The sequence below is a fragment of the Nipponia nippon genome, unplaced genomic scaffold (assembly GCF_047370975.1).
Source record: "Nipponia nippon isolate SJK-2023a ecotype South Korea unplaced genomic scaffold, ASM4737097v1 scaffold_3, whole genome shotgun sequence".
NCBI lineage: Eukaryota > Metazoa > Chordata > Aves > Pelecaniformes > Threskiornithidae > Nipponia > Nipponia nippon.
In genome coordinates this window covers 1,527,232-2,085,872 of record NW_028262347.1, presented here as the reverse complement: position 1 = coordinate 2,085,872, position 558,641 = coordinate 1,527,232, and the positions used below count along the sequence as shown (strand labels likewise).

The window sequence follows — 558,641 nt, the reverse complement described above, 5'->3', positions numbered from 1 at the left end:
CCCTGTAAATGGGAGAGCATACACATCATGCCATGTGGTTTCAGTTCATGGAAGATCCCGAATCTGTTTTCTCTCAAATATTAAGACTATATAAACACCTAGGTAGACTACAAGCACTTTCTTCTTTCATAGAATCATAGAATGATAGAATGTCGAGTTGGAAGGGACCCACAAGGATCATCGAGCCCAACTCCTGTGCCTGCATAGGACAACCCCAAAATTCACACCATATGGCTGAGGGCATTGTCCAAATGCTTCTTAAATATTGTCAGGCTTGGTGCCGTGCCGTGACTGCCTCCCGGGGGAGCCTGTTCCAGTGCTCCACCACCCTCTGGGTGAAGAACCTTTTCCTAATGTCCAACCTAAACCGCCCCCGGCGTATCTTCCTACCATTCCCTCGGGCCCTATCATTGGTCATCAGGGAGAAGAGATCAGCGCCTGCCCCTCCTCTTCCCCTTGTGAGGAAGCTGCAGACCACGATGAGGTCTCCCCTCAGCCTCCTCTTCTCCAGGCTGAACAGACCAAGTGATTTCAGCCGCTCCTCGTACGGTTTCCCCTCTAAACCCTTCACCGTCCTCGTCGCTCTCCTCTGGACACTCTCCAGTAGCTTTGTGTCCTTTTTGTGCTGTGGGGCCCAGAACTGCACACAGTGCTCACGGTGGGGCCGCACCAGTGCAGAGCAGAGCGGGACGATCCCCTCCCTGGACCGGCTGGCGATGCAGTGCTTGATGCACCCCAGGGCACAGTTGACCCTCCTGGCTGCCAGGGCACACTGTTGGCTCATGGTCAACTTGCCATCGACCAGAAGCCCCAGATCCCTCTCCGTGGGACTACCCTCCAACCTCTCGTTCCCCAGGCTGTACATCCAGGGTTGCCATGTCCCAGGTGCAAAATCCGGCACTTGCCCTTGTTAAACTTCATACGGTTGGTGATTGCCCAGCTCTCTCATTTGTCTAGATCTCTCTGCAGGGCCTCTCTGCCCTCAAGAGTGTCAACAGCATGTTGGCAGTGTGTTCCCTCCCTCCCATAATATACTACTTATGGGGTAACACCACCTCTTAGCTTCAGCCAGCAGCATGTCCCATGATGACAGTAGGGAAATAAAGACGTCCTCTACCCCCGCTCATTTCAGAGACCAAGGAGCCCGGCTTGTTGTTCATGTTTATGCTGCTCAGAAGCGTAAAACAGACAACTTTTTTACTGCGACACTCTGGTCCGAGCAGACACCACTTGAACTTTTGTCTACAGAAGACTGTGTACAATTACATGAAACCACACATGGTATCGTGCGATTTGGACAAATTAGTCATACTTGAATAGTAACTCAAACTTTCAACTGAAAGAATGCATCTTGTTCTGAATTTGTCTTTGCTGGATTGTACAGAAAAGCAGAATCAGAAATATTAAGTGTAATCCCTCTTCATTAATTATGTGATTGAAAAACAAGCCTGTTCCCTGTGAACTAGTGGACAGTACTGGTCATCCCATTTTGCAGACGATGTGAACTCAAAGAAATGTAGAGAACAGCAATTTTGAATGCTTGATGTCTGAAGACGTTGGAGAGGAGTATGAAAAAGCATCCGTTTCTCAGGCTTTCTCATGCCAAACTGAAAGGAGAAAGTAGTAAACCCAGAGGCTCAGAAAGGGAAAGCCACATAACACAACACACTGTTAGACAGCAGAAGTCCTTACAGACAAAAATCTGCTCACAAAGCCAGCTGGTCACTCTACTGTATTGCCTGTGGATAGAATTAAAGAGAAACATATCATCCAAAACAGTAGAGCTACTCTAAAGGTAGACCTGCTGTTTGCAAACAGAGAAGGCCTAGTGGGTGATGTGGTGGTCAGAGGCTGTCTTGGGTACAGCGACCGTGACATGATAGAGTTTTCAATTCCTGGAGAAGGAGGGGGTCAGCAAAACCACTGCCCTGAACTTTAGAAGGGCAGACTTTGGCCTGTTTAGGAATCTGATTAACAGAGTCCCTTGGGAGGCAGTCCTGAAGGGCAAAAGAGTCCAGGAAGGCTGGATGTTATTCAAGAAGGAAGTGTTAAAGGCTCAGGAGCAGGCCATTCCCATGTGCCGTAAGTCGAGCAGGCGGGGGAGAAGACCGGCCTGGCTGAACAGAGAGCTTTGGCTGGAACGCAGGAAAAAAAGGAGAGCTTACCACCTTCGGAAGAGAAGGCTGGCAACTCAGGAGGATTACAAGGATGTTGTGAGGTTATGCAGGGAGAAGATTAGAAAGGCAAGGGCCCAGCTAGAATTTAAACTGGCCACTGCAGTGAAGGATAACAAAAAATGTTTTTACAAATATATCAGTGACAAAAGGAGGGCCAAGGAGTATCTCCATCCTTTGTTGGATGCAGAGGGAAACATCGCCACAAAGGATGAGGAGAAGGCTGAGGTACTTAATGCCTTCTTTGCCTCAGTCTTTAATAGTCAGACTGGTCATCCTCGGGGTTTTCAGGCCCCTGAGCTGGGAGATGGAGATAGGAAGCAGAATGAAGCCCCAGTAATTGAAGAGGTAACAGTCAGAGACCTGCTCCTCCACCTGGATGCCCACAAGTCTATGGGGCCAGATGGGATTCACCCGAGGATACTGAGGGAGCTGGCGGAGGAGTTTGCCAAGCCACTTTCCATCATTTACCAGCAGTCCTGGTCAACTGGGGAGGTCCCAGCTGACTGGAAGTTAGCAAATGTGACACCCACCTACAAGAAGGGTCGGAAGGAGGATCCGGGGAGCTACAGACCTGTCAGCCTGACCTCGGTGCCGAGGAAGGCCATGGAGCCATCTTGAGTGCCATTATGTGGCACGTGTGGGACAACCAGGGAATCAGGCCCAGCCAGCACAGGTTCATGAAAGGAAGATCCTGCTTGACCAACCTGGTCTCCTTCTATGACAAGATGACCCACTTAGTGGATGAGGGGAAGGCTGTGGGTGTTGTCTACCTGGACTTCAGTAAGGCCTTTGACACTGTCTCCCACAGCATTCTCCTGGAGAAGCTGGCTGCACACGGCTTGGATAAGTGCACTCTCTGCTGGGTAAAAAACTGGCTGGACAGCCGAGCCCAGAGAGTGGTGGTGAATGGAGCCAAATCCAGTTGGCGGCCGGTCACAAGTGGTGTTCCCGAGGGCTCAGTACTGGGCCCATTTCTGTTTAATATCTTTACTGATGATCTGGACGAGGCGATCGAGTGCACCCTCAGTAAGTTTGCAGAGGACACCAAGCTGGGTGGAAGTGTCGAGCTGCTGGAGGGTAGGAAGGCCCTGCAGAGGGACCTGGCCAGGCTGGATCGTTGGGCCGGGGCCAACTGTGTGAGGGTCAGCAAGGCTCAGGGCCGGGTCCTGCACTTGGGTCACAACAACCCCAGGCACCGCTGCAGGCGTGGGGAGGAGTGGCAGGGAGCTGCCTGGTGGAAAAGGACCTGGGGGTGCTGGTTGACAGCCGCCTGAACATGAGCCAGCAGTGTGCTCAGGTGGCCAAGAGGGCCAACAGCATCCTGGCTTGTATCAGGAACGGTGTGGCCAGCAGGAGCAGGGAGGTGATGGTGCCCCTGCACTGGGCACTGGCGAGGCCACCCCTCGAGTGCTGTGTTCAGTGTTGGGCCCCTCACCCCAAGAAGGCCATGGAGGGGCTGGAGCGTGGCCAGAGCAGGGCAGCGAGGCTGGGGCAGGGGCTGGAGCCCAAGGCTGGGGAGGAGCGGCTGGGGGAGCTGGGGGGGCTCAGCCTGGAGAAGAGGAGGCTGAGGGGAGCCCTCATCGCTCTCTGCAACTGCCTGAAAGGAGGCTGGAGCCGGGGGGGTCGGTCTCTTCTCCCCAGGAACAAGCAATGGGACGAGAGGGAACGGCCTCAAGCTGCGCCAGGGCAGGTTTGGGTTGGGTATTGGGAAAAACTTCTTCCCCAAAAGGGCTGTCAGGCCCTGGCCCAGGCTGCCCAGGGCAGGGGCTGAGTCCCCATCCGTGGAGGGATTTAAAAGCCGGGGAGATGTGGTGCTGAGGGACATGGTTTAGTAGTGGACTTGGCAGTGCTGGATTAATGGTTGGACCTGATGATCTTAAGGGTCTTTTCCAACCTTAACAATTCTATGAGTCTGTGATTCTATGATTTCCTGGGATACCAAACCAGATAAATAGATACCTGCTGCCATGATGCAGCTCTGACAGTCCTAGTTGCCTGGCTAATGGCAAATCAGCTACCACTGGGGCTTTCAAACAGATTCATGGTTGTTTGTTGTCCACTCTGGTCATTTGTTCATGGGATTACGAAATTAAGGTCTTTGGTCCTGCTGTGCTGCAAAGCCAGAGCAGCTGTGGCATATCATGCTCGGCTCCTCTGGCTGCCTCCCAGCTGGCTCCCCTTGACACCACTTCCATGCTGGTGTCCTGGAAAGGACACTTTCTACTGCTCTGCGGGAAAGGACACAAGAAGAGAATTTAGCCATGGGTTGGAAAGAAAAAGAAGGATGGTGGCTATGGAGGGAGGTCAGAAGCAGCAAGATCTGAACGCAGAATGTGGGGTGAGGTTGGGTGGAGATTGAGGCCTTCTCATGACAGGTACAATATTGTTTGTTGGTGGTGATGGTGAAGGGAGGGGGAGAAGGTTTGGGAACCAGGATATGGGAAAGCAAGATGCTCGACAGCATATCTTTGTGTGAAACAATCAGAATACAAGCTTCAAAAAGTAATAGTTGATCAGATTAACAATGAATGCTAAATTCCCAGGACATGAAGTCTCTAGGGACAGGTTTCTAAAGCAGTGAAGTGTCTAAAGATGTAGAGAGCTGCCTCAACACAGTTCCCAAAACTGTCTCTGCTCCAGATTTGAAGTTATTCAGTACAGAGAGCAGCCCTCCCAAGTAAAATAGCCAGAAGGTGTGTAGAAGTTGCAGTCACGTCTTCCTATGGGTGAAACTTTGCTTTTTTGTAAGTTCACCGTGCTAATATCTGACCCTCTCACATCCACTTTGAATATTCACAAGGGCAGACAGGATATAGGTGAGAATGGGCTGGACAGTATGAACAAAACCAAAGGCTGTTAGCACAGCCATATTCATCCTTAGGTGGTTGACGTTAACTAGTAAAATTCCACAGTTCTGCCATCATAATCTATGCAGAAAATTCTGCAAAAACCACAAAGCCAGAAGTTGCTTTGTGGAAGTACTTATACATAACTTCTGTTCCTTTATGCACTGGAACAGGGCAAGAGGATGCAGAGGCAATGCCATGCAGCATTATTCTATCGCCTTCTTGCCCATCAGGGTAATAGTTTGCTGGCGCACATATCAGAATTGGGGTTTTTTAAGGCCAACACAGAAAATACTACCCAGAGTAACCTTGCAGGGTCACTTCTATCTTAACCTTCGACAATTTGTTCTGAGCAGCTCTAACATGCTTTCACAGACAAAGAAACATACAGTTTCTAAGACCATGGTTTAATGATATGTAAATCTAGCTTCAAAACTTTTGAACTGAATGAAACCCTACTACAACTGTCTGTCGCAAAGCACTGACCCAATATAAACTCCGTCTGTTGATTGAAGCTGGCTCAAAAAATGATGATGGATTCCTCACGTATCAGCTGGCCCTATGCCAGATCAGGTATTGTTTGCCCTTCCCAGCCTGTGAAGGAAATAAGAGCATAATGCTAGTGTCAGCTAAAGAAATACTAGTTTACATTGAATTAAATTATATTTGTATTGCTGATAATGGAGCAGTGAACAGCTCCAGTGTTACTAATTGCTGAATTACAGCGTAAGGAAAATAAAAAAATAAAATACTGAGAACATTTTGGCCACGATTTGAAATACTGTGAATTTATTTTAAATAAAAGCTATTAAATGGGAGTATTCCTCAGACTGATTTCTTTCTTTCCTGCAGCTACATGTAATTCAATTCAAGGTTCTGCGTAACGCTTACAATCCTTTATTTAGCGTGCATACATAGACGCTTTTTTCCCCTGGTCCTGTTACAGATCATTTTTTACTTTCTGTCACAGGGTACTTTGTTACCTGAATTTTTCAGAGCAGGGGGTGCGCAGCAGCCTTTAAGCCTTTTGCAGATATCTCAGCCCCAGTCAGCAAACAATCTGAGAATTTCTGAGTGAACCTGTCTCAAAACAGTTGTGTCAAACTGCCTTCTGAAACTACATTGTTCTTTCCATTGAACATGAAGGTCAAACAGGATGCCTAACTATGAAACACTCAGCAATCGGGAAGATTAACGCTGCCTGCTATCAAAGAGAGTACAATTAGCAGCTGTCTACATCTTTTGACCTCTGCCTGCACTTATATGCACTTCAAAAAGTGTCACATTAGCAATAACACTCCATCTTTGCCAATTTTAATTAAAGTTGTGAGCGGGTGTCCTGGCACTGAATGTGGAGATGTCACAGAGACAGGTGAGGAAGGAATTGCTGGTGGCCCGACGGCCACAGTATCCGTGCCTCCGGCATGGCTTACCCTCAGCTGTGATTCTCCCTTGTGACCAGAAAGGTAACGCATCCCTGGCTTTCTCAGCTGGATCTTGCCTTGAACTTGTGCCGAGCTGGAGAACAGCTGCAACGTGGAAGAAAAAGAGTTTAGTGAAATGCCAGCTCCACATTCCTCGTACAGATCCAACGTTTGAAGATGCGTGCTGTTTAGCGAGGTTTCATAAACTTCTAAACAGCCCAAGGGGCTTAAATTCTTAAAAGCCACTGGGTTTTTGAATGCAGCAAACATCTCCCATTTGGCAAAACAAGTGTAAAGTGTACTGCAGCTCTCGGTGGGAAAGAAGTTTCTAAGTCACTTGAGTAGTTATATAAAACGGCACGTGAGATGCTTAGCCATACTGTTTATTTTGCAGTCCTGCCAATTGTTTTTCACAATTTACAAATGTAACACGAGAGAGAGAGTTCTCTGGACTGGAGATGTCTAGGACAGGCAAAAATACTAAAGACAAAGTATGGGAAAGGAAAAACAGAAGTAACGCTGCGACATTCGTGACATTTTTTAGATTGTTTTCTTCTCATGCATTTCACAATTCTGGAGAAAAAGACACTGAATTAATTCATCCCTCACGCCAGTCTATTTGCCTTTTTTAATTGGAAAACAACTACCTTAATTTATTCTCTGGGAATTCTTTAGGAAGAAGTAATAATGTCAGAAGTTGGCCGTGTTCACATTTGAGTAGTTGAGTGGGACATTCCAGAAACAGCCACTCTGTGTCTTGACCAAAATTACTGTCTCTACTATTAAACCTGGCTCAAACTTGGCTGCACCTCAGTGGCTCATGAAAGAACAATGGTTAAGTATAAATACCTCCACATTACCATACAAGAGTCTTTATAATCTCCTCGACTGTGAAAAATCCCATGTAAAGGTAAGGAGACAGCATTATAAGCAGGAGAAGTCAGGTGTCGTGGTTTAACATCAGGAAACTGTGAGGAAATTAAAATCTCTTTCATGACTGTGTTACTAAAATACTAAGAAGAGTCCAACTTTGAAAAGAAAGCTGCTTATAAATGGAATCATGACCTAATGTTTTGTTACCTCAGTGTGCTCTATCACCTAAAGCGGCTGCAGAGATAAGGTGCTGCCATATTTAGTAGGATGCAGGCCTTGATTACCATGTTTGCTAATGAATTGCCTTGTTTTCATTTTATCCTGGGAGGTGGCAAGCATGAAAAGATTTTCCTTACAGCATGAGAAAGAGCATGCCAACATTCATTTAAGGCCCTGCAGAGGGCCCTGGCCAGGCTGGATCGTTGGGCTGGGGCCAACTGTGTGAGGTTCAACAAGGCTCAGGGCCGGGTCCTGCACTTGGGGCACAACAACCCCAGGCACCGCTGCAGGCGTGGGGAGGAGCGGCTGGGAGCTGCCCGGCGGGAAAGGGCCTGGGGGTGGTGGTCGACAGCCGCCTGAACATGAGCCAGCAGTGTGCCCAGGTGGCCAAGAGGGCCAATGGCATTCTGGCTTGTATCAGGAATGGCGTGGCCAGCAGGAGCAGGGAGGTGATGGTGCCCCTGTGCTGGGCACTGGGGAGGCCGCCCCTCGAATGCTGTGCTCAGCGCTGGGCCCCTCACCCCAAGGCGGCCATGGAGGGGCTGGAGCGTGTCCAGAGCAGGGCAGCGAGGCTGGGGCAGGGGCTGGAGCCCAAGGCTGGGGAGGAGCGGCTGGGGGAGCTGGGGGGGCTCAGCCTGGAGAAGAGGAGGCTGAGGGGAGCCCTCATCGCTCTCTGCAACTGCCTGAAAGGAGGCTGGAGCCGGGGGGGTCGGTCTCTTCTCCCCAGGAACAAGCGATGGGACGAGAGGGAACGGCCTCAAGCTGCGCCAGGGCAGGTTTGGGTTGGATATTAGGAAAAACTTCTTCCGCAAAGGGCTGTCAGGCCCTGGCCCAGGCTGCCCAGGGCAGGGGCTGAGTCCCCATCCCTGGAGGTATTGAAAAGCCGGGGAGATGTGGTGCTCGAGGACATGGTTTAGTGGTGGCCTTGGCAGTGCTGGGTTAACAGTTGGACTCGATGATCTTAAGGGTCTTTTCCAACCTAAACGATTCTATGATTGTATGATTCCCAACCTGGTAAGTGCTGGCAGCGCTGTTTCCTCTGCTAGCAAACATGCTGGCTACACCGGTGGATTAACATCCCAGTCTGCGAAGCTATTAATTGCTGTTTCACTTGGAAACGTCTTAAATGTCACTGTTGATACTAATTCATCACCTTTTAGGACACAGCACTCAGTGCGGGGGCAACTTGTCCAGTCCCAGGCAGCTACACGGCTGACACATACCAAGAACTGAACTTTCATTTTATAGATCTTTTCTGTGGATGAAAGACTGCATGTTTCAGGGCATGGTCCTTCCCCAGTGTGACTGAATGAGGGGTGGGTTATATTTTCACATTACTCCTTCTCATTAGAGTTGCTGTTTCCATCAAGTCTGCATAAGAAGAAAAATACCACTAAAATCTGAAAAAAAAATGCCCTGGGATTAGATCCTTCAAAAGCAAATGGACTGGCAGAGCAGTCCTTGGGGCATACTTTCTCTAGCTCAGGTGACACCTATACGGACATCTGGAGGTCCTAGGATCAAACCTCACTCATCTGCCACCCATGGGAGGTCATTTCACCAACGTAACGGAGGGTGTAATGAATGCTCCTTCAAGATAAAATATTACTTACTGCAGCAGGCAGGCTGGAGCAGATGCAGTACCTCAGCAGTACCTCTGAAGAACAGCTGCCACAGATAAATTTAAGCTGGTTCAAACATGATCTAGACAACTCCACAAGAGAGACACTGATGCCTACTGAACACAACAGTCCAGCTATGGAAATCACTAAACCTGGTGACCGCTGGAGAGCTGGAGTGAGGATGATTCTTCTTACATTTTGTGTGTTTCTGCCGGAGACAAGGATCTCTCCCCTCAGCAAAAAGTGGGCCCAGGCAACTCAAGGTTGGTGCAGGAGGGCAGTTCTCCTACTTTTGTAATTGTGAAATGGATATATGGAGCTAGTTCTTCTAAGTCAGCCCTCCCTTTTGTCCTGGTACAGGAGAGAGACTTTACACCATCCAACAGCAAGGCATTTCACAAACATCTCAATAGCTGCAGAAGATGCATGGTGGTTATGGTCAGATCTTCACTTCAATCAAGATAAGACAACACTGATCATAGCAAACAATCCCCTCCCTGAATTGTAACCACATGGCATTTTACACCAAAAAGCAACTTGGAATGATAAAATACTCCACAGCTAATCAATACGCAAGGAACGAGCTTAATTTTTAAACTATCAAGGTGTGTTGAGGGCTGGAGAGTCACAGCTCTAAGGAAGGCAGTAACATTCAACGCGTTGGGATGTTGATTTTGAACTTTGGGCTGATGACTGTGTGGTTTTGAGTGCAGCAGGTCACATCAATGATTTAATGGAAGTCGTATCCACTGGGTCCACTTCCCACAATCAACGAGCCGATCCTTTAGCACTGCTACACAGTGGAGTCAACTAGAGGGCGTAGTTAGGAGCGGGAAGAGGATGTGGGTTTCAGGGCGCTCCACACTGAAACTGTATTAAACATAACAAGAAACCATACCCAGGGACTGTGGGTTCAGTTCTGGCTGGCTGTAGAGTCAAAGTCTGAGAGACGTCAGTTGTGCTGCCAGGACAAGCCGCTTCTGCCTCATTTTTGCTGCTTGCTTTCACCTTTGCGTCATCGCCTTGGCTGGGGAACTCAGCTGCGTTTTACCAGCCATATGCAGATAACGTGGAAAAAAACACATCCAGGGTAAAAAAATAAACCAACAAAACTGGTCCTGTTACTTCAGGGGTTATGGTCACAACAGAGCCTAATGCCTCCATCCCCTGCAGGACCAGCAGCACATCGTGCTATCATGTTCTTCCATTTCTTGACTGCAAAATGGAGATAACGAGTCTAAACGGACCTGGGTATCACTGCTCGGAGCAGTGCTGAGCCTGCGGTTTCACTCATGTCTTGTGGGCCTGCTGGCTTGTTTGCATAAAGTCCCTCAGGCAGGGAGAGTGACAAAAGCATGTGATGTGGTCAATGGAAGGGGACAGCATGCCGTGGCTAGCTGGGGCTTGCAAACACATTTCAGGGGGACTGAGTGGTCTGGGGGCAGAGAATCAGCCCTGTGAGCGACACCGTACCAGAAGAGCACTGGGGGCTGCAGTGAAACATGGGCAGGGTTTGGCAAAAGCTGTCCTCAGTCTCTCATGTCTAAGTGAAGGAGCCATCTAGTGTAACTACAGCCACCTCAGACTTCAGGCTTTCATTTTAAACTAGATTATAGAGGAAGTTAGAGGTCTGGGAAGAGGCATCGTGTGGCTGTGTCCCCATCTCCAAACGGGACGCTCTGTCCATGTGCAATGTCTCCCTCTCTCGCCTTCTACTCAATACAGAAGAAATCTGGGTGACCAGCTCAGACTAGATGCCTAAGTTTTAGACAGATGAAGTTAAGTGAGATGAATTCCAGCCTCGGTGTTGTGGAGTTACACAAAGACCTTAGTTTTTCTTTAAAACCAAGCTTTGTTCTCTGTACCAGCAAAGAGAAACTACAGAATTCAAACAGCAAATCAGAAAACAAGAGCAACTAAAAATGTGTTATTTACTTGCATATGTCAGCTGGCTTCACATGACAGTTTTGGAAAACACACTTGCATGCATTAGGATGGCTGCGTTATTGCCTTCCCTACAGCTTAGCCTCTTTGGCCTCCACTGCTTCCCTCCTTTAGCAGTTAACTCCATTTACTTTTACTTTCTCTCAGAAACACCCTGCTCACCCACACTTCCTCATTCCTGATACAAAACGAAGCCACGTCAGCTTGATAAATCTATTTTTAAATTGATTAAGCTAAACTTTTATGTACACGTGGGCCAGCGCTTCCTAGATGATGAGACATGAGCACATCACATGTGAGGTAAAGCATGACATGACATCTTGAATACTTTACTGGGACAATCAATTCTACACTCGCTGCTTTTTCTTTCTCCTCTTCTTCCATCCTCTGTTTGCTTCAGTGTTGCTGCCTCCTCTCAGCCTCTTCCCCTAACTTATATCAAACTGATTTAGCATCCAAACCTTAATGTTGCAATTATCAGAGCCCCCCTATCCCACCTGGTCTTCAATACAGCTCTTCCCTTTACACGGGGGTCTCCACTTCTCCCCTTTGTAAATGCCAAGGTCCATCCTCGGTAGTGCTTCATCTTCAATCCCAAGACCTGATCCATTCCTGTATTTCTGACAAGAGCTGGGCTTCTCATTTTATAATAAGAGGAGCAGGTGGACCCCTAGCCAAAGAAATCATCTCTGAAAGCAATCGAAAGCAGAAAATCCTCTGTTGAAAATCAGGGTCTGTAGGAGCGTTGAACAAAGGGACATGATGGCTTCTTCCATCTGAATGCAGAAATGTGACGAGGCTGTCCTCGGGGTATCAGACAGAGCACGAAGAAAAGAAAAGCCTTATTGATGAGATCGTTTTAAAGGAAAGCATCTCTTCGCCTCCACGTCTGAGGGAAGAGGAGCAGCGAGCAGGCCCTAGGGATGGCCCTTTCCTCTTGGCAGGAGAAAAAACAGAAAAATCCAGCCGCTCAAAACACGCAAGCAGGTGCCGGACAGTGCCATATACTGCCAGCAGCCAGGATCAGGAGGGAAGCAGTGGCCTCCTCAGGGCGCAGCAGCGAGGCACTGCCATGGCTGCCAAAATACCTCAGCGTTTGGGCAAAGGCGCCTCGCCTCCCCCTTCTGAGGGGACCTGGTGGCACATTTCAGTGTTTAGTTTTTTGCCAAGGGGCTCAGATGGTTGGTTTGTCTGTCTGTCAGTCAGTCAGACAATCGAGGCTAAGCACCCCCTCACAAAATGGCGGTGCGGCTCCTTTAAGACACGCCCTCATCCCGGCCTGGCTCAGCCCCGCCCCCTCAGCAGCAGGAGAGGGGGCGTGGCTTGGAGAGACGGAAGGCGCCCAGCGGTCCGTAGTGCTTAGGGGGTTGAGTGACAGCGCCGAGCCCCAATCAGATGGCAGAGGGTGAGGTGGGGAGGCGGGCCTTCCGGCGGGAGGTCCCGCGGCAGTGCAGCTCGACGGGAGGGGGGCGACCGGCGGCGACATGATTAAGAAGTTTGACAAGAAGGACGAAGAGTCCGGTACGGGGCTTGGCGACGGCGGGGAGGGAGCTGGGGGCGGCCTCAGGGGCGGGCATGGCGGCACGGCCCTGAGGGGAGAGAGCGTTAGGCGCCCAGCGCGCGCCGCGGCCTGTAACGGCCGCTGAGGTGAGGGAGGGAGTAACGGCCGCTGAGATGGGGGGGGTAACGGCCGCTGATGAAGGAGTTCCCGTCTGCTTTCCAGTGTCCCGGCCTCCCTCAGAGCGTCCCCCCCCCCGACCTTCCAGGATGGTCCGCTGGCTGCAGGGCCCGCCCCGGGCCCCTGGGGCCGCGCTCGGAGGGAACCGGTTCCCTGCAACCCCGCGGGCTACAGCTGGCGGGCTCTTCCCGCCCTTGCCGTGGCTTAGAGGAGCGGTGTTTGCAGGGCTTGATGGGGGTCCGCACCTCAGCCTGGTAGCGGGGCAGCAGCCGTCCTCATACGCAGGCCTTGTGCTTTGGACTGTGTCAGGAACGGGTTTTTCAGGTACCTGGCGTGCGGGAAAAAACACCCATCACGTTAAGCATAGATGTGGTGAATGAAGCCATCACCTGCATGTTTGTGCTCCACAAAATCGGCTGAAAGTTAAGTTCAGATTGGCTGTAGTAACCGATGCTGTCTTGAATTTTCTGTTGCTGCTGCTCAGAGGTCTTCTGAGCCACAAGATGTGCCCAGCTGCATTGAGTTTCGTTTCATTCTCAGTTTCCTTCTGCTCGAAATGGGAGAACTGAAGAATAAATGAATTGAAAATGAAAAATCATTGCAGGAGGAAAAGGGTCAGAAGCAGTAGTGAGGTTTCGGAGGGATTACGTGGTGACTCTGAGAGGTGGTTTCACTGTGGATGTGGATTAGAATCGTAGAATCGTTTAGGTTGGAAAAGACCTTTAAGATTATCAAGTCCAACTGTTAACCCAGCACTGCCAAGGCCACCACTAAACCATGTCCCTAAGCACCACATCTCCCCAGCTTTTAAATACCCCCAGGGATGGGGACTCAACCACTGCCCTGGGCAGCCTCTACCAGTGCTTGATCACCCTTCCCGTGAAGAAGTTTTTCCTAATATCCAACCTAAACCTCCCCTGGCACAGCTTGAGGCCGTTTCCTCTTGTCCTATCGCTTGTTACTTGGGAGAAGAGACCGACCCCCACCTCACTACAACCTCCTTTCAGGCAGTCTCCTCTGTATGCTGTTGACAGAGAAGTGTCATCTCCAAGAAATTAATTACTCTCAACGGCTGGATCTGGGCTGTTAAAAGGCTGAGAAGTTACACTATGGAGTTAATCTAGCATTAACGGCTTTGTGATGTGCAGCAGCCAGAGTGTTTTTGGAGTTTGCTGAGTAGCCCATTTTAGTGGTGCACTGATCGATAGACTTCTATTTCAGATTCTGATCAGCAGCTCTGTCCTGGTGCCTTTGGTGCTTTCTGTGCCTGAAGGAATAAAAATAGGGGGACTAGGAAGAAAAAGAGTAAATAGTTTTATGTAAAGGGAGTATTAAGGGAAATTTACTGGTAAACACCTTTCTTCTTCCTCACTTTCCAGCTATGTTGAACGTAACCCCCCTTTTTTTCCTGTAACTCTGAATATACAACTTAAAAGTGGATTCCAAACTGTTGATGGAGAACATCAGTTATTCCAAGAGGAATGTCACTGTGACACTGAGGTGTTTTGGTAAAGTTTAGGGGCTGTTCCTGCATGTTCAGTTCTGTTGTTTTTTGTGAAGACTGAGAGGTCTCTTCTGTTCCTCAGGTAGTGGCTCTAATCCTTTCCAGCATTTGGAGAAGAGTGCTGTGCTTCAGGAGGTATGAGTAATCGTAGTATAATACTGTTTAACTCATTTTTTTTCTCTTTGGGAAGCGTTAGGAGCTTAAGAAAGTTTTACAGCGCAACTGTCGGAAATTGTGAATGGCTGAGTTCATGTAGTTAATTTAAAATCACAGGGTATGTAAATTTAGCGCACATGAAGTTACTCTGTGAGGGGTTTATGTGTGCTAATTAGATTACATGTGACTTCTGCCTTCCATGTGGACATACAGGATCTCAGGGTGCTCTTTCTGAAGAGGTGGTCTGCCCATTTTCGTACGCTCATTCAACATGCTGTGTAACGGATTTTCCTGTTTCTCTTTGTGTACTCCAAGAATGATTGCAAGTGGTGAGGTGAACGTGTGGTTAAATAATGGGGAATTTTGGTGGGTGCAAAAAGCTCTGAGTAGGAACTTAATAATTTCAATTTTGTGTTCCTACAGACTAGTGTTTGGGCTACAGATGCTATGGAAAGAATTAAGTTCTCCTGCTATTATTTTAAAGTATTTTTGCTGGTTCCAGATGGTAAACTGAGTTGTTGTCCCTTGTTCAGAGTGCTGCCCATCCAGCAAACTAAGCATCATGACCTGAATGACAGGAATATGCTTGTTGGGACATATTTTTAGAATGAAAAAAGTTATAAGCTCCTTGGTTGGAAACAAATTGCTTTACTTTTTATGGTGAAAGAGAAATTATTGTTGAGTTACACTGTAATACAGTATTTATGCTGTGTTTGTAGGCACGTATCTTTAATGAGACGCCTATAAATCCACGAAGATGCCTGCACATCCTTACCAAGATCCTTTACTTGCTGAACCAGGTAACTGTTATTATTTCTTTCCCACCAGAATGAATACTTCTGAGGCTAATCTCTGATAACTTGCAGCGTGAAAGTTTTATACCTCTTCCTGTCAGATTTGGGAGGTAGCTTTTACGGAGATCAGAAATTGAGCGTTTATGCTGTAGTATTATGTTCTCCCTTCCAATTTTGCCACTCAGGTGAGTGAGGTGTGTGTCACTGAAGCTTTTAAGACTTTTTTCTGTGTGCCAAGTGAGATCTGCTGGTTGGTCTGTGATCACCACAGCACTGTGCAATTAAAAAGCCACTTGTGTTTGCCCAGCTAAAGTAGGAATAACAGAGGTGAGGTAACAACATAGGCCAGGAAGCCGTGAAGTGGAAGGTGTCTTTTTGTTTGGGGAGAAATTGGAAGCATGGTAAGGAAGGAGGTTTTCTTTAGGTATCCACATAGATCAGGTTTCCTGCATGTCAGGCAGTATTTAAGATAGAGTTGCGATCAGTTAGGGGGACCTGTGCTGTTCAGTCTTAATTGGCACAAGTCGTCTTTAAGTAAATCCCTTTCAAGCAAGGGAGTCCTGCTTAACAAGCATGACACAAAACCAACTGCTGACACGCTAATGTCAAAAGAGGGAACACAGGCTTCTTGTCAAACTGTTCCATCGTTGTACCACTGCGGATGGCATTTATATTGAAACCAAGTAGATAATAGCGGTAAACTTGGTGTGTACTCCCCAGGGAACACAAGGTGAGGGAGGGACTGTTTCTAACACGAGAAAAAGCCTTAAAAAGAAGGTTCTTGTTGTGTGGGTAGGTATTATAAGTGGGGGCTGAAAGATGGAGGCAGTTGAATAATGACTTTTTTCTCTCGCTTCTTGTGTGCTATTTTCAGGGTGAACACTTTGGAACCACTGAAGCCACAGAAGCTTTTTTTGCAATGACCAGATTATTTCAATCTAATGATGTAAGTACCTAGCGTTTACCACTTGCCGTCTCCCTGGTTTTGTCTGGATTTGCAGTAATTACAAGACAGTTATTGGGATGTGGGAGGAGAGTGAGGCAAGTACTTCAGAGAACAAGCTCTGCACACAAAGTACTTGCTGAAGGCAATTCATGGTTTGGAAACAAATGATTGAATAATAACATACGGTTACTTCTGCAGGTTGTTTTTGGTGGTGGGTTTTTTGAGTTGAATTACTGTTGTAAAGAATGTGAATAATGTCAGAAAGCCTTAATATACAAATCAGTATAATTTTATGACTGGTTCTTACACTTGCAAATAATCCCTGTCTGCTTAACTCAAAATAGAATTTAAAAGTTGCCTGTAGATCAAATCCTGCTATTCCCTGGAACAACTTGCTCCATTCATGAATCAGCATGGAGTCAAGGGATGAGAACATCCTAAAAATGCTGGATTAAACTTGGGACTTTGCCCAATGTAAAGTCCTTCTCTGATCTCTTTTGCAGAGAGTGTAGCAATTCAGAGGAGAATGCTTCACGTGATGGGTCTCATTAATTTTTGTTAAAATTGAACTAAGGTTTTCAGAGATTTGGCTGAGGAAGGTTGCACGTGTAACTGCTTAAAGATGGAATGAAAATTTTGGAAGTACAGAGTGTTTGAGACCTTTCTCATATCCACATTTTAGAAAGCAGGGTTTTTTTAAAATGTAAATATGTCATTTGCTTTCAAAGAATTAAAGTGTTAGTGCTCTTCGCATATTTCTATTTTTCTTTTACAATAACAAATAGATCAGAGGAAGTTGGTTTTAAAGCTTTTAACTGATAGTTGCGAGACGTCTGCATATAGATGTGATGTATCACTTCATAATTAACATGGATTATTTTTTTTTTTTTAGTCTTACCATTTTACAAGATGATATATATCTTATTCTCCTCCTGGTTTGTTTGATAACAGGGAGTAAGGCTGTTATCCAGTGATCAGACATGCTTTTACTTGTGTGCTTATGACTTTGTATAGATGTGGGGAAGAGAGTGTTCTGTTTAAAAGTTTATTTAACTTTTTAAGTTTATTTAGCTTTTAAAACTTCTAGGAAGTGTTTTTTCGTAATTGCCATTGAGTTTAATGGTTTTCTGCAATACACTTTCACAGCAAACCCTTAGAAGAATGTGTTACCTCACTATCAAAGAGATGGCCAATATTTCTGAGGATGTCATCATTGTCACAAGCAGGTAGTAGAACCTCCAGAAAACACAGTATCAGAGCTCTGAAACAAGTAGCTGCATCTTAATGTGTTTGTTTTAGCTGCTACAGTTTTCTGTAGTTATGCTTTATAAAGGATGCAGCAAGGGAAAACAAATTGTTGCAGAATACAGAGTATGTGTCACCATATGAAATGTTAATTTCTTCCTACACTGTTATTAGGCTTTTCTAAAAAAGCAAGAGGCTTGCCTACAGTTTATCAGTCGGTTGCTACTTTGTTTTCTTGGTGGTTTGTTTGGTTTTTTTTTTAATTATTAGTGCTTGATGGTTTTGTGAAAACTTAAGCTGTGACTTCTGTTTCACTTTGCTGTCAGAGCAGTTAGGGAAAAGCAGAGCAGCGCTCAGTTCAGTCTGCCAACCGAACTATCAATTTTTTTGACTACAGAATAGACATCACGGTTGTTGCGAGAGCAAAAATTGGATCTGTGACATATGCTAAGCGATTATATTTTTTCAAAGCTGTTCAGCAAACTAAACTTCGCTATTATCTAAACCAAAATTTTATGTGGTAGAAAGAGCAACAACGCTAAGAAGGAGAACGGCTGAGCTAAATAAACCAGGCCTATGGCAAAGCAATATTACGGACTATGCGTTTTGTAATGTTCTGTATTTCCACAGAATCTGATGTTAATAATGTTGAAATAGCTAATTATTGTGAAGTTGTTTCAAGCCAATACTAGAGCTTAGCAGTTCTGTGGTAACAGCTGGAAGAACAGCTAAATGAGATGAGGTGAATGTCACAAAAAGACCAAGACATGGAGGTATTCAGGAAGTGTTAACAGGGTGTCTTTGATTATTTTAGTTTGACCAAAGACATGACAGGGAAGGAAGATGTATACCGAGGCCCGGCCATCAGAGCGCTCTGCAGGATCACTGATGTAAGTACAAATTGCATCACTGTTGTGGGAGGGATGATGTCATGACTCCTGATTTAGGATCCTGCTGACTATGCCAATTTGTTGCAAATGGGTGATTTAGAACACTTAAGGAATCACCAACAACGGTATCGGCAAAAATGGTTTTAATATGATGTTGTAAAAGTGCGACTTAAGAAAGCTCAATGGCCAGGTTCACTCTATTAATTACTGCGTGGAAGAATCATGCAAAGGAAAATTGAGTTACACTTGAGTTAGAATGATTCACAGAGAGACCGGAGATGCAAAGAGTAAGGGAGACGCTCCCATTGAGTCATGAGGTTCAGAGTAGACCCCCTTGCTTTCTAAACTCCTGATGGAGCTTAGGTGCAGCTAGGTCCAGTCTTAGTCTCAGACTTGGTCAATGGTTTATGTCTAAGGGCTTGTACATGCAAAATTTAAATAATGTTTCATTAGCATCAGTTCAGCGTGCAATCAAAGTTGGCGAGACAAAAATCAAAGTTACCATACTACAAGGTTATGCGCGATATCGGTCGCTTACCAAAGATCTGTCGTTGGTAAAAGGTCTCTCTGCCTCGAGGAGCAACCGTGAGAGGTATCCCAGCTCAAGGCGGGATCACCGCCATGCAGCCATGCTGCCGAGCAGGGAGAGCTCCAAGAAGGCTCGCTTCGGCTGTCATAGGATAAAGTGGTTGGCTTGTAGTCAAATTATATGTGATAGAAAAGGTGTGCAGGAGACTCCTTGTAGCCACAACTTTCTTTGTTCCTTGATAAATGAGTCTTGGAAAAGCCACCTACTATTCGTGTGTCAATCACGTGGTCAGTGTTCCAAGCTCATGTGCATCGATGGTCACGGTGTCGCTCTGCTCCTTTGTGGGTTTTAGGAGAACAGACTGAAACTAGAGGAGTTCACGGCCCAGCTACAGCTCACGCCTTTACCTCCTCCAGAGCCTGCACCAAACCACCACCAGTCTGGTCAAGAGCTCGAGTGCATTCGTCACAGATGATGAGTGTATTTAAAACAGAAAAACTACTCTCTCGCAAGGTGTATTCGTATAGTAGTAATGGAACTGCTGCTTTAGGGAGGACGGCTCTGAAGCCCTCTGCAGATGCAAGGAACTCTGTGGAGCTGTAGCACTGTAAACATGGAGTTAGAAGGCAGGAGCTTTGGAGCTGTAGTTTCTGATCTGAGATTGCTTTGCTGTAGACTTTGATTGTGTCACTGAACCTTCAGGACTGGGCAGCCGATCCTCCCTCGCAGAAGTATGCGTTTTCAGAATTCAAGATTTTTTCTGAGGGCCTTTTGAATATGCCCATGCTTATATTTTTGCCTTATACTGCTTCTATGCTCTGCCTCCAAAGTATCAACGCTTTTCTTTTTTCCTTTCGTAGGGTACGATGTTACAAGCCATCGAGAGATACATGAAGCAAGCCATTGTGGACAAAGTCCCCAGTGTGTCTAGTTCCGCACTGGTGTCTTCCTTAGTAAGTAAAGCAGTAGATTATTGTAAATCCATGCATTGAGTTGTGGCTGGGAAGGCTAGTCTGCCGCATGTGTAGCTCTGCCTGGCCTTTGTTTTGTTCTTTCTGCATCTCCTTTTCCTTTGCTATGACTCTTCTTCATCTCCTCACTGGAAAATAAACAAAAGATAGCAGCAACGGAGTTTCCTTTGTCTCAAGCAGACTCTGTCTTCTCAAACTCCTTCCTTAATGTTCTATCGCTTTAGGGTACATCAGTTGTAATAACTTGAGGTGCAAAGTGCCCAGTCATCTCTCTATGCATTTAGTGTAGAACATTAATTTCTCTGGGGAGGGGCTTTGTCTGTTTTGAAAAGTCAAGCACACTGATGACCTTGAAAGTGCTTATCAGTTTGGTGAGAACAAGTAGAAGCAACCTGTTCTGTGCCGTGGAAGAACTAGCACTGATTCCTGTGAAAGAGCATATGAATTCTGTAACAGAAACTAAAAGCAGTCTGCTTTGTGTTTTGCAAAAAATAAATCCATGAAATTGCTGCCCTGATAAGACTGCAAATCAAGGTTATTTTTGCTAATACGTAGTAGGAGGGCTAGATGTAGAAGTTCACTCTGTTTTTCTCTCCCTTGTTTAGGAGGAAAGGCTGGAAAAGATCTTGTTAGGTTAATATTTTTATTAAAGAGGAGAATACAAGTGAAAGCATGGTAGTCTGAGACTGAGATGTAAGAAAAACAGTGGTTTATAGGTGCATAGGATAAAGAGACCGGCTGCTTTGGTAAATCAAGAAGGCAGAGCAGGAGGTAAGAGGTTCAGCTGATGAGGTGGAGTATAGCCTGTGTTAGGACCCTGAGGGTGCAAACAAAGCTGTATTAATCCTGACAACTAAAGTCTTTCTGCTGGACTAGCCGTAGGCAGGGGAATTGTCCTGGTGTTGTCTTCTGTCTTGTTTGAACACAAAAAAACCCTCTCCGAGTTACTTTTCTCTTTATTGAAACAAGTGCATCCATACAAACTATGTTTTTGGGAGTTACTCTTTGTTACCCGTAGTACGCAACAAAGCCCTAGATTGTCCCCAAGTCTTTAAACTTAAAAACTGAAAACAAGGCTCATGGTACTTCACTGTGCTTCTAGTGTTAGTTTGTCTGCAGTCTCAATTTGTGGCTTCTTCCAGCACATGATGAAGATCAGTTATGACGTAGTCAAACGGTGGATCAACGAAGCTCAAGAAGCAGCATCTAGCGACAACGTCATGGTGCAGGTATGTTTGAGGGTGGTTGCCCCGGGAAGCCCTAAACGCACTGCAGGGTTTTAATGGTATTCTGTGAGTTCTTAAGATAACCTTAGAAAAAGTAACTGGTTTTCCTTTTTCCCGTCATTCTTTTAAAAGCAGGAACTGTGACTTCAGGGAAATGACTCGACTGTTTAAAAAAAATCACACGTTTCTCTGTGATCCCAGTGCAAGATTCTTAATTAAGAGTTGGTTCTCTAGTGCAGTCCTCCGCCCTTTCCCTGCTAACCTTCTGATAGCTGGGGTGCTGCTGGCTGTTTCACAGTAGTTGTTGCACAAGGGCCTTGAATCTGATTTTTCAAAAAGCTCATGAAGGTATCTCGCTACTTCCCAGAACACCAGTCTTGGCCTTCAGAAAATTTACCAGTTGCTACAGGACCACAGAGATTAGCCTGAGTATCAGTAAGCTATCCATATTAGCCAAATCTTTGCACAAATATTCCAGACAGCTGTGGAAATGAAAGTACTGGGTATATTCAGTCAGCGTTACAGACTAATGATCAGAAACAAATCTGTAAAAACAGCTTTGTTCTTGCCCCGGTAGCAGCTTTATTAAGCCTTACTGTGAATCAGTCTTATGGCAAAAAAATCCAAAACAACTTGGCAAGCAACTAGAAATGTTCCTTTGTACTTTCACCGTAAATGCCTCAAGGATTTTTGAAAGGTCAGGTGATTTTTAAAGGCCTTGGGATATCCTGGATGTGGAGCGTACTAGAAATGCAAGTTATTGTGCAGTACAATTTAGTAAGCTGAAGCCTTTGAAGTTCTGACATTTAATGGGGAGAAAAGGGAGGAAACTAACTTCATGGCTCTTTTGATCTTCAGAAATATGTTGAGGCTGTCTTATGGTGGACAGGAAGGGGAAGGAAATACTGCAGATCTTTGTAATTTGTTAGGAAACTGGGATCGTTTGAGGTTAGAAGGTATTTCTGCTAGGAAATGGCAGTTATTAGCCCTCTTCTATGTCTTACAGTCTGGCTTTTCCAACTGCAGTGTGTATTCAATACCTGCATGTCTCTCTTTCTGATTTCCTAGTACCATGCTTTGGGGCTGCTCTACCACCTTAGAAAAAATGATCGCCTTGCCGTTTCCAAGATGTTGAATAAGTTCACTAAATCTGGACTGAAATCCCAGTTTGCCTACTGCATGCTGATCCGAATTGCAAGCAAACTCTTGAAGGAATCTGAAGAGGGGTGAGTAAGAGGCAGCATGAGAATTACAAAACTGATTGTTTGAGGTAAACAGTAGCTAGGAAATTTGCATTTTTTTTAAAGTTTGTGGAAATCGACACACAGACGGAGAGAACTGTAGTGTTAAAAATGAAATGCGGGTAGAAGCAGAATGCTAGACTGAACTGAGCGGTGGTATGTGTGGCAGCTGTCGGGCGGGGTTTGGATTTTTGTTTTGGCACCATACCACCAAAACTTAGCTTGAGAGTAGGATCAAAACTGCAGAATAAGGTTCTGTACTTTGTCTAGTTAGATGCATTTCAAGTGCAATAAGGATCTACCTATGTTGTGGGGATATAAATAAAAGGATCTCTCTTATTCTGATCTCGCACGAGAGGATTCCCAGTTACCTGGGAAATTCACCTCCTCATGAAATTCTTTTATCAGTGGCAATTTTTATTAGTGGTGTGTGATACATGATTAATAATAAAGTATGTATTTCTGGAGTGCAGCATTTCTAGCTTGAAGAAGGTAATGTAAAGATGAATAGAATAACAGCAAATAGAAAGTGTAGAGCTCAAGTATGAGTTGAGCAATATGGCGGTGTAGGAAACATGAAAGCCAGCGCATTAGCTGTGCTCTCTGTCGAGTTCTCAGAAACATGGTATTAGTGGTTTGTAGGTAATTCAGCATCGTGCTGTGAAATGTCTTCTGTTTGTAGCCATGAAAGTCCACTGTTTGACTTCATCGAGAGCTGTCTGCGGAATAAGCATGAAATGGTTATTTACGAAGCTGCTTCTGCAATCATCCATCTCCCAAACTGCACAGCCAGGGAGCTGGCACCCGCTGTTTCAGGTTGGTCATGGAGTCCTTTGTATCCCTGGTGCAGCTGAAAGAAAGGGTGGTAAAGCACGTCGGAGACGCTACCCCGTAACTGAAACACTGGATTCAAACCCTGAATTTTGTGATTGTCCCCAGGTTAGAGGGCTTTGGGAGGAGAAGCAGCTTGATCCCTTCTTCCGATTTCATCCAAAGCTTTAGAGAACGGGCAGTAGAGGTGGCACAGGGCGATGCTTGCCTTTTTCCAGCTGCAGGAAACCAGGGTGGGAGGGAAGGTGGAGGAGAACTTGATAGCACAGATGCCACAGACGGCTACACAAACCACCTATTGCTGATAGAAGATGAAATCAGGAGGTTATTTTTAACTTGCTTGTGAAGCTAATGATAAATTATGAATAGAGCTGCATGAACATTTAGCAGCGCATAGTTGAATGTGGATACATTAGACTTTCCTCTCTGGTCTCTTTCTTTGAAGGAGTCTCTTCTTTGAAAGAGACCATATCTGGTTTTCTGCTGTGGTGAATTCTGACTAAACTATTTGCACCTCTCAATATCAAAGTGCTGACACAAGGCAGTTTCCCTTTCCTCATCCAGTATGGTTGTGAGGGCTCTCGCCTTCTGCTCCCCAGGTATTGCTGGTGCCTAGAGTTGCAGTACTGCGAGCCGGTTTTTGTTAAACAGTTTCTATTCTGTAACATTTTGTTGTGAGTTACTTCTCTTGATTATTTTTTTTATTTTATTTTCAGTGCTGCAGCTCTTCTGTAGTTCTCCCAAACCTGTCTTGAGATACGCAGCTGTACGGACCCTTAATAAAGTGAGTGCTTCCAAAACCTTCTAAACAAGCGTAAATCTCTGAGCAGTAGAGGAAGAGACTTCAGTGCCTAATGGTGTGTTACCTAAAGTAGAGCAACTGCTCTTGTGATTACTGTATTTGGAAATACTCCATGTCGGAGAATTGGCTTTTCCATGCCAAATCTCATGGTGTGACAGAAATCTTTTCTGCACTCAAGCTATGTTTGCTCATTTCTGGACCTCAGGACTATAACAAGCTGTAGTTGGATAGCTTGTGAGCTTTCAGCTGTAAGGAAGCAGAGCTCCAGATATTTAATACTGCGAAAAGTGTGAATAGGATGTGTGTGAAGGAAATAACATTCTGATTTTCAAGCTGCACACTGCAACAGAAGCAGTTTGTGACTGTCAAACCCATGAGCTGTAACTTAGAGTTAGAGGAGTTCGTTTGAAGCGCTGAAACAAAAGAACCTGAACTTTGATTGCACCCTGCCAGCAGTCTCGTGATGTAGGTTTAGTTGCAATCCTTGTGGAGCAGAGCAGTGCTTGAAAAAATTATGGGCTTTAATCCTTGCCCCATCGAAAGCTTGGAATTGCAGGATGTTATTGCTCGTGTATAATTTGGAATTGCATTCCTTACAGGTGGCCATGAAACATCCATCTGCAGTCACTGCGTGCAACCTGGACCTGGAAAACCTCATCACTGACTCCAACCGCAGCATCGCTACCCTCGCCATCACCACCCTGCTGAAGACAGGGAGTGAGAGCAGTGTAGACAGGCTCATGAAACAGATCTCTTCCTTCGTGTCAGAAATATCAGATGAGTTTAAGGTGTGGCATTGGAGGCCTCTGCTCTTTCCAGCTGCAGGTTTTTCTCCCATTCTTGTTTTTATGAAGCTTTTCCCACTTGTTAATCCTTCAGTGACTTAGTCTGGTAGAGCAAAGCCAGCCTGAAATTCAGAAGGAGTAGTTCTCTGTTTTCCAACAGAAATATACCGTGTCATTTCCTCCCACCACTCCAAGAAAAGATAAATGTCGTTTGGTGGATTCCTGGCTCCTGTGCAGTATCCTGCAAAACATTGTACTGCCTTCTGGTTTCCTCTTTGGAGAGGAAGAGGGATTTTATCTGTTCTGATTGAGTCGATATCGCTGCAGTCCGATACATAGTTAGGAAATAGTGTGAACTGTAAATTTCTACCTAATTTGTCAAGTTTAGTCACTATGACGTCAGGTAATAACTTGGTTAAGGGTGGTAGTTCACTTGTACCTGTCCCTTTTACACCGTGGAGTTGCCTGGAGGAGCACAGCATGTCTCTACAAAGTCATTGTCCACTAGTGTACAGTGGTTAAGTTCTTGTTTTTATGAGAAAAGGAAATAATACTAGACAAGTTTAAAATTGCGAAGAGTTTTAATGACAAAATGTAACTAGTTAAGTTTGAATTAAGTCGGGATCATCACTGGGCAGAGGAAGCAAGGGGGAGCCTTTGAATTAATGTAGTCCACCCTAAATTGCAGTCCCTCTGGCAGAGTCAGGTCTTGCAGCATGGTAGCACAAGGTTGTTAGCGCTCTTACGCTGAGAGTCCACCACCTGATCTTTACCCTTCTTGTACATGAATTTAATCTATCAAGGTGACAACATAAGATAGTGAGAAGCCTGTATTTTTCATACAAAAATAAATGCACATGACTAACGTCCTTCTCTGTTGTTTTGCAGGTAGTGGTAGTACAGGCTATCAGTGCTTTGTGCCAGAAATACCCTCGGAAACACAGCGTCATGATGACCTTCCTCTCTAATATGCTCAGGGATGATGTACGTTTGAAACTTTCTTTCTGTAGTTACTGGCGGGTAGCTCTGCTATGAGGGGTCTCTTAGGTCAGGGGGTACGCAGCAATGATGGGGCCTGACTGATTACCAAGACCTCGTTTATCTCGTGTCTGAAATGTGCTTATGAATTAGAGCTGGTACCTCAAAAACTGATCTGAAGAGATGTTCAGATGATGTGCCTTTATGGGTCGGGGGGGACTGGGAAGACCCTGTTAGGTTATCCAGCACGCCTTCTCTTTTCTCTTTACATACCAAGGCCTGTTTTTCTCAATGGAAAGAAGTAATTGAAGCGTGAGGGGAACTGAGCAGCACTGTGGTCTGAGCTCTGCCTGCCGGGTCAGTGTCCTTGATTTTCCTTTCCCAGGGTGGCTTTGAGTACAAGCGAGCCATTGTGGACTGTATAATCAGCATCATTGAGGAGAATCCCGAGAGTAAGGAATCGGGCTTGGCTCACCTCTGCGAGTTCATTGAAGACTGCGAACATACTGTCCTAGCCACAAAGATCCTGCACCTGCTGGGGAAAGAGGGGCCGAGGACTCCATCCCCATCCAAGTACATCCGCTTCATATTCAACAGGGTGGTGCTGGAAAACGAGGCTGTGAGGGCCGGTAAGTTCAGCTCAAATGCTTGACGGTTTCATATCTGAGCTCTGCTGGAAATCTCGTGGCTGAAACTGGATTTGGGAGTGGGAGGCAATGGTTATTCCACAGGTACTGTGAAGAGCTAGCTCTTACGCACATCAGCTGTGAAGGTGATTTTATCCTGCAATGTGTTTAAACTCCTCGTATCATCTTAGCGTCAGCGCTTGGTCCTCCTGCTGTGCAGAACATAAGCAATATATCGGCTTCTAGTCCCTTCTTTGAATGTCTCCCAAAAGTTGAGAGGTAATACATGAGAAGGGGACATTGCTCCTTCCCTAAGAAGTGTAATTGTCTGCTGTAGACTTTCATCTTTTTATATGGAAATCTCCCCTCCCCAAGATGAGGATTCCTCCTTGGAAGCATGTTGCAGACTGATACTTCCTTCCCACGGAGCCTTTACAACAAACCCTTTAGAGCGTTCAGCCTTTGTTCACACTTGGGACTTGGCACTGGAAGGTTGTCGGCATCGGCTTACCTCCTGCCTGTTAGAAGAGGAAGTTCTGCTGGGAGAGAGGAAGCAAAATGAGCTCACAAGTACAGCATGGTCCAGATGGCATTTAATTTTCGGTGACAGCTCTTTTGGTCACAGTTTCCTAATTGTGACCTGGGAGCATAGGAAGAGCATCCACCAGAGAGCGTACGCTGTATAGAAACTTTGTCATTGTAAAAAAATATGGATTCTTTTATAACCACCAAGGCCACAAAGCTTGTACTTCCTTTCAGAGCTTCCTCTTCTTTCTAGATGTGGAATTTCTTCAAGCCGATGCCGAGCTGAAATTAGCTCAGTTTGGACAGGCAGCTCTAAGTGGTTGCTGAGGGGTTTCGGCTCCTTGCAAAGTTGCTGGATGCAGCCTGGCCCTGGTCACCACTGGGTGCGTGTCACCCCTGTGTGTGAAAAACAGATTTATCTGGGGGTGGGAGCTACAGCTCATGGCAGAGGGGCCAACAGCTGGAATGAGCCATGGAGCTTGAACTAACCTTATCTGTTAGAGTTCTCTCAGAACAGAGTTGCAGGGCTGTTAAGCTGATCTTGTTCTGTTATTCCCTCACATGAAACTATTTCCATTTGAAAATCTGGAAATAGTTTAGTCTTTCCATTACCCTAAAAGGTGTGGAAGTGAAAACCTGTGTAAATTGGAGCTTTAGGACAACAGTACGCATAGTGCTTTGAATCTGACGGTGAGAACGTGTTTGCGTGTAGCTTGAGCACCTCTTGACATCTCCCCGTTTTCTTCTCTAGCTGCTGTAAGTGCGTTAGCGAAGTTTGGTGCCCAGAACGAGAATCTTCTTCCCAGCATCTTGGTGCTTTTGCAGAGGTGAGTGGGCATGGCTGTGCTGTGCATGCGCTGAGCTTGTTGGCGACACTGGGCGGTCTGGCTCCACAGAAGCAGCAAGGTCAGGCCAGTTCAGAACTTGGCACTGGGATTGTCGCAACATACCAGTAGAAGAGTCAGGAAATGGCTGTCTTCCACCCTTCCTTTCTGGCTGGAGGGAGCATAGAAGTGCTGGAAGTAAGCAAATAAAAGATCACAGAATTGTAGAATTGTTTAGGTTGGAAAAGACCCTTAAGATCATCGAGTCCAACCGTTAACCCAGCACTGCCAAGCCCACCACTAAACCATGTCCCTCAGCACCACATCTCCCTGGCTTTTAAATCCCTCCACGGATGGGGACTCAGCCCCTGCCCTGGGCAGCCTGGGCCAGGGCCTGACAGCCCTTTCCGGGAAGAAGTTTTTCCTAATATCCAACCTAACCCTGCCCTGGCGCAGCTTGAGGCCGTTCCCTCTCGTCCCATCGCTTGTTCCTGGGGAGAAGAGACCGACCCCCCCGGCTCCAGCCTCCTTTCAGGCAGTTGCAGAGAGCGATGAGGGCTCCCCTCAGCCTCCTCTTCTCCAGGCTGAGCCCCCCCAGCTCCCCCAGCCGCTCCTCCCCAGCCTTGGGCTCCAGCCCCTGCCCCAGCCTCGCTGCCCTGCTCTGGCCACGCTCCAGCCCCTCCATGGCCTTCTTGGGGTGAGGGGCCCAGCGCTGAGCACAGCATTCGAGGGGCGGCCTCACCAGTGCCCAGCACAGGGGCACCATCGCCTCTCTGGTCCTGCTGGCCACACTATTCCTGACACAAGCCAGGATGCCATTGGCCCTCTTGGCCACCTGGGCACACTGCTGGCTCATGTTCAGGCGGCTGTTGACCAACACCCCCAGGTCCTTTTCCGCTGGGCAGCTCCCAGCTGCTCCTCCCCACGCCTGCAGCGGTGCCTGGGGTTGTTGTGACCCAAGTCACAGCAAGTCCCGGCAGATGTGATTAGTTAGGAAAACAGCTGATTGTAATCTGGTTTGAGAATGTTCCTCAGTGGGTAATAAATCTACAGTGGTTTAGTACATTTTTTGCATCCTTTGAAGCAAGAAAATATATTTCCATGTTACTCATAAATAACTTTTGTGTACAGTTGAGTAGTAATCTCAGGTGTTCCCATTTCACAGGTTTGTGTCTCTTATTAAGACCATTCAGCCTCCTTAAATTGTCTGTGCCATAAATGTCACTTTCTTTGCTTGTGTGGTACTATAGTGTAAACCTACACCATGTCCGACTTCTGTGGTGAGAGGAATGATTCAAATTACGAAGTGCTTCAGGCAGAAGGCAACCTCAGTGTAGGTGCAAGTGAATTACAACTGCAAGAAGTGACTTGAGCAACAGGGGAAGGGAGGGCAGTTGCCAGGAGGGAGAGAGAATCTTTCTTTATAAACCACCTGCTAGAACTGAAAAACTAGGTGAATACTTGAGCACACAGCCATTTTTTCAGTCTGAAATAGAAAGCAGCTTTAACGTGTTTATTTTTGTAATCTGTTTCTTCTGCTTTTGTTCTATTGTGAAAGGATGCTGTAAAAAAAAAAAAAAGTGCAACCACACGGTGCCCATCAGAATTATTAGCCATTATTAATGCAGGTGTATATTTTATAATTTAGCAAGTGTGCATGGTGCTAACAATTCACATACACATCTCTTTTACTCTTAGTTTTCTGATGTGACACTTGCATATAAACTTCAAGCTAACCATGAACGACTGTGTTGTATGAACGTTTTTTTTGCATCGTTTGAAAATCTATTGAGGGAGCTCAGGCTGTCGTTGCAGTATCAAGTCCAATCTTGTCCGTGCCGTTTTTAGCTCTCACGATGTCCTGAGCTGGCTGACTGCTGCCCTCTTGTTCCCCAAAACAGGTGCATGATGGACAGCGATGACGAAGTTCGGGACAGAGCAACGTTCTACTTGAATGTACTGCAGCAGAGACAGATAGCACTGAACGCTGCCTATATTTTTAATGGTCAGTGATAGAAAGGAAAGAAGTATGAGCTCTTATTTCACATTCTATGTTATGGGTAGGCTTTGTAGCAGTAAAAATAGTTTTTTGTAATGCAACTTGGATCAGAATAAGTGGGAAGGACAGAACTGTGTGTTTTTTCTGGCCCTAGTGCTCTCCCATGAAGTACTTGTGCTAACTGAGAATGGCAGATTTAGCAAAATCTGGGAAGGATTGTCTAGGAAATGGAGCAGGAGTACGGGTTGGGCTTTTTTCATCATTGCATTTTCCTCCGCTTGGGACAGTTTTCTTAACCTTTGCTCCATCTTCTCCATTACAAAATGAGGATGACACATCTCGTTGCCAGGATTGGTTATAAAAATGTTTTATGATCTGTAGCTGAAGGTTCATGCAAGCAGAGTATTTAGCATATTCAAGATTATTGCAAGAGGACTTTTCTCAAGTGAACTGTTTAGACTGCAGTACCCTCTGGAATGGCAACTTTCTGTGTCATCTTCAGAGCGGTTTTTTTTATTCTATCCAGTATCTTGAGGTATTAGCGTGTATGTTTGTGTTTCCTGAGAAATGAAAGTGCTTTTACCAGCTTCTTATTAGCCAAAGTCCAAACGGTATCTATCTAGCTGTAAACCAGATTCCTCACAAGAGTTTTTCTCTGCAGCCTGAACCAATGGACAGGCTACAGAGAAGAGCTCTTTAAATAATCTTCCTTGTTTCTATCTCAAGAAGGAGGTAACTGAGACAGAGGTAAGTTTTTCAGACTCTGGCATCTTGTTGCTTTTGGTGCAGTGGGCAATCCAAAATTCGCACTGTTCATGTATGAACCCTATATCGTAGTGCCTGTAGGCCTCTAACAGTTCCTGCTATTAAAACTGCGTTTTTCTGCCTGTGCTTCTACTTCGCAGGGTTGACCGTCTCTGTTCCTGGGATGGAGAAAGCCCTGCACCAATATACACTGGAACCTTCTGACAAACCTTTTGATATGAAAACAGTTCCGCTGGCTACTGCACCAGTCTTTGAACAGAAAGCAGGTAACGCTCGGGCTTCATTTAAAGAAGCTGTAGGCAAGGCTGTAAGCATTCAGGTTGCTGTAACGATACTTGATGTCTGTAAACTGGCTGCTGTCCTGGTAGGGTCAGGCGAAGACCGGAGCTGTCTCAGCTGAATGCCGTCCAGGTTACAGCATCACTGGCTTTACAGAAGCAAGCCTGCCTGGTCTTCATACATAAAGGAAGACAGCGCCTCTTGCGAAGGAATATGGGTTGGCAAGAATGTCTTTATTCATTCTGCTAATCTTGTTATTAGAGAGGAGTTTATATATCATCAGAATTTATTACTTCATAGATGTTTGAAAAAAGTACGTTCCAGAAGCGTTTATTCACTTCACTGGCTTTCCTCCATGTTCTTGCACAATTCTTGCATTTTGACTTTGTGCAACTTTTTAGGAAAAGGTTTGGGTTTTTTGTTTGTGGTTTTTTTTTCCCCGCTTCTCTTTCTTCTTCCAGCTTTTTTGCTGGCTATTCTGGACTAAAGTGTAGTTTCTTCATCATTACTCAAACATCTCTCCTCTTCTCTCCGTACAATCCAACATTGCCTATCAGAGAAGATATTCCAGTGTGTGTGAGGAACCAGGCTGGTAATGGTTTGCAGCAGAATGTGTGAAACGCTACAGGTTAAGGAATTTTTGGTGGAGATGTAACAGCATTTAAAACTCCTGCATGGTGTAGTTGACAGCACAATGTCTTTGCTTTTTTTCTTCACAGAGATTGCCCTAGTGACCAGCAAGCCTGAGAAAGTCGCTCCTTCACGTCAGGATATATTTCAAGGTACGAGAGAAGATCAGTGGGTCTCCAGCGCTTGAAATGTTGGGAGGATTGCCGCAGGTCAGGCGAGAGCAATGAACAAGCCTGGCGCTAAGTGTCTGCCGTCTTCTTTTCCTTTCTGTGCAGAACAACTGGCAGCCATTCCAGAGTTTAAGAGCTTGGGTCCGTTATTCAAGTCTTCGGAACCAGTGCAGCTCACAGAAGCAGAAACGGAGTATTTTGTTCGTTGCATTAAACACGTTTTCACAAATCACATTGTTTTCCAGGTAAGAGAAGTTACGTGCTTTTGCCAGAGTGCAACAGGAGGTGGCACTTAACGATGCCTGGGCGTAGCATAAACAGCGTTGTCACTGTGCACTGGAGAGGATGGCTTTTCTCTTAAGGGTGTTGCAAGGTAGAGTTAGGAGGGTGTGTGCTGCTTGCCTCAACGATCAAAACCGGATAGGATTTACGTTAAAGAATTCTAGTAAAATTGGAGAGAAAGGCTGTTCAGTGAGAACGGCAGGCTTGATCAAAGATGCGGGATGTCTGCTGATTTGGGGAAAAATTCTTGATTAGAAATGTTTCTTCTGTGTTCAAGTCCTTTTCAATTTATTCTTCTGCAGTTTGATTGCACAAACACGTTAAATGATCAGCTGTTAGAGAGAGTCACCGTGCAGATGGAGCCGTCGGACGCTTACGACGTGATCTGTTGCATCCCAGCGCCCAGCCTGGCTTACAACCAGCCGGGCATGTGTTACACCCTTGTCCAGATTCCCCAGGATGACCCCACTGCAGGTACCCATTGGGAGGGTGTAGTTCTGCACGACAAATCCCTCAGATGAAGTTTTGGGAGAAGAGATAATAAAACGTTTAGGGTGTGGGATTTGGGAAGTGCGTACTGAGATTCTGGTACTGTTTCTTTCTCATGTGTTGCACGTGCTGGTTTTTATGTAGAACCCGTGTTTGTGCAAAATAGTATACACGCTTTTTTACTAATCAGTGGTATTGGATGATTAAAAATGGGATGTTTAAGAGGATTGGAGAGCGTGTAGGTAATACAAGGGAATGAATTTATTAAGTCAGTGAAAGGAGCACCCTTGAAAACATGGACGTTTGGTAGTAGTCAGGGACAGAATCAGTAAAAGGAAAATACAAGTAGGAAAAAAAAAAAGATTGGTAGTTTGGGCCTCTACATATCTGGCTAATGCAATTTTCCTCTCTTTAGAGAATTAGAAACAACTATGAAATTTAGGAATGAGATTTTCTTGGGCATAAAACCTCCCTTTCTTGCTTTTATTATTCGCAATTAAAAGAAACTCCGTTGGATTTGCAGTTGGTTTAACATGACTCAACTCATCAGCAGGGTGGATTTCTTGGTTATCACTTTAATACCAGACATAATGAGAATGAGTCTGAATTCCTTGAACTGTGGTTTCAGATCATAATCCTCTCGTCAGAAACCCGGGCAGAGTTTCTCCTGGTAGCTAATGCTGACTGGATCGCGCTGCAGCACTCTGCAGCGGAGCTGTGCTTCTTACACCGTGTCCCTGGCATACTCCTCCCCCGAGATCCTCTTTTGGCCTTCATCTTACAGACTGGGGGGAAATTTCATGTGAAGTTGAAAAATGCTCTGGCTGCAACCGTGTGGTATCTTCCGGGGCAAAGCTAATGCACGTTCTTTCCACTCCCTTTCTGGGAAGCGAGGGCTCAAGCACAAGAAACTGCAGCGCTAACCTATATGGGCTTTTCTTTTCCTCCCCAGTTGCTTGTACTTTCAGTTGCACAATGAAGTTCACTGTTCGAGACTGTGACCCAAACACAGGTGTGCCAGAAGAAGATGGTTATGACGATGAATATGTGGTAAGTTCAGTACTAGTTTGTTTGTTTGTTTGTTTGTTTGTTTGTTTGTTTGTTTGTTTGTTTTTCTTCCTTGTCAGTAATTCTGAATACACATGGCCATTGGCTGATGATTTCCTTTCAGATCTGAAGCCAGTAGGAGAGAACGGCAGAAATGAAACACCATTTCCAAAATATGGCAGCTTGTAACTTTAGATCTTTCCTCAAAACCTTGCTTCTGCCAATAGTTTAGCCTTAGTGCCCTCCGGAGGTAGGATTTGTGGGGACAGATAGGAAGAAAGGAGTAACTTCCATTTGTCTTTTTTCAGAACTGTGGCCCAGTCTTTCTCTTCACCCCAAGCATTTGCACTTGTTTGTGTTCATGTTATCAATCACTGAGGTACACGTCAGATCTTAGGAAAGCGCTTGCCTCTGGGGCTTGGAGGAAGGAAAGGCTCCTTCTGGATTCTGAGAAAGTCTCTCTCCTCAGATGCCCAGTAAGGGCTAGAAGGGGCTTTGACTCACAAAGCGATTGCCCCATTTTCTGCTCTCCTTTAGTCTCACTGATGGTTTTGTGTCAGTGTTTTGAAGCTTTACAGATGACCACCGTAAATACTGTTTTTCCTCTCTGCTTTTTAGATGCTATTATTATGTGCTTCTCCCACAATTAAAGCCAGGCATGCCAGAGCCGTCTTGGCGAAATGCTGCCGTCTCTCTTTGTCTTTCTTTCCCTTTCTAAGATTAGGATCGTTTCTGTAACTGGCAGCTGAAAATCTCCCTTGCTTTTCCGTCAGTTGGAAGATTTGGAGGTGACCGTGTCTGATCATATTCAGAAGGTTTTAAAGCCTAACTTCGCAGCTGCGTGGGAAGAAGTGGGAGATGACTTTGAGAAAGAAGAAACCTTTGCGCTTAGTTCAATTAAAACCCTCGACGGTGAGATGATCTCTATTTGTTTATTGGTGACCCACATAGTACTCCCCGTAAATCTGCCACGCTGAGGATATATTTCGTGTGGTAGGAGGAGAACTTGGTGCCTTCCAACGTGACGTTATGTCCTAGCAAGAAGGCTTTGTGTTGCAATGTCAGGATTATAGTGAGTGGAAGTTTGGCAGTGGCTTGAGGCTGGTTGAAGGGAGGGGTGTGTTCCTAGGCTGTTAAGACAGAAGGGACATCGCAAGGTAGGTGTGTTGGTGGGGCTGTGCAACCAAGATTAGGAATGGAAATGGTTAAGCCACATGGGTGCTTAGAGAATGTTCTTTAATTGCAAACTAGTTCTCACAGAAAGCTTGGCATCAACCTGGAGGTAATTTTCTTCTTCAATCTCTGAATGCAGAAGCTGTCAATAACATCGTCAAGTTCTTGGGCATGCAGCCCTGTGAGAGATCAGATAAAGTGCCAGAGAACAAAAATTCTCACACACTCTACTTAGCTGGTAAGTGTTCGTGCTGTTGAACGCTGTTTCCATGACCCCACACACATGATTTTTTTTTTTTTTTTTTAACTAAATGAAGGGAAATGGGTTAGGAGATTCTGCTCTTGTTTCGAGAGGTTTTTCTCTACAGAAGGCTGAAGTGAACCAGCGAGTTGAACGCAGCTGGTGCTAATTTGGAGCCCACTGCTGCAGGAGTACTTAGGCTGGGCTCTGTGTCTCTCAGAATGTAGGTATTCTACCTACGGGAATGGTAGCAAATCCTTTGAATGAAGAACTTCCAGAGCAGACACCTAACTAAATTCCTTGCCTGTTGTTATCTCGGAAGGGGGTTCCTAGGACCATCTTGTTTTCAAGTTGCTGTCACTAAAGACACATCCTGCATTGGCCTGCAGTACCCACAACTTCTTGTTCGATGGCCGTGCTCCAGGCTTAGAGTTTTGGACAATCCCTGGAAGTGCTCTGCAAAACTTTACTGCAGTTAAAACTGCAATGAACGTGGCACGTAGTGGTCCAACAGAAGGGTTGGATCTCGGTTTACTTCAGGCACGGAATTGGTAACTCCAGGTCTGTCTGCCTGGTGATGTCAAAGTGGGACTGGAGAAGGCTCATCCTGCAGTCTGCCTCTGCAGCGCCACTTCCAAGGCCTCTAGTAGAAGCATAGGACTGTTCCTCCCGTAATGGCAAGGGCACTGAGCCGATGGACTGTGCCTTCCTGGAAGAATTACAATATGTGTTGCCTTCTCAAACTGGAAGTGAGCTTCAGCTACCCGCTTTCTGGTTTCTGCCTATTTAAATCAGCCTAGCCCTAGCACTTGCTGACTCTGTTTAATTAGGACGGTATCTGTTATCTTCAGTCTTGGCCTCGAGAGCTTAGGGGATTTTTGAGTTTTGGTATTTTTTTTGTCATTTCCTCTCTCTCTGCAACTGGCCATAGACTGAATCTGTCTTGTGCTCACCAGGTTCTTGGCTCCTGGGTTAGGACTAGATCACCAAGCCTCTCTCGGAGTAATCTCTCGAATGTTGCTTTGTCCCCAGGTGTATACAGAGGCGGCTGCGATGTGCTGGTAAGGTCCAGGCTTGCGCTAGGAGATGGCGTCACCATGCAGGTGACGGTTAGGAGCAAGGAAGAAACGCCTGTAGATGTCATCCTGGCTTCTGTAGGCTGAGCGGTACAGCGCACTGAACAGCGCATCGACTGTGGTGGAAACCTCCTTTGCAAGCACCGGTTGGGTATTTACCAGATATCAAGCCGCCTGTCTGTCCTTCTGCATGTAGTTTTTATTCCTCAATTTGGTAAACATTTTGTATAATGTTACAGTAGCGGAAATAGCGGCTGGCTGGTACTGAGCCTTTCCCGTGTCCCTTCCCTCGTTGTCACTTACACATTCCCGTCTAACTTATTGCATCTCTGGCCACTTGTAGTAGAGCAGGGAAGATAAAAGATGCAGGTGGTAAGAAAATGGAATCAAACTTTTGGCAAAACTGATTTTTATTAACAGAAAATAAACACTGGTCCAAGTGGTGGAATTCATATGAATTACTATTAATAAAATAGAAATTTCTTGTTCTAATTCTGTCTGCTTCAATGCAGAAGTAGCCCATAATGGCTGTTGACTCAGCAGAAGCCCCTTATTCCTAAAGGGATCCTATTAAATTTCAAACATAAGCAGTTAAAAACCACACAAAACCTGCAGTCTGCCAGCTTGCAAATTTACAATTTCTTGATGATTGCCTCCTCTGTTCCCCACAGAAAAATCAATGTACAGAGAGAGAGATCAATCTTCAGCTATCAAGGCATATTCAGTTCTCTGAGCCTTATGTCAGATAACACCAAACAACAGCGCAGCCTTTTCCTGGGCTCAAAGATGTGAAACATCCTGTATCAAAAGTTGGGAAAAGAGGGGGAAGGAGGGATCTTGCGGTGACTTCCTTGTGAGGGAAGTTCTGCATCTCTCTGCGGGTGAATTGGTGTTTCTTTAGTTATCAGGTCAGGGTGAGGAAGGAAGGAATATTATTTTAATACTAATTTAAACACCTGTCCCAGATCCCAGTGGCTGGAATAGCTATTGCTGAGAAGAACACCTTGGCTTTTGCTAGTGCCAGTATTGCATATTCAGCTTGCTGTAGGGAAACAGGCATGAGCCTGCCCTGGTAGAACTGCGTGCTACAGCCAGGCTTCGGGGAAGCTGCTGAGATGGTCCCAGGGGTGTAGTAGTGTCAGTGAGTGGCTCTGCTTGTTGAACTGAAAGTCAGAGAAACAAGGGATGTGGTAAAAACTTGAGGTTTAGAGCTTGCCTTTGGCTAACTGGTCATTAAAAACAGATCTGAGCATCACTGCCTGTACTCTGGGGATTACCGATCCAGCTCTCCTGCTGTATGTAGTGTAGGCAAACTCAGTTTCAAATTCCTCCGTCCCGACAAGCTGGCCAGGTATTATAACACTTAGCAGAAGGATAGAATTTAAACTGCCTGTGCAGCAACTCAAAAACCAAACCAGTGTCCGTCTTAGGAATATGCGCATCAACCCTTGGCTGCTCGTGGTCCTGTCTACCTGTGGCACGCAGCACAGGCTAGCAGTGAAGGCAAGTAAGGACTCTTGCACTGACAAACGTGCTCTGCCTCCCCTCAGGTGTTCTTGTTCTCCCTTGAGCCCTCCTGGCTCTAAAAAGAGAGATAGGCTGGTCAAGAATCGAGGTGAGCGCAGCGCTGGAAGAGCTGTCAGTGTCCTGTAACTCTACTTAGGTTGACAGTTTTGTCCATGCCTCCCTGCAGGCTAATCTTTTGCGGTGCTCAAAGGATTTAACTGCGTAAATGCAGAAATTTGGCAGCCAAAGATCAGGGTGTTAGTGCAAAGTGTTGGATCTGGAGATAAAATCAAGGTTTCTTCCTGCCCCCAAAGCCTGACTCAGAGAGCAAGAACTGAGCTGCAGCAAGCTCAGAAGGAGTTGATGAAGTTCAGATACGCATTCAGGAAGCCTGTAGGATCCTCCAGCTGTGGATAGTGGCTAATGTGGTCGTCCAGCACCGACACCGTGGACATGGGAAGCACCTTCCTGTTGGAAGAATGCAGCCAGGCTTAAGCACAGGAACTGCAGCAGGCTCAGCCCGCAGCCAGCCAGATGCTGCCCATGAGGAGGACAGTACCCTCTTGCACAGCTGGGATTCTGCTCATAACATGGTTTTAGGACAAAAAAAGCCTGTAGCAGCTACAGTTGACCACTCTTCCAAGTGCTGGATTTAATTCAGGTTAGTTTGGAGGAGAAGACTACCTCAGTCAATAAATCTTAACCTCTGTCTGATGTGGTTTTAAAATGCATGATTGATTTGACTGAGAATTGTGACTTTGATGCCTAAAATGGGGAAGCAGTCTCCAAATTGCAGAAGGCTCCGACTGAATCACCTGGCTGTGCAGGTTACAGGTGGGAATTAAAAACAGTTTCCATGAAAAGGGAATTGAAGGAAAAGTCCGAGACAAAATCTCCCTCGAAATGAAACCCCAGTTGCGCATTCCCGCTTTGTGGCGGGTATTGTCTTACTTGTAAAGCTGAAGAAACTCTGGGTGCGGATTCACAGGGTCCAGGGGGCCATAGATTAGATGCACTGCAAGAGAGAAGCACAGACAGAGCTTTTATACCCAAGGACATCCCTAAACCAAGCCTGTTGCAGACATGTTCCCCCCTCGCATGGAGCTTGGGAAGCTTTCAGCAGAGCACTGAGCAAACCAGCTGCCGAAAGGGCTCTTGCTTCTCTGCCCTGGGGTCAAGTTCAGCCTCCAACCTTCCTCCTGCAAACACCAAACCTTTCCTTGAGTGGTTGCAACTTCTCTTGAGCTTGAAAAGCACCTCGGCTTCCCTAGGGCAGCAGCTGGAGAAACCGGAGGCTGCGAACCAGCCTCTAAAAGAAAGTTACCTCTGCTCAGTGGAACAAAGTCTTTTTCCTCTTACCTTAACAAGCTCACGGCTCTGCGCTGTAACTGAGCCTTAAACTAGAGCAGGGAAGTTTGCTATCCCTGCACAAACCAGATTTGAGCCACGTCGTCCTCATCAGCATAACGAGAGGCTCCAGCGATTAGTGGAAGGAGCCAGCACAACGCTCCAGTGCATGCAGGCGAGGGGGGCGATTCCCAACATCCCAACCAGTAAATCAAAGAAAATGGATTCCTACTCACGTGGGACAGAGGTGGACATCAAAGCCCCAACCCAGCGGTCTCTGTGCTTCTTTCTCTGGTTTATGTACTGCAAAATACTAAAGAGAAACCTGTTGTTACGCAGCGGACAGTGCCTCCGGGTGCTGCACAGCCTGGAAATCGCTCTCAGGGCAACGTACGCCTGTGCAATGAGACCGAGGTGGAATCTGCATCTCCCACGGACCGCCTCCTTAGGGCAGCAGCAACAAAATCAGTCTGCTGACCATCCCTGAGCTTAGCGAACAGCCTAAGGTGGTTTGTTTTTTTATTTAGACAGTCGGCAAATAAAAGTGCAGATGAGGTTGGGACCCTGACTCCAGCTCTTGCCCCTGTCAGCTCTGTGCCCTAAGAGTCCTACTGGAAAATGATCCAAGTTCATTTAGGAAGGGGGAAACAACCCGTAGTCTGGGGAGAGAGGAAGATGGAGTTTGAATCCTTCTCAGATGAGACGGAAGCAAATTTGGGTCCTCTGCTCCCAGTCAAATGCCACGGGGTTGTTCAAGGGGGTGAACCATCGTAACCCAATGATGAACCTGTAACCCAATTACTGACAGCCGTCTGAACGTGAGCCAGCAGTGTGCCCAGGTGGCCAAGAAGGCCAATGGCATCCTGGCTTGTATCAGGAACAGTGTGGCCAGCAGGAGCAGGGAGGTGATGGTGCCCCTGTGCTGGGCACTGGGGAGGCCGCCCCTCGAATGCTGTGCTCAGCGCTGGGCCCCTCACCCCAAGGCGGCCATGGAGGGGCTGGAGCGTGGCCAGAGCAGGGCAGCGAGGCTGGGGCAGGGGCTGGAGCCCAAGGCTGGGGAGGAGCGGCTGGGGGAGCTGGGGGGGCTCAGCCTGGAGAAGAGGAGGCTGAGGGGAGCCCTCATCGCTCTCTGCAACTGCCTGAAAGGAGGCTGGAGCCGGGGGGGTCGGTCTCTTCTCCCCAGGAACAAGCGATGGGACGAGAGGGAACGGCCTCAAGCTGCGCCAGGGCAGGGTTAGGTTGGGTATTAGGAAAAACTTCTTCCCGGAAAGGGCTGTCAGGCCCTGGCCCAGGCTGCCCAGGGCAGGGGCTGAGTCCCCATCCCTGGAGGGATTTAAAAGAAGGGTAGCCGTGGTGCTTGAGGACATGGTTTAGTGATGGCCTTGGCCGTGCTGGGTTAACGGTTGGACTCGATGATCTTAAGGGTTTTTTCCAACCGTAACGATTCTATGATTAACCTTTGTGCCAGGCAGTGCAGTAAGTCCCAGCGGGCTGCAAACAAGCACCGAGAGGTTGCTCCCTTGGCAAACTCCACACTGCTTCGCTCAAGTGGTGGAGCCAAAAGCAGGTTTGCAATCAGATCCTACACAATGGGGCAGATATCAAGCTGCTAAAAGCCAACACAGAGGCAGCACCATCTCAGCACTCCCATGCTCGGCTCACCGGCAGCGCAGCAGCTCTGAAACCATTTCAGTGCCCCGCAGAAGAGGAGTCCACGCTGAACTACTGCATGTGGAGGAGTGCAGGAGAAGATAAATTGCACTAGTCAGGTCTTACAGCGAAACTCTGAACTGCTGACAGCTCCTTGGCCTGTCTCGTCACCCCAGCCAGCAACTCGGGGTGACTCCTTGCTTCAGCACAGCTCTCAGGGGCTGAGGCGCACAATTTAAACATCAGGTTTGAGCCAGTTGGGTTATAAAAAGCTTTCCAAGGACGGGAAGCTACACTAAATAAATGTACTGACACGTGACATTTAAGGGGCTGGAGATATTTCGTCACTGAGCTTCCTATCACGGCTGCGCTGCCAGCAAAGGTGACATTGCAAGAATTTGCCACGACAGGACTTGCCAAGTGGGCGGCGTGTCAGCCATGTATCTGTTGCTGGGCTTGGGCAAGTATCCCTCGTTACAAGAGGCAATTAGCCGGCGCTCTTTGGAGGGGCTGAGCCGTTTGGTCCTTACTGCGATTTGGCTGGAGATTGTCCCCAGCGGGAGGAGAGGCGTTTGCACGCTGGGGGAGAAGGACGCGCACAGGCCGTGCTGAACGGGGATACTGAACTCGCAACCACCAGCCCGAGGTCCTTCCAAAAGTCCCAAACTGGAGAGAACCTGATCAAGCTCCAGTTGTTAACAAAACCCCACAAATTCAAGCCCCTAATTTCCAAAGAAGAAAAAACCCCACAGCGTACATCTCCAGTGTTGTCCTTCTCCCACCGAGTGCAGGCTCAGATCCTCCTGACTCCAGACTTCACTTACCTGCCTTGCCTCATCCCCGCTCCTACATCACACCCTAGCTCTTTTCTGGGGGGCAACGATGATCCCAGACCCCAACAGAAGCAGCTGGAGGCTCCGGGAAGCCAATGTCCAGGGATCTGGCCGAGCTCCGGCAACCTCCGAGCCGCTGCAGGGCTCTGCCTGCAAACAGAGGGATGCCACAGGCGTAAAACTAAAGTCGTGCAGCAATTAACGGTGACGTACCTGTCAACGACGAGATTCCCGTCGTTGGTCCGCACCGCCGTCCACATGTCCCAGTACTCTGCCTGCGAAGGCTGCGTGTAGGGCCCGAAGACCGCCCCGAGCCTGAAAAAAAAGAGTTCAGAGCGGCATGGCAGGAGCTGTGTCAGCGTATGGCTCAAAAACTAGCCGAGGGCAAATAAACAGTCGAGCGCTTCCAGCTTCCACTGCGAAACACATGGGTGCAAGCGCAGCACTGCAAATCATCCCCCAAAGGCTCCCAGTGTTGGGCTTAGTGGCCGATCTAAAGGGCTTTTTGGAAAAAAAGAGGGTTTGCAACATCTGATAAAAATATATATCCGATTGCGTGCCGTATGCAAAGTGTGGTTAGGGTTTTCGTTGCCTCTGTCACACGTGCAAGTCCGATACTCGTGGGAGAGAAGGATTTCAGTGTACAGCGAAAAGCCGTGTGGTTTATTATTAGGCTGAAGCACTTTGCCAACCTGGAGAGGGAATGGCCCGGAGGACCAAGGTCACTCAAATCTAGGGGCAAATCTCCCCTGGGACAGCGCCGGGGGATCCGCTCACCTGCCAAATACCCGCTACGCTAATTCCAGCGTTGGCCCCCTCCCTGCGTGGCCCGCACCCCCCGTACGGACTGCGTGGAGACCAGACTCACCCTCTGGAGAAGAAAAAGAAGTTCATCAGCCGCGTGATGACAGGGGACAGCAAACCCCCATCCTTGAGGATCTTGGGCAGAAGGAAAAAAGGAGACAGCACCACTCGGTATTGTACAGATGGGATAAATCCTGCCTCCTCGGGCGGCTTTTCTTCCCACGCTCCCAGATTGCAGCAATTTCCCCGCTCAGCCCCGACCCTTGGTAATGCCGAGATGTACGTGAGCTCTCGACAGTGAGACATCAGCGCTTCAAGGGGTGATTTGCTGGGACGTTCGGATGAGACGAGCCGCATCCTGACAGCCCCTGCCTCTCCCCACCGCCTCTAACGATGCCTGTGAGCAGCTCAGGTGCCATGACCGAAGCGGGAAAAGCAGCAGGCATTTGAGCCAGCTAAAACCCCAAACTCACGGAGCCAAACATCTGCTCGAGGGGCGATGCAGTACGACTAGAGGGGGTAGCAGCTCACCTTCTGGATGAACCGGGGGTAATGCGTTTCGGGGAAAATCCCTGGAAGGATGTGAGAGAACAGAGCTGTAACGCTACAAGTATTTTGCTCCGCATCTCCCAGTCTCTCCCCTTCGTTGTGGTGCCACAAAAGGCACCGCAAACGCAGCCCGAGGACTGACGCTCCCGGTTAATTACAGCACCTTAATTGCAATTTGATTGGGGTTCAGGTGGTGCTTTCCCTCGGGTGATGGAGATGGGAAGGTCATCCCATCCCATGGATCCCCATCCTGTCCCATGGATCCCCATCCCGTCCCATGGATCCCCATCCCTTCCAGCCCACACATCCCCCCACGCCAGGCAAACCTTACCTCCGTTGGATAAACAGAGGCTGTTGATCAAGATGCTTCCAGTTTTATTGTGCTCATACCTGGGGACAGACGAGAAGAAGGTGAAACACAACGAGACCTTCTCCAGGTTCCAAGAAGTGACTGACCAACGGGTCACATTAACAGTGTCAGATCATCTCTGCTCCCCTGCTTGAGAAGAAGGAGCTCAGGAGGGAAGTTAAACATCCTAGCAGCTGGGATCTGATAGATGGCAGCCTCAGATCTGCCCACCATGGATGGGCCCCAAGGCCTCCCAACCTTCGTTACAGCTGTAGGTACAGGGGAAGGTGGGTTCTGCGCTACGTCCTTCCATTTATCTGCTGGAAATCATCTTGCCGGGGACAACAAAGAGCAGCCAGAGCATCAGTGGTTGCAGTGACCTGTGGAGCAGCTCCTGTGCGACCGTATCCCCGTAATCGTGGGACAGGAGATTAATCCTCTGGTGGCGGAGGCCGAGGTGACGCACCAGCCCCTCGACGATGCTGGCTTGCTCGAAGATGGAGTAGCGGTGGGGCCTCTGCGAAGCAAAGCAGGAGAGGAGCCGCGGTGAGAGCCTGACCCGCCATGAGCCCACAAACTCCAGAATAAACACGCAAATGGAGGAATGTGGGGTGGAGACCAGTAGTTTGCGACCCCGGACAGGGCAATCGGGATGTCCTGGGCCAGCAGCTACGTCCACAAGGCCACGGGAGCACTGCCCGTGCCCCAAAGGGGTCAAGGTGTGCTTCGGAGTCACGTCAAACCCAAGTAAAGGCAAGACAGTGACAAGAGCCAGTCTCCACCACGCACCTTCCCCATCCCTTCCACTATTATAATGTCTTATTCCTTTTTCAGATGTAAACGGGAGAAGAAACTGGACTGCAAACGCCAGTTTTCCCCGGGTGGCACAGCAGAACAACCTCGGGGCCAAAAGCAACTGCAAAAATCCTCTTCCCAGGCTACTTACAGGCTTGTCGCTGAAACCAAATCCTACAAAATCCAGAGCAATCACCCGGTGAAACCGCTGGGTCAGCCCTTCCCAGATCTGGAAGAGAAATGCATTAAAAAAACGGCTGACGGGAGCCGAGAGAGGAAAAGTCTGCGGCGATGCACAGCCGTGGACGGGCACGCTTCCCTCCGCTCCCCCAGACAGCACCTTCCAGCTCCGAGAAAACCACAGGAGGTCGAAATTTCCCAATAAACAGCAAGACCATCCCCAAAAAAACCACGCCAATAAATAGTTGTGGGTCTTTTCCTCCTGCTTTAGGAAGAAACCACGCAGTTTGCTGTGGGCATCCAACCCCCCGTGTATTCCCTCCCCTCACCTTGCACCAGTCGTAGCTGGAGGTTGGGAAACCGTGCAGGAGGACGACGACGTCGGAGCTGCCGACGGCGCCGGTCGAATCTGGGGATGGAACGGGGAAACTCAGGGTCAGCTTTTTCCCAGTTTCCCAGTTTCCTCCCCTAGAAGCCAGGCATTGCCTGGGAGCCCAACCAGCAGCACGGCGTTACCTCTCCCCCTGCTCCCCCAAAACCAAGCACGGCTTTGACTCGCACCACAGCTCCCCAGTGCCAGCGTGGCTTCGGAAACCCGGCCAGACGAGCCACCACGGCCGCCAGCACCGGCTACTTGATGCAAACCAGGGTTTTATTTAGCACAATTTCATTGCAGCTGCCCCTAAGTTGCTACGATGGGTGAGAACCAACTCCAGCAAAAAGGGTTTTTGGTCTCTCTTCCTTGCTGCCACCCATCGCAGGCTCTTGGGATCCTTCCCCGCCAACACCAAGGTATTGCCGCTGCCGCGCAAGAACCGACCTCCGCGGCTTCACCCAATTAAAATGTTTTGATAACGAACAGCCACGCTGCGCCTGGATCCCCCTAAAGCTGCTATGTTGTGGGAGGGATTTGCCATCTCCTTGCCTGGCCCTGGGGACATCCCCGGCGCCACCGAGGGGAGCAGAGCCCCCAACCCCGCTCCCCACCGGGACGGAGGAGGTGTCCCCAGGGCTCGGCGCGGCCCCGTCACCTCTGTAGAAGATGTTCTGGTCCTTGTAGGTGAAGTAGCCTCCGGAGGATCTCCAGGAGAGGAGAGCCGGGGAGAGCTGGGGGGGCGGGATGTGCAGGTAGACGGCGAGGAGGGGCACGCTCAGCAGCCCCACCTGCACCCACCACTCCTTCATCCTGTGGAGAGAGCGAGACCACTGTCTGCTGGGATTTGCCACATAACCCCCACGTCCCCAAAACCCACCGCCACGTCCCCATAACCCACCACCATGTCCCCATAACCCCCACGTCCCCATAACCCACCACCATGTCCCCATAACCCACCGTCATGTCCCCATAACCCACCACCATGTCCCCATAACCCACCACCATGTCTCCAAAACCCACCACCATGTCCCCATAACCCACCATCATGTCCCCATAACCCACCGTCATGTCCCCATAACCCACCACCATGTCCCCATAACCCCCACGTCCCCATAACCCACCACCATGTCCCCATAACCCACCACCATGTCTCCAAAACCCACCACCATGTCCCCATAACCCACCATCATGTCCCCATAACCCACCACCATGTCCCCATAACCCACCACCACGTCCCCATAACCCACCACCATGCCCCCATAACCCACCGCCATGTCCCCATAACCCCCACGTCCCCATAACCCACCACCATGTCCCCAAAACCCACTGCTATGTCCCCAAAACCCACTGCCATGTCCCCAAAACCCCCGTGCCCCCATAACCCACCACCATGTCCCCATAACCCACCGCCATGTCCCCAAAACCCACCGCCATGTCCCCAAAGCCCCCCACCACGTCCCCAGAACCCTGACCTCCCCAGAACCTCCACATCCCCAAGGTGGCAGGTCCATGACAGAAAGTGCAGTAAAGGTTAGGGGGGGTCTGAGGGGGGACGTGGGCTCCATAGGGGTCTGAGGGATGGATGTGGGCTCCATAGGGGGTCTGAGGGAGAACATGGGCCCCATTGAGGGGCTGAGGGAAGACATGGGCTCCACAGGGGTCTCAGGAGGGACGTGGGCTCCATAGGGGTCTGAGGGGGGACATGGGCTCTATAGGGGGCTGAGGGGAGATGTGGGCTCCATAGGGTCTGAGGGGGGATGTGGCCGCCAAAGCCCCGCCCCCAGGCTGCACCCCAATAAGCCCCGCCCCGTCACAAGGCCACACCTCCATGAACAAGCCCCGCCCCACGGACTAAGCCCCGCCCCATCAGGCCCCGCCCCTCGGGGCAGCGCTTGCCCCCGCAGGCCACGCCCCCCTCCCCGCCGTGCGCCCCCTCCCCTGAGGAGGGAGGGCAAGCCCCGCCCCCCGGCGGCGGTGGGCGGAGCCTCCGCGCCTCGCGGGGCGGGCGGGCGGGGGGAGCGCGCGCGCGCCTCACCTGGCTCAGGTGCTTCGGCCGCGCGCCGGCATGGCGCTCCGGAGGCGGGGCCAGCGCCCAGCTCCGCCCCGCGCATGCGCCGCCTCGCCCCTCCCCCCGCTTCCCGCGCGTCACGGCGCGTGCAGCCGCGGCGTCCCCTGTTGCGCGGCGACGACTGAGCCCCCTGTCAGCCGCCCGCGCCCCTACTCGGCTTCTGATTGGCCGCCGGCGAGACGGGCGGCCAATCGGAGCGGGGCTTGTTGCGGTGTCTGGGACGCCAGAACCGGACGGCGGGTGGGCAGGCGGGAGTGAGGGCAGGCGGGGAAGCGGCGGGGCGTCCGCTACGGGAAGATGTCGAGCCGGAGGAGCGTCGGGGACCCGGAGGTGCGGTGAAGGGCCCCTCGCCTCCCCCTCGCCCTGCCGCCGGCGGGCCGGGAGCGGCGGGGACCCGGGGGGCCGGGCCGGGGAGCGGCGGCGGCCTCCTCCTCCCCTGAAGGGAGCAGCCCTGGGTGGCCCGCGGGGCGCAGGGTCCCGGGGGGCTGCGGGGAGCGGTTCGGTGGGGTGCCCGGGGGGCTCTGGGGGCCGGTGCGGGCCGGTGCAGCCCGGTGCAGCCCGCAGAGGCGTAACTCGGGCCGGGGGGGAGGTTTCCTGCGGCCCCAGGAGCCGGGCTGCTCCGGGCGGAGAGAGAAAGGGAGAGAAATTCGCCGTTTGGGGCTCGAAAGTGGCGGTTTGGCAGGGATTTAATACCGAGGTGGAGATTCGGCGGTCTGTCCTGCCTGAGGCTCTTTTTGCCGTCTCTTAGAGCTCTTCAAATCGCCTTTTCTGTTAACTTTCTTTTTTTTTTAAACAAATAGATGGCTGTATATTGACTTCCTCATCTTTTTCTTTTTTAAACAGTATTTAACCAGGCGCATCCCTCAGAATCCCAGATACCAACATATAAAAACTCGCCTCGATACTGGTAAGCGAAATCGTTGTAGGGTAAAAATGTGGATGTAGGAATATACAAAAATGTGCTGAATGTCTTAACTGCCTCTGTCCTGAGCTGCTTTACCCTGGGTACTGCACGGCTCTGTCGGAACTTGCGTCGCGGTTATGATGTGTCTCACCTTATGTCAGGCGCTGTTGTTTCCAGTCACGAGTGGTCCCCCCCAGGGCTCAGTGTTGGGGCTGGTCCTGTTCAATATCTTCATAGATGATCTGGACGAGGGGATTGAGCGCACCCTCAGTCAGTTTGCAGAGGACACCAAGCTGGGTGGAAGTGTCGAGCTGCTGGAGGGCAGAAGGCCCTGCAGAGGGCCCTGGCCAGGCTGGAGCGATGGGCCCAGGCACTGGGTGAGGGTCAGCAAGGCTCAGGGCCGGGTCCTGCACTTGGGGCACAACAACCCCAGGCACCGCTGCAGGCGTGGGGAGGAGCGGCTGGGAGCTGCCCGGCGGGAAAGGGCCTGGGGGTGGTGGTCGACAGCCGCTGAACATGAGCCAGCAGTGTGCCCAGGTGGCCAAGAGGGCCAATTCCATCCTGGCTTGTATCAGGAACAGTGTGGCCAGCAGGAGCAGGGAGGTGATGGTGCCCCTGTGCTGGGCACTGGTGAGGCCGCCCCTCGAATGCTGTGCTCAGCGCTGGGCCCCTCACCCCAAGGCGGCCATGGAGGGGCTGGAGCGTGGCCAGAGCAGGGCAGCGAGGCTGGGGCAGGGGCTGGAGCCCAAGGCTGGGGAGGAGCGGCTGGGGGAGCTGGGGGGGCTCAGCCTGGAGAAGAGGAGGCTGAGGGGAGCCCTCATCGCTCTCTGCAACTGCCTGAAAGGAGGCTGGAGCTGGGGGGGTCGGTCTCTTCTCCCCAGGAACAAGCGATGGGACGAGAGGGAACGGCCTCAAGCTGCGCCAGGGCAGGGTTAGGTTGGGTATTAGGAAAAACTTCTTCCCGCAAAGGGCTGTCAGGCCCTGGCCCAGGCTGCCCAGGGCAGGGGCTGAGTCCCCATCCCTGGAGGTATTGAAAAGCCAGGGAGATGTGGTGCTGAGGGACAGGGTTTAGAGGTGGACCAGGCAGTTAGGTTACCGGTTGGACTTCATGATCTCGGAGGTCCTTTCCAACCTTAATGATTCTGTGATTCTATGACAGTTCCCATAGAAATTGCTGGTCTTGGAGTTTCTGTATGTGGGCTTTTCTTGTATAAGTTAATATCTTGACAAGGGTGTAAGTCAAGATAATGATTTGGGGTTTGTCTTTGGGTATTTTTTTGTCGTTAAAGCGGTTGAATTTTATCCAGTAACATCTGCCTGTAGTATCCACACAGAATTGTTGGGGAAGGGACAGCGTGGCCACAGTTGTGCTTGCAGCAGGGTGTCGGAGGCAGGATTTGAATACCAACATCCTGATTTCAGCTCCCTTAGAGAGAGGGCTGTAATGTACAGAGTTTTAGGTAGTGACTTTCTGAAGGCAATGACATTGTTCTCCAAAGCATTGTCAGAACAACTTACTGCTCTGCGTAGAGAGGGCTTGGTGTGGAACTTTTAAATGGGAAGGGTGCTACAAGGCTGTTTTTTTGGAATATCGCTGTTCTGACTGGCAGGGTGTGGATACTTCTGTACCCCTGACTGAAAATCCTGTAAAATATAACTCGGGTGCGTTCTGTAGAAGAACTGAAACAGCGCTGTGGGTATATGTAGATTTGAGCTCCCTGCTGGTCGTGAATAGTCACAGTGGCTTCCTCTATCCAGTATGGATGCTTTAACCCATGGAGCGCTGCCCGTTCCCAGAGGCAGTTGGCAACTGGGGTCCAGCGACTCCCCTGACTGACTTGGCTGCGTAGCTCGGCCTTCCTTGCGAGAGAAAAGCGCTGAGAGGAAAATCATGGTACTTTGTGATTTACAGCTGCCTTGTATTGTCATGGGGAAAGAGCATCTACAATGAACATTTGTTATCATAGCCCGATCTTTTTCCTTCAAAAAAAAAAATTTAAGGCTTAATAGTGCTGAAGAAAACTACTAATAAAAAAAATGTAACAAACTGATTGATTGATTGATTTTGTTGTTGTTGTTACAGGAAACAGTTTAACAAAATACACCGAGAAGTTGGAAGAGATCAAAAGAAGTGAGTATCTGGAGAGGAGCAGAATGTAGCCTGCGGTGGGTTAGTTCAAAACTGAAAGGGCATCGAGGAGCTGGCTTGAATCCCAGGCCCTCCGTTCGCTTGGAAATCTCCACTCCGATGATTCCCCCAGCCATTTACAGGAATGAACTGTAGAAACACGCAGCAGTAGGATACAAAGATGCTTCTACCTTGAAGCTGGGCATGTTCCACTTCGTCCTGCGCCTTATTTCTCTGTCTCTCGCGGTGCTTTGCACATTTAACTTAAGACACCAGGCAGGCAGGTCTAGGAGTCTTTCCAGATCCTTCTTTGTGTGAATTCTGTTATTGAATGGAAACCAGGCAGGAAGAAGTTCTCTGGATTAAGAAAACTAGACTAGACTCATCTGAGAAGACTTTAAGTGCACTTCTGAGACTTTTTCACTTTTAGGTAACAAAATGATCGGGCTTGCGATCTTTTACTTCTGTATAATTGTAGCATACTTGGAATTCTATTAGAATACTCCAGGACAGGAGAGAGACAAGCTCATTCCTGTGTAACTCAGTGATTTTTACCAGAATAACATTGTTTACCAGAACAACATTGATGTTTTGAAGACTTTGAGTCATTCAGGCTAATGAAAGCCTAGCTAATCTTTATTTCAGTCTGTTTTCCTGCTGAAAATAGGCGCTTTTAAAAAAAATTCTTATTAATAAACCTAATGTTTTACTATTTTATTTTCAGCTACTGTCAGGATTCTTTTCACATAGAGAGCCAGGAAAGCTATTAAACCCAAAAGCTGCATTTATTGATGTGAAAGAAAAATCATCCCCACTAATGAGGCTGAATTAGGATTTTGAATGTTCAGTTTTAGTTCTTAGACCCACTTACTGTGTTCCTCGAAGACGGTAACATTCAGATTATAGGGGAGGTCACTAACCTGTGGCATAAATGTATTTGTGCTCGGCTTCGTGCAAAATGGTCCTTTGTTGCTGGTTTGTTTGTTGGAGTTCTTTTTAAACACCACAGGTCTTTGGGGAAAATCAAAAGAGAAATGACCTTGCTTTCCAAACTCCTGTGTTGACTAAGATTTCAGTGCTTAACACCGGATCACCATCGCTTTTCATCTGTGCTAAAAATCTTGTTGTATGCGTCTAGGTGGTTTTCAATCTCTGCTGTGAATCTGATTTTGTTTCAGGTAGGAGTTCTTTTGTTTCAGCGTGGTTCTGGAGGTCAGGAGAAACTTTCTCATTTTATTTGTGCTGAATAGACACTTTGTGTTCCCAGGCAGTTTAGAAACTTCTCCCCCTTGATTTCTCATGGATAGATGACACCGTTTGGACACAACTTTAAATACCCAGCACAGGCAACTCTCTGTCTCCCGTGTAATGTGAGAGTGGGACTTAATACTGCGAGCCTGCTGTGGAATCAGAAATGATAAGAGAGCTGGAACCATGATGATTTGTCCTTTGGAGGACTGACTTGAGGAGAGACACCAAGTCTCTTCCCTTTCTCTGGTGTTGCTTCCCTCATTGCTGAAGCCCCGAGGAGCACATCCTTGAACACACAATAATTACAGCTTCAAACCAGTTTGCTGAAGGAAAAAAATGTCAGAAAATCCGAATGGACCTTGCAGGACAGAACCGGGTACGTCGTGTTGCTTTTGTAGTCGGAAGCAGCGCCTCTCCTGAACTTTCGGATAACTGCTGGGAGGCTCGCGCAAGCGTTCAGATTGGTTTGCTCCAGGTCAGGCTTTGTAATAACAACGGGTTTGTTTTGGTTTTTCTTGTTGATAGAAAAAATTTGGGGTGGTAAAGGCAAGGTCTAGGTCATAAAGGCTTCTTCTGGAATAAATAATCCTTGCTTGAGGTGGGAGGAAAACATCCAGCAGCTGTATTGTATGAGCACCGTGACAGCAGTTCTGCATTGTCAGTGTTTATGTACACCCAGTGCTTCATAAGCTTTGCTGCTTTTATTTGTCCTTCTAAATTTAAGTTTATTTCTTGCTCTTCATGTGACTGAAGGGCTCTTTTTGTCCATCCCTGGGGAGTTTTAATCATTTGGACATGGGCTACACGTGGGTTTTATGTCGGGCAGGTGAAATGGGCTGTATAAAAGATAATTGTTGCTGTTATTTCCAAGTTATAAAGGGAGGCTTTGGCAACCCGAGCTTGAGGCTTGAAACCAGGTGCCTTTGCAAGAACTGCGAGGGTCATTTTCATGTTAATTGACGTTCTGAAATGTAGTTTATGTGCAGATCTTGTACTTCAGACCTGTGGTTTGGCAGCGGTAGGGCACACTGCAGTGCACTGGGGGACTTTGGATGCGCTCCTTTTTTCTAAGGCAAGTTGTTTAGTAGCAAGTAGGCACTTGCTTTGCAGCTTAATAAGCATTATATAGGGTAGGATGTTGAATTTGGGAACTCTGGTTGCTGAAAATTAATTGGCCTACCTCTGCGGGAAGTGTATATAAGAGCAAAGAATAGGAATTAAAAAAAAAAAAAACCCTAGAGATGAAAGCTCACAATCTCTCTTCTTGCGTCGGTTCTGCTACCATAATGTGCCCGTTGGCTGTGTATGGGGAGAATCTTGTCCGAGCAGAAGGTCTGTCAGGAGGTGTGTGATCACCGCTTGTATTGGGAAGAGACCTCAGCTTCCAGCATTCCCGTGGCTCCTTCTCTAAACACGGCAGCTTGAGAGTTTCCATAAGCTAATTTTGTGGCAATATTTTGTGTGGTGGTTACAGGAATATGGATTGGAGCCCTTCCCCCTTCTCCCCCATCTTCCCTTGCTTAAGGTACGGAGCGTTCAGCAGATGGTTTTAGAGGATTTAGAATTGCTTAACTGGCTGGATTTGATAAAGGTCTTGTTCTTCGTTGATAGCCCTCTTAGCTGAACAGCTGGAGAGAGACCGGTTTGGAATATCCTCCAACAGTTACTAAAATTGTTAGAAAAATGCAAAGCATTTTTCTTTTTTTAAAAATGAAAATCTGTGGCTTCAGAGGTGGAGCCTAGTAAGGGAGGAGGCAGAAAAGGAAAGGAAGGAGGAGGCAGAAAAGGAAAGGAAGGAGGAGAAATTTTATTTTTTGAGAGCGCTTAGACTCATTAGAGCATGGCTTCAGGAGCTGCATGCAGAACTCGGTTACAGCTGCAGTGCCTGACACGGGAGGAATTTTGTTCATCTTCTTTGCCTTTCCCTGCCAGTGCAGGATTGATCTTTTTGTTTTCCTCCTCTGCTGTCTCCTTTCTAGCTATAAACCTCCCAAAGAACGAGGCTTCCATTGCTTCCCGTGGGAGGCTATTTCATATCAAGATGTTCCTACCGATACTCTCTCCTTCTCCATGCACCTTTTTGTTTCGCCCTAGAAGGCTTTTCTCTTCCTGGGCTTTGTGCGTCTCAACTATCTGTATGCAATCAGACTTCCATCCTTGTCATCTCTTCCTTAGCACTGTTAATCTCTGCTCTGGTGTTTTGCCAGTCATCCCAACAGACCGCTCCCTTTTCTTGCCGCCTAAGCTTTGTCTTTGGGCTTAAGACTCAATTAGCCAGTTTCTCCGTAGCAATTACGCGTGCTTCAAGCTGGTATCCGTGCCAATCCGCTGTTCCATTTTCAGTGTTAAACACCTTCTGTCAGGTATCCGTTCCTTTAGATATCCCTATTAGCAAACTGTAGGAATTGGAATGTAATTGTCAGATAAAGTAAGAGAAACTGGAGCATTTTAATCAGTAAGATTAAACATACATGTTTGGCTTAGTATTTGAAAAGACGGAGTCTGAGATACGGTGCGCCTATGCTCCGATTCTGTTGTGACTTACACAAATTAAAAATTCAGGTAAATTAAATCTTTTGGTTTAAGAGGCTTTGCGACCGTAGCAGGCTTCAAAGAACAGCAGGCAAGGTGATAAATTAATGAAACTGCTTCCTTCCCCCAGCAAGAACAGAAACCACAAAGTAATACAGATTGGAGTCTAAAAGCAACTAAATCTGCCTTCTCCACTTTAATCATATCTGGACAAGATCTCTCTTTATAACTGGTATTATTTTTCACAAAGACTTCAGGTTTGCCGCTCCGATCCTTCAGCGCAAGCTTAGTGCCCAGAAGTCCTGCCTTGTGGGAGAAGAGAGGCTACGAGAATAGCTGGGACTGAGCCAATTACCTGGTATTTGCAAAAGCTGGGAATTAACTGAAAATTTACGTTGTCCTCTTCTGTTTTCTCTTTGAAGATTACAGGTATAAAAAGGACGAGCTGTTTAAAAGACTGAAAGTGACTACTTTTGCCCAGTTGGTACGTATAGTTCCCTCTCTGGCCTCTGAAAGCTATTCTCTTTTGTGAACAGCATTTTTGCTTTGTCTAAAGCCTTTTCGGTAGCTGTGTAGCCTTAGTGTGTGGTTCTTCTATATTGGCTTCTTCCTGCCCTCATAGATTTCCCTTAATAAAAGCAAACCGTTCAGGCCAATGTTTTCCAAGTAGTCAAATGCTTTTAGTTGCAAATGGAAGTTTCTAGTGATTCTGTCTTTGAAATTTGTTCCCTATATATTTTTTTTTCTGTTAACTTAAGAGGATCTTCAAGCCTCTTAGAAAAGGGCTATGTTAAGTAGTATTCAAATCTGATCTCATCGAGCTTTGTGTCAAATAGTCACGGCCTGAAGCCCTCCCTAATAGCAGGTTTAACTGCAGAAGATGGGAAGGTTGTGACTTCAAGGGGTTCTGTGTATTTTTTTTTTTAATTAAAAAGTAATGAATCAAAATACTAAAAAATGGAAAAACTGATCAGAGCTGTGTGTTGCTTATATGCTGGTTCAAGAAAATTAGTGAAAACTAGAAAAAGACAAGCCTTCTCCTAAGGAGAGAAGGAAAGGGAAGGTTAAACTTGCAGATATTGAAGGGGTGGGTTTCTGCAGACTCGTGTCTTTAGTTCCACTGGATCAAGACCGATCCTGTGACTCTCGCTGGTGCGATGGGCTGCTGTAGTATGTGAATACCCCCGGTCTGCTCTCACAGACCAATTAACCATGTGCGATTTTAGCCGGTGTCGTGTACGCTCTGAAATGTTTCAGTCGCAGCCAGCGACTAAACTTCATAAAAGTCAGAAAACATTCTGGTATGTAATATTGCCAGCACAGCATATCTGACTTTTCTGTGTTCTAAGGCTGAGTGTTCTTTTTTTTTTTTGCTATAACTTACATTTAATAAAAGGACACGCTTGCAGTACAGGCGTCATATACGCACCTATATCTGACTTTGAACTCTGGTAGAAGTTTCATTGAGTTAAATGTGTTTTGGCTTGAGGATTGTTTTTCCTTAAGCTGATCCCGGTTGTTTTTCATTGACACCGGTGCATGCGCATCAAGGTATCGGTTGCTTGCTTTTGTTTCCTGCAGGTCATCCAGGTTGCCTCTCTATCTGATGAAACCTTAGAAGTGACAAATGAGGAGATCCACAAGCTGGAAGGTAACAATATTTATTGTAAGCACAAAGAGAAGGAGCTGTAGATCGCTGTTATGGTGCACTGTGTCCTGACAGGCACAGCTGTCTACTCAGCAAGTCTTTTAATCGGGGAGAAAAAAATAACCTGTGGCCTGCAGCCATTCCACTTTGGGATGCATCACTCCTGAAACAGAAAGGCTTGCAAATAAGAAAGGCCTCGTGCTGCCAAGTTTATTGCAGGAACTCAGTAGATATCACGCATCAAGAATTATGTTTTTATTGATTTCTTAAAATGAGATCTTGAGCCCTTAAAAATCATATGGCTCTCTATTATGTTTAATATGAGGCTCTGGGTAAGTCATTCTTATAAGAGGATGAAGATAAGGCTGTCTTTGAGACGCGCTTTCTTCTAAGAATAGAAGCTGGGCTTAAAACCTGTTTGTTTATTTCCTGCAGGATTTTAACTCTTCATACCCTGTTCTCTCCCCAGATGGTGATTCTGCCGCTCCAGATGCAGACGCTGAATTCACGGCAGGGACAAATGGGAAGGGAAGCCCTGATGGGACACCTAGTCCGGTCCTGTTCATAAACAGCGCAGGAGCTGGGGAATCCTGTCGGTCCACACTGCAGAGGTGCCTGATAATAATACACAATTTTCTTCCTGTCTTAGCAGATTATTGTTTTCACCCAGCTAGTTATTTTAAATTGCTACTAAATGGCTTTATATTGTATTTCTCATTAAAGCCTGATTTTGCAGGTCTGGGGATGCGAGCAAGAGAGAGGGCTGGCAGGTTTTCCTGTCTGAATGAGTTTGGCTTGGGGCTGTAACCCAACGCTGTTGCCACCTGATGGTTGTCTAAATGGCTGACAAGGAAATATGTTTGTAGAATTCGATCCAGGTCCCTGGGTTCAAGAACCCATGTTATAAACCGCTCTGGTAAACTCAGTAATGTGCCTTCCCGATGATCTTAATGGTTTGTCCTGTGATTGAGAATAAAAGTCCAATTTCCAAACCCAATACATCGCTAGTCAAGGTCAGAGATGCCAGGAAGACGCTGTAAGAGGAAGCTTTGTCTCAGCCCTTCCCTTGCTGTACCTGTGCAAATGTTAACAGAAGAGTTGAGACGTTATCGCCTATCAAAGCCATCAATTTAGGGACCACTAAGAGGTTTCTGTTCATGTCCTGTATCCTAGTGATGAAACGGAAATCCTCTGCATGGCACTGCAGATGACTGACAGTTATTTACTGTGGCTGACTTGCTGAGATCTCAGTGTTGGCAGCTTCTTAGAATTATTCTCCCTTACCTCAGAGTCACTTAGGATATTGAATAAAACTCCTGGACTTGACTGGTCCGGAAGAAATCAGGATGTTCACATAGCAAAGCTGTACTCTGTTTATTTTTTATATTGATCAAAATTAAATCAGCCTCTCACAATGTACTGGAAAGCCTGAAATAGACTCTGTCCAGTTTTATGTGGTGTCTGGCTGTACTGGAATGTAAATGGGCTATTGGAACAGTCAATGGAAAACCACTCTGGGCTGGTGAAGAGGTACAGAAGTGCTGGGAGTCGGAGCTTCCACCATAACCTCCTCTTTCCTCTTGCAGCGTGATAAGTGGTGTTGGTGAGCTGGATATAGAAAAGGAAGCTCCAAAGAAAGTGGAGGCTCAGGCTAAAGACATGCCTTATCCCGACTGCCCCTTCCTCCTTCTGGATGTACGAGACCGAGACGCGTACGACCAATGTCACATTGTTGGAGGTGAGGAGACCGGAATCCCACAGCAGCCTGGTGTCGGCGGGGTGGTATATTCAGCTCTTTGTGTCATCTTCTGGCTGGCTTCATTTTTTCCCCCGAGATGGGACATCACTTGAGTGCAGAATGCTCTCGGCACTCATCCAGTACACCCATCTTCCCTGGAAGGGGATGAGGCGACCAAGCTGATGTTAATCCCTTATTCAGTGGGTTTTCAAGCCTGTTGAGCTCTAACGAGTCTGTGTCAGTTGTATTCCAGGTTGTGTGGTGGTGTTCAACCGGTGGATGATTTTTTTTTCTCTTTTTTTTTTTTTTTTTCCTCCTCTGCAGCTTATTCCTACCCTATTGCAATGCTGTCTAGAACCATGAACCCCTATACAAATAGTATTCTGGAATATGTATCCTTTACATATAAAGTGCTGGAATCAAAAGAAAAAAAAGAAAAAAAAAAAAAAAAAAAGGAAATTAAGGGGATGTTGGTGTGGGGGCTTCCAAAACCAATTGGAGCTACAGCAGTCGCTGTTACCAGGACAATGCTTAACCAACAAAATCTGGGGATTTGGGGGTGGGAGGGGAGGTCCTTTACGCTGGCTGTGATTACCTGGTGGGGCTCTGCTGCCACCCTCAGATGCCAGATTCTAGCTCCTCGAGGCTGTAACACCTCTTGACTCCTGTGGGGGCTGCCTGAATTTGGCTTTTCTTGGAATTTTGGCTGCTGGAAGGCAAAGCTGTGCTACTTGGGCACCCGTCCCTGGCTGTTGCTGGAGCACTGGGCTTCTTGAGGGATTCATTCATCAAATCCTTTGGTTTCCTCTCAGCACCTTGATGGGGATTGGCTTTTCTCTGGAGGACAGAAAGCGGATTATTAGCTAGGATTAAGATTTCCCAGGCTGTTAGCTTGTGAGGGCTGCAGGGGAGAGGGGAGGTTGTAAATGAAGGTGCTTCTTGCTGTTGCCTGTTACTAACCAATCTTCAAAACAGTGGTGGACGCTTGCCGCAGGAGCTGCGCTCCAGTGGGGATTAGGCTGTGTCCTTCCAGCGTCTGGCAAGCCCCAGCTACTGAGAAATCAGTTTTAAAGCACAGGTGAAGGAAAGGCATTCCTGCCTGATACTCACAAATCAAGTAGGGAGTCTCTCAGTCTCCAGTCCCTTCTTCTTTCTAAAAGGTATTAACGATCACCTTCAGTTTACAAATTAATCCTTAGCTCTTCTACCTATCAGAAAAATGCCCATGGAAAAATTATTATTTTGTATGACAATGATGAGAGGTTAGCCAGCCAGGCTGCGACAACCATGTGTGAAAGGGGCTTTGAGAACTTGTTCATGTTATCTGGAGGTAAGCGGGGATGCGCAGGACTCCCGGGGATCTCCGACGGGGAGATCGAGAGCAGAGAGCAAGGGTTGTGTGAGCGGAGGATTGGAAAGAGCTGGGTATTCAGCTCTGTCAAGTGTTTTGCTTGTGACTGGTAAAATCGCTGATCCCATCTTAGCTGGTGGTTGCTGATAACGTGTGATCTGTCTGTCCGCAGGCCTGAAGGTCCTTGCACAGAAGATCCCAGAAGGACTGATCACCGGCTCGCTCCCCATGTCCTGCCAGGTGGCAGCTCCCACCGGATCTGCCCGAAAAAAGACCTCTCCCAAAGTGCCACCCGCGCGTGCTGAGAATAAATGGAGATTTTCTGCAGACGATCTACAGAAGATAAAGTACTACCTGGAAGAGGAGCACATTCCTTCAGACACTGCCAGTAAGGCTCCAGGGCAAACGCTGCAGCTGCTTTCTGTAGCTCTTGAGCCTGCCCTGCAGCCGTTCTCTGCTTTGCTATATTCTTTCCACGAGATTGTTGGGAGAGGGAGATTTTTTTTCCAAACTGGCTGAGAAGATCCACCAAAACCTGTGCTATGCTGATCCCAGAGGACTTAAATCTTATATAGCTACATGACAGCAAAATCCTGGGCTTGCTGAGGGTGGGCATATACCATTCTGCCCACTATATTTAAATGTCTTTAGGTTTTACTGGTGATTAATAGGTTCTTCAAATTCTTAGGCCTGCACAGCTAGATAGAGACTGCCCAGAACCCCGCCCTGGATTATTCATGGGTCTATATGTGTACAGGGAGAACTGGAGAGCCAGCGAGGGGCAACAGATCATTTGTGTGTCCTTGTGCTCCAGCACGCACCCAGCTTCTGATCTGATTTTTTTCCCCCCCGCCCCCGCAGGCCGTCTTAGCCGTGGTTCTTCAGGCCGCGATTCCAAGGTGACAACCGCGAGGAGCAGCCTCAGTCTCCCCAGCACCGCTGGCAACGTGAGATCCCTCACCGCCCGCTCGCTCAGCAGGAGCAGCCTCCAGAACAGGCCATGGAAATAACCAACGGTGTCTTCTTCCACTGAATAAATGGATGTCCAGGTTCTGGGAACCCTGAGCAGCGCAGCCAGTTTGTCGTTTTAGGAATCCGCAGAGAAAAGCAGCGGTGGTATATAAATGGCAGCTCGGGTAAGGCTGGGGGAGCTGGAACGGTTGATGTTTGTAGAAGCAGGGACGGTATCGCTTTGGCAAGGCTGACTTTTAGGGGCAGTGTCAGGACCGAGTTGATATAACTGATTTTCTAGGGGAGGGAGGAAACCGGTAGTAAAGCCTGTGACCAGTAGAAACGATTCTGTGAAGCTTGTAGTTCAGACGAATGAATTTGTGTCTGTAACAAATATTCCCTCTGTGCTGTGCCCGGAACCGCAGACTGTGCGAACAGGAGGACTCACGTGAAGGTAAAAGGGCCAGAAATCATCTGTGAGCAAAAACCTTGGTGGTTTGTAGCAGAGATACAGACATTCAGCAACTTGCCAAAATGTTGGAGAGAAGATTCCATAAGGTTTTTTTTAAAAAAAATTATGTTAATGAACAGTATTTGTAATAAAGTTGGTTTTGGAAATAACGCCCAGCATGGCACTGTAACCTGACAGTCGTGTTTACTCATGGACAGTTTGTGAAACAGTTCTGTATTTTTCAAGGTGGAGGAGAAAATAACTGTTTTCCCTCTTTTCCCCCTTATCGTCTGGAAGGTTTGGCTTCTAACTGTGCTTTTTCTGCTTTGTTCCTTGCCGAGGCTGCAGAGAGCCACTGTGTGGTGGTTTTGGCTCTAAATGAGATTAAATGAGAGAGTAAGGCTGCCAGATGTGCTGAGCAGGGTTTTAGCTGACATGTCCTAGGACAAAATCATCTGCTGTGCCCCTCTTGACGTGCAGGCAGAGTGCCTCCTTAGTTCCACTGCGCACCGGTGGTTTGCTCATTTTCCCACTTGCCAGAGCAGGTTGCTGGTCACTGGAGCTGCAGAAAACGACAACGTCTGTGGAGGAGCCAGTCGCTCTCCTGCTGACCAGGCTGCCTGTCCTCGCCATCGTACAGGCAGCTGCGAGTCGAGGTTAGGAAGCAGAACGTCATTTTGCTTCGTAAAATGCTTTTGTGATACTTGGAGGCAAACTGTATTCTTCAGTGGAGCAGCAAAGAGCTCCGCAGCTCCGCTGCCTGATAGAGACTGGAAACTTATTCCCAGTTAGACCTTTGACAGTGTTTTTGGAGTAGTTTCTTTAAGGTTAGCGTGACTGAAGGGAAATTTTCTTCTGCCTTCTCACCAGGGGCCCTAAAACCTAGCAGGGACCGTGAATCTGGTAACTGAACAGGGCGTGAAGATTTCATAGAAAACGAGCATCCCAGCTTTCATCAAATTGGTGCTTCCACCATACCAGTATTGGCTGGGGGACCTGGAAATCATCGGAAACTACCTAGTGACAAAGCAGAGTTGCCTACTAGAGACGTCGTAGCTGGTTACGGAGAGATCCTGCTCTCTAGCTTTTACCTACGGGATTGCTCAGCTTGGTCCAGCTTTGGCTTCTTGGTCTTGTGGTTTTTGTGCGTGGCTTTTTGTGTTTCGGTGGGGTTTTCCCCCCCCCCCCCCCCTTTTTGAAGTAGACAAATAACCTTCAACAGACCCCCAAATTCACCAGGGATGCAGATCATCAGGGGATAAGTCCGGTGAAAGGGCGAAGTGAGAGAAATTGCACATAATTTCCAGTTTGGCAGTTTAAGACTCGACATCCCTGAGCACATTTATCGTGTTTATCGCGTCTCCACGAGTCTTAAATCAGAGGAGTCTTAAATCAGGGACTGGCAATCTCATTCTGATGAGAGCCATAACCTCAGTCCTCTCCAGAGAAGAGTGCGGTGATGAGCACAAACCTCTGTGCTGTGTAGGGATCCCTCGGAGGGAAAATAAGGGGAGAAATCAAGGGGCACAGGGCAGAGCCAGCATTTAAAAGGTACCGAACAAAGGACTTCGAAGAGCTGAATGCCCTGTGTGTTCAAATACACATCTCTATTTTTATGTGTAACAAAATCTGATTACAGGGGGATAACTTAAAGCTCCCAGCTTCCCAAAGAAGACCTTGGACACTTTTAAGTTGTATAAACCAGCTCTAATTTGTACAAACTGTCCTTCCAGCCCATCCCCTAAGGATCGCACGTGTCCTAGGCTTCCACAGGGGGTGTGCGTGTGTACATATATACTGTAAGAGTTGGGCTGGTCAGGTATAAAGATCAAAAAATTAAAGATCTTATTTCAGCCCATCCTTAGGAAGCTGGATGCATCTCACCATCTTACTAACTGCTCTGCTTTCATACCTTCCTACTCGATCGCACTTCTGGAAGATTTTTTGTTGGTGGTGGTTTAATTGTAGGCACGTTTATTTTGAGCAAAGTAGCTCATCCTCCTAGGTCAGACCGGTTGGCTTTCCGTGGAACGGCAGCATCGCTTCTTGAGAGAAAAGTGTTTATTTAAATGGTCTGAGCCCAAAGCCGGAGCTGCGGGGACCTGGTTCTTGCCTGCGCTCTTCTTCGCTCACAGCCTCGGGAAGCTGGCTCGCCTCTTGGGGCTTTCATTACCGAGTGGCGATGCTATTAGGTGGCCTCATAAAATAAATAAAAGCTAAATAAAGATTTCAAAGGAGTCGGGTACTGAAGCATCACAGAAATGCCACGGTTAGCTCTGAACATATAACGTGGCTCGCGGAGCTGCGTAGTGTGATCTTGATGCCCTGAGTCGGCTGCCCCTTCCCGCCCTGTACAGCACCTCCATTTTCATGTTGTCATGACATAAAAACATTGAACGAAGAGGCATCTCCTGCATAATTCAGGTGGTAGCTTGCCTGGGCCGGTTGACCGAAAAATGATACTACCTGATTGATTTAGCCGAATGTGCACAGGAGAGGTGAGAGCCGTTTATTACGGGTTTGAAAGAGAGGGACTGGTACAGCATGCACGGTCCCACCGCTGTGCAAGCAGGAGATCTTTCAGCTCCATGAGCACTCGGAAGCGTATAAAATGCATCCGTCTGAAAATGGAGATGAGAGTAGCGGTCGTTGTGTTGGCTTAAAGTCCTGATTTTCTTGTCCAGCTGTGGGAGACAGATCCAAAATCCCTGGCTGCCGTGGGCTGCATGAAAACCTCCTTCTGAAACCAATGGACAAAACTAGTCTGAGCTGTTTGAGATCCTCCAAATCCAGGCCATCAAAGGAAAAACTGAATATACTTTCCTGTCGTCTTGATGGATTTGTATATTTTTTGGACTCTTGGTATTGTTTGGAAGATAGAGACTCTATAGAGTCTGGGAGTTTTAACTGTTTAATTTAATAAAAAGTAAATGACACCACCTGGCTGAGTACTTCTTTTCAGTTTGAGCTTTGAAAGCTAACGGAGAGCGTGGAGCGGCGCCCGTGGAAGCCAGGAGTCGGCAGCTCCCCACGGGATTGCAGCGGGCGAGGAAGGACCTTTCTACCAGCCCTGCGAGTTGTTCAACCACAAAAATACGCAGAATAAATCGCGCTAACCCAATTGTCTCCTGTCCCAGAGCCTCTCCAGCCCCTGGGAGGGCTGGGGAAGGCGAGCACCCCTCCTGCCAGCACGGCTGCAGTGTCCGAGCTCTCTGCTTGCCCCGTAAGTGTCAGACTGAACCTCTTCCCCTCCTGTCCTCTGCCAGAGCAGAGGGAAAACAGGGACCTTCCTTTCTTTTGTGTCCCTCTATTTTCATGCCCTTTTAATCCCCTTTTCGGGCCAGCGTGCGCTGTTTATGTTGGCGGCCGCCGTGTGCACCCGCAGGAGCACTGAGTCAGTCTCCAAAAAGGCTTTTCACCGTCATTTGGAAAAAAGGAAAACAAGAAAAAGCATTTCTTGTCCTTCTTTACATTTATTTTTTGCGTTCTCTTCCCCTCACAGCTAATTCAACCGCCACTCGGCCCCCGATCCTGGTTAGTAGAGATGATCCAGCGCGTGCAGCATGATGACCTTCAGCGCCAGCCACGTCTCCTGGGCGGTTGGGACGATCTGTTTGGCGGGGAGCAGGAACCCGTAGCGTCCCGTGTCCCGCAGCTCGAAGGTGAAGGAGTACTTAATGCCCTGATTGTACGTCCAGTCGATGGTGCCTCCGCTCGCTTGATCTGAGTGGGGAAACAACGGGAGGGACGCGAAACGGTAGTCGCCCTGCGTCGTACGGGTATTTCACGGGACCTTTTGTCTAAGCTGAGGTGTGAGTGATGATTTTGGTTTATTTTGGGGGAACCACTGCTCCCCCCCGTTACTTACAGATGGTGGTGATGATGCTGCCGTACTTGTAGTTAGTGCCGTACAGAGAAGACAGAGCTGTGACCGCCTCCTTGGAAATCTGATGCTGGGAACACACAGAAGAGAGAAAGGTGAGCTAGAGAAGGGGAAAGCCTTCAGGATACAGCCTGCAGGAGAGGTTTCTTTGCTCGTGCCACAGGCAAAAAGGATGCCAAGGCTCATAGCCTTGGCCTGGGGGAGTCCCCAGGGGCTGGCAGAGGAGCCAGGGCTTCTTCCCTGCTTGCCAATGCCTCCTCCATGGTACACAATGGAGGTTGCTCCTCCGTGGAGGAGGAGAGCAGCCTCGCATCATCCCAGCCCCTTTCAAACCTCCACGTCAGCCCTACCAGTTCCTGCTGGTCAGGCACTGGGGTGCTGGTGTAGCCGTAGGGGTAGAGCAGGAGCTGGGAGTAGCTGTGGATGGAGACGAAAGCCTTGATGTTTCCGTGGTTCTTCACAAAGTCCACGATGGCCTTCACCTCGGGCTCCGAGTTGGCGTAGGGTCCGTGGTACGTCTCCGAGCAGGGGTTGCTGCTGGCCCCAGGCCCTGCGGAGAAGTGAAAACACACCGTGGGTGTTTGGTGGCTTTGGTGGCAGTTGGGTGGCTCAGAGAGTCACAAGGGCAAAGGACCTTTTCCATTTCCAAGCCCAAGAGCTTCTCCCACCCCTGAGCTGCTTGGTGGCCAGCGAGGGACGCTCTTGGGGCTCCTTCTAGGCGTTTGTATGATGGCTTTCATTTGTGGTCCCCACCATGCTGGTCACTAGGGGACATCAAAGCTCTGGTGGAGCCCAAACCCACGTCTCTGCCACAGAGAGCAAATCCCATCTCTTCCCCAGGGGACATCAGTGGATCTTTCTGAGCCAGAAATGGCCTCAGAGCCTCCACCTGGAGGGTGGAAGCCCCCCGCGAGGTGCATGGGAGAGCTCTGACCTCCAAAACCTGCGTCCCAGTTGCGGTTGGGGTCCACACCGATGCAAGCAGAGCCCGAGTGCCTGGACCTGGTCTTGCGCCACATGCGGTTCTGGAAGGGCAGAGCCATCTCAGCTGGTGTCCAGGGCCAGAGCTCCACCAGCCTCCAGCAGGCAGGTCATGGTGGTCCCCTTCCCACCCCGTGGAAATGTAGACAAGGAGGATTTGAGCTTTCAGAGGCCTCCATGCACAGCACCCCAATCCTGCTCCCCAGCCCCATCCAGCGTGGCTGCAGGAGCCGGGGAGAGGAGAGCCGAGGTGGTACCTGGGTTTGGGTGAAGACAAAGCCATCCGGGTTGGTGACGATCTCCAGGAAGATGTCCATCTTGTCCAGGATGGAGGCCAGACCTTGGTCATTCTTATGATCCAGGACAATCTAGAGAGGATGGTGGTTTGGGGCTCCCTGGCACTGCTGGATCACCGTCCCTCCGTGGGGTCGGCCACCCGGCATCTGCGGTAGCTGCAGGACCTTGTGGCCCTTTGGGGATGTCAGACGTGTCCAGGAGGTGCCCGTACCTTCTTGGCGAACCAGACGCCGCTGGCCTGTGTCACCCATTCACGGGAGTGGATGCCGGTGTCGATCCAGACGGCCGGACGGTTCGTTCCCCCTTTGCTGAACTGGAAGAGCAAAGGGGGGGGGTTGGCTTTGCCCCGGCCCCATTCCCCGCTCTGGTCACCCCGCAAACCCCAAATCTTCACCTTGAGCACATAGAGGGGGCGGTTCTCCGTCGACCGGCCGATCTCAATCTTGCTGACCAGGTTGGGGTTTTCAGCCACCAGCAGGTCCATGAAGGTGTAGATCTGGGGGAGAGGAATGGGGGGGTCACGCCTGGCTCACCCCACTGCCCTTGCTGCACGTGGAGCAAAGGGCTTTGCACAAGCAATTCCAGGATGCAATTTTCCCCCCAAAATGCCCCTTGCACTTTCTCACCTCGTCCAGGCTGTGGTAAGTGGCATAGTCAAAGGTGTTGGTGGAGAGCGGCAGCTGGCGGCGGCCGCGAAGCATCTCCGTCCGCTCATGGTCCACCAGCGCCTGGGGGACACGGGGCAGGATGAGACCTCGTTCCCGCCACACCGATACCCCATCTCTCACCCGCCTCCCCTCCGCCACCACTGACCTGCACATCCTCGATCATGATGGAGTAGGAGACGCCGTTAGCCTCCAGGTGGGCTTTGAGGGGCTGCAGGCTGGGGAAGGGCACGCGGACATCGACGGGGTGCCCGGGGCCGCGGGGCGCCAGCCAGAAATCCAGCTGGAAGGGGGAGAAAGCGAGATGGGGGGGGCTGGATCTTGCTGTCTTGCTTTTCACCAGCTGGTCCCCATCATCCTACATCCAGTCCCCTCCAGCCCCATCCCTGCTCTCCAGCATGGTTTGGGGGTTGCAAAGCAAGGGACACGGGCCGGGGGGGGTGTCCCCAAAAGCCACCCCCGCCGCTGCACCCAGTACCTGCAGCTCCTCGAGGTCCTGCAGCTCCTGCACCTTCTGCAGCTCCTCATCGGTGGTGGGGACGATGCGCAGCACCTGGTGCCTGTGGGGTCAGGGGGTGCTGGGGGGTGCGGGACCAAGCTCCGGCCCCTAACCCCCACCCCATCCATCCCCCCACCCTGGGGATTTGCACTGAGCCTCTTCCCGGGGGCCTCTCTGCCCCAACCAGTGCCACCGTCCCCATCCCAGCCACCCCCCGCCGGCCGGACCCCCTACCCAACAAAAGTCTCGGTGCCGGCGGCCGCTGCCACCAGGGCAGCCAGCAGCACGAGGGCCCTCATCGTCAGCCGAAAAAGCCCCTTCCGTGCCCCAAGGGCACCCCGGGGCCTCTTAAATCCCATCGGGATGGTGACTCCCAGCTCGGCCCCCCCAGCTGTCCCCTTTCCCAAAGCCGTGGGAAGGCTCCGGCTGGCACCGGCCAAGGTTGGGCACCGCAGCTCTGCTGTCCCCCGACTGCCGTTCTCCCGGTCCTGGCCAAACCCGTCCCGGGAACCGGCCAGGGCCGTCGGTGAGTCACCTGCCAGCAGGGTGAGAGGTGGGGAGGTGCCAAAATCCCACCGCCCACGGCCCCTGCTGCAGCTCGGAGCCGCGGGGAAGAAAAGGGCAAAACTGGGTCAAGGAGGTGCGAGATGCAGATTTTCACCGAGGGGCCTCGGCGAGACGGGGACCTAAACTGTGACCACGGTGGTGATGGGGGGGGGAATTGTTTAAAGTTTGGCGCGGGGCAGAGGTCAGAGTGGGTGACGGTCATCCCAGGTGGCAAAAATAAAATAGCAAATGCACTTTGCACCCAGCGACGGCCCTGAGGGTGCCCGGTGTCCCTCCTCCCAGCCCCCAGGGAAGGGACGATGGAGCAATGCTGCCCAAAAACCCACAAGTTTGGGTTTGGTTGCCCCAAAACCACCCATCCCCTCCCAGGTCCTTCAGGGCTGTTGGGCCCAAAGGATGGGGACTTGTAGGGCCAAAGCTACGAGGGGGGAATAGACACCTGCAGGGCTGGGAATCCTTTTTCACCGTTTTTTTGAAGTCTAGCATGAAAAAAGAAAGATGCCAGCCTTAAACCATAAAGAATCTCCAGGATTATTTATTGAGATGAGGAGATGCCACGGGAGATGCCGGGTTCAGTATGGATGCTCCAGGACGTGGATCATGATATCCAGCAGCGCCGGCCAGGTCTCGGTAGCGGTGGGGATGATCTGGGTGCTGGGCAGGAGGAAGCCGTAGCGTCCCGTGTCCCTCAGCTCGAAGGTGAAGGAATATTTCACCCCGTTGTCGTAGGCCCAGTCGACGGTGGTGCCATCTGCCATGTCTGCGGGGAGAGGAGAGGAGACGTGATCCCAACGCTGAGCATTTGTGGTGGACACGACACCGCGGGGTGAGGAAGGGACACTTACAGATGGTGTCCACGATGCTGCCGTAGGTGTATTTCGTCCCATACACAGCGGCCAAGTCACTCACTGCCTTTTTAGCCAGTTCATTCTGCAAGGGAGAGCCCAAAAGTGGCGAGACCTGGTGCACCGAGACCTTGGGGCAGCAGAAACCCCGGGGCAGCGGGGTCTAGAGCCCAGCATCATTTCCCACTCCCTCTGCTCTTGTTTTTCCCCTAAAAACACCCTTAATTTTTTATTAAAGAGGTACATCTTTCAATCGCCTTCCCTCCAGGAACGAAGGGATGGGCTTCAGTGCGCAGGTTGCATCTAACGAGAGGCGCAGGGAGGGTCCTGGGATGATCGGACCTGACTCTTCCAGCAAGGCTGGCGCTTGCAGCCCCATGTCTACGTTTTGGGGCCATCTCACCAGTTCCTGGTGGTTGGGCGCAGGCGCTCTCTTGTAGCCGTAGGGGAAAAGCAGCATCTGGGAGTAGCTGTGGATGGAGATGACTGATTTCACGTTCCCGTGGCTGCGGATGAAGTCCACGACGGCTTTCACTTCGCTCTCGGAGTGGGCGTAGGGGCCGCGGTAGGTCTCGGAGCAGGGGTTGCTGCTGGAACCGGAGCCTGGGGCACAGCGGAAGAGGCACCATGCAGGGAAGCTGCCCCAGGGAAGGGTTTCTAGCCCCCAGGTTTCTCCTCTCTAGCAGGAGTCTTCAATGCTTTGAGGCACCAGCAATGCCTGGCGTGGGGACTTGGTGGCCCAGCTCTCACCTCCAAAGCCCGCGTCCCAGTTTCGGTTGGGGTCCACGCCGACGCAGTGGGAGCCGGCGTTGATGGACCTCGTCTTGCGCCACATGCGGTTCTAGGAACAGATGGGGGCGAGACTGTCACAGGGATGTGAATCCCTCCCTCCTGCCCAAGCATCTCTAGGGATGGGAGGAAACCACCTCCACCCACTCGCCATCCCACCCAAAAACCACGGCCAGCCACGGTTGCTGGAGCCAAGCGCTGGGACAAGTCCCCTCTGCAGCGTCCCTGCGCTCACGGAGCTGTGGGTGAAGGCAAAGCCATCGGGGTTGATGATGATCTCGAAGAAGATGTCCATGCTGTCCAGGATGGCGGTGATGGAGGGGTCCTGGCCGTACCCCTCGGCAATCTGTGCGGGGAGGGGAGTGGGACCTGCCTCGGTGCCCCTTGGGGACGAGGGATGCAACCGAGCGGTGTCACAGGGAGATGTTAAAAAAGGGCTGGGGTAAGAATTGGGGTCCTGTGTCCCAGGGCACGTGGTTACCTTGTTGGCCGTCCAGATGCCGGTGGCTTGGGTGATCCATTCCCGCGAGTGGATGCCGGTGTCCAGCCAGATGGCTGACCGATTCGATCCCCCGGTGCTGAACTGCGTGGAGAGGGGAGATTTCAGCCTCGTGCCCTCCCAGGGCTGGGCAAGGTGAGTCCCTCGGTACCCACCTTCAGCACGTACAGGGGTCTGTTCTCGTAGCTCTGCCCGATCTGGATCTTGCTAACGAGGCTGGGATGATCGTCCACCAGCGTGTCCATCCAGTCATAGATCTGAAAGAAGAAGTTGGTGAGTCACGAGGCTCACCTTGGCTTTCCATTTGGTTTTTAGAGTATCCAGCACGAGATGCAACATGCAGAGCTTCTCTAGAGAAGATCTGGTGCTTCCCAGGAGAAGATGAGGTGCTTGGACTGCTGTGCAAACAGGGAGGTGCACATCGCAAAGGCTTTTGCAAAAGCAGAATGAACAGTGGGGGAAAAAAAAGCTCTGAGATTCCCCCAACACCATCACAGCCTCCATCAGCCACCCACTGGGCTCCAAGCACAGGGCTTGACCCCCAAAATGAAGTTGAAGATGTCTTCGAGTGAGGCGGGGAGGTCCCAGGAGAGGCCACGCTGCACGTGGAGGGATGCCCGGTCTCCTGGCTCAGCTAAAACCTCTGCCCAAGGAGGAGAGACATGTCCCGGGGGGACTCGCTGTCACCATGAACGTCACCGCAGGGATGCAACCATGGCACGGGCCGAGTGTGACACCAGCAAGACAAAGCGAACGCGCTGCAGAGCAAAGTACCTCTTCTAGCGTGTGGTAGGAGGCAAAATCGAACGTGCTGGTGCTTCTCACTGCCCTCCTGGACTTCATCATGGTTTTCTTTTCCTCATCCAATAATTCCTGTTTGGAAGGGGAAAAAAACCCATCGAACAGGCTGGAAGGGGCAGGCCGTTGGGTTTTTCTTCCACCTCCTCACGGTTTCCATCTTTTTGGACCTTCTGTTGGGACTGAGCCGCGGGATTTCATCCTGCTCCCCGCCGCAGTCCTTACCTGCACGTCCTCAATCATGATGCTGTAGGAAATGCTGTTGGACTCCAGGAAGGTTTTGACCGCTCGGAGGCTGGGGAAGGGCACCCGCACATCGGCTGGGCAGCCGGGGCTGGTGGGGTGACGCCAAAAGTCAGCCTGGCGTGGAGGAGAGGAGAGAGCTCGGCCCCATCCCGCGCTGGTGCTCATCTGCTGAGCTCCCCAGCACCAAAATGGTCTCATCACTTTTCCATGAAGGATGTAAAAAGGTCTTTGGACAAGTTTTGGGACACACAGGGGTACCAGGATGGGTCAGGGTCCCTTTGTCTCACTCAATGGATCTTCTACAGAAACATGTTTCAGCCCGAGTTACTTGTTGGCTGCAAACGTCTCTTTGAATATTTGTGATTTGAGCAGCTGCAATGAGACACCGGCGTCGCTGCACGCTGGTTTTGCTCTTTAATTGGGTAGAGGTATCTCCTTAGATCAGCTTTGTGGTGCAGATGCTGTTTCCCACCACCCATCTCTCTCCTGCTTCTCCCACTGCTTCATTTTTTCACCGGGATTCACCCCTCAAAGCAACCGGGGCAAACGCAACAAGAGCAGAGTTGTCTCGTAATTCAAGCCAAAAAAAAAAAAAAAAAAAAAAAAAAGCAATGACATTTTAGACCTGAATATTCCGCCTGGGAACAACGATGCTGCAGTGGCCGGGGTGTTCCCGCTTCGTCTGAAACAGGAGGGCTCAAGGTGCCCTAAGCTAAATATTATATTTATACAGCTATAAATTATACGTATCTAACGTGGGAAGGAAAATTGGATGCGAGGTCAAAAGAAGAAGGGATCCCTGGATGTCACCAGGGTGTCTGTTTTACACCGGGGGATGCTTGAGGCCCCGTGGCAGCTCACCTGCAGCTCTGCCTGCTCGCCCAGCACCCTGAGCAGGGCCATCTGCTCCTCGTCGCTGGCCGTGATGCGGAGGACTTGGTCCCTGCAGGGAGACAGAGCCGTCAGCGCATGCGGGAGGGATCACGGGAGCGGGGGGAAGGAGCCGAGCCTCCAGCGCTGACGTGGCCCCGTCACGGGCTGGGTGGAGGCTGTGAAAGGTCTACACCGGCTCAGTGGGTTGGAAAGTGCATCAGTTGTTGGAGGTTTGGTGTCGAGAGCGAAAAACGCAGGTTGAGAACAGCCGCAATGGGAAAAGAGCAAGTGCTGGCGAGTCCATGGTGGTCTCCATCCTTCCTTTGATCATGAGAGCTCCCAAAATGTTAGGAAATATCTAACATACAGTCATTTCCTGATGTAGCCTCTGCTCCGGCCCAGCCGGGCTCCCTCCGGGACGGGGACGGCCCCCAGCAGAGAAGGAAACGCTCTCCTTCCCCAGCAGCAAGGTTTCCCCAGCTCAGTTCAGTCCTTCCCCTGGAAAAGCTCGGGGTGATGCTCTCAGGATTTAGCACCCCCTAATTTCTACCCACCGCGGTGGCCAGGAGGGTGCTCAAAACCTCCCTCCAGAGCCAGGGTGAAACCACGTCTTTCCTGGTATCCGTGCAGCAAAAGCTGAGGGATTTCCCTCCTTCCGGATGTCGCCCTTCTCATTGACCCCAAAGGAGGGTGGATGGGGCCGGGCATCTCACCCTGGTCCCCGTCCCCGCCCAGGGTGCCCCACCACCCCCTGCTTTCGGCAGGACTCACCCCACGAAAAGCTGCTCGCTGCAGGCGGCTGCCACGAAGGTGGCGAAGACCAGGAGGATCTTCATGGCGAGGAGATGTGGATGAGCCTCAGCCCCCCAAGGGCATATATAGCCCCCTACAGAGCGCTCCGGGGGCACTCGTGGCCCTTCTCACCAAGGCTGCTGTCCCCACGGAGCCGGCAGTGACAAACAGCCAGGAACGGCTCCCGGGAGCCCAAATGTTTGCTTTATTTGACAAAGTCAAGAAAAGAGCAGCCAAATGAGGGAGGATCCGATAACGTCTTCCTTGGCGCTCGGGTTGTGCTGGGGAGGACGCGTGCCCATGCACCCAGCTAGGTGCGAGTAGGTGTCGTGGTCACAGTCACCACCTACGGGGGTGACCCAGCCCGCGGGCGTGGGACGGTGGGGTCAGAGGACCCCGTCGTACACAAGGACACGGCGCTTTGTTTCCATTAATTTCTTTATTACAGATTACTCTTAGTAAATTAATTATGATTAGTAAAGCAAGTGTATATTACAAGTTGCTACACAATTACTAGCCGAAAAGCAAGTATATGTACATTATATGTATTTATGATTAATTACTTCTATGCACATAAAATTCAAAATATATCATCCAAATTATTACCGGTGCCGTTCATCAAACTGCTCCCAGGAGCGGGGCCAGCTGACGATGGATGAAGTCTCACTCCAAAGACAACGGGCATCACGGAGCCCGGTGTCCCCGGCGAGCGTCCGAGGTATCGCACAGGGACGTTCACCTGGGGGTAACACTTAGAGAGAGCGCAAGGGGCTCGGTTTTGGGTAGAAAGCGAGTTATTTTTGTGTCTTTAGTGTAGATACACGAGTGGGCGCAGGACAGCAGCTCCTGGAGCAGCCGTTGCTGACTTCTGCTGCCTTAGGAGGTCAGTTCGTTATAGTGGTTTCTTTGTTCCACAGGTTATAGCAGCGTCTTTGTTCCACAGGTTATAGCAGCGTCTTTGTTGTGCGCTTATCTACGATGGCCCCGAGCTCCTGCCCGCGCTTGTCAAGGATGCTCCGGGTTCCCGGGCCGGGTTCCCAGGCTGGCAGACATCGGCTCGGTCAGTTTTTTAGCAGGCATCTTCTAACTGTGTTTTTTTTTTTTCCCATTAAAACCAGGTCGTCTTTCTGGTTGCGCCGACAGCGGGCTGTGCTGTGGGAAGGTGCCCCAGTTGGGGGGGGGGGGGTGTCCATTATGGCTTCATAATGTGGAACTGGTGATGTTGGTGAGCTGGTGGTGCCAGGGTAGAGGTCCTCATTGAGGCAGGGTCATGGCGTGGTTGAGGTGGGACCGCAGGAGCTCTGTATCCGAACTTCTGGACCAAGTAAGGTCAGCTCTGGGGGCAGACCAGGTCTCCTCACGTTGGGTCTTGGAGTCCTCCGAGGATGGAGGCTGCACAGCCCCTCTGGGCGATGTGTCCCACTGCTGGCCTGTCCTCCTGGTGGAAAAGCATTTTCCTGTGTCTAGCCTGGCTCTCTCTTGCTTCAGCTGATGCCATTGTCTCTCCCATCACACTTTCTAGTGAAGAGTTTGGCTCCGTTTTTCTCAATAACCTCTTCATAGGGACAGGAGGGTCCCGGTTAGGTCCCCCCACCCCAAAGCCGTCTTATCTCCAGGCCAAACCAGCTCATTTCCCTCAGTATCCCATCATGGGACACATCTCCTGTTCTTCTTGGTGGCCTCCATTGGTCTTGATCCTCCTGTCCCTCTGGGTGGCCTCCATCAGTCTTGCTTCAGATCTCTTTGGTGCCAGTGGTCCAAAAACTGGATGCAGTTGTCAAGACACACGCTTACAAGAAGAGGGCCCAGGTGGCCTCAAGACCTGGATGGCTGGATGGAGCTTCAAAGCCAGGGTGAGGCCATGGGTCTTGAACCCTGGCCGAGGCTCCTCAGGCTCTGCAGCTCCTGCCCACCACTTGCCACAAGGTCCCCGCTCCAGTGGCATCAGGTCGGCTGGATCCAGGAGCCAACTGTGTGCCCTGGGCCCTCCCCGTCAGCTGGGTTTTACCAGCAGTGGTTTTATCGCTGGCTGGAGAACAGGATTTTGGAAGGGTGGGTCAGTTTGGGAAGCAGGTGGAGGGGACGGGGACACGTGAGGGGAGCACCGGCTGCCCCGTGCTCGGGTTTGCTTTCCAAAACGGCTACACTTAACCCAAAAACCAAACCCACGCCGTGCTTCCCAATGCCTCAGCTGCACCTTCTCCTTCCTTTCCCTGCCACCAGCCTCGTGTCCTTTGACTCTGAACTAACGTTTTACTCGCCCCATCAGGCGTGTTTGCTCACAGAGGAGTGAGTAACTCACCAGCTGCTGGGGGGATCACAGGACACCGAGATAAACCTGTTAGACTCGATAATCACTGCAAGAGCAGCAGGGATTGCTAATCTCTGATCCTTCGGTGGCTCTCGTGCACAGCCCTGAGCTGTTTGCTCTTAATCCCCCAGAAATTAGCGGGCTGAACACCAGAAGGAGGGAGGCAGGCTCTTGAGGGACTGTGGACTGGCCGTGCTGGATGAGAGCAGGCATCCTCCCACCTCCGTCCTCCCACCTCCATCCTCCCTCTAACCGTGCCCACTGGGCAAGTCTGGGAGGGAGAAAAGGGCCAGGACAAATATATGGGGACATTAGGCCAGAAGACACCCCCCCCTTCCACCAGCAGTGGGTGGCCTGGCAGCATCCCGAGGCTCGTTAAAGGCAATTAAATTCCTTTAATCAGTCTCACAGCCTGGATTACGCTGCTTAACATCGGGCCCCCTGTACCAGCCTCCAGAAGCGAGCTCTGTCAGAGCCCCCAGGTTTACAGGAGCAGCAACACGGAGCTGATATGCACAAAACAGAAATTCTTCCCTGTTCTCTCTGAAGAGCCGCTAGACGCGACTGGAGCAGAGCGTCAGGCAGGCTCCTGCAATCCCCCCAGCTGGAGCTATGCCGCAGTAGTGGAGCAATTAACCTTCCAGATGATCTAGTTTATCATTCAGGTGCTTCAGTAGCTCTGAAGAGTTCACACCACTTTTCAGTCTGCAAATTTCAGAAATACTTCAGAAAACCTGCACCCTCACCCCGCTGGGAGCCAGTTTTGCACTGGTGACAGGGCTGGTTGTGAGGAGGGGGTTGCTGTGAGGGCAGGGCGGTTTGCAGGAGCACAACGTGCTGCTAAGGGCTCGGAGCAAATGCGTTTTGCATTTACTAAGAGACGGAGCTGCAGAGGGCAGAAGGCAGGACAGTTTGCAGCAGTCACGAGCTAGGGGACGAGCATCTCCTCGTTTCCCAGCACACCTTTCTGCTCTTAGATTTAATCTCCCCTCAGCCTCTGCGCTGACGCAAGTCCCTCAGCTGACTTCTTGTTTGTCTGGGTGGGAAAAGGCCTGCTCTCTTCAGCTCACCGGAGGTCACGCTGACATCTCAGCAGCCACACAAGCGCTGACATCTTCCAGCCTCTTTTTGTCACTGTTCCTACTGTGCCTCATTGAGGTGGACCTCAACAGCATCCTAAAATCTGTGACACCTTCTAAGGGGTCTACCACGCACACGGAGAGGCAGTGAACAAGAGAAGCATGAAACTCCTTTTACATGCAGACATGTATTGCTGTAGGAAGAATGCACACAGGGTTTTTATTCAACCAGGTGCCCTATCATTACAGCTGTCTCAAGCACGCCAAGGGAAGAGGATTTACGAGCTACAGCCAGCTGATTCCCACCCCAGCTTTTAGTATGGATTGTCTCGCACGTGCTCCATGATTTTTTTCAGACCCAGCCAGGTCTCCTCTGCAGTTGGGATAATTTGGTTGGCTGGCAGGAGGAAACCGTAGCGACCCGTGTCTCGCAGCTCGAAGGCGAAAGAGTACTTGATGCCATAATCGTAGCTCCAGTCAATGCTGCCTCCACTGGCTTGGTCTGAAAGAGAACGGGAGGAGAGCCAGAGGGGTGAACAGAGGATTGATTGGAGTTCTGCCGCCCTACTTTTTATATTCGTGAGGGACAAGTATTATGTTTTTATGCGAACACTCAGCTCCGATGTTTGACTGGTGGTGTTGCTCTACAGAAGTATCACTGCTTCCAAGAGGGAGAGACCTCATAGGGAGGACAGAGACTTGCCCTGGGACAGCCCATAAAAGCTCCAACTAGTAAAATACTCACAGATAGTATTGCAAGATACTCACAGATAGTATTGCAAATGCTCCCCACTGTAAAGGTGGTGCCGTACAGGGACCGGATGGAATTGGCAGCAGCTTTTCCCAAGGCATCCTGGAGAGGAGAAAACGAAGGACAGGTCAGAAAGGAGACACGCTTAATGAGACTAAATGTTACGATTTCCCCAACCTGAGCCATACTCGGGGAAATCTCCACAATCTTTCACAAATTCTCCCATCTTTCACACCTCCCAACAAACTAGCACCATATCAATCCATTTCTTAATCACTCATACTAATGACAGCACTCGGTTTCCACGGGATTTTGGGGAGGTGACATTGCAGGTGAATTAAGTCATAGCAGGTTCTATATCTGAGCATCCAGCGTTTCATCTCACCAACTGTCTTGTCAAGAAAGGGTTCCAGAGATACCAGAAAAATCCCAAGGCAGTCGGAGATCTTCCAATAGTCAGTGGTCACCTTTGCGCTCACGTCAACTGAATCACGGGTGGTTGTAGAGAAAACAGAGCCAGGCTTTTCTGGGAGGCGTAGGGAAAAAGGACGAGTGGCAACAAACAAATTGCCACACGGGGAATTGCATTTAGGTATTAGGGAAAAAGAAAATCCCCATGACAGTGGGGAAACTTTGGGAAGGGCTTGAAGAAGCTGTGGGATTTGTCTTTAGAAATATCAAAACAAATCCAAACAATTAATCAAAACTCAGCTGGGCAAGGCCCTAAGCAACTCCATCCAACCTCGAAATTGGCTCCGACTCCAAAGCCTGCCTGCGTTCAGCAGAGGCTTGGACTGGAGACCTCCAGAGGTCTTTTCCATTTGAATTACGATTGTGAGATCCATATCGCCTCCAAGATATTATTACAGTTGTGATTCTGTCATTAAAGTAGAAAGAAGGAACCATGGATGAGCAAAGAGGGCTGAGAATGGGTGGGGATGGCACGTGTTTGCATATGACCAAGATTTCTCTTTTAAAGGCATTGCATTGCTCCCGGTTTTCGTTCGCCCTCACGGACGGTTACTGTTATGGATGGCGGAGTTTAGCTTCTTGTTTTAATCTTGATATTTCAGTGTAATATTTGAATATAGAAGGCCAGCTGGACGGAACAGAGGAAGCTAAAGCCAAGTCATTATGTCTCACCAGCTCAGCGTAGTCTGCCGGTTCGGTGCATTTATAGCCATAGGGATACATCAGGAGCTGAGAGTAACTGTGGAGGGTGAGGAAGGCCCGGAAGTTTCCATGATTCTTAATAAAGTCGACAACAGATTTAACTTCCACCTCTGACTGGGCACTGCGCCCACGGTAAGAGTCAGAACAGGGATTACTACTGGCTCCAGGACCTGTTGGTGTAAAGGAGGAACAAAGGCAAACCTGTAAGAACTGGCATTCACGAAAGGTCAAAGCAGACCAACACAAAGCCGGGCTTTCCTAAGAACAGGTCTTCAGCCAAAGGCAAGGCCTTAAATGCCAATAAATGCTCAAACAGCAGCAACAGAGCATGAATACTCAAGGGACATACTTCTGGAAGATACAGATAACTTCATCTTGTGCTCACTGGCAATTAATCAATAGGAAATTATCTTTACAAAAGCCAGCTATCATCCTATTTGACCATTTTCTTTCTGAATCCCTTATACTAAGGCGATTGCTGGTCCTCTGTAACAGGATCCAGGAACAGGAAAGGGAACTTTCTTCTTAGTGACAGCCAGAATCCAGAAACTTTATTCCTACCTCCAAAACCTGCATCCCAGTTCCTGTTTGGATCAACTCCAACGCACAGACTGCCTTGATTCTTGGAGCGGGTCTTCCGCCACATGCGATTCTAAAACAAACACACACTATGGCTTTGAAAAGCAGCAAATCTCAGTCCTTGCATTAAAACTGCTACCCAGAAGTAGTTGCCATTCACCAGGAAGAGATCCTAGGCACAAGCCTAAGATTATTTCTGATGGGTTGACTGCTGAGATGGGCCAACGGACAAAAATCGAAGGGTTGGTGAATTTACAGTGGGTTAAGAGGGGTTAGACAAGTAATTAGTATCTTTGGCTGCCCAACTCTTTTGTAACTCCTTCTTACAGCATTAAGAAACGGAGTTCCAGAGCCTACTTCCCTCGTATTTATCGTTTGCTTGGAAGAGCAGGACAGCCTTCTAAATCAGTGTGGACACACAGCGTGCTTACTCACTGTGGTGTGAGTGAATACGTATCCATCGGGGTTTGTGACTGTCAGCAGGAAAATGTCCATTTTGTTCAGCAGAGACGTGACGGATGGATCCTTCCCGTAGTCGGAGGCAATCTAAGCAGAGACAATACGGTACATCGTGATTATCAGCATATTTCTTTCACGCCTGCTTTACACTCTAACAGCTAGGTACAGCGGCAAGTCTGGCTTTCGGGGCAGGCAAACAAGAAACTTTAATTATCTGCTGGCCGTAACTGTTCCTCGTTAGACGTGGAGCTTGGAGAGAGCAATGAATCTGTTTTACTGTTTTATTCCAAAGACAAGAAGTTAATGGAAAAGGGCAACAAAATTTTCTCCTGCCTGTCCCAGAGAATGGGCCAAGGCTGGCACTACGATTGAGACGGATTATCCAGGTTGGGAATACACAACTGTGCTGAACTTCCTGGCGGCTTAGTCGTTTTCAGCAGAATTTAAATGCTCATTTATATAGAGCTGGAAGTTTTGGCACTTTTGTGGAAGGTAACCAACCACACAGTGTTTCTCGGTGTCTGCAGACCGAAGCAGCAAACTAAATCTTCTCAAAGTCCTCGGTTATTTGTATAACTATCAGCTCTGAAGTCCTCACCAATTTCACCTGAGCTACTACATTTTGTCTACCTAAACCCAGCTGTTCTAACAACACACAGCATTTACAATTCTTCGTCCAGGCAGCTGCTATGTTCTCTCTGGAGTCGGCTGTGTTTTAAGAGGGGTGAAGGAGATTTCACAGAGCTGGCTAAACACATACAGATGTGATACACTTTTAAATAGTCAGAGGCATTCCCAAGATAAAAGAAAAATCAATCACTGCTGAAGTGACCTTTTTGGCTATCCATATCGCACTGGCTTGGGTAACCCACTCTCGGGAATGGATACCGGCATCAATCCAGATTGCAGGACGGTTTCTCCCTCCGGTGCTGAACTGTCAAACAAAACAGAAAGTTTTAAAACTCTCACTCACACCTTTTAGTCAAGAACATCCCATACAGACTGGGACGCTTTGGACTGAACTGTGCTGTATCTATAATGCATACGTATATTAGTACATGTATCCACACATTCTGTGATGTGTTGTGGGTAGTACCTTGAGCACATACAAAGGCCGCTTTTCAAAGGATTCCCCAATCTGGAGCTTACTGACAATGTTGCTATACTCAGATGCAAGATGATCCAGTTCTGCATAAATCTGAAATGAAAAGTCAGGATGACATTTACATTACATGTATGTATAGTATATTTATATATGTACAGTATGTATAGTATATTTATGTATAGTGCCACCCAGAACAATTGTAGGACCCGATGAAATCTACTTTTCTTGCCTTTTGCCTTCATTACTATGACCTCTCCAAAGCTCCATCTCACCTTACGTCAGCGTAGCCAGTGCTCTTCCTAACATCACAAAGCAGAAGGAAGCACTGCTATATTGTCGAGATCTACTTATTTCAGGAAAAAGTTCAAAACCCTCTTTACGAACTTCTGGTAGTAAAAATACCTTACTCTCTGCTCTGCTTGATGGCTACTGCCTTCCTATATTTCCCTATTTCAAGAGCCTTTTATTTCCCAATCTCTTTTGAGGGTCAGAAGGAAGGGTTTTGAGAGAACTCTGCAGAAGAGTTTATGAAAAAGTATGATCAACACTTGCCAACACTCTGTCAGGGAGAGCGCTGGCTCATTGTGCTGACCACAAAATTAATACATTTACAAACAAAACCATGTGCCAAAAGAAGCCGGAAAGACATTTTAGATCTTAACATGGGATGTTTGATTGAAGACAGCAAGAAAAAAGGCCAGAAGAAAAGAATCCTCTTCCCCCAGAGCTGAGGTACTCACGGAATCTAAAGGGTGGTAAGTTCCATAGTTGAAGCTGTTGCTGCCGCGCTCCCTTTGTTGACTGTAGGCCATATCTTGCTTTTCTTTATCTAGAACAACCTAAAAGAAGCCATTCAAACGTTGAGAAAAGCCTGCTTAATTTGCAAACTTCTGAACAAATGTTTATCTCAAATAACGACATGATGGCGCTGTGTACTGGCTCCAGCCCCCGCCCCAAACGTCCCACAGCTATGGAGCAAACAGACGCCTCTGCTGAATGTATCTGTAGCAAAGTGGGCAAGACAACCAGTGTTTAAATGGTCAGCATTAAGTTTTAAACCACTTGTTAAGACAAACAAGAATAGCATTGGAAAGCTTTGGGAGGGGGTGGGGGGAAAGGCAGCATTTCTGCTGAGTTAATGCTATTTTAGGTGCCATTTTGGGATTGCTGCTCATGAAGAAATGTCGGATTCCTGGCCAAGTGGGTGACTTTTCTCTCGCACGGTGGTGTACAGTTCTTTCAGATTATGATCCTGAACTACTCTTAACATAGTTTACTGAATTATGAGTAACTTTAGTGTTGTGATTCCCAAACATCTGAGGCCAAAAGACCACAGGAAATCTCTCAGGGGTTATCGGAAGAGGAGCCCTGCGGAGCCTATGAGTTTCTTGATGTCACTATTCAACACGGTTTCGGATAGCATCTGCTGAGTGATCTCCACAGCTTCCCAGTGCAGCAATGATCCACAAATTGTTTTTGAGAAATTAATCCACAGATGACAAAAATAAGGGGAGGACCTCAGGGAAAGCAGAGTATTGAAGAGTCCATGTTAATCATAGAATCATAGAATCATAGAATCGTTAAGGTTGGAAAAGACCCTTAAGATCATCGAGTCCAACTGTCAACCTATCACTGCCAAGTCCATCACTATACCATGTCCTCGAGCACCACATCTATCCATTCTTTAAATCCCTCCAGGGATGGAGACTCAACCACTTCCCTGGGCAGCCTGTTCCAATGCTTGACCACCCTTTCAGTGAAGAAGTTTTTCCTAATATCCAACCTAAACCTCCCCTGGCGCAGCTTGAGGCCGTTCCCTCTCGTCCTATCACTCATTACTAGGGAGAAGAGACTGACAAATGAACAAGACCAGATTGTGAATCACTGTTTCCAAAGGATATAAAAGCTAAATATGTGCCAATGGCATCGCTTACCTGCAGGTCTTCAATCAGGATGGAGTACTCAATCCCATGGGACTCCAGGAAGGCTTTGACTGCTTGGACACTGTTAGCAGGGATTCGCACATCCACAGGGAGGGCAGGGGTGGAGGGATTTATCCAGAAATCAAGCTGAAAAGAGAAAGGAAAACGGGTTTGGTTTGGTTTGGTTTGGTTTGGGGGAAGCGTTCTGCAAACAGCTCTTTAAAAGCTTTAGAAATGCTGATTTCTCCCAAATTGAACGACTCCTGCAGTATTGCGCCCTGTCATGCTTCGTTCTTTAGCTTGGCCTCACCACAACCTTGGGTCAGTTAATGTCACAAACTCACAAAAAAAAAAAAAAACAAACAAGAAAAAACCCAAACAACAAAGGTCTGCAGGAGGCGAAAGTCAGCATTTTCACTGACTTCAGAGCTTCAGTCATATAAGCAAAAGGAAATTTTAGTCTTCTGTGATGATTATTTTACTATTCTCCCTTTTACCAGAAATAGTTTCAAGAAAAGCTCTATATTACAGTATTACGTATATGAAACCCATTGTTTTAATTTCTCCTTTGGTAGGGCTTTTCTGAATTTTCATTTCTATACTATTCAAATCAGTTTTTTTAAAGAAAGTGATAATAAAAATTCTCGCCAATGGCAATAAGAACAGTAATAACCTAGAATTTTATAGTGTGTTTTCCTGTTTCCGTACAGTGTAGATTAACTAATAAATTCCTCCCACAACACTGGGAGACAAGTACAAAACATCAGCATCCTCACTTTAAAGACAAGCTTTTTGATACTAAGATTAAGAGCAGATCAGTTCAAATATGACTGTAAACCCAGTAGGAAGAAAATATGAATGCAGGCACTCCTGAGCACCAAGCGGGTACTAGAACTTGCAGATCAAACACCAAGTATTGAGACAGTAAATTTATTTATGGCAGCTGCCACAGTATGGTATGAACCTTCCAGATGCGATGCAAAGTCTTACCCTGATAAGTCCTACCCCAGTCTGAAACATTGAAAAATGCCTCTGTGGTAATAACATACCCCAAGGTGTTCCAGCGATTCCAAAAGCTGTAACTTCTTAACCTCCTCCTCATTTCTTGTCTTGATTCGGAGAACCTGGTGCCTGCAATAAACCAGTAAATCTTCAGAAACAGTTTCAAAAAGGGGTCTGGTTGAACTAGCTTGTTACTAAGGTCATGAATTTGGTGGGTAATTACTCGCATGCTACCAGCTGATACCGACTTCTTTAATGCAGTTGACTTACTGTCACCCAAGAGCTCAACCAACAACCTGCAGGGCCAGCCTACTATACCTGCACTAGATTAGTAACGAGTTAAATGGCAATTTTTAAGATTTCATCCTAAACAGACATCAAGTGGATGAGTTTTTAATTGCTTACGAAGATCAGTCTTGCATCTATTAGCTATTTTTTGTCAACAACTTGCAGAAAAAAATATTCTTGAGTTTGCAAATGATCAAATGTCTGGGGAGCGCTATACAACGAAGCAAACCGAACACTGAATATGGGATTCATTTTACCTGTCTTCAGTTTAGCCAAAAACTGTTCACAAACTTCCCTGTGTTGTCAGACGCTGATACCATCAGAGGGTGGCTCGCACCATTCCAGGTGGAATGAATCACCTTCTGGAAGTACCTCACTCCACCAGTTAGAGAGGTGACCTCAGCCATTAACTTAGACTATGCATTGTACAACATATAGTGATCACAACGTGCAGCCTCTAAGTGGTTTTTAGATCACTAAAAACGTATATCCCTTTCAAATACACAATGTTCCAGGCTGCTTGGTAAAATAGGTACAAGCAAACAGTACCACGAGGACAGGCCGATGAGCTCAGGCTTGTTCAGGCTGATCTAATTGCAGCCTACAACTTCTTGAAGGGGAGTTACAAAAAAGGACAAACTCTTCTCGGTAGGGGTAGATGGTGATAAAAAGGGGAAACAGCTCCATGTCCTGCTCTGAGCAGGAGGGTGGACTAAAAACTTCTGGAGGTCCCTTCCACCCAATGCTTTTGTGAAATGACAAAAGGGTTTATGAACAACAAGGGAATGCAACAATCGGGGAAGAGAAGATCCCGTTCTGGAGAACCAGCGGGGATTCTGAAGGAAACCTGGAAGCCGTAGTGAATTAACAACTGGAAGTACAGCCCGGGATCAATGCCGCAGCCAAAAGCACTGATGTGCTCCTCGGCTGTATAGCCTGGGGTTTACTGCAAGTGAGCCGAGCGTTAACGCTGTGTTTGCAAATGGCATTTGGTGGTTAAAGCATTCGGTGTGTTTGTTTTCATTCTCTTCCCCAGGCGCACGCATTTGGCCGCTGTTGGAGACAGAACAGAAGCCCACGGAGTCCCCTATCCTGACCTGGCCCAGCTGCTCTGCTGGCGCCCGCTTCAAGCAGTCCTGAAAAATGGAGACGACTCAGAGCAAATCAACACGAATAACTGCAGAAGTGGAAAACAGATCTTAAGACAAGGTAAACAAGGGACTCGGCATATGAGCTCAGTTATGTGTGTGTTTATTTACTAGTGTGGCCTCAGCTGCTGAGAAGAGACGCTTGTTAACATCAGGTTCCTCAGTCTGGCAAGCTGAGGTATAAGATTCTTTTGACGGATCAAATTAAATCAACACTGAGGGCCCTTCACCACATTAATAACTTATCATTGGCTTCTCCACCACCATAAGCTTTATTTCTAGATTGGATTCTTCTGTGAAGAGATGAGGCTCATTAACCACAGCTACCAGACCTGACTGAGGAATGAATTCACAAGAATCCGGTCTACACGATGCCAGAGCCCAGATTAAATGATCAAAATAGCTTCTCCTGGCTTTACAAATCCTAGGATTTTAGTAAATCGTGTATATTACTTCTTATTCATAATCTTTATGTCTTCATATACAGATTTACTCCCTGGAATCTAGCGTTCACTTACTACTTCTTAGGAAGTATCTACTATGTTTTTTATCATCTTCTATTAAGTTTCTTACACAGTCAGTAAGACTGTAAGAAAATACACCACAAGGAGATAATTTTGCAATGCAACATACAGATAAACCTTTAGAATATAATGGTTGGAAATAAGGATTTGAATTGCTTAGAAAGGCTCTGAAAAGAATGAAACATTTAAAGAGAAATGGGAATCTTCAAAAACAAAGGGAAGCTAGCAACCTTTCCAATCTGAAGTCAGGCTCTGCTCTGTGCCGGACCAGATCTGTCAAGCTGAACACTCGAGCTTTGCAGCGAGGTTCAGCTCCAGATCAAGGCTCGAGACTGCTCCCTAGGCACAGTCAAAGCTAAAACGAAGCCGTGGGTGAACGTGAATTTAGGAACTCAACTCTGCAGCTAGAGCCTTCTCCTTAGAAAACCCAAAGGAAAGCAGAGAGGGGTTCCTTCAAGCACTGGAGTACCAAAGCAACAATACAAGTCAGTCATAGAAAGCAAAGAATGTGCCCCAAGCAGATTTGGTAAAGTTAAGATCATGAAAAAACAACAACTGGATAATACGGCCTTAAATAAAAGGTCTTTCACAAAAGCATAACTCACCCAACAAAAGTTTCCAGGCACAAGGAAGCCCCGAAAAGGGCACTGAAGATCAAAATCAGCTTCATGTTTGATGTGAAGTTCAACTCAGCCTAGCAAAGATGAATTTATACAGGACTTGTTAAAAAACCCTTTTTCAGATAAAACATATCTGTATTCCATGTGACTAAGTTCTCACATTTATCAGAGCTTTCAAGGCAAACAACAGATAGGAGACCAATTTTGCCTCCAAAAAAATATTTTCCACTGACACATTCAAGCCTGTAAGCGAGTTGTTTTCAAACCTTTGCCCACAAAGCTCCTCGGTGTCCTTTTACACATTTTTCTAGATAGAGAAAAAACAGAGTAAAACTGAACGTCATCCCAGCTCTCAGCGGGGGTGAGGAGCTCTACCAGTCGACTCTTGGTCATGGGTTTTCCTCCGATAGATTTCTAGTAGCCTACTCCTTGTTACAAAGGGGCAGCCAGCAGAAAGATCTCAGTCCAGCAAAAACACTCAATTTGAGTTATTATTTTGAAGAAGTAATCACTCTGATTAAGTATTATTGGGCGAAATAACCATTCTGGTGATAGCATGCAGGCTCTGGGTCCTGCCTGCTATGCAACAAGTTCTCTCTGACAGACTAGGCCAAGGCCATGCTATAAATTCTCTCTTGTATACAAATTACACACTTCTAGATATAAACCAGATAGTTTAAATAAATTTTTTATTGACATTACTAGCATCTGGCCAGTCTTCAGTGGGAATGGTTTCATACAGATGCAGCCAGCCAGTGCTTCAAGCAAATTAAGGTTGCAGCAAGATGAAAGCGAGTTGTATGGCAGGAGCAGAAAAAAGCCGTGGGTGAACAGGAACTTAGAGGAGCTCAGCTCTGCAGCCAGACCCTCCTCCTTGGGCAGGCTTGCTAGACACCCTCTTCTAATGAAGGATGCTTCCCAGGAAGAGGTGACACAGGTTTGAAGAAGCGCTGCATCAGCCGCTTCTAGGTCCTCTCGGCTTTACAATGCCCACAGGGCTGTTCCCTGATCCAGCAGCTCGCTGGGTGCCTTTGCTCTTGTGCTGGACTGGGAACATCTCGCTTCACGAATAGCCTCCATCTTGTTCGCCTTCCATAAAGCTGCCTAGATATTTGAGTTGTCGCCATCTACGTTGAAGGAGTAATGGCGACGGGCAGTCTCCTGGCTGAGCTTTGGGAACCCTCTCTCTTGCCTTTGGTCGTGGGAACACCCAGCTGCAGTTGTCCCAGAACAACGGGTAGGGTTGTTGGATACGCTTTTTGTTCGTCCCATTAAAAATGTTACTGAGGAAGAGCCAGGTGCTGACCCGGCTGCAATACTTGCAGATGGGGGTCCTGGGAACTAACACGGGACAGAAAGGAGGCAGTTCAGCTACTCTGCAGTCAATCTCAGGAGACCGAGGAAAGGAAGTCTCTGACAATCCCCAGAGAATCTCACCCATACCACACTCAACATTTCATAGACCCACAGAATGCTTTGGGATGGAAGGGACCTTTAAAGGCCATCCAGTCCATCCCCCCTGCCATGGGCAGGGACATCTACAACCAGATCAGGTTGCTCAGAGCCCCGTCCAGCCTGGCCTTGAATGTTTCCAAGGATGGGGCATCCACCACCTCTCTGAGCAACCTGTGCCAGTGTCTCACCACCCTCAGCGTGAAAAATTTCTTCCTTATATCTAGTCTAAATCTCCCCTCTTTTAGATTAAAACCATTACCCCCTGTCCTGTCACAACAGGCCTTGCTAAAAAGTCTGTCCCCATCTTTCTTGTAGGCCCCCTTTTAGTATTGAAAGGCCGCAATAAGGTCTCCCCGCAGCCTTCTCTTCTCCAGGCTGAACACCCCCAGCTCTCTCAGCCTGTCCTCACAGCAGAGCTGTTCCAGCCCTCAGATCATTTCTGTGACCTCCTCCGGCCCCACTCCAACAGGGCCATGTCCTTCCCATGCTGAGGACCCCCGAGCTGGACGCAGGGCTCCAGGGGGGTCTCCCCAGAGCGGAGCAGAGGGGCAGAATCCCCTCCCTCGCCCCGCTGCCCACGCTGCGGGGGATGCAGCCCAGGATGCGGTTGGCTTGCTGGGCTGCGAGAGCACATTGCCGGCTCATGGCCAGCTTTTCATCTATCAGTACCCCCAAGCCCTTCTCCTCAGGGCTGCCCTCCGTCCCTTCACCCCCCAGCCTGTGCTGATACCGGGGGTTGCCCCGACCCAGGTGCAGGACCTTGCCCTTGGCCTTGTTGAACCCCATGAGGTTCACCCAGGCCCACCTCTCCAGCCTGCCCAGGTCCCTCTGGATGCCATCCCGTCCCTCAGGCGTGTCGACTGCACCCCTCAGCTTGGTGTCACCTGCAAACTTGCTGAGGGTGCACTCGATCCCGCTGTCTGTGTCACTGATGAAGATGTTTTAAACAGCAATATTGTCACCACCTCCCTGAGGAGCCTCCTCCAATCTCCACTCCCACCCTACCCCTCCGCAGCCAGGGCAGGGGCTTCTTGTCATGTGTTCACAGCAGACTCCAAGCAAGTTTTTTGTAAGGCCAGGCCTCATGTTTTTGGCAACAAAAGGAGCCTCAGGCAGGGATTCTGCCTGTTTTGACATACAGGAATTAGTCAGCCTGCAGCTGTTGTAACTTGGGGGCACACTGAGAACATATGCTCTGCAGGGAGGTAAGGTATGTTCCTGCGAGTCCCTGGGTCTTTGAGGTTTGACCTAACCCAGTTCTCAGGAAACAAGCAGGTCTCCACTCCCCTCAATGAAAATCAGACAACGTGAGTTTATCCTGAGACAGGGAACATCCCGAGAATTTCCTGCTTCTAGAGCTACAGTAATTCTGGCGAAAGTTAAATCCCACCTGTAGCTTATGGCCTTCAACGTTTCATAAAGAACCGACAGACTGTCCGCACCACCTCCTGTGGATTCACTCTTTGAAAACAGGAAGGAGGGACTTAATTTAGGGCAAAATTATAGCTTGCTTCATTACTCATGCTACATCCCACATGGATGTAAAGGCTGCCAAGAGATCCCGCCAAACACGATGCCAGGGTCTAAAGTACACCAACAAGCTCCGAGTGCGCTGACCAGCCTCATCTGGGGCCTCCACCCATTGCATTTAAGGAGCTGCATTTAAGCCCAAACCTTTGTACCCGCTCCTAATCTGCGCTGAAGGGGCTACAGAAGCCTCCGGCACTGTGACCTCCCGCTGTAGCTACGAGGTTCTGCAGGGTTTGGAGGTCAGCCTTGGACCACAAGGTAAATCCTATGGGTGAAGTCCTGCTCAGGATGAAAGTCAGCCTCCGTAGTGCCCAGCTCAGGCACCCCAGCAAATTAGGGAGCAGCAAGAGCAGGGGTGCACCAGCACAGCAAGCCAGAAGCGACAGTGAGGCAGGCGGAGGTAGAGAGCTCACCACAAGCAGCACGGACCCACGGGACCCGAACGAGAGGAGCAGAGCAGGTCTGGTGGCACTGAGCAGGAACAACCACAATCCAGATCCTTGGGGAAGTCCACAGTCACGCAGCAGGTCCGCAGCCACGACGTCAAGAGCTACAAGCCCACCGTGCTCCCAACTGCAGCTCAAACAAGGACCAAAATAAATGGCCTCAGCTTAAATGTAGCTCCTGTGCCAAGGGGCGGAGGGTGTGTGGGTGGGGGCCCTGCATGAGCCCGGTCGGGGCAATTAGCGCTCTCAGGGCCCTGGCACACTAACGTGGGCAGGGTGGGACAAATCCTCTGCGCAGTCCTAAGAGGCTGTGGTATCCTGCAGCGAATCACGAACACCCTGGTGACACGTTAAGAAATGAAAGGTTAAATGAATCTCGTCAAATCAAACTTTGTCTTGTTGATAAAAATTGCCGTATCGATGTATAGACAGTTTGCCTGCGCTGTCGTTGCAGAGGGCCAGAATGGATATGACCCTCCTGCCAACTAGAAAGGCCTCAAACATCATCAAATTTAGGCGGAGTCACTCCTTTTCTGTAAAGTACGGACCCTCTGTGGTTGCCCCGTCTAAAAAAGGTTCTTGCAACCAAGATACAGCATAGTGGTCTCTCCTATCACAGTTAGGAAAGAAAAGGCAGCCTCTGTCCTTGCCATACCCACAGAACATGTCTGAGCCCCAGCCCACAGCCCACCTTCTCGCCCATCCTCTCTGAAGAAGCGTTCGGCAGTCCGGTAGGAAAGGGGAGGAAACTCTGGACTGAGCTTTCCTTGTGCTCCTGCTGCCTCACTTGTCCCCTCTATCCTCTCCGCATACACTCTGCATTGCCTCCTGCTTTCTCATGGGGTACCGGGCATTTTCTGCAATGCTTTTTTGAACCCTACACATAACGTAGAAAACTCATATTTACCTTTTGAATTGCTCTCCCTTTCGTCAGAACGTAATCTTTTATCTTGGGCTTTCTGGAGGATCCGTTTCAGGAAAATAACATTGTACAGATGATGTTACTTAGAACAACATATTATCACTAACTCCTTATATAATGCTAATTTTCACGCCGTGCGTGAGCTCGGGAGAGAGGCTCTGGGACACGAGGCTGACTGGCCCTCACACAGCTACAACACAAGGAGCAGTGCCAGCCCCTGCCCCAGGACAACGCAGCCAGGAGGGGAGCCCTCACACCTTCGCCACTGCCGAGGTTCTCAACAAGCCCATATTCCTCGAAAATCCCACACGCATTTCACCTGGGGACAGAAATGTTTCTTTTCTCATCACCTCGAGTAACGCCAACATGGCGAAGGGCTCCGTCCGCGACGCATCTCCTGGATGATCCAAGTTAATTGGCTGTAACGCTATTCATTTTGGATTACTGGTGAGAGAACTATTATTTCTGTAAGTAATGGATTATTTCCACATTCCTAATCCGCAAGGCACCTTGGGAATGCCCTGGATAAGGAATGAGTAGGGATTTCAGTATGTGGCTCACCATTTGTAGATGTGACTGGCATTCTGCGAGCAGAACCCTCATTTCGATCTCTCTGGAAAATCTGCAGCTGTATGCCAGTGTAGTAACACTGACTGCAGTGGAGCTACTTATTTCCAACTCAAATTTCCTTAAATTAGGAAATCAAGACCTTCAGCTTTCTAGGGCTGTCCCCAAATTTCACGCACCTGAGTCACGCGTGTTTATAACACACCGCACACTCCAGTGGATCATGTTTTAGCTTTGCATTTTAGGATACCGAGCACACGGATGAATTGTAACTGGTAATAACAAGAAGGGGGTGGGAAGGGTACTGGGAGAGATACAATCCTATGCCTGGAGATAAAGACCGGTTCTGACAGTGACATCATCCCATGAGATCGGTATAAATCATAACTTGTGAGGTTGTGAAAGCCTTTTAGGCAGGAAAGTTTTGTATCAGGCCCACAACAACCTTCTGCTAAGGGCCAGCAGGTGTCAGCAGAAAACACAGAATTAAATAACATCTTACGTGACACGGCAGACAGGACAGATAATCAAAATGCCAGCGAAGAAGCAGAGCAGGATTTTCTCTCTGATCCCCCCAAAGCCTTCCTCATCCTCATCGTATCCCCTCTCATCTGGTTTCTGACCAGCGCCAGAGAGCAAGGGGTTGTTCTGCCAGCAATACCACCAAAGAGAGGAAAACGAGTATCCCATGGAGCCTCGGTGCTGGACGTGGGACACGGGGCTGTCCCCTCTCCGAAGGGCGAGCGTTTCCGCATTTGGAGCAGCCCCTCGGCAACCCATCGTCCAGCCGACCATCTCGGGAAGCCCCAACATGTCAGCCACCTGCGGAGCCACAGGGACGACAGCATCGCAAAGTGGCCTCCTTTCTGCCCGTTAAGTCCTTCGGCTGCGATTCGGGGAAGGCCGAAGTGCCCTCGCGTCCTGTTGGTCTGTAGTGTTTTGGGGATGTTGGGTGGGATGCATCTCCTCTTACTTGAGCTGTGTCAAAGCTGGGCATCGCAGCAAAACAAGACTCTTCTTCCTCTGTAACCAATGAAGGGCGATTCACCCCATCCTCAAATAGCTGTTTGGGACTAGAAGACCAAATTGTGTCCTTAAATATTATCTCCATTTCATGCTTTTCTTCCTTTCATCCTCTTGCTTAGGAAATGAGTCAAAGTCAAGAGACTTTCAAACCAACTGAAATTGTCCATGGGTGTGGATCTACCGAACCAACTTTCATCCTGTTTAAATGTGTCTCCTCCCTTTCTCCACCTGTATTTTTATTACCATATGTTTCCTATAACCAGCTTTTTATAAAGGAACAACACGTTCCACCAGCCTTTACAGTGGGGCAACTTGGAAGTTACTGTATTTACCCAAACTGGAAGCAGAGTGGGAAAAATTAAGAAATAGGCTGGATATCCCAGATAATCAGAATATCCTAGATCACTTTTCTTTTGCAAAGCTGCTGCCCCTGTCTCGTACGAGCTCTTGCAGCCACCTCAGCTCCGTATACCTCCCCTGCCAGGTCCGGCTCCTCTATCCAGCTCCTCTCATTTTGTTGCCCCCGGATTCTTCCGATCTGCTGACATTCCCTGCTCTTCACGCCTCAAAAGGGCATGGCACATGAAAATGTCACTGAGATAAGTCACTATATAGAATCATAGAATTGTTTAGGTCGGAAAAGACCCTTAAGATCATCGAGTCCAACCGTTAACCCAGCACTGCCAAGCCCACCACTAAACCATGTCCCCAGGCACCACATCTCCTCGGCTTTTAAATCCCTCCAGGGATGGGGACTCAGCCCCTGCCCTGGGCAGCCTGGGCCAGGGCCTGACAGCCCTTTGGGGAAGAAGTTTTTCCTAATATCCAACCCAAACCTGCCCTGGCGCAGCTTGAGGCCGTTCTCTCTCGTCCCATCGCTTGTTCCTGGGGAGAAGAGACCGACCCCCCTGGCTCCAGCCTCCTTTCAGGCGGTTGCAGAGAGCGATGAGGGCTCCCCTCAGCCTCCTCTTCTCCAGGCTGAGCCCCCCCAGCTCCCCCAGCCGCTCCTCCCCAGCCTTGTGCTCCAGCCCCTGCCCCAGCCTCGCTGCCCTGCTCTGGCCACGCTCCAGCCCCTCCATGGCCGCCTTGGGGTGAGGGGCCCAGCGCTGAGCACAGCATTCGAGGGGCGGCCTCACCAGTGCCCAGCACAGGGGCACCATCACCTCCCTGCTCCTGCTGGCCACACCGTTCCTGATACAAGCCAGGATGCTGTTGGCCCTCTTGGCCACCTGAGCACACTGCTGGCTCATGTTCAGGTGGCTGTCGACCAACACCCTCAGGCCCTTTCCCGCCGGGCAGCTCCCAGCCGCTCCTCCCCACGCCTGCAGCGGTGCCTGGGGTTGTTGTGCCCCAAGTGCAGGACCCGGCCCTGAGCCTTGTTGAACCTCACACAGTTGGCCCCGGCCCAACGATCCAGCCTGGCCAGGGCCCTCTGAAGAGCCTTAAATATCATCACACTGACAATGTTGCATCATTTACCATCCAGACCTATGAGACGAGCATGTCACCCAAAGCCACCCTGTCCAATGGGACCATGTTTACCTCAGATAATACCTTCTGGATACACAAATTTAGCATGATATTCACGCAACCCTCTTCACTTACAGCATTTCAGAACAGAAATATGAAGTTACACCTCTACAGCGTGCAAAGAGCCGCAAAATCTCTTGAAGGTGTAACTGCTGACCTTGGCAATGTGCGGTCTGATATAGAATCATATAGATCATAGAATCACAGAATGCTTTGGGATGGAAGGGACATTTAAAGGCCATCCAGTCCATCCCCCCTGCCATGGGCAGGGACATCTACAACCAGAACAGGTTGCTCAGAGCCCCGTCCAGCCTGGCCTTGAATGTTTCCAGGGATGGGGCATCCACCACCTCTCTGGGCAACCTGTGCCAGTGTCTCACCACCCTCAGCGTGAAAAATTTCTTCCTTATATCTAGTCTAAATCTCCCCTCTTTTAGATTAAAACCATTACCCCCTGTCCTGTCACAACAGGCCTTGCTAAAAAGTCTGTCCCCATCTTTCTTGTAGGCCCCCTTTTAGTATTGAAAGGCCGCAATAAGGTCTCCCCGCAGCCTTCTCTTCTCCAGGCTGAACACCCCCAGCTCTCTCAGCCTGTCCTCACAGCAGAGCTGTTCCAGCCCTCAGATCATTTCTGTGACCTCCTCCGGCCCCACTCCAACAGCTCCATGTCCTTCCCGTGCTGAGGACCCCCGAGCTGGACACAGGGCTCCAGGGGGGTCTCCCCAGAGCGGAGCAGAGGGGCAGAATCCCCTCCCTCGCCCTGCCATGACTATGTGTAACCCATTAATTTAGCTATCAAGATAACTCGGTAAAAACACGGCAACATCTGGCTCCGCACCACAGCAACGGGACAGCGAGTTACCCGGTAGTCGTCGTCCGTGTCCGTCCCCCCCCCCCCGACATCTTCACACCTTCCGCGGCGCCGCCAACATGGCCGCCACCCCGCCGCCCGCCTCACGCGCCCTTTCCCGCCAAAACGCGTCGCCGGCCCGCTGTCCCCATAGCAACAGGCCCCGCCTCGCGCGCCCCTCCCACGCGGCGCAGGCGGTGACGCGGCGGCGGCGCTCGCGCAGGCGCAGACGGTGCGGCCGTCGCGGCGCGGCAGGTTTCTCTGGCGGGCGTGAGGGGAGCGCTTCTGCCCTGCGTCCCCCCGGTTGGGAAACGGGGGTGCTCCCGCCGTCCCTGAGGGGAATTGTGTGTCCCCTCACGTCCCCTGACCCTCAGCCCTGCGGCAGGTACTGTGACTGCCTCCCCAGTGCCGCCTGGCTCCTCGGGCCTGCACGGGGAGGCGGCTCTGAGGGGAGGCTGCCGAGAGCCGGGCGGTGTCCGGCAGCGAGCTGTGCAGGGGTAGGGGTAACCCGTGTGTGACAGGGCTGTGGGGCCGCCTCTGTGTGACAGGAGCCAGGACGGGGGGCAGATGTCGGGCCTTTTCTGTGTGATGGGGGTGCGGGCAGTGCGAGCTGTGGGGCTGGCTGTGTGTAACGGTGAGGGGAAAGCTGTAGAGACCCCCCAGGGTGGCGTGGGGGTGCTGGCTGGGGGGAGACGTGGAGGCTGCTTGCGTGTGACAGGAGGGTCTGGGCAGGGGGAGCTTTGAGGGTCCCCGTGTGTGGCAGGGGGAGCTTTGGGGATCCTCGGTTGTGATGGTGAGGTCTGAGTGGGGGGTGCTGTGGGGTCTTGGGCAAGGGGAGCTGGGGCTGTGTGAGACACAGGGGCGTGCGTGGGGGAAGCTGGGGGGTTTGGGGCGAGGGGAGGTGTGGGGGACCTCCACGTGTGGCCCTGGGGTCAGTGCCTTATGGGTTATCAAGGCGAGGCCTTCCTTCGTTACTGTGCCTGAGCAGATGAGGGCAGGGCGGATGGGAGGACATGTTTCAGTCTGGAGGTGAAAACCACACACCCAGCCCTCCTAAGCGAGTAGGATGGGACCAAATCTCACTTTGATTTCAGTGCCCCAACAGTGCAACTCCTGCTTTTGCAAGAGGACGTGGTTCAGGGAGAGAGGTTGGGAGTGTGAGGATGGGGGAGAGGATCTCTGCTTAGGGCTGCTACGTTTGTCAGTGTGGGAAGGGAAGTCTTGGGGCTCAAACTGGATGAAAATCCTGTCCAGAAAAATACCAGGCAAGGTGTTCTTGTATAATTCTCCCAGTAATCCTGATGTTAACTGTTTCACCATTGAATCATTGTGCTAGTAAGAAGCAGGTAATGTGATTTGGGGTTTGTATTTCTTTTTTTTTAGGTAGTAATGTACAGTTGAAGTATTTGTCCCAAAAAGCAAATAATTTATGTTCCCATCTAGTGAAGAATTATGTGACAAGTTTTTAAGCGAGGGGCAGGAAGGAACAGTAGCCTATTTTGGCAACGGAGCTAGCAGAAAAAGTCACCAGGGTTGGTTTTTTCACATACGGAGTTACTGGGTGTAAAGGTAGCAAGGTGTGCAGGGAGCATTGAGATCTACTGAAGCCTCAGGAGGTGGCTTTACAGTCTGAAAATACTCTGTTACCTACTGAAAGGAGTGGGAATTTTCAGTAAAAAACTGCAGAGCTGTGCAAAGCCTTTCCTTTGGCTTCCTTTGCCTGCAGAAGGCAGGAGCTTTGCCTCTCGCTTCTAAGGATGTTATTTTTCAAAAATGAGGTTGGAATCTGTCTCTGTCGTCTTATCTGCACCTCACTGGAGAAGATGGACGCTGCTCCCCGGTAATGAGGTGACAGTGCTGACAGTAGAGTTCACCGAAGAAATATTGCCTATTTTTACTGGTAAAAAGAATCTGCTTTTTTTTTTTTAGTATGCTAAAAATGGCTCTGGCTAAAGGTAAAGTCCATTTATATAGTTTGGTTTGCATTACTCCTTTTTTCCTGTAATCTTGAGCCGACTGAGAATCTTACTGACAGGTTTTGTCCCTTCTCTGTGTTTGTTGTCACAGATAATGACGCCAGAACAGAGTCCAGCGACTTCCCTCATCGACAGGACCATCAAGATGAGGAAAGAGACTGAAGCCCGGAAAGTGGTCTTGGCCTGGGGACTCCTTAACGTGTCCGTTGCAGGCATGATATATACTGAGATGTACGTTAATTGTTACATCTGATTCGAACAAGCAGAGCATCCTATTTTTTATATCCCTAAATATTTCCCAGGACTGAATGGTTGTAAAATGAGAACTTCTTGTTTTTCTTTTCAGGAGTGGAAAACTCATAAGCTCATATTACAACATCACATACTGGCCGCTCTGGTATATTGGTGAGTCGCTGCAGCATTTCAATTAATTTTTAGGATTCTTTCTTCTTTTCACTTGTCAGTTTTATTGCCGAAGAGGTAGTTTTTAAACCAGCCTTTTTTTTTTTTTTCCTTGGGTTTTGTTTGTTTGTTTGTTTGAAATTTAAAACTTCCTGTTATCTCCCCTGACACTTGGAATTTCATCTGTTTTAGTAACAGGGAAGGAGTGTTAACGGCTTTCCTAAATATATCGCTAAAGGGCATGAAGAACTTGTTTGGTGCATTAAATCTGGTTAATGCGTGGCCTAAGGTTTTGGAGAACACTGCAGATTTTACCACTCTGTTGTACTGTGGGTGTGGATGGCATTTCACAGTAATGAAAGTTTGTTTCAGATGAGTAGACTCTAAGCTAGCTGTATCAAAGAGAGGATGAAAAGGAGCCAGAGGGAGAGAAAAATCACGAGTGCCAGATGATTGACAGAAGATGAAGTTTGAGAAATGCTGTGAAACTTCATTGCCATAGTTTATGTCCTTTTTGGAAAATAACCATCTGTTTTTAAAAATTAAATGTTAGCAATATCAATTAATCTCAAAATAACAAGGAAAATGATCTTTAATGGTTCTTGCATAAGAAGGTGAAGAAATCTTAGATATTGCCCAAATTGGTACTTATTGATAGCACTAATAATCACCTGTTTTTAATGGGCATATGCCTGTTTTTGCAGCTAATATACTTTTATTATTCCTCACGCTCAAGCTATGGTAGAAACTCCTGTGTTTCTTCTAGAACTCGCACTAGCCTCTCTGTTCAGCCTGAATGCCTTATTTGATTTCTGGAGGTACTTCAAATACACAGTGGCACCGACGAGCTTGGTCATGAGTCCCGGCCAGCAGACCCTGCTGGGGCTGCAGAATGCAGGTGGGTGTAAGAAATACCCATCTTTTTGTTTCTTTTGTTTGTTTGTTTGTTTCGAGACGGTATCTTTCTCAACGACAGGATTCTTCAGCGAAGTGAGTTCTGAATTACCTCATCTGACATGAGCAGTAAACTAAATTACCTGCAGCGTATTAAAATTCACGCCATCAAGTGGTAATTTGATGAGTGTTTGTGGGGAGAACTGGAGGGGGAAACAAACACGCGTGGTAGAAAAGGACAGGATGATAGCGGCTGCTGAAGGACAGCGAGAGACTGGAACATTGTGAGGCTGGACGAGGAATTTGTAACCTACACAGGGGACTGGGAGCAAGGCAGAGAGCGCAGGTTTATATTTAGTTTTGATATCCGACTAGTATCACGCTGGGTAACGAGGACCAAATTAGAGGGACAGACAGACCTTCCTGTGAAGTCTGAAAATGACAGCCCAGAGAGCAGCCGCTCAGAAAGCTCTTGAACATCAAAGCAAAGTTTTAAAATACAGCAGAACCTGACGAGGTAAATAAACCAAAAGCAAAATGCTAGCAGAGTGGTATGAGACACTGCTAGTCTGCCCCTTGAAAACGGGAAGCAGACCGGAGTAATGCTGTATCACCGAAGCTCAAGGATCTCATATGTTTTATTTGCACAGATGAATTAAGACATTCAGTACACTAAAGATGCATGAAGTAGGGAGGTAGAGTAGCTGAAATAGGTTAAACAAGCCCCCGGGGTTACGCGAGGTCCCTGGTAACATTTAACTGACATCTGAAGCTGTAGGAGTTGTGCTGAGTTGTGGTCGTGTGTCTCAGTCTCCTCGTTTTTTTCCCATCACTGGATTGGCTGCTGAGTTCTGTAGGGGCCAGATTTCCCTAGCGTCCCTTCCAGCATCTTTTTAAAATCGCCTTAAGTTAGCGTTGTGTATGCCTTTTGTTTTGCGTTTAAAGGGGCGAGGAGAGTTTGGGGCTGCTGCACCCACAATGCTAATTCTCTTTTTCCTTATTGCAGCTGTACAAACAACTCCACCGCGTGAGCTGGCAGCAAAGAAGGCCCCGTCTTCGACACCTTCTCCTCCGATCCAGGGTCAAAGCGTGCTGAGTTACAGCCCATCCCGCTCCCCTAGCGCCAGTCCAAAGTTTACTACCGGTTGTATCGCAGGCTACAGCCCTCAGCTCCAGGCTCTGTCAAGCAGCAGCGCTTCTTACGGCAGTGCTGTAGCCCATTCACCCAGCAGCAGCTACAATAAGGTAATGCCCAAGGCAGCTTCCCAGGGTACAGCTTGGTCCTTGTGTTGTGCCGCAGGCCATCGAAGGTGAGCAGCAGCCAGCGGAGAGTTGTGTACATGTGTGTTTGCTCTTTTTGCAAAGGAGATGTAAATTTGTCGTGTTGGGATTTGTCCTTTTTCCCCGAGTGGCTACTTTGTTTCAGAACAAAGCAAAAATAAGAAACCAAAACGTAAATACAAAGGAGAAAAAAACCCAACCCAAACCCCAATCCAGAGTCTTTTTTTCATGTCATTTACAAATCAAGGTGGAATTCCGTCTTCCTCATATGACACAACCGTTTGTTTTTATTTGCCCAAGGTTCCCAGCTTCAGCCCCTCTCCCAGTGGATCACCGTACCCCACAAGTATTGGACCAGTGGAAGGCGGCGGGCTAAGGTCTCGTTACCGCTCTTCCCCCATTCTGTATAATTCTCCTACCGGCAAAGAAGACTACATGACAGACCTCAAGTCACTGGACACCTTCCTTCGAAATGAAGAAGAGAAACAGCACAGAGTTCAGCTGGGTAAGTAAACAGTTTTGATCTGAAAAAACTTGGTAAGAAGATGATGTTGGTTTTATTTGAGAGTTCTTTTGCGGATGAGAAAAGTTGCAAGGGATTCCAGCGTACTCGTGATAGCCAAGAGACCTAACTCGTTTATGGTGATGCCCTGTGAGCTTGGTAAAGGCGGCTGCTGACTAGTTTAGTCTTCTGCTGGATAATCAGGACGTGAGGTCGGACGCCGTCATTTCTACACGTCTCCACGGCTTAGGAGCTTCAGAAAGTTTTCCTCCAGAATATTCCTTTGGGTAGGATATATGCTGGTGTTGCAGCACGTGGAAATGTGTGCTGATAGATGGTCTCTGGAGCATTTGTTGGCTGTAATGGGCCATGATAACGAGGAGCTTTATCACCTTAAGGAGCGGGATATCTTGTGGGGAAGGCGTTTCGGATAAAGGGGGTGAATTACCTGCAGGCGGTTTTTGTCCTGGAGAGGGACAATTGCGATAAGGGTGAAATGACCGTTTGTGCAGACTGACTTCAGCATGTGTACTCATGGCAGTTCGTGTCTCTTGTCAAAGCCTTAACGTACGGACGTATTGCCTGTACTGTTGCTTCCAGAATTACTTGGCAATAATTGTATGTGCCTGTTTAATGAATGAATCGTTTCAGGGAGTTCAGATTCCAGCTCTCCTTCCAGCAGCCCAACTTTTTGGAACTACAGCCGTTCCATGGCAGACTACGCACAGATGCTGAGAAAGTTCCAGTATCAGCTGGCTTGCAGGTCCCAGGCTCCATCAGCACACAAGGACGAAGCTGATCTGAGCTCGAAACAGGCTGCGGAAGAGGTAAATTTGGCAGCAAGGTGGTCAAGAGGGAGAAGCAGGCCTCTAAAATATACAGCTTTGTGCAAAGGCTCGGATTTGAGCTGTATCAAAAACGTTGGAGAGAGAAATCCTCTAGCATTTAACCGTCTTCACACAGCTTGCCAAGACTCCTTGTCACTGTAAATGGAGATTTCAAATTCGGAATTGTAGTTGGAAAATGATTTCTCCCTCGGAGAGCAAGGCTTACACCGGATAAAACACATTTGTCACATAAAAGTTGAGTTGAAACTGCTCCGTTACTTAACGCAGTGGAACAGCTGAAGGGAATGAAGCACTGCCTTTGCGCTCGCGTCTGAAAGAAGTCTGATGCGAAGGAATAAAATTCATGTGGCTTCAATTAAATTTGATCCATTTTCTTTACTTTCTACATTAACCTAGTGAAGCTTCCCATCCAGATACCTCTTACATCGAACCTACAACTCAGACCGATTTTATCCAAGTAGAGCAGAGAGCGTAAAACTGAATTTGGGCTCACGCAAGATGGTTGTACCATGAGTAGAGAGCGGGAGTGTCGTAGGTGAAGCTGCTGTAGAAGTCACTTGGGACAGCCAGCAGGCGTATAAGAATTTGGGGAAAAATGCAATTTGAATTACGTGCTCCAGTTAGCGTCAGAAATTGTCGTAGACCTTAAAAACTCTTGGTGTTCTGTTAAGTTGTTATATGTACTCAATAAACCTTTCCGTAGGTTTGGGCACGGGTGACAATGAACCGACAGCTCCTCGATCACATGGATTCCTGGACCGCTAAGTTCAGAAACGTAAGTCCCGATTCTAAGAACTGGTTTTTAAGAACGAGCACGGCAGAGCGGAAAAGCACCTCCGCGTCCCCTGTGTGCCAAAGGAGGTGGGAAGAGTTGCACCGTCTGTGTGAGGATTGGGGTGGGCCGGCCCAAGGAGATAAAAACACAGCGTGCTTTAAGAGAGGACGGCCGAGATGCGTTTTCAACCTGACCTCGGTGGTTTGTATTCTGAAAATGTCACAGTTGTAAAGTTCCTCCACCTTTGAATGAGAAACAAAAGCATCTCGGATATGACAAGATTTGGTTTTTCTTGCTGGAGCTCGGATTGCTAAATGGATGTTGCTGCAGTATTTCTAACTCATTCTCCTGGGCTCAGAGCATGGAAAATTCCGAGCCAAAGGCTGACTTTTTCTGACAGTCCTGAACAGCGTGATAAAAAGCAAAAAAAGAAAAACTTTGGTCTTGTCAACAGGAATTGCTGTAGCAGAGGAGACTTAATTGCACACAATGGCAAAATAATTAGTAAATCTGACTTTGAATTGCCCCTTCAGTCATAGCATCTATCAAGTATGTAGGTTTGCTTGTGTGTTTTCTGTTTGTTTTTTTTTTTTGAAGCAATAAGATTGGTGAAAAGCAAAGATTAGGATGAGATCCATACCAGATTCCTGAGCATCTGTTCGTAAACCTAGGGCCAGCTTGCTTCCGTTCCCAAATCCCGTCACGTACAAATCCCACACGTAGCGTTTATCAGCTCCTTGATTTCCCGAAACAAATGTGAGAGGGAGTGGACTGGTCAAAGTCTAAATTATCTTTATGGATGGAGGGCTGTGCTTCATAATACCCCTTTCCTCATTGTTCAGACAAGCGCTATCTGATACTTCCTAGAGATTTGTTTTCCTGACTCCTTTACCTTGAATTTTCTGGCTTTTTAGAAGGTGTTAAAGAGTCATTTAATCTCCGCCTAACTTGATATTCTAATTTAATTACTTTCCTCCTTGGTTGGCTTCAGTGTTTCTGTTGTTAAGCTTCTTTGTGATTGTAATGGCGATGATGAGTAGGGCATAAGCTAAAGATTGGGGTTTTTTAACCTTTTTGTTGCTTCTGACCTCTTGAATTTTCACGTTTTTCATTCCCAGTGGATTAATGAGACTATTCTAGTGCCACTTGTCCAAGAGATCGAGTCAGTGAGCACTCAGCTGAGGAGAATGGGGTGTCCAGAGCTGCAGATCGGAGGTAGGATGCGACAGCAGCTTTGGAGTTCTGTTCTTGTTTGTTTGTTTGTTTGTTTGTTTTTGTTCCCTAAACTTACTGCTGGGGAATTACAGGCTCAAATTATCATTGATTATTGCATATTACACTGTCAGAAAACATGTCAAGGGTAGCTGTGCTATAAACTCGCAGTGTCTCCAGTCCTGTGTGCTTTTCCAAATTATTCCTTAAAATCAGCTGCTTCCTGAAAGAGCTATTTTTTAAAATTCTGATGAACCGGAGTTCTGTTTTTCACGTCACAATACAATTCTGAAGCAACTGCTTCTCTTGTTGCTTCAAATTCATATCCCCCTAAGCAAGAAGCGGATTTGATGTGCTGCATTTAAAATAAACCCACCTTTTGCGGGCTGTTTGTGCCTCCTCAAGAGCCGCCTCCGTTGGGCTGCCTGTGGCAAAACTGGTCAGTGCTGGCCTCATCCCCGCCTCGTTACTCTCCCTCTGCTCTTCAAAGTGGATGTTGGTTCCTTGTAGCTTTTACATTCTGTGACATAAAGCAGACAGCTACTGCTTCATTGGAACTGAAATGAGTTTTTAGGGTAGTGTCGCGTGGTAAATGCTTCTCGGACTTGAAATGGCGCACCGCAAAGGAGAGCTCTTTGTAGCGCCGGCGGGTAAGGGAGGCTGCTGGGAGTTCTGTGGTGCTCACAGTTGATGTGCCGGCTCTTCTTGTGTTGCAGAAGCCAGCATCAGCAGCCTGAAGCAGGCAGCGCTCGTTAAAGCTCCGCTTATTCCAACCCTGAACGCTATAGTGCAGTATTTGGATCTTACACCGAACCAGGAGTACTTGGTCGAAAGGATCAAAGGTACCCGGTGTTACTGTCCCGACTTTAAACCAACTCCGTTACCACAGCCAAGCGTCGGTGGTGTCAGACGTTCCTTCCTTCGGTGGAGATGGTTGAAGAGCCGTGGCAGGGATGAGAGCCGCTTTCAAGCAGGAGAGATGTTTCTTCACAACTTTCCCTTTTTATAGCGCTGGAATGATGCGGGATTTGGATGTAACTTTGGGAATGTTTTCTAAAAGCTTTATTTCCCATTTTCCTCCTGGGTAGCTCGGGATGCAAAGTACTGGATTTAATCCCTTCAGTACCGACAAATAAAAATTATCCTGTAAATTTACCTCCAAATATTATTATCTTTACCAGCATTTCATTAGCCAAACTTTTCCTATTTTGTACACCGGAAGCATGCGTGAAGCCCCTGAAACGAGCATAAAATACCACTTTCCTATACTTTCAATCCCCAGTAACTGAATAAATCTTGTTGCTTTCAGAGCTTTCTCAGGGAGGGTGCATGAGTTCATTCCGGTGGAACAGAGGAGGGGATTTCAAAGGCCGCAAGTGGGACACCGACTTGCCCACTGACTCCTCCGTAAGTTTTTGAAGACATTTTGATACGACGGCTTAAAGCGGGTTGCCTTTCAGCGTAGGTTTTGAAGGGGCTAGTCAGTCTGTCTTTTGAGGAACGTGGTAAAATCCTGTTTGCCTCACTTATGCAGATAATCCCATTCTAGGCGGTGAGATTCCATGGGAATAACGCAAATGGGATTGGCCTTTGCGCAGATCACAAAAATGCAATGGCCTGTCTTAGTCTTAGGCTGGGCTCTTACTTAGACTCCTCCGAAACGTCCGTGGGGTAACTGCGGGGAGCAGCCTCCCAGGTGGGGATCTTGTTGGGGCACTTCTCTTCCTGTGTTTTTCAAAAAGCCAAATACCTGCCTTAACCGAACAATTCCTAGTGCAAAGAAAGCCTTTCACCTTTGTTTTTTTCCACATTTTCCTTGACTATAACGGACAGAGGGGAGAGGATGCAGGTTGAGTGGCAGGACTGCCGTTTAGTTCAGTAATATTTTGTGAGAAATCTGAGGATTTTGCACATCTTGTAGTGATGTTTAGCCCGTTAATCTGAGAGCTCGGGAGGAACAGCACCTCGGTGTAAACAATGACTTGAAAATTCAACCGAGGCAATTAAAATAATCACCAGAAAGACCACAGAACAATTCAGGGAGCAGAAAACGGGCGTTACAGTGCGAGTCTCCAGTTGAACTCCGTATCTGAAAGTAGAGTGAGGGTGATTTATTTTTTTTCTCAGCTGTAAATAGATTTTCAGTTACTTGGGAGAATAAAAACGGGGAGATCCGAATGTCAGAGCTTCACAGCTTTACTGACAAAGATATCATGAAATTCAATTGCTGGAAGCTGAAGTTGTACAAAATCAGTCTTGAAATAGGATTTGATTTTTTTATTTGTGAAGATGATTAAGTATTTGGTAGTGACTGGCCAGCAGTCACTGGGAGCAGCTCCGTGTCTTGACAGCCAGCAGGGTGAAAAGCTCCGAAGTGTTTAAAGATTGTGAGAGAGAGTAGCACGCCCTGGAATTCAGTCTTTTATCAAAACCAGCTGGGAGGGGTGGTATTGGGCAGTATATTAAACTTTTAAGAATTCTGGGAATGAAGTTCCGATATAAAAAATTAAAATAAAGCCTTGCCAGGAAGTTTTGACATTAATTTACTCAAGAAAATTACTATAAAAGAACCCAGAATTTTGCATTTTTGTTCGTCACGCTGCATGTAAGGCAAAGCATTTCCAAGGTGCGTCTCCCAGACTTCTTGAGACTTTTGGCATTTAGCCCAGAGAAACTCTTTTGTCTGCAAACCAGATCGTGCTGTATATAGTGAACACAGAAAGTATCAGATTACAGATAATTTGGTGAAGTCGCCCACGTAAAATGTTGAGAACTCTCTGGGAAGGGTTAAAACACAAGTAGCAGGCCGTGGTGTGGTTTTCTGGCTACTTGTTCTCGGACTTTATTTCAAAATTTTGGCATTGTTAATAAGACTCATGGCCAGCTCGGGTTTTTATTTTGCCTTTTGTGAGGAGAAAGGAGAAACTTGTTTGATAGGTGTAGCGTCGGCAAAGCTGTCATTTGATTTCATCCGCCCTTCTCAGCCCAATCCTCGCCGCTAATACAGAACCCATCTCTAAAACAGATGGCTTGGAGTTCGTGGCCTAAAGAGTCTAAATAAGATCTGTGACTACCAAATTCCGCAGGAGGCCAGGAAAAAGTTGCTTGTGCGGGAGCTGAGCTCCTGACGTGCAGCATCAGGCCAATGGAAGGCCAATGCCATCCTGGCTTGTATCAGGAACGGTGTGGCCAGCAGGAGCAGGGAGGTGATGGTGCCCCTGTGCTGGGCACTGGTGAGGCCGCCCCTCGAGTGCTGTGCTCAGCGCTGGGCCCCTCACCCCAAGGCGGCCATGGAGGGGCTGGAGCGTGGCCAGAGCAGGGCAGCGAGGCTGGGGCAGGGGCTGGAGCCCAAGGCTGGGGAGGAGCGGCTGGGGGAGCTGGGGGGGCTCAGCCTGGAGAAGAGGAGGCTGAGGGGAGCCCTCATCGCTCTCTGCAACTGCCTGAAAGGAGGCTGGAGCCGGGGGGGGTCGGGGATCGGTCTCTTCTCCCCAGGAACAAGCGATGGGATGAGAGGGAACGGCCTCAAGCTGCGCCAGGGCAGGTTTGGGTTGGGTATTGGGAAAAAATTCTTCCCCAAAGGGCTGTCAGGCCCTGGCCCAGGCTGCCCAGGGCAGGGGCTGAGTCCCCATCCCTGGGGGGATTTAAAAGGCAGGGAGACGTGGTGCTGAGGGACATGGTTTAGTGGTGGCCTTGGCAGTGCTGGGTTAATGGTTGGACTCGATGATCTTAAGGGTCTTTTCCAACCTAAACGATTCTATGGTTCTATGATCTGTTTATCGCGTGGGGACCGACGCTGTTTCACTTACTGGAAAAAAAGAAACTCGCCTTTGCCCCAGCATCGCGCCCAGACCGCTGAAATCTCTGCTTTAAGCATTAAGCTGCCTCGGGTGCCTAAACATAGAGGGGTTAAGTTGTAAGCCCAGACTATCAAATACTGGAACTAATGCCTGAGGTTATGGCAAGAAAGCTGCTGTATTTTTAGGGACACTAAAGCGAGATTTGGTTTTCTTTGCCCAGATCATTATGCACGTGTTCTGCACTTACCTTGACTCCAGGCTGCCGCCTCACCCCAAGTATCCCGACGGCAAAACCTTCACTTCCCAACACTTCCTTCAGACACCGGATAAACCAGGTACCAGCGCTGACATTTAGCCGCTCTTTGCCTCTTGGATCACGTCAGCGCCCTTGAAAATCCCCGTCATCGTTTAAACTTTTCATTCGCAGACACTTCCAACGAAAACGTCTTTTGTATCTACCAAAGCAGCATCAACCCGCCCCACTACGAGCTGATCTACCAGCGCCACGTCTACAACCTGCCCAAGGTACGATGCTGTCGGCGGTCTTCTGCTGCTGCCAGGAAATCGTTGGCAGCTCTGATTTGTTTGGTTTTTTTAGGAATAGTCAATTTTTTTAGGAATAATCAATTTATTGACTGACTGGGCTGGCTCAGAGCAGGAAGTAAACGTTAGTTTGGTCTTCGACCAGGACGTGGTACTTAGTCTGCTACTAAAAAACAGCTTTAGTATCTATTTAAGATACGTAAGTACCTCAGTAGTAGCTTCTTCTTGTTTATTTTCTCCCAATTTATTTTAAAATACCGAGTCGTGTAATCCCTGATGTGCGTTGTCACCCCGTAAGGCCAGCAAGCCCGGTGCTGGGCCGTAGGAATTCGGGGGGAAGCTTCCAGTCTCAAACCAGTGAAATTCTCCTGTGGGTTTTAATTTTATTTTATATTGTATTTTCATTTGCTATCAAGCCCTGGTTCTTGCTTTCCAAAAAAGCTCCGGCATTTAAAGTATTTGGAGATGATAATCCAGCCAAAAGCCACGTTTGGTCTTTTTCTGGTATTTACCTGATTGAAAGAAGTAAAGAATTAAGGCAAAAAACCCGACGACGCTCCCCGTCACGGCATTTCACCTCGTCTTTCGCTGCGGTCGCTTATTCCACCTGCGCTATTGCTGTGATTTCTCAGCAGTGACTTGATTTCTAAGTTCTTCTCTTTTTTCCTGTGGATTCAGGGCAGGAACAACATGTTCCATACCTTGCTTATGTTTCTGTATATCATAAAGACAAAAGAATCCGGGATGCTGGGGTAAGTTCCCGATGTTACGCGTCATTGCGCCGCGTACGAGACGTGAACGGAGCGTCCCGTTTTGTGAAACGCCTTGCCCGAAGGCGCTTCAAACTGAAAGCGCTGCGGCGGGATGATGTCGGTGGTGTTAAAATCACCTTCTCGTTTGAAACAATCGCAGCTTTTTCATAAAATCGGATAAATCTGAGGCGCGCGAGCAATACAAGCCGCGTCCAGGCTTTGTTCCGAGCGAGCCACGCTCGATTCGCCGCAGCGCACCACGCCTCCCTGCATGTTAAAACGCTGAAGTGTGGAATTGATAGGTTTTTCGTTTCCTGTTTTAAACGGGCGCTTTTATTTCCTTGCGATTTATGACGACAACTTCTGGTTTTGCAGGCGTGTCAACCTTGGTTTATCGGGAGTCAACGTCCTGTGGATTTTTGGAGAATAACATCTCCCGCGGGATGCCGGTTCGGAGGAACGACGTTCCTCCGGCGAGACGAACCGAGCAGCATCGTTACACTGTTGACTTAAACCCGGACTTACCACGGAAGGGGATGGTTTAAGCTCTGCTTTGTGGGCAGAGGGGAAGTGTTTGTAATTCCCGGGCGGGTTTTGTGACGATGTTATTTAAAACATTTCACCGTCGAAATGCTACTACGTACGACCGCCAGGCGGGTTGTCTCTCTCCGGCTCCTCACCTGAACGAATCCTCTTTAAAAAACCCTTTGCTCTTTCCGTTCCACGTATCTGCCGCTGCCGTCACCGCTTAACTGATCTCGGGCCTAAACTCCAACCACGTTTAAGGGCTGGGACAGCCCTCCCCAGGTCGTGCCCAGCCGCGGGCGAGTTATCACGTGGGAAGAGAGAGCCATTTGGCCACCTTCAGGATCCAAGAAATTCCAGATAAGCACGAGAAAAGCCAAGTCAAGAAGTTGAGACTCGTTTTGCTTCGTTTTCTTAGGCACGATAAGAAAAACATTCTTTTTTTTTTAATCCCTGCTTATTGGTGGAATTGGGTTTTCAGACCCCACGAGATGTCTCGGGGGTCTGCGCTGCAGGCGCGAAGGAAAGAGAAAACCGTGCCGGACTGCTTCCCGTAAATAAGATTTGTATTTTTATTTTATTTTAATTTTTATTTTTTTGAACCAAATCAGCATGCCATCCAACGTTTGCAAGCTCTGAAATACCGGGTGCCTTCAGCACAAGCGCAGCGTTACCCCGCCTTTGCTTTTTAATTTATTTTTACTGCTCCCATCACCTTTTTTCGTGGGGAACCTCTTCTTTTGGGAGCCTCGCGGACCGGCACGCGGCTTCAGCACCTCGGCGGGAGACCAGGCTGTATAAACTCACGGATTTTAAGTCCCGGCTTTTGGGGATGTACCTTTTTTTGGGGGAAAAAAAAACCCACTTGGATTTGTTTCAAAGAAGGAGTCGTTCGCTATTTGCCAAAAAACTTTTATATAAGGGGCGAGGGAGAAGAATCTGCTGCAAATTCTGACAAATGAGGGGTTTAGAAGTGTATGTGGTTACCGCAGTTCGTTATTTTTTTTTAAAAAGGGGGTAAAATTCCACAAGCCCCGAGACGCTGAAGAACTTTGTGAGCTGAAGAGGAGGGTGACGCCGCGTTGCCCTCGCTGCGTCTCGGTGAACAACCGCCGCTCTCGCCGTAAACCGCCAAAAAACCACTTGTACCTAGGAGACGACGACAGCGGCTTGGTACCGGGGCCGAGAACGCGTGTTTTCTTACGATAATAGATTTTTGTACTGTATTTTTTTACCGCCGGCCTCAGGCCTGCACCGACAGGGGGGAAAGAGGAATTTGTGCTGTGCTCAGGACCGGTGCCCTCGTTTTTCATCTCTGCGAGGGGGGAGCTGCTGGTTTTTGGTGTGAACCGACTCTTGCTGGCGACCGCCCCCGGGCTTTTTCTGGGGGACTGGTCACAAAATGGCTCATTCGGTTCCCGTATTAAATGAGTTTGTTTTATCAAATGCTTGTTGGGGTTTTTCCTCTGGTTCAGTGTCCCTAAATCCATCGATGTGCTGAGGGGGGATGTTCAAGAACCGGTTTTAGCTGGGCTTTACTCCAGGCCTAGCACCCTGAGGGTGGCTTTCGCCCCGTGAGCTCGGTTAACCTCACGCGCTAAAGGCTCCTGAAGTGCAGAAATTGTCGTCTTTGACCAAAAATGGGGGTTTCTCAAGAAGAACCTGCCCCGCAGGGCACCCTCGCGTGCCCAGGGCTCTCGCAGCCCCGGGACCCTGCGCCTTCCTGGGATCGCCGTGCACCCCCGGGATCCTGCGCGGCCCAGGTCCCTGTGCACCCCAGTACACCGTGTGCCCTGGTCCCCGTGCATCCCAGTCCCTGTGAACCCCGATAAACCATGCACCCCAGTCCCTGTGTACCCCAATACACCGAGCACCCCAGTACCGTGCACCCCGGTCCCGCTGCACCCTGGCACACCGTGCACCCCGGTCCCAGGGCAGAGCCCCGTGTGCCCCGATACACCGTGAAGCCCGGATCCCTGTGCGCCCCGGTCTTGTGCACCCCAAATTCCTGCGTACCCCAGCCCTTGTGCACCCTCACACACCACGCACCCTGGTCCCTGCACGTCCCCGTCCCTGTGCATCCACACACGCCATAGAATCACAGAATCGTTTGGGTTGGAAAAGACCCTTAAGATCATCGAGTCCAACCGGTAACCCAGCACTGCCAAGGCCACCACTAAACCATGTCCCTCAGCACCACATCTCCCCGGCTTTTAAATCCCCCCAGGGATGGGGACTCAGCCCCTGCCCTGGGCAGCCTGGGCCAGGGCCTGACAGCCCTTTGGGGAAGAAGTTTTTCCTAATATCCAACCCAAACCTGCCCTGGCGCAGCTTGAGGCCGTTCCCTCTCGTCCCATCACTTGTTCCTGGGGAGAAGAGACCGACCCCCCCGGCTCCAGCCTCCTTTCAGGCCGTTGCAGAGAGCGATGAGGGCTCCCCTCAGCCTCCTCTTCTCCAGGCTGAGCCCCCCCAGCTCCCCCAGCCGCTCCTCCCCAGCCTTGGGCTCCAGCCCCTGCCCCAGCCTCGCTGCCCTGCTCTGGCCACGCTCCAGCCCCTCCATGGCCTTCTTGGGGTGAGGGGCCCAGCGCTGAGCACAGCACTCGAGGGGCGGCCTCACCAGTGCCCAGCACAGGGGCACCATCACCTCCCTGCTCCTGCTGGCCACACCGTTCCTGATGCAAACTGCATCACTGCCCTGATGCCAACCTCGCACCCCGCTATACCGCGCCCCACCCCCGTTCCCACGCATCCCAGCCCCCGGCGGAGGCGGCTCGGTCCCGCTCCCGGCCCCGGCCCCTCCCGGTGGGAAGGGGGCGGCTCCCGGGGGCGCGCCCCGCGCATGCCCGGCACCGCCCGTTAAATACCGGTGAGCCGGGGCCGACCGGGACCGCCGCCACCCCCGGGACCGCCGCCCCCATCGCCCTCCGCTATGGCCAGCGAGGGGGAGCCCGGCCGCCGCTGCTGCTGCACGCAGGATCCGCCGGGTGAGCGGGGAGGGCTCCGGGGACGGGCGGGCACCGGGGGGGTCCCCCGGTACCGGGGGTCCCCCGTCCTGAGCATCACACTGGGTGCCGGGGTGGTCCCCCCCCATCCTGGGTACTTGGGGGGGTTCCCCCCCTGTCGACCATCACTCCGGCACTGGGGTGTCCCCCTCATCCCGGGGGGCCCCCCTCCCTCTGTGTGGCCCCCGTGGGGTTTGGGGACCCGGGTGACATCCCAGCGCAGCAGCCCCCGGGTGTCCTGCGGCGCTGAGCCCAGGTGGCGGATACCGGGATACGGCCCCAGCGTGGCTCCAACCCCCCCCAGATGTCCCCAAGGCCCCCGAGCCCCGGGGTGACAGCGACGGCCCCCGCCGGGGCTCCCTCTGCGACCGGCACTGCGCCGCCATCAACAACGTGCAGGGTGACCTGGGCGACCTGGGCTGCCACCCGCACCGTCCCCGCGTCCCCCCAGGTAGGTCAGGCACGGGATGGGCCGGGCACGGGGCTCCGAGGGGTCCCACACCCCTGACACCCCCCCATCTCGCCCGCAGCCATGTCCTCCCCGTCCTGCTGCCAGCAGCACTCGGAGGAGGTCTGCGAGAGCTGCGTGGTGAAAACCACCCTGACGGCCGAAAACGCCGTGGAGGCCAACAAGCTCTCCAACAACTACAAGGTGGGTGCTCGTGGTGTGGGTGGGGGCGCCCGTGGGTGCTCCTGGATGGCTGCAATGGGTTTTCTTTTTCTCTCGCCCCCCTCAAAAAAACCTCAAAAATCTCTGCAGTTTGGCTTCAAGAAATGGAAGAGCCACGTGACGGCGCGGCCCTGGGAGGACCGGTCAGAGATCGTCAAGGAGCTCTACTCTGATCTCAACGTCATCCGGGGCTCCGGAGGTGAGTGGCCTTGGGGACAACCCTGTGTGCTGGCAGCATGGATTTGGGCTGCTGCAGGTGACAACGGTCCCATCTGGGGCCTCCCCTCCCGCAGGGTCCACGGTGACGTGCGGGAACGTCCTCTACCTGCTGCTCTTTGGCTGGTGGCTCTCGCTCCTCTACGTCCTTGCGGCTGCCATGATGTTCATCACCGTTGTGGGGGCTCCTTATGGTGAGTCCCAAGTTTGGGACCCCCGTGTGAAAGGCCTGGCTGAGCCCGAAGTGGCACCGATGGGTGCTGGGGTCTCTTGGGTCCCTTCTCTGCGGGGTGGCCCTGTAGCTGGAGGGGACATGTGTGTCCCCAACAGAGCTGATGCTCATGTCCCCACAGGGCGGCTCTGCTGGGACCTGGCCGGGTATTTCCTCTGGCCCTTTGGCAAAGTGATCCAGAAAGTGGAGGTAACGGCATGGCCCGAATCAGGACCCCACTGGGGGATAAATTCGGGTGTCCCATGCCGCACCCTGACACCCCCCATCTCCCCCAGGTCCCCAAATCCCGCCAGGTGCTGGGTGCGTGCGAGGCTGGCGCGGGGGAGAGCTCAGCCCTGCTCGGTGGCCCTGTGCCGCGCCGCTGGCGCCCATGGTGCTGGGCGGACGTTGGATACTGGGTGAGCCCCACGCCGGATGTGGTGACACCCCCTTCTGAGCATGGGCACCCCGGGAGCCCCCCATCGCGGTGGGGATAGCACCCATGGGTGCCTCCACTCCCTTGGGGTGGGTGTTTTGGCAGGGGCAAACCCTAAAGGTGGCCACCCATTCACAGCAGCGTGCTGGCGCTGTGACGTGGCTGTGCCTGGGCTACCCGGTGCTGGTGCTGGCCCACGGGCTGGTGTGCGTCACCGCGTGGCTCCTCGTCATCCTCATCCCCGTGGCCAAGCTGAGCGCCCGCACCGCTGCCCGCGTCCTGCTGCTGCCCCCGGAGCGGGTCCTCGTCCGGCGCCTGAGGATGGTGGGTGCCTCTGTGCGGGGGCGAGGGTCCCACACCCTGCTCCGGGGTGGATTTGGGGGTGGGGGGGTGCTCGGAGCAGTGTCACCCACTCCTCCCTCTGCAGACGGAGGTGCCGCTGGAGGGGGAGGTGATCCTGTGCTGCTACCGCGCTGTCAACCCCTACTACTACAAATACACTGTGGACGGCATCAACGTCTTCGCCGTCAGTATCCTTTCATGGGCTGGAGGGGAATGGGGTGGGGGGTGGCTGGCCCCAAATCCCACCCCACCTCAGTCATCTCCTTCACCGGCCACCCCAGACCTGCTGCCGCTGGTGCTGGTGACGCTGGTGCTGGGCTACGTGGACAGCCACAACCGCCTGACCAGCTCCCCCGTCAAGTTCACCTTGGCTCTGCTCTCCATCATGCCTCTCTCCTACTACATCGGGATGGCCATTGCCAGGTGAGCGGTGATGGGGAGGGACACTTGGTGGTGACATGAGGACACATGCCAGCCCTGCTGACACCCTCCTTCTCCTCCAGCATCTCGGCGCAGAGCAACTTTGCGGTGGGAGCGGTGGTGAACGCCACGTTCGGCTCCATCACGGAGCTCACCTTCTACATCACGGCCCTCATCAAGGGCTCGCGTGAGGGCAACCGCTGCTACGCTGAGATCGTCAAGTCGGCGTTGACGGGGACGCTGGTGGGCTGTGTCCTTTTTGTCCCGGTGAGATGGGGTGGCACACTCATGGCATGAGAGCGCCTGGTCTCTGCTGTGAGCAAAGCACTGATGGGGATTTCTTTGGGGGCTTTCTCCATCCCCAAGGGGCTGTGCATGGTCATTGGGGGCATCCGGCACCAGGAGCAACGGTTCAACAGCCGCTCGGCGGGCGTCAGCTCAGCCCTGCTCTTCCTCTCCGTGGGAGGTGAGTTGGGGACAGGGGTGTCCCCAGGTTTGGGGGAGTCCCAGGCATGGGGACCCATGCCATGTCCCTCCATCCCTGCAGGCGTCTTTGCCCCGACGCTCTTCTCCAAGGTGTATGGGAAGCTGGTGTGCGGCGAGTGCCACAACGTCACCCAGAACCCACTGGGCCACTACCTCTGCCACAACTGTCACTTTGACCTGGTGAGCGGGGGCACGGACCCCCGACCCCTGAGGTTTGGAGCTGGGGATGCTCTGAGCCCACCTAGCTCCTGCTCTGGGCAGTGGCAGCGGGGCTGTCCCTTGTCCCCTCCATCCCTGTTGACCAGCGTTCTCTCTGCAGATGGAGAACAACGGCACCCTCTACTACAGTCACGTCCAGTGAGTGTCTGCTGGGGTGGGGACAGCGTGGTCCCCACAGTGGGGTGGCACCTCTGGGGCTGGGTTGTGGCCCCGCATCCCTCCCAGGTCCCCTCTCTGCCCCCCTGAAGGGCTCCAATCCTGCACCCTCATCTCTTCCATCCCCAGCCGGTGCAGGGGACCCCCCCGGGGTCTCCACACCAGACCCCAGTGGCACTGAACATGTCACCCATGTCCCACAGACCCCTGGTGTACACAGTGTCCCTCCTGCTCCCTGCCGCCTACCTCATCGGCCTCTTCTTCACCCTGAAAACTCACTCGCACATCTACGACATCCACATCAGCGACTGTCACAGTGAGTGTCCCCAAACCACGGGATGCCCCGGCTGTGGGGCCGGTCTTCTCCCTGCCCCGGGGTGTCCCACCATGTCTCTCCTCTTCCCCCAGTGCCTGGCCACCACCACAGTGCTGTGGTCCACTGGTCTCGCTGGCGGGCCCTAGTCATCCTCCTGCTCTCCACCCTCTGCATGTCAGCCTGTGCTGACCTGGCCACGGAGCACATCAGCCCCATCCTCACCAATTCCACCATCTCGCAGGTGAGCATGGGGATGGTGGTGAGCCAGGTTTGGGTGGCCCTGGGGACCAAGATGTGCCCTCCAGGGATGGGAACCTGCCCTGGCTGCGGGGTTGAGCCCCAAAAGCCGGGGGAAAGATGCTGAGATGCTCCGTGCACCAAGGAGCTTGGTTGCCCACAGCTTGGATGTGATCAGGATCAGGCCATACATGTGCACTGATGTGACCTCTTCCTGCAGTACTTCATCGGTGTCACTGTGCTGGCGATGGTGCCTGAGCTGCCGGAGATCGTCAATGGCATCCAGTTTGCCCTGCAGAACAACCTGAGCTTGAGGTGAGATGGCTCAAAGGATGGGTTTTGGGGTGTCCTCCTCCAGTGTGGTCCCTGTGCCCTCTCCCAGTCCCATAGCTGTACCTTGGTGCTGGTGAAGCCCAGCTTCATGCCACGGGTGGGTCAGATCCCTGCCAACTTGCCCTCAAGAGGACTTAAAGCCACCCAAAAAATGGGGCCAGAACCAGGTTGGGCTGCATGGTTTGGTTCCCCAAGGTGGGCAACCCAAGGGCTGCTGGAGATGTGGCGCTCAACAGCTCTTAAGTCTTCTGTCCTCCCCAGCATCGAGATTGGGAACTGCATCGCCGTCCAGGTCTGCATGCTCCAGATCCCCATCCTGGTGCTCTTCACCATCTTCTACGTGAGTAGCCTCAGGACAGCCCCTGGGTGACCTCCTGCAGCAGGGCTGGGGACACACAGCACTCCGTGAGATGTGGCAAGGGCGCAGCCACCGTCCTTAGTGTCCCCTCTGCTCAGCCCAGGGGAAAGTGGGCTTAGATGTTTCCTACCTTGGCTGGTGCTGTCCCCAGCCCTAGGGACGTGGGACAGAGGGGGTTTAAGGGGTGACATGCAAGTCCCCAACCACAATCAGTGCAGGGCTGTCCTGGTTGGCCATAAACCCAACATCCTCTCTGCCTTGCAGCCGACCAACTTCACGCTTGTCTTCAGCGACCTCCACGTCTACGCCAGCATGTTCAGCGTGGTGCTCATGAACTACATCTTCATGGATGGCAAATGTGACTACTTCCAAGGTGACCCCGCTCACCTGTGAGGCTGCCCTGGGACTTGGTGTACCCACCTTCCCTGTGCTGATGGGGTGGGGGGCTCCTGGAGACAGCCCTGGGGTCATCTGCTTGCTTTGGCTCTTGGCATGTGGTGGCTTGAGCAATTCCGGGGTCTTGTTTGACCATCTTAGAAGCACTGGAGCTGCCACCCTGCAGCAGCTCCAAGGGGGAATCACTCCCTTTTCACCCTTAAGAGGGAGTTTTAAACCCCTTTTGACTGAGATTTTGCAGAGGACCATGAAAGTCCTCCTACAGTGGGCTAGTCCAGACCATACCATACCAGAAGGTCTTAAAAGAAACCTTCCTCCTTGCTCCAGGGAGTAACCCCCTCCAACCTGCTCTGTCTGCCCTAGGCACGGTGCTGGTGATGGTTTACTTCATCCTCCTGGCTGTGTATTTCTTCGCCCCATCGCCCAGTGGTTGCTGAGGTTTGGACTCTGCTTTCTCCAACCCTCCCCTTGGGTTCAGCGCTCGTCGGGGCGTTATCCGGTGTCTCAGGGACTCGGCTGAGCTGGCTCCGGTCTGGAAGCATCACTTGCTGAAGCTCCTGCTGCTGCCTGGCTCCCTTGGTGGGGTGCCAACAAGGCTTCAGTGATGGGAAGGGTGGTGGCCACAGAAGCACTCCTGAACCAAGAAGGAGCCTCAACGCCAGAGCACTTCACGGAGGTATTTCCAGCCCGTGTGTGTGTGGCTGGGAGGAAAATTGTCTTTAGTGGAGGTCTTGAAGGGGGTTTCTGTGTGGCCTCGAGGACAGACTCCTCCCTTGGGACATGTTGCACTGGGAGAAGATGCCTGAGAAGATCCTCTTGCCCTTCCAGGCAGTGGGTGATCCTGGGCCCGGAAGGCACTCGGGCTTCTTGATAGTACTAGAAATGCACCAAAAAGTATTTTTCAGCTGTTTTGTCATTAAAGCAGTTTTGTACAAATCGGAAACAAGCTTGTTTCTCCTTAAATGAGCCTTCAGTCGCCTCTCCGGGCCCCTCCAGGCCCACCACCCAGGTTAGCAATGGTCTTGGGGTGATGGCCGCACCAAGGCTGGCTCTCAATGTGGTGGGCGTTGGGCACCGGCAATGGCTCAGTTGGAGCTGGCGTCCCTGGGAGCAGAGCAGGACAGATCTCCATGATGTTCTCTGTTCCAGCAGGGGAGATCCACCACCGTGCCCCGGGGACAGAGCCAGCAGTGGGGTGGCTGTGGGCTCCAGCTTTCTCCATGACCCTCCCTAAGCTCCAGCTCTTGCTTCCAGCCTGGTCTTGTCTGTCTGTCCTGGGTCATCCTTGCTCAGAGGTCTTGAACAGGCTCCTAAGAAGGGTCAGGGATGGTGCTGGTGCTGTTTGCAGGGTACGAGGTGTGACGTGCCAGGGACCGGCTCATCTCCCTCTGCGAAGGGGAATGCCAGTGGGTGAGGTGAGAGGACAAAGTGGGTGGCTTGGACTGATTTATTATGAGAGCTTTAAAAAACCAAAACCAAAAAAACCCCCAACCAACCCCAAAGCAAAACGCTGACAGGTACGTAAATGCAGGTAACGCAGCTCCTGTGCCCCTTCTCCCTCCCCAGCCCCGCAGGGACGTACTTCGGCATAAAAACCGGGGAGGGGAGCGCTGCTTGCTGCCCGCAACGTGAACGCTGGACTCCGAAAGGTCCCACAGTCGATGGAGAAACAGGCCTAGGCTTCAACCAGCCCAGAGTGAGGCAGGCAGTGGGCAGCAGCCTGGGATCCCCCTCCTTCCCAAAGGAGGGCAGCTGCTCATTAGCAATTAATGGTGCTGCTTTATCAAGCTTTTTTTTGTTTGTTTACCTAGTATAGCATCAGTATGGACAATCCTGCTGTCATTTGGGGAAGATTCCTGGGCCAGGGATACCCCGAGCTGGGTGATGGCAGCAGATGGGCTCAACAGCACGGGGCAGTAAGAGATGGAAAAGATGTTGGGATGGGAGGGCAGAAGATGACGGCACCGAGCAGGTTCTCCTACGCCTCAGCTGAGGCTAAACAGAAAACATCTACCCCGGGGTGAGGGATGGTGGGACTTCTGGAGCCAGACCCAGCTTTCGTGTTTGGGAAAGCGTGGTGGAGCCAGCACTGCAGGTCCCTTCCCCAGCACCCTGCTCTGCAGCAGGACTAGCCCAGCAGTAGCCGCTGGTGGTTGCAAGGATGCCCTGAAGAGGTCCCGCATCACCCCGAGCTGCTGTGCTTGGTGCTGGGAGCAGGGGTAAGTCAGTCGTTGGGTGAAGGCAGCAGGGCTGGCCCACAAAACCCTGTTCTGAGATGGCTTTCTCTGTCTCGGTGTGTCCTGTCCCCATCCCGGGCAGCACTGTGGATGCTCTCAACTCCTCTTCCCTCCATCAGCTGCTGCAGATGCTGAATCCTTTCCCTCTCCCTTAGGGAAATCATGGCCCTGCCCTGGCAGAGGCAGTAATGCTCTGCTCTTTTGCTTTCACATATGGAATTGCTCAGGAGTTAACTTTTCCTTAAAAGGGAGGAACCAGTACTTGGGCATCACCTGGGCTGGAGGTGAAGACAAGCAGGAGATGGAGCAAGAGAAGCCTGGAGCCATATATCCTTCAGGCCGCACCCCAGAGCGAAGCCTCTGCCGCCGTGAGCCAGTGAGAAGCTTTCAGCATGCAAAAGCTCAACGTGCAGTAGACTAGCAGCAACTCAAAAGGGAGCTGTGACCTTTGCAGCGCTTAAAACCAGTAATTTTTCAGGAAGAGCAGCAGAGCAGCCTCCAAGATCTTGTGCCCATCATGCAGCAGCCACCCCAGGTCACTGGGAGGGGAGAAGCCCCTGGCTCCCATCGGTGGCCAATGCTTGTAGCCGCTTTCATCGGCAAAAGCAAGTCCCTGGTTCTTTATTCTCTAGCGTTCTTGGCCATGCTCCTCTAAATCCTGTGTGCTGGGGACACAGCGTGGCTGTGCTGGAGCATACTGGAGGGCAGAGGCAGGCTCTGGGCTTGCTCCTTCAGTGGTCCAGCCCAGTGGAAGAGGCTTGGGCACTGGTGTTGGGTGACCCAGTAGTGCACTGGTGTGTCATGGGGACGTCAAGGACTGTATCGTCCTGCCTGGGTGGCTGAATGTGTTCCGTGTCATGATTTGAAGGGGGGGGGGGGGAGCTCCTGGCTGCCTGAGCAAGGAAGATGTAAGAGCTTAAAGAATCTGCTTGATCAGTGATCCAGGCTTGGATGGTTTTAATAGTGCCTTGGTGACGATGGGAGATGCTCTTTAATTAGGTAAGGGAAGAACCAGTATGTGTGTGACCAGGCTGTTCCAGTACAAGGGTCCCAGCAGAACTGGAGGCCAGAAGGCAAAGATTAAGTGCAAGAGGTGAGAGCCGTTGAGTTGAGGCCAGAAGAGGAAGCTGGAGAAAAGGCCCATGGGCCCAACACGGTCCTACAGAAGAGGACAGCACAAGCCTGGGGCAGGAGAACAGCTCGCCCTTCCCCAGCCCACGCTGCCACCAAGGGGCCAGGAGCAGTGGGATGCTGCAGCCAGGGGGGCTTGGAAGGGGTTGAAATAGGATGATAATCATCTCCAGCAGCAAAGGCTTTCTACCCCACAGGCTCTTAGCTAGAAGCTAAGTTGGGGAGACAGAGCTGGGGGCAAGTCCCGCAAAGGCGCAATGAAGGCGACAGATGCAACAGAGCTACACGCAGCTGCCACCACTTTCTGTGGTCCAAAGCACCAGAGAATGCATCAGCTATGATGCCCAACCTTTATTTTTCTGGGCCTTGAGGGGAAAAAAAAAAAGCAGCAACTGAGGCTACAGAAGGGGGAAATATCCCCAAGAACAGGGGAAGCTTAACCTTGGGGCAAGTGGTAACGCTTCAACTGAACACCAGGGGTGGGTGCTCCATAAAAGGGGCAGCGGTGACTGGATCAGCCACTGCTGTTCAGATTAACAACATGAAGACAACGCTATGGTTTATTTAAACATAAATGCAATCTCTTAAAAAGAAACTGAAACCCCAGAGTCTAACCCTTGCCTTTGATGATGGAAGGGTAAGGTACTAAGAAAAGCTGATCAAAAAAACAAAAAGGCACTTAAAAATGGTCTTCAAATGAAAAGGATTTTGCACAAACCTGATGCCAGCCAAGTGGAGCTGCTCAGAGTTCGATGGCCACTTACACCTGGTCTCTAGAGCAAATTTCACAGTATATGAAGCACAGTAAGACACGAGACAGACAGACATCCCTTCCTTTCCTGCCTGTGCAGAGATGACCACTGCTCACAGCAAGAGGGAGAGATGCCCCCTCTCCCCTTTTTTTTTCCTGCTGTGTTTCCTGGTATAAGTGATCCATGAGTTTCCACATTAAAACCACACGCGGCAGGAACATCCCCCACCCCCAGAGGAACACGAAGCTAACTAGAAAAAGGCCAACGTGTGATGTGTAGGAGGAAGGAAAACAAAAAGCTTACAGGTACACATCAGAGTCAGACGCTGATAACCAGGCCCGAGTTGGCGCGGGTGGCTCGCCCCAAGCACTGGCTACCACACGCTGCGGGTTAAAAGACAGCTCTGAAATCTACGGGGCGAGTTTTTGCTGTTAGCTCGTTCAGAGTGCAACGTGAGCAGAAAGGGTTAAAAAAAAAGATTCGGCAAAACCTTTTCCCTCCCCGCACCACCCCGAGTAAACTACACAGTAGTCCATTAAGCGGCAACTTTTAACCAGTCTTCCAAGCAAACCTTTCAATATGAAAAGGTGAGGAACACAGACACGGGGTGTTTCAAATCACTGCACACTGCACCAGAAAAGCTGCACAGGCAAAGCTTCGCTCACTGCCCCGTGCGACGTTCCAGCCGTCTTCTGAAGCTCAAAGAGATGGGAACATGCCCGTGAAACACATGCAAAGCCTCCAAGCGGCAGGAATTCTCGGTTTTATAGAGGGAGAGCTCAGCTGGGCGTTAGGGGGGAGGAGTGTCATCCAAAGCGAAAGAAAATGTTGGCTGTTGCTCTGCATTGAATGTCCTCCGTTAGATACATCTTGTGAAAATGCTAAGTTGAATGCGCCACGTGTAAGCACGGGCTCAGACATTCGCTAAGCTCCCCACCCTCCCCAATTAAGTTGCAAGCATGTGCTGATGACAGTTTGATGGCTGGATGTTATGGATTAGTTCCAGAGAGTATTTTTGATTAATGGTGTAATTTAGAGATCCATAAATTAAAAGTGGATTTGCAACAACTTAAAAGTAAAAATTTCTAGAAAGGCATCGATGTATTTGCTGAGTAAGGCGTTGAGCAGGTTCCTCCATGTTCTTAGCAAGACCATCCACAGTATCCATAAATAGGGGGCGGGAGGGGGCTTCTTGAACGTAGTGTGTCTTGGACAGAAGCATGAGATGTTCTCATTTTAGCCGCTCAACGAGTCCCTGCGTCAGTCCAAGGTGCAAAAGCTGAGATCTGGAAAGAGTTGCTAGATGAGGGAAATATTCCAGGAGCTTCTCCCACGACAGTTCCAGCAGGCTGGGTACCACCAGCCACATTTTAAACAGAGAACCAGTCCGTTTGTTTTCATGGATGTTGACCACCCCTCCGTGAACATACATGCAGCCGGCCTAGATGGGAAAAGAGGGAGAGAGGAGTTACATGGGGCACAGACCAAACTGGCACACCAGGAGGTGCTGAGGAGCGACACAGCCAGGAAAACTGGGATTTGACTCTCCAGATTCCCAACTTTCAGAATCCAGAATCACAGAGCAAGTTTCATTTCGCACACCTTTATGTGCCGGTAACAGCAGCGTCGCTGCTGGAGCCAGTCACCCCAGGCTCCTCTCGTAGCCAAGGGGAGGAATCACTGCTGAAGGACACATGTCTCATCCTAAAGCACGTATCTGCTACCTGAGAGTGCTTTGCTCTGTGAATTCTACCCCAAGAAATCAATTTTAGGAGTGGGGCAAAGTGTTAATAAATTAGTACAGAACCAAACTTAGGTTTCAGCTAAAAAGAATGTATTTTTTTTAAACTAAAACCACACCATACAAAGACGTGCTGCGTTCCCTCTGCTGGCTCAGCATAACCCTGCTCCAGGAATGACATGAACACAGAGAGATGGGAAAAGCTCAGCTGCTGACCTATTTTGCGAGTGGCATTTTTTCAATATAGAGGAAAGGAAAGGGCATCCTGCTGTCCAGGCACCCACCTGCAGTCACCGAGCTGCCTGGGAAACACCGTTATGAAGCCTACAGTTTCCCAAAAAGAGTTGCATTTATAACAATCTCCAAACTAGGTGACACCTGCTCTTATAACCAAAGAACCCGATCTCTGCCCTAAGGCAGCTGAAGGAGGCTGAAGCCACAACTAAATGCATTTCTTGCTGCCTGCTGCTTATCAACCACAGGTCTCTCAGCTTCTAGTTACGGCACAAAGCTCTAGCAATGCCAACCTTCCCGTTAGCAGTGGTTTCCAAAGAGGGCTGCTCACCTGCTAATCTTTCAACTCAGGCTGTTCTCAGTAGGCTAAAACCAGTTTCCTTGGGGGAGTATTTGTGCTTTTTTTGCTTTTGCAAACAGGAACTGCTGTTCACACATTGCTCCTTGGTGCTGACACAGTTTAAAAGCTAAAATTCTGCATCGCTGCTTTTACAAAGCTGAATACACTGCGTGCTCTCGCTCTTTAAACAGCAGCAGCAGTAAAAGGAGTTAACGCAGTGACCTCACACCAGCCCTCAGCCTCCCGAAAGATGCTGCATCCAGTGGAGATCACCTCCTTGGTAACATCGGTTCAGCTCTATTTGCAGCCCACACAAACGTCAGAGTGCTTGGACGAACGGCTTGAACTTGAACTACGTAGGACAGAAATGAGTCACTTACTGGTGTGACAGCAGCACAGTGAAAATACACTGGTTCCGGCATGGCAGCTGGGAGCTTGACCCACTGGAAAGTTTGCAGATTCAGCTTCCAAACATCTCCCAGAATCACTTCTCCGTTATAGCCTCCACAAACGAACACATCTGTAAGAGAGGAAACAGAACACGTGGTGACTGAAGTCAGCCATCACTTTTCCAAAACAGTTTTAGGATCAACAATTATTTGACCTCAACACAAGCTCTCAGCACCTCCCCAAATCAATCCCAGCACACTGTTCATACCCACGGAGGCCACTTGTAGAATCACAGAATGGTTTGGGTTGGAAGGGACCTTAAAGATCATCTGGTTCCAACCCCTCTGCCATGGGCAGGGACATCTTCAACTCGACCAGGTTGCTCAAAGCCCCGTCCAACCTGGCCTTGAATGTTTCCAGGGATGGGGCATCCACAGCTTCTCTGGGCAACCCGTGCCAGTGCCTCACCACCCTCATGGTGAAGAATTTCTTTGTTATATCTAGTCTAAATCTACCTTCTTTCAGTTTAAAACTGTTGCCCACTATAGGCCCAGTAAAAAGTCTGTCTCCATCTTTCTTATTAGCCCCCTTTATATATTGAAAGGCCACAACAAGGTCTCCCCGCAGCCTTCTCTTCTCCAGGCTGAACACCCCCAGCTCTCTCAGCCTTTCCTCAACAGCAGAGCTGTTCCAGCCCTCGGATCATTTTTGTGGCCTCCTCTGGCCCCACTCCAACAGGTCCACATCTTTCCTGTGCTGAGGACCCCAGAGCTGGAAGCAGTACTAGGATTCTATGAAAATGGCCCTCACTTTACTAGAGAATGGAAAGACTCAGGTGCTAACTCTGCTACTGCCTCGTAATCCACTCCATATCAGCATCTTGGATTTACACCACCACGAAAAGGACCCACTATCAAAGAAATCCCTGAACAATCTTGTTTCTAAAGAATGCGGCTGCCAGCACTTGGCCCCGCTTTGCTTTTCACAGCGGACTGTAAAGCTAACAGGTTAGTCACTGAGCTGTAGCAGGAGCATCATTTATACCTGTTTGTGAGCTTGCAACCAAGAAGTTGCAAAGTATCATGGACACTCGTGGCCAAAATACGTGATATCTTACACTGAAGTGGCCACACATCCCAACGAGATTTAAGTGTTGCCTAAAATACCGCAGAATTCCAGAGAGCGACAGTACTGTGCAGTGCAGAAGTAAATTTGCCTATAGCAGCAAGATCCCTCATATGAAGTGGTGCCAACTGGGCAGCTTATGGCCTGTTCACAAGAAAGAAATCCTCTTCCAGAACAGACAATGTGTGCCCTGCAGTTCTCTCTAACACGTGTCGGAGGCCAGCACCTCTCAGGCTAGAAAGACGGGCTTGTCACTGCTAGGTTGTATAAGATGCACCAGTTTTCAAGAGGTAGATCTTACCATTTTTTATCTGAACGCAGCTATGGCATCTTCTGGCTGCTGGGAAGCCTGAGGAGAATAAAAAAAAAAATCAACTATAGCTGCTTTAAAATGCTTGGGCAAGTGGTGATTATATCTCAACATGTAATCATGGATAGGAGTCACCTGTTTCATTTATAAGGGGTTTCTGCTTTCCTACAATCATAGGTGTAACATCTCTAATTTAGCAACCGGCTGTTTCAGGTTTGACTCCTACTTGCTCTCCAGGGAAGGACGAAATGTGCCAGAATCTCCTTCCCCACAGACTCCAGCTCTCACCTCTGGCTTGGTGAAAAGCAGCAGCCAAGGGCCTACAAGGTTTCAGGGAAACCCCCGCTGCTAACCAGGCCAGCACGTGGTCCCTCAGAGGGAGCAGAGATGATGTGTATCTTCTTCTGGGAGGAGAGCCAGCCACTCTCATCTTTCCCACTCAGGGAGGGAGAGGAGCCAGACTGCTAAATATGCTTCAGATGGGTTAGTCCTCACTGCTAAAGCTCTGAACAAGCAGGGTCCTGCAGCCGGCGTTAAGTCACGTACAAGGTTATGAAAAAGGCTTCCAGCCTGCCAGCAAACAGCACCTTCGAGCATCTTGGCCACTCTCTGATTTACAGGGGAAGACACATGAAATTCCAGACTCACCAACTTTTTCATGAGGTTTTGTGGCAATTTCCTCCCAGGTGTTGGTTTCAAGGTTGTACGCGTGGATCTGAAGGGACAAAGAGGAGCCATTAGTTCCTCCTGGCTCTCCCAGCACTACAATGATGCAGTTACAGGTTCTGACCCAGGAAGCCACTATAAATAACACCTCTTTTTCATTAAGTGTAAAAACAAAAATAGCTCATCGCAGCCAGTGACTAAGCAGGTATAAAATCACCTTCAAAGCGTACCAGCTTACTAAAGCTTTCATTTCAGGCTTTGCTATTTAAGCCCCACAGCCGAAAAAAAAAAGAATATTGCTTTTAAAAAAAACTGGACCAATTAAAACGCACACCCTCCGGTTCTCAAAACTATTTAGAAATACCTATCTCATACTGCACGTAAGGAGAAAAGAAATGCAGAGAATGGAGAGATAAAAAGTCACGTTAACTGCTCCTGTTTCAACTTTTTTGGAAGCGGAGCACTGTTTAAAGTCTCCTCACTTATCATTTTGGCGTTCAAGATGAATTCCCTCTTTCCTCCCCAAATTGTATTGGAGAAAAACGTTTACCACAAGAAAGGAAATTAAAGCATACAATTAAGGGAGAAGACAAGAAAAGAGTCACCATATCAATATCTGAATTTAACATCAAGGAAGTCCTTCCTTTGGCACTTTCCTGTTTTGGCACAAATACAACATTTAGAAAGATGTCCTAAGTGTTTTTAAATGAGAATCTTTGATAACAGGTCTACAGAAATGAAGCTGGTTTGCAGATTGGTATGGTCACTGGGTACCACAGATTCATCATCTCTAAGTCAACAGGATATGTTTGTGGCAACACCAGGTTTTACAGAAATAGGAGGACAATCCGCTCCTAGTTATCTATTTTTTTACCAAGCCCTCCAGGCAAAGCCAGATGAAGAGACCGTGCTGGTTATACTTCACCATAGAAAATCTCCTATCCAGGCAAGCACTCAAGGTTTCTGACCACCTTACCTTATCTAAGGAATAAGCTGTCCAGGAAGTTCCACCTCCCAAAATATAAATCCGTTGACCGTCATGTGCGATTTCATGTCTGTACCTGAAGGTGCAAAGAAGGACATTTAGCAGCACAAGCAATTAGTGCAAGTCAGCAACAACAAAAGCCTTCTGGAAAACACTATCAAAATTGAGTGATTTAAGCAGAGCCCCCAAGCCTGGCTATGCTCTATCAGTCCCTCAGGTTGGGAGCATTCGGAAGATGTAAAAGGTTTCATGAGCAATCTAAGCAGCACCCCAGAAGCTTGAAAGGCATTTTCTGAGAGCAGAGCACCACGGAACTTAAGTACAATGATTTATGGAGCACCATAAATGCTGTGAACCTTGCATAACCAAAACCACTGCTCTAAGAGTGCCCAGAAGCCTGTCCGAAAAGGTGGTGATTCCCCTGTGTAAAAGCTCTCCGAGACTGTGCGGCTTCTCACCTCTCCTCTGGCATGTCACAGGACATATTGTTTGGTTTCAGCTGGATCCACTCTCTAGTGTTGAGGTCTAGCTTATGTAGGTCGGTACTGTAAATGTAACCAGTTGTTCCTCCAAACACATAGAGACAACCATTGATGATGGCCATGGCCTGGAAGGTAACAGAGAGAAACCAGTTAGAAAGGACACGTGACATCAGCATCTGAAAAAGAGAGAATTCCTGCCTTCCCAAAGCAAGACACCTCTTGCAAAGCTCTACCTACAACTTAAAAAATGATGTGTTCAGGAGGAATATGAAGGGCAAAAAAGGATGATACACAAAAGATGGGGGGGGGGGCGGCGGTGTCTGTACGAATGGAGAGTAACTCCAGGGTCACAAGACGAGGACCTAGAAGTGGAGCTGCTGAGTTTCAGGCATCAGACAAGACAAATCTGTGCAGCAGGGGCTCCCTGGAGCTAAAAGCAAAGCACAGTTAACCCTGAATCTCTTCCATGCTGACCTTATACAGATACTGTTACAGAGATTCTTATAAACCAGCTATCAGATAGCCCCAAACGCAGTGGGTAAGTCAGACTAAGCAACGCAGACAGCCTGTACAATTCAAAAGCACATGGACTATCAGCCTACTGAAACTGCGAAGGTGGGGCAGGCACCGTTCCCTGATGCAGTCCAAGGTGGAAGCAGAGACGTAAGCTCCTTCTGCTCCCAACTGCCCATTTGCCAAAGGCCAGCTCGAGCTGAACTGGGCAAGGGGAAGACTACTTTCCTTCCCCCAAGTGTCTGGTGCACATCTAAATGAGAAATTAGTTGGGTTATCAATGCCTGCACCCCAAGTACGTTGGCAGTGTTACTGGAAAGCACAGCAAAAGGTGGCAGGCCTCCTGTGAAAGTGAATCTATTTTTTTGTACACCATGTTCATCCACAACATTATGGAAAGTCTTAAAAGTTGTTATTCTAATACGAATAAGACCCACTAGTCACTGTTTTCATTTATAGTTTGGGGTTTTAAAGGCTTTGAGGAGGCTACAGAGCAACTCCAGAAACTACCAACCACCCCTTAAATCAGACATACTTTTTCATTCAACAGCATCTGGCATTTAGTTAACAAATTTTGGCTTTTCTAATTACAATTTCTACTATTTCTACTACAATTTCTGCTATTCCTTTCCTTTGAAATCTCGAAGAACGGAGACCGCTCTATTTCTTTATGAATGATACCTGCCTTTCCTTACACTTACGTACACAGAGAACAACTCTGGTTACTAGCAGAGAAGAGATCTCTGTGCTCTCGCCCCTTGTCTGTGCCACACAGCGCAGCGTACGCAGGCACACTCAACGTGGGCTGTCCTTCGTACCTGGCCATAGATTCGATTGGGTTTCTTTCCTCGGCAGCTGAGCAGAGCCCATCTTTTGTACTTGACGTTGCAGACGTGGACGTCGTTGCCATTGCTCTCTCCAAAGGGGATCCCGGTGCCCCCAAACACAAGCAGGTTGTTGCCATGCAATACAACTAGGAGAGAGAGACAGAGCAGAGATACTTGTTGCTGTGAGACGCAGTAAAACAGAACGACTCTGCTCTGGAGACAGTAGGCAGCAAGTATTCAACATTGTTCAAATACTCTACAATTCACACTACGCATTTATGGCTTTGAAATGCTCTAAAAGAGAAAGAATGCAAGCTAAAACCATGGTAACCAAAGGCCTACTTTTAAAAATGGCTAGTGAACAAAGAGATCTATTTTTGGATGCTTTGAGATGTCTGATTGCACTGAGCACCGAGCTGCTGAAAGTGCAGGTGCCTTGCAACTATCAAGCTAAATACCTGAAGCCCACCTCTTGCATTTGAAATGTTTTCTTTCCCTCTGCCTCAAACTGAGTGAAAGGGGAAAGAAAAATCACAAAACCAACCCAAACTCAAGGCCTACTTGCAGAAGAGCTGGAAACAGGATCCAGATTTCCCAATTCTTGCCCGGTTTTGCATTCCACCAGGGACACCGCTTAAAATAGCATCAGGAGTAGGCACGTTGGAATTGAATTTCCATACGTACGTGACATAGAGGCTAGCTCCCTGGGCATGTAGCCTTCAGTGCCCATCTGATGCCAGGTGTCTGTAGCAAAGTTGTACCGCCAGAGTTCTCTGAAGAGTGGGTAGTCTTCGTTCTCTGGCCCACCGGACTCATCATAGTCAGGATTGTAGCCTCCAAACACATACAAGTTGGCATTATCTGCCACGCAACGATGGCCACTTCTTGCTGGCGGAGATCTATGGCCTATAGCAAAATGAGAAAGTAAACCATGTCAGCAGAGGAGCTGAGCTTGTGTCCCAGGGTCAGGACTACACTGCTGTGGTGGTCCTCCAACAAGAGCGGCTGGTGTTTAGCCACGGGGAAGCGTGTCTGCAGCCAGGAGGAAACAGTTCTGTAATAACAGATCCACTTCTCCGAGCAGGAATGGGGAGAGCCTCCGCACATCACCATCTCATTCATGTCCGCTCTAGCCCCTGGACCACACCTGCCTAAGGAGACCTGCCTGCGGGTTGACGGACGACGACCCTTCCACGTGGCAATCCTGCCATAAAAGCTATTGCTGAGATATCTTACAAATTCCCCCTTCTGTCGTTCTGTATGGCAGATTTCACCTAGGAAACGGTTCCAAAATGTTTATATTGAAAGCTGCCCGATGGGCACAAAGAAGAAAAGTAATGACTTGCTCTCCCTCCTACACAAACCTTCTCTCCGTTTCTTCTCTTTTGCTCCTGGCACCTTGTATCTCAAGAAGACTCTTTCACCTTGGACACCCCTGGGCTTCCTAAACATTAAGCAACGCCGGTCTGATACAGCAAGTCAAATCTGCTCGCGGATCAAGGCATTTGCACTGGGAGGGAGAGCAGCAGGAACCCATCTGAGATCCTACAGGCTGAGCTTGACAACTGGCAGACGCAACCCTTCCCAAAAGGAAGCCCTCTTCCTACTCACCCTCTTCCCTAAAAGCCAATGGAAATAAAAGTGGGAAGGACAATTCAAGCTCCAACCTCAACTGGAATAGACAAAAAGACCGATTCAGTCCAGGAAAATCTAACCAGCAATATTCTTGTGGGACAACAGCAATTGAAGTCTCAGCTGACAAATGATCAAAAAGTAATTCCGAGCTTGCTTGAATTCGATGCACAGCAAGAGCCAAGCACAGTGCCAGAGGTGGATGTTTTTCTTCAACGAGACGCAGGACCACATAACGGATGAGAAAGATGAAAGGAATAGAAAACGATCAGGTCCCTGAACAAAGGAGCTGGTTGTGAGACACGTGTAGAACATCACAAGCTGACTAAACCAGGAAGGTGTCAAAAATCATTTTTTCTACGCAATACAACAGTGTTTTGGCGAGAGTAACTCTAAGCTTCATCTTGAGAAGGAGGATACATAATAGTTCCCTAAAATGTACAATTTAAATGGATAACCATCAGTCCCTTAAGCACACCCTCTGCTTGTTGCACCTCAACACAGACCCGCTTTGGTTCAGCTGACAATAAAGAGCAAACCAAAAAATAAACATCCAGAGAAGATCCCTGAAGACCCCTCGCCCAAACAAACCAGCGATCTTCACCACCCACCTGCTCTCACAGCTCTCTTACAGGCTTTTAGGATGGAACAGGACCCAGTGAAGCATCTAATTAGGACCCACCGTGTTTTCTTCGTAGAGCCTGTTACAATTATCAGCAGTGAATCGGACACACGGAGCAATAACAAATGAGGCATTAAGCATCTTTCCTACAGGAAAGGTGAAATAAATGATTTGTCCGGACTGAATAATGAATTTTAACTCAGCACAAGCAGCTGTGCTTAATCATGTTCCCTGGTTGCTGCTGCTTTAAGCTCCAACTCTTGTCCAAAATTAAGCTGCTCTACAGGGTTCAGACAAACTCCTTGTGGCTAAGTTTTGACAGATTTGGGTTGTTTCCAGTAGTAATTGTGTCTCGCAGCAATACTCACGTAGAAAACTAATAAGCACTGGCTGAGGAGAAGGAAGTTAAGGAATTAATGGAAAAATCTGTAGTCTTTGGCCTGGCTACCGAGACAGCGCGGTGCCATGGGGCACCCGGCGTGTCGTGGACATTGGCACGCCGGAGGGGTGGATATTACATGTACTAATAGCGGCAGCCAGGAAGTTACTGGTCCCAGTGCTGGATCAAACTGTTAAATAAATATGACGTGCTTTAGAGGTGATTCACAAAGGGAAGGAGAGACGTCCGTCCCTTTTGGCTTTTTATTTTAAACTCTGAAACTATGCAAAGAGATGGATTCGTTTTTCTAAAGTGAACACATTGACAATAAAGGTATTTACAAGCAAGGTAATTTTTCAGACTCTTACAATCGGAGACACTTCGAGCGGGCAATTCATCTGATCTCGGGTATCTGCAAATAAAACCGTGCTTGAGAAGCGCCCCTGCCTCTCTGCAGCCTATAGAGGGAATTCTGGCGACGGGCTCAGGCGTCTGGGCTCAGCCGAAGGGAGCTCATCCTGCTTGTTCCTTCTTCTGTGTTTCCCCTGGAGGTCTCCAAAAAGAAGACCTGAAAGAACTGAAGTGGGAGCTTAATTCCAGGCATGACCGGGAGCACTGATGCACACGCTTTGCAGGGGAGTGAGGATTTATTTCAATCACCCATTGAATTTAAAAGGTGTTAGGGAATTAGGAGTTCAAATATTAGATTAACTATAGACCCTATTTCCCTCTAGTTATAACACTCGCTGTGAGAATTTTCCAGAGGGAAGAGGGGAGTAGAAGGCTGAGTTTTATATAAAGCAAACAGACTAAAGAGTAAGAGGCGTAATTCAAAGAAAATAAACTAAAAAAAAACAAACAAGGAGGCCTTCTCTGTCATTCACCTCTCAAAATTAAAAAGAGAAGACGTCTGACTTTGCTATAAAGGCCCAGAACAGTTAAGTTTCAACAGAAAGGGGTCAATGTTTGATGCATGCGTGTCCTTGAGACAGCAAGATGGGTACATTAAGCCTGTACACAGCCCAGCTGGTCTCATCTCTTCCCATTTACCTAGAAAGCCATCTCCTGTCTTTACAAGATGAATTTTTTCAAGATATTTTCAAGACATGGAAAGGACATCAGAAGCTGGAGCTGATTTCAAACAGATACTTGCAAGTACCCAGCCAAGACGGCCTGAAAGGATCACCCTTCCCACGCAGCCGTTCCTGCTGCAAACCGCATCTGCTGCTACTTCCCTGCCCGTTCCCACTGCTCTCGCCAACAACCCAAAGGGCTCTGCGCACTACAGCAACAAATTTTTCCGTTAAACACTCACTCAGTAACTGTTCTTTGTCAGAAGCTAGGGATCCTCACGGCAGAGCTAGCAGGAGAAACGATGCCTGTCCCTGGTCATGCATTCACAACTCAGCTGCTCAGGGGAAATCCACTGTCCTCAGCGTTAAGTTGAACACCAAACCGCGGATGAGAGCGGGCAAAATGCTTCCTCCCGCTGCGCCTGCTACGCGGCGGTGACTCCCAGGGAAAGGAGGGCTGGAAATGCCAACCAGAGCAAGGTTTCCAAAAGCCCAAGGCCAACCCCTGTAGCTACAAACACAAGCAATTTCATTTCGCTCTGCTTGAGAACAACAGATTTTCTGCTCTATTCAAGCAGACCCCAGCTGCATTTGCTCAACACCGTGCTCCACATGTAAGAACTGACTTCTCTCCAAAGGCTTCACATTTCCAGCCTGCTGTTTTTAAGCTTCGCTCTTCACTAACCCCTTCGTCTCAAGGGACTAGATCCTCCCGCTCGCAGAGGCCCAGGGAAGATGCCATATCTACCCATAAAACAGGAAAAAAAAATTATCCAACACATCTTCTGAGTCACCTATACAAGCACACACACAAATGTATCAATGAACCGAATGGTACAGTGTTAAACTAAGTTAAATTGTCACCAAACTCTTCTACTCAGAATTGAAGTGACCTTAATTCACTTCAGAAGAAAGTCTTAGAAAAAGATTCCTCTAGTTCTGTCTTTTTAAAGAAGGGAGCCGTAAAAGCCGAATCTATTGAAGAGTTAATTCAGATTAGTTTCTTTAGCACACAAGCTCTACGACTTGCACCTCCATAAAGAACTGCATTTCCATTTAATTGTGTTTTATCAGATGATTTACGTTTCCTACTGAAATTCTTCATGCAAGTTTCAGATCTGTTTTTGCTCCAGCGTCAGTGGTGCGCAACGAGCCTATTACACAAGTGCAAACTTTAGACGGTGCGGAGATGGAAACCCCAAAGCGTTTGCTAACTTCCTCCTCTAGTTAGCAAAGCCCATCTCCCCGAGAACTGAACCTGCCACAGCTTAAAGAAGCGCCCAACGCTAAACGAAGCACAGCAAGGCACCATCACCGCGAAAAGCTGCACGTCACCGGGCCCCGCCGTGAATTCTTTGATGCCGGACGTGGAAAGTAGCAGCACGATGTAGCGAGTTGAGACAGATCTGTGGGAAAGAGGTCATAAAGCTGGTTATAGAAAATGGCTTTAAAGTGGACAGATATAATTTGGAAAGCTCTTGCGTTCCCAGTTTAAGATTTCAAAGCGAAGCAGGAAGGAAGGATGGGGAGGTGCATTCACAAGGAGACTCCTTTTCCTGGGTCCTGAGGGCAGAAATGGGAACAACAAAACTCTCAGAGAATAAGAAGCTCCACAAACAGAATTAAATTGAAACATTGCGACCGGGACTTAATTAAGGAAAGTCCTAATTTAGGACTAAGCTATCTGATAGAAAATTGCTTGCTGGCTATCGTCACGCACTGACCTGTTAACACCCTGTTAACTTCACCCTTTTCAAGTGATTCAGAGGGAGCTGCTGGGATGGCCCAGATTGACTTTATTGGCGTGGATTCCTAATTGAATGCCTCTCCTGCAAGAGGTATTATTAGAACAGAAGGAGAGTAAGCAAAAAGGCGACATGAATATCTATTCCTCAGTTTCCCGACGTGACGCAGCACAGCAACTGATGCACGAGACGTTTGTTTCCTACCTCTCCAAAACTTTGAATACAGAATAGATCTGGGGCGAGAAGGAGGAAAGGGCAGAGATGTTCATTAAGAAAATTTAAAGAAACCTTTCATTTTAGAGGAGGAAAGCATAATGGTCCTGAATGACATCCAACAAGACTCGAAATGTCCCTCTTACAGAGAGGACAAAGCTGAATTGCTCCTGCTAGGCCATAAATGTTGTTCCTATTCTGACTAGCACAAGCATCAAAGTTTATTAAATTCCAACTCCGGGGCCTTGACAGCTACAGAAATCTATGGAAGGCCTAGAGAATAAAAAAAAACAACACAAAAATCCTGTGGCATCAGCAGATTACTTGAAGTTACAGAGCAGATGAAATGCTACCAGCATGCCCAGCACCACAGCATGTGGCAACAGCGACGCTCAAATCTACCGGATTTCTCTACCGCTTTTCAATATCTCTATAATAAAGTTATAGAAGAAGAAAATTAAACTGCGAAGAACCAAGTGGTTGCACTGAATCACACAGAGCACAAACGTAAGGCGAGAGGCGCTTCAAACAGAGCAGCACAAAGACAAGTTTCGAAGAACAAAGGCGTTTTCTTTCTATTTGATTATCCTGCCTTTCACGACTTCGAGGGGGAAAAAAACCACTGGCATCATCTCGCTGGCTAGGTTAAACAAGAGGGGAGTACCTGCTATTCGAGTTAGTAAGCTAGCCAGCTGGCCTTTTTTTTTTTTTTTTTTTTAAACAAGAGGGGAAAAAAGGTCTAATTAGCTGAATTCATTTCTTAAAAATAAAAATAAACAATGAAAGAGCTGAATATGAAGTTGTTTGGAGAACCTGCCTGGAACTGTGCTTTTTCTTATCATGGCCATGCTGCCAGAAAAAAAAACAAATAAATCTATTAATCAATGAGAAGCTCTTGGCAGAGAGCGAGGTCTGCCTATGCCATCAGGTTCTGCAGAATTTAATTTTTCTTGTTAAGGGAATTTTCCCGCATCACTACCATGCCTCATTATCAGTTCCCAGCAAACCAACGCAGTGCTGTTCTCCCAAGGTGGCAAATCCACAACCGTTGCCTCCCTTTCCCAACCAGCCTCCGAAGGAAGAGGCCAAGGGTCTGGGCTGTCCCACCGTCTGCTCAGAAACCTGTAAGCAGAAAGAAAAAAAAAGAATGACCCCCTGTATCATCCCTCACCAGGGCCAGGTAGGAGGCTGAGCACTAGCCAAAGCAACCTGCAGCACAAAAAAAATGATTCCCAGATCTTTTGGGAGCAAAGAAGATGAGGGAAGTGAAACTGCTAACCTCACGCTTAAAAGACAACTCTGGAAATGGAAAGAGGTCAAGTTCTTTTGCCACCACAGATACTGGAAAGAGATTTGGCTGTAGCTAGCAGAAACAGCAGGAGCAGGACTAAACATACGCCTCTTGCAAACACATACCCCTTCCCCATGGATTACCGCCTTGGAGCGGCAACTGCGATGACTTTCCAGCTTCGGGATGCCTCATTTCTAAACTCTGCCACACGCTATTGCTTGCTAAAAAATATCCTTTTGCACAGTCAGGTCAGCAGACTCCAAGCCGCAGGTGTCGATTTTAAAGTTTTGCCTCTTTATTCTTTCAGCCTTAAAGGATCACTAACGACCTGTCTGAAATTGGAGCACGATTATAATGTTTCGACACGCTGCTTGCCCCATCCCAAGTCACTGAATTACACAAAGATCCTAACAACGCAGCAGTCAAAGCATTTATGATTTGTTTTTCCATGTACTACTTGCTTGTTTCATGCAACCGTTTTATTGCTTGCTCATTTGGCCGTTTAAAGACATTGCTGTTCACAAAAAAGGTAAGCACATAAGATAAAGGCAACAGAATTTAGGGAGAACTGTCTATTCCGTTCAGAATACACAGGGAACGACCCTCAAAGGCAAAACAGTAATTAAAGGAGAATGGGAAATGTTTCACTCAAATCCTGGGGTCGCATATGACCCCAAGAATCTGTATTTTCCTCATAGCACGTGGCTTTCTCCATAGAAGCAGCAAATCCCTGGTTTTTTCCTTTCCCTTTTGCCTAGCTCATGTTAAAGCATCCAAAAAGCAAAGGAAAAGCAGCGGAGGCAGCCAGGGGATGCTCTGGCCTCTGGAAGCTCAGAGTTCGGTGCTGCAGGGACGCAGCTGCTCAATGCAGTTTTTTTCGCCTGTGAAACAAACCTTCCTGGGCACCCCGGGGAATCGGTGAAATGTATTCATGCGGTATCAGCCTCCCAGAAGATGCACACGCTCGACATCATCTGACGCAGGGAGTTAAAAAGGACGACTGGTCTCAAGTTCAGGGTTTCCACATGCAGCTGGGATTCAAGGTCAGAAGAAACACTTGGCTTCTAACCTTCAGAAAAGAAGTTTATCTAATAAAAGTTGCCAATGTCTCTAAATCTCAAGGACAAGCAACCGTTTTGTTTTTTTCCCAACCAAGAGGCATTTGGAAAAAAACACTTTACATGTGCAACATATTTTTTTATCAACACATCAAGCCTCAAAGTTCTTTAAATATTTGAAAATTAGGAAATAATGGCACATAAAAGCGTACAGATTCTATTGCTAAATGAAGTTTGCTTCAGAAACACAAAACATTTATTAAGGTGATGGCAGTTCAACCATAAGTTCATGATGGCCACCCAAATGTTTACGACCAACAGTATACACCCTTTTTTAAGCTAGCTGTTTAGAGCATCACCTCAACCACACTGCACAACGCAATGCCAGGTCACCAATAACGCACAAATTTACCAAAACTTATCCGAGCAACAGCCATCGGTGTTCACAACACACAGCGTGGCAGCCGCGCTTTCGTCTCCAACGCGTGCTCAACCCAGCAGGCGGGATGAAGAGCAGACCTACCGAGGCGATCGCACATTTCCGCCAAGTAATTCTGCTTTGCAAAATTAAAGATTAACTGCTGCTCTACCTGTAGTTCCTTGAGCAATATTGTACAACGAGACAGAGGAAGGGAAGGCAGCCATCCCCTGGCACAGAGAGAAAGCATCCGGACTCAAGCTCTCGTTGTAGCGCTCACTAGCTAACGCTCTGCAAGCTCCCAGTTCATTCCTTGAACGAAGCTGTATCATTTTTCTTCTGTAATTTGATGGATTAGAGGTTGCCAAGCACACCAGGTAAGCCGAAACAATCAGTGTTGAGGACCTCATCCATTTTAAACATTTGGGGCTGGCAGCAAAATAAAAGCAAGGATCACATTCTGCCAGGCTACAATAGGAAAACTCAGCCAAAATAGATTGCTAGAATGAAAAACCAGATTCCTGGGCTGCAATCAAAGCACTGGTGGTTTTAATATGCTGAATTTTCGTTCTGGTTAAAGACTCGCATCTAGAGAGACATTCCTCCTAGAACTACAGGACTATTTGCTATTTTCATATTTACTGATGAAAACTAATTGCAGGTACAGCCACAAATCCTCTAATTTTATGTGCGGCTCAAATCAGGATTTGAAGGTTGTGCTAAAGTATTTTAAATCAAGTCCTCCTTTCCCTCTCCTCCAGATCACCTGGAACAAAGCATGGTTTTATTTATTCTTGAGGCATAACCAACAGATATCCAGGTGTAGCCTCAAACACCTCCCAGAACAGCAACCCCAGCACTGCCCTTTTTTCTCAACCTATTTTAATCACGATATCCACCGGAGGGTCATTTGCAAAGTAAAGGGGGCAAGAAGTTAGTGCAACAAAACTCAGTGTGAGATCTTAAGGAAGGGGAGGGTGATTTTATTTTACAAAATATTAAAATAAGCCGGTTCTGGCTGCTCATACCCACAAGAACCAAGTATATCCAAGTGATCCAACCAGGATCACTTAGGTACAGCAGAGGATGAAAGGACGACAGTTGCCAAGTCCTCGCTACGATTCCTGGGTTGTTCTTCGTTTAGAAGGACAGACTAGTTTCGGACAGGTCTTTCATACCCTCTGGCTCCTACGGCGAGATGCTTTGGCCTCAAGAGTTTTGCTTCCTTCTGCTTCCATGAAGTTTAGGCAGGTCTTGCCGCCTATTGTCTGCATTTCCTTATTTTGAGTTTCTTAAAGTTCTTCCTGTCGGGCTAACAGGAAAAGGAACGGCACAGGCGCCAAGCCGCAACCACATTTACTTTGTCCTGTTACCAGGGTGTAGGGTCTTCCGCTCGCAAGGCTTGCCCCAAACACGCTCTCTCTTTCCATCAATCTGTGATCTTCAGTCCTACTAATCCCAGCGCAAGGCCATACCACGTGGCATGCATTATGCCGCAACACTACTAGCGTTACTACTAGCAATATAATTTCTATTTCAAGCATTATTTTTGGAAATACAAACTAAAGAACTACAGGATGCAAAGCTAACAAAAACAGCGGGGCTTTTGGTTCCCATCTTTTCAAAGTCACATACCAGTGGTGCATAGCTAAGGTGCGTGCGTGCATCCTCTTTACTGGTTCTTAAGGCTTTCTAAAGATGGTATTGGTATTATTTTCCCTCCTACCTAGTTTTTCAACATCCAGAATAGCAGGTTTCAATATCTCCCTTTCCATTTATGATTTTTGCAAGATTTCCGAAGGACATTTAGGTCAAGGGCTGAAGCCAAAGCGCTGCTAGCTCTTGGGAGAGAGAACAAGACAAGTCAATATTGACTTTGACTCCAGTCTTCAAAGCTTCATCTTCTTCATACCAGCCAGACAAAATAAGTTTGTAACTCATGTAATTAGAGTCCCTTACAAACGTCTGGATAAGCAGGATGTGAATGCGTCGCCGAGAACACGGTTTAAAACCTGTTTGTTCATCCAGCGGCGTTCAGCCTCTCCAGATCACACAGCTCCCTTCCGCGACAGGCTGCCCGTGCCTGAAAAATACCCAAGGGAGAAAGCAGCTGTGCCTGCACCCCCGACGCCTGAACGACGACTCTGCCCGGGGCCAAGGGCAGCTGGGAGAGGCCAGAGGATCCGGCCAAGGATGCCAAACACAACCCGCAGGCCGCTGGCCAAGAGCCTTTCAAATATTTGAAGTCTCTAAAGCAGCAATTCTAAGAGAACGATCATTCTCACATCCGGCCGTGAGAGCTTTCAGGTTTGGTTTGATGTCCAGAACAGGTCTGCTTCTTCATACTGCTTCTCGGAGGCTTTGGTTTTCAAATCTCTTCGTAGCAATCACGTATTTCAAACATTTCTACAAGCATGCAATTGCTTGTCAGTTTTTCCCGTGATTAGTAAAACAGGAACAGGATTGTAATACACGAGACAGCATCCCAGAGCGGAGAATGAAATAAGGAGTCCTTATGAGTGAACTCATAAATGAACTCATTTATTGATAAACCAGAGCAAAAGAGCAAACATTTGCCCCAGAAATTTATATATTACAGATTTTACACCACTAAAGTTGAGTGTTCCCTGGGTTGTTTGTTTTTTTAAAAAGTGTAAAAGGAAAATACAGAAAGGAATTCTGGAAAATGAGAACCATAGAACAGCCCAGGTTGGAAGGGATCTGGAAAGATCGTCTGGTCCAATCTCTCACGGGAAAGGGAGCCGAGATGAGATTATCCAGCACCCTCTCCAGCCGCATCTTGAAACCTTCCATCGATGGGGACGCTACCACGTCCCTGGGGACGTTGTTCCGGTGACTGTTCTCACTGTAAAAAAATGTCTTTCTTACATCGTGATGAAACCTCTCCCGATGCAACTTGTACCCATTGCCCCTTGTCTTCTCCATGTAACCCCGATGCAACTTGTACCCATTGCCCCTTGTCTTCTCCATGTAACCCCTTGTGAAAAGAAACCCTCCGTTCTCCTCGTAGCCGGAAAATCGTGATGAGACCTGACTCCTTCGGCCTTTCCACACAGGGCAGGTTCTCCAGCCCTTCAACCATCTCCTTTGGACCCTCTCCAGTTTGTCCACGACTTTCTTGACTTGTGGGGACCAGAACTGGACACAGCACCCCAGGCATGGCCTTACAAGCACCGAGTAGAGCAGGATGATCCCATCTCTCTCTCTTTCTGCTAGTAATGCCCCTGCAGATGCAGCCCAGGATCCAATTTGACTTCAGGCTTGCTCTCCCACGTGACACAAAGGGGTTCAGGATATTTACGTTTTCTGTTGTATTTTTTAAATACACATTAGAAACTCTGAACCTCTCCGCACATAAAAAAACGCTACTGTGACTGGTACACTGGGAAAATTATAGCTCAAGACAAGAGCATAAATGCTGAGCATGCGAGAAGCAACGATATATTTAGGTTTCCAGATCGTTTCTATCCGCTTAACCCTGAGAGTCTGATGAAAACACTGAAAACAGTTAAATGTGGACAGGAAGACTTCCAACGAGGAGAAGAACAAACCACACACCACCTATATTTGAAATTTCTGATCTTTCTAAAGCTTACAAACACCTAAAAATAGCTCCTTCCTTTCCCTTATCCAACATACAATTTTAGATGTTTAAACAGTCTTTACCCATCACGAGGCAGCAAAAAAACCAAACAAATTGCTTATTTTTTTTGAGCTGTTAAGCCATCAACGAGCCTCTTCTGTAGTCGCTGCTTAAGAAATGCCCCTATTGAGAAACGCTCGATAGAAATACTCAGCTCGAGAAAGCAAACAGAGCAGCACAACCCGGCGTCAGCTCCCGCTAGCTGCCTGCTTACCTTTTGTAATCATTTCCCCCTGCAAATGAAATTCTCCAGAGCGAAAAAAGGTGACAAAAGTTAAAAATCTTTTCTACAAGTAGGTGGAAAAGGAGAATGTGACAAAAGCAGTACCTAAATAAATGCGTCTGCTCTCGTGTTTAACCAAGAGATAGCCCAGATCTACTTCAAACGACACACGGCTTAGCAGGAGCAAAAGAGCTCTGCAGGGAGGGATGTATCGAACACATCCAACGCCAAAGCGTGCTACGAGCTCTTCGCATGCTTTCACGACAGTAATTACTTATAAAAACGGGATTAAAAGGAGATAGCATGCTTTATGGAAAGAGTCTAGGGCATTGAACGGTGGGGGGGAAACGAAGGAACGCCTCCTGAAAACTCTGAAAGAGAATTGGGAGGTAAGAAAACAAATTTGGTTGGAGGAAATGGAAGGAGGGGGGAAAAACATTCCTCTCTCTATCTCAAGGGTTATGTAAGGGCTGCTGCTGGAGCTCTATAAATAGGACGTTAACAGGTGTCAAATGGGGAGAAAACTCCAGCAATCGAGTCAAATTTTTCCATCAGGTAGTTTTTTAGCAAGATTGACAGTCAGCTTCGGGTTTGTTAAGGCTTGACTTGAGGGCTAAGACTGAGATGAACGGGGGTGGTTTGTCCCCGAGGCTGCAGCGTCTGCCCCATCGCAGGTGGCGGAGGGCAGGATTCCACGTCGGGACATAATCCATAGCCAAAAGCAGGATCATTACAACCGTGTCAGGAAGATGTGCTAGTTGTTCATTCAAGCCAATGATTAAAATATAGGAACGTGAAGATAATCAGCTCTTCTGCTACCAAAAAAGGCCCTTATCACAGAAGGAAGGAAACATGTTTGAGAATTTGCCCAAAAATAGAAGGTGTGGAGCCACTTAGCAAATTCACAGCGGTCTTGCATGAGGCTCGAAGGCGTCCTTGCTGCAGCTCCAGATCATGACAGGTTTCACAGGGATGGAAACACAGACCCTAGTCTGAAAGTCCGTTCCCAGCTGCCGCTGGTGCTCCAGACACGCTGAACGCAGGCTCCTACCCCCGAGGCAGCGAGGGGCTTCACATCCCCCACCGAGGGATCTGAGTGGCGAGGCCGGGATGGCCAGGGCAGAAAAAGATGCCCTGGGCTTGGGGTACCCACCTCCTGGGTGGCAGCACCCCAGCACCATGTGGCCCTTGAGGGCACGAACTGCTATGACGATAAGGAGAGAGAGAGATGCCCCAAACCAGCTGGGAACGCCCCCCACACCCCATCACAGAACCATGGGGTGCTCTACATCCCTCCCAGTATCGCAGAACCATTGGGACGGGGACGATCTCCCCAATCCTGCGATTGCGGATTAACCCCCACCTCCTCCCCCTAATATCCTGGGGCTGTTGGGGTGGCGGGACCCACACATCCAGAGACTATGGGGTAACCCCCCCACATCCCAATACTGCCAGCAGAAAGGTGGAAAAGAGGAAGAACCACCATTCCCAGCACACAGGACAGGGCTGATATCTTATCCAAGGGCCCTCTGGTTGCCTGGACCCCCCCATCCCAGGATCACCCCTCCCAGGACAGTGGGGCCCCCCCACCCCAATACATTGGGACTGGGGAGGGGGTGCGTGGGTCAGCCCCGGCCGGTCCAGAATCACAGGGCGACTGAAATGGGGCTGACCTCCACCAGGGACCGTAGAGTACCCTGTCCCCCCCCCACACACCCCGTGTCCATGGGGATGAACCACCCCGTGCGGGGCATCCAAGCATCCCTCAAAGTGCTGAAACCGGTGGGACGGGAAGAATCCGCCATCCCCCGGGGGTCGTAGGAGGAGGGTGATCCCCCACCCCCCGAGACCGGCGGTCCCCTTCAACACCCTAAGACCGTTCGGAAAGGGGTGACCGCCCCCCCCCGCGACTGTGGGCCCCCATATCCCGCTCCCCCCCCCCCCCGGGCCTTGGGGACGGGGTGACCCCCCCCTCCATCCCGAGTCCATGGGGTACCTCAGCTCCCTCCCAAAATACCCCAGAGCCTCGGGGACGGGGGCAAACCCCCCCAGCTGCGGGGTATCCGTCCCCTCAGGGCCGCACGAACGGCGATGCCGCCCCCCCCCCAGCCGCCGCCGCCGCCCCCGGGAACCGGCCCGCACTCACCCGCCGAGCGCGGCCTGCTCGGCAGCTGCACGAAGCGGTTGAGGAGGCCGCCGCCACCCGCCGCACCGCCCGAACCCTCCCTGACGCCCTCCCGGGCACCCTCCGCCGCCGACATGGCCCCGTCCGCTCCTCCTCAGGGCGAGCCCAGGCGGCAGACAGCGGCGGACCCCCCCCTCCCCCGCCGCTGACCAATCAACGGCGAGCTTCTACGGCCTCGGCCTATGAAACGCGGGCTTCTTAGCAGGTGGGAGAAGGCCACGGCGAGGGTCGAGCCTGCGCGTCGCTGCGGGGGCAGGCTGAAGCAATAGAGCGCCGAAAGTGGGAGCGGGGGAGTGCAGCGCCCGGGGCGTGGGGAGCCCGGGGAGGGACGCGGCCCCGCAGCGGAGGCGGCACCGCACCGCACCGCTAACCCGCCGGGTGAACGAGGAGGCCGTGCGGGAGTTGCGTGGGGTCATGGCCAACCCCACGGCTGAACCGGAACGGTCCTGCGCGGCCGCGTTTCCCGCCCCCCCTCCCCGGGCCGTGACGGGGTGAAGGACCAAGATGGCGGCGCCCAGCGCCGGGGCGGCGGGGGGGGCTCGGGGGAGGCCGCCCGCCGTCACCCCCCAGCAGATCCGCGACCTCATCGATGGTGGCATCGCCCCCGAGGGCACCGGCCCCGAAGGGTGAGGGGGAGCGGCGGGGGCCCCGCTGGCGCCGGGCCTGAGGGGGGCGGCCCGGCCGTGTGGCACGGGGGGGGGGGGGAGGTTGGGGAGCCCTCGAAGTCACTGGGGGGCGCTGGGAGATGCTGGGGGGTCCTGGGAGACGACAGGGGGTGTTTGGGGGGTGCTGGAGAGCACTGGTAGGTGTTGGGAGTTATTAGGAGGGAGGGGTACTGGGAAAAGAGGGCGCTGGGGTGTGCTGGGAGGGACTGGGAAGCATAGGGGGGTGCTGGGAGGCAGTACTGGTGGGACTAAGGAGCACTGGGAGTACTGGTGGGACTAGGATTGGTGGCACTAAGGAGCACTGGGAGGCAGTACTGGTGGGACTGAGGGGCACTGGGAATACTGGTGGGGCTAGGACTGGTGGCACTAAGGGGTACTGGTGGCACTAAGGGGCACTGGGAGGCGGTACTGGTGGCACTAAGGGGCACTGGGAGGCGGTACTGGTGGCACTAAGGGGCACTGGGAGTACTGGTGGGGCTAGGACTGGTGGCACTAAGGGGCACTGGGAGGTGGTACTGGTGGCACTAAGGGGCACTGGGAGGCGGTACTAGTGGGACTAAGGGGCACTGGAAGTACTGGTGGGACTAAGTCTGGAGGGACTATGTGGCACCAGGAGGCAGTACTGGTGGCATTGAGGGGCACTGGGAGGTGGTACTGGTGGCATTGAGGGGCACTGGGATACAGTACTGGTGGCACTAGGAGTACTGGAGGAACTAAGAAGCACTGGGAGGCAGTAGTGGAAAATGAGAGATACTGGGACACTGGGAGGCAGTAGCGGGCAGTAGGAGGTACTGGTGTGCACTGGGAGGGCAGGGGCAGGTACGTGACCTGTAGAGTTCTGGTGTCCCTGCAGCCTGAGTGAGCTGAACTGGCTGCGTACTGGGGCTCTGACCTGAAAAGCGTGGGGTCACACCCCGGGGGGCACTGAGAGTCACAGGAGCTACTGGTGGGTGTTGGGGAGACTGGGAGGCACTGGGGACACTGGGTGGCTGAGCTTTGGGGGTATCTAGCTAAAGCCAAGCAACCGTGGTCGCCCTCGGAGGCACAGTACACCCTTGACCCAACCATCCCCGAATTTTGGCCCACGGAGGGGCGTTGGGGCGAGGCTGAAGGGCAGCACTCGCGGCAGGGCTGGCGTTCCGGTGCTGGGAGCCGGCATTCCAGGTGCCGGGAGCTCAGGCGTGTCCCCGATGTCAGAGACATGCTGCGATCGTCGATCTCGCTTGGAAAACGAGCTCCCCTCTCCTATTTGTCACATCATATCCCCGTCTGCCACTGCTGTCATCATCGTGAAATGTTTAATGCGCGCCTTTGCGTTATATTTTAATTGATTTGTTAGTAAAATAATTAAAAGCCGGGGCTTAGGAGCTCTGGAGAAAGGGTTCTTGTAAGGGTAAGCCTGAAGGATGAGAGGTTGGAAAGTGGTCCGTGCATTTTTTTTTTATTAATGAAACCTTTCCAGGACAGCGCGGATGCTTTGCTTGCTGACTTGCTGTTCCTTTTAGGAAGGACACGTCCGACTGGTCGGAATCAACTAATGGATCTTTGCAAATGGATGCTCTCTCCTTGGAGTCCGCCAGCAAGGAAGCCTATTTCAGCAGAGTAGAAACATTCACCATATCCTTTCTGATGCTGAGCTTCCAGCCGTCCCCCACCCTATTTTGCTGTCGCCTTCCCCATGGCTTCCCCACAGGCTCCATCTTCTCAGAGGCTTTTCTTCTTCTTTGGCCCAATAAACCTTGGCCAAAGCTTCGCCTGTTTAACCCGTAATTTATTGGGTTTTATCCTTAACGTGAGCACCCGCTGAAGTGGGCGGGCAAACCCCACGAGCTGTCTCCCCTGGTTTGTGCCAAGTACGGCTGGACCAACGTGGAGTGCGACATGCTGAAGTGCTCCAGCTGCCAGGCCTTCCTCTGCGTCAGCCTGCAGCTCGCGTTTGACTTCAACAAGTGTACGTATGCCGGCGTCTGGCGGGTACGGGGGGTGGGCTGTAGGGTTTGGGGGGTGCGTGCCTTGCTGTGTGCGTAAACAACTCCCGTAGTCTTGTCCTGGGTGGTGCTGGGTGTCTGATGTCTCTGAAAATAAAGTGCAAGTCGAATCAGTTTCCTTTAGTTTGTGAGAACATGGTAAAACTTCCTGCTTCTGTTGTCAGAGATGGGTTAAAATAGAATAGTTCCAGTTGGAAGGGATCGATGACAATCATCTGGTCCAACTGCCTGACCACTTCGGGGCTGACCAAAAGTTAAAGCGTGTTATTAAGGGCATTGTCCAAGTGTCTCTGAAACACTGACAGGGATGGGGCATCGACCACCTCTCTAGGAAGCCTGTTCCAGTGTGCGATCGCCCTCTCGGTAAAGAAATGGTCCCGGTATCAAGTCTGAACCTCCCCTGGTGCAGCTTTGAGCCATTCCCACGTGTCCTGTCCCTGGATCCCAGGGAGAAGAGCTCAGCTCCTCACTCTCCACTTCCCCTCCTCAGGAAGCTGTAGAGAGCAATGAGGTCCCCCCTCAGCCTCCTTTCCCCCCGGATAAACAAACCCAGAGTCCTCAGCCCTGTGACCGGCTTTGTTGCGCTCCTCGGGATGCATTCAAGGATCGTAACATCCTTTTTTAAGTTTTGTTTCCCCCACTGCTCGGTCTGCCACCCTGATTCTCCGCTAAATTTTTCTGACGTGGGCTGTTGGTGGCTGCTGGTCACCAAGTCAGGTGGTCGCACTGTGTAATTTGATTAATAAACTCCTCCGCTGCCCCCTTTAAGCTATTTGGACTACAAAGCTCCCCCTCCTGTTGCCTTCACTGAGCTCCTTGCCCAGGCCCAGCACCAGTTTCCTTCCCTTGCCCGCAGAGCATCGGCGTCTCCTGACGCCGTGAGGCGCAGGGAGGGAGCGGTAACAGCTCCCGTCTCTCCCACGTTGGACAACGTGGGGCCGAGAGCGCGGCAGGAATGCCAGCCTCCGCGGTGTGCTCAGCCCCACGGTGTGAGCGTCGCTTGTGAGCTGCAGGATAGCGGTGGCCTGGGCGTTATCACCTGCCCAGACCTTCACTTTCCTTTACCTGCATCTGTCCTCTGCAGAAGGATGTTTATTACCCTGCCACAAATAAACCTCATCTCCACTTCTCAATTTTCTTGATTGCATGTCCCTGCTTTTGTTATCTGGAAGGTAGCAGAGAGCGCAGCCCTGTTGTCTGACAAATGCAGCACAGGTCATGTGTAATGGGAGCGTTTCCTTTTGGGTCACTCTGAATATTGACGTCCGCTGTTTGTTCAGACTATCTTTTTTAAATAAACCTTGGCCTAATTATTCTGTTGGTAATCACACTGGTTAAGGAAAATCTAAAATAATCAGAGGTTGGAAGAAGGGCTTGAAAAATAAATTGAAACATAAATGATTTGGTTCTGAAAGGTGTGAATAAGTTAAATTACGTATCAAATCTCTTTTTGGGAAGCTTGATTGCCAGACATGGCTGTGATTTGGCTTCTGCAGCCAGGGTGGAGGGGTCAGGCGAGTTAGCTAGGGACTGGCAGCAGCCCAGCAGGGAAAACTGGCAAGAGCAGGCAGTCCCTGTTCCCGTGGTTGGTTTGAGCTGTGTTTCCACTGCGCTGCTGTGAAGCGTGGCAGGCTTCTCTGCTCCGTGATCGCTGTGCCTGGGAACGGGAAGGGATTTTGGCTGTGAGGAGATGGAACTGCTCTGGTCATGCTTGCTGTTGTGGAGATAAGCCCTTAAGCCAGCCTGCCTTCGCTGCTGCAGGAACCACCGCTTCACGGTTGCCTGTGGGGAGGCTGGAGGTGCCAGCAGCTCCTTTTGGTGGGGAGGGAGATGAGTCTGAGGTGAGAGCTTCAGGCTCTGCAACCTACAGCCTCAGGCGGCATCCGTCACCTGAGCCATGCCGAACAGGAGGAGCAGGGAAGCCATCGTAGCCTGGTGCCTTCCTCTTCTCCTTTGGTTTTCCAAACTGTTTCCCGAGGAGGTGGCTCCTCAGGGGACTAGAAGTGAGCTTTGCCTTGCAGATAAGGAGCGCTGCGTGGAGCTGAAGAAGGCCTTGTGCACCGCTCACGAGAAGTTCTGCTTCTGGCCGGACAGCCCCTGCCCAGGTTGGTGTCTTAGAGCCTGGCTAGTGCTCACGTCCGGGATCATAGTCCTCTTTTTTACCCCATGGGGACGTTGAAATACGCAGTGGCAGAGCAATATCTGTGAGGAGCCTCAGCAAATAAACAACCGAGCCATGGCTGGAGCCCCGGATCTTGAGTCCCAACCTCTCTTAACTTTTGTGTGCTTCCAAGGCAGTTAAAATGCTGTTTGGGTTGTAACTGGGAGGGAACAAGGGAGGCTGGATGACATGGGATGCTCAAAGGGTGATAGATCTCATCTTCAAAGCTGTGCTGCACGAGGAAGGCTGGTTGAAAAGGAAAAAGACTGTGCTCAGCTTTTCTTTTCAAAAGCTAGGAGACTGTTGGGGGAGAATTTGGCTGGTCTCATCTTCTCTCTTGCCCTGTGGGATCGGGGCGGGGTGGGAAGGCTGGTGGCACAGCTCAGGCCTCCTGCGTTTGCTTTCACCAGATCGCTTTGCCATGTTGCTGGTGGATGAGCCCAGAGCCCTTCTCCAGGATTTCCTGGATCGCTTTCAGAGCCTGTGTCAGCTGGAGCTGCAGCTGCCCTCCCTCAGACCAGAAGACATGAAAAACATGGTGAGTTCCCGGGTGCCCCTGAGACCGGGGGAGTTCAAGTCCCCGGTGACGATGCCAGGCACGCCTGTGCTGTGCAAACCCTGACCGAAACAGTTGCGAGATTCAAATCGGAAACTTCAGCTTGCGTGTGTGAGTGGTCTGTCATCACCTCGGCTTTCTCCTCGGACGTTCCCCATGTGGTGTTTTCACCTGGTGTTTCTGGAAGCACGTAAAAGGGAGCTTGGAAAGGCTCATCTGCTGTGCAAGCCCTTGACCAGCGCAAGCCCAGCTGGCTCATGTCACCACGATGTTGCCGGTGAGAACTGGGCTGTAGTGTCCGATTCCCGCTCTGTGCCTTTCCCGGTGTGCATGGTGCTCTCTGGTGCCCGGCAGAAGCGATTTGAGGTCCCACAGACTCCTTTGGGAGCTCTCCCTGGCAGCTGCCACCCCTGTTTGTTACCTCCGAATGGTCCGTGAGATGCGGCAGCCCGCAGATCGCCCCTCTAGCGGGTGGCTGGGATCCCACTGGAGGCAGTCGTTGCTCTGGGTGGGATTGGGAATGTGGGGAGCCAGAGGCTGCCCTGGAGCAGAGGTGTGGACAGAGGCCCGTGGAGGTGAGGGAGCCCAGGGAGTACGGTACAGGGGGGCCTCTCGTGTGAGGCAGTCGCGCGAGGAGGCTCGGCAGGCAGGAGGGAAGAGCAGGATCTACGGCAGGAGAGGCTGGAGCATAGCCGCAGCCAGGAGCAAGTGTGGGATTGCCTCCTTGTAGGGACCTGGCCAAGCCCTGCTCTACTCCAGCCAAGTCTGGCTTGTTGGACACTCACTCACCAGGAAACAGATGGCTCTCGGCAGCGAGAAGCCGTGTGCGAACCAGGGAGCTCTTCATCCATTCAGCAGAAATCGCAGAGGTGTTTTATGTTTGCCACCGTGGGCTGGCTGAGCTGTGAAACCCAGCAGAGCCCCCCCTGAGAAGAGACAGCCTAAAGCCGACAGATATATCGCATCTCCGCATTGAACTCACCAGCTGTCCCACTAGCAGCAAGGTCTGGAGCCCCACCGACAGCCTTCGGGGACTCTCTTTTCTCGCTGTGTCTCAGCAATGGCCCCAGAAGCGCTCGCGGTTTGTCTGAGCACAGGCAAACACAGCCCCTCCTGCCTCCCTGGGATCGGAGGGACAGACGGGGGCTGTTCGGGCCCACGCCGGGCCGCGACCTGCTGCGCTGTCCCCACGCGAGCTCGGGGGAGCAAATGGCGCTTGAACAGAGTTTGTGCAACGGGAGAATCAGACGGGCACAAGGCAGGAGGAATCCATCGCTCAGTGTGGCTTTTGCCTGTTAGCCAGAGTAGAAGTGCTGAGGGTGCTAGCTCACACACCCAGCCTTTTTGAGGAGCGAAAAAGGGATTTTTCTCCACGTAGGATGTGGTTTGTGAGTAGAAGCCATGTATTTCATCAGACTGCCTCTGACTGCCAGCTCTGCCACCTTTCTCTGCCCCGCAGTCCCTGACAGAGGAGAAGATCAGTCTGCTCCTCCAGCTGATCGGGGAGGAACTAGAGCACAAAACGGAGGGAGAGAAACCACCGATGAAGTTTTCCACAGAAATCCTGCAAGTGCATGTTCCTGCCTGCATCCTGGCTCTGTGCGGCTGGACTTGCAGGTGGGTAGTGGTGTAGGACTGATACTGAAGTGTCTGCTGCACTTTGTGGTTGCTGGTGAAACCTGTCAGAGGCTGGAGGAATGCAGGTGTCCCTCTTGTGAAATGTTCGGTATCCCTGTTTCACTATTTTATTATCTCTAGCCATTATAAATGACAGACTTCCAGAAACCCCAGTGCAAAGCTACCTAATCTAAAATGGATGTCTCCCTGAGACGGCAAAGTCTGAAACAAGGGAGCTGTTGGTTGCCTCACTTGTTGCTGATTTAGATGTTGAAGTCAATCCCTGAAATGTCATCCCCAGTAACGCTTTCACTGCTCGTCAGGCCTGCGGGAAGGGAGGGAAGGTTCATGACCTGAAGGTTCACCGCTTCCCCAAGTGTGTGCTGTGAGCAGAACAGCCACGCTGTTTGTGCCTGAGGCAGCTTGCTGAAGGTGAAGCGATTTCTGACGGTGCAGGCTGGAAAAGGGCTTACGGTGGGGAAGAGCAGAGCTGCCGCTGTGGCTGCGCAGTTCAGGGGCTGAGGGTGGGGACAGTCTTGGTTGATACACCGTAAATGAGTGTGCTCTTGCTTCATGGCAAGCCAAAATGTGACCAAACCAGTTTAAATCAACACTATAGATGGGTTTTAATGGACTTGTTTTACTTCTTAGCACATGGGGCTACAAAAACATTAAGTCTCTGCCTCGTCTGAGGGGTGCCGATGTCTTGAAACGTGCTGGCTCAGGTACCTGTGACTGAGACCGTTCCTGTGCTCTGCCAAATACCTGCATCTGTTCTGAAAGCTGCGATTTTGGGGAAGGGCCCAGGCTCATCCCTGACCTTCTCTTGTGACTTGGCTCTGTCCCTGCAGCGCTGCGTCCGGCTCCGTGCACCTCTCGGTGATCACCTGCTCCCACTGCATGAGGAAGGTGGGACTGTGGGGCTTTCATCAGCTGGAGTCTACGGGGCCGGAGCTGGACTCCTGCGGCCCGAGCAGCACACCACCGGCACCTGCTGAGCGCTTCCCGCTCGTGCCCACTTCTCCACGCAGGATGCTTACGCGCAGCCAAGACACGCTCCCTCCGGGCTCGGAGCAGGTATGGTCCAGCTCAGCCAGCCCGTGAGCTCGGGATGTTTGGGTGACACAGGGGCACACAGGAGTCAAGGCTGATGTAGTTTGGGTGTCCACTGCCTTTTAACTTGAAAGAGGCTTATCTTGGTGCTGTGTCTTCAGCCATGGGCAACATCCAACAGAAGTGGGTTGCTGCTGCCGTTCCCCCTGCCCTTTATAGGATCATAGAATCATTTAGGTTGGAAAAGACCCTTAAGATCATCAAGTCCAACCGGTAACCCAGCATTGCCAAGTCCACCACTAAACCATGTCCCTAAGCACCACATCTCCCCGGCTTTTAAATCCCTCCAGGGATGGGGACTCAGCCCCTGCCCTGGGCAGCCTGGGCCAGGGCCTGACAGCCCTTTCCAGGAAGAAGTTTTTCCCAATACCCAACCCAACCCTGCCCTGGCGCAGCTTGAGGCCGTTCCCTCTCGTCCCATCGCTTGTTCCTGGGGAGAAGAGACCGACCCCCCCGGCTCCAGCCTCCTTTCAGGCCGTTGCAGAGAGCGATGAGGGCTCCCCTCAGCCTCCTCTTCTCCAGGCTGAGCCCCCCCAGCTCCCCCAGCCGCTCCTCCCCAGCCTTGGGCTCCAGCCCCTGCCCCAGCCTCGCTGCCCTGCTCTGGCCACGCTCCAGCCCCTCCATGGCCTTCTTGGGGTGAGGGGCCCAACACTGAACACTTTGCAGCTCTCTGTCCTCCCCTCCGTCAGCCCTCCTGCAGGAGGGCAAAAAAAGGGCCTTTCCAGCCAGGATACGGAGGCTTGTCTGTCTCGGGGTGCTCCAAATCAGGGGCTGCCTTCACCTGTGTCCAGCTAGACACATCTAAGATGCTCCTGGTGTGAAGGGAAGGTGGCACAACTCTTGCCAGGATGGCTGAGAAGGCTTTGATCTTATGTTTGAGCTGGGCAGGGCCCCCCTGTTCACATCAGGCAGAGGGCGTGCTGGTGACCAGAGGAGCTCCATTAATTCCTTGTTCTTTCCCCACTGGCAGCACGAGAAGAGCCCGTCCCCGGCCATGTCTCGTTCGCGGGGTTGGGACTCTCCCATCCCCATGGACCGGGGCGAGTTGGAGGTGGCCAGCCCCACTTTGAGGAGCCGCCCTGTCACCCGCAGCATGGGGCAGGGGGACAACATGGAGGTGCCATCCAGTCCTCTCCGCAAAGCCAAGCGGGCACGGCTCTGCTCTTCCAGCAGCTCGGTGAGTGACCTGGCTGCAGGCATGGGGAGCAGAGGGATCTGGGCAGGGTGCTGCTGATCCAGGGACCAGTGTTGTCCCCGTAGTGCAGCACTGGGCCAGCTCAGGGCTGGTGTTTAGGCATGGAGAGGGTTCCGTCGTGTCATTAGTCTTTTTTTAAACGATGCTATTGCTGTCCTCCTTCACTGTCATCTCCTCCCACACCCAGGACACTTCTTTGAGGAGCTTCTTTGACCCCAGCTCACAGCATCGTGACTGGTGTCCCTGGGTCAACGCAGTGGAGGGAGGGGAAGCCCTGGAGGACACAGCAACGCAGATGGAGAAGGAGCCTGCGAAGGCAGAGCCAGGCTGGCGAGTGGTACTGAACACGCTCCTCGCCACCAGAAAGTGCGACAGAGTGCCTGAGACGGAGCCTGTGGTGAGCCAGCGGGATCCCCAGCCCCGAAAGCAAGTGCTCACACACCGCTTGCTCCAGCCTTGCCCAGTGCTGAAAGCCTTTGGGCAGAGTTTGGGGTAGATGGGCTTCATTCGAGCTAAATGCAAACCCAGCTGGGCGGCAAGGACCAAGCGTGTGTCTGCGGTCTCAGCTTCCCCTCCGGCTGCGCTGACAGCCTCTCTGCTGGATCTCATCCCTTACAATGATGTGTTGTGTGGAGATCTGCTCAAGGGCTGCTATAAATAACAGCCTTTCCCGAGCGGCTCAGTGCTGCCCAAGATCCAGTTTCATTTCGTGTCCCGATAGAGAGCTCCTGACCCTCTCTGTGGCCATCCTGACCACCGGCTCCTGCGGCCACCAGCCCCAGGCTCTGGGACCGGTGGGTTTGCTGAGCCAGGGGTGCGGAGCTGAGGCCACAGCCGCCCCGTTACCTGCTGCTGCCTCCCTGGGCCCCATTATCCGCTTGGATTCCTCCTGCTGGCTCCCCCCTGCTTTGCTTGGGGCTGAGCTGCAGGGACCGGTGGAACAGTCCTGCTTCAGCATTTGTCTCGGACTTTGCGTGAGTTGTGTCAGTCCCTTCTGGCTGTGCCACGTGCTGGGAAAGCGCCAGCAGGTCCCGTGGGACCAGACACAAGTTGGAGGCAAGAGCTGGAGCAGGGATGACTGGAGCCCCGTCCTGCTTCTTGCAGTCACTTTGCTGTTCTACCCTCTGGTTCTGGTAAATTGAGCTAACGAAGAAGAGGAGCAAATTGATATCCTGGTAGTCAATTGGGATGTTTCAGATGGAGTTTTTTGCCGCTGTTTCTCTTCACGTGCTTTGGAGGCGGGGCGGTGGCGGTTGCAGGTCCTGTTGTGGTGCTTTAACCTCCTGTTGTTGCTTTGCTTCCCTCTCTCGCAGAGTCTCTCGGTGAAGTCCTGCAAGGTGTTCCGCATTTTCCGGCAGTGGGAGAGCATGAATTCCTCCTGAACGGGCTGCTGCCCCTGCAAACTGCTGCCTGGCTGGCAGCGCGGGGCATCGCATCAGTCCGGCAGAGATCCACTTTGCAGTCGCTCCCGCGGCAGCTCTGTGCCCTGGGGAGGGGATGCTGAGGAGGCTCCATGCCAAACACAGCCCCCAGCGGCTGCTGGGACCCCCTCCTCCCTGACTGCCTTCCTTGAAGCCCCCTGCCTTCACAAATTGCTGCTGTAGCCCTTGGCCCCGAGGGCTTCGACAGCCCCGTCTGGAGCTGGGACATGCTGCGGGCGTGCGGGGTGAATGAGGAGACATGGTCACCCTCGTGAGGTGACCATCTTGTCCAGCTGTGACCCGCCACCAGCGGCGCATGGAAGTGATGCCAGGTGGGAATAAACATTTCACTTTTTTGTTGTTGTGGTTTGGTTTTTTTTGGTTTGTTTTTTTTTCTTACTGCTGGTGCGATGCTTCTTCCCATGGCGGGGTGAGCTCTGGACCTAGCATTTGGCTCCCCTACCCCTCGAGGTTGTTCATCTCTGTGGGATCAGTGTCCAGCTGCCTCCCTCTCCTGTTTCTCCGCTCCTTGTTTCGCTGTCTCCCCTGCCCGATGCGAGCTCTTTGCCATGGCCTCAGCCCCCGTACACGCAGAGATGCCCCCAGCCTCGTACCCCAATGCCTGCCAGCATCTGCCCCAGCAATCAGCTGCCCAAAGCAGATTGAGTTGGGGGCTGATAACCTTCCCAGGGTGATAAATCACCTGGGACGGGGGAGGCTGGGATGCAGCCAAAACCCTGAAAGAGGTGGGTTAGGGTTTCCCATGGCTCAGGGCCATGAGGCTGGGTGCTGGGGAGGGACTGGTTTCCATGGAAGGGGGAGGAGAAGCCAAGAAGGGAGACCCTGATCTGTGATCTTCATCATTGAGGATGTTGGGGAAGGGGCTTTAGGGAGGGCTCAGACTACAGAGACAACCCAGGCACAGTTGGATCTCCTCACCCCAGGTCTGCTGCAGCCATGTGGATGTGGGTGAAGGCACAGGGACATGTCATTCCTTTTTTTTTTTTTTTTTTTTTTTTTTTTTTTTTTTTTTTTGGAGCAAAGGAACCCCCTTTAGGGGAGGAGCCCCTCCCTCTGTTTCCCCAGCCCCAGCTCTGGAGTTTCTTCTGCATCTCATCTTGCCCCCTCCCCTTTGGGTCATTTTCTGGCCACCCCATCCCTCCAAAGGCAGCAGCTGCCTTGGTCAGGGCTGATCCCTGCTCTCCCTGCACCCCAAAACTTGCGGGTGCGCCTGACCCCCCCCCCCCAGGGGCTTCTTCTGGGAGACATCCTTTACCTGCCAGCTTCTTGGGTGGGTGCTGGCAGGAAACCCCTGGGGAGCAGCAGGGTTTGAATGTGGGTGAGTCATCTTCCTTTCCTAAGAGGGTCCTGATGGTGGGGCCCTAACGAGGAGCTGCTTCACCCCATGGCCATGCTGGGCTGGGAGTTGGGGTGGAGATGGGGGTGTCACCCCCCCCCCCACGCACACCCTGGGTACCCCCAGCCCCAGAGGGGTGAGGAGGGGCTGGGCATTGCCTGGGCTCTGCAGCGGGGCACAGAAGAGCCCCTTCCCCAGTTGCCTGGACCCACAGATCCCCTTGTCCCCAAGATGATTTCCCTTGGCTCCCCTCGTCCCCCATAGCTCCCCACAGCTCGCTATGGGTCGTTGTAGCTCCCCTGCTCCCCACAACTCCTCTGGCTCCCCATGGCTCCACCTTTTCCAATAGTTTCCCTATATTTTCCCCGTTCCCCATGGCTTCTGACACCCCCCCTTACCCTCCCCTTTCCCCCTTTGTCTCCCCATCCCCACCACGGTCAGGGAACCACCTCACAAACCACGGGGTGCACCCATGGTGGCGGGGGGATGATGTCCCCACGCTGTGGTGGGCTAAGCCAGCTGCTCCCCCCACCCCAAACCCATGCACCTCCATTTTCAGACCCGGGAGGGCTCAGAGGGCCCCCAAACCTGCTGTGCACCCACACGGAGGGGTCTGGGTGCTGCAAGAGTGGCCTTAAGGCATCCCAAAAGCGATGGGATGCTATCGTAGTCCCCAACACCCTGAAATTATCCCTGTTGCCGAACTATGGTATTACACAGACAAAATACAAGGATTTAAAGAAATTAAGAGAAAATCCTGATGTTCCCCTCCTGTTCTCCCAGTTGCTTGGAACCGGTCAGGGAACCTCGAGGGCTGGGGAAATGGAGGACCCTCTACCCCAACGTCTCCCACTGCCCTGCTCAAATATAACCCCGTTCCCAAGTTCCCTCCCTCACCTGGGATGTGGATCCGACCCCCCCGGGGTGCGTTACCTCCTGCCCCAGCTGAAAGGGCGCGTTGGGGCCTTCAATGGAGGCAATCACCCCTCACACACGCACGCCTGTGGGGTGAGGTTCCCCCTTTTCTCAGACATTTTGGGGTTCTTCGGCTGCGTCTCTTCCCCGCATGAGGAGGAAGCGTTAGGGCAAATTTTGGGGTGATGCTGGGGTGAGGAATGTGGGATGTCCGCCCCGGGCGGGGAGTTGCCACGCCAGAGCCCCGCCGGCTTGAGAGTCACCCATTAGCGCCGTCGTCACGCACCCCGCTGTCACCTCCGGGACACCCTTGCCCCGTCCGGTTGGGTAAACTGAGGCACCGGGAAATGCTTTACCGGTGTCGCACCGGAAAGCCAGCACGGTGGCTCTGTGTTTGTGAGGCCTGGCCATCTGCCACGTCCCTGGTTTGTAATCCAAAGGGGGGGGGGGGGGAAGGTTTGGATTTAACGGTGGCTTTCCCCCGGGTGACACCGGCCACCCCGCCCTGGTGTCCCGCCGGGCGGTGACCCCCGCGCTGGCTGTCCCCGCTCTCGCCCCGCCGGGGTCTCGAACCCGCGGTCACTCCGACGCTTTCCCCCCCCCCCCCCCCCCGCGGTACTACAGCTCCCGGCGTGCCGCGGGGGCGGGCGGAACCGGCGCGGCGTTTTACGGGCGCAACCAATAGTGACGGTGCGGGGCGGTGAGGTCACCGCGGGTGACGTCAGGGGTCCAGAGAGAGGCTCCGGCAGAGGCCACCGGAGCGGGGCTCGCGGCTGAGGGAGCGCGAGGCGGCGCGGGGGGGGGGGGAGCCCGGGCGGCGGCACCACCACCACCACCACCACCACCACCACCACCACCACCACCACCGGAGGAGGAGGGCGGCGGCGGCGGCGACGACGACAGCGGCGACAGCGGCGATAGCGGCGACAGCGGGGGGGGTCCCAGCGGCTCGGAGCCCGGCGCCCCCCCGCTCCCCTCGGTGCCGGGCGTCCCCGGTCCGCGGCGGCGGCGGCGCTGACAGCCCGCCCGGAGCAGCGGGGGCGGCCGCGGCCACCATGTCCTCCCCCAGCCCGGGCAAGAGGCGGATGGACACCGACGTGGTCAAGCTGTATCCTTCCCGCACCCCGCTCACCCCCACCCTCCGACGGCAGCCCCGGGGCGGGGGGGGCCCGGCCCGCCTCCTCGGCCGGGGGGGCACCGGGGACCCCCCTCCGGTGTCCTCCCCCCCCCCCGGCCCCCGGGCGGCGGCAGCGCCCCGTTCTAAGGCCGGGCCTAGGCCTCTGCTTAGAGCTGGGGCTTAGACCTTCCCCCCCCACCCCCCCGCCGTGGGGTGAGGGCCCCCCTTACCGGGAGGGGAGGCCTGACCCCCCCCCTTCGCTTATTTTGGGGGGGGGTTAACCCTTTCCGTGGCTTGACAGCCCCCAGCCGGGGCGCCCTGGGGGTCCCTGCCGGTGCCCCCCCGCCGTGGTGAAGCCCCCCCCCAGCCTGGGTGCCCTGCACCCCCCCGGCCTGCGGCCCAGCCTCCGGGGGAGGGCGAGGAAGGGGGGAGCAGCTCCAGCAGCCACAGCCCAAAGAAAGGCTTTTGTGGGGGGTCATTATTATTATTTACTCCTTGATTTCAGCCTGCGGTTCACGAAGCTTCTGGGGCCGGCTTAAGGATTTAATTTTTTGGGGGGGCCCCCACGGGGACTGGCTCAGAGCAGACCCAGGGCTGGGGGACGGGGGGGGTCGCAGCCCATCTCGCAATAAGTCCCATTTATGTAACGCTCCGGGTTAGGTTAGGCTTTATTATTTTTATTCCCCCCTCTTTCCGCGATAGATCTGTTTATGGTTTTTTCTTCCTTATTTTTATTCTTGGCCCTTTACAGGGTGGCGAATCCTTTTTCTCTCTGTCTGGAGTGTGGGTGGCGTTGGGGAAAAAAAAAAAAATCATTGGGAATTTGGTTCTAGGATTGTTTTATTAATAGTTTTTGTTTACAAGGTGTGCCGAGAGGGGGTAGAAATGACAAGAGTGGCCGAAACGTTTTTCGGCTCTGTTGACTGAACGTGCCTGACCTCCCTCAGCGGGGCTCGGGTCTGGTGGCTCTAACTTGCCGTGTCCAGGGGTCGAGAAACGGGTCCGATTTAGTTCCCAGAGAGAGATAAACAAACTTACTTGGATTTTGTGGGTATTTTTTTTTTTGGAGGGGGGGGAGGGAGGAGCGGCACCGCTCCTGTTTGTGGCGTGAGGGTGGCTTATCGAAGGAAACTTCTGTTTGACGTTCAGCCTGCGCGTTTCTCTCTACCAAGCTGCTCTTCGTATATTTTTTTTTTTTCGCCTTGTTTTTAAGCAAATAGGAAATGACTACCGATCGTGCTTGAATCTGAGCTATTTTTATCCGGGGGTTTAAAGTTACACACATGTCATACTCTGCCGAACGCCAATTGCGATCGATGCTTAATCGCACCGGGAGGAAGGTTGGGAATTCCAGCTGTTTAATGTGGGGGGAGAAAAAAAAACCCAAAAAATCTTCCTTAGGGATAGTCTGGAAAGAGGTCTGGGCCGGAGAGGGGCCGAGGCCCAACCTGATCTGCTGCTGCTCTCCTTTCCCCTCCCCCTCTCTCTCCTTTTTTTTTTTTTTCTTTTTTTTTTTTCTCTCCCCTTTTTGTTCGATTCGTAGCCAGCATCTCCAGCGATCGCAGCATTTTAGGAGACAAAGAGCAGGTTTTTCTGAAGTGGCTTCGCTCGCTCTGTATTTCTAGCGGCGGCCGGGCCAAGCGGTGGTAGGTAGAAAGCCCCGAATATCTAGCATTCCTCCCGACGCTGGGTAGTTTCCGCTCTGCTCTTTTTCTCCCCCCCGACAAAAGAAACCCAAGGCTTTTCCAAAAGCGAAGCTGCTGTTATTGTCGGCGCAGCCTTCCCCGGTGTTTTGAGGGGTGAGGGTTAGAGCGGTTGGTCTCCTGCGGACAACAAACTTAGGAAGTTGGATGTGTCAGATGACTCTCCTCACCACTCCTCCCTCCCCAGCCTTTTTTGTTTGTCTGCCTGGCTTGCCTCGCCTGCCCGGGGTGAGTGCAGCTCGCTAGGCCCAGGCTCCCGAGATGCTTCCCTAGGGAATCTTCCTCTCTCTGATCTGAAATAAGGGTCTGGTTCCAGGGGTGGGAGCAAGGAGGGTCTTGGTGGTGACCAAAGGAGAGAGGGCTCCTCTGAAGGAATGTACTTGAAGGCTGCTCCTCCCCGGGGCTCGAGGGTTTTGTTGTTGTGTTGGCTTTTCTTTTTTTTCTTTTTTTTTCCTTCCCCCTTTTTGCTGCCATTTTCATTACAGTTTCCCTTTTCAGCCCGTTTTCGTGTCTCTGATGGAGAATAATGGCATGGATTTATGGCCTGCCAAGGGCTACCTTTTTGAGTAGGGAGGGGGTGATGGCCAGAGTGAATAACACCGCTGCCTTCTCCTGCTCTGACAGGTTTAGGAGCCGAGTGGGGTCTTTTTATTATTCCTATTTTCAATCCTAACACGTCCGTGTCCTTTTGTGGATGCCTCTTTGTGAGCAGGGAAGGGGAGAGGTTGCTCGGCTCTCTGGAGCTGGAGCCGGGGGGGGGGGGGGGGTGGCAGAGCTCTGTGTGTGCGCGTTAATGTGTTGAACTGATGTTTAATAATCGCCTGGACGATTATGTGCTGAAACTCTGAGTCACTCATTGTTTCTCTCCTGATCGCGCTCGCAACGTTGTGCAAACGCTGGGGAAGGGCCTGCAGCGGGGAGCCGCGCTGCCTTCCTCCCTTTTTTGGGGGCTGCTGCCCCCCGCCACGCTTGCTGAAGTTTCCTGGGTGACCCCTGTACCCGCAGAGTGGGGGGCCCTGCCTGCACCCCACCTGCGAGCGTGGCTTTGCCAGGAGGCTCCATGCCCCCCAAAACGCCTCGGGATCTGCTCGCCAGCAGCCTGGAAGCGTGGGGATGTCCCGTGGGCCTGCCGGGAAGTGCTCAAGCTCAAGGCCAGGCCTTTCCAGGTGGCCCCCTGCCCGGGTGCCCCCAGCCCGGGGACTGCAGAGTGCCGGTGAGGGGGGGATCCCATCCCCGGTTCCCTCCAGTTTCGGGGCGAGCTACCGGCCTCGGAGCTGTGTTTGCAGGCAAGAGGCCTCGGGCAGAGCTCGCAACTCCGCGGATTGGCTGCTCTGTTACTACCCGGAAACCGGGACCGGGGCGGAGCGAGCCGGCAGCTGATGGGGTGCCCCAACCAGCGTGTTTACACCCATGGGGGGGACGCACCCCGGCACCCCGCAGCCCCCCGAGACCGCGGGGCTGTTCGCTACCGGCCGCCGCGGCGCTTCCAAGCCGAGGTTTATTGTTCTGCGCCGGGAAGCAACGCGGGCGCTCCAGGGCGAGCTGTTCGCAGCCTCCCCTTGGACGGGAGTTTATTTTGCGTTGATTTATTTTCCTCCTTTTGTGGATAGATGCTTCTGGCTGGGTTGTAGTCCCCAAGCTCTATTTTTAAGCATCGGGGCTGGAAAAGGGAAGTGTCACTCTGCTCTGTGCCTGAAAGGAATTACAAATAGTGCCCAGCTTCGTTTGAATCTCCCTGTTCTGACCAGTTTACAGAGCTGAAGGCTCGTAACACGCGTCGGAGCTACCGGGGAGCGTAATACGCGGAGTGTTGCGCTCCCTTCTAATTTTAGGCTTGTCCTGAGTCAAGGAGAATAAAGGTACAAAGCTCCTTAGTTTACCTGCGGAGTATTTTGTAATCGCAAAACTCCCCGTGTTTGCTCTGCTGAGATCGGCTGAGGCAAAGGGTAGGACGCAGTTTACGTTTGGGATAAATTTCTTTTTATGTTCGTTATAGGCTTACACCGCTCTTATCATCCTGCTTGAACACCTTCCAAGAGTCCCGTTGAGCAATCGGACGGTCACGTGGCTTTGTTCGCTTTGGCCCGTCCCCAAGGGAAGAGCATGTGCGCTGGAATGTCTTGTTTTGGTAGGGTTTGGTGGTGTTTTGTTATTGTTTTGTTGGTTTTTTTTAAAGGATAGACATTTCTGGAAACTTTTACGAGTCAGAATGTAAATTTTAAAATGTCACGCTACACTTCTTTCTGCTCTACTTCTGGGGCTTCGTTCTAATGAGGTCTCCAGGGATGAGGGTAATCGCGTGGTGGTACTTCAAAACGCACAAAGACGTGGTGATGGCCCCGTTTCAGAACGGGGAGAGCCCCCCCTTCCCCCAAAGTGGTCAGAAATGCCGGCGCAGGTTGTGGCTTATAAACAAAATCCAGTTAAGTGGAGCTCAGAGCGTGTAGCGCTACCTGCCAATATGAGAACTTCAAATCCACGCATCGTTCTACCAAAACCAAACCAACTAGAGGGGAAAAAATAAATAAATCCTCTCTGTTGCCTAAATGACAGCTTTCAAGGGTATCATCTTGCCGCTTTTAGAGCTGAATGCGGTGGCTTTGCTGGCGGCTGGACTTTTTTTCCCCCCCGAAAGGACGGGCTCTTGGCTGGAACTGTAAGTTCACTCTTCCATTGTTGCCTTGTCAGTTTGATCGCGGAGGCTATTGAAGCTCGGGCTTGTCGAACAGACCTGAAAGCACGGTGCACCTGCTTAATCATATAATTGCGATGGTCCTTGAGATGAAACTGTAGAATATGAATTTGGTTAAGGCGGCTTGGAGCAGAGTGCCTGTTCTAGCTTGACATCCCAGCCCTATTTAAAATAAGAAAAATAAAGCCTTTGTATCGCTTTGCGTTTGGGTGATTTTAACTCTTTCTCCATCTCATTCCCCAAACTCAGAGCGGTGATTTTGGTATTCTGAATAGTGTGGCAGTCGTCTTTAGGATTATGCTTATGGTACCCAGTTCTTAAGACTAAACTGGCATTAGATTACTAAATGCTGATTAAACAAATCGTGGAGGCTGTTTCTTTGTAGTAGCAGTTTAAAAAAAAAAAAAGCGCACGCAGGATTTCAGTAAAACAAGTGGCTTGCCTTGTAAAATGGTGTCCCTGCTCTCCTTTCTGATGCTATATCTAGAAGGGTGTGCTTGATATTTCTTCTGTCTTTTTTAGTGAAGCTATGCTGTGATCTAGCCAGGCTCGGATTTGTAGTAGGTGATTGTTTTTAAGTGTCATCACGACTATCTTACAATCCCGGCAAGCTTTTGGAAACGCGTCTCGCTGAGTGCACTCCCACGTGTTCAACATTTTTTAGCGGTGGCAGCCAATAACATTAGCTTCGAGCATGGCTGTGAATCTTGCAAACCCTGTTAAAGTCTTAATATGTAGGATTAAGCAGAAGATGCCCCCTGATGAGGCTCTGCATTGTTTCATTTGCCAGGAAAATATTACATTTAATCTTCATGTAAGTACAGCTTGCGTTTTGTCCTGGTTCTGGTTATCGCTGTGCACTGGTGTTAAAATTATGTTCTTTTTTTAAAAACATTAAAAAAAAAAAAAAACTCATGAAAAGCTTGTAAGCAAAGCCTTGAGGTTGCTGGATGCTTGTTTTGTTGGTACCGGAGCAGCAAGCAGGAGGAGCTGCCCCGTGTTGTGCTGCTGCCTTCCTCTCTTGAGTTCATGGAAAGCAAAGGTGTGCTCTTCCAGAGCGTTTTCTGACTTTGTTTTTAGAAGAACATCAATTAATCGCTCCTTCAAGTACGTGCTTAATTGCTGTCTTGCCTTGTGCCTACCTGTTGTACCTGGAGCAGGTTGAGCAGACTGTTAATCTGCAAGCCGAGGGAGTAAATCCTGCAAGGTGCCGAGTGCCTCCTTCGGAGGGTTGGGTGCGCGTGGAGCTCGCACCTCGCCGCTGGATCGCTCTGGGAGAAAGGTGGTGGCAGCAGCTCGCTCCTCGGAGGCTCCAGGTTTGCTGTCTCCGCGCAAATGCCGGCAGCGAGGGGGAGATGCCTGAGGACAAGGGGGGCTGCCCGAGGGCGGAGGTGGTGGCTGGCAATCCTGCCCTCCTCCCGAAGGGGCAGCTCGCTCCGCAGGCTTTCCCTTCTTGGGCAGGATCCCATTCTTGGAACCCTCTGCCCTTCCCTGTCCTGTATCCTGTTCCAAGCAAAAGCATGCTTAAATTGAGTCCTGATAGACTTGTCTCTGATTATTTTCTTATTTTTTCCCTTTAAGCAAGGTAAAACAGCAGGAGTCGGGCTATTAGGAAGGGAAGGGTGCATCTGAAACCACTCCAGTGTAGAGCGATTGCTGGTTGCAGTATAACTTAATGTTCTCGGCACCTGTTGGTACTTTGTGCCCTTCTTAAACTGTGATTTAATTGGAGTCATAACCAGGATAAACACATAGCAGGTTGTTGTTAAGGCAGGAAAGTGCCCACAGTTAAAGCGACAGGCTCCCGTATGGAGTGGGTTCCCAGCCAAATAGCTCTCCATTTTACTGTCTGCTTAAATTAGAGGTGATGCGATGCTGAGGGAAAGGTGTCTGAATTTTCTGCTTTGCTCTCCTGCTGTTCTGGACATTATTCTGGCAGCAAAAATGAGAGATTGCTGAATAATATTTTTTTTTTTTTATATTGAATGTGAATTATATATGTGGGTGTGCGTACAGGAGTTCAGCATTTCACTGTGTGTCTTATTGTGTGCATTCAGCTTCCCTCCTTTCACTCCCTCCATTTCCCTGTGGATTTTGTCCATGTATTTCTGGAATAATGAACATAGAGCATTGCTCTTTGTTTTTCTTCACCAAAATAGAGCTCGCGTGACTGAAGAATCATACGACCTTGCCATCTCTGGTTTCTACTAGGTCATGCAGCCTGTGTGCCGGTGCCTGTCGATTCTAGCGGGGAGCTTGCGGACAAACTGCCTTTGCCGTTAGAAAACGCCCTGTGTGATGGATCTCCTACCACATCCCAGGGAAATGGTCCGAGTTCGTTTTATTGCTGGCAGAACCAGCAATACGTTTTTTTCCCCCCCCCTATAATTTTTGTATTCCTTTTTTCCACCTTCTTGGGATGTTCAGAATTGTTTATTCCTTGATGCTGATACACTTTGAATACTGCTCAGCCGTTGCAGAGAAGTACAAGCACTCACTCACTCATCGCTAAGACAATCTCTGCTTAGTCTTCGCCAGGCTCTTCCCGCTCCTGTCCCCGCTCCTGTCCCTTATGACCGCTCACCTCTAAATGCTATCTCCTCATTTTCGGGCTCCATCTTCTTCCAGTTCCTCAGCCTCTCTGATAATGGTCTGTCTGAGATTGAGGGTGAATTCAGTCTCTTGGAAAAAAGGTGATTCCACTGCCTCTTGGGCTTGTGTAGCCATTAATGATTCTCTGCAAACTGGGGCTGGTACTGGATTCAGGACTTAGATACTGTTTTTTCTTTTTTTACCATTCCAGCTTCCAAGAGCTGTCCTCTAGTCTTAAATCATTTGACTTATTCCCTGGAGCAAATTGATTCAGCCTTCCAAGAGAAGCCAAATCACTCGCAGTCCATTTTCTTGGCATTTGGCGTTTCAAATCAGGTAGAGGGGTGGATCTGCGTGTAGCGTTTTTAAACTGAGGTGGTGGTGGTCTGTCGACTCTAATCCCTTTTAAACTGCGAATTACAGAGCATGCCTGTATGTTCTCCGTGATCCACATACAGGAAAGCGCAGGAGGTGGTGTAGACTTCCAGATATTAGTGACTCGGTGTGAGGAGGGGATAGTAATTTTCGATCGTTTTCAGAGGGTCAAACGCTGCTTTCCAGAAATGATTGCATTTTGCTGGTGCGTGCTTTCCTTGGGCTAAATGCTAGAAGAAAGCAGCATAAAATATTTTCTTTGAGATTGTATAAATAGAGTGTCTGGGTGGATTATTCTGAAACGTTTTGCACTATCTGGCTGTAGCTGGCTTTAATTTTTTTTTTTGTGATACTCCCTTAAAAATGAATGTTTTAAATTTGTGTTAATGTTTTCGTTAGGAAAAGTCTGCTGCCCTTTAGGGGAGCTTAACCCTGGAGGCATTTGCCATCCCCTGTGAAAGGTTGAGGTTAAAAGCTGACAGTTGATTGTTAGATAAATTTTGCATTATTTCCAAATTCCAGTGGGCTTTTCACCTGGCCTTGAGCGCGCTCTCCTGCGAGAGCGGCGGTGGGGGACTTTAGCATGGAAATTATAGACGTGCAAATCATTGCTGCCTTCCCGACTGCCTGGGTGCTCTCCGTGTAACAGCTGATTGTTTCTAGTCTGTGGACCTTTTATAATGACGGTGTTGGGCCAGGCTATATCCAAATGGAGGTGAACGAGAGGGGATGAGGTGCGGTATGCATAATGAATGACTGGTATTGAGAGAGGATGAATCGTGTCCAGTCTGCCTGCTCGTGGCCCCTGAGCAAGGTATGACATGGAAAGGTAAGCTTAAGCGTGTTTGCACTGGAGAGAGAGACTCTGGCAGTCTGTGAAGTCTGAGATTTTGACTAAAACCTAACAGGGTTTAGGATAGGATCGGGCACTTATGCAGGTATCAAGCATACCCCCTGAAAAAGGTAAAAAAAAAATCAGTGTGCGGTACTAAAGCAGGCCTGCGTGTCCCTGATTAACCTCCGGCGTGGCAGATTAATAGATGCAAAGTTGAAGAGATTGATAAATTATTAACTTAAGCACTTTGGCATTTCTTGGTGGGCTGCGTTGCTTTGCTTTGTCTTGACGGTGGCAGGACCAGGCACGTTCTGGAGCTGCGAAGCGACGCGCGTCGGGGCAGGGGCGAATGTCCGATGAGGCACCCGCTCTTTTGCAGCAGAAAAGCTGGATGATAACATAAACCCAGGCTGTCTGCTGAGGTCTGACCGGAGCTTGAAAATCATTTTGTCCTTAAAGGTGTCTCTAGATCTAAATGCTATTTTAAAACTGTGCTGCGAAGCTGTAATTTAGTTTTTGATCACCAGTGTGGACATGGTTGAAGAGTTAAAACTCATCTTGGTTTTAGGGATAAATGAAGCTGCTTCTTTAAGTCTTGCTCAGTCAACTGTAAATGGTTTGAAGCCAGATCTTTTTTTATTTTGAAAAGAACCAGGTTTGGTTTTTAAAATGCATTTGAAGAGGGGGGGATGTCGGCTTTTCTTAAGCCCAGTATCAGCCTTGGGAGACCTGCACTGGGAGGAACCTGGTGCTTTTGAAACCTGAAGGAAGAGAATGTGGCATGGAGTTGGTGATGGATGCGATCCCAAACTTGCCCTCCTGTCCTGGCTGTTCCCAGCTGTTTTGTTTGGGGAAAGTCCTTTTTTTTCTTTTTTTTTTTTTCCTTTTTCTTTCTTTCCTCTTTTTTCTGTTTAGGGGTGGGGAGAGGTTTCTCCCTGCTGATAGGTTTAATCAAAGCTGGTGGAAGCTAACGCTCTTTTACGCTCTCCTTTCTGCTGAAGGCAAATGAAACCGGTTGTTTTTCTTCCGCCTAATACCATTAATTCAAACTCGCTGACCTTCCCCCTCAAATCTTCAAAGCCAGCACAGCCGAATATGAATGCGTGCAGAGTGCTGGTTTCACGTAGCAGCAAGGCAAGTTTTAAACCTCGCAATAACTGGGCTGCTTTCACGCTGAGCTCACGTTCTGTGCGAGCGATGTGTCCGTGTCAGTGGGACATGGGAGCGGTCCTCCGGTGCGGTGCTTCTTGAAGGTATCTACTTCATGCTTGACGGTCGCGGTTCCCTTGGACAAGAATGACATGTCGCGGACTGATTTCTGCACAAGTTTTGGTGATGGCCTTGCTTTGTAATCCTCTAATTTCTATGACAGGATTGTAAAGTAAACAAGGCTGAAATAAAGAAACAACCCTTCTAGGAGTGAAGCGCTTACCCTGGAAATGTCAACTCTGACTGCGATGTGACTCAGCATGGTTATACCGACTTACTCCTCGGTGCTACCGAAGCCACCTCCTACTTTTTTTTTTTTTTTTTTTCTTCTAAGGCTTTCAACCTGCCACTGTATCGCTTGTGAAATGAGGGAAGCAGTGAAAATAAGGAAGCTAAATGATCAGCGTTTTGTTTAACAGGCCTGGCATCGAGGTAACGTAATACTCCTGGCCTAGGGGAGGAATCTGTGCATGGTTATTGGGGTAAGCTTAGATCCCAAGAGGAGAATGTGGCTTTGAGAGACTGGGGAGGGCCGACGCTCGGTTGAAAAGTTGAGATGTCAGAAATCAGATCCTTGTAACTCAGCACCGGAGTCTGCGTTCCTTGAAAGGGAAGGTATGCGAGGAGGTGTTAACTCGCCCTTCTCGTGGCGGATAGGAGCGACTGCACCCCGCAAGCGAGCTCACGGCTGGGGCTGCTTCACGCTTTTTTAAAAATTGTGGACACCACAATGAACTCGTGTGTTTTGTGTAAAGCTCCAAGGTCTTGGATTTAAACAGATTCTGGCTTGCTTGCAACTGCTGAGAAAGTTATAAGTGAGTCATAATCCAAGTCTTTTTTTTTTATTACTTCATGGTTTCTGCCATGTTTTCTTTTGTTTGATGTTGGCAGTGTGACCAGAAGGTTGCCCTGAAAAGGTAAGTTTAAATACTTGCCTTGTTTGGATCAAGGAGGAGGAGATTCCGCCAGTAAATAGCCATGCTCTGCTAACTTTGCAGAAGGCAAAAGCAGTGCATTTTACACGTGGAGAAGAGCCACGGCGCTAGCGGCTGGGGCGGGGGGGGATCTCAAAACAACAGTTATGGTTAAGTGCAAGACTGAAGAAATATACCCCCATGGTTTCAGCAAGTCATCTAAACTGCAAACCCTGCTTTAATTATTGGTCGCTGCTTGACTTTACCCAGCGTAATACTGAGACTTGCATCTTGCCAAGTGAAACAAAAAAATACTGTAAAATTGAAATGATTAGCAATAACGTACTCGTAACGTGAAGCCCTTGCGTCCGTGCGAAGGCACTATTTTGCATTTAAAAGCATGCCACGAATGTGCATATGCTCTAAAAGAAATAAGAAAACGTGCTGACCCGCTGAAATGAACTTGATGTTCAGTCCTGCAAAGCTTATCGACCACTGGACAATTAAACCATCTGCCCATCCTCTGTTGCTAAACTCAATTTTACAGATTTAGAGTATAGATTGTTCAGGAGAGGGGTGCCTTTGATTCTCGGCGCGCGTTGAAGCTAGAGGATTCGATTCTTGCGTTAGGATTCGGAGCGATCAAATGCCAACGTGGGAGCTCCTCTCCCTGAGCTGCTTCGCATCGGTTCCTGCGGACACATGTCGATTTGTGCAGATCCTCCGGTGCGGTCCCTTGCCTCACCTTTACAGTCACTTCTGCTTGCTGAAAATTTGTCCCTTCGCACTGACCTGCTGTAGCTTTTTAAATGTCAGATCTCTGGAAAAAGAAAAAAAATCTTTCGTCACTTCAGCGTGATGCATCGGAAAAAGATTCAAGGTGAAGCAAAGATTTGCCTGTTTAGTCATAGCAAGAAATGTGTTTTGTGGGGTTATTGCCTGCGTGGGGATTCTAACGAAGGCGATTTGAGGCTGTCGTGCAAAGGTGCCTCGAGAGATCCCCGGTGCTGCTGGTGCCTCTTCTCAACGTTGTGCACGTGGCTTCGGAGCCGTACGAGCTCTTTTCCTCCCTTAGTTTTTCTCTGGAGTTGGTTGCGTAAGTGGGGATCGTCTATGAGAACAGCTTAAGTTATAACCGGCCAGTTTGAGTCTGAACTGGCATCTCTGTCTTGTTAGAGCCAAAAGTTTTAGTCCTCTGCTGATGAATATTGCATTTGATGTCGTTTCCTTTTTTTGGACCTCAGTTTATCTGTTTGCAAGGGCTTCCTGATCAGTGTGGCTGGGCTGCAGCGGGATTCTTCGGGGTCAGGAGTTGCATTAATGTGTTTGGTTTATCTCGGAATATGTACAGCTCAGTAGCAAGCGAGTCCTTAAATTGTCCTCTGTGCCTCTTGGTGGCTTCCAAAGTCGCAGGTTTCTTCGCTGCTACCTGAAGTTCAGTGTAATTAGGACACTTCAGGATATTCTGTGTGCGACTCTCTCTCGCCAGTTTTCTGCAGACTTGGAAGGCACAAGAAGCGAGTCTGAAGATAGGTGAACTTCATAACCCTCTGTAGGTTTTGTTTTATTTCGAATAGTGGCTGGGGATCTGTTGCCGAGCTCCCAGGGAAAGGCTGCAGAGTCAGGGGTGTGGTGCTACGATGCTGAAGGCTTTTACTCTCCTTTACAAGGCACTTCAACCAGCAGAAAAGCCCCTTAAAGGAAAGAGGGTCCTGAGCTGGCAGGTGATGTGCTTCTGCTAATAAGCGTGCCTTGTCACTGGTGTTAGTTTTCTCTTGCTCGTTTTCCTTAATACACAAAAATTGCAGTCAAGAGCATGTAAAACACCCGGCGGGGGGGGGGGGGGGGGGAATGTTCCCTTAGTTCTTCAGCAAGACATAGGATGGATCAGAAGCTGAAACCACTTGGCTCAGTCAAAGCCGTTGCATATAGGTGTGAATCGAGAACTGCTTTTCACCATTCGGTTCTCCCGAAGTCACCCAAATGGCATCAGGACTTTGCAGCGTGCACGTTCTCCTCTTAGGAACCGAATGGAGCTGACCAGGCTGCCACATGCGTCACAGAAACCCACATCAACTGTTTTTAGGTCATTACCAGACTGAACTAAATTTAGCATATGAGCCAGAAGCGTGAGGCTTTGTATCCAACCTCCTGCCCGGTCCTTATTTCTGGGCTGTCTGCTTGGGCTGTGCCCTACAGCCAGTCATCCATCTGCTGAAGACGAGGGATGAAATCCCTCTCTGCTTTTTCTTTTGAATCACACAGAGCAGGTCCACCGCTGCGGTTTCTTTCCAAAGTTCCTGAATAACACCATGGGAAGTGGAGATGGAGCTTGAGTCCTGGCTGGGTTGACAGTGGTTCCAGTTGGCCAAGAGGAGAAGCCTGGCCAGTTTTTGGTTGCCTGTGTATCGCTTAGCTGCCTCCAAAAGCTGTGGATTGCTGAGCTCTGGTTGCCGCCAGAGATCTGCACTGGTTTGGGGATGGGAACAGCTCGCATTCGGAGCAAAGGGGGAAGCGCTTTTCTCATGAACCTTAAAATACATCTCAAGTAGAGAATGTTCCCACCTCCTTTCTCTCGAGCCCCACATCTCTGCTAAAATGGTCGAGATGGCAGAGATGAGTAAAGGGGGGGGGGGAATAAGTCACTCTGACAGTACAAGGGAAAATGTCGAGGCTGCTGGGAGCAGCGTGCTGGTTCTGCGGTTCCAAGCTGTCCTTTATTTTAACGTCCTCAGTTGTTTCGGGATCCTGTTTATTTGCAGTAGCACACTGGTTAATTGGGGGTTCTCTGTGGATTAGTAATATTGTCATCCAAAATGGCTTCAAGTGTGTCGAGTCTGCTTAATTCTGATTTATTAAAGAAGGCTGTGATAAATGTGTGCCTTTGAAACTCTGGCTGGGTCTGCCGGGGGTCACCTGTAATTCAGAGCATCTGGCGGAGGTCAGCACTAGGCTTTTTGTTCTGCAGTGGTGTAAGCTTTGGGGGTTTTTTTTCAGCTCATCTCTGAAGGAGGAGATACTTCAAACTCGGTGACAAAGTCCCACTTTTCAGGCAGCTGCACCCGCTAACGACTAAACTGTGTTAATTAGGTTTTAGTGCAGTGGCAGTAGTGCTCCTTTGTCCCTTCTAGAATGGTGATCCAAACAGATGATGTCAAGGAATCTTCTGTTTCAGCTGAATTTAACTAATTATAAGAAAGCACTGCCTTCACTCTCCGAAGTTCAATAGCACAGTCTAAAAGCTGGGGATAGCAGTGGTCTAACAATAGCATTTATATTGATAGCGTGGCTTGTATGACGTTGATGTATGCAAAACTCGATGATAAAGTTCAGCTTTAAATTGACTGCTTTTTTTTGTTTGGTTTTTTTTGATCTGCGTAACAAACTTCAGGTATTGTTATTCCTGCAGGAAACCTTGAGGCAAGCGTTCTTCCTGCAGCTATCAGAAATCCGTGGACGTAAATTGGGATGGCTAATTTGTGGAACTCCCCTGGGCTCTGTCTTCAGATAACTGATGTGCCTCTCGTTAGGGAGTTGCGAGGGAAGGGGGATAATTAAGCCTGAGCAGGTGTGCTAGAACAAGCTCTTGGATCAGAAGCAAAAGGGCTGGGCGATGAGGAGCTCCTGACTCCAGAAGGTGCAAACTCGCTCCTCTCTCCTGGTCCCCCTCTCCGAGTGGATTTGGTGCTTCTGCTGGGTAGGAAGCTTTGCTTTGAAGAGCTTTAAAATGGGCACCTTCCGAACCCTTGCAGGGATTCTTCCCGGTCTCTCTCCAGCCCTTCCATCTGTACGGCTCAGAGGTGCTTTCGGAGGAAACTGCCTGGCCACAGCGACGAGGACTCTGTGTTCCTGTGTTTTAGCAACACCCTCCGCTGTTCTGCTGGTCACGTTGTAAAAAAACCCTACCTTTTTCCCTTCCTCTGATTGTGGTGGTGTCGCTTGCGCCAGAGCGGCTTTAATGAACCCCTGCCTTCCCGTGAGGTGCCCAGGTCGGACATTTGTGTGCAGAGGCTTAGCCACGCAGCTAGAAAAAGCCGCAGCGCTTGAGAAATAGCCCGGACGACTTGCTTTTGCTTCTGGTGCAGCTGCTGAGCGAAGGCCCGGTCTTTAAAGCCTGGGAACCGTAAAGAAAAAAAAAAAAAAAAAAAAAGGTATTTGACATGAGTGAATGCAGCGTAGCGGGTGTCCCAGGGTGAGGGCACCCTCCGTTCTGGGCACCGGTGCCACCCCGGCTCTGCCTCGCCGCGGTTTTGTTGATGGCTGGCGAGCTCCGGCCTGCTGGTGCATTCCCATCTCCAAACAAAGCCCCAGACGCTTTGTTAGGCTCCTTCCTTGGCAACCTTTCTGCCGCGTCCCTAAAGCTTGCCTTTCCGTTGCACAAGGAAGCTGGTGCGGGGATCATTGTTAGTCTCCAAGTACGGCTCTTTCATGTCTTCCTCTCGAACACAATGTATCTTTATACCTGAAACTTCAGGAAAATCCTGTACAGTTAATCCTTTGGGAAAAGCCAAAAACCCCTCGGAAGCGCTCGAGACTTTTTAAAGATACTTATTAGCAGGCAAGTGTTTAACTTCTTGGTGCAAAAGCCGCTGGTAGGAACTGGATGCAAGAGGAATTGCGGAGACTAACGGAAGCGCCGGCCCGATTTCTTAAATTTCCAGGGCTGAGAAAGAAGTGAACTTCTTACAGATGGTTTGGCGATTAACTGACAAAGCCGTGCCATGTCTGGGGATAGAGTTAGTGGCTTGATGGATGGGAAACGGCACGTATCGACCCTCTGCCTAACCTTGGAAATCTCTCTCTGTTGGTATTTTCTCGAGACTGATAGGTACAGCGGGAGCCGACCTGACTTGGTGTAGGTAGAAAGCTGATTGATAGACCCATCTTTATAAACTAAATCTTGAAATACTGATGGCCAAATGGACTGAACAAAACAAAGCTGAGGCAAAACCACTTGCCTTGTGCATCTTGTCTGTTTGCAGCCGGCGCCGGGATGTTGGATCTGTTGATGGGATCTGCTGAGGAAGCACTGAATAGGCTACAGTGCCCCATTGCTCTCATTACGTGGTAAGAATAAAGAGGATAATTGATGTAATAGCGATGACAATGGCATATTGGATTGTTGTAGGTATTTGTGTACAAAATTGTGGCATGCAGGAGGCTCCTACAGCTTTTCTTTTAGCAAAACTGAACGGCAGTTTCCTGGTACATGGGACTGTTTGGTGTTTTCACTTTATATTGCAGGTGACCTAGAAAGAAGGAAAACAGTGTCTATAAGCTTTGGCTGCTGTGTGTAACCAAGGTCTGAAAGGTGCTTGTTCTTAAATCACTTGTTTTTTTCTGCTTTGGTTTGAGAGAAAACAGTGTATGGTCTGTGTTGGAAACTGTGGTCGTGGTTGTCATAACTTCACCGGTGGTTCTGTGATTCAGCTACGGAGTAAAGTCATCTCTCGCTCTGTCCTTCAGGTTTTAAAAAAAAAAAAAAAGAAAAAAACCAAACAACAACATTGCATGTAAAATCCTGTCTGAGCTGTTCCTTTAAAACATCGCTCCTGAGATGCCTTTTAACAAAACCGAGGAGGGGAGAAGCAGATCTGATCCCTCCAGAAGTTCTGGCAGGCTCTGTCAGGACTCCTTGCTGGAGCCCAGAGAAGAGGACAAATCCGATCCTCGTGGTTTCGCAGGCGGTCTGTAAAATGCATACTGCCCTTAGGTTCCCCATCACCGTTTTCAGGTGGGCCCTACGAGGTGTGGGTGCTGTATCAACAGACTCGTTAACGGACACATTAAGAGGTAGGCAGCCCCAAGAGCGATGTTCATCCTGATGGTTTTCCACCTGCTAGCAAGCCGCTCTGTCTGCTGAACCTGAGACTCAGCAGAAGAGCAGAATTTAACTTGTTCTTGAAAAAACGTATTTCTAATAAAGCGGTTTGAAAGGAACAGAAATCCACAGGTGCCTCGGGGTATGATCCATCCTGAAACGAACACCTGTATCTGGTAGAGCGCCATGTATTGCTTCAAACTGGGCTGTTACGGGTGGTGGGAAATCTGGATTGAAGCCACACAGTGACTTTTCCCCTGTGTTACTTGAGGTCAAGGGAATTGTTCTAATCTCTAGCTTAATTTTCAAATTTAGTTTGCTTTTGTTTCCTACCCCCATGCGACAGAAATAGCAGTGGCTTCTGAGATTTGTTTTAAAGCTCATTTCTTTGAGGACTGGCAAGATAACAACCCTCCTTCAGGAAGGCTCAGAAATGTTGGAGCTTCTGGCTCAAGCAGCAAAGTATTCTGTAACAAGCAAAAAAGTTGAAGAAGCTTTGTGAGGACCAGTGCTGTTTAATTTTCACTGGCACCGTCCACTTCAATGCTTGCTCTGGGCTCCCAGTCTTATTTACAGTTTGAGCACAGCTTGCTCTAGCTGGCATTTCAAATAGCTGTTGCTGTCTCAATTCCGAAGACTACAGTTTACAAAATCCTTTAAAAAACAAACAAACAAACAACAAACACCCAGTGCAGGTGTGAGCTCAGCGAGCAAGAAATACATCATTAAGTATTTCCATGTCCTCTTGCATCTGCTGGTGTGGGGTTGGAAGGAACTCTGCGAAACAACGCTGTAGATAGCTCGGTATCCTTGGTGTGAGAGGTGCTTCCGGAGCTGCTCTGTCTTTTGTTTCTGCTCTGATGTTTCAGATGCTCTGCTCCAGCTGTCGGCTCCGTTAGGTTTATAGCAAAGGTCAGCAAAGCAAGCCTCTTCCATAGATCCGGTTTTAAAGCAAGCGGAGGCAGTACATCTAAGTAGGTGCCCCACAGCTATCTTTCCAGTCAAGTTGCCAAACCCTTCTGTACTTGTTAGAAAGGCAGCCCGAGCAATGAACCGTCTTGCTCCCATCGCATCTGCTGATCACATGGACCAGTTCTTGGTGTGTTGCCAGGGTTTTTGCGCTAAACCAGCTCTTCCCGGTGAGTCTCACCTCTGTTGTGCCTGTACACACACACAAAAAAGGAGAAATCTCACGGAATTATGTTCCTGGCAGGCCACAGAGAGCTGTCGTGAAGTGTTATCCTGATTCCAAGGGAGCGGGATCCTAGGCAGGACTTTAAATGTGTTTCCTCCCCCCCTCGATGTTTTAATAGTTCAAGCTTGAGCTTGTTTGTGCGAAGCCTCTTTTAGAGAGGACTTCAGGATTTTTGTTGAAGAGAGATCTCTGTGTGAAGCATTTATTAAAACAATTCTCAGGATTCCCATATTTAACGCTTTCTCAATTCAGTGTTATGATGTAGGTCAAGCCGATGCAGCGTATCAGCACCCCCTCGGTGAGCCCAATTCAGCATCCCTTTCAGGCAAGAAAAGATCCTGGTAAAGGGGAACAAAGAGGATGGGGACTCTGGTTCCAGAACTGGTAACTGCTCTGTGCCAACGCATCACAAAATTAAGCTTATGTTCAACAGAATATAACTCTGAATTTACCAGAATGAAAATATTTGCTTCGACGCTTTCTCCTTCCCCCCATTAAACTCTTTATCTTGTTTAAAATCAAGAATTTGAGATACTTCTAGATTTTTTTTTCCTAAATAAAAACTCCTGCCAAAGCTCAGCTGCTGACCTCCTCTGCATCTGTCTGCTTTGACTACAAACATGTCACGTCCCAAGGGCTTTACAGCCTGAGGAGATGGTTGTTTGTACGTTTGGGGTTTTATGTCACTGTTGCCGAGGTGGCTTGACATGCTTGCAGTTTCTAAATGACTGTATAGGTTTCTTAGAGTAAAAAAAGCATTTCAGTAAAGTCTACGGAAACCTAAACCAAACTTCACTTGAGGGAAAAGGCCACATATTAAAATAATGCATGTCTTTGGGAAGTCTAAATTAGTGAAGTATTCCAACTGTGCAAAGACGTGAAAAGCATTTTGCTTTTAACAGACCTGGTACGTTCTTGTAAAACACGTGATGGGGCACAGCCCCCAAAGCGCAGTTAAATCTCGGGCTTGGTGTCAGGCCTAGCGCGCGTTTGGGGTCACGCTCTCAATTCTGTGGTTTTACAACTACAGTTTCTCTTTCAGAAGCGTTTTGGCACTTCTTGAATCCTCTCAAAGAGGAAATCAACTGTACCCAACACAACTGGAAAAAGAAATGATTGTATTTTCTCCTTCTTATATGTCACTTAAAATGCACTTGAAATTTCTCACTTGTTTGAGAAGTTTATTATTCGTACATTAAATACTCCGTTCCCACCAGTATGTACAATCACCATGGTAACAAGCTTCTCTTGATGGAAGCTGTAGCAATGCAAATATTCTATCTAGTGGTTTAGCTTAGGGACAGATGTATGGCCATGTAAACTACTACTGCCGTCGTCTTCCATGCTTCTGGGTCTGACTCTGGTTTCCCCCGTGACTGACTTTGAGTGTCAGCGTAGCGAATTCCATGGCGTCTGGCTCGGTGGCTGGCTGAGAGCGCGAGGTTCCCGATTATTTCCGCCTTGTTCACACCAGGTGAGCAGCTTGTATTGCACTCTTCTGGGAGGCTTGAGCGTCGGGTCAGAGGAGACCAGTGCAATCGTATCGTGGGGACCTTTTCGCTTCTCCGGTTATCCCAGAGGAGCCCAGGGCTTTATGCTCCTGTGTCATGGCTCCGTACGTTGTCTTCCTTGCTAGTGCTCTTTGGTAGGATGCCTTCCTCAAACTGTGCAGTCATCTAGGATCCATTTAAGGAGTTTGCTAATTGACAGTTGCTTATCGTTACGGACTAATTGCACTTAAATTCTCTTGGTTTCTAGTGTGTCCTCTTTTACAGAGATTCAAAGAACTCCTGTGCTTGTGGAGGCAACGCTGTGTTGCGTTACGGTCACGCATGGGAACATCAGTTAAGCTGTAGCGATCACAACTTCATTCCGACTCCCTTTCATCAGGTCCAGTCTCTTCTTTTCGTGTTTAAAAATCCTGTGTGCCAGCTTCTTCTCAACTCGACTAATGCATTTTAGTGACATGGTTTAGAGGAGGACCAGGCAGTTAGGTTAAGAGGCTGGGCTCGATGATCTCAGAGGTTCTTTCCAACCTTAACGATTCTCTGATTCTGTGATCTCCCTGCCTTTCTCAAGCAGCACCTCAGCAACCCTTGCGTAGGTCACAGTTTTTTAAGTGGTTTCAAGCCATTTCCATCCAACGTGCTGCTCCTGGGACTGACCAGCACCATGTGTAGCACCGAAACACAGTCATCTCGCAAGCAAAGCTCTGCTGCGATGCAAACGAGAAGGTGTCACCCTGGGCCTATCCGTGTTCTCATCCTGCATTGCGCTTGGCTAACCATACCCAGTAAAACGAGGCCCTGGTGCTTGTACGTGTGGTGTTCTTCCTTGTCTGTAAATGCAAATGAATTGCACAGTAATCGGCACCACAAAACTAGAGTTTGGCTACGGCGCTCGTTATCTACTGTCAAAATGACACTGGTTGTGTTCCCGTCTAATTTGATGGTGAAGGAGCTCTTGCTGCCACCACTGCAATTAAATGTTGACCCATCCAGTGGAAGCCTGAGAACACGGATTTAAATGAGTTCATTCCAATCTGTTTTCTCTACGGGAAAAAAAAAAAGTATCTGCTATCTCTTTTTCTAAAGAAGTTGAAACTTTTCGAGGGAGTGGCGCGGCGTTGGGGAGGGCAATGAATTAATTTGTTTCCTGAAGGAAAAGGGCAGTGTTATTCAATCCAGCATGGTATGAGATATACTTTGTTGTCTTCTTGTGGTGGTTCCCTTCACTTCTGGTGAGGGAAGACCAGGTTTGAAGCCTGGAGAATCCTCTCTGTAGGAAAAATGCTGACTTCATTTCTAATTGGTTCCTAGCAGGCAACTGGTATGCAAAGTGTCTTCTGGGGAAAGCTGGCTTTTCTTTCCACCTTTTCCTTATTACTCAAGTTTCTTGGCACAAAGTTCAGTGGAGAGCGGCCAGATGTAAATCTTCAAGGGCTCCAAAGTAAGCCAGCCAGACTGGAGGGCTTGCTGGAGCAGCAGTTCCTTCGCCCCAAAACCCCGATTGCGCTCGCAAGGTGCTTTTCAGTACACGTGGCTGCGCTTGGAAAGTGCCTTTTGATGGGGGTGCTGGTGACTAGGGTGTTTTCTTGGGGAAATTTGCTGTCCTTGATGTGAAATTGTGAAGGGTGCGTGCAGAATAACTTAAGGATGCTCTTTCTTGTGTGATTTCTCATCTCAGTCAGTTAAAATCTGGTAGAGAAGCAGTGAATAAGGTGGTTTTGGTGGTTGTTGTTTTTTTTTAAAAGCAAAACTACATTTCTAACAAAACGCTTGTGTGCAATAAAATAAAAACTCAGCAACCAAGCACAGGTTGCTGTTCAGTTATTCATTCGCTATTCCCTCGCTTCCAGAGCGTTTTCGGCTGCCATCATAACCGGCCGTCGTCTTGCAACGAGTGAAACCACCTCTGTGTAACGCTGTCCCCCGTTCACTTGTCGCAGCGGTAAGGAGGGTGAAGGGATGGAAAGCTGGTTGTCTTCAGAGCTTTCCACGACTGCCTGCAAGTGGCTTGCTGTCCTTCTAGGATTTAAGTGAGTTTTGTGTCTTTCAAAGCTGTGGGGTTCCTGGGCAAGCCCAGTTCAGGTGAAGAAGATTGAGATTTGCCCCAGGGACGTGCAGATAAACTGCAGATTGCCCCAGTGGTGTCTTCCCTTCTTGGGGCTGCTGCAGACCACGGGGCTGTGGATACCGACATCAGAAATGCTGCAAAACAACATCCTTGGCAAATAGGTTCCCTATTTCTGGTGCTAGAAAACCCCTTTGCTTGAAGCTGGAAACTGTGAGCGTGCCCTGTGGCAATGAGAATAACTAGTTTGGGGGAAAACCGATGGATTTTAATAATCTGAATGGGTTCAGCCTGGAGTTCTCAAGAAGTTTGCAGCAAACAAGGTGACTAAAAAGTGCTGCCTCTTGCTGCTCAAAGAAATCAAAAGAGTTTTTTTTCTTTATAACCTTTTTCGTTTCTGACTACGTGTCCTTTCTTCTGGTGTGCTGCAGGGAGAGACAGAGAAGTGTGAAGAAAAGTTAAATGTGAGTAAAGGGCAGGGACTTTTACTTGGGGAAAATAAGAATAAATATTCCTGATGCTTCAAGTGTCAAAGCCCTGGTGCCGGCTGTGGTTTCACGTGTGCAACTGGCACCTCGGGTAACTTGTATCAGATAAAGGGAGAGAGTTTGGAGGAGGCAAGGCAGCCTGTGAAGGCTTGGAGGCAGGGAGGCGACGGAGCTGAAATTGCCCTTTTGCTGCCCACGCGTCAGTGTAACCGGTAACGCCGCTAAATCATAGGGCTCCTTACAGATAACTGCAGGTTGTGTAAGTGCTTCTTAGAGTGGGACTCGTTCGCCTTTGTAAGAAAATAAACATGAATAACCATCAGTCCCAATATTAGAAGCTATTTACGTTGCAAAACTCTGCTTGCAAATACTTCAGAAGAATTCACACCTCTGATGCCTCGAACAAGCAGAGCGGTGCTTTCTGTACCACAGGCAGCTGGAGCGGCTGCGCTTCCATCGCATGGGTGGTGCAGCGGCACTCACCGCCTGCAAAGCTCTTCGTGAAGGAAAAAATCAACTGTATCAATCTTGTTTTTAAAACACCTTTTGTCACGAAATATGCAGATGGTGAGTTATTTCCTCAAGGATAGGTTCTCAGCTGCTTAGGTAGCAGAGCTGGATGATTTCTTATGTTTTTAAATATACACAGATGTGGTCGTACCGTTTTCCTTCAAATTCAGAGCGTCTTCGCTGCTGAGGTTCTCCAGCTGTAGACAAGAAATAGATAAGAGAAAACGTGGCAGAGATGCTTAGAAGGCAGGGACTTGCTTTCTGGTAATGACCATCGGCCTATCTGCAACTTGTATGGAGATGCATGCAGATAAATACATAACTTTATTTTTCCGGGGGGCATTCCAGCTTTCTGCTTTATCTGCCACTTTGTGCTCATGGCCGCTTGTGTCACTAGGCTTGTAAAAATATTTTCAGTGAAATATTTTTAGCTGGAAAACCAATTTGCCCAAGCTTAAAACTTATGTTAATTTTAAAAAAACTTAATGAAGGGATTTTTTTTTTTTTTTTAGGGCTAAATGTTTGCCAGGAAAAAAAAAAAAACCACTCAACCCTGCAAACAGACTAGCCATCTGTTGGCCGCAATGTTCATCTGGGATTTTGGGAGATCTGGGTGTGAAGTTGAATCCTAACAATTTTTTTTTTTATTCCTGTAGGGGAGATCCAGCCCTACAGTGGTGGGTGGCCCCGCGCGAGGATGAGGGAATGGGAACTCGATCCTGGAACAGGCAAATCCACGGTGGCCAGTCTGTTTCTGACTGATGGTTGGGCAGTCTCTCACTCTCCAGATTTGAAAGGTTTTGTGTGTGGGTTTTTTTTTTGTCCCAACGCAGAATGGGCAAAACGCTTTAAATCACTTTTCATTCTGAGCGAAGAAACAATTTTGTACGAGCTCAACCCTGAACAATAGAGCCTTGATCTTGATAGGGGGCTCTGGATGTTACTGTAATGCTAATACGTGGTGCGGTTGGCCTTTGCGCCTCTGGCACATTTCAGGCACTATATAGGGAGGCTGTAATCAGCCGCAGAAAAATTCCCTTCTGTCTCTCCCCTAGCAACCCCTTCCGAACTGATATTTGAAAATAAGCTTGCTTTCTATATCATCATCTAAATATTTTCGACACTTACTGTCATTAAAATTCTCTTAATGGTTTTGGGACTAAGATAATTTATCCCCAGGTCCTCAGGACTCCCTTCTAGTTTCTGTGGTCTTAAGGTAAAGCTTTTGAACTTCTTATCTGTTAGAAACCTGACTTGTCTCCAGATTTTGCTCTTTTCTCTTGACTTTTACACTGGCTTTATTTAACACAAAGTCAAATTAATATACTGAGATGATAAGGAGATAAAAGCAGCAAGGCCATAAGTCACCTAGACGAGTAGGAGCAAGCTGAGAGTCTTGAAAGGGATCTGGTTGTATTTTTGTTAAACGTTTTAGCGCGTGTGTTACAGGGTGGTTTTGTAGCTCTGTAATCTTGACGCCATGTACACGCGGTGTAGCCGTGTGCCCTGCAGTGGAAACAAGGCGGACTGCTCGTACCAGTATGAACCACTGGATTGCCACTAGAATCAAGAACGTTAAAGTCTTTGTTCATTAACTGCTCGTTCTCTTTCTGCAAATCTGAATAATGAAAAGTGGTGAGAGAGAGTGTGGGCATAGAGGAATTCCTCTGGACAGAGGAGACTAAAACAAGGTGAGGGGTTTGTGATCTTCCCCGTAAATGCTGACTGGGGGTTTGAAGTCCTGGGCGCTCGCAGGAGCGCTTTCGGCACAGATTTACATCCGTAGTCGATTGAAAGAGGTGGATGGGAATCCTGGACGCGAACGTAGCTATCCTGGGAGAAATGCACGGGAGCTGCTGTGAACGGTCTGGTCAACTTAACTGGGGAAATCTTGCTCCAAATTCTTGATGCTCTTTTTTTCTGGGGCTTCCCGAAGCTGGTACTCGGTTTGCTGAAGACCTGGAGCATTTCTGCTTCCTGGGAGCTACTTGGGCTAGCTTGGGATTCGGCACCAGGCCCTTCTAGCTCTGAATGCAGGAGGGGAGGTTTGCTGTGCCCTAGGCACAACTGGGTTCCTTAAGTCTTCTGGGTCTCCAAACTAGCAACTCTTTTTTTTTTTTTTTTTTTTTTTTTTTTTTTGGATCTGAGACAGCTGATTAATTGCTGGCGTGTTTGGAACGGGATTCATTTGGGATTTGGTTGTAAGACTTCTGCCTTATGGAAAAAATCTGTCTGAGCTGAGAAAATAGTTGGGTCAGAGCCTCCGTTCTTTACTCTGAGATACATTGCCCTCAGCCATGCTGGAGCTTTCTCTGGGAACGTGGTCCGGAGGGACAGTCCTCCAAACATGTCAAGTCCCTTCTGGTGTTCCCCCATGCTTTTTCCTTGTGCTGCTAGAGGGTTTCCCGGTACGGCTTTGTGGGATGGAGAAGCTTTGAGGTCTGCCTCGGGTTCCCAGTATTCCTGGAGTTCCAGCTTGTGCAATAATTTTTTCCTTTTCTGAAGACCTCCTGGAGATGGAAAGAGTTCGTGGGGTGTAAACATTCTTGTTTTTGTAATTGCTCCATGCACTTCTCCCGCTAGCGCTCTTAATAATTTTCTTAGTGGGATTTCAAGGTTTCAAATTCCTGGGCATCTCGACCTTTAGAGAAAATGTGGTGGAGAGGGAAGGGGAAGACAGTTCACCCCACTTGTGTTAGAAAGTGGGGGCTCCCCTGGAATTCACTTCGTGCCCAGGAAAGAGGGCTTCCCTAGCTTCCTCAGTTCTGCGAAGGCATTTCCAGAGATTTTCCCCTGTGTCGATACAAGGGCTTTATTGCTGAAATGCACTTTGTGTTCAGTCTGTCCCCAAACTCTTGTGTCATGTTAATAAACGATGCGGTTGTTCCCAAATGCAGCATCTGCATCCCAATATGTATCCCTTTCATGAGCCTAACTCAATTGCTGGGTTTTTTGTAGGAATTTTAGGTCCTTAACCACAACAGGGAAAATAATCAAATATGGCACCGCATTGCTTACTAGTAGTTTTTTGAACTTGGGAACACTAGGACTGAGTTTGAGTGCAGAAAGCTCTGTTTTAATTTATGGTCGGTATTAACTTGCGGAGCCAAAGTGCATATAAGCTGCTCAGGAGCTCGCTCTGAAGATCAGGCTGGGAGAGCTGGTTTTTATTAAGTGGTACTTGATTTAGTCCTAAGTAAAACCATTTGTATTTAACTTGATCCGCGAGGCTGCTGTAAGTGTTAACATACTTCAGTATTAAACGTTTCACTCTGGGGCATCATCATATGCAGCGGGTTTGTGCAAGAGCCCGTTTCTGAACCTGGAATAGTTACCCATTAGATGAGCGTGTACGTTTTCAAAGGAACTTAAACTCAGTCGAGCCTATATTTAAAACGTACTGTCATGGTACTGGGTGACATGAAAAGATCTGGTGACAAGTGTCCCGTAACATCAGGTCTGAAGCAAGGTGGGATACTAAGCTACTGTAGGGATGTAGCTTTTCCCAGAGATGTCAGAGAAAGCAGAGAAATCACTTGCACTTGGGGCAGCTGGGCATCGATCTGCCCGTTGCGAGCTGCTCTTGGGTGGCTGCCAGGTGCAGCGAGCTACTTGCCATTCAACTGTAGGGCAGAGCAGCTTATGCTGAACCAAGAAAACTCTGGAGCCAAAAGAAACCGCTATAAACTTTTCTCCCTCCCCATGAGAATGAGGGGAAGAAGGTTATTGCATCCAAACTCTTTTGGAGCTGGCACTGTGGGAAAACTCTGTCCAATCTGGGAATCATTGTACTTGAGGAACTGTAATAAATCCTGACAGACCCCACAGACGGGACTTGGATCTCCTGCATACAAGTATGCACGCAGACCGCCGGGACTGAATTGGCGCTTCTGGATACAGGAGCCTCTTCTCTTAAAGGAGTTTGTGATACACCTCAAGGAGACTTCATGGATCGTAATGTGAGATCAGGGGTAGGTCTGAGCTGAGAATTAGGTGTTTCTGGTGGTAGGTCCCAGGCAGTTACGTTCCTGGGGGGTCAGGAATATTTAAGTGAGCATGTATACGGGTGCCTGTTTGCTCAGTGCCATGAAGGTGCAAGGGGGTCTGCCGTAATTCCTGCAAAGTGGAGAGCCTCCTGGGCAAATTTTGTGCCTTGAAAGCAGAAAACCTTTTGCATCAGAGTAAAAAAGTCTTGGTTGTAAAAGGGAACCTGGCTTCAGTTCCTCTTAGCCCGAGCGTTTCTGCCAAGCTCGCTGCTGTGATGTTAAGGATCTTTTATTAGATATTCTGTGCTGTTGCCCCCATCCGTCAAATGGGGGCAGTCTCTGTGGTGCCGAGCTGAAGCAGTCTGAAGTTCAGGTGGGAATAAACCTTTGATTTTTCTCCTGCTCTGTTTTTTTTTTCTGATGCTTCCCTCGTAATTCATATTAAGATTATTGATTAAAGGTAATTGCTGTAGGATATTATTCACAATCCATTAACCCCGATTTATAGGAGAATTCTTCAGCAAGCTTGGGTGCTGAAACATCACCATTAATTGTCTTAACTGAGCCTTACTTGAAATGAAGATTTCTTGCCTTTCCGTTTATATTCCCTTCTTCCCAAAGCGCTGGCACTTCGATTCTTTCCTTTAAATGTGGAGAAATACAGTTGTTCTTTTCGCACTGTAACAGTGCCTCATAATCTCGCCCTTCTTCCATCTCTCCGAAGACGCAGAGAGTTTTTTGGTCTTGCAAGTCAAATTAACATGAGATTGCCGTAATTTGCATCGTAGCTGTGGGAGGCCGTCTGACAGCGCCGAAGGCAGCCAAGGAGAATTGAATTCATCAGCTCTCGCATTTGTCAAGGACTGGAGCAAGTTCTGCTCCTCTGATCTGGGCAGGAGAGTAAACGTTTAATGTGAGTGGTTGGCAAGGGTGACTTTCTGCTTTGTGGCTCATCTCCCAAGCGCCGGAAAGGAGAGAGGTCTCTCCGAGTCCTGGCCTCACCTCCGAACCTTGCCCCTGGGGTTCATGTCTGTGTGCGGTGAGGCTTCACAGCTGTTGCTGTTTCTAGATTTTTTTAGCTCCCCTCCGCAGCCCGAATATGTTTCCAAATAGGTTGCTGATAGGGACTCGGCATTTTCTTAAATAGGAGCTTACGCTGTGCGGAAGGAGATGGAAAACACGAAGCAGCTCTGAGGGGAAGGGGGGCATCATCTCAAGATTGCTCAGTGCAGGAGGAGGGATTCTTCAGTGTGTAGAATTGGCTTTTACTAACGTCATTGTGGTGGTGTGGTCACTTAGATGTGTCAAGGCGCTTAAATTGCATGTTGTAGAATATTTTGAATATTTGGGTTTAAACTATTTGGTTTGACAGGCTTCTAGCAAGTTACCCATATCCAACTAAATGGGTTTTGTTTCCTGGGCTAAATATTTTCCTTTACTTGATGTATCAGTATTGAGAGCAAACACGAAGTCACAATCTTAGGAGGACTCAATGAATTTGTTGTGAAGTTTTATGGACCACAAGGAAGTAAGTATATGACCCAGCCCTTCTATAAAAACAAACTAATGGCTCATGGTGAGGAGCAGTGAAATGACACATTCTTCTGGAGTGGCAGAAGAGATGAGCAAATCTAAGTGGGGGTGAGAAATCAAAGGGTAGCAGTGTTTGAAGGCTGCTCTCTCAAGGGCGGGGAGAAATACAACTGTGAGCATTAACACGGATGAACCACCTCCCTTGGAGCTGAGCAGGGCTGGATGCTGCCTTCGGACAACTAAGCCCTCTGCTATGGCCTTCAGCACCGCTCTTGTGGATCCTTAGCTTTTCTAGACCTGGCTCGTAAGTTTTGCATCAGTCATCTGAATTTTTGCGGGGTTTGTAATTAAGATGGCTTTTCTAATGACTAGATCACAAGTCGGGTCTCCAGCATGCCTTAATTTAGTAACATCTCTAAAGGTAAGTAGATTATTCCAAAGTCTCTGTTTTGAATAAGGCTCTTGTGTCTTTGTGCCGAGATCTTCTGCAGTATCAGTTAAAATCATGTATTTCTTGTCAGGCAGCACAGGAAAAAGGCTTTTACCGTAGGAGGTTTGATATGAAATCTTACCCCCTGATGGAGCTAAGTATTATTCCACAGATGTGTTTTGCTTAATGCTGTAGTTCTATTTATTCTCTCCTGAGTTATTAAGTGTCTAATATCTGCATTTCTTTCATTGCAGCACCGTATGAAGGTGGAGTATGGAAAGTTAGAGTCGACCTTCCTGATAAATACCCTTTCAAATCCCCGTCTATAGGTAACCAATAATCACTTTCAGTCAAAACTGTGTTACTGTTTATGCAGGAGAGAGGTCATTGCTTGCAGCATCGTTGCAGGTGAAGTTGCACCAACCCTCAGTGCAATCATAAGATCCTTACTTCAAGTCTGCAGGATGCTTTTACCGTAGACTTCCAGTTATCACGTGCCAAGCAGAGAGGAAGTTTGGTCTTTTGGCTTGAAGGGCTAGGAGCTGGAAATGCGATTTGATCACACGTTGGTGTGGTGATGAACTGAGTCTCTCTACTGTGTGCTTTTTTTAATAATATATCCATTCATAGGTAAGGTGCAGGATACCACAGTGAGTGCTGGAGCCTGTTTATATAAAATGACTCAGTTTGGAGAGCAAAGCCCACAGTGCATGTTCGTGGTCTTGGGGTGAATCTAGCTTTTGGGACCTCTTGTCCAGAAGTGGATGGAAGTGAAGGCAGGAGCTGAAGCCTCTGTCCTCTTGGAGTAGGTGATGCATGTGCAGAAGAACATAGAAGCAGGGACCTATCACCAGAAAAATTGCAGCTGGCGAGCCTGGTCGGGCTTGTTTAACCTTTGAGAGCAAATAGGAAGTTTGATAAGGAAAAGTTCTTTAGACTGTATCCATCCTATCTTTGTCCTTGGGTAATGGTGATCTAACTTGGATGTCTTCTGGTACCTAACTTTATTCCAGTCACTTAAGCTATAAATAAAATAGCCAATGTTGCTTGAAAAACTGGAGCAGATGCATGAAGTTCCAACATGTCTATTCTGGCTTATGAAATAAGTGCTGGTAACTCGGTGACATGGCATTTCTCCGTCAGAAGGCTGTGCTTGTGGCTCAAGCCGCCGGAGGACTCTAAAGAACGGAGGAAACTGCCCCAGGAGAACTGATGTGGAAACTTGACTATATGGGTTGGACAAGATGGGTCCCTTCCAATATCAACATCCTGATTTGGAGTTGATAAGTATGGGCTGCTTTCTTAAAATAGACTCTTACGCTAAGAGTTCCTTCTGTTTAACATCTCTCTCTGTGGTGTGAGAAATAATCTGTCTAGTTCCAAATGTGAACCGTGCCTTTTGGGAAAGAGCGACGCTGTTTTTACGCCGTCCTTTACCTTTCTTTTTTTTCTGTTGAAACCTGAACCGAACCGCAGAAATGTGCACGCAGCTGAGTAACAATGCAGTATTGCTGCAGCTATGTGAACCCTTTTCTCCTTCCTCTTGAGTCAGCTCTGAAACTTGCTATAAACCTCTGCTGATGAAATGCACAGTATGTTATTTGGTGCCAGTCATTTTTCCCTCCCCACTTGTCAAGTGCCACAAACCGACGCGGATCAGGGTACGGTCATGTTGGCAGTCTTAAATGTGGGCTGGCTACAGACAGCTCTCAGAAAGCACGTAAACCCCACTTTCCTTGTTGTTAATTGCTTTGGTGTTGGTCTACTCAAGATTATTTTTCTCTCTCCTGATGTTCTTCCCGTGCGTATCAGAAATCAAGGTTGCTGGCTTAAAGCAAAAACAAACTTTCTTTCCAGTAGCCTATGAAGCCAATGCAGTTAAACATCAGCCAGGTTCTTGTATATTCATAGTGCTGTTGATTTAGGCTCCGGTTAGTTGCATGGAAGGTGGTAGGTTTGACCTTTTGGTGGTTTGGCTTGGCGGCTGTTTAGTGCTGGTTGGGATAGGCGAGAGTAAAAGGCAACCTGGGATCAGAGTTGGCCCAGCTGTATTTTCAGAACTGACACCACAAGGATGGCTTTGCTCCTTGTCACCCTGGGGAGAGGGGTGGGTGTGGAGGGGGTTATTTTCTGTTCTAATTGCTTCGTCCCTTCTAATGTTGCTTTTGCTGTCTGCCTTTTAGTACAGCAGCTTTCCATCTGTCAGCTTGCTATGTTGTGACTGTCTTATTCCAGACTCATTGCACCTTCCAGCATGCTTCCCTGGCCCTACGAGTCTCTGAGCGGCTGAAAACCACCTCTTCTCTCGCTGAGCTTCCCAAAATCATAGAATCACAGAATGCTTTGGGATGGAAGGGACCTTTAAAGGCCATCCAGTCCATCCCCCCTGCCATGGGCAGGGACATCTTCAACCAGAACAGGTTGCTCAGAGCCCCATCCAGCCTGGCCTTGAATGTTTCCAAGGATGGGGCATCCGCCACCTCTCTGGGCAACCTGTGCCAGTGTCTCACCACCCTCAGCGTGAAAAATTGCTCTAGAGCCTGCCTTAACGTCTGTTGAGTGAGGGCTGCTGGAAGCACAGGTTACGTCCCGGGCGAAGCAGTGTGCAGCTGAGGTTTCAGGTTGAATAAACAGTCAGAAAGCTGGCTTAGCAAAGCAGGGCTCAGCTCTGCTGTGGGGAGGAAAGAGCTGGGCAGTGGAAGCGCTAGGACCCGGGGAAGCTCCCAACCAGCTGCAGGAAGAGGTTTGTTTTTCTTTGTCTGGTTCCCATTTCTGCTGCCCCAGCCCAGCTTATCTGGATGGCCAGGGCTGAGTGACGTCTCAGCCCCTTCCTCTGGACCAGCCCCGTCTCCGCACCGCTGCTCTCGGAGGCAGACTGGGTGTGTGGTGCCCGATACCACCGGTTTTGGCATTACAGATAGCTCCGGAGCGAGCCTACATCCCGGCTGAACCGGGAGCGTTCCTAGGGGTGAAACAAGCTTGTGAATGAGACGAGGTCCTGTTCTCTCCCAGGTCTGCCCGTTCCAGTGAGCACGGGTGTCCTAACCCAGCCGTCCTCAGCCGCTTGAGCACTGGATAACACGGGGTGGGAGTTAGTAGGGAAGAAATTTGCCATGGCGATCTCCGATCTGTAAAGAGGTGGAAGTGAAGGATTTCAGAGACGGTGGAGCCCATAAACGGACAGGAGGTCATCTAGAGCACACGTGTAGCTTGTTTGCAGCCCTTCTGTTCTCAGCACTGAATAGCTTCTGCTGCAGTGATAACATGCAGAGTTCAAATTGTCTGTGTAAGTCACTGGCTTGTATAAAGTATAGAATCCAGCAGTTTCTTTTCCTTTAATAAATTACACTTTCATGCCGAAGCTTAAAGCCAAAATGCTCTTCTTGCAGCTTTCCTTGTTCCTCTAGTACTGTAGGCTAAAATTTTCTTCCCATCTTAAAAAAAATCTTAATGCATTTTTGAATATGGCATGGGCTTTTTGCAGCAAACAACATGATGGCTTCAAGCATATCCATACATGAAATCCGCTTCTGAAAAATGACTGCTAATAGTTGCTTTCTAATCTGTTCAAATTGCTTTTATCCCAGCATGGCTCTGAGTATAAGGTGCATGAAAACTTGGTGTTCTCTTCTAAAGGACGACCGACAAACCTGAATAGAAAAAGTTTTTAAAGCGGGTTCCAGATTGGTCATCTGGAAAGGTGTGGACCTTTCCTAAACCCTAAAAGAGTGGTGGTCCTCTTCGACTTTGAGGGTCTCTAGCAGAAGCCTTCGTTCAGTGTGGTGGCTCTTCTGCTAAATCTCTTCTCCCTCATCCCATCCACAGCTCCCTTCTCAAATATGCGTGGCATTTATTCCCTGCCCTTCTCAGGTTGGTAATTATTGCTGTAGTCCATTAAACGATGCCACCCCAGGGGCAGTGCTCTCCTGACAATGCTTAAAGACCTAAACCATCCTGGGATCTGTGTGAAAAGAGCAGTTCCCAGGAGAGCTTCCAGTGTTTCATGGTGTCCTGCAGTACCTTTCTGGTATTTCTGGCACCGCCTGGTCCTTGCTTGGTCTTTGCTGTGTAATCAGACAGCTGCCTTCTCGGTGCAGGATGCCTTTTCCTAGCAAGATCTGTACGATGCACAGTAAAAAGGGAAATGCGCATCCTTGAGGAACACAAATCTAAACAGAGCCAGATGTAGGGCTGTCATGTTGGCTCTGGGCTTGAGTGCTCCCCTTGAGCTGAACTAACTCCGCTCGTGCTCCCTAAATATCCGAATCTTCAGGGCTGAAGCAAACCTCCTGAACTTGAGCAGTTTGCTAGAACAAAACCAACTCCTGAAAAATACCCCGTTGCTTTCTGCAGCTAGCGAATGCTGCTGCTGTTAATGCTTTTGTCAATTTAAATATCCCTGTGTGCTTATGAGGACCCGAAGCACTCCCCTGCTAGATGTTTGGTTCCATTTTTGCTTTCTCCTAGACAATATGTTTTGAGCTGTTTATGATTTCAGTAACCCTGCTGGCACTGCTTCGCTGCTTTTCCCTTCCCTCTGGGATTTAATATCTTCAGGGGAACTTTCTGCCTAGTCTGCTCCTGCTTTTTCAAAGGGGAGTTGTGAAGCACTTGAAATACTGTTTTGAGCTCCCAAGTCATGAGAACACTTTGTGTAAATTTTGTATGTTTTTAATCAGTCCACATGCCTGCCAAGAGCCGGAGATTAATTCTCTTTGATGCCATAAACACAGGAGGGAAGGAGTCTGAATGTCCTGCCCTGCTTAGATGATAGAAGCAGTAGAAACATGTGAACCTGGGAGCCTGAGCTCTTACCTGGAAGCACCGTGACATTTATTTTATTGCTAAAATCTGCAGAAATATTAGGCCGGCACTGAATCACTCTGGTTTCTTCATAATCAAATGTCACAGCTGCAAAGTTTGCGTACAATATGCTCAGAGCCTCAATTTCTCAAATAACTTCTGTATATTTATACACAGCTCTCATTTTTCCTCCTATCTCTGGCCCAGTTATCTGCAGATATCTCGCATTTATATTTCACCTTTCTCCTAAGTGTTTTGCAAAACAAAATGCCTAGTGTGTACACAAAACATATGGAAGCCTGCGTGTATATGTGTGTGTATGTACATAACGAGACATTGTGGCAGCCAGTACAGGAATGAAGCAGCGTTTAGCTCCAGCCAGGATTTAACAGATCTCTCCTGGCCCGTGCTTAATTTTTCTTTTTAACCGCAGCTGCTATTTTTACTTTCGGCTCCTCTCTGGATTGCCTTACATTTTGCTACTTAGAATTTCATGAGTCACTTATCGCCTGTGACCATTCTGAGCTTGCTCTTCCCCGTGTGTGTTGATCCTTATTCTGACCTATAAGCGATGTGAAAATGCTTGTTCTTTCAAATACGCTTAGCTTTGTTTAAAGGGAAAGACGAGACACCTAAAGGTAATTTGTATCCCTGTCTCCACTCCGGTCTGACGCACAACTGTGCACCCTCTGCAGATTCCCTGCTACAATCGGAGAATGGGAACAGACTGACAAAATGGGGTAGGTGTTTTCAGCCTGACTTGGCACAGATTCAGTGCCTGCTGTGCCAGTCTCTGAAGCCTGGGCATCAGGTGATGGTGCACCTAAGCGATGAGATGAACTGATATTGGGCAATTGCTTTGTGCTAGTTCTGCATGTTTTTCCCGAGATTGCTGCTTTTAGCACCAGTCTGTAAGCTTGTGGATATTGCTTTTCTGCTTCCAAGAAGGACCCCTCAGCGATTCACTCCGAGCAGGAGGTCCAGAGTTTATAGCTCTGCCACTATTTTCCATCAGCTACAGCCATATTTTTCTGTCCTGATCTTTTCCTCGTGAAGCTGCTGCAGAATTATTTATGGTACTGTTTTGAAAAGCTACTAGCATTTGAGTATGGTAATATAAACTGTTCTACTTCTGCTGTTAGCATGCTGACATTACACAGCAGCTCACGCTACCACCGTGCAGTGAATGCCTCCGTGGTGAGTGCACAATGTTATATTTGACTCTGTAGCTAATGCTCTGAATGGGCTCCTAACCTCTAAATTTCATAAAAAAGGAAATCCTTGCCTTTGCCGGTGAGAGCTTATTGACCCGAGAATGCTGGACACGGTACGCACCTCCGTGGCGGGCTGATCCTGTGCCCTTCAAATGGGGAGCAGCCACGTGCTAAACCAGTTGTCCCAGTCTGCGGAGAGGAGTAGGTATGAAGTTGAGGACTGAGGCAGAGGTCTTGCTCTCGTGCCCTCTCCCCCATCTCCTACCACGGTTTCTCAGCCTGTGGTGCGTGGCGGGCTCGTGATCAGTTGCACAAGAAGGTAGTCCTTGAAATGAGTGCGACGTGGTTTTTAAAAATAACAAAATAAATGCCTGTTCCCTTGCAGGCTTTTGGGTGTTTGGGGAGGGGGAAGTAATAAGCAATCTTATCTGGCTGTTTGGCAACACTGCACGAGCACTTGGGAGATCTTTTTCCATTAGGTAGGTTGTCCAATGGTTAAAAAAAGCAGAGAAAAAACACTGCTCTTGACCTCTCCGTGCTGTACATAAGCTCTTTTGCGTGCTGATATCTGCGAACATAGTCCTGCCCCAAGCCTTGGGTTGTTACCCAAGCCACGTTGATTCGGTGTGGTATTTAAAACTCACTGCATCCTGCTTCAGAGAGGCTGTAACCCCCTTCCCACCTCACCAGCCAGGCAGTCTGAACCGTTTCCTGACTTGACCTTAATCTCTCGTTAAAAATAAAACTTTGAGGCTTGCCAGTCTTGCTGCGCTGAAAAGTCAGGAGCGGTTACGTACGCTCGTCCTGTCGGCTGTTTGTTTGGCACCACGGTGGTACGCAGATACGAATCTGCTCTCAACAGTTGTTGAGGTAGAGAAGTGTCCAGCTGGCCTTATTTTATGAGCAAAGAGAGCCGACGCGTGGGCAAGCAGTGGCGAGTTTGGGATGGGTAAATGGATATAAACTAGCTCCGCTCTGGCACGTTCCCCAGAGCCGGTGGGAAGTCCTCTTACAGTTATCGCTGGTGTGGTCAGGCCGTGCAGCTGACTCCCCGCTGAGCAAGAAGACGCGAAGCCCGGAGGCCGGGATGTGCTGTGTTTGCTGGCACGCTGCTTTTCCTCCTTCCCCCGTGCTTCAGCAGGGCCAGCAGCGCTAGCGTGGCTTTGAAGAGCTGTCCTGCAGGAAGAAAGTCTCTTTTGGGGACCTCTCACCTAACCTACCAGCTAAGCTGGCTGTACTTTGAGCTCAGATAAGCAACGGGCCACGTTTTGAAGCACCGCTTGTTGGACTGCAGCTGGTTCCTGACTTGGAGGAGAAGCGCCAAGGGGTGCAGAAACCTTTCTGCTGCTGCGGGCCAGCATTGTGCAGCTGGAGCTGTGGTAAAAACGAGGAGGCAGTCTCCAGCCCAGGTTGCTGATCCCTCTTCTCTTCAAGTTTTGAGTCCATTCTGCCTGAATGGTAGATGAGCAACCTGACCTAGTGGAAGGTGTCCCTGCCCATGGCAGCGGGGTTGGAACTAGGTGATCTTTAAGGTCCCTTCCAACCCAAAAACCATTTTATGATTCTATGGGGGCTGTACCAAGGTAGGGGACCCTTTCTGAATCACAGTCGGGCCCCATAGCAATAGGAGAGCAATCGATGTGGAACAACCTCTTGCCGGAGCTTTCTGCCTAATGGCTCCACAGGACAGCAAGAGGTGCCTTGGGAGTCCTCAGCATTCCCCAGGTTATCCAGATATTTGGGCTCTGCCTCTTGGAGGAGAACTTGCTGGCAGAGCAGCTCACAACAGCGCCTTGGTTCCGGCAGTGCCTTCTAGCCATTTCCTGGGAGCTTTAGTCTGCGGTTGTTCAAGAGAGACGTTGACATCAATGTAAGTCTGAAATTCCCCCCTCTTTGTCCACTGTGCTTTCGCTCACCCGGAGAGCAATGTTCAGCTATCGTCCAGCCACGACGTGCGATCCGCGGGGTGACCGCTTTGACCCAGCTGCGAGTCAGTGCCCTGGCCGTTCAGACCCATCCACGGTTGGCGCGTGAGCGCGGCGAGAGAACTTCATTTCATACTGCAATATGTCCAGCTGCTGGAGCTTTATGAATGTTCCTGTGTTTGCAGCATCAAGGAAGATTGACAGCCTTTCAGTTAACTGATTTTTTAATTTAAAAATGCGCTTCCCTTCAAAGATTTTGTCAACCCAAGGAGTGATTACTCCAGGGCTATTGCTGAAATACCAGCGTTTTTGAAGGTCAGCATCTGCATATTGGTCTCGGCGTCTTCCAGTATCGGAACAGATGTGTCCCTTTCTGTTGTGTGACTCCTTTGTGGATGTACAGGTTTTTCTCTGTTAGGACCCAAAGGCTTTTTGTCCGTACAGGTTTTATGCAGTCTTGCTTTACCTGCAAAGGCAGGATTGCCTGGACCTTGATGTCTCTGTGTGGAAAGGGTGGACTGCAGCCATTCTGCTGCTCAAATTCCTCCGAAGCGTTGGCTTTTCCAGGGTTCAGTGTGAATATTGCTTTAAAATGATAAATGAAGTGTTTACAGCCAGTCCAGCACACAGAATCATGAATGCTCAGGCTGTGACTTCGGCTTAATGCTCCAGGCCGTGATGAGAACCCAAAATCGAGAGCCTGTCCCTTGGCGCGCTGCGTGGAGCGCTCACCTGGAGCTCTGCACCGTGTATTAATTGGGGTGTGCTGTGTTCGAGACTATGGCAGTAAACCTGCCCCAGTGTTTCTGCTGGCTTGGGATTTGGTTTTTTTTACTCCTGGCTTCCTCTTTAAATCAGAATTTAATTTTTACATGGATGTTTATGCTTATTTTGTCTTTTGTATTTGTAAAAATAAATACAGAGCAAGTCAGTGTTATTGGAGCAATGTTAGCGCTTTATCACTGCGGGCGACTTTACATTTCAGATAAAGGAGGAGAAAATAGTTTGAGCTTATTTCTGGGTCAGGAAAAGGAAAGGTATGAACAGAGCTGCTCTTGGCCTGGGCAGTTTGTGTCTGTAGGAGAATGAGACTGGGGAGACCTTGAAGAGTTGCAAGAAGATGTGGCAACAACCTAGGAAACGAGGAGCCTGGGGAGAGGATGCGTGTGTCCTTCTTTGAAGAACAACTGTTTCATTTGCAAAGCTTGAGACCAAGGACAATGTGAAAGAAGGGATTGTTCCTTGCCTGGGTGAATGCAAAGATGACGGAGGAGAATTACAAATAGCCAGCACGGGAGCTGCTTGAGTGGGCAACCTAATCTCGTCTGCCTGGATATCGAGTGCAGCTTAAATGCCGAAGTGTGTGAATGAAGAGTTGACTAAAACCTTACAGGTGGGTTTGCAGCACGGCCTTGTCCAACCAGGTGCAGGTGGCTGTGGTAGAAGGTACTAAGAAATGGGTGAGATGATCGGAAAACCAAAATGAGAGAAGGCAGAGGGATGCATGCGTCTAGCTGGGTTAAAGGGAGCCAGTCTGTGTCCCAGATACTGGAACAAAGTGTGTGTAGTTCAGCAGGTCTACACATTACCGTCCTATTCTTGTTACCTCATGTCTTCCCCCATCCTCTCTTCTATCCTGCTTTATCAGAAACGTAACTTTTTTTTTTTTCCCCCTAAGAGAAAGACAGGATTTGGAATCAGGATCATTGCTCGCTGTAGCTCTCCAGTGCCAGCATAATGGATCTGTGACCTGATTTAAACCTGTGAGAGCTGCCATAACGTAAATATTTGATGGAATTACGGCTTCCCTTTTTAAGTCTGCTTCAGTTTTTCAAGCTAAATCATGGCAAGGTATTCCTGAAAGACACTTGTTAGCGTGGAGTTGTTTATGCAGTTCTCGATTCTTCTTTTAGAGATTGTTCTGGCTTCGGGCATCGTTTCAGCCTTGCGTTGTATTTATGCAAAATCCGAGCAGTACAAGTAAACATGAAATTACGTTTGTGTCATAATACATGGAAAGGAAGGGAGCTGAATCCATATGTCAGCTCTTACCCCAGATGGGAACCATGCTGTCGCTCCCATCGCGATCGGCCCTTGTTTGGGCAGAGATGGTACATCAGCGCTGCTGCAGCGTCTCGCCTGGAGTGGCTGGGTAAAGGTGGTGAAGGCAGGGGTTTTGCTGAACGGTAGACAGCGACGTGTTTCTACGCTTCTTGGTCTGCTCTAGAGAGAAAATTTCTGTGTGTTTTGAGTCCTGGAAGGAGCATTTTAAATGGATTGAGTCAATATCCCAGACCTAAATTTCTTATCTGTTTTTATAAACACGGACCTTTGTCAGAAGAAATAGTTGCTGTCAGCTAAAGTAGATCTCTGCTTATGGCAGAAAGGCGCGATTCCCGCATGGCAGTGTTTGTAGGGCTTTATGGGCTGCAGGATGGCGGTACGACAGAGGAAAGAAGGTTTTATTTTAAGTTCTGAAAAAAAGCAATGCGAAGATCTGGAAGCAGCTGAACCTGGTACGAAACCAAGGGTTGCAGCAGCCCTACTGGGCAGAGCCCAAATGGTTCAGCCAAGCCAGCAGAAGTGTGTAGGAATGCTCCATCTATTTGGCAGTGAAATAACTGGAAAACCCAGTTCTGTATCCCTGCACCATGTCCGTTCTGTGCTGGGGACGCATCCCACACCCGGGTATTTGGGTTCCTCCTATTGAAAGGAAAGGGAAGAGTTTGGAATTCTGAATTGCTGGATTCTGCATCCACTCACAGCCATCGTCTGAAACGCTTAACTTTGCTTTTGGGGTGGATGTGCTTTACTTCTGCACAGGCTTAGTTTTATAAACTCGATTTGTGGGAGAGGAGGGGAGTGTTTTCGAGGTACTATCTGTCTTGAACTTGAGGTTAAAGTAGGCAGCTGGAAAACACGGCTTTCCTCTAGCTGCCGCTATCAGATGCAGTCTTCAAAGCGCGAGGCATCTTGTACCGTGATGTCGTAAGTCTTGAAACCACGGGATTTTTTTTTAACAACTTAATTTGCAAGTCGGAACAAAGAAAGCACTGTCAAATCTAGAAGTCTGAAATGTGGACAAAGCCATGATGAGCTTTCTCATTCTAGACCTTGCATCTGAGCTGATTTCTTTTCTAGGAGACCAGAGGTACCAACTGATGAATTAATTGCTGTGTTGATGCAGAACTTGAAATAGTAGCTCTCTGCACCAGCCTCTGCCCCTGAATGGCTTACTAATGTTGCAACTTCAAGTTCATAGAAAATTTTTGTTGGGAGACATTAAAAAAAAAAAAAATCTTAAAGCAAATGTTGAGCTTAAGTTTTGTGTTAGTGTTTATTCTAAAGATCCTTGCAGCTTTTAAAAACACTTCATCAGACGTGGGTGCTCGATTGCGCTGATGGGCGGTTCTTTCCGAGATAATACTGAGCCATAAAACCTTTGCGGTACGGTTGCACTGTAAGCAGAGGGTTTTGCTGAATTTTGAGGGAATGGACAAGGACCCTAGGGTCAGAAGGTTGCCTGCCTATTTTAAACGTTACGTAGCTATATATAACTAAGGCTGGCTTGTTGTTGAAACTAGTCAGATGAGTCCTTATTCAGTAAATTCCAGATTTCTCTTGTTTTTAAAAAAAAAAAATCTTTGGCTGTTTTCTGCTATTTACCAGTGTGTCTCTTTGCAGGATTCATGAATAAAATTTTCCATCCCAACATTGACGAAGCGTAAGTAAATCCCTAGTGTGTGGTTTTTCTAAGGAGTTTGTCTAATTGTAACTGTATTTTGGCTTCACAATAATAAGCTGATGAGTCGAATAATGCTTTCATCAATCTTAAAGAGTTCAGAGCGGGAGATTTGATGGAAGTAAATGTCGCAAGTTAACTTTCAGGAGTGGGTCAGGGCGTGGGCAAGACTAGAGCTGCATGCTGCAGACTCTTGCAGATGTGATTTTTGTATTGCAACATGCTTCATTTACAGAAAATTCAAGGTTGCCCGTCCCCCTCCTCACTGGCATCATGCTGGCTTTCTAGAAAGAAGGAACAGCGTTGGCTAAGCCATAGCTCCCTCTTTAGCTGAAGTTCACGCCTATACTAAAATTCTTCAAAACAGAAGATGGTTTGCCACATTTTTTTCAGTTAAGGTTTGTTAAAGGGAGCCACACATGCCTCAGTCTCTCCAGCAGAGCCCTGCACGGACCAACAAATTCAGTAAAGGCTCCAATTTACTTTCTTTTGTGCAGAGTATGAAGATTCATGTAGCTAAAGGCTGCCTCTCTATTAACCACAAGATAGGAGTAAATCAGAGCTTATCTGAAACAGTGGGGCAGAGGCAGGGCAGGGGAAGGGAGGGGATAGATTATATTAAATCCCCGGAGTATTTTTGAGTGTGACTGTGTTTAATTCCATCCTTTCCATATGTTTCAGGTCAGGAACTGTATGTCTAGATGTAATCAATCAAACTTGGACAGCTCTCTACGGTGAGTTTGGCATTTCCCTGAAAGCTGATCACGTGAACATCTGTATTTGCTGTGTTAACACAACACAGCTTGCTGGAGACGGATGATCCTAGGCCAACTTTGGGGGTTTGTTGTTTGTTTTATTTTTTTTTTTTTTACTGACGTTTTAGACTCCTCACTGAGCCAAGATCACGTGAAAAACAAGATTTTCATGTGAAAATACTTTTGTAACCTGTTTTTATGCCAGAGAGGTGAAAATATTCCATAAACCTCACAAAGGATCGCTCTGTCCATTGCTTGGCATTGTCTGGCAACTGCCTAACAGCACCCTGCCATGATTCAGCGTTAGACTGTATGTAAAATGAAACCCAGTTCCATCCACATTTCGTATGTGCATTTGAGCTGGTATTCGTTGTGCACGAGGCTATGATCTGACTTCTACAGAAGACGGCACAGAAACCGTTCCTGTATGTCATGGCAGCGTCATTTCATTGCAGGCTAGGAGGTGGTGGTGCATCTGATGACTGCACTGCTTGCTGCAGAATGTTTTGGGTTTCCCATTAGGTCGTTTCTGGCTATAACTCTCCTTTTTAGAGATATAAAAAGATCAGCTGGCAGCTGAAGACCCATTAAAATAGCATTTAGGGAAAGCTGGAATTGTTAAAAGGAATACAGCTGAGTATCTAGTCTAGGTTGGCTGCATTTTAAGAACGCGAACTTCTTCAGATGTTCCAGTTACGCTTTGTGGAAGAGCATTCAGGGGAATGCGCACATCAAGTCCTTCATGTTATTCCATGAAAAACTGATTTTACCTATGTAAGTTGAAGCTTTGAAGCAGTTGCTAGAGAGACTAGCTGCTTCACCTTCCTCGCAAGTACAATTTGTAAGGAAATACCAGACTTGGTGAATCCTGGGTGGGAAATTGCTATAGCAACTTGTTGAACTTTACTCCTCATCAGAATGCCTGAAGTCCTCATGTAGTAGATGCATGGCGTACGCTGCGCATGGTTTTGTTGCGAGAAGTCAGCTTAGCCGTGACCCAGGTGGTGTTGCTAATGGAGGAAGAGGATGCTCTTGTGTCCTGGAAGGATCTGATGCGAGGCGGAGGAATTAAAGCGGTGTTAGCAAACCAAGCCCTCTGCTGGGGATGAACCTGCATGGCTCAGTCGGCAGCAGAATCCAGTTCAGTGCAGCGTGCGCTGCTGTTCCACAGCCTTAAATGCCACCTGCAGATCGTGGGGATGGCCGGACAAAAGAAAATTGCTGCGGTGTAAGTCCGGTGCTGATTTTTGTGCTCTGGCAGTCTGGGTTCTGCTTTGGAAGCCACGCGTGGATAGCCTCCCTGCAGCACGCTCTCACAGACGGTCGCAGTGGGGTTTCTGCACTATTTCCAAACAATTTCATAGGAGGGCTTTCCTATGTGAGAGGTTTCCTAATGAGTGCTGCTGTATTTTTGTCATTGTTATTGCTCGTAAAGGTGGAAAAAACTTCAGGGTTTGCTGTGCTTGCCATGTATTAATATCAGCAAGCGTGCAAAAATCTTCTCTGTTTTTCCTTGTGATGTCAGTGATAGGTGTAAGGCACTTGAAGGTATCAGGTGTGTATTCTGTACAGAGCACCTTCCGCAGTCTCTGGTGAAATCTGGCGTTAGAAAGCGCATCGCTTGACAGTCATCTTACTGCAAACTTCCCTTGCCTTGCTGCAGGATGCCTTGAAGCTGCAAGGACACTGGGGTGACTGCATTCGCTCTGCCCCTTCGCTTGGAGGTTATCAACACCAGAGCGCCTACACCACCTCTTCCCTTCCAGGGCTTTGCCTCCTTGTCTGAAGTCGGGAGGTGGCCCATTTCTGAACATGAAATGAAAAGGGGGAAATAATATTCCCTGGTGCCTCTCGGCACAGCTGTGTTGTTTGGAGTTTCACCCCTTTAAACCAGAGCGCTCCGGTGCTGGCAGAGGAAATGGGTCAGATAATTCAGGGAGCAACTAAGGTGGAAGAGACCCGGAATAGCTACCGATAAATTCATGAGGACCTCGTGTTTAAATTCCCTTCTCCTTCCCTAATGAAGAATCAAGTCCCCAGTGCTATGGTTGGGCTTCCTGCACATGTTCAACTAGTTCCTGCTAAACCAGTGCCGCTTTGGAGGATTTGAAAGAAGGGGGAAATTAATGAGGTCTCTTAAAGAAAAAAATAAAATAAAATCCCTGCGGTGTGTCCTGTGAGCCATGGTGGCCTTCCAGGGCTCTGCTTGCTCAGCCTACCTGCGACTTTAGTTGTCTAATGGCCACGAAGAGGTATGTGATCTAGGCCTGCTTTGTGAAGAGACTTCTCCCAAGAGCAGGTGATTTCACAGACTAAAGTCAACTTCTTGCTGACAGCGTCTGAACCCAATCCCTGGGAGGTTTAACTGGTTTACCAAGGGCAAGCCACTACCACAGCAGGAAAATATTCTTCTACAGCATTCTCACTGCTTTTTGTGGGCCCTTTCTGGATTAGGATCCTTCTTCCAGTTGCTGTTGCGCTCCATCCTGGAAGCAACTGGTGGCACCTGGCTGCTCAGTGTGCCAGCCATGGAAAACTTGGTCAGGGTACCGTGTGTGCTCGAAAGGGCTTTATCACTGTCCTCTGCCAGCATTGGAAGGGGCAACAGTGTCTATAGTAGAAAGATTTCAGGGTAAAACCATGTAATTTCTAAGTGGTGTCCCTGTATAGCAGAGACCGGCCGATCGCTATCCATAGCAATCGATGGCATTACTTTTTGCGATTGGGTGATGCAGTATCAGCCGTAAATGAACCCTACGCTCCTGAGTGTATATAAAGCCATGGCCTTCCCTCCTGCTCAGCGGGGTTTATGCTGAATGGGCGCCTGAAGTAGTCATAACGCCGTGTCTGTACGTCCCGGACGTGTTGATGCAGGAGGGAAGAACTGACAAAACCTCGAGTCTCCTTTGATCCTCTTGAGCAAGATCTGAAAGCGCATTTTGAAAGCACACCCGTTGGTAGATTTGCAGAGGTGGTAACGTCGGGCAGTGGCGATGATCTGCCTGGACCTACTGTGCAGCTCTTCCGAGGCTGTATCTTTGCTGGCGATGGAGTTAGAGCCCAGTTTTCTGTGGCTGCAGCCCAGAGCCAGAGTAACTGCACAGGGAGAGCGCTTGGAGATCTCTACCCCTACCTTGCCCACCCATTTTGATGAATCTTTTAGAAAGTGAAGGGCTCTGAGGTCCCTGCCCTCTGTCAGGTCTGGTTGTATTTAGCAGCTCCATGAGGCTCGGAGGTGGCTGGGCTCAGGAATAGTCACACAGCCTTGTTCCTGTAAGAGGCAGGTTGAGATGGTTAACTGCTCGCGTGGTGGATCCTAGGGAGCGTTGGGCTTCCCTTCTGACAGCTCCGCTTTGATCCGTGCTGGAGGGCACTGGTGATGCTCATCCACAGGCAGGATTTCTCTGCCACCAGGAAAGAGACACTCCTTTTAGTGAGGGAGGAAGGGGGAATCCTGATAAAAGATGCGTAGAATATTCCCAAAGAAAACCCAACAGAAAACCCCGCGTAGCAAATGCTGGTCTGCCTGGGGGTTTAATCTCTGCTCTGCGTGGGTGCGCGTGGTCCTTCCGAAGCCCCCGAGGAGAACTGATGACGCAGGGCTTGTTTCTGAACACCCCCACCGCTGAAGTGTGGTACTTGTCATCTTGGGGATGTGGGAAGAGGGTTTCGTGTATCCACAATTACTCATCGGCACCAAAATTATGTTTCCTGTTGTGGATTATTTACTGACAGATGCCAACTGGCACCAAGGTGTTAATGTGAGCTCTTGACATTCTGCAAATTGTTTTGAGTTGGAGGAGGGAGCTGTTGGTTGCTCTTTCTATGAACGCAATCATCTAAAGTGCTGTGGAGATGCTTTGCGCTCAAGATGCATCAATTTAGTCATGGAACGTAAGACATTTAAAGATGGTGATAGAAGAAGGCAGAAGAAGGAGAAGAATTCAGTGAGGGGTGAAGCACAGCCCTGTTCCTTTTTCTTTTTTTACTTTTTTTAAGCCAGGGCTGAGTCTCGATGGGAAACAAGGCAATTGTGTCCTCCTTCTTCTTTGCTTAACCCGCAGATCTCTGTATCTACGTTGTTGGGATGTCGAGTAGTTTGTGCAGTTAGCTGAGGAGCTGCAGCATGCCTCCAGCAGCAGCAGGAGCTCTCTTATCAGCCGTGTATGTGCTTTCCCCGATGCAGTTTCCTTTATTTTAACTTGTGCCCAGATTTTCAGTGCATTTGCCCTTGAAGCTTTGTGCTGCTGTTCCAGGGCCAGGGCTGGCCGGATGATTAATCGGACTGACTGTGGGTCTGTGGACATGAACAACTGTGTCTTTCACTTGCAGATCTCACCAATATATTTGAATCGTTCCTGCCCCAGCTGCTGGCCTATCCTAACCCTATAGATCCTCTAAATGGTGACGCTGCAGCCATGTACCTCCACCGACCAGAAGAGTACAAACAGAAAATTAAAGGTAAGGGTGTAAATAACAGATTGCGGAATGAGTGGCATTCCTGTGATTCCACCTGGGGGGAATGAGGACTGTCTTTGCTGCACGTTTGCGTGTCAGTGCCCATTCCTTCCCATTGCAGGGGCCCCGTCCGTTGTAAATGGGGGCAGTGTCTGAAGGAAGGGGTGAATGAACTGCTGCTGCGGTCTGTGCAGTGTGTTTTTAAATCTGGCAGGGTTTTTAAATCAATTAGCAGACCCTAAGCAGGGAAGGCTGTCAGCAATCCTGGGTTAGGATTCAACACGATTTTGAGAGATGGGAGAAACGATTCAGAAGAAAAGGTGTGCGACCGAAGAAGGGACAAGGAAAAGTGCTAAACTGAAACGGGAGCATCTAGTTGCACAATTACTGGGTAGAAGGTGGCTTGTTAGCAGTTCTGTGGAAAGTGATCCGAGAGAATCGAAGGATCGGCGATGCTGGTGCAGAAAACCCTTTTGTACTGTGACAGAGCAGGAATTTTCTGTAAATGCCAAGTAATCCTTCCTTGCTACTTCCTAGTTCAGCGGAGGCTTACTAGTGCTGTGCCCGGTTCAGGAGCTGCCATTTAAGAAAGCTGCAGACCAGTTAGTAAAGTCTGGCAGGGTGTAACAAGGGCAGATGGTCTTGAGGATGTGTCTTAAGAGGAGAGAGGGAAAGAATTGGAGGAGTTTAATCTAGAGGACCAAACAGGGTTCGTACCAAAGGTGCCTTCAAAGAGGAAGGGAATGATTTATCCTGTGATCAGTGCGAGCAGAATGTGGTCACAGGCGTGTAACGCGGCTGGGGGAGCCCAGGCTAAACATTAACAGTGACCGGTGAGGGTAGGGGAGCGCTGGCGGACCCGTGAGGGTGCTGGTGTGTCTGCTCCTGGAAGGACATGTTAGACAAGGCTGAGAAATGGAGTCAGTACCTCCCTGGGATCAGGGAAGGCTCCCACTAAGGGCTCTCAAATACTTTGGATAAGCCTGGCGATAGAAGGACTGTCCTAGCAAGCTGGTAAGCGAGACACAAATTGAATTAGGCTTGCAAACATAAGAAATAAGGTAAAAAATAAGAATTGCACTTTGAATTTGCACTCTGACTTCCCTAGAATCAGCTGACTGCAGACAGGAGCAGGGCGCCGTTTCCCCATGTGACAAGCCTATGGCAAAGCCACGGACTTTATTTCTCCCCTGATCCAGTGAACGCAATCAGCATTTAATCTAGTGGTGGGAAATTTACAGCCTTTGGCCCAGATTTGGTCTTCAATTAAGTTTTTAAGAGACTATGACCACCTGATTTTTTTTTTTTTTTTTTTGTTACTGAATAACCATAAAACTTGTTTGTCCGTGGGAGTCCTGCCAAAAAGCCTTGCAGGGCCTGTTCAACAAGGAGAGCCTCCATGAGCGGCACGATCTAATCGTCTTCCCGGTGTAGCAGCTTTCCTAACGGAGTGTTGTGAAAGCTCACGCATGTTTGGAGAGCGCAGGTATCCCAGAAAGACGTGGGATTTGGTGGTGGAGTCCTTCCATCAGCTCTGCCACGTCACTCCGGAGTGGTTAAACCCCGAGTCACTTTGTTCTGATGCGAAATGACTCTTCATCAGCTGCAATTTTTGTTTGAGGGTGGAACTACAAATGAGGCCAAGCAAAGCTGTGATTTAAATACTGAGTTATTGAGCCCACTTTGCTTGACTCCTCTGACAGCTGCATGACAGGATCGTAAGAAAACTACCCTGCAGATCTGGCCTGCTCAGTATCCTGAAGTCCATTGCCTGTTTTTTCCTATCAACAAGCTTCCAGGCAAAATGGTTTGTCAGATAAAATCTTCAGGGCCAACACAAGGGATGCTTTCTTTGAGTGTCCTCTGTGCTTTAACGAAACGGGAATAAAAAAAGATGCACCCTTGAAAAAAAGTCAATGAACTGATGCTAGCCAACCGCAGGTGTTTCAAGGAAGATCTGAGGACATCCCTCCAGGAGGCTAAATGGGGTAGTCTGCTCCCTCATTTCCATCCCAACAGCCAGGTACAGGCCGTGAAGATGATCTGGAAGGAGTTTTAAGTGCTTGCAACGTCTCATGTTCCATATACCCAAGAGTCCTGCCTCTGCTGTCTCTTCCCAGGCTTGCGTGACAAATACAAGATAGGGCTAAACACTGTCATTCCTCATATTGTAGCGTTTTTAAAAATAGCCTTGGACATGTTAAAATTGATGTAATGGATTGTAGCAGCTTCTCTGGTCTGGGAAACTCAGTAGTGCAAATACATAATTTATTGCTGCTTTTCTTCATTTTTTAGTTATGAGCGCATAGAACAGTTGTTTCACATAGTGGTGGTGAAGAGATGGCTTAGAGATGTGGCCCAAGGTTTGTAGCTCCTCTGATTGTCGGTATGAGACCCAAACAAGTAAGGATTTATTGTGAAACTTGTAAATGACCATTAATAATACCACATACAGCTGGAGACTGTGATTCTTAGCACTGGAGCCTTCAGGTAGATGAAGTAGTTCATGGACACAGAGCCAAGTGCTCCTTTAGGATCTCCCTGACGGTCCTTGGTGCGATGGCTTGCCTGATGACTGACAGAGCACTGGAGGGCGGCCTTCAGATACGCAAAAATGGCTCAACGTTTTCTCGCCTTGAGCTGTTGGGAGTTGGTTCTTAACTCCCGTGTGTGCTGCTTTTCTTTCTCTTTGGTAGATCTAATAGGAAAACTTCTTTTGGGAGCGTGGTGGTGGTGAGTAACAGCAGCTGAAGGGTGCTGAGGGGCAGGATGAGTGTTTGCTGGGAGCAGAGGACATCTCTGGGAGCAGTTCTCCCATCCCACATGTCGGCTCTGAAGTTCCAGTAGAGTCCTTTGAAACACCAGTATGGCTCACAGGCACATACGAGCCACGGGGCGTAACCACAGCTTGTTCTTGTTGCTCCAGGGTTTAAAAACATGAATCAAAGCCATGTTTCCCTGGTAGGAATGGTTGCATCAAGGCTTCCCCTTCTTGAATAAGCTTCTGTGGAAGACTCTCTGTCAGTATTCGGATGTTGCGGTTTTCTTCCCTTAATAGATGGAAGATCCAAGTTCAATACAACATTCAGCGCAGAAGCTCCCTGGAAGTTTGACCTTTCCCAGATTAAACCTTCAGGAAAACCCAGCCCAGGGGCTTGGTAGCTTTCCTGGGTAGAAGATGACATTTTAAGTTTGAAGTGCTTCAAGCTGTGTTTTTAGGTTAGGCTCAAGCAGGCCTTTTCCAACAGTAAGAAACAGTGGCTTCCATGTCTGAATCTCCAGTGGCCCAGAGAGCACTTGAAGTAGTCAGTGAAGAAGCACTGCTAGCCTCCTGACCTGCCGTGGTCCCTGGCTTGTGGCTACTATGTTTGGGGACTCCCGAGGCAGCTACGGCAGTTGTTTAGGTGGGTTTGGGGTAAACGTAAGGGGAATGTATTTCTAAGGTGCCCAGTAAGGGGTTGCCTTTGTCATCCAAGGACATCCAAAGTCTTAGAGCAAAGGAACTTGGGTTCCCCTTGCCGGATTGTGCAACGAATAATGATTTATCTGGGTAAACACCCCTTTTCCAGAGGGAGATTAATTCTTGGAAAGCTATGGGAAGGGAGTAGCCGCTCCAAGGATATGTCATGTCGGCATCCCATCCCCTTAGCTCTGCTTGTCGTCTACTGCCAACCCACCTTCCCCTGTAAATTCTCTGAAGACGCGCTGCTTTTTTGGGTCCCTCCTTCAGTTAGTCCCTCTCGTCTTTAAACCATTAGGTCTGTTGCACCAATTCTTCTCACTTTGCAGTGTCCGTCTCTCTTGGCAGATGGTCCCTGTCCCAGACTCTGCCACTCCTGTTCTCCAGTACAGGCAGGAGACGTGATCAGGCAGGGCCTAGGCTCCGTGGTGACACAGGCAAGCGCCTTCCAAGAAGGGGGTTCTCGGTGGCGAGGACCTGAGGATGGAGCACAAGGGTGCTTTTCTGTTGATACACCGTGGGCTCCAGCAGCCTGAGGGCAATGCGAGACCTTGGGCGCTCCGTGCTTCCCGGTGTTTACATAGCTGCCTTCAATACTTTATCAGTTCTTAACAAGTTCTTGTAAAAGAGATTTGAACAGCTGCTTCTGTAGTCCGAGCAAGCAGGTTAATAATGTGTATTAAACAGGCGGACTGAAGCTGCGTGCGTCATTAGATGGAGAAGCTGAAGCTCCCTGGGCTCAGAAGCACCTTCCAGCCAGCTCTCGCAGCTTTTCCAGGGTGGAGCAGGTCTGCCAAGGCCACCAGCTGCTCCGTCCTGGGAACTCCTCCATAAAGTGTTGGCTTTGGGTTGCTCTGTCCTTACTCCTGAACCCAGAGTAACATGTTTGGGCTCAGTGTCCCTATGTCAGCTCCAGAAATGCGGAAAAAACCCACAATGATGATGCAGATCTCTTGCAGAGTATTGTCCCTTCCACTGGGCTGAAGGGTGGAAGTGTAGAGGGACAGCTTTAAGGACAGCCAGGCTTTGCAAAGCGGAGTCTTTAAAAGCTGGGGTGTAGCACTTGGTTGTCTGGCATTAGCTGCATCCTCCCGCAGCTTTGTCAGTGCATCCACCTGCTGATATGGTACGGAATAAAAAGCAGTGATCTGTGCTCCTGGAGGAGAGATGCTCCTCGTGGACCTCGTTCTCTGGGAGGAATTAAAGAACATACAGTTGGGACGGCCGCTGGGCTGGGACTGGGATGCGACATTCGCATTTCCATGCAGGGGCTTATCTTCAAGCACAAAGGGATGGTGGTATTCCCTCTTTCTTCAGTTATTTAATACTGCTGTTCGGAGGAGGCTTTGTCGGTTTTGAGTCCCTTTTGTATCTTAGTACCTTTGTATCTGGAAAGATAATGAATTCACAACTGAAATTCCCCAGCAGCAGCGTGAGCACAGCACCCCTCTCCTCCGCGAAGTGCGTGCCCCGCCGCGAGGAGGAGGTACTATTGGCATACTGAGGTTACACCACTTCTTCATACCATGAAGCCGCTTTCTGTGTGAGGTGGAAAAGAGGAGAAAATACGAGGAAGACTTGAAATGGAGGCTGAGCACCCTTTCTTTAGCCTGTTTTGTGTCAAGCTTTCACCCCTGCTCCATTCTGCACACCCGCAGGCGTGTAAGGAATAGGCTTTCTCTGCTGGGGCTGCCAGCCCCTTGGATCTCGGAGTGGAAACTGCGGGAGCCTCCTGCAGCCGTGAAGGAAGGAAAAGGATTGCCAGACTCGGTCTGACTGATCCGATCTGACTGATCCGACTGATGCGAGGCCGCCCCTCGAGTGCTGTGCTCAGCGTTGGGCCCCTCACCCCAAGAAGGCCATGGAGGGGCTGGAGCGTGGCCAGAGCAGGGCAGCGAGGCTGGGGCAGGGGCTGGAGCCCAAGGCTGGGGAGGAGCGGCTGGGGGAGCTGGGGGGGCTCAGCCTGGAGAAGAGGAGGCTGAGGGGAGCCCTCATCGCTCTCTGCAACGGCCTGAAAGGAGGCTGGAGCCGGGGGGGTCGGTCTCTTCTCCCCAGGAACAAGCGATGGGACGAGAGGGAACGGCCTCAAGCTGCGCCAGGGCAGGGTTAGGTTGGATATTAGGAAAAACTTCTTCCTGGAAAGGGCTGTCAGGCCCTGGCCCAGGCTGCCCAGGGCAGGGGCTGAGTCCCCATCCCTGGAGGGATTTAAAAGAAGGGTAGCCGTGGTGCTCGAGGACGTGGTTTAGTGGTGGCCTTGGCAGTGCTGGGTTAACGGTTGGACTCAATGATCTTAAGGGTCTTTTCCAACCTTAACGATTCTATGATTCTACAATCCACTTCGTGTTGCCTTTTTGCTCTGTCCCTCCATGCAGAGGTGACCGTGGAAGCCGCGCAAGCCACGGTTGGCAGCAATTAATTCACCTGCCTGCAGGAATCCCAGTAAACCAGTTTTCCCGCTTGCCGTACAGCTCCCTGCTTGCTCCTGGCTGAAGTTCAAGGTGTTGATCTGGGTGCCTAGAGCCAGTGTGGTTTGGACCCCGCTGTGAGACACGGTTTCCATCGGTGACCTGCAGCGCGGTGGCCTGGCTCCCTGCGGCTCCTTCTCAGCCAATCCTATGGCTGCTGGCAAGCAGGTTGCCAGAGTTGTGCTTTGAAAACAGAGCCTGGGGCAGACCTGTGTTTATTTCAAGGCTGGGGAAGGGAGCTTTTGCTTTTTATTTAGGAAAAAAACCAAAGTGCAGGTATTTCTGCAGTAGTCTTTTGCTCTGCTTTCTCTGCCTGTCCTTCCTTAAACTCCGCATAAGCTAGTCTGGAAGTTTAGTCTGGCTCTCGGCTTGGCTTCAGTGATGCTTGTTCTCTGCTATCAGTTTAAACTCTCAGATCTTCATTTTTTTAAAGTCAGGCTACATAGTGACATCGCGATGGCTTTTTAGGCTTCTTCTCTAGGTCGCCACGGTCGCCACATCCTATTTTGGCTGTAAATTGGATCCTATCCTACTAAGCGAGATGCGCCATACCGGGGAGGACTTGGGTTGTCTCCAGCTACGAGTGTGCGTGATGCTGACGTAGAAGCCTTGCGATCATACTTGTTTTCAAGGGTCTTGCGCGTCTCTAAGGTCTCCGTCGGGTGTTTTGACGCGTTGTTGGACAATGCTGCCTTTGGTCTGAGAAATATGGTAACCTATGTGACTTCTCAAACGTGACGTGACCCAACCAGCCGTTAGTCGTAGTTCACCCATCCTCTGACTGTTGAATATATGCTGCTGATATGTCTTTTCTTTTCTGTCACGTACAGAATACATTCAGAAATATGCAACAGAAGAAGCACTAAAAGAACAGGAAGAAGGCACCGGGGACAGCTCGTCCGAGAGCTCCATGTCCGACTTCTCGGAAGATGAGGCTCAGGATATGGAGTTGTAGTAGAAGAGGCAACCTGCTTTTCAGAGAGACTCTAATTTCCTAACCATGAGAAGCAGACTATAATATTCATATTTAAACAAAGCAATTTTTTTTATTACTAAACAGGTTTTTATGAATAATAGCATTGATATATATATATCACCCTTTAGATCTTGATTTTCTTGGTCATTTCTCGAACCCGAGGTGCATAGCATATTCCCACATTCCATTTTGGTAGCAATATGCAGCCCGAATGCATGCATTCAAATTCCATTTGGCCAAGTCAACTTGTGTGCTACTGAACTGTCAGCTAAAACAGCTGCCCTGGTAGGTAGGGAGTTAGCAAAAAGATGTTTGCTTTCTTATCGATGTTTCCAAAGACACCACCTTGGATGCTAACGTGGAACAGCGTTTTCTCAAAGTGTAAAATCTGGGGGATGATACACTAACCGTGTAGATCAGACAGTGGAATAAAAGGTGCTCCTTCAGGTCAACCTTGCTGATCGTATTTTACGTGGAGTCACATTTAAAAAAATAAATAAAATAAAAACAAACAATACAAATGCATGGAGCTATTCAGAGCATTGAAGCTTAAAAATTTTGACTTGGATTTTAAGTCCGTTTTTATATGTGGACTCCTGCCTGCCCTTCTGAACTGTAGGGACTGACAACCACTGGTCTATTTGCTTTTGGGACTTTCGAAAGCCTTCATCTGGATATTATTCACTTTCTTGGTCTGGATTACGAGCTGTTCCCTTTTCGGGAGGAAAAAAAAAAAAAAATACAAACCACAAACGATGCTCTCTGAACAGTGCTTTGATTTAGCTGGAGCACATGTGAAGTCAAACTCTTACTTTGTCATAGTTTTGAAACTGCTGCCCTTTAATGGCTTCAAGTTTTCTTTTTTTTTTTTTTTTTTTTTTCTCTCTCTCTCTCTTGCTTGAAGTATGGTTAAACACCTCGCAAACACTCTCCAACTCCTAAGAGGGTCCTCTGACCAGATGGATTAGCCTTGCTGAGAGCTTCAGATCCACGAAGATTGGCCCATTGGCTGTAGTCCACGAATCCATCGGCACTGATTTTATTTTCCTTCCCCCCCCCCCCATCTGCACCAGCTTGGTTAGCCATCTGCTTGTGTGTGTACAACAGGATTAAAATTTCTTAAAAGTTAACAAAGAAATATGATCTAGAAAAATTTGAGATGAATAAAAAAAGCCTAAAAGCACCCATTGAGGAAGCAAGTGAATCTGCTCTGTTCTGGTTTTTGTTGTTGGTTTTTTTTTTTTCCCCCAGGATGCTTCTGAATTGAAATGTTTGATTTCTCCTGGTGTCCTTCAGCAAGCTGAGATTTTTTTTGTTTGTTTGCTTTAACGCTATGAAATCTAATATAGTAAATGTCTCCCTGGGATGCCGGTATACTTGAATTTGGATAATTGTGCATTGGAGAGTCAAACTAAGATGGATTTTTAAAGCTGAATGTTACCTGCTGTATTCTTTTGGGGTTTTTGGAGGCGTTTGGACGAGATGTTTTAATTTGTGGTGCAACCTACAGGACAGTGCATGGAAAAAAAAAAAAAATCAACCCACCCTGAGCAACTCTTGTGCAGAGTTTTGAATGTCAGACTGGTACATTTGTCATTTTCCCAGAATTGTGTGGGTTTTTTTTTTTTTCCTTTAGAAATGCAACCAAGTTTTGAGTCATTGGGGTTGGAAGGTTACAATCCTATTTCTAATTCATAAAGCACAATCAATTTTTTTTTTTTTCTTCTGGAAAAAGAAAAAAAAAACCAAACACCAAACCTCGTAAAGTACCACTTTGCTTTAGCATGATTTTCCTTAATAAAAATATACAAAGAATTTCCTTTATGTTAATTACGGGCATGAAGCAAAGGTTTTTCCTCTCCTTTTTCCCTTTTTATTTTAAAGCAGTAATGTTAGGGCTGTGGCTAGTGACTGTGCTGAAGTTCTCTATCTAGCATTTGTGGCTTGTCGGAAGGGTAATATTAACTATTTAACATGTAATGGTGTACTTAACTCTTATCTAGCACGCTGTTTTTCTCATTACTTTGGGGAGGGAGGGGCCACGGTTTGCTGGCACTGTTTAACTTGCTTACCTGCTGACCTAGCAGTTTGCTTGTGCTATAACCTTTACTGTAGGTGCTACTTAGGAGTAGAGTAAGTGCTGGGTGGTGATATCAGTTTAAAAGATAAAAAAAAAAAAACAAAAAAACACAATAAAAATTTGTATTTTTTCAATATTGTATAAAAATAGTGTTCTAATTACCTCATCCCCCTTCCTTTGCAGGTTTTTCTTCCCCGTCACTCCATCCCCTAACTCGGATTTAGTGCATCAAACCGCTCGCACGTTCCCCCCCTCCTTTTGTGAAACGCGTGTTCTGCTAAACTGGGATTCCCCCCAAAAAATACCGGTAAAGCCACCGTTGGCCAGGGCCAGCTCCTGATCCGGGCTCGCGGAGCTCGTCCAAACTGTGCCAGCGGGCAGCTCGACAGGTCTAGAGCCACGAAAACGCGCGTCCCCAGCAATTCCCGACGCTCCTGAGCTGTGGCAAAGCTCACTGAGGGTTGCCCTGTGCCCGGCGGCGGAGAAAAACCCGGCTGCCAAAGTGCTGCTTGTAAAAAAAATAACGTCTGTCCTGGATGTCAGATGCTTCTAGGGGCCGAGGTGGACCGGGGTCCGCTCTGCGGGTCGGGAACGCCTGCTCCTGGCCGCCTTCCACCCCTCTGCTTCTTCCCCTCCAGCGTTTTTCACCTCTTTCTCTTCCAAATCTCCCTCCTTCTCCCAAAAGAAACTTCCCCCCCCAAATAGTTTGTAAATAAAACTACACCTACGTAGTCTGGAAGAAAAGGTGGAGCCATACTGAAGCGAGATAGCTCTTTTTTTTTTGGGTCATCTTGAGGGTTTTTTCTCTTCTTCAGGAAAACAGTGGTGGTGTCACCTCCTGCTCTGTCAGGGTGATGGGAATTTCTCAGCCAGCCCGCGACGGACCCCGGCTTGAGCTCCCCGCTACCAAAACTTGCCACGGCCCCTTGGCGCTGTTTTGGAAACAACCTTTGGCTTCTATTCCTGTAATCTCTCCTTTTGCTGGCGAGGTTTTTGCTGTGATGTGAAAAGCTGAGTTGCCGTGCCCCTCGATGGTGGCACCCGGTGCCTCGGGGCCGGTCGGTGACCCTCCGTGCTGAATTTTTCCCGACCCACAGGTCGGTTTGGCGGATGCAGTAGGATGCCGGTGCGGGGACGGGCTGGAGCAGAGCTTTGCCGTCATCCCTGTATGGCGTGGGCTTGTCCTCTTGCCTCCACCGTGTCCGTGGTTGAACCCCAACCCATGTCTCTCTTCTTTACATGTCTACCGTCCCTTAACGCGTGCCGGAGGGACGAGGCTCCCCATCCCCGCCGGCGGACGGCACCCGCCCGGCAGGGACCCTCCTCGCAGACCATCGGGAAGGCTGGGAGGTGTTTGACGATTTTCTCTTTTATTTTTTTGCTTCTTTTTCGCTCGTCCAAGTTCTGCTGGCACTTTAGCGGGGGTGTTCGCAGCATGAGAAATGGCCATGAGTTTACTGCCTGTGTTTGGTACCTATCGTGTGATACTTGAAGAGATCAGGGGTGTTTTTCCCTTTGTTTGAGTCGGCTCTTTTTTTTTTTTCTTTTTTTTTTTTGCGTTGTTGATATAGTGGGCACATCTACCACCCTGACAAAATGCCTCTTCTCTAAGAGTATAACCTCTCCAATAGCTGTGTATAATTAAAGAACTGTAAACTTTTTTTAAAATAAAATATGTATATACCTTGAAGCTTGGCTGGTGCTTGATCGCCGAGAGCTTGGTCTTGCAGGAAAGACCCTGGACCTTGCGGCGTTGACTCTGCGTCCCACCACAGCTTCACCCGTGTCCCATCTATGCCAGATCAAAGCCATCCTGGGGTATCTTCTGCCTGGAGATGATCGGCTGGAGGTGGAAGCAGAGGTTGTTGCGCACACCCAACACGTGGATGGTAGTGCTCGGGGTAGCCGGCTCCTTCTCCAGCTGATTGCCAGTGGGTGATGTCCTTCCATGCCCAGTGACCGTGGCCGGGGCACCAAAGCTGGTTTTTAGGGTCTTGGGCTGGAAATGAGGGATCAGTGCAGCCGCGGGGCATCCGTCCGTCCCTCCCCATCCCTCCACCTGTGCGGCCTCATAGCGTGGATTTCTTTCGAGGTCTCTTCTTGCAGCGGGACAATCATTACAGGTAATGCTGCCAGAGGTGCCGCAGCCATCGTGGGAGCCGTCTTTGGTGTCCTGGGCCGGTAATTATGGCAGAGGTGGCTGTTTTCTGTATAATCATGCATAATTTTGGCTTGATGTTATGCGGGGATTGGGATAACGTACACAGGGGCTGTGACCGGGAGCGTGAGCCATTCAGGGACCCCCAAATTGGCGTTTCGAGGCTGTGGATGGGCCAGGGAAGGGGAAAACAGCCTGGCATGTGGCTTGTCCTCATCCTGGTTTAACTTGCTGCAGCTGCTCTCCCAAATTTGCTGGAGCTGAGCGAGACCTTCCTCTCCATCCTCCTCCTCCCCGCACCCTTCCCTCGCTCCAGCCAGGGCTGTTTGTCACCCTAAGACCCATCTTGGGGACAGGGTGGCGGGTCCGTGTTGTGCCAGTGCCACCTGCTGCCAGCACCCAGCCTGGCAGCCCTGAGCACCTTCGGGTGATGCTGGGTGCACTGGGGGGGGGGACACACCCCGTCCCAGTGCCACCTCTTGGGGCCACCAGCCCTCTGGGCTCTGCCCCTTGCCCTGGGGAGGGAGCAGGGAAGGGGGGACAGTCCTATAACCCCCCCCCCGCAGTGTCCCCCCCCCTTTTAGGGGAGCTTTAAGGGCCAGCTGGGGGTGGCACTGTCCCCTCTGCCCAGCAGGTGGCCCCCGTGCCACACCAGTAGCCTCCCACTCTGCCCAGTACAGGGTAAAGCTGGCCCCGGTGCTGGGTTCCCTCCCTGTCCCCTGGCTGTGGCCCCATCGCTGCTCTGTCCCCTGGGTGCCAAGTGCCACCCATCGTCCTCCTTCGGGGTCTGGGGCTCGGCTCAGCCTGGCCCGAGCTCCTGCGGGGCCCCGGGAGGTGGGTGCTGCTTGGGGGGCTCGGTGCTGGGGTGACACGGGGGACAGGGACCCCGGGAGCACCCGGAGGCTCGTCCTGCCCCGTCTGTGTCAATGCCGAAGGGCATCAAGGGACAAAGCACTGAGCCTGGGGACCCCCCGGGCTCTGGGTGCCATCTCGCAAGGCACTGGGTACCTTCCCCATGGGGCTGTAAGTGACATCCCCGTGGGGCACTGGGTGCCATCCCTATGGGGCTCTGGTTGCTACCATCATAGGGCCTTGGGTGCCATCCCCATGGAAGTCTGGGTGCCATCCCCAAGGGGCTGTGGGTACCATCCCCACAGGGCTTTGGGTGCAATCCCCATCAGGCTCTGGTTCCCATCACCACAGGGCTTTGGGTGCCATCCCTGTGGGGCTCTGGGGGCCGTCCCCATGGCCACACAGCTCCTGTGACAGAGGGGGACAAGCCAGGGCTCTGGTTCCTTCCCCTCCCAGCTTTGTCCCTGTGCTGGGTGCCAGCACCTTCCACCGTGGGAACCACTCCCTGTCCCCCTTCGGGACCCGAAGGACCTTGGGTGCTGCATACCCATCCGGATGCCACCCCAAGGGCTGCCAGCACTGCAGCCTGGCCCAGGCCACCAACCCAGGGGCAACGTGCACCTCCGAGCCCCAAGCAGGCACTGAGACGGGCCACTTGCGGTGACCCCAAGGGCCACGGGGGACACCTGAGCCTGCTCTGCGTGCCCCATGCCAGCTCCGGTTACGGCCCGAATTGTTCCTCCCGGCTGGAAGAAATGCCGTCAGCGCTGGCGGATCGGTGGCCATTACTAATGCATGACACTCCGGCGGGAGACGGCTGCTCCCGACTCCCCACGGCGGGGCTGGGGCCCCCCGAACGGCCTGCACCCCTCGGGAAGGGCAGGAGGGCCAGAGACGGGTTTGGGGAAGGGTCTTGCTCCCTCCTCGCTTCACCCGGGCCCCGAACGCTGGCTCAGGCGGGCACTGGACGTGCCTGCCCAACGCAGCAGGTCAGGGCCTGGTAAACACGTGTGCCCGGCTGGAGCGCGAGCACGGTGGGGCTGGGGCCGGGGCCGTGGCCACGCTGCCAAATGGGTCTTGCCCAAGAAGGACCCCGGCACCCCGCCACATCTCAGGTGACCAGGAGTGGTCCTGCAGAGGACGTTCACATCTCAGTGCGTGTTTACTGGCAAATAGCTCTGTTTTTCCCCATAACCAGTGATCTGGACCCATTTGCAGCTGCGTTCTTCCTCCCCGCTTTGCTCCTTCCCAATTTTTAGCTCTTTTTCCCAAACTCCTCTCCTTCACCCCCAGTTTTCCTCTCCCCAGCTGAGCGCGGTGATGCCGAACCTGGCAGCTTCACCCCTCGCCCACCCCAGACCAGCATCTCCCCCAAAGCCGGGGTGGTCCAACCCACTGGGGTGGGATGCCCATCCCTGCGCATCCCACCACGCAGCGACACCCATCAGGACGAATGACAGCCACCACCTCCCCATCCCTGAGCTTCAACCCCATTTTTAAGCCAGGCTCTCATGGGGTAGGGTGGGGGGGGATTTTGCCAGCGCCAGCCTCACCAGTGCCATAAAACGTGTCGGGGAGGGCTCCCCGGCTAATGTACTTCGGCTGCGTTCCCTCATCCCTCTGCATCAATATTGCATTATCGTTTCCATCCCCATCTGAGCCCAAGTGAGGAGCCAGAGAAAGAAACCTGGCCCTGGCCGAGCCCTTGCACCAAGCGCCGGCTGGGCGGCTTTGCCCGACCCCTCCGCCTTTCCAGAGACTCTTCCAGGTCCAGCCACATTAAATATTCGGTTGAGGCACAAAAGAAGAAGATGTAAATTTTTAAACAGGGCCATTTGCTCCGCTCGGTTTACGCGGGCTGAGGCCTCGACGAAATTTCGGCTGTACCTTCGCGGAGCCAAAATATTGATGGTGCTGGGGAGAGGGATGAGCCTGGCGCCAAGGGGGCCCATGCTGTCCTTGGGTTGGCACCATGCAGACCACCATGATGCCTTCCGGCTCTTGGGGACCATCCTGGGGTCTCAGGGACCATCCCTGGGCCTGGGGACCATCCCAGGTGCCTCCTTGCTTGGAGACCATCCCGGGATCTGGGAACCATTCAAGGTGCTTCCCTGCTTGGGGACCACCCTGGGGTTTCAGGGTCCATCCCTGGGCATGGGGAACATCCAGGGTGCCTCCCTGCTCGGTGATCATCCTGGGGTCTTGGGGACCATCCTGGGTTCTGGGAACCATTTGGGATGCTTCCCTGCTTGAGGACCATCCTGGAGACTCCAGGACCATCCTGGGCTCTTGGGGACCATCCTTGCCCCTGGGGACCATCAAAGGTGCCTCCCTGCTTGGGAACAATCCTGGAGTCTGGGAGACCATCCCTGGGCATGGGACCATCCAAGGTGCCTCCCTCCTTAGGGACCATCCCAAGGTCTCAGGGACTATCCTGGGCTCTTGGGGACCATCCTTGCACCTGAAGAACATCCAAGGTGCCTCCCTGTTTGAGGACCATCCCTGAGTCTCAGGGACCATCCTGGGCTCTTGGGGACCATCTGGGGTGCCTCCCCGCTTGGGGACCATCCTTGGGTCTTGGACACCGTCCCAGGGTTTGGGGACCATCCAGCATGCCTCCCTGCTTGGGGACCATCCCAGGGTCTCAGGGACCACCCCCAGGCTCTTGGGGACCATCCTGAGTTCTGGGGACCATCCCAGGGCATGGCGACCATCCGGGATGCCTCTCTGCTTGAGGACCATCCTGGGCTCTTGGGGACCATCCCAGGTCTTGGGGACCATCTGGGGTGCCTCCCTGCTTGGGGACCACCCTGGACTCTTGGAGACCACCCAGACTGTGTCCCCGCTCAGGGACCATCCCAGGGTTTGGGACCCATCCCAGCGAACCACCCAGTGTCCCTCCTTTCCCCAGCACCACCCCGGGGTGCCGCAGACACCAACATCCCGAACACATCCCCAGCCCCAGCGTGGGGACAAGCTCAGCCCCATCCTGGATGGTGCCCCCAAGATCCAGCACCCTCACCCCCATCCCAGCCCTCTCCTCCTCCCCTCCTCCCTCCCTCCCCAATTCCCCCCATCTTTTTTGGGGGGCTGCTCCCCACCAGCACCCCCCCTGTGCTTCACAGCCCCAAAATGCCTTTTCCAAAGGGGTTTGACCCCCCAAAAGAAATCCGTGAGGCACCGAGCGGCTTCTCCCACCCTCCATCCCAGCGGCCTGCGGCAACCCGATCTGGGTCCCAGCGGGCAGCCTGGCCCCAAACTCGTCGGGCTGGTTTGCGGCACTGGAGCCCAGTGCTGCACAGGCACTTTCGGGGCGGGGGGGGGGGCCTGCAGTGACCCCCCCCATATATCCATATATTTTTATATATGGTTTGCATCTGTGCGTTGGGGGATTTAATTTTGGGGGGTGACTGGGGAGGGGGATAGTTTTAGGGGAGAGGGGATGTAATTTTAGGGGGGGTGCCAGGGTGCGGGCCATCCTCGTGGCTCCAGGGCTGGGACAAGGCGGGGGGGGGGGGGGGGGAACCCCTCCATCCCCCCGGGGATCCATCCCCCCCTCCACGGCCACCCCACCCGCCGTGCCCCCCCCCCCTCCATCCCGGCGCCCATCCCCGTCCCCTCGGGGCGGCGGCAGCTGCGGGCGCGGCGGCTCCTCTCGGGTTGCGGTCGGGGGGGCTGGGGATCGGGTGGAAGGGGAAGGGGGGGGATAGGGATCGTTTTCCGTCTCCCCCCCTCCCCGGGATGGGGGGGGGGGGGGGGGGGTTTAGGGAACGGGAAACCGGATCGGCGGCGGCGGCTCAGGTGCGCGGCCGCGCTGCCGCCGGTGTCCGGTGTCCGACAGCCGGTGAGCGGCCCCGACGGCGGCCCCGGGGCGGGCCGGGCCCGGCTATAAAAATTCCACCCCCCAAGGGGAAGAAACCGCCGGTTTGGGGGGTTCAGCCTTCCCCGGTCCTTGCCCGCCCGCCGGGACGGAGCCGCCCGCCCCGAGGCCGCGGTGATGGGCGGGCGCCGCCGCCCACCCCATTAAGGGAAGGGAGGGACGCGGACGGGGCGGGGGGGGGGGTCTCTCCGCCCGTTTTAGGACCCCCCTCCGCGCTTGGGGTGGGGGTCCCACCTTCAGCCCCCCGGGGCGGGTGTAGGGGTAACGGGGAGGGGGGCATCTACCGGTGGGGCGGCCCCGAGGGTGGGGGGCTGGGGGGTGGCCCAAGGTGAGCCCGGCCCCCCCCGCCCCGGGCCCGGCTCCACCTTCTGGGGCACCTGGGCCAATTGGGAGCCGCAGGGGGGGTCCCCCCGGCCGGGCTAAGGCCGCCGTCGCCGCCGCTCCTCGCCACTTGGGCGAGCGCCGGGGCGGCGGGTGGCGGCGGGGACCCCCCCCGGGGGGAGAGGGGGGGAGTGGCGGGGGGGTCCCGTGTCCGTGTGTCCCCCCCCAGCCCCGGGGTGACCCCCCCCGTCGGGTCCCGCTTTGGCCGGCGGAGCCGAGGCAGCGCCCGGAGCCGAGGTAAGTGCGGCCGCCTCGGCCCCCCGGGGGGGGGTCGGGTCCGGTTGGGGCCCCCCCGGGGCTCAGGGACCCCCCCCCTTGGCCACCCCCTTCCCTCCGGTCCCCCTCTGCAGGATCCGGCGTGTCCCCCCCTCTCCCCGCTTTTCCTCGACGCGGGGTCCCCCCCCAACTCGGGCTGAGCCCCCCCAACTTCTCCCCCTCCCAGCGCCCCCCCCCGCTCCCGGGGTCCCCCCAAACCTCTGCCGTCGGGGGAGGGGGTCGCAGCGATCGCATCCCACCGGGGCAAAGCAGGTGACAACGAAATGGGGGTCCAACCCCGTTGCCTGCAGCCGCAGCCGCCCCCCGGCCTGGGGGGGGAGATTTTTGGGTTCAGGGGTGCCCCTTCCCATCCCCCCCAGTGCGATGTGTCGCCGCTTTGCAGCCTCGATGGCAGCTCTGTTGTCACCAAATAGTGACCGTAACGAAAGCCGGGCCGAGGGGGACCCCACAACGTGTGGGGGGGTGCTGCTTTGGGGGGGGTGTGTGTGTGTGTGTGTGTCCATGCCCCCCAACCCCCGGGGTAGGTACCCCCTGTCTGCCCCTCGCCTCCGCCCGGGGCTGGAGGAGGATCAGGTGCGTTGTCCCCAGCTTGGGGACACCAAAACCTCATTCGGGGGGAGCAGGGTGGGGTCCTGCCCCGGGCTGGGGGATGCTGGGGGGTGGGGGGGTCCCCCGGGCGCTGGGGCAGCCGGTGGGGCCGTGGCGGGTGCCGCCAGCACTGTGGCACAAATCTGCCCAGTTCAGCCCCGAAGCGGGGCTCCCGGCTGCGCACGGCAGCTCCGTCACCATCCCTGTCCCCGTCTCTGTCTCCCTCCCTGTCCCCATCCCAAGCCCCATCCTCGTCCCTGTCTCTGTCCCTGACCGCATTCCCGTCTCAATCCCCATCTCCATCCCTGTCTCCATCCCCATTTTTATTCCCATCCCTGTCCTTGTTTCCGTCCCTGTCTACATCCCCATTCCCGTCCCCATCCCCATTCCCGTCTCCATGCCCATCTCTGTCCCTATCTCCATCCCCATCCCTATCTTTGCCTCTATCCCCATCCCCATCTCCGTCCCCATCCCCATCTCCATCCTCGTCCCCATCTCCATCCCCATCCCCATCTCTGTCCCCATCCCTGTCTTTATCCCCATCCCTGTCTCTGTCCCAATTCCTGTCTCCATCCCTGTCTCTATCCCCGTCCCTGTCTCCATCCCCATCTCCGTCCCCATCTCCATTTACATCCCCATTCCCATCTCCGTCTCCATCCCCATCCTCATCCCCATCCCTGTCTCTGTCCCTGTCCCCATCTCCTTCCCCTCCTTGTCCTTGTCCCCATCCCCATCCCTGTCCCCATCCCCACCCGGGCTCTCCCCAGCCGCCCGCTGGCGTTGCCCACGGAGCGGGGACCAGCGGCCATGCGAATCAGGGTGTCGAGCATGGGCAGGCGCCTGCCCCCACCGCACCCCATGGCCGGGAGGACACCGGCAGTGGCCATGGCCCCGAGCCACCGCGGTCCCCATCCCCTGGTGTGGCAGAGGCAGCAGCTGAGCACCATCTTGGTGCTGTCAATGCCGCGAGCATCCCCCAGTGACACTGGTGGCCTTTGGGGTTGGGGATGGGTTTTTGCACCGCTGGGCCCCTAAATGGTGCTCGGGGAGCAGGGGACCCCCACGTTCCCATGCCGAAGGTCTCGGGCCTTGCGGCAGAGCCCACCGGAGCCCTTGGAGGGGGGCTGCCGGGAGCGGGGCCGGGGGGGGCCCCGGGGAGGGCAGCATCCGCAATGCGGCAGCTCCCAACGTCATGAGCCGGGGTGCGGCGGCTCTGCAGAGGGGCAGGCTCAGCCCCGGGGCCGGCCGGGCCCTGTGCTGCCGCAGTGGCCTTGGGCGGAGGCAGGGGGACGGGGACAAAGGGGGCACCCCCAAAGCTGCTGAGCCGGGTAGGATGCAGCACCCACAGATGTTGGGGTGCAGGGGGTCGGTGGGGAAGGGCCGGATCCTGCCTGGCGCGGTGCCGGGGCCACGAGGGTCGGCCGACGGCGGGGATTAGGCGAAGCCATCGCTTTCAAAGTCACGCCAAGGATGGTGGCGGGCTCGGCCTCGCCCGCGGCCTCCCAGGGACCGGTGTCCCCAAGCCACCGCGGCGCCGGGGTGGTGTCCCCCAGGTGAGGACGGAACCGCGGCCTTGGGGGGCTTCCCTTCCTTTTGGGCTGCTTGGCTGAGCGCCGCGGGGCTTTGGGGGGCTCCTCCCGGCTTTCGGAGCTTCGCTGCAGGGCGAGGGCTTTGCTGATGGAGCCCGAAAGGCGGGTGCAGATGGGGGGGGACACGTCTGTCCCCGCTGGCATTAACCCCTCCATGCTTAGCCCTCCCCAGATCATGGGGATGGCCGGGCGGAGCGAGCGCCGCTGCTCATCTGTGGCCCCAAATTCGAGGCTGGATGGGGTGCAAGGGGTCGGTGGCTGTGTCCTCGAGGGGGGTCAGCTCCCACCGCTGGATGCAGGGCACCCCGAGCTCATCCCGGGGCCGCTCGGCTCGTCGGGGACTCGGCTTCACCGACACAAAGGAGACTTTGTGCCTTCCTCCTCCTCTGCCGCCGCCATGGCCGCTTGGCCCGGCCGAGCGCAGCCCCACGGGGGTGGTGTCGTGGCCAGCCGGGGGGTTTGCAGCCACCCGGGGGGGCTTTGCAACCATCCGGGGGGTTTGCAAGCTTTTGGGGGGGGATTTGCAAGCTTTTGGAGGGGGGGTTTGCAGCCATCCAGCAGGTTTGCAACCTTTTAGAGTGGTTTGCAACCTTTTGGAGGGTCTGCAAGCTTTTTTGGGGGGGGGGTTGCAGCCATCTGGATGCTTTGCAACCATGTAGGAGAAGTTGCAACCTTTTGGGGAGGGTCTGCAACCTTCTAGAGGGGGGTCTGCAACCTTCCAGGGGATTTGCAACCATCTGGAGGGTCTGCAACCTTTTGGGGGGTGTGTGTGCAATGTTTTTGGGGGGTCTGCAGCCATCCAGGGGAGTTACAACCATTTTTAGGGGGGTTTGCAACCATTTGGAGGATTTGCAGCCATCCGGGGGGGGTGTTGCAGACATCCAGAAGGTTGCAACCTTTGGGCGGGGGGGGGGGGGGTTTGCAACCGTTTGGAAGATCTGCAGCCATCCATGGGATTTGCAGCCTTTTAGGGGGTTTGCAGCCATCCAGGGGGTTTGCAGCCATCCAGGAGGTCAGCAGCCGTCCAGGGTATTTGCAACCTTTTGGGGGGTTTGCAACCTTTTGGGGGGTTTGCAACCATTCAGAGACTTTGCAGTATTGGGGGGGGAGGGGTTTTGCAGCCATCCAGGGGGGTTTGCCACCATTTAGGGGATTTGCAACCGTTTGGAGGGTCTGCAACCACCAAGCGGGTTTGCAGCCGTCCAGGGGCTTTGCAGACATCCAGGGGGGTTGCAGCCTTCCAGGGGGATTTGAAACTTTTGGGGAGGCTTGCGGCCATTTAGAGGATTTGCAGCCTTGTGCCGGGTTTGCAGCCATTCAGGGGGTGTGCAACCTTTTGAGAGGTTTGCAACCTTTTACGGGGTTTGCAACCTTTTAAGGGGTTTGCAACCAATTGGGGAGTTTGCAACCTTTTGGGGGGTTTTTGCAACCATCCAGGGATTTGTGACGGTTTCGGGGGCTTGCAGCCATCGGGGGGGTTACAGCCATCCAGCAGCATTCGCTCCCTGCAGACCTGGGCCCGAGACACCCGCGTAACCCCGCAAAGGCGGCGGCTGGGAAATGCCTTCCAGCGCCGGGTCCCAGCATCGCCTCGGCCCCATCCCGCTGCGGCGCATCCCTGAAAGCCCCGGTGCTCACCCAGCCAAGCTGGGGACCGGATTTTTCCCCATCCTCCCTGGAGAAGTGACATCGGGATGAGCATCTCTGCTTGCTTGGCAGTTTCTGAAGCATTTTAGCCGGCCGATAATAATTTATTCCCTTTTTTTTTTTTTTTTTCCCATTGCTGTTTCGAGGCCAGAGACCAGGCTGGGGGCGTTCAGCTCCCGCTTACGGAGGATTTTGGGGGAAATTAAGGGAAAAAAAAAAAAGGAGGTTGCGAGCTCGCTACTCCTGTTCTGTGTATGGCACTGGTAGAATTCACTGTGCAACCCCGCGGTCAGTGAATTACCATAGGGCCATAAACAGAGCAGAGAAAGACCCGCGAGCCCCGCGGGGCCGTCGCCGACGTCGCCTGGCCCTTTTTGGCACTAGCACATTTTTGCTTTTATTTGTAGCTTCTGAGCAATTATGTGTAGTGCCAATATGGGAGAAGGTGGAGAGAGCAGCGCCGGGGCGGGGGACGGACGAGCATTGGTGCTGGGGAGGTGGTTTCAGTGGGGGGATGCTGGGAGCCGGGGATGGGAAGGTGGGAACCACCCGAAATTGCTGGGGTGGTGGAGGGATGGCCGTCAGACCCTGTCCATGGGCACCGTTGAGGGGGTGTCCGTCCCAATGTGGTGTCCCAGCCCCTGGAGGCATCTCGGCCAGGCCATGTCCCCATGGTGGCCATCACGCGCAGGATGGGACCCCACCTCCCCATCCCCTCCTGGAGCACAGTGGTGGCATCTCCCTGGGGTTGAGCCAAGCATCCCCATAGGGGGATCTGCTGGTGCCGTGCCTGGGGTTTTCTGGTTGGATGGGTGCAATTATATTTTTTTTCCTATTTTTTTGCAGCTTTCCAGGCCTGGCACCGCAGCCGCGTTCCCCCCCCCCCCCATCCCCGTGGTGGGGCCTGGCTGCTGAGACGGTGCCGGTGGTGCCGGCAGTGCCCGGCTCCGGGGCTGCCTTTGGCAATGGTAGAACTCACACTGGTGCGGTAGCAGGATCCGGTGGTTCTAGACTTGCCAACTACAGCCCTGGGGAACCGCCATGGACACAAGCCCCCGGCACCCGTGGGTGCAGCTGGGCACCCTGTGCATCCCCCTTCCACCCACCCAGGGCTCTGCTGCCGGGCTGGGAGGGTGCTCATGGGGTTCTGCTCCCTCCGGTATGGATTTGGGGGGGATACGGTATGGGGGGACGGTGAGCCCCTGCCCCGAGGAGGGGGTCCGGCATCCCAGGGTGTCTCCGTGGCGGGGGGGACAGGGCCCTGCTGGATACCGGTCATTGGAGCAGCGCGGCCACGTGTCCCCGTGCGACTCCGGGCGTTAAGGGCTGATCCGGCCCCGCGATGAAGGCAGGGCAGCTGGGGGGGGGATTAGGTGTCCGGCTCCTGCCCCCAGGCCTGAATCCGGACCCTGGCCCTGGATCCGGCCCTGTCCCAGCCCCCAGTTTCCGGGGGGGGGGGGGGGGGGGAGGAAACTGAGGCGCCGGTGAAGCAGCTTGTGGTGGCAGCTGCCACTTGTCCCCTGCCTGTCCCCGGCTGCAAGAGGGATGGTGACAGCTTTTAGGGGGGACAGGGGATAACATGGGACGGGGCAGCTCTGGGCCGAGGCGTTGGGGGTGTGGGGGGCTGTGCACACCCCCTTCACCCCCCCATCGCCCCCGGGGCTGCGGGGCGGCTGGTCGGGATATGTAGGGCAGCGCTGGGTGATTACGGGGCTTTCGGCGTAAGCCCGCGGAGATTGGATCACGCTGGATTAGGCTGCACGCTCAAATCATCCTCCCTGCGCCGGGGGGGCGGGGAGGGACGGACAGGGGTCCCCATCGCCCTCCCGGGGCAGGTGGGGGGCTGGGGGGCAGGTGCTGTCTGTGTGTCTGTCCATTCATCCAGCTAGCAAACATCCATCCGTCCATTCATCCAGCCACCCTCCCTTGTCTGTATGGCCATCCATCCTTCTGTCTGTCTGTCCAGCCATTGAACCATCCATCTACCTATACAGCCATCCACCTGTCCATCCATCGAACCATCCATCTACCTATACAGCCATCCACCTGTCCATCCATCCGTCCATCCAGTCAGCCAGCCATTGCTCCATCTACCAGTCCATCCATCCATCCATCCATCTACCAGTCTGTCCATCCATCTATCCAACCAGCCATTGATCCATCTACCAGTCTGTCCTTCCGTCCATCTGTCTGTCCATCCATCCATCCAGCCAGCCATTGATCCATCTACAGGTCTGTCCTTCCGTCCATCTGTCTATCCATCCAAACAGCCATTGATCCATCTACCAGGCTGTCTGTCAATCCATCCCCCCCAGTGCTGGGCTTAACCCCCCCCAAGCAGCTCAGCAATGGGGCCCTGCCCTGAGGGGGGCCAGGGGCGGAGCATCCTTCCCAAGCCCCACCCCTCCCAACAGGCCACACCCACACAAGAAGCCCCACCCCTCCCAAAAAGCTCCACCCCCAGCAGTCACCCAAAGGGGAGCTGGTGCCCCCCAGGACCCTCCCAAGGACCCACACCCTATTGGGGTTCACCCCGAGACCCCCCTGTCCTGGCCCTTCCCTGCTGCAGCAGCCAAGTTTTGGGGCCAGCAGCGCTTTTAGGGCCAAATCCTGCAATTTGGGGCCCACCCTGGGCAGATCAGCGCTGAGATGGGGGGGGCAGAGGCAGCAAACCCAGCTGGGCCATGCATGGGGACCCCCCTCATCGTGCCCAGGCCGGGGAGGGGAGCAGGATCGGGTCCCCCAGCCTCTCCCCAGCTGGGAAATACAAAGCAAAGCTCGCTGGTGTGCCGGGGCGAGCGCGAGCCGCCCCAGCGGGAGGCCCCGACCTGCTTATTAAAGACCGATTAACAAAGATTAAAGCCTGATGGCAGCGTCTGCTGGGCCGAGCTGCCTCCACCCCGGCTGTGCTGCTGGATCTGGGGCCCCTTCGGGGCACCCCAGCCCGGCCAGGGGATGGCCTGGGGTCCCCAGGGGTACCCAGACCCCCGGATCACCCTCCCGGCAGATGCAGCATCTTTCATGTCTGAGGACATTGAGCTTCACCAGGGATCTGCTCCCAGCTTGGCATCCATGGGTGCTCCGGTAAAGCAGCCACGTTCCTCCTTTCCTTCCTTCTGTCCGTCCTTCCTCCGCTCTTTTTCTTGCCCTAGGCTACAAGAAGCCTGCAGGATTCACCGCGCCGGAGCCAGGGCTGCAACCGTCCCGCGCCAGTGTTCAAATAAAGCTGCTGAAACCCATCGCTGCGCTTCCCTGCTCCTCTCCTTGGGTTTGCGCCCCAAATAACGCACCCCGGTTTGCCGGAACCCTGTGGGTGACGGCGGCTGGGCTCAGCGGTGGCTGCTGCAGCTGAAAATGGAGGAATTCAACCCAAAGGCCAGCTCAGCTCCTGGGTGGGAGCGTGGGGGGATGCTCAAGCACCCCCATGGTTTCCACCCGGCCCCAGGTTGCTGCTGGAAGAGTAAAAAGGAATGAGATAAATTGCATAAAGGAAGAATTAAGCCCCCAAATCATTGCGGCCGTGGCCAGCACCTCCACTCCAGCCCCAACGTCGTGGCAGAGCAGAGCGGAGCCGGCGTGGGGAGGGCAGGGGGTGCGGGCCCAAGCCCCAAAGCACCCACCGGGTAGGGAGGGCTGGCAGGATACACCAAAACCCCCCAAAGGAGGAGAGGCGGATGCAAGGGTAGACACATTTGTAACAATTTATTGAATGAGGCAATAATAGACACTGGGAAAACAAGGGGGGGGTCCATGCTCTGCTACTTGCCTGGTTTTTGTCTTTTTGGGGGGGTGGGAGGGCAGGGGGGAACCTCTTGGACTAAAAGAACGTCATTTCATCGCCAAAGAAACACTGACTTGAAAGCCACCGACATCTTCACAACAACAATAAAAAAATAATAATTAAAAAAATAATAATAATAACAAATTGGAGAACCAGGACTGTTTCTATGGAAAGATCTCCCTCCCCTCATTAAAGTACAGAAGAAATGTATACAAAGAACATTTGATATTTTTCCATATAAAACAAGTAAATACAAGAATCTGAAAACTTCCTCAAAGGCGGAGCGAGATGTGGAGAACTTCGTTAATGGCCACTTGGAAATAATTAAAAAAAAAAAAACAACCAAAAAAAAAACCCCAAAAAACAAACAACAAATTAAAAATTAAATACCATGCACAACTGCACGCGCGGCGGGGCTGTGGCTGACGGAGGGTTCGGCCGGGCGCTGCCGCTGGGACGCAAGGGTTTGGCCCACGGGAAACTCAAGGAAAATTTGCCTCCAAAAACGCCCCCGACGCCTTTTTTTTTTTTTTTTCTTTCCCCCCCTCCTGGAGAGGTTTTTTGGGTGATGGGGATTAAAAGTGGCCAGCAGCGGCAGAGCTGTGCTGGGAGATGCAGGTAGGGCAGGACGGGGGGGTGGCTTGGAGGGTTCGGGGTGCAGAGGGGTCCCCCGAAGGGAAGGGTCTGCGCTCGCATCCCCCCTTGCTACCTTCGAACGAAGCTTTTTCTCGTGGGAACCGGACTCTGCGGGGATGGGCAGGGAGGACGCGGGGTCCTGGGGCTGGCAGCGGGGACCGGGACGAGCCCGAGGCAGCTCTTTGGCAAGGGAAGTCCTGGGAAGGCGAGGGGTGAGCGGCGGGGGGATGCAGCCAGAGCCCCTGTAGAGGAGTTTCCACTCCGGTCTAGAGCCACAAAAACAGGAAATAATAATAATAATAATAACAACAACAACAACAATAATAATAAAGGGAAAAAAAAAAAAGATCTAAAATGGCAGGTACATTTCGAGAGCAGAGAAATAAGAACAGGTCTCCAGTGTGCACCAAGGGGAGCCGAGCGGAGCGCGGCCGGGATTCTCCGCGGCGGCGCTTATGGTCGTCAAAGGCAGAGGTGGCCTCGCTCGCCGGCGCGGGGAGGGCGGCAGTCGCGCGGGCTTCTGGAAGAGCGTTATCCCTTCAAGAAGTTGCCACCCCCCTGCAGTCACACATGCATTTTTTTTTTTCCCAGGAGAGGAGCCTTTTCCGAGCTCTTTTCCTTTTTTTTTTTTTTTGGTGTTTTTTTTATTTTTTTAATATAAAAGTCCACGTTAAAATCTTTGAAACCTAATTTGCCAAGTGCAGACGGCGGAGGGCTGTGCCCAGGAGCTGCCGGCGCAGCCCGGGAGCGACGGCGATGCTGCTGGAGCGGTTTCGGCCGAGGGCGTCCGTGCTCCCCCCGTGCCTCGATCCCCCCAGGCCTCACCCTGCTCGATCCCATGCTGGGGGGGAATGGGGGCTAAGGGGTTGCTTTTTGTTTTGTTTTGTTTTCTTTTCTTTTAAATCTCCTCAGAATGAAAGTCCCATCACAATTTGGCTTCTCACTCCTACGAGAGCAGAGTGGCGCTATAAAAATGCACTTAACACACATCCTCTGCTAGTATTATTTTTTTTTTTTCTTTTTAAAAAAAAAAAAGGTTAACAAAACCTTTGCTTCCAAAGCTGGGAGACTCAATGCCACCTGATTGCATCTCTGGAGAGGCGTAAAAAAATTATTCGCATAAGAGACGAGGAAAATCACCATGATCCTGCTCTGGGCATCGTCACTGTTCCAAGGTCACCACTTCCACTGCCTGCCCGTCCATGGTGACGGCACTGTCCGCTATCCTCGTGGTAACGGGTGCCATCGCCACCTGAACGGGGCCGTTGCCTTGGGCCAGGCTGGTCACCACGGTCTGGTACATGCTGACGGGGATCTGGACGAGACCTGCAGAGACGAGACAAAAAAAAAAAAAAAAAAAAAAGAAAAATAGGAGGAGCAGGGTTGGGAGGGAAGAAGCAGAGCGAGACCGGCAAGAGCGATGCGGCTGGCATGGCCACGGGCCGTGGTGCAGTCCCCAGGGGTTTGGGACCTGCGTTCGAGATGGGGAGTGCTGCTCTGGAGATGATCCTTTGGATTATCAGAGCGCTCCCACCTGGAGCACTGCGTCCAGCTCCCGAGTCCGTGGTACAAGACAGACATGGACCTGTTGGAGCGGGTCCAGAGGAGGCCACAAAAATGATCCGAGGGCTGGAGCTGTGAGGCTCTGCTGTGAGGAAAGGCTGAGAGTTGGGGTTGTTCAGCCTGGAGAAGAGAAGGCTCTGGGGAGACCTTGTTGTGGCCTTTCAGTATGTAAAGGGGCTTGTAAGAAAGACGGAGAAAGACTTTTTAGCAAGGCCTGTTGTGATATGACAAGGGGTAATGGTTTTAAACTAAAAGAGGGGAGATTCAGACTAGATATAAGGAAGAAATTTTTTACGATGAGAGTGGTGAAACTCCAGAACAGGTTGCCCAGAGAGGTGGTGGATGCCCCATCCCTAGAAACATTCAAGGCCAGGCTGGACGGGGCTCTGAGCACCCTGATCTGGTTGAAGATGTCCCTGCCCATGGCAGGGGGGATGGACTGGATGGCCTTTAAAGGTCCCTTCCATCCCAAAGCATTCTGTGATTCTATGCACGGAAAGCCGGCAATCCGGGCAGACACCTGCCTCCCACCCAGCAGTGTCCGTGCTGCTGCAATTATTCGTGGCTCGGTGGCCTCGCTGTGCCGGACTTGCCCACCATGGTGCCATGGGATGGGAGTGGGGACGGGATGGGGTAGGGTTGGGTCACAGCATGGCGAGCTCAGCCTGCACCACAGGGCTGTCCAGCAGCAGGGAGAGAGAGTAAGGTTAAGGAGGAAAGAAATAAGAAATTTTTGGAGGAAGAACCCAAAGAAGATGCCGGGATGGTGCAGCAGGCACCTGTACAGCCAAACCTGTCAGGTCGTGTTTGGCTGGAGGCAGGGATTGCTCCCACGCGTTTCTCCCGCAGCCGTGAGCGTGCCACCACGCAGCCTGGCAGCGGTCACCCACGGACAAGGAACACACTTCTGAAGCGCGTTTTTCCACTTGATTTGCCCAGAACTGGGAATCCTGGGGCTGAAGAATGGACAAACTCAGCTTCTCCCCCCGTGCAAGACTTCCATCCCCTGTAACTCTGTATGTTACTCAAACAGCTTCCCACTTCCACGGCACACAAGTGGATCCCAGGAGCACCACCCGTCCTGCCAGCGAGCCCTGGTACAGCCACCGGCCTCCCTCAGACACGATTCACTCCCTCCAGCTCACTCTCCATCCCAGCCCGGTCCTTCTGCCTTCACACCGAGACGGGTGAAGGGCAGCGTGAGCCCAGTGAGCCTTGGCCGAGCCGTACGGCCTCCAGGCACTGGCTATAGACACTCACACATGTACGTATATGACATAAAACAGAGATAAAGGAAAGCAAACCAAGTTTCTCAGCCCTTCCCCACTTATGGATGGGTCCAGCAGAGTAGAAAACATTCTCAGCTACAGAAAGGGATCAGATGCCCCCGAGCTGGAGCTGGCAAAGTTTCAGGCATGTTTTTGGCCAGGGAGGAAAGCACCGCTGTGCCAAACGCGGCGAGTCCCGGTTAGCTAGGTAACACCAACCAGGGTGACAACAAAACAACGAGGCCCCTGAGGATATTGTGATGTGAGCGATGAAAAGAGGTGGAAAAAATAGCAAGGAGCACAGGTACTGCTCAATACAGCTGCGCAGGGGAGGGGGAACAGCAAATCCTGCAGGCAAGATAATACTGGAATAGAAAAAAGTTTATCTGCCTGTACCCACTGCTGTCTTTGGCTTGGCAAAGCGTGATTTAGAGAAGCAAGCCTGTAAACGCTACCCTGTACATGACATTTCTGAAACCATCTGCACCTCTGTTGGGGGAAAGAAGCTTTTAGGGGTCAACAATTCCTCCCAGGCAGCAGCACAGGATGGCCAGCCCCTGAAATGGCATTCAAACGGTTTAAGACAGCAGGTTCCTGACCCAGGCTTTCCCAAAAAAGCAGTACAATCTCTTTTGATTCAGGTTTCTGTGGCAGAGAGCAGACCTCTGTCCCGCCAAGGGCACCTGTTTAATAACACGAGGCGGCAGAGCGTGGCTCGGTGTCCTCAGATAACTTACTGTACAGACAGGAAAGCTTACGAGTTAATCGTGCTGACCAGGTGGGTGACCCCGGCAGAGCGCAGCGTGCTTTGCAGTCCTTTGACATCCCTCCTTTTGGGATCTCAAAGCCCTCTGTGGGTAGGAAAGTTTCGTGATCCCCCAGCCAAAGGGCTGCCCCACGCCAGGAGGGTGACGTCCACGTTCGCCTGGTTCACAGCCCAACCGAGGGATCGCTTTCCTAGTGCGATGGTTCAACACCAACTGCTAGAAACGGCATGGAGTCAGGAGACGGTACAAAGCTCCCAGGGTGCTTTCCAATAGACGAGAGTTTTAGGCAACAAAACACTGAAATGCGAGCTCATGCTCAGCCCTCTCGAAGAAAATCTCCTATCAGACCCTTCAAGGAAACATAGCACATCCCAGTTTAAGCAGGTGCTGGCACAGACCTGGAGATCTGGCCTGGGATGCACCTAAAATCCCCGCTCCAGACCAACAACCCAACTAAGCCCTTTGGGTCATTTGGGTTGCTAACCTAAAGGAGATTGCTGGAGCTCTCAAATGACAGTCTACTACCCATGGCCGACCCAAAGACCAGAGTCCCCACTACCCCCATGGACCACAGAGCATGCAACATCAAAAGCCTGATCCCTCCGTGCTGTTCAAACGTGTGCGTTGGCCAGGGTAGGGCTGCTGCCAAAGATGGGCGATATCAAAAGATGGTGAGATGTGAAGACCCAACCGGGGTCACTTCTCAGGGACAACTTCAAAGACCAGAGCCGCCACTACCCTCGTGGACCACAGAGCACGTGACATTAAAAGCCTGATCCCTCCTTGCTGTTCAAACACATCTTGGCCAGGGTAGTGCTGCTGCCAAAGACGGGCGCTATCAAAAGATGGTAAAATGTTGAAAACCCAGCTGGGGTCTTCTTTGGAAAGGATGAGTTTGCGTCACCCAAGGTTTGGCCACATCTTGGAGCACACGGAAGAGCGGGGAAGTCTCTGTGAGAGACAGCGACACGCCGATCCCTTTCTGCATGGGATTAAACTAAATCGCCTCAGCATCTGACGTAGCGGCCTTCCTGCCAGGGGTGGTAACAAACCAAAGGAGGAGAGGGCTGGAAAGTCTGCTGTGCATTAAAGCAGAGATGATCGCCCTTGGGAGAGAGACGATTAAAATACTGAGATACTGTAATCAGGTCTAGGATTGGCCCTGTGCTGCATCTGCTCAGACCTGCACCCTGATTAGCCCTAATCTAGCTGGCATATGTTAATCTAAAGCATGGATTTCAGACCCTTTCAATTGTCTTAAAAACAGGAAATCCATTAGACAAAAAAACCCAAAAAAACCCCCCAAACCCACACCCAAACTTCTCAAGTCTTTGAAAAATACATATCTGCAAAGAAAGCGGAGCCGTGCCGGGGTGCTCTGCGAGGAATGGGGTGTGCAGGGAGGGCCCCGGCCGAGGGAGGGAAGAGGGATCCTGTCGGATCCCGCACACAGCTCAGACCAGCTCCTGCCTGGGGAAGGATGACAGCAGAGGTGATAAATCAGGCACGGAGCGGCATAGACTGTGGTCATGGGATCCCAGCAAGCGGGAAGATGCAGCTGAGCTGTGCATTTGCTTCCCCTTCGTGAAGTCACCCAAAAAGCCCCTCTGGAAGGGGTGGTGGGTGAGACACGAAGCCCAGGCACCTCTGTCCCCCTGCGAATCACCCATTCCTGGCCACCAACCTCACCTACCTGCCAGCACCTCCCGTCCTCAGCAGGGATGAGGAGCCAGCTCCAGCCGGACGGGCACAAGGACAACATCTACGCAGGGAGCTGGGGCAGAGCCAGCACCACGGTCCTGCCTCTCACTTACCTGCGGCATGCCAGGGAAAGATTTTTTTGGTGGAGGATCAGCTGGCTTTGCTAGGAAGGAGGCTACGGCATGGCCAGCATTGCCTGCCAGCCGTGGAGGGGTCAGGACATGAGGGTGGCCAAGGCAGAAGGAGAGCTGTGGCAGGCCTTAGGGGTTGAGATGGTCACCACGAATCAAAGGATTAGAGCCGACTGACTCTGAGACTACCGCGGCTGTACTCTAATGCCAGGTCAGACGATATCAACAGTTGCATTTTAGCTGGGGGACTGTGACGGACCATAGGAGATAATGAAACTCCTGCTGTTTGAGCAGAGAAGAGGTTACAGCTTGCAGAAGATGAAGGGTAGGGGTTAGGCTCTACCTGCGACCAGAGAACCACAGGATTCAGAGGCCAAAAGTCACGCGACGGCTGAGAGAGACATCTTACTTGGCGTGGAAGGCAGATCAGGAGCAGCATAAAAACAACCGTTTTGATCCTAAGTTGTGGGTGACTGCATTAAACCACTGCAAAGGGCTTTGGGGGAGAAGGCCAGGTGAGTGGGACAATTCAGTGCTCTGGGAATTGGTGTCCAGGTTCAGCAGTGCCCTGAACATCCAGGACAGTTGATGCTCAGGGGACCAGGGTCATCAGAGCCAGTTTCTGCCTTGCTTTAACACCTCTTCACCCTTGAGATCAAAGCAGGTGTACAACGAGGAAGATACTACCAGTCTCCAGCTGTTGGGCACATTCCCAGTCCTTCGGGATCTGGAATACTGTCCTACTCAGGGACACAAGACATGCCTTTTTTTCCCAGTACCTAAGGTTGAGTCCATTCCCTAAGGTGCATCCTTATCTCCTGTTCAGCATCGGGTAGTTTGAAGTGGCTCAGGCCATCTGCTAAGGTGCTCAAAGTACACAGGCAGCTAACTGGCCAAAGCAGATCCACTCTTCAACGACCCAACTCCACGAATTGGTTCTTTCCTGACCTCATAGATGAGGTGAGGTCACTGTGTCGTTTGACTACAACTGGAGACAGGTGCTGAGGACTCATTTGTAAGCATCCCATGTGGCTCCACATCCAGTAAAGCTTATTTAGTGGACATCTCATTCCAGGTATGAAGCAATCACACCAGATTTGGATGGAGGGTGGGCTGGAATGCCAATGCAGATCCTACCACCACAAAGGTCCCATCAGCGAGGAAATGGTAACAGCCCAAGGCAACCTCGGACAAAGCTCTGTCTGAAGCTGGCCTGTAAGCATCAAGTTGTGATCTGGCAGCAGATGGTATGAAGAGCCTTGCTGCCATATGTCCTGTGAATGTTTGGTATGCTCATTACGGCAGCAGTGCGAGTTTGCAGCTGGACAGTCAGGTTCTGCAAGCCTTGAAACGCACCCTGGAGTAGAAAGGTCTTCCTTAATACCAAGACAGGAGTTGTCTCAACAACCTGTATGGACAACACGGACATTCGGTGTAACACTTCTGAAAGCTTAATCCTCACGTCAAATGCCCAAAGACGCGCAGAATGCCTGGGAGAAACTGAACAGTGTGTAATCTCGAGGGACATCTTGGCTGCCAGTGACTCGGTGAGACAGAGATGTCTTCTTCCCAGCTGGGACGGGCTCCTCTGGTGAATGTCATGTCTTGGCCCTCTACACCATGGAAAGGCTGAACGGCCTGACCTCACACGTAACGTTTTCTGCATGGAGCTCCAACAGGAACGCAAGAGCAAAGTCCTGGAGGGTCAAGAGGCAGGAACCAGCCCCATTCTTGACCAGACAACAGCAACCATCAACTCAAGAAAGGGAACAGTCTCCTCTTCTTTCAAAAAGTGCAAAATCCTCCTCTTTGGTAGCATCAGCTACAACAGAGAGCTGACCTCCTGCCAAAGCAAACTCCTGTGGGAACAGCCTCTGGAAAGGGAGGGTTGTGAGCAAGCAAAAGGCAAATGAAGGAGCATTACCGTTTGGCTCCTGCATTAGGGAGCCAGGAATCTAAAGCAATGCTCAGCCCTGCTCTGTGGTACCGAGCCAGCCTAACCCCAGGAAGAGTGGGGAGGGGAGATGGTGCAAACCTTTTCAACCCACCTTTAGTGGTGGTTGCTGGTGAAGGAAGAATTTAAGAGGGATGCTGTTAAGAGAGTTGAGTTTATGGCTGTAAAAGCTGTGAAGCCACAAGAAACACTGCGCTGAGTGCTGAGCATGGAGGAGTAAGGAGCACAGGTCTGGAGTCACCAAGTAGCACAGAAGTATTTGCTCTTGGGATTTCTTTTAATGGGGCAAAATAGAAAATGCATAATGACTTCAGCAATCACCTCGGAGGCCTTGACAGAGCATAGGACATCATCTGGTTTTTAGCTAGACAACACAATCTTATGAAAAACCAGGACCTCGACTGAGAGCTGCACGTCCCTCTGAATGAGTTGGAAGTCAATGGCCAAGGAAGTTGTTTGCAGTGGATATTCCTGCAACTTCTTTTTCCCCTCCTCCGGAGGCATGGGGCTGAGCAATCCAACTGAAATTCCTGTGCTCAGGAATGCACTACAGGGCCTTAGCACACCAGTCAGCAGATACGATCTCATTGCTACATTTCGTCCAGAGCCAAAGGCGACTTTTGAAGACACGATGGAAGAATTCTCGTAGACAATTCAAAATGACCACTGTGCACATTTTGACGCACAAAAACCAGAAAGGGAACTACATCGCTAGAGGACCTCTGGGCAACGAAATATTTGTCCTCCGTGGGCAGCACGATGAAAGGGCACTGGGCATGCCTTGATCTATATACATAGGATAACCTGTAAATACATCAAGACTGATGCAAATAGGGGAATAACCAGATCATCTTTTACACAGTGGGACAGAACAAGATACAAGCTTGAAGTGCAGCGTGGAAAGTTGCACTAGACACTAGAGGGGGGAAAAAAAAACCCACCAGACAACTGCTAAACATAAGGTTAATGAAGCTCTGGAGCAAAGTCTCCATCACTGGAGGTTTTTTAGAGCCAGCTAAGACTGACGGTGGCTCAGGCGAAGGGCTGGTATAAGCAATCACTTGAATTCCTTTCAGCCTGGTATGTGAACAAGATTTTGCAGGATCCATTTTATTTAAAGAGGTTTTGGTCCACTGATGGTAGAGCCACCAATAAGCAAATCTGAGACAGCACTAGGACACACTGGACAAATCAGTTGGCACTAGATGTATTTCTTGGCAGTAAATGTGGTTCATAGTCAACCACAGGATATACCTCATTCTCCCAGCCACGTATAATTTCTTTTAGCAACGTGACAAAACAGCAGGGACTCTTACGCTTCACTGCTACCGGTTTTAAAAAGGACAGTCATAAAACCAGGATACTGAGCAGCTCTGTCCAGCTGTTCGCAGTCACACATGTGTTCTGGCAACATGGCAGGTATCGCTGCCTACAATAAAGGTAGCACAACCACCAGTACTTAAATAACTGCAGAGCAACTGTGTCCTTTGACCAGATTGTGGAGCAAAGACCATTCCTGTCCTCACCAAGACAGGTAACTGCAGTGACCGCAAGCATACCAAGACTACCTGGTATGTTACGGCTAACACAAAAGAGCATGCACATTAAAAGCTCCCACAACAGATTTTTATTAAATCCACATTGCTTTGCATGGGAACCTGGCTTGCCATGATTTCCAGAAATTATCATCTTGACCACCTCCCTTTTGGGGGACTGACTCGAGAGGCCTTCGAGAGGGGGGAAGGACAGGCAATGGGCATGAGCATGTATTTTCAGAAAAACAAAGCAGATCTCTAACAAGTTCAAGTCACACCAGCTAAAATGAGTGCTCTCAAAGTCACGTTACCCTGAAAAATCCTGACTGTAGAGAAGAAACATCCGCAAACTAAACGTGTCCCTTAAGATACGAGGTGTTGACATGACACCGTGGATGGGATTTCACCCAAAGTCAACTGCAGAAATCAAGCATTTCAGGAATCCTACCACACTCAATGGTGACAAAGGAAGCAGAAGACATCTCTTAACACAGGCACCTACTTTAAGATAAGACAAACTGTCTTCTGAAAGCATGCCCCCATCTCTCCCCCCCCCCCCCCCCCAACTACTGCTAGAGCATCAATGACTAACTCAAATTAGATGTCTCTTAGGACAAGATGATAATTGGAAGGATTTTCACCATCAGAAATGGCTTACTGACAAATCACAAAAAGCCCATGCAGTGGTTTAAGCTCTGAGAACTTTTTAGGCACACAGCAGCCACAGCTCTTCCCTATACATCCTCTGTGCCGTTCATTTCAAAACACAAAAATTGTTCCACCAAATGATAATTGGAAAAAAACTGCAGTCCTTATTCTGCTCGCTGACTGCAAGCGTGCCTCAAGATCATCCATCATCTGTCTTTTCAAGGGCCATTCTGGTCAAAACCACAACAAAGACAAATGTAACAAGGCACCTGAAGAACTGCTAAGTTGAGTCATGGCAACTCGCAGACGGAGCACTAAACCGAGTGTTGCAATCTAGTAGGTTACATCATAGCCTTGACTTTTCCTTAGAAGAGAAGATAAGCACAGGAGACAAAGCAAGATCCAACATTTCCATTGACAACTGCAGAGGATGTAGAAAGGACAGCCCTGGAGCCACTATTTCCTTCCCTGCATCCACCCCATCTTCATGACCACATCTCAGTCTCTCAGACTGTCCCTGGGCATCACCTACCTGCTTAATATTGTCAGTGACTTGTTCTTTCCTTAGCCTTGGCTCCTCTTGTTCTCTTTCAATGAGCTTTCCTTCTCTGCTCGTTCAGAGTAACGGGAGCTGCTGTCTCAGTGACCCATAAAGCCTGGTTGATCTGGGACCTCCAGCCCTACACGGGCCAGGGTGCAACACCATGCTTATATGGCTCATTCTTCCTCCTACTCATTTAGCTTCAGCAAAGACAGCTAGATGCTTGGTATTTTGCGTCAAGTTGTTGTTTTAAAACCCAAGTTTGGATGTTCGGTTTTTATTTATCCCCAAGTCTCAGTTGGAGACCAACCTTCCTTCTCTAGCTGTGAGAGGACAGCTCATTGCACTAGCATCTTTGACACATTTCTATTTTCTTCCTCTCTACAAGGAGGGAAGGGTCACAGCTTAGCCAAGATCTGAAACACCTTTGGCTTAATCTCCCTTATTTCTTTATCTTTTACCTTTGCCTCTATGGCAGAGGAAGGCAATCCATCCTCACAAAGGGACCACTCAGGTACTTGTGGCTCCTTTCAGCAGACCACGGCCAGGCAGGTGTGTCTGCACCTCCCACTTTGTTCAATATACAATCCAAGAGAATACACAAGCCCAGTCTTCATCCCAGAGAAATGACCTAGAGGACACCACTCTCCCTTGTCTAATGACTAACAAGATCCCTGAAGATGATTCCAAAGCTTTTGGGGCTTTTGAGTTTTTGGGGTTTGTTTTGGGTTGCTTTTTTTTTTTTTTGGAGTTCTTTTTAAGTTGCAGTACTTTGAGACAAAAACACTGGGGCTGGGATTCCTGATGTACAGGAGTCTGTTTCTGGAGGGGACAGCCCAACCTATCAAGTGATATACAGGCAGGGACTCAACTATGTTCATGGAATTATCTCCTCTGAAGCCCCAGCATTTCCATGGGAAGAGGAAGACCCCAGTGAGCCAACCTGATACCCAGACTCCTCCCTGGCACAGCAAGTACCCACAGTCTTCAAGTAGTGGTGACAAAAGTCTCCTTCACCGATGACGCTTCACAACTGCCAAGCACCTCTGTCTTTGCAGCCCTTTCCTGACATACCAGAAGTCTTCCATTTGCAATCATCTGCAGCGAGGATAGTAACATAAGGAAAAACTTGCAATTATTTTTAACATTGGAAATGATTAATCTGAAATCCTGGGTCTTCTGTTTCATCCTTATTTTGATGTAGCTGAAAACTCCCATGGAAAGGGTGCTGGGGAAAGAAGGCAAAGCAGCAGTCTGGTATCCTGATGGTGGATTAGCTTCACGCCTTCAGCCCTCATGTCTTACATAAGGTTACCTGTCCTTCCCTTTCCGCTTCACGGGGTGTTGAGGGTGAATTTAGAGCTTGATACCAGGACCTGGACAGAATATTCTGCTGAGGCAGAATAACGCTGTGCCTGTTCAAGTTCCTTTCTTACCTAGACCTCACATACTAGTGCTGGGTCTCCAGGGTAAGGTCACTCTCAAACCAAGCCAATTTGGGGTGTAGGAGAGGTGACAAACACACGAGGAGTATATGTGTCTACCTGTGAAAAGAAAGCTTTTTTACCAGACTCCACGGACGAAAGCTTAGTGAATAACCCTTCTAAGCTTCCTTGATCGGCTGGCTTTGCTGGGGAGTGAAGGGCACACCTGATAAGATTAGCAGTCTATCATGGTCAATCATGTATATAGGAAACATAGTTAAAAATAGAGAAAGTACAGCAACCCCTAATGTCTGCTCAGGTTGGGATTCGCTTTCTTTACGATCCATTTTCTGTTAATAAAAAAAGATGGAGCAGACGGGTATTATCAGTGCAAAGCTTCTCAGAAAGTAGAGACGGGAAACACCTAAGAATAAATTAGAGTCTCCTCCTCTTATGAGAAATCAGATATTAAACCGATGATTGGACTGGCGGGCAATATAGTACCTTCAAGTTTCTGGACAATCACCTAAGAGGGAACCCTATTATATTTTGCCATAATTTACTGACTTGCCTGCTATGCTCTTAACATCCACAGGGGCTCTTCCAGAGGAAGAATTGCATATCGAGACTGATTCTTATCCTACCTTTAAAAACAGCCTCTAGGGTCCTGTATTTTCTGTATGGTCTTATCAAAGATTACTGAATGAATGCAGGGTACCATCTAAAACTGGTAAAATGTTATATTACCTGAATGAAAAAAGTCCATTTTAGAATAAAGTAAGTTGAATTATATTTTTTTTTAAAGCACTGAAACATATTCTAATGAAGTAGATAATTATTTGCCAGAGTTTCTGCAGGAACAATACTCTGGGCATCCTTGCAAATCATAAATAGCGTGCAAGGGGAATGCAGTTGCATAGCAAAAGACAGGTGTGTCCACAGTCCAAAAGCTGGTGGACTTCAACCAGCAGAAGCGTCCGCGGCCACACACACACACAAACTCTCGTATCTACCCTCCTGTTCTGCGTGACACACAGGACAGCCTACTTCTTCACTTAGGTTTCTGCTACAACAGTCAGCCTGTAGTTTCTTAAAGCTGATGGGTGCTGAAAGTGTATTTGTAGGGTTTTCTCTCCTTTGCATTGCTGCTTTAACTCTGCATCGTGTCCGTGACCTTTAAAAAGCCAAATTTTACAAATCCAAAAATGACAACATCCCCACAACCCCATCCATCACCGCAGTACTGCTGCTTGAGTGTTATTAAAATACAGGCTCTGAGCCCGGCTCTGTCCTGCTCCTCACTAATTCTTTACGTAATTAACAATTACGAGAGAGCTCAGCTTGCGTAAGGCTAACAGGATCGGGCCGTAAGATATTAGCACACCCCAGAGGCATGCGCATCTCTACCCCTGGATGTAAATATATATCCGACGTCTGACATCTTCCCCTTGAAAGTGTGAAAAGAGGGGGAAAAAAAAAAAAAAAAAAAAAGGACAGATATAACCCCTTTAACCCCAAGAAACACCACATAGTCAGGAACCTAAAGGAACAAGTGGCAATACCAGCTAAATCCCATTATTCCAAACTACCACCACAAAAATCCACTCACCTGGTGAACATTCTGCTAGGCTCCACTTGCAACCTGAATAGTCTGCTGCTAGGAAGCCTGACAATAAAATGCAAGTGTAAAAGGCTGAACAAAGGCCAAATACTACAGTTGGGGGGAGGGGGGGCAATAAGTGAGGTAATTAATGTATTCATAGGAAATTCACCCAGTAAGCAAAAGGATATATTAAAAAAATTCAATGTCCACATATGGGTAGAAAATTCAATGTCCACATATGAGTAACACCCCAATATTAGGCACAGTAACTTAAATATTCCTACCTTTACACAGAACATTACGTGCATAAGTGGGAGGTAGAGTAAGTAGGAGGCAAGTATAAGATACTTCCAGATATTTGTACTGTATTTTGCAAATATTTAGATGAATGGCTTAATTGGACCAGAGAGGCCCGATGAGAAACGGCTGCACAGAAGTAAGAGTAGTAAAATCCATCTTGGAGAAGCTAAGGCCACCTCCAATAAAGCTCTCCACTATTTCCCGAGTAATGAGGGATGAGAAATGAATGAGAAGCAGAAATGGCTGCCAAAGTGGCATTTCTATGTATCCCAAGAGCAGGAGGCTAGAAAGTTCATGAAATGCAGGCACTTGGCCTCGTCGGTCCCCGAAAAGAGCTCAATGTGTTTTTAAGGCTACGACAGACTCAGATCTCAATGAGTTTCACAAGTTCGTACGCTGCACGATAGATCACATGTGAACACGAACATTAGCATACACTACAGAGCATTTAGCACATGGAGCTACAAAGCAGCTATTGTTCTGGCAGTAAGGTAATCCGTAACCAGATAGTCTCTGGCTTCATCTAAAAAACATTTTCCCAGCATTTTGCTGACTTGTTCAGCGGGAGCCTCTCTGCTACAACAGAGTGCACATTCATGGCCAACGAACGGGTCCAAAGCGATGGGTTCTCTCCCCCGGTGCCCCACTCCCGGTTCCTGCACCTCTTCGCTGGGGAAAATCATGGTCTTAACCCAAGAGAGGTGACATGAACCCACAGCCAAGAAAGGCGCGCAGCTTTTGGAGGAGGACAACGCCTTGGGAAGGCGTTCAAAGCTTTACCTTGCAGATACAGAAAGCTGCAACTCTGGTGTCTCTGCTGGAGCCTTACCTTACACTAGTTCCCGCGTTAGCTACAAGGAGGTAAGCACTCTTCTTTTATCCTTGGGGGGAAAAAGGGCTAGACGCACACCTTAAGGGTCCTTTTTTTCTCTTCTTCAAAGCATACCCTTCAAATCTAGCTATAAAAGCATCCCCGCTACAAACCAGCACACACCCTTGCTGCAACGGCGTTAAGTGTCACAGTGCTTTGGTGTCTGCAGCCCATCTTCTTTATAGGCCAAGGGACCCATGTGGCACAGATCCCCCCCTTCCCCCCGTGTAGGACCTGGCCCATCCTCAGCAAGGTAAGCAATAAATCACAGCCAATACACGACTCAGATGTGGAACGTATCGTGTAAAAGAGCAAGTTTTTACAGTCCACATTCCTCCTTTTCTCGCACACCACCGTCCTCCACTGCCCAGGCTGCGCAGCAGGTGGGATGGGTTCCTACCTCTCTCTCCCGAGAGTACTTATTCTTGGTATGCTACTGCCTCTGGCAGATTCCTCCCTTTTAAACTCTGCACATCTGTTGATAAAAAAAAAAAAAGCTTGGACTCTGGCCTGGTGACTGAAGGCACAGAACATTTGTGCATTGGGGCAGAGCCCGGGCCACGCAGGCTGGGCGGGAGGAAGCCTCTCTGCACGCCAAGGGAAGGCAACGGTGGGCACGGGGAGAGAAAAGATCATTCGCTTTGCGGAAACCAGGGGTCTTCCAGGTGTTTTCTCCTTGTGGGTCTCACCCCGGGTGCGCAGGGGCCCGCAGAGGGAAGACTCGTGGCACACGGACCTGCACGGACAAAAACTGCAAGAAGAATCAAGCAGCCGCTTGTGTAACAGCCTGTCCCATCGCTTCCCGGGGCAGGACAGAACAGGTCGGAAACCGCTTCCCGAGAGCGAAAGGAGCTGCGGTGGCTGGAGAATCCCTTCTGCTTTGCATCTTCTGTGGATGATTCGGACTGGAGCCCCGCTTGCTGGCTGCGGGAACAGCTGCTGTGGCTCAGACCACAGGTCCATCCGGACCAGAAGCGAGAGAGTGCATCTCTGACAGCAGCAAACAAGCAGAAAGCCTAAAACCTGGCCAAGTCCAAGTCCTGTTAATTTGCCACGGGACTTCAAACGCTTATCTCCTATTTGGAAGTGCGACTCGGACCCTTTTTTGCAAAGAAAATATACCAGGAACCTGCGAGAAGATTTGGCCGAGGACATCGTAAGGTATCTGCGGGTTGGAGCAACAGGAAACAACCACGGGCCAAATTCACTGATGGTGTATAATTGAACACAAACACCCCCAGCTGCTGATCCTGGGACTTCAAAGGAGTTGAACATACTATATGTATGCCAGCAATAAAACTCAGCTTCCATTAGCTATACGTTCACCATTTAAATGCAGTGGTCCTGTCGTGCACACACCAATTAGAGTCCCCTAATGCTTGGGAGTACAAAGCTTTTTTTTTTTTGTTTTTGATGGGAAGGGGTGGAAGGGAAGAGATCATCCGGCTCAGGGGAATAGCAGAGAGCCTTTCACTGCAAGGTCTCGCGTTCAAATCTGTCATAGGCCAGCGGTAACAGATGGCCACTTCTGGAGGCTGTTCTGTAGCTTACATGAAATGAGGGATTGTCTCAGGCCACCGGTGGACAACTTATTGAAGCCAGAAACACACTGCTAGCGGTTTCTGGCAGAACTGGTAGAGAAACCGAGGGATTACACGGGTATGAAGCAACTGCTGCCTACCTGATCAAAGGCACCTCCTTCCCAGAGGGAACTGAGGCAAATTGCTGGCAGCTTACGGCTGCCGCTGCCTGCGCGGGGCAGGAACCTCTGGCTGCACAAGCCTGGATCTCGGGCTAAGACTGCCTGCTTTAGCTGTCATCAGCTCCTCCGACTCGTCAGCACCAGCTCCCGTTCACTGAACGTCCCTTTGGACGTGCTTGAGGTTTTGAAGATTAAAATCACAGGGGAAAACGGAGGTGAGGAAGTTCAGGGATCTGTGGCAACAAGGAGGCAAACCCATAGGGATGGAAAGTTTGCTATGATCTGTAAGCTGGGTATGGGAGCAGCAAATAATACCATGATTAATTTTAAACCTATTCCAAGCTAGTGCTCCCTCAGTCTTTCCCTTCTCAGAGTCTGTGTCTTCTCCAGGGCACACTTTAACTTTCTGTGGGCAGATGACAAAAAAAAAAAACTACCAGTGACCGAGTGCCCCTGGAGCAGAAGGGGATCCACGCGAGCCATCAGAAAGTGTACTCCGAAAGGAATTTGTACACATCAGGGAATAAATTAAACCAAAGAATACGGGGGGTGGGAGGAACAAGTCCAATTCAGGCTTAGAAATGCCAACTCTGGTTTTGGAAAAGATTCAGAGGAAACCACTTCAGGAGAAATTACTATTTTTTTCTTCTTGGAACCTGTTTCGCAGCTTCACGTCGACTCACAGAAGCACATATGTGCTCCTGACCTGGCGAGCATGCTTTGCAGAGGTGGCCGGCGTGGCTTCAAAACCACCAACATGCTGATGGACTCGTGCAACCAAGGAGATAGCAGCCTCCCACAGCAAGCGGAAGCCACCGTCCTCCTGTGCTGGCCTGCCAGGGTCTGCAGTACAGGGAAAATGGGGCGATTCCCCTGCAATCTTCCTGCACAGCTGTTTACTAGCTGCGGATTACCACTGTCACATGAGCTGCTTTACAGCAAAGCCAAGCTGTCTTCATGAGCTGAGAAGGTCACTGGGAGACAGGGGCCTCCAGGGACAAACACATCGCCCTCTACTGCGACCGTGATTTACTTCCCAGAGGGATGAAAAACGTTCCCCACTGGTCAGAGGGCAATGGAAAAATGGTTTTACCTTCAAGCCCTCTGCCCAGCTATTGTTAGGGCTCACCCAGTGAAAGGGGAGAGGAGGGATATCCCTGGGGCTTAGTCTCACGCTGTCCGTTTACCAGGCTGCAAACAAGGTGCTGGAAGGTTGGAACAGTCCTTACAGTGACAAATTTACCTTCTCTTCCTTGTGTGCCCACAGGCGAGGGCATCTCACCAACCTTTCGGGCAAGGCCACCCAAGTGTCACCAGCCAAGGGATGCCAAGGTGGAGTTGCATCTCCCCAGGCTCTCATACAACCTGCCGATGCCTCAAAGCATAAATGAATCAATTCTATAGCAAGAAACGTTGTCCTCTTCAAACCCAAAATCTAACTGCTGAACATCAGGGCCAAGTTTTACTCGGAGAAACAGAAGTCTGAGGGTCCAGTGCAGCCACTCGGGAAAATGAATTAAAACCTGCCATCTTCATCATTCTGCCATAGGCAGGTCTGGTGGACGATGAAAATATTTCTGCAAGCGCGATCGCTCACGGGCTCAGTGGTTGCAGGACAGGGCTCTTTACTATGCCCCAGAGGCACAAGACAGATGGGGTTGTGCTTTTAGGCTTTAAAATCAGTCCCTGCTACGGAGATCCAATGAAGAGGATAAATACAGCCACAGAGTGATCCTCTAGACGTGCTCAGAAAAAAGCAACAGAGGAACTCAAGAGGTCAGACCCTGCTAAGAAAGCAGCTGAGGCTGTTTTCAAAGAGGGGTAGAGCACTTTTTAAGGCAATCAAAAAAAAAAAAAAAAAGGCACCTTGAGCAGTCTGGAAACGTCTACACTGCATCGTGCGCCCGGGAAGCGGGAAGGCACAGTCCGAAGAGGAGCACGGAGGGGAGGAGGCTGCGCTGAGAACAGAAAGCGCACATAGCTCCACAGGGAGGAAACTTTGGTCTAATACACAAGCCTAGGAGCTTCGTAAATGGAGAGACACGCAAACCATGCCTCGATGCACCGAAGAGCTGTACTTGGGGAAGCCCCAGCTTGTAGCTTAGCTTACAGGGTATTTCTCCTTCTAGTGGGGTGCCCGGCAGGGGGGAGAGTTCACAAAACCCATCTCATTGCATAAGATGCCTCACACAGTAACAACAGCTTGCTGGGATTTCAGCCAGCTTCCCATTTGGATCAGATTGCACCCTACGCCCACTGACAGCCATTAAGAGCCTGGAGCTCACAAACTGCCCTCGGGTCAGACGAGCCTCCATCCATTCAAAGCCCAGCAACATTTTCCACAGCTCTCCAGCGTACAGCGGGAGAGGGTGGCCTGATCCAGCCCAGCTCGTAGCCACAAAGGTACCTGCTAGGGAAGGCAAGAACCGTGCCCTGCTGTCATGAAACAGCAGATTGCAGCCCAGCTCCGCTGTGACGCGGGGGTGCAGGGGGATTAGAAAGCCCCTCTCCATCTGCCCTGATTCAGTGTAATCGCAGGCTGCTCTTTCAATTCCCCAAGCCCTTGAATGGTGTTAGGGGTAAAAGCGGCACAGCACAGGTAGAAAAACAGCAATGACATCCTCAGCTTTGCCTGTGGTCGCAGCATTCACCCATCACTACGTGGATGGGAACAAGGGGAAGCTACTTCTCTAAGCCAGAGGCCACCTTGCAAGCTAAAATCTGCACTGGAAGATGGTACAGCTGCTCCACAGCAGCGACCATCGCCCACCCTTACTGCCAGGCAGCGAGGGGTCAGTTGGGATTAGTCACAGAAGAAACTATGCCCTACCACTCAAGACACAAGTCTTGCTCCTCTCTGGGAAGCAGCTCACCATGCCAGTGTGCAAGGAGGGTGAGCCGGGACCTCTCGTTTGGCATTGCTTGAAGGACCAGGAGAATGAGCAGTGCCAATAGGAGAAAGTGAGGCAGCTCTTGGTTGTCTGCTGTTAAGATGGAAGGTCTTCCAGAGATGGGCTACAATACCTAACATCTCACAGGGCCCAAAAAGCCAAGGGGGGGGGGGCTGCCCTGTGGTCAGTATAGGTTTGAATAAGTTGTTATTACATGCAGAATCCATTACACATGAACTTCATCCCAGGAGTGCTGAAAAAGCAGAAGCAAGGACAGGCTAGTTTTGATCTCAACTCAACCTACCATCCACCCAGTTCGACACTTATGGGTTCGAGTGCTCAGATCCAGACAGTTGAGCTCTGTCCGCACAGCTATGTCCAGCAGAAATAGCAGAAAAGCTGCCTTCCCCAGCCTGATGTTGCCTGTGGTCCTTTCACGAGTACCACTGCCCTATTTGTGAAGTTGCCAGGAGCCCCGTAAAGGAGCTCTGCTGGTACAGCTCTGCCAACCAAGCCTCTCATCTGGGTTAGGGTTGGGCATGGAGGAGGAGGCCTGGAAAAACGACTCGTCAGCACCTGCGATGGGTCAGGAGAGCAACGCAGAACTAGGCAGCTTCACAGAGCTAGTTTTCTGACTCCATCTGTGCCCTTTTCTTTAGGCCAAGAGCTATAAATAAAACAGCACCGCGCTGAAGATGTGCAGCTTGTCAGGAGAGCACCTCCCTACCCCAACTTGGGGCCAAAGCACCTATCCCCAGATGGCAGCACTAACGAGATCTGCTTGCAGACAGACTACACAAATACCTCCATCCCTTCCCATCCCCATTCTTGGACTGGAAACGGTGGCAAGGAAGGAAACGTTTGTCTATCCAGTTCTGTGCTTCCAGACATATTTAGGGAAACATGCTAAGTATACTGACCGCCATTCCTTTCCTGCCCCTATTCAACCTCATCTCTTTTAGACAAAATGATTAAGAAACCCATCTCTTGCAGGCACCCCAAAACCACTGCTGCGACCAAACTAACTGGTTTAGGTCCAAAGTCCTTCTCAAATACCTAAGCCTTACAGTCAGGGTGCATATACATCAGTGGGATAAAAAAACCCTACAATATACCATCAAAAAAACCCCAAACCTCCCTCTCAAACAAAATCCTATAGACTTCTCAATCGTGCATTAGTTAAAATGAGGACTGTACTCCATAAAGATGACCAGGCCCCTTCCTTCTCCTGCTCAGCGTTCATCTTGGCTGAGCAAGCGTGGAATTGTGCAGAGCTGCCCATCCCCATCACCTTACGCAGCCATCAGGCAGAACGCACCTTCTCCACGAGCAAAGGCGATCTCCAACCACCCTGTGACCCCCCAGATACCCAGATTCAGGGACATAAGCACGAGGGGACCAGGAAAGCTCAGGACCTCAGCGACGTGGCTCTCAAAGCCAAGCTGTTGGGGACTTCGTCACTGTAAATTGAAACAAATGTCTGGAATTTAATGTGAACATTGGCAATGGTAAAGTCAAATGAAAAGTCTCATTAAGAGATGGAAAAAAGCAAGATCCAGTGAATACAAATATATGCCACGTATATCACTTCACCTGCCAAAAGGCTTGGCCTCTTTTCAGTAAGTGTCCTGCACTGAGCAGCTCCTTCTGAAGCCACGTGAATTATTGAGGGACTGTGAGATGCAGACGCAGAAGCCTGGAGAGATATCATACAAACACATGGAATAAATAGGCTTCAAATTCAACCAAGAAACACGATGAATTTCTAGTCAAGCAGCACATTCATTCAGAGCGTTCCCAGCCAGATCAACTTATTACTCTTTCATGATGAAGGAAGGGTCACCATGGGAAGAAGGCTCAGTCTTTGGAAACTTGAGAAAGCAACAACCCTACGCAATGAGAAAATAAGGTCACTGCTGCAGGAGGAGAGAAGCAGGAAAGCCATGCCACAAAGGCCCTTGTGGAAACACGTCTCCATAAAGGCGGCTATGGAAGACACCCACCCTGTCTGCTTCCTTAAACCCGTGTTCATGGCCAGCCCATGCTGCAGCTAGGCCAGGGCACGGTGGGAACAGCACCTCCTGCACCCAACATGCTCATGGTTCCCTCCTTCCATGCAGGAAACCACCACATCCCTTTGCCTTCTCAGCCCTGACGATCTCGGGACAAACATTCCTTAAAATCCATCTGCTGCAATGAAGCTGAGCCTTTATGGAAAAAAGAAAGAAAAAAAGAAAAAAAAAGAAAAAAAGAAAAAAAAAAGAAAAAAAAGAAAAAAAAGAAAAAAAGAAAAAAAGAAAAAGAAAAAAAAAAAAAGAAAAAGAAAAAAAGAAAAAGAAAAAAAGAAAAAGAAAAAAAAGAAAAAAAGAAAAAAAGAAAAAGAAAAGAAGAAAAAAAAGAAAAAAGAAAAGAAGAAAAAAAGAAAAAAGAAAAGAAGAAAAAAAAGAAAAAAGAAAAGAAGAAGAAAAGAAGAAGAAAAAAAAAGAAAGTTTTCTTCCTGACCGCTGCCTCCGAGATGGCTGCGTTTTGGCGCTAGGGTGGATGCATGTGTAAAACAACTGGGATCCCTCAAATATGAAGCTTCCCAACACAACAATTCAGAAGACAGATCGATGAACACAAGTGTCAGTAGATCTGAATTTTCCAAGAGAAATTCAAGATCAGCAGAAAAAACTAAAGCTTTCTGTTACAATATCAAGGATGGGAACTGCCTTAGGTAGTAAGACCAGAACTGCTTTAAAGTATTGCAGCGGACATCAGGCAGCTTCTCTTTTTAAATTTATGGATAAAGAAGAAATCCCGCCCAGCCTGGAGTCGATACCAGTCCTGCTTCCCCTTCCAGACCAGAACAAAAGGGAACATATTGCAACTATGCTGAGAGAGGAGGGCTGCTGTCTATTTCTTTAAATGTAATGTTAATGCCTTGTAATCAGCTTTAATTTTTAAACAGACCCAGCCCTCCTGTCCATTTCCCCTAATTCGGGACACGTGGAAGGTAAATGGCCTATGCTTAAACCGGGACAGCATCAGCTGCGACAGCTGGAGAGCCTGTAAGTCTCAACTGCCTGATAACAGGAATGGATGTCAAAACTCACCAGGGGAGGGGAAACGGGGAGGGCAAGGGAGGTGCTGGAGATGCCGTAAGGTCATCGAGAAGCCGGGAGATAAGGCCAGACGGGGCACGGCTCGTTTACTGGACGGAAACTCACTGAAACCAACAGGACTCGAAGAAATGCTAGAAGTGATGAAACAGCAAAGGACTTGGCAGTGACTCCTTACCCCTAATGAAGCCGGCTTCCCTTTCGGGGTATCGCTAACACCATCGCAAACACACTGCGGAGAAAAGGCGAGTGTTTTTTAGGGGATAGCAACAGATCAAGCCAGGAACTGAGGAACTCCTGGTGTCCCCCCAGGACGCTGCCTTCTCTCTTTGCGATCTCAAAAGCATGTTTCAAAGCTAAAAAGCAGCCTGTAGACTTCATGTGACATTTGGACATGGAACGGGGGCACAAAACTACCCGTGAGGCTCTCCTTGTGCTCCTCCGACACTGCTGCCTTTGGAGAGAGGAGAGAGACCTGCAGTACATCATGAGCGCTCATCATATAAAAACGTTTTCCCCCAAGGAAATAAAACAACAGAACCTGTGAGCATCCCTACCCCAAAAGCCAAACTGTACCCAGAAATAACCATCCTGCATCTCCATCAAGGGACTTATCAAGGTCACTCAACAAGCCAAGGGAAGCCCTAAAGCCAGCAGCACTCAAGCGCCGTGGCATCCACCTCCAGCCTCCCGCTCCACTCAAACAACCCCAACTCTCTGTGCTGGGTTGTGCAAAGCTGGCTCCGTGCAACACAACTGTTGTGCACACGGTGGTGCAGGTAGCGCCTGGTTAGTTGGACCGAAGGGAAAATCTGGTCATCACCACAGTACAAGAAGGACTTGTCTGAGCCACTATTTTTAGCCCTGGTTGGTGGGCAGACAAATCCTAATCGTCAGCGGCAGCCGCCTCGTCATCAGTCCCAAGATGTCAAACCAGAGCCACGCAGCGCCCATGACAGCCCGGCGTCAGAAGGACAGCCTGAGCCGACCGCACCGCCAGCGCTGCCCAAGATTAGTGCCCAAGAGTAACGTAGGACAGCAGCAAAAACCATGAGATCCATCGTGATGGGTTTAAAGCGGCAAGGCAAGGCAAGCTGTGCCAGAGCGAGCAGAAATCATCTGGGCTGGTAAGATTCAGTGCAAACAGAGCAGCGGTCTCAGGTCTTGGAAATACTTTGGCCCTCATCGTGCTGGGAAAGACCTAGCAGCACCATGCTGACTGCTGGCATCAAACCTGTGGCTGGTGTCCCACGATCCCAACGCTGCATATTCCTCACCGCCCACACCGAGGCTCCCCAGACAGCCAGATGCTGACATGGAAAGGGTGCAGACGCAAAGACGGCTGAGCTGCAGTCAAGTACCCCCTTCTCTACATGGCACATGCAGGGAACTGTATGTACGTGACACAGAATAAGCTCATTCTAACTGAGGCTTATGCCAACATATTTTACTCAATGCATCACGGCCCCATTGCTGACAATAACTCATTTATGCACAGTAATTCGTCCTCTAGGAAACACCTCTCCCTGTTCCTGGACCTGCTCAGCGCACGCACCCAGGAACTCCCACTCATCCACCGCAGCTCTCCTTGCTGGCTGCCACCGGCCCCTCTTCTCCCCTGTTATCTGAAACACATCTGCAAAAATTATTTGCCTCACTTCTCCTTCAGATTGGGATTAAATCATACCCGTTTCAGGGCAATACGTCATTAAAAAAATCTGTTCCTACCAGGAAGACCCTACAAAAAGCTCAGCTCTTTCCTTCCTGTCCACTTGGATGCAAGCAAGCTGATCTGCACTTTGCCAAGTTGCTAGCGCCTCGTTTGGGTCCATCTTCCCTAAAAAGAGGATCCAACAGGAAACAAAGATTTCTTTTAAAGACTGACATTTCCAGCAGATCAGCCTCCAAGCCTCCCCCCATCTTTTTTTTTTTTTTTTTTCTCTCATGCAAAAAAGCCACCAGTTACCAGTGGATCAGTGTGCCGCACCTCCCTGTCCCGAGGCATCCAAAAGCAAGAACAGGCAGTTCCCTCCGCTGGGTTTGCCCGATGGATCTCCCTCTGCTTTCACGCTTTCTAGGAGACGTGCACAGCCCAGAGAACAGAATCTCAACTCCTGCCTTGCCCTCCTGGATGTGCTTTCAACTGTAAACAGCCTACACGGAGCCTGACGGGACTGGCAACCGCGCTCCAGGCCTGGAGGTCTCTCTGCTGCCGAGAGGAGGGCTCCCCATCTCCCATCTGCGCAGCCGAGGGTGCAGACAGGTTTCCACCTGACACCTCATTGATTTTGTGCGGGAAGCTCGGCAGCCTCACCCAGAGCTGAAGGCTTTCCAGCATTTAAACCCCTTCCGACATAGAAATCGCCAACTGGAACGGCTCTTCTGCGCAGCAAGTGCCTCGTCACCCTGAGTGCCGCTATAGGCTTGTTTATCCTATGCCAACTTGCAAGATACGCTCCTGTACTGACGCCTTATTTCCTCTGTTTGCGAAAGCAGAGAGCTTGCTAATCCCCCTTTGCCCACGTCAGAGTCCTAATGCTCTCCCCGGGCTTCCATCACAACCCAATAATCCTGGCTCACCCCCAGCCGTAAGCACGGCTCCCTTTGGTTGGATGGAGAAGCGGGTTTGAATTTTTTGGACATCTGGGGGGTTGGAGAAGGGCAAAACTCAGTGTAGGCTCCTCTTAGTGCCCACCTGTACGCTGCCACACCACCACGTCAGTGCTCCCAGGAGCATCTCCAGCAGCATGGGGAGGAGATACATCAGTAAAACGCGCTTTGGGGCCAGGAAAAAGGGCAGCAGTTGCCGCACATGAGGACCAAGGTGCACAAGCAAGGATCCATTGGGTCTGGCTGCACCTAGCTTGGGTCTGGTAAATCAATTCCTCCGTCACAGCTTGATTTCACATCTTCCACTGCCGCTTCTCCTCTTCCCAACACCAGCTCTTTCCACCGTGCCTCCTTCCATGCCGTGTTTTTGAACCCCAGCTGGAGCTTCAAGCACACCACCCCTCTCGCCTTCAAACCGGCTCTTCCAAAAATGCCGCACACTGCGCAAAACTGCAATAACGCCAGGCTTGTGACAACACCGAGACCATTAACCCGACCTTCCTTAGGCAGGGAGTCTGCTCTGTCCTTCACAGGCAGCATCGCACACTGCTACAGCCCTGCGCAGGCACTGCTTAGGCAAAAGCTTCATCAATATTTAAAGACGAAGCCAGGAAGCCTGTAGCCCAAGCAGCTTTCAAGCCCCCGATCAGATCAATGTCAAACAAAAGGCTGCGGTATGAGGATGCTCCAGCGAGCGAGGCCCAGACTGCAGGCTGGCACCTTCGCCTCTCCTCCCCAACGCTGATCGAGTTTCTCTCCTCCAGCCCCGGCGGGCTGGGACGGCTCCAGCACCAGCCCATCCCATGGAGCTGCCCACAGGGCACACTGAAAGCAGCCCCAGAGCACACGGTTTCCTCTTACCAGGGCATTTTCAGTTTCTAGCCAACTTCAGAAATCGGTGCTGCTACAATCCCCTTCACTTGCTTTGAATATTACTTTGCTTTAATGCCAGCCACTTAAGAACAAAACATCTGAGCCTCAAACCATGGGGTCATCGGCTCCAGCATCCCGACTTAGAGCAGATGCTCCAGCGTAGCAAGAAAACCATAATGCACTTAGCTAGTTTGACACTGCATGGGAGCAGGAGATCTTATTTCCCTTAGCTATAAATGTAACCGATCACAAGATTATCCGCAGCCCTTTCGCAGTTCAGCCATGCTGCTGGGCTCCCTACTCCCTGCAAGATCAAATTCAGCCCTAGCTTCTGAGACATTCGTGAACGTACAGGAGTTGCCTCTTTTTAGCTGTCTTGGTTCTCTTGTATCACTTAATTATTATTCAGATGCCAGAGAACGGATAGGAAAAATACCATATCAAGATAGAAACAAAAAATTTAAAAAAAGAGAATAATTACATCTAATGGCTAAAATCAGGAATGAAACACCTTACCTGACCTAAAGCAAATTTGTTAAACTACTGTCTCAGTCTCCCTATCAATAAGATGGGGGTAAATTTATGCCCCTTCCAGGAAAAGCGGTGTGGGTAAGGGACTGGAATCCCTCAGAAAGGACCTACAGAAGGGTAAGAGCATTCCTAAAGAGAAGCGTTTATAGGAAATATCAGCAAATTAAGACTTTGCAAACAATAGAGAGGAGGGGGAATTTGCTGGTTAATACCATTTTGGCTCTGGCAGTCATTTTCCCTCTCTCCTTCCTGCAACCAGTCGCACCAAATCACTCCCTGCTTCATCTCCTCCCGACAGGACTGCACGCAGAGCGGTGTGTCCCCACCGCACCAAATAACCGAGCACCGGTGTCCAGGAGGATGCTCACGCTCACACCCTGGGCTTCAGGGTATGGAGAAGGCAGACAAATCCTCCGCAACCGTGCCGACGCTGAAAATCCATCTGCTCTCCATCCCCAGACAGAGACAGCAGGAATGGATACCAACATCTCCTCCATCCCTAAGGGAGACATATTAGCTGGTTACGTAATAAAACTAATAGCATGGCGCTTCCAAGGACTACCGCGCCGACAAAGCCCTTCCCCTTAATACCACCGGAGATTAGAGCAAATCGAAGAAGAGTGGAAACAAGGCGAGGGGCTGCGGGCGAGGTTTTGCACAGAGGAAAATGCTGCAGTCTCTCCCCTTAATGCACTCTAAATCCCATCTGATTTCCAACTCTGCTGCTAAAAAAAAAAAAAAAAGAAAGAAAAGAAAAAGAAAGAAAAAAAAAAAAAGCCCAGCCTGCATTAAAATGGTATTAATGCTGGGTGAGTGAGGTAGAGTGACTCAGGAAGGGTGTGGAGGAGGAGAGTGGTTTGGGGAAGCATCCAGAGGAATCCAGACCATGAAAGCATTTTGGAAGCAGACCAAGAGGAGCCAGGGGTGCAGATCTGCTAAAGGACGCTAATGTGCTTTTACAAATCTGATTAGTTGCTGGTTTTGAGCATCCAGGGGCAGATCCTTCCTTCGATGAACACACATCTCTTATCCCCCTCATGCCGGGTGCTGGCAAAGTGTAATACAACATAGCCCTACTCTTTCCTCTCAATATCAGATGCATTCCCAGCTCTGAGGACCGGGTTTTCACTTCATTTCTGCTCCCTCTTCAGGCTGGCTGACTCCACAGCAAGAGACATCAAGTCGAATACCCGGAGTAAAATTACTCTTCCCTCCACTGCACTGTTTTCACTGCAAACTAAATATCGATGTTTTAAAATAAGCACGTTCCCTATGAGATGAGGATTTCGATGGAAGTCAAACTCAAGGTCTCATCTAGCCAGATTTCTGCTTTACAAGCAGAGCGACAAGGCATGAAGTCATCGCTCTGCCAGCCGACTGCATGTGCTTGTTCCCCCTTTGACTATTAGAGTCCAAATAGCCCCATCCTCAAGGCAACGTTTCTTTACAACTTCACACTTTGCATCCTTTTTGAGCTTATTTTGACACACCTCCTTCCATTTCATCAAAATAACCAGTGAGTTTCATCTCTGAATTGGGAAAGCATGGTAAAGGCATCAGGCAGAAGCACCGTGCAACTGGCGGCAGTGGATGAGCACCAACTAGACACACTTGTACGTTCCAGTATCGTCTCTTGAACCAGCTTCTACGAACTTACTGTTTTATTCGCTACCAGCTCAGTTTGAATAACTGCGAAAGCCACCAGACCTGGCAGAAGAGACATCCAGATAATAGATGAGAAACGCTACAAAGAATCCCTAGAACCAAGCGATTGACTACGGTGGCAAGATGGGAAATAAAGCAGGAGGCAAACAACCCGAGGCTGACTGCCGAGGGATGACTGGAAGGTGCCACCCAAGTAGAAAAGCGACAGTTGCTCAAGAGCAGCCACCAAGCATACAAAAAAAAAAAAGTCTTGAGAAAGGAAGGAAATGAGTGGGGAATAAAACGACGGTCATATTCTCTGCCACTTCAGAGTGAAGCGTTTTGGAGAAGAGTTTATTATGGCACTGACTAGTTGTGTTAGTTGACCGAGTCTGGTCCTCCCTGTGCTAACGATACAGAGTGGGGAGCAGTTTTCCCCCAAAAAGCTAAGGCTAAATAGCAAGCTGGCAGAAGGAGGAAAAGAGCAGAGCCACCAGCACTATGGAAGTAAACAAGAGGTTAGTGCTACCATTTTGTTCTGAGATTTTAAGTCTCAACCTAGTTAGTGACCATCTGCAGTGAGGGAGAACTATTTTACTAGCAAAAACTTGACATTTCAAGTAAAAGAGAGGAAAAAACCCTAGCTAAGAGCAAAGAAAAAAAAACAGACAAAGTAAAAACTTTCTGGCAGCCTTACCATTGGCATCTTGGACTCCAGTAAGTGCTCCTACTGCTGCTGCAGTTTCACCAGATAGGACAATTTGTCCTCCACCTTGAAGAGTGGCTTCGGCAAGCGTGGCTACTGCATGGGCGGCTGCTTCACTGCGGGCACAGGAAAGGAGAAAGAATTAGGAAGCCCAAACAAACAAATCACTCCAGTACCATCCATTTTAACCAGGCATCGTATGTCAAGAGAACAAATCCGGAAAGGAGGGACTCTTACTGGGCCCAGATGAAGTTATCCAGAGCAGAAAATCTACAGTGGAGGAGGAATACAGGGGAAGAAGCTGCTTCCACTGTTTTTTTTTTCAGCTTGCAGATCTCTTAGTCAGAACATCCCTGCCTTCTTACCTTCACATCCTTTTGCTTGGGACTTTACTAAAAGCTTTCGGACAATCCCAGTAAGTTACAGCACGTGGTTCCTTCCTGCCTCTGGTTTATGGCACAAAACTCATTCTTTTGGCACTGTCACGTTCCGAGTCTCTACAGATTTTAGAGCTTCACCCTTCATTACTGATTCAGCCAGTTCACATTGCACTGAAACAGGCCCAGAGGTTTACCATTACCCGGATCACATCAGCAGCTCTGTATTTAGCTGAGACGGAGTACCTCTCCCCAGCCGAGTGGTTTAATAATTCTTTTTAATGAGTGATCGGTAGCGTAGCATGGTATTCTTAAATTTCTTCATACGAATGAGGTCAGACCAAAGGTCCTTCTCGTACAGCAACCCTGCTGTGAGAACAGCCAGTATCAGATATTTAGGAAGGAGTGTGTATGATCCTTCCCTTCCTACACCCTCTCAGCTTCCGACAGTCAGCAGTGTATTGATTTCCTACATCAGAGACTGCATCTGGACCATCAGGTTTGATTTGTCTAATCCCCTCTGAAACCCATTTATACTTTTTGCTTCCACAACATCCTGTAGCAATGAGTTCCACATTTAATTAGATGCTGTGTGAAGAAAAATTGCATTCTGGTACTTGGAAAACGACTACCTCAGTCTAGCTGGGCAGCCCTTAAGTCTGACATTGTGAGAAACAGAAAAATAACTGTTCCCTTTTTCGTTTTCCTCATGACTTCATAGACTTGCAGTGATCTCTCTCCCAAGCTGAAGAGCCACAGACCACTTACTGTGCAAGGACTCTTCCTGGCTTCTGATCGCTCTTGTCCTTTCCAGACTTTTTCTAAATGTAAGACATCTGCTTGAGGGGGGTGACCATTTCCCACACTATTCAAGACGTAGACACACCATGAGTTAGTCCAGGGGCCTAATCCTGGCTTGTTCTCTATGCTTTTCCTTATAATTCCTAATATTCAACTTACTCTTTTGACAGTATCTGCTCAGCACCGATAAAACATTCCTGGAGGATAGTTCCCTGCACGCTTTCTGAATGGTAACTGGTAAGATACAGTTCCTCATTGGGTACATACAGGAGATATTTCTTCACATGTGTATCCCTTTCATTTATTGACATCGTATTTTATTTGCTGTTTGGTTGCACAGTCAGAGTGCTGTGAGCATCCTTCAGCAGCTCTCCAGATTTCTCCAGACCTTTTGGATGACTATTAGCTACTTCTGGTGGCCTACTGCTAGTCACAAAATTATTTCAAAGCCACCTCCTTTTTGCATCTGAATCTCCTACCATTTCTTACCTTAATGAACTAAAAAAGTAGGTATTTTCTTTAGCTTCCCCTAGAGTGCTCTTCCTTAACCGCCCCACTCATTCTCTGGTAGACGAATCGACTCAAATATTTTCCGAGTACTTCCTACTCATTCTTTCTCTTTCCTAATTTCCTGCTTAGATGCTGCATACTTTCCAACTGTATTCACTCAGGGTGTATTTTCATTTCTAAATAGCCCCTCTGTCTCTCAGAGTAGCTCTTAAACACTGTTAGCGAACCAGCATATTTTCTTGTTCTGCTTTCTTACTCCCTTTGGGTAATCTCTCTTCTGAACCTGCAGCTATGTGAAGGCAGTTACATTGTGGGAAGGCCAGCTACAACACAGCAAACCTGGACATAAGCATGGATTTACTGGTGTAACCCTGTTTCCCAGACTTCACGCAGTACTTATTTTAATTCACTTTCAAGGGCAATTGAGTGTTTTAATAATCTGTTACGGTTGTATCCCTGAAAATAATAATGATCCTGCAGCATAAAAGCTTCTTCCAGTTACAGGGTGCTCCACAAACATTAATTGGTTCAAATCAATGAATTAATTACCTACCTCCACTTTGTCCTCTTTTACTAGAAGGCCTAATACTTCCCATCCTCAAACCTGACAGAGGTTGCATCATCCATCACGTCATGCTGTTGGCAGATGCGCTGCTCTACACGGGACTATGAAAGACTCCGCGCTCTGTCAGCAGCCATTGGAACAAGATTCAAAAATAGCAGCTTTCAGCTAAATTAGGCATAAAGTTTCCAGAGCTGGGATGAGCCACCAGCTTTCAAGGACCAGAGCCTTGCTGAGATCTTCCTACAGGCAGGGGAAACACTGCAGTCCTACAGCTGAAAGCTACAAGGAGCATTTTGTGGCAAAGGAAAAAGTACACCTCTTCCACATTGGAAGGGTGTTGGAGGATAGTCACCTAAAAAGGTCTCTACCCCTACCATGGTCAGTAGACAAAGAGGGTGACAACAAGCTGGGAAATAAAACACGAGGCCCCTTGTTCCCACTGCAATGCTGCTACACCCTTTGCATCACTCCTGAGCTACAAGCTGTTGGAACAGACTCATCACAGGGCTTTCCTGGGTATAAGGAAATACATTCCTACCCTGTCAAGAGGCACAGTAGAGACTAAATGACTTGTTGAAGGCAATTTTATAGTGAAACTATTAGCAAAAACGCCTACTTAACCAGCCTCATCTGGTAGCAGAAAAGAACATATCTGATGGACCTGAATCTGGACCACAAAGAGAAGAAACAGCTCTAAGTGTGTTCGTGATTCAGTTGCAATGGCAATTTGAAAGCAAGATGTTGAATGCCCCCAGGATCGAGGTGGCTCCTTTAGCAATTTGTGTATATAACAAGGTCTTGGAGCTTTACTCCAACCATGAGCTTTACTCCAACCATCAGCACTACAGACTTGTGCCTTGTCCAAACCCGTGGCTGCTCAGTCAACAGCCTCTAGACTAGAATCTTGATTTGGATGAGGAATATATTTTGTCTATACCTCAGCAGTGTGAAACCTCCCATGCTGCTGGGGCTGATGCCATGTTTCCTACGGTCCGTCTGCTCTCTCAGGGTGCAGCTGCGGTGTGCCACAGCCACGTCCAGTTTTTAAGAACAGCAGGCAAAGCTTAAGCAACTCACCAGAGCTGAGCAAAGACACTGCTTCTTGCTGCATGGATCTGTAGAGAACTAGACTGCACATCTTGGTAACCAGAGTACAACCAAAAACCTAACAGAGCCTGTTCCAAGATGAAAAGGCAGCATTACTATTGCGGCTCATTCAGCTTCTACTTCAGAAACGTATTTGGGAGAAACCCAAAAAACACTGGGCTTCGGAAAAGATTCTGATCTCTGAAGAGAGACCATACTGCCACGCGACAGGGAAATTCAGCCTTAGCCTTCTAGTAAGAGCCATTAATAATACTGAGGGAGACCCAGACCAGCATACTTAAAAGGTGCTATTAGCACATAACAACTCCTGCTTGCTTAGCAAGCTCAGTTCTGTAACTGGACCCTTGCTGTATAAACAAGATCATTTAGAGGGTACAGTTACTACCCATCTTTTTTCTATCAGGAAATTTCCATGTCAGTGTTCTTCTGTGGTTACAGTGGAAATCAGGAACTGTCCTGCAGACACCTGGACACGGGCTGACGTAGGAATTTGCTAAGGAAACACCTCTACTGGCACTGCACACAGTGGTTTTACACCATTAGAGTGAAAACCTAGAAGGAAACGTCATGCACGCACGCTTCAAGCCTTCATCTCTCACCCATACCTGTTAAGTGCCATGGTAACAGTTGCTCCTTGTTGCATCTCCTGAGATGCTGCCACTGCTGCTTCTGCTAACGATGCCACCGCCTGCGTGGCCTCCGATGCCTGCGTCGTCTGGATAGTCATCTCACCCCCCTGTAGCGTTGCCCAGTTCTGCTCCACCTATGGGGAAAAACAAAAAGAAAGGCCCTAGGATTGGATGTCGTCCCATGAATGGATGGCTGCTTCCTAAAATGAAAGGGCCAGGTAGTTTCGAGAGGTCTTTGCAGAATCCTGCACGTGCTCTGACTCTCTCCAAGAGACAGGGAAAAAAGAGCACCGGCAGGGACCTGAGAACGCTGCTGGACTCTACAACCCTCTAACAGCCACGAGTGAGTTTCTGTGGTCAGCTCATGATTTTAGTTGCTGTTCTCCTTGTTCAAACTTCAAACAAGAACTTCAGTTGTCTCACACACATGGAAAACACACCCCATAAACATCTGTGAAGGCCCTCAACCTCCCACAAATCCCTCTTGTCCAGCCACCTCCGCAACAAAATGGGATAGCATTGATCCTTGCTGGCCTCGGATCGCTGCCTGCCAGCCGGGGCAGTTTATGAAGTAGCTGTGTTTCTGTGCCGCTGGAACACCAGCATGGATCACATCCCCCAAAGAAATGGGCTGTGCTAGCCTCACTGTTTCAATTTGTCCGCACCCATCCGCTGTCATTTTGGGGAACAGTCCATGTTCCCGTTCAGGATTTATTTGTATGGCACTTGTGAACTCGGATGGGTTTGAGCCAACTGGAATTTCTTTGTGTTGCAGCAATATACTTAATAAATGAAGATGGCAGATGGAAAGTACTCTGTTCATATATTTCAGGTACTTTCAATTCCCTTACTTCAGACCTTTACGTAGATAGGTTTCACGTTACTTAAAGTTCACCCAGTCTCGGTTGCTCATTTTCCACCTTGCCCATGTTTCTCCATTTGGGACTTCACAGCTCATGAGATAATGAGTGTACGGCCACAAAATTCACTGGGATGTGAACTAGAAATATGCATCGGACCAAAAAAAAAAAAACCCTAAAGAAGTGGAGGCTGAAGGCCCATCAGCTGACAAATCCTACTGGCTGCTTTGCAAGATGAAGATCTTCCTCCACTCTCCCATCACTGTTCTCATCCCCATAAACGTTTCAGGCCACTCACCATCTTGCTGAGACTCACAAATAAGAATGCTGTAGAAGGTGATGAAAAAAAAACCCCTCAATTTATTAAGATGGAGAAATTTAAAAAGTCCATAGAAGCAGAGCTGGTGCAAGGCTCCTCACATAAAGGACAAGTAAATTTTGCTGCCTTTGGGCAAGAAAAGGGTTAGTCCCATCACGGGGTGGAAGGGGAGAGAGACGCTGTCGCGCTCTCGCTCACATCTGCTGTCACACACTCCTCAGCAGCTGCTAATCTGGTTTTCCAGCACTTGGGCACAGGCAAAGCTGGTGCTCGTCCTAGCTCTTTAGCCATCCTCAGCCGTCTGATGTTCAAGGCAACGGCTTCATTCTCCTGTGCCCAGAGCTGATCCTGGGCAGAAGGATCCAAAGCAGGGAGGAAACCGTGAGATAGTGCATTGCGAAAAGGAGAAGGGAAGTTGATTTTAGAGAAGGCAATGTCTTTTAGGAAAGCTGCAACCAAGTTTGAGTGACCAGGGAGGAAGAAGTTGCAGATGGTAGAGACCTCGAGACAGTCGGATCGAGTTTGTGGTACTCGTTAGCCATGCCAAAACCGAACCCAAAGCAAGCCCAAGCTGGGAAAGACACCCTTCCCACCACCACGCAGAAGAGGAACAGACATATTTTTTTCAAATACATGGCAACACACACTTGAGTGATAAGGCAGGTCCCCACTGTGACATACAGTGCCCCGCAAAGATGCCTAAGCTGTTTCAGAACAGGGACGGAGTAAGGCCTGGAAAAGAAGGAGGGACTGTCCAGGCTCTTCTCCACACTAACACGAAGGCTGTGCTGCTGAGATACTAGCGAGCATCCCTGCTCCATGCTGCTCAGCGCCCATAAACACATGGATTTCCTCAGAGCTAACTCTTGAGGTTGGACATTAGGAAAAGGTTCTTCACCCAGAGGGTGGTGGAGCACTGGAACAGGCTCCCCCGGGAGGCAGTCACGGTGCCAAGCCTGACAGCATTTAAGAAGCATTTGGACAACGTCCTCAGCCATATGGTGTGAATTTTGGGGTTGTCCTACGCAGGGACAGGAGTTGGACTCGATGATCCTTGTGGGTCCCTTCCAACTCAGGACATTCTATCATTCTACGATAACTCAGATCTTCACACAGCGAGAGATAGCAGGACAAAAACGTCCCTAGAGAGGCTGCCAGCAGGCTGTGGATCTATCTGTGCAGAGAAATAGCACCCATCCTCAAAGCAAGTTTACTTTTGTATCCTTATTTTGTCCAAGATATCGCTTAGGCGTTCCATTCACGATAGGAATTAGATGCCTATGTTCCCCTGATTTCTATTTGTGCCTTTGAAAAACTTCTTTTGGATCTCAAGAGATATAACCGGTCCTTGAAAACCCTCAAAGCAGCTGCAAAGTACTTCAAGGTCACGGCCCCAGAGCCAGGCTTTTTCACCGTGGGTTTGAGATGGAAACGGGGTCTGGTGGAGAGCAAAGCTGTTCTGTGCTGCCACCTGCCGCCACGAAAGCCCCATCCAGCAGAGCGGACCAGACCTCGCCGCTCCCGCGCACAGACTGTCCGGCCAGAAATCCTGGTGTGCAGCAAAGGGACAGAAAGCAACCTGCAGCCTGGTTTAAAGGTGGGTTTGAGGGTGAAGAGGGTAAAAAAAAAAAAATAAAAATCTTCATAATCTTAAAGGAATGTTCACGAAACACACAAAAAAACTTTATTACTTGATTAAAAAAAAAGTGGAAAAATAAATGCATGTAAATTTGAGCGTTCAGATTTTGGGATTGAAATGGTTCGATCGCGTCCTCAATAGAAGCAACTTTGCCAAGTTGTAAAGCAGTGGAAGAAACTTTCACAGTGAATGGAACAGTAACTCCGCAGTACCTCCTGCTGTCTCTACACTACTGTGCATTTACAGCTCTCTCTGGAATTTACTTGCAAACCTCCCTAAAACCTGCAGCAAAGGAAAATCCCATCCCATTTTGTCCAGAGATCGGTGGCCAAAGAATTACAGGATTTGCCCACAGCCCTGCAATATCCTTTGCTAACCACAGGCTCAAAATATCCCAGGCATCGCTCCCAACCCTGAACTGACAAACCAGCACCCAGGACCGACAGCACATATGAAAGAGTTGCTCAATATGAATACAGAAACGTGTACTTGTGTAGGTCATTAAGTCTTATCTGCTACAGCAGGTCACACAAAATAAATAATCTATAGGAGATATAAAAAAATTTATGACCTTCAGAAGTGAGGCTTCCACCATAATTGCATTCGTACAGTCCCGAGTCAAAATGACAACAGCTCAGCACTTTCTATATAAAATTTTACAGGCTTGTGTTCACATGTATGTTAACCCTTAACACTGCAGGGTGGGGAAGCCAGGCTTCGTGTTTCTGTGACCACTGAATTCTAGAAAATATTAATTGAAGTTCAGCTAGGACAATTCTGATTTGTGCACCATGAACGTGACCCAGGTCCTTACCTCTCCATCAGTCACTGCAGAATAATTGACTTGTGCGACGGTAACTGTGGTAGGCAACTCCGAGGCATCGGCCAGCGTGGCAACTGTAGCACCGGTGCCAACCTACAAAAGTCAACAAAACGCCGTCAAATACATTTGTTATTGCAGGAAAATTTCCACATAATTCAGGCGAAGGGACACTCAAATGCTTTCAGATTAAAAGGCATCACACCCACAGAGAATAATAGTAATTGCAGAGCTCGCAGAAAATATGGAGCTGTCTCGAAGGGCTGGGGGAGGAAATCACACGCTAGAGGCACATTAATCTATGGCAGCTTCCAGAGTGGATACTGCCCAGAAGCTAGTTTTGCACAGCCCTCGTGCTGTCCCCTACGTTCACGCAGAAGACGGAGTCCTGGCTGTTCTCCCAGCCTCGCAAAGAGCAGCTGTGGGACACTGCTGCCATTCCCAGGTGTGTGTGGTGCGCCGGTGGAGCCAACGCTTCTCCCACGGGGTGGAATTCACTTAAAAAACCACCAAGCAGTCCTGGATCAGAACACCCTGCACATCAGCCCTCAGTTCTAACACTCCTTGCGTACCATTCACTGGGTCTCTCGTCTCCAGGCACTTGGCAAACATTAGCTCATCCTCAATACCCCATTGCCTTTGGAAATTACCTTTTCCCCATTTAACAGCTGGGAAAAGACAAAGGCAGGGAGATGTGCAGCTTTGTTTTTAAGGAGAATTAAACCTATAAATGCTGGAAAGTCAATGGGATCTCAGGTGCCCAGCACCTGAAAGAACACTAGTCAAAGGGAAAATGTATGTTAGGCAGGTGAGCAAACAGAACCAGCTTGGCAAGTCTGCTGGGTCTTGGTGGGGGGAACAGAAAGCTGTAACAATCGCTGAAAAGCTTTCATTGGGGGGGAAAAAAAAAAACAAACCAAAACCAAAAGCAAACAAAAAATATGCCCACAAACCCAAAAAAACCCCAAAAAACCCAAAGCAAACCCACAAACCATGTTTTTATCTTCACGGTCATGAGATGAGAAAAGCCAATAGAAAACGGCGTTTGAGACTTTGCTAAAAATGTGATGCTCAAGAGGGACAAACCGCTGGGCCAGCTAGGTACGAGAGGGCAGTGGTGGTTTGGAGGCAAGGGCACAGGGGAAACTGAAGTTCAGATCCCACGCCCACGAGGAGCTCTTGGGAAGTTTCAAGAGAGCACTTCAATTTTTGACACCCTGAGCTGCCAGAACCTGCCTCCCCACACGGGGAACGCAGGGAAAACAGCAGCACCGCTGAGCCACTGCCTGAACGCAGCCCCTTCTGCCCTGAATCCCCCTCTGTAAAAGGGTGTAAGAGTCATCCTTACCGCAGGGGGTATCATGAGGATAAATATATATTTGCTGTGTGTAATATATATATTACACTCAGGGTGTAAGACGAAGAACAGGGGGCACAGAAACGCCTAATGCTGTGGGTTAAGATACATTTCATGCCATTAAAGAAAGGCAGTCCCGCCGCCTCTCCTCCCATCGCTCCATCCCATTGCCACCACAGGCATTGTGTGGCCACATGATGAACTGTATTTATTCATAAATGGGTTTGTTAAATCCAGGTCAGGTCCCTGAATCACTTCGCCAAATAGCTGCAGAAATGATTGTACTGCCATAACAGGAGAACAAGGGATGGGAGTGGGGAAGAGACTGCTTCTTTGGGTGGGAGCACTGGGTTAACAAGCCCGCGGGTTAAGACATACAGATAAAGACAAAATTCTTGAAGGACAAGTTAAGCTACCAAAAGGAGTTTGCTCTAAACCACCTCCCTGATGCCGGCAACTCGATCCTGAGTCAACTGTGCTGGAAATGGAAAAGCCAGAGGGTTTCGCTCACCTGGATGAGGGACACGGTGCCATCAGGGTTACTGAAGGTTTGTACCACTGTCTGCGACGGCACCAGGTGCGCTATACTATGTGTGGTCGTAGTCTGCTGCTGTGTCTGCTGATCCTCAAACGCGTAGAGCAGGTCTTCACGCCCATGCTGCTTGTAGCAGTTCTTCACGATAGTCCGCAGTGCTTGGGTCCATGACACCTACCAGCAGAATGAAAAAGAGTGAAGAGTCAGTGTAAAAAAGGTTTTCTGAACCACTGCAGTGCTGCTACTGCTGTGATTTGCATGCTTATCTTTACCGGGTTCTGTTGGGCGGTTTTCAACAAATTCTCAAAGAAAAGGCCCCAATACCTAATCCCTCTGTCCTCATCCCCTCCTTTACCCAAGACTCAGAAATCACCCTGGAGCGCTATTGCATTGCTGCGTACTGATACAGAACGAGCACATCTGGCCAAGGGAAAGGGAAGCTTCTCAACGAAATCTCTTTCGCCAGCTCGCAAGGAATTCTAACTAACGCATTGGTGCCGACAAGTAGAAAACCATCCCTACCTAGAAAAGCACCGACTGCCACAGCACCATTTCCAGCCTCACCAGGCATCCCTCCCCATCCAACCAGACCTACTTCAGCCTGCACAAGTCCTGCCCTTTACACATCCTGGTAGCTTTCTTTCATGATCTCCTTGTGACAGGTTAGTAGAAACACCACCTGCATAAAGGATCCACGGCCGTAACTGATATCCAAGATCTTTTCACTCAGTTCTCCCACTTTTTTTTGTCCTGGCTCCACTGCACATCCTTGCCTACTTCCCTTTAAGTACAAAGGTCCCTGCTGCTCAGGATGGGACAGTATCCCTTCAAAGGCTTCAAGAGGCCATGACACAGGCTCTACAGTAAGTGAACTGCATTCTTGGAGAGTAGACTTGTCTTAGGCTGGGTAGGCTGCTTCGTAAGACCACAGAGACGAGCAGGTTCTGCAGCTAGTGAAAAGGGCGCCTGCTGCAGAAAGAGATGTGGTTCAAATACCTGCTTGTCACACAACCCCAGCAGGGACAGAGCAGACTGAAGGTTACGCCTCTCTCATCTCATTGCTCTCCCAAGGCTGAATGTCTGACATGAAGTCAAGGAAGGGCCAACGTCGTAGTTTCTTCTGTCACTCGGGGGGAAAACTATTCCCACAAAAACTGTTCGCAAGCCCCTGTACTCAATTTGAAGGCAGACAGACATGGGATACACACCCGCTGTTTCTGTTCCTCTGTGCGGACATCACTGCGAACGTTGGCCCATGGAATGTCCTCAGGCCACCAGATGGGCTTGCAGCTTTCCTTGCCCCAGCCTGGCTTCCCGCGACCCGTGGAATACTTGAGCATCTCAGGGATGAAAGCTCGCAGCTGTGCCTGGAACAAACCACGTAAGAGGGTTGAGAGTTTTTTAGGAACTCATATCTAGTAGTTTTGAGGTGCATAGTACGAAGTTATTACATTTAACTTCCATCCTGTTGGAACCATCAACTGGAAGAGGCCTGAATGCCTAAGGAAGATGGATAAATACTTTACCATCTTCTCCCAAGACTCAGCTGAGAACAGCTTAGCAGGTGGAAGAGCAGAAACAATAAAATTAAGTCAGCCAATTACAACAATAAGACACAAACATGCACTGTATTAACACACTTCATGGTTCAACACACTACCATGAAGAGAGCTAACCAACCTGAGAGGGAGAAAATATAAAAAAATAAGAATCAGAATAACGCAGGAAAAAAATCCACACTCAACGTCCCCATGGCCACCGGAACTCAGATGTGAGCTGATGTACATTTTACAGAGATGCGGCAAAGAGGATGGAGCTTCAGGGAGCCGCCTCAATGTGAAAGACACAATCTCTCACATGTATTCTCCACCCCCAAGGTGGGGACACCTTTCAACCTGATTTTACTTCTCCTTAGCACCCACAAAAACTGGTCAACTAGTGACTTGCCTTTACCATCAGGAGACAATACCTTAAAAATAGACTTTCAAAGCAAATCAAGCAGATATGTCACCAAGAGCAAGTAATATCCTTAGCGTTATCAGAGAATATAAAACTCACACAGGGTTTTATGACACATTTGGTTTTTGTACCAGGACTTGGAGCCTCAGGAAAAGGTTGGTTCAGCTGCAGAAACAGCAGGAAAAGCAGCAGCGCTCAAGACCACATACGTCAGAGAAAACCATGTTAACTTAAAGCTAAATAGCTGCATTTAAGAATACCTCTCTGCATCCTTTCATAGCTTTAATACCAAGTTACTTGAGCTTGTGGCAGTGCCACTGTGAGTCCTTGGCCCACCTTACAGCCCCAAGACACCTGCATGTTCAGGGCTCTAGGGCACAGCCATGGAAGAGCGCGACGGGTCCAGCATCGATTGGTGCCACAGCCACGACGCAGTCCCAGCTAGCAGAGACACGGGTCGCCTCACGGAGGACTTCTCACCCATCCCTCATCTTCTGCCATAACAGCATCTATTCCTCCGAGCCACGATCCTGCTTGAATGACATCCTGGTTCTGCATATTGTATCCATTGGCTCCAAGCTGTAAATCAACTCATTTACAAGCTGCCTTTTCCACGTTAGCATAGGGAGAATGAACTGAAGTCCCCTCTAACATCTGTCAGACAGAGGAAGGGAGGAATGCTTCAGAGGAACAGGAGCCTGCAGATTGTCTCTGTGGTCTCTGCAAAAAGCCTGAAGTCCCTAAGCACACTGCTAAATGCACTGGGATCTGCAGCGGCTCTTTTGGACACAGGACTGCTCTTTAAAGCCAGAGCCCAGCTGGAATATGTAACGTGGGCCCTAGCTTACACAGTTAAATAGAAAAATTGAAGTGTGTTTTGGTAAAAAGAAAACAATTTCTTTGTATGCGTGATTTACTACATTGAATGCAGTTTGCAGCAGTGGCTAGGGACTTTAAAGGCAATAAAAATCCAGTATACTTGTGGGTCCATATATAGCGTACCTGCTGCACGCTGTAGAAGAACCACCCCTGCTCAAAGGGGCAGCTGCATTTCAGTTCTTCCACTCCACGGACATCCCGAGCCATCTCGGAGAAGCCGTACCGAAACCCTGAATTATAAACGGAAGCACAAAAAAGCCACCACCTCGCCCATGCTCACACACAGTGTCAACCACTTCGGTGCCCTTTTTTCCATCCCAGGTCAAGTCTGGCCATGATGCAGCTTCCCCACCTATACTGCAGGGCCAGCAGTCACCCGGACACGCGTCAGGATCCCTGGTCAAGGCCTCACTTATTCAGTCAAATAAACCTGCGAATGGCATTGAGTCGCCTGGTGCAAAAACAGTTAAAAGCTCCTTCCCAGAATTGCTATCTGCAAGCCATGCTCCTTGTTACCAGATGGATTAATTACTGGTCCTAGGGAGTTCAGTGGCTCAAGCTACTCAAGGCACTTGTTAAGGAGGGTTTGCCTTTAATCCGCCAGGGAGACAATCAGCAGTGGTGTTACAACCTGCTCCAGCACGAGGACTTCTCTAATTAGTGCCATAACGAGACCGCACCCGAGCAGCTCGCAGGGCTCTGACCCAGGCTACGGCACCGAGACAAAGACCCCGCACCTCTCAGGGCACAGCTGGGAGGAACCGGTGCGACCGCTGAACCACCTGAAAATCAAATCTCTGCTAAAAAAAAAAAAAAAGACAGCAGCTCACTGCGGTTTGCATGGTTGCCAGCTCTCGAAAGGGCTCATATAATCACCAGTATGGAGGGTTTAAGAGAAACTTTAAGAAATGTTTCTTCGACACCCTTTGGTACACAGACTGAGTGTCTTCTGAGTTTTAACATTAAGATCAAGTGTCAGCAGTAGTGAGCTAATCCTGATTCTACCATTTGCACTGGCCCAAAGCACAGACCACTGCACTCCAGCGCTGGAAACAACAAGCTGTCCTGCATGCAGAGCACCAAGCAATGCTCCGGTCTTAAGGTTTACACCCTGCTAAGGAAAGTGGTTTCTAGAAGGGAGCAAAACTGTGGCTGGGAATTTTCTACCTGTCCCCACAGCTCAGCCTCAGGATCTCCAAAACCCAGCACCTGGGAAAAGCAAAGTCAAGTCCACACAGGACCTTGGCTGCACCTGAAAGTGGAAGAGGGCAAAGCAGCAATTGCAGCAAAGCACCCAGGTATTTTGTTCACTGGGTCTTCTTTTTGCAACAGCCAATTTTAGACTAAATATTCTTTAAGTTTAAAAGTTCCAATTAACGTTTAAACATTCAGATTAAAAAGCCAGGCATCTGTCAAGGCAGCAACCAAGCTGTCATCCTGAATTTCCTGCTGTGAAAACCCGCGTGGCCCTGACCGAACTCTGCAAGGTCTCACTGCTGGCTGCGTTCTGGCAGGCAGGATGGGAGCAGGCTTGCCGCTGTCGTAAATTCATCACGACAAAGACGAGGCAGAGGGTCAGCCTGGGTGTCCTCAACAAGAAGCGATGGCACTCAGCACCCAGCAGATGCAGCAGTTTATGCCTGGCCACAGGAATCCAACCCAAAATTAACAACCTGGTCATCACTGCAAAAAGCAGGAGGTGCTGTGGGTCCCCCCACAGAAGCGTCTGCTCATGGACTTACTCTTTATGCAAATCTTTCTTCTCTTCCACCCTGAAACTGTGGTCAAGTCACAAGAACGAGTGACTAGTTGTAATGTTTCAAAGGGGCACACCTGGGGACCAGGCTGTCCCTCTCAAGATCACCCCCTCCAAGCAGGGTTTGGAGATCTGAGTGCTGGACAGTGCTTGTTCTTGCTGGAAACGAGGCACGATGCAGGCTCCGAGCTTAAATGTTGTAAAAGCAGGCAGCTGCCTGCACGCCAGTTAGAAGTATACACTCATCCTTATATCCAGTACCTCAGAGGACTCGCTACCCTTCCCACTCTGCTGGAACAACAGTCCAATGCGAGAGCTCAGCTGCATGGAGGACCCGATTCCTAACTCCGGGGTGCCTCCACTGCAGAACAAGGATGATCCCTCTGCCACACAGCGACGACCTGCTGGGAGAGCAGAAACACAGGCTGTCCCCATACCACACCTCTGCCGTGGGCCAGAAGGGAGCACCAGCAAGCCTCACACCCGGGCGAGGGGGTCCAGCGCTGCGGGATCATCCCTGCCCCTCCACGGAGAGGATCTGACCGCTGCAAACTGAGTTTCGTTACCATCTTTCAGCGCTTAGCTTCTCTTGCACGCAAACTGACACGTACATAAAGATATCTGCTGTTTGAGCGAAAGCTTTTTGCAGGGCAGTATGCAAACAGACGTCAAGATGATTTTTGAGAGGCCCAGATAAACTTTGTTGGCGTGTATAAGCAGACTGCAAAGCATAGGGGCATATTAAGTTTTAAAAAAGTCAGATTAAAGGACAAATCACCTATTCAGAAAAGCATAAACAAATTCTAGTGACCTCTGTGAGAGCTGACTGAAGCATCAACCTCAGCATTACCCAATTTTACTCCTTAATCATATCAGCGAGCAACTGAGAACAAGTTTAGGGGCAAACCCAGGCCTGACGTATAGTGTCAGCGTAGCCAAAGTCCATACAGCAACAAAACTTCTCTTTGTAATGGCTGCAGGGTAAAAGCCCCACTGCAATACTTTTTTTTTTTTTTCTGGGTGATGCTCTCCATTCGCAAGTTTATAGAAGGATCTTTGCTCGCTCAGGCTAGTAAAGGCTTTATTTCCCTCAAGACCACCAGGGAAGCAGAGCAATTAAAAGGAGAGTTATTTTCACCTCCTCGTTGAGGAGCTAACGCCTCTACCACCTGCCTGCTGACACCTGCAGCTGCTGAAAGCAGAGGCCTCACTTTTCCACTCCCCGTGACACACCTCTTAATTGTGCTGCCCAATTTATATTTATAAATATTTCGGTTTTCCACAGGGCTTTGTGCAACTTAGTTGAAAAAGCTCATTTCTTGTTAGCAAATACAAAGAACTATGTTGGCAGCTCTGGGAGTCAAGGTTCCTACAGAAAAAAAACGATGGCACTTCTGGCTGCGCAACAGGTTGCAGCAACGTAGGAGTCAGAGTTATCATCCACTCTCTCAAACAAATGTATTTCAAATTGTGATCGTGGCCAAAAAAAAGACAGCACGGCGTCCTCATCGTGTTCAGCATATCCGTGTTTTGTTTCTATTTAAAGTTTGACCCCCAGTCTGGCAAAAACGATATAGCAGCTGGATGCTTTCAGCAACAGAATAAGCACCACGTGCCCCATCTTACTCCTTGAAAATTTTACAAGACAGAGAGACCTGCTGGGTTGTGAAAATCCACCCAGGAGTCTGCAGTCCTGTCCACTAACTCTAGTGCTCTGTCCTCAGGTGGCCTGCAGCCATTCAAGGACCTCAAAACTCTTTAAAGACATTTACAAAACATCATCCCTATATGATATGCGGGGAAACTGAGGCAGCGCAGCGCTGGGTGCCCACAACATGCGTGCACACCACAGTGGCTGGGCTAACTGGGACAGCGATGGTTCGCCAAACGGCACGAAGAGCGTGGCCTCTGTCCACAGCTCAGGAGAAACCTTCTTCACAAAGCTGTTTTGAGTTATCACATTGCACTAAAAGACGAGGGCTACTCCTAACAAGATACTTGTTTTACCATAACGCAGCATGAGAGGACTTGAAATAAGAGGCTCTACGTTGCTACGCTGTTGCATCAGCGGTTTGCACGCTTGCTGACTGAAGGCCCTGCAGAACATGGAGAAGAAAAACCATTTCTCATTTAACAGAGCCACAAGAAGCCTTTGAACACAGGAGGGTTGCACACAGTGGGGGGGGAAAAAGTCCTGCCGGCAACTAGTGCCTCGAACTGGAGAGTTGCTTCACACGTGGAAATGCAAAGCAATCAAACCCCAGGGGCAACTTGCCTTGGCCAAATTTTTGTGCAAGGTTTCCTGAAAACCAAGGTCATGTCATGTTTGGAACAAAAAAAATTCTCCAACCTTATTTTTAGCTTAACATGAAAAGTATTAGTATTTTATCCATAGAATTCTACGGGTATTAGTATTTCATCCATAAAAGAGAAGGAGAAAACACTTCAGCAACCTTTGATGTTAAAATATTTAATTTCCAACTCTATCACAAAAAATAAACAATCTGCATTATAAATCCAGCTGAAGGCTTCTCTGAAGTGACAGCTTATCACTTTTATTGCTGCTTTGATGGCACGTGCAACATTAACAGCCAAACAGTTGACAGATCTTTTTATTGCTCCTTTTATACGTGCGCATATTCTGCACGCTGCAAACCAGAAAAGTTTCTCAGATGTGTTACTGGATTGCAACAGCCTCACATCCTGATCTCATTCATCCACACTCATTTCTCTCTCTCATTTCTTTCCACCGCTCCATCAGCAACAGCTCATTTGCTTTGTTCCTTCCTCAGAGGCCACGTGCTGCGGGCACGAGCGCCTCCAGCTTCACTACTCGCCCCGTGCTAGGACGGCCTCCCTCTGCCCGAGGAAATCTCTGTGTAGATGTCTCCTTCTCCATGTTTTGAGTCCTAAGCACTTCTCTTGCTGTTACTCAGCTTAATTACTACAACGACAAGGCCATAAAGAAGTCAGACAAACACAAGCGTGGTGTTTGCCAATACAAATGAACTTGGAGCTACATACCTGCGATCTTTTGATGGTCTTTCATTTTACTTTAGAAGTAAAATGTTTCCATTTTTTACTTTCCATTTTCATGGGAAACTGTTAATGATACAAAACAAAAGCTGCCTGTGAACAGCTCTTGCGGATACCACCTTTCACAGCGGCTTAAAAATCTAGCGACTAAGTTTTGTCTTATGTTGTCATGGATTAGGAACATGATCTGTCATCAGCCAAGGCACAGATTTCTTTGTAAAATTTTATTAGAAGTGCAAGCTTGTCCGGTTCCACCTAAGCAATGGCAATGGTGTTTTGACCAGAATGCAATCTTTCTACAGAGCACAGAGCAAATCCACACATCTTTGCTCTACTACAACACCTCTTTGTACGTTGCCCAAAGCCTCTGACCTTTCCATCTTGCTACTCCCTCTGAAGAAACTGGCTTTCAGCATTTAAAACCTGTTGTGGTGCATCAGACTGAGTGTATCCAGAGCCTCCTGCAAAACACACTCACCTGCGTTCAGGTCCTGCACCCCAGGGGAAGGAGATTTCCCTACAGATGATCCCTCCCAGCCCAAGGAAGCTTCCCTGGGGGGTCCCCTCCACTTTCTCCCAGCAATAACGAGGTCAGCAAAGGGCTGGACCTGGAGGGAAAGGGCGTCCCCCACATCCCTAGGGCAGGTGACTCCCTGGCTCCATCAGAAGTGTCTCACTCAGGGTCTGACCTGGAGTTAAACCATCAGCAAGCTCCCCTCTCCTCCAATCCACAGCAGAAAACAGAGGAGGGAACGAACTAGAGATGCAAGACATGTCCGAGGAGGATAAGCCAAAACAGTACTCCACAAGCGACCTGCCTGACCTCAGTACCTAAACAGCACTGCAAAGTGCGGAACAAATATCTTCCCCATTCATAGTTTATGGGAGGTGACAAAAACAGCTCAAAGGGGAATGCTCCCAGCAGCCTGAGCTCTAGTCCTTACCAGCATCTCTACTGTTCCATGTAGAAAATAAGCACCAATAACAAAGCTTCACATCTAACTACTAGCTGAGCGGTTACAGTCCCATGAGAAAGAAGAGATCAAATGCATCCCCTGGAGATGCAGACATAAGCTCCACTGCAAAATAACAGGATGTGACTGCAAGATGCCAAATCTCTCTCTGGTTCTGCCACATCTGGCTGCTTACCTGGGTCATCTTGTCCACCGAGACGGGAATGCCATCGATGGTGAGGGGCGGCAACTCTGAGTTAACCTCCTGAGGTGCAGGAGCATGCTCCGCTAGTGCAGACTCCAGGTCTTCCAGAATCATGCTCTTGTACTTGCGTACCTGTGGGGAATCGTTAAGCTCAGGTAAACAAGGTAAGGAGCACCAGGAGAGGTGAGGGCAAGGACACAGGGCCAGCCACCTTCCCCAAGGTGCTGCAGAACAGAAGGAGCAAACAACGACACAGCTGGCAAGAAAAAATACCCACTGGCCCCGAAGACTTGGCCGCATCGAAGATCTGATGATGAAACATCAAGTAACACTGGCAAGTGGAAGTATTTATGGGATTAAAAGAAAAGTTCTGAAGCAAGACTTATCATGGTCAGGATCTGCTCCATTGACTGTCTGGTCTGCAACAAGATGCAAGCACTGACAGCCGAGCTGAGTTCAAACACGTCATCACTACCTGCTCCCTCTGATTTTTAACCCAGGATATGCAACCCTGGTGAGATGTGCTAGGCAACCATCCATGCAGAGAAGACAGGACGTCAGCGCTACACTCATGTCCATACACTCTCAACTCCCATTTCCAGGGTTTTAAACATGACCTTCAGATCACTACCAGGCTTGCAAGGCTGCCTTGAGCAGAATGAAACCTGCAGAGAAGGTGAGCAATTCATTACACAGCTTTTCCTACAGACACCTACCACATTCTCCAAGGGTGCAGCACCGAATACTTTAAAAACGGGATTGGGTTTGGAGGGCGAGATGCACAGAACGATGGCCTGCTGCCCTACTCTGGTGGTGTACTCATCCAGCGTGGCTCTGAGCTTCCTGAAAACAGAGATATAAAACAGTGAATAGGTATCAGCTGAAAGCCCTGTAGAAACACAACCCTTTCCATTGTAAACTCCCTTTCTTAATGCTACCCATTCACAAACCAGGTGAGAAACGGAGCCCCAGCTGGTCAGATTAGCCACATACACTGCTTATTCCTCCTCTCCCGCAGGCCTGCTGCGTTCCCTGCAGTCACCCAGCAGCTCAAATATCAATTATTCCCCCTTCTCTCCTTTTTCCATTGATGTAAAAAGTAAAGAGAAATCACCAGAGCAGTAAAGCTAGGACAGCAAGAGTCTGCATAGCCACTCTGTCACCATCTAAGTGTGTTAGCAACACAAAACTTCTAAGGTAAAGAACTCGAATGATTCAACAAAAGAGGTCTGCAAACACAGCTTATTTTACATCCAGCCTCATAACAGTGCATTGCAATTCTCTAGCACCAAAGTTCTGCTCTAACCAGAACTGTAAGAATTCAGCCTACAACTACAGGACAGGCAAGAACCAGAAATATTGCAACAGCTCCGTGCAGGAGACCCAGGTATTCAGACACCTGCCACATCAGCAAGTCCCTTTGGAACGATCTCTCTGTAGGAAGAAAATGTTCCATCATCTATTTTCCGCCTCTTCTTCACTTTTAAGCAATGCAAGAGAATGTGTCAGAGATGTTGGCAGAAACGTAAAGCAAGAGAGAAGTAGCGGTTATCACCAGATAATCTGAGCACTCCGTAAGGTGACAGTTTAGCATCTGCCCTGGTCATTTCAGAACCTGCTGTTAGCAGCAGATGCTGCCAAAAAGCACCAACACCACCGCCAGCTACGCAGAGATCCCAGAATCAGAAACTATAACTTCCCACTTGATTTACAGCGGTGTAAATATCAAGCACCAACATGTCAAACTGATCAGAGTGCAAAGAAATGATGCATTTTATCAGTAACTTGCATGTAGTGAAATGAAGTAGTTGCATGAAGGGAGAAGAAATAATTCCTTTAAATACGAGGTTCTTTAAAAATATATTGTTCACATTTCAATAAAAATATATTATTCACATTTCAAGGTAGAAAAGAATTTGCTCTTCAGAAACATTGCAATAAACAGAGTTGGGGGAAGGAGGGAAAACCAGAATGGAGCTATAAAAAAAAAAAAAAAAAAAAAAAAGGAGTCCACTCCCAGGGAATATTATTTCACATTAATCCTGCTCCACTTCGTTCCAGTTTGATCATGTGCAAAGGGTGTTGTGGGCCTCAGCAGATGAGTAAGCAGAATATAAGGAAACCAACTTAATTTCTCACCAACTTTACAAGAGTTAGGATAGGAGAGGAGAAAAGGCGAAACTCTGGCCATCGCTGCTTCAGTGCATTAAGTGTGCACGCAGGAGGAAGCCAGCAAGAGACCGGGTGACAAATACCCCAGCTCTTGTGAGACAACCCAATTAGATCCAAAACAGTTTAAAAAAGCAAAAATTGCTTTGTTCCAAAACCTAGCAAATAGTACCAGCCAATATTTACACGTTTCCTGAAGATGGAATTGCAGGTGATTTCTCCGGGCTTGCGGAAAGCCTGTGCAGTCACTTCAGCACTAGTGCTCCTAGGTGGCCATCAGGCGGGCAGACAGCCTCAGAGCACCTGTAACGCAACACCTGAAGGGCTACGGAAACTTGGTGTCTACAGAGCAAGTTTCTAAAGCCAAAGAAAGCGTTTCAGCTCTGGCAGGCATCTCCCCTCGATTATTCTCCCCCAACACTGTGCACTACAGGCTCCAGGGCCAGTCTTCAGCGTGGAGCTCACACAACGGGGTCTGCTGGCAAAGGGAATTCAGGTACACGCACACTAGATTTATTCACAGGATCATTTCATAAAGCAGAAAAGACTTTTTTCGTTAGGTAGACAAGTCCTTCGTGCCACCGCAGAGCTGGGGTATGGCTGTACCTCCAGATTCTCAGGCCAGCTGCTGTTAAAGCCACTACGAATATCTTGCAAGGCAATGTTACCACGACAGATTTAACTTGTGACCAGCTGGGGTTAAAACAGAATGGTGGATCCCACCAGAATGGTAACATCAGTCTTGGTGATCATAACATCACGTTAAAGATGAGTAGAGCTGCAATTTAACCCATTTCTGCAAACTACAACACAGCTCTTGGGTTCCGGAAAAGATGCCCAAAAAAATCCCCAAGCTGAGCAACTTCTGGATGGCACGTGGTCTCACCACGCACGGCACCGGAGGCAGATCGAAGTGTCAGAGTGCCGGCGGGAGCCCTTACCGTAGCAAACGCGTCTGCTGCCTCTTGCGGATTGACGGGTTGGATTCAAAAACATGTGGTCGCTTTCGTTTTTTACCCGTTGCCACGGCAGCAGCTGCTGCCATCCCCACAGGGCCTGGAAATCAAACCACAAAGGGTGAATCAGCACACGCAGCCCAGGAACTGGCCAGAAAGGACATTGCTATTGTCCCCCTGCCAGGGATGGGTCCCAAGGGCTCAGCTCAAGGGCTTCCCCATCGGACTGGAGTGACCCGAATTCCCCGCTGAGCTCCCCAGCAGCTGGGATCCCTCCTCTCCAGCATCGGAGAGGTGTTATCAAAAGGCTCCTTTCCCCAGACCAGCAAGTCCCAGCTCACTCCCAGGTCAAATTCACACATTTCAGTCCAGAGTTTTCCATGCAATCACATAATTATGTATTTTGTCTTCCAAACACACTGAAAAAACTCTCAAGTATGCCAAGACTTTAAATAACTGACTGCAATCGAGGAGATCCCCGTGGCAGGGGAGAAGACACCAGGTACAATGTCATGAATCCTGCTCGGACACCTCAACTACAGCATCAGGAGTCCAAGGCTTTCCCCAGGGATTAAGGACCAGCTCTGATGTGAAAGAAATTGTAAATCCAGAGTCACCGGCGGCATCCTGTGACAGCCCCCTGAAGAACAGCAGGGACCACGGCAGGGCAGGGCTATTGCGTTCACGATCAAACTCTAGACACATAATCTATGTAAAGGGAAGTTTCATTAAGTTAATTGGAAGTAAACCAAGTAACATGCAGTGGATTGTGCTTTTATCGGTGATCTCCAGAAATGAGCGCAGGGTCAGAGTCAAAAAGCCCTGGTCTCTAACACAGGCTCAAGACTCGCCTTTGACTCCTGAGCAGACCTCAGTTGCTCTGTGTGTTGTTTCTCCATATGTCAGTGGTGAAAGATCACATCAGGGATCATAAAAGCGCTATATTTTTGTGTTTAACAAAGATGCAGCTACTGGATCAGGAAGTCCTAAGCTACTGATCGGTGGAAGCTGGTAGATGATAATGAAAGTAGCGTCCAATTACACGTTTTCTCTAGGCAGCTGCTCTGGGAGACGGGATGCTATAATGGACAGAGCTCTGGGCTGACACTACAGAGCCAGGTTTTGTTAATCAGGAACGAACTACCTGAGCGCTGCTCAGGGCAGGCACAGCAAGCACCGCTGCATACTGCTCCACTGATCCTGTGCTTGTGAAAAAAAGAATAAAAACATTGCCTTTTGGGGGACTGGAAAAACATTTGCTCAAGAGAAGCGAGGAAGGGCCACACTGGGCTCTCGGGCAAGCTTTGGGCTGGATGTGCCAGTCCGTGAACCGCAGCCGTCCGCCCTGGGGAAGCAGGGCAGCTCCTGGCTCGGGGTGCCTACCTGGCCAGGGGCTGGAGGGGCAGCAGGCAGTGCCTGCACTGGGAAGGCTCGCAGGCAGGTGAGAGCCACCAGATGCCCCCCTCCTGCAACCACCACCCAGGCCTGAAAAGCTTGTGTGCTAGAAGGGAAGGAGGAAAGAAAAAATCCTGCAGGAGCTGAGGTTGGAAAATTAATAAGGAAAGGGTGTGGGATGATCAGTGGGCTGGTGCAACGTCACAGATTTGGTCAAGCACATCAAGAGCTTTATTTCTCAGAAAAAGTCTGATAAGGAGTCAGACAAGTCTGTGAATGCTTATTTATCACTGCATTTTTCTACTAGTGAGGTAGATGCACTACAAGGCAAATCTGGAGGACATCTGGCAGGGGCTTCACTGGAAGGAGTTTGTGATTCTGAAATATTTTCCCAGTCCAGATGTGCCAGGACCCTTTGTGGCATCTCTGTGGGAGAGGCCTAGCATGTGAGCTCCCTGGCTAAGCAGGGTCGCGTAGCACTCCTGGGTTACTTTTGCTGTTGTTTATATGGGCCTGAAATAAGCTTGCTCTTTGACATATTCAGTACTTTAGTTTCATTTTTTGAGGCAGCATTTACCAGAGACCTTTTTTATTGTACAAACCAGTGTCTTATTCCCAGTACCTCTGTATTACACACAGATAAAGCGATGCAAGATTCGAGCAGCCAGCAAACCTTGTGAAGCAGTGCTGTTAAAGCCAGGGCAATAAGGAAGCATTCAGAGCATCCCGTGGGGTGACAAGATCACCCACCACCCTCGAGCGCTGTTTGCGACCTCTGCACAAACACCACGTTAGGCGAATGACGCCGAGCATCCCGCCGACTTTACCTGCTGCAGCCAGGTGGGCGGTGACCTCGTCGGCAGCCGTGGAGTTGAGGATGTCAGAGTCATCGTAGGAGGTGTCCTCCGGCGAAGACGGTGAGTCTTCGTCCGCGCTCAGCATGCTGTGCTCTGTGTAGGTGGCCACATGGACCTGCTGCACCTGCTGGGCCACTGCATGGGCCTCGATGGTGGCCATGTGCTCTGTTTGGGTCACCCCGTGTTCTTCCATCAATAGCTACTGTCAGAGGAGACAAAAATCACAGGAAGGGGGTTACAGACACTGAGGCACCACAAGGGAGGGCAGCCAAAGGTTTCTGAGCCAGCTAGGTGAGCAGGCCATGACCATGAAGGAACAAGAGATTACCTCCCCCAGTGGCAGTGGTCTTCAACGGGAGGGAAATAATGACTGCACCAGGAGCGAGAAGAGAAACCTGAAGTTTAAGAGTTCTGCAAAATCCATACTTCCAAACAACACGGCATAGCACCCAGAGGCAGTCATCTTTGCTGGAGGAAAGGTCTTTAAGGATTTCGTAGGCCTGAGGTTATGTGCCCCGTGCACACTACATATGAAGAGATCTGATCAAAGCTGGAACTTATATTTGCCACTTCAAGATCTGGCTTTCAGGGAAGATGCTCAAGGGCGATACACAGTCTCCCTCCTCCAACCTCAGTAGCTCAGGACACAAATGAGGATGCCAGTACAGAAGTTTACTGGCAGCAAGTTGTATTCTACAGACCCCTTTTGTTGCATTACTCGTTTGGAGTCCGGAAGCAGGCAAAATCATTACAACCCAAGCACAAATATTACATAAAGCATATTTATTTAATGCATCTAGTGGTAAACCACTGAGCAAAGTAGCAGCTTACGTAGTCAGCAGGGCACACCATGAACATAAATCTGCGCAGAAGGAACAACACAGGAGGTACGCAGATATTTTCAGTGTGTCTACCGTACATTTGTGGAAGAGGAACAGCACATCCTTAAGATATTTTCAAACTACGTTAGAAGAATTAGGACGTCAGCCCTCAGGAACAGATTCCCCAAAACCCCCAGGGCAAACAGCAGAAGGAAAGAGACAACCAGCTGTAGGGAACAATAAAATACACCCAGCAAATTCTGACCCTGTAAGTACAGCCATTGAATTTAAAGCTCTTGACTGACACCCTCTTCATGGAAACCTGTTCAGCTTGTCAGGAGGAGAGAGCTAGGAGCACGGACACAGACCGCAGAGTGGTCTTTCATAGGTGGCTGGGTAACTGCTCTAGGAACTCGGACAAGCAGTGCCATCACACACAGCTTTGTCCTTCAAAAGCTTTCAATAGCTTCTATTACCCATATCGTGCCATAAATGCATGACACCTTGCAAACGATCAACATGACAAAAACCTCAGCCTGGCAAAATAATCACCAGGCTTCTACTGACCATAAAAACACCACATCTTGATGACCAAACCGTGGAACACCACGGCAGGACTGATGAGACACTGGAACCCAGACGAGGAGAAAGCACTTCGTCAAGAAGGTTATTTTGACCAAACTAACCAGTAGTCATACACAAAGAAGGAGCAATTAATTAGGACATGGCAAGAGAGACTATTACAAAGGTGGGATGCTCCCTGGAAGAAACGGAGAAGAACAGAGGACACCTCAGCCGAAGCTGCTAACACAAATAGGGCAAACAGGAACAGAAGATCAGGTGGGAGGCAGAAGGAGGCTAAAGGAGAGGACCAGAGTCTTGCTCTGAATTCAGGAGAGAGTACGAAGGGACAAAGCAGGACCAAAGCTGTGGAGGAAGAAGTATTTTTTGCAGCAGCATTTTAAGCAGCAGAAGCTCAGAAGCAAGGAAGCTTGCCACAGTCCAGACAACAAATGGAAGAAAAGGTAGGGTGGGGAGTGACTGGTGTTTAGATGCATTTATTTCTGCCTCAAATCTACTGACCAAAGAGCTGAAATATGACAGATTTTTTTTTTTTTCCAGTATCAGCTGGTTTCTAAAGGCTTGATTCCACATGCCTCAAAATGCCTTCTGCAACTCAGTGAACTGAACATTATGGACATTTATAAAACAGCTCTTCCAAAGGCAGTTCCAACTTCAAGATACCAAAAATAGGGATGCAATTATTTTAGAGAGTCCTGTCCTGAAAACAGGACCGATTTTCCACGTTTCACTTAAGCGCATCTGTTTTTACAGGAAAAAAAAGCTGTATCTCAAACGCAGGGAAGATATTCCCTGGACAGCACTAAGAGAAAGCTTCTCGTTCAAATGCCAGAGGCACGTACGTTGTCGAACAGGGGACGAAATGAAGTTTCTGATGTAGCAGCAGGACCAAGATATTGAAAGGAGACTTGGAATGAGCCAAAGGAGTCTGTTGTATGCAAAGTCAAAACACCCATTACCCTCAGAACAACCCTGTATACAACCACCGAACCATGCAGGTCTTGCCCTACTTCAGTCACACAGATGATGGTTGCAATCCATCACCTCATCTGGACTTGCCCAGCTCGCAGAGACTTTTGCAAACACCGTGTTATCCCTGAAATGGCTGTGGGCAGTCAGACAGCCACCCTCTTGCTCAACAGATCAAGCTTCCCAACCATCGCATCCCAGGGTTTAGGATGAGTTAGCTCCACGTATTCATTTGCAAAATGAATTCTTCCCTTCTGCAGCCGCCATAGTGGCCTTTGTCCTCCTGAAAAGCCAAATCTGACCTAGCCATTTTGGCACGGTTTCTCATTTACTAATACAAAGAAATCCAGCTGGATCTTTCCAAAGCCTTACTGAACTTTCCAAAAAGCCAAAACCAATCCCCAAAGCATTTTGCCCTGCTCAGCTCTGTCCGGTTAACCAACAATTCAGACCTTAGAGGCCAAGCACCTCGGGAAGTACCAGACCAGAGAGGGAGGCCACAGCAACCTGCCTTCTAACGTAGACATCGTGGCTTCGTAGTTAAAACCCAGAAGAGGGTCCAGGTTACAGAATCCATTATTTTCCATGTCTGTCTACAGCTGGTTTCTCTCCAATGGTATACACACTTCTAATAACAAAAATCACATAAAATGAATGGCTTCTACTAAGAAACTACTGTTTCCACCTGTAACACCAACTTCATTGTGGAACATCAAAGGTAACTCCATTAATTTTGACATCTTCATGGGGGACAGAAGCAGAGGGGAACTGCATGTATTTAGGCAGTGGATTTTCATCCACGAGATCATAGAATCATTTAGGTTGGAAAAGACCCTTAAGATCATCGAGTCCAACCGTTAACCTATCACTGCCAAGTCCACCACTAAACCACGTCCTCGAGCACCACGTCTACCCGGCTTTTAAATACCTCCAGGGATGGGGACTCAGCCCCTGCCCTGGGCAGCCTGGGCCAGGGCCTGACAGCCCTTTCGGGGAAGAGGTTTTTCCTAATATCCAACCCAAACCTGCCCTGGCGCAGCTTGAGGCCGTTCCCTCTCGTCCCATCGCTTGTTCCTGGGGAGAAGAGACCGACCCCCCCGGCTCCAGCCTCCTTTCAGGCAGTTGCAGAGAGCGATGAGGGCTCCCCTCAGCCTCCTCTTCTCCAGGCTGAGCCCCCCCAGCTCCCCCAGCCGCTCCTCCCCAGCCTTGGGCTCCAGCCCCTGCCCCAGCCTCGCTGCCCTGCTCTGGCCACGCTCCAGCCCCTCCATGGCCGCCTTGGGGTGAGGGGCCCAGCGCTGAGCACAGCATTCGAGGGGCGGCCTCACCAGTGCCCAGTGCAGGGGCACCATCACCTCCCTGCTCCTGCTGGCCACACCGTTCCTGATACAAGCCAGGATGCCGTTGGCCTTCTTGGCCACCTGGGCCACTGAGATGCCAACAGTGCTCTAATGCACAGCTATATTCTAAACGTTAGGGTGATACTGGTTTGATACTGGTTTGGGTTTCCCAGTTTGAAGAGTCTGTCTGGCTAAAACCAGGGACCTGTACTCCCAAGTGAGACGGGAGGAAGGACATGGTCACGTATTTAATTATGCACCCGGCTGGTGTGTGATGGAGGGAAGCATGGTCTAGCAGCTAAAACAAAGAAACAAGTATCAGGATACAGGTCCAGTACTGGAAGCTGCCCAGATACTAAGATGACTGTGGCACTAGAATCACCCTCTGTACTGGGAAAGCTGGGGAAGAGGCACATCTCCTATATTTACACTCTCACTAACATTACTGCCCCAAGAAAGTGAGTTTCTTGTGCACGAAACACTAAGAGATTCCCCAAAAGGTCCTAAACAGTATGGACGGGAAACTAAATTCAATTTGGACCACAAACAAATGTTTTCAAACTTCTGTTTCCTATCCAGGCACGCACTAGAGGAACTCAAGCCTGCGAGACAGCAGAATTGCTGTTGTGAGACTCTTACAAACCTACTGAGGTTATGGCTAAAGCCTAATTACCTTCAAACCCACAATCCTCCCTAAAAGGCTGCCGGAGTTAGATGTTGCTGTTGTCCAACCCTGCTTGCAACTCAGATCGTAATATTAGAACCATCCAAAACCAGCAGCAATTCAAATACCTCCAGTAAGGAAGGGACTAAGATGCTGAGGCACATTGAAGCAAACTGAAAATTTCTGGGTTAAAAAAAACAAAACCAAAAAAAAACCCCAAACAAACAAACAAACAAACGAAAAACAGGCATAATCTCCTTCCAAGCAACTTATTTTGCCATCACCATAGAAAAATGTGGGAGAGGGGGAAAAATTTTCAAGCAAAACCTTCATGAAGTAGCTCAGCAGGCCAGGCTTTCCCAATGCACCGTGTTTTTTCTGAAAGGGTATATTGCTGCTTTTCTCAATGGAGCAATACAACTTTAAGTACTTTCCATTAAAATTAAAAAAAAAAAAAAAAGTTATTTATCCACAGAAAAATAGGATCAGAATATAATTAACAAAGCGCAGTAACCTTTTAGCTCATTGAGAGACAAGACTGCGAGACAACGGATGCTTCAGTAACTGTTTCCTTCAGAAGGAAAGCTGCTTGAATCAAGGAGCGATCTACACTCGATGCCACTAAAAACTATGCTTTTTTAATAAATAAAATTGGTAGTAGACCAAAACCATGCATTTCTGAGTCAGCAAGGGGACAGCTGGGTAAGCAACATCAAACTCCTCATGGGCAACTATGCAAATTTAAACACGTGCATTTGATCTCGTTCTTACAGGCACACGTCCTGCTTCAGCGCACGGCGCCTGGTTGAATTTTGGCATTTTTGGAAACAGTTAGCTATAAGCAATGACCGGGATAACCAACAGCAAGGTCATCGGGTTTGTTTAAAGACGAAGCCCACTTGATTCAAACAAGGTTTAATAACCATCAGTCTACCACAAGCTCCTCTCTCCACCGCCTCCCTTCCCAAGAAGCCCGACGTACGTGCAGCAACGTATGGAGGACACTTGCTTCCTCGGTGGCACTATTAGATTTCCTCACTCTTAAGCCTTCCTTCTTGTATAAAAGTAGGTATAAGCTAGAAAAAAAGGCAATAAACTACTACAGCTCTTCAGTAAACAGCACAGCCTGCCCAACTGCGCACATAACAACAATACAAGCTCTAGTAATTCATTTCCAAGTTGTAACTTGGATTAATTCTAGTTTACCCTGATAGCTGGCTTCAGTCAATGCAGGTTTTTTACTTTTCCAACTTCTGCGCTATTTTCATATCTGCACATTTTCTTCCCAGAAAATTTCCAAACGTCTCCAGAATCATACACTGAAAGGCATGAAGCCTTATCTTTGAGTAATGAAACCTCGGGGTAGTTATTCATATATTCAAATTATTCCCAAAGGATTCCTGATACAAGTCAGGCTTTTGTGGGCAAACACCTCGACTGGCAGTTTCTGCTCGTGATTACCAACCTGTTGCTACTGCTGTTGCCCCAGCAGCAAAGCATCTATTACGCATCCAAAGGGTCCACACTTGGATTTGAACAGGGATTCATGCACAGGGGAGGAAAGGAAAGTTGATCTTGGTTAGAGATGAGCATTCATCATTCCAGAAAAGGAAAGTTTAGTCCTATTTTCCTTCAGAAACCAGAACAGTTTCAGGTGTAAGGAAACCCTAATGACATGACGATGCCTGCAAAGACATTTCCTGGTAGTTGTAGCTTAGTCCAGAAGCCCTGGATGACAGCCAAAAGTATTTTTAAAGTCCTTTAAAGTGCTTAAAAAAAAATATATATGAGGATAAAGTCCCTCTCATCACACAGTGCAGTTGCTTCATGACTGTGTCAGAGGTTCCTTTGATGTACTGTCAACGATGATCAATGGCTGTTGACACCATCGCTGGAAGAATACCAGACGCAGGAGGAGCAAAGCAATCCAAAATAGCAGAAGCCGTACCATTGAAACCAGCAGAAAACAACGGAAAATGAACATAAACCCCATAAATTCTACATTAAATTTAAAACCACATGGACTAAAATGAAGGTCTCATCTGCTCAGTATAATCTGTGGTGTGAATGTAAAGAGATATAACTCGACCAATATAAAACCACGGGGGTTATCCTACTGTAGAAATTGTCCTCTACCACCGCCATCTAGTTTAATGTTGCCTCACGGGTGCTTTAAACTGAGCCAAAAATAAAATGTCCACACCAGAAAAAATGATGAGGTACACCAGCATGACTGGAAAAAAACTCTCTTACACAGACAAGCCCTGGACTTATTTTTATCCTTTAGACCGCTGAAGCGGTTTTACTTCGGATGCTGTAGAAGCACAAGACACTGCCCACCGAGACAGTCTTAAGTCAGAGATGAGCATCTCATTTATCTGCTGGCATTTTAAATCATGCGGCCATCTTTACTAACTCACCCAACACAATGCGTAAGTCATCTGAAACCCTGTTCAGATTAACAATAAATAAAAGATCTGCCGGGTCTAACTTCTTTGGTGGTTTAAATAATTTTTAAAAGGATGCAAAATATGGATTATCTGAATGATGACTAACAGAGAAGGGCTGAGACCCCGAATATTTTGACAGAGACCTGCTCTGCGCTCTCCCACGCGTGCACAGCTCGCTCCTGCCATCTCTGCGCAGACCCCTCCTAAGAGGGCAGCCGCTGCATGAAAGGGAGCGCAGGGAATGCAGGCTTTAAATGAAAAGAGGGTAGATTTAGACCAGACACAAGGAAGAAATTCTTTATGATGAGGGTGGTGAGGCACTGGCACAGGCTGCCCAGAGAAGCTCCGGATGCCCCATCCCTGGAAGTGTTCAAGGCCAGGTTGGACGGGGCTTTGAGCAACCTGATCTAGCGCAAGATGTCTCTGCCCATGGCAGGGGGGTTGGACTAGGTGATCTTCAAGGTCCCTCCCAACCCAAACCACTGTGTAATTCTATGATTCTACCATTCTGAAATGAGGTGGGAACAGCTAACAGCCTCGCCAACATCTAAAACACCGAATATAAAGTTCTCGTGTTCAAGTTTTGCAACTACACCTTCCTTCTGCTTGGGCATTTCAGAGCTGACTTGATGACCAAACCTCTCTTCCATAAGCCAACACCACACAGCCCAGGAAATCACTGTGAAAAAGGGTGGGTTGTCTTTCTTACAAAACTTGCTGCTTCGTCAAATAAAGAGTTCTGTATTTTCTTTGCAAATAATCCTGGTTGTCAGAATTCAGGCCTCATATTTTCATATCAAGGGCAAGTCACTAGGGGTAGAACACCATTATGGAAGAGTTCTCCTGTATTCTGTAATAGCATCCACATAAAAACGAATATGACATTTTATAACTAAAATGCAAGAATTAGCAAATCACCAATAGCAAACGGAGAGGTCAACTCATGCAGCCTGCTTAGTGCGCTACAGCACCACCTTTCCTAACCAAAGGGTTTGGGAAGAGTGAAATCCCATCACAACCCTGCTGCGCAGGGGAACCAACCTTACTTGATGGACGCCCCGAGCTCAAGCAGCAGCTCTGCCTTCTACAGTGATGTAAACAAGGATTTAGAAATTACACAGGAGGAAAAAGAGAAGACTAACAGACACACATACTTTTTCAGAACCCACTTTATAAGTGATCAATGTCAGCAATTAGTGTATTAGACATGCTGACCTTTCCAGCTCAAGGTACCATCCCTGTATTCACTTCAGGCTGGTCGGGTCATTGACCCTCTTCTCTTCCCAGCGACGAGACTCAGGAGAAAGGCTGCATTACATGACCCACCTAGTGTCCTCTAAAGAATTGGCCTTGAATTGCTGAAAAGATCTTCAATTTAGATGATATAGGAACAAACCAGATGCTATGGGAAGCCACAGTAATTACTGAAAAAAGGGGCAATAAACTTGCATCAGCTCATGTCTCTGAAAAAAGCCAGCCAGCCTGCATCAAGCTTCTCCTCATCCTCCTTTCACCTAAACATCAGGGGGTTGATGCTTAAACCTACAAAGGTGCGTGCAGAGGTCTAGGCTGGTGTCCGCAGAGGAATGGCTCTGCACAGCACGGATGGGGTATTGAAAAAGGTACAAAGCAGCCTGTAGCTAGTGACGGACCCACCAAAACACAAAGAGCAGGGCGCTGATGAAGCCTCACAGGCTGCAAACACTCTCTTGTAGAGGAAGGTTTACAACAGCGTTTTCCCCAAAGCCATGCCTTGTATTTTGGTGTACTGTAAAGTAAGCAGAAAGGAAGAGACAAGTCAACACTCTGATCACTCAGTTGGCTCAGGGGACCATCAGATGTTCCTGGTTTTTGGTTTGGTTTTGTTTTGTTTGTTGGTTTTTTTTTTTTTTTTTTAAATTTACTTTGTTTTTTTAAATTAAGTAATTTAGAGGACTTATTTGAGAAGGCCAGTTCTACGTATCCGGTCTCATGAATAATCCCTCCAGCTCATTTCCTAACTTGTTTCAAAGGAATGGAAACATTCCTGGTTTTTTCTTTCACAGCCCATTTTCTGCTTGAACCCTGCACCGTACTCAGTGCCGATTCCTTATCGACAACCCTACTCCACACAGGAACTCGACACGTAGTACTTTGTCTGGCACGATACAGCAGTCTCAAGACCACTTTAAAAAGGAAAAAAAAAAAAAGGGAAAAAAATAATCTCCTCCATCATTCAAGCTGGTCACCCTCCTCATGGTTTTAACTTCAATGAAATACTGCTCCACGCTTGGCGAGCCGAGTTTTTTCCAGAAAACGTGCGACACCTCCTCCCTTTCTTTCACTCTTTTTGTAAAGTTGACAAGCATCTGGAGTTTAATATGCCCTTAATGGATTCAAGCCTCTGCTGTAAATAAGTCGTTTGCTTTGCATTAAACAACCGACATCACACTGGCACTTTTGTTCTCAGAGGCGATTGCGGAGAGTTAATCAACGGGGCTCCTGTGATCCGGGTGTGTTAATTCTCCTGCAGCAGCTCTGTGGGCTGCAGGGTGGCTGCTGCAGCCGTCAGTCGCCACCTGCTAAGCCCCTTCTTGCAGCTCTCCAGCGGTGCTCAGCTGCGTAGACCAGCACCTCTGCTAGGGAACGGGCCTCTAACATCAAGTTTTAGCCATTTGCTGCTCAGGTTGCTTTTCCCCTTCCCCTAGCTTGGAGGGGAGCCACGGTGCTTACTCGCTAAATGCCGCTTCTTCAACAATGCTGCGAGGAGATAGTGATGATGCTCAGCATCACCCTTGTGCTTGTCTCCATCCCTTGGCCATCGCAGCGAGGCAGGAGCAGCGTTTCCCAGCGCAGGTCGCAAAGACGCTGGCGGTGGCACGCAGGGCTTCACAGATGCAAAGCATGTGCCCCGCTGAGCCACCTTCCTCGCTCCTAAGAGCCCGCGGTTCACACTGTAGTGGGTAAGGTAGACCACACCACCCCGATTTATTTTAAGAACCACCAACTGTTTGCAGCTGCAACAGCTCATCCGCCTGCCTGCCACGGCGACCATCAGCACTGGTGCCATCTCACGAGAGGGAGGAATCTAAAATACCTTTGATGATTCGGGCCACCGTGACGTGAAGGAGATTTTTCAGTTAACTAGGTTTCATACTTCATGTATTCAATCAGATTAAAAAGCACTTCCTATGCACTTAGTACAGAAGAATGTTTTATTTAAAAAGCTATTTCAAACGTCCGGCTGTATGTCTAGATAAATTCCCAATTCCCTGCAAAGACAGCGTGGAATAATTCTTAAGTGAAAACTGATCCAGTGAGAAATTAATCATTTGCCATTTACTAATAAAATCAAATCCTGTTTGAGTGTAATTATACCTTTGAAATTGTCTGGTACCGCTTTTTGCTATTCTGGTGCAGAGCCCTCTACATATTTTTTAAAGCAAATATATACATCCTGATACAGCTGGTTTCTAATCAGCAGATTTCAATGGTTATACTAACCATGAAGAACTAACCTCATTCGGAAACAACGGCAACACAAACCAAGAGATCGTACCGCACGATTTTCACGAGGAGCCATGACTGAAATCACTGGTGTTCATCAAACCTCGTCAGTCTTGCGAGATTTGTGTCCACCCTCCGATTACAATAGACAGAAATGGTCCGGGTTGGATAGCTCCTGAGATGGTCTAAATTAGAGGAGCTGCCAGCCTCCGGTTGATGGGAGGACAGAGGACAACCTCTAGCAGAGGAGAGGTGGCCAATCTTGGCTTGGTGCTGTCCTGGCTCTCTCTCTCCTCTACCTGGGACCAACGCCAGCTGGTACCTGCAAGCCACACCTCGCGCCGAGATATCCACCTCCCAGCTAGGCCTGGCTTGCACAGGCACCGAGCTCGCTCGCAGCGTTTCCTGATGATGCTGGTTAAGAAACCACTTCCAGGTGAAATCCGAGATGGCAGGAGGTCTACACCAGCCGATTACAACTGCACCGGCTTCTGCGAGTGCAGATTGCAACCGAAAGCACGTGAGAAAGCTCCCATCTCCCAGCACTCAACTGCACTACCTACCAACGAGCAAGACCCAGGCCTCCTCCTGGTCTTTCCTCCATGGGGAGGAAAGAAAGAGGATGTTCACGTCCTCCCTAGCAGGAGGTTTCAGACTCCAGATATCAGAGACGTAGCTCTTTCCATGATGTCTGCCTGTCACGTTGCATTGGCATCTCTCACTGGTTAAATATTATTCGTTAATTTGCCTTCAGGATAAATTTGATACCATTCTTGTATAAAATCATGCCTAGAGGGAACTACCACTGCGGGTTTGATGAGGAAACAACGCAACTCTTCAGGGACAAGATCGATCAATATCTTAATTATTACAACAACTCATTTAAAATGCGCATTTAAATCCAAAAATCCTATTTTTCCATGGCTGCGGAAAAAGTCTTCCCTTGCTTACTGAGACAATTTGCTGGCCTACGCCTCAATCCAAGAAAAAAATGGCTTTTTTTCTGGTGAAGCCTGTGTTACTCTGGAAGCTGTGCAAGGTTTTAGCTGGGACCGACTTTCCAGGACTTCAGACATTGCCTCATGTCAGCAGCAACAACTGATACCCTGCACAAAGGCAAGATAAGACACGCTAGTTTACACCTCTCCTATCAAGATTGAAGTGAACATCTTGTTTCACGCTGGCTCACAGCAGCACATGGCCAATTGCCTCATGTCGGCAGAGGCGCGGTAACTCAAGCACTAAGAGGAACTACAGAAACCAGCTCTCGTTCCACAGCGTCCTCCTGTGGCATAATATTAGTATAATGATCCTTTTAATTAGGATGGAAAAAAATTCCATATGCTACCAGTCTCAGCATGAAAAGACCTAAAATAAAATTGATTCTAGAAAACAAACCCCAAACCTCTTCTATTAATGTGCTCTTTCTATCAGCATCTCACATAAAAGAGCAAACACATCACACTGCAGGAAAAACTTCACACATAGGAAGTCTGGAAAAGAAACAAATAGGATTTTACACAAATTTATTAGGCATACAAACTCCTATTTGCTGCTGAAGTTTCTGCTGAAAGACACCATTTGGCGATGTGATAGGACATTCATTTCATGATGTACGATGCAATTTGCAATGGGTCTTTTTTGCAGCTTAACTTCACGTATTTAGCACCAAACGTCGGCAGGAAGCTATGGGTTGAATGTAAGGATGAGGTGGTTTCTACTTGAAGCTCTCCAGGAAAAAAAAAAAAACAAACACTTTTAAATTACCCCAGCAGCTGAACTGGGCTGGACTGGTCACCAAAGCAGTTTCTCTTCAGTCGCTTGCCTCAACCAGAGCAATGGCAGCTCACAGGAAAGCACAGCATGTACATGCAGAAGGACTCCACTTTTTTAGACTTTTTTTTTTCCCCAAATTTTAAGCACTTCACAGAAGTTAAAAAAAAAATAAAAATAAAAATAAAAAGTACTAGAGTGGAATCAATCCTCCCCATGAAGACACCAAGAAAAAGGTTAGCACACATTCAGTGTTTGGAAATCCACAGGAAGGGCATACCACCACATCCCAGCCCATGTCAGCCAGCGAGTGGAACCCAAAACTGGAAGTCAAACTACACCGTAAAATCGCAAACCACGAGGTGGAATTCTCATTTACCATTCCCGCGCTTTCCCCCAGGCTCTGCAGGTTTCACATTAAGCATTCGGGGTGCGATACACAGAGGTGACTCTCCCTTACCAGTAACACCTGGGGCAGAACCTTCTTTCCTAAAATTTTTTGCAGGATGTGTAGTCTGACATGAGTCTAGGAAACATAACATATGATAAATGGCATTCTCAAAGATAATACTTTGTCAACTTACACATTCTTTCATTTTATTTAAAGAACCACACAGAAATCCCAATTTCAAATGATTTTACTTTGACCTGCATAGCCCAGGTGTCATTTTAACAGCGTGAAGTGAGTTAGTCATCTCTAGTCCATACAGCTTTTTAAATTAACACGCAAAGTGGTTTTTTAAGAATTACTAACCCAATAAGCGCAACTGCCGAGCGAGCTGCTATTTGCTGATCGCCGACAGCATTCCTGGCACTGCACAATGGCACAGCCCTCGCCCCAACAGGATTACTGCCTAAAAGACAGAGCGCAGCCCTAGCTGGCTGCATTAAGGTGCAAATGTTCCCGGGTTTAATCCTCTTTTATGGAGAGAGAGGATTAGTGGTTATGCTGGACTACCACAGAAAAACATAATGGAAGCGTGTTTTACCGAGGGGTTCGAGCGAGAGGGTGGCGATGTGGCACACCGCGGTCTCGGCTAGACCAAGACTCGGAGGTGCGAAGTATCACATTAACCATAACGTCCAGCACGGACGAGGTCCGCTGTCTTCAACCTTGGCTAGATGGATCACTTGGTCCTCGCATCGCATTAATTCAACCGGACTAGCATATGGTAAAGGCAGATGACAGCCCTAACCACATTTAGTTACCTAACTTCCACCCTAAAATGGCAAGCCTGGCCCACCCCTCGTTGATGGTTCTGTTAATGAGGCAATCTTCAGGGAGATACTTAATATGAGCTGGTCGATCCTAAACCCAGAATGAGTTACACCAGTATCCATACACCAGTATGACTGTAGCTGGTTTTAGGAGGGGTGGTGCCACCTTAGCTGGATGATGAAGGGTACAGGTATTCAACCTGTGTGCACAGAAGGTCCCAGGCGATGAACTAAGCAGTGATAAGTTGTCCCAGACCACAAAAAAAAACAAACAAAAAACAAAACCAAACAAAAACCCAACTCTCTCCTCTTACAATTTTACACTTTTACCCTTTCAATTCATTTGCCCTCCGATCCTGCAATACATACTAAAGCCCTCTATGTTGTGAGCAAACAAAAAGATCAGGAACCCAGACCATTCTGTCTTAAACAAAAAAAGAAAGGAAAATTAAATCCTGTAAGGAAAATACACCCTACAATAGCATTTGTTTTCAAGATCTTATTCTACCTACGTTTGTGGGGTTTTTTTCCTACAGCTGTTTAAGAGGAGGGGTTGTGCACGCACAGGTCTGCAGACAGTCTCTGATGTCAACTACCGTATCTGCATTCACACAGAGAAGAATTTGGGGATTCTCCTCCAGGCTTATGGAAACAGGCATCTCCTGTTACCCTGCGGTGCCTATTGGGGCACCTGAGGTGACAGAGCACAGTGAGGCTCAGTTCAGTGCCAGTAAAAAATGGGATACCGCCTCCCCTTAGCACCTGGAACTGGGAAAAAGGGAAGGACAGGCTCCCTCCCAAAGCCTTCCTGTGGTTCAAGAACACGTTTTGCCTGCGCCACAAAAGACTGTGGATGAGGAGGAAGAGCTCCCCAACAAACCCACTGGAAACTAAAGAGCAAAGACACTGAAAACAGAAAGCGTCACCTCTGTAAACAAAGCACCAGGTATGCAAGAAAATCCGGTGCGCGTCACATTTGCAGCTGCGTATTGTGCAGGATTAAGATTTGTGTTTTCTGGAAAAGCGTGCATCTACAGCACAACTAGATCAAAGAGATTTGTCTGCAAGTTACTTAAGTACCTACATGCTGGATTTAAATGCTTGTTCAAACATTTTTTCCCTCTGGTATTGACAAAGAGCCCGTTAAGCAGGCCACCGTGCTCTCCAAGCATCCTGCTTAGTACTCAGCTGTCTTCCACCCAGGCAAAACTGAACACTCAAGACCCAAGCCATTTGTTAAAAGATGAAGCAGGGTTGTAACAATCCCATACACGAGCACATCCACTAATACTCTTCTTCCTAAGCACAGTTATTTCCTTCTGCCTTAGTCTGGGAAGGGGCGTGGGTCAGTACAGCTTACAGGAGTATGACTCCACCAGAATCTCAAGCTTCCCACGCACATGAAGAACATCCAAGATTGAGCCATCGTGGTTTTCCAGTCATGACCCACCTTAAGTCAGCACTCAAGTGGGGCTTTTCCTGCTTTGAATACACAGCACGATACGCAAATCCCACGGGAATTCAAAGTTTTCAGAGTTCCGGCAATGTACAACCACATATTTGAAAATACACGATTGTATGCTGAAAATGGACCACGAAGTTTCATTTGCTGCTACATCTTGTACTTTAGATGTCTCTCACATTTCTTCACCACCTCCATCTACATATGCTTCTCGTTATCAGGGTTTAAGCATTACAGCTACCACAGGAACACACACCATTTCCTTCTCGAGCAAGAGACCCAATTTACTGATTTACCTGCCAATTGCCATGAACACTCACGATGCAGAAGTAATAAGCCTGAAAAAACAATTTGCAACCCAAAGCAACTGTGAGAAGAGCTTCGAATCAGCAAGCTCTTTCTTGGGAGGAGAGGGAGCAGCACTATTTGAAGCCCCTTCTCCTTCAAAAGGGAAATCAGGAGTGAAAGGATTTTCTTTGTGCCCAAGAAAGCGGCTGCAGAAGCAGCAGCAGGAGACTCTAATGGCTGACGCCAAAAATAAACTTAATGGGGAAAAGAATTAATTTACACACCATTCCTCTATAGAGGATGTTGCAAGGTAAATAAAAGCGTGGAGACTCTGGGGGTGTGGTCTTGCAAGTATTTTTGACCCAGACTATGGGGAAGTTTTCCAAGCCTCGAAGTCATCCCCATTTGATTACTTTAATTAGATGGTTATGTAATAAACCGTGGGAGGGACTCGGTTTCTTTTGGATTGAATTTCTTGATCACACTGGTTACAAGCAAGAAGCATGCTCTATAAATGAAAATGTACTTTCATGTTTTTCTGCTTATGTATTTGAAGTCAGATGAATTTTGTAACAGTACTGAAAAAGTTGAGTTACCCTCCAAGTCGCTATCAGTCTGCAGCATCTGAGCAAGCCATTTATTATTTACAGGCAATACAGACAGCACACAGAGCAAACGGATAAAATAATTCACACATCTGCCTTACACAGAGCCTCAGAAAGGCAGAAAGTAATCAACACCCAACAAAAATAACGCAAGCAAGGAAGCAGAGGCTCAGAGCCCAGCCCAAGAGCAGAACGCACCTCACCATGCTCCGTACCAAGGAGACACCTGCTTTCACCCTCCAGCACAAAAATAGGCTTCGTTACCCACTGAAAGCAGTATGGTTTCTAAGAAAAGATGAAAAACAGGAAGAAAAGGCACCACTGGACCTCTTAATCCTATAGAGCCAATGCTTGGATAGAATACACCTTCCATCCAAAGCGTCTCTAAGAGTCTTTGTACAGCTACATCTTTCTTAGAGGAGGAAAAAAGAAAACCCACGGTATTTCATTGACATCAAAACGTCAATGCACATCAGGATGCCTATCACTCTCCTACATGCTCCACCAAATATAGCCTCCACCTCCCCATTTTCTATCTGTCAATAGAAGGGACTCCTCCTTGGGAGTTTGGCAGGCGACTCATCCACAACAAAACCAGACCAGCCTCTGACAGAAGTCCTTCCCATAAAGCTCAACGCATCAGGCGATCTCCAAAACAAAGTGGGCGTACAACCTTGGTTACTTGGCCATCCTCTCCCAGGTCCCCCCTTACTAACACTCCCAGTGAGAAGACAAGGCCTGCTCCTAGTTATAAAGTGTATTATCCCCAAAAGGATAACGGGCTCTGACGTTTCCTAGCGAGTGGTGCCACGGCACAGGGAGGAACGACTCCAGCCAGCCTTCCCAATGGGCCTGACTGGCAACTGGTTCAACCCTACCAGTTTTTGGGACAAAGCAAAAGCAACAGGGCCGCAACCAGCGAAACACCGCAACTGTTGAACTTTATTGCAATTGCTGCAGTGGATAACAAATTCTCTGAATTCTTCCCAAAGCAGGATGGTTCAGGTTTAGCCTGGGCAGGTGAGAGGTTCCTGCCACCCACAGTACAAAGCCCTGGCAGCCTGCACAACTCTGGACCTTCAAACCTTTCCCCACACTCCACTGCTAGCGGTACAGCCTTTACTCTGGAAAGCGGCGAGAGTTTCTGGTGGAAGCTTAAGTTTCAGGTGGAAGAAAAGAGAAGATGCTAGCAATGTTCAGCATTTTAAGGTTTGCAGTACTTGAAAACCAGGGGGTTTGCTAGGATATATTTACCTGGTTTAGATTCACATGCAAAACGAGCTGATGAAGAGGTTCACTACAGCTGACATACAAATTCACTCACGAAAGCGAGTGACAAACAGATCGGGGCAAGGGCGCATATCTGCATTCAGCAGTGGGAACCTGAGAAACTATTAAACTGATCCTGTAACAAATAACTGCATTCAAAACCATAAGAGGATGGATTACCTTTAAACACAGAAAAACATTGCCCCGGCACCAACAGACCGTGCTAGAGACTACGTGCCACTTGACTCCTTCACGTGGAGGGTCTTCAGTGGTTCGTGAGACTTTCAGCAGGATGAGCCTTCCTGAAGATCCAGAAGAGCACGATAACCAGCAATAGAGCTCTGGATCTGGTGTGAAAACTAAACTGGAGTAAGTAGAAACTTTTATCTTTAATTTTGATTTACAACTGGCTGTAGCCAGTCCTAATTTTAGACAAGCATGCTTAACAAATGGCTAGGTATCAAAGAGCTAATGAAGTTCGTTAGAGGAGAGCTGCATGAGTCACAACAGGTATCTGCTTCAAGTGCCACCTCAGCACCATTTTCCATCTTTCTACTACTGTAACTACTACATAGCGAAAGTAAGATCCCCACCATGCAGCATAAGTTATTTAAAAAGACCAAGGGGTGTATTTTAAAATTATTTTATTGCATAACTCAAGCACTGGGTAATCAGTCATACAAAAAATCTTAACTATATTTTTTCCCTATGGATCTACTTCAGAAGCAGCATAAGAAAGATAAAGTCTGAAGCTCAATTTTACAGTACTTGTTGCGCTGAAAATCTTCAACACAAGCTGATTTCTACTGACAGCACGGAACGTTCTTATGTGTAAAAGTCTGTATTAAATTTTCTCAGTAAAAGGGATACAGGGGCATGGCAGAGTCACTGCACTCTGCTTCCTTCCTAGAGGATGCTTTTCCAGATCAGAGGAGGGGAAGGCAAAAAAATAGTAATTCCCAAAGCCTTCAAGAGACTGAGAAGCTGCATGGAAATCTCCCTCAGCTGGTAAATGAGCTTCCACTGCAGGTGGAAGCAGTAATGGAAATAATTCCCAGAGCATGTACATGTGCATGGCAGAAGTTTGACATGATGTAGCCTAGAAGCAAGATTTAAAACAAAGGCAGCCCCAGTGCTCCCAACCTGGGCTCCCGCAGTCATTTGTGGTTCTTTATTTTCACTTACGAGGCTGAAATCTTCCAGGCTTGAGCTTGCCAGAAGTGAAACTGGCTGGTTTAAGTCTAAGAAAAGATGATTCAGGCTCCTGAGCGACAGAAAAATTATGAAATTCCAACACTTGAAGTAGTCCTCATGCCAAAATACCTGCAGTCTGAAAGCTGACATCTGTGCAGCCGACCAGTCATGGGGCTTTTGTCCAGGAAAGTTGAGACAGTTAATTGAAGTGCAATATTACAGCGCGTAAAAACCCTGCGTGGCCAACCTTACTCAGAAGCAAAGTGGCCATCGCTCACCATAGCTTAATCCTCTATGAACAAGTTTATGCCACACATTCTCCCGATGAAGCTATAGAGAAGGGCAACCTTCGACTGACACAGCACACGCTAAGGGCTCTTGCTGGTATAGCTGTTTTTTGCCAGGACGGCTTATTTACTTCTGGGGTGAGGGTATTTCTCGTTCTAGCACACCAAGCAGCACAGCTGGGATGGCACAGTCCACATCCACAACATAAACTTGTGTCGGGATAACTTACAGGCTCATTACGCGGAGCACAGCCAGGCCAAGTTACCTCCAAAGGAGCATCCGTGCAGCACAGAAGGTACGAAGCGAGACGCCGCGAGTTAATGGGGTCCACAGAAAAATTTCGGTTCAACAGAAAGGCAGTGCTTTCACTGCTCCACGCCAAAAATCACATTGCCTACACACGTGCGAACGCTGGCTCTATCCAGGCTGCCAACAAATGACGCTTTACAAGACCCGTGCTTCATTCCACCTATATAACGTGAACGTACATCAGGCCACACACTTTGTAAAATGCAGATGCTATTGCGGTATGTGAAACTGTAAGAACTGCATAAAACACATAGTGGATGAGGCAGAGGGTTCCCCAGCTCGCTGTATTTATGGCACATGCATAAGGCCCATGCCTCGTTCATCGTAAAGCCTGCACATAAATGACGTGAGACTTCTGAAAAACAACTGCGATACAATAAAATACAATAAAAAACAACTGCGATACTCTATAAAATGGTAAACACATGTAGAAAATTACATGAGCATATGAGATTATTTAATTAGACACTACGCCATAACATTTATCCACGATGGACAAGATTAAAACCCTGAAAAAAAGAGTTAATATAATCCTGACCTTTCCAAAGTTACCCTTGTCATATACTTCCTCTTTCCCCCTCAATGAAAAAAACCTGTTGCTCCCAGTTTTACCACAGGCATGAAAATCTCAGTTAAAAAGACGAACAACTTCTCTCTCATCTATTTCCCCAACATTAGGGCATTAAAAGTTCAATATAACAGGTCTTAAAAATGAGTAACTGTGATGCAGATGAATCAGAAGACAAGGTAATGCTGCTGCTGAAGTAAGGATGAACACAAGTTGCCATGATGTCACGAATGAAAAATAATGACTGCACACAGCCACCACAACACTGAAAATACTCTCACGGTGTCCGGGACACAGGAAGAGGGTCTAAAACCATGCCTGGACAGTAGCATTAGAGACAAAAAAACCATAACTACAATGCCCTTCCTAAGATAAAAATCCTGAATTCTGGAAATAACGAAGACTCTTCCAGTAGAGGGGAAAAAAACATAAAGCAGCGATCCAAATCTTGAAGAGGTGCACAGAAAACACCTCCCCGCGCTATGAAAATTATCTGTAGCTGCAAGAAACCTAAGACTTAGTAACCCCACAAGTATGAAGACTTTTGAGCCGAATATTTCTGCCCTGTAATTATTATTTACACTAACAAGGTCCTGAGCACCTCAGTCATGAACCAGGTCTCTCCTGAGCCAGATGTTGTATAACCTAAGAACAAAGAGACACGACTTATACCCCCTTTTGGGCATATTAGAGGGGGGGAAAAAATTCCTGCTTGCGTTATTAACAGCATTTAAACTCGCTGCCCCCCGCAAGCAGCGGCCCCGCTCCCCAACTTATAGAGAAAAGGGCAGCGCCGGCCCAGGACGCAGCCAGAAAAATTAAAAGAGAGAAAAAAAATAAATGGATAAAAGGAAGGAAATAAAAAGGGGGGGGGGGGGGATAAAAGGGGGAGAGAAAAGAGAAGGGAAAAGGAAGAAGAAAAGCCCCGCAAATGGCTGTAGCCGCGACCCAACTTCCCTCCCCCGAGCGGGACGGGCTCACACCGGGGCCGGAGCAACCTGCTCCCGCAGCCTGCAGCAGCCGGCTCGGCCAGACGCGTGGGCCCGGGCCCGGCCCGCACCCGCCCGCCCCCCCCTCCCCTCCCCTCCCACCCGCCGCCCCCGTCCCCGCCGCCGCCCCCCCGGGGTGGGGGCGCTCGGTCCCCCCGAGCCGCGGCCGGGAGAGGCCCGCGGCGCCCCGCAGGCCCCGCAGCCGCCGCCCCGCCGCCAGCTCCCCCCCCCCCCCCCGCCGGCCCCGCTCCGGAGGCCGGGCGGGAGCGGCCCGCCACGGGGCCGCGCTCCCCCCGCCCCGCTTCCCCGGCGGGGCCTAGCGCGGCCTAAGCGGCCCCGCGGCGGCGCTGAGGGGAGGCGCGGGCGCCGGAGCCGGGGGTGCCTGGGCGGCCGGCGGGGGCCCCCGCGTTGCTGCGGCTGCGCCGGGCTGGAGGAGCTGGGAGATTGCGCGGTAGGACACTCACCTCAGAGCGGCTGCGCTGCGGCGGGCCTGCGCCGTGGAGCCTCTTGCCGGGCGGCGGCCGGGGAGGGAGGCGAGCGGGGACGCGGCGCGGCTCGCCCTGAGCCGCCGCAATGGCGAGCGGGAGAGGCGGGGACCGGCGGCGGCGGCGGCGGCGGGAGGAGGCCGGGGGGGAGAGGGAGAGAGGGGGGGCAGGAGGAGGAGGACGTATGGCGTCATAGCCCGGCGCCGCCGCCATGATGAGGAGGGCGAGGGCCGCGCCGGGCGGGCGGCGGCGGCGCCATGTGCGGGAGGTCGGGGCGGCGGAGGGGCGAGGGAGGAGGCGGCGGGGAGCGGGCGGCCGCCGGCGCCATGATGGGGAGGTCGCGGTGCTTTTTCTCCCCCTCCGTGGGGAGCCGGGGGGGTGAGGGGGTGTCGGCGCCATCTTGGGGAGGTCGCAGCCGTTCTCCCCCCCCCTCAGCGAGGAGGTGCGAAGGGGCGGCGGGCGGGAGAGAGCTGAGGAGACGGCGGAGGGAGCCGGCCTGCGCTGCGCTGGACCTGGCGCCTCAGCCGGGCGGGCTGCCGCCTCAATCGCCTTTTTCTGTGGAAAAAAGTCTGTTTAAAACCATCCCAGTCTGCTGCTGGGCCGTGGCTTTCCCGCCTACACGCCGCCACGTACCACCCTGGTGGTTTTGGGGTAGGAGAAACCATATTGCTGAGCTAATCTGGGTTTAAAAGAAAACAGAAAAAAAAAGAAAAGCAAAATAACACGTCGGGAGGCTGGCGGGGTGTGCGAGAGGCCATCTGTTTGTAGCTGTAAATCTTTGCCTGCTGCCGGCGAGGGCCGCCGGCTCGAAGCAGCTGTGGCTCCTGGGCTGGAGCTCCTCCGAAACGCAGCTTGGTCTCGCGCCAAGGGGACGGGTGTCGCTTCTGTACGTCAGAAAACGGTAATAAGTTCGTTAGCAGGCTGACCGCCCGCTTTCTGCCCTGAACAGGGACATACTCCACAAAGACTCTCGTTTCCACCATTGCCTCGTGCTATCGGTGGACTGAACGCAGCTTTAGCCCCACCAATTACCCTTCCCGGTATATGGAAGCTAATGATTTCTTGTATTATCACCTCAGCGCTCAGAGACGTCTGTTAGGATCACGGCCTTGTTCTGAGGGAAGGTGTTCACCTTCGAAGGCTGCCCCTGTCCCCAAGCAGCCTGGGGTTTCAGTAGGAACCTGAAATATGAAGGAGGATTTAAAACACAGAGGGGAAAAGGAGATGAGGGAGATAATAAAAATGGGTATAAATCTGTGTTTTGTAGGAGGGAGTCTTAAGATGGGACTTGATGTCTGATGCACTGAAGCTGTCAAATTTAAGATGTTTTCCCCCACACCTAAAGAATGACATGGAAAATACAATGAGAACAGGTACTAAGAGAAGAGTTAACAGAAGCTGGTTAAGAGCATCCTGAAAAGCAAAATATTTTCAGTAATATTCCTTCATTAAGGATCTTACGTGTTTATTGTGCATGCTGTGCTAAAGATCTGGCGGATCAAAAATTCAGTAGACTTTTATATGAGAGTAATCATAGTTTTATTTTTGTTGGTGTAAAATGTATGTAATTTGTTTTGTTTCAGCCTACCATCTGTGCCTAGTAGAAACCTCTTCCATGGGCACGTCATTGTACTAAAAACGATAAAATTTTTGTCATTATACTAATATCCACTACCGGAATTTTGCAAGTTCCCTTGAAGCACGCAGTGCCAGTCCCTGTAAAAGGGGATGCGTCCTACCTGCCTGCCAGCTCACAGCACTCTGCAAATTTACTGATAGTCAGGCAAATACAAAAAATAACTTCATCTGATAGGCGGAATGAAACACAGCCACCCATTTTTTCTATTTACAAATAGAACAAAGCAACAGTAGATGACTTTTTAGGGCAGGGAGTGATGACCATACTGTACCCATCTGAAGATGCAAGAATATGGAAAGCATGGTATGGAAAACAAAAGCTAAGTGGCATGCCTCGTCTGCAGAGCCATCCGAGGCAATTGGCATGCGCGTCAGGTCAGCTCGGGATCGACTGTCCACTCTGCAGAGTCACACTCCAGTTGTCGCTTCCGCAGTGCCCCTGCCTTTTTGGGGGATCTTTGCTACCACATGCACGCTCTCACAGCACGGTGTGGGGAAATTAACACCTCTGCTTTTTGCATGAACGTCATCAGCCCGTAGACTCGGTCACTCTGAGTTTTGGATGCTCTGGATTTCTGTCATTGGTCTCCTGTAGGTACGAAACATGGACCCGGGCCAAATGATGACTTACGCCAGTTGCTGAGATGATTGTAACTTTTGCTGCAGAGCCGTGAAGGTGTTTTGGCTGGGGCTTGCTGCTCCACAAAGACGGGGGAGTGCCTTGCCGACGCAGGCAGACATGTGGAGGCAGCTGATGTGGACTGTAACAGCAGTGGAATTCCCTTGTGCTAATTGGCAGTTTTGGAGCAGGGCCACAAGCACCGAGATCTGGGACCGTGCCACCCAGCAGGCCTGGTATAACCCACGGTCACCCAGAATCTCTGCAGGAGGAAGGTCACTTCTAGGTACATCACAGGAAGGCAGATTCAGATGAGCCACCAAGAAAATTTCATAACGGTAGGATGTGATAATACTGGAAGAGCTTTGGGACGCTCTGGAGTCTCCCCTGTTGGAGGTTTTAAGAACAGGTTAGACAAAATACTGCTCAGGAATGCTGTAGGTAGAGTTGCTCCTGCCTCAGGGAGAAGGATGGATGACATGACGTCTCAGGGTCCCATCCAGGTGAGTATTTGAGGGCCACATGTTGCTAATAGGTTTGGAATGGGCAGATCAAACCATGGGCTTCTGAAAGTGCATGGTTATGAGTCAATGGCTGTTGAATGTGCTGGGACTGTGGCTGGCGCACGTGCTCATTTTTTCCACTCCTCTCAAAGTGCTCTTATTCATGTGAAGAGTGCACACAGGACCAAAGCCTCTCGGCAGGGAACAGCATGGACGTTCCTTGGGGATGTACCAGAAAGGTTCTCCAGAGAGGCAAAATTTCCCAGTATGAACAAACTAACTCTTTCTCTTTGAAAAACCGAACATCAGCACGTGTCTCCCCAGGTTCTCATGGAGATCCAGACTGCGCTGTGTCATAGACCCATAATCCTACATGAAAAGGGTTGGGAAAAGATTAATTGCGAATGCAAACGTACATTTGGCCAGCAGAAGGGTAGGGAGCCTGGCTTGCACACCCATGGGAATGCCAGCGGCTGGTTAGGACATGCCGTATCCAGGGAAAGATGGCGGAGGAACAATGATGAACAGTGGGGAAAGGGAGCTCTGGTGACAGGGCACGCCGGGAGAGGTTTACCTGTCCACATCCTGGGTCTGGGAAGAGAAAATGTGGAAGGGATAATGTGAGGACAATGTTATCGAGTTACCAGCTGGATGTGTCGGCTCAGGTGCTGTGAGGCTGTGGGTGAGAGGTCAGAAGACTATGAATAGGCTGTTTTAGCAGATCACCTTGTCTTTGGTTGGTGACTTCTGGGAGAGAAGAAGAAAATGGATGAGTAACAAGGAAGGATTTCCTAGGAAAAGATGCACAGGAAAGCATAAGGGGAATGGGAGTGCCTGGGTCAATTAGCTGGCGCTGCTTTGGAAAATGGGCGGGTTATTACCAGCAGCGTAAGTGGCTTTTGAGTTTTGGCCAACAGCCTCAGACAGGTCTGGCCTGAAAGTGCCACCAGCCTTGGGTGACAGATTGTGCATGGACCCTACCGTGGCACCTGAAAATCTGCCCTAGGTGAAGAGCCCTAGCTCCAGCGAAGACTTTTCTTCTGTGGGAGTGTGGCTACGTTACAACCAGAACATTTGCAAGTGTGAGAAAGTACTGTTGACTTTTTAGGGACCACCAACAGAGATTACATTTTCATAAGGGGATGAGACATGCGCCCTTGCTGGGGTATTTAGCACGTCTCGTAGGGCAGGTCAATCCAACACATTGCTCCTATCAGCTAAACCAATGTGGGCAGGAGGGAGATTTCTCCAAAAAGTGTTTCAGAGACACGGGTGTAGCTTTGGGACTTCCTGAACGCACCAACTCTTGCTTCTTTTATGACAACAGACATTACAACAAACAAGAATCTGTTACCTTCCTGGGTTTCTATGGGAAGGCTGATCTCTGGCATGCTGGAGGTGAAGGAGCCACACATGGTCGTGCAGCGGAAGACACGTTCCTGGCAGCAATTCTCTTCAGGGTCTGCTTGCCACAAAATGTCCTAGCTGCCTCAGAGTTAAAATATCTGCTGCCTGTTGGCACTTCTTGGCTGCCTGTGCTTGGAAGAGGTGGAATCCCAGCCACTTGGCATCTTGTATCGTCAGGGGAGGAAAAAGTGGATGGGTCTTTTTTCTTTCATATGGAGTTTTTATTTTCATCTTAAGCCCATAGAAGAGAAAAGTAACTGATTTACCCACTATGCTGTAAACAAAACACCCTGATGATTTAGCAGAACTAACGGAGCAGTTTTTAAATGTTCACGGTGCAGACTGAAGCGGAAGACTACGGATGCAGCTGCTTGGCCTTTTCCTTCTCTGCCTCTTTTTCAGATTAAAAAAACTGCATCCATTGCTCTCCTTTAATGTGAGTCTTTGCAACAGTAATTGTTCAGTAATGTGCAATAAACCAGATTTGCACGGCTCATAAAGAGCCAGGCTGGTTTTCATTACTCTAGGGAGAATGTTGATAGTGCAATGAGTTTGTTATAAGTAGCCTTGCCTGGGCTCTGGCTGCCACAGCTTCTCTGGAGCCAGATAAGACCAAAGCCGAGTCTGAGTTTTGGGAGGATTCCTGTGATGAAAAGCTCCGTTCTAGTTTGTGTAGTCACCAAAATCTACACAGGTGCGATCATTCTGGAGCACTGCTACTGGTAGGATAGGGGATTCCTGCAGTATCTGCAAATACCGATTTCTGGTCTTTCATCTGAATTATCCCCCGTCTTCAATTTAGATCCTTACACCTAGTTCTCCACCTTTGTGGACACTCCTCAGATCTTTTCAGCTTATTTTCACTCCTTCTGCTCAAATGTTGTTGGGTCAAGTTCTGCATACACTGATCTTGCCATTTTTCGGCACAGAGTATGACGAACATCTACAGTTGTCCAGTGTTACAGCGCAACATGGGACAGGGTAAAGAGGCTGAGATAATACGTGATTAGCTTTGGCAGGTATTAGAGAAAGAAGCGTTTTCCCATATAATTCCAGTTCTTCAGGCTTCTTCTTATTTAACATACTTGCTCTCTTTCACAGATTGCCAGTAGCTCTGTGAAGAAGACACGTCCAGAGCTTTTTCCCTATTTCAGGTTCAGCGTCATTAGACCCATCTCCAGACCAGAGTTTCCAGTATGGCCTCACTGGGCTATGATGCCATAACTCTTAACTGCAGAGCTTACCCTTTTTTATAGTTCTTTGGCATCACCACCCAGAGCCAGCTCACACTCATAATTGCACCGGTGAAAAACCCGACTATGGAAAGCAATCTGGCAGTCAACAGTTAATGTCAAGATTTGTTTTCTTGGACTGTAATAAATGATTTTAGGGCTCTGCTGCCTATTGTTGAAGTTCTGTTTTGGACACTCACCTGGACCAGCAGTGCTCTGGGGCAGCCTCAAGCCTCAAACAATTTCCCTTAGGAGCAGGGAGGGTTGCAGCAGAAAGGGGATCTGTGCTACGGGCTCTGGAGACCTGAGTTCTCTCATCAGCAGGGAGAAAGGTTGCACAGTGTGAAGATCTAGAAGATACCCAATATTGGGGCTGAGACCCTTGTTTTAGGTTATGATTATACAACAAAATGGGGTCTGAATGCACAGCAACGCCAGCGATACATGACGTGTCTTGGGGACAGCAGCTTTACTTGTGGTTCCTCTTCTCCAGCAACCAGTAACCAAAAGCCGTCTGGATTTTGGGCTTGCCCTGCAGCAGCTGGCCTCTTCACTGCTTCTCATAACTAGTGATTAATTGTTTCTATTCTGCCAGTACCCAGAGTATTTAGAAATAGAAGACGGCAGTGCTGGATGAGTGCCATTCTCTCATCCCTGTGAAACAGCAGTAACAGTAACAACTACAGAGAGAGAATGGCACCTAAGAGCCCACTTAGGCTATTACGTATAGCTTTTCAGTGCCCGTTGCAATGTTCCTTGCAGCTAAGCACCAAACCAGTAGATTTTACAGCAAAAACAGTTAATGGGGAGACAAAGATGAGAGTGTAAAAAAAGAAGAAATGAGCTGGGAACTTGTTGACAGGAAGGCTTTCCTCTCCCATCTCCACATTTTGCCTGAAGCTTATTTTCAAACACAGTGGTGAAGCTTTTTTTTTTTTCATCAGTTCTTAGGACAGGGGTCGCCTGACTCGAGTATCTAATTTCCATGCTGAGGCTTGTCCTGTACCAGCACTGTGCTGCTGTCGGAGCACCTGATAATCCCAGTCCGCAGTTGCGGGACAGAGCTGGCAGGGGTGGCTGTGGCCAGCACTGCTCTGGCGAGCTTGGGAGCCCAGCCCCAGGGTGATACCTCCTTAGACCAGCTGCTGTCTTCCTAACACGGACTGTAGCCTACTGTGCTTCCAAATAACGTGCTGCTGCAATGTCTTTTGTACAGGGCTGCAAATCCACTCATTGTGAGATACTTCTTCAGGTCCAATCTGCTTGTCTTAGGGAAATAAATTCCCCAAGCAGTCACTAAAGACTGATTACACTGAGTTGGATATTTATGATTTGCTTTTCTTCGTTACTCAAGGCAATTTCGCCTAAACTGTGTAGCAGGCAAGGCGATTTTCCCCTGGCTGAGCTAGCCGTCTGAACACAATTACACTTGGCTATTATTAGCGAGAGTGAGCAGGGCTGAGTTTACAACTGCGCAGGAGTGATAAGCTCAAGACGACTGTGCTTTCCCTCCAAGGAACTGTCTAGCTCTGCTCCACTCCTCCGCGTCTCAGACACCAGCGTGCTGAAGTCAGGAGGTATTTTTGTTGCCTGAACAGGGATGCCCAAAAGGCGCAGGCTGGGTGGTTTCCTTTCAACAGAAGATTAGACAGAGAGAATATCTCACAGAATTTTACCCTCATCATCCAGGACACTAGAGTCACAGAAGTTTTCAATTTTTTTTATACTAATTTTTATGGCATTTAGCCCAAATTCCTTAGGGTCCCCAGCCACGGCCATATTGGTTTCCCTGGACTCATCGCTTTGTGAAGAACTTACATTTCTGTATCCACACTAAACTTGCATTTGTTTTTTTCAGTAAAATCGTATATATCACAGAGAGTGAGAGGGATCTCACTAGGTGTGGGTTCCTGTACCTAAACAAGACACCCTGAGCTGCTTTAAGCCTCTCCATACATTTAATCAGAGAATTGCATCCTGAACTATATGAACTAAAGAATCTAGACAGCTAGTCCAGGCATCGATGCAGACATTTAGATTTAGGGGAGATTAATCCCATGAGTCTCAGTTTTATGACTCTCGTGTAGCAACATGTGAGAAGAAAAACTGCACGTTGGAGGTGTTAATTGTCACCTTGTGCTGATGAAGCAGTAGCATTGTGAAGCATGGAGGAAAGCAACAAGAATAACAGGTTTAAAAAATGTAACATAGGAATGAAAGGCTGAAAGTAGCGTGCTTTCTTACCCTAAAGAGCTGAAAGGAAGAAATTTTAAGAGAAAGGAGACATAACAATTCTTACTTCATGAAAGATCACTGTAAAAACAGCAATGAACTGTGGATTATGGCTACTGGTAAGGTCAGGACTAGCACAGCCCTGCCATGCATAGGCATGGGAACAGTCCTGGAGCTGCCTGAGAGCTGAACGACCCTGGGACATTTCAAGAGACACTGAGAAGCTCGCCAGAGACACCGCCAGGAGGTCACCAGTCTGAAATCTCACAAACTGTTAAAACTACTTTGATCTCCTCTTCCAAGTAAGCTTGCAATGGCAGGTTGTGAAGAACTTTTAAGACCTGCCAAAGCATTGCGACAGACCCTCACTGTGGTTCTAGGCAAGAAAAGCAAAGTATCAACTGCCAGTGTAAGAGCTCGAAATGTTTCCTATTCTGCTATCTGCTTTCTGGTGATGGCAACAGAAATTAGGCAAGCCACATGCATAAGACAATGGAAAAGGATGAGGGATCAATAAAAGCATGTACACTTCTAAGAAAACAGAGCTACTCCTTGGATGGTTCCCAAAGGGCAAGCTATAATTATCAGGTACTCCCAAAATATTATATCTATTTTCAGAAGGTGCCGGGCTTCCTGCATAAAGTATCTCAGGAGCCAAAACAACGGGTGACAGCAGCAGGACTCTTGCTTTCAAGGACACCATTTCAGGCCACATCATTTGAGATGAGTCGGACACCATGGCAAGCTCAATGGTTATTACTGGAATAAGACAAAGAGCCTGATGCTTAGAAAGCTCCGATATACCCCAGCAGAAGATGCCTGTTTCACTAGGTCTGGGCGCTTCAGCTTTAAATAATAAATAAAGCATTACTTACCTTGAAGAACTGAAGCCCGAGGTGAGATTACAAAACTGAGATCGCTAGAGGAGGCAATACTATCAATAGTATTAGAAAAAGCAGTGATTTCATAGGGGTTGGCATTTTCTTCCTTTCATTTCTTTGAGCATTGGGTTGTTGCCAATAAGCAGATTGCAAGTCACGTCAGAAGCTTTAAACCAACCATAACTCTCCTTATGAAGCTCTCTTATGAAGCAACTGATGCTGCAAGATAATTCACTTTCCATAGAAAGGTCAAATTAAGAAAACTAGGAACATGACATCATTCATCTACATCACTTGTGATCCAGCCTTCACTTCTGCTGTCTTAGGGGCTTATAAAATCTGCTTACAACCCAATCAAACTCTACAGACATGAAATAGGATATCCTCAACAGGCCCCTCCCCTTCTCTGATGAAAAAAAATCCATCTTACACATGCAGAGCAATCCCACTTGCTCCTCCACAACCATCTCTAGCGAAAGACACATTAAATCAAGGATGGGAAGCTCCCAGAATCATCAAAAGCAAATGTCACAGAACAGAAATTCTCTCCATACATAAACATATTATGGTTTCAAGAAGGTCGATCAACCTGCATAACATTTGTATGAACATGCCATGAAAAGAAACCCATAGAAGCTATCACAGACAACATTTTGCGTAAACAAGAAGGGAGCCAGATCATTCATGCTATGCAGTGAGCAATCCAAGGAGTTGTAACTGTGTATTCAACACGGAAAGTGCTACATCATGTACTATGGTAGTACATCCATCAGATCGGATGAGGATCTGGGGGCAGATTTATTCTACAAACATTATTTTCAGACCAAGAGAGGTCAAAAAAGTCATAGATAGTAAATTCATTTTTCCAGGAACAAAATACTTTAAGGAACGAGCAGTTTGCCATGAACGTGAAAAAGAAACATCAGACTTTTTGGTCCAGAAGTGGTCACGCCTTACGTGCCTGTTTCCCATCTCCTTTTTATCTATAAGGAGATCCCAGCATGACTAGCTCAGGCAGAGATAGCTCTGCCATAGACACACAAAGCAAGGTGAGATGACCCATGTTTAAAGTCTTTCAAGTGCGTTGACCATATGGCCACTGAGTAAACTCAAGAAAAACCCAGCTGCAATAATTATTGTAACTAATTGCTTAACCAATACAACTTGTAATTCAAACATCAGTTTTGTAGCTTCTGCTTTAACGTCTCAGTATGCATGGAGGACTCTTCTCCCAGGCTGGTTATCTCCATACTGCACAGAACAGGCACTTCCTATTAAATGAAGTGGAAGAAGTGCCCCCAAGAGATGTATGACCTATCCGAATCACCCTGAGAGAGAAAAAGATCTTCTGAAGTTAAATGTAATTTTCAACTTCCACTAAACAGCATTAAGTATTTTTGCTTTTTTCATATAACCCGTGTACTCCGGTCTACCTGCTAACATTGAAAAAAGGCTTCCTTTTAGATTGTAGGAGCACTTGGCCTATCACTCGCAATTTCAGCTGTTAAAAATACTTTAACATTCAGCAGTAATTGCAGGTGAACTTTTAAAGCATTTGGCTTAAGCATTTCCACCAAAGAGCAAACTGCTCCCTTCACGGCACATAATCACAGCCGTTCCAAGGAAGCCATTGTAACCATGGGTTGCATTCAATATTTTCCTAATTTTTCTTAAACATTTCTCTCTTTTAGTGCCAATTACAGCTAGAAGACAATTGGGAGAAATGCTGATACTAAGGCAGTCTTTTGCATAAAAAAGGATTTCACACTCAGTTTACTTCAGCTTAGTCGTGAATATATCAGACCTTAAAATAAAAGAAATCCCTTTGGTTGTTTCTCCTGAAGTCTTAGCAATAACCTAGAAGGAACACGGCAGACTTAAAAGACTATATTTTATTTTAAAGGAACTAAATATTTCTTACCTTTAACAAAATTATGTGCGGCCTAAACCAAAAAGTAGTCAAGGAAAAAGGTATTTTCTCCCCAGGATTCTCTTATGACTAACCTATGGTCTGAGGCTGCTGGGGTGGGAAGGCCCTATAAGCTTCCTCTAAGGGGACGCAAAAGCATCTGCAAGAAGCAGGACTCCTGAATTCACTGAATACCTCCAGAAAACTACCAGGAACTGGAGAATTATATAGTGGATAACGCACTAGGACGTAAGAAAAATCATCCCAGTATTTGAAATGGGACATCAATACTTGCAGGTGTCATGGTACCTAGACAGCACGTCTCAGAGAGCAATCATTTCTGTAGGTTCTAATCTTTTGTTCCTTCTGGTCTTTTGTACAACAATTACTAGCAAAAAAGAGAAAAAAAATGCCTTGCGCCTTCTTTTATCATAAACAGAAAGCCTGAAAGAGGCTTATGAAAAAGACAGTAAAATTGGACTCTCTTTGTTCCTGGAGGACATCTGAAATGGCAGTGGGGAACCAAGACAGTGAAAAATGAGCAAATGAGATAGGAGTTAACCTACCAAAAACTTTATTTTATTTACTTCTGCTGACACTATTTAGTGCCAACATCTAATATGCCTTTTGGATTGAAGTTTTTCTTTAAAAATTCACCATAGTAACCTCTTCATTATGGAGATACCATTTATGAGTAAAAGACTCCTCAGCTGTCCTCCCCTGAAGATGGGCAATAACAGCCAGGGCATTTCTTAACATGAGAAATGAGACAAGAGGATACACACCATGTCTCAAGCCTCTCTTATGTATCCTAAAGACCCAAAATGCTTTTCTTATTGTGAAAATAACATGCTAGGAGATACCAGGCAATACAGAAACAGTGACTGAAGGAAAGAGTAAAGAAGGGAAGCTGCTCACATACAACTTGAAATATTCTAATACCAAATGTGGTGAATAATATATATTTTTAAACTTTTTAAATATAAATATAGCCATCGCTCACATCACATAATAGTCCCATGACTCTCCCCTCCCCACCGCTGTGCCCCACCCACAAACATGCACATCAACATCCAGTGTATTTTTAACAGCGGGGTTTGGGTACACAACTTCCTACAGGAAACGTTAACCTCGCGTACCCAAAGCGGCACACGGTGCACGACTGCTCGGTAACAGCAAAACGAAGGAAGCCCAAATACCAGAAAAATGTAACTCTCCCTGCAAGAGATGACGCACATAACGCCGCAAAGTTCCCTTGCACTGTGCCCATAAAGCAAAGGGCCTCTCCAGCGTGCAGCTTCCCCTCAAAAGATTCTTTGTGGATTTGAGCAAAGCATGCTTTATTCATCATAAACTCAGCTTACAAGTTCTGCACCCCAGCAGGTAGAAAAGCCCATCACAGAATCAAACTCTTAGAGGTTGTGATAAAACAGAAATATCTGCAAGTGCCATCCCGCAGCAGCGGAGACTCCCTGTAAAGTCACGTCCTCATGAGCCGAAGACTCTCCGTTAGAAGTCGGCGGCACAGCCTGCGGCACTCTGAAGCAACACATTCAAATAGAGAATTGAGCCATTTGAAGTCCAAACTTTTCTTTAGAGACGTCTGTTGGTCTTTATTAACCACCAGGGAGCCTCAATTGCATGCAAAATTGAGATGGATCAAGGCGTGAGAGGTAAAAGGGAAAAAGAAAAAAAAAAAAGTTTCATTTTTCAGTTTGGGATGGTTGGAAGGGTTTTCTCATCTGTTGTCAAAGAAATGAATGGCAACTTTTCAGATACACTAGAAAGCAGAGTCTTTGTGCTTTGCACGTCGCTGGTCACCATCTGGTGTGCTCAATTGCATCATGCAGAAATCAGATTTTTTTTTTTTTAAGAGAAAACATAATGATATTTCACTACTTATTCCAGTACTTTTTGTAGCAAACACTACACATCAAGGTTATCCCCCTAGATCTCCAGCCGACCCGGGCTTTATACCCCCAGCAGTAGGTGTGTCATGTTATAAGGGGCGGAGACAAGGGAGGGTCGACCCTTAACTCTTTCCGTACAGCACGTGATCTTCCGGTCGCCAGCCCTTATCTTTACTACATTTCCCCCTCCCTTAGCTCCAGTAGTTCTGGATCTTGCTGGGGAAGCTGCGTGTAAAATAATCGATATATGGTAAGACTTATACAGACACGCATCCGTTACGTTCATAGATTTTGCCCAGTCCAGCCAGTAGTTCGTCGCGGCTCCCTCATTACTCCCCCACACCATCAGGATGCATAGGGAAATGGTAACCTGTCAAGATAAGACTCAATAGATTGATTAATGTCTATACGGTCGAATATTTCGACTGGGTACCCATTCTAGCGTCCCTTTCTCGGTTTGCACACACGCATACCCACGTCCCAAGCAACGGAGGGAATAAGGCGCCCCCCATTCACGGGTTTGCAGGTCCCGTACTTGAACCAAAGGGTAAGGCCCTTCGTTCTCATCGAGCCGGAAATGTGCCTGGGTTGCAGTCTGGGTTTTATAGGTGTTCCCTCGAATGGTATGATTTAAGGTAATTAGTGCCGTCGTCAACAGACGCTGTGCCCGAAATAAGGGAGGGTCAGGGGGAGGGGGAACCCCTGTTCCTGGGCTTATCTTTTCCCCCTCCCTAAGTCGGTCGAGTAACTCTTTTAATGTGCGGTGCGCGCGTTCTACAATGCTTTGGCCCGTACTGTTATAGGGAATGCCATGACTCAACTGAATATCCCAGCGCGCGCAAAAGTCCTTTGTCTTCTTGCTGACATATGCCGCTCCATTATCTGTTTTAATTTTTTGTGGGATGCCAAGTTGCGCCATACAGTCCTGCCAATGTAAAATAACTGAGAGAGCATTTTGTTTAGCATGCATAGTCGCTAAAATAACTCCACTGCAGGTATCAACTGTGACATGCAGATACTTACGTGGATTAAAGGGTTCATAAATCGTAACATCAGACTGCCATATTTGGTTGGGCTGCAACCCTCGAGGGTTTACCCCTGCCTCCCAGAGGGGACCTTTGGAACACACAGGACAAGCAGCAATCACAGAGCGAGCATCTTGCAACGTAATGCCAGCGAGCCTAGCTAAACCGCGAGCTCCACAGTGGAGGAGCTCATGCAGGCGGAAAGCTCGCCTTAGGTTAGAAGTTTCTTCAACCGCCAGTACGCTCTTTGCTAAGCTGTCCGCTATTTCATTCCCAGCAGAAAGAAAACTCGGTATGGAACTATGACTATTAACATGGATAGGACAGACAGGAGCGGTTCTCATTTGCAGTGCGGTGAGCAACATTCCGGCAATCTCTGACGTTGCCCCAAGTGCCCATCGGCACTTCTTCAGTAACTTATATACATAGCAAGAGTCTGTGATTAGATCCAAGGCCTCTTCGGGCCATTGAGTGAGAGCCATCCATACCGCCTTGGCCTCAAGATACTGCACGGATTGCCCTTGATCTTGATAACTAATGTGGGTCCACTGACCATCCTCCTGCCATGTAACGACAGCTTTCCCAGTAATCGATGACGCGTCGGTAAAAACCGTGCGGCCTCCGGTGGGTTGTTCAACTATGGCACTAGCTGGCAAAAAATGGAGTACCTGGATTATCTCCCCACAGGGGTGTGGTCTTAGACCTTCAATACGACCCGTAAATTCAGCTATCGCCGCTTGCAGGAGCCCCACTTGTGGAAGTACCAACTCCCACTGTGCCAAAGAACAGGGCAATGCGATGACCTCCGGGTCCTTCCCTGTTAAGTGTTGAGTTTGCCTCCGACAGCGGAGAATAAGCTGGGATAATAATGTTGGCCAAGAAATTAAAGCCGTCTTTGGTTTGCCTTGATACAACCAAGCAAAAGGCCAGCCTTTTTCACCATTATTTTGAATTAGTAAACCATGGCCAGCGGTATCGGTCATGTAAATCAGGGCAGTGACCGGTTGTTCAGGTGTAAATCGAGCGAGACCCCAATGCTGGGCTCGCTCCATAATTGTCCTAAGAATCTCCTGATGGTTTCTTGAAAGAGTCCTTGGAGCTAGGGGGAATCTCCTCCTTTCAGGAGTTGATATAAGGTAGTCATTTCTGCCTCAGATATTGGAATAAAGTTTCTAAGCCACAATAGTTGTCCAATTAATTTTTGTGCCTCATGGAGTGTTGTCACTGTAGTCCGAATTTCAAATGATTGTGCTGTCACGCTTCGTGGCCTCAGTTGAGTACCTAAATACTTTACTGCACGCCCTACCTGTGTTTTCCGAGGCTCAATGTGTAACCCATGTCGCTCCAAACTGACTATCAGCTGCACGCGTGCCTTTTCCAGTAACTCCTCTTGGTTGGACGCCAGTAACACGTCATCCATGTAATGGAAAATGATGACCGTAGGGAAATTTTCTCGAATAGGGCGTATCGCAGCAGCTACAGCAATTTGACACAAGACTGGTGAGTTTTTCATGCCCTGGGGTAACACCTTCCATTGATATCTGGCGCACGGGTGTTGATTGTTAGGCTCAGGAACAGTAAAGGCAAAGCGTACTCTATCTTCTTCATGCAAGGGAACACTAAAAAAGCAATCTCTAATATCTATAACCACTATTTGATAGTCAGGTGGAATCATGGCCGGAGAAGGGAGGCCCGCTTGTAGCGGACCCATGTCTTGTATACATGCATTAACTGCGCGTAGATCATGTAGCAGTCGCCACGCTCCCGATTTTTTCTTTATCACGAAAATGGGGGTGTTCCAGGGACTTGTAGAGGGTTCGATGTGTCCTGCGTCAAGTTCTCGTTGTACCAATTGTCGAACAGCCGCCCTCTTTTCCTCTGTCAATGGCCACTGCTCTACCCACACTGGTTTATCTGTCAACCAGGTGAGTTTTAATGGGCGGACACAGGCAGTGGCCATTATGATAAATTTGTACGCAGCACTATATTCATCTTCTGCAAGCAACATCGTCCCAAGATGACAATGGGTAACTCAGCAATGACAGGGTTACACCATGCTACCCTAGCTTGTCCAGATTCCGGATCCTTCAACATAATTTGCATTGGGTTCCTGCTTTGATGCGAGGTCTGCATGCCTCCCACGCCTTGCAGCGAACCTCTCGGTTTGAGTGGCCAATCATCTGGCCATAGATGTGATGGGATTACTGTAACATCCGCTCCTGTATCTAAAAGGGCTCTTAACACGAGGCGTGGTGTTCCCCCCAACGCTGGGAGCCATGGGGTAACTATAATATCTACTTCTGGTCGTGTGGTCATGTTTAGGGTGAGTGCCACATACGGCGAGGCTCTATCCCCAGCCTCCTCTATTGCGCGCTCCCATCTCCCCAAGGCAGCTGAGTTGGATATTGCATCATTGGGACCGCAGGCGACTGTGCTGGTCCCGGGGAAGGAGAGACTCCCTGTGCCATACATTGCGCTGCTGTCGTCGGGCCTGCTGAGCTGATCACTGGGGCAGGTGGGGATGGCACGGCCCTCAGCCATCCCCTCTTCTCGTTTCCCCAGCCCGGTCTCCTTTGCTGACTCCCCGATTTGCACTGTCGAGCTCTGTGGCCTAGTCGCCCACAGCGCCAGCATCGTAGGTCTCTCTTTCCTTCCCCTGTTCCGGGGGTGTTTATTTTTGAAGGGCATTGTCGCGCCATGTGTCCTTGCCCCCCACACCTATGGCACATAAGTCGTGCGCCGCGGCAGGCCGCATGGACTGCGGCCACTACCGGTTGCATACTTTGCGCCTGTTCCTGTTCCAGCACATAACGAATCATCTGTGAAAGCGTGGTCCCTATGGGTAACTGTCTTAGCAACACTGCAGTTTGTGGGTTTGCTTGCGTACGTGCACAGTCAAGCAATATTGCCTCCTTAGCCTGCTCAGGAAGTCGAGCAACCTGGAGCGCCGCTTGCAGCCGGTCTAAAAACTTTGTGAAGGGCTCACTTAACGATTGCCGTATTTGGACCCATGGAGGCTCCCTTTTATCAAGAGCTGCGATGATGCGTATTGCTTCCTGGGCAGCTTTCGAAGATGCAGCAAAATCGCGCCCCCCGCATTCGCTGAGCCTGTGCCTGAGGAGTTGCGAACTGCCCTTCACCCATCAGCTGCTCTAAAGTCACTCCTGCCATGGGATGGTTGGCCTGTTGCGCCTCAATAACAACTTGGGTGCACCGATTCCTCCACTCCTCCCTAAACAATACCATCATCGAGGGGGTCAATACGGCCCGCATCAACTGAATGATATCAAAAGGTGCAAGCGGCGTTGCAAAAACACAGTCTAATAGGACTTGGGTCTCTGGGGAATTTAATCCATGACTTTTCACCGTTGTGACCAATTCTTTCACCAACTTTGCATCTAACGGTTGCCACTCATATCCTCCACCTGGGGCTGCTCGGATAGGAAATGCTTGAATCGGAGGGGCCTGGAATCGCACTCCTTCCAAGACACAATTTTTTGCAATCATCTGCCAATCTGTCCCGTTTGCCCTCTCTTTCGGCATTCCCCCTGGCATAAGACTTTCCGCATTTGCCACCACCCCTCTCAATCGGCTGATCAATGCCTCGAGTTCCCTTGAAACCTCGTTAGTCCGTCTCGGAAGCGGGGGCGGATGAGCAACAATCGAGGATCCCTCGTCACCCCCTTCGCCCTCACTGCTATCAGAGCTCATGGGGTAATCGTGTACAGGCTCCCTCCACTGTGAGGGAATACCAGTTTGATTTCCCATTGCCCTAGGGATAGGGGTTCCCTCTGGTGGCTCAGGTATCACTGACAGTGCCGGGGGAGCCCTACCACCCCCTCAATGTCCTGCGCTCCGCTCTCTGTGTGTCCAGCACTCGTCGATCACTGGGATACAACGGGGCGTCCTCAGGTGTTTTGCCTTCTTTTTCTCCTTCCCGCCATCTTCCTTCACGTAGTTCACGATACTGCTGGGATCCCACATCAGCCCCCGGGACCCAATCCAGCAACCTATCAGTCAGCTCCCTTTCCACACATTGTTGCAACTGCCCCAGGGGTATTGAGGAAGTGGTAGATCCACCGGTGCAGGAGGTGCCGAAGGTTCCGTGGGCGGCCGCTCTAAACTCCCCACTTGTATCGGGAACACCTTTCCCGACTCCTTTGTTCCCGCTGCGCCATAGTCTCCCTGCACCTCCCCTTCCTCCGTTGGCTCAGCCCCCAGTAACAACGGTTCCGTCTGTGTCCCACAGGCCACTCCTTCCCAGCCAGCCTGGGTCCCCTCCGAAACTAAACTTGTTGGCTTTTCGTTCCCAGGAGATTCCTGCCCCATCAGCACACCACGTGCAGCAGGTCGGCGCCGCCTTGCCGCAAACCCCCGCTTGAGCACCGTTGTCGTTACCGACTTTAGTACCTTTATGAGTTCCGCGAGCTCCATCGCTGTTGCCTGATCACGTCGGGGTCACCACTGTGTAGCAAACACTACACATCAAGGTTATCCCCCTAGATCTCCAGCCGACCCGGGCTTTATACCCCCAGCAGTAGGTGTGTCATGTTATAAGGGGCGGAGACAAGGGAGGGTCGACCCTTAACTCTTTCCGTACAGCACGTGATCTTCCGGTCGCCAGCCCTTATCTTTACTACACTTTTTGCATACTAAAACTTTGGAGTCTTTAAATCATTGTAGCTCCAGTCTATCACAGATGTAAAAATGGCTTCGCTTACTTGTAACTGCCATATCAGATCAGACCACTTGCCTGTCTTGTGTGGCACGCTGTCTCCCGCGCTGGTCAGATAACAGCTGCTTCAGAGGAAACTGTGCACGATGCTGCGATAGGTAGCTGGAGAATAAGTTGCCCAGAAGTTCCTTCCCCAAACATCTGCTTTGCGTGCAATTGCTGTTAAACTGGGTTCTTCATCTTGGCAAGAGATTATACTGCTCTTCAGCTTCTCCTGGAAACTGACCCTGGGACCCAGACTGACAGGGATGGTGGGGGGCTGCCCCATGATGTTAGGCAGGTCCTACCTCAGTGCTTGGAAACATCTGTCCCTTAAAGCTCTGTGTAGCAAATATGTCCTACAAAAAGGGAAACTTTAGGGGGTTTTTAATTTTTTTTTTTAAATGTTTAGCTCGAGATGCTAAATACAGAGGTTGCAAGAGTTCTCAATTTACAACGCCGATACTTGGAGGAAGTAGTTGCAAGTATATGCTGTGACCAGAAACTTCCTGGCGGGTGATGGGGAAGCAAGAACATGAAAAACTGGTGAGGAAGACATGTCAATGCACAACATAGAACAAACTGGTACTGCAAACCACATCTCTGATTCAGCAGAACATGCCAACTGCAGACTAATTACCAAGGAAACGGGATACCCACCATGATCTTCTTGACATGTAGATGTAACAAATTCAGCGTAGTGCAGTAGCCTACATAATGTAGTTGGCCTACAAGCAATGCCACAAAACTATGATTTTACCTGGTCAAGACCTCTTCATAGAGGGAACACTTTAAGCTGGAGAAACAGCATAAGGCTTTACAGGCCTTTACTGGTTTGGGTCGATCACATTATAATTGACTGTTCTGTCGTCCGTGACATAAAGTTACCTGGAAGTCGGAAAGGTGCTGCACCTCCTCCTGCAGTTCAGTCAATCAGAAATGGCCTTGAGAGCCAGCTCGCTGTTCTGCCAGATTGGCACCGCAGATGTTCAGCCCTGAGAAACCAACTGAAATTCTGATGCGATGCTTCCTGCGCACGTCACAGTGCCGCTCGGTGTAGAGAGCGGTCTTGCATGCTCACAGTCCCTCGGGTGTCCCAGAGAACTGGGGCATCTCCCCTTACAGTAGCTCCAGCCCATTGCAGATTCTCTTTTCCCATCTCTTTCTCCAAGATTCCAGCCCTTTTGTATTACTTCCCATCTCTCCACAGCCGGCATCAGTTCAGGACACATCCTCACCCCTCCCAGTCACTCCACTGCATCCTTCCAGTCGGTGTAAGAATCTGGGAGAGATGTACACCCTTGCTGGCGATGCTGCTTCACAGTTTACCAAGGGCTGCGTTACACACACGTGGAGGAAACGGAGCGAAACAACTCTGAACCATAGCACAAGGCTTGTGGTCTCGAGCCAGGATGTTTGGACTAGGACTGTAAGGGGAGACCTGGTGGGGGAGGGCTCATCATCACCTCTAATCGTGTAACACAGCATCCCTTGCAACACCTAAGCTAGATCTCCAGATTTGCACTACAGCCAAAGGAGAGCTGGTGGCACATTCACTGCGGCTTCAAACACTGCTTATCTGACCAAACGTAGCCATTTCCTTTAGAACAAGGTGAATCACCCAGATACACAGATGCCATCGCATGGCTCCGTTGACCCAGAGAGGAAGCGCTGTGTGACTCTCACACAGATAAGCTGATGTTACAGAAATCATACTTAATGCTGTCAATCTTACCACGGTATCCACTTTCTGAGCTTAAGTTTCCACCAGCGCTGGTTAAACCAGCTGGAGGTACACCAGCGCTACTGGGGAGCATGTCCCATCCATAAAAGAACAGCAGCGGTATGGGTAAAGCAAACCCCACGGGAAACCCTTCAGGCTGCTGAGACGCAATGTTTTATTCCACGCAGAACCGGAGGACGAAGGGCCACAGCTGAAATTACAATGGCACAGTGTCACTTAACCATTTGTCACTCTAGGCTTGAGCTATAATAAGGGTGTCTTTGTACGGACACAACAGTGATTATGGCAAAATATTTGAGCTAACCACTGGAGAGGTCAGTACAAGTTTAATCGGCAAAAAAGTCTCTTCTTCACTGGGGAGCCTGGTTTTCACCGAGCCCTTTGCTTTCCAGCCACCCGGTTACTTCCTTTCTTCCCCTTCTTTTTGGGGGAGCCAGGCCAGGCGAAGCCCCGGAACTCCAAGCAGGCGGGGGCATTGTGGCAGATGTAGTAAGCGTTGAGCATGGCAGCTGGGCTGAGGATATCCACTTCCTTCACCACCTTCTTTGCTTTCTTTTTGGAGCTTTTGCCTTTGCCACGCTTGGGTTTGCTACTTTTAACCGCCTGCAGAGAGAAAATGACCACAAAAACACTCACTTTAGTCCTGCATCTTTATGGTCTCGCTTCAGGGTAGAGGATCCCAAGACATCCCAGAACAGCTGTTTCATTGCATCTTAGTCCTGGCTCGCAGTATTAGCTCAGAGCCCCTCACCACAGACTCCTGTACTTTGTGGTGATTTTATATACGGACTCCCAAGCATTAATAGACTTTCACCAAATCCATATTGGCTCTACAGGCTGCAAGAATCTTTAAAGTCATCAGACAGGGCTAATTAGTGTTCCCCTGTGCTAAAAAAATCTTTGTGCACAATGGAAATCATACATTCTTTTCAACTGATTTTTTAATTAATGCATTACAATACAATCCTAAAGTAAACTAAGCCTATGTTGTGTGTTCATCCACTACTGTCTGTCTGCTTGTGACTCTGGATCATAAACCAGAAAAGCAGGTCTCCCTTCTACAGCTGTGGCCTTTTCAAGGCTCTGTGACACCGTTGCTCTTCTACCATTAGCGGTAACGCAAATTTAAGCTGCCATTCCGTACATAGGAAGGAGGTGTTGCCAAGACTCACCCAAGCCCTAGAGCGGGCCAAAAAAATACTCCTGTTAACTCCAGCTGATTAGCGCTGGTGCACGAACACCCAGCCTCTTGCCTCTGCGAGGGATTTCCCAGAGTCTGATTCACTCCCTGGACTGTTTTCTCACCCATCCTGGCCACTCCTCGCAACAAGCCCGGAGCGCGTCTGCACGGAAGACGCTGCCTCCAGGTATTGAGCAACAGAAACCGGGTCAGGGACCCAGAGGCATCTCTCATTGCTGCTGTGTAGGCAGGAAAATGGTGGTGGCAACATGGAGCCAGAAGGTGGGCAGCGTCCTGGGAACATTGAGGATGGAGCAACAGCTACTCCCAGAGAAAAGGCCGAACAGGAGTATTTACACATCATGAGTGACTGAAAGTATTTATCTCTGGCCCAATGCCAAGAGCACTTTCAGTACGCACCGAGTCACTTTACGCATCTGCCCATCTATTTCTGTTATTTGCCTAGTTTTGCACGCTGTAATTAAATGCAAGCACTTCATTAGAAAGAATTAGCACAGATACAGCCAGAAAGGCCACATGGAACTGTCAGCTGGGCAGAAACTAGGGGAAGGCAGTATACGTAGCGTATTTTTCATGGTGTCAAATCTAAAGAGTCCCTTTACAGCTCAGTACTGTTAAGTGCAAAAGAGACAAACATTTGTGCTCTGAGGTATGAGAACACAGTCGGGGTACAATCTTCAGCATCAGCCGAGACCACAATGTGAAGGAATATGTACAGGTAAAAGAAAAAGAAAAAAAAAAAGTCAAGAGTTCTATATAAAACACACAGAACCGCTGTCCACAGAGGGAAGAAAGAGACAGAAAATACAGAGTGCAAGCTGCAGCTGATGGTAGATCGTTCCCCAAACCTTCAGTCATGCAGACTGCAAACTACTTGAACTCAGGCGTACATTAGAGAGGGCGACAAGCCTTTTTTGCAGACCTTAATTGGATAGCATTTGTTGAATACTTCATGTGCTGGAATGTGCACACTTCACAGAGTAGATGCTTATGTCAGATTTTTCAACCAGTCACCTGAATCACACTCCCTATTTACACACTCCCAGCAGAGTCACTGGTGGATTTTGCGAGCATGATTAAGTTCCTGGTCAGAATTTGGCCTGTAGCTGATCTTTCAAAATAAAAAAGGTGCTTACAGGTAAGGGCAAATTGTTGTCTAAGTCAGCGGTGAGAACCAGGGAATGCCTTTCGTCTAGAGCAGCCTCACTGCTCCTGCTGTCCCTCTGCAGCGGATACCTCTGACCTCTGGGCTTTAAATGTTCTCAGTCATTGTTAGCAACTGTCTTGTCTTCTGTTTCCTGTTGCTCATGAAACGCGGCACTGGTAAGCAGCAGTCTGCAGTCAGCTCACACATTCGAGCACAACCTCGAGCAGGGGTTCCCGAAGCGTGGGAGGGTAACAAGCTACAGCACAGCATCACGAATGCTGTCAGAAGTAACACCTCGTGCGTGTACACGCACCTACGGCAGTGCCAGAGCCAATGCTTGGCGCGCCAGCTGACAATCCCGGGATTTCTTACGGATTTATCAGGGAACCAAAGGACACGTGATGCTGAACAGAGTGCAGTTCTTTTTCGGCGTGTAGAGGTAGGACTCGCACAGATCAGACTTCCTACCCTGATCTCTTGCGAGTTTTTAAATTACAGCCCAGCATGACATCTGAACACTCTTCAAAAGTACTGGGAAATCCATGTTTGTGCAGCATTTTCATTCACCCACAAGCAAGAAGATTTGAGGCTTTATAGGATGTGGGCAAAATTTTACAGCCTGTAGCCAAGAACAAGAAGAAAAGCTAAAAATTGGAATTGGGTGCATACTTGCACACAAAGTGAATTTGGACAGGGCGGTTTATGTCCTGCAGCCTTGGGAAAGAACCTTTTGGATAATAACTCCATTTCCTTACAAAGTGTTATCAATACTCTTCAGAAGAATCAAACCTGCATTACCATGGCTAGGTCCTTTTACTGAGCGGAGGGACTCCACGTCAAGCCCTGAAGATGGACCCTGCAACACACAATCACGCAGTGGGTTACATGCTGTGCTGAGCACTAAACTTTAAAGGGGGGGAAAAGAAAAAAAAAGAGTTAAAGTTCAGCCCTTGCAAAAACAGGTCGAGGTGTGTCCTACCTAAAAGCATTTTTTTGCAGAGAATCACCCGTGAAGTCATCTACTAACTGCCAAATTCCAGGACTCTGAGCTTTTCAGCAAAACTCTTGAGATTTTCCTCTAACAATGCAAGACTAGACAGGGAAAAAAGGAGAGCCTGAACCTCAGCTCGGTGCCAGCGACCTGGAGAAGGTACTCACCGAGCCCTGAGCTCAGGGCCGCGCTGCTCCAGGCTCGCCTCACCCACCCGGCCCCATCCCTGCTTGCAGGGAGGCGCAGGCAGGACCTTACCTCCCTGTCTCCACAGCACAGGCTGAAGAAACGAAGCCGTGGAGGGCTTCCCCCACACCCCCAGCCTGAAAAGACAACGAGTTCTCCACAGCCTTCCCCCCCCCACACCGGCTTGAGAGACACCCGTCCCGCAGAGACACAGCACTCCAGAAATAAAATTAAAAAACACAACGCTTAAGCGCAGCCCACCGGAGCCCCTGCTCTGCCTGCGGCGGGCCCAGAGCACTGAACGGGTCCGGGATCCCGGGTCCCGACCTCCCCTCACGGCCGCCGCTGAGCGCTCCCCCTCGTTTACCTCCCCGCTCCGCGTTGCCATGGCGCCCACCCCCCGCCGTGTCCCCAGCCCGCGCATGCGCACTGGAAGGCGGGAAAGCAACGGTCGCAACGGCCGCAACGGCCGCCTCAGGAAAAGGGCGGGAAAAGTTTTTCCGGGGCTGAGGGGAGCCGCCGCCGTCCCGCCCTCGGACGGAGCCGGGTGAGAAACAAAGCACAAAGGGGCCAACCCCACCCACAGCCGAAAGTACCAGCGAAAGGTCATAGGGAACGAAAAAAAAAAAAAGTACCACAACAACTTACAGCTGGGAGGAGGAGGAGGGAAGGAAGTTGTGCTTTTCAAAGGTTATGGGAAAGACTGGCGTTTGGTAGACTATTCAGTTAATTTTCACGGTTTTATAGGCAAAAAAACCTCATGCTGGGAGATGTTATGCCTCAGCTTCCTGCCCCTGCTGGGGGAGGCGCAGCCCCCGCCTTCATCCTCTCTGATACTGTGGTGTGAAGATGGCGGGGGCTGTCTCTTTGTTTCACCAGCTGACCCAGCACCCTTTACCGCAGAAACATTTTTAAAAACAGCCTCTGCTTTTGGCTCGTTTGCGAGCCACGCTTTCGCACAGCAGGCACCGAAAACTACGCGTAATAGAGTTTGGATGTTTTCAAGAAATCCCCATGCAGTGGTTAAAGTTAAGCTGAGGTCTGAGACCCAGGGAAGCGATGGAGGTGGAGGTGTTGGAGGGAGGAGCAGGCAGCTGCAGGGTTCATTTCAGTGCCCTGCACCTTTTTGGACGCATTTTTTTCACAGACAGGATACTAATGCTCCTTGATACCTTTTTTTTTAAACTTTGGAAAAAGGACAGGAGACAGGTGTCTCTTCTGCATCCCTCAGCACCAGGCTTTCACTTGCAAAGTGCTAAAAATCAAAAAGCACAAGTGAAAAATATCAATAGGAGCCGAATCGCCTCACAGGAAAAAATAGCTTATAATTATACTATTGCCAAACCCCAGCACATCACTGAGTCTGCCTAGATCATGGATTTATTTTTATCTCAAACATTAACCTCTCCAAATCTGCTCTCTGGTACATAAGCCCATAGGATGCACTTTATCATATTGTAAAGCTCTTCTTCCAAATCTTGACAGGTAGGAGCTTGGAGGGATTTTGATTTTAGTGAGATTTCCTAAGGAAAGGGGGCTTGCATTGGCACACAGGTTGCCCGTCAGCCCATCTGCAATAACTTCTGAGCCAGCTGGCCAATTCCAACCAATATTGACACAGAAGTAAGAGTTCAAATACATGAATTCCCTACATGTTTCATGAAAATCATCAGCTGCACAGAGTGTGGGAGAGAGGCACGATTAATGTCTCCGCTGAGGAGATGTCAACCTACCTCAGCCCATTCCTGGGCTGTTTTGCAGGCACATGTGCTATCATTGCAGTGGGGAGGACAGAGCGGTATTTCAGGGCAGTCAAAGATGAACGTGTAGGAAGGCAGCTTTATTTCAGACCGATTGATTATAACAAAACCAAGAATTCTCTTAATTTTGGGAGCTGGAGGCTATAAAATAAGTTTCAAATATCGGAAAAGCTCATCATTTTAATGCAATGGTAAGTACTGAAGACCAACGTGTAATTTCTTTTTTTAAAAAGCACTTTTGGGAATAGAGGTGCCTTTACTTTTTAATTTGCCTATTGGACATAACAGCTGTCCAGTCTTTGTTTTCTCCCCGGTATGAAGTTTGTACATATTAGAGTCTGCCATGTACAGACATTTAAATAAATCAGCATTGGTAGGGACTGTGAGTAGAGGATTGTAAATCTGATTCACAAAAATATCCAACCATCTTTCCCACTCTTCCTGGCAGCTACAGAGATTGTTGGGTTTATTACAAACACAAATTTCCATCTCACGGAATTATAATGATTTACAAGCATTCACCCCTTGCTTTGGATGCTGTGAAGTGATGCAGTGGTTAGCAGGTATGTGGACTCTATAAAGGAGCTTTTTTAATACTGACAGAAGAGCGAACATATTTGGCTACAAATGTACAAGTACTGAAGGGGGACAGAACAACTCTGTAGTGGTGGAAATGTTTGTAGGGACAGTATTTCAGCATGAAAATAGAAGTGGATATAGAGAATGAGCCAGACCAGTGACTGACTAGAGTAAAATGCGGTTTAATGAAGAATGATCAGAACAACTCCCAGAAATTAGAACAAAAGAAGAGATGGGAACAACAAAGAAAACAAGAGCCCAATAAAACATGAGGAGAAATAAAGGTATCGGTGAAAGAAGGGAAGAAGGTGGTCAGGAGGAAACATTTGAAGGAAGATAATTATCACTGCGTGTAGATTAGATATCAAAAGAAGGCTAAATGACAGGAATGAGTGCAACAGCAATATGCACCAGGTGATAACTAGAGGATTTGCTCAGGAATAGAGAAAGCAAAAGCACTCCGTGTCAAAGTTCATGTCTAATGATTATCTCTTTTATCAAGAGGGAAAGTTGAGCCAGGAGTGCAGGTTGGATGGAGAAATGAGACCAGGAAACTTTGGAATTAATATCAGCTGTGTCATCACCCACCATCGTGGCTGAGCATGGGCGTCGGCAGAGAGCGAGATGCTGCTGAGGAGGATGTTTTGAAAAGCAATTTTGAAACATGGAGTGGAAACCATTAGACTTATTTGCCTTGAGCAGAAAGGGACTGAGTTAATGGAAAACACCATTTTATCTTCCCAAAGTAATGTGTTTGAGTGCCTGACCAGCTGAATGCCGTTACCGTGAATACGATGCAGACCTCTTTCTCAATCCAGTGGAAAAAACTTCTCTGTTGTAATCTGGACGTGTTAGATGTTTTCAAGAACAAGCGATAAGACATTCAGTGTAGAAAACATACATCTTGGATTCTTTTACTTATCATGGATATTTTGTTTTCTCTAGAAAATACCAGCCTTTTTGCTCTCATGACTGTTCTCTGTTCCCATAAGTGGGATCCAGGAGACCATGCTATTCAGAGGGAATTGCTTTCTGATCAGTGGGGAGTATCAAGCTTCTCTGAAGCTAATCAGCAGGTTGTCTCTCTTCTACTCAGACTAAATGATGGAGCAGCTGAACTTCTTTGTATTTAGCAGTGAAGGAGAACGAGGGATACTGTTACCTTTCTCATAGACTAAGCTTGTCAGGGCGGTGTAGAAAACGAATTGTAGAGTAAAGAGGTTCCTTGCCATTTGAAAAGGTGCAGGGCCTTGGTCTTTGGTCGTTCTAGGCATGTCTGTGGTTCGAGTCTTGTTTTCAGTGGATAAGTTTACTAAAGCAGCTCCCATTCTTCCTTGTGCTGCTCGTTTCTCTCCCTTTCCTGTCTCTAAGAGGCCACGGGCAACTGAACCAGTTATCTGTTTGATATTAAAATAGCCCTGCCAGAAGAACATTCACTGCTGAGGAAAATCTCAGAGGAATTCTGGTCCCTGATCAGAAGGAGCCAAAAAAGACAGCAAAAGAAGCAAAAGAACCAGAGAGGACAGGGAAAGGCTCGGTAGCATAGCTCAGAAACAAGGTCTGCAGATTTTTCTAAGTAAAACTCTTTTGAATGAGTCTTGGATGGATAATGAAAGAAATAATGAAAAAGATAATATTTGATTTTTACTGTGTTTAGGGAAAAATTATTTTGTGTAATGTTTATTAACAAACCACATGGCATAAAAGAAGCAATCACAATTATACTCATTATCTCCTTTTAGCAAAAACAACTGGCAAGAGACCACATTTTACTAACTATTGAGGCTAAAAAGAAGTAACAGTGACAAGCGTGTCTGAAATATTAGATCGAGGAGACAAAAATTAGCCTGTGCAGTCAACTGTTGTATTTTGTAAAGATGCTTGGACCTGGCTACAAAACAAGCTACTGTTTACACATGCAAGGCTTTTGATAAATAATTAAGGGAAGTTTCTGCAAACTAAGAGTATAATAAACCTGGCCTCATAAAGTCACTGCTGTAGTTACAACTGGATAAATAAAGAGTGCTTTAGCTCTGGCAGCTGTCAGGCCAGGACATCTCAGAATCATTATTTTTATGGAAATAATCACATGAGAGAAAGGAGGGATATTAGGTTAGGTTATGGTCCTTTTCACAGAGAGAGAAGAAAATGTATATGCACAGCCAGGGGACCACATCCAAATTGAGAATCAAATGACTACTGAGAAATGTGTGTGCAGGGAAACATAATGTCTTATGTTCTTTAGTCCAACAAATTGATACTATCTTTTTTTTAACAAGTTGTTCCATAAGCTGTGGAATTAATGAAAGCCAGTGTCATACAGAGTCGCATCCTTTCCCTGCAGCACTCCGCAGTTCAGCCTGCCTCTCCCTTGTCTTTTCCCAGCACTAACCATAAGCCTTCCCAAAGTCCTGCAGGACAGAGTTCTTCTTTCCCCCAACCCCAGCGTGCGAGGCAGCTGCAGACTTGCCCCAGCATCTGCCAGGCACACGCAGATCCGCCAGCCATCGCATGGCCGCTGCTTTCTGCCAGGCCAAATGGATCAAGGCTGAACTCCCCCTGCCTTTGCCTCAGTTGGGAAGTTAATATGGTCGCTCTCTACCTAGCTGCCAACTTTCACAACTCTGAAAGGAACTGAACATCTTTGAGGTCTTTTATCCTTCACTCAAATTTGCATGAAATTAGCTAACCAGTTCGAAAGTTGCTTATAGAGGACTGAGAAACTAATAGCATAGTTGCATGCGCCTTATATCCCTAGGAAAGAAGGCTAAAAATAGAAGAATCTGTACTGAGATACTGAGGAAAATGACTTACTGACAGCAAAACTTTCAGCAACCACCTGTAGGCTGGAAAAAAAAAAAAAAAAGGCTCTGCATATACCATTTACAACAGAAACTGAGAACATCTGAGCATTCCTGGAATCAACAGTCATGTTTGGGGTAAGATAACAGATGTGGTTCCTTCAGCTGTACAGAAACCATCCGAAACTTTGTTCTGAAACTTTCTTGCTGTACATCAAAACGATTATTCCGTAATTGCTGCCTTCTAGCTTTTTTGAGATTTTTTTTAAGGAGAAGAAAATCCTCACTGTGAAGCAAAGAAGTTTTAAACTGCTACCTGTTTGCAATTTGAGAAGTGCAATAGGAGGATGGAGTCTTTTCTAGTACTGCTAGAGTAGTAGTATCTGGGACTGTCTGAAGTGCTGGTAAGGGAGTTTTCTAGAGGGGCCTCAGTTAATATACTGCTCAAACACCTCAAGGGAAAGTCTTTAAAGTATTACGTTGTTTGAGTTACCCGCATCTGTTTGTAAGTGGAATAAACTTATTAAAATAGAGGTTCCCTCCATTCCTGCGAAACTGGCATTTCAGCCCCACAGCTGCTCTGCAGAGTGCTGTGAGGCCAGCAGTTTTTATCAGCGTGAACTGAAACCCATGCTTTCTGGCTTTCCAGAAGATACTCTCACTAAACATGGCACATCTCAATAGAAGTACCGTTTTGTGACAAATTTGGGATGAGACACAAATATTTAAGTGAAAAGGTGTACCTTTCCCTAGTTACTTTTTTACACAGAGGTTCTTTCTGTATAGAGGTATATCTCTAGGAAGTATAACTTCTGGTGGTGGTGGAAAGAAATAGTATTCAAAAATAACAGTTTATACCATCCTCTACCACACAGACATTCAGGTAAGAATTTGTATTTCTATTCTCTACCTCAGTAAAAATAGAAGGTACTGAAAAGCTGTGGAAACCTTATATGAACCACAATTTAAATATATAATGTAGAAAAATGTACATCATTGGGTATGTACAGGTTATTTTTTTTCAACATAAACATTGTGGGAAAGAGACACTTGGGGGGGGGGGAGTTTTGAGCCAAATACCCAGGGCTTTTCTGAGTTTCTGATTTTTTAATGATTTATTCATTCCCTTGTCCCCTTGAAGAAACCCTTACCTTCATGACCGTAGTTTATTAAAGACTAAAAGGATTTGATAGTACTTCTTTTACATACATACTTAGTTGTTGGGGAATTAGGTTATTTTCTAAATCACTCTAAAACAGAGAATACTGGAGGAATCAAAAAGCAAGGGGTTTAATATGGTTAACCAGAAAAAAACACTCCAGACTCTTTCAGTGGGAGGTCACCATGTGAAGGAAGGAAAAAAGGAACCAGCAGTGCTGGAGAAGCGTCCCTTGCGTCAGGATACAGGACACCACACAGAGGTACAGCTAAATTCCCAGGACCCTGGCCTGAGGGGGAAATTGCACATTTGGTAGAAAAATATGAGACAAAACATCACAGAGAAAATCCTGAACTTTCCAGCTAGTCCTGGGCGCTGGACCCTAGTACATGCTGAAAATAGTAGTATTTATACTGCATTTCTGCTACTTAAATATTTAACAGACCCTTCAGATGTCTGCCATCTCTAGTTGGAGTTTGTTCATTTATTTGTGTTTATTTAATCTGTAGTTTATGTACTACCAGTAGGCTCTAGGGAACACAGGGAAATGCTAGGTGCCATTTTTCAGAAAGAGCTAAAGTACAGATGCTGAAATGACTTGTCCGGAGCTACAGAGCCCTCCCGGTTCTGGGATCCCTAAAGGCAGCACCATGCTTCCATTATAGATGGTATGTCTCTGTTTTTCATGCCTTACTGCTTGGAGAGGCTTTATTTACTTTTAAATAACTTTTTAAACAAGCACAAACACTGTGAAGACATCTGCAGCCCATAATTCTGTTTGTCTTTTTTAGATTTCTGTAGATACATCAGAACAGAACATCCAAAGTATGTCAGACAGAAGGCCTTTCCTCAGCAGAGAGAGAGTGGAGATGGGCAGGAGTCAGAGGTGAGTTTATGAGTTGGTTTGTGGGGGGATGTTTTTGTCCTTTAAAAGAAAAACAGCAAAGGAAGCATTTAAATCAAGGTGCAGGAAGAAAAAAGCTTAAGCAAATGCATGCGCTTTAAAAGTTGTTCTGGTTTATTTTGAACAAAAGCATATTTGAAAAGGTGAGCGGGTTTACTAAGACTATTTCTTTGAAAAACACCTTTTACAAACTACGTTAAGGAAACATTGTCCGTTTCATTCCACAGCAATAAGCACAAATCCTGTCATAACAAATACTTGTGGTTTTATCACTTGTGTGCTTGATATATCGATAACATTATGGCCTAAGTGCTTGCCTGCGCTATATTAACACATGCTGCTTTGACAAAAGCCAAACTCCTGGTTTCATGGCCAGGGGGAGTTTAGATCTAGGATTCCCTGTGCTGGACTGATAAAACTTTGTAGAGAAAGATCATAGTTTGCAGGCTCTGTCATAATACTTAAGAAAGTACTGCGAAGCCCAGCCTGACTTTGCAGTGCGGCTCTCAGGCAGGGCCGCTGGCGGAGGAGAAGGGACTGTCAGCCTGCATGGTACCAAGGGCCGAGATTCATTCAGCGGGTCAAGCCTACAACTGCAACCAGACAGAAGGGTTTCCAGCCTGCCTTCAGCTGCCATCCTCATGCAATGCAGCTTTACCCAAGTGTAGCGTTGGCACAGACCTTATAGTTAGTTTACAGCTCAATATGCTATTCATTCTGAAAGTTAAGGACCACAGTGTCTGCTTTTTTCCTCATTTGGTGGCAGTAAATTGTTACCCGAAGCATTTTTCCTCCCTGCTTTAAGACTTGGCACAAACATTCCTCCAAATAACCAAAAATCTGTGTAAAAATTAGGTTATTTAATGTGGCATTTACTGTCTCCTCTGGGGTTAGAAGGGCTAAAGAGCAATGAAGAAAGCTATCTGGAAACCTAACATTGCAGTAATTATCCTTCAAAAACAATCAGGTGAAAAGAAATGTGGCAATCAACCTCCTCTACAGCTCTAAACACTGCACAGCTTACCGATCATTTTACTCTAATACAAATGGTAAGTGAATGGAGTGGTGGAGGAAAGTGGAGTGGTGAAAAGGTAATGGATTATTATCCTCGGTGAATGATGCAAAAAATTGTCAGTTGTGGAAGCAAGCCTCTCTAAGTTGGGTTATGCAATCCCAGCAGCAGCAATGCCAGCCCAGGGACAAGAGGTAATATCGTCTCCTTTGGCCGAGTCAACCTGTCACCTCTGATTGAGACTGTCACAGACAGTGCCATGTATTTCTTATTTTCAGCTTCATTAGGGAAGCAGGGCAGCTTGTTCATGGCAGTAGGGTGTTTGAAGCACATTATCAGACAGCCATAACTGAATAAATGAAAACGAATTAGGCACAGCATGGGGCATTCAGGAGAGATGAAAACCTGTCACAGTTGAGATACTCTTACAACAAACTTACGTGCGTGAACCAAGCTAAGAGACAGACCTGGACCCTGAGCTCTCGTCCACTGGTGTCAATCTGCAGTAGAGACCGGATAAGCTCACTCTTGACGCTGCCACTAGCGTGACGCTGGAACCTGGTCCGTGGCCTCTGTGCACATCCATTGATAGTGTACAGTCTCCAAGAAGTCACAGGAAAGGGATGACCTCCAAAAAGATGGCAGTTGCATACTCAGGGGTGTCTGGATAGATACAAAGAGGCTTGGTCTCTTTGGAAAGACTGTCATTGTTTTCCAGCTGGGCTTAAGAACACCCAGGTCCAAAATAATCTTTCCTTCCTCAGCCTGTAGCTTACTGAGGTGGGACTGGGGGCAGGTGAAGGTGTCACTCTCACTGGTAGTGCAGCAGCTCCTCCCAGCGAATGGGCTGGGAAAACACCTCCCGCTCCAGCCAGAGTTCATAGGAGTAGTGGAAGTCCTCCGGGAGCTCCAGCCGCTGTCCCAGCACGCTCTGCAGGCAGTTGTCCACCGGCGCAAACTCTGAGTCTTGAGGTTTGTCGTATCTCCGGCTGTTGAAGGCTTCGATGTTGGCTCTCAGGGTGCATTCTTCAGCCTGGAAGTCCCATGGTCTGGCATCAATATCTACATTGAAGAAGAAATAAGACCAAAGTATTGTAGAAAAAATAACTCGGATAAGGTTTGGGCAAAAGAAAGGATGAAGATTTTACAGCAACCATGGGCCTGAATTGACCAGAGTATTAGCCACTCAGTTATTCCTAATTATTATTCCTAATCAATTCCCATTATGTATACATTTTAATTTAAGGTATTTAAATGAAATATGTTAAAATAACTTGTAAGTTAAGCAGAGTCAGAAAACTTCCTATAGAAATGCCATTATTTCTGCTCTGTAGTGTGCTTAAAGGACTCTCTATAATTACCAAGCTCCTGCTTTTTTCAGAAAAGCCCCACCACTTTTACTGAAAATCTCCACAGATGTCTGAAGCAGAGATCAAGATTTAATGCATATAGCTAAAAATTGGTGAGCTTATTGTGAGCTACTGAAAACAAAGGTTTTTTTAAATTTGGGCAAATTTACTTATGAATGATGTTGAAAATCTAATAACCGGCTGTAATAACCACGATATTTTAAACATGAAATATTATGTAAACATGTAACGTGAAAAAAAATAGTATTCTGGAAGTTGCTCTTTATCTAAATCTATATGAAATAGTCATTCGTTCCATAAAGGTTCAGTAAATTCATTGGCGAAGCTCAGCAGTGCTCAAGGGAGGGAAAAGTCCAAGCTGAGTATCAACCCAGATATACATAGATAAAAATAAACACTCCAGGAAAAACCCTTCCAGATCGTGTCTCTGAAAGCCAAGTGCTTCCCTGGCAAACTGTCCAGGTCAAGATGCAGTCTCTAAGTAGTGAACTGTGCAATCCAGCATTGCATTATGTTGCTGATTAACTCTTTTGAGGGCAGTGGGAGACACACACCACTTTATCCTTTGCATCTGTCTTAAAATAGCATTATTCTCACTATTGCCATGTAAATTCAGTTGTTACAGCAAACCCTTGCTCCAGGGCAGGTGACATAGGTAGTTGTCTTCTCCTGCTGTTCTGGAGTGCTCGAGCTATTTAAGTCACCCAAGGCGGGCAGTATCCCATAGCTGTATCCCATTAGTGTCATAACGAAGCCCTGCTGCTGTATTCAATCCCGCAGGGAACAATCAGCATGCTGAGAAAGGCAGCAACAGGACAGAAATCCCCATAAAAGAAAGGAAGTCCCCAGTCTTCCAGCCTTCCTGCTCTTTGGTTTTTGGGGGAACTCCATTAGCCCTAAAGTGAAATTAAAAATAGCGAGGCTAGTTTTTGGTTCTTCTGAATTAGTGTCATAGCGGTATCATGACTATCAAAAGCGTAACAAGTCTTCAGAAAATAGATTATATCTTTTACAGTTGAACACCCTAACATAATTATAATGCCTTTCTCCCTTGTAAAAAAAGTTAAGATGTTAGGCTTTTACTTCTTGCCTTGTTTTCTTTTGAAACAGGAATGCTGCCCAATTTTTCTACTTCATTCTCATTAATAAGATACACGCAGAGCAAAAATTTAAGACCGTGTTAGTAAGGCAAGAAAATATTTTAATACTTTCTCTTCTTGTCTTAAGCTTGGGTCAGTTGTTGCAGCAACTGGGTCTTCTTACAAGGGAATAAGAGTATGTGGTCTGATGCATCCCATGGATTAATACATGAGGAACATCAGAAACTTCATGACATCCCTCAAAAAATACAGATTTAGACTACAGGAGAGCTGTTTAAACAGACCAGCACACCTAGTCTGTGCTTCGGCTTACGGATTCAGAGTATCCACCTTGCCGGGTTGTAACGCTGTTGTTTCTCAGGTGTGAGCTGCAGAGCTATCAGTCAGACTTTCACTCCACAACCATCCTAAGCATGCAGATTTGATGTGGATACCAGGGCAGCTTAATGGGTCAATGGTGAAAGAGATTTGGGAATGCAAAAGTGCAGGCCTGGGCTTGGTGGAAACTCTTGTCTTGGAGACCCGAGCTGATCATGTCCCATCCCGATCTGATTATTCCCACCTTTAGCCTCATGCGATCAATTTGTTCCCTCCTGATGGCGCTGAACAGACCCTTAAAGCTTCTGAAATAATCCCCAATACCGACCCAAACAAGTTTATGGGATCCTAACAGGTCATAGGACAAAAAAATGTCAACCTGTGTACCGATTTCAACTGCGCACACAGAGGGGATGCTTCCCTGGCACTACTCACCGTTGCCGTAAGCCCAGTCATCGTTCATGCGGTGCCGCACCTTCTGGTAAATGGCAGACATGGTTTTCATGTTGCTTTTTCTCCACTGGCGCCCCAGGTATTTGGTTTGGATTTTCAACAGTTTGAGGACATACAGCTGCATCATGGCCTGCTTCACCTTCAGTGCTCGTTTCAGTATTGGGGCCGACTTAAAGACGACCAGCATCTGCCAAGGAATCGACACAACTTAATGCAACGTGTTCAAGAAAGCAACACAAGTACTGCCTCCGCAGCCTTGGGCACTAACACCTGGGCCATGTACGGTAGAAACCCCAAGCAGGCAGAGCAGGAGCGCTCAACATAACCAACGCTTGCTGCAGGGGGCTTGCGGGACATAGAAATAAGTAGTATTTGCAGAAGATAAAGTATTTCTATATTTAAGGCTCAATCTGTGAAAGAAAAATGGGCAGCTTATGAAGCAGCAGAAGCCCCAGCACTGCCAGGAGAAACTCCCAACAGGAAGGCTGGGCTGAAGCTGCGCAGCGTAGAGCTGGGGACACGCTCGAGGTGCAACGCTGGCAGCCCACGGCTGGTCTCAGGGAGACGGGACATCACCTTACCATTGTCCTTGAGTGTTTCCACTTGGTCAGCTTGTTGAGGATCCTCAGCAAGTTAATGCAGGAGAATAAATTTCTCCAGCAGAACTGGTTGTTGTCTCCGGCTTCCTGCAAAGCAGAGAAGGAAAAGCGTAACCCTAACAGCAGCATTCAACAGCACTGCCACAGAGATATCCTTGTGCAGAAAGTCTTTCTTTTCACTATCTTCACAAGTCTTATTTCCGATGGAGAGTGAGCAGCGGAGCTACCTCCTTGCTTGGGTTGTCATCATGCTGCTGAGACACCAACAGATTCTGAGGAAAACCATTCTGAAAGACTCAGAAGTAATCAGCAGTTTAATTTGCATTTAGGATTAGAGTAAGAGCTAAGATAAATCCCATTATTCCGTCATGGAAAATATATATTGTGATAGATTTGTATTCGTTGTTTACAGTCAGAGAGCAAATTACAGCCTAGTGATCACCACTGCTTAGAAAACAGTTTTTGTTAATTATATAAATTAATTCATAAATTACCACATGCTTAGAGGACATATTACAGACAAATAAAAGGAAATCACATAACAACACAGGATGACAAACAGCAGCATTTGTATCAGGAGGACAAGACTTCTCTGTAACAAAGATCCTCTTCAGCTTAAGTGCAGCTGATATATTAAGTATTAGCTAAATGTAAGCACCCCCAGCTCCAGCTTGATAAATATTGCCCGTGGCACATTTGAGCAGTAATTCCACCACTACAGTTGCTTGCTTTATGTTTGAACAGCACTGAGCACAGCAGAAGTGTCCCACAAATAACCTATTTGGGGATGAGAGCGGAAACAAGTGCTGCTTAATTTATAAGCCACTTACAGCAAGCTACAGCCCTAACAACTCATGGCAAAAACTGCAGCTTGGTGCACGATCCAGGTTCTGGGCATCCTCAGGAGTAGTTTGGGGATGACCCCAGGGAGCCCCTTCAGTCAGAGTGTCTAATCCAGCTTTGAAACTAGATTTACCCAAGAAAATGCCACTGGCATAATACCTTTGTTCCTAAAAGCAAGCACCATCATTTCAGTAAGCTGGTAAAATGCTATCGTATGTATCATTTTGAGAGGCCAACAAGAAAGTGCTTCTGACTTATTTAATTCTGGAATTTGGTAAAGAGCCACTCTGAGCAAATGCACTTTTCTACCAGTAGAGGCTACGTCTGTGCTGGAGGCTCGTGCACACACAGCGGAGCTTACACAGCAGAGCGCAGAGGCGGGATGTCACCGAGATGTCACTGAGGTGCTTGCGGATGCTGTGAGCAGCTCCGAGGGTACCAGCTCAGGAGCAGTGCCCGTGCAGTTTCATATCCGTGCCCAGTCCTAATCTGCTCCCTCTGCACCAAGTAGTTTTTCCAAAAAGACCCCAGTGGAATAAGCTAATATCCATTTCATAGGCAGCTGGATTTATTTTTGTTGCAAATCTGATGTTGTCTCTATAGCTTCAAGTAAGTGAGAGTTTTTCCATCAGATTTACGGAAGGAGGGAACAGGCTAAACAGACTTTAATCCGCCTTTTACCCCCCGTCTCCTGTTACCCTCCCCATGGCACCATGACACGGTGCAGCAGGGTCCTCTGCAGCCCCCTCCCCAAACACAGGGAGCTGGAGGGGAACGACAGCCCCGTGACAGGAGAGGGGAGATGGGGACCAGCAAAGAACTGAAGAACCTGTCCCACAACCAGATGGGCGAAGCCCCCGCTACCTCGCCAGGACTGCAGCCACTCCTGATTTACACCATGTGGGGACAGCAGTTACCCCACTGCCAAAGGGTCCCTCCTCTGGAGACAGCACTGCGGAACTCATCCTGGTTTTCCGTGGAAGTAAACCAACACACTCTCCTGCGTTCAACCCACTGAAAGCATAATCATCTGTTATAGCTGCTAAGAAATGTGTTACGGCTGGGATGTTAAAATCAGTGCATTGGAGTACTGGGAAAAAAAAAAAAGCTAAAACAACGCATAAAATGTTTGCTGAAGAAACATGCATACGTGCAAAAACGTATTCCTCTCAAGTACCAGGGCATTAATTCCTATTAAATCCTTACATTCATGGGTATCCTCCCAAAGACGAACACACGTGGTAAAATTCAAGTTGGTTTCTGCATATTTTCTAATTAAATTACTCCTCTTGTGAGGCTAACAACTGTGTCTGCTGGAGGAAAGTGATGAGGCACTATCATTTAACGCGACAGCTCCCAAACTGGGGAGCAGCCCCTACTGGGCAAGGGTAACTGGGAATATCTTCCCTAAAAAAGTTCAGTCTTCTCCTACGGCCATAAAGTTTAGCGTGAGCGTAAGGATTAGCATGAGCCATCGGCGCGCTCAGCGACGTGTCGCTAGATGTCCCCATCGGGCCAGGATACGGTCGGTGGGAGCCTGGCAGGGCTGGGTGGACACCGACCCTGGCCAGGGCACCCAGCCTTCAGCAAGTAGCCCATGGACCAGCGCAAAACAGGGGACTGATCCCGTTGATAAGGAGGGAGGCAATGTCCAGGAGCCGTCACCCCGAGCAGGCACTCAAAAGGAGGCAAGAAGCGCTGGCGGAAAGGCACGTGGGACAGTGGTGGAGGACCGAGCCAGCACGCCGGCCATGCGTGACCATCCCACACCCGCCTGCCCGTGCTCCACAGCAGGTTTTTATATAAATTTGATCTGGCACAATCAACTCATGGCAGGAATTTGCATCACAGTGGCACATCAGAAATGCCGTGGCTACAGATCCAATAAAACCAGTTTTGCTGTCCTGGCCGACCACAGCCTTGGAGGGATTTGTGAGCAACTTTGGCTCGTAGAAACTAGGAAAAAATCTTTATTTTAATGATTTTAACCTTTACACAGCTAAGGAAAACAACATAGGCTTAAGATTTTAGCAGCCAGGTAACGTGAGATCATCCCTGCCCGGACTGGTTTTGGTCAGGCTCCTTCTTAATGATTCCTGTATCATTTAGGGTCTCCCTTCCCTCTGATCCCCCTCACTGTTAACCCCAAAGCTTGTCCCTGCTCTGCGCCCTGTCCGAGTCCAACCTACTCTGCATTTGAATTACTGCAGTTATGAACCTGCCAGCATTAATGTCTCATCTGTAGTCCGTATATTCACACAGCCCATCGCGCTGGCCGGTCTCCATAATACTTAGGCTGTTCTCCATAAGGAATTTGGTTCACTCCTTAATCTACAGGCATCTTACAAAATGCAAGTGCTGAGAGCAATTTAAACCTGGGAGGCAATGGCCTCTGGGCAAATCCTTTTTAAAAGCAGGCTCTCTCGTTTGGAGAAGCAGAAGGGAAAACTCTAAACCCAACTATTTTTATGAGGTGCACAACGCCAGCAGTGCCTCCTCCCCATAGCTGATTGCGAGTTGGAATAGTGATGGGAGGAATTTTCCAAGTCTGGAGGGGGAAAAAAATAAGTCTAATTTTGGAAAGGTTGGGGGTACAGAAAAAGAAGACAGAAAAAAAAACCAAAATCCTTCCTCACCCTCTGGCATGCAGCAATAGTTGTTACAAGGACACTTTCTATGCAGCTTACCAGGCTTTCTGCAGTGAGCTCGGGCAAATCATAGACTGTACAATGCGGATAATCCAGGACGGAGATGCTGTGGAAGATAGGAAAGAAGGGACTCATTAAGAACCAGATAAATATGAAAGCAACTTTTTAAGATGATCTACGTGATTATGCCCAGCAATCTGTAATGTCTTCCTTCCCTGTGCCTGGGGTTTGAATTGCAATGGCAGCACTGCCTTATGCAGCAAGTAGTTTGGATGGGCAGCAATCCTGTCTCCAGCAAGCCACGTTGGGGCACGTGAACCAGCCCGCAGCCGGTGCCACGTGCCTCCCTCCTGCATTTCCGACTGCACAGACCCCATCCAAATGGGCTCCCAGCCTCACCGCTGCCTCGCGTCTCAGCTTAATGGAGCACATCGATTCCTCTTGGCTCCAAAGTGCATCCTGAGTGCATTAATAAGGACTCGAAGGATTTGGATCCATTAAGACATGACAGATTAGTTATTCATATGCATATTTAAAAAAAGGAAAAAAAAAAAACCAACCAAAACCCAACAAACCAGATCTTAGGTTAAAATGGAGACATCTGATTACAGCAAGAAGATTCGCAACAAGGGCATCAGGTCTTCCGAAGCTCTCCAGGCCTATTGCCTTTGTAAAAGTAGCCAATAAAAAAAAAGTATATATATACATAATGTAGGTATACATACATACACACACACTGAGACTCATTCTAAAATGAAGTATGCACTATCACACAGCTTCAGTTCTTGTGTTCCCACTTGTTTGCTATTTTTTGTTTTTAAATTCAGCAGCTGAGCAACAAGGTGACTTGTAATGATCACTGAGTCAGAGGCAACCCAAGGTGAGACCTGAGGTCGGGAGATCCCCTAAAACAGGCTTTGTTTAAAGCATTTGGCCCAGGAAGGGCTTGTCTGACCACAAGGACAGATGCTCCTCCCCATCATAATCCTAAAGCTGGAAGTGCCATGAAGATCCAAGCAAGAGAGCTCAGGGGGAGCCAGCTCGGGCCCAGCAGCCCCACAGCTCATTTGCCACAAGTCGTCATTGTACTGGCATCGCTTCTGATATTTCCCGTTGCAGCATCACTGGACTTGGGTCCATACACCTGAACATGACCAAAGGCCACAATCCTTTTTTGCAGGGCAGTGCCTGACGTTGTTCACCACTATCTGACAAAGGGGTACTCTGGGCTGGACAGAACAGCTAAACCTCCCTGGATCAGAGCATCCAGCTGCAAACCCCACCTCATTTCACAGGAGCATATCCTGCCTGTGAAACCTCCATCAGAAAGCAGAGGAGGGAGCTAAGTGCTCCTGGGCTACGTTTCCTCCTCACTTATGTGCCTTTAAAGCACAGGACCAAAACTGGAAATGTTTAACAACAACAGAATTAATATATTACTGTCTATTTTTCCACGTGTGCCTTCTCACACATACACAACCATACCATGCAGGACCCAGACCAGCTTACACATGTGGCTCAAGAGCAACAAAAAGAGCATCAAAAAGCAACAAAAAGGATCTTTTCATCATTCCAACAGCAACATCCCCTGCGGCGCTCCCCTCTGAACGGGGAAATCCTACCCAGTCCTACTGAGTTGTGAGAGAGTTGTGCTCTTTCAGTTCTTACGCTGATTTGCGGTAGTCCAGCCAGTCCCTATACAGACTCAAAACGGTGCTAGTGCCTTTCTCAAATCAGAAGTAAAAGACAGTGACAATTACGCAAAACCTGAAGAAGTCAGGAAAGCTGACTTATAGCTATAGAAGGTGGAAAAGACCTAGAAGACTCCACCCCATCTAGCATTTTTGAAGCTGTGGCCCACAGATGCCCAGTGGCACTGGGCTGCTTTCCAGGAGTCCATGTAAAGGTGAAAACAAGCCTACCATCAGCAAGGGCGACAGGTCTATGTGTATTTTAGTAGTCCAGTGAGAAATTGGAAACTGCCCATGCAGTCCTCCTCATTAAGCAGAAGGGACTTGCTCCCCTCCAGCATATTCCTGTAGTGGAGAGCATACTGCCCCAAAGCTGTGCTAGGGACCAGAGGTCACTTGGTCCCAACACATATTCATGTGTTAGGGTTCGTCATGCACAAAGCCTCCCTGCTCCATCATCTCTCTCTTCCCCAGAAGTGGCTGTACCTGTTTTTGGCAGTGATATAAGACATGATGTTTTGGTTGAAGAACTTCAGGATCAGCGGGATGCAGTTGGCAAACACCAAATGTTGGGACACGTACTCAAACTGAGGAAGAGAAGTGAAATGGGTCAACGTTAGCTGGAACAACTGGGAGCATCATCTGGGAATGGAAAGCCATTTCCAGCCGAAAGCAAAGCAGTCTCGATGGTTTGCTCTAGACACGTTGTAGACCATCTTCACCTTGCAGAAGTCTGCTGTATAAAGCTTGCATCATATACAGCAACTCCCACCAGCTGGAAAACTCTATTTGCCATAGACTGGACACACAAACTTTATGGCAGTAGTTTAGGAATAGCTGCACCTAATGACTGCGGTGTAGCTTTTTAAGATAAAAATCTGTGACAAAACAGTATGTGGGGAAGAGGGAAGGAGGAGATGTAGCTATTACATGAGAAAATACAATAATTCCTATTGTTGTCACAAGCTAACCCCAGTCTGTTTTCAAATTTCAACTGAAAAAGTACCCTTACCTTCATACATGCTTTTAATTTCTCTCCCCCTCTAAACATTAAATGGTCTGGGTATGTACGGCTGCATAATACAACAGATCTCTACTGTCCTCTAAGGAGACAGACACAAATAGCAGCAGTATCCTATCCTATCCTATCCCATCCTATCCACGCCTCTCACTAACGTGCAATCAACATCCCAAATCTGAGAGTGAAAAACCGGTTTGTTCCTACATGTCACATCTCAGCCTGGTACAAGCTGTCGACACTCGGTATGCCACCGACAACACACTGCCGCCGTTATTTGCAAGTGAGTAATCGGCAGTCCCCGCTAGCCGGGATCTGAGATGCTCTCACTGCTTTGAAATGCAGCTGCCAGCAGCTAATATGTTTTACAGGATTGGACCAAAGATAATGCTAACTTGCTGAGCTGCAATCATTTGATGGTGTTTCTTTGTTGGCATAAGAAACACCAACTCTCGACAGAACCGAGACAAAAAAAAAAAAAAATTATCTGTGTTGGTGTGCAGGTCTGTGCAGTTGCTGCCTCACCGATGCAGCAGCTGGCGAGCACAGGGTGACCCCCAGCAGAGCCTGGATCAGCCGTAGCTCTCTGCTACCCTCCGTTGACGCTGGAAGCATCAGCTCAGCCCCCGCAGTGGTTTTTGGGGTGGTCCTTGAGATCAGCTTTGGCACCGAAAGAGATTATGGCTTACCCGAAATCAAGACACAAAAGCAGAATCGGGGGGGAAACCCCACAGCTTTCTCCAGACTTAGCACCAGACTGCAAGGGTCCTCCTGCCACGGAGGAAGAAATGAAAGGAGCCGTTTTGGGGGTGAAGCAAGAAAAATTAGTGAAGGGACTTGAGGGGACCCAGAACAAATGTAGGATTGTAAGGGGTTTCGTTTCATTTTATCCAATCCAATATATGGATTCATATTTATCCTCGGATAAATATCCTCAGATAAATATCAGTGGGCTTCATAACACAGATGGATTTGTACCATGCTGAAACCTTTAAAAGAAAAAAAAATTAGCAAACACTAATTGTTTGACTTGCAGAATGGGTGGAGAACTGGGCCCAGACCACAGCTCAAATCAGTCCTTCGTCTTTTTTTTTTAATCAAGGAAAGCCCTCATGTGCATGCAGTTCGATTGGTGCCATGCAGATGAAACAAAAACCAGATTGCATCTAGGACCCAGACCTCCAGGCTCTGTTGAAACTGGAGCCCCAAGAACTTGATCCTGCTGAGGGACAGAGGACCAGATTAGTTGACCTCGTGAGGTCCTACCCAGCACTATTTCTGGTCATTGGAGATGAGACAGAGCAAAAGAGGGTCTTGCCTAACCCCCATCCCCTTTCCCCTTCTGCCAGGGAGGCTCGTGCTTGTGATACCTCCTAAATTTTAACCTGATCAGCTGCAGCGTGAATTTTTCCAGAAGTCTGAAAACTCCTTCCACGTGAGTGGAAACAATCCTGTCAAAACACAGAGATATATTGCAGGCAGGTTATCCCCGCCTGAGTAACCCTATACAAATCCTGGCTCAGGGCTAGGGTTCACCGCTACGGAAAAGCAATCTGCAGCTCCTCATGGAAACCCTTCCTGGAGAGATCTTTTAGGAGGGGGTCTATCAGGACACACCAGTTTCAAGACCAGTTTGGCAATGGCTGACCCCTTCTCTACACTCACCTGGTAGATGTGGTTCAGCTTGAAGTGCTTGAGGAGCAGCAGCAGCAAAGCTGAGATGCTCTTCACAATGATTTCTTTGTGTCTGTTCACATCAATCCCCAGTTTCATGCTCTGAAGAACGGTGATGCTGGGTTGGAGGGAAAGAAGGCAACAGCACAGCGGGTGTGGGAGCAAGAAGGACTAAGGGACTGTTGAGTTCTTATTCATCTGGACAGGCTCTACAGAAACAGAGACCTTCGATTCCCTCTGGGACACCCATTTCCATCCCCTCCTGTCTGGTGACACCAAAGTGCATTAAAAAAGGGAAAAAAAAGCTGATTGCCCTCCACCAGCAATCCTGGGGGAGTGGTATGAAGGACACCTACCATATGCTCATGTATCTTTATGATTCGTGTCAATTAGCATGATTTTGTGATTTGTGTCACTTAGCTAGCAGAGCACAGCGGCTGCCGACTGCGCTCAAATTGTTACGCTCCCGAAAAACTGGCGTTCACATCCTTGGCTTTCACCCCTCTGCCCTGGCAGCAACAGTGGCTTGCACCTATCCAAAGAGACGGCCCCAAATCTGGAGCCCCCCGAACCTATTGGCAAACCCCAACTCTCCTGCTCGGTCCAAGACTTCATGGCAAAGCTGGGATGGCTGGTGGGCACCTCCTCAAGGACTTACGGCATCTCTTCAGGTAACACGTCTGCCAGGATGTTGATGGAGTCGGTCTTGGCTTTAGAGGTGGGTGCTGCAGCAAGGAGGATCTTCAGCAAAGCTATCTGCAGGGGAGGACAGGCGTGGAAGGATGTTCCCAGGAAGGGGCATTCCTTCCTTCTCCTTCACTTGCTGAAACCGGACAACTTCAAGCCAACTCTACAGGGTTTCACCAGCCCGAGCTCTGCTCACCATGAGGGACTGCCTATGCCAAGGCTCAACCTCTCCTTTTATACCCTGGACAGACAGGCCAAGTGTGGGGAGCACGGGAGCTCTGTTTTAGCCTTAACTTAAGGCATCATGAGCACCTGAGCTCTCATAGTATGGATAAAATAATGCAAGGGACACCTGGAGCTTAATGCATTTAAATCTGTGTTTGTCCCTCCCTATGGACAGAGTGCACGTGACCCAATTAGCATCTTAGAATCACAGAATGGTTTGGGCTGGAAGGGATCTTAAAGATCATCTAGTTCCAAGCCCCCTGTCATGGGCAGGGACACCTTCCACTAGATCAGAGTGCTCAAAGCCTCATCCAACCTGGCAATGTAGCTGAATTTCAGGACAAGCATTGTAGTCTTTTGGGAATCTCCTGGGGCCATGGGAAGGCTGCAAGAGATGTCCCTGTAAGGAAGGTCATAACCTACAGACTCTCCACAGTTTGCCTAGCTGTTGAGAGCACAGCCAGGTTGTCAGAGACCTGAAGGCATTAGCACCTTGTTTGCTGAGCCATGTAAAGCACGATGATGGTTTGGTTCCTGACCCAGCAAGCCATCGCACTCGGAGATCAGCGCGATATCATAATGGAAAGTTAATCTCAGCAAGAAAGACAAAGGCTCAAGGGACCAGTGAAGTCCATAGGTTGTTTCTTGAGGTGAGAAGTGAAGGTGCCTGCATCAGTGTGCAACAACTTGGTAAATACTACAGCTCACGCAGCTCAAGAGATGACACGGGGCCATCCCCGACTGGTTCCCCTCAGTGTCTGGAGGGCAGGAGCCAGTTCTGAGCTCCCACCGATGTGGAGGACTTTGTTCCTTCTTCCCAGTCCTCCGCACACATCCTGTTTTCCAACCACTGACCTATCTCCAACCATTTGACTGTGTTCCTGGGTACCTACACCCCTTGATCCTCTGAATCCCTCCTCTTGGACTGTACTTTCCACCCAACTCTGCTCTGGATTCCCACCAAAATCTCACCATTCAAGTCCTGAACATGCCTCAGCAGCCCTGTGCTGAGCTCTGCAGCTCACAGATTGGCATCACTCCCCACTCAAAAGCTCTTCTTTACTTTTAAGAAACGTGGGCTTACCATATACTGGGGGAGATTGTACAACATTGCTCGATACAAGATCTCACAAGGGGTTTCTTGGACTTCCTCTTCCCCCTAGCACAGAGAAACATTAGAAACAAGGGGAAATTAAGTATTTCCAGTCGACACACTTGAGATATGTGAGTCACCTCCATAAAACCCAGCTTGAGGACTTAACGATGGACATAGCTGCATGCTGACTGAAGGAAACTCCAAGCCTTTCTCCACTGCTACAGTTGCTCAAGATATGGACTTCTAGAAAAAAGAGCATCCAAGGTGTGTCCCAAGGATCACAGAGAATGTATGGCTTTCTATGACACCTTGGAAAACTTTCACACATTATCTAGTGATGGGGAGCAGCAACTTCTTACCAGAGACATGGGGCACTTCTCCAGCTCCTCCTCATTCTTGATCTGGACGTCTGAGATGGAAACATACTTGTGCTGGCAAAATACACAGACAGAGGCAGAGCAATATCACAACTGAAGGATGAAACACAGTCAGCAATGACAACGTTTGCTGATTTCAGTAATATCTGAGTTAGGTGTATAGGTCCCAGCAGATACATGGAGAACTCATCTTTGTGTGGGACATCCCTCTGTCCCTGAAGCCCCTCATACATCATGCCTTTGATTACTTCCACCTGCTCCTTCTAGGATCTCTCTGTAAGTGAATGGAGAGGGACAATTGCCTCCAAAAGGCAATCCAGACCTTAGATAGGGTCAGTTGACCTCTGGAGGTGTCTCACTCCATACAGAGAACTGCAGGAGCTAAGGCTGGCCATGCTTCCCCCCTGGGAGCAGCACAGGTCTGGGTATGTATGTCCAACTCAAATCTGGAAGTGTATCACCTTCAAAGGACAACATGGCAAATGCTCACCAGGACTCAGCAATGTTACACCTCGGATAAAGGGCAAGTCCAAATGCTGGACAATCTACTTGGAATTGCAGCAAGGACTCAGTTTTCCATTTTTTTGCCCCAATTCCTGCAAGAAGCTCCAGAAGCTTTTCCTGTGACAACTAACAAGAAGGGACCCTGTTACTCCCTCCAGTAACTGTTTCAGCCAGAGGTTAGACATGAGGATCCCACACTGCACGTAGTGGATATCCAGCACCTCTCAAGCTGTTCAGACCTTGGCTGGATTCATCAGATTGACGTCCCAAGGCAGAGAGAGCAAGAGCTCAGACTGAACATGTTGCTGTACATCAGCTGAATGAGGAGCAGAAGACTAAATTGATGTGAAACATTTACTGTGGGCTGAAAGCATACATCTGAGGCACTTGAAACTCGTTATAAGTGCTGTATCACAAGCTTATGTGTATGAGACCTGATGCCCTGCAATTCCGCTATGGCCCTGGTGATCTTGGCCAATGATTTCCTCCCTTCCATGAGATCCCCACGGATCCAATCCCACCTCAGAGCATCTGCTGAGTGCCAGGGAGAAAAAAATAGCAAGGGATGAGGTTAGACAAGCTGACTGATGCTCAGCAAGGCTTTCTGGGCTGCTTCACCCAAATGCCACGCATGGAGTCACCATCTTACCTGCTTCAGTGTCTTCACGCTTTCATGGATGGGCCGTGGTAGCCCTATCAGGGTTTCGGTGTCTCTGTGGGGGATGAAAGAAGGCAAGTACGAAGCTGGGAAGAAGATCTGGGTTTAACACTTCCATGTCATACAAGGTAAAAGAGGGAGCCTGTAGTCTACTGAATCTACTGAATGCATCCCACATGGGTCAGGAATTGGGAGAGGTGTTGGCGTGAGCTGCCCACCCTGCCGCCTCCTCCTCAGCAACGCCTGCACAAGAGCGGGGCGATGTCGGGATAAAGAATGGGGATGAAATCAGGTCTCTCTATGGAACCAGCTTGAGCCCAACACCACACCTAAAACCGAACATACCCTGCTGGGCCCGTGCCAGGATGACTCTGCATCCACAGCTTGATTTATTCACAAACTGGGGAATTTGCTGTGGATACCAGATTGTCCCAACTCCCTCCTGCATCAAACCAGTCTCTGGCTTGGGCCAGGGGTCACTTATTCTAGGCTAGGTCTGATTTTTAATAGAAAGAGGTCCTTGGAGACCAGCATCTCCAAGAATATGTTTTTATAACACCGAGTGCACTGCTGCAGCCCCAGCAAAATCCAGTGCTGCGCCACATCGTCCCGAGCATGCCTTAGGCTGGTTGAATTGAAAAAAACCTAAGCTCTGTGGACACCTCCCACCAGTTAAATTGCACTGATGGGAGCCATGAGACAGGCTTCGTTGGACCTACACACATAACACTCACTGTCCCAGTGTGAATCCGATGAATTTGTTCCTGCTTGCTTCCAGGAAATGTTCAATGTCTTTCTGTCTGATGGAGCAGCAGAGAAACAAAAACAAGGAGAAGGTTGGAAAATAGACATATAGCAGAACACAGCCTACATTGCTCAGAAAGGACAGCAGTGTGGGACCAGCAGGAACCTTTGAGCTTTCTAGGATTGTTTTCTAGATTAATAGCAGCAGGCTAGAGCCACCATTGCTCTCGTTGGTTGGGAGCGACGTAAACCAAAACCATTTGTATTTGCTGTGCAGCTCTATGGGAGTGTGCAAATAAATGGAGAGGAGTTCTCTATGACCAGCACCTTTTTATCCACCTTCTGGGCTCCTAGCACATGCATCTTCAAGTAGCATCTGCTCGCTTTGAGTGAACAAGTGTTGTCTCCGCAGTCTGGCAGAGCACGTGCTGCTCTGAGAGAGCAAGCTGACATCTTGTCCACCTTGGGCATCTTTCATGAGAGCTGGTCAGGGTCTCAGCACTACATTAGGACATGAACCGTAAGCCAAGGCTCTCACAGGCAGAAAGAAACCCAGCTGGATTTCCAGGCTCCAGCCAAGAAAAACAACAGTCATTTGATTTCAAAGCTGAGAGCATTAAGTTACGTGGAGTACCACGGCACCGCGTGCGCGGAGACCCATGTGGGAAACCAGTTCTTGCAAGGAGTGCTCTGGATAGGCACACTTAACCCCATCACTGCTCCTGCATCAAAAAGATGTATTTGCTCCTGTGTTTTAAAGATACTGGATTAAATCCAGGCTTCAGATCAACAGCAAAAAAACTCACATGGATTAGAGGGAAAGGGGCAGAGGTTTTCACCCTCTTTTCCTAACGCTCGCCCATATCATGTGTAGCAGAACTGGTCTTAGGAAGGGAAGACACCAACTTCTTTATCCTCAGATGTTTTTCTCCAATTTTCCACCTTAGAGCAAGGCCACTCAAGAAGGATTCATCTGGCAACACGAGTCCCACTGAACAAGCAAGAGGCAATGTCATTAACCAGTTCCCAAGATGATTAGTCTAGGACCTTGCCCTACTGAGATCCATTGGTGCCGGCTGGGAAAGCTGACCCTGCTCCCACAGTGCTCCAGCACAAGCCTCCTTCCCAGTACAACGTGGGATGTCCCAAATGGGATTGCCACTTATTGGCCAAGCTTGGCCACACTTGGTTTGTAAAGCCTGGGAAAGAGCTCAGCTAAACCCAGTCCAGAAAGGACCAACCGAGACAAAAAAAAAGAAGTGGAGTCACTTCAGTTCAACTTGCCAGAGGCCAACAAACTTGCCACAGACTGACATTCAGTCTGCAATGAACTCCAGGACAGGTAGGACTGGGGAGGATGGCAATGACACCAGATGGTGTTACCTGACTTTGGGGGCCCAGGGGAGCCCTTTGGGGAATGACACCCTTTCGATAGGTGGGCGCTGAGCAGGCATTGCAGGGATAATCGCATCCCGCTCCATCAGGTCCAGTTCCCCCTCGATCCCGCTGTCCACATCGTCGTTCTCCTCTTCGTCGACTCCTGCTTCGTCATTCTTGAAGGGGTCTCTCTCGTTGTAGATATCCAAACTGTCTTGCTTCACCAGGGGCTGCAGCAGAAGGGGAAGGAGAAATTCAAGTCACTCTGTGGATTTTATTTCCCTCCCAGCTGCTGGCACCAGGACCCTCCATCCTGGAAAGATCAAGCTCGCAAATGTTCCTCAGGTGAGGATTTCCCTCCTAGCTGTTGCCACCAAAGCCTGGACAAGAAATAACCCCCTCTGTACCTCTAGCCTTGCTGCTCTAGGAGGTGTGACCCCATTTTCCATCTTAACTTTTGGAGCCGCCATCCCACATCTCTCCCCTAGCAAAAGAGGCATTTTCATCCTTGGACCATAACACAGCAACTCCATGAGTCAAGCTAAAAAAAGACAAGCTTGCTGTGAGTGGTTTGCTCCTTGGTGCTTATCAGCCCTTTGCCATAGGGTCAGGATGTCCTCTTGCCTCCTCCAGATCAAAAGCATCACAGGGCTGATCTCCCACAACCAAAATTGGTGGATGAAAAACTGGACATGAGCTGGCAATGTGTGCTCACAGCCCAGAAAGCCAACCGTATCCTGGGCTGCATAAAAAGAAGTGTGGCCAGCAGGTTGAGGGAGGGGATTCTGCCCCTCTGTTCTGCTCTGGGGAGACCCCCCCTGGAGCCCTGCATCCAGCTCGGGGGTCCTCAGCACGGGAAGGACATGGAGCTGTTGGAGCGGGGCCAGAGGAGGCCACCAAAATGATCAGAGGGCTGGAAAACCTCTCCTATGAAGAAAGGCTGAGAGTTGGGGTTGTTCAGCCTGGAGAAGAGAAGGCTGTGGGGAGACCTTATTGCGGCCTTTCAGTACTTAAAGGGGGCTTATAGGAAAGATGGGGACAGACTTTTTAGCAGGGCCTGTTGCGATAGAAATAGTTTTAAACTAAAAGAGGGGAGATTCAGACTAGATATAAGGAAGAATTTTTTTATAATGAGGTTGGTGAAACACTGGCACAGGTTGCCCAGAGAGGTGGGAGATGCCCCATCCCTGGAAACATTCAAGGTCAGGTTGGACGGGGCTCTGAGCAGCCTGATCTAGTGGAAGATGCCCCTGCTCACTGCAGGGGGGTTGGACTAGATGACCTTTCAAAGTCCCTTCCAACCCAAACCATTGCATGATTCTATGAAACTGGAAAACACAGGAGCACTTGGGAGGAAAGGGAAACACGCTCCCGAGCACAGGCTGGCTTCTTGAAGAGATGATGGTCCCCACTGGAAAAGCATCCTGGGCTGTGTGCCAGGAGGATGCGCCCACTCTTACCCTCCGGCTGCGGTGACCACGCTTCTGCTGCTGCTGCTCCATGAGCTCGATGGAGTAGGTGGGAGGCGAAGCGGCACGCATGCTGCGCATCACCTGGATGCTGTCCTCCGGCAAGGGTGGCAGCCCCAGCTCCTCCCGCTTCCTCACCTTCATTGCCTGCAGGGCTTCAAATCCACCCAGCGTGAACTAGGGACCAACAAGAGAGGTGAGAAAGCAGGGAGCAGACATCCCACCTGGACTGCATGGCTCTTCTGGGCTTCCAGGGGAGAGGCAGTTAGAGGCCATCAAACTGGAGCATTGAGGATGAAGACACCACATCACTGGTTTGTTCTCCACACTTCTCCCCCACCCCACATCCTCTGCATGGCTCAGCCCACCCTCGTCCGAGAAGAAACTGTTTGCCTTGTGTCAGCTTCCTGTGCCATCCTAAATAACCTCGTTATGGTTGGATTGAATAGTGGGGAACACCCAGGCTGCATCATCAGCACTATTCCCAAAATGCCCAGTTTCAGGTAAAAAAAAGGGTTTGCACCCACCAGAAGCACCTTCCAGAGCAGGAGCAGGACCTTCTTCATGGGAAAGTGTGGAGCGTGGCCACTGCAGAACTTGGTCACCATCGTGAAGAGCAGAAGAGCAAACGGCTCTTCTGTGTGCACGGGAAAACCTGGTGGAGAGAGAGACCAGGAGCAGGTTCAGAGCAGATCCCCCAGCCCTGAGGTCTCCCTGCTGGTCCAGGGACCTTGTTAGGGCACAATGAACTTTGTGGCTCACTCAGCTCCATCCTGAAGGTCTCCCGACAGGTTTTCCACTCGGGGGGATCCGCCTCCTGCTCCACACGGATGTTCTCCACCATCAGGTACATGACACTGAGCAGCACCCTGCCAGGACAGCACGGCAGGCAGGTGACACTGCCAGCCAGAGGCCACTTTGTCCCCAGAGGCTGTCCCACAGCCTCTACCCAACATGCTAGTGCGGGGCTGAGAGCGGGTACCTGAGCTCCGTGCTGTCAGCCAGTGAGATGGCCGGCTTCCTCAGGGCACTGCTGCAGGCCTGGCTGTTGCTGTGGGGAAGGAGACGAGCTCAGTGCCAGCCACCAGGCACAGGCTGCTCCTCACCCCAACCCCCAGCCTACATCTGCAGCGGTGGAAACACCATGCTAGGGGATGTGCCATGGCTGCGGCACCTCCCTGGTCCTCCGTGAGGAGGAGGAGGAAGGAGAAAGAAGAGGGAGAGAAGAATAGGGAGAAAGAAGATGAAGAGGAGGGCGAGGAGGATGGGGAGAAAGAAGATGAAGAAGAGGAGGGTGAGGAGGATGGGGAGAAAGAAGATGAAGAAGAGGAGGGTGAGGAGGATGGGGAGAAAGAAGATGAAGAAGAGGAGGGTGAGGAGGATGGAAGAAGAGGGCAAGGAGGATGGGGAGAAAAGATGAAGAAGAGGAGGGTGAGGAGGGCAAGGAGAAAGAATAAGATGAAGAAGAGGACAACTGAGGGCGAGGGCAGTGCAGGTCCTCTCACTCAATCTCCATGTTGAGGAGCTCCAGGAAGGCAGTGAAGGTTCCCAGCCGGTACAGGAGGAAGCTGTTGTGCCGAGACCAGTGCAGGACATCACCTTCGTTATCACAGTCTCCGAAGACGCCTGGAGAGGCCCAAAGGGAGGCACTGGTTAGGGGGGAGCTGCCTTTGAAGCCCTGGAGCACATGGGACCACCCGAGGAAGGAGCTTCACCGCACTGACGTGGCACAACCCCAAGAGAAGGCTTCTCCCAAGCCCCCATGCCAAAGCCAGGCAGCGGATACACAGCCGCATCGAGACATGAGGGATGTGGTCCTTACCCTGTGCCAGGTAGAGGATGGCCCGTGCTACTTTGAGCCGCTTGTCCCTGTTGACCACCTCCAGCCCATCTAGCAGGCGCATGACATAGGCCTTCTGCTGAGCCCCATCCAGCTCCAGCCACCTCCTGCCCTGCACTGGAAAGGGGACACGACAACCAGCCGCGTGCCTCCCCGGGGGTCCTGCTCTCACCCAGGGAGGGCTGCCCTGAGCCCTGGGGTGCTGAGCCCAGAGCTGGTACCTTGAGCGTGAAAATCCTCCTCGAAGCATCTCCTGTTGGTGCTGAGCTCGGGCTCCTCGGTGTAGCTGTACAGCTCTGATGGAGAGAGGGGTCAGCAGGGAGGAGTTGCCCCCTCCTCCTCGTTGCCAAATTCCTTGTGGGACTCTGAAGCATCGCTACACACCCGAGGAGACATGGGGCAGAGACCTAAACTCATCCCTGAGCTCTTCTGCAGCTCTGAGGGGCATCTTGGAGCCACCGAATGCTACCAAATTCATCATTTTAATCCCCGTGTCCAGGCTGGGCTGTTCCCACGCTCTTGCCCACAGCGACAGTGCTCAAGCTGCATTTGCAATTTCATAGAGGGTTTTTTGGGGGGGAATTTTCTGTCCCAGTTAAGCCAGTTTGCAAAGGGAGGGACCGCAGGAGCACCCAGGCAAGACCTGCACTGATTTCACACCCAGTGGCTTGGATATTTCAGGACCTGCAAATAGGGGCTGGACTTGGAGGGACACGATGTTGTGCCTGTTCCTATATAATTCCTGCCTGTTCCTACATAATTCCTATAGGTCCTATGATGCTGAGCAGCACCATGGGGGACCGAAAGGGTCCTGCAAGGGAGGAGGAAGGATCCTTTGAAGAAAAAATGTGCTTTAGCCAGGCCAGCTCATGCAGCTGAGACAGACACAGCTAAAAATAGCCTCTTTGCTGGTCGAGATACGCTCGGGACCCTGAGGGTTACCGGGCAGAAACAGCCGGGGTCAGAAGATACGGGACGAGGACTCAACCCATTGTGACAGCCACGATAAAGGGTGACACTTCCCAGCCTGGGCTGTGCCACTGGGCATGCTGCCTGTCCTCCCACCCCTGCACGCCTGTCATCATGTCCTGGATAATTCGGAGCACAGGGTAATCCCTGTGCCCCCACGCGCCCCTTTTGCTCGTCCCCGGGGAGCGAGTGGCTCTCTATTAATAAATCCCTCTTGCTCTATTACCGCAAGGATGATACCACTGGATATCCATCCTCCATCCCGCTCGCCCGGCTCCCCGAGGGATTTTTTTTTTCTTTTCCTCCCTGGCAGGCACCTATTAATAGCATCGCAGCACCCAAACACCACTTCACCTGCTAACTCGGTGCCGTGGCCGTCAGCATCCCCGTATTCGAACTCCAGGTTGGGGCAATCCACTGAGCCCTGTGGAGAGCAGGTTGGGGTTAGCGGGGGGGGGCTGGCGCATCCCCACGGATATTTCGGGAGGCGGGATGGCTGCCAGCGCTCTCAGCCTTTGCATTAAAGCTGCTCCAGCCGCCGGAGCAGTGACTTGTGCATGGATGATCTTGACATGGGTCTCCAGGGCTCGAGCGGGACATCCACGCGAGGCTACTTAAAATACAGTGCAAATTTGGAAGGCGAGTGTAAAAATAGCATTTCTCAAGTCCCAGGAAAAGCAGAGGCAGGACCTAAAATGCCAGTGAATATTTGATGCATTTCAGAGCCCTACATATGCTCAAAAACAAAGTCTGGGGCTGGTTTGAAGGTGCCTGGGAGGATGCAAACCCCCGTGCTCCATCCTTAGCATCCCAGATCTGACAGCTTTCGGGGCCGGGCTTTGCCCTTTGGAAGCCCATAGCGTTGTGGATCTTCCCCCTCCTCCCCTGCGGATGAGGAACTGGAGCATGAAACTTCGCCGGAGGATTACGGCGGGGCAGGGAGCGGGAGGCCGCAGCCAGAAGACCCAACGCCGGCATCATGCCACCGTGCTCCAGGGAGGGAACACATGAATGGATAATCAACTAAATTAACATAATTTCTCATGCTGAGTCCCAGCATCCCTTCTCGGCAGCCGGGCTGGAACTGATGCACATCGTCATGATTAATATTGATGACCCTGGAGGATGCAGGGCTCCGGGCTAGCCAAGCCCGATTTGCTCAGAAACGCTGGTTTCTCACTCAATTTTCACAGCCAAGCCGGCGGGGCAGTTCAGGAGCTAAAGCCGACGAGGAATTCGGCAAAGCACGTGCAGCGCTAATCTGCTTTGCAAGGCCGAGCCAGAGGAGAAAAAGCAAACCCCCAAATTCACGGGCAGGGCTTGGGGGGCCACGACGCCGGCACCGTCCCCCAGGGAGGAGGGACCCTTTTTGGGTCAGCCGTCCCCAGGGAGCCCCTCGACCCGCAGCTCCTTGGCGGGGAAGCGAGGCTGTCCCGTCCTCTGCTCACGGGGGTCCCTCGGTGGCTTTACGGTGGCCGGGACCACCAGTCCTGGGCCGGATCCTGGTGACCTGAGCCTAGTCCTGCTTTCCCAGCCTGGCACCCATGAAGGCGGACGGGGCAGCCCAGGGGGGTTTAGTGGTTATGTTATTTGGGCAGGTGAAGTGTGGCAGAGGGGACTGCGGCCCCCAGACCCTGGTGAGTAGGGGGGGGTAAGTGGGTGCCTGGGGGAGCCCAGGACCCAGCTGGGACCCCAAAATCCAGCTTCTAGCTCCGAGAGTTGGGACAGAGGGGTGCCAGTGCCGGGGAGGCAGCCTCCCTGGGAACCTCCCCTCCGCAGTGGGCACCCCTCAACCCCCGCAGGACCCCACAAACACCCAGGACCGGGACCCCTCCCCAAGCCGGGATCGGGCACCCTCCATCGGCGGCCATGCAGGAACCCCACGCCCCCGGGGCAGGGACCCCCAAACCCCCGGGGCAGGGACCCCTCCCCAAGCCCCATCTGGGGGTCCCCCCGCCCAGCAGCGGCCAGAAGGAGCCCCGGGGGGGGTGGGGGATGGCATTGTCGCCCCCCGCCCTTACCTCGGACTCCTTCCGCTGGCTCCTGAAGAGCTCCCGGCTCTTGGGCTGGGGCTGCGGCGGGGGCTGGGGCTGGGGCTGGCCCGGCCGAGCCCTGCCCGGGGCCGGGGCCGGGGCCGGGGCCGGGGCCGCAGCGCCCGCCGCCTCCATGCGCTGCTCCCCTCTGCAGCGCTGCCGAACACGTGGGGGTCGGACCCCCCGGGCCCCGCCCCGCCCGCGTCCATTGGTCCGCTGCTCCCGGGGGGCGGGGACAGAGGATACACCCCCCGCCCTGCTATTGGGCGGGGGGCGGGGCCAGGAGGGGTGGGGAGGGGCGGGGGACGGGGGTGGGGTGACATGGGGTGTGCCTGGGGGTGACAGCTTTGGGGGGGGCTATGGGGTATCCCCGGGGGTGCTGGTGACAGGGGTGTCCCTGGGGGTCCTGGGGGGGTTATGGGGTGTCCCCGTGGGTGCTGGTGACAGGGGTGTCCCTGGAGGTGTTATGGAGGATCCAGGGGTGTCCCCAGGGGTGATGGATTGGGGGAGCTGGAGGCTGTCAGAGGTGCCCCTGGGGCTAATGGGGGTGCGAGGGTGGTGGCCATGTGGGTAACGGGGTGCTGGGTCCTGCTGGCACCTGGGGGGGCTGCCCAAGGGTCCCCGTCCCCGAGGCAGCCCCCCAGCATCTCCTGCCGAGTCAGGTTGTCCAAACCCCTGGTACCACAATTTTGGTTAAAAGCAGCTCCCGGGGGCCTGGAAATCCCCTGGATTTGCCCTCCCCGCTTCTCTCCTCCCTCCCTCCCCACCCAGTATGGGGGGGACAGTTGTTTTTAGGGGTCACCACGCAGGCGCCCAGCCAGGGAGGTGCTGGATGCTCCCGTCTTGGTGTTGCTCGTGTCCCGCATCCTTCCCCAGCCGCTGGAAAAACAAAGTCTTTAGGTTGGTATTTCCCTCCGCCACCCCGGCAGCGTTCCCAGTTCTGCAGCAGGGAGGTGACAGATCAGGAGCAGAAGAGATAACGGGATTTTTCCGGCACAGCTCAGCCCGCTTTCCCCAAGGACAAGAGCCCAAACAGCCCCGGCTGCCCCAAGGACGCGCGGCCGCCGGAGCAGCTTTCGCAGCCAGGTTTTATATGGCAGCGGTGGGAGCTCGGGGCTACGGCACGGCACTGGCTTTGGGGACAGCCTCCCCATCCCCACCCAGGGCATCACCGTCCCTCACCCCCTCACTGTACCCCTCCAGCCCAAAAAATTCCCCATCTGCTCCTGCCAGACCCGAAAGACGCTCCGGAGACGCTGAGTTTTCCAATGTTTTATTTGTGTTTTGAGATTACAGAGTCTTTATTGCTGATCTAATACAATCACTCAGACATTAATATTTAAAACATCATTTTGAAAATGTTACGTTTGCAAAGTTTTCGTTTCCTCACTGCAAGCTGATGACAGGTTTTGTCTTATTCTTTCTAAAGTTCAGAACAGAATTCATTTCCTTATACAATTTTGCTGGTGTTACCTAAATCTCCTTTTTCCTAATTCTTTAAAAATGTGTTACATTAAAAAAAAAAAACAAAAAACAACCCAACCCATTACATGTTTAATTTAGAGATGATCACAGAATATGATTCCAGATTGATTAGGAAAAAGCCAAGCAAGCAAAAAAGCTTACAGAAGAAGCAGAACAACATGGAGAAGAGCTTTAAAAATCGAGGTGGGAAAAGCCAGTTAGGATTTGATTATTAATTTTTTCTTTTTCTCCTATCTACCTGGAAGATAAAATGGGCTTAAAAATTGCCACGAAGGAATTCACGGATGAGGACAGCACCACCGTATGCTGCACAAGCGACGGACACGGGGGAGGTCAGCGACTGCGTGAGCTGTACCGAAGGGTCATGCGGATGGAGAAGGATTTTCCCGGGGCAGAAGCGGCTGTGGTTGGGACACCTATTTTCCAAAAGCTGCTTTGCTCAACGTGACCCCGCAACCGCGTTTCACCTCGACCGAGAGCAGGATTTCACACTGCGCATCTGCAGAGAACAGCAGAAATTCTGGGGTTCGTTGGCTGATGCAGACCAAGGTAATCCAGCGCGGGGAAAGACCTGAACGTGACGTTTCACATAGCACAGGGGACTCTTCCCAAAAATCTCAGGATTTGGATAAAATTCATGAATGAGTAGAGATTATTTTGAGTTCGTGGTTAGTGATCAGTCTATGATAAAGTCTTCCAAAGACCTAAGGTCTTCTCAGAGTCTTCTCCAAGGCCTAAGGTCTTCTCAAGGCCTTCTCAAGGTCTCCTCAAAGGCCTAACGTCTCCTCAAGGTCTTCTCAAAGCCTTACTTCTAGGCTTTGAGAGATCTCAAAGAGAAACGTGGAATAAGCAAGGACATGAGAACGTTTGCTCCAAAGATGAGGAGCTTGTGGTCAAGCTGACTTCAGACCTCGGCATCAAGAGCCGTGAGAAGTACTTGGCCGCCAAGATCATAATTCCACAGTTTTTCCTTTCTTGTGTGTGAACGAGCTGCCACAAAAGAGTTTTTTCATGACGGCAAAGAAGTCCTTGAGGACAAAACGAGAATCTGTAGCTGATGAGGGACTCGGGTACCAAAGCAGCAACCACAGGATAAAGGCTTGCGGGGTTGGGCAATTCTATTTTAGAAGGACCCTGTTCTCCATGTGAACCATAAAAGTGATTCCGATGAGACACAGAGACTTGGAAAGTCACCTTGGTGAGGGTGCTGTGCTGTCCGCAGCGTTCAGGCGGGACATCCTGGGCTAAAACAAGTAACTATGGCAAATTCTGTTCTCCATTGGCTCTGATGCATCAAGATTTGAAGTGATTGAAGGGTTTTAGTGACACTAAACTCCTCCCCACGCACAAAACCGGGGTGGGGATTACTCTGGCATACGTCTCTCACACTCAAAGGGGATTTCCAGATTTCATCATACAAATATTACTAGAAAATGAAACTCCAAAGATTTCCAACGAGGACTGAAATTCAGCTGGAGAAAGACCTTGTGTGGACACGGGTCCTCCCAGCCAGGATGGCCAATGAGCTCCGCTTGGGTTTGGAAGAGCTCCCTAACACGTGAGCAGCATTTATTGGCAAGGTCGCAAGGCTCTTCCACCAGCGCGGGCACGCAAGGCTGCCCCGGAGCCCCACCGGGAATACGACTTTGGTTGAACCGCAGGAGGTTGGCACTCGTAACGTAAGCAGCAGGAAAATACTGCGGAGCTGCCAAGAAGGGAGCGGTGGTGGATCCTACCCCACCGCCACCACATCCGTTAGGGTCTGCCTCCGAGTGGGCACCGCTCTGCCCTCCCGGCTCCTACCATGTGCTAGGGGCTTCCCTGGCTGACGCTAACGACCGGTCCCTTCGTTACAGCTTTCAGCAGTGCTAAGGCGAAGTTCACCGACTCGCTGGCAGATCTGTCCCTCGGGCAGTTCGGCAGAATTATGAGACGTTTCTCCAGCGATCGCCGGCAAGATTTACCGCTTCGCTGCCAAGGCGGCACCCGGCTGGTCAGCAGCGCCTGGAGCAAATGAGGTTTTTAGCTGCGTTGTCAAATGGCATGGGAAATGCAAACCCGGCCGCCCTCCGGCCAGCTCGCACCGCTGCCGGGATCCTGCTCCGCTGGAAGAAGCCCTGGGATGCGAAGGAAACCAAAAGCAACCTGCGACCTCGAAGTCGGATCTCACGGCTCCCGTCGTGCGCGTCGGATTAATGGTGATAACGGACTGTTCCAAGTATGTTGCAGCAATTTGATTCCACCAGCTTCTTCCTCGCTTCCCCCATCCTCCCAGCCCCGAAAAAGAACAACCCAAAGAGAAAAATGAAACAAACGGAAAGAAATCCACCGTCTCCCAGTCCCGCGGCAGTACGAACACCAGTGGCAGAGGCCGCATGTACAGTATTCTAATTTAATAAATAAATAACCTAAACACACTGTCTACTATGTGAGCAAGCCCAGCTCTAACTTAGGAAGCTTGCGCTGTTTCATCCTGTACAGTAGTTGAGAAAAGACTTGGGTTCTTGTTCCTCGCGATTCTCCAGGATACAGCCGCAGGAACTTAATATCTGGGGAAAAGAAGAGAAAATGAGGTTTTGGTGAGCCGCTGGGGAAGAGACACGAAGCTCCCCCAGCATCAACACGGTGTATTTTGGGAGGGGTAGACACCAAGAAAAGCAATGATTTAGAAAGGGACTCGATCCTCATCTCCTCCCCCACAAATACCACATTATATTTAGCTGCCTGCCCTCGCTGCTTGAACATTGCCTCTCGCTTCGAGTACGGGAAGGGGAAAATTCAACGGCACCCGATTGATTCAGGGACTGAGTCTCACCGGTTTGCAGCAACATCAGCTCAGAAGCTGAGGAGGATGCACTGAAGGTGCAAGAGCAAATATTAAACACCAAAGCCTGGCTCAAACTGGCTGAATTTATCAGGAAGGCTCCCGTTAGACTGGGAACCGAAATTCATATCGCAAACAAAGCTACATGTAAGGAGAGAGAGGTGCTCGCTTTAATGAAGCAAGCTGTTGAGCTGCACAGGGATGCAGTCTAATTGCCTGTTATATCCAGAAAAAGAGGCTACGGGCACCTAGAGATCTCCTCTCACCTCCCATCCTATGCACCTACACATCAAAACAGGGAATTTTGGAAAACTTGACTCTTTGCCTTTTGTATCTGGAGGCTTAAATTCCTGCAGGACACCAAGCCGAAGCTGTCCAAGTACATCTCCACCCCACGGTGCACGGGGGACGTCTGAGCCAGCATAGCTCTCCCTCGATGCTGGGAATTTGCCGTGACCCTTTGCTTATCCCAGCTTCTCTGTGCGTGGGACAAACCACACTCCCTGCAAGGTCGGGACTACAGCCAGACACCGAAACCGAGCAAAGAAAACTGAACCAGAGGAAATTCCTCCACGGGAGGGCACGGTGGTGCAGGAGCACCATAACAACTTTACACGTAGCACACGGCAGGAAAAAAAAAACCTCAGGATCTGGAAAAACCCACTGAACCCCAAAAGAGGAGCATTTTGGTGCAGCGTTGCTTTCGCGTGAGCGCTGAAGAGCTGCGCGCCAAGAAAATGCCTTTTCCTGCAAGAAAAGGATCGAGGCTTCAACCCCCCCTCAGGCTGATCTGTGTTTGTGCAAAGCCATTTCATTTTCACGGTAAAAAAATGTGTTGCAGTGTCGACTACAAACACAAGCCTGGAAAGGGAAGCGATCCAGGGGCTCATATTGACAATTATTATTATTTTGGGGGGATCAGCACAGCCTGCGCTGGGGGAGGAGAGCCATCGAGCCGAGCCAAGCCCGCCCGAGCAGCCCCCGGCACAAGGGGCGAACCCTGCTCTGTGCCATCTCATCCTTCGTCAAACTTTAAAAATAAAGCTATCGTCAGAGTTGGCCGGATGGCATCGCTCTGCCATTTGCCGCGTCTGGGTGACAGCTGCTGCCAGATACAAAGGGCTCGCGTCCTGCCAAGCGCTCTGCGTCACGGCTCCAACCGTGCTGTCCCCTTCCTGCCCGGACCACGTTCTACGTGGTGATGGGAATTATCAGAAAGCCCGTGATATCTTCTCAGGCGACCGGTGGGATTAAACCCCGTCCCCTCTGCCCCCCCAGCACGCGTACCCCACACTCATGGCAGAAGAGAGAGAGAGGCTGAGGAGCAGCACCTGTAGTAGTTTGGTTTGAAAGGTCCGTTCTTATTCAGTCCCAGGTATTTTGCTTGTTCATCCGTTAGTTCTGTCAGGTGGGCATCAAATGTTGGGAGGTGAAGGCTTGCCACGTACTCGTCTGAAACAATTTCAAGCCTCGTTAGTAGGGTAAGGGGAAGGCAACGAGTCTCCTCCTGCTGCGCACCAGGTCCCTAAAGCCCCAGCTGGGAAAGGCATCGCTCCTCACGCCTTTGCTGCTGAATTGCAGGACTGCTTTTCGCCCCGAATGGGGAAAACCAAGGCTCTCATCTATTTTGAGTTAGAGGGGAAAACCAAACCTTCCTCTGAAATACCCTTCTAGCAGGACTCCTGGGTCTGCTGCTGTGTTATGCCGTACCCTTGGGCAAGCTTGGATGCTCTACTGATGCAGGAGCCACTGGGCATTTCTGGTAGGTGACACCTAACGTCCAAGCTAGGGACAAGCTGCACCTGGTCTCAAAAAATACAATTAACACAAAAAAAGGCTAGTTTTGGAGCAAAAGTGTGGTCAGTATAGCTTGTGTCCTCAGGAGGGGGTTCTGCTGGCAGAGCTGTTGGTCAGGGACTACGTGTCTTCGCAGCCAACGAAGGCAGCTCTGCTGGCAGAAGCCCTACGTGAAAATCTCCTGCATCAGCACGGATGGACTCCTGTGGTTGGCCAAGTGCGTCAGCCTGTTTTCCCCAGGTGGGATGGAGAAACAACACGTCCAATTTAGTGAAGAGCCCAGACCCAGTGGGAAGAACTTGCTGGAAGACCCTGAGCTTGGCAAGAGAGCCCAGGAGGCTGCGATGCCCTGCCGTCCTCAGCCCAGCCTCGCAAACCTCCCATCTGTTCAATCTCAAAACCAAAAAAAGAGCAGGCAATGAATACATCTTTACCCATTTTCTTAGGCAGCAAGTACACATCTTGCTTGTAGCGTCCTTCAGGAGCATTGTACAGCTCTATCAAAGCCAAAGCCTGGATGGAGAAGACACTTAGGTAAGTAACTGCTGCCCGCTATGGAGCCAGACGCTGCTTTCGGCTCAGCCCAAACCCTACTCGCCTGCGTGGTGGCAGTGATGGACAAGACGAAGGTGGGGACGGTGGAGCAGCTCAGGTTCAGCAGGCGGCCCTGGGAAGCAAAAACTGGTTGTTATCTCAACACGACACCAAAAGCAGTTTACAACCCTACAGAAGGTACAAGAACCACCGGTGAAATGTGTCCCTTCTGGGATGAAACACCATTTATCACATGCACTTGAATCCCGAGATATTGGTTGCCCTTATAACTCAGTAAAACTATTTAGAAGTGAAAAATCGGATAAAATACCCTGTGGGAGATACCCTGGAACGGGATAAAGAAAAACACAGGAGCTTTTCTGCGTTCCAGTAACTCATGGGCCACAACAGGGTTACACCAAGCCTTTCAACCAGAGGGACTGCTGAGCTGCTGAGGCCTGCAGAGGTGATTTCTGGACGCGTTTCGGCTCCACCACTCATCCAGCCCTTGTTTTCTTCCTCCGCAAGCAGAGAACAGGTTGCAATCCCTGCTCCTTTGCCTGCAACTCACCTCTGCCAGAAGGACTATTCTCTTCCCGTCTGGCCAGATGACGTGGTCCACCTGGGACCTCACCCTCTCCCAGGTCAGCTCGGGTGTACGCAGGCTTGCCTGAAACACAGTGTTAAAATAGTTAAAGCACTGGGAAAAGATCAAAAACCAGAAGCTACGTAATAGGAATGAAAAGAGGAAGCAACTCGGTGACGTTGTCCTGGGCCTATAGTTTCCTTTGGGTCCGGTTGCAGTCCCAGACCAATGAAACCTTTATGAATCATAACCTGGAACTATTTTTATGATTACAATACATCAAAGCTCCAGCAACAGCTATTGTTCAAGCTCCTCTGGCTGAAGAGGATTCATGGTCACCAACTAAACTGTGCATGGCTGTGGTCACTTCTTTCCAGCACAGAAAATGGCTTTAAACCCATGGGTTTGGCCAAGCAATTCTCCACTGACCTTCAGACAAGACTCTCCTGTTTCTCTACTCATCTCTAAGCACAGACGAGGAGATTTCAGTGCCGTTCGGTAAAGCGCGGTGGGGTTGAGCGTGCTGTGTTGCACCAGGCTGAACTCTTGGCTGGGTCTTAATGGTATAACAACACAAAAGCAGAGGGACTGGGCTGGAGGGGGTGACTCACTGACTCTGGGGAAGGAATGAGGCTGGTGGATACCAGACCCTGCGCTGGAAGCTGGAGCAATTTGCCTGGCTCGCTGGCATCCTTTGGGATCGCAGGAATGACGCCGACATATCTGACAGTGTCTGCTGAGACACGGGGAGCGACACATTATTTTATCTCCTCCCAGGTGCTTGCTAAAGCGGCACGGGGTCAGACATGGCTGCCGCAGGGTCCCGAAAGCAGCGTCGCCCCACCCCGTGCCGTCCCTGCTCCCGACGCGCGTCCCTGCGCTCACCACGTCGATCTCAGTGTTGGAGTGCCCCATGTTGCAGACAATGCAGCTGTTCTTCATCCGATCCAGGTGCTCCCTGGTCACCACGTTCTTGTTGCCTGCCAGATAGCCATATCCGTAATCAATACCCATGTTCACTTTCCCCACCTTTTTGCTTTTTCCTTTGGAAAAAGATGGACCCGATTACGGGGTGCGCATCCCCGACGACCCCTCCTCCTGCCTCGGGGACCGCGTGACGACCCCTCCTCCTGCCTCGGGGACCGCGTACCTGTGCAGGTGATGACGATGTCAACTTGTCTGATGACTTCATTGAGCTTCACGAGCCGGAATCCATCCATGCTAAGAGGAGAGGGGGGGGGAAAAGTAGTCTGAGAAGCAGCAAAAACATTCCAAAAATAGAAAAAAACCCACCAAGTGATTCTCAGATACTCATTTTAATTTTCTAATGCCAGACTGGAAACAGCAAGGCAGCATGCGAAGGGCCATGTACCCCAAGCCATCAGGAGGGTTTCTGGAGTCAACCTGGAGGATTTGGGACTGTTGTGGGGCGAAGCGAAAAGAGATTTTGGGGGTTTCACATTTTCTGTCAAGGCCTCCGCATCTGCAAATCTCAGTTTTCAATCCAGACGGCTTTTTTAAAGCTGCTACTCCTGCAAAGTACATCCAGAAGATGCAGATACGCCCTCCTGCTGCAGAATCCTTTCCGATATGGATTTAGATCATCTTAAAAAACCACCCAAACACCCCGAACCCACAGATGTCTATCATTAACCTTGCGATCCATAGTTAGGCACCTACACAATCTTTAGAAGTGCTGAGCGCTCAGCAAATCCTTCCTGGCTTCACCGAGCAAGGTGTATTCAGCACATCGGGTAACAAGGGCAGGATTTTTTTTAGGATTTGTTGACAGTCCTCCCGAGAACTTATTTCTGTGATTCTCACAAGCTGCAAAATCGTAGTTACTATAAAAAAAAGTAATTTTTTTTCTGCCGTATGTCCCATTTACTGTTTTTTTTCTCCCACTGCAAACTCCTTACGGGAGGGGCCGGACGGTGTTGCCTTGTGCAGAGTCAGGGAAGGGGTTGCTGCAACGACCAAATTCGCACTTAAGGATGCGGGTGCTGGATGTGCCACTGGTGAAGGTCGCAAAGCAAACTGGAAGTTGATCAGCTCTGCTAATTAAGCAGGGCTTATTAGTTTCCTCACCGCGATAGCCCTTTGAAAGCTTGCTGTTAGGAAGAGGCTGTGGGTTTAACAAGGCTCCGGGTGTTTTTGGGACTCTGCTTTCATAGTCACGTCCCATCTCGCACCTTGGGATGCAGAAGCAGCATCTCCGCACCAAAACCTTTACCTGGAGGAAACGAGGTCGGGTATAGTTGCAACGTGCCCGTGCAAGGGGACAGCCGTGTGCTTTCAGCCCTGCGTCAGGGTACTGGCGTTAGCGAGGAGAGGTTTGTGCAGGGCGGGTGATCACCGAAACCAAAATATCCCTCGGGTGAGGTGTGTGCACAGCACAGTAAAGCCCGAGTTCGCACGCCAAAGGTCGCAGTTCACTCCCAACATCCTTTCAAGCCACATCATTAAACTCTTTCAAGCCATGTCATTAAACTCGTGGCCGCTGTGGTTATGGTTATGCAAGCTGGCATGTGGGATACAGATAAACTGGGTGATGCTTTAGTGCAGGAACCCTTTTCTGGCTGTAGGAGAGAGCTGTTGGTCCCTCCGAGGGTGCAGAGAAGCCATGAACCCCTCACCAGCATCCCTCTCGGGAGGGACCACTGCCGAGTGGTTTCTGGCCATGGTTTTCCTGGGAAAAAATAAGCCTAAAGAAGAAGCCGGGCTCGGTGCGACTGCTTACCAGGCCTGGAGGGCACAGATCGGATCGATCTCTGTCACGTACACTATGGAGCCCATGGCCTTCAAAGCAGCACAGCAGCCCTTTCCAACCTGGGGAGGGAGAAGAGCACAGAGGAAGAGTGAGATGCCGAGAGCTCGGGAGACGCCGAGCGTCAATACGGCCGTGGGAAGCTCACAGGGGATGTACAACTCCGGGCGGCTCTTCTGCAGCCCCGAGAGCCCTTCGCAACCCTCTTAGCAACTCTGGTTGCATATACTCAATTTTGGGGTGCATGAAATTCCTGGATTTGGAGTCATCTAGGACCTGAGTCAGGCCCAGCTTAGCTAAGAGAGGCACTAAAAAATATAAAAGTGCCGTTGGTTTTGGTCCCAGGGAGTTCTTTTTCCCCCAAAACATCCTGGTATCTAGAAAGCACCATGATAACGAGAGATTACACTTATCTCAGGGAAAGTCTGAGAGTCTCTTGTAACCTTTACTCTATTTAGGAAGCTTAACGGTTTAATCTCCGAGGGTTAACGAGCTTTAACCTTTACACAGCAGATACGGTGCGGCTCGCAGGGGAATTCAGGGGAGTGGTTAAATGACCAAGGATTCCCAAAAAAACGCAATTACACGTGAGAAAATTGTCCCATTTCAGCTCTTTGTTAAAAAAAAAAAAAAAAAAAAGAGTCCCAGTACAGCACCCACAGCAGAGCCCACCATAACTGGTGGTAACTGGTCCCAGCAAGATCTGCCAAAGGGTGAATATCCCAGTCTCGCCTCAAGAGAGGATTCCTCTGTTTGGGGGTGAAAGCACAGGGGTAAGTCAAGATGAACTTGTCTTTCTTGACCACGCTTCAGCATGCAACGCTGCAGCTGCACAGTACATCTGCAGAACCCAGCTCTGAGTATTTTAATATTATATTAAATATAATATAAATATAAAAGCAAATATTACTACTATATGATATATTAATATCTGGACATTTCAATATTCAGATATTAAAGATATTCAGAATACCTAATACTTATGCCTTTTAAGATTCAGGTTTGGTGTCTGTTTAATGCTAAAGAAATATAGTGGAAATCACGAAAATCGTCAGTTTTGGCGAACCCGTCAGGTTTGAAGATACCTGCAGATGCAGAGAAAAGCCACGAGGACAGAAAAGCCCCGTCGGAGAAAGCCATGCAAAGGATGTGCGGATTTTACATGCAATACGCGCACGTAGAACATGAACCCCTTACCTCCCCGTAGCCACAAACCACTACTTGCTTTCCTCCAAACATCATGTCTGTTGTCCTTTTAAGGCTAAGGAAAAAGAAAAAAAAACAATTAAAGGCCAGCTGTAGGATCGGTTCCACTGATGACGCTGTGACGGACAGGGGTCCTTCTCAGTTTGCTCCTCCGAAACACCGCGGCTGTATCCTGTATCCCTGAGGACACACGGCAATTCTGGGTGCAGAGGGGGCCCGAAGGGCACCTAAACCTGACTTTTTCCCTCAGTAATGGTGGGTGCTGCCAGTGAAATGCAACAAAGAGGAAGGATTTGGGGTTTGGATCCCTGTTTTGTGTTTTTGTTGTTGTTTCCCTTTGTTTTGGTACTCCAGAAATATTTAAAATATTTTTAAATTTTTTTTTCTTAATTTTTTTTTTTTTTAAGTCAAAATACCCCACAGAAATAACAACAGAAGAAGCAGGAAAGTGGTAATTTATTGCCAGAATCCCAGTGCTCTCCACAAATAAAGCTCTCCTTTCCACTCGGTTTCCTTCTCCCTAAGAGTGTCCTACATTACAGGCTATTTTTAGCACATGAGTAAATAGGTTAGCAGTGCAGGGAAGGTGAAATTCCCTTACATTTCCGAAAGAATTCAGATAAAAACCTCAGCGGATTTAATTGCACCTCTGCTCAGATTTCCCTCAGCCCAGTTTTAGACACCTGGGCCGGGCTTAACTCAAATCCCAACTTACCTACCCATGAGGTCCATCATCCATCACATCCAAGACAACAAGATAAAGAAGATTTTAAAGACTTTAACGTTTCTCAGCCACTGACAGCATCTGCTACACATGGAACACGGAGCTAAAAGTTGCGTCCTCGGACACTCAAAATTTGGGGGCAACTCTTCACCGGGCAGCCGACTCCCACGACAGAGGCTGCCTTGTGTGTCCTGAACCCTGTGACCACAGAGCAGAGGCATGGCCATAATAAAGAAGGAAGGGCTACTTAATTCGAAGAATTACTTCATCACGATGTTTTCATAGAATCGCAGAAGGGTTTGGGTTGGAAGGGACCTTTCAAGGCCATCCAGTCCATCCCCCCTGCCATGAGCAGGGACATCTTCACCCAGATCAGGTTGCTCAGAGCCCCGTCCAACCTGGCCTTGAATGTTTCCAGGGATGGGGCATCCACCACCTCTCTGGGCAACCTGTGCCAGTGCCTCACCACCCTCATTTTTCCCATTATTGCTTCTAGCAAAGCCCAGTTAGTGACACATTGCATCTTGGAGTACGCTGCTCCACATCGCAGCTTCGCAGGTTGTACCTATTTTGGAGACCAGCTGATGACTTTGATTGGACTTTCCCAGTTTTGATGGGCAGGAAGGGCAAGAAGCCACTGGCTGTTTGCAATCTCAGGTACCATAATAAAACATCTTGGCATGGAAGAGCCAGATACCATCACTGCTGACTCGACAAGGAGCCCAAAACTTTTGTCTTTTAGAACAACGCGTGATGTAAATGTGGAGAAGTAACCGCGTGTGCAGCGGATCACCCCGGGAACCACATTTGGTGCTTCACTAACTCCTAGGGCACTTGCAGACATTTTAAAGCTCATCTTCATACCCCTGTATTTGGACACACAGGTTTTACAAACACGCATCTTCTCCACTTCTCCTGCTCAGGATGACCACTAGCATGAAGACCACTTCAAAGCCGAGGTGACGAATGAGGCACTCTACTACGTAGCCCACAAAGATCTGGGAGAAAGATGTTAGAGCAGAGTCCACCATCACCAGGGAAGCCTACACTGGGCCTCTGAGAAGCTCTGGGGCTACCAGACTGCAGGCAGCGATAGCGCAGCTGAACACCAATAGCTCTGCCAGATGGACTTTGATTAAACAGAAGGCGACATTTCTACGTCGGCAAGGAACCGAGAACTGCGGATCTCGAGACCTGTTTAAACTTTAAGCCATACCAAGTTATCAACAAGAAAAAGTCTTTTCTCTTGAAGCAGGCTGTCTTCTCCACGGAGGGTTCCTCCTCCGCACCACAGCTACCTGGCATGGAGCAGGCAATCTTTCCTCTGGTATTCATCTCATCAGCATCAACACCAGTCCGGAAAGTCAAATTTGTCCTTGCTTCTGTGCTTACTTGTCTACTGGGACCGCTACCAGAAGCAACATGTCATAGTCTGAACTGTAAGAATAAAACTTGTCCTACTCTCACTTGGCTTTGACAAAATTCGGTGGTGGAGGTGGTGGGGACACGGACACCCAATTCCATCAAAATAAAGAAAAAAAAAAGAGAGGGAGAGAGAAAAAAAAAAAAAAAGATCACTGAGATTTACACTCTCTCTAGATCACAACTTCAAGTATTTTGCACTGCATCTCAAGACCAACAAGCTCAGAAGATACATCATGTTCCCGGTGCCCACGTATCCGTCAGCGACTGATTCCCATCCGATCCTAAAAAGTACAGCACCATCAGGATGCTGCAGAGCTGCTCCCGGTCCCACGATCTGCCTGCAAACACTCTTCTGCTTGCCCGTACGGCATGTGGCTGTAAATCCTGCGGGACCAGGGTGGGGAGAGGTGGATAAAGCATTCATCAGCCCCATCATTCCCACCTTCTGCACCTATTTATTTATGCTCAGCTCAAGGACAGGGTTTAAACCTCAGACTCAAGTCTACAGTTTGGACACGCAACTATTATGGGATAAAGTCTTGGTCCACCACAACGTCCTCTAATGTCTTTCTTTCAGTTTATTGTATATTCACAGGAGAGGATAAAAAAAGGAAACTAGAAAGGCAAAAAATGTTCAGATGAAGCAGTTGATTGACTCATACACACGCAACAGATACAGATGGGTTTTATCCTGATGCCACAAAGGTAAGAGGGATGGGAAGGAGTATCGTAGCCGTATGTGAGGACTTCTGAAGTCCTCACACAGGACTACGAGAAGCTGCAGGGCCTGAACACAGCTCCAGTCGTGCTCATCGAGAAGGGAAAATGCATGCGAGCCACCTACACACATGGAAGGGCAACATCACCCTGAGAGGACAAAGACTCAGTGAGCTCCCTTGAAGGGCACTGGGAAATGTCTCGTATCACTATGGCTAATAAAATATTTGATGTGTCTTCCAGACACTCTGGGAAAAGAGAAGACGTGCTTTCCACAAAAAGAGGAGCAGAGGCAGAATTTAAGGGATGTGCCCCATTCATACATGTAGCTGGGTTAAAAATATGGAATCCAGACTTCTAGAGATGCTAAGGTCTCTGCTGCAAGATCATTCTCCTACAAACACAAGATTCGATGTTTGTTTTTCCGGTGTGCATGTGTTTGTAGAGCTTCACATACAATTGTACAAATAAGTCTTAGGACCTTCTGACCCGCAGAGACATAGCTGCTGTCTCAAAATGCCCTGCAGATTCCCATACAAATAGGATGAACCACAGGTAAAAAAGGGTCTTTGTTCTCCTCTGACACATCAATTGATCTAAAATGACCTAAAGCGACAGGTAGGACAGACCCATGGACCCAGTTCCCCGTGGGGTCCGACACAACCCGAGCAAGGAACATGACCCCCTTTGGGTGGACATGTACGTACCCGTCCAGGATGGACTCTCTGCAGCAGTACAGGTTGTCAAACTTCTGCTTTGTGACCGAGTCGTTGACATTCATGGCTGGGACGCAGAGCTTCCCCGCTTTGGACAACTGGTACAGCCTGTTATGAATACGGGAAGAAAGAGACGATGGATGGAAAAATATTTCCCTACACTCTACTGTTGTGTGCTCTTGAGGTCTTGTTTCACTGGAGTAAGCAGTACCCATCTGGAGGGTCAAAGATAGCCTCTTAGCAGGAGCTATTCTCAGGAGGAGAAATAGCACTCGTCCTTCCTCCAACGTCTGTACCTATTTCCTTCCCCTACTGAAGAAGCACCAGGTTGGCAAGAGGCTTTTCATAAAAACATCAAATAGCAGAGATCAGAAGGTGCTCTAGACTCCATGTGCCTCATAACTTGATATTACAACCATCCTCTGATGTCCTCAAAAGGACAAAACCCCCAAATCCTGCTTCAGATAACGTAAGATGACAGCTCCTATAATTCCTCAAGCTCTTACAGCTCAAGACAAATAGAAATGGCCACAGACGGGTAACATTCATAGAATCGTTTAGGTTGGAAAAGAGCCTCAGTCCCCACGTTGTCTGTCCCCTGGAGGTAAGGGGCACACGTTCCCTGTGCGCATGCATCGGTATCACCGAGCTCAGAAAACAACCTTGCTCCTGGCACGAGACTGCGGGCAATTTTTAACATTGCTTTTTTCTTGCATGTCTCTTTTGCCCAAATGGGAAACGATTCCTGCTGCTAAAAATATTATCAGGTCCTTTTCTTGATCCTGCTGGTTGCAAACCTGAATCGGTTGCTTCCTTGTTTCAAATATTTCGTTTCCCTGTTTCGAGGGCTGCCTGCACCTCTGGCCAAACTCTCAGCCAGCTCCAAGAGCTGCAGCCAAGCCTTTCTCCCTGCAAAAATAAAGAAAAAAGCAGAGTCTGCTGCTCCTCTCCTCAGTCCCCTATTTTCTGCCACCTGTGGTACGATTAACGCCACTGGAAAAGGACCTCTGAGACCTCTCCTAACCCTGAGAGCCACCTCTCCCATCACGATTCTGCTGCAGACCGATGGGGGTCACTCAGTCCTACGGCTGCATCGCTGTGGTTCTCCCTTTCTGGATTCCCACCCCAACTGGAGACTCATTTCCTCTTCCCAAATCTCACTTCTTCCTAGAGATTTAGTTTAGGACTACGCTTTTGACTTTCTCCAAAGCCCACCCCTTCTTGTGCAACACCCTCGTCCCTTCCTTTTTTCATCTGCAAAATGAGGTGAGATAATCATCGCCCCTATTTCCCAGCTGGAAAAACAAGCCCTCGTGCACGTTTTCCACCCGCGCAATGGTCAGTAGGTGCTTCTACTCCTCGTCTGACATTCAGAGCAGTAGTTCCAAGTCTATTGCTTTCACTGTACCAGAGATTTAAAACCGTTCTTACGGGAAAGCCAAGCCCATACTGAAGGAAAACCACAGACCATGTGTTAGGAAGCTCAACATTCAGCTGAGTCCGTGGCATCTTACAGCTCGGGGATCTTTTGCTACCAAGCGCCCCGAGGCAGAAGATGCTTTTGTCCAAACATCTCCGCGCTCACAGTCCAGCCTGTCCCGTTACCTGTGGACACCGGTCACGCTCTCCTCTACTATCCCCTTGATCTTCTTAAACATGTTGGGATATTTCTTGTAAATCCAGTGAGTGAGATCACCTCCGTCATCCAAGATCTGTAACAAAAATAACCACAAAGTCACCGCTCTGAAGATCCGCTGAGGCCTGCTCACCCCTAAAGGTACAAGGGGGTGTACAGACGCTCGAATCATTCCTAACCAAGCCCACGTTTTGGCATCTCAAATACCACATCGTGACAGCTTAGGTGAGGCTACTCTGCTTGACTATTCGGAGCAGGAGTGCTGCTTCATCGACAACGTGCTGGAAAGGCCACAGGTCAGACAGACACGGCAGAGCTTGATGTTTATAATGAGACCAGGGGAAATACGGAAAATTGCTGTGGAAGCTCCTCTCTCCCTGTCTCCCAGAAGCACAGATGGAAGAGCCTTTGAACCACCCAGAGTCATCAGCTTTTCTAACAGGACTGCTAATGGAGGAGGATGGAGGAGGAGGAGGAGGGTGCAGAGCCACTAATGCCAATTATAATGTAACTGCATCACAAAACACAGCGTATTAAAAATAGTGAACCACTTTTAGACAGCAACTTTGGGTCTCTGCCCATTTCATCTGGCTTTGAACCTCAAACTCAGAAGTACAAAACTCTTCTCTACCAGATCACGAGTCTCCCATTTCCTCCTAATGACACCTTTCAGGGCGGCGGAGAAAGCCAGAGACTTACTGCTTTAATAAAAACATTAAAGATGAGCAAGTAAAGGTGCCCTTTGAAAAAGTGCCTTGGAAAGGACAGACATGAAAACAATTTGGTCACAGAAATCTACAAATTGCAGTGAAAAGAGATGTCTAAGAGCTTATCTGCTCTCTGCTGGTGTTATAATCACCCAGCACATGGAAATACCTGGTAACGGCTTTGGACGTGAAAGTCGTAACACTGCTAAAAGTCTAACGCATACATCCAGATACACCGCTGCACGGGTTGCTGTTGTTCAGGTATTTCTGTGATGTGCACCAGAATAATCAAAGACCAAGTCAAAGCTTGTTTTTTACCTCTGTAAGTCCAGAACCTCTGGTAATTACAGAAAATCTCACTGCTAGTGACAGCCAGTGGAGTTTATTAGGAGTCTCCTTTGTGTCCCACACACTTTCCTCGTAATGAACGCGGCCCCGGTCCCAGCCACTTTGGGTCGTCCCCTGCTACGTCTCAGCACACAGCCATACCCGAGGAGGGTGCGGAGCTCTAAATGCTCCAAAGAGGGACCCACGGGGGTACCATAAAGAGGTGTCTGGGAAAGAAGAAAAGATAGGAGAAAAGAAAAAACCCAAGCACGTGCATTTCCCCAAGTCCTCCTGCCACCCAGGCGATCTCAGGTGGCCCAAGCAAGGTGGGAAGCGTGACAACCCCCAGTAGACTCAGACTGAAGAGAAAACAGGGAGCAAATTTCACCGAGCGGCAGGTGAGGTGGCAAGGACCTGTGCTAGCTGGGCTGGCTGAGAGCACATTGCCCCGTATTATCCTCCTCCTCCTCCTCCTCCTCCTCCTCCTCCTCCTCATCCTCCTCCTCCTCCTCTTTGTATGCTCCCTACACCAACATCAAAGACTTCTGACTGCATCCTCCTCCTCCTCCTCTTTGCATGTTCCCTGTCATCATCCTCCTTCTCTTTGCATGTTCCCTGCACCAACATCAAAGACGTCTGACTGCATCACCCTCCTCCTCTTTGCATATTCCCTCCACCAACGTCAAAGACTTCTGACTGAATCCTCATCATCTTCATCCTCTTTGCATGTTCTCTACACCACGCCAAAGACTTCTGACTTCATCATCATCATTATTCTCTTTGCATGTTCTCTATATCAATGTCAAAGACTTCTGACTGCATCCTCCTCCTCCTCCTCATCCTCGTCCTCGTCCTCCTCCTCCTCTTCTTCTTTACATGTTCCCTACACCAACATTCAAGACTTCCGACTGCCAAGCCAGCCCTTATTAACCTACTGGTGCGGCGTGCAGGTGTCTAAAACGCAAATGTCAAACCTGGGCAGAAGCGTCTCTGCTCGCTGGCCGGCGGTGGAGCCTGGCAGGGACCCTCTGCCGCACGCGTCTGCAGCTCTCCCACCAGCATCTGCAGCCACCCAGGAAAAATGAACACCCGCACCATGCTCCTGCGACAGAAGCCCCGTTGCAGGCACAAAGACAATGTTCCTGAGCCCTGTCACGACACGACGTGGTGGCTGCACGGAGCCACCACTCTGGCCTCCGTGGGCAAAGAGTTGCTTGGAAATGCTATGTACTACCACAAACTTTTTCCTCTCTAAATTGCAGGATTTTCCATGGAAGACAAACACTGTGGGTAGGTAGCAGCTGCTCCTCCACAAACGCTTGGAAAGCACATGGTGTCCTGCCAGAGCACAGCACGCGTCTTCTGCACAGACCCGACTCTCTTGAGTCTCCAGGGAACCCCCGGATCCACCTCCCGTTCACAGGCTGGGAACCAGAGGTAGGGAAGGGTTAAGTGGGCTGAGAAGCTCTCCTGGGCCAGCCGAGGTAGGAATTCAGCAGCCTGGCTCCCAGGACGTCTTCATTTCATTAATCCCCATTTAATAGGGCACATAATCCTCTTTCTAAGAGAGAATTCTGGGGGCTGGCAGTTTCCTCTTTCCTAGGAGGGCAGGAGATGAAAAAAAAACCCAAACCAAACCAAATCAATGGAGGAACTAGTTTTTGATGGAAGGTCACCTTTGTGCAGCAGCCCCGAACGGCCAACGGCAAAGCCCGTGGTACGTGCCCCATATTCCCGCAGTTTTCTCAGCTTTACACAAGTTATCTGCCTTCAGTCGAATTCTTCCCAGGCAGATTTTTTTTTTTATTCTGGGGAAAAAAAGCCTTTATTTGACATGCAAAGAATTTTTCGTACAGAAAATCAGCCGTTATAGATGTGCGCCTTGCTCTGCCTCTCGGTGCTGCTGCCTCACGCCCACCGAGAGGCACGATCTGCAAACCAAGGCTCCCGGCTGCGGTTCATCAACCTCCCTCTTGATTTTGGCATTTTCATCTTGGAGCAGAACACGCTGGAGTGGTCGCGATGGTAAAAAAACATCTTCCTGCCACCCTGTGCCTGCAGGGACGTTTCTCTCTTTGGAGACGGGACCATCCTCTGACCCAAGCCCTGGGAGATATCTGCTCCTGCTCTTCTGCAGCAGTACTCACCCTGAATTTTTATGATTTTTGACTGAGTTGGTGTATCCGTATCCCCTTGGTAGGCGTTTCTCTCTCAGTGCTTTTCTTTCCAAGTAACCAGTTTCACATTGCCGTCTGCACAGAAGGGCTGTGACTTCTCACTCCCTCACTCCTCCCATTTCGTGTTTTCTCCAGCAGAAAATCTCTGGCTCTTCCATGAAAAGAACTGGTGCCTCCAGGTGCCGTTTTACAACCTCTTTGAATGCATCTAAGATCCCACTGCCACCAAATGTCTCACCCTCTCTCCCTTCCAACTCTGTTGAGGCAACAGCCGATACCACGGGGCTGAGCTCACCAAGAACAAGCTGATTAAAATTAGCTAGGATCAGCTCAAGAACATGACTGAAAACAACGCACTACAGAAAGCGACTGGTGAAAACAGGAGGAGATGGCAGGAAGGCATGGTCGGAGGCGGCATCGAAATGCCCTGGCGGCAGCGTGGCCCTAGATCACTTTATGCTGCAAAGGAAACCAAACCCTCAGTCCTGCAGATTCAGTATTTTTCAGAAAAAACCCTCTGAGCCATTCCTGCCCAGACAGAGCACCCCTCTAAAGGTCTGCTATTCCCACCAGAAAACTCAATGTGTCTTTTTTTGGGAGACTCTCGGTATTCGTGGCTAATTGTTCCCATGGAGTAGCACCACACAGAAGCCCAAACGTTGAATACTCAGATTTTCGGACCGTAAGACATCTCTGTTTATTTGCACGGGATACCCAAAGGCAGCTCCATCACGCCTTGCAGTGCCTACCTGGACACGGGACTGGTGGGGGCCAGCGAAGCAGTGCTAAACAGGACTCTCGGGGTGTATCTCAAGCCCTGATATTAAGTCAGCGTGGCTTACAGCAAGCTGCTGAACTACTTTGACCCATTTTGCTTTCTTTTAAGTAGAAATCGAGATTGCACTTCTCTTCATTGAGCTTAAAGATGTAGGAGCCTGGAAATGGAGACGCATTTCCATGCTACTTTCATTTGGATCAGCGAGTAAAAGTTGGATGGATCAACAAGTACAAGTTGGATGCTTATGCTCTGAATTACTCCACACTTTATAAGAGTCCAAATTGCTTATTTTGTGCTGGACAGAGAGAGGCGTGTTACTAAATCACTTTTCACAAAGACAGAATTTGCCATTTGATCGCACCGTGGCCTGTAGCACTGCACAGAGCATCTTCAAAGCAAAGCACGGCCACAAATAACCATCAACGAAGCTGAAAAGTATCGCTGGTATTTTGTTGATGGGAAGAGAAGACAAGAGACAATTCTTCACCGTGAGGGCGGGGAGGCCCTGGCACAGGCTGCCCGGAGAAGCTGGGGATGCCCCGTCCCTGGCAGTGTCCAAGGCCAGGTTGGACGGGGCTCTGAGCAACCTGGGCTGGTGGAAGATGTCCCTGCCCCTGGCAGGGGGTTGGACTGGATGATCTTTAAGGTCCCTTGAACCCAAACCATTCTCTGATTCTATGAAAAGAGGTTAGATTTGGATTTATACAAAGGTGATGGGCTGCCAGGACGCAGCAAGTTAGAAACCAGCTGCTCAGGCTCAGTCCTACAACCTGGGAACGTATCTCCTCGATTCAGGATATCAGGGGAAATCCTCAGTCTCAACAGAAGAGAAAAAATATGATGCACGCTCTGAAAAGTTGCCATCAGGACGTGGAGCAGAGTAGGTCCATCTCGCTTCAGCCCTGGGACTGGAAGGACTGGCTATTTTGTCTTGCTTCTTCAGCCAAGTTTGCCAGCTCATCTCTTCTGAAATAATCATATGAAGAAGATCCTTTCCACACCTATTCTTCACCCAGTGTCCAGCGTCCTATTTCTTATCTCTAAAAACATGGACCTCCAAAATCTGGCATGCAAATCTTTGGGAATTGCAAGATCTGAGGCATTTGGAGCTCCCCAGCAATTATTTCTGTGCTCCAGAAGCAGGATTGAAAATACGCTGAGGGATAGAGACACGTCGCAGAATCAAGAGGTCTGAAGAGATCCTAGGAGAGCATAATATGCGTATTCTGGTACGTTGACTTCTTCAATTACTGACATTTTCAATAGGAAATTATTCCTCAAAGAGAAGAAAAAAGCTGCTCTTGTGTCTAGACTCAGACTCGTAGCTTGGGGGTGGATTTTTTGACATTCACAATCCTTTTTAAAGGTGACAGCGAGGAGGTGAGCAGGTGTAGACGGGAAGGGACAAAAAACCCACCTCAAACAAGCTGATATTGGCAAACAAACAATACAGATACACGCCTCTCTTCCACCTTTGATTTCTTTTTGTCTAATTTAGATCATAAGCTCCAAGGCTCAAAACCTGTCAGGAAGCATGATGAAAACAGCACATTTGACAGCTGTAAATTATTCCACTCACCCAGTTCAGGGTTCTCTGTTTTCCCTAGAAACAAGGGCAGAATAAACCAGCAAAGCAGGGAGTTGGGCTACCTGAGGTTTTGTGTTCGTCCAGTAAGGACGTCACCTAAAATCTAATTTTTGCTCTGAAACAGAAGCCTTGCCTAGGTAGGAAAAATCACATCAACCAAAGCTGTGAGTTTAATCGAATACGGTAAAATGGACGTAACCCCTTTTCAGAACACACTGAGTTTGAGTCATTTTTCACTGGCTAGATTAAATGAGTTTGGTTTAAACTGTAGCAAGCTTCTCTGGAAGCAAACTAAGCACCCAATAAACTTTGCACTAACGCAGCTATGCTTATTTAGAAAACAGTTAAACAAAACCTTGCTTGGTAGGCAAAATCCACCTGCAGAAGTCATTTAACCCACCTTCTCCCTGACTTTACACCTGTGAGACTGAGAGAAGTCGCCCGGATTGCGTAGTTAATTGTAAAGCACTTTGGAGGTAAGCGCTGTGTTAGCACCAAGCCTTAACTGCTAAGTTAGGTCTAAATTCAGGAGGAAAGCACAGACCAGCCCTAAACTCTCTTCCTTCTCTCTAGATGAGAGCTACCCATGCTTCAACACATGCCAAGCATTTTACAGTCGGCCCCGTCTCACCATGTTGGGCTGCCATCCTTCGACGTTGACGCAGCGATCGATGCACCACCAGAAGTCGTCTTCGGATTCTCCCTTCCAGGCGAAGACGGGGAACCCTGGCACAGAGAGGGAGACGGGTGCTAACACAGCCTTAGCAAATCCCTTGGGGATCGGCTCTCCCTACGTCCACGCGTGATGAACTGCAGTCTTGCTTGCAGTCTGATTTTTCAACATCTACCTTCTAGAAGAAGCTTCAGAGATATACATTGAAGACACACACTGAAGGCAGCAGACAGGAGTCAGCTTTAGCCTTCCTAATTTCTTCCTCTCCCCCAAGAAAAAGCTCTAGCCACCAGATGAGAGGGCAACACGCTCTCAACGATAACATTTATTTGCAAAATCAAGGTTTTGCTGTGAGTTGGATGTCCTACCTTCCTGTTAGGCACATTATCCACAAATTTATTTGAACGTATTCTGACTCACGAGCAATTATTACTCGGCTTCAGTGAGCAAGACCAGGTAACAGGCAAGCTGGTGGGTTTGGCTTCTTCTGGGTCTCCCAGCTCTCACGGTAAAATCCCTGGCCTTACCCAGGTAAAACAGGATTTGAATTAAGGCATCTCCCAGGTGAGCAGCAACACGGACAGCTTCTGTTTTGTGAATTATGTCCCCCCAAAAATTCTCTCTTTCGCCCCTTTTAGCCAAAGTTATGACTCAAATTTATAGAACTGAAATAAAATTTAGCTTAGTTTCTTTTAGCAAATAACTTCCAGGTTCACACAGCCCTGATGCCTAATCATGTGCATCATCGTCAGTTGTACTACATATTTCTACACTCCAGAGAAAAATCATTCTAAGGTTTTCAGACCAATGGAAGGGATTGATCTTGTGCCGTTTACCTCCTACAGGTTTATCCGAAATTGAAGAGAATGAAGGGAAAAAACTCTAAGAGATGGCAAATGAGCAAATGGGACAGTAAGAAATCTTTTTGAAACCAGAAAGAACAAAGAGGGTGAAGTTTCCTACCGCTCTCGGCAAGGGCAGCAGCCACTTCATTAAGAGTAGAGTAGATGTTGCACGCAGCCCATCGGCACTGTGCACCCAGCGCGCCAAGAGTCTCCATTAGGACCTGGATTTAAACAAAAAAAATCAGAGGGCGCAATGCAAAGAGCGATATACAGCTGGGATTTTTATTTGCTATTTATGGGAAAGCTTCTGGGGGGGGCATCTGTAGTTGGTTTTAAGCAGCATCAGGGTCGTTAGAGAGTTGCAGAGAAAACAATTTTGCAATTACTTTTTTTTTTTTTACAATTTAAAATGGATGAAGTAAATAAGAACTTCAAAGTATATTATATATGCAGCGTATATATGTGTGGGGGTATATATATATTAACCGCTTGGGGTCTATTTTAGAGGCTAAGCAGTGAAAAATCCCTGTCTAGAGTTTATTGACGGGGTCTTACGGCTGTCTGCGCTGTAATGTGCGTGCAGCCCACGATCTTGGCCCCAGCCAGCGGCTTCTCTCCCTGAGCTCTCTTCCTCAAAGCCATCAGCGCAGGCATTTCTGAAAGACAAAATGAAAAATAAGTCCATCAATGGGATGGAAAGAGGGGTGAGCACAGAAGAAACAGCCAGCATCACTTCTTGCCCTGTGATCTGGTACCCCCATGAATTTCTACAGCTGTGGCAGCTTCAAAAAAAGCAAAACCCTTGAGAGCAGGGATCAACTAAGTCATGGAACAGCTGAAAAGGACCCAAGAACCCTCTGAGGTCTTTTCCTACTATTTAGGATGTAGCATCATCGCATTTTCAAATTTCTACCTGCGAACGCCCAAGTGAGGCTGGAGGAAAATCTCCTTCAGACCGAGGAGGACCTGGGACTACACTGCTCTGATCAGCCTCTCCAAGCTCCCTCCAACCACCTAAAGACTCCATTGCCTTTGCTACGGATTTTTGGAGACAATCACGCTAAAACAAAGTTGTCTGATTTGTTTGACGGATTTAATCTTTTCTACTGATTTTAACAAAATGCATTTGACTACAGAGTAGTCCTTCAGTAGTTGGTTGGTTGGAGCTACATGGCATAACCCTGTAGCTCCTTTCCATCCCACAAAATCCCATAAAAGTTTTCCCATCTCTAACAAGAATGGTGTCAAGAAATCACCAATCGACTGAACCTCGCAAGAATAGGATTTGGGGGAAGGAAGAACCCCACAAGACAGCCTAGGACAACGTGGAGCTTGAGGAACGCGTCCCATTTACCTTGTTCGGCAATTTCAATCTCTCGGCGCCCAAATTCTGCCTGCTTTATGTTTTTCACACAGAAATCACTGCTGCCTTTGGAGTTCTTCTGCTGCTTGTCTCGGGGGGAGGTCTCATCATCAGAGCTGTCTGTGTAGGAGGCAGCTGGAGGAAGAAAAGGAGGTCAGAGACAGAACAAAATATTCCCTAAAGCCAAACCACCTGCAGTGGAAGGGCGCAGACGATCTGCTGAACGTGGCCATGGATGTGTTCCTCCATGTGCACGTGCCAACTCCCTCTCTCCTCCGCTGGGATCTCCTCTTCTCCTTACAATGACCATTTCCCCACAGTCAGCTTTTACCTGCGATGACCTCCTCACTCTCATCTACCCCTACTGCAACACCACACCGGAGGGAATTGGCTCGAGCACTGCCCGTGTCCCCCCATGGGCTCATCTCCTCATGCTTTGCAGCTCCTCTGCGGCCTTCTCCCATCTCTCTTCCCAAATGTTAAGCCTTTACAGCTTTAAAATAGCCAACAAAAATGCCTATTAATATTTTCAGTACTTCCAAAACATTAAGAGTTGTAATTTAAGACAGGATAGATACAAGAACCTATTTAATTTTAAACGATGGCATGGCGGAGACTGCTAGTTAATTATTATTCAGTTTTGGTGGTATTCCCAGCCCTTGGGTTTGCTCAATTTCAGCGATCCTCAATAAGGGCAACGGCCACAAGTTGCTGCCTGGGAGGCTCACGTGGGATGGTAGGAAGAAACTTCTTCATCGGGAGGATAACGCAACATCGGCACAGGTTGCCTGGAGAGGTGGTGGATCTCCATCCTCGGAGGGCTTCAGGAATTGGTTAGAGTCATGGCTCACCTGGTCCTGTGCTGGCAATGTCCTGCTCTGAGTGGGCATGGGGGCGAGATGACCTTGGTGGTTCCTTCCAAGCAACATCTCTGTACATCTACAGACAGCTCAATCCAGCCCTTGGATTTTCCCCTTCTTTTCTATTATCAACAACAAACGCTAGGACATGCATTTAGTATTTTGCCTTTCTGGATCTTCTTGCTCTTTTGATAAGAGAAGAGGAAGAAAGATGGTACCACTTCTCTCTGTGGTAAGGAGCCGACAGGGGACAGCAAACATACGGTCTCCCAGAATCAGAGTATGCTTCTTGTTTAAGACGATATATGGGTACCGGGCGTGGATGTGCATGTGAACACAGAATTAATAACAGTTGCTGTCGATAACTGTCTTCCTTTCCTATCAATGTCCTCCAAACTTTTGGTTAGGCAACTAGTCTATGGCAGACACATGGAGATCTACTGAAGAGCCCTTCATGGAGTTAGAAATTCCCTTTCCCATTTATTTTGATTACTAAAATCACATGTAGAGTTCATTTTTTATTTGAGCCGCGATGAATTAGCCACCACTTTTGCTTCCAGTTTATCAGGATCAGCTGAAGAGACTATTTGTGCCATGTTTTCCTCTGGAATATGCCCCCATGTGGGAGACCAGACCTCTTTCATCTTCTAGGACTGGCATCAGCAGTCAAAGCCACACGTAAGTCTTGGAGATGAACTAGAAAGCATCACTCTCCTTTCCAGAGGCAAAGCACCTGGAGCGCGGGGCTCTTGGTCCAGCTGAGCTCCTCACCACCACCATCACCACTACCACCTCCTCCTCCTCCTCTCTGGCAGGAGCCACACCTTGGAACCCAGCTCAAGAGCCTCATCCACACGGTCATCCCCCATTCCTCACGAAATTGCCCTGAAGTTTTACCCAAGCCTTTATTCTCCAGATCACGTGGTACTTCTAAAATGAACGCGAGACCTGGCATCAAATTATTCGTTACAGCAGAAGAGGACCACCTTTGTAGAACAGCACTATCCCCGACCGCCTCGGCGTTGGCCAATATTGTGCGTCGCTGGCAAATGATGTGCATGTGTGAAGGCATCACATACGATGATAAGCTCTTTTTCTTTCACAACACCAGAAAAGAATGGGTTAAATCTTTACCTAGGATGTTGCATAGTCAAACTCAACAGCTACTGGCTTTGGATCACGCATTGCTGCGCACGTGAGCTAGCTTCTCGCCCAGGCACAGTCTCCAAGAGGGAATGATCTGCACCGAACACCCAAGGGAGTTGCTCTACCCAACAGCCAGTACAGATTCCCAACTTTCTACCCCAATTCTGTGCCAAAGCAATTTGGTAGCACGAAGGGTGAGTGCTTCTTACACAGCAGCATAGGAAGAATGGCACGGTTGGACCCATGGTCTTATCACCACCCACCAGTGCTCCCAAAAATGCTGCAGCTTTCCAGAGGCATCCAGACCTCAAGTGAAGATTGATACCGAGAGCCCCTTCAGAGAACTTGGAGTAAAGGCAAACCACCCCTCTACCCAGCATCTACCCTAGTTACAAGTGATAGGACGAGAGGGAACGGCCTCAAGCTGCGCCAGGGCAGGGTTAGGTTGGGTATTAGGAAAAACTTCTTCACCGAAAGGGCTGTCAGGCCCTGGCCCAGGCTGCCCAGGGCAGGGGCTGAGTCCCCACCCCTGGAGGGATTTAAAGAACGGATAGAGGTGGTGCTCGAGGACATGGTTTAGTGGTGGCCTTGGCAATGCTGGGTTAACGGTTGGACTCGATGATCTTAAGGGTCTTTTCCAACCTTAACGATTCTGTGATTCTATGACTTCAATAGCTCTGCTAACATTTTCACGCCAGAAAACCCAACCCAAGGAGTTAAACCCTTCCCCCCCAGCATGGCCATGGGTTTGTCTTTCTTGCAGCACCCAGCAAGCTGATTACTTTCTCTTCTGGCTCGTGTGAAGCGCTTGAATGATCCCAAGGAAAAAAAGCTTAGCGCTGCCGCTGTCGGTGTGCCAGGCTCCCCAAGACCCGCTCGGGTCTTAATCCGCTTACGGAGGAGAATTATGCATTGCTGAAATTTCTCTGCAAAGACTCCATCCTCAGCGGGGTGCGAAAGGCAAGTCCGACCCTGCAGACGACACGCTGACGGCAATGCATTTCTGAATTTGTGTTCACAGTCCCACAGCAGCTCTTGAAGGACCGGGAGCCTGGCTTAATAACAAAAGAGCACCTTATATAATACCAAGCTCTTGTATATCAAGGACTCCAGAAGGATTAATTAGTTAAAGGAGGATTACTTCCTTGAAGACAGCTAATCTGTGCAGAGGTTTCTATAAAACCATAGATCTTGGTTCTGGGGGCTGAAAGCAATTTTTTTAAACAAAAAAACCCGCTTAGATGGTAGCCAGATTTTCATATTCAAATGGTTTTTACTGTTACAGACGTATAATGTGTAACAGTGCATATAGCGCCATGGTAACTAAACTAATATTGTTAGTGTAGTATAATAGCGTACCAGTATATAATAGTAAATTTTGCCCTCGCTTTCCTGTAAAATGAAAAACAAGTACAGAAAGGAAAGGATTCCTAGCACCTGTAATCTAGAAATATCCAATTACCTGATGGGGTGGACAGTCTCCTATATATCACCTCAAATCACCCAAAGGTTGGTTAATGAAAGCGTCATAACCAGGGTCGACGTTCCCTAGAGCCGCGTAGCATTTGATGTAAACTGTATTATTTCAAAGAGAATGAGGTGAAAACAGCAGCAGGTCTCAGGCACTGTTATCCTGCGTTGGGGGGGAAAGGAGACACCTGCAGCCCGTGTCCTAACCCAGCAAAGACCACGTCAGAGCCTAAATTCAGCAAAGTTCAGCTTTGCTAATATTTTAGATGAGGATCCACTCACATCTGTAGTACTGGCATCGGTACGGGGAAAAAAAGCGGCAACCCGCCCCTGTTACAGCCCAACTAAAAGGACAAATCTTGTTTCTTTTCTGCACAACCTTTGGAAAGTTATGAAACAGCGTGAGGATGAAGTCAATCGCCTTTAATTAAAGATATTACTGTTCTAATCTCATTTCAGCGCCCACATAACGTGCATGCGGTGCGTAATACACAACGCTGAGCGCTTTAGTATTCAAAGTGCTGGGCTGATATAAACCAGCTGATCCCCCAAAATCTTTGTTCGAGGAGATAACAATTATCTGAGTTTTGCAGAAAGGGAAAGAACGGTTACCAAAATTTAAGCGATTTGCCCAGCGCAACGCCAAAACATCCCCTCGCCCCCAAAGCTGAGCCGTCATGTCGGTGCCCTTCCCTGGTTTGCAACAGCAGACGCTGTTAACACCACGGCGCGTCCTCGGGCGGATAAACCATTCCCAACCGGCGCAGAAAACAATTAATTTCCCCGTTGAGAAAAATTACTCATTTTAAATGAAGTGGAACAACTACAGAAAACGGGCGGCTTATGGCAAGGGTAATGAGATAGGAGACTTTTATATCTAATTTGAAGAGTCAGATCAGCACGGATCGTTAGTATTTTCATTTTTCGTGCTTTACAGCAACCAAGTGATAAAGTTTTTGTGTTCAATGGTGTCTCTGCTGGTTTTTCATAGAATCGCAGAAGGGTTTGGGTTGGAAGGGACCTTTCAAGACCATCCCGTCCATCCCCCCTGCCATGAGCAGGGACATCTTCACCCAGATCAGGTTGCTCAGAGCCCCGTCCAGCCTGGCCTTGAATGTTTCCAGGGATGGGGCATCCACCACCTCTCTGGGCAACCTGTGCCAGTGCCTCACCACCCTCATTTTTCCCATTATTGCTTCTAGCAAAGCCCAGTTAGCGACACATTGCATCTTGGAGTACGCTGCTCCACATCGCAGCTTCGCAGGTTGTACCTATTTTGGAGACCAGCTGATGACTTTGATTGGACTTTCCCAGTTTTGATGGGCAGGAAGGGCAAGAAGCCACTGGCTGTTTGCAGAGATGCTGTTTCCATACCCAGGCCTCTTTCGCATCACTAAGGCGGCACCGGCACCTCCCCATCATTTTGGGCAGAGATGCTGGGACGACTGCCTTCCCACCAACCACGTCTTGGGAGGAGTCACTTGGGTTTCGCTCACTTCTTCACTCATGTCCACCACCTCCAAACCTTGGGAGCTCCACACACCTCTTGTGTGGCCAGAGCAGGGCAGCGAGGCTGGGGCAGGGGCTGGAGCCCAAGGCTGGGGAGGAGCGGCTGGGGGAGCTGGGGAGGCTCAGCCTGGAGAAGAGGAGGCTGAGGGGAGCCCTCATCGCTCTCTGCAACTGCCTGAAAGGAGGCTGGAGCCGGGGGGGTCGGTCTCTTCTCCCCAGGAACAAGCGATGGGATGAGAGGGAACGGCCTCAAGCTGCGCCAGGGCAGGTTTGGGTTGGGTATTAGGAAAAACTTCTTCACCGAAAGGGCTGTCAGGCCCTGGCCCAGGCTGCCCAGGGATGTGGTGGAGTCCCCATCCCTGGAGGTGTTTAAAAGCCAGGGAGATGTGGTGCTGAGGGACATGGTTTAAACGGTTGGACTTGATGATCTTAAGGGTCTTTTCCAGCCTAAATGATTCCATGATTCTATGATTCTTCCCCTCCATTATCACCTCGCCGCTCCTCATCTTTCTTCTTTTCCAGCCTTTTCCCATCCCAGGAGGGCTTAATGGGTGCTTTAGACCGTGCTACTGCTCAGCCCTAAAAGGAGAATGACAAAGATCCACACCGAGATGTACTAATGGGATTTATCTACCCATCCTGCAACCGTCCTGAGAACAGAAGTCTTCCATCTTGGCTGTCAGCCTAGCAGCTTTCATTAGGAAGGAAATATAATACTTTCACAAGGTAATTAATTGCAATTGCTGATGCTTTAGCAGGAGATGCTAAGTGCAAGGGGCAGAGGAGAATTCCCCAAAGTTGCTCCAAGTTCTTTCAGCTGTGAATGGGGAGCAAACATGATGACATTAGCCAGGCTCATCAGCCTGTTAGTCTTTAAAAATGACAGTCATAAAATACACCCTGCTGATTAGATATCGGATGGAGTTGTAAAACCTGTACAAAAGTTATATTAATCGCAGGCCTGCATTAGAGAAATCTAATCGTTAATGCCAGCTTGAAACATGCTACCGAAGATGGTAACATTACAAACACAATCCAGGTGGCTTACAAAGTGCAGACAGAGCCCGGGACGATGTCTCTCTGGAGAGGCCATGGCATGCATTGCTCCTCAAGTTCTCCTGAAAGCCCTTTGCATGGGAACACAGCCACTGCAGGGGTGACGGGTCACCCAGGTTGTCCCCAGCCTTGGGGGGGCTCCTCCAAGCTTCTGGAGGAGGCTCTGGAGGTTCCTCCAAGTGTGCAAGAAGCAACCCAAGAGCCAGGAAAGGAGACAAAGAACAGTTGCTCGTTCCATAGGAACGAGGACGAAGCCATCGGACTGCGCGTGGCTTTCACTTCTCACGTGCGCAGGATCAGATCCCAACCTCCAGCAGTTGTATCTTCTGGAAATGGGCACCTCCTTCTGCCGGGGCGGAGAGGACCAGATAACCACAACTTTTCCACCAATTACCTTTGCTCTTCTAAACCTGGGTTGTTGAAAAACGTGAAAAGCTTGTAGGCCCTCATCTAGCGTGTTTTACATGTAGCACACAGGCAACGATCTCTTATGGGCAACGCACTACTGCCACAAAGCCGTTTCGTATAGATCTGCTCACGTTCTTCATACATGGGAGGTTTTATCCTGTTTGCTCCCAACACGTACCATGACAGGATGGGCACGAGAACAGGGACGTTCCCTACAGCTTCAACAGTCAAGACCTACTAGGACTTCAGACGGGCATCAACTTCAGCCATAGTTGTCAGCTACATCCACCCTGGGAAATAATACAGGCGAGGGACTGGTCTCCGGCGCTGGGGCTGGCCAGCGCGGCAGAGCTCAGCTCACATCCATCCATGCACACAACTGGACGGTGTGGACAGCCCTGTGCGAGCCCATGGGCTCTGTCCTCCTCCCTTCAAGAGTAGACACGCAGCTGGAAGCTGCAGGTGGGATATGGCCAAAAACACCCTCATATACAAGCAGATGTGAGTGGACTACCTTCAGATTTGATTTTTGGCCACAGGCTTTTGGCGTGCAGAATGGGACCTGTCCATGGCCAGCAAACTCTGCAAGCAAAAACCAACCGTAGCTCACAGCATGTCATCCACCCCAAACCAGAACTATTTCTTGTTAAACACAAGGTATCTAGCTGAGAGGGTCAGGGTAGGATGCACCTTTGAGCTCTCGTGGTCTCTGCTGCTCCAAACTGTCAGACATCTACCCAGATTCTCCTCAAGCACGCAGTGACCTGTCAAGTATCCAAAAAAACGCATCCATGTCACGGAGAGGTGCATCCCTGTCACGGACAGGGACTAAGTGAAGGACTGTGGTAGAGCCGCACCGTGACTGGTCCTTATTCTCCATGGCCTAAAGGTAGACGTCTGCAAGGTCTGCAGCCAGACCTCGGCCACCAACCTGAACACCCATCTGAAAGCTCTTGACGGTACTCCACCATGAGTTTTGGTACCTGTCACCAGAAAGGACTGATCATTTGCCTTCACAGTCAGGAGGAAGAGAGGAATAATACCTCCTCCAGCTTCAAGTTGCTTACATCTCCACTCTTTGCAGCTTTGCGCTGGAACCTGATTTCTTCTGCATCTTCTTCAAGGGGCCAGGACCAGGAGGGGATCAGATGCATTAAGACTCCTCGAGGGATGGGGAATTGGATCCAAATTTCTTTCTGTGATGGTCTCAGCCAGGACAGTAGCTGCAACATTTCAGGTAGCAAGCAGTATTCCCTTTGAAGTGCCAAGGATCCCGGAAGGACCTATCCTGAACAATTTCAGAGCATCCCTGATGACCTCTCCCTATTCCTGGAAAGCCACTGTCCTCATAACCAACCCCTGAAGTGACACAAGCTCTCCAGCACAGCAATGGTACTTAATGACACATTCAAACCCAAAGAAAAGAGGACACTGGAAGGTGAGGTATGATACTGGTCCCACATGGGTATTACTGGACAAGGGAAAATTTAGCTGAAGGTGCCACTTGGGGGGCATAGTGTTTAACCAGACGGGCCGGTGACGTTCCTACGTGCTGGGAAGCGTGGTGGCACCAAGTTTCCTCAGCACTCTGTGGTCACAGCGACTTATTTGCTGACTAAACCGATGCTAGAGACTGTTAGCGAAGTGCGGGGCAGCTTTGCCTCCTTCACTCAAAGTCAAGGTAAGTTTTAGCAGTCGTTCTCTCAAAGCTGCACTCTTTCCTGTAAGAAAAAATGCCAATTTCCACCAGAAGACTTGTTTTCAGGGCTTTCTTGTGCTGCCTTTCTTGCATCAGCTCTAAATGTTAAACGTTTGATTGCTAAGTGTTTGATTTCTAAATGTTGAATGTTTGATGAACAGGGCACTCAATGAAATTAGTCTGATTTTCATGGGGATCCACCTTTGATTGGGTTTTACAAAATCATCACGGACTGCTCCAGCAATTAAGTTTCAGTTGTCTACATTGAAAATGATGCATAGTCAAGGAAAACAAACCAATTTGAGCACCTACGCAGGACAAAACAAAACTTTGCTGTGCCATGTCTCAAAGGAACGAGCCTGCTGCCGGGGGGACCAGATCCTGAAGGTTTCTGGATAGTGCTGCACAAACACCAAATATTAGTCCAGACAAATCAAGTTTCCAGAACCAATCTTCATAAATATATCTGGGATTTCAGAAGAGCTCTGAAATTTAAAACAAAATAAAAAAACCCCAACGAACCCAACCTCCCTCCCCAGTGAGTTCCTGTAAGTACAGCTAGCAAGACCAAACAGCAAGTCCACCGCTCGCTAAAAGCTTCATTTTACAGATTCCAGCAGGAAAAACACGGAAGACGCATGTGGCCTTCAAAGGTCACCGTTGCTCTTCCGAAGACTCCAACTTGACGTGCAACGGGTGAGTCCAAACCGACAGTGGGATCCACATGGATTTATTCAAGAACGGGAAGGGAAGATGACATGCAAGCACAAACACAACGGAAACACTGTTTTGCTGAGCTTGGAAAGAAAACATAGGGGAAGAGAGGAGGAAAGCCAGCAGCAACTGCACACAAAGGTTATAAGGAGGGATTAGAAGTGTTAAGAGCAGCAGAATAACTTAATTTTCCATCCAACTATACACAAAGATGAAAAGAAAAACAACAACCCTCTTCCCATGCCTTCCCTCCGACATTACCGACGACACAGCAGAACTGGGAGATCCTTGAGCTGCTGCAAAATGCAGGACAAACCCTGTGGTCCGCAGAGATGCTGTCAGAGGACACAGCTGACCACAGAATCATAGAATATCTGGAGTTGGAAGGGACCCATAAGGATCATCGAGTCCAACTCCCTGCTCCTCGCAGGAGCATAACTGTACATTACATTACTGTAAAAGATTTCAGTTTGCTTTTAAATAATCTTAAACTTTTAATTATGGCAATAAGTAGGAACAATCAATGCAGTGATGGCACGCACCTGAGCTGTAGCTATCTGTCGAGGACTGCGAGATGGAGCGGGAAAGCGAACGGCGGCCAATCTTTGTCGGGCGCTTGTTGAATTCTTGCTTTTGGTCAGCAAACTGGATCTGTTAAAAGAAATCAATAGTTAAGTCAGATGTAAAAAACCCAACAGTCTGATACAGAAGATTCATCCCAAGAACCCAAAGCCTTGAGCAGACACCGACATTATCTCAGTTACGGGCTGAATCGCAATTCCTATTATTTAATTGGGCACAGGATACGCTGAGTTGCCTACTTCGTTTAATTTCAGACCCTCCACCAGACGCAGCATCGACATACTTGTCTTTCAAATACCTTGAAGCTCCTCTTTTAACCGTAGAAATTAGAAAGCTTCTGTCTCCATTACACACAAACTTATTTTTCCAAAATGCTAACGATAAGGGTTATTCGTCGCAAGAGAAGCCCCATTAGGGCCACCCGACATTTGCAGAGCTGATGCAGACGCTGACCTATCTCGCAACATTTATGGTGGTGACCAGTATGAGATGCTCCCTGCTTGCTGTACGAAATACAAAAGGCAAAAATAAAAACACTTCAGTACAATCAAAACACAAATACCGCTTCCAGCTGCACTCTATATCGAGAAACATTTGGGATTAGATGCATCACTCAAGGCTGTTGTAACTGTTGGGAGCATGAATGCCTGGAGAACACAAGTATTCAGGAGTATTGTATTTAAGAGTACGCAACTTTACACACCAAATCAAGAAATGAAGGATAAGGCGCGTAAATGACGCAATGTGCAGACTGGCAAAATGTAATTATCCACGTTGGAGAGGAGGAACCGACTATCGTTCACCAGCAACGCCTACAATAGTACCGCAGCAATGGATGTAACACCAACATTTTGTGTCATTTTGCATTTACCCTCTTTTTTAATGGAGCCCATCTCATTGCAACAAATTGTTGTGGACGACAAATAGCAACCTGCTCAACCTGAGCTGAAGAATCCAGCCCGTTTCCATTTCAATCATCACCAAGGAATGAAGATTTCAGACTCCCCAGGAGCGTTTGCGAAGCCCCAAGACCAGCTTGAGAGCAGCCGAGCACAGCCAGGCTCAGCCCTGCCCGCGTTACAGCCGCGATAACTGCCAAGCCGAGAGGTAAATATTTATTTTAAGTCAGCAAAGCTGATCTGCTCCAAAGCATGCAGAGGACAGAAGAGATAAGTGAAGAAGTCTCACTTCTATCCAGGCACTTTTAAGGGGGAAATGACATTTTTTTTTACAGAAAAATTTACGGAACAGGCTCCTGCCGGTGGCTTCACGCCTTCCCTGGCCAATGCATTGCTTGGAGGAGGAGAACCTCTTTCTCCAAGCTTTGTTTTACTCCTGCCCTTGGTTGAAAAGTACAGCAAGAAGGCCAAATAATCAGTATTTCCTTCCTATAAACTGCCCAAGTCCAGGTTTTTCACATAAACCAAACATCTGCTCTTACAGACAATTATTAGCGATTTTACAGTAGAAACTCAACCCTTCCGTGCCCCGTTGACGTGCACCTCGGGTTGAACTTGTCTTAACGCTTCTCTGCTCCCATCAGCGCCGACCTTCAGCTGGTGATGCCAACGGGCTTCAGGAGCATCAGACACATTTCAGCAGACGCAAAACCTGCTCAGAGCCCACCTGCCTTGCCCAAGGGGCATGGCACATCTCAAAACCACACCAGCAGCTCAACGTCCCTCTTAATTCTCTCTATACATGGCTACTGGGCCATATTTAAGCATTCAGGAGAACAGGCTTATTGTTTTAGGAAATGTTTTAACTCCCAGAGCTCATCGCTTTGTAAGCCAGCCACCGACACTCCCACCATGTTCACGATTCGTGCTAAAACCCAGGGAAATGGGAAACACGACTTCCAATTGCAAAGTTCCTTGGACGGGCATAAACTGACTCCATCTGGTGCAACGGGGTTAAAGATTTACATCTCCAAAATACTGAAAGCCATTAATTGAGTCTATTGACTAACCCCGTGGGGTATTTTGAGAAGTTAGCTTTGTTTAAAGAAGTCACCTAACCATAAAGAATTTGATCCCGTTCTGGGAACTCAAATTCAAGCTCAGTGGTTTAAGTAGCAGCACTTGACATCGCACTGGAGACGGGCTGGTGATGCTATAGAGCTGGTACCCGGCTTTTTGGGCCAGTAAGTGAAGGAAAAAGGTGATGGGGGTCTCGGGCAGCTAATTCAGAGTCCCCTGTGAAGCCAAGTCTGAGCTGGTGCAGGGACAGCCAGCCCAAGCTGCTGGGGAGGGGGGAAAGGACCTGGGAGAGGATTTGCAGCAGCACCTGGAAACTCTTTTTTTTTTTCCTGCTAATCTTAAACCAAACAAGAGCACAACACCAGACCAGGCAACACACAGGGGAGAGAAAAAAGCCACGTCAAACTCATATTACAGTCAAGAGTTGCGTTGCGGATTAACACCTCTGATCCCGGTGGGACGGGGTCTGTGCACACACACCATTTTTTAATTTCTTTTCTAAGAAGCTGTTGGCCTGAAAGAACTGCTTTTTTTTTTTTTTTTTCATTTAAAACAAATCCCTCGACAGCTGAGCAGCTTCATCAAAGCATCAGGTTATTTGTGCGAAACGATGCTCTCGGCAAAGCGAGATACACTGGAAGTCTAAGAAAGGGTGAATAATTTGTATTATAGTTAACATTTTCTTTTTCCACATCCTCTCTTCAAGGACATTCAACATTTCAACTATTTCAAGTGACACGGTAATATTGATAATTGCATTCAGAGCTCTTGGAGTACCTCCACGTACAACATCGACAGGCAAGAACATGCCGAAAAGCAAAATAAGTCATGAACCAAATTAGGCAGACCTAGAACTAGACTTTATAACAAACCCTGCCCTAAACCCCTTCAAGGGTTTAAACCCTTTAAATGCTGCCACAAGCTGGGTTTAGCTTTAGCTGAGCATGGCACTGACTGGGCAAGAGGTGGAAGGAGGCATCAGAAGAGGAGAACGTTGGGAAGGGTTGTCCGCCAGGTCAAAGCTCAGGTCTGCTTTTAGCCAGCATTGACCCTTCACCAACGTCTTTTGACTTTATCCTTCGAACAGCAGAGCGAGCGGGCAGGAATGGATGCTGGAATTTGATTTATTTGAGACATCACCTTCATCCAGCACTCAATTTTGTATCACATGGACACGTGAAGGGTACAAAGTGCCAGCAGGAATATACTTAAGCCAGTTGCCACAACACATCTTCATTTTAGAGTTGAGATTTCAGCGACGCACACTCAATCCAGCCAGAAGGAGGAAACCAGACCTTGCTTACCTAGACCAAAACTCTGGTTGAAATCCCTACTGAACGGCACAAGGTGACCGACAGCACGACGTGCCATGTTCCAGCCCGGCTGGAAAGATGGGTGCATTCAAGATGGAGATGAGAAAGTGATTTGCTTCCAGGTTGAACTCATCCAGCTCAAACCAAAATGCCTCTCAAGGTAACAGCCAACTTTGCAGAAGCTCAAAGGAGAGATCATGAAGCCTTTGAGAGCTGCCGCTGCTTTCAACCTCCAGCAGGAAAAAAAACGATTCAAGCTGAAAAACCTCACCTCCAGAGGTACAAGGGGTTAATGACTTCTAAATGCAAGTGTGTGCTCGTTACATTTCAAACGAGCTAAGTCTCACTTCGACCTGGGGTTTCCACCACCAAGAGCCGCTCTACGCTACTTCACCAAGCAAAAAAGTCTCGCCGGCCAAGGTTTTCCAGGCAATCTCCCTGTTTGCAAACCCATCCACTTCTCCGCCACGGTGCTCCGAAGAACAACCCCAGAGCAATGTGTTCTGCTCAACACTTCATCGTTTCAAACCTCCTGCTCCCGAGAGAAAATGAAGAGAAGTCCTCCGGAGATTGGGATTTTCTCTAAGCGGGGGATGCGGTCATCTCCAGAAACAAGTGATTGCGGGGAACAGCAAGGAAAAGAGGAGAAAAAGGGGAGTAGAGAGAAACAAATGTACTTTTAAATAGAAAAATGATATTACAGTACTAAAGACTGCCCTCACCTGGGCTTTAATCCCCGAATCTCCGTTCACGTTGTATTTCTTCTTGTTCGGCATGACGGCATCACCGACAGCCCCTCCGCACCGTCTCCCGCCGGGGCAGGGGCTGCCCCCCCATTTATACCTCCCAGCCCTGCCGATCCCGATCCTGCCCGCTCTGGTTTCAGCTGCGGGGTGGAGGGAGAGGGAGGGAAGGAGGGAGGGAAGGGGAACCGCCCGGATTTTCAAACTCCCTTTTTTTTTGGCAGAAAAGGACCCCAAGACTTAATGAGGCGTCCCGCCAAACAAGCCCTACTTCTGTTTTATGTTGAATTACAGCGTTTGCCTGACCTTTAGACAGTTAGTGGCAGTTTTTAACGTGGCCTGGCTTGTGTGTGCATAACAATAGCTTATTTATATAACCAGAACATTTCCCCGCTCGCTATAATTAACTTGCTAATTAGGCTCTTTTTAACTTGGGTTCTCCCCCCCACTTTCTTTTTCCCCAATGTCAGATGATTACGTTAACAGAGCCTCATTAGAAGAAAATTAACTAATGAGCAACTAAAACAACGAAGGCATTTGTTAGATGGCAAAGTGGTTTTTAATTACGCCGGTTCCCGCTCCGTCCCCCACGGCAGCAAGTGCAGAGAGTTCGTCCTTGGAAGGGTCCAGACTCCGACACTCATCCTGCTATTCCCGTGTCGGACCGTTCCTCTTAGAATCGTCAAATCATGGAATGGTTTGGGTTGGAAAGGACCTTTAAAGGCCATCCAGTCCATCCCCCCTGCCATGGGCAGGGACATCTTCAACCGGATCAGGTTGCTCAGAGCCCCGTCCAACCCAACCTCGAATGTTTCCAGGGATGGGGCATCTCCCACCTCTCTGGGCAACCCCTTCCAGTGTTTCACCATCCTCATCGTAAAAAATTTCTTCCTTTTATCTAGTCTCTTCCCACCTTACAGGCACCTACCGCAGCAGGAAAGGGGCTGCGGGTAACCCCAGAGGGATGCTCGTGCAGCAGTAGGGTTTGGGGAGCGCGATGCTTTGCTACCAGCGGTGGAGCAGACCCGATGCAGGGCAATTTTTTTAATTTTTATTTAGTGGTCGGAGCTGTTATCCAAAGAGTTTTGTCCCTGACAATGTACCCAAGATAATTCCCATAGAGAACCTCAACATTTGCTTCTGACGAAGAGGGAGTTGGGACATCGCCAATTGACCTCAACACCAATTCTAACTAAACATGGAAAAAAAAGCTCCCCCCAGCTCCATGTAGTATTATATACCCGTGCTTTAGAAATAATTTACCACTGATCTGATATAATATTGCGCTGATTCGACATAATATTGTTCCTCGATAGTTGCCACTGTTGTCCAGTGGATGGTACAGCATGAGGGGGAAAATGCTGCCAGGGGAACATTGCTTGCAAGTGCTCCTCCAAAGCCTTTCTGCAGACAAGCATGAGCCGCGATGGCATTTCACATCCCCACAGCAGATTTCAAGGAATCCACTAAACCAGTAAAAATTCCTGGGCTATATGAAAGCAACGCCTGCTTTGTGAAGGGGAAAAAACAGAATTCCCAACTTTAACGGATCTGTAGAGTAACCGGAAAATGGAAATATGGCTTATTTCCAATACGGAAATATGTCAGGAAATGTGAGACAGGGATTAGCACCGTTTGCCTCAAGAGATACTAAAGCCAAAGTTGCGTTTTCAAAGCAAGATTTTAATTTTTAACATTATTGATGATCCTTTTCATGCAAAATCCTAAGGGAGATGCTGCTTTAGCTCAGTGTAAGCTAAGAAAAGCCTGGAAAGGGGGATGAGGCTCACAGCACCAAAGCACAAACCACTTTTTCCAGTAGGTTATCACATCAAGATGCTTAAATCGAATACCTTTTCCTGGGAAAGGGGGGGGAAAGCGCCTTTTTTTTTCAGTAAAGACTGAGTCTAAGACACTAAAATTAAGAACCTCTATTCTATAAAAATAAAAATAAAGTTCTTTCCTGCCCCTCCAGTCCACAGCTTCTTCAAGCTTCTTCAATCTTCTGCAAGTCGTATGTCAGTTGTCATCTGGCTCAATCGTCAAATAAAACCAGGGAGAACCGTGTTCAATCCTAGTAAAATCTGAGTTATCGCTATAATTTAATAAACCATGCATGAGTAACATCTGCTTTTTAATCATGGTCGGAGACCAGCCCTACTGCAGCCTCCCTCTGCGTTAGTTTAGCCATGCCGTGAGCTTCTAACATCTTCTACTCCTTTTAAAAATTGCTAAATGAAACCTTAAAATACTGTAACAGCTATAAAATCCCCCACCACCTGTGCAATGTGCAAGAGGAACCATCCTTGTAAAGTCTCTGAACTTTTAAATTTTGTGAGCGCAGCGTTTTTGTAGTGCTAGCATCTTCAATTTATTCTTAGCCATGGATATTTTTTTTTTTTCCTAAGGAACAAAGGGAGAAAACAAAATTTTTCTGGGCAACTAAGTCACACCAGCTCTCCAGCATTGCTAGCAGCTTGCAAATCCACCTGCAACAAACTTGGGAAGTAAAAAGGAAATTATGGAGCTCATTAAAATCCGTCTATTCACGTAGGAAACAGCAGGTCAAGTCTGTGGTCTTCAAGAGCTGCCACTACTTGGTTATTCATGTGACAAACCTCCTGGAAAGTCTTTTCCCAGTGGAAAAGCTTCTCATCCACGATGCCAAGTGATAAAATGAATTTATTTAAAAATAATTCTGCAGCTGTGACGGGAACAGAGGGGACCGACACGACTATTCTGATGTTCCACCAGAGCCCAGGGCTTGCAGCTCCCAGACCAAACCTCCTCCTCCTGCCCTCTCATCCCTATTCATGAAGGAGGAAAAGCTGGTTTCCTCCAGCACTCGACCTGCCCAGCCAGATACTTCATCTCCTGCTCCACTTTCCCCCGTGAAACCGGAGACGCGTATGTAGACACCAGGTGTTGGCATCGGAAAGGCACCTGAGAAGAGACCTCCTCCCCTTCGGCGATATCAGTGACGCCTGCCTTCCCCTCCACCACGATGTGAGCTCGCTCCGTGCTTGAAATGATGCAACCCTCGGCTTCAACGTTTCAGGCAGCTTCTCTTCTCCTAATCCATCTCCTGAGCCTAGATCATACCGCTTCAAGAAAGGCACTGTCCAACCCCATTTAGTCCATAGTTTCGCATGCCTTAAATTAATGTGTAATCCTGACAATGCTGCTCACTGAGCCAAAACTTTAACTGGAGCTCAAAGTGTTTAAGATTCCAGTTCTCCAGCCAAAAGGTCACATGGAGACCGACTCTGGGATTAACACACACGTTTAACCCTTTGGCATCTTCCTCCTGAAAAAACAGCTGGAGAATGTGGAGGTTCAGGCTGATTTTACCTACAGCACTTGGGACAGAAAGGCTGGGAATGAAGAGTCACCCACCTGGGCCAAAGCCGTTTCCAAGCGTGTTAGAAATCCAAGCCAATGATTCTTGAAGACCACCCACCAGTGGCGGATCTGCTCTGCAAACTCTCGGCCCAGGGTATTTCTAACTCACATTCAGCGTTCGGCTGAGGTTGTGCACAGTGCAAACATCAGACCGTGGCCCCAGACATCTCAATTTATTATATTTTATTAGGACGGAGACCAATTTCAGTCCTCAGACCTCCAAGACAACCGCTAATGAGGACTGAATCACGGTCCATGTCTATCAAGGCATTGCTCTCATTCTAATGGTTGAGTCTCACTCTTAGTTTACCTCTTTTTAAAAAAATAACCCTCTACGGCCCACAGCAGTAAAGCTGCAGGTGGAAAACCTGTAGATACAACTCAAAGCAGCTCTTTCAACACCTTAGCGCTTATTGACATAGAGCGCCAACATCCAACGCGTGACAAGAATGAGCGCGGTCATCCCTGCTGCTGTGGCTGGTGGGAACGGGAAGGAGAAATCTTCAAAAAAAAAGAAAATAAGAAACACCTAAACCAGGCAGCTCCAGTGGGGACACTGCGAAGGACAAGGAAGAAAGAAACCTTCTCCCCCGGCTGTAAAATAGATCCCTTGGTCCACTCTGTTGGTCACAGTCTCATGACGAGGCAGGCAAAAGAGGAAATCGTTATTTCCATATCACTTCAACTCGCAACCAAGGGGCAACTTGCGTTTTATAATTAAAAAAACCCCATAGGATCGCAGAAGTCAGAGATGGAAAACACCTACCGAGTCATCAGGAGGCAGCGCATCATCCCTAGCAGTTAAGTGCGTTTATACTGGGCCAGCGTCCACGTGGTCTTACAGCTCCTTCGCGTGCTTGATGCTACGACACGACCCAGGAGCACAAGCTTTCCCTAGAAAACTGTTGACCGTTACGGAGAAAGCCTCTCCTGTTAATTCTCTAAAGATTATTATTAAAGGCTATGCAATTATCTAAACCTCAATTATACAACGTGAAATCGCTGAAACCTTCACAAATAAGACACCAAGTCAAAACAGCGTTTCTGCCTCACGCGCTCACTGGCTGCGGAATTTCAGAAAACTTGGAAAATTCAGAATTTCCCCTTCTTTTGATCCCATCCTCGCAGGGATGAGAAATTCATGTCCCACAACTGCCCACAGAAGTTTTTCCCCGACTACTATGTTCGGTGTCACTATTAAATCCAACCATCGGAGCCACAGAATATGGGAGAACTTGTATTTTATCCTGCTCTTCTGAGAAGCAATGCAGAAGGGATTAACTAATAATCACTGTATAATAATAATTATATTCACTAATGATACATTTTTCAATATTTGGTTATTTGGTTAATAACAAGAGGTGTACTGCAGTAAATGTCGGACCTTGGTAAGAACATTAAGACATAAAAGACTGCTTGAAATAATGACCTTAAAGATAATGAGCATTTTAAAGCTTAGGCTAATTATTACTTGAAATGTGGTTGTTCACTCCCACGTCGTCCTGAGAAACCACATAAAATGCAAATCAGTCAAGTTAAAATCCTGATTAAGAACGTTGCTGGAGGACATAACCCTAAGCCCTCTGTAAATGCAGTTTGATGCCACAGGAGCTTTAAACCATCTATAAAATCACACATCCATGCTGCAAAAGGAAATTGCTACGGCCTTAAGAAAAAAAAAAGACCTATTTAAAGAAGTTTTTGTCATCTGGTCCCAATCCCAGCAGCACCAAATTCATAAAGGCAAAAATTACAGAGGGGGGTAGATCCGTAGGGAGAGGTTTGTTGCTTGTTTTTAAGCAGAACTCCACACTTTTACAATCAGTACAAAAAAACAAAAAAATCCACGTTTGAAACAATAAACAAAGTTGCATATCATGCAAAGTTTATCACTGCTAACCCTTAAACGCAAAATTAATTTCCTCACTGTTGATATAAATACGACGTAACTTGGGTGAAAGCCGAAAGAATTGCAGTCTATAAAAGATCAGAGAGAAGCAGAACGATAAACTGTAATTGTACAGAAATAAAATCCATAAAGCTTAAGAAAGCGATGAGTGGGGTACATAACGTTGGATATTAAAGAGGAATAATGAAATTTGAATCAAATCACCATGCACGGACTTTTATTTGTAGATAACGATCAAAGCAGCAAGAATACTTTCACAGGAGTACGAGAATCCCGACGTTTTATTCTAGTGATCTAAGTATTTTTAGAACGACCAAGAGGGACGACTTCAAAAATAGAAATGGAAGATAGGAGCAGGCACCTTGGAAGACGGAACAAATATTGACACAGAATTTCAGTGCTTCTGAAGTATCAGGAACATTTTTGGACCGCGAGACACCGCGCAGACCCCCGGGGGACGCGTGAAGCCAACCTCCAGACGCACAACCTTCTGTCTTCCAAGCGCTGCCTGCTTTTTGGAGCAATGTCATTATCTTTTCAATTGCTTTGGGAATTCTTTTCACCAGAGAAGCAAAGCAGAGAAAAGTGTATTTTAATATTTGCTGGTATCTATTCTAACCTCTTTAAGCACCAAAACGAAGCTGAGCAGCGTACGCTGCCCTGAAGGTGTCCTAAGTATTAGAGGTTTTATTTCAACAACAGAGTCTAAATGCATAAAAATTAAAATAGCCAAAAAGACAGCATTTGCTATGCTGATCCCAGTGAAATTCAAAGTCTCCTGGAACACGTTGCAAAGTTTCTCCCACTCCTCCTCCCCGCTGGTCCCAAATTGCTATAAAAATTAGTTCTTAATAGAACACATCTCCAAGATGGGGTGGCCTACGGGGGACCGTTCCCTCCGGCGCTTGACCCTTTTCAAGTCGGCAGCTCACGCCAAAGAAGGATGCTGCGCTGGCAGGGGAGGACGTCTGACCGGCCTCGTCAATACTGGACTTTAACGACCCTCGTTGCAGCTAAATGCCATCGTATCCTGATGCGGAGCAGCAAGATCCGAAGCTCCCTCCAGAACTTAAGCAGCCATCAGCTGGCTAGGTGCTGATTAAAATAATAAGCTAAATAACTCACCATCCATGCAGGCACGTGGAAAGCAGAGGCGCTGGCGTTGCCGTCCCACTTCTCCATAGGTGAAACTCTCCACGCTCACATTTGTTGGGCAGAGGGGATGCGGAGGGATGCGCAGCGGGACGCAGCAGCCCAGCAGCCACGCTCCCCGCCCTTGAGCTCACCGGGGGCTTCGGTGGCCGGGTCTTCTCCCAGCCAAGGTCTTCGTTATCAACCAGCCTCGTTAGCCAAGCATTCAGGGCGAGCCGGGCACCTCAGTTCCTCATTTCTGTTCAAAATCCCGCGCCGGGTGAAGTGCTCAGATCCAGCCCATTTTTGCAGCCATGATTTCATGCCGAGCCCGGCTCCGCTCAACGTTTGAGCTGAGAGCAAACGAGAGCAACCTCGCCGTGGCGCGGAGGAGATGTCCATCCATCGCCTGCCTGTGCTGCTAGCCCTGCGTCACCAAAATGCCAATACCCCGATCGATACAACCGCAAGGTCAAAGAGGCACACCTATATTTAGAGCTATAGGTCTCCTGCAATCAGGACTACACTTGGCACCATCAAAAGTTCATGCAACTTCATATGGACACCTCTTAACGCTGAACGGCTTTCGGCTTCAAACTCAATACAATTAGAAATGAACTTCATAATCCCGCGGCTGTGCGCAGAACCAGATAAATATTTTTAAATGATTTGCATTTAGCCCACTCTCAGGGAAAAGCAGGGATGGAGCAAGGCTGGCGGGGCTGCAGCTCCCTCTGCTGAGCATGCTCAGCCCTTGCTCTGCAGAAGGGGAAGAGGACAGAAATGAAGATTTTCTAGACAGAGCGATTGCAAAGGGATCTCCTGCTCCTGCAAAGGCACGTTTCCACGGCCGGCAGCTCCACAACGGTCCGGACCGGGATACAAACAAAATTTTGCCACTTTGCAGTGCTGAAGACTTGAGTTGAGGTTTCAACTTAACTGAAACCTCTCTGGTTCACTCAAAATAACGAAGGATTCCACCCTCGGGAATTAATGAGCCATCTGTGACCGTTTTCTGAGCCCGCTTTGGTATTTTATCAGTACATTTCCACCCACAATGCGAACGGGGCGAAGAGAAGGTGGGGCTGGCAGCATCTCGCTGGAGATGCTCAAGGAAATCCCCCTTCTCTGCCGGAAAGGTCTGGCAGCTCATCAGCCCGTACAAACATCTCCTCGTTTTACTTTTCCTTCACGCAAAGCATTTTATTTGGGGCAAGAGTTGACAGAAACCACCCTTCCCTGACTTCCTCCTCTTCTGGCAGCTGGGCAAGGAACTTGGCTTGTGAGCCACCAGCTTGCGAGCCACCGGTAGACAGATCCCGTTAGGCTGCCAGCACACCTAGATGGACAGGAGAAGTTCTCGGGTTCCCTTCCTTGCTCTGTTCTCTCATCAGGTGAACAATTTAAACGCCGGAAATTTTGGAGTTTGCCATTTCTGGCTAAGACGGGGTGAAAATAAGTCAAAGAGGCGTAACTCAAATCTTCTGTGCAAACACCACGCACAACCCAAGTCGAGCAGATATATTTTGTCTGCACCACCACCTAAGTCGATTAGCAGAAACCGGGAAAAGTTTGTTATTTTTTTGGGGTGATATTTTCGCACCGTTGGCAAGCTCACTCTTCCAGATTGAAAGAAGCTTCTGTTCAGTGCTGCCTTCAAGCCTTCAGGCCATTATATTCACAGAATCCTAGAATGGTTTGGATTGGAAGGGATCTTAAAGATCATCTGGTTCCAAGCCCCCTGCCATGGGCAGGGACACCTTCCACTAGGTCAGGTTGCTCAGAGCCCCGTCCAACCTGGCCTTGGACACTGCCAGGGATGGGGCTTCCTCCAGGGATGGGGCTTCCTCCAGGGATGGGGCTTCCTCCAGGGATGGGGCTTGGATATTCCCATCTCCAAGCAACATTAAGCTTAACTTGAGCTTAACTTAACTCTTTATCAAAGCACTCCCTTGAGCAGCAATTCAGGCAGCTGCGGAGGCTGGTAACGTCCCCTCCGGCCGCAGGAGGGACGGCAGCGCACAGCAGTCCCTCATCGGACAGACATCTCAGACGTTCCCACCAGACCCAGCACACCACCGGGCACCAGAAGCACGGGTTTTGCACAGCACGTATATTCCTGTAGGGCCAGCAAAGTGCTTCCCAGAGCACGAGCTGTCCCCACACGCTGGGCGTCCCTGCCCCAGAGCAAAACATCCCCCAGGCTGCTCCACTACCTTCATGGCTTGAAAGCAAACCCCGTACCAGCATCTATATAATAATTATGCCTTCCCCAACTTCTTTTTAAGGTTTGCCATCGGATGCCGCCCACCTACTCGTATAGTGGAGGTCGTTCCTTAAAACAGCAGCTGCCACCACCAGCCCCAGTGATCTTCAGAGCCTGCTTTGCAACACCCAGTCATGGGCAGCCTGATCTCAGGTGCTCCCTGTAGCAATAGGACAAGCGGTCACGGTTTTAAACTCAAAGAGGGGAGATTCAGACTAGATAGAAGGAAGAAATTTTTTACGCTGAGGGTGGTGAGGCACTGGCACAGGTTGCCCAGAGAGGTGGTAGATGCCCCATCCCTGGAAACATTCAGGGTCAGGTTGGATGGGGCTCTGAGCAACCTGGTTGCAGATGTCCCTGCCCATGGCAGGGGGGTTGGACTAGATGACCTTTAAAGGTCCCTTCCAACCCAAATCACTCCGTGATTCTATAATAAATGGGGGCTCATATTGCTGTAAAATTAACTTCAAAACCATCTCAGACGTTGCTGGTGTCACGGGTGAGCCAGCTTCAGTTTTGCTGTTAAATGCAGGGGGTTTGGGTCATTTGAAAGACAGAACTAACCATCTATGTACAGAATTCGGCTTAAAAAGGACAGGCAATGCAAAAACTTGCCAAAAATACTGCACTGGCACAGGAGGCTGCAAAAAAAAAATACGCAGCCTGGCTGCTGTAGGCCCAAGGGACAAACAGTTCAGCCTGTTTGAGTCACATTTTTCCAAACTAACGTAAGCACCACTCAGGATTCACAGTTTCAGGGTCCCCAGGTGAAAAACACAGCAGAAGCTCAGTCTTATTGACTACCCACATCCTTGGGGTAAGCCCTGACATCTACTGACTTGCTGACGCTATGGACCACAGGAACGTTCCCAGTTATTCGCTCAAACACATCTTTTTAGCCTTCAAAATACCCTAAACAAGAAACGCCGACAATTAATCCTCCCTTTCAACAAATTAGCAACGTTCATCGGTAAAGGAATTGTCAAGGCAGCTAATATTTAGAAGTTGTTGCATACGCTGGTGAGTCTTGCATAGACGTGAGGTAAGTGGACGGCGAGAAGTTTCTTTGGAGAAACGTGCGGAGAGGACCCTCATGAAGTTCAGCCAAGGGAAATGCCAGCTCCTGCTCCCGGGGAGGGATGACCCCGTACACCAGTACATCCTGGTGGCCAACCAGGTTGGAAAGGAGCTCTGCAGAGAAGGTCCTGGGAGTCCTGTGGACACCACACTGACCACGGGCAGCAATGTGCCCTCGAGGCAAAGGTGGCCACCAGGGTGCTGGGCTGTGTTGAGCAGAGTGTTGGCAGCAGGAGAGGGAGGTGGTCCTGCCCCTCTGCCCATCGCTGGTGTGCTGGGTCCAGTGCTGGGCTTCCCAGGACAAGAGAGACAGCGACATACCAGAGTCAGCCCAGCACAGGGCCATGGTGACGGTTAAGAGAGCAGAGCATCGGTCACATGAGGAGAGGCCAAGAGCTGGGTCTGCTTAGCCTGGAGAAGAGATGGCTTAGGAGGACCTGACCAGTGTGTACAAACATCTGATGGAAGCCAGGCTCTTCTCGGTGGTGACCACTGAATGGACAAGAGGCATCATAGAATCGTTAACGTTGGACAAGACCCTTAAGATCATCAAGTCCAACCGGTAACCCAGCGCTGCCAAGCCCACCACCAAACCTGTCCCCAAGCACCACGTCTACCCTTCTTTTAAATACCTCCAGGGATGGGGACTCAGCCACTTCCCTGTGCCAGTGCCTGACAGCCCTTTCGGTGAAGAAATTTTTTGCACACACTGAAATACAAGAAATGCTTTTTAACCACAAGAAAACCCTTCTTTCATGGGAGGGAGGTCGTGCACTGGCACAGGCTGCCCAGAGAGGTTATGGAGGCTCCATCCTTGGAGATATCCAACACCTGACGAGACATGGTCTTAGCCAACCTGCTCTAGGTGGCCCTGCTTGAGCACGGTGGGCTGGACTTGATGATCCCCTAAATTCTGTGAAGTTTGATCCAACTCTGCTTACTAACAAAAGGTTCAGATATATTAAAACACCCAGATGATGCATTTTTTCCTTGAAAATGCACGCAATGCAAACCTTTAAAGTTTTGGACAATATCTCGGACCAGGAATTTCAACAACACATTTGTCTGCATGGAACAAGTGCTGTGCTCCCATCACTTCTCATGCTGGGCCCTACAAACTTATTTTAGCAAAATAAACCTAGAAAAAGTGGGTAATGTATTCTTGCCTGCTACTACTTCAGTTCTTTTTAAGTTTGAGATGAAATGAAGCTTTAGCCCAGAATGAGTAAGCAAGGACCTGTCTTCTTCTTCTCTAACGTGATCCTTTCACTTGAGAGGTGAAGACACAGTGAGAACACCTTGAAACAAATCCTGCCCAACGCTACCCAATGTTTAGCTGCCTGTGGATGGTGGTTTCTAACATCCATGACTCAAATCAATGTTCATTATTAAAAAAAAAAATAAAAATACCAGCACTGAGCTGCTCAGAAAGCTGCACTGTGCTAAGTACCGAGCTCCAGGAAAAGTGCTAACAACTAGGAAAAGCTTTTAAAAACCTACTTCAGCAGGGAGATGAATTGGTCACCTGGCCAAATGAGCCAGGGACGCTTTTGCTTAGTAATATGTTTCATAGCAGAGAAAAGAACCGGCTCAAACCTCAGTGAATATACAGCTTTCAGTTACTGAAAGCTAAACGGGACTAAGGCCCTGAGTGGAGAACAAGAATTAGCGATTATTGTTCGAATACACAGAAATACGTGGCTTGCCGTTTGAGAAGTTGGGTACAATTTAATGACTTGCTTGAGAGCTGTTGCAGCAGAAGCATGAAAACAAGCCGGCCCTGGAAAGCGTGCTGGGCTGTTAGAAGAACAAGGTAATGAGAAATTAATGCAAGGTGCCAGGCTGCAAAAGCCCTGAGCAGACACGAGGGGGAGCGAGAGCCTGCAGAAAAAATCCCAAAGTTTAAGCCTTGACCTATGAAGAAAAATGGTAGAAAATTGCGTGGCTTTGAGGACCACCCAGCTTTATGTTCAGGCATTTGTACAAACTTCTTCCAACCTGCAAGCTTGATCCGCTGCTCGGCAAATTAATGCAGATTGGGAAGAGATTAATGGCTTTGCCTACGTAAAAGGTGAGATAAGAAGGAGTCCCTGTGCGGTGTCCTGGTGTCCCTGAGCTGATGCTGGCACGAGCCGGCACATCCCCATCAACGGCTTTAGGCACGGCTCATCTGGGACTGCCTAGAGGCAGGGCATAGAATCATACAATCACAGAATCGTTAAGGTTGGAAAAGACCCTTAAGATCATCGAGTCCAACCGTTAACCCAGCACTGCCAAGGCCACCACTAAACCATGTCCCCAAGCACCACATCTCCCCGGCTTTTAAATACCTCCAGGGATGGGGACTCAGCCCCTGCCCTGGGCAGCCTGGGCCAGGGCCTGACAGCCCTTTCGGGGAAGAAGTTTTTCCTAATATCCAACCTAACCCTGCCCTGGCGCAGCTTGAGGCCGTTCCCTCTCGTCCCATCGCTTGTTCCTGGGGAGAAGAGACCGACCCCCCCGGCTCCAGCCTCCTTTCAGGCGGTTGCAGAGAGCGATGAGGGCTCCCCTCAGCCTCCTCTTCTCCAGGCTGAGCCCCCCCAGCTCCCCCAGCCGCTCCTCCCCAGCCTTGGGCTCCAGCCCCTGCCCCAGCCTCGCTGCCCTGCTCTGGCCACGCTCCAGCCCCTCCATGGCCTTCTTGGGGTGAGGGGCCCAGCGCTGAGCACAGCACTCGAGGGGCGGCCTCACCAGTGCCCAGCACAGGGGCACCATCACCTCCCTGCTCCTGCTGGCCACACTGTTCCTGATACAAGCCAGGATGCCACTGGCCCTCTTGGCCACCTGGGCACACTGCTGGCTCGTGTTCAGGCGACTGTCGACCAGCACCCCCAGGCCCTTTCCTGCCGGGCAGCTCCCAGCCGCTCCTCCCCCAGCCTGCAGCGGTGCCTGGGGTTGTTGTGCCCCAAGTGCAGGACCCGGCCCTGAGCCTTGCTGACCCTCACGCAGTTGGCCCCGGCCCAACGATCCAGCCTGGACAGGGCGCTCTGCAGGGCCTTCCTATTCCTTCTGCATGTCCCCTTCCCTCGCTGTTCCAGCGCACTATTTGCTACCAGGTAGACTGAACCCCACTAACTTCTTGTTCTGACATTGTTCTCAAATTCAAATTATCTTAACTTCCAATCATGCCCTTCACCCCATCGTGGCACAACCCAACCCAACCAACCCAACCCAACCAACCCAACCCAGCTAACGCAGGGCTACCTCTGTTCTCCATTTCTGGTTTTCAAAGTGATGTTTTCCCGAGTTATAAATTCTCCCATTTTAAAACTTTCTGCCAAGCCAACATCAGAACGGTTTTTATAGGAGTTACACAATTTCTGCAGAACTTCTCAGTTCTATATAATACCAGTTTACCACTTTCTGCAGCCCAGACTGTTAAGACCACGGACTGAGCATCTTGCAGCAGGGAGGCATCAAGCTCTTGAAAGACTCGAGCAGCCGCTTCTTGAACATTTTTTTAGTCGTCCTTGCAGCTGTACGGGTACAATGGACCAGGGAACGGTTCCAGCTCAGGACGACAACAACAGATGGAAAGATTCTTGTTATTTTTAACGCAGACAGGTCACTGCCTGGCCCCGCAGGCAAGCGTACAAGATGCCGCATGATACGGGCAGCGTAAACCAGCACTGCCAGACTGTACCACCGTACTGCTCCGCTCCCTTGTTTTTCTGGTAGATATGATGTTTCTGAAACATATAGACAAGTAACTCTCTTCCCCATAGAGGAAATGGAAAAAAAATATAAGCAAAACTAGATTTGCACGGCTCTTTCCTTTAGGCTTTTCTCTGACACCTATAAAATCTGCTCATGTCAGCTCTTCACCCTGCTCAGATATTACAAATACTTACTGGGAACTCATTTGATTGCTAACTTATTCCACTCTGTCAGCCGTGTTTCACCCTTCGCCTTCCAGGCAGAGCAATTCTTGAGTATTTATAATGCTGTTGACTACCTGAACCATCAACTCAGCTCAGTTGAAGTGTCCGCAGAAACCAAAGGCTGGGCTTTACAGCAAGGGCCGTCTTCACAGGCAGGCATAGCTCCTGGTATCATGTTTTAGTTAGAATGGTGTAGGTATCGTGTATAAATTTAAGTATAATGGTCTAGGTATCATGTTTATATCTAAAAAAGATGTTAGCTTGCACACGGGCTTCAAGAGACACAAATTATTTCACAGCTAAAAATTTGTTACTAAATCCGTTAACATCACCTCTCTTCCTACACAGCTGTTCCTAAACGCCACTCCTAAAGGTCTGAGCAAGCGCCTTGGCTGCTCCCGAACCACGAGCAGCCTCCTCCCTCCTGCACCGAAGAGGATGACCATCGTACCAGCGCTGCCGCTGATCGCGACCGCGGCACCGTCTCACCGCGTTGCTCCAAAGAGCTCTATCCTCAGCTGATACAACCCCCTCTGCCGCGCTCCCCGCGGACCCCGCGCACGGTACGACCTGCCCGGGCGCGTTCAGATGTCCACCCTGCTCACGTCTAAGCCTCCTTTGAAGCCCTCTCTGCTGTGCTGCTCAGAGAAAACCCATCTGTTTGTCTGCTTTGCTGCTTCTCCTCCGGTCATCGCCTGCTCATCCTCCAGCCGTAAACTTCTCCAAGTGAGTTCTTCGTCGTCGTCGGTGTTTGGAAAGCACAAGAGCAGGTATTAATTTTTGCAATCCTGTGAAATCGTAGGGACTTGAACTTTCAGCTCAGGCAGGAGCTCCAGGTCAATCCATGAAGAAAGCATTGAAGCTCCGTGCAACCAAGGGGATGAGTTTACTCAAGATTAAACGTGGAAGATCATCAGCTGCTCGGCACTGGAAGTCAAATGAGCGTGTTGAAGGTACTGAGGCTGATAACAAATGGTAAATTAATTTACACTCTCCTTTTTTCTATTTCTTTTTAAATAAGGAATATCCAGAAGCATAGCTAATAGCGCTCGAATACAGATCTGCTTCAAAATCAGGCAGTTTACAGATCCTGCTTCTAGATTTTATCATCAGAGGAAATGTCTTTTTAAAAAAAATTTATTTTCCCACAGGGCTTCAAATACTCCAGGGACTTCTGCATCTGAAACCACGACCCAGTTCAAGCAGACCGTGGGTATCAAGCAGAAGGCAAGGCAGCACCACACGAACTCCTCCCATTCTTGAATTACGGCATCGCCCCTGCTCTAAATAATTCCAAAATATCATCTCTCTGACACTACGAGTAAAAGACAAGCTGGCCGGAGCAGACAGGGACAAGCACCAGTCCCCGAGGAACAGCCTGAAATGTCTCTCCATCCACCGGCAGCGCGGTCATGGAGCAGCTTAAATAATGTATTTTTTCGTTAACAGAATTAAAATGTGTTCTAAGCACTCCCTGAAGAATAAAATATCTGCATTGTGTAAACCAGGTGGATCTTCAAGGAGAAAGAGGCACCTTCTTAGCACAGCTTTGCCTGCAGGCAAATATTCACCAACTTCGACGAGCCTGATTGTGCAGAGGTCTCGCGATCAAATAAAAAGCAAGGGGTAAGGTCTTCAATAGCTGGAAAGTTTCTCTGAACTAAAAATGGATTCTGCCATTAAGAATTACAAGAAAGCAATCGTATGAGTTGGAGTTGGAATTAGAAAGGGCTGAACTTGGAGAGACCGGCTCTTCCTTGGGTTACGCTGTGGGGCACCAGCTTTTAAACGGCGTCTTTATCAGGCAAAGCGAAGCCCAAAACACGATTATAAGACTCAACGCACGCAAATGCAGAGGCCATCCTGCGTCTACATTTCTCAAGACGTCTGCGCTTCCTATTAGAGCAAAATGAACCTGGGTGAGATCCAAGCCCACGACGGCATTTGTGCTCTCGCGCAGGAAAAGCACCAAATACGAGCCATGTTCCTACTGGAAGACTCCCAGTACTACTTACAGCACAAAACCCAAAGAGGAGACTTTCCAGACTAGTAGCGATCTTGAGAGAAGAAAAAACTTTTGACGTGTTTCCAAGATGGCAGCCACTCCAGGAGGCAGAAGAGGTTGTCAAGAGGCTACAAGCAAAGAGGTGACAGATCTGTATGGTCCTCTCCCAGGGCTCAGTGTTGGGGCCGGTCCTGTTCAACATCTTCATAGATGATCTGGACGAGGGGATGGAGGACACCCTCAGTCAGTTTGCAGGTGACACCAAGTTGGGTGGAAGCGTCGATCTGCTGGAGGGCAGAAGGCCCTGCAGAGGGCCCTGGCCAGGCTGGAGCGATGGGTCAGGGCCAACTGCGTGAGGGTCAGCAAGGCTCAGGGCCGGGTCCTGCACTGGGGGCACAACAACCCCAGGCACCGCTGCAGGCGTGGGGAGGAGCGGCTGGGAGCTGCCCGGCGGGAAAGGGCCTGGGGGTGGTGGTCGACAGCCCCTGAACATGAGCCAGCAGTGTGCCCAGGTGGCCAAGAGGGCCAGTGGCATCCTGGCCTGTATCAGGAACGGTGTGGCCAGCAGGAGCAGGGAGGTGATGGTGCCCCTGTGCTGGGCACTGGGGAGGCCGCCCCTCGAATGCTGTGCTCAGCGCTGGGCCCCGCACCCCAAGGCGGCCATGGAGGGGCTGGAGCGTGGCCAGAGCAGGGCAGCGAGGCTGGGGCAGGGGCTGGAGCCCAAGGCTGGGGAGGAGCGGCTGGGGGAGCTGGGGGGGCTCAGCCTGGAGAAGAGGAGGCTGAGGGGAGCCCTCATCGCTCTCTGCAACTGCCTGAAAGGAGGCTGGAGCCGGGGGGGTCGGTCTCTTCTCCCCAGGAACAAGCGATGGGACGAGAGGGAACGGCCTCAAGCTGCGCCAGGGCAGGGTTGGGTTGGGTATTCGGAAAAACTTCTTCCCCAAAGGGCTGCCAGGCCCTGGCCCAGGCTGCCCAGGGCAGGGGCTGAGTCCCCATCCCTGGAGGGGTAAAGAACGGATAGATGTGGTGCTGAGGGACATGGTTTAGTGGTGGCCTTGGCAGTGCTGGGTTACCGGTTGGACTCGATGATCTTAAGGGTCTTTTCCAACCTTAACGATTCTATGCATAAGGGCACAGACCCGGTGGTTCTACAGGACACTCCTTGTTTTGCTTTCATCTTTAAAACACATGAAATTGTATTCCCAGGTACATCAGAAAATACAAGAAAGAGCAAAATGTTGAATTTCCTCAAGGTAAGGATGGTTTCTGGCACTGAAAAGCATAAGTCTACCTCCCCCCAAAAAATAACTATACATTTTACATTTATTTTTCTTCCAGGGAGGCAAGTACAAAAATTGTAATATGCACGAGAAATTTAGGTTTGAATATTCTCCTCTCCCAACACCTGCGCAGCAATACCTGTCGCTTACTGAGAATTGAGGCTTCTCTACCTGAACAAACAGCTGCTGCATACCGGGAAGATGGGAACGGTATCAAAAAAGGGGATACTCAGCTGTCTTCTATATGGGAGCTCCGCGCCTGTAGGAATGCCAACATCACACACTCACAAATAACGAAAAAAAAAATTTAAAAAAAATAGATTTTTTTAATTTGCTCTAAGCCAGGAGAAGGAAAGGGCACTTGTATCAGTGCAGTCTTTGACAGCAAGTTTCATTCCAGCGGACGGATGACAAAGAGCTTGCTGTGGCTCGAACACGAGCAGAAAGAAGATTAATGAGGAGGTCCAAAGAGAAAAACCATTTCCACGTTTCCGAAGGCAAGGACGTCATTCGGAAACAGAGACACCCAACAATTCGAGTCCGTATGTGCCTGGTACTTTGGAAAGCCCCGGCAGTAGGTGCCTCCCGTCCCCTCCCGTTGGTTTGGAAAGCGCTCTGCGTTTTCACAACACGTCCACGTGCGTCGCATCGCATGAGGCCGGGTATCGGCCGCTTGGCTGGGAGAGGCAGCACGGAGAGGACGGATGCGTAACCACAGCTCAGGAGAGACAACTCCTAAACCTTTGGATAAACAGCCGATCGAATCAGCCGTCGAATGATTCATTTTGATCACAAGCAAACTGAAAGCCAGCAAGCCAACCGCATCCTGGGCTGCGTAACAAGAAGCGTGGGCAGTGGGGCGAGGGAGGGGATTCTGCCCCTCTGCTCCGCTCTGGGGAGACCCCCCTGGAGCCCTGCGTCCAGCTCGGGGGTCCTCAGCACGGGAAGGACATGGAGCTGTTGGAGCGGGGCCGGAGGAGGCCACAGAAATGATCTGAGGGCTGGAACAGCTCTGCTGTGAGGACAGGCTGAGAGAGCTGGGGGTGTTCAGCCTGGAGAAGACAAGGCTGCGGGGAGACCTTATTGCGGCCTTCGAGTACCAGAAGGGGGCCTACAGGAAAGCTGAGGAGGGACTTTTTGTAAGGGCACGTAGTGATAGGACAAGGGGTAATGGCTACAAACTGGAAGAGGGTAGATTTAGATTAGATATACGAAAGAAATTCTTCACCCTGAGGGCGGTGAGGCCCTGGCACAGGCTGCCCAGAGAAGCTGGGGAAGCCCCGTCCCTGGCAGTGTCCAAGGCCAGGCTGGATGGGGCTCTGAGCAACCTGGGCTGGTGGAAGGTGTCTGCCCATGGCAGGGGGTTGGACTGGACGATCTTTGAAGGTCCCTTCCAACCCAAACCATCCTGTGATTCTATGATCTACCCGTACCGGATCCACTGGAACACTGCTAGAGGTCAAGACACTGAGATATATATATATATTTTTTTTTTTTAAGATGATGATATACTATAAAGAATAATTTCTATTTCAGTATGCCTAGATTTCCACTTTTATTAACTTTTTAACTTTTCTACTTTGTCAACGGCATGCATTTGGAAATCAGTTTAAAGTTTATCCATCAACAGAAACATTTTTGGAGCTGAAGCTCTGAACTGGAGCGTACATTCATGTGCAGGTCCGCCGGCCCGCGTGAGCCCGTTACACGGCCCCCACCGTTTACCCGCCTACCTCCTCTCCGCACAAAAGTAACAGCATCTTTCTCTCCCAGGGGAAACAGGCTAAAGGAATAGATGTGCTCAGAGTATTATCAACAGACGGGAGATGCTTGGGGACCTCTCAGGTATTGGAAAAAAATCTGAAAAGGAAAACTAACTCAATATAAAATTTTCAATGGGGAAAATAGTGGGGAGCGAGAAGTCACCCAGGCTGGATTGAAGGAAAACGAAAAGCTCTCCTGGAGAAATAAATACCTACAGAAAATATCCTAAAAATGCAGAGCCTGCCTTCCCAGCGAGGCTGTCAAACCTAGAACCACCAGGGCCGTTCGGGACCGCAGCCGATCGCCTCCTCGGGGACGTGAAGGTCCACCAGCCTGGCTGGAGGAGCCGAACGGGTTGATTTTTAATGTGGGCGTGCATAGGTATCGTCACTAAATATTGGGCTTTTTTACTATTCTTTGTATTGGAATCTTACACAGGTTTACGGCAATCAAGCCCTCTCATCTACACTCAGTGCTACGACCAGTGGTCAGATATTCCAAAGTCCAGACTGCAGATTTTACATCGCCTTGAACAGCGGTCAAAACCCCCTGAACGAGCAATTTCTGTTACGGGGGGAAAGGGGGGGAAGGGGGGGAAAAAGTGGGGGACAGGGGGGAAAGGGGGGGAAGGGGGGAGGGGGGAGGGGGAAAAGGGCGGGGAAGGGGGAAAAGGGGGGAAGGGGGAAAAGGGGGGAAGGGGTAAAAAAGGGGGAAGGGGGGAAAAAGGGGGGAAGGGAGAAAAAAGGGGGGGAAGGGGAGAAAAAAGGGGGGAAGGGGAAAAAGGGGGGCGGGGGAAAAAGGGGGGAAGGGAAAAAAGGGGGGGGAAGGGGAGAAAAAAGGGGGGAAGGGGAAAAAGGGGGGAAGGGGGGAAAAGGGGGGAAGGGAGAAAAAAGGAGGGGAAGGGGAGAAAAAAGGGGGGAAGGGGGAAAAAGGGGGAGGGGGAAAAAGGGGGGAAGGGAAAAAGTGGGGGAAGGGAAAAAAGGGGGGGGAAGGGGAGAAAAAAGGGGGGAAGGGGGAAAAAAAGGGGGGGGAAGGGGAAAAAAAAGGGGGGAAGGGGAAAAAAGTGCCTTATTATGTCCATTCACTTGCAATTCTAAACCAGCCTTTCATACACACCGCCCCGGACAGACTGACCAGTTCTTTGCAAATACGCCAAACAAGTTCTGCTGTCTTCATGTTTTATCCCCCGGCCGTCAGCGGCGTCATTTTTGTTTGTCCCCAGCCTCCTCCTCTCTTAGGCGCAAACATCTGCGCTCGAATTCCCCTCCATTAAAACCAGGGATGAAACCTGCAGCGAGGTTCACATCTGCTCCACTCCCGAGCGCCGCGACGCACGCCGCATTGGGATTATCTTATAGGACAGGTTATTTTACAGGCTTCAGATACAACCAAAATATTATGCCTTTAGCAGCAGCCATCGTATATATTATATATACAGCAGCAGCCATTGTATATAGTATGTGTGTTTGTATATATATATATATAAAAATATATATATATATATATAAAAATAACCATGTAATACCAGTACCTTCTAATCTCTTATGCTCCTACTTGCTTCTGAGAGCAGTTTTAGGCAAATTAAAAAGGCTTGGTTTTGCTTTTTGAAGCACGGTGCTCGTTATTTTATACTCAAAGTCAGGCTCTTCAGTAATTAGACGTACGTCTAATTTCTTTCACAGCCTCTTGCCTTTCAGAGTTCAATGGCCTTCAGAGATCAATCTGCAGTTTATTTGTGGAAACAGAAGTCTGATTACCACCCTGTCAAAACACGGATCCTTTCAAGAGCCAAACAAAGGCTTCGTGGAGCCACCCGTACGACCAACTCACCCCTTTTTTACTGTAATCTCTTATGCGCTCAACGGCACGACGCTAATGGTTATTTAATCAATACGCCTGCAGCGTGCGTACGTGTTTTTGAAGTCAAAAGGGACGCAGACCACTTCCAGTTCTGCTCATCGTGAGAATGACTTCATGAAGCCAGGACATCAAATTTGGTATTTTGCCACAGCCACGAATGAAAATTAGTTTGAAAGCTGTAGTCTAAGCTTGCTTTCTGCACTTAAAATCCAACTATAAGACAGTTTCTACCTGGAAAGCCTCCTGTGTGGGATGGTCAAGCCAAAACGACCGTGACTCTGTTGGTGAGAGCGGTAAATTAGAACAGAAAGCCAAGAACTCACAATATTTTGGGACACAGGAACAGCCAGATACAAACTCAGTAGCTCCTCGTGGAAGGAGCTGTAAGGACCACATAGGTGTAAGGACAACGTACAGCATCTTTCCCGCTGCATTAGGTCTCGTTAAAATCAGGAAAGTCTTATTAATGGTGTAAAAAAGGTCCTTCCACCGGGTGATCTGAAATAGCAACGGACAGATGACAGCTCCTCTGTGCTTCCTCAGCCCCTGCCGCTACAGCTTTTTGAGCTTTCTGCAGTCTGTACTTCAGGCTGACGAAGCCACAGCATTGTGCCATTTGGACAGAAATTAGAGATGTAAACTAGGGAGAGACGTGGAAAATTTCTTCAGGCTTTGATGCGTGGTGGGGAAAGGAAGGTTAAGAAACAAAAAATAAAGTTGAATTAAAAAATCAAGGCTCCTGGGCTCTCTGAATATCACTGCCTTACCTGACTGTCACAGCGCTAACGAGGAGGAGGAGAACTGGTGATTACATTCAGAAATGGTGAGCTCCACGTTTGGAAAAAAAGAACAATGAACATGTACACAGTCAACAAGCTCGGGGGGACACCCTGGGGAAAAGACCCCAAGCTGATAAGAAAACCATGCCCTGACCCAACACCGACCCCAGAACTCGGGCATTTGAGGTACAAAAGCTCGCGTGCTAGGAGCTATCAGGTTAGCAAGTCTTTATTCCTGTCTCCGCGTGTCAATGGCTCGATACGAAACGAAGCCTCTCTCAGCGAGTAAATCAGCAAGACACAAGAAACGTCACCCAGAGGAACCCGTCCCCGCCAGCAGCGAGACGACGGCAGCAGACTGACGAGGTTGTCTGACTGCAGACTCGCTCCGGCTCTCAGCATCCCCGAGCAATCCCACCTCCCACGCGCGGTACCCGCGGCGGCAGGGCTGCTGGGGGAACTGCCAACGCGCCAAACCGGTGCTGGGAACGCCGCTCCTCGCCTCGCGCGAGCCGCTCCGCTGTCAGCCAGCTCGGGGAAAATGAAGTTAATGAGCAAAGCTTTAATCACTGGACCTTGGTGTAATCAGAAACAGAGCCCCTTGAATACGTAATGACAGCCCATCTCTCCCCGACTTTCCATTTTCCCATGGGAAGAAAGTTACAGCGTCTCAAACAGAAAAGAAAAAGCCTTCAAATCAGAGATTAAAGGTTCCTGTACACAAACGCAGCTTTTCTCTAAGCACCGGTTCATCCCGCACGTCCTCCCCAGGGCAGAAAGCAACCAAACCGCAGGAGATCCACGAGCAGGATCAGCAACGGCTGGAGTAAGGAGAAGAAACACATTTGCTCATATATTATTGCTGGTTTGCTAATAAATTTACAGAGACGCACGCCTCATTAGCTGAGGAACAGTTTAATTCAAGTTTGTGGCAAATAAAACCAAATGCTCATCTGAAACCGACCCAAAATTAGGAGGGTTTATCCCGGCGTCCTCGCTTAGCTTCTGCAGGTCGGTGCTTTCGTAGAGCGGAGCCGCGGGCGCTTTTTTGGGGCGAGATGCTCACGGGTTTTACTCCACCAAGTGTCTAGACCCCACCCCAGTTTAAGCATCTTTACTAACCCTTACTAAGAGGCCGTTAAAGGCCCCCCATCACATGGAGATCACAGCGGTCAGCCAAGAGCGCAGTCCCCAGCTGATGGAGGTCAGGTCTTCGCTTTCCCGTGGTCAAAGCACACGGACTGAATTTGAACAATCTCGACCCATTTAGCCTCAATGAGTCTACACTCCACCACCGTTTGACATGTTTAACGGGTATTAAAACCAACGGACCACTGAGCCTGACCTCCGTTTAGCACACCTAAGCCAAGTCTATAAACCTGTGTTTGGCTAACGCGCATCTTCCTGGGGCGGTTCCCTTGACTGCTTACCCCGAAGGTTAATCCCATTTCAAATTTTGCCCTATAAACCACTAGATTTATTTTTCCTGCTTTTAGTTCGGTCTGAATGGTCTCCCTGTAAGCGTAACTTCTCCTCAAGTTCCTACGGAGTCTTCCCAATAACCTCAACAAAACTGTCCTCTCGGCATAAGGGAACATCTTCAGTATCTGAACACCCCGCGAGCCTCCTGGGACGCACCACGGGTTAACCGCTGCTATCGGAAATAAAGATATCGGCAGAAACCATGTTATCAATTCTATAAACGAAGACAAGCCGTCCTCCGTTCAGCTCCAGTTTGTATTCTTTAAGGCTTTAATTCAAGCACAGCGTTCATTCACAGGTCTTACCAGTTTTCTTGCCCACAGCGGCCCTTTCGAGAGCGACGCCGATGAACAGAACACGCTTCCCTTCCCCTCTGCCCGGCCGTAGCCGTGGGCTGCAAGTGCCGGACCCTGCATCAAAACTTGAAAAGATCTGGGTTTGCACACAATTCTAGGGGTGCAGAATGCAAACGGAATAATGGCAGGACTACTCTGAAATCTATCCATAATTTTTAGGCCATTTTGTGTTTATTTGAGTATTTTAAATAATTTTATTTAAGGATTGGACTCATCATCCCATTACTTGCGACTTACAGAAATCCCCAGCTATTAACTGCTCCTAACGTGACTGTCACTCGGTGCCTTCTTAGCTTGCAGAAATTACAAGATAATTCAAGAGATCTTAACCCTCCTGCGCTGGAAGCACAGCTGTAGCCTGACCTCGGCAGTCGTCTTTCGCACGGGGAATGTCTTTTTGCCATTAAGGACAAAATACTCCATCACGGGAGCGAGCCACGTGAGTCATTAATTGTATTTTACCTTCTGTAGACCAATCCTAACGACATTACCGTGTTACCAAGCTTTCAGACGAGCCTGAAGGTTACCGAAGAGGAAGGTGTAAAGAACAGAGCACGGTATGAATTCGAAATATAAACTCGGGTTATGAATACAAAGGTATTGGGGGAAAAAATAAACCAAAACCCACTTGGTACAGAATAAATGTGCTCTGAGAGGGAGGGAAACCGTTACTGGAAATTAAGCAGCCTAGCTTACTTCTTTGTACTTTCTCCAGGTTAATCAGGCCCCAGCGAAACCAAGTTTGACGAGCGCTATTAACACCCGTTAATTTACGCATTTTAATCGTTTAGCATCCAGCGCAACGCAGAGAGCGACGTGTGTTGGCTACGACCAGTCCCAGAGGAACCATAGCTGTTAGCGAATATTTTTGTTAAATGTGCCTCGGTCCACGGAAAGCCATTGAAAAATCCGACCCTGCTGTTAAACATTAATTTCTCCTAACAACCTCCCGGTTCCAAGGGCTGACGTGGGATCACCAGGACTTCTGAAGGTCAGAAGTGTTTTATTCGGCTTCCCTCCGTCTTTGTCCAAAGCGGTCGTGAAGCCGGCCGTACTCAGCAACGATGCCACAACGTCCAAGTCCAAATCTAAAGTACAGTTTCATTGACTGTATCAAAAATATGACTTTGGTAGCAAGTGAATTATTTTAATCATCAGATTTAAAATAATTTTTAAGATAACTGCATTGCTCTGGATAACAGAAACAGCAGCACATTTCTGTCGAGTTTATAGCGATTTTCTTTTCCATTTCGTTTGCTACCCGTGGCTCTCAAGGTCTGGGATGCAAACGCAGCAGAGATTCACCTCCGCTGCAATCTCCTGTCCCATTCCTCAGTAAAACATGCAGCAACCCACACTTGACGAGTTATTTTAACAAAATCTCGCTGGAGTCAAATTGAAAACGAAGGTGTTCTTTATACTTTGAATGATGAAGGAGCCATTATCGAAAACTGCATCGTCAAGAGCCCTGTTAGCGTTCTTACGGAGCCGTCAGCCCAGTGGGAGCAAATGGGAGCTCTGACTCACACCAGTGCAACGAGGACTGCAGAAAGCTCCAACGAGATGAATAAATCCCGTTACAAGCACCATAGAAATCAGAAGCGCAGGTAAATCAATTAGGCATTCTTCATGTGTATTAAAAGATCAAGAAGAACATTTAAATACATGTGAGAGACTTAAAATTAGACTAATGAGGGATTACTAACAATTTCTCTCTCTCAAACCCAGAACGCTCTGACAGTTTAAAAGGCAAATGCTTTATTATTTCGTACGTGGGCTTAGCATTTACTCCCACACTTGGGAATGGGATACACGGAGGTGACAGGCATTTGAAAGATGTGAAATTCACTGTGTACGGATTGAGAACTCTAAAGGAAGCATCAAAATCCAATGGAGAAACCTTCCTTCATCAATATTTGGAGAAGGATAAATTGGTTGAGAGACAGAGAGAGAAAGAGAGAGAGAGATAAAAATATCAATTGCATTGATATTTTTACCCTTCCATAACAAAACCCCGAACAGTTTGGCCTCCTGGTTAACAAAGCCAACGTGCCCTTGCATCGCTTAGGTTTAACGAGAAATTGTAGATTTGGACTTGGTGGGCTTGGCAGTGCTGGGTTACCGTTGGACTTGATGGTCTTAAAGGTCTTTTCCAACCTAAAGGATTCGACGATTTATCTTTGTAGCCCCCCTCCTGCCAGCAGCCCCCCTTATCCCTTCTCTGCCGCCCTCTCCCCACACCTACCCGCCCAATTGCCGTTATTATAGCACAGCTCTAATTTGCATCCCGCCGGACCAGCCAGCAAATTAAACCAGCGCACGCCGTCCCCACACATGGCTTGGGTTTCTCAGGCTGGATCGGGCTTGCGTTTTGTAGAGACAGAGAGAAGACAACCTACGAAGCACTGCCTGTCCTCCACGACGGCACAGCTCCCAGGAAACGAATCCCTTCCCAGGAATTGCCAGAGACTCCTTTTAGCAAAACAAGAACCATCGCCTCTGCGGCAGAAACAAGTTGCCTCCAGAAGCTTCGGATGATAAACTTGTTTAAAGCTTAGGTGTCATTCAGACTCGGAAAGTTTTTTTAAAAATAAACCATGCTGTCAAAGCTAATCATCTCCTCCCCGATTAATTTTTTTTTTTTAAATAAACATTAGGTCCCAGAGGCATTTCATGAGTGGTTTAGGAAACACCCGCGGCAACAACAGGTCCCAAGAACAGGCGAGGCTTTGGCCCTACGTCACCCCAGAGACAGTCGTATCAGTTTGCTATGGATTCACGCTGCGGCAGCGGCAGGATGACTCTCGCCTGCCCTGGTCGCCGTAACGCAAAACTTAATCGCAGCTTGCTCAAAATCGGTTTTTACCCAAAGAACGACACCTGCGGTTTCCGACTGTGCGAGAGGAAAGGGCGCGCGGCCCGCAGATGCCCCGCACGTTGAGGGTGCTGCTGACTTATAAGCAAGGACTCATTTCCAGAGCGACAAGAAGACGCGACCGCAGAGCTCAGGCACTAATGTTGCCCTTACAAAAATTAATAAACCACAAACAGCATATATTATAGACCGCGTAAGGGGATACTCCTGCAGAAGAAGAGATGTCAGGACCATCAATCTCGAATGACCCAACAGGACAGTCAGTGTTCAGGCACCACACAGACCCTCTTGCATTTTTCAAAGGCTACCACCACCAGGCAGAATAACGTAGAAGCAATAAGGCTTACGGGAGCTCTAATGACATTTTTAAGCCATTTAACCTTTACTCTCTCGGTTTAACGTGGCAATAATCCCTCCAGGTGAGCACCACCTTGCACCTAACCTCTGTGCATTTGTTCCTGCAGGCCACCCATCAGTCGTGTTTGGCTCCGGCACGGCAGCGGCCGTTATTGACGTCACCGGGCTTTCATCCTAAAACGCGGAGAGAATTTAACACGCAATAAAAGCCGGCGTCAAACCGAGCCGAAAGCCCGCGCGGGCGCGCAGGCGGCGATGATCAGCATGGTTATTTCTTGCTCCGCAGGACACGAGGAGCATCCCGCTTCGCAGGGCAGCAAGAAATCCCGCCCTCCCCCGGGCGCCGGGGCACCCGTTTCAAGCACTTGATCCGTTTTCTTTGCTTAACTTGCGACTTCGATTCCCGCAGGCACGCGCCGACATTTCCCCTTGGAAATCCAAGTTCGCTCACGTGAACCCTGCCTCTTACCTCTCTTGGCTAAGTGAGCCCAAGCGTCTCCAAAAATGGGACAAAAAACCTCAGCACGGACGCTGTTGCTTTTGCATTTTGTAACGAATCGGTTTAAAAAGTGTTTTTCCACTTTTTCTACTTCTGGGGTGTTTCTTTATCAAAAGGAGCAATTAAAACACACCCCAGAAAAGGCTGAAAGGGACACAGAATCTATCATGAGCTCCTCGCAATTACTTGTAAATACTTAAAACTTTCTTATTAACGCAGCAAGAAAGTCTTAAACTCTTAAAACTTGTCTTAAAATTCTCCCATTGTTTTAACAATACGGAAAGATGGATGTGTCTTCAGGATCACGGTGCTTGCTTTAACAAACTAAACTGGGCAACGGGGGGACAAGGCTGGCAGGTGGGGGTGCCCAAAAACTCAAAACCGCTTAATTAAACGCAACCGAGTAGTAAGCACACACCCTGAGTAAGTCCTGAGGGATGTATAAAAGGGAATTAGCAAACATCTGTCTTGGAAACCAAACTGAGATTTACAACGCACAAAGCTTCCCACTCCCAGTGACAGGAGAGGTATCAGGATCTGAATAAGCCAGCGCTGTGCTGTCACACAGACAAATTCACACACGAATTTAGATGAAAAAAAAAAAAACCAACCCAAAACCGAAGTAATTCGCCCATTTGCTTCACATTCCACAGGGGAAGAAAAAGATTGTAACTAAAAAGGGAAACGACTTCACTTACCGAGCACAAAGCGTGCCTTGTCGCTCCTTCCTCACAAAAACCAAACTGCAGTGAAACTAAAAATCGAACTAAAATGAAAGTTTACAGTTCTAACACTAGGACAGAAGCTTGCCAGGCTGCAGGGGACATTCTGGTCTATAATGTTGAAATGGGACATGAGATAATATTCCTCAGAGGAAAGCTTATACTGCTCCAGATGAGAGATAGAGACTGCTTCACAGCTTGGTTTGGAAGATAGGGTTTTTCTTTTTTTTTTTTTTAAATAAACTCCAGAGATTACATCACTGGACACTATGATTCAGCAGGATCAGAAGCAGAAAAAAAAAAACCCAAAGAAAATCAAATCCTGAAGCCAGCAAGCCTACTCCTGTCCCCCGTGTGCCTTATCTCCCATCTCTCAGTGGTTCACATTCTCTCCGAACGGGTCGCAGGGACCGCAGTCACCGCCTAAACCCTCGCCACGAGGCCGGCAGGTCAAGGAGGACATGAAAGTACTCATTTGAGGCGTTGCTGCCACGTTAAAAGAGTTTTCACTCCAATTATTTTTATCGAGAAACAAACCAACGCACAGGGTTTCTGGTTAAAAACGCAGCTCTCGCAGGTTTGCTGGAGCCGCGCCACGTAGCAGCACAACGCACGTAAGCAAAGCCAGAGCGTGAGTTGCTATCAAAATTGTGATGGATTTCCTCACTCTGTTCTCCCGTCTCCGTTGTTATTCGAGTAAAGGCTACGCACGCTGACAAGGAGCTGAGCGGAGGAGTCATCGCCGCCTTCCCTTCCTCCCGCGCAGGACAAGTCCTCCTCGCTGCCGCAACCTGGAGCCTGGCATCACGCGGTTTTCCGAGCAGCAAAAGCGCGTGCGGCAGCGCCGGGGCGAGGGGAGGTTTTGCCTCTCGCAGCCATCGGAGTCGCTGCCTCTCGGGAGAAAGCGGGGAGCACCTTGTAGGCTGCAAGCTGGCAGAGTTACACATATTAACATTTAACTGCTTTAAGGCAGATTTAGTAACGTGTGAGGCTGATTGCTTTGAGTTCTGTATCGAAGATTGCTTCTGAAAAATACTAGGTGCTAAGCATTGGTTTTTAATGAACCGATGATTCAAAAACATTTCCCTGAATATGCTACACGAGCAGCTTAATCATCAGAAAAATACCATCCCTGACCGCATCAGTGTTTCCCAACACTTCAGCATCAATGAACCATCAACCTTCCCAGTTTTTAGGCCAGGACACAAACTTACAACTAAGCCTCTAATCGAAAACACGGGCAGGAGCGCTCCTCCACGGATCGCTTACTGCAACATCACGACCACAAGCGCAAGACCTTTGACAGCCACCTTCCATTTTAAAGCGGTTTTCATGCCTTTTCTCCATTTGCGTAATCCCCAACGTTCTTTCACGGCGAGTGAGAAAAGCGCTATACAGCACTCCTTTCAGCACTTACGAGAAAGATGGGGACGGACATTTTAGCAAGGCCTGTTGCGATGGGACAAGGCGTCATGGTTTTAAACTAAAAGAGGGGAGATTTAGACTAGACATAAAGAAAAAATTTTTTATGGTGAGGGTGGTGAGGCACTGGCACAGGTTGCCCAGAGAGGTGGTGGATGCCCCATCCCTGGAAACATTCAAGGCCAGGTTGGACGGGGCTGTGAGCACCCTGATCTGGGTGACGATGTCCCTGCCCATGGCAGGGGGGATGGACTGGGTGGTCTTGAAAGGTCCCTTCCATCCCAAATGCTTCTGTGATTCTCTGATTCAAGTTCAAACCAACTACATTGGGTTGATGCCTACAAAAAAGCAAACGTATTATCGATACGATATTATCGATACAATAATACATTTGCTTTTTTGTAGTCATCTTCTGCAAAGCACCAAAAGTCTGCAGACTCCCAAGTGAAAAACAAAAACCCCACGGACTTGTTTGTCCGAGCAGCGTATTGCACGACGATGGCTCCCGATAGCGCTTGCAATTTAGACGTTACCTAGAGAGTTACGACTGAATCGGGGATTGCAAGGCAGATCCTGGTATCGACACCACTGAGACTCACCAGTCTCAGCGCTGCTGGTGTTATTTTAGCTCCCAGAAGCATCAGCCAGCTCGAGATCTCGCTGCACATCGCAGCGTGCAGTCGCACACGGCGGGTACGCGGCTGTGCGACCCAGAGTATCCGTTTCCACACGTCAACACGGGCCAGCCACATTACATGCTCGGAAAAATCAGTAGCTCCCTTCTGGCTCTTGTAGGTAATTCCCCTAATGCTCCATGCAGCAAAAAACCACCGTACAGTCGGTTGCAGGCATACGGGGCCGTAGCGGAAAGGGGATACGCGATGTGACAAACCAGAGGTTTTGCGCGGGGTGGTACGCGCTGTTCCCACACCTGCAACGGAGCAATATTCAAAGATTGAAAAGCCGTGCCGAGACCCAAAGCGTTTTGAATATATTTAAATGGGAAACTCCTGTCAGCTTTCAGATCCACTTAAAACTAAACGCATGTCATCATTTCAGGGAGAAATAATAAGCGAAGCTTGGCTGATCCTGCGCACGGTGCTTTTCAGAAGTGCTTTGTGGCCTTTTCCAGAGCTCTCCTTAATCCTGCGGTCCCCTCAAATCTGGTTTCCTTCCATCCGCTTTCCTCGGTGAAGCTGTCCCCCTTGTGTACTAATACATAGATAATTACAAAAGAAATCACCCCAAAAACCAAGCAGGTGCTACACATACCAGTTCTTAACCAAAAAAGGACTGGTAAGAGCTAAATGCACCCCTTCGTTTACATGGTTTTTATTGCAACACATGCCTAATTCATGCATGATTTCCTTGTTTTTCTTGAAAAGATGTTAAGAACCACAATTTTTGGCAGACTTGGGGATGCGGGCTCTTCCGACTACAGCCAGAAGCGTTGATGCTACCACCTCTAGCCGCTTACTAGCCACCACCCCAGCAGAAGGCAGCAGCCCCTCCAGCCTGCACAGTGAAATTTTTTGGGGGGTTCCTCATCCCATTTAGCCAAAATGAGCAAAAGTGATTTCCACAGTAGCTTATTGCCGAACTAGTTCGTTCTGACATACGCCAGCACCGTCAGAAGAAAATACCCACGTCCCTGGATGACGGATTAGACCCCCAGCAGTTTGGGGAGACAATTTCAGCCGCCGGTGGAATTTGCAGTCTTTATAAAAAGCAGCGGATGGGGGAACGGCACACATGAACACGGCAAATTAACATGCGTGGCAAGAGTCGCAGCATTAGTCATATTCTGCTTGAGAAGGGGCTATTAACTGGAATATCTGTCTTAGAAAAATCTGTACGCAGCTGCTACTTTATCTGGCCAAAATTGTCCAGATTCTCGTCAGCTTTTTAAAAAGTGCGTATTTTATATAAGCAGACAATTCCAAAACCTACATAATTTTAAGGCTTTTGGAATTTAGAGTGTTATCACTGACTAAACGGGCGGCTCAGTTGGATCAATGGAATAACTCAAAGGATCTACTTGGGATAAACGTTGAGATTGTGCAGAGGGAGGAACGACAAGAGGACGCGCTCAACCGCTAGCTCGGCGACCGCCCTGGTTCTCCTCCTAGCACCGCCGAGCCCGGAGGAAAATAAATCAAGGGCTGCAGCTCGCTCCTGCCAAGCTCAGAGCATCCCAAACCTCAGTGCCCTGCATGGAAGCGGCTGACCTGCCTCAGGAAAAACGCCAAAAGCATCACCTCCTCTTCTGGCATCCCCCTCTCCCGGGGTGCTGCGGAGCTACGGCCCCTTGGACGCCAGCGGGAGGGCAGAAGCGGGTATCGCCTCCAATGTAAAAAGAAGAGGAGCTCCTTCAGGATCGTAGCTAAAGGGGTATCTTAAATATGCATCAGGGAACAAAACGCAAGGCTGTAGAAAATGTACGACTTGGCAGTTGAATAAACCACAACAGTCGCGGCGAGCAATCCCTCTGCACCTTCCTCTGCCGGAGGGGAGGGTAAGGAGCCTTTCACAATCCACGGACCGAACGTGAAAAGCTTCAGAAACGTTCCTCATCTGCATGCAAAACGGCGTTTTCTCAGGCGCTAATCAGTCAGAAGCATCTCTCGGTTACGTTAGTTATGAATACATTTATAACTGGCTGTGCCAGAATACTTTGTTACAGCTGGTGAGGGATAAAAAAATAAAATAAACATTCGATGCACCCTTTATAACTTTCCTGATCATTAAACACTGGATGCCAAATACGACAATTCGAATTTCCCAATTGGGCGTGTTACCCTCAATAACATTAAAATACAAACCTTGCTGTGCTGAGGATCACCTCCTCGATTCTCCCCAGTTACAGTCACGCACCTTCCCTCCCTAAGCCCCTTTCTCCCAGTACAAGCACACAACTGGTCCGCTGGTTCTTGGTTGGGTTTTTTTTTTCCCCTCTCTCCCAAATCTGGGTTCAAAAATAATTCCCTCTAGGATACTTTTCCCCCCCCGCCCTCAAAGTTTAAAAGATCACGTTATTGAACAAAATCTCTTTCCTTTTTCTTCCCTTACTTTTTTGGGGGGCAGAGGGTGCGTTTTTCTCCTACTGCTTCTAGCAGTTCTGGAGCTTTCCTCTTATAATCGTAATGGATTCTCCCCATCAGTTGGGCTTCTGCCTTGTTTTCTTCCATACAACCTGGCACATTTTTCATATTTCTTAGGGGAAAAAAATCTGTTTAAGACGCATGAGAGACGGCTGCACGGTGCGCTATCGATAAATCCATTTTGCGAATCGGTCTCTGGTTTTACTGGGCAGCTAAATTTCCTCCAGGAGCCCGGCCAAGTCGCTCGCTTCTCTGCCTTTCAGCTTCCCCGTCCATAAAGCGGCAATAACACCGTCGTTTCCAAGAAAAAGCAAAGCTGAAGTCTTCGGGAGCTGACGGGGCTCATCAGAGAGCCCGAGCCCTTGACAACAGGCAACGGGGCTAAGCTCGGAGCAGCTGAACTTCAGGTCAGCCACCACACTTAGCAGCATTCGTAAGAGCTTGCTTGGAAATGGGATTTAATGAGTACGGCAGAAGGAAAATTGAAAGGAGGCATTTAAAAGACCAAAATTTCTAAGTAACACCGGTTCTAACAAAGAATGTCCACGCGTTTCAATGTAACCTACCGAGATAATGGAAGAAAAAAAGTCTGAAGAATCAAATGTGGGTGGGCTTAAAGAAAAAAAAAGGGGGAAAGCCTAGTGAAAAGTCCAAGCTAATGGAGAATGTGGGAAGAGAGGTAATCAAGACTGCCTTCAGCTGCCTCTGCACAAAAAAGTTAATAGCTGAACCATTCGGAATCTCAGCAAGTTTCTGCCTATAATTTTCATGATAGAAGAGAATGCATCTGACGTTTATTAGCTCCACTAACGTTCACGCTTGGACAAAGAGACTTGCAGACTGATTCAAGGTCTTCAAGTTTAAAAAAAGGCTGCTGAACTATTTGTAATACACACAACAAGGCAACGGTATGACACAAATAACGTCATTGCCTAGATGTCTTCGGTGAAATCTGACGTAAACGTAGGTCGTGGCCCCCTGAATGTTCCTCCGTCTCCTGCAGGGAAGAGCAGAAGCATCCCAGCACGCAGGGGTCCATCAGCCCGGCGGAGCGCTTCGCTCGCGGGAACTCAGCCGTGCGCCACGACTTCCATCAAGATCGGGAAGATTTGTGCCAAGAACGGTATAATGAGATATTTGAGCTCAGTCGAGATCACATCGGAGATCTCGGTGACGTACCAAAGCACTGGAAGAGACGGCCATGCCTCTATCGGCTCAAATCACCTGGGAAATCGCTAGCCCTACCTGAAAGCGGTTCTGCTTATGCAATATTAGAAGCTAAATTTAAATGAAGTGAATAGAGACATCACAAAAGATACAGATCCCCGTCTGGTTAACCGCAGACATACCATAAATAGGAACGTACACGTAATTCCCTTCGGATCCGCAGAGACGGTACCTCAAAGCCTGAGGTTTAATTAAGCCAGGTCTCGCAGGGTTGCGCTGGGGAGCAGAAAGCGCAAGCGAGGCATTTGTCCCGCATCCAGGGCGAGAGGTTGGGATATATCAACAAATTACACCGGGGATGCCAGTGCCTGCGCAGCTCTTCCCAGCGGGAGTACGGCAGGCTATTTTGGGTACGCTTTGTATAAAAGCTGCCAGGTTTTTGCGACCTTATTCTTAGGTGAAGTTCATTTGATAGGGGCAGAGAGAGAAGCCAACTTTCTGTATGTCAGGGGTTGCCGAAGAGCTCAAATCGAGCAAACAAAATAAAAAGAAACCACCCAATTTCACTGGGGTCATGGCACATAACAAAAGTCAACTTTGAGCTAACAACACTTTGCAGCGTTTCCATTTGCAAAGATATATGGGCCTTTTACAAGGACTGCTTTCAAAATTTGGTTTTCGGTACAAACTGGACTGAGCCAGATTAAAGATTTGCCCCCAAAACACTGATCTGAACTGCGTTCAAGGTCAAGCTCGCATTCATGCTTATTCTTTTAAAAATTATATATACATTAAAAAACAATAACGTATTGTTTACAGAAACAAAGCAGCTGGTAGATGCCAAGGCCAACAACAAATGAGATAAATTAGAAGGCCTTTAGATTAAAACCATCAAGAAGCTGAAGCCAACAGAAAAAAAAAAAAAAAGCCTAACATTTCACTTGAAGGCACTCATTACAGCAGCAAGAATTACACGCCGTGTCTGCAAGAAGATACCGTGTAATGACCGTGCAAAGGCAGGCTTGCAAGAGGCTCTGCTGCGCTGGGCAGAGGAAAGGAGGGGAGAAATGACACCTAACTTATTTTCCGTTCCTACTGGTGGGCTGCAAGCATGAACAACGCAGCTAACCTGTACAAAACTTTGAAACAGGAACGGCCGACGGGGATTTGCATGGCATTATGCTGAGCAAGAACTGTGGCAAAGAGGATACTACATAATTGCTTTACGGGCAGAGGTGAATGGTATACCGGCCAAGAGAGCGTAGAAGGGAAAAGGAAAATTAGGGGAAAAAACAGCCCAGATGACTGTGGTGGCATGCTGAGGAGTCCCTCAAGTTCGCCCCGAGCGCTCAACGCTGTACCATCCACCACTCACCCAACGCAGGCACTTAACCCACGTGTAGGCTTATTGAATATTGGGAAAAACTTCTTCCCCAAAGGGCTGTCAGGCCCTGGCCCAGGCTGCCCAGGGCAGGGGCTGAGTCCCCATCCCTGGAGGGATTTAAAAGCCGGGGAGATGTGGTGCTGAGGGACATGGTTTAGTGGTGGCCTTGGCAGCGCTGGGTTACCGGTTGGACTCGATGATCTTAAAGGTCTTTTCCAACCCAAACGATTCGATGATTCTGATTCTACAGCACAAGGCAGCGGGTTGCAATCGTCTGCCCCTGCCCACCACCCCAGGCCGGTGGCAGCCAAAGAGGTCAAGGAGCTGCTGGCCATCTCCAAGCGCTTTGTACACACAGATCCCATCAGCCGAGCTGCGTTCCGCTTCCATGGTCTCTACCAGGCGTTTCCCTGAAGCTGCATTAGTCCGTACTTTCGGGAGCTGGAGCTATAGGGTTTACTCTGCCAAAGGACCTCTAGAGCTTACGGCTGCCTTTTCAGAAGAGCCTCCAGCATTTGAGACAGGCTACCTGTTAAAAAGCATGGAGCGGACCTGCCTTCCAGGGAACAACGTACCCTCTCCCTCTTCTGGATTTGCACAGAGTCAAAAAGCAGCTCAAAGAGCCAAAAAACCTCAAAAACAACCAAAAACCCCCCAAAAAACCCCAAACAAACAAAAAAAACACCAAAAAAGGAGATGGTGTCCTAATCTTTGGCGCAAAGGAAAGGAATAGGAATAACCAGCTGCTCAACAATAGCAGCACTAATTTATTACTGAATAAAGGCAAGCTACAAAAGGTATTTCCAGATTTTATCTATCTTTTAAGAAAACAAAGAAGTACTACAGCGACTTTTTTTTTTCCATTTAATAAAGATCTAATCAGCAGGCCTCGACAGTTTCCTTAAAAAGCAGCTCAAACTGCTTTTCACACCCCCTCTGTTCGTGACTTTTCCAACAGCACTTGCTCTGGAGACGAAGCCAGGATGCCGGCAGCTCAGGTCTGTATTTCAGAGTAACCTCCCTAATTACATCTCTGAAAGTAGCTCTTAATTACGCGCCATTCCCGCGCCCTTGCTTACACCATTGGGGCTGCAGCAAGACCTCTACAACTCACCTTCAAAACCAAGTTGGGTAAGGCTTGTTGCAAAGGCTCCGCTTTCTGGTTAGCCCAGAAAAGAGACCAGGCTTTGGATATGTCCTGGGACATCCTTTAAGCCAAGTCTTCCACATTTATACCCAACACAAGGTTCGTATTTCAGTTTAAGTCTTTAGGATCCACCACAATGTAAAAATACTACCTCTATATTGAGAAGAACAAGAAAATGGCCAAATCCTTTAATGAAACACAAAAGTATTTAAAAAAAATGCATTTCTAATTTGTCTAAGGCACTCAAATTATATGAATGGGCTATAACCTAGACCCCAAAACTCTCTATAAATGCGCATACGTGGAATATCAAAAGCTGATTGTGACAATTTAGCTTCTCTGAATGGTTTCTCATCAACCAAGACGCGTTCACTCTTCTAGAGCCACGCTTCATTTATCCCTGCTCCAAATTTCTTTGGAAAAATGCCATCTATTGGAGGGGCTTTTGCCACCTGGTTTGGGTCTGAAATGCCTTTTGAAATCTTTCCAAAAGGGGGAAAGAAGAAACAAAAAAAAGTCTTCTGCTTCATCCAGGAAATAAGTTAACGCTCATCTTTCTCACCCGATGAAGAGCAATTTCTCACGTGGACCAATAACTTGAAGAGAAGTTTTACAGCCAAAATTATTACCAGTAGGCAAAAGAGGCACGGCCATTTGGACCGCAAGAAGAAAGTCACCTCTTACCCGGCGCAAAGGCCACCCGTTACCTGGATGCTCTCTTCAACAGCTCATTTCCTCCTAGTTTCTCTTTACTCAACTAAAAAAAGGGAAAGGATTCGCATCTCCCTGCGACTTTTCATAATCCCATATTCTTGCTACAGGACGCTGCTCATCTACAGCCTCATTTCCCTCACCCCGTTTAACCCCTTACTTCCAGCAAGACTTCAAGGATTTAATTTTCACTATACAAATCCTCTTTGTCCTTTCTCTGTGCCTGGGCTTCCTTTTACTCATTGCCCAGCCAAGACACTGATCCTGTAAAGTCATCACCCAGCCGACACAGCGACCCAGTCCTTTACAGATCAGTCACTGCTACTCTCATATATATATATTTTTTTCCTTTGATAAGCTTCATCAACTACTGCTTATGCGTCTTCCAACACAAAAATGCTAACAGTTTAGCACAATAATCCAAATAACGTCTATGAGCTATAATAAAAAGCAGCCCTTAGTTGTTGTATACGAACGGGAACGGTTCTGCTGGCCCAGCGAGTCCGCAGCCTCTCGCAGTTGCGGGCACTGAGCCCCACGGTCCTTTCCATCAGCTGCTCGGGCTTCATTTTAGGCAACCTCAGTCCATGCCACCCTGTCCTGTACGAATTCCTCCGTCACCTCAGCCTTATCAAATCAGGCTTGTTCCCAGCATTAAAACTCCATTTGCTGCCTGCGTTGCGATGATGCAGGTAGATCTCAGTTGCCTGACAACACGATGCTTTACGATTTATCTGGACGTATATCGGCCAAACAACACACGCCAAGAATAGTCTCGGTGTCTCAAAAGAATTACAGCCTGGCTAGCCCGTACTGTTCCAAATAGGTTAGGGGAAAAAAAATCTGCAAATAGGATGTAAGTCCCATTAAAAGGCAAAGCAAGCCTTTGCTCCCAACATTTACACACAAACGAGAAAAGGCTAATTGCACTGGAGTGTAAATGTGCGCAGTTTTAGTGGAAAGAAAAGGTGAACGTAAGCTACAGCACACCAAACACCCCAACTCTGCAAAGGGTTAAGCATGTTTAATTGTGCATTTTAAGAGCGATGCAATTAATACCCAGGCATTTCAAACTAGACTTTACATCTTTGCCGGATTTGTGTGCCAGTCGGTGAATCTGCCCAACCGCCCCAAAGGGCCAGGAACCGCCGCAAGTGATGTTGTTCTCTTATACGGGATTCGGACTTGGGTGAGTGTAGTTTCCTACCGCTGTGAAACCAACCGTCTCCATCGAACGACGTAGAGGATCAAGGGCATCTCATGATGGAAGAAACAGCCAAGCTGACTACGTGTTGGAAGAAAAGTTAAACTCTGCTATATGTGTCGGTCAAATATTGATCTTCGGCACTTTCCTAATGCATTAAAACCTTTTATTTTAGGTAGATCTTAGAATCACAGAATCGTTAAGGTTGGAAAAGACCCTTGAGATCCAAGGGTCCAACCATTAACCTATCACTGCCAAGTCCACCACTAAACCACGTCCTCAAGCTCACAAGCATTACATCGATGCGAGATCCAAGAGACAACACGCCTTGTTGTAACACGAATAGACGTAAATGTCAGTTTTCAGTAAAGAATTTGGACATGCGTCATTAAAATCCAACCCACTACAAAAGAAGTCTCCAAGAAATAAAGCAGCTGTGCAAGACTGCTTTAAAAAAAATTACTCCTTAATCCAAATGTTCCTTTCCAATCTCTCAAGTTCTATCTTCATCTGAGTACCATTGTCTCTTCTTAAGAGCTTTCAAAAAATGAAAATTAAAGGAAATGCCACAGGCAAAGTGTTTTCCTCTTCTCCTCCAGCATTCAGAAACTCCACGAAAGCTAGAAGATGGCACATCCATTACCAGACACAGGATGAAAAGAAACCCACCTGCCTATTTCAGTCTCTATCAACTACACTGTTGGGTCCTTTCCTGCTAATCAGCATTTTCTCAAAGCTTTCGGTAGGAAAAAACCCTGTTATCCAAGATCACAGCTGTAATAGTTTGGCCGTAAAAAGAATAAAAGAAAGAATGGAAGTCTGGGAGCGCTGGCCTTGAGACAGAAGTTGCTAAAGCTAATGGGCACAGCATTACCCATAATAATGCATTTTTTGCAACCAAAATATTCAGTTTAAAATGCATTTTCGAAATTTACATTGTCACTCCCAATTTAGACCAAGCCCCAAATCCAGATTTTGCTCGAAACAGGCTAGTAATAATAAATACCTTACGCTTGCCCTAGCTTCCAATGAACCGAATATTAAAATGCTTTTTTTTCCTTTTAAAGTATCAGAAATCCCAAGCCGAGGGATTCTGCTTGCAAAGGAAGATACTGAGTCTGCTATAAACAACGGGGCTTTGTCGTGCAAAACTGAGCAAGGACAGAGAAATTTAAAAACGCCAAACTTATTCTCAAGCTTCTTTAAAGAATTGGATACGTCCAACATTTGGAAGATACCCAGTGGATGATCGTAAGGTTTTGCAGTCCGAGCAGAGGCTCAGCCACCTTATTTCCCTCCAGCAAGCCCAGCGGGTTGCAGCCTGCCACGCGGCAGGTAACAGCCACCTCGCCGAGAAAGCTGGAGATGCCGTTCCACAGGCACGTCGCAGCTGGCTTGAGCGGAGATTGCCACTGCGAGGGGTGGCCGCAGCCCGACCCTGGCACCGGTGCTACCCTTTGCAGAAAGGGTCGCACCAAGGAAACCGCTTTGCCCCTAAAAATCCACCTGAATGAGTTTCCCGAGTCCATAATTACCTGCACAGGGACCATGAAGGAGGTGGCCAGAGCACGCTGCCAAGCGCAGCGGCCAGCCTTTCAGTAGATGTGGAACGACAGCCCGGGAGAGGTTCAATTAGCTAAACTCATCTCAAGGCTAGACTAAGGCAAATATGGGCGAGACCCTTCTCCTCACCGCTGGCCCGGTGGGTACGGCCATCGCCCTGCCTCCACCGGCACTGGTGCTCCTCCGATCTCCACTGACTCAAAGAGCTACATCAACAGAAAACGCGATGTTTCCGGTAGCACCTTTTGTGGAGGCAATGAAAAAGGAGTTGTTATTCAGTAATCTAAGCACAGACCGAGTACCAACTGCAAAAAAAAGGGTATCTAACTCATGGTCAAGAACAACTATCAACAGCCCATATTCCCATTTCACTTCTGGACAGTGAACGGGACGCTCTCCAGGCAGATGTATACAACCCCCGGGGAGCTTTGCTAGCTCTTCTGCTAGACTTTAACCACGCAACACATCAGAAACCACTGAAAATTCCGCAAGGACTCAATCCGTCTGCACGCGGGAGCGCTCGGGATTACTCACCCCAGGCTAATCCCCACGTGGTTATCATTACTGAGAACGAGAACATCCCCAAACGCATCCTCAGGAATAGCTAACGCACTTTAAAACGTGTTCTACCTTAGTAAAAGGTGGCTTAAATGCAGAAAAGATCTAACATGTTTTTAAACTGGTTTTATTGGCCAAGCAACTGCATTTAGTAGACGTGCCACCTTTCCAAAAACTGAACAATCCTTCAAAGTGTGCGTGAAGAAACTTCTTTTCATACCTCGCTTTTATACTTTGGTTCTTCAGATAAGGAAAAAGCGCTAAAAAGCTTCGCAAAACTTGTTTCAACGACACTTCACGTTTTGAATTTTGACAGATGTCAGACGTTTGCTATACCAGACAAAAAAATTTATTCCATTTTATGGTTTTTCTTTTATTAATTTTAACTGAATTCGGGGCACACGGCAAGGTGCGAAAGAGCAAGTCCACTGTGGGCTAAGCCTCCCAACGATGGCTTTTGTCAGCCAGCAGAAGGAAAACTGCAAAGTATCACAAGCAGATTCCAAAGTTAATGAATAAGCAAATACTTCCTAAAGCCATTTACTCACGTTTGTAGATAACGATCTCACTGCGCTGGTTTCAGCTCAATTATCCTTTTGAAGATTCTCTTTGTTGCCACATAAAAAAACCCCAAATGCTTTTAAAAATATTAAACTATTTTATAGCAAAGAGCAAGTTTTACGGTTAAGGCATCGGAACACACAAAGCACTGTTTAGGAGAGGCTGTGGTCTGGACTGCCGTGCCGAAGAGCGTGCCCCGCAGTTGTATTTATTGCAGAGACTCTGCACCTCGGTGCTCAGGAGGTTCCGCCACTGCAGCCGCGCGATGGTAAGCGAGCCAATACTCGGACGAGGAGGTGAAACCTAGCGCCTTTGTAATCCAGCCGCCGTAAAGCAAGCCTCCATCAGAGTGGTTTACATTAATACGCATCCTCATTCTGGTAGGACTGCCAAAGCTGGTAAGAAATCCGCGGGGTGAGTTAAGTCATACCGAGCGACCCGTTTCCCTCAAGAGGTACTTGCTGAAAGTCGTCCCTACGAAACGCGAAAGCGCCAACTGTATTTTCATCGTGACTAATGTAAATGAACACATTTAAAAACCGAAACGATCTTCGGATAAAGGAATGGGAGCCAAAGCAAAAAGTTGATTTCTCAGTCTTCTCCTGGCGAAAAGGAAAGCTGGAGCTTGTTTTAAAGGCCCCGATCTGCCTGGGCAGCAGGCTACGACACCGGCTTTGCATTCAGCTTTCCAATTATTTTGGGGGAGGAGATAAAGGTCAAGACAACAAAATTAAGTTAACGGCAGTTTTATCATTCTCAGGAATAGCTGATATCAACTCAGCTATCAAATTCTTTGATTCTTCTTTTCCTGATACCCTGACAGCCATCGGCAGGACAGTATTTCAGTTAGTTTAGTTATTTCAGTTAGTATTTCAAATAACAGAAAGTATTTCAGCTAATGAGATTATATCAGCCCCAACTCATTCCTCTTCGCTGCTCTACTGCCATTTATTTACCTCGCCAGCATCTTCAATGCCGAATAAGAACTAGAAAGGAAAGTGTTCAATGTGTTTGCACGTGGCAGCTGAAATTGTTCGATCACTGGCTTTAATACCAAACTGGTTTCAGAGAAAGAAACGTAAAGAAATTTCTTTCATGAAAGAGTATTTGTGAAAGTCACCTGAAGTTATCATACAGGAACGTTTTTAACCTAAGTCTCCACAGGGCACCGAGGGAAAGCAAGTCCCGTCATCAGGCAGTCTCACAATGAAGGGTTTGCACCTCGACTGCGAAATCTGGGAAAGGTTGAAAATCATCGCTGTAGCATCACTTTTTTCACTGAAAAACAATTCATAGCCCATGTCGCCACGGGATTTTCATGCATTTCTTCTGTGGGTACACATTTCTGATTATTACTCGTGGCGTGCTTCAGTCACCGCAAAAATTATCTACGTTCAAACCAGAAAATTATTGATAGTTGGCTCCTCGCTATACTGGGGAAACACTGCACAGATACCAAATTTAACAGTATTCTTCTTAATACAACAGAGAAAACAGGGCATGCCATCAGGGAAAGCACCCCAAAGCTCTCCCTCTCGCCTGCTTGGGCGAGAAAGGCTGTTTCTTGGAAGAAACTAACGGACGACTGCAGTAGAAATAGAGGACAACCGTGTTGGAAGGTCAACCCAACCCAAACACCACGGCAAATAACGCAAATGGACGCTAGAGTAAGAAGGATTAATGGCACTGTAGCATCACAAATGTTTAAACATAATCCCTCAAGCTTACAAGACTACAAAACATAAGGTTTTTGCTCAGTCACTCAAGGGGACGTGTTAAAAAAATCTATGCACCGATGCGTAGTGAGAGGAGAACCCCACGGCTCTCCCCCAAAGGCCAGCTCTCACGATGTTCCGCAGCAAACACATGCCTTGCATCTTCAGAAATTTGGGAAAATCATCAAGCATGGGCTCTGAGCAGCAAAGGCCTGCAAAACATCAGGCCTCAAATGAGTAATTAGCATACTATGCACAGATTCTTACAGCGTGTTTATCACTATAGCTATGCGCTTGCCAATAACGTTAGCTCGATTTCTCTAAACATCTGTCAAGTTTGTTTTCCTCTTCTTCCCAAAGAAATGAATCTTGCCTTTGGCACCATCATTGTTTTATAGAGTGGTTCTCTAGTTCAGACGCTGCCGTGTACGTGCGGGAGTGGGGTTTTAACAGCGATGCACGGGGAATAGCATGAAGTCAGGTACCCAACGAGAGGCTCCCCCACAAAACAGCCATCCTTTCCGATAAAAGGATCGGACGGCACCAAAGCTCATCAAATGTTCCTTGGAGAATTTCAGGCAGAACTTTAGACATCCTGGCACCAGGCTGGGGAGCGCCTCGAAGAAAAGGATCAAGACCCTAAATCTGATTTGATGTTTTCTAGAGAGCTGATGAGCAAACTCAGCGCTCTCGCGGCGGACGGCAGTTCTGCACGGTTGCGCTGCAGCAGTCAGCATCAGCGGGAACTTCCTAGGGGTGAGGTTTCACGTCCAAATAAAATCTGGCGGCTGATAGCAACGAGAGCAACAATTACTCAAGCCCTGGCTCTTGCTGTGTTAGGAACACCAGGTGTGTATCTATACCGGGGCTTATTCTGCTACTATTTTTCCAAAGACCTGAGCACGTTAGGTAGCCTTTTGAAAGGGTAGCACTGCCAAAACGCTAACGTAAACGCAGCTTCCACAGCTAATGCAGCCTCCGTGCTCTAAGCTCCTATTCATCATCCTTCTATTTATCATACCGATGTGAAACATTTACAGAACAGCCTTCGGTGAACACAGCCCATTAAAAAGAACTGCAAAGTCATCACACTTCCAGCGATAAATAATGTCTTCTGGCAGGGAGCTGATACAGGATAATACCTTGTTTTCTGCAGCAGCGTTTCCTCAAATAAAATTCACGGTCTCGATCACTAGCAAGATCTTGCACAATCTTCTCCCTCTAATAGGTAAAGCGAGCTCTGGAGTGATGCTCGGCTCTAAATGAGCCTCTGTGGGACAACATGACAACCGCTGTGGAAAACAGAGAGATAACCAAAAGGGGGTTCCTATCTGGAGTACTCCCTCTTGACCTGCTACGGTTTCCTACCCTCTTTACACGTGAAAAAGCCCAGCCGAGGCATTCGGACAGGACCACCAGGAATGAGGCTCTTGGTTTTTGGCGCTATCAGCAGTTTTCAGGAGAAGTGCTCCAGCAGACTCCGGAGGTTTGCTCAATGCACCGGAGATGCTGATTTTCTCCCTTAGAGCAGCAAAAGGTCATTTGGCAACAGCTAAAACTAGCCCCTGAACCAATTACCCCAAAAGCACGTGTATTTTTAGTGAGTGGAGTTTGCTAGCTTCAGTGGGCAACAGGGAGAGATAAAATTCTGCTTTTGGTTTCCTATTACAGACATCAGTTATAAATGCAGACAAAAATGATAAGGTTTATTACATACTGGTAGCTATGTATTACAATAGTCTCTGCAAAATGTAATTTTCAAAGGCAAAGATTTATGGAAAGGTGCATGCCGACAGAAAAAAAAATCCTACAGCGTCACAGCTCATCCTCCCTCTAAGATGCAAATGCCGTTACCTACGAATCCAACCCAGACCGTGCCACCAAACAGAAACATGCCCTGCTCTGCTAATAAGAAGCCCAAGAAATAGCAAAAAATGCCAGTTACCACAGAGATATTTGGATGCGTTTTGGACAACACTGAAAAATCGCCTCTCCCGGCACTACGTTATAACGCCTTGTGGAGATAAACAAGAAAGGCAGACTTTCCATGTAAAGATAAGGTGCGTTGGAGAGGACCCAACCAAGGTTACCCTGTCGTCATCTAATGAACACCTCTGCATTTCTGTACACCTCGTCTCACTCCTTGTCCTTTGCCGGCCTGCCTGAGGGATAACACTTAGTACAACACTAAACTTTTGGAACACAAGACAATTTTTCAAACCTTCTCACTGCTCTCACGACGAAGCATCACCTCTTTCACCCCTGTTGTAGCAGCTGTCTTACGCAAGTTGGTTTTGCGAATAAGAATATGAAATTGCAGCCATTCGAACATAAAAAACCATCTCATCAAAATACCCCAACCCATCAGGACTCGTCCTGAAGGCTCCTCCCGTGGTACTGCCCACCACCATCTTCCAGAACCTTAAGTTTCCTCTCGTACTGCACAAGCAGAGGACACTCAGCCTGCGGGACAGCGCCAGCTTGGCCAAAATGCATTAGTGAGAAGAAAGGGAACCATTAGAGAAATTTTATTATTCGTTTTTAGGTAACGGGAGAGTCAAGCAGCTGATACAATAAGGACCTGGACTTATTAAAGAGCATCCATCTCAAGAAGAAACGTATTTTGGTTCAGAACTCCAGTAAAACGGTCTCTCTGCTGCACACAGAAACAGGAGGCATTTTAGTAAAAGTGCTTTTCACTCACCTGGACGTACACATGTGGTCATGGCTTCAGGGGGCAGTTACCTGTGACATTAACTCTTTAAAGGGTTTCCAAGAATTGTTAGGCGTTGGCCACTGTACCGGTGTGCAAGTGTATTTAAGGATTACTTCGTTTATTTAAAGGTTTCTCAGAATGCGTGCTTTTCTTAGAATACAAAGGCCGAGCTTGAGCTCTTCTTGCCCTTATTTCTCAAACCTAAATACAGGTGCCGCAGAACATAAATTACCGAGTCCCCGAGCTTTTCAGCAATTGTTTGACATTTATTAACACCCTTTCAAGGCTCACAATACAATCGCTTCAATTGTATAGCTAAGATTTCTTAAAGCAGTTGATATGAATAATTCTTCTACAGTTAAATAACTCTGTCGTTAAAAGACCGACAAGTTTCTGTCCTTTTCTGTACGTTCACCATTCCAGGACACAAACCTTTCACTGAAGCAAAGACGTTCCTGGAAAGACATGGGAGAGAAATGAACGTTTGAGAAAGACCCAGATCATCCCCGTTAGATATACGTAAAGAGAATCAGCTGCTACAAGGGCAGGTAGAAACAAATAAAAATTAAACTCAAAGTCAGCGTTGGCCTTTCTGTCTTCAGTCGCATCTGCTCTCCAGGCTGACTTCTCACTCCATGGCGAGCGGCTAAAGGTTTTGGTTACCGCTTTACGCTTTCAACATATTTCTGTCCCAGAAAAAAGTGGCAAAGGACCATAAAAAAAAAGGATTACTACATATTTAAATAGACTTTTGTCCTTTAAAGTGGAAAAGGTGATGGACAGACCGTTGTGCCATATTCTTTCTAAGCGTATGACTCTGCTTGCGTTGGCAAGACCAAGCCACAGTTTTGGGCCAGACCTTCCATTTGAAACTCAGCTTTTCAAGACCATGAAAGCTTTCCTAGCTGTATTTGAAGGAAGAATTCCGTTCAAAAGCCTCATGCTTTTTTAGATTTGTTATTGTTTAAGCGTGCAGGTATTGCGTGCTCTGTACTGACACGCTTTGAAGACAGTTTTGGGTTTGTCCCTAGCATACAGCCACCTACTTACGTAACAGCTTTCGCAAAACTAATTTTAATGAGAGCTTCAGCTACAGGCTCTAATAACCGCATCTGCAAGGCACGCATATATTGAGTGTGTAAAATAGCAACTGCATATTGAACAGAAACCTTTTAGAAGAAGAGAAGCGCAATTCTTTCTTCTAAAAATGATTCCCTTCGCGTGGAGAGAACATTTACGGCAAGCTTACAGGCTTCTGAAGTTGGGGTTTACGTTGAAAATATCGATTCAACCATCAGAGCCCAAAGCAGCAGACGCTGCTGTAACAAAGCTACAAACCTCAGAAAAATATTTTTCTGAAGTCAGTATCTGCCAAAAAAAAAAAGCGCCATAGATGAAGCTGATATACCTACAGAGAAGACCCATTTCTCTCCATGCTTGTGTAAGCACAAAAATCTGCTAAAATGAGAGTCTGGATGTTTTTTCCTCCATTTTCTCTTCAAGTTTGTCAAAGTCTAACATTTCAGGAATGCAAAGGACAGCATTTTGTCAAGTCGTCGGCTGGGACAGCGAAACAAGAAAAGAAAAGAAATCTCTAGGCTCAAAAGGACTGAAATATAGGGCACGGCTTTGTTCTACTTGGATTTTATAACCTAAAAATATAAGATCAGTTGAGCAGTATATCTTCTCCAAAATTTCACTTTTCTAATAAGCACATCCAGTCTGCTGGAAGCTCATTCTCCACAGATTTCATCATCTCCTGACTGCACCACAAACACAGGCCCCATCGCCAGGCTGTTGTGAGCGGCCATTTTGGGGGTGTCAGCCGCTGCTTTAAGCGACTGTTCCCTACCCTTGTGTGAAGGCTCAGGCTAGAGGAAGGCTTGGGTAATGGTTTGGGTTCAAGGGGCCTTAAAGATCATCCAGTCCAATCCCCCTGCCATGGGCAGACACCTTCCACCAGCCCAGGTTGCTCAGAGCCCCGTCCAACCTGGCCTTGGACACTTCCAAGGATAGGGCATCCCCAGCTTCTCCAGGCAGCCTGTCCCAGGGCCTCACCACCCTCGCAATGAAGAATTTCTTCCTTATGTCCAAGAATCTCTAAGAGCAGCTTTCTCTGCAGACCTCAGGGAACCAGAGCAGCCCAGAAGCGGCACACCTCAGCAAGGGCGTTAGGCTGCAATTTGGAAAACTGCACTAAAGGAAGAAAGAAAGAAAAACCCATCAGAGACGGCGTTCCCAGTTCCAATTTTTCAACAACGCACTCCAGAAAACCACCTCTTTCCCAATACCAACTCCTTCCTAAAATAGTTCTATTAGAGGAGACTCACTTTTTTTTTTTTCCCTACGTTAGGATATAAAAGCTTTCCAGAGGTCAGAAAATCTTGTGCCTATCTATTGGTATCGTGTCCATCTTAAGCAATATCACCCACTCCACAGCCTCGATAATTTTAGCCTTAAGTTGGCTCTGGAAAAGCAATTTCTCTTTCCTGAGGAACACAATCACTTCAGAACACAGATGGAAGCATTTTCTTTGGGAAACCATAATGCGGTTATTTCCAGACACCTTTGCTTTGCATTGTAATTGCATTCCCCGGCTTTTGACACTCCAAATTAGAATAAATAAAAAACAAATACAGGAGGACGTGCAGTTTGTGTGGTATCACACTGAGCCAGCCAGCTTCACGTCTCCTGTAGCATCCTGAAGACTCAGTGCTGCCCCAGCTCCAAATAAAATATTCCCTTTACTCCTCCTAGTTCCTTTAATAAAATTTTAATTACCCTGAAGGCAGTTACGGCTGCATACGAAGATGGATGCCTCATAATTAACATAACAGAACCCCAGGACTATTGTCTAGCCACATTTTGTAAGACTGAGAAGGTTCTATTGGGCAAAATACTTTGGCAGGACGTTTTTATGGTTTATTTTCTTAAATGGCTGCAAATGTCAAGAAGCAGGAGCATTTATCACCCCACAAATGCCCACGCGACACATGGGCAGACTCCTTTCCTAATTGGAAAGTTCTTTTCATCCAGCTTGCACTCTCCTAAAAGTCACCGAGGAAAAGCAAAGACTTTCCCGTCTTGGGTAACTGCTCTACGTGGCTTAAGCACACGGGCTCTTCTAACAGTTCAGCTACACATCTAACAGCCCAGGCTGCAGGACTGATTGATGATAACACCCAATATTTGCAAATGAATCCAACAAGAAGCTTTAGAAATCCACGGGTGAATGGAGGAGAATAAAATTATGTAGAGAACTACTGGTGGAATTATGGAAAAATGCATTCTGTGGATTATTTCCAGTGTGGAATATCTTTAAACCATACTCTTGTTTAGAGCGTAGCTTGGGCTGGTGGCAACTTTCATTTGGAGACTTCAGATGACCGAGTCGTGCAAAGTGGCAAGTTCCATCTTAATGACAAGCGTTCACATCGCAAGCCCCGAGTGGTCTCCGTGGCACTTCAGTTGCCCATCTTGACCAGGCTAAAGACTAAACAGGCCGGGGGGAGAAAAAAACCATTAAAAAGAAAAATCAACTCTTCTACTCCCCAGTGTTCACCAGGTGAAAACAAGAACACCATTCACAAGGATGCTTCATTTACTTTGTAACGATTTGCTTAATATTTGCTATAAATTGGGCAGAAATCAAGACACAAAGGAAAAACCCAACCACACACAAACTACTGAACAAGGAATGAGCTTTTCTTTAAGCACCTTGATGGGAACAGGTAATTAAAAAAAACCAAACTCCTAGGTGCTTAGGTAGCTAGAGGGAAGAAGTGACTTCTGACAACTTCTTTATGTTATCTATTGCTAATATCTTAATAAAACAGGGCTATTTGCAATCAATGGAAAAACAGCATAAGCAACCTGGCACTAAGACCTAGAAAGTCTCCAAAGCCACAAGTGGTAAAGCCCAGGACACCAGAAGCACAAATTGCCTTTTGACAGCTAATAACGTATGCTTTTTCTCTAAAAATAAAATAAAATAAATATCAGATTCAGACAAGAGTAGAAAACAGACAAGATGATGGTAAGGGTGTAGCAAGCCCGACCAAGAGAGGAAAACGCAGGCTCGGTGTATCAGGAGGTCACATCCAGAGTCCAGCATACTACGCTTAGACCTTGCTTAGCACTGCACTAACATCTTAAGAATACTACTGCCCTAAAAATGATTCAGACATGAAAATTATGTATGGAAGAAGCAGGGACAAACTGGAAATACTGGCATTAAGTCAGTTATTAAGGTAGTCTCTATCCAACTACTTCAACCCCATCCCCATAAACACATTTAAGAGCTTCTGCTTTGCTGAGAATTGAAACGAAAGCGCATGCACTCCGAAGTCAGGCAGGTTTCTGAGTTGAGGTGAAATTAGAGTAAAGCCAAATAGCTTAAGGCATCAAGGGAGCTCAGCGGATGCCATTTGTTCAGAAAGCTGTCCATCACCTGTGCTTTGCATGGAAGGGCTCCTAATCATCTTTAAAGGAAGTCTGAACCATCTCGTTCATATGGTTTCTACCTAAAAGGACTGTTTTGCTTCGCTCCTTTTCTCACTGGGACTGTGCGGTTTAACCTCAAGCACAGACCAGGGGTAAGGAGACCTAGGTGCTAGAGGACACTTCTGAAGGGTGACCTTGGCTCCGTTGACCTCTCATAACCAAACGGATCATTCTCCGAGAAGCAGCTTCATGCCGAAGGATCTTGTTCATCAGCCGTGAATGGAAAAGTGTTATATTCAAGCACTGCTTGGCTTTCCAAACTGCCAGAGCAATGATGCCCTACGATGCGTTGGCCTCTTTTCAAAGTGTTGCTGCACTTTGCTCCCTTCTGCCCCGTCATATTCCTGAAAGAAATGGACTCCAGCACATGGGTCTAAATAAATCTAGCTCTAAATAAATCTTACTACCTGAAGTGAAGCGGCTAATTTAAGCGATTCCTGAGCTGTCTGGAAAGACAACACAGCTCTTTGGGTTAGCCAACTCAATCCTGTTCTTCCAAATCCCTAAGAAAGTCAGGTCCCCAAAGCATACGAAGCTCTGCATCTCCAGTCCTAACTTGCAGTATTCCCCAGAGAAAACTTAGCTAAATTTAGGTCACCTACTCTGCCTTAAATCAGCTCAAAGTTATTTTAAGACCCAAATATTAGACGCACTGCATCTATATGCAATATATATCTTCCTCTGCAGGAAGGCCCTGCAGAGGGCCCTGGCCAGGCTGGAGCGATGGGCTGGGGCCAACTGTGTGAGGGTCAACAAGGCTCAGGGCCGGGTCCTGCACTGGGGGCACAACAACCCCAGGCACCGCTGCAGGCGTGGGGAGGAGCGGCTGGGAGCTGCCCGGCGGGAAAGGACCTGGGGCTGGTGGTCGACAGCCGCTGAACATGAGCCAGCAGCGTGCTCAGGTGGCCAAGGGGGCCAGTGGCATCCTGGCCTGTATCAGGAACGGTGTGGCCAGCAGGAGCAGGGCAGGGATGGTCCCCCTGTGCTGGGCACTGGGGAGGCCACCCCTCGAATGCTGTGCTCAGCGCTGGGCCCCTCACCCCAAGGCGGCCATGGAGGGGCTGGAGCGTGGGCAGAGCAGGGCAGCGAGGCTGGGGCAGGGGCTGGAGCCCAAGGCTGGGGAGGAGCGGCTGGGGGAGCTGGGGGGGCTCAGCCTGGAGAAGAGGAGGCTGAGGGGAGCCCTCGTCGCTCTCTGCAACTGCCTGAAAGGAGGCTGGAGCCGGGGGGGTCGGTCTCTTCTCCCCAGGAACAAGCGATGGGACGAGAGGGAACGGCCTCAAGCTGCGCCAGGGCAGGGTTAGGTGGGATATTAGGAAAAACTTCTTCCCCCAAAGGGCTGTCAGGCCCTGGCCCAGGCTGCCCAGGGCAGGGGCTGAGTCCCCATCCCTGGAGGGATTTAAAGAACGGATAGAGGTGGTGCTCGAGGACGTGGTTTAGTGGTGGACTTGGCAGTGCTGGGTTAACGGTTGGACTCGATGATCTTAAGGGTCTTTTCCAACGTTGACGATTCTGTGATTCTATATTAAAGTAGCTATCTGCGTACCCAAAGCCATAGGCAATACAATTGCTCAATACAAGCACGGTCCCTGCTGTGCAATGATGATGCAAACCTTAGTGGCATTAAAGAAGCTAAAATTTGCAACCTTTATTCTGCCTGACGTAGCAGGACACAGGCCGGTCTCTGCTGGGTACTCTGAAAGAGTGTAGATAGTTGCAGGTGTAGATATTTGACGATCTAAATGCATTTTACATGGAGAATATAACCAAAAGGAACAGGATGGGCAAAAGCCTCAAAACAAACAGGGGGTCAAAACCTTTGCAGTGCCTGACTCAAGTTCCACTCTGATGTAGTATAATGAGCTTGAAAGGTGCCTTTTAAGTGGTTTTCTGCTCTTGTTCTCTCCATTTTATTTGTTTCTGAAATACGTTCTATCACGTTTCTTCTCCTCTGTTCAAAAATTTCTCAGAAATTGAATAAAGACAGTGAAGTCTGACAGCTCAAGAACCTCCCATGTAGTAGAAAGCCATCTCAGAACTGAGTCAAGGCTGAACTTCTCAGATAAGAGAAGACCGAAGGAAGCTGCATGAAAACACCTAGTATTTCAAAATTGACATTCACCTAGAATGTGTTTCTGATTCTTTCCGACACAACTCAAAACCAGATTTGTCTAAGACTTGCCATCCTGATTTCATCATCCTCGTTGAAAAGAGCTGCTTTTTTAACTCACTGACAGCTACTCAGTAGTCAGCAAGGAAACCATAAAGACTGGTGTCGAATGACTTTAGGGATACCATAAAATCAATATGATGGATGAAGTTATGAGGCTGCTTGATCCAATCCAGCAGCTCCGTGGCACCAAAAGGGAAAGGTTCCTCTTCCTCCCCACTCGGCCTTCCTCCTCCTCTTCTCCTGACCATGTAGTACTTGGCTCTGCACCCAACAGATCCTTCCATGAACCCATTCAACTCAGCCCAGCCCCACTCGCATCCTCCCCACCAGCCCTCCAACATTTTTTGCAAGGCTACCCAGTAAAATCAAGGAGCAACGAAGCAAGGAGGAAGGGTGTGGAACCACACAAGTACAAGTGGGATTTCCTTCAGGCAGCACTAAGTGGTTGAGATGATTCAACAGTCTTGCCTAACTTTAAGACGAAGAGGGAAGAAGGCTGTCACCGACAGAAGACGGTGGTTATTATATACAGATTTCTACCTCGCCTTTCTGCCCCAGGTCACCGTTCCCACAGGAGACTCGGCAGAAGCTAACGCTTGCCAGCGCTTCAGCAGCGTGCTAAGTTAATATAAAATATAGGCGACGTCAATTTAACATATTGGGTGAGTCAGAGCGGCTAAGACGCATCCACTCTTTCATGATACCTCCAGCAAGGGAGAGGGATAGACAGTTAAAGGCACTCAGCTGTCTAAAGGCTTCACAAAGAAAGGCAAAGCTTATGTAACAAAGAAACATGGATGTTTACCTCTTGCCACGCCTGCAAAAATAAAAAAATAAATTAAAAACCAAAACAAAACAAACCCCACTGAGGAAGTCCAAAGAAACCACTGAAAGAGCAGAATGAATCTGATCTCAAAGACAAGGTCATTTGATATAATCCATAACAACTTTCATCTGCTGGATGAAGATGAAGGCCAAATTTCCAAGATATTTTCAACGGTACTTTTTTAAACTTGTTCGGGGAGAACCTAAATTCCACTTGAGGCAGGTCTGCAGTTGCATGTGTAAATCTAGAGCAAGGCTGCCTCCCTACAGTTCAATAACGAGACTAAAGCGTCCCTTTAATCAATGCCACCAGTACTAACTTACTGTTCCTTTAGACAAACAACAAAGAGCAGGAAACAAAGAACAAATAAACAAGAGAAAAAGCAGCTCAGAATGCCTAAAGGATAAAAAGACGATTGTCCGGGTTCGGTCTTGGCCAGGAAGCTTAGCGGGTCCGTACACACCTACTCAGTTTTGCCACTGGGTTACTTGAGGAAGACTATCCAAAAATCACGTCCAAAAAATCACTTGATGAATCAGCCAGAGCGTTACTGTCCGAACTCCGGTCCTTCATCGTGCACAGTTCCTAAACCACACTTTTGTCGGACTTTTCATGTGATTGACCAGAGAAGCAGCTTTTCTTGTGTTTATTATCACTGTATTAGCAGCTCACTTCTCTCTAAAGTCCGATGAGACAACTGAAACTGTAGCATGGAAGTCGTATCGCAAAGAACGTTGACTGAAAACGCTTTACATGTTCAGGCGGCCCGATGACTCATTTGTGGTCATTTTGCTGCATCTGCCGCAGAGAAACCAGAAAACATTTCAGCTTATTTATATTAAAAATAAAAAGTCAAGGAAAAATGAAAAGCAAAGCACAGAAAGTTCTTGGCATTTAGAGTTACCCAGCAGCGTCTTTACTGCGGTGACCAGATAACTAGCTTCCTAACCCAAGAGCCTCCGTCGGACAGTGTCTGGGCACCACCTTCCCGTAATCGTCAAAGGGCATGAAACCCAAAATAATCCTTCAGTCAGTCCAGCAAAGCTGTGTACGGCACGGCGTATTTCAGAGGCTCTGCACTGTCTCAAAGAAACTGATTCCACTTTAAGCGAGTCCCACAAAAATTACATTTATAAGCAATAAACTTCAGAATGTCAGAGTTGGAGATTTATGCCAGACACTTTTATGGATGTTTGAGTCATCACCGATTTAAAAAAAGAAAAAAAAGTAATTGGGTTAGAACTAACACTAAACCCTTTTTCGTCCGAGGGGCTGTTCCCTTTTAAAAGCTCAAAAGATATCCTGGAACAGCATGAGGACGATGCAGCTGGGAGCAAACTCTCTCCACACCCAAAACCTCCTTCCTATCCTCTCAGGATACATTCACCCTTCCCTTGAACTCTTTGGATGTCCGGAAATGAGTCCCGAAGACGGTGTTGGACCGGGACGGTGGAAGAGCATGGGTGTGAGAACTAGCGGGTCGGCTGGCCGGCGTCCAGGCAGGAAGCAATCTGGAGCGTGGAATAATTCAGCGGGGGTAGGAGGACACGCAAGCATTTCAGAAGACGGTGCTGGGAAGGCACGAGGAGGTACAGCGAGACGCCAGACAAAAAGCTCTCCTCAAGCATCGAGCGGATAATTGTTTCATCTGTCTTGTAATCGCAAATGGTCTTCAAGCAGCAGTGGGCAAACACAGCACAGAGCACGCGATAAACATCCATCCACCCTCAGATCTGCTTGTAAGAGATAACCGATATCGTCTCATTTTGTAAATAAGAGAAAGGTACAGCTAGCTAAAGCCATTTGCCCCAAGTCATCTTAAAACCACAAGATAGCTAAGTTCGGAGCGTCACGTCAAGATTTTCTCTTCCTCTCCTCCCTACTTCCCCGTTTCCGAACGCCTCTTCCCACCCCTCAGATCAGTGGAAGGTTTCCATCCTGAACAACGGCAGTTTACATCCCTTATTTTTTTTCCCTGCCGTTTGGGTGAGAACCTATGGACGTGCACATCTAGGCGTAAACCGTAGCGAAGTACAGACCACCACAAAAATCCCTCTGGCATAGCGTTTCACAAGTCAACTGAACGACACAGAAACAAAAGGCTTTCAGTGCTGCGTTCAAGGCTCAAGAATGAGCCAGGAAGGAGTAAATGAAGCGTTTTTGTGAAAGCCGCCTGCCATTAGGAACTGACACTCCAGCCCTTCTGTGCGGGCTGGTGATGAACGATCCCGAGCAGCTCCCTTGAAGCAGTTCCCTTCACAAAGACATACATCAAGGCAGCAATTCGGGTTTGCTTCTCTTTTTTTTTTTTTTTTTGGTATCTCTTGGGGCCAGAAAGCAACTTCTGCTTCCCACCACTCCTTCTGCTATTTGGACCATCTGAAGGTATCTGGAGGTCTCTAAACTCATGCACATGTGCAAGTCCTAATCTGCAGTCAGGCAGCTTTTCTCCAGCCTACATAGGCACAGGCTAACCACCAATAAGCCTTCTGGGCTCTCTTACGTGTATTGCCTTTGTCTGATCTTGTTTGTTCGGTAACCACAGAAACAGTTTTCAAAACTAGATGAGCAGACACACAACCCTCAGAGACCAAAGCTTCAGGCTTTGTTTCCATTTAGAAAGACCCATTTGGCACCCACTCATCTGCTCCTCTCTCTGTTAACGCTGCCGGATGAAGGATGCACTTACCTCTTAGGACGCTTCCCTTGCGTGCATTCCGCACAGGCCTGCTTTAAGGGAAAATGCTTCTCGTTTCCCAGCTCCCTTCTGAAGGCCTCCTGCACGACTGCAGATCTTCAGTGCCGCTCAGGCACACCATAGCGTCAGATGCAACTTTGCACTATTTTACAGCAGAATTTGCTTACCAGCGATCACGCAGGTGTCATAAAGTTGACGTTCGAACATGAAGACTGCAGCCCCTCACACCAGAAAGGCCATCAATAAAAGCCTGCTCTACTTTAACCGTGGCTTCCCCTGCAACCGAGCTCTCTTGGCACCCGTGACGTGCGTGCCGTCGCTCCCGATATCGGTAACAAAGCAGACTGCAACCATACAAACACATTCATCTACAAAACACCACTCGTTCCTTTATTACTTTTCAGTTCAAAATCGTTCTCATTGCTGAAGACTCCCCAGAGAGCCATTCCAGCCTCCCTCCTCTTCCCTGCCAATGCGACTGCCTTATCCCTTCACGCAAGCCAGCAACTGCTGTTGAAACAGCCTTCGGCACACAGATGGCTTTTCTGGACTTCTCCTCTACCTCTTGAGCAACGGGGATTTAACATGAGAATTTCAAGCGAGATTTGAAACTAGTTTAGCTTTTTTTTTTTTTTTAACCTCCTTTTCTTCTTACTCCTACTGCTGTATCCGCTTGGACCGTATTCAGCTTAAACATTATGGGCTACAGTCTGTATAAAAGGTATTTACAAAATAAAGTTTGTGCGTAAAGCGTTTCCCGGTGATGACGGCTTCGTTATCGCGTCCTTATGGTATCTTCATGCCCATCAGGAACAGAGTTTCCAACAGAAGTCCCAGAGCCTGCACGTGACGGGGTCCTGTCCTTGCATTCACAGTAGGGCCAGAACCAGCGTAAACATCATTTTCAGATGTGGCCCGCAACAACGCCTTTGAAGACCAGCAGAGAGGATCTCTAAAATATTCTCATCCTGCTGGACAACTAGAAAGGCAGAGAAGCACAAGCCAACGTCCCTGAGATGGCAAATGGTGAAGGCTGGCAACCCAGAAAAAAAAAATCCTCTTCCCCCAACCTCTTTTTCTCTCCCTTGCTTCCTTTCCTCCAGATGTTGACCAAGACGCAATTTATCTGTTTGAAAATCATCTGTTTCGGGCAGACTAGCAAACTAGCCGTTCCATAAATGGAAGAACATTTTAAAATTAACCAAAGAGTCACCAGCGAGGAATATTGGTCAATACAGAAAAGGAAGAATGAGCAGTTGAACAGGCACTGCCGAATGCATTGCGAGAAATCTCTGGGTGATTTTTCACTTAAAAAATAACACAAGACACACATAAACAACAGGTTAAAAAAAAACAGGAAGAAAGCTTTGGGGTTTGAAAGCGCAGCATAGCATTTCAACAGTTCAATATCCCAAGGTTTTCCTGAAAATTCGTACGACGACTAGCTTTTTACCCCAGCTTTGACATTTAAGGATTTCTCCACCATTATCCCTCTGTGCTGCTCCTCTGTGTTCCAGCGGTATAAACATCTGAAGCAGCCACTGCCAAACTCATCAAAACAACAGCACCGAACCACACTGTTAATTTTATATTTTTACAAGAGCCAGAAGCTGGTATAATTAGACTGAATTATAGGAACTGATTCTCTGCACAACCTAAAGGAGCCATTAAGCAAGACGAGAGTTAGCTGTGCTCACCGCCGCGAACCCACATACGCATCGTCACGATTACTCAGAAAACTCAAGCGGTTGGGTACACGCCGAGCTCTGCACTCCAACGGCATCGGTACTCCAGAGCTGAAATATTACAGAAAGAAACATTCAGGACATGAATTTGAGGGAGTTAACAGTCTTTGCTTTCCAGAGAAAAGGAAGCAGACCAGAGGAGGTTGGTGAGGCTAAAGGCTCACAAAAGACGCCCTCAAAAACTGGTACGGTCAGCTCGAGTGCCAGGGCACTAAAGATTTTATATAGCACCGTGCCGCCGAGCAGGGCAGGAATGAATGCAGCAAATGTGTACACACGGACACACACAGCCTCGCTTCCCAGAGAAGCCTATTTTAATTATAATGGTTGCCACGGTTACTTTAATTCCATCATCGCTCCAAGTAGTCTCACAACTCCAACTCCACACCACTAATCAGGAATCTTGCATAACATTAGCACTGAATAACCCAATTTAAACCAACTTAAAAGCCTGGATTATTGCAGAGGATGTTGATGCAAAAAGAAGAAAAAAAGGAAAGAAAAAAAAACCAAAACTGTTTTGTTCAGGGAACCACTTCTGTATCTGTTTCCAGCAAGCGCTCGTCAGTCTTATCCACGTGGAGGCTATGGATGAGCCCAAGCCAGAGCAGAACCAAAACTAAATACTATTTCGTTTCGTCAAACACGGTCCCCTCAATTTTCTTATGAAGGAAAAAACAGAGAACAGACAATGACATCATATCGAGTCGAAGGCGCCGAAAGAATTACTCCTAGTTATTGGGAGAATAAAACAACATGGCAATGCTGGAGTATCAAACGTGGAAACTTTGGCGTACGTCTATGAGCTGCAGCAAGAGGTTTCAGACTGCAACTTCCAAGTTTCTTCTTCCACCACGGCCCATAGTATGGCTGGCAAAGTCCTGTGGGAAATACTCCTGTAATTTAAACACAGCTGTAAAAAGCAAAGCTGACCTTGGTCTAGACAAAGAAACTCCCTGAAAGCTATTCTAGTCTTCCTTTTGGGCTTCAGGTCTATGAAATCAGGCAAGGAGTACCAGCCTCGCTAGTTCAGAGGAAGAGACGAACACTACGCTGTTCCATCTGTGGTCCTTAAGCAATTCAAACACAAACATCTCGGCATGGGACAAGTTGGATACTCAACACGTTAGGACGTAACGGGCAAAAGAAATCTCCTCCCGCTGAACCGAGTCAGTCTGGATCCTCTCCCCGGGAATTTTGAAAGCAGGACTCCTTGAGACTGAGGCTTTCCACAGGGACCCAGCTAGTGCTCAATTACCAGGATAGTAAAGCCAAATAGAATTTTTCTCCCTATTAAAATACAAATTATTTTCTTCATTGATTTTTTTTTCTCCTTCATAACCTCTGCTCTCTGGGATTTCTCCCGGACCCACAGTATCAATGTCTGTACGGACACTTCCCTAGGTACATCAGGATGAAGCTCCATTTCTTACTCTGGGAAAGCGTAGGAGACGTTACATTTCTCTTTCCCAAGCTTAAATGCCCAAATGCCAGCATTTTTCCCAAAGGCAAAATAAGAAGCAGCAAAATCTGACCTTTAGCGGTATCAGCTTTGGTGATCTGCCCTGCAGACTGTTGTCTGTAAAGTCGTATACGATCCTGCGTTAGCTTTAAAAGGGGCAGCAGAAAGAGAAATTTTTCCACTGTTTGCAATATCCCATTAGAGATAAAGTAGATACGGAAGCCGTATACACGGTGCTCAGCTCCTGAAAAATTACCGGCACGGTCCTAGCTGACTTAAGCATGGGAACCCTTTGAGATCTAGTTTGTGCCACTCTCTCAAGGCACTCCTGTGACTTAATTCCTGCACAGCGAACAACGGAGGCTTTCAAAAAGATTAGCTACTTCACCGTGTCCCGCAAAATCCCATTTTCTACAATGTCTTCCAACTCACGTGGCTAGGGATGAATCACATGGCTCAAAACCTGCATAAATGACCGAGGAAAATACCTTATCGTTCGATAAACGAAGCACAGCGGTGAGAACCGTACGAGCTGGCGAAGTCTGCCACGTGCAACCTCACGCCTTCAGTCAGCAAGCCTCAAAGAAGAAATTAAAAAGCATTTCTAGAACACGCAGATAGCGCTAATTAGATGGGAGTTGCGAACACCAGCAGCGCTGGGGAGGTTACCCAGTAAGGCAGGACACTGCTCCAGCAAGGAGATGCAAGAGTGGTTTAATAGACTTCCCCTCCCACAATTCTTGTATTGAAGCCCGATTTGTTCTGCTTGTATTGTGCTCATCTATGCATTATTTAAAAGCATTACAAAGTCAGACAACAAAGATCAGGGACAGTCTGGTACTCAGCACTTCTTCCACTATTTATTTTGTTGCTTGGTTATTCTCCTCTCCAGAGGTTCTTTTTTTTTTCCCCACCAGCTAAAATTCACACTTACGTTAGGAAATAACGATTATGGCAGGAAAGCTAAGGTGGTAACAAACCCACCCCCCGACTCTTCTGTTTAAGCCTGAAATAAGATTTTCCATGTAAGGCTGTAGATATCGCGGCACTACTTAACAGCGGTGTTTAAAACGCTGCAGTCTAAAATACCTTCATTTTAAGCTGCAGCTGTCCTGTCATCGGTCTCAGTGGCAGCAGGTTAGATCTCAACATCCATCAGAGCACAAGAAATAGATCACAGCGGCAGTAATAAAGCCGAAGCAGAGGAAACAGCTAATATTCCCACAGAGCTCTGGCATGCTATTAGTGCTTTGTTACCTGATAGCTAGGAATCTTTCATTTCTGGCCCTGTACAAAATCACTTCGAGCTCTAAGAGGTGATGACTTTTAGTATTCGATCCAAGCACAGAAAAAAGAAACCTGTTTGGAAGGATGCCAGATCTAAGATACTGAAATAAAGTCACTGCTTTATGGCAAGAAAGTCTTGCTTGTTTGGCCTTCACAGGAGCCCCGAGCCCAGAAGATGACACGTTCTAGGTAAGGAAAATAGCTGGATAGAAGCTGACAGAGGGAACAAGGAAAGAGATGGTATGAGCCGCTATTCCAGTCCTTGGGAGCTGCGTTCTGACACGAACACCTCGGCACTGCAGGGACTCCTGCCAAATCCTCCACCTCTGTCTGGACCAGGGCATCAACCGCATCGTCCACCCACTCCTTTCCAAGCCAAGACCTCCAGTCCCCGCACTCCGCCTCCTTCGCTTTTATACTCCTGTATCAGAAAAAGGACGAAATCGGGTTAGCGGAGCGCAAGAGCAAAGCGAGCTGCACACTAACACAGATTCCAGCTCCCGCTGCGATAAGGGGTGTCAGCGTAACAACGCCCCGCCATCGTCAGGCTTCTGTTGGCATCCAATAAAGAGGAACTTGAAGAAGGATAAACGGCAGCGTGGCAGATAGAATCACAGAATCGTTCAGGTTGGAAAAGACCCTTAAGATCATTGAGTCCAACCGTTAGCCCAGCGCTGCCAAGGTCACCACTAAATCATGTCCTTGAGCACCACGTCTATCCATTCTTTAAATCCCTCCAGGGATGGGGACTCAGCCCCTGCCCTGGGCAGCCTGGGCCAGGGCCTGACAGCCCTTTCGGGGAAGAAATTTTCCCTAATATCCAACCTAAACCTGCCCTGGCGCAGCTTGAGGCCGTTCCCTCTCGTCCTAAACGATGATTACACCAACCTCCTTCAAAGCACAAAGGCAATATGGAAGACGCAGTTCCAAGCAAAGCCATTTCTGCGCTAACAAATGCCTGGTGGGGGCCGGCATCAAGGATGACACCAGGACGTTGACTTCCAAAGGAGAAGAGAACAAGAGGCTGTGAAAAGGTCTGAGAACACAGGTAAGTCCTTGGCGGAGTGGAGATGAGAACTTGTGCACGGTTACGGAGAGCCACGGCACAAGCCATCAGGAAAACGACCTTTGCGGCAGTGTTCTGGAAAGAGAGTAATGGAACAAGATGATATTTGTCAGAAATCGGGTAAGGACACGGTAACTGATAGCTAAGAGGAAAGCCTGGGCTGGCTTTTACTGCACAGATGGCCTCTCCAAAGGCTCTCGGATACTCTTCCCTTCTGAAGGATGGGTGAAACCTGGACACAGACCGGCAGGGAGAAGAGTCAGAGCACACTCAGGCAACGCCTTCGCAATCTCTGCTCCCAAGAGAGCCATTTCCACTAACATTACTTAAAGGAACTGAAAAGTTGCAGTCAACTACCAAGGTCAAATAAAAGTACTCTGTCCTTCCTGAGGACAAGTAATTCTTTTCCTCCCGCCTCTTTCAAAATGCTGAAGACCAAACTAGGTTCACTCTAAAGCTCCAAAAATTAGTCCCTACTTTTTCTCACCAAAAAAAAAAAAAAAAAAAAAATCTTAAAATGGCACATTAAAAAAATAATGTGACACATTAAAAAAAAAAAAAAGACAATCCCACAATGAATACTTGCTTCTCGACATCACTCCCCTTCAGATTTAAAGAATTAAGCATCTTTTAATGTGTACACGGGATTTGACATCAGCTACGATAACGTCTTGAGATTTACTTCATTTTCAGGTCAGTGTGATTCAGAAGATAATCCACTTCTAACAGGTTTGCAGGCCGAAGGATGGGCTGGAGTCCAGGTTTAGCTTCACGAAGAGAAAGCATTGCCTTCCAGACAGAAAAAAACACGTGCCCAAAGCCAGACCCTCGCAAAGCTTACCTCTTGCACCAACCTGCTTGTTTCCCTTCCCCTCTCCCGGCTGGTTTAAAAGACGGCAGCGTGACATATCACTGCTGTAGGTCTTGACTTTCCGAAGCAGAAGGCTAATTCTCAAAACGGTTACAGCAAATGTCACTCAGTCCTGTGAACCTCTCACCTCCCCGGCATGCACAGCACATGGCAAAAGCAAGCACCCACCTTGCAGCACCCAGGGCATGAGATAAAGCGACAGATCACCAGCTATCTACTTACGGCTTCTCACGCTGTTTGCCTGAACTTGCCCGGTGGCTTATCACAGCCGAAAAAAAATTATATAAAAATAATATGTACACTCAGTATCCCTGAAATATTACCCCTTGCTTTCTGGCCTTCACCCCGGTTCGTCTCCTCTACAAGCCACCACCGAAGCAGCCAAGGGGAAGCTGAACAAACGAAGGGAGCACGCAAACATTGTCATTTCTATCGCACCTTTCATCGCGGGGAGCCAAGCATCAGCCTCAGCCTGCTTGCTAAAAGCACGTAAAAGTAATAATACCGTGTGCACCTGAATCAAACCTTCAAGACAAGGTTCGATTTTCACATTACTTGAAAACAAAAAGGATTTTATTATCAACTCTTGAAATCTCACACGCTAACAGCAGATAGCAAGACTGAAGTGGGATTCAACACCAGTGAAGAACAGAAAAATTACAGCAGTTTAGTGTTACAGAAAGCCACTTCAATTAATACCTAACTGGTCCATGCGAAATGCTGGAAATCATGGCAGTAATCTCTCATCCCAGAACGTAGAAGGTTGGGTTGTTTAAAAAAAAAAAAATCCACATCAAATACACGTTAGCGCATTCTGCAAACAATAAAAATGATCTTAGCCGATACTGAAAAGGATCCAAGCAGATTTCCCCACCTCCATAAACACTAAAGTCATGGAGAGAACACCAAATCTGAGTCAGCAAGCTTTTGGGTAGCTGGAAGGAAAGCTTGCTGGGAACAGATACCAGCATGAACTGCAGCAAGCTCTTTTCCTAAATTGGTCCTTGAGTCATATTTACGGGAACAGTCCATTCCCTGGTTTTTCTCACATAACTTCAGGATGAAATGTCGGTCACCTTACTGCACCTCTGTGAAGTAAACAACAAGCAAAGCTTCCCAACTGTCAGATGAAGGCATGTTCATACTTCTATTTTTAAACACTTGCTTTTGGAATAAAATTTGAAAGAGAGTGCTTCAGCAGTTCTGGGTAGCTACCTAATTTTTCAACCGACCTTCCTCTCATGAAAAAATGCAACTGGCTGCCTATTTAAGGCTCTGTCATGAGAAAAAAAAAAAAAAAAATACCTGGAGTTAGAGCATTGCCACCCCTGCAATTTAAAGTAAGGTCGGCACGCTGCAGCGTTCAAACATTTCACATAGCCAAATGGTAAAAATGCTATTAGGAGAATAGTAAGGCTGGAAAGCTGACCGAAAATAAAGAATCCAAGAAGTAAGGTCGTTCCCTCAGCCTGAAGTCACGCACGCCGCAAGTAAGCGCACAGACACACCGTGGCTTTCGGAAGAACCCGTCTCCATCGGTGGACAGAACGCGCTTTCAGGGTCGGACTTTGCTGATGCTTCGCTTCCCCTGTTGGGAAGCTGCAAAGCGCACGGAGGAGGAGGCCGGAGGCTTCAAGAAGAAGCAGGGGTTTTGGTTAGGCTGTTAAATGCTGCCCTACCTAATTAAATTCTGTATTTTTCCCTGCCAAAGTTGCTATAGGCAAGTCTATGCAGGCAGGTGCAGACAGACTGGAGCTCGAGCTGGATGGACAGAAGCCAGCTCCGGTCCAGAAGCTGCGCAGCGGCGGCGGCGCCGGCTCACGCGCTGTGCTGATGCAGCCCAAAGAGAACAAGACGTTGAGTGACTCACATCTGACCGATTCAGCATGTGCAGAGCAACCGCGGGGCTGCCTGCCTCTGTTTAGGCACGTCTTCAGCAACGCTAGGCAAGACACCCTCGGTAAGCTTTTCACATCTGGCCGTTAACTGTAAGCTCATCAGCTTTTCACAGCTCGCGAGCCAGAACTTGGAGAAGCACTGAGCGCTCGCAGCTCCGACCGAAGACGGTGGGGACTATGCTTCAATAATAGAGCGCTATTTAATAACGGCACCAGACATCTGGGGAAAAAGGTCAGATCTTCTCCACTTCACAGTGGAAACCCCAAATATATGGACGAGCGGTTTTAATTTCAGTGCATCCATACCCGAGATGAAGCGGTGCTTCTTGCAAAAGCAGGAAAACACGATGCGTTCCAGCGCCGCGGTGAGCTTTTCGAGGGTGCAGAGGAACATTAATTCTAGGCTCTCACCCATCCTTGCTTACCCTAGAGCGCTCCAGCTTTTGCAGAAAAGCCTTTCGCCTCAGACATAAAAAGAAGGCAAGCGTGACCATGTCATTCGGTTCTCCAAAATGTCCCTGCAGATCAGGTCACTTCAGGGAACTGTTCTGCTGGTCACCGAGTCTTCTGGAAAGTCACACGAAAGCCTCTGCTCTCTTTAACAACCATTTCACTTGAGACATCTGTGCATATTCCTACTATAATAAAAATAAATAACATTTCAAGCCATATTTATATAATTACACAGGTATTTTCCAATACCAATACCATAATAAACTAAAAAACAGTTAAAGCTTCTCTCTACAGCACGAACTGTATGAAAGCTCATACTTAGGGAGAAGCATTGTAAATCAGGACACCAATTCAATCAGCTTCAGGTACCCTTTTGCAGAGGACGTAACGACTTCTGATAGAATCAATCTCGGTATTCTTAATTCTACAAATTGTATTTCGGAGTTAGAACAGATTAGATGAGCTGCTCCTACAAAAAAGATGAAATTTGAAAGTTTTGTTTGGAAGTTCCTCAACAGCTCTGTCTGCAAGGCTGAATTCCTGCTCTAGGAAGAGCTGCACAATTTTTTGATTTAAAAAAAAAAAAGCCAACATACTTAGATAACGCTGGCCTTCCCAAAATGTAACTAGAAACAAAAAAAAACAAAAACAAAACCACATTTTCTAAAGGTATTCAGTACACAGCTAGCGGGCACGAGCATGACAGCAATTTACTGCTTCAAGGTCTTAAGCAGGGAAACGGTCAGTTGAGAAGTGTTCTCCCAAAAAAAAAAATAATCTTCTTTTTTTTTAAAAATCTTTGACCTCAAAGCTCCCTGAAGAATTATTATTTCATGTTCCTCAGTCTTATTTTCTCACTTACTGACTTTTCCCATTTCAGAGTTTGGATTAAGCTTAAAGCCCAGAAAGTCTTCCGTTAATCCAGTACACACGCGCTGAATTTCGGCTTCCAGAATCGACCTCGCCTCTCTCCGCTGCCTGCGGCGCACCTGCGAGCGGGCACTACAGAGTTTCTCCACCGCCGCACAAGAGAAATGAGTAAACGGAATTTACTAAACCTTCACTCCTTTTAACCTCATCGCAATATTTCATCGTAATCTCTTCTAACAGAAGACGGGATTGCTGTTGCAACTAAAAATACGAGCTGTTTTTCCCTTTCTGCTTGCAGCCTGCTGCAGTGACCGACTGCGACTGCTCTTACGGCAGCTTGGTTGTAAGGTTCCTCACCTCATGTTCGTATTTGCAGACTTGCTATCAAGAAAGACCCTGAACTGACATTGGTTGCCATTTGATAAGGAAGAAATAAACTTAATGATGGCTTCTCTAGACTGAAATTGAGGCATTTCAGTGGGATTTTTTTTGCTACAAATGCCTTTAGCTGCAGACCTGAGCATAGAGGATTTTGTGCAAGAAATATTTAAACCTTATTTTATCCTTAATTCACCCGTTTCCTCCCAGTCCGTTTGCTGCTCGTTTGAAGCCCTAGAACCGAACAGTTTTGCCGGGACGTAAAGCAGGCAGCCTCCCGTATTTTGATTTAGAGGCTGGACTTTATTTCTCAGGCTGTCTCTCCCGTTCATCATTTAGATTTTCTGACTTGCCTACAGCTCATCTCTCTACGGAGGAATTTAAGAGGACGTCAGCCATCATACTTCAGGGAGGAGGTTTCCTTCCCATGACTGAGGCTCTGCTCTTGGATCTCTGGCTTGAATCTGCAAAATCGAAGAGGAAAATAAATACCAAAGGAGAAAATTAGGTGGATAGCTTTTGTACCTCACCACTGCAGCAGCTCTATACACCATTGGGAGCAATTCTATTCTTTCAGTCTTTAGCATTCTTCAAATTTAAGCAATGTTGCAGGTCCCTCGGTCGCGTGGAGAAATCCGCCTGTTATCTCTGCGCTACCTAGCTGCTTGCTTTCTTTTCAGTTTTACCTCCATCTCTTCTTTGTTTGAGTTAAATCACCACGTTGTTTTACAATTCACTAGACAGAGTTAAAAAGAAAACCTAAAAGGTCAAACGCGGCTCCGAAAGTCGTAATTGCTTTACCTTGCTCGTCTTTCAAGCGTCAAGTCAGGGCCAAAGCTAAGACTTTACGCTTTTAATTGCTTGTAAATTCAAATACCGGGTTTTTGTCCCCCCAGGAAAGATACAAACACAAAGATCATTTAGTGTTTCAACATTTTTTTTTTTACCCAAGGAAGCAACAGAGGTACGGTGCCACAGCCTGCCGGCAAAACGCAAGTTTGCCGTTCACAGGGACAAGGTTTGAGGTACCCTGAGCCGCACCCCGGCTTCTCATTTCCAGGTCGTTACGCTTTATAGCCCGCCATCTACTCGCCTTCGCGGCCATTATTTTTCTATCACTTTTTCCCCAATCTTCTTTTACCTTCTTTTCTGTTCCAGAGCCTCCATGCCAAAGGTTGACGTATTGATCTTTGTACACAGTTTCCGAGCAGTCACATGCAGGCACCTTCTAAAATTAAACTGCACACACTCATAGGGGGACAGACCCACGAATATTATACGTAATAAAAGAATATGGCCTCCAATGATAAGATTTTACTAAATAGCATTCAAGCCACGCTCATTACGAGCGGCACTTGGGAATTCAGCCTCGGGGGAAACATTTATTACCTAGCATAAGTGATCACTAGGGGTTAGGACGAAATGGAGAAAATAGAAAACCAACGCACAGGCACGTAAGAAATCCCTGACGGAGCACACGCCTGCCAAAAAAAAAAAATCCCTCTGCCCCACAAACGACATGGGAACGTCGTGAGGAATTTACACACATTTACAAGGGAAAAGCTACACTTTCATCGCAGGCAGTGAAATCTGCTGGGAGTCAAGGTCAGAATCATCATTTAGACAAGCCACATGAGAGTCGTTTATAGTCTTAGCAGAATAAAGCCTCCCATCGCAGCTCACCAGTCAGGTGATGTGCCAGTCTAGCGAGCACCAGGCATTTATTTTGATGTAATCCCTTCACCGAAGAATGTTACAGTGGGGAGTTTTAGAAAGGTTATACTCAAGCCGTGACATTACCCGAGGACGTGCGCCTCGGTGCCGTATACCTCTACGCCCTGCTTTTTCTGCTTTGCCCACGGACAAAAGCCACAGCTTTCTACAGCCACTGGCACTGGCAGAGGCGGCGCAGCTCTGGGAAAGCAAGCTGTGCTCCGCTCTGGCCCGCCGAATGAATCAACAGCACCGACAAACCAGCAAATCAATCCCTTCCAATTTGAAAACCTCTGTCTTAATGACGCTAAGGAGCAAAAGAACACAGCTGGAAATTCAAGGAGTAAGCTGTGCTTTCCGTACTGAGTGGCTGGGACAAAAAAAAAAGAAAAGAACCTTTCATTTTGTAAATTGGTATATGCTTAATATAAAACTCCACAGCTACACAGTTGCTGTCGTTCGAAACTTCCCAGTATGGTGTACAAGCATTTACAAATCCTGACTTGCTGAGCAGTTAAGAATCATTAAACCAAGAAGTGCGTCTGTTTAAGTATACGTTCTTCTCTCCGCTAAAGAAAGAGGGGCACAGAGTTGTCATTACAAGGCTAAGATCACACGGCTCATCAGTTTGGGAGACTTAATTACAGCCCCTCACTGGCTCCCGCCCCACGCGCACTAACGACGACGTTTCCAGAAGCTCTGCCACTCTTGGCCGCCTTGATCTAGGAACGCCCTAAGAAATAACACAAACCCTAAGTGACCCCCAAAGCCAACGAGCGATCATCTAACCATCAAAACACCATTGCACGTTCAAAACTAAAACGGTAAACAATTCGTGTGACTCAGGGCCTTGACTCACATCCACAGATAAGTTTAGCCCGGGACGCCTGAAACTGTTAGTCAGCCCCATGGCTCGGCCTGCTCCGGGAGCGGGGACGGCAGAAGCATCCACGCGTCTCCCGAGTCACCCGTCAGCGCGCTGGCAGCAGCCGCGAAGGGCGCGGAGTCGCCCTGCGGCCCAGCCGATTCGGCAGCCAGCCGCTGCCGGAGAGGCCTTTCCATCCCTCCCGTCTCCACCAACCTGCTCGTGCCACTTCTCCCGCACCGTTCCCGGCTCATCCTTGACCCCGTGTTGGAGGGAATCATGCCAACAGAAAACGAACCCAACTTAAAGTGGGGAATTTTATGCAGTTTGAGCTCTCCAAACTGCCTCGTCTCAGAGTCACATGAGAACGTGGCAGAAGGGGAGGGGAGAGTGTCAGGACACGCAGTCAGAGGCAGGGGAAGATCTGGGCCACCCCTGAGGCTCAGGCCACCAGCCCACGCCTCGGACACAGGTCACAGACCCGCTCGCCAGCCCTTCTCAGCGGCAGCGACCTCTGCAGCAGCGCCAGCCAAGCGGGGGTCAGCTCAATCTACCTGTGTAGACGCACGTAAAGGTCACAGCCACATCCATGAGTCAGAGTTAGCTGTAAAAGTCAAGTCCAATGTCATCTCAGAAACGAGGTCTTCTAGCCTTGCCTCGAGAGTGCGGATCTACAGCAAGAACCCAGAGAGAACACTGACGTGATTACAGAGATCTTCACCGAGATCTGACGGGAACCGCTTCTGCGGGCATCACGAAGACAAGCCCAGCGTACTCGACTCGGAGCTCTGGGTTTGTCGGAGCGCCGTCGTTTCTTGTACGAGCAGGCGCGCAAGGCTGCCGAATCAGGGCTACGCATCAGCTGTAATGCGACAACGAAACGAAGCCATCGCCTAAATAAATAAAAATACAAACTTGCAAAGCGGTTAACACTTGCCAGTCCGGGCACACGTACTGTCCCCACTCTATCAAGGTGCAATATTGGTTAGCCCACCTAAAGGCAGACAGGCATAAGTCAAACGCTAAGCCAGCATCAAAATAGTTTTAAAATGAGAGTGGTATTAGAGGAAAGAACAGTCACGGCTGTTTACTGGGAACTCTGTGCTTGTGTCAGAACTACGAAATAAACATTAGTTCACACGTTACTTAACTGCTAAATTTCAAGGAAAGGAAAAAAAAAAAACCACCCAGAAAAAACAGTACTTTTAATATATAAACCAGCCAAGAAAATCTACAGAGATTTTTTTGCCCAGCAAACCCTGTAGGAACTGCAGTTTACTTGGTTTCACTACGAATTTGGTATGATCTCGCTTATACATTTTAAACAGACTTTTGCTTCAGGTACTAGAGCAAAGTTCTATTGGATTTGACAAAAAAAATTTATCTGCTTCTTCTAGCCTTATTTTTGTGCTAAACCTTCTTTCAACAGATGCTTCAGCTCCGCGTGCCCAATTTTTCAGTCACAGGACTGGGAACAATTTTATGGCTACCAAATCTGGTGTTTTATTTAAATAACATGACTTCCTAAGAAACGGCGGAAAGGACTCTGGATTCGTAAATCTGGGAAATGAAATGCCTAACAACCTCTCAAGTCTCTGGAACGCAGGCACTGAAGTCACTGGAAAGCAACAGCACGAGGGGAAAAAGAAAGAGAAGGAACAGTATGTACTCCCAGATACCCTCCATCAACACATTGCGCTTCCTTTAGCAACCAGACAGATTGTCAGCTCCTAAACAAACTCATCACCCAAAGCAAAGGGAGCCAGCTGGGGAGCTCTGCTGCGCCGTAAGCTTGCTGGCTGTTCCTCCCGCATCCAGGTTTCTCCTGAAAGCCTGGCATCCTCCGCTCCTCTCTTCTAAGGCACCCTCTGCTGCTGTTAGGAGCATCCAGGGAGAGCGAGGCAGGTTCCTTCAAGCTGTTTCAGGTAACGACCCCATCGCCCGTCATCGATACCCCCCTTCGTAGAATCATGGAATCGTTAAGGTTGGAAAAGACCCTTAAGATCATCGAGTCCAACCGTTAACCCAGCACTGCCAAGGCCACCACTAAACCATGTCCCTCAGCACCACATCTCCCCGGCTTTGAAATCCCTCCAGGGATGGGGACTCAGCCCCTGCCCTGGGCAGCCTGGGCCAGGGCCTGACAGCCCTTTGGGGAAGAAGTTTTTCCTAATACCCAACCCAACCCTGCCCTGGCGCAGCTTGAGGCCGTTCCCTCTCGTCCCATCGCTTGTTCCTGGGGAGAAGAGACCGACCCCCCCGGCTCCAGCCTCCTTTCAGGCAGTTGCAGAGAGCGATGAGGGCTCCCCTCAGCCTCCTCTTCTCCAGGCTGAGCCCCCCCAGCTCCCCCAGCCGCTCCTCCCCAGCCTTGGGCTCCAGCCCCTGCCCCAGCCTCGCTGCCCTGCTCTGGCCACGCTCCAGCACCTCTTCCCTCCTAGGCTTAGCAATGCAAACGGGTCACCTAACGATGTGTCACCTAACGATGTGCTCCTCTCACCAGGCAAGAGCTGGACTTCAGGACAGGGGTGCAAGGAGACGCCCTTTTCGTTGGTTAACAAAAAAAAAAAATAGAGGGCTAAGGGAAGAATTTAGAAGTATTAAGCACATTTGAGGAGAAATACGAATACCCTGAGGGTCTCTAAAATAGAGAGATTGGATTAGGATATCAAACGGAGAGGGTTCCAGACACTGGGGATGAAGTCACAAATGGAAAAATGTCCTTTACCGAGGAACTGAACCCCGCCAGCAGAGATTTCTAAGGAGATGAAGGATCTGGACTCTCTTCACGGGCAGACCTTGCCTTACAGGGACGTGCTCCTTCCCACAGAGTCTCTAGGAGAGACTCCAGTTTCAGGGAAGTCACACAGGAGGAGATCACGGTTATGGAGACAAAATCCCTCATCCTGGGCCTTCGGAAGGGAGAGGAAATATTAGAAAGAGGGTGGAAGTCCAGCAATATGTAGACAAAGTCTTCACCCCAAAGCTTCACAGGTAGGGAAGTTCTCCTTCTAACAGGGAGACTTCTTCCCCGACATTCCCCAAAAGGCTCTTGCGTCACGGGGGAGAACTCCTTCTCCCGAGATTTCCGAAGGGAAGGGTGCCAGACACCAACAACTCAGGTTGCTCTTACTCGGCAATCTCTGTGGGAAACGCGCATTTCTCTACAGCCATCCATGGAGGGATGTATGGCTCTATCTATAGGACAGTACACGTATCCCCTTACTACAGGGAGTATCTATGTCCATGGGTGCGTCCACCTGAGGAGCTTGGATACGCGTGGATGTATCTACGTGAACAGGTCAGAGAGCGGACTCAGGTGCATCTACAGCTGGACACAACCTGCGCGTAATCTGCGTATGCAAAGGCACGAGGACATCTATACGTGACACACGGGGCTGTCTGCGTGCGTCTGAATGCATTTCTGTCTGTAAGGACGGCGACAGCCGTACAGCTGGGTGCGGGCAGATGTGCAAAGGTGCCTGAGCACGGGGCATACGGGTGCCTATGCGCACAAAGGTGCTTCTTTGCTCCCGTACGTAGGCATCCAAGGAGGGAGGGTATACCTTAGTGTGTATATACCTAGCTCTGTCAGCGTTTGTGCAGCTATAGACGCGTGTGTGCACACCTGTATGCGTACGTGTGTACCAATAGGTGTGCGTGTGTGCACCTGGTTGCACCCCTACAGATATCCAACCGGGCAAACTTGCGGGTATACCTCCCCTGCACGCGAAGGTATGCGTCACACATGCATATAGCTACAGAACATAGGCACCTGTACATGTGTGCACATCTATATGCATGTTTGTATACATACCAGCATGCGTTATGTGCACATCCAGCTCCGTATCCGTGTACTTACCTCCACACGCGTGGGTTCCTATACGCCCAAGTGGATGTATAGCTATGGCTACGCCTGCATACGCATGCGTAAGTACAAAAGTGGTTGCACGCACACGCGTAACCAGCTACGGGTACTCCTGTACGTGCATATATACCTCAGGGTATATAGACCTAAACAACGCACGCATCTAGGGGTTACATATCGGCGCACGTAGCACACCCATGGGGCAGACGCACGCCAGGGCACGCGCTCGCAGGACAGGCGGGGTTCGAGGGGACGGTGCGTACCTGCCACGTCCGTCGGTGCACGCCCAACGCGCGCTCGCCGAGCAGACTGCGGTCCGTGCGTTCCCGGTGTACACCCGCACGCCTCAACGGGCGAGCGCCGGGATGGGGCAGCCCGCGCAGACGCACCCTGGGGTGTGTGCGAGTGTGCACCCAGCGATACGCCCACAGGCACACGCACGCCCACCGTGCACGCCGGGTATGCCCGATGACCCCTCCCGTATTAACGGGACGGGCACCTCTCTGTACATTTTTATCCGGCGCATATCTGTATTTCCAAGCGAGCAAATAACCCTGGGGAAGTGAACCCGGTGTGAACCCACACACACGTGGGAGCTCACGTACCTGGCACACGCTTTTCCCGCAAACACCCCCACACCCGGGGCACACACCCCCACACCCAGGGCACACACCGGCGTGCGGGAGCGCAGTGTACGCACACCCAGCGTGCACCTACACTCCTTGGCGGACGCGAGTGCGTAAACAAGCACCTACCCTACGAGACGGGCGCATCTCCGGGCACGCGTACAGCTGAGACGGACCCCTGGGGCAGGATCACGCTGGTCACGGGTGTCCGTGGGCACATCCACGCTGTTTGTGCGTGCACCCCAGGCTTACCCACAGGGCAGAGGCACACGGGGGACACAAGGAGCGGACGGGACCCCACGTCCCCGGGGGAGCATGTCCCCAAAACACGGCCACGGGAGCAGCCCTGCGGCCACGGGAGTCCCTGAAACATGGCCACAGGAGCGGCCCCACGGCCACAGGAGTCCCTGAAACACGGCCCACGGGAGCGGCCCCACAGCCACGGGAGCCCCCAAAACACGACCAGGGGAGCAGCCCCACGGCCACAGAAGCCCCCAAAACATCACCAGGGGAGCAGCCCCGCAGCCACGGGAGCCCCTGAAACACGGCCACGGGAGCAGCCCCACGGCCACACCGACGCCCCGGGGACCCCCACGCCGGGAGGGTCCCTGCCCGGAGGGAGGCACCGCCGCGTCCCCAAGCGCCGGGACGGTGTCCCCCCGCCGGCGGGGTCCGTGCGCGCCCCCCGGGGGTGTCCCGCTGGGGGTGCGGGGTCCCCACGCCCGGGGGCGGGTGCTGCCCCCCCGGTCCGTCCCCCCCCCCCTTCCCCGTTACCTTCTTGACGGTGCGCGGCGCCTCGGTGACGGTACCGTCGGGGCTGACGAGCGCCTCGGCCGCGGCCCCGCCGCTGTCGCCGCCGTCGCGGTGCCGGTGCTGGGGGTGATGCGGGTCGCTCCGTTTCATGGCCGAAGCCTGAGGCACCTTGGCGGCGCCCGGAGGCAGCCCGGCGGCGGCGGACAACCCGGGGCAGCCGCTCAGCGGAGGCCGCTCGCCACAGGAGGAGGAGGAGGGCGCCGGGGCCGCCTCACGCTCGGCGGCCGGCAGCGGGCAGGGGGCCGCGGCCACACCGTGCCCGGGAGGGTGAGCGGTCACCGGCTCGCACGGCGGCCCCGCCGCCTTATCCATGGGGCCGCTCAGCTCCTTCAGCTCCACAGCGGGGGCTGCCACCTGCACCGACATCGCCGCCGCCGCCGCCTCCGGCTCCCTCAGGGCCCGCCCGCTCCTCCCCCGCCGCCGCCCCCTCACGGCCCGCGGGGCACGCCGGGACCCGCAGTCCTCCCGCCCGCCTCCCCGCCGAGACTACAACTCCCGGCAGCCTCCGCGACGCCTCCCTCCGCCACCCGCCTATCGGCGCCGAGGCGCGCGGGGGGCTTCTGGGAAATGTAGTCCCGCCGGCGCCGCGCCGCCGTCCCGCCGCTGTCGCCCGCCCGGGGCAGAGGCGCGGAATGGCGGCGGCAGGGGCGGCCCCGTCGGGGCCGGCCGGAGCCTCGCCCGGGGCTGCGGGGCCTCCAGCGGCCCCCACGCCCTCGGAGGGCGGCCGGTGCAGCGCTTGACCTCCCTCCCTGTGGAGAAGTTTGGGGTTTTTTTTCCCCGTTTGAGTGGAATTTTGCGTGTCTCAGCCGGTGCTGAGCGAGCGCCAGGGCCTGCGCCAGGCCGCTCTCCCGGGCCCACAAGCCAAACCCTTGAAAACAAGGAGCCGAGACGTTCTGGCAAGGCGAGCGCCACATCCGAGAGCCCAGAAACTCGCTGGCCTGCCCGGTTCTGCTAGCCCACGGAGCCCCTTTGCTGGCCAGCCTCCTTCAGGCGCCTGCCAACCAACAAAAGCCAGTAGCGAGCTACGTTTTTCTAAATCCAGTTCTTCAGGAAAGCTCCTCTTAGGGAAAGAGAATTAAAACTCATCCTTCTTTGTATTTTTAATTATTATTATCATTATTAGGATTAATGCAGGACCTGTGGGCGCAAGGCAAGGACGGAAGCCTGCCTGTCTGGGGCTGCGCCAAGGCAGAGCGAGCGCGACGTCCCCGACTGGTCCGAGGGGCGGGAGGCCGCGTCCGACACCGCGGGGCGGCTGGAGGCGAAAGCAGAGTTTCTCGATAGCGAAGGGGATGCGATCGGCCAAGCAGGAGGGATGCAGAAGAGCCTGGAAAACGGAGAGGCATGACATACCGCGAGCTTGAGCGGAGTTTGGGGATCCACCAGAAATGCCAGAAGTTAGAAATGTGCAGGGAAAAACAAGTGGCAAGATTGCGATGACCAGGAGAGTTTTTGATTCCCAAGTTAACGCCCGCAGCCCGGTACTTTTGAGTCACTCGCAAGCCCTGGGCGAGCTCGGTGTTTGGGATGAGCCGGCTGCGAGATGCGGCACGGTGGGAGGAGAGGAGCAGCCCACAGAAACACACACACACACACCCCCAAAATCAGGAGGCAGAGGAGCGATCGAGGGAGAGGGGCTGCAAAACCTGAGGAGCCGCAGGAGGGTTTCATGCTTGGAGAGGAAGAACCTGGCCAGCAGCTGAAGACACCACGCTGCGTTGGTAAAAACTCGCTGGGGACAGGAAGAAAAACGGTTTCATTAGGTGCAAGGGTGGCAGCTGGACTGGAAAATGCCTAGGACGGAGGCGAGGAGAGAAAGGGCTGTAAGGCATTTAATGGGCTCCGAAGGCGACAGCGGCGGAGAGGACGACGGGAGGAATGTGCGAGGGGGGTTGAAGTTAAAGGAAAAGAAGCACATTACTTTGTGCGTTGAAAGTGCCGGGGAGAAGTCCCGACTTTACTGAACTAACGCTATTTCCTTACTCAAGTGAAATCAGGATCTGCGCGCGGGTTTCGCAGCGCGTTTCTGCCTCTCCCTGGGATCAGAAAGCTCAGTCTCAGGGCAGATTTCGGTCTCAGAAGGGGCCTTTGAAAACAAAACTCTTTGAAAGCTGCTGTGGGAGGGATCTGAAGTTGTAGCCGATGAATATCCCTCCCCTTCCATATACGCTGCGTGTTTCTTGCAGCCGTAAGAGAAGAGCAGGCTCCGTGCAGAGCCCCAGCTCCTGCGGCACCGCGGTTCTGCTGCAGAGCAGGGCTTGTGCTGACCTGGAGCCCCGCTCGCTCGGCAGCGCCGATGCCCGGGGCAGAAATCCTCTAGATGTTTATTGTCTCCTGGTGCCGCAGATCCCGCAGTCCGGGTTGTTTTGCACACACCTGACCTGGGGAAATCTGCTGCTCGGGCAAAATCCTGACCCTGAGTTTGATCCTTTGTGCTACCTGCACCCCAGCCGCGCATCGCCCAGCTGGCTCAGCGTATGATCTTCGCCGCACTCGCCCCGCTCGCCTTTTAACCAGCGCAGTCCTCAAATCGGGATATCGACAGGGATGGCGTTTTCCTGGAAAAATAGCCCTACGCTAATCTCGGCGCGCCCACACGCCCTGGCGCTGATTGGAGGCGCCTCCCTCACATCGGGGCACGAACCACCGCTTGCCCACTGAGCAATCGTGATATCGCAGCTTGCCAGCGATCCCGCAAACCATCCGCACAACCGGAGCAATGTGCTAGGCTGTGCTTGACAATTTATCTGGAAAAACAACGGATATCAGGAGAGGAAGGGAGAGGCCGTTCGCTTAGGGAGGATTGAGCGGTTCGAACAATCGGGGCTCTGTGAGAGCGGCGCCAGCGGTGCCTACGAGAGAGGTTCGGGCCGGCTCCTTCCCCGTGCCGCGCGCGTGGAAGACGGCGAGAGGGACGGGAGACGGGCAGCGAGGCGGGGCTGCCTTTGCCTGAAAGGAGACATTGGGCACCTTCGGAGAAAGGCGAGAGTCTTTCTTGAGAGCCGTGACCGCGTGTAGATCTGCCCGGGAGATAGCCTGGTTTCTCCTACCAATGATGACCACAAACAAAAAAAAATTAAGCTAGAAAAGGGAGTAAAATAGCTGTGGTCTCTCCCGGAGCTGTGAGGACAGGCTCGGCTGCGGGCTCCGGCCTGTTTCGCCCATGCCTGACCTGTTGGCGTGGAAATACCTGTTTCCCGGACGGGCTGGGGACGGGCACGCCGAGCGTGGTGGAACCAAGCTGGAACCCAGTCCGGCCCACGGTGCTGCCGGCTGGCGCGGGCAGGTGCCTGTGGAGCGTATCATAGTCCAACGGCGAGGGAAAAGCCAGATCAGACACCGATGTCGGACATTTCGTAGTCGTCTTTGTCCGCTTCCCTCCGCTTCCGATAACCAGCGAGGGAAGGATGGAGGAAAACCCAGGCAGCCACGGTTGTGCTCTGGTGCAGACACCCACGCTTTGATCTTGCGCAAAGACAGAAAACCCAAGTTTTTCTCCACCAAAACAGCTGCAAAATCGAGCGCGGCTGAGCCGTTTGGCTCGTGAATCGCCATATTGCCCTGAAATCCTCCATCCCACCACACCGCGCCGTGGGGAACGGCTGGTGGTGCACCTGGGAGGAGACCGGGATGGTTACTGGGTCGGAAGAGCCCCCACTAAACACTTTCACAGTCTGGATTTGCCCGTTCCTGTGATGTTCAGTCCTAAAAACAGCGCTGGAAAAATCGAGCCGGCCGCCGGGTACGTGCCGGGGTTAGTGACAGCGAGCAGGACTGCTCGGCATGGAGCCTCTTCGCTCCCTGATCCCAGTTAAAAGCAGCTGAGCCTCCGTTAACCGGGACGGCGCAGACTCCCGTACGGCCCGGCGGCGCGCGGTGATCCAGCCACAGAGCGGGGGAGCTTCACCCGGCACCTCTACAAAGGCTGAGCCTTCCCGACACGAAGAAAAGAGGGAAAAAAAGAGATTTATACGGAAGTTTTTCAATTCTTTAAGCCGACAGACAGGCGCAGTAGCCATCGTGCCGAGATATATATAATCCCAAACTAAAAGTCGATACCACCCCATAATATTAGCTCTTCTAATTGTACCTCCTGTGCTACAGATATGAATTTAAGATGATTCAGCCTATCCCTGCCTAATGGCATTTGGACATTTGATACGAGCAATCCGATTTTACTGCTGCTATTGATTTGTTCTGGCAACGTCCCCGCGACCAGCCTGCGTTATCGTCGTTTTCATTCATTTAATTACGGCAAAGGCAACCAGATGGCCAGACGGCGTCGACATTTGTCCCCGGGGGTGAGCGATTAAATGTATTCATAGCGAATATTATCCGGATTCCTTGAAACCTCCCCGCCTTGCCCAGATGAACGCGGTTTTATCTCCCGCGCCTCCCAAAACCCACTTTCAACGCAGACCAGCGGGACAGGGGTGCACGCGCCTGTGGAACTCTTCTCCCCGCGCTCCATTTTTCACGAAATCTTTGCAATCGTTACCTGCAGCCTCTCCGCCGAGCGCTGCGCCGGGGGGGATGCCTGACGGACAGATAGACAGACGCACGCATAGGCACGTATGAGCCTCGTTTCCTTAGGAAATTGACTTAAAATAATAACTGGAAGATATTAAAGCTGTTTCACAATGGGAGGGCAGGCGGGGGAAGAGGAAGGGCTCTTTGCTCCTTTGTAATGTAAAGTGGAGCCTGAAATATCGCTCCTCACCGAAAGGGAAAAGAATAATAAAAAAGAGGATGGTATTTACGTGTGACCGTTTGAGCTCTTCCCTTTCTTTCCTGAGGATACTCGATGTACAGCTGGGGAAATTAATTGGGTTTTGGCAGCCAAGGAGCTGAGCGGGTGACGTCTGGGTCACCGTAGGGAGATTTGTCCCTCGGGTCCTTAAAACTCGCCCGTAACCTTCCCCGACGCTGAAGGAGTCGGAGGGAGAAGATGCGCTTGGGGAGAGGTTCAGGGGACAAGGTGCAGAGAGGACGGAGGGGACCCTGGTCCAGCCTTGTCCCTGTCCCAGCTCCTCCGTCGGAGCTGGCATGGCCACCCCGGCGGTCTCCGGTCCCTTCCCCGGTCCCACCTCGCGCGGGTGAGCGCCGCTGCGGGCAACCGCATGGCTTTCGCCGCTGGCGGTAGCGGTTTCCTGGCTGCGGTTTCCCTGCCGGCGGCGTCGGGCGGGGAAACCCACGGTGGCGGCTGGCAGCCTCCACACTACCCATCCCCGTCCCGTGGCAAGAGAAAAATTCCCCCGGAGCCGAAACGGTGGGAGAGGCAAAGCCAAGCCACCTCCCTGCCTTCTTAGTCTTAATTCTTCGTCTTAATTCTTCATTCTTAGCCTTATTCCCCTGCAAAACCTGACCCCGAGCAGCGTACGACACCACGAGCACCCACGGTGGTAAGCGGGACCACCGGTCGCTTTTGGGCGGGGATGCTCGGTGCTCCCGGCCTGGTGCAAGTGCCAGAAGCTCCGGGCACAGCGGGCGTGAGAATGTGAGCCAAATTTGTCCCATCCTGGGCGTTTCATCCCTTTTAACCAGGATATTTTAATCATGACCCTGTTTAAATGATATTTTTTGACGGTTGCTTCTCATTTTTCCCACTAGAGCTAAGAGCTGGTTCCATCTTCCGAGCCCCTTGCGAGGAAGATGCGGTGTTTCCCAGGATAAATGCTTTTTTCTCCCCCCCAAAAACCACTTCTTTGTTCCCGGGGTGCCAAATCAAGGGGGTTTTTTGTTGCCTGGGGGAAAACATAAGGGATGTGGCAGGGTCAGGACGTCTCCTGTCATTTCCAAAATTAAATATTTTAGCTTTTTGTTTCAAAACGGCATATCATTTAGGAACAGCTGCTTCAATCCATTTTTCTTTTAAAAAAAGCAGCCCACAAAACTAAAATATAGGTAGATAAAGAGAAAAAAAAAGCCAAGAAAAATAAAATAAAGAGAAACATTTTGTTTCGCCACAGATGAACCAACTTTTTCTCCGGCTTCTCGCTGCCCACCCGCCCCAGCGCAGAGCCCTGAAAATGCAAATTTTCCCTGGCCAATTCCACCCAAATTTCAGCGGGGCGCCCGGTCTCCGGGCTAACCGAGCACCCGGATGCCTGGCTCCCAAATGAAATAAAAAAAGAGGACGCTTTCCAAAAGCGGTATTTGTCCCCAAAAGCACCATCCGCACAGCCCATCGCTGTGGGACCCCACTCCGGCCGAGGCACCCAGCAGCACCCCAAAATTTGGGCCACCCAACTGCAGATTTGGGGATATTTAAGCCCGTAGTGCCATCTGCTGGCAAAGGGCCCCCCCACTTTGGGGCCAAAACCCGGCGAGTGTCCCCCCAAACACTCCCCAGCGCACCCGCAGGCGTTTCCAGCCCCTCGCACCTGCCTTCCACAGGCGAAACGGCCGGGATCGGGGTTTTAAAGCAGTTTTTAACTCAGTTAAAAGCAATCTATAACGCAGTTTAAAGCCATTTTTAACGCAGTTAGAGCCCTTTTAGGAAAAAGGGCAAAACCCCACGGTATTTCCCCGCACTCGATACCTCCCCAAAGAGCCCGGGGCAGCCACTGGCAATGGAAACTTGGCAACTTTAATACTGATACAGGAGGTTTTTTCCTTTACGCAGCAGAAATTAACCCGTGGAGGTCACCGGGATAGCGAGAAAAGCCAGGAGCCTACCAGGATTTAATAAAGACATGTAGAGGGATAATGGACAGATAGAAAACACCAGCAGGGACTGGAGTCCTCCTGCGTCAGGGCTCGGCCAGGTTTGCTGTAACTTGGGGGTTTTTTTCTTAAAAAAAATAATAAAAAACTTCGCCTAGGGGGTTGGTGCGCCCAGACAGCAAAGGCGACCCCGGCTCGCCTTGCGCGCCCCGGGATTTTAAAGTTTCGGGGTTATTTTTTTGCATCGCGGCTCGAGGAGCGCCCGTGCGCCCCAACGCGGCTCCGCATCTCCCGTGGGCAGGGACCGCCGTCCCACCAACCCTCCATTTCGGGGCCGGTTCGGCTCTCTGCGGAGCTGGAGGGCACTTTGGGACCCCTGAAGAAATAGGGGTGCACCCAGAAAAACGGGCGCACCCCGGGGACGCTGCTGCCGCTGCCCTGTGAGGAGGGTTCAGCTCATCCCGCTCACAGCCGCAGCACCCGAGCGGAGGCCGTGCCCGGCCGTTGCGTCTCGGTGTATGATACAAAGATTAAAAAATAAAAAATAATTAAAAAAAACCCCAAACCTTATTGGCACAAGTGTTTGTAAGCTCTACGTACCGTCTAGCCGTGGGTGGGGGCAGAGGGCGAGCGCGAGGGGTGTCGGCGGGTCCCAGCGCCCCGGGACACGGGACAAAGCTCACCAAAATCGACCCTGACCTACGCTCGCCTGCTGTCCCGTGGGGGCCACCCGCTCCCGTCGGTGGCAAAGGCGGTGTCCCCCTTGTCCTTAAATCCCTGCAGGACCTGGGTGGGGTTTGTTCCACCGACACCCCATTTTTCTTCTCCCAGCGCTGCCAGGGGGGAACCCCAAAGCCCTTCTGCCGGTGTCTTGCCAGGCTGGGATGTGCAACGAGTCTGTCCAGGAGATGTGGGAAGAAACGCCGTCCTCCGAGGGGAGAAATCAACCGTGGACGGCCCGAGGGACGCTCGGGACCGGCCCCGGCGGGACGGGGTGGGCTTCGGTGTCCCCTCGCAGCGCTGGACGAGGCTTCGGGTCTCGCCCCAGGTGTCCCCGTCCCCTCGCAACATCCAGACGGGCTCAAAAGTCCGCATCGGCATCCAGCAGCTCCGCATCCACCAGGTTGGTCCGAGAGTGGATGGGAGCCAAGCCGGCTCGTCGGCCCTGAGTCCTCGGCCCCCCGCCGTGGGGCAGGGTGTCAGGGGGCCAGAGCGGACCCCCGTTGTGCTGCCGGCGCCCGCTGCTGGGGCCGGGGCTCTCCTCCTCCAGGGACCCAATCTCGGGGCAGAAGGGGTTGCTGATGAGGTGGAAGACGTTGGCTCTGCGGCGGCCGTCCCACGGCCCCCCGGCGAAGGCGGCTTCGGGCTGGCCTGGCGGGAGCCCCGGGAGGACATCGGGAGCGAAGGCAACCAGGCAGGGCTGGGGGGGCAGCCGGGGCAGGCGAGGGACGGCGCTGCTGGGGGCCGGGGGGGCTGCGGGACCCCCCAGGCAGCGCTCTGGGCTCGGGCACACCTCCTTCTTCTTCTTCCTCCGCTTCTTCTTGCGGCCGCTGCGTTTCTGCAGTTCGGGGGAGACGTCGGCCTCCACCACCCAGAGGTTGGCCCTCTCCTCCGGCGGCACTGTGGGACACGGGACGGGGCGGGTGAGAGCGGCCGCATCCTGCCCTGCACCCCCCCGCCAGCCCCAGCCCCCCGGCTCTGCCTCCTCGCACATCCCCAACGCCCCTCAGCCCGGTTCGTCCCCCCAGAGATGCCCCAAGTGGTCCCCAAGGACTTGCCAGGCGTCGCCACGGGCGTCACAGAGATGTCCTGGGGCAGGATAGCTCCTCTCCTGGCCACCATCTTGGTGACGTGCTGTGCCCACGCCGAGGACACGTCAGCTGATGGCTCGTTGATGTCGAACGCTAAACCGGCTGCAAGGACAACAGGGGAGCCCCGGTCAAGTTGGGGGGAAGGTGGGGAGCCCAGGGCGCTGCCGAGACGGTCCCCTCCAACGGGCACGTACCCACGGGGCCGTCGTGCGAGACAGTGTGCATGCTGAAGGACAACTCCTGGCCCGGGTCACGCAGCAGCTCCTTGCGCTTGGAGAAGGCCTTCGCGATCATCTTGCTCTTCTTGATCCTCTTGGGCTGGTCATCGCTCTGCCCCGTCAGCCTGGGGACACGGCGGGTCAGAGCAGGGACACGGGGCGGCCCAGGCACAGGGGGGGACACACAACCCCAGGCATTGCAGCTTGGGGACACGGCGACCCTCTCCCACTCTGGACAGGGACACCAAGAGGGGTCCCCTGGGGACAGAGGTGTCCCACAAACAGGACACGAGACACCTGGGAAGTGGGAGAAGCCACCCCATGCCTGAACCGCTGTCTGCTGCGAGCCCACAACTCATTGAGCCGACGGACAAAAATCTGGGGACGACCTCCAACATCTCAGGACATTGGATGGGACGGAAAGGGCCGCACGGAGCTGGGCTGACATCCCTGGGGTCCCACCTGCACCAGGTGCGCTTCCAGATGAGCAGGGTGGCCTTGGTCCAGACCCAAGTGCTCATGGAGACGCCGGTGCCGAACATGGCAAAAAGGTTGATCTTTTCCACCAACAGGCTCGGCCGGTTCTTGATCTCGCAGTCCGGGATGGGCTTGTTGGTCTGCGTGGCGATGGTCACGTTGGCCTCGCACCTGTGGGGACAGCCGCAGGACGGTGGCCGTAAGGAGGGGGACACCCAACGATGCCCCGTGACGGGGCTGAGCCCCCACAGCTCCGCAGAGCGGAAAGATGCAGTGGCAGCGCCGGTGGGGGACGCGGGGGTCTCCATTCCGCAACGCCCCCCGCTAAACGTGAGGTGCCAGGATGCCAGCAGCGTCCCCGCTCGCCGCCCCGGCCCACTCACAGGACGTATTCCCGAAAGCTGCGCTCCCACTCCGCCTGGTTGAAGAAGTCATAGAAGTGGCAGCCGAAAGTGATGAAGACAAAGCCGAAGGCCAAGAAGCCGAAGATGCCTGGAAGAGAAGCGGGACATCCCTGGTTTAGCTGGACCCCAGCGACGCCGGGACAAAGATGCTGCACCAGGGCCGTGCCACCGTCACTACAGCTTTGTCCCCCACTGCAGCCACCCCCTCTCTGGGGGTGTCGGGGTTCAGGAGACAAAATGTCCCCGTTCCCACTCAAATTCCCACAGAAACGGTGCCGACGGAGCCCTGCTTACCCAGCCGCAGCATGGTCTCATTGATCTTGCTGGCCGCCTTCTCGCTCAGCAGGCCGGGGTGGTTGCTCTTGATGGAGAAGAGCGTCATCACCCCTGCAGTGGAGGGACGAGATGGTCAGGGTGAGGGGACACCCACGGTGCTCCTGTCCCCGCACCGGGGCGAGCTGGCACCTACCCCGGATGAGGAAATAGCCCCCCACGATGAGGACGAGCCCGATGGGCGCCAGGACGAAGCCAGCCCGGTAGCGGTAGTTCTTGTACCCCACGAAGCAGATGCCACTGACAGAGTCACCATCCACCTGGCAGAGATGGGGACATCAGTTGGCTGCGGCCACCCCTCCCTGCCCACGTCACCCCGGCAGGGAACCGCCGGGACGCGGGATCGCGGTCCCGTTACCTGCGCCACGGCCAGGATGGCCACGGTGAGGACGAAGGGGATGGACCAGGTGATGAGGTGGAAGTAGGAGGTCTTGCCCAGCAGCGGCTGGTAGGTGGTGCCCAGCGCCTTGAAGGAGGTGTGCCAGGCGTAGGTCAGCATGACGAACCAGATGACGCCCGACATCAGCGAGTAGTAGACGATGACGAAGATGATGACGCAGGAGAGCGTCTCGTTGGAGCTACAGGGGGGAGGCGAGACGGGAGCGTCACCAACCTCCACGAGGGGACAGGGGGGAGGAAGGGGGTCTCTCCTACCCCAAGACGCCAGGAACCCCCCAAGAGCCCTCCTTGGTGCCAGGGACGCCTCTTGGCTGCGGTGGGATGGGGACAAAGGTGACACGTACGTGGGTTCCCCCAGCCGCATGGTGCCGTCGGCCCGGCACACGATCTCGTCGCGGGCGCCGTCCATGAACTGCGCCAACCAGCCGATGCTGCCCACGAAGAAGCAGGCGTTGACGTAGAAGAGGATGACGGCGGGGTAGCGGTTGGAGTTCCTCCAGTCGGCGACGAAGGTGGCCTGGCGGCGGGGGGGAAAGGGACAGCTGAGTGCCTGGCACTTTTGGGGACACCTCCCCTTGGCCCCCCGCGTCTCACCAGGGTGAAGAAGGTGCAGAAGATGGTGACGGAGCTGAAGGCGGCGATGTAGACGTGCATCTCGCGGTGCTCCTTCTCGGTGAAGAGCGGGTTCTGGCACTGGATGCCGCAACCCTCCACATCCTCGTACCAGCTCTTGGGGTTGTCCGTCCGCACCAGCGGCGCCTCGCACTGCCCCGAGCTGTTGAACTTGATGTTCTGCACCTCGTTCTGCCGGAGAAGAAGCGAGGCCGTGAGGAGGAGGAGGCACCCTCGCGGCGAAGGCCGGGCTGCCGGGTTGGACATCGGTCCCCCGCGAAGGGCCGGGGGCAGCCGGCGTTTCCCCGTGGGGATTTGGAGCCCGTGGCGGGGCAGCGGGGCGTCCCCCCTCGTACCGGGCATCCCTCGGGGAATCGGTCGGGCGTGCACTTGAGGAAGTCGGGCCAGCCGCGCTCGCGTTCCACGATGGTGCAGGGCGCCCGGGTGGCCTGGCAGAGGGTCTGGCTGGGCAGCTCCACCTGGCCGTCCTCGCACTTGGGCATGTAGACGGCGCAGAGCAGGGGCTGGATGACGTCCCAGCAGCGCGGGGCGTTGCGCAGGCCTGCGGGGACAGCGCCGTCACCCACCCGCGTCGGCCTGTGTCCCCCCGCCACGGGGACGTGGGGCGGGGTGGGACAGGGCAGAGCCCGGCTGCGGTGGCGGGGAGGACCAGCACCGTCCGTGCCTCGGCTCGGCGTACGCGGCACCCGCACCCCTCTATAACGCCTGTGGGGCGCCCACCGTGCCCATCCCCAGGCGCTACACCGCTCCCCTGCTACACTGCTCCCCCTCTATATGTACCCAACTCCAGTCCCCTGCTATACTGCTCCCCCTCTATACTGTACCCAACTCCGCTCCCCTGCTACACTGCTCCCCCTCTATATGTACCCAACTCCGGTCCCCTGCTATACTGCTCCCCCTCTATACTGTACCCAACCCCAAGCCTCCTGCTATAGTGCTCCCCCTCTATATGTACCCAACTCCGGTCCCCTGCTATACTGCTCCCCCTCTATACTGTACCCAACCCCAAGCCTCCTGCTATAGGGTGCCTGCCCCTGCTCCCATGCTATATAGCGATCTATACTGCACCCATCCATGGTCCCCTGCTATAATGCTCCCCCTCTATACTGTACCCAACTCCAGTCCCTGGCTATACTGCTCCCCCTCTATACTGTACCCAACTCCAGGCCCCCTCAATACTGTACCCTGTCCCCCACTATACTGCTCCCCTCTATATTGTACCCATCCCTGGTCCCCTACTTCTACCCCCCGATACTGCGCCCATCCACAGTCCCCTGCTATACTGCTCCCCCTCTATACTGTATCCAACGCCAGTACCCTGCTATACTGCGCCCATCCCCGGTCCCCTGCTATACTGCTTCCTCTCTATACTGTACCCATCTCCTGTCCCCTACTATATTGCTCCCCTCTATACTGTATGCATCTCCTGTTCCCTGCTATACTGCTCCCCTCTATACTGTACCCATCCCCAGGCCCCCGCTATACATTTTCTATACTATACACATTCCCAGTCCCCCACTATACTGCTCCCCTCTATACTGTACCCATCCCCAGGCCCCTGCTATATAGTTTTCTATACTGTACCCATCCCCAGGGCCCTGCTATGTAGTTTTCTATACTATACACATCCCCTCTCCCCCACTATACTGCTCCCCTCTATACTGTACCCATCCTCAGTCCCTTGCTGTATAGTTTTCTATACTGTATGAAACACCAGGCCCCTCCTATACAGTTTTCTATACTGTACCCATCTTCAGGCCCTCGCTATACAGTTTTCCATACTGCACCCATCCCCAGTCCCCTGCTATAGTTTTCTATACTGTACCCATCCTCAGGCCCCTTCTATACAGTTTTCTATACTATACACATCCCCCGTCCCCCACTATACTGCTCCCCTCTATACTGCACCCCGCTCCAGGCCCCTGCTATAGAGTTTTCTATACTGTACCAAACACCAGTCCCCCGCTATACAGTTATCTATACTGCACCCCTCCCCAGGCCCCCGCTGTACTGCTCCCCCTCAACACCGCACCCCAGCCCCTACCCACCCCCTGCCCCCCTCTTTAGCGCTCCCCAGCCCCTTCCCAGACACCCCCCCCGGCCCGTTACCCCCCGCTATACCGCGCTGGGCCGGGACCCCCCCCCCCCCGGCCCGTCCGTACCGGACCAGAGCAGGAGTTTTCCGTGAGCCTCCTCCTGCGAGGCGGAGTCGGCGGCCAGCAGCGTGGAGGTAGCGGCGTAGGGCAGCGCCGAACCCAGGCAGGCACCGTACCGGAGCCGTTCGCAGGTCGCCGGGCGGCGGCAACGCTCGGGAACGGCCGAAGCGTTGAGGAACGGGGCGGCGGCGGGGGGGCAGCAGCAACGGCGACCGCCCAAGGCCAGCGCCATGCCCAGCGCCAGCGCCCACCGCCACCCGCCGCCCTGCGCCGCCATCCCGGCCCAGCACCGGCCCTAAGCGGGCGGCCCGGCCCCGGCCCCCGCCATGCCCCGACGCCCTTTGTTGAGCTCGCCGGGAGCGGAGCGGGGCCGCTCCTCCTCCTCCTCCTCCTCCCTCAGCGCGGCCCGGCCCGGCCCGCCACGGCCCCGCGCCCCCCGCCGGGGCGGGCTGAGGAGAGGCGGCGCGGCGGGAACGGGGCGGGCGGCCCGCTCCTGAGGAGAAAAGTAGCTTTTTGTGAGGAAAAAGTGGCTTTTTTTTTTGGAGCGGACAGGGAGGGGGCGAGTTTTTGAGGAGGAAAGTGGCTTTTTTGTGAGGAAAAAGTCACTTTTTTTTCGAGCGGGCAGGCAAGGGGCGACTTTTTGAGGAGGAAAGTGGCTTTTTGTGAGGAAAAACTCACTTTTTTTTCGAGCGGGCAGGCAAGGGGCGAGTTTTTGAGGAGGAAAGTGGCTTTTTGGTGAGGAAAAATAACTTTTTTCGAGTGGGAAGGGACAAGTTTTTGAGGAGGAAAGTGGCTTTTTCTGAGGAAAAAAAGTGATTTTTTTTGCAGCAGGAAGGGAGGGGACGAGTTTTTCAGGAGGAAAGTTACTTTTTGGTGAGGAAAAAGTGGCTTTTTTCCGAGTGGGAAGGAAGGGGACGAGTTTTTGAGGAGAAAAGTAGCTTTTTGTGAGGAAAAAGTAACTTTTTTTTCGAGTGGGAAGGGAAGGGACAAGTTTTTGAGGAGGAAAGTGGCTTTTTCTGAGGAAAAAAAGTTATTTTTTTGCAGCAGGAAGGGAGGGGACGAGTTTTTGAGGGGGAAAGTAGCTTTTTTGTGAGGAAAAAGTGACTTTTTTTCGAGTGGGAAGGGAAGGGATGAGTTTTTGAGGAGGAAAGTGAGGTGCTGAGGAGGGGGATTGCGCTCAGGGAGGAGGGAAGAGGGTTGTTGTCCCAATGGGGGCTGCTGGAAAGGGTGAAAGTTGTTTTTGGGGGGGAAAAGTTGGGGTTTGTGAGGGAAAAGTTGGTTTTAGGAAGGGAGAAGTCGCTTTTGGGAGGGGAAATGTTGCTTGGGAAGGGGGAGGAGTCACGTTTTTGGAGGAGAAAGTTTGTTTTTTTCGGAGAGAAGCTGGATTTGGGAGGGAGAGGGCATAGATTTGGGAGGCAGGAGTTGGTTTTGAGGGGGGAAAGTCGCTTTTTGAGGGAGAGGAGTCGAGTTTGGGCAGGGTAAAAGCTGTTTGGGGGAGCAAAAAGTTAGTTTTGGGGGGTAAAGTTGCTTTTTGGGCAGAGAAGTCACTTTTTTGGAGGAGAAAAGTTGTTTTTTAGGGAGATAAGTGACTTTTAGGGGAGGAAAGTTGGCTTGGGGGGGAAGTCACTTTTTTTCGGGGGAAAAGTTACTTTTTGGGGAGGAAGAGTCGTTTTTTGCAGGAGAAAAATTGCCTTTGGGGAAGAGGAGCCACTTTGGGGGGACAAAAGTTGCTTTTTGAGGACAAAAGACACTTTATTGAGAGAGAGAAGTTCCTTTTTTAGGGAAAAAGTCATTTTGTGGGGGGAAGAGGTTACTTTTAGGGGGAGGAAAAGTCACTTTTTGGGGGAGAAAAGTTGTCTTTGGGGAAGAGAAGCCACTTCTGGGGGGAGAAAAGTCCGTCTGGGGGGGGAGAAGAGTCAGTTTTGGGGGACAAAAGTAACTTTCAGGGGACAAAAGGCACTTTATTGGGAGAGAAAAGTTTCTTTTGAGGGATAAAAGTCACTTTTTTGGGGGGAAGTTACTTTTTGGGGACAAGAGTCACTTTTGCGGGGAGAAAAGTTGCTTTTGGGGGGAGAAAAGTCACTTTTTTGATGGAGAAGTCACTTTTTGGGGACAAAAGTCAGTTTTGGGGGTGAGAAGCCACTCTTGGAGAGCAGCTACTTTTTGGAGAGACTTGTTTCTTTGGGGGGGAGAAGTAGCTCTTTGGAGGAGACTTTTGGGGAGAAAAGTAACTTTTTGGAGGGGGCAAAGTTATTTTTCAGGTGTCATTCTTCGGAGAAGCAATCGCTTTTGGGGGAAGAAATTGCTCTTTTGGGTGGCAAGCTACATTTTGGTGGGGGGTGAGGTGGCTTTTGGGGGGAAGAGAAACTGCTTTTTTTGGGGGGGAAGAGTTGCTTTGGGGGGACGACACTTTTTCAGAAGGTGCTCTTTTGGGGTGAGAAATCTCTTTTTTGGGGAGGAACATCGCTTTTTGGGGGACAGTTTTGGGGTAGTTTTCCTGGAGCACCGGGCCTGGGGATGCCGGAGGGGAGCGGGGGCAGCCGGGAGCTGGCCCTCAGCTAACTCTGGGGCAGGATCAGGCCAGTGCGGCCACCTCGGTCCCCGCCAAAAGCCACGGCGGGGACAAAATCGGCGCGGGGAGGTGGCAGAGGGGCACGGACGCGGTGGCGAGGCTGAGCCCCAGCGCGAGTGGGTGCCTCCCGGCCGCACACAAAGAGCCGGGCGCTGGGCCGCATCCCGACTCCCTCCGCGGCGGGGCGGCGCGGGGGGACCACCCAGCCCGAGGAGAAGGAAAAAAAAAGTTAAAAAAAAAAAAAAGAAAAAAAAACCTCCACCCACGATTTGTGACGGAAAAGCGGGGCGAGGCCGGGGCCTGCAATCCCGGGGAGGGGGGGGCGGTAGCCCCCCCAGCTCACGGCTTTGCACCCCAAAGTTTTGTAGGCTCTTCCCTGGGCAGAGGAAGGGGGAATTGGGGGGTGGGGTGGGGGTCCCCTGCCCAAAGTCACCCCCCCGGAGCAGGGCAGCAAGCGCCTCTCCACATACTCCTTGCTGGGGGATTCTCTGCTGTCTACTAGCTGGCTGTGCTGCCCCTCGCCACCTTCTCCCCCCTTGTTGTGGGGTCCCGCAGCCGACCCCCGCCAGCATAATACTGTTGATTGGGACAGTCAACCCTGTCCCCACCGAGCCACCCCCCAGAACCCTGGCGTTGTCCCCCCGTGCCGTGTTGTCCCCCCCGGTGACCGAGCAGCCCCCGGCGCAGCAGAGGTGGCAGGGTCCGGCTGCGTCCCTTTTTATTCTCCATGAAAGCGAAGGGAAACATCACAGCCTGACACCAAGGGGACGAGAGGGGACGCAGGGCTGCGCCTGTCCCTTCCTTCACACGGAGGGGTTCCAGCCACCCCGGGGCAGAGAGGGGACCCCCGCCCTTGGCTAATGAAGCGCCCGTGGGTCAGCCCCAGGGCAGGACGTCCTCCTCTTCCTTCTTTTTCCAGGGTGGACACGCAGGCGACAGCTCCAGCTGCCGGCCGGCAAGCGAAGCCCTCGGCTGTCCTCCCCACTGAGCGCTGAGACGGAGCCGACAGGGTTTGTGGCACCCAGCGATGGCAGGGAACGTCCCCAATTCTGCAGCCAGCCTTGCCCCGGGTGAAGGCAGCTCGGTGCATGGACGGACAGACGGACAGAGAGACAAATGCCCATCTCCAGCACAAGAGAAGCACGTCCCGAGTGCAAACCTGCTTCGCGCGTGACCTGCACACCAGCTCTCGGTCCCCCAGGACGGACAGACAGACAGACACAGTGGTTCACCAGGGCTGCTTCAGTCCCCCAGACAGGGCGCAGCAGCACGGCACGTCCCGGCCGAGCCCGGCACCGCCTCTCGAAGCCACGGAGTCCCCAGCGTCCCTGCGCATCCCTCTCTGCAGCCCAGTGGCCACCGCGCGTGGATCCGGGCGCCCACAGCCCACTCCAACCTCCCTCTTCTCCAGCAAAACCCCTTCAGCTCTTCCTACGGATCCAGGGTTTGGAAAATCATCGTTGAGGTCCCGGTTCCCCGAGCCACCGCTGCGCCACGAGGATGGACGCCGGCTCCACCGCGACGTGCCGGAGCTCAGTACCAGGGGTCTGTGCGGTGCTGCTGGTTGTAGAGCTGCAGCTTGATCTGGTCTCTGACCTGGTTGATGAGGATCTGAGCCAGCAGGATGCCCACCAGCTGCAGGAGGGAGAGGAGAGGAAGACGGGAGGAACATGGGGGGAGAAGGAGAGGAAGGTGAGAGGAAGGCAAGAAGAGGAGGAGAGGAAGAGGGGGAAGAAGAGGAGAGGAAGAGGGGGAAGAAGAGGAGAGGAGGAGGCGAGGAAAAAGAGGAGGCGAGGAAAAAGAGGAAGAGGGTGGTGAGGGACACCAGGCAGTGTCACCCCGCTGTCTCAGGAGCAGGTTCCACATCTCCAGGCGAGGACGTGCCCGACCGCTCCCCCCACCCCAAACCCTGCCCCGACTCCTGGGGGTTGCAACGAAGGGGCATCGTTGAGGCAACTCCCACAGGACACGGCGCTGCAGGACAGGTCCCTTCTCCCCGCCAGTCCCCAGGGAGGGGACCCCCGGTACCTGGGGGACGGCCAGCCCCAGGGCGATGCCCCCCAGGAGGAAGAGGTTGCTGTGGATCCAGTTGACCAGCTTGTCGATGCAGCCGTTGGTGTGGATGAAGGCGCTGGCCTCCAGGTAGCCCATGGCCTGCATGCCCTGCCCGCACATGGTGTTGATGACGGCCTGGGGAGGGGACACAGAGGGGCTGGGGACACAACGCGCCAGGCTGGGCGGGGGGGGGGGTGTCCCTGCCTTTTTGGGAGGGGGGCAACTGGCTGCTCTGCCCTCGCCTTGGCGCCGGTTGGGGCATCCCCTTCCTCTGGGCCAGCCCGCCCTCTGCGTCCCCAGCCTCATCCCCCCAGCGCCGGGCTCCCTCAACACCCCCAGCCCCCAATACCCGGGGGGGTCCCTGCCTGCAAAAAGCGCCCCCCCCCAGCGCAGGGGGGGATTCACCCCGACCCCACCACAGCGTTTTGGGGGTCCCCAAACCCGGCGGGCGGTACGGGGTGCCATACGTCGCCGGTAGTGGGTTCCCTCTCCTGGGGAGGGGGGCTCCAGGCTCCGCCCAGCCCTGCGGGATGGGAGAAGGGGTGCAGAGTTGGGGGGTCCCCCGAGGACTCCGTCCTCACCTCCTTGGCGTCCCGCAGGCAGCAGGAGAAAGGCACGGAGCAGCGCTCCCGGCTGGGGTTGGCGGCGGTGCAGTTGAAGTACACGTTCTGGGACCAGTCCTTGTAGGAGACGCCCCCGCAGCAGCTGAACTGCAGGGAAGGGCACGGGGGGGGCTCAGTTTTAGTAGACCCTACATAAACACCGGCTCCACCAGAGACACTGAGGGGTGTTTCTTCCCCCCCCCCCCCTCCCTTTTTATCCAGCTCTACCTGCCCCGGCAGGGCATCACCGTGAACGTCAAATCCTCACGGAGGAGCCACCCGACGTCCCCAGCCTGGGGGACCCCGCGGATTTAAGCCTGACCCACGAGTGGGGACGCGTCCTCGTCCGTCGGAGGGAGATCCCAGCCCCCACCGTCACGCACCTCCTTCTGCCCAAAATCGATGAGGTTCTGCAGGTCAAGGTCATCCCGGTAATGCACGATGGCCCCGTTGATGATTTCGCTGACCTTCCCGCGCGCCTGCGGGGTGGGGACATCAGCAAGGGCGTCACCCTGGGGTCACCCAGCCCCCCCCCCACCGCTGCCGTACCTTATCGGAGAAGACGAAGCCCAGCACGCCGGCTGCCAGCTGCAGGAGGAAGATGACGGTCAGGCAGACGGAGAACTGCGGGCGAGAGGAAGGTGATGGCGGCGGGGGACCACCGGAGAGACGCCGCGGTCCGGGAGGGACCCGCCGTCCCCGGAGCCTCACCGTCTGCAGCAGGCAGATGTTCTCCCGCAAGGAGCCGACGCAGCCGCAGAAGGTGATGAGGAAGGTGAGGACGCCGACCACGACGAGCAGGACGGCGGGGTCCACCGCCAGGCAGGCCATCGCCGCCTCTGCCGCAGCGAGCCGTCACCGGTAGGCCCCTGCCGTCACCCCCTCACCGCGTCCCCCCGCCCCGAGCCCCCCCGACCTCACCTGCGTGCTTCAGCAGCCGGGCGTAGACCCCCACCGCCACCATCACCATCGAGATCACCTGCGAGAGTGGGACGGGGGAGCTGTGAGACCCCCACCCAGGCACCCGCCGCGCTCCGGGGGTCCCGGCTGCAGCCCCCGCAGCGTCGGGGCTGGAAACAGGGCACCGGAGCCGGACCCCCTGCCTCAGTTTCCCCTCGTCACCCCCATACGGTGCTGACGCGCTCCAGCGTCACGGGTGGGTCAGAGCCCACCGTGAACGGTGCCGGTGTGTCCCCACCTCCCCGGGGGGGTCACCTCCGTCCCCACCAGCCCCTCCCCGCTCCAGCTGGCCCGACCCGGGGACGTAGTTTTGTCGGAAACGAGAAACTTCCTCAAAAAATGTGATTTCAAAGACGGAAACATCCCACGAAAAAATTCTGACCTGCCAAAAAAACACCCGGAACCATAAAAAAAAACCCTAAAAACATTTAAAAAAAAAAACATAAAAAAGTCCCCCAAAGCATTGAAAAATCCCAAAAACATAAAAAATTGCCCAAAGCATTGAGAAATCCCCAAAAGCACCAAAAAAATCCCAAAAGCACCAAAAATTTCCCCAAAATTAAAAAATCCCCCCAAACATTTTTAAAAATTAAAAATAAAAAAAACATTTTTAAAATTTAAAAATAGAAACATTAAATAACAAAAAAATTTTATTTTAAAATGCTTTTATTCCTAAAAGATTTAAAATAAATTTAAAATTAAAATGAAAAATTAGAAACATTTTTAAAATAATAAATTTCAAAACACATTTAAAAGTCCAAAAAGACCCCAAAACCATTAAAAAAATCCCCCAAATCATTAAAAAAACTAACAAAAATTTAAAAATCAAAAAAAATCCCCCAGGACCCCAAACCTCGGAAGCCCGCGCGGCTCCCAGGCAGGCGGCGGCCCGGGGGCGGGCTGGGGACGGCAGGGGTCCGTGTCGGGGGTCCCCCCGCTCCGGGGGGGTCGTGGCCTGCGCGGGGCCGGGATCGGGCCCAGGGGCCGCGGTTCCGGTGGCGGGGGGTCCCCGGTGCCCCCGTCCCGGGGCCGGGGGGTCCCGCTGCCCCCGCGGTGCCGGCACTCACCCAGAAGAGCGCGTTGAAGAAGAAGAGCACGTACTTCACCGCCGGGCTGACGAAGGAGAAATCCTCCGCCGGGGGCCCGCCGCCGCCCGCCGCCCGCCTCCCCATGCCCGAGCCCCGCCGAACCGGTCGGAGCGCAGCCGCTCTCTGGGGCGGCGGACCCCGCTTCGCACCCCGGCTCCGGCCGCCGCCGCCCGCCCCCTCCCCTCCCCGCCCGCTCATTGGCCCGTCTGGCCCGTTCCGCCTTCCCATTGGCCGCTTGCCCCGTCGCTCAGCCCCCGCCGTTCCCTCCCCCGGAGCGCGGTGTGTCCGCGCCGCACCTGTTCGCGACGCCCCCCGGTCGCCTTTCCGCCTTAAAGGGGCAGCGCCCCTCCGCCTTAAAGGGCCAGCGCCCCCGGTTTTTCAGTCACCCGCTGAGCCAAGGCCGGTCCCGAATCCCTCCTGGGTGACCCCGCAGCCCCGCCTTCCCCAAAGCTGGGGGGCGACGGTTGCATTTCATAATTACAATTTATAATTACAACTTATAATTGATTTCCGCTGTCGGTGACAGCCCTCGGGAGGGACGCAAGGGGACAGCAGGGACGCGGGAGAGCCCTCGTCCCTGAAACACGCCCAGCTGGAGAGATTCGGGGTTTCCCTGAAAGGGCCGAATCTCTGACCACAAATTTGCAGAAATCACCCCAAAACGGGCAGTGCCGACGCTCTGTCCCCAGCAACCTCATCGACACAGGAAAGTGGCGTCGAAACCCTGGCAATTCCCCTTTCCGCTGCTAAAATCTGCAAGCTGCGTCAAAAACGGGCCGCTTTGGTGAATTTCTTCATATTTGCCTTTATTTTTGGGTGTCCAGCGGGACCCCCCGAAGCCGGCAGGGAGGAGGAGGATGGATCCTTCCTCCATCACAACGCTCCACTCCCTCCCCGTTTGCTCGCCTCGTTTGCACTAATTACAGGCTCAACCTGCGAGGAAGCAGCGGGTCCCTTCCTGAACCAGCTCCGAGCCTCAAATCCCGTTTTTTTGCTGAATTTTTGCACCTATTTTTTGCGTCGCGCTTTCAGTTTTCATGGCTGGGGTGGGCAGAGGCAAGAGCCAGCGCCGTGTCCCCTCACCGCGGCACGGCTGTGCTGTCGCGGGGACGGGTCCCCTTTGCTTGGGGGGAGCACCGCCCCCCGGTTATTATTATATTTATTACTGTATTTATTATATTTATTACTATATTTATTATATTTATTATTATTTATTTACTATACCAGGGTTCATCAGGGCCGGAAAGCCCCGGGGAGCAGCTGCCGGTGCCAGCGCAGCACTTCCCGGAGGAAGGCGAGAGCTTCGGGAGGAGGAACTGAAACAAAAAAAAAAATCCCCTTCTTGCTTTTAGGCTCACGAGGTGCCACCGCAGCGATGGCACCCGGCCCGTGTCACCGAGGAGCCACTGCCCGGGGAGGCCTTTGCTTTGGGCGCTGCCAGAAGAAGCCTCTGGGGCCACCAAAAATGCGGCGGTTGATGCCCGTGGGTCTCCGGAGAGCCCCCTTGGGCAACCTGGCAGGTCTCGGTGGGGTCGGATGCGCCCCGGGCCCCACAGACGTGCTGCTGCCCCGGCGGTGAAGAAGGAGGTGCCCGTGCTGCTCCGTGGATGCACTGTCCTCCTGTTGGATCTACATGTCCGTCTGTCAGACCTGTACATCTGCCTATCAGATCTATGTGTCCGCCCATCGGATCTGTATGTTCACCCACCAGATCTATGTGTCCACGCAACAGATCTACGTGTCCACCCAATAGATCTACGTGTCCACCCAACAGATCTGCATGTCCACCCAACAGATCTATGTGTCCACCCAACAGATCTGTATGTTCACCCAACAGATCTATGTGTCCACCCATCAGATCTACGTGTCCACCCATCAGATCTACGTGTCCACCCAACAGATCTACGTGTCCACCCACCAGATCTGTATGTTCACCCACCAGATCTATGTGTCCACCCATCAGATCTACGTGTCCACCCATCAGATCTGTACATCCACCCACCAGATTTACGTGTCTCCCACCAGATCTACGTGTCTCCCACCAGATCTGCGTTTCCACCCACTAGATCTACATATCTTCCACCAGATCTACATGTACACTCAGCAGATCTGTACATCCACCCATCAGATCTACGTGTCCCTCAGCAGATCTACATGTCTAGCCATTAGATCTGTACATCCACCCATCAGATCCACGCATCCACCCATCAGATTTACACATCCACCCACCAGATCTGTACGTCCACCCACCAGATCTGTACGTCCGCCCGTCAGATGTACACGCAGGCCCATCAGATCCACGTATCCGCCCATCAGATGTATACATCCAGATGTGAGATCTGTGTGTCCACCCATCACATCTGCGCGCCCGCCCATCGGATCTATGTGTCTGCCCATTGGTTGTACACCTGCCCATCAGATCTATGCATCCAGCCGTCATATTTCTACATCCACCCACCAGATCGACGTGCTCACCCATCAGATCTATACATCCAGGTGTACAATCTGCGTCCAGCCGTCAGATCTACACATCTGCCCAGAGATCCACATCTCCACCTATCAAATCTGTACGTCCACCCATCAGATCTACGTGTCTGCCCATCAGTTTTATGTCTGCCCATCATATATATATGCACCCGTCATATATATATGCACCCGCCCATCAGATCCGCATGTCCACCCATCAGATCTACACGTTCACCCACCAGATCTACGTGTTGACCCATCAGATCCATACATCCGCCCACCAGATCTATACATCTGCCATAGGTCTGTGTGCCCACCCAGCAGATCTGCGCGTTGACCCATCGGATCCATACATCCACCCACCAGATCTAACTGTGCACCCATCAGATCCACGCAACCACCCATCGGATCTATAAGTCCGCCCACCAGATCCATACGCGCCCCCCCAACAGATCCATGCCCCCACCCACCAGATCCCGGAGTTGCCCCGTGGCAGCCGGGCAGGAAAGGGAAGCGAGAGCCACCAGCGTCCCCGTCCCCTGCCCGCGCGCCACGGGGGTGTCACCGGGTCACCCACGAGCTCCCCACAGCCACCGGCATCGAGGGGTTGGGGGTCCTAACAGGGACCCCTGGGAGATGCCACCACCAGACCCCTCACCCTCCCTGGAGGCGGTGGTGTTTGTCTCCTTCCCACCGGCGCCATCCTCCCCAGATCCCGTGATGCCGCCGGGCAGGTTCCCATGGACATGTCCCCATGGATGTGTCCCCAAGGACAAGTCTTCATGGATCTCTCCCCATGGACATCTCCTCATGGTTGTGTCCCCATGGACGTGTCCCCACAGACATGTCCCCATGGATCTCTCCCCATGGATGTCTCCTCATGGTTGTGTCCCCATGGATATATCCCCATGGACATGTCCCCATGGACGTGTCCCCAAGGACAGCTCTCCCTGGATGTCTCCCCATGGACATCTCCTCATGGTTGTGTCCCCATGGATGTGTCCCCATGGACGTGCCATGGATGTGTCATGTCCCCATGGACATTTCCCCATGGAGGTAACCCCATGGACAAGTCTCCATGGACGTCTCCCCATGAATATCTCCCCATGGATCTCTCCCCATGGATGTCTCCTCATGGTCGTGTCCCCATGGATGTATCCCCATGGACATGTCCCCATGGACGTGTCCCCAAGGACAGGTCTCCCTGGATGTCTCCCCATGGACATCTCCTCATGGTTGTGTCCCCATAGATGTCCCCCTGTGGACGTGCCATGGATGTGTCATGTCTCCATGGAGATGACCCCATGGACAAGTCTCCATGGACGTCTCTCCATGAATATCTCCCCATGGATCTCTCCCCATGGATGTGTCCCCATGGACATGTCCCCATGGAGGTGACCCCATGGACATCTCCCCATGGATGTCTCCCCATGGACGAGTCCCCATGGATGTGTTCCCATGGATGTATCCTCGTGGAGCTGACCCCATTGATGTCACCCCATGGATGTGTCCCCATGGACATGTCCCCGTGGAGGTGACCCCGTGGATGTCTCCCCATGGATCTCGTGACCCCACGGAGGTGTCCCCATGGCCGAGGTGGCCCCCAACCGCCCCTTCCCCCCGAGGGGCCCGTGCCACCACCCCCAGACCGGGGGTCCCGGACAGCCCCCGCTGCCCCTGCCCGTCCCCTGCCTGCGCTGGCCGCGTCCCGCCCCTCCCTGCCCGCGCCCGCGGTGGGGTGGGCGTTGGGCGTCCTGCATCGTGCACCAGAGAGAGGCTGTTTCTGTGATTTACATCATTATACACGGAATACGCAGTAATCGTATATTGACATTATAGACAAAATACCTAATGTCTGTATCATATACAGAATAGATTAGGATAGGATATAATATAATATAATATAATATAATATAATATAATATAATATAATATAATATAATATAATATAATATAATATAATATAATATAATATAATATAATATAATATAATATAATATAATATAATATAATATAATATGATACGATATAATATAATATAATATAATATAATATAATATGATATGATATGATATGATATGATATGATATGATATGACATGATATGATATAATACAATATAATAAACATAATAATATAGTATAATATAATCTATAATACAATGTATAATGTATAATCTATATCATATATCATATAATATACAATATACAATATACAACATATATAACATATAACATTTATAACATATGTCATGACATTGACATATGACATATGACATGACTTATGACATATATAATATATATAATATATTATATATAATATATAATATATAAAACATAATACATAATATATAATAATATATAATATATAATACATAATATATAATATATAATGTATAATATATAATATATAATATATAATATATAATACATAATACATAATATATAATTTATAATATATAATATATAATATATAAGATATGAGATATAAGATATAATATATAATATATAATATAAATGATGTCCTATCATATAATGGAATTAGAATAGAATAGAGTAATATGATCTCTCTCTCTCTCCTACAAGTCACTACAAAATGAGCACTAGGAAAGCAGGTATATATACATATATATACATATATATATACACATATGTACACACCAAGAATAAAGCAAATCTATGTATATTGCAAGTTGTTACAGAATTCCAGCTAGTGACGCAAGGGTACACAACACTTCCAAAAATATGCGGTAGTATATAATAGCTATATTTTCATATTCTATGCAAAATATAGAAATATAATGTAATGTAATATAATATAATAAATATAATATAATACAATGTAACGTAACATAACGTAACATAACATAACCTAACCTAATGAATAGAATAGAACAGAATACAATGGAGTAGAATATAATATAATGGAATACAATGGAATGGAATGGAATCTAATGTAATGTAATATAATATAATATAATATAATGTAATGTAATGTAATGTAATGTAATGTAATGTAATATAATATAATATAATATAATATAATATAATATAATATAATATAATATAATATAATATAATATAATATAATATAATATATAATAGAATGGAATAGAATGGAATAGAATGGAATAGAATAGAATATAATGGAATACAATGTAATGTAACAGAATGTAAAATATAATATAATATAATATAATATAATATAATATAATATAATATAATATAATATAATAAGAATAGAATAGAATAGAACAGAATACAATGGAATAGAATATAATATAATGGAATACAATGTAATGGAATACAATGTACTGTAATAGAATGGACTGGAACAACACTGTATCTACCCCCCTCTCTCTCTCTCTCTCTCTCCTACACGTCACTACAAAACTACCACTAGGAAAGTACACGTGCAGGAGTGCGCGCGTCTGCGCGCGTGTGCGGGTAACGAGAATAAAGCAAACGCACCAACATGACGAGTTACGACAGCATTCCAGCTAGCGACAGAAGGATACGCGTATGAACTTTCCCCTCGGCGCACCTATAAACATCTAAATAGGAAACATTTATAAATATATAAATATAAAATAGAAATATATTAAATACATATTAATAAATATCTATGAGTATACGAATAGATAATATATAACTCTACGGGTATGTGATGTGGGGTGTCAGGGGCGCAACGCTCCCCCGACGGCTCGGCCGGTGGGTGACGGACGCGGCTCGCCTCCGGGACGAGCCGTGGCTCCAGGTCAGGAGGCGTCCCCGCCCGCGGCCGGCCGGCCAGGAGACCTCCCGCGCGGGGGCTCCTATCAACGCAGCGTAAAATGCTATTAGTAATTAGTAACAGTAGCGGTAATAATACAGATTAATGGCAATAATACAGATTATTAGCAATAACTAGCAAAATATTTACAGATCGCTCTAAATTACCATTATACTTGTGATGAGCACAGCAAGAGGGTGTTAGCAGTTACGACCGAATCACTACCAGGAATGCTTGAATGTTACCAGGTCTTCCAGAGTACCACTAATAAAGCAACAAGGGTACTTAACGATTAATTATTTATACGGACGCACCTATCGCTGTATTGAATTTCGAGGTATCGCCACCGTTTTGAGGTGTCGCCACCATTTTGAGGCGCTGGTTTCTGCTCTCCCGGTTCGTTAGCGCGGTGTCTCTGCTCTGTGTTCGTCACGGATGTTCCCGGCTCCCGGTTGTGTCGGTCGAGGGTGCGCCGGGTCCCCAGGCCAGCGGGAATCCTCCGCGGATCCTCTGCCAATTCATCTTATGAACACCCCATGTCAAATGCCGGAGTTCCAGGCTACCAAAAATATCGTCATTTGTAATCGGGGATTAATTATTAGAGGTCCATGAGGTTTATCAGAGGTCCGCGGGGTGTCCAGGTGAGGATCGTTAGGCGCCCGTGTTCGCTTGTCCTGTGTAAACTGGGTGTGATTGCAGCACGGGGTGTAATTACCACGGCACCTCTTCCCCACCCGGGCTGAATCTGTGCCTTGGGGTGTCGTAACGCTTCGGGAGGCTGCGGTCGATAATTCGGGGTGCCGGCGAGTAATTACTCCAAAAGAGGTTGATAGCAGGATGCTTCGGGGCAGGTTCTGCTGACCACCCAAACGCGGCCTCTAACGGCGGTGAAGCAACCCAACAACCCGGTTCGTTACCCACCAGAGAAGTCACATTCGTGCGTGGAACGATGCGATTGCCGCCCCGTCCCTGGGGGGAGGGAACAAGCGTTACTGTAATTGCTACGTGCGACCTAATCATCACACGATAACGATTACGAGAGGCAAAGGAAATCAAAGGAGTTTCCCCCCCCCCAACCCCTTCTTAATCCGGTATTCCTCGTTTCCCACACGTTGGGTTTGACCCCGGGCTAATTGCCAAGGAGGCGATCGGGATGAGGAATGAGGTCGGACTGAGGATCCAGGGAAGACAACCTGAGTCACAGGCGGTTTGGCTACCCACCTGCGAGGTGTTCGTCGACCACCTTCCATGTGGAGCTTCATAGAATCATGGAATCACAGAATCGTTAAGGTTGGAAAAGACCCTTAAGATCATCGAGTCCAACCGTTACCCAGCACTGCCAAGGCCACCACTAAACCATGTCCCTCAGCACCACATCTCCCCGGCTTTTAAATACCTCCAGGGATGGGGACTCAGCCCCTGCCCTGGGCAGCCTGGGCCAGGGCCTGACAGCCCTTTCCGGGAAGAAGTTTTTCCTAATATCCAACCCAAACCTGCCCTGGCGCAGCTTGAGGCCGTTCCCTCTCGTCCCATCGCTTGTTCCTGGGGAGAAGAGACCGACCCCCCCGGCTCCAGCCTCCTTTCAGGCAGTTGCAGAGAGCGATGAGGGCTCCCCTCAGCCTCCTCTTCTCCAGGCTGAGCCCCCCCAGCTCCCCCAGCCGCTCCTCCCCAGCCTTGGGCTCCAGCCCCTGCCCCAGCCTCGCTGCCCTGCTCTGGCCACGCTCCAGCCCCTCCATGGCCGCCTTGGGGTGAGGGGCCCAGCGCTGAGCACAGCACTCGAGGGGCGGCCTCACCAGTGCCCAGGGCAGGGGCACCATCACCTCCCTGCTCCTGCTGGCCACACCGTTCCCGATACAGGCCAGGATGCCATTGGCCCTCTTGGCCACCTGGGCACACTGCTGGCTCATGTTCAGGCGGCTGTCGACCACCACCCCCAGGTCCTTTCCCGCCGGGCAGCTCCCAGCCGCTCCTCCCCACGCCTGCAGCGGTGCCTGGGGTTGTTGTGCCCCCAGTGCAGGACCCAGCCCTGAGCCTTGCTGACCCTCACCCAGTGCCTGGGCCATCGCCCCAGCCTGGCCAGGGCCCTCTGCAGGGCCTTCTGCCCTCCAGCAGATCGACACTTGGTGACCACCCAGCTTGGTGTCACCTGCAAACTGACTGAGGGTGCCCTCCATCCCCTCGTCCAGACCATCAATGACGGTGTTGAACAGGACAGAAGAGGTGTTAGGAAGGAGAACGGCCTTATTGCAGAGGATTCACCAGGACAGTTCGTCCAACGGACAACTGATGATCATCATTTATACCCAAAGTTGAAGTTCCACCACGGTTGCCACCAAAAGCTCTCCAGACCAAATGATGAAGACCGGTCATGGTCTAATGGTCACCTAAAGCAGCAACCGTGCCGTCAAGGTGATGTTACCACCCGTGATACGGGCAGGGACTGGTTGAGGTTTGGGTCTCACTGGTCCAAGTGCCAAGTCATGGCTGAGTTTTAAGAAGTCCATTCCAGAATACCATTGGGCTGGGGATGATGAGGGATGTGGAAGATCCACCAGATTCCTTGGGCTTCAGCCCATCTCCAGACGTCTTTGTTTTTGAAATGCCATCTGTTGTCTGATGGCGTGCGAACCATGGTCCTAACCCCAAAACGACGTATTTCCCGTGAGCTTGAGGGCGTGGCTAGGCCATACCTAAACCACTGCCAATCCCAAACTCCAATAAATGGGAGTGTATTTTATAAAATCTCCTTGCCGTGAGGACCACAAGTATCTACCATCCCTCACGGGCACGTAGCCAGCCCACCACCACGCCGTCGGAGGTGGGGAGGGTGAGCGCGTTGCGTGGGCGATCAACGTCAACGCTTTCGAGGTCCTTTGGACAAGGGGTCTGCTTGGGGGTTCCACCCGGATCCCCGACCTGCATCATCAGGCGAAGCCTTCGCGGCCCAGGTGGGGCCCCACCTCCCTGCTCCTGCTGGCCACACCGTTCCTGATACAGGCCAGGATGCCATTGGCCCTCTTGGCCACCTGGGCACACTGCTGGCTCATGTTCAGGCGGCTGTCGACCGACACCCCGTGAGTCGCTTGTGGGTACAGCCTGTGACAGAAGGGCGGTGGACCCCCTCGCTTGGTGTTTTATCTGTGGAGACCACGGGGTTTTGAACCTGAGGGTTTGCCACCCAAGCGCCCAACGAACTTATGGGCTGGGATTTTAATATATCTGTGCTTAATATATTTATATTATTTAATAATTGGCGCACGTCCCGTAGCTTCTGGGTGCGGGGAGCCGGTCTGGCCGGCCTGTCCTACACCCTGTTCCTCCAGGAGACCCCATAAACGGCTCCGTTCTGGGTCTCGCTCCTCCCTGTCGGGGCCTTTTCATGCCAGATCACTTGGTTTTAACAGGGGGGCTCCGTTCTCCTACCAGAGTTGGTATTTGTACCAAATTTGGGGCTGGATCAGCCCCACATCCCTGTTTGGAGCTGGAGTGCAGGACCGGAGGCAGCTCAGTCCCGGGAAAGCGGGGGTCTGACTCATGGTGGGATACCGGGGTCTGGATCTGACCCTTTCCCATCAACGCGTCCAGGATTAAACCCCGTGTGCTGGCTGCTCTGCACCGGACAGCAAAGTCCGCTTGCTCCCCACGCCTCGAGCCGAAACCTCATCCCTGAGGGAAGGGGATAAACCAGGGCCCAAGCCCTTCCCGCGGGACTGGGGGCCACATCCTGGCCACGGCACAAACACGGCAGGGAGAAGCCCCCGGCCTCCTGCCGCTGCAGCAGCTCTGTTCCCGCTGATCTGCAGGGTTGCTGATCCTCCCAACTCCAAGTATCCAGAGAGAGGGGCCAAAAAAAGGTCCGGATTAACCCAAAGCGACCCTGTCCGATGGAAGATCCCGGTTTTCTGACCACGGAGCTCTGTATGATGGTGGGAGAGCTCACGCTGACCCTGGAAGCGCTCAGCACCGCCTGAGCACCCTGCCATGCTCCCGTCTTCTTCCCTGGGGTCCAGCCGCCGCCAAGGTCTTGTTATCGGTGGATGATCGGTGGTTTTCGGTGGGATGAAGGCTCCAGGGGGGTAGATCCCATGGGACCCTTTCCTTAAAAAAAAAGAGAAGCCTCCGTGGGGCTGAGGCCACGGGAAAGGGGATGGGGCAGCCCCGGGGGCTCCAGGGGACGTCAGTGCTGAGTTATCCCAGGGGGGAGAGGGGGGACGAGGGGACCCCAGGGGCGGGGAACGAAGGTGGGAGGGGGGAGTGGGATCCCCCGGGCTGTGGGGACCAGCGGGAATAATGGGGGCTGAGCTGGGATAAGGGGGCTGGGAGGTGGTGGGACCCCAGTGGGATGGGGCAATGGGACTGGGAGGTGGTGGGACACCCCCAAACTGGGGCAAAGGGACTGGGAGGTGGTGGGACCCCAGTGGGATGGGGCAATGGGACTGGGAGGTGGTGGGACACCCCCAAACTGGGGCAATGGGACTGGGAGGTGATGGGACCCCAGTGGGATGGGGCAAAGGGACTGGGAAGTGGTGGGACCCCAGTGGGATGGGGCAATGGGACTGGGAGGTGATGGGACCCCAGTGGGATGGGGCAATGGGACTGGGAGGTGGTGGGACCCCAGTGGGATGGGGCAATGGGACTGGGAGGTGGTGGGACACCCCCAAACTGGGGCAATGGGACTGGGAGGTGGTGGGACCCCAGTGGGATGGGGCAATGGGACTGGGAGGTGGTGGGACCCCAGTGGGATGGGATAATGGGACTGGGAGGTGGTGGGACTCCCCCAGACTGGGGCAATGGGACTGGGATGTGATGGGACCCCAGTGGGATGGGGCAATGGGACTGGGAGTTGGTGGGACCCCAGTGGGATGGGGCAATGGGACTGGGAGGTGATGGGACCCCAGTGGGATGGGTAAATGGGACTGGGAGGTGGCGGGACACCAGTGGGATGGGCTGGTGGGACTGGGGGGCAATGGGACCCTGGTGGGACGGGATGATGTGACTGGGGTGGTGATGGGACGCCAGTTGGGTGAGGTGATGGGACTGGGAGGTGATGGGACCCCAGTGCACGGGATAATGGGACTGAGAGGTGATGGGACCCTGGTGGGATGGGATAATGGGACTGGGGGGTGGTGGGACACCAGTGGGATGGGCTGGTGGGACTAGGGGGGCAATGGGACCCCAGTGGGATGGGGTGATGGGACTGGGGGATGGTGGGACACCAGTGGGATGGCGTGATGGGTCTGGGGGTGGTGGGACACCAGTGGGACGGGGTGATGGGACCTCGGTGGGATGGGATAACAGGAGTGGGGGTTGGTGGGACACCAGTGGGATGGGCTGGTGGGACTGTGGGGGTAATGGGACCCCAGCTGCGTGAGGTGAAGGGACTGGGAGGTGATGGGACCCCAGTGGGATGGGGCAATGGGACTGGGAGGTGATGGGACACTGGTGGGACAGAGTAACGGGACTGGGGGGCAATGGGACTCCCCCAAACGGGGCTACTGGGGCCGGGGGGCGACGGGCCCCCCCCCGCCGGGCCCGTGTCCGCGGGGGCCCCGCGGGCTCCTTCCCGCCGCGGCGGGCGCGTCCCTTCCGCCGGGCGCCGGGCGCACCCGGGCCGCTTTACCCGACGCACCCCCTCCTTCCCCCCGGAGACCCGGCGGCACCGTTCCGGGCGGGGCGGGCGGCACCGCTCTGCACCGGGCGGGCCGAGCCGAGCCGGGGCGGGCCGGGGCGGAACGGAACGGAGCGGGAGCGGGGAGGAAGGGAGAGGAGCGGAACGGAAGGAAACGGAACGGAAGGAAGCGGAACGGAAGGAAGCGGAACGAGCGTGGCGGCGGGCGCGTGTTTCCGGGGGGGGACGCTCTTTGCGGTTGCACCGCCCCGTCCCGGTACCGGAGCGCGCAGGGCGAGGAGATGGCGGCGGGCGGCAGCGGCGGGCGGCGCTGAGGGAGGGCGGCGGAGCGGCCATGGAGGGCGGCGGGGGCAAGCCCAGCCTGCAGGTGGTTTACCAGGCCGTGCAGGCCCTTTACCACGATCCCGATCCCAGCGGCAAGGAACGGGCGAGCTGTTGGTTGGGAGAGCTCCAGCGATCGGTGAGGCCTGGTGGGGAACGGGGAGATGGAAGGGGAGATGGGGACCGGGGCGGGGGTACGGCCGCCCTCGGGCCCGCTGCAGGCCGGGTGGTTCCCCTCCCGGCTCCAGGAGTCCGGTTGCGGCTTCTCGGTGACCGGTAGCCGGCGGGGAGGCCCGGCCCCGCCGCGGGCCGCTCCCCGGGGCTCCATCCGAGGCTGAGGTGGGTTTTTCGGGTAACACCGCCTTCCAAGCGGCTTTGGGCCGCCCCAGGCCCGGCCTTTGTCAGATCCCTCCCCTCTTTTTCTTTTTAATAACAGGAAAGCCGTTTGGCGCGGCCCTGACGGAGGCTGGGAAGGAGAAAACGACTACGAGAGGTCTTGGGGAAAAATTTAGGGCTCGCCCCGACCTTCTCCCGCCGCCTGAGGGGAGGGAGACGGCGGGGAGGCATCGCCCTCCTGGCCTGGCGTCGGCAGGAGAGGCCAAAGGCTTCGGAAGGGAAGAGAAAGAGCTCGATGTATGTCCCTTTACAGGCTCCCTGTGCCCCTTACGGGCTCCCTGTGTCCCTTCTGTGCCCCTTACGGGCTCTGTATGCTCCTTATGGGCTCCGTATATCTCTTACAGGCTCCATATGTTGCTTACGGGCTGCGGAAAGGAGGAACGGGGCTTCAGCTCCGACAGAGCCGAGGCCCCGTTCCTCCTTTCCGCAGCCCGTAAGCGACTCACGTCGAGCTCTGTCTCCCCAAACTCCAGCCTTAAGACTAAATTTGGGAGCCAACGTGTGTTTTCTGGCCTCGCATTGTCTTGGTGGAAACAGATTTGTTCTCTCTTGGTTGTAAAAGCTGGAGAGTGAGTTCATTTTCTCTCCCCCCTCACTTATTGTTTCTCCTCGTCAGCTTTTCTACCGGCGCATCGCTCCCTGTGCGGCTCCGGTGCCCTTTGCAGCACCGTAGTACGTGGTTTTTCCTCCTCTGCTCTTCCCTCGAAATCTTTGGTGGCTGCCGATGCTTTCCCAGGAGAAATCTGATGAGTTTTATCTCCCCCGCTGTCACTTCTGGAGGAGGGAGTCTCCTGTCTCGCTGCTCTGTTTATCTCAAAGCCTGAATCCTGTGGAGCGGGGCAGAATTCCCCTCCTCGCCTCCCTCAGCGCCCTCCCCAGCAGGTTTCGCAGAGCTCTGCTCAGCTCCGTCACCTTCCCACCGTCTCGTAAATCTTTAGACCATTTCTTACCCCAAACTCATCTTTTCCCCCCGCTTTTTTAATTTATGTGAGCGCGCTGCGCAGAGTTACATCCCCAGTTACCACCAGAGTTAGCAGCAGCGTTTCTTTCTGCACCTGTTCTGCTAAGCGAGGAAAAACCCACCAGACGGGTGTGTATTTAGGAAGACCCTTTCCTCGTTTGCCCTCCTGGGAACTGGGCTTCGCCGTTTGGAAAGCGCTCGGGGAGAATTTGGGTTCTGTGAAGGGGCTCGGCGGCGGGTCCGAGCCCGCGGTGGTTCCTCGGTGGGCCTGAGCGCCGCCGGCCATGGTTATGGCCCAAGATCTCATTTCGGTTGAAAGACAGAAATTATTATTTCAGGGATGATTCCTTTTCCAGAAACAACCCAAATCTGCAGTCGCAGCAGCGGGTGCTCGGTGTTTGCTGGCTGCCGAGTCCCTGCCTGAGGGGGCTGAGAGCCGCGCGAGGACGCCGCTTCCGTGCTGCCTTAGAGTACGAGGGGAGTTAACGATGCCGCGATTAATGCGCGTCCATTCGTGGGGTAGACAACTCTTGCAATGGGCTTGGAGGAGTTCCTGGTCAGCCTGTGGGGCAGAGTGGAGAATCGGGGATGGGTGAGGGATGCGGTGGGATGAAGAAGATGGATTCCACCCGTACTCTGCGCCGGGACAGGAGGCTGGAGGTGGTTCCTCTGCGTTAGAAGTCTGCGGGCTGCGCTTGGTACAAACTGCCCCATCAAAGGAGAGCTTCAAGTATTTGGGACTTATTTTTATTTTTTAATACCCCATCCACCCGTAAGGATGGGGTCTCTCTGCCTACAGAAAGTCTTGGGGTTTGTTTTGCTCCGCTCTGGTTTCTTTGGCATCTTAACTGTGTTGTCCAGGTCGTTTTTAATATAAATCAAAACCCCGACGTGGTTTTAGCCGTTGCGTTCCTACGAGGCGCCTCTCCGCGCTGCTCCCCTCGGCTGTCGCATAGACGGTCTCCCGTGGCGGAGCAGACGGTTCTTCTGCGCGGCTCCTTTTGTCCTGCCGCGCGGAGAAGTGCGTGTGAAGCACCTCGGCTCTTGTACCAGAAAACAAAGGGGATCCCTTTGCTTTTCAGCGAGGAATATCTCTGCTCTCTCTTCTCAAGAGAAACGCCTTCAGAAATCGCTTTCCAGCTCTGCACTGGCTCTGTTGTACGTACAAGGGTGTTTAAGCGCGAGCGGTGAGCTAGCTCGATTAATAGCGTTTCTGCTTCTCGCTTTTTATTTGTGCTTATTTGGCCTGATCCTCCCAGAGGTTTATTTGTCGGTTCTAAGGATTAATTCCAGTTATTTTCCAGACCTTTGGGTGCCCTGGGACACAGCCTGATTTCATTCAGCACGTTCAGCTGGTTTAAACTACTCTTTACTGAGTTTATTTCAACTTTCAGGCGCAAGCCGGAGGAAGGCGAGCACTTTTGATAGCCTTAACATCATCACAGATAACACATTTAACTTGCCCAAGGGCTGTGGGCTGTCCGGCTCCCCCATTTCTCCTCGAGAGACGATAACGACCGCTTCAGGGAGGTGATGTTGCAAGCGATGGTTAACGAGGCAGCCCGGAGCGAGCCGATGCCGTGGCGTCGGCGTGCGTGATCTTAACCCCGCGGTAAGTGGGAGCCCGTAGCCGCCGAGGGGTACGAGCGTGCCCCGGCCGTGGTAAAACTGCCCGGTGCCGGCGATAATATTACGCTGCTTCTTAGCAACTTCTCTCTGCAGGTGCGGGGTTGTCTGATCCCTGTGCTTAAATGAAAGCTTGCGATAAAAGTGTTGGCTGTAATCGAGGGTGTAAAGCTGCCAGTAGCGGATGGCTGAGGTCTCAAACATACATTTTTTCGTAAAGAAGAAGAAAACAGAAGCTTTTGCTGCTTCTGTATGAGCCGGGGTGGGGAATTGTGCTTAGCAAGCGGTGCTAGCTCCGTGCTGTCGCTGGTGGCGCGTGCTCGGCGCGGTGGGGCAGGATTAGTGCCGCCGCTGGCAAAGCAGAGTTTCAAAGCAGGAAACTCTCCGTGCGCGTGTTGTGGAGCGCGGTGAGAGGATTTGGCACGAGCCAGGGAGAAGTTTGCTGATCGATGGTCGCAGGACGTTGGCTGGAGCAAGGGCCTGGAAGGTACTTTGGAAAGTAAAGGTTGTTCTGCTGCTTTTTTTTTTTTTTTTGTGCAGAGAGACTAAACTGAGTTTTTTAAGTAGGTGCTTTCCTCTCTATTCATGAAGGCAAACACAAACTGCAGCCTTACCTGTAGCAGGAACCGGCCGGCTTGCGTTCGGTTTGAAAGGCCGTTCCTGAAATTAAGGCCTTTCCTCCTAATACAACTCATTGGCCGTTGCAGCAGGCACTGCTGAAGACGCAAGTACCCTTCTTATACCTCTGTCTTATACATTTATATATAGAACGAGTTTATAAATGTATAATATGGAGGTTGTTCCGCCACCCTCCTTCCTTAGCTCCGTGTCCTCCCGCCCCTTGCAGAGGAGGGAGCTGAGGCTGCAGCAAGCGACGGGGGAGAAGCCTGCATGTGGGACGGGCGCCTTGGGCTGTAGCTTTTAGGGGAAGATTGAAAATCAAAACTCCTTTGCTGTCTTTCTGCACCCTTCACCCCTTCTCCTCTCCCTTTAACAACGCGTTCCTGAGGTGCGGTGTGCAAGGCGCCAGCTTTATTGAAGGTACAGCCGCGGCGATGAGCTTCGAGCGAAGGTTTTGTGTCCGGTGGTTGACATAAAAATGTAAAAGCAGAGAGCGTGGTGGGTTTTGGTGCCTGACTTCTCTAGGTGGGTCAATAGGGAAAATAACTGATTTTCCACTTCATCCCTTTGCTGACTGTCACCAGTGATGAGCCAAAGGCTTGGAGTGTCATCCACTGATCCCCAAAGCTCGCTTGTCGTGACTGTTTCGTAAATAAGGCCTCCTTGTATCTCAAGCTGGACCAAGTCACTTGGATTTAACAACCTCTCCTTGGACTCTCTTCTCTTCACAAACCGTCTCTGTGCAAATGGCACCCATCACCAAATATTTCTTAATTACTCGTTGTCAGCTAGGGTAGTCCTTGCTTAGCTGCGTGCGAGGAGATTGTGCCTGTTTGATATTGGAGCGGTTCGGTCTCGGTTGGTTCCGTACCGTTTGCCTCTGCTTGGACGGGCCGTTGGGATTGGGTTGCCGCTAGTTTTTGCGTTTCTGGAGTTGTGATGTTGTCTTAAGATCTCGCTGTTTGCCAGGTTGGCCATCGCACGCTAGAGCCGTCGCGGGGACCAGAAGCTAAAGCTTAAACATTCGTTTGTGCGTGCCTGAGTCGCTCCGTGGTGCTGCCGAGAGGTGTCGGCAAGGTCGCTGGGGTGGTCGGCTTGGGTGGCTCAGATTTATCCATCTGCTCCCCCTGCGACGTCGTTTCTTGCCTTTCAACTGCTAATTATTTCAGGGGAACGAGGCATGCCGTCACCGAGTATCTTGAAGAGCAGCTGTGAGCTTCCCTGTGTCTTGCGCAGCGCTGAAGAGGTCGGCTGTAGGTACAAGTTTACCTAAACCACAGAATTTGAGGATCATTCAACCAGCAAAACGACACTCTGTGTTTGGAGTTTCATAAAAGCTAATTCCAGACTAGCTGGGGTTTCGTTAACGTGGAAGAGCTGTACCAAATGTAGGGATTAAACTTGTTTCAGATGGGCTCAGCTTTCTGATCCTGATTTCTGAAGCGTTTCTTCATTGGCTTGTCTTTGGAGCGGAGCGTGCGTAAAATGCACGGTGCAGATAAGCAGCTGTGAGCTGGTGCGTTGGGGGTTTTTTTCGGTGTGGATTAACTGTAGGTTGGTTTGTGATTTAATGTTGATTCATAAAGTGCTTTCTAGGAGGCGGAAATTGTATGTGGCTCGTAGCCAGGCAGGGTTGACGGAAGTGATGAATTCTGATGTGGATTTCTTTTGATCTGTCCGTAAAAATAATTTATTGATAATATTGGGTAGAAGTATAACCCCTAAGTACATTTAAAAAAAAGAACAACGAAACAAACGAACAACGAACAACTTTTACCAATTGAAGCATGCTGGAAATAATTTTGGCATCCTTTCCCAAGCCACTTTAAGGGAAATAAAATCTTGCTGCCCTTGCACCCCACAATCTGTGCGTTCCTGTGCCAGGGCCTGACAGCCCTTTCGGGGAAGAAGTTTTTCCTAATATCCAACCCAACCCTGCCCTGGCGCAGCTTGAGGCCGTTCCCTCTCGTCCCATCGCTTGTTCCTGGGGAGAAGAGACCGACCCCCCCGGCTCCAGCCTCCTTTCAGGCAGTGGCAGAGAGCGATGAGGGCTCCCCTCAGCCTCCTCTTCTCCAGGCTGAGCCCCCCCAGCTCCCCCAGCCGCTCCTCCCCAGCCTTGGGCTCCAGCCCCTGCCCCAGCCTCGCTGCCCTGCTCTGGCCACGCATGGCCAAAAGCAACGGGTAGAAAAGGCTGCGAAAGAGAGGTTGATGTGTCTTCTGGACTACCAGTGGAGAAGACAAGTTTCCTGACCAACTGAGTAGCCTCCTGTGATAAGATGGACGGTGTGGTGGATGGGGAGAGCAGGGGATGTCCTGTTCCTTGATGTTTAACGAGGCTTTCGACGTGGTGTCCTACAGTGTTTCTGTAACCAAACTGGAGGGAGATGGACCTGGTGGTTGGGAAACTCTCCCAATCACTGAGCTTAAGCAGTAGTGGTCATCGACGTGAAGTCCAGCTGGTGGCCCGTTACGAGTGGCATTCCTCAGGCGTCGATAGTTGTGTGTATACTGCTGAACGTCTTCATTAATCACCTGGATGGTACGGCAGATGCACCCTTGGCAAGTTCATGGATGATACCAAGCGGGAGGAGTGGTTGATGTTCTGGAGGCAGGGCTGCTTTCCCAAGGGACCTCGATGGGTGGAGGAATGGGCTCACAGTGACCAAAGCAAAGGCCAATTCAAAATCCTTTCCCCAGGATGCGAAAACCCTATGCAGCAGGTCAGCCTGGGACAACCGGCTGGGAAGCAGCCTTGCAGTTTGGGGTTTAGGAGACCAAGTTGCCCCTGGGCTGCATTAGGATGGATAAACCCTGGAACAAAGACCAGGGTTGAGGAGGTCTCCATCCTTGGAGACATTCACAACTGCCCTGAATGAGCTTGATTTAAGCTGCTTCTGCTTTGAGCAGAGGGTTTGACCCGAGACCTCCAGGTCTGCTGCTTCCAACCCTAGTTATTCTGCCGTTCTAAGTTTTAGGTTTTTCTGCTGTCCTATCAAAGTCTTCCTTGCTACGATATAAATAATCTGTGGTAAAGATTGCCTACGGTAGCGGTTGAATTCTTTCAAGGAAGGGGTGTGAGATAATAATTTGGGGAAAAAAATGCAAGTTAAACATGTTGGTGGAAGTTCAGAAGGAAATGCTGCCTCTGTGGTGCGGTTTTACCAAAAGGCCCACCACGTCCTTTCCTTTTGAGCTGGAATCTCTTGATTCTCACAGCACCTCCACCTCACGATTCATCTTTGTGCTGTGTTGGTATCCGTCTCTTAGACTGGCATTGAATAGGCCCATTCCTTCCTTCAGTTTGGTGTGTGGAAAGGGAGAGACGTTTCAGGGATCTTTGCTGGACTCCGTCACCAGTCCTGGCCTCGCGGTGAAACCAAGTCTCCAGCACGCAAGCTGCCATCTGTTTTCTCAATAACAAACAAGTGAAGTCTGGCTGGCAGGCTGTCTGCTGGAAGATGCCTACCTTTACTGGCCCTCTTAAGTCATCTTCAAAGCCTTGTTGAGCAGAAGACTTGACTTTGAATGCACTGGCTTTGCCCAAAGCTTGCTTGAGCTCCGTGTGGTGATGTCCATTAGAACCGTCCTTCAAAAGCCTGTACGAGACCCTGGGGAGAGGCTGCTCAATAGCTGAGAGGGTTTGCCAACTGCCTTGGCTTGGGAATTATGACCTTGGGCATGTCATGCTTTGGAGGTACCGCTTGACCGAAGAATGGAAACAGACAGCTCTTTGTCGGAAGGCCGGGGTGTAAGAGAAACAATTTGTGGCTGCCGTTCAAGCGTGAAGCCTCCTCCGTTTTCACAGCTTTATGGCTCGAGCCAGCCTTTGTCTGAAAAGGATCCATAAAATTTAAGGCTGTGTTAGGAGCTCCTCGGGCTGGTGCTTCAGCTCCCATATAGCTGCAAGATTTGTTCTGCGAGGAACTCTTCTGCTAGCTGGGATTGAGTGGAGTGGGTGCTCCTTTTTCCCCAGCTGCCTTCTCCAGAAAGACTGACTTGTCGTTGAAGGTTTCTGGCTGGAATGGGTGAAGTTGAGCTGGTAGGAGCTCTCTCCAACCTTGGCAGCTAATGCGGTACAGTGGTGAATCCCTCCATCTTACTCGTGGTCTCCTGCTCTGTAGTAGGAGATTAACTTCAGGTGGAACTTGCTTGTTTCTGGTCACCATCTAGTCCTAAAGTGGTTTTGGGGCTGAGGGAGCCGCTAGAGCCTCCACAGCTGCTTAGCGCCATTTGCACGTCCTTTGGTTAGATGTGCGTAGCCAAACTCCATGAATTTCCTTAAATTTACATCTCAAGTCTTCCGATGCCTTGCGTTCTGCTCTGAAGGGATGCAGCGAGCATTTCTGCAGGATGCTCGCCTGTCTTCAGACTCACGCTCAGGTCAAAGCCAAGTCCAGATTTTCAGGGAGGCTTCCTGCCACGCTCCATCAAACGTCAGCACCTCTTGAGATGTCCGGGCAATTCTTTGTCTCTTTGTCCAGCCCTCATCCTTTAAAATAGGTGGTGTTCATTTTGCTGCCCTCTCTCCATCTCTGCTGTCTCCAGGGTCTCATCAGCTGAACTGGAGTCGCTTCTGGCAGTTGGTGGGCCTGGAGGAGTAGATGGTGGGAATCGGCCACGTCCCTCAGGAGCTGTAATCACAGAATCATAGAATCGTTAAGGTTGGAAAAGACCCTTAAGATCATTGAGTCCAACCGTTAACCCAGCACTGCCAAGGCCACCACTAAACCACGTCCTCGAGCACCACGTCTACCCTGCTTTTCAATGCCTCCAGGGATGGGGACTCAGCCCCTGCCCTGGGCAGCCTGGGCCAGGGCCTGACAGCCCTTTCGGGGAAGAAGTTTTTCCCAATACCCAACCCAACCCTGCCCTGGCGCAGCTTGAGGCCGTTCCCTCTCGTCCCATCGCTTGTTCCTGGGGAGAAGAGACCGACCCCCCCGGCTCCAGCCTCCTTTCAGGCAGTGGCAGAGAGCGATGAGGGCTCCCCTCAGCCTCCTCTTCTCCAGGCTGAGCCCCCCCAGCTCCCCCAGCCGCTCCTCCCCAGCCTTGGGCTCCAGCCCCTGCCCCAGCCTCGCTGCCCTGCTCTGGCCACGCTCCAGCCCCTCCATGGCCGCCTTGGGGTGAGGGGCCCAGCGCTGAGCACAGCATTCGAGGGGCGGCCTCACCAGTGCCCAGCACAGGGGCACCATCACCTCCCTGCTCCTGCTGGCCACACCATTCCTGATACAAGCCAGGATGCCGTTGGCCCTCTTGGCCACCTGGGCACACTGCTGGCTCATGTTCAGGTGGCTGTCGACCACCACCCCCAGGCCCTTTCCCACCGGGCAGCTCCCAGCCACTCCTTCCCACGCCTGTAGCGTTAGTGGCCATAAGCTTGTTCCTTATTGATGGTCGCTTTATAGTACTGGGGCCAGAAGGTGACCGCCAGCAAACGGTCCTTCTGTGTGGGCTGGAGAACAGCTGAGGTATCCGCAGGGAAGGCAGCAGTCCCTTTTCTCCTGGAGATTTGTGGTGTGGACGCGCCGTGACCTGGGGACCGGGCCCAGGACTGGAACTTGCGAGGCGGTTCTGCGTCAAGGCTGGTAGATGTGTCCTCCTACCTAAAATCCTTCTGCCTCTCGGGCAGCGCATCTTCTGAGCAGAAGAGGCAACGTTACTTGGCTTTGAGAGCTGCTTACGGTTTCCAGCCTCCCATTCGAGGTCCTTTTTGAATGTCCTTCTAGCTACAAACCACTCAGCTCTTCTCTCCAGGAGCAACGCGTCGTGCCGGCTCCATTTCCGCTCAGCTCCGGGGCTGAGGCTCTTTGCATCAAGGTTCTTGCGTCAAGGCTGCATTTGTGTAAGAGCTTGGATGACGTCATCGTGACTGCTGAAGAGCAGCCTTAACGTGGGGGCACGTGGCTGCTTTTGCGGATGAGCTTTGTGCGGACGGGGCTGGGAGGCTTGACGTAGGCGTGGATGGCTTGAGCATGGGCTACTCATTCTGCTCAATTGCATTTTTCTTTTCCCCTCCCTTGGAAGAAGGTTTTTATTTATTTAAAACTTGCAGAAAAGCAATGGAACTGCAGAAAGTGAACAGTAAAATGATGAAAAATACATTTGATTTCCTTTGCAAATGTTTTCAATTATAATTTTCTTGGGTTCTAACGCTGCAAGTCATCTCTAAACGCATGCCTTCTTGTCTACCCATTCGTTAAAATTGAAAGAAATACTGCTTTTTTTGTGGGGAGGGTTTTTTCTTTGTGTGAAGGAGGTCCCTAGGCTCGCCTTGTTTACATCTTTCTCTCTTGTTGTTACAGCCGTGTAAATACCCAACTCATATTTCATCCCAGTACGAAATGTCAAGCTGCAAATGTTCTGCGCCTTAGCGTAGGGTTTTGGGGTTTATCCGCCTCTAGAAGCCGGGCGCATCAAGACAAAGCCCTTTGGGTGGTGATCTTCAGAGCTCGGTGAGAAGGGCTTGAGCCGTCTTCCTGGTCTATGCTCCTTCTTTCATTGCTCAATTTTTACATCAAAAGTGAATTTTGAACCCCAGCACGAAGTTAGAGAGACGGTAAAAGAAAATCTTATTCATGTGAGGGAGACTATGCGCAGGTAGATCCCGGGGGAGTGGAGGAAGCTGAACTTTAAGCCCACGGACTCGTACGTACAGATGGGAACGGCAGCTCGTGGTTTGTTTCTAACATTGCAACAGCGCTCGGCTCCTTCCTCCCTGGGAGCTTCGGTACGTCTCTGCAAGAGCGACTTTGCTTCTGACTCTAAACCAGCCTCGTTTTTCTGTAAACGTCTTTTTGTAAAGTGATGGCAACATCTTATCTGAGCTATTTATGATTTGGTGTTAGCCCCCAAGTACAACAATCTACAGGCACGTAGAGTAAAGACTGCAGGAGGGTCTACGTGGTAGGATGTAGAAGGCGTGACGCAACAAAAATGAAGAAGAGTTTGGGTCAGAAAGCGAAGACTGTTTTAGTTTGATGCGATAGTTGATAAGGTCCTCGGGGCTGTCACCGTCTGTGGTTAGGGAAGGGGATGTTGTCACCCAGGCGGGGTTAGTTCATCCTCATGGATCTCTCTGGAAACCCGCTTGGAGCTGAGTCTGCTGATAGGTGAAAATGAGGAACGAGCCTTTATTTTCAAAACTTCCAAGACAGGCTGAATTGTCCGGAGGAGAGCCTCATCTGCCCCTACCTGTTCATGTGTCCTCAGCAGGAAGGCAATTTTTATTTCAAAACCAAAAAGCCCACAAGAGTTGGGGTGGTTTGCACAATCGGATGGTGATGGTACGTTGTCTTCCTTCCCACAAGCGCTTGTCATCTGGAGGATGCTCTCAACTCGCTTTTTTTAGCGATCTGGTGGCCAACGCTAGAATCCAAAATCATTCTCTTCTAACATCTTGGAAACGCTTTGTTGCCACGTGCCCAGAAAAAATTTCCCCAAATAACGTTGATCTCCTGAAGTACTCGGCTGCTCTCTGATCCTTGGCGAGATGTGTTCCTCTCTGCAGTGAGTACAGACCGGGTATTCGGTAGCTGCAGCCCAAGCCTAAGAATTTATTTATTTCCCAGCCTGACATTTCTTTAAGGGCTTCTTTACCCGTTCTGCTGCCGTATATAGCGATTCTTGCTAAATACTGCTTCAGGGTTTGTTTTTTTTCCCCATATATTGATTGACAGCCCAAGTAATCATCGCTGGAGCTGTCTGAGGGCGCGCAAGCCAACTTATTTCAGCTCTTGAAGGGTTTATATACTTTCTGAATATGCTGCAGTGAATTTTGGGCATGCAAATAGCTTCTTTTACTACCGTCGGTCGTTAGCGGTCACAAAACCATTAATAATTTCGCCGTCTTTGTTGAACCGGTGACTTCCAGACGGTGAGATTATCACTTGCGTCGCAGAGCCGGGGCTCTCTGGCTTTGATTTTTGCGCGCTGTTTGGTAGCATCTCCTTACACGCTTACTGCCGAGTCCCCCTTTCTGCCGCCGCGTCCGTCACTGTTCAGTTCTAAACGCCGTGGAAAATATGTGCCCGTTAATACAGCTGAGAAACTTTTTAATACGAGTTGCGGAGAGTCTGGTGTGATTCTTGTAGTTATTTAGTTTCTTAAGAAGGGCTTTTTATGTATTACTAGCTTGGGGATTACTTGGTGAGTATAAATAAATCCGTAGGGACATTTCCGTCAGAAATACGTCCAAATTTTTCTTACTGCCCGTTTTGAAGTTTTTACAGGCGAGTTATGCGCCAGTAATAGCTGGAGTTATTGGAGAAAGCTTATTTCACAGACCGTGGTTGCAGAGGCAGCTGGAAAGGAAGGATCAAAGCCTGGTAGCAGCAAAGGAGCTCGTCCGAAAAGAGGCAGCTCCGGAAAGGCTCTCTCCTTGAACACGGCGAGCGATGGCTTCAAAGCCCGGTGGGCAGCCGCTGAAGCGAGCCCGGCCGGCCGTGTGTCCGTGGGCACTCTCGTCCCTCCGCTCCCCCAGCCTGTTGCTGCAGGAAAATTCAAAGGTAAAAGCGATTCACAGCACCATCAGCAGGCTGAGGTTGGAGACGAGGTCGAGCAGCCAACCTCGCGCGTGGCCGGGAGGTGACGAGGACTGGTATTTATGGTGAGGCTGCGGTCCCACGGAGAAAATGTCCTGTCTCCTGTTGGAAGCTGCAAAGAGCAAAGCTCTCCTGCTCCCGTCTGGATGTGGCAGCAGGCGGTGGCAGGGATGGATCCTCCGGCCGCTGAGGTGGAGCGGAAGGCAATTCCGATGCATCTTTTTGGGCTCTTTCCGCTGTATTTGGATGCAATTCCTTCCATTTTGCTGAGTTGAGCTAAAAAAGGAGAAGGGGAGAGGAGATGGGAGAACCCCAGAGCGGTCTGAGGGCCCCTGATGTACGTTCGTCTCTTGACAGTCCGCTCAGGTACTACGTTACGGGCTAAAACGGCTGTAGAAATATCTTCCAGCAAAATTTCAGGGAGTAGATCCAGGAGCTGAGCCCTGTGCTAATATTGACTCTAATGAAATCAGAATTTTACTGTGCCGTATACAAAAGAGACTGTGGGTTTTTTTTCACTGGGAATGAAGACTGGATCATCCTGACCTTGACCTTGAAGTCTTGAACAACCTGGCAAGCTGCTCGTGGCCTCGTCTCTTCCCCCTGGGCGATGCTGCAGACCGACGATGGCTGGTTTCTCGAGCGTCGGCTGGCGATGCGTTGGAGACCGCCGCTCTTCCTGGCCACCCACCTTCCTCCGAGGGCTAGATAAGTTTTGAAACAGGATTATTTTTTTTCTTTCAAGACGAATTCGTTCAGTCTCCGAATGGCAGAAGATCGACGGGGAGCGAGGAATCGCGAGGAGGCTTCTCGAGGGTGTTAAAAGCAAAATTTGAATGCTGGCGTTGCTCTCCGGACGGGGGCGGTGGGATGCGTGCTCCTGCGCCGGGGAGGAACCCAAGTGCCAAATTCATTTTGCGTTAGGGAAAATCCAGGCGATCAGGTCACCTAATGCGATTCTGTCTGGTGTAATCCTGAAGGTGCGAATGAAATTGAAGCTGGAGGGGTTTTAATTAATGAATCCAATAAGCTGTGGTATGGGAGCGCTCGCGGGGGGAGCTCGCTGACCCACCAAACTGGGATTTATCGGTACCCATTTTGCCGATGCAGGATCGAATTCCCAATAACAGATGTGGCTCTTTACTCTGAAGACATTGAATGCGGCTGGAAGACAAGGCTGACGGGCCTTATTTTTTTTAAAAAATAGGTATTTAGCCATTGGAACAGCTGGCCAAAGGTTATGATCGAATCTCCTTTGCTAACAAGGCTGGAAGGGTTGTTTTTTAAAAATATAGAGGTTTTATTTCACACGGGATTCCTGTGGCTTAAAGGATGTTGGAGATGAGGGCTGCAAAGCCGTGGCCTCATCGCAAGGTTCGGGCTCAGAAACGCTCATCTGAAGTCGGCTTCGTGTTTCTACATCAGCTGAATTCTGTGGTTTTTAACCGTGCTAAACCTTAAGAGCAGTAATCCTGCTCCATTATATAGACATCAGCTCATTTTTAACGCCGCCTCAGGTTCGTGAAGTGCAAAGATTCTGGGTGTTTAAGCCCAGTAAAATAAGACATCAGCCTGTGTTATTTTATCTTTCGGTGCTTAGGCAATGGCTAAATGTAAGCTTAGGAGGAGAAGTTTGTGACTGTGAAGGACTAGGGGAGGCGACAGCCTGGATCTGCTTTTCCACATGGGTATTTCCTCCAGGTAGAGTTAAGGGAATGGCTTTTTTCCTGGGATTTCTCGTTCATCGTGGCAGCTTCAAGTGCATGAAGAACGTTAACGTCCACACCCAGCAGTGGCCGGTATCGCCACCAGGAGTTTTGCTTACAAGGTGGTGTTTAAAAGGCAAACAAACAGAATCCTGTGCAGAATAGATGATTGTAATACATTGAATTGATTTAATTGTTCCCTTCACCGTGCTGTTGGACCTGGATAGACTTTATATATATATAAAATAATATATTAAATATATATTATATATATTTTTATATATAATACACATATATATAGATTTTTATATATATAAATATATATATATATTTTTATATATATATGTAAAGTCTTCCTCAATGGTGATTGTGGGTTCCTGCCTCGCTGGCCGTTAACATGAGGCTTTTAGGGAACTCCTCCTTTTGGGGTGCGATGTTTGTGCGACTGTAATGTTGGTTGGAACTGTCTTTTATCTCCCCCAAAGACAAAAAAAATTAGAAATATCCTCCAGTCCCGCGACCCGTTCACCTTATTTTCCAGCAGAGATGTCTTTTGGGGTCCAATAGAGTGATTTTCATAGTGATTATAGCGCTGGAAACCATGGTCTGGTGAGCGTTGGATGTGGTCGGCCTGTTCCTTCTGAGTGCCCGCGGCTGGTGGGTCGCAGCTTTCGGGGTGCAAGTCTGGGGGGGGCTTGGTGGTCGTCACACGCGTGGGGCAAATTGATTAGTTCGATCTTAAGGACACACAGGAATTCAGATTTCAAGTGTTTCAGAAAAATAAAACATTAATTTTAATGTTTAAGAAAAACCAAATGACCTTACCAAAACTAAAATGTGTTGCAGATGTTTCAGGAAAGGAAGAGTGTTTTACTGACCGTCAGAATCCTTGGAAGATCTCGTTCCTTAACAGGAGACCTCAGATCCAAGCCGTGCCGACGTGCTCCGGCGGTGGCCCCGCCGTCCCTTGGTGGGGTTTGGTGACGCTTGGTGGCCCAGCCAAGCTTTCCTGCCCTTCATTTCCCACCAAACCCCGTGCAGCAGATGCTTCAGCAGGTCTAAACCGTGCCTGGGCGTAAAGGGCTTGTCCCCCGTGGCCGCCCGTTCCCCCATCTCAGCGGGGCGATGGTGGCAGGGGTCTGCCCGCCGCCGCTCTGCCTCACCCACCGCTCTCCCCATAGCTTCTGGTCCCACGCAAAGGGCAAAGCCTTCGGTCTCGTACCAGCCATTCGTCACCTCTCTGAGGCCGGGCAGACGATGATTTCCCTCGTCGCTGCCTTTCCTCCGAGCTCTTCGGCGCATCCGTAGTCTGCTGTGGAGTCACCGGTCCCAGCGTGCGCTCCGAGATGGGCCCGGCGGCTTCAATCTTGCAATTACATATCATTATTTTGATCTGGGGAGACCTTTATCCAGTCCTCGTTTTTCCCTTCGTCCCTTGCTGGGCTCTCTCTGGTTTTATTGCTCTGTAATAGGCGCAGCAGTTATCCACCTTAGCCCGAAAAAGCCACTTTTGTTGGTCTTCACTGTGAGGACGGGCATCAGATCCGCTCTCTAATCTGCTCTCCCGGAGGGATTGTGGTAACTGAGGCCATGAGCGTCTCCGCCGATGTCGGGTGCGTGCTGGAAGCTCGTCAGCCGGGTGTCACTGCCCCGGCACCTTCGTTAGCCAGCCCCCGCGGCCTGAGCTGTGACAGCACCGCGGCGTGGACTCTCCTGGCGAAAATTACGGCGTTGTTTTGATGGAGAGGCTGCGTTTTCATCTGGGGGAATTTGGGCTTTCTCTTAAGCCCACCTTAGGCCTGCTGGTACTCAGTTTGCTCCCCGTTCCCCTGCCTGCTCGCTGACGATGCCGTGCTTTGCCTCCAGGTTCACGCCTGGGAGATCTCTGACCAGCTGCTGCAGATCCGTCAGGATGTGGAGTCGTGCTACTTCGCGGCGCAGACCATGAAGATGAAGATCCAGACTTCCTTCTACGAACTCCCCACGGACTCCCACGCTTCGTTACGGGACTCTTTGCTGTCCCACATCCAGAACTTGAAAGACCTGTCACCGGTCATCGTAACCCAGGTAGGTGCTGGGCAGAGTCTGTGAGCGAGAGAGGTCTGAGCCCGCTCTCAGCAGTAAAGCCTGGACCTAACTCGCTGTTGAGAGCAGACTGGCAGCCAGGCTTGTGTCACAGCCCTGCCAGAGCTGTTCCTCGCGGTAATTGCTTGCCTGCAGGTCACGCCGATGGCGGCCAGCTCCGGCTTTTGTCACTTCTGACTTTTTCTGAGACAAAGCCCTTGGTCTCCCTTGGTTGCTTTTCCTCCAGCGTGGAGCACGGAGAAGGCCGATGCCTGCAGGCAGCCCGGTTGCGCCTCCCAGTACAGGATTGTTTGCCCTCCTTCGTTATTTCGTTCCCTTAGTTAAATCAATTACTTTAACCTGCTGTTTGCTGTTTGGAGAGGGTGAGAGGAGGAACAGCTATTCCTGGGGTTTTCCCTGTGCTCTGCAATGGAGACAAAATGTTGATCTGCCCAGCAGCGCCCTGGGTGACCGGGGGGATTTCTCCCGAGGCGCTGGCGTGTTCTTGGAAATCCCTTTGCTCTCTTTACGGCATTCCCGTTATCCCTACACCTCATCGACACGGCTCTGCGGCACAGGTGCTGCACAGACCGAGGTGAGGGTGCCTGTTCAGCCCCTAAACAGCCCAGCAGAGAATAATATCCCCCCGATAGGGTGGGCATTCTGCAGTTAACCACAGGGATTGCGCACGCAACAGGGATATTCCGAATTAATATCCTGCCTTTGCAGGCTCGGAGTTACCCGCCAGCCCTGCCGAGCTCGGATCTGACGGTCGCGGCCCCCTTTCTCCTGCGCTGTTGGGCAGATTTCATCAATCACCACGCTTAACTGTGGGGTTTTTTTTTATTCTTCTTGCCCTTTCAGCTTGCTTTAGCAATAGCAGACCTTGCCCTGCAAATGGCTTCTTGGAAAGGCTGCGTACAAACACTGGTTGAAAAGTAAGTAATTGTTTATATCGTTAAACTCTAAATTGTTCCTCGAGTAAATGGGGAGTGGGTGGACCTGCACGGTCCAAAAAGGCACGCAGCGGCAAACGGCCCGACGATAGGAAAGTTTTTCTTTCTTGATTAATAATTTAAAGCGGTTTGGAGGGAGAGGTGGGTCTGGCTGTGGCTCTGTGTAACAGAGGCCGCTCGCGCTTCCGTGGACACGGCTCTCTCGGCCTCAGCGATTTTCTTCATCCCTGTTTTTGTTCCGTGATGATCCCTCGTCCCCTCCCAGCTTTAGCCGGGATTGCGCAGGGAGGTCGAATCGTTCGCTGCTGCTGCGGGTGTCCCGAGGCAGTCGCTGGGCTGGTGCAGCAGCGCCCGATTCCTGTGCGACACCGCTTTTCGCTGTCCCGTGTTTGCCGACACGGGGTGCCACGTGCCGAGACTGTCTCGCTCGGGCAGGTCACCGCGCTGAGGTGGCCCCGTGGTATTTCTGTAGCGGGAGGGAACTCGATTTGTCTGGGCAGCGGCACTTGGACGTGATGTGCTCGTGGGCTGGGAAAGCTTTTGCCATTTTTCTGTTGAAAATCCTGAGCTAAACCGCTGACAGAGGCGCCTCTCGGCAGCGCTCTGCCCTTGCAGCTGGAGCGTGTTTGGGCTGAAACTCTTCGAAATGCCCCTCCATCTCTCGCTGTGCTGTTAACCTACTTGCCAGTATTTGGGTTTTCTGCGTGCGCTTGGCTCTTGCCTGCCTTCACGCACCATCCTTCCTCGTTTCAGGTACAGCAACGATGTTACATCACTGCCTTTTCTGCTGGAAATCCTCACGGTGCTGCCGGAAGAGGTTCACAGCCGATCCTTGCGCATCGGAGCCAACCGCCGTACCGAAATCATAGAAGATCTGGCGTACTATTCCAGCACGGTCATCTCTCTGCTGGTAAGGAGACCGAGCAGCGACCGAGCCCTGGTCAACTGCTAAACAAGTTCACGCAGCTGCTTCTCCCCATCCTGATTATTCCAGGTTGGATGTGATCAAAAAGCTGTGTGAAACAAGCTGATTTTATATATTTCAGTTCCAAGCAGATCAAAATCACAGTCAGGTTCCTGTTGTCAGCACTGGATTGAAAATGGAGCTGGTTATGGAAACTTAATGACTTTCTCATCCTCTCAGCGGGACTCTCCATGTGAGGACTGCGTTGGTTTGGCTGGTGGTACAGAGCGTGGTGCTTCTCCTGGCACTGTGTGCCTTAAGTTGAGGAAAAGGTCTTTAGTCTCTCCGCAGCCTTCTCTTCTCCAGGCTGAACACCCCCAGCTCTCTCAGCCTGTCCTCACAGCAGAGCTGTTCCATCCCTCTCATCATTTCGGTGCCCTCCTCCTGCCCCGCTCCAACAGGTCCATGTCCTTCCCGTGCTGAGGACCCCCGAGCTGGACGCAGGGCTCCAGGGGGGTCTCCCCAGAGCGGAGCAGAGGGGCAGAATCCCCTCCCTCGCCCCGCTGCCCACGCTGCGGGGGATGCAGCCCAGGATGCGGTTGGCTTGCTGGGCTGCGAGTGCCCATTGCCGGCTCATGGCCAGCTTTTCGTCTATCAGTACCCCCAAGCCCTTCTCCTCAGGGCTGCCCTCCGTCCCTTCACCCCCCAGCCTGTGCTGATACCGGGGGTTGCCCCGACCCAGGTGCAGGACCTTGCCCTTGGCCTTGTTGAACCCCATGAGGTTCACCCAGGCCCACCTCTCCAGCCTGCCCAGGTCCCTCTGGATGCCATCCCGTCCCTCAGGCGTGTCGACTGCACCCCTCAGCTTGGTGTCACCTGCAAACTTGCTGAGGGTGTGCTCAATCCCGCTGTGTCATTGATGAAGATATTGAACAGCACCAGTCCGAAGACAGAGCCCTGAGGGACACCACTCGTCACCGGTCTCCACCTGGACATAGAGCCACTGACCACAACTCTCCAGACGTGTCCATCCAGCCAATTTCTTATCCATCGAATAGTCCACCCTTCAAATCCGTATCTCTCTAATTCAGAAATAAGGATGTCGTGTGGGACTGTGTCAAAGGCTTTACAGAAGCCTAGGTAGATGACATCAATCGGTCTTCCCTTATCGACTGTTGCAGTGACTCCATCATAGAAGGCCACCAGATTGGTCAGGCATGATTTGCCCGTAGTGAATCCGTGCTGGCTTACTCGGATCACCTCCTTGTCTTGCATGTGCCTTAACATTGCTTCCAGGAGGATCTGTTCCCTGATCCCAGGACTGTGGGTTCAGTGGTTGGCTGGGACTGGATTCCTGTGGTAGTTTTGGGTTATTTGATGGTTAAGCAAGAAATTACTTCAGCCCATTATGGGTGTGTGTATGTAGATCTCTAGACCATCTCTAGACCATCTCTAGATTCATGCGCACCTCTCTCTCTATGTGTTAGAAGGAGGTCGTTCAGGTACTTAGAACTGTGATTTCTCTCTCTTCTCACGCCCCTTTCAAATGTAAGTACGTGCCTAATTTCTGACCACCGTGTGATAAGCCGAGGTGATGCGTTTAGCTGCCGGTCGCATTTAGTCTTGGCCAAGCAGGGAGACTGTAGCTGAATCTCCTGGTTCTTCTTCAAAGGTTTCCTCATCCCAGGAGCGTTCATGCTCTCCAAGAACTGGAGACAAATTCTGTTGTGGGCCCCAAAACAGGGCAAGTTTGGGGAGCAGCGAATAAGCGTTGAGGTGAATTGCTTCAGGGACTGAAAAGAAACTCTCCTTGCTGGCTCCTTCCTTTCCAGAGGGACTTCTCATGTTCTTCAGTGGTGTTTGAGCTCGGTAAACGAGTAGCCAACCTGATCCCTGACTCAGGCTTCAAATGGAGCATGTGCCGTAACCTCTAGAGCTTCCCGTAAACGTCTACCATTTCACGGCGCTTATCTAAAGAAGGAAAGATAACGTACCCTCGGCAGCGCCTATCAAGCCTGTAATTCCACCGAGCAGCTGGTTAACGTCACCGTGCTCCAGACGGAGCCGAGCTTTGGTGTGTTTAATTGCGGCGTCTCATCAGCAGGCGTCTCTCCGCTCTGCAGCCCCGTCTTCCCGTGCTTGGCCACGCTGCGCTCTGGGGTCTCTGGTCTCCCCGTTTCTCTTCCAGCCGCCCTGCTAGCCTGCTGGTCAGCGTTCCTTTGTTGATGGAATTGCAGCTGTTGAAGATAGAAGGAACTTTAGGATCCTTAATACTTTATCTGTGGGAAATGACCCATGTTTTGCTGTGCTTTTTTATGCCGTTTCTCCAAATTAGGGAATTTCAGTCTCCCTTTGACCCATGCCTACCCCTTGTTGTTAGACTGTCCTTTGGATTTCCTTCTCGTTGATGAGCAAACCTGTAGGGCTTCGGTTTTACGTGTGACCATGTTCCCTTCGCCTCAATTAATGCTTCTTCACGTCTTTTCTGGCTCTCGCATGCAGCATCTTCGCAGGTCCCCAGCGCTGTGCTGCACAGAAATAGGGGGAGGGCTCTGGGCTTGTTCTCGGGAGCCAGGGGGAAGGGGGACGCCCTCCCTGGGGTTTGATTCTCGTCCCAGAGAAGCCTCGCTCCTTGCGGTGCTTAATCTTCCTCCAAGCTCGTGCAACCTGCCGTTTTGTTCATCCCCTCCTGCCTCTCGGATGTTACCTGCAGTCCCTCCCCGATAGCCCTTCCCTCCCTGAATACCCTTCTCCGATGGGACCCAACACAAGCTCAACCCCAGCAGTTTTCCTTTGTTTAATTTGGAGAAAAGGGCGGAGTAAAGGTAAGGAAGGCTCAGTTTTACATTTGCACCTGGCCCGAAACCTTTGCAGAAGGTCCCCGTTCTGTTTCCACGCTGCTTTTTTGTGGGTCCGTGGTTAAGAAAGCCACAAAGAGCATCTGGAATAGAGATAGGAGTGTGGCAGATGTTCTGGTGGCTGTTTCGTCTTTGTGCAATGTCTGGCTTTGGCTCTTCCCACAGAGGCCTGGGAAGGCGGCTTCATTTTTGGGAGTTAACTCCGGTAACTCCAAAGGAAGGGGGATCGTGATGATCAAGGATCATAGAATCATAGAATCACTTAGGCTGGAAGAGACCTTTAAGATCATTGAGTCCAACCGTTAGCCCAGCACCGCCAAGCCCACCACTAAACCATGTCCCTAAGCACCACATCTCCCTGGCTTTTAAATCCCTCCAGGGATGGGGACTCAGCCCCTGCCCTGGGCAGCCTGGGCCAGGGCCCGACAGCCCTTTCCGGGAAGGAATTTTCCCTAATACCCAACCTAACCCTGCCCTGGCGCAGCTTGAGGCTGTTTCCCCTCGTCCTATGTATCAGGACACAGAGTTGAGCTATGTCGTCTGCTCAACAGCAACTCAGGTCTTGCTTGAGAAGACTCTTCCCCCCCTTAAGCTGTATTTATCACAGCAGGCGTCCGTGCCATTACCACCACAGCCATTAGGGGAGCCCAGTTCCACTTTTTCCATGGGCTCAGATGTCTTTGAACGAGTCCTCGCTCAGTTCTGAAACTCTTTTTCACCTTTCTCAAATCCCTGCGCCGTGCCGTCCCTCCGAGCCGTCTCCAGCCCTAGGACGTCTCGGAGAAGTCTGGCTGTCGCATCGGTGAGACAGGCAACGTCACCTCGCTCCGGCTGCTCGCAGCCTTCCCGGAGACAGTGTGAGGCACCGGTGTTGGATCGCCAAGGGTCGTAGCCCTGTCGTAAGCCTTTCTGTTCAGACTTTCTCTGCATCTGCCTGGAGCTTTCGCGGTAAATCCCAGCACAGGCGTTTCAACTGCCTTCCTGAAGAGCAAAATTAAATTTTCTGCGTAGGATTTAAATGCTAAATTCACTTCCTTGAGTTACAAAATGGGGTTTGAAAACATTATACAGGGACTGTGATGAAGTACGACATTCCGCCTTCAGGATTGAAGCGTCAAGCGAGGAGTGAGGATCTCTGGAAGCTCTCGTGTGCAGGATTGCTTGGCCAGCCTAGGCTCTCTTCTGGGGAGAAGGGAGTCTGGGATCCCTCTCCAGGTCCTGCCTGCCCACCTATTCTTCCTCTCCCCCAGCCTGGCGAGGTCAGGGCTTCCTTTGGCATTCGGTTCGGGTAAGGGTTGCTGTTAGGTGCTGTTGTGCAGCAGAAGTCTTGGCCATTGCTGGAAATGAGGGCTGGCTGCTGCCAGACCCGCATCCCGTCTCTGATGCTGCGGTGGTGCGTTCGGACTGTCCCCAGGTTGGCCTTGGGGTAGGTCTGACCCTCAGGGCCGGTCTTCTCTTTGGCAGCGGTTGTTTTGTGGTGAGGAATGTTAAATTGAGATTTGAGTGAGTTTAGGGATTTGTCACGTATGAAACTCGTTTGTGTCTGTGCTCCGCCAGTCTGGGACACGATTCTGCAGAAAACTGATTGTCTGGGAACGGACGAAAACACTCAAACTGCTTTTCTCGCTTCTGTAACAGCAGCCGAAGTTGACTGAGAGGTTTTTGGCTCTGCCCTTACATCTCACCAAGTCCAGGGCTACTTTACTCGGGGCAGGGGAAGCAGTCTGCTTTCTTGAACGTGCTTCATGCGGACTTTGCGAGGATGCTCAAAGTCCCCGTGGTCTGGAGAGGATGTTTGCACAACCGTCGTGTTCCCGAATACAAAACCAGCGTGGGGACACGGTCACCCTAGGTAGATGCAGAAATCCTCTCTGCTGGTGTGGGCGTCCTCAGGTGCCTTCTGGTCAGAGCGCTGCTTCCACGGAGGTACAACTGCTGCTTGATCGCTGAAAGTTGTGCGTGCCTCTTGGAGGGATCACTGCTGACTGTATCTTGCCGAGATTGATGGGGGAATTCTTGACGCTAATTGTAGAGGCTCCAGGATGGCTTTCCAAAAGTTATTTATTATTTTGCTTGTGAAATTACACGTTGGAGTTGGGGTCCTAAGCAGTTCTTCCTTGTCCTGCCGTAGATGACGTGCGTGGAGAAAGCGGGCAACGATGAGAAGATGCTCATCAAAATCTTCCGGTGCTTGGGGAGCTGGTTCAACCTGGGTGTCCTGGACAGCACCTTCATGGCAAACAGCAAGTTACTGTCACTCCTCTTCGAGGTGCTGGTGAGTATTTCTCTTGGGCAACGAGGTGGTGGTGGGCCTTGGGTACCAGGGTGGTGTCACTTTGAAATCCGAGAGCGTCTGAGGATTGACGCCGCTTTTCGCCGTGCAGGTATGGAAGGTTCATCCCTCCTGACTTGAGTAGGAGCCCTGTGGTCTTTACCTTGATCAGCTCCTCGGAGCGTGCTGTCCCTCTCTGCTCGCAGGCAGGGAAGAGCAAGCTCTCTGTGCACGGTAACAGATCTGTGCTGCCTGAAATGGTGGTCTTCCTTTTGTACTGGTTGTCCGCCTTGGAGGCCAGTCGGAGTCCTCTTCTGGCTGCCCCGCGAGTTCCCACACGTCTTCCCTGCCTCCTGTTAGCCCTGGGAAGCTTAGGACACGGCACGTAACACGTAATATCGGTTAATCTCTTGGGGGTGAAACCAGAACTACGCTTAAGGGTCTCCTCTGCCTGTGCGCTTGGTTCAGGGTTTGTGACGTGGGGACGAGACTGATGGACAGAAAGCATTGGCAGAGCTTTCAGATGCAAACAAAAAAGCACGTGTGCGTTTGGCTCTTTGCGTGGAGGAGGGAGGCTCTGCAGCTCCTCCAGGATTATTCTTTCCTGCCCACCTTCCATTTTGACCCAGAGAATACGTGTTCGGAGGTGAGTGCCGTTCCCTGCTCTTGGGCAGGCACGAAAGCCTCCGAAACCTCTCCTGAGCAGATCCCCTTGCTGGTTTTACCAAAGCCCTTCCCGCCACCGGGCTCAGCCATCCCCACGAGAGCATTCCCGCTGAGCCGTGCCCGTGCTGCACCTTCTCACCGCTCCACTTGGGAATCATGGCTTTTCCCGCCGAGCCGGCCGGACAGACGGCGGCGGGGGAGAGCGGAGGTCTCCGCTCCCTGCAGTGTGGCGGGATAAGGCAGGGCTGCCACAGAGGCGGAGGCATTGGGTCGCAGGAACCTTCCTGCCACATTGCCACGAGCGAGCCTTTCATCTCCATAAGCTCAGCGCTGCGCTCGCCAGCAGACAGTACATCAAGAAAAAAGTTGAAAGACTATTTAATCTTCTATTTATATCTATTCTCCTTATTCCTACTGTACTAATCATCAATTTTGGAGCCTATATTAAGCAGATATCTTGTCTAGCTCAAGCAGGAGCCAGGTTCCATTTTCCTGTCATGGTTGCAAAACGTTCAGAGCAGAATAGAAGATTTAACATCTGAGAACCGGCCGTTTCTAGCCATTACTGAGGCTTGCCACTGCTCCCAAAGTAGGTGCTAGGTGTATTTTTGAGCATGCTTAGACTTTAAAAGAGAGATAATTTTGGTCTGAAACACATTGTGCTTGGTCCTTGCTCCGAGCCAAATTGTTTCATGGGGCTCTGAGCAAAACACATTTGTGCAGTGGGTTGTCGAAGTAAGCTTGCCATCCTCGTGGGCTTAAGTATTGATTAGTTTGGGCTTTGAAAGCTGCCTGTTCAAGAAACTGCATTTGCTTAATACTAAAATCAGTATTTTTTTGGTTTGGTTTTGTTTTCCTGCCAGATCTTCAATAAAATAATATTTTATTCCTTTTTTGACATTTTCACTGTGGAAAATTAACTGCTGAAGGCGTTTGGGTTTGGTTTTTCTCTGTCCTATCTGAATGTGGGAGAGCTGAAGAGGCCAGAGTTTAGGAGAATCCCGCGTCGCTGCGACGGGGAGGGCAACGAACCGAACAACCGGAAAGGAGGAATTCCTGGAGAACGGAGGTTTCTGCTGCGGCACCGCCCGGACCCGTGACCCATCGCAGGAATTGTCTGCCCCTCCTCGTTTGCATCTGCCCCATGGTGCCGATTCAATTAACGACGGTGCCGCAGCAGAAACCCCTCTCCTCCAGGACAGGCCGTTCAGCTCCCCAGCGTTTTTATTGTGTTAATGTCACTTAAATCGGGCGTTTTTCCTCTCCCCGCTTCCACCTTCACGTGGGACTGTGAATTCTTTTCCAAACGTGTCGAGATCTGGTGCGAAAGGACACACACAGGCACGCACAGAGTTACGGCTCCTTTGTTTCTGCTTGCTCTCTCCTCCTCCTTAGCATGCCAGTCTTGTCTCCCTCCTTAATTGCTCAGGGCTTCGCCTGAGCCGTTAGGGCTCCCGTTAAATCAGCCTTGCGCAATCACTATAAATGTCTCCCAGGAGGGGCTTGAAATCCACTCGTTCATCCCCCAGACCTTCACAACGATCAATATTTCATGAGAAGCCTCGTCTCCATCCTCACCGAGGACTCGGTGATTCTTACGGGCCCTTCCAGCCTGAGATATTCTGATTCTACGACCCAGCCCGGGTAGCGAGCAGCCCAGTGTTTGGTTTCCTTCTGAACTGCCCTGGATTTCGGCTGCTGTTTTTCCTCCCATGGTTGCCTCTCCCAAGGAAGACCCGGTGGGGTCCCGGTGGGGAGGGTCAGCTTTGACCTCAAGCGTTTGGGGTGGCGAAGCAGCACAGGCTCTGCGGGGCTGGTAGGAGTGGGTCGTTTGGGGGCTGTGGCTATGCAGAACCTCTACAAAGTATTTCAGGAACAACAAAAGCCTACTTTTTCCATTACCACCTCATTTCATGCATAATCACCAGGCTCTTCTTCTTGTTTCTTGCAGCAACAAGACAAGACATCCTCAAACCTCCACGAAGCCGCTTCGGACTGCGTGTGCTCAGCCCTCTACGCCATTGAGAACGTGGAGACGAACCTTCCCCTGGCCTTGCAGCTTTTCCAGGGCGTCCTCACTCTTGAGAGTGCCTATCACATGGCCGTAGCACGCGAGGACCTAGACAAGTAAGTGAGCTTGCAGCCCTGGCTGTGCCCGGCAAGGAAGGAGAGGTACGGTAATTAGCTGTCACGTCGTCTGTCTGCGGTTATTTTTGGAATCCGTGGCGTTTGTGTGTGGCGCTCTGAAGTCCCTTATGCAAATAAGTATTTGTTGAACGAAGAGAAGCGAGCAAACGACTTCCTCGCCCTTGGTGCACCGAGCTGCGCTCCAGGCGCGCGCGCTCAGCGCAGGCTTTGGCAGAGCTAGACTGCTTGCTGTCTAGCCGAGTTAGGCTCGGCTTGCTGGGATGCTCAGTCTTCCTTGCAGCGGGCAAAGAGCAAGGGAAGTATCCTGAGGCGCAGCTGATGTGTTGCCAGCCTTAAAATAGAGTTTAGAAGCGACCCATTGCTCCTACTACCTCCTCTTTACAAACGTCCCTACCTGGCTTTGGCTCTTCCCCATGGAAAGAGGACTGGATGTGCCGGCTGGGCGACCAGCCCCTCATTCTTGACTCGAAGAAACTGTAGCCTTCATACCTTGATGAAGCACGCCGAAACCAGCACTTCACGCATGTTGGCTGCTACGAAACATTGCCGCTCTGATTGGAAACCCTCTGATCTCCAGCCTCAGTTGATCCTAGGCCAGTTCATGCCTCTTCTCTTCTGCCAACGTTGTCTTTACCCTAATAGTTCCCCAGCTGGTGCTTAATCCCGGATGCATTTGTAGGTGGGAAGCAGCCAGCCTGGACTTTGCGTAAAAAAGCCCAGCTCTTTCAGTCCTGCGGGACAGTTTTCTTTTCCTTTCAGTGCTCCCAGTCTGAATTCGGCTTCCTTGAGCACAAGGGTCTGAGAGGTCCCGGGAGGGCTGTGTGCCTTGCCAGACATCTCCTGCCTTTCTGGTGACCTCGCGGCGTCGGTGGTTTAGTCATCCTGTGACTGAGGAGTCCATCCCCAAGTTGTGAGAAGTGGACAACTTTTCCTGCTCGAATTCAGATGGTTTTCATCCTTCTTCTGCACAGATCTTGCGTCTTGGCTTTGTCAGCGAACACCGTTAGTGCTCGCTCTTCCTTTTTTCTGTGGCTGTCGCTAATGAGCGTAGACAAGATCGGTTGTGGGATCGATCTGGGACCTCCCTAGCACCGAACTGGTATTTCCTCTTCAGCACAGCCTGCTAACCACCCCGCTAGCCAGCTGTTCACCAGTTCCTTCAACGGTGCTTTATCCAGTTTAACCAGCTTCTGGGTGCCGCCACGATCTCCTTTTCTGCTCCATCTCTGCTCCATCAGCCTGGAGAAGAGGAGGCTGAGGGGATACCTTATCGCTCTCTACAACTACCTGAAAGGAGGTTGTAGCGAGGTGGGGGTCGGCCTCTTCTCCCTAATAACGAGTGATAGGACGAGAGGGAACGGCCTCAAGCTGCGCCAGGGGAGGTTTAGGTTAGACATTAGGAAAAACTTCTTCACCGAGAGGGTGGTCAAGCATTGGCACAGGCTGCCCAGGGAAGTGGTTGAGTCTCCATCCCTGGAGGGATTTAAAGAACGGGTAGATGTGGTGCTCGAGGACATGGTATAGATGGACTTGGCAGTGATAGGTTGACGGTTGGACTCGATGATCTTAAGGGTCTTTTCCAACCTTGACGATTCTATGATTCTATGATTTCTCCTGGTTTAAAACATTGCTGATAAGAATAAGGTAGGTCCAGTCTATTTTTGATAACCCCCTGCTGCATTTAGCCCATTTCCCTCCGACTTCCACGTATTTGAAAACTAATGTAGGAACTTGCCCGCGCTACCGAGGGTGGATGAATTGGCCTGCATTTGCCAGACCCTCTCTCCCCGTTGCCAAATACGAGCGCGTTTTGTGGCTGTACAAGGTGTTGCCATCAATGGAAACCTCAAGACCAGCAGTGAAGCTGTAGGACAGATGTCCCGTGTCCGATTTTTGACTCCCGGGATGGCAGTTAGCCATTCCCCGCTCCTTCCACCTGGAGGTAAGCGGATCCCCCTGTCTAAACAACCTCTTCGCCCCTCCTGTTCAGCCGCAGTATTGAAAACCCATGCGTATTCACGCAGCTTTAGCGCTGCCACAAATCTTTCATTGTGCCGGCGTCTTCAGCGATTCCACCGGCTGTTTGCGACCGCTGAAAAATCCCGTGCTGTTTTTGTGGCCGTCCTTGGCAGGGTCCGGCGCTGGTTTGGCTTCTGGCAATTTTCGCTTCATCTCTGCTCATCTCGCCTTCCAGAATCCAGCTCTCTGCTTTTCGGTCCTCCTCCCCGACAGCCCTTCAGCTGCTTGGAGGCACTTGGTTCACTGCCGAGGCTTTTCCCATGACTTAGGCTCAAAAACTCAACAAGCGTCCCCTTCCCCTCATTTCAGCTCGGGCTGCAAAGCCCAGATAACGTAGGAGCCTTTGACTTAAGGAAATTCCAAGCCACGTTAAATTGCCACAAGCGAAAGGAGATTGCCGCAAGCAAAATGAATAATTACTCCTCAAAGTTAGCCCTTTTGAAATCAAAAATTATAGTAGCATCTGTTCCTATTTACCCTTCCATTTAACACTAACAGAATTAGTCTTCAGTTGTCAGGCATGTAAAAATGTGTTAGAATATCCTCTCTGCTTGGTCAGATTGACTCTGCAGTAGCATCTCTTCGCTCTGTGACTTTTGGAAAAATCTGAAAGCTTTCATCTTCAGGAATTGCTGGGGCACGGTGTAATGAGTAGCATCTGTTCGCCAGTCTGGGTCGGAGAAGGTCGTCTCCCCGAAACGCTTCCAGGTACGGTGTGAAGGCCCTGCTGCCGGCGCTGCCGACGTCTCGCCCCGTTTGCTCTGCTCCTGGGGACGTGCCGCGGAGCTGGCGGGTTGTGCGAAGGGTGAAGCCTTTGGAGATTTAAAAAAAAAAAATAATAAAATCTCACGTCGGGGACTCGCCTCTGTCTTTAAGACAGGCTTTAGGGTGTGTTTGCAGCACATCTCTGGGTGCACGTTGCTTTAGGATTTCTTAAACCTCCCAGAACAGGAATACTAAAACCAAAGCCCAGGACTAACGGCTTATCTTGGATCTCTCCCCCAAATCCCTGATTTGAGGTCGGTTTTTGGTGAGGAGCAGCCCTCGGTTTGATGCCGGGCTTGCTCCGTCACGCCGTGCTGTGGCTCCAGGACGTTCACCTTCCTCTCTGGTTCTGCAGTCCTAAAGCAGAGTAAAGCTGGTGATTCAGCTCAGCCGCTTTTGCCTTAAGAGCAGCTGTGGTTTTAGGCAGCGCTGTCCCCCGTATATTTTATTTTTCAAGGCGGTTTGTACCTTCGTCTTCCGAAACGTAGCGCCTTCCGGGCGCCGAGTTAGACTCAAGCTGTTTCGTAGCAGATGTCCTGCGCCTTGTCGCCCGGTGCTGCGGTTTTGGAGAAGTTTTCTCAGATACTGTGGGTAATATGAAAATTTCGTAACATTTGCTTATCGGAACCCAGTGTTTTCACCTGCTTCTCAACACAGCCAAGTTCCCCTATTTAAGCGTTTCCCAACTGCTGACGGAAAGCTAAAGCAGAAGTCAGTGTTTCTTGCTCGGAGCTGAGGCCGCAGGGCACGTTACCTACACCGACCAAACCTCTCCTGGGCTGGGATGCCTGGTCCCGCGTGGAAGATCTTTCTGACTCCTGTCCTTGTTTTTCCTTCACCAGGGTGCTCAATTACTGCCGTGTTTTCACCGAGCTGTGCGAGACGTTCCTAGATAAAATAGTTTGTACGCCAGGCCAAGGGCTCGGTGACCTGCGGACGCTGGAGCTGCTGCTGATATGTGCGGGTCACCCGCAGTACGAGGTGAGTGGGCTTTACTCGTGTTCCTCTCCTCACCCTTATTGCCAAATCTCACTCGCCCAGAGCAGAGTCAGTGGAAAAACCTTTCTCTTACGTTGCCACGTGGTTGGGAGGCTTCGGTTCCTGCGAGCTGCTGGCCTTGGAAGGCCCGCTCTGCCTTCGGGATGCAGAAACCGGGCTCAGCTCCCCTTTCCCGGCGTCCTGGGTGTGTGGGACTGCGAGTACAGCTCTGAAAGCCTCCGTTATTTTCTTTCCACGTGTTCAACTTAAGCTTTGCAGGGATTGCAGCGTAGCTCGTGGTAACTTTGCCCTCCAAGTAAGTTAAATGCTGTTTATCATCAAAGCTCCCTAACCATCCTCCCTGAAACACAGAACACTATTTAAGATGCAGGCTCTCCTTTTAGCCTCGCTTTTTCTTCTTCCAAAACTGTTAATCCATAGAATCATCGAATCGTTTAGGTTGGAAAAGACCCTTAAGATCATCAAGTCCAACCGTTAGCCCAGCATTGCCAACTCCACCACTAAACCATGTCCCTAAGCACCACATCTCCCTGGCTTTTAAATCCCTCCAGGGATGGGGACTCAGCCCCTGCCCTGGGCAGCCTGGGCCAGGGCCTGACAGCCCTTTCTGTGAAGGAATTTTTCCTAATATCCAACCTAACCCTGCCCTGGCGCAGCTTGAGGCTGTTTCCTCATTTAAGTTCATCAGTTAAATCCCGGTAGCTGATCCCTGGCTGAATTGTGCCTGTGTTCAGCGGGCGGAGGTTCCTTCGCAGAGGGTTTGTCCTGCTAAATCTGCCGCGGGGAGCAGGGAGGTGCCGGCTGGGATCTGCTGGGCGCACTCCCGTCCTTCCCCCCGTGTTTAAGGGCCCCGGGATGCAGCCATGAAGTGAGGGACGGGAGGTGGGTATGGAATGAGCTTCTCCAGGACTGAGTTTTCCAGAAGCTTTCAGAGCCTGAAAGCACATCAGACCTGAGAACCGGCAGGTGAGTTAGCTAAGAAGCGACGGCTGCTGCGATGCAGCCCTTCAGGGCTCGTTTGCCACGGAAATTGTGGACTCACTGTGCTTCATCAGGTCTCTGCGGCGCTTGCCTGGGCCTCGGTGCCTCTTTAGTCCCCTTTCCAGGTCTGTTAAGCTCAGTCTCCCTTGGGCCTGACTTTGTCCTGTGCCAGTGACGCTTAGGAGGAATTAAAGCTCTGCAGCTGCTCCTGAAAAAGGCTCCACTCTTTTTTTATAAAGAGGCTTTGGATCAATGTCCCCTTCCCGCCTGAGCTGCTCTCCTGGAGATGCTTGCTCCTGCCTGGGGCTGCTGTCCCCCTCGCATTGTTAGCCCAAGCCCCCTGAGCACCCCGAGCCGGCCATCAGGATGCTTAGAGCATTAAATACCTGGGCACGAGGGGTGAGGATCGGCTCTAGGTGGGCAAACTCTTCCAGCGATGTGGCTCTCTGGTGATGACGGCGTTCCTGCGAGCAGCAAGATGCCCGGTAGCTTGCTGGGTGTTAAACATCTCCTGCTGCGTGAGCAAGGGCAGAGCCCGTGGCCGAGTCGCGTCAGAGGCAGGGAGACAGAAATTTATCACTGGCAGATTTGAGTGATGGGAGACGAGGCCATGTCCGCGCTTTGAAGCAAGAGACGGTTCTTCTGCTTCAATGTTAATTTTGCAGAGAAGAGGCTTTACCCCTCAGGGCTGGTGACAGGTTTGCAGATGAACTCAGTGGGTTGAAAAGTCCCTTGTTCAGTGACAAGCGGCCGAGGAGATGGGTGAAGCTGGGGGAACCAGTCCACGTTTCGTCAGCGCACGATGAAGCAGCGCCGATGGAAATCTGTGGTACCCCACCACACTGCGGGCACCCCCGGAGGAGATTCCTCTGTTGGGAACACCAGCAGAATGGAGAAAAAAAAAAATGTTCTGTTGATAACAAGAGGCTGATTTTTTTTTCTTTCTGAAACAGGTGGTAGAAATTTCATTTAACTTCTGGTACAGACTGGGGGAGCATCTGTACAAGACGGACGATGCGGTCATCCACAGCATCTTCAAAGCCTACATCCAGCGCCTTCTCCACGCTCTGGCCAGACACTGCCAGCTCGACTCGGACCACGTAAGGCTGCGTTCGCTTTGTTTCCTCGGGGCGGTGGGGTGGTAGGATGCGTCCGTCCTCGCTGCTGCATGCTGATGGCTCTCCGTAGCTATAGGGCTCTACAGGTAATAGTTGTGCGGCCGCAGTAATTGCAGAGAGAGGATTGAGAGTAATTAAAATTGCTGTATTAAACCTCTTTTCATTAAGTCGGTTCTTGTTCGAACAGAGCTTTCTGGCGTCTAGTTGCTGCAGGGTGACCCTCTCCCGCCTCCCTGCCGGTGGTTCCCGCGCTGGGAGCTGCGTCGTCCCCTGCTTGGGGCCGTTTTTGTTGGCACAAAGCTTGCGCAGCTCGCTAGCTGCAGTGCTGTCATCTTCCTCCTTGACGTCTGGGATGCTTTATCCTTCTTCCGTCTCTGCCTAGGCTCCTCATCCCCTTCATTTCCAGCTGCGTGTCCGAGCAGGAATCCACAGCTCGCGTGCAGGCTGTTAGCGTTTTCTTTGCGCACGGTTCTCCTTCAAATCCCCGTCAGTAGCTTGATCTGGGGAGAGGAGGGCAGAAACGATGGATCTCTTCCCTAAAACGCAATTGCCTGTCTTGTCCTAGCTGCGGGTGAGCGGGAACCCAGATTTCTCTGCGCTGCTCTCACCCTTTTGCTCTCCCTCGTCTCTTTTTAGGAGGGTGTCCCAGAGGAGACGGACGACTTCGGGGAGTTCCGGATGCGAGTCTCGGACCTGGTGAAAGATCTGATCTTCCTGGTGGGATCGGTGGAGTGTTTTGCTCAGGTGGGTTTGCAGGAGCATCGTGAGGCACGCTTGCGTCCATCGCCGTGCGGGAGGTAGCCAAGTGAGCCCTGGTGGCCTTTTGGGGCGGGGAGGAGGTCACACATGTTATCTCCTCGTGCGGGAGGAAGCAACCGCGTCTTGGAGTAGGTGGTGGGGGCTGTTCTGGGAGAAGCAGCAGGTCTCACGTGGCGGGGTGCTAGCTGGGGAACGGTACTCTGGTCCCAAAACAGCAGGGTGATCTGTGGAGCGTGGGGGTTCACGCAGGTCTGCAGCCCCATATTTCAGGTGTGCGGGAGGAGGCGAAGAGTGGGTGGCCACCTCGCAGGGCGGGATTCCTGACCGCGTGCCCCCGAGCTGTGTTTGTGGCTTCTTTTGCGACCGATTCTCTTTCTTGCAGCTCTATGCGACTCTGAAGGATGGGAATCCGCCCTGGGAGGTGACAGAAGCTGTCCTCTTCATCATGGCCTCCATAGCTAAGAGCGTTGACCAGTGAGTGTTGACCATCCCGCTCGCGTCTGTAAGGGCTGTGGTGGGGTCAGGAGTTGCCTCCAAGTGAGTTTTGCAGAGACACCGCAAATATCCCAAGGATTCTCCTAGGAACGTGCTTCCCCAGGCAGAAACAGTTAAAAACCACGCTTTATTTCAGGTAGTCCTCAGCGTCCGTGGCCTGTACTGCAGCAATGCAGTACCCCTGGCTGATGGAGCACTCCAGGGGTTGAGGTCTCCTCTTCCTGGCCGGGAATATGGGTCCAGGACGGAGCTGGGACTGCGCGAAGCAGTTAGACCTGCTCAGGTCTCCTCTCTGCCTGCCTGGGGGCTTTAATGCCACACGCTTGAGTTCAGCCCTGGTAAATAGCATTAGGGTTTGTTTCCCCTTAGTTTATCCCCTGAAAGCAAAGCATTTTGCCTAGGCTGGTTGTGTGGGATCCTTCTGCATCCAGAGTGGGAAGAGCCACCTTTTCCCAGATATCTTTAGGGAAGGTTCAATCATTTTCTGAAAGCACCTTTCCTCCCCGGTTAGCAGTAGCAGAAGCGTCGACAGCTAATGTCCGGGGCGGTGAGAGTGCGGCGAGCCCTCCTGCGTGCCGACGGCCGCGCCGATGCGGTGGGACAGCCCGGCTGGCCTTCCCCGGGCTGGGAACGCCGTGCCTCCTTCCCGGGGGAGTCACCGCCTTCGCTGTACGCTCGCTGGCTCCCGTTGTCTGTGTCAAGGCTGCTCTCGCTGGTTTTTATCTTCGGGTTTTATTTCTGCTGTGTTTCTGAGAGCGCCGGCCTCTCGTGGCCTTGCACCGCTGGAGCCCGGGGGAGTCCGCTCCCCACCAGCGCGTTCCTCAAGGTTTCTTGCTCGCCCTGTGGCTCTACCGAGCTCGGCTCCGCTCTTGCCATCAGAGGGCAGACGGTGCCGTCCACCGGGCCAGTGAGCCGGAGCCCTGCCGCCGACGTGGGCTGCGGGGAGCCCGGGAGTCGCCTGGTTGCACCCTCCCACGCTGGGAACAGGCTCCTCTGCCTTTCTGCAGTCCCGGAGGATTAATTAGCTTTCTTCTTGTGCCACGAGCACTCTTTCTGGAGGTATTTAGTTTCTTCTGCTCTGTTTGGTAAAGCTGGAGGCCGCTGTGCCCCTGGATCCCAGCTCCGACAGCCCTGAGCCCCCCGATATCCAGCACGCCGCAGCTGCAGGGCTTTTGCCCGGCTGATCCCGGGCGACACGGGAGTCAATCGGGTTCAATAAAACCAACTGCTCTGCGGAAACGGTCCGGGAGCCGCCTCGGGGCTAAGCTGGCTGCTTTTTCCCCCGCAGGGAGAACAACCCGACCCTGGTGGAGGTGCTGGAGGGGGTGGTTCGCCTCCCCGAGACGGTGCACACCGCCGTCCGCTACACCAGCATCGAGCTGGTGGGAGAGATGAGCGAGGTGGTGGACAGAAACCCGCAGTTCCTGGGTGAGTCCCTCCTGCCACGCCGGGCCACCGCTCTGCCCCGCGGCGAGCCTGGTCCCCGGGACCCCTCCTCACCCCGGCTTTCTCCTCCGCAGATCCCGTGCTGGGTTATTTGATGAAAGGTCTGTGCGACAGGCGGCTGGCCTCGGCGGCGGCCAAGGCCATCCACAATATCTGCTCGGTATGCCGGGACCACATGGCTCAGCACTTTAACGGGCTGCTGGAGATAGCCCGTTCCCTCGACTCCTTCACGCTCTCTCCAGAGGCTGCTGTGGGGCTCCTGAAGGGTGCGTATGGAAAAGCTGTCGGTGGTTTTGCGGGAAATCACTCGCCACGGGTGCTGCAACCCCATTTTCACATGGCTTTTCTTAGAGGAGAGCGTCTCGGTTTGCCCTGAGCACTCCGTGCATCCATGTTTAGAGTAATCTCAAGTGCTCGCTTGGGCCAGGAGGTAGAAAGAGATCCTTTCTGGGTTTAGAAGCCCTCTCCATCCCTGCTCCTAATTTGAAATGCGGGAATAAAACATTTGAAATGTGGGAAGAAAACATTTGAAATGCTCACAGCCAAGCTAACCGTGGGTTACTGCTATATCCGAACACTTGGAAATGGGCTGCTGTACGCGCAGGGTGGAAAATTGCGAGTATTTGTCATTTTAGAGACCGTTTGGGCAGAAGAATGTAGTTTTTCAACTCCAGCCTGTGGTCGGAGCGTTCGCTTCTCGCCAGGCCTCTGGCTGTTGGGCATCGTGTGCGCCTCCAAGCACGGCTGGTTTCGGGGAGGTGCAGGACTCCTGTCCGGGCCCCGGAGATTCCCGACGGATTCGAGTGCTTCTGAAGCCTTTAAAAATAAAGCAGCTCTGCAGCTTGCGCGAAGGGGGCCTTATCGCGCTGTACAGTCGGGGCGTGCGACTAAAGAGACAAAACTCAGGGTTTTTTCACTTCTTTGCACTCGCGCGTCGATGCGAGCAGCGTTAGCCAGGCTCCTGAGCTGCTCCTCTCCCTGCCACAAAGTGTTTCTCCTCCTTCTTTAAAACAACGCAACAAATACGTGAGCCGGGGAGAATTTTTTTCCTCCCGGTGTTGTCGGCAGCCCTGTGGTCTGCCGGCACCTCCGACGTGGGGTGGTTGTGCTCCTCCCGCCTTCGAGCGGGACGCTGTGATGTGGCGGTGGGGAGCGGCTCGAGCTCTCCGTATTTCATTTTTGGGGGAAATGCCTTAGCTGGGGGTCGAAAGAAGATTCCTCGGACCTCGCGATGCTGCCGGGCAGCGGCAAGGACGCTGCGAGGACGTACCGGGGTGCCCGGCTGCGCTCGTGATGTCCGTCTGCCTTCAGACCATCCCCGTACTCCCACGTGCCGGCATTCCTTCCTCCCTCCCGCCCCGCAGAAAGGATGTCGGTGTCTGGTTTAACCAAAGAATCAGGTTCAAGCTGCAGAGAACCATCTCCCGGTCTTGCGAAGCAGTCCCTGCCCTCGCCCCGGAGCCGTGCCTTCTCCCTGCCTGCACGCAGGCAGGGCTGCAGGCAGGGCCTGTTTGGGAACCTCTCTCGCGTTGCGTTTACACCCGCCGCACTCCTACGCCGCGTTCCTGCTCCTCAGCCTGTCTCCTCTCGCTTTTCAGGGACGGCCTTGGTCCTCGCCAGGCTCCCCTTGGAGAAGATAGCAGAATGCCTCAGTGAACTCTGTGCCGTACAAGTGATGGCGCTGAAGAAGGTACGTCCCGCCCGGAGCCGCGGGTAACGCGCTCCGTGTCCGTCACTGCTTTGGAGGGGACGGATCGGAGGCCATCGAGCTGCCGTGGCTCCGTCTTTGCCTCATGGCTTGATCCGCTGCTGTAATTGTGTGTCCTCAAAGCCAGAGGTGTATGAGGAGTCCAGGGCCGAGGACTTGTCCCTAAGTCTCTCCGGGCGGAGAAATACCTAGCTGGTAGAACGTGTAATGGCTTAAATGGGAAGAAAATGGTCCCTAGAAATCAATTTACATGCCAGGAGCCAAAGAACCTTCCTGAACCCACGTGGAATGCAGCAGGCAGCCCTCACCCCGCGTCTCCGGGCCGGAGAACGTGGGAACTCGACTTCCCTACGGGGCACGTGGCCCCAAAAGGTCACGTTCTGGCTGTCCCAAAAACCGTGGTGGCCCTAGTGGCCTTTCCATGCGGATCCAGGATAACGGAGAGTAGAAATCTCGGAGGATGGCAGGAAGAGGGAGGGAAGCCTCAAGAAAGGGACGTGCACGTCCTCTGTCTCTTCAGGATGACCCGTAGATGCGCAAGAGTGGTTCTCGAGCGGTTCTTCGGCCCGAGGGGATGCGAAAGTGCTGCTGGCGGGGTCTGGTGTCCAGGCAGCGTTTATTCAGTCTTCGCTGGCAACGGGGCTGCCTGTGGTCCTGAAATCCCATCGTTTTGCCTTGTTTTCTAGCTGCTCTCTCAGGAGCCAAGCAACGGCCTCTCCTCAGACCCTACCGTGCCCCTGGATCGACTCGCTGTCATATTTAGGTAAGGAGGGAGGGACCGGGATGGCCCGCGCAGGGGGTTCGTGAGCACATGAGTCAAAGCCGCTCACCCAGAGACATAAAACCAAATTAGCGACTGTTCGTTTCCCCCGGCCCCAAGAGGAACGGGCTGGAAGCTGCTGCTCCACCGAGTTCAAGGCTCCCCAGCCCCTCTGAGCCAGTTTCTGGTCCCCTTCCCGCAGCCTCGGCGGGTGCTCGAGGCTCCAACCCGTTTTTTTGGCTTTAAACACAAAACCCAACTGTTTAGAAGAAATGCCGTTAACCCTTTGCTGCTTTTCACAGACACACCAACCCCATTGTAGAAAATGGACAGATCCATCCGTGCCAAAAAGTCATTCAGGAGGTACGTGCCGGATTCGGGGCAGGAATTTCTGCGGGGATGTCGCGGCGGGCGGGCGGTTCGGTTGCGATCCCCGGCCGCCGGGCAGATCCACGTGTCCGATGGCACCTCTGCCCGGCGTTGGGGAGAGGAGCTGCTGGTGGAGCGCCTTCCCTCCTGGAAGCAGGGATCGGTGATGGGGAGGGGGATTTGGGTCTTCAAATCACTGGAAAGGGGACCTGGCTCTGGAAATGTCCCAGGCATTTTAATTTCCCTGCCCTTGTAACATTTGCAGTGCGGTGCTGAAGCCGCTCTGAGCTCTTCGCTCCTAGGTGAAGCTAATTTACCCGTCCCGTAACGCAGGTGCCTCTCGTTTTTGGGACCTGACAGCACAGGGATGTGGGTGTTTTTCGGATAGGAGGGTGGTGTTGTGGCGGGGTACGCCGTGTCCCGGGTTCAGCTTTAACCCCTCCGTCTCTCCGCACTTAGATCTGGCCCGTGCTGTCGGAGACCCTGAACAAACACAGTGCCGATAACCGCATCGTGGAGCGGTGCTGCCGGTGCCTGCGCTTCGCCGTCCGCTGCGTGGGTAAAGGCTCTGCCGCCCTGCTGCAGCCGCTCGTCACCCAGGTATGGAGAAAACCCCGCTCTCAACGCCGCCGTGGGGACACCGCCATCCCGGGCTTGGAGCCGTCATGGGGCAAACGCTCGCTCGGGTCGCATTGGCAGGCGGGCGCGGTGAATGCCGCCGGCCTCAGGAGATCCTACATAAATCCTTGGGGAAGAGAGAGCCTTCGAGCTGCAGGGGAGAGCTACGCTCTGCCTGCCTGATGCTCTGTGGGTTGTGGGAGCCCTGCGGTTGTATCTGGAATTCGAAAGGCATGCGTGAAACTCCACGCCGTGCCGAGGTAACTGATGCTGGGGGTCCCCTGCTCTGCTCGGTGCTTCCACTGGGCTAAGCAAGGATCAAGGGCGAGGGGAAGCTGCCTTGGCTCTGGGAGCCGCAGTGCGGAGATGCTCCAAAGGGCAAGATCAGGCCTGAACAAGGTGCTTCAGGATGTCCCCTGCCCACCGTGGGGCCGGGGGGAGGTCTGGCGGGCTGGGACGTCGTCCCAGAGAGGAGGTGGGACTGTCAGGCAGATCCCGGCCGGGACGATGGGAGGTAAGGAGCGTACGCTTCACCCCTCCACGGCTCGCCGGAGGGTCGGAGCTGGGGTGGGTCCAGCTCTCTGGGAAGCGTGGGGCTGGCCGAGGAGATCCCCGGCCACGGCAGGGGAGCTGCCGGGTTCCCAGCCGGATCCCGCAGCCGACGGGGCCCCAGCGAGCGGCGCACAGGCAATTCTCTGATGGAAACAGCCGCAGCAGTTTCCGTGCCGGACCCACCGCTGGCTGCGGCGTTGGCGGTGGGCAGGCAGCGTTCGCGGTGCCAGGCAGCGCGTGTCTCCCCGCAGATGGTGAACGTGTACCGGGCCCACCAGCACTCCTGTTTCCTCTACCTGGGCAGCATCTTGGTGGACGAGTACGGCATGGAGGAGGGCTGCCGGCAGGGACTGCTCGACATGCTGCAGGTGGGTGCCGAGAGCCGACGGGTTTGGTGCCCGCATACCTAAACCCTAGAGTCGTTTAGGTTGGAGAAGACCTTTAAGATCATTGAGTCCAACCGTTACCCAGCACTGCCAAGGCCACCACTAACCCATGTCCCTCAGCACCACATCTCCCCGGCTTTTAAATCCCCCCAGGGATGGGGACTCAGCCCCTGCCCTGGGCAGCCTGGGCCAGGGCCTGACAGCCCTTTGTGGAAGAAGTTTTTCCTAATATCCAACCCAAACCTGCCCTGGCGCAGCTTGAGGCCGTTCCCTCTCGTCCCATCGCTTGTTCCTGGGGAGAAGAGACCGACCCCCCCGGCTCCAGCCTCCTTTCAGGCAGTTGCAGAGAGCGATGAGGGCTCCCCTCAGCCTCCTCTTCTCCAGGCTGAGCCCCCCCAGCTCCCCCAGCCGCTCCTCCCCAGCCTTGGGCTCCAGCCCCTGCCCCAGCCTCGCTGCCCTTCTTTCTTCATTGCTCTCCCTATTTCCACGTGCCGGCGCAGTCGCTGCCCCGCTGTGCTGGTGGGGAAGGCCGTGCCGTGGGTGCCAGGAGGCTTTGCATGAAGCAGAGCGGTTTCCGTGCAAACCTAGGCTGGTCCCAGCGCCTCTCCGCTCTCGCAGGAGTCGGTGGCTGGGTGAACAAAGCCAAGGACGGGAAGCTTTTGGTTAAAGCCGAAGTGGTGAGTGGCTTCTTGTTGGAGGAGCCGATCGTTGACGAAGGTGTTGCTGCCTCGGGGCGCATACCCCATCGGGAGGAGAGGTCCAGCCCTGCCCTTGGGGCTGCCAGGAGAAGGCAGGGTCTGACCCGCTCCGGTGTGGTCCGTGCTGGAAATCTCCCTGCAGAGAGAAGGGCAGTTTGAGATGTAACCCCAGCTAATTACTAACGGATCCCCGCCACCCTTCTCCTAGGCGCTATGCATACCCACCTTCCAACTCCTAGAGCAGCCCAGTGGCCTTCAGAACCACCCGGACACCGTGGACGACCTCTTCCGACTAGCAGCCAGGTAGCCACGCTCTCCTGTCGCCTTCTCCCGCTGCACGAGGATGCCCCCGGCCCCTCTCTCCTTGCGGACGGGTCCCCACGCACCCGTGGGAGCGCTTCCGTCTCCGTGGGCGAAGGCAGGGTCCCGCCTTGCCGCCGGCACACGGGGAGAGGCAGGGTGCGGGGAAGCCAGGCAAGCGCCGGTAACGTCCGTCTGTCCTCCGCCTGGCCAGGTTTATCCAGCGCAGCCCCGTCACCTTGCTACGCAGCCAGGTGATGATCCCCATCCTGCAGTGGGCCATCGCCGCCACCACCCTGGATCACCGGGACGCCAACTGCAGCGTCATGAAGTTCCTGCGCGATCTCATCCACACCGGGGTGGCCAACGACGTGAGTGACCCCCGGGCTCGTTCCTCGTGGCGGGGCCCTCCTCCGCGGAGCTGGGGACGCCGTCCTCATCGGCGTTGGTCACTGCGGTCCCCCCATGAGGACTGCCACTGCCGTAACCAAGCCACCACGGTTACTCGACCAGCGGCGGCGATGCTCTGGGAGCAGCGTGTCCCTGTCCCCGGGCGCTGCTCAGCCTCCCCTCTCCTTCCTCCCGCAGCACGAGGAGGACTTCGAAGTGCGGAAGGAGCTGATCAGCCAGGTGATGAACCAACTGGGCCAGCAGCTCGTCAACCAGCTGCTGCACACGTGCTGCTTCTGCCTGCCGCCGTACACCCTGCCCGACGTCGCCGAGGTGCTCTGGGAGATCATGCAGATCGACCGGCCGGTGAGAGGGACGGGACGTACCCTGGGCCGTCCCGGCCGGTGAGAGGGACGGGACGTACCCTGGGCCGTCCCGGCCTGCGCGTGGGCAAAGCCAGGACGCGGGAGCCGGGTTCGGCTCTGCATCCTGAGCTTCTCCCTTCTTTTCCTTCCCGCAGACGTTTTGTCGCTGGCTGGAGAACTCACTGAAGGGTTTACCAAAGGAAACGACAGGAGGAGCCATCCAAGTCACACACAAACAGCTGACGGATTTCCACAAGCAGGTCACGAGGTGAGCGTGCCGGCGTGCCGGCGCGGGGCAGGGTGCGATGCCGAGAAGCCAGGACGGCAAGGGGCGGCTCACGGCCGCGGCTCCGGCATCTCCCTTGCGAGCTCATCTCTGGGCCCTGGTGTCCTGCAAGGCTCGGTCCTGCCCGCTGCTCGCCGCCGCTTGTCCTCCGGCAGCCCCGAAGCGTCTCGGCGAGAGCTGGGCGTGCTGGTGGGACGTCACCCCCCGCCCCTGCCCGTGAATCCACTCGGGTGGCTCACCCAGGGTGTTCCCAGTCCAACCCGGGCTGCGGAAGCCTTCCTTCGGAGGGCACCTCTTGCCTTTTTCCGTCACTGAACAGGTTTTTCTGCTCTTGCCCGAGCCCTGCGGAGCCGCTGTCCCTCCCTGCTTTCGCCTGCCTTCCCTCCCTCTCCTCGCCTCTCTGAGTCACCGGCTCCCGGCCGCGCTGCTCCGACGGCCGCGTCCTGCCCAGGCCTGCCGCCGCGGGCCGTGTCCGCTCCCGGGGCGAGAGCAGGATCGGCCCGGCAAGCCCCAGCCTGCTCTGGGCAGCCGCCTGCGAGCCAGTGGCCACCGTCCTCCCCTCCACCCGGCCTGGGTGCCCAAACGCTCCCTCGCCCTCTGCCCTGCTCGGTCTTGGCGAGCAGCTGGCCCTGGTAAAACCCTGGAGCCTGGGTCTCCTGCTGGCTCCTTTCATCCAGCCACCACCTTGTGGCACGCAGGTCCCCTCTGGGGGCTCCCAGCGCCCCTTTTGCCCCGATGGTTGCCCCAACATCTCCAAGCCGAGCTGCCTCGCTCCTGGCTCCCCACCGCCATCACGTGCCGGCAGGATTGCCCGCGGACGGTGGACGCCTTCCCCGCTTCCCAGACGTCCCCCTGACGATGTCACCCCCTGACGATGTCACCCCCTGACGATGTCATCCCTTGTCTTGCAGCGCTGAGGAATGTAAACAGGTCTGCTGGGCTCTGAGGGACTTCACCCGCTTGTTCCGATAGCTCCGGCTCCGGCACGGCGCCTGTCTCCCAGGTAAGAGCCGGCAATCGGACCACGCACGGCCGTGGGGACCGCGGCGGTGGGACCGCGGGCCGTGGGCCTGTGACGCCGTGGGGCTGCGACGCCGCCGTGGCCGTGCTGGCCCAGGAGAGGCAGGTGGGAAGAAGGCTTGACCCCTCTCTCCCCCGCTCCCAGGAATGTCTTTTAACGAGAAGGCAGGAAACGAAGCAAACCAAGAATGTGTCCCACAATCAGCAAAGTTCACCGTGGCCGAGGGCTTTCACTCGCTCCAGCGCGTCCCGCCAGCCAGGAGAGCCGGCGCCGCGCCTGCGCGCGCGGGAGGACGGCTCGGGGATCCCGCTTTCCCGGCGGATTCGCTTCCCGAACATCGGCTACCGAAACAAGAAAACAAACCAACGGGGGGGGGGGGGGGGGAGAAAACAAAGACAACAACAAAAAAAGCCAACCCAGAACCTACAAAACAAAAAACCGACACAAAACCAAACCACCACCAAACACCGGAGGAAAACGGATTTGCCCGGCAGCAAAACAAGAGTGCGAAGTAGAAAACTTTCTGTGAAATGGAAAAAAAAAAAAAAAAACAACAAAAAACAAATAAACAAACAAAAAACAAAAACCCCAAACGATAAAAAATTATTTCAGGAAAGACGGGGGTTTAAAATAGATTTAGTAAAACGCAGGGTCTGCAGGAGGGGGGACGCCGCGTCCTGCCCGGTGGCGACCTCCCGGCGACGACGCAGGCGGGACGGACTCTTTAAATATATATATTATATTTTTTTTTTTTTTATTCTTTTTTAGTTTGGTTTTTTTGGTGTTGTTTTTTTTTTTTCAATTTTATTTGCTTTATTTTAGGGTTGGACCGTGCGGGGAGGAGACGGCTCGAGCGAGTGCAGGGACGGGGCTGGGAGAGGGCCGGCGCGGGGCTGGGGCGCTGCTGTTCCCTCCGGGGGTGTGTGGCCATCTCGAGAACAATAAAAACAACAAAAAACTGAAAAAAAAATAAATAAAAAACCCCCAAGTCCCGGCCTGGTTCTTCTCTCAGGGCTGGGCCTGGCTTCGCTCTTTGCCCTGAGCGGCAGCCCAGCCCCGCGCTGGGTGTCCCCGGCCCTGGGGGGGTCCGGGTCCCGCTCCCCATCCTGGTCCCATTTTCTTGCCGTTTCTCCCCAAAACTGGGAGAGCCGGGGGGCAGCCCCCGCCGTGTTCCGTCGTGGGTGCTGCGGGGAGACGGGTCCGGCTTCTCCGCTGGTCCAGCCCCACTAAAGCCTCCGGGCCTGGTCCCGTCCTGCCCTGGAGCCCCCGTGGGTCCCGGTGGGTCACCGGTAGCTCCGGGGGGACGGGGACGGCGCTGGGTGGCCCCGGCTCTGCTAGCGCGGACGGCCGCGGGGCTGGGATGGGGATCAGCCCGCCGGGCTTCGCGGTGGCACCGCCGCAGGTGGCCCCCGCGTCCCCTCGTCACTGGGGCAGCACCCAGGGGCCGGCGGCGGGGCCGGGCTCCGGTTGCGCCGGCGGCAGCCGCTGCTGGTTCTGCCAGAGCTGGTGAAGCTCCTTGAACTGCTCCACCATCTTGTCCTTGAGGTCGGGGTGGGAGATCTGCAGCGGGATGCTGTCAGCCGACCAGGACAGCTCGCCCGAGAACATCTCCAGCAGCAGCCGCGCCGCCACCGGCACCACCTGCAAGAGCCACCGCGGCGTCAGCCGGCACGGGGACACCCGCCCCGTCCCCCCGGGAGCTGCGGGCAGCGCCCTGACCCGGGGGCGCCGGCGTCCCTGTCCCCTCACCTGCACCGTGATCAGTTTTTTCTCCTTGGGCTTCTGGTCCGGCCACTCCTCGCCGAAGCAGAAGAAGATCTCGAAGGGCGGGGGGGTGGTGGTCTGCCCCTTCTGGAACAGGATGAGGCCTGTGGGGCCAGGCGCCGCGGTGAGGGGCAGGATGGGGCCTCGCCCCATGCCACTGGGTCCCCATGAGCCACCTGGTGTCCCCCCCGTCCCATCTTGGTCCCCCTATGCCAGCTGATGTCCCCCCATGCCACCGGGTCCCCATGAGCCACCTGGTGTCCCCCCACGCCAGCTTGGTCCCCGCACACCACCAGGTCCCCATGAGCCACCTAGTGTCTCCCCCCGTCTCATCTTGGTTCTCCCCATGCCACCTGGTCCTCACGTGCCACCTGGTGTCCCCCATGCCACCGTGTCCCCATGGGCTGCCTGATGTCCCCCCATCCCATCTTGGTCCCCCTATGCCAGCTGATGTCCCCCCATGCCACCAGGTCCTCACGTGCCACCTGGTGTCCCCCCACGCCACTGCGTCCCCATGGGCTGCCTGGTGTCCCCCCGGTCCCACCTTGGTCCCCCCACACCAGCTGACCCCTCCATCCCACCCGGTGTCCCCAAGGGGCCCAGGGAACAACCACCCCCTCCTCCTCTCACCGTTGAGAAACCCCTCGAGGCTGAAGAGCTTGGTCTTCTTCTCCCTCTCGATGGGGTTGGGGCCGGCGTGGCGGGCGGCGCAGGGCCCCGTCCAGAAGACCTTGCACTGGCAGAGGCGGATGGCGTAGATGTCCTGGCCCTGCAGCTCCAGGATGAGCCCGCGGTCCAGCACGTCCAGGAGCTGGTGGGTGTAGAACCGTTGCTTCTCGTTGGGGATGGCGTCGGTGGCGGGGAAGCGGACCTGCTCCAGCGTCAGCGGCCCGAAGAGCTCCACCTGCTCCTGCGTGGGCTCCAGGCTGCTGTGGAAGAGGCGGCAGCCGTGGGGGTTGCTGATGGTGAGGACGCAGACCTGACGGCCCCGGTACTGGAACTTGATCTCCAGGTCGGTCACTGCCGAAGGGACTCGGAAGTCAACTGCCCGCCGGGGAGCGCGCCGTGGCCACCGCCGTCCGGCCACCCCACGGCCATGGCCACCACCATCCAGCCACAACACACCCATGGCCACCCATGGCCACCCACCCAACGGCCGCCCCACACCCAACCACCCAACGGCCACCCCACACCCGTGGCCACCCCGTCCAGCCACCCCACGGCCACCCCACAACCATGGCCACCACCATCCAGCCACAACACACCCACGGCCACCCCATCCAGCCACCCCATGGCCACCCCACAGCCACCCCACTCCCATGGCCACGCCGTCCAGCCACCCCAAAGCCACCCCACTCCCATGGCCACCACCATCCAGCCACCCCATGGCCACCTCACACCCATGGCCACCCCACGGCCACTCCAGACCCATGGCCACCCCATCCAGCCACCCCATGGCCACCCCACACCCACGGCCACCCCCACACCCACGGCCGCCCCCCCGGTCCTTACGCGGCAGCATGTGGGGGCTGATGAGCAGGTTGGGGATGACGTGCTCCATGGGCGCCAGCGGGCAAGCGGCCGGGGGCCCCAGGTTGCCCAAAGGGGGCCCCGTCTCGGCGAGGGCGGCGGGGGGCAGCTCGGGGGTCCCGTGGGTGCCCCCCACCTCCCTGGGGAGCAGCGCCGGGGGGGGCGGCACGAAGGGCCCCGGGGGGCAGCCGCTGCCGAAGGGGGGGTCCTCCTTGGGCCAGGGGTAGGGGGGCAGCAGGTCCCCCCCGCGCTGGGTGTCTGGGGCACAGCGTGGGGTCGGAGGGTGGCCCCAGCCCCCCAGCCGCCCCCTGAACCCGCTGGGTGGCTGCCCCCCCGCGCCCCCCCCCCCCGCAGCACCCCCCACTCACCATCGAGGCTCAGAGACGTCATCTTCTGGAGCTGCCGGGGGGAGAGCGGGGCGGTGACGGGGTGCAGGGACCCCCCCGGCCCCCCGAGGTGTCCCCGGTTTGGGGGTCCCCCCGCCCGCCCTGGTCCCCCCCCCCCCCCCCCCGGTACCTGGCTGACGTCCTCCTCCGCGCCGCAGCTGTAGTCATCCCCATCTGCAAGGGAGAAACGGGCTGGGGGGGCCGGGGCTTTGGGGGCGCAGGGGAGTTGTGGGGTGCTGGGCCCTCGTGGGGTGTAGGGGACTTGTGGGGTGCTGGGCCCGCATGGGGTGTAGGGGACTTGTGGGGTGCTTGGGATGTGTGGGGTGCTGGGGCTTCATGGGGTGCTGGGGCTTCATAGGGTGCTGGGTCTCTGGGGGGTGCTGGGGCGGTGCTGGGGACTTGTGGGGTGTAGGGGAGTTTTGGGGTGCTGGGGCGGTGCTGGGGACTCGTGGGGTGCCAGGTCTTTGTGGGGTGCTGGGGCTTTGTGGGGTGCTGGGTTCTTATGGGGTGTAGGGGACTTGTGGGGTGCTGAGGCCTCATGGGGTGCTGGGTCCCTGTGGGGTGCTGGGGCATTGCAGGGTGCTGGGGACTTGTGGGGTGCCAGGTCCTTGTGGGGCGCTGGGTCCCTGTGGGGTGTAGGGGACTTGTGGGGTGCTGGGGCTTCATGGGGTGCTGGGGGCTCACGGGGTGCCAGGTCTTTGTGGGGTGCTGGGACCTCATGGGGTGCTGGGTCCCTATGGGGTGTGGGGGACTTGTGGGGCGCTGGGGCATTTCGGGGTGCTGGGGACTCATGGGGTGCTGGGTCCTTGTGGGGTGCTGGGACCTCATGGGGTGTGGGGGACTTATGGGGTGCGGGGGCTTCATGGAGTGCTGGGTCCCCGTGGGGGTCTGGGGGCTCGTGGGGCGCCCAACCCCTCCCCAGACCCCCCCCCCCCCCCCGCCCCGGCACCCGTGGGTGCGCGGCCGTACCGGCGCCCTCGGCGGGGCCCTGGCAGAGCTCGTAGACCTTGTAGGGCTGGAGCGGGGTGGCCTTGGTGCCGTCGAAGAGCAGCCGGAACTCGCGGCTCTTGTTGAGGGCGCAGCGCAGGTTGGCCTTCCACTTGGCCGGGTCCGGCTCGTCCACCCCCTCCGTGAACTTGCCCGTCTCCTGCGCCCAGGCCTGGGGGCAGCGGGGGTGCTCAGCGCCCGGCGCCCCGTGTCCCCCATGTCCCCCCGTCTCACCCCCGCATCCCCATCGCCCTCGTCCCGTGTCCCCCTCGTCACCCCATCGCCCCCGTCCCCTGTCACCCCATCCTCCTCATCACCCTTGGCACCCCATCGCCCCCGTCCCCTGTCACCCTGTCCCCCCTTGTCACCCCATCACCCGCATCACCCATCCCCTGTCCCCCAACCCCCCTGTCCCCATCCCCTGTCACTCCATCATCCTCATCACCCCCATCCCGTGTCCCCCTTGTCACCCTGTCCCCCCTTGTCACCCCATCACCCATCCCCTTGTCACCCCATCACCCCCATCCCATCACCCCATCCCCGTCACCCCATCCTCCTCATCACCCCCATCCTGTGTCCCCTTGTCACCCCATCACCCGTCCCATGTCCCCCTTGTCACCCTGTCCCCCCTTGTCACCTACATCCCATGTCACCCTGTCACCCCCATCACCCATCCTGTCCCCCAATCCCCCTGTCCCCATCACCTTGTCACCCCATCACCCCCATCCCATCTTCCCCTTGTCACCCTGTCCCCCCTTGTCACCCCATCACCTACATCCCCTGTCACCCCGTCACCCCCATCACTCATCCCCTGTCCCCCAATCCTCCTGTCCCCATCCCCCTGTCACCCCATCACCCCCCATCCCGTCACCCCATCATGCCCATCACCTGTCCCATGTCCCCCTTGTCACCCCATCCTCCCTTGTCACCCTGTCACCCCCATCCCATGTTTGTCTCGTCACCCCATCCCCCTGTCCCATGCCCCCGTCACCCCATCATCCCCATCTCCCCCATCGCGTGTCCCTCTTGTCACCCCATCGTCCCCATCACCCATCTCATGTTCCCCTTGTCATCCCGTCCTCCCTTGTCACCCTGTCACCCTCGTCCCATGTCTATCTTGTCACCCTATCCCCCTGTCTCGTGTCCCCCTTGTCACCCCATTGTCCCCATCCCATGTCACCCCATCATCCCCATCAACCCCATCCCCTGTCCCCCCTTGTCACCTTGTCCCCTTGTCCCCCTGTCACCCCATCCCCCCATCCCATGTCCCCCTTGTCACCCCATCACCCCTGGTCCTTGTCACCCCATCGTCCCCATCACCCCTATCGCCTGTCCCCCTGTCCCCTTGTCACCTTGTCACCCCCATCCCATGTCTGTCTTGTCACCCCATCCCCTGTCCCATGTCCCCCTTGTCACCCCATCGTCCCCATCACCCCATCCCCTGTCCCCCCTTGTCACCCTGTCACCCCCATCCCATGTCTGTCTTGTCACCCCATCCCCTGTCCCGTGTCCCCCCGTCACCCCATCGTCCCCATCACCCCCATCCCCTCCCCCCTTGTCACCCTGTCACCCCGTCCCCTGTCCCGTGTCCCCCCGTCACCCCATCGTCCCCGTCCCCTGTCCCGTGTCACCTTGAAGATGGTGTCGTGGTCCTGGGGGGCGGGGGGGTGGCGGGTGGCGTGGCGCCAGGGGATGGCGAAGCATCGCCGCTCGGCGTCCAGCCACCGCAGCCCCGGGTAGCGCTGGCTGCTCACCTGGGCCACCAGCCAGGGCTTCAGCCGCACGCGCCGGGGCGGGGGGTTCATGGCGGCACCTGGGGGGGACACGGAGGGCTGGGGGCGCCGCGGGGCCCTGCCCGGCTCGTGGCGGGGGGGGGGAGAAGGGGCCGAGGCCGGGCCAGCTCGTGCCATGTGTGCCACAAGGGGCTGAGACCCGGCCAGCTCGTGACACGGGGGGGGTGTGATGGGCTTGGGGCCTGGCGGGCTCGTGACGTGTGTGTGAGGGGGCTGAGGCCCCGCGGGCTCATGACACGGGGGGGGGGGGGGGCTGAGGGGGCCCCCCCGGCCCTGGGGTGCGGGGCAGGGGGCGGGGGGGGTCCCCGCCCCTGGGGGGGGGGGGCGGGGGGGCTGAGGCCCCGCGTGGGTGTGGGGGCGTCGCCCCGCGCCCCGAAAGCAGAAGCTGGGGCGGATTTGGGGAAGCAAAACCGGGACGGAGCCGCTGGGGGGGGGGGGGGGGGGGCGGGACCTGGGGGGGACACGGGGACGTGGGGGGGATCACGGGGGGGACACGGGACATGGACACGGGGGGACACGGGGGGGGACACACAGGGGGGGACACGGAGGGGACACGGGACAGGGGGACACAGTGGGGAGAACGGACACGGGGACACGGGGGGGACACGGGGACATAGGGGGACACGGGGGGGACACGGGGGGGACACGGGGGGACAATGAGAGGGGGGAGGGGCCTGATCCTGCGCCCCGCGGGGCCGGGGTCCCCGTGGGCTCACAGCAGCCACGCGAGGGGAGCCCCCCCCTCCCCGGGACCCGCGTGTGCCCCCGCGTGCCCCAGCCCACGTGCGGCGCACACGCGTGTGCAGGGCACGGACGGACGGACCCACGGACGGACGGGCGCTCCCTCACACCGCCGCTCCTCCACCCGTGGGGCCCGGGCTGCCGCCACCCCCTCAGGGATGCTCGCGGCACCCACCCGCGGCACCCACCCCACGGGGACCCATCCCCACGGGGATCATTCCCCACGGGGACCCACCCACGGGGACCCCCACCCCACGGGGACCCACCCACGCGGGCACCCACTTCACGGAGTCCCATCCTCGCGGGGACCCACCCCCGGGGGCACCCACCCGCGGGAACCCACCCCACGGGGATCCATCATCACGGGGACCCACCCACGGGGGCACCCACCCCACGCCCACGGGGGACCCCGGGTAACCGGTACCGGGACTCACCTGCGCTCCGGAGCCGGGGCCGCCGCCGCTCAGCGCTTCCGCACGGCGTGGCCGGGCCGTGGGCGTGGGGCGTGGCCGTGGGGCGCGGGAGGGGCCCGGCCACGCCCCCGCCCCGGGACCGCCCCCGCCCCACCCGTGTCCCCACCCGTGTCCTCACTCGCACCCCCCCCGCAGCAACGCCAGACCCCTCATTAACATATTCTTTACATACATTTGCATACCCACGCCACGTGACGCGCGGGGATTCCCCCGAGCGGGCGGGCACCCCCCCCCCCAAATCCATCCCCGCCGAGCTGTGATTGGCCGCGCTCCCTGTCACTCATCCCCCCTCCCCTCCCCGCGGCCGTTGCCCGGCAACGCGGGGGCGGGACCAACTGCGGCTTAACGAGGATTTCAATTGCTGCCTCCTCATTGGCCACCTCCCCCCCCCCGCATAATGAGGGGCGGGGCTGCGTGGGGCGTCCCGCGCGTGGGCGCGGGGCGGGGCCGAGGCACGGAACTTGCAGATTTGGGGGTTTTAGGTTATTTTCAGCCCCCGCCCGGGGCCGCTCCCGCCCGCGCCGCCGAGGCCTGCGGGGCTCCGGGGAAGAGAATTCCCGGTGGGAGCGGAGCGGATCCCAGTGCATTCCCAGTGGGAGCGGAGCGGGTCCCTGTGCGTTCCCAGTGGGAGCGGAGCGGATCCCAGTGCATTCCCAGTGGGAGCGGAGCGGGTCCCTGTGCGTTCCCAGTGGGAGCGGAGCGGATCCCAGTGCATTCCCACTGGGAGTGGAGCAGATCCCAGTGCATTCCCACTGGGAAAGGAGCAGATCCGAGTACGGTCCCAGTGGGAGCGGAGCAGATCCTTGTGCATTCCCACTGGGAGTGGAGCGGATCCCAGTGCATTCCCAGTGGGAGCGGAGCAGATCCCAGTACGTTCCCAGTGGGAAAGGAGCAGATCCCGGTGGCTTCCCTGTGGGAGCGGAACAGATCCCGGTGCATTCCCAGTGGGAGTGGAGCAGATCCCAGTGGCTTCCCAGTGGGAGCAGAGCGGATCCCAGTGGCAGCGGCCACCCGGGATCGCCGCTCCGTGGCTCATCCCGCCAATCTCAAGGGATTCTGGGGCCCCCGTTCAACCTACAAATCCCTGGGGATCGGCATTCCCGGTTCCCGGAGCTGAGGGCCTGGCCTGGGAGAGGGAGGTCGGCAGCCGAGCGATGCTGTGCCGATGGCCGGGCGAGGACGGGGCTCCCGGCGATGCGCGGCTCTACCCGGCATCTTGGGATCGGCGGCAGATTCCCTACGGAGCTTCCCTACGGAAAGCTCGGCTATCACACGGACGCGGCGGGAGCGAGCGGCTCCCTTCCCCTCTCCCGCACCCGGTGGGATTCTTCCCGCGTGGCCTCGTCCGTCCTCCTCCCGGGATCCTGGCTCATCCCAAGAAGCGGCTGCGGCACGGATGAATCCCGGCTGCAGGGCCCGATCCCAACCCGCAAGCCGGGAATGCTTAATTCAGGCTGGGAATCTCGGTCCCGTTCCGCCGCCGGACGCAGGGTGAGGAGCTCCGGACCTTGGAGCATCTTCCCATCCCAAATTCCCTTCCTGAGCCGCACCCGGTGTGCAAACCACGGCACAAAACGCCGGGAAAAGGCACCCAAAAATGCCGACTGATGGGATGCCGGATGGATATTTCCTCAAGGATCCCGCTTCGGCATCCGCTCGAGCCGTGCCCGGCTGTTTTCTGTCCTCGCCGGAGCGGGAAGGCCGCGGGCGGGAGATGCCGGCCCCGCCGATGAGCCGGCATCGCGATTTTCGGCGACGAATTCGGGGAAAAGGGAAGGAAGCGGGATGGTCGTGCGTTTCCCTGCCGCCGCCTCCTCCTCCTCCATGTTTCGGGAAGCGCCAGGGCTTCAGCTCGCTTGGTTGGAGTTTTAATTTTAATTTTAATTTTAATTTTAATAATTTTAATTTTTCCATCGCTAGGAGCGGCCGGCTCCACCGGCCTCGGCTTTGCTCCTCGCCAGCCCCGGGCCGCTCCGCCGCGGTGGCCCGTCCCCCGCGGCCCCGTCCCCAGCTCCGTTCGCCGCCGCGTGTCCTCACGAGGCCAAAGAGGGGGGGAAAAAAAAACCAACCCAAAAACCAAAAAAAATCCGTTTTTGGGGGTCATCACGTGTGAAATCGCGGAGGAGGGGACTTTCCCATCCGCTTCTTCCACCGAGAAATGAAACCGTTCTTGCCGGCCGCCCCGGCCACGCGGGGTGGGCCACCGTGTTTCGCTCCCGGCCCGCCGCTGATTTCCCTCTCCCAGCACTCTCCGCTTCTTAGATTTATATTTTTATATTCCTGGAAATTTGGTTAAAACTCCCCGGGATCGCCTCGCTCTCTGCGGCCGTGAGAGGGAGCGCTCAGCCCTGCCGCCGCTGCGGCTCCCCGCGGATCTTGGATGGGATTTCCCGGAGCTGGGCTGTCCGTGTCTCCGAGCCATCGCTTCCCGGGCTCCCGGCCAGCTGGATACCGGCCTGATATATTTTTGGGTTCCTTTGGTTGGGTTTTGGTCACAGGTACGGGAATACGGCAGGCAGGGAACCCGCGCTCCGAGTCTCCGCCTCAAATTACGTATTAATTTGTCATTAATTAATTAGGGGGGGGCAAGGCCCCCCCTCCGGTAGCGCAGGCTGACCTCCGGCTCTTTTTCTTCCTTAATTTGGTGGCCTCCCCCCGCGGAGCCAGCTCTGCCGCGAGCGGGATGCGATGCCGAGGAGCCGGATGGGGCGTCGGAGGCGCCATGCCAGAGCGGTGCCGGAGCCATGCCGGGCCGTCCCGCTCCCAGGCGGTCTGGGCAGGGGGATAAACACGAGGCCGTCCCGCTTCCAGGGATTTCCCTCCGTGGCCGGAGCCCGGTGTGGCCTCCCGCCGTGCCGGGGACGGCGCCTCCGGGCCAGGCTGAGACCCAGCGCGCGTGGGAGATGCTCCCGGCACCCACGGGCTCCGTCGTGCCGCGTCTGGGAAGAGGCGGTGAGGCGCCGGGGGGTCGATTCGCTCCGCAGGTTTGCTCTCCGCTTTCGATGTCTCGTTTTTCTCCGCGGCAGCTTGGCTTCAGCGGAGGGAATTCCTTCTCCATCCCGCGGCTCCAGTCTTCCCCCACGGAGCTGGTTCGCTTCCTCGGCGAGACCGCAGTCCGGCTGAGCCGCCCCGGTTTCCCTGCCACCGAGAGGAGACGTGGCACGAGCAGGCGGGCTCGCCAGCCTCTAATTGAGATTTTTTTCCGTCTGATTTTTTTAATCTCGGTTGATTTTTGGTTTTGGTCAATCCCCCGTTTACCTTGAAGAGCTCTGGGTTGTTAAAGCTCGGTCCCATCTCAGTGGCGGACGTGTTTGTGGGGAGGTTGGGCTTCTTCTCCGAAAGAAAAGCAAGCCCCAAGGTCGGAAACATTGGCCGTTTGATGGCGGAGGTTGGGTGGCACCAGAAACGTGAGCGGTCCGTACTTACCCAGAAGGTTTGCTCTCCAAAAACCCGTGGTGACACCCCAAACACACCACCAGGAACCCTTCTGCCACTGGTACGCCCGTCCCGGGGTTGGCTGCCGCGGTCACTGGATGGGGACAAGGCAAAAGGAGGAGGTGACGTGCTGACAACCCTGAGCGTAAACCTTCCTCTGAGGATTTCCGCGTCAAAATACGTCGGTTTTAGGAGGAGAAACTTCAGGTTCTCCACTCTCTCAAACTTCTCCTCCCGCAGTGAAATTTTTGCGTCTCAGCCACGTTTTCGGTGTCTCGAAGAGGAGCGGGGAGTTCCCGGGGAGTAACTCGCTCTTCACAGGGTCCCCACCACACCTCGGGATGGCACCGGCCGGCAAATATTCATCGAAACCAAGCATTTGAACCCGAATTCACCTTCCCCCCGCCAGGTGCTGGTGGTTGGTTTGCTGACGGCCATCGGCGATCGTCTTTTTGAAGATCTTCTTGGTGGCAACGTTCAACGGCCTCCCGCAACCTCTGCTGCTGCTCCTGCTGAAGGTCCTCTGCGGCAGACGGGACCTGACGGACCCACTCGTCGACGTCTGCTGGCGGCTCCCCGTCCTGCTGCGGGCCCTCAGATTAACGGAGATCCAACCTACAGCCGGACAGAAGGACGGATCTCGGGGACGTTGGCAGCGGCTGAGGCTGTGTCCCAGGCGGCGAAGGAAGAAAGGGAGGCGGGAAGTGTCGATTTCTGCAAAAGCAACGCAGATTGAGGAAGAGCGGGGCCGTCTCCGGCACCGAGAAGGTGAGGAGAACGGTGTCACCGCGTCTTTCTGTGCGGGTGGTAGGTACACGGCGCCAGTGGGATTGGGTTTGTATGTTCTGGGTTTGCAAATACCACCCTTAACCAACCCATTCAACCACAATTTTGTATCTTGGACTCTCTCTCTAGCAAGGTGGCGTTCCTCTTCCCACCTGGAAGACTTGGCTTTCCATTGGGAAGGACTTCTCCATCCAGCCTCTTGCGGTGGGGCCAGCCGGGCTCTGGTGGGCTCCGCTGCCGATTTTGGAGGCGGTTTGGTGTCGGTAGCCTGATTTGCCCAGCCCCTGCCGGGAGGGGACGGCTTCTCTCCGGAGAGCCGAGCGGCTCCCAGGCACCCTTGGTGCGCTCCATGCCTTGACCGGAGCAGGTCTCTGTAGCCGGTCCCAGTGGCACAGGATAGCCAGGAATTTGAGGACCATCTGAAAAACAGCGAATGCCACCACTTCCGTGCTCCTAAAAACTAGGTCTGGGATGCGCTTCGGGTAGCAAGAGCATATTCCCGTAGGGAGCAGGAGGCCAGAGGAGCAGAATCGCAGGCAGCGAAGCTTTGAGTGGGATTTGCAAAACCTTTGAGGGGATCAGGGCTGGGATTAAGCCACGTTTTGGGGCTCAGGCCTGCGCCCCGGACACAAAGGCCGGCCATGTGTAACTCTCCCCTCTCCCACTGCACGTCCTGCTGGGAGCGTTTCCCACCGCTTGCGTGCGCTGCGAGATCCCTCTGGCCTCGATGATTCCACGCCGAAAGCCCTTTGCTTTTTATGGGCAGAGAGCAGCTTGTTTTTAACTTCCCGGCCTGTAAGATCATCCGAAGCATCGAGCCGGCCGGCTGCGATTCAATGAACGAGCTTGGCGACGAGGCGCTGTGAGGGGTCCCCCGCCGTGGCCGCGCCCGTCGGCGCGCGCTCGTTCCCCTGACTCGCCGTGCTATTTGGGCGCTGCTGAGTTCACGGAGCCGCAGCGGTAACGGGATGTTCCCCTTTGGCGGCACAAAGGGACGAGCTGGAAGCCACCAAGGCGAAGGAGAGCTCGCCAGGGTCGGATGACCAAGGGCAGAGTGTGATTGAGAGCCGGAGATGAGCCGGAGCCTTCCAGGCAGCGGGAACTCTGCTGGTTTTCCAGGAGAGGGAGACCGGACCAGCTTTGCCTTTGCTCCTCAGCTAAAAGCACCAGAGCCAGAGGACGGGAGAGCTGCACGCAGACACGAGCGGGACCTGGCCTCGTGGCTTTGATGGTTTGGGTCCGGGATGTCCTGCAGCAAAGCCACCGGTGCCAGGGCTGAACCGCGCGTGGGGTCCGAGAGGCCGGCTCGGCCCCCACGGGTGACACACAGTTGCCCTCGGGGTATTTTCGAGGCCCTCGCGGTGGGGCGCAGGCGTGTCCTGGCAACCGCTCCCCGGTAACACACCTTTCTGCAAGGAAATGATTAAAACAAACAACCACAAATCACAATTAAAAGGGTGGAATTAATTTGAGGTTTCTTGCTTTGTTGATTTAGCTGAAGAGTCACTTTAATGATTTAAATGGCTTTAATTAAATCAATCTGCTCCGGGAACGGGAATTCTGCATTTTAATTTTTTTTTTTTTTTTGGCTAAAGCTCTCCGAAGTAGCAGAGATCCAGGAGGCAGAGAGCGTTGGGAAAATTCAACGCCCAGGAGTGAGGAGAGGCAGCTCGCGTCACGCTCAAACAGCGTCAGAACAGCATCTCACCCCGGGCAGGGACCCTCTGTCCTGCGCCGGGAGAGGACGTCTCCGCCATCCTCCTGGAGCCCCAGCTCCCGGCAGGCACCCCTGGAGCTGGGTGCTGGGGTGCGGAGCTGCTGTCTCCCTCCCACAGCCCCCGGCCCTGCTGTGGGATGGGGGATTTGCAAGTTCTGCGGGCGGCGTGGGCGGCGTGACGGCCGGTTGGAGTTTGTCTTGCAAATGAGACACCGTCACGTCCTGGCAGCAACAGCCCAAAGACACCAAAGTGCAGAAAGTCACTGATTTTTTTGAGTTTTGGGGCCTAACAGGGTAAAGAGGAGCTCTGGGCTGCTGGCCACACACATCTGAGCGCCACTCTGCTCATCGAGAGCAGAAAACTCTTTCTTTAGTTTCTTAAAAACCAAGCAAACAAAACCCAATCCTACTTGCATTTAAGGCACCCGGTCCGTGCCTCCCCGCCACCGTGCCCGCAGGCAGCCCCAAACGCCGGCAGGGGTGGGCAGCCCGAGCTGCGCTGGGGGGGGCAGCAGGGGCAGCGACCCTCCGGCAGGCAGCGGGCCAGGGGTCTCGAGGCAGCCGTCCCATCCTCACCCGCCTTCCACGTGCCCCCCGGCACTCACGGCGGTGCTCAGTTACAGCGCCGTGCTCGGACAAGGACATTTCTCCCCGTCCGCGTTGGCTGGCGGCGGCAGCGCTCACGGGGCTTACGTTCACCAGCAGCCCCGGGGCTGGCAGCTCCCTCGCATTGCTGCTCCCTGAGATCACCGGCCCGAATGCCTTCCCTCCGGCTCATCCCTCCGCTCCGAGCGGCCGTGGCCGAGCCCACGAAAAACGGCTCAACGCACGGCACGGGAGGGCGGAGGAGCGGCAAGACACTTCTCCTGGCTCGCAACCGATTTGTTTTTTTTTTAGCCAGCCCTATGGACCTCCAGGCTCCCGCTGGATGGGGGCACGGCTCTGCCCAGCCCTTTCCACCCCAATCTGGGGGGGGGGGGGTTTGCCGATGACTGCCCCGGAGCAGCCGGGGAGGAGTGGGTGCAGGGCCGGGAAAGCAGCCAGCTGGGACGTGGAGGAATGCCAGGACGCTGAGCGCAGGGCCTCCTTCGGCTCCACGCGGCCATCGCTTCCCTAAATAGACGGCTGCGGGGTGGGAGGATTAGCTGGGGGCATTCCTCTGCCCCCGGCCGCTCACCCCAGGACGCGTTACTCATCGCTATATTAAATCCTGCACGCAACGGGTTGCTCTTCACAAGTCCTTCGCTCCAGGTGTCGGGATTTCTGCTCCTCCCTCCGCCCCGCGCTTCCAAACACGGCGGGGGTTTGCAGACGCCGAGTCGGTCGGTTTTGGTTTCTTCCACTCGGGTTTTTGCAGGGGAGGTTGGTGCTTTTCCCCTTTCGACACCTCCTGGCACCGCTCGCGGAGCGCGAGGGTATTTATAGCCACCCGGCAAGGTTAAGAGCCGCTGCCTAACGGTTTGCGAACGCCCCGTGCCAGCCCGATGACGGGGCTGGTCGGCGCGCGGTCATATCCACGTGGTTTCACAGGAGGAGCCGAGGGCCTGGCTCTGGGTGCAGGTTTTGTCAGACGGGTGTCATGGAAAGGGGGTGAGCCCTGCGGCGGGGCTCTGCTCGGGAGAGCGGCTGTAGGAACGGGGTTGTGTGGGAACCCACCAGCTCGTACCCCCGTTTGGGTCCCAAAGAGGCCACAGCCCGGGGTCAGAACAAGGCACAGAAACGTTGAAATAAATCGGGAATGAGCTGTTGGAGTAAGTTTGGAAAGGCTCGGTGTTCTGGTTTCCTGACGCCATCTTCCCATGGTCAGAGGTAAACTGAGGCAGGGCGTGAGTCGGTCCTTCCCATCGGGACGCTCGGTGTTACACCTTCGGAGCGGTCTCCTGATGGTCAGGGCTGGTCGTCTCGCCCATAAAAACTGGAGTCGCGCTCTCGCTGCTCATCCTTGGGCTCCTCCAACCTCCCACCATCATTCCTCGTGCTGGAGATGCCGCGTCTCCCTCTTCCCTGCGCTCCCGCACGCAGCTCCACGTCCTCCGCCCTTCGGCATGCCACCAGGGCCGCAGCCCAACCTCAAAGGGCTTCCCCAATTTCACCCACGAGACCTGTTGCTCCGCCTGAGGGACCTCATGGTCCTCCCTCAGCGCAGTCCTCACCGCTAACGTTGCTCCTGGGAGAGGTCTGCTGCCCTGGTTCTCCATCTCTGCTTCTCCATCCCTCCTGCCCGAATCACCCCGTTGTAGGTCTCCATGCTGGACCTGCTGCATCCACAACCTCGTCCACGGCCCAGACGTGCAAAGGAAGGCTGCTGCCCCGCTCCCAGCAGGAGATCGTTAAAAAAACTCCCGTATTTTCTTTTTTTCCACGCTGATCAAGCGCAGGTTTGCTGTGCTCTCCTCCCAGACCGCGGTTCTGAGACCTCCGGTTGTTGTCACCGCCTTCCTTTGGGCTTTCTGCAGGTGGCCCAGCACAGGATCTAGGATTAGTGTTCACGCGTTTGGTTTCTGGTTTTTTTTTTCTGGCAGTGTTACCACTTTTCAGGAACAACCTGAAGAGAGGGTGGGATGCAGGCTGTGCTCCCAACGAGTGTTTGAGTCTTGTTGTGTTTCCGTAGCATGAGAGCGACTCGGAGAGCAGCTCAGTATCCGACCGCCCTACAACGAAGCCGCCATCCCGGGGCAAAGCTGGAGTTAGGAATTCCCTTCGGATATTTTCAGTCCTTAATTTAACACTCCCTGCTGCCCTGTTTGCAGCTCAGGTGGAAGCAGGCCACCTCTCACAGGCGTAGCCAGGGGAGACCCCTCTGATTGCCTGCGTTACACAAGCCATGGACTTCCCCAGTTAATTTGGGCTTGAACAGTGCATTTCCTAGGAAAAACATCCAATTCTGTGACAAAACCATGCAGTCCTGGCCGGCGAGATTCCTTCCACCTGACTTGGCCTCCCTCAACAAGGAAGACGGCTTGAGGACAAAGTCCTCCAGTCTTCCAGAGCTCCAGCTCCTTTGTGGCGTTGGTTGTTCTCCAGCTCCTTCGTGGTGTTGGTTGTTCTCCAGCTCCTTCGTGGCATTGGTTGTTCTCCAGCTCCTCTGTGGTGTTGGTCGTTCTCCAGCTCCTTCACGGCGTTGGTTGTTCTCCAGCTCCTTCATGGTGTTGGTTGTTCTCCAGCTCCTTCATGGCGTCGGTTGTTCTCCAGCTCCTTCATGGCGTCGATTGTTCTCCAGCTCCTTCGTGGTGTTGGTTGTTCTCCAGCTCCTTCGTGGCATTGGTTGCTCTCCAGCTCCTTTGTGGTGTTGGTCGTTCTCCAGCTCCTTTGTGGTGTTGGTTGTTCTCCAGCTCCTTCATGGCGTCGATTGTTCTCCAGCTCCTTCGTGGTGTCGGTTGTTCTCCAGCTCCTTCGTGGTGTCGGTTGTTCTCCAGCTCCTTCGTGGTGTTGGTTGCTCTCTAGCTTCTCCATGGTGTTGGTTGTTCTCCAGCTCCTTCGTGGCATTGGTTGCTCTCTAGCTTCTCCATGGTGTTGGTTGTTCTCCAGCTCCTTCGTGGCATTGGTTGTTCTCCAGCTCCTTCGTGGCATTGGTTGCTCTCCAGCTCCTTCGTGGCATTGGTTGTTCTCCAGCTCCTTCGTGGCATTGGTTGTTCTCCAGCTCCTTCGTGGCATTGGTTCTCCAGCTCCTTTGTGGCGTCGGTTGTTCTCCAGACCATCACGGCTTTTCTTCCAGGGGTGCTTCTCAAGGGACTCACAAAGGTTTCAAGCTAAAACCAGCACCTAAACAGTGTCCGTGACTTGGCAGCGGCTGCAGCTGCGGGTGGGATGATTGATGCGCCAACAGACTAATAAAATTCCCTCTCCCTTGCCCAAATACCGAGGTCATCTTCCCCTGAACCTCTCTGCTGTCTGGGGCATGTGACAAAGAGGTAAACAAGGCTACAGCTGAAAAGCTAGTTAATAAGTAATATGTTCTCCTAATTCTCTGCTTTTGGTAGTTTGAAGGTATAATTAATGAGTATTCAGCACTTTCAAAAGCCAGGAGACTTCATGTACCGCTGTCCGAGACGGGGACTGTGCGAAGGTCTGATTTTATAGACAATTTGTGGTCGTACCCGTTCTTAGCTAAGGTTACGAGTGAGACGAGGCCTGGGGAGAAAGGCAGGATCTTGTTAGCACTGCCCCAGCGGACAAAGCAGCTGAACATCTACAGCGTTGGCAAAACCAAACCAGGGGGATCAAGGGATTGGGAACCTTGAAATGGGAAAATAAGGATGAGGGGAGGATTTTACCTCATGCAAAATATTGGGGAGCGAGCAGAGTGACCAGCTGCAGTGTGTCAACGTTTTTAAAAGTCTCTGAAAAACGGGAAGAACTAAAAAAAGAAACGATGACACCGGTCTGACGGTTGGAGAAAAGGTCTGTGATGAGGTAGTTAGAGCTCAGGGTTTCTTTAGCTCATCAAAAAGATGGAGGCGAGGCGGTTTGGTTTCTGCATATGAGCGCTTCTGCAAGAAAATGTAAGGTAATAAAACGATCTGAAAAGCAGTGGAGAATATCAGATGTGAAGTTAAAAAACAAGGAACGCTGGCCGCAGGGTGAAAAGCTGGACGGATCAAATGGGACCTGCGACACGGCATTTGATTTCATAAGGACGATCGGACCGCTGGACCCGGCTGCTGAGGAAGAGGTGGATCCGCCTCTGCCGTGAGGAAGGCTGACTGCCTTCTGCTCATGTCCCTCTTGGAGATTTTAAAGCTTGCAGGCCTGATCATCTCGGTCAGGATTTAGTGCCGAGTTAGAGTTAGGAGGAGAAGTGTGGAGATATTTTAATCAAGTAAAACTTTCTGGGCAGAAAGCGAAGGACACGCTGGTAACCTTCTCCTGATGAGTCGCTGATAACTCAGGAAGAGCCTCACATTAACACTGAGTCCTCCTTATTGTGGTCTTTGCTGGATCGACATGGTTTTAAATGGAGTCAGAAATCCAGGCCAGAAGCTGAGTCACCGGTCCAACTTGAGCGAAAGCGTCCACCCCTGGATCCCTGGTTTCGTGAGCCGGCCAGCAACGCCTCCCTCGTTCTGTCATTCTCCGAGCCCTCCGCCTAAATCGCACCGTGTCCTGTAGATCCACAGGTGGGATCCCTCGATGTCCAGATCCTTCCGTGTCTGGGATGAGCTACCAGCCCCCTCAGGAAGGGAGGCAGGTCCCGCTGCCGGGGGTAGCCCCCTCCTCAGCCTTCGCTCCGGGGAGCCGTACAGTCGTGGAGGGCAGGACCCGGCAGAAGCCTGGCCGGGGAAATCGGGCTGCTCCCAGTTTTCCTTCCAGCGCTTAAATCACGTTTTATAAGAACGTGGGCTTCCTTGTAAAGAAAAAGGAAAAGGAAAGTTGCTAGTCCCCCTGGGTGTAAAGAAAAGCTTGAAGACACAAACATTAAAGTTTAAAAATCCTGAAGACAACCCCCCAAGCCCTCCTTTATTTAAAAAAAAAAATACATCTCCTGATTTTAAAGGCTGCTTACAATCTCCTGGTACGAGACCAGCTACACCATACACAACCTGTTGCCAGCGTGCATCCGCATTTGAACAGGGACGTAGCCTTACACATGTGATTCTTTTGTCGAGATCTTCCAAGATCAGCAACTACAGAGCTTAAAAAAAGAAAGCTGAAGCGTTAGTTTTTCAAGGAACTTTCGCGTTAAGTTTTTTCTGTTCATGACTTAATAGTTGGGCCGAGTTTTAAAATGTCAGCTGGCTGAAGCAGCTTTTAAAATTGTTTACCGTGACACAGAGGGTGGGAATTATCTCAGCGTACTGTAAATATCTGGTGCGAACATCTGCCACGGATGGCGCGGCTCAGCTCCCTTCAGAGACCGGAGAGAAACGTACTCTTAGGGTACAATTCATCTGACCTAATTTAGGCATTTACTTTAGGATGAGATGAATCATGCCCTGGAAGTGCCTATTTCTTTCCAGTGACTATAAGGGGAGTCTAGACAGCCAGCACAGATGTGGACGTGCGCATCTCATCGGATGAATCGCGTCCAAGGCGATTAAGGCTTGACCTCAGCCGCGCCGCTACTTGGCTGTAACGTATCGACGATCTGATGTGTCACGGTACCCTGATGCAGTATGAAATTAAATAGCAACGTGATGCTGCTTCAGGGTGATCTCGTAAAATGGGATTTTGGTCGTCCGAGACATTCCCTGCCGATGGGATCACATCTTGCTACAAAGCAGTAATTTGAAATATAAGTAATTAAAATGCCATGCAGCATTTTAAGCCTGAATTTAAATATATTTATAAAACTTGCTGTCAACTTACTGGCATAGGATCCCTGCACTACTCCGAGTTATTTTTGGATTGATGCAGTCACGACGCGCTCGCTCGGGGCACGTCTGGCAGCACGGCACGGACCCTCACAATAAGAAAGACACTGAGGTGCTGGTGCAAATACCCAACCCAAACCTGCCCTGGCGCAGCTTGAGGCCGTTCCCTCTCGTCCCATCGCTTGTTCCTGGGGAGAAGAGACCGACCCCCCCGGCTCCAGCCTCCTTTCAGGCAGTTACAGAGAGCGATGAGGGCTCCCCTCAGCCTCCTCTTCTCCAGGCTGAGCCCCCCCAGCTCCCCCAGCCGCTCCTCCCCAGCCTTGGGCTCCAGCCCCTGCCCCAGCCTCGCTGCCCTGCTCTGGCCACGCTCCAGCCCCTCCATGGCCGCCTTGGGGTGAGGGGCCCAGCGCTGAGCACAGCACTCGAGGGGCGGCCTCACCAGTGCCCAGCACAGGGGGAAAAATTTAGATTGGATATTAGGAAAAACTCTTTCCCCCAAAGGGCTGTCAGGCCCTGGCCCAGGCTGCCCAGGGCAGGGGCTGAGTCCCCATCCCTGGAGGGATTTAAAAGCCGGGGAGATGTGGTGCTGAGGGACATGGTTTAGTGGTGGCCTTGGCAGTGCTGGGCTAACGGTTGGACTTGATGATCTTAAGGGTCTTTTCCAACCTAAATAATTCTACGATTCTTCCCCTCCATTGTCTCTCTGCTCCTCACGCTTCTTCTGGTTGAACTTTAGGGTCTTTTCCAACCTAAACAAAGACAAGCGTAAGGTCTCGCACCTGGGAAAACATAATCCAGGAGCGCAGCTCAGACTGGGATCCACCTGGCTGGAGAGCAGCTCTGTGGGCAGGAGGCTGAACATGAGTGAGCAGGGTGCTGCTGCGGCCGAGAGGCTGGGTTGCATCAAGAAGGGCGTCACCAGCAGAGAGAAAGAAGTCAGGATCCCTCTCTACTCAGCGCTTGTCAGGCCACACCTGGAATCCTGTGCACAGTTCTGGTCCCCGCTGTACAAAAAAGCTGTGGGCAGGCTGGAGGGGGTCCAGAGAAGGGCCACCGAGATGATCAGGGGTCTGGGCAGCCTGCCGTGTGGGGACAGGCTGAGAGCTGGGCTTGTTCAGCCTTGAGAAAAGAAGGCTTAGAGGTGCTGTCATCACCATGGACCAGCGCTTAAAGGGGAGCTACAAAGATGGAGACTCCCTTTTTACCAGGAGTCCCATGGCGAGGACAAGGGGTAACGGGTACAAGTTACTCCCATTGGACACGAGAGGGAAATTTTTCACATTGACACCAGTCAATCATTGCAATTATCTCCCCAGGGAAGGGGAGGGGTTGACTCTGCTACGCTGAACACGTTTAAGACTCAGCTGGACACAGTGCTGGGCCGTCTCGTCTAGATTGTGCTGGAAAGGTTGGAGCAGATGATCCTCGAGGTCCCTTCCAACCCGGCGTTCTACGATTCTGTGATTAAACGATTCCATGATGTAGATACATGGGAACCCAACCCGCCGCCTCGCAGCACGCCTCACAGCCCCTCTCCAAAGGGCGACCTCCATGCGCCT

At 50.5% G+C, this 558,641-nt stretch overlaps 20 protein-coding genes and 3 long non-coding RNA genes across 66 annotated transcripts in view; 9 read left to right on the top strand and 14 right to left on the bottom strand.

Annotated features, from left to right (window-relative positions):
• LOC148054482 (uncharacterized) overlaps positions 1 to 10,176 on the bottom strand; it is a 14,928-nt gene extending 4,752 nt beyond the window's left edge. The window contains exons 1-5 of one of the 2 annotated variants that reach the window (XR_015706681.1): positions 10,060 to 10,176; positions 9,153 to 9,574; positions 6,457 to 6,552; positions 5,510 to 5,617; positions 4,137 to 4,405 (exon numbers count right to left, since the gene is read on the bottom strand). This is a non-coding gene — a long non-coding RNA (uncharacterized LOC148054482). Of the gene's footprint in view, positions 1 to 4,136; positions 4,406 to 5,509; positions 5,618 to 6,456; positions 6,553 to 9,152; positions 9,575 to 10,059 lie in introns of those variants that run through there. The other variant, XR_015706682.1, reaches the window with a different exon arrangement.
• Positions 10,177 to 12,520: 2,344 nt separating this feature from the next.
• COPG2 (coat protein complex I subunit gamma 2) lies at positions 12,521 to 36,259 on the top strand. 2 transcript variants are annotated; one of them, XM_009462597.2, is made up of 24 exons: positions 12,521 to 12,626; positions 14,370 to 14,422; positions 15,163 to 15,243; positions 16,112 to 16,183; positions 17,330 to 17,409; positions 18,243 to 18,318; positions 19,708 to 19,800; positions 20,961 to 21,047; positions 22,113 to 22,270; positions 22,968 to 23,101; positions 23,833 to 23,900; positions 24,518 to 24,706; positions 25,592 to 25,687; positions 26,067 to 26,310; positions 27,584 to 27,659; positions 29,558 to 29,661; positions 30,561 to 30,686; positions 31,419 to 31,481; positions 31,605 to 31,744; positions 32,084 to 32,255; positions 33,223 to 33,320; positions 34,091 to 34,229; positions 34,630 to 34,728; positions 35,764 to 36,259. In XM_009462597.2, the coding sequence occupies exons 1-24, from the start codon at positions 12,590 to 12,592 to the stop codon at positions 35,892 to 35,894; spliced, it is 2,616 nt and encodes an 871-aa protein (XP_009460872.1). In that variant the 5' UTR covers positions 12,521 to 12,589; the 3' UTR covers positions 35,895 to 36,259. The 2 variants fall into 2 exon arrangements, with proteins under 2 accessions (XP_009460872.1, XP_087623408.1); XM_087767282.1 differs by lacking the exon at positions 14,370 to 14,422 and having other exon boundaries at positions 12,535 to 12,626.
• Positions 36,260 to 36,446: 187 nt separating this feature from the next.
• On the bottom strand, positions 36,447 to 46,330 carry MEST (mesoderm specific transcript). 4 transcript variants are annotated; one of them, XM_087767285.1, is made up of 12 exons: positions 46,232 to 46,330; positions 44,852 to 45,006; positions 44,150 to 44,229; positions 43,792 to 43,869; positions 43,226 to 43,362; positions 42,828 to 42,886; positions 42,479 to 42,519; positions 42,012 to 42,082; positions 41,135 to 41,458; positions 38,897 to 38,973; positions 38,265 to 38,328; positions 36,447 to 37,781 (listed from the first exon to the last, which is right to left on the bottom strand). In XM_087767285.1, the coding sequence occupies exons 2-12, from the start codon at positions 45,003 to 45,005 to the stop codon at positions 37,664 to 37,666; spliced, it is 1,203 nt and encodes a 400-aa protein (XP_087623411.1). In that variant the 5' UTR covers position 45,006; positions 46,232 to 46,330; the 3' UTR covers positions 36,447 to 37,663. The 4 variants fall into 4 exon arrangements, with proteins under 4 accessions (XP_087623411.1, XP_087623413.1, XP_087623409.1 ...); XM_087767287.1 differs by having other exon boundaries at positions 41,357 to 41,458; positions 46,232 to 46,329; XM_087767283.1 differs by having other exon boundaries at positions 43,226 to 43,869.
• Positions 46,331 to 46,430: 100 nt separating this feature from the next.
• Positions 46,431 to 62,794, top strand: CEP41 (centrosomal protein 41). 6 transcript variants are annotated; one of them, XR_015706805.1, is made up of 12 exons: positions 46,431 to 46,594; positions 47,108 to 47,171; positions 49,252 to 49,299; positions 53,502 to 53,563; positions 54,661 to 54,730; positions 55,197 to 55,338; positions 56,314 to 56,465; positions 56,790 to 56,857; positions 57,681 to 57,795; positions 57,989 to 58,204; positions 58,678 to 58,952; positions 62,721 to 62,794. XR_015706805.1 is itself a non-coding variant. In XM_087767288.1 (11 exons), the coding sequence occupies exons 1-11, from the start codon at positions 46,562 to 46,564 to the stop codon at positions 58,824 to 58,826; spliced, it is 1,119 nt and encodes a 372-aa protein (XP_087623414.1). In that variant the 5' UTR covers positions 46,431 to 46,561; the 3' UTR covers positions 58,827 to 59,388. The 6 variants fall into 6 exon arrangements, 3 of the variants coding, with proteins under 3 accessions (XP_087623414.1, XP_087623416.1, XP_087623415.1); XR_015706804.1 differs by lacking the exon at positions 62,721 to 62,794 and adding an exon at positions 61,903 to 62,139; XR_015706803.1 differs by lacking the exon at positions 62,721 to 62,794 and adding an exon at positions 60,089 to 62,139.
• Positions 62,731 to 66,311, bottom strand: LOC104010512 (carboxypeptidase A1). Its single transcript, XM_087767291.1, has 11 exons — positions 65,778 to 66,311; positions 65,523 to 65,604; positions 65,193 to 65,327; positions 65,006 to 65,107; positions 64,774 to 64,875; positions 64,591 to 64,692; positions 64,340 to 64,450; positions 64,036 to 64,126; positions 63,452 to 63,651; positions 63,087 to 63,171; positions 62,731 to 62,941 (listed from the first exon to the last, which is right to left on the bottom strand). The coding sequence occupies exons 1-11, from the start codon at positions 65,900 to 65,902 to the stop codon at positions 62,754 to 62,756; spliced, it is 1,323 nt and encodes a 440-aa protein (XP_087623417.1). The 5' UTR covers positions 65,903 to 66,311; the 3' UTR covers positions 62,731 to 62,753.
• Positions 66,307 to 71,020, bottom strand: LOC104010476 (carboxypeptidase A1). Its single transcript, XM_087767292.1, has 10 exons — positions 70,932 to 71,020; positions 70,149 to 70,230; positions 69,267 to 69,401; positions 69,018 to 69,116; positions 68,399 to 68,500; positions 67,980 to 68,327; positions 67,706 to 67,796; positions 67,359 to 67,558; positions 66,956 to 67,040; positions 66,307 to 66,870 (listed from the first exon to the last, which is right to left on the bottom strand). The coding sequence occupies exons 1-10, from the start codon at positions 70,994 to 70,996 to the stop codon at positions 66,683 to 66,685; spliced, it is 1,395 nt and encodes a 464-aa protein (XP_087623418.1). The 5' UTR covers positions 70,997 to 71,020; the 3' UTR covers positions 66,307 to 66,682.
• A 3,491-nt stretch (positions 71,021 to 74,511) lies between these two features.
• Positions 74,512 to 84,033, bottom strand: LOC104010474 (carboxypeptidase A2). Its single transcript, XM_009462591.2, has 11 exons — positions 83,899 to 84,033; positions 81,381 to 81,462; positions 80,344 to 80,478; positions 79,150 to 79,248; positions 78,401 to 78,502; positions 78,137 to 78,238; positions 77,281 to 77,391; positions 76,828 to 76,918; positions 76,237 to 76,436; positions 75,111 to 75,195; positions 74,512 to 74,844 (listed from the first exon to the last, which is right to left on the bottom strand). Exons 1-11 carry the CDS (start codon positions 83,961 to 83,963, stop codon positions 74,657 to 74,659), a joined length of 1,260 nt encoding a protein of 419 aa, XP_009460866.2. The 5' UTR covers positions 83,964 to 84,033; the 3' UTR covers positions 74,512 to 74,656.
• Positions 84,034 to 92,455: 8,422 nt separating this feature from the next.
• TMEM209 (transmembrane protein 209) lies at positions 92,456 to 107,979 on the top strand. Of its 4 annotated transcripts, none has more exons than XM_087767379.1 (15): positions 92,456 to 92,624; positions 94,307 to 94,446; positions 94,562 to 94,620; positions 95,384 to 95,515; positions 96,518 to 96,756; positions 97,093 to 97,297; positions 97,946 to 98,121; positions 98,846 to 98,917; positions 100,036 to 100,132; positions 100,846 to 100,971; positions 101,439 to 101,536; positions 104,147 to 104,261; positions 104,354 to 104,451; positions 105,148 to 105,221; positions 105,597 to 107,978. In XM_087767379.1, the coding sequence occupies exons 2-15, from the start codon at positions 94,310 to 94,312 to the stop codon at positions 105,649 to 105,651; spliced, it is 1,683 nt and encodes a 560-aa protein (XP_087623505.1). In that variant the 5' UTR covers positions 92,456 to 92,624; positions 94,307 to 94,309; the 3' UTR covers positions 105,652 to 107,978. The 4 variants fall into 4 exon arrangements, with proteins under 4 accessions (XP_087623505.1, XP_087623504.1, XP_087623503.1 ...); XM_087767378.1 differs by lacking the exon at positions 105,148 to 105,221 and adding an exon at positions 94,169 to 94,194; XM_087767377.1 differs by lacking the exon at positions 105,148 to 105,221 and having other exon boundaries at positions 92,457 to 92,624; positions 105,597 to 107,977.
• A 636-nt stretch (positions 107,980 to 108,615) lies between these two features.
• LOC104010510 (uncharacterized) lies at positions 108,616 to 114,746 on the top strand. The gene is made up of 20 exons (XM_087766085.1): positions 108,616 to 108,730; positions 109,053 to 109,199; positions 109,279 to 109,400; positions 109,509 to 109,617; positions 109,712 to 109,828; positions 109,988 to 110,055; positions 110,142 to 110,264; positions 110,420 to 110,605; positions 110,709 to 110,811; positions 110,905 to 111,046; positions 111,127 to 111,310; positions 111,410 to 111,509; positions 111,591 to 111,709; positions 111,849 to 111,886; positions 112,108 to 112,220; positions 112,313 to 112,461; positions 112,678 to 112,772; positions 113,052 to 113,130; positions 113,413 to 113,521; positions 113,908 to 114,746. Exons 1-20 carry the CDS (start codon positions 108,676 to 108,678, stop codon positions 113,979 to 113,981), a joined length of 2,232 nt encoding a protein of 743 aa, XP_087622211.1. The 5' UTR covers positions 108,616 to 108,675; the 3' UTR covers positions 113,982 to 114,746.
• A 251-nt stretch (positions 114,747 to 114,997) lies between these two features.
• Positions 114,998 to 139,912, bottom strand: KLHDC10 (kelch domain containing 10). 3 transcript variants are annotated; one of them, XM_087764645.1, is made up of 10 exons: positions 132,358 to 132,998; positions 131,921 to 132,063; positions 125,962 to 126,183; positions 125,269 to 125,423; positions 123,914 to 124,062; positions 123,447 to 123,531; positions 122,453 to 122,519; positions 121,796 to 121,843; positions 120,360 to 120,499; positions 114,998 to 119,105 (listed from the first exon to the last, which is right to left on the bottom strand). In XM_087764645.1, exons 1-10 carry the CDS (start codon positions 132,366 to 132,368, stop codon positions 118,896 to 118,898), a joined length of 1,230 nt encoding a protein of 409 aa, XP_087620771.1. In that variant the 5' UTR covers positions 132,369 to 132,998; the 3' UTR covers positions 114,998 to 118,895. The 3 variants fall into 3 exon arrangements, with proteins under 3 accessions (XP_087620771.1, XP_087620772.1, XP_087620773.1); XM_087764646.1 differs by lacking the exons at positions 131,921 to 132,063; positions 132,358 to 132,998 and adding an exon at positions 127,521 to 127,717; XM_087764647.1 differs by lacking the exons at positions 131,921 to 132,063; positions 132,358 to 132,998 and adding an exon at positions 139,742 to 139,912 and having other exon boundaries at positions 115,000 to 119,105.
• A 95-nt stretch (positions 139,913 to 140,007) lies between these two features.
• ZC3HC1 (zinc finger C3HC-type containing 1) lies at positions 140,008 to 150,852 on the top strand. Of its 2 annotated transcripts, none has more exons than XM_087764643.1 (10): positions 140,008 to 140,406; positions 141,951 to 142,062; positions 142,246 to 142,396; positions 144,455 to 144,538; positions 145,005 to 145,132; positions 146,610 to 146,767; positions 147,619 to 147,844; positions 148,851 to 149,057; positions 149,263 to 149,501; positions 150,389 to 150,852. In XM_087764643.1, exons 1-10 carry the CDS (start codon positions 140,285 to 140,287, stop codon positions 150,399 to 150,401), a joined length of 1,440 nt encoding a protein of 479 aa, XP_087620769.1. In that variant the 5' UTR covers positions 140,008 to 140,284; the 3' UTR covers positions 150,402 to 150,852. The 2 variants fall into 2 exon arrangements, with proteins under 2 accessions (XP_087620769.1, XP_087620768.1); XM_087764642.1 differs by having other exon boundaries at positions 140,011 to 140,406; positions 149,263 to 149,472.
• Positions 150,853 to 153,504: 2,652 nt separating this feature from the next.
• Positions 153,505 to 209,309, top strand: UBE2H (ubiquitin conjugating enzyme E2 H). 8 transcript variants are annotated; one of them, XM_087766528.1, is made up of 7 exons: positions 153,519 to 153,876; positions 181,230 to 181,306; positions 181,996 to 182,070; positions 193,368 to 193,407; positions 194,107 to 194,159; positions 198,513 to 198,641; positions 205,394 to 209,309. In XM_087766528.1, exons 1-7 carry the CDS (start codon positions 153,824 to 153,826, stop codon positions 205,516 to 205,518), a joined length of 552 nt encoding a protein of 183 aa, XP_087622654.1. In that variant the 5' UTR covers positions 153,519 to 153,823; the 3' UTR covers positions 205,519 to 209,309. The 8 variants fall into 8 exon arrangements, with proteins under 8 accessions (XP_087622648.1, XP_087622647.1, XP_087622654.1 ...); XM_087766521.1 differs by lacking the exon at positions 181,996 to 182,070 and having other exon boundaries at positions 153,507 to 153,876; XM_087766523.1 differs by lacking the exons at positions 153,519 to 153,876; positions 181,230 to 181,306 and adding an exon at positions 182,885 to 183,028 and having other exon boundaries at positions 182,007 to 182,070.
• Positions 209,310 to 224,398: 15,089 nt separating this feature from the next.
• Positions 224,399 to 296,332, bottom strand: NRF1 (nuclear respiratory factor 1). 10 transcript variants are annotated; one of them, XM_087766752.1, is made up of 13 exons: positions 296,192 to 296,314; positions 275,784 to 275,825; positions 275,426 to 275,657; positions 273,189 to 273,303; positions 270,795 to 270,921; positions 270,070 to 270,210; positions 262,499 to 262,657; positions 261,267 to 261,464; positions 259,393 to 259,494; positions 255,737 to 255,894; positions 251,763 to 251,887; positions 236,549 to 236,605; positions 224,399 to 224,733 (listed from the first exon to the last, which is right to left on the bottom strand). In XM_087766752.1, the coding sequence occupies exons 3-13, from the start codon at positions 275,646 to 275,648 to the stop codon at positions 224,570 to 224,572; spliced, it is 1,569 nt and encodes a 522-aa protein (XP_087622878.1). In that variant the 5' UTR covers positions 275,649 to 275,657; positions 275,784 to 275,825; positions 296,192 to 296,314; the 3' UTR covers positions 224,399 to 224,569. The 10 variants fall into 10 exon arrangements, with proteins under 10 accessions (XP_087622878.1, XP_087622880.1, XP_087622877.1 ...); XM_087766754.1 differs by having other exon boundaries at positions 275,426 to 275,654; XM_087766751.1 differs by lacking the exon at positions 275,784 to 275,825 and having other exon boundaries at positions 296,192 to 296,332.
• Positions 295,972 to 331,207, top strand: LOC148054479 (uncharacterized). The gene is made up of 3 exons (XR_015706688.1): positions 295,972 to 296,178; positions 326,642 to 326,736; positions 331,087 to 331,207. It is a non-coding gene; the product is annotated as an uncharacterized LOC148054479 (long non-coding RNA).
• Positions 296,978 to 297,912, top strand: LOC148054481 (uncharacterized). The gene is made up of 3 exons (XR_015706687.1): positions 296,978 to 297,113; positions 297,480 to 297,585; positions 297,796 to 297,912. It is a non-coding gene; the product is annotated as an uncharacterized LOC148054481 (long non-coding RNA).
• On the bottom strand, positions 314,215 to 320,684 carry SMKR1 (small lysine rich protein 1). 6 transcript variants are annotated; one of them, XM_087766755.1, is made up of 4 exons: positions 319,919 to 320,085; positions 319,354 to 319,466; positions 319,173 to 319,230; positions 314,215 to 316,629 (listed from the first exon to the last, which is right to left on the bottom strand). In XM_087766755.1, the coding sequence occupies exons 3-4, from the start codon at positions 319,173 to 319,175 to the stop codon at positions 316,396 to 316,398; spliced, it is 237 nt and encodes a 78-aa protein (XP_087622881.1). In that variant the 5' UTR covers positions 319,176 to 319,230; positions 319,354 to 319,466; positions 319,919 to 320,085; the 3' UTR covers positions 314,215 to 316,395. The 6 variants fall into 6 exon arrangements, with proteins under 6 accessions (XP_087622881.1, XP_087622882.1, XP_087622883.1 ...); XM_087766756.1 differs by lacking the exon at positions 319,919 to 320,085 and adding an exon at positions 319,813 to 319,873; XM_087766757.1 differs by lacking the exon at positions 319,919 to 320,085 and adding an exon at positions 319,624 to 319,676.
• STRIP2 (striatin interacting protein 2) lies at positions 316,497 to 351,594 on the bottom strand. Of its 3 annotated transcripts, none has more exons than XR_015706685.1 (22): positions 351,448 to 351,594; positions 349,781 to 349,850; positions 348,679 to 348,753; positions 348,440 to 348,574; positions 348,123 to 348,243; positions 347,600 to 347,668; positions 347,380 to 347,486; positions 347,145 to 347,272; positions 346,609 to 346,794; positions 345,155 to 345,378; positions 343,762 to 343,827; positions 343,019 to 343,082; positions 341,848 to 341,919; positions 341,477 to 341,551; positions 340,139 to 340,236; positions 339,472 to 339,598; positions 337,275 to 337,375; positions 335,137 to 335,203; positions 331,589 to 331,693; positions 330,990 to 331,194; positions 328,234 to 328,828; positions 316,497 to 316,629 (listed from the first exon to the last, which is right to left on the bottom strand). XR_015706685.1 is itself a non-coding variant. In XM_087766743.1 (21 exons), the coding sequence occupies exons 1-21, from the start codon at positions 351,592 to 351,594 to the stop codon at positions 328,578 to 328,580; spliced, it is 2,493 nt and encodes an 830-aa protein (XP_087622869.1). In that variant the 3' UTR covers positions 326,846 to 328,577. The 3 variants fall into 3 exon arrangements, 1 of the variants encoding a protein (XP_087622869.1); XR_015706686.1 differs by lacking the exon at positions 316,497 to 316,629 and adding an exon at positions 326,649 to 326,775; XM_087766743.1 differs by lacking the exon at positions 316,497 to 316,629 and having other exon boundaries at positions 326,846 to 328,828.
• Positions 351,595 to 352,716: 1,122 nt separating this feature from the next.
• Positions 352,717 to 463,259, bottom strand: AHCYL2 (adenosylhomocysteinase like 2). 2 transcript variants are annotated; one of them, XM_087764151.1, is made up of 17 exons: positions 462,811 to 463,259; positions 385,739 to 385,847; positions 376,326 to 376,469; positions 375,527 to 375,627; positions 375,090 to 375,192; positions 374,085 to 374,179; positions 367,846 to 367,952; positions 366,232 to 366,348; positions 362,650 to 362,713; positions 361,426 to 361,514; positions 359,836 to 359,906; positions 359,571 to 359,665; positions 358,671 to 358,769; positions 358,164 to 358,232; positions 358,000 to 358,078; positions 357,100 to 357,220; positions 352,717 to 355,493 (listed from the first exon to the last, which is right to left on the bottom strand). In XM_087764151.1, exons 1-17 carry the CDS (start codon positions 463,213 to 463,215, stop codon positions 355,487 to 355,489), a joined length of 1,875 nt encoding a protein of 624 aa, XP_087620277.1. In that variant the 5' UTR covers positions 463,216 to 463,259; the 3' UTR covers positions 352,717 to 355,486. The 2 variants fall into 2 exon arrangements, with proteins under 2 accessions (XP_087620277.1, XP_087620278.1); XM_087764152.1 differs by lacking the exon at positions 462,811 to 463,259 and adding an exon at positions 389,793 to 389,948.
• Positions 463,260 to 469,416: 6,157 nt separating this feature from the next.
• Positions 469,417 to 476,373, bottom strand: SMO (smoothened, frizzled class receptor). The gene is made up of 12 exons (XM_087765674.1): positions 475,953 to 476,373; positions 474,126 to 474,331; positions 473,752 to 473,961; positions 473,502 to 473,674; positions 473,117 to 473,336; positions 472,895 to 473,018; positions 472,720 to 472,812; positions 472,405 to 472,513; positions 472,007 to 472,192; positions 471,521 to 471,669; positions 471,294 to 471,428; positions 469,417 to 471,135 (listed from the first exon to the last, which is right to left on the bottom strand). Exons 1-12 carry the CDS (start codon positions 476,221 to 476,223, stop codon positions 470,597 to 470,599), a joined length of 2,415 nt encoding a protein of 804 aa, XP_087621800.1. The 5' UTR covers positions 476,224 to 476,373; the 3' UTR covers positions 469,417 to 470,596.
• Positions 476,374 to 479,219: 2,846 nt separating this feature from the next.
• TSPAN33 (tetraspanin 33) lies at positions 479,220 to 483,379 on the bottom strand. The gene is made up of 8 exons (XM_087766130.1): positions 483,203 to 483,379; positions 482,097 to 482,154; positions 481,887 to 482,014; positions 481,725 to 481,799; positions 481,559 to 481,654; positions 481,155 to 481,283; positions 480,547 to 480,708; positions 479,220 to 480,153 (listed from the first exon to the last, which is right to left on the bottom strand). The coding sequence occupies exons 1-8, from the start codon at positions 483,305 to 483,307 to the stop codon at positions 480,052 to 480,054; spliced, it is 855 nt and encodes a 284-aa protein (XP_087622256.1). The 5' UTR covers positions 483,308 to 483,379; the 3' UTR covers positions 479,220 to 480,051.
• An 11,944-nt stretch (positions 483,380 to 495,323) lies between these two features.
• Positions 495,324 to 538,127, top strand: TNPO3 (transportin 3). Of its 3 annotated transcripts, none has more exons than XM_087764798.1 (23): positions 495,324 to 495,548; positions 511,123 to 511,323; positions 512,185 to 512,258; positions 513,030 to 513,186; positions 518,170 to 518,313; positions 520,928 to 521,103; positions 524,751 to 524,889; positions 526,842 to 526,988; positions 527,643 to 527,750; positions 528,148 to 528,239; positions 529,549 to 529,688; positions 529,781 to 529,972; positions 531,305 to 531,396; positions 532,101 to 532,177; positions 532,477 to 532,537; positions 533,003 to 533,143; positions 533,965 to 534,081; positions 535,006 to 535,100; positions 535,312 to 535,468; positions 535,686 to 535,853; positions 536,008 to 536,120; positions 537,050 to 537,141; positions 537,982 to 538,127. In XM_087764798.1, exons 1-22 carry the CDS (start codon positions 495,423 to 495,425, stop codon positions 537,108 to 537,110), a joined length of 2,778 nt encoding a protein of 925 aa, XP_087620924.1. In that variant the 5' UTR covers positions 495,324 to 495,422; the 3' UTR covers positions 537,111 to 537,141; positions 537,982 to 538,127. The 3 variants fall into 3 exon arrangements, with proteins under 3 accessions (XP_087620924.1, XP_087620923.1, XP_087620925.1); XM_087764797.1 differs by lacking the exon at positions 537,982 to 538,127 and adding an exon at positions 537,304 to 537,541; XM_087764799.1 differs by lacking the exons at positions 495,324 to 495,548; positions 511,123 to 511,323; positions 512,185 to 512,258; positions 513,030 to 513,186; positions 537,982 to 538,127 and adding exons at positions 517,815 to 517,964; positions 537,304 to 537,541.
• On the bottom strand, positions 537,897 to 544,846 carry IRF5 (interferon regulatory factor 5). Of its 2 annotated transcripts, none has more exons than XM_087764800.1 (9): positions 544,795 to 544,846; positions 543,458 to 543,639; positions 541,809 to 541,998; positions 540,970 to 541,013; positions 540,822 to 540,852; positions 540,436 to 540,711; positions 539,554 to 539,943; positions 538,909 to 539,027; positions 537,897 to 538,800 (listed from the first exon to the last, which is right to left on the bottom strand). In XM_087764800.1, exons 2-9 carry the CDS (start codon positions 543,629 to 543,631, stop codon positions 538,582 to 538,584), a joined length of 1,443 nt encoding a protein of 480 aa, XP_087620926.1. In that variant the 5' UTR covers positions 543,632 to 543,639; positions 544,795 to 544,846; the 3' UTR covers positions 537,897 to 538,581. The 2 variants fall into 2 exon arrangements, with proteins under 2 accessions (XP_087620926.1, XP_087620927.1); XM_087764801.1 differs by having other exon boundaries at positions 543,581 to 543,639; positions 544,795 to 544,817.
• Positions 544,847 to 546,896: 2,050 nt separating this feature from the next.
• Positions 546,897 to 554,255, bottom strand: LOC148054478 (uncharacterized). The gene is made up of 3 exons (XM_087765685.1): positions 549,207 to 554,255; positions 548,664 to 548,982; positions 546,897 to 548,362 (listed from the first exon to the last, which is right to left on the bottom strand). Exons 1-3 carry the CDS (start codon positions 549,403 to 549,405, stop codon positions 547,867 to 547,869), a joined length of 1,014 nt encoding a protein of 337 aa, XP_087621811.1. The 5' UTR covers positions 549,406 to 554,255; the 3' UTR covers positions 546,897 to 547,866.
• Between the last annotated feature and the right edge of the window lie 4,386 nt (positions 554,256 to 558,641).

Excerpts from the sequence above, each read along its gene's own strand:
- COPG2 (XM_009462597.2), top strand. The coding sequence starts at position 12,590 with ATGATTAAGAAGTTTGACAAGAAGGACGAAGAGTCCG. Across the intron at positions 16,184-17,329 it reads GATTATTTCAATCTAATGAT|CAAACCCTTAGAAGAATGTG; the intron begins GTAAGTACCTAG and ends ACACTTTCACAG. Across the intron at positions 21,048-22,112 it reads GCGACAACGTCATGGTGCAG|TACCATGCTTTGGGGCTGCT; the intron begins GTATGTTTGAGG and ends CTGATTTCCTAG.
- MEST (XM_087767283.1), bottom strand. The coding sequence starts at position 45,005 with ATGAAGGAGTGGTGGGTGCAGGTGGGGCTGCTGAGCGTGCCCCTCCTC. Across the intron at positions 42,520-42,827 it reads CCTCTGTTTATCCAACGGAG|GGATTTTCCCCGAAACGCAT; the intron begins GTAAGGTTTGCC and ends ACATCCTTCCAG. Across the intron at positions 37,782-38,264 it reads GAGTTTCTTCAGCTTTACAA|GAAGGTGCTTCCCATGTCCA; the intron begins GTAAGACAATAC and ends TTCTTCCAACAG.
- CEP41 (XM_087767288.1), top strand. The coding sequence starts at position 46,562 with ATGTCGAGCCGGAGGAGCGTCGGGGACCCGGAG. Across the intron at positions 46,595-47,107 it reads GGAGCGTCGGGGACCCGGAG|TATTTAACCAGGCGCATCCC; the intron begins GTGCGGTGAAGG and ends TTTTTTAAACAG. Across the intron at positions 56,858-57,680 it reads CAAATAGTATTCTGGAATAT|AAAAATGCCCATGGAAAAAT; the intron begins GTATCCTTTACA and ends TCTACCTATCAG.
- LOC104010512 (XM_087767291.1), bottom strand. The coding sequence starts at position 65,902 with ATGGGATTTAAGAGGCCCCGGGGTGCCCTTGGGGCACGGAAGGGGCTT. Across the intron at positions 65,108-65,192 it reads TCATGATCGAGGATGTGCAG|GCGCTGGTGGACCATGAGCG; the intron begins GTCAGTGGTGGC and ends CGTGTCCCCCAG. Across the intron at positions 64,876-65,005 it reads CTTACCACAGCCTGGACGAG|ATCTACACCTTCATGGACCT; the intron begins GTGAGAAAGTGC and ends CCTCTCCCCCAG.
- LOC104010476 (XM_087767292.1), bottom strand. The coding sequence starts at position 70,996 with ATGAAGATCCTCCTGGTCTTCGCCACCTTCGTGGCAGCCGCCTGCAGC. Across the intron at positions 70,231-70,931 it reads AGCGAGCAGCTTTTCGTGGG|GGACCAAGTCCTCCGCATCA; the intron begins GTGAGTCCTGCC and ends GTCTCCCTGCAG. Across the intron at positions 69,402-70,148 it reads GCGAGCAGGCAGAGCTGCAG|GCTGACTTTTGGCGTCACCC; the intron begins GTGAGCTGCCAC and ends CCTCCACGCCAG.
- LOC104010474 (XM_009462591.2), bottom strand. The coding sequence starts at position 83,963 with ATGAAGCTGATTTTGATCTTCAGTGCCCTTTTCGGGGCTTCCTTGTGC. Across the intron at positions 80,479-81,380 it reads AATCGCTGGAACACCTTGGG|CTTGATTTCTGGATAAATCC; the intron begins GTATGTTATTAC and ends TTCTCTTTTCAG. Across the intron at positions 74,845-75,110 it reads GAGCATTTGCAATACTATCT|ACCAAGCCAGTGGAGGCAGC; the intron begins GTGAGTATCTTG and ends GTTCTCTTTCAG.
- TMEM209 (XM_087767378.1), top strand. The coding sequence starts at position 94,310 with ATGACGCCAGAACAGAGTCCAGCGACTTCCCTCATCGACAGGACCATC. Across the intron at positions 94,621-95,383 it reads CTGGCCGCTCTGGTATATTG|AACTCGCACTAGCCTCTCTG; the intron begins GTGAGTCGCTGC and ends TGTTTCTTCTAG. Across the intron at positions 95,516-96,517 it reads GCTGGGGCTGCAGAATGCAG|CTGTACAAACAACTCCACCG; the intron begins GTGGGTGTAAGA and ends TCCTTATTGCAG.
- LOC104010510 (XM_087766085.1), top strand. The coding sequence starts at position 108,676 with ATGGCCAGCGAGGGGGAGCCCGGCCGCCGCTGCTGCTGCACGCAGGAT. Across the intron at positions 111,510-111,590 it reads GCTCTTCCTCTCCGTGGGAG|GCGTCTTTGCCCCGACGCTC; the intron begins GTGAGTTGGGGA and ends CCATCCCTGCAG. Across the intron at positions 112,773-113,051 it reads CAGAACAACCTGAGCTTGAG|CATCGAGATTGGGAACTGCA; the intron begins GTGAGATGGCTC and ends TGTCCTCCCCAG.
- KLHDC10 (XM_087764645.1), bottom strand. Across the intron at positions 126,184-131,920 it reads GGAACTGATAATGAGGCATG|GCCATAGATCTCCGCCAGCA; the intron begins GTAGTGATGCGG and ends ATTTTGCTATAG. Across the intron at positions 122,520-123,446 it reads CAGCTTATTCCTTAGATAAG|ATCCACGCGTACAACCTTGA; the intron begins GTAAGGTGGTCA and ends TTGTCCCTTCAG.
- ZC3HC1 (XM_087764642.1), top strand. The coding sequence starts at position 140,285 with ATGGCGGCGCCCAGCGCCGGGGCGGCGGGGGGGGCTCGGGGGAGGCCG. Across the intron at positions 142,063-142,245 it reads GCAGAGTAGAAACATTCACC|CCGCTGAAGTGGGCGGGCAA; the intron begins ATATCCTTTCTG and ends TAACGTGAGCAC. Across the intron at positions 145,133-146,609 it reads CAGAAGACATGAAAAACATG|TCCCTGACAGAGGAGAAGAT; the intron begins GTGAGTTCCCGG and ends TCTGCCCCGCAG.
- UBE2H (XM_087766528.1), top strand. The coding sequence starts at position 153,824 with ATGTCCTCCCCCAGCCCGGGCAAGAGGCGGATGGACACCGACGTGGTC. Across the intron at positions 153,877-181,229 it reads GACACCGACGTGGTCAAGCT|TATTGAGAGCAAACACGAAG; the intron begins GTATCCTTCCCG and ends TTGATGTATCAG. Across the intron at positions 181,307-181,995 it reads GTTTTATGGACCACAAGGAA|CACCGTATGAAGGTGGAGTA; the intron begins GTAAGTATATGA and ends CTTTCATTGCAG.
- NRF1 (XM_087766751.1), bottom strand. The coding sequence starts at position 275,648 with ATGGAAGAACACGGGGTGACCCAAACAGAGCACATGGCCACCATCGAG. Across the intron at positions 261,465-262,498 it reads CAGAGGAACAGAAACAGCGG|GTGTCATGGACCCAAGCACT; the intron begins GTGTGTATCCCA and ends TTCTGCTGGTAG. Across the intron at positions 259,495-261,266 it reads GCACCGTGTCCCTCATCCAG|GTTGGCACCGGTGCTACAGT; the intron begins GTGAGCGAAACC and ends TGACTTTTGTAG.
- STRIP2 (XM_087766743.1), bottom strand. The coding sequence starts at position 351,594 with ATGGAGGCGGCGGGCGCTGCGGCCCCGGCCCCGGCCCCGGCCCCGGCC. Across the intron at positions 346,795-347,144 it reads TGCTCTGGAAGGTGCTTCTG|TTCACGCTGGGTGGATTTGA; the intron begins GTGGGTGCAAAC and ends GTTGGTCCCTAG. Across the intron at positions 343,828-345,154 it reads CCCTGGGCCCCCAAAGTCAG|ACAGAAAGACATTGAACATT; the intron begins GTAACACCATCT and ends CTGCTCCATCAG.
- AHCYL2 (XM_087764151.1), bottom strand. The coding sequence starts at position 463,215 with ATGTCGGTGCAGGTGGCAGCCCCCGCTGTGGAGCTGAAGGAGCTGAGC. Across the intron at positions 376,470-385,738 it reads GACAGATAGCTACAGCTCAG|CTGCCTCCTACACAGACAGC; the intron begins GTGCGTGCCATC and ends TTCTTCCTCCAG. Across the intron at positions 358,770-359,570 it reads CCAACACTGAGATCGACGTG|GCAAGCCTGCGTACACCCGA; the intron begins GTGAGCGCAGGG and ends ACTGTGTTTCAG.
- SMO (XM_087765674.1), bottom strand. The coding sequence starts at position 476,223 with ATGGCGGCGCAGGGCGGCGGGTGGCGGTGGGCGCTGGCGCTGGGCATG. Across the intron at positions 473,019-473,116 it reads CCATCCTGGCCGTGGCGCAG|GTGGATGGTGACTCTGTCAG; the intron begins GTAACGGGACCG and ends CATCTCTGCCAG. Across the intron at positions 471,670-472,006 it reads TGGAAGCGCACCTGGTGCAG|GCTGACGGGGCAGAGCGATG; the intron begins GTGGGACCCCAG and ends CCGTGTCCCCAG.
- TSPAN33 (XM_087766130.1), bottom strand. The coding sequence starts at position 483,307 with ATGGGGAGGCGGGCGGCGGGCGGCGGCGGGCCCCCGGCGGAGGATTTC. Across the intron at positions 481,800-481,886 it reads ACATCTGCCTGCTGCAGACG|TTCTCCGTCTGCCTGACCGT; the intron begins GTGAGGCTCCGG and ends TCTCGCCCGCAG. Across the intron at positions 481,655-481,724 it reads GCTTCGTCTTCTCCGATAAG|GCGCGCGGGAAGGTCAGCGA; the intron begins GTACGGCAGCGG and ends CCCACCCCGCAG.
- TNPO3 (XM_087764798.1), top strand. The coding sequence starts at position 495,423 with ATGGAGGGCGGCGGGGGCAAGCCCAGCCTGCAGGTGGTTTACCAGGCC. Across the intron at positions 529,689-529,780 it reads CAGAAACCCGCAGTTCCTGG|ATCCCGTGCTGGGTTATTTG; the intron begins GTGAGTCCCTCC and ends TCTCCTCCGCAG. Across the intron at positions 534,082-535,005 it reads GACTGCTCGACATGCTGCAG|GCGCTATGCATACCCACCTT; the intron begins GTGGGTGCCGAG and ends CCCTTCTCCTAG.
- IRF5 (XM_087764800.1), bottom strand. The coding sequence starts at position 543,631 with ATGAACCCCCCGCCCCGGCGCGTGCGGCTGAAGCCCTGGCTGGTGGCC. Across the intron at positions 541,999-543,457 it reads ACCACGACACCATCTTCAAG|GCCTGGGCGCAGGAGACGGG; the intron begins GTGACACGGGAC and ends CGCTGCCCCCAG. Across the intron at positions 540,712-540,821 it reads GACGTCTCTGAGCCTCGATG|ACACCCAGCGCGGGGGGGAC; the intron begins GTGAGTGGGGGG and ends GCTGTGCCCCAG.
- LOC148054478 (XM_087765685.1), bottom strand. The coding sequence starts at position 549,405 with ATGGAGCGCACCAAGGGTGCCTGGGAGCCGCTCGGCTCTCCGGAGAGA. Across the intron at positions 548,983-549,206 it reads TGGAAAGCCAAGTCTTCCAG|AAATCGACACTTCCCGCCTC; the intron begins GTGGGAAGAGGA and ends TTGCTTTTGCAG. Across the intron at positions 548,363-548,663 it reads CAGCACCTGGCGGGGGGAAG|TGACCGCGGCAGCCAACCCC; the intron begins GTGAATTCGGGT and ends GTCCCCATCCAG.